This window comes from Harpegnathos saltator, unplaced genomic scaffold, assembly GCF_003227715.2.
Source record: "Harpegnathos saltator strain DR-91 unplaced genomic scaffold, Hsal_v8.6 scaffold58, whole genome shotgun sequence".
NCBI lineage: Eukaryota > Metazoa > Arthropoda > Insecta > Hymenoptera > Formicidae > Harpegnathos > Harpegnathos saltator.
The window spans coordinates 947,711-1,396,879 of NW_020230404.1; the positions used below are offsets into that span (position 1 = coordinate 947,711).

The window sequence follows — 449,169 nt, forward strand, 5'->3', positions numbered from 1 at the left end:
ATAGTCGGACCTTTTTTGCAGAAACGATAATAATCGCACGTCGCGTCAAAAACCCAAAAGAATACATTTGCAGTGACTCGAATTTTCGATACGCACTCTATTACTCGATAATATATATTCACGACTTGAAAAAGTGTAAAGCAACTTGGGTCATTATCGGACTTGAATGCGCGGCGGTATAATACGTTCACGCATTCTGTGTCACGTGTGTCACTTGTTGTTTGTTTTCAACAGAATGACATTGATCGTTCCAATTGCAAGTTGAGATACCGTTTGCCCGTGCTCTCGATTTATTGCGCGACACAATCAATTTCACTTTCAGTTCGAATTGCTCGACCGCACGTCGGACGGTTTAACGAAATTGACGTTTGACTCGCGTGGGGAACCTCGATTGCGTTACATATTACTCGCGACGATTTGTAAGTGAGAGAGATGCGCTACGTGTGATATTTAGACGCTAAATTTCTTTCCGGGCCCGTCGTCCGAGAGGTACGGTGACCCGCAATCTTAAGGTAAAGATACAGCGCGACGTTTTGTATAGAGATAAATAACGAGAGATTTATTTTTTTTTCGTATGAAAAGAAAACGCAGCGCGTTTGTCGTTAAAAAAAAAGAAATTAGTTTAACGATACGTTGACCGAACGTTACGTAGTGTAATATTGTAAGAGAATGTCTCGTTAGGAGCTAAGAGTTTCCGGTGACGCGGTGCATCTCGGACGACCGACCAGCTTTCTTTGCGTTTTGCACCTTTCGGGAGGGAAAAGAAACATTTCCAGTGGGTCGAGGGTCTGGGAGGGGGAAGGACGGGCGAAGCGACGGATGAAAAGGGAGATTTGTACACACACGACGAAGTACGTGGAACGTTACACGCATGCCATCCAGGTAACTTAGAAAGTACAGCGCTTTATATTTTTGGAGAAAAAGAAAGAAAAAGAAGAGAGAATAGAAAAAAGTATATATTATCATATTTACGAGCGGCAGGAACGAAGAGAGCGTGTTTAATCGTGATGCATTCGCGTTTCTCGAGGTACACGGACGGATCCTGGCGTGTTTTTTTCCGAAACGGGCGCGAACGAGAGCATCTCGCTGAGAGCATGCAACGGACAGGAGGGTTTTGGAATTCTCAGAATGGCAGAGACCTCTCCGCAAAATTCTTGGCTCGAGGTCCAGCGGACCTCGATATTTTCGTATGTCCTTATTCCATATTCCCTAGATGAACGGGATGTGTCGCGTGCGCACCAGAGCACCGGCTCAAATTCCAACGCGACACTTCCAGTCCGCAAAATGATCGTGAGAATTCTCGGCCGGCTGACGGTCGAACGCACACCCGCGACCCGCCAGTGACCCCGCAAGCCGCATGTATTGTTCTTTTCTTTTTCTCGAGTAGCGATCACATCGCGGAGAAAAGTAATATGACAGCTAACTATCGGATCCATCGTGTCGTTCTGGAGTTAAACGAACGTATGCGACGCAAATGATTTCGTTAGATGTAGATTCGTGAGACGATCGCGTAGCTTTATCGTAATTTCGGCCGAAACTACTTTTGAAAAGCCTGTTATTGTGTTTAGCGTGCGAGTGAGAATGAATGGATACTGCGAATGAACAGACGAGAGAAAAAGAAGTACACAGAAAGAGAGATATAACGAAGTGAGGAAGGAAACGAGAGAGGAAAAGAGAGAACGAAAGAAGCGAACAAACTGGGAGAGATAGCGGACGATGAGATTCTCTGTTCTAATCTACAATCTATATATACAATAGATATATATATGTTACACACGTGAATCGAAAACAAATGTGAATAAATTGATTCGAGGACTCCGCAATGTCAGGCGAAGTGTGTAAAGCGAGCTTGCTGGTTTTGAAATGATGCAAGTCCGACTCCACACTTTCACAAATCAGATATCTTGCTTTCAGAACGGAACATGGCTCTAAAAAAGAAAAGGAAACGGAATCTCTGCTTCTGACAAGCGAATTTCGTTCATAAGAGGCAGGAATTATGTTTCCTTCAGCCAAAACACGCTCAGTTAGAACCAAATTCGATTCTAAAAACACGGTTTCTGGTTTTTATGAAACGAGTTCGGTTCTAAGAACGAGAAATTCTTCAAGTAAAATGCACGTTGATTCAACAAATTTTTTCAAGTTCGTTACGCAAAAAGTCGTCGCGACTGGACTTGCCACAGTTAAGAACCAAAAGGCTCGAGTAACGTGCGAGAACGTCGGCAATGAAGGATCGACGAGAGATTGAAGGCGAATTTCGTGGTTCTACGACCGGTAATCGACGCTTTTCGGCAAGCAAGATCCGCGGCAGACATTTAGAACCTAAGATGATGTATAAATGTAAAAAGAAATTTATTTATAGACAAGCAACGTCGCAATGAACGTTGGCGCCGCCTGTCGCCAGAGAGAGAGAGAGAGAGAGAGAGAGAGAGAGAGAGAGAGAGGGAGGGAGGGAAAAAGAGAGAGAGATAGAGAGAGAGAGAGAGAGAGAGAGAGAGAGAGAGAGAAAGAGAGCCCCCTTGATAAATTCGTTTCCGAGCGACAGGAAACCGTGATGATCTCGCGGTTTTTTCGTCGACAAGGAGAGCTTTGATTTTCATTATACATTTTTCTCGCAATGTCTCTCTCTCCCTACAATGAATCGCATTCGCATTGTCTGCCGTTGGAAGGCGGAAGCGCGGAAAAGCGATCGAGTCGCGCACTTCCGCACAGACCGGGCAAAATATACATCACTGTTACGACTTGTACTCAACGATTTTACGTGAACATCAAAATTGGCCAATCTATATGGTAACTTTCGAGACAAATTTGTCTGGTCTCGACGGAAAGCGTGAAACGTCTGAAGTAAAGAATCGCGTGATGCGCCTTAACGAACGATCGTGGAAAGACTGGTTTTCACAGAGCAACGAAATCGCCGCAGGAAGAACGTACTGTTACATTAATAAGAGAACAATGCGCTGCAATTAGATTGTTAATCGGCTCGAAGATATGTTACATCATAGTATGTGCGAAGAAGGAAGAGAGAGAGAGAGAGAGAGAGAGAGAGAATATGTGTGTATGTATGTATCGTGTGAATGAGAGGGAAACGTGCAGGGGGGTGCGACGATGATGGAGGGTGAACGACGCGAGATACGATAGTTCGACCGGCCATCGCGGCAACCCCAATAAGCGACTTTACGACATTTCGCGAGAACACAAAAGAAGAGAGGAAATAATCGCGGGAAAAAAAGAAAATAGGCGAGTATAGCTGTAAGGAATGATGAAACGAGCAAATAGCGCGCGTACGTGGGAGAGACGAGAAAGTCGAACAAGTAGATTTCGAACCGAGGGAGCCTTGTGTTAAGTGCCTTCAAGTACGACTTAGATTTTAGGCTAGAGGAAAAAGAAACAAAAGAGGCGCTGGGCGCGTCCAGCTGTGAACGGATTTTTACGGTATTATTCGGCCGGATGTCGCTGCGCGCGTTCAAGTTCCGGCACGATGAAGCTACTCGGCGTGCAGTTTCCGTGAGCTACGAACGGAAGACGTTCGGACTCACCCCACTTGTCCGGATCACGAGATCAATTAACGGAGCCGTGTAAATCACAAAAACTTACGTATACGCTTTAGCTTTGAAATTATGTGTGTAGAACGCACGCGTGTTTTTATTACTCAGAGAAATGTAGTTTTATTTATCAACTGCTACGGAGAACGTATGGGTATATATATTTAGTTTCCCTATTTAATCTCTTGTGTGTGTTGCGACACGTGTCGATATGACCACCTCGATCCTAGATATAATTTGTTTTAATAATGACAAAATTTTTCCGAGCACACCGGGAAAAAACACACACACATACATATACACACGCACACACATACACACACACACACACACACTAATGCTGAAGATTTTTGCGACGAGTAGCCCCATCGGCCGAAATGTCCCGTCGACATCCCGCGTACATCTCGAGAGACCAGTGATATTTTTTTAGAAATTATTTATTTACGCCGAAGGAAGCGGAATTTAATCTCAATCACTCACCTTTATACTGCCAATATATATCAGCTAAGACGTACTCACAACCTTTATTGTCGATCCGTTTTGCATAAGCAACCATACAACAAACACACACACACACATACATACACATACACACACACACACACATACATACACAAACATACACATGCGCGCGCGCGCAACATTTTTCTTCCTCCGATCTTCGCGACAACCGCAATATATGTGATCCTTTGCGTTTTATTTTACATCAGTTCTGTATTTATTTCTATAGATCATACGTTTATCCCTCGTACTCCTTGTAAACATATTTCTTTTTTATTACCTTTGTGTAATATCACTTCTCCACGAGACACGAGCGTATAATTCTTTCCTCGCGTTCCTTTGCATTTCGACTTTTTTGTTCGTTCGTCTTTAATTAACAGTACAATTATCTTGTAATAAATAATAGCGAAGTTTAAATCGCGCCACGAGCGCGCGAGTAGAATGTCGAGTGCTGGACGTCACTTCGGTCCGTTTCCTACTTTCACCTCGATTTGATCGAAACGATGATACTCTTTCGGTCGACACTTGCAACGATCGATTCGTTACGTGTGAAACACGCCAGATCTCTTCGTCGGATAATATCGCAAACGCTGTCATTTCCTAAGTAATGGACTCTCGACGGACGTCTCGCACTCGATTTTTAAGTACGATACTCTTAGTACAAGCACAGTGTACTCGACTGTACAGAAATAGGTAGAATGAGAGAGCGAAAAGGAAGAAAGGAGTAAAGAGAGACGGAGCGAATGAGTAAGAGTGTGAGCGAGAGAGAGAGAGAGAGAGAGAGAGAGAGAGAGAGCAGTGAGAGTGAGAGAAAGAGAGCGAGAAAAAGAACACGTAAAAATAACAAAAAACTGCAACTTCCGCTCAGCGCCTCAAACGCAAAACATACTACTTGTAATCGTAACTTCTTTGTCGCCATGTATTTGCCAACGAACGATTTATTAATTATTATTTTTTTCTTTTTGCCTTCATTTTATATTAATATTATTTAGAGAGCAACAATTATTAACGATTACTGCTACGATGATAACGATAATCTTTCTAGATAATTTTTTGCTTGTTCTCTTGCGACGAATTCACAGCGAGACACACAGAAAGACACGCACACACGCGCACGTATACACACATAACACATGCAGACACACATACATACACACACCACATACACATCGACACATACGCAACCGACACCATCATACAAGCACGTTCGTATCATCGTGCGAAACATCTGGAATACGCATACGAAGATCATCATTTGGTGTCAAGACAACGTGATGTAGCAAAGTGCGAAAACTTCATCGTCGCGTCGCCGTTTACAGGCGCTCGTTTGTATCACGTAAGAAGAGTCGCTCGCGCTAAGGAACTCGCAGTGAACGCTGGGTCAGTCGCAAACTTGCGCCGGAACTCATATTTCTCGATCGCGTAAATTGCGAAGAAAAAAGCAAAAAGGAAAGAGAGAAATTCGCGAGATCTCGCGTCGATCGCGACGGACCGAACGTTCGGGTTCCGTTTTTATTTTCTACTACCGTGCTTCCTTTCCGTTTTTTTTTCTACGTACACATATCATTTTCGTTTTTTGGACTTTTCGAACATTCCAAAACGCTTGTTTCCCTCTTTTTTTTGTCAATTTGTAGATCGCCTTGTATTCGATTTAGAGCAAAATAAAGTCTAGAAAGGCAACACCCCGCCGCGTTCTCTTCATCCCGCAATTCTAATAATTCTCATCGCAGAAATTCATGCATTCCGCGTCTCGAGTGATGTCCGAGATGATTTTGCACATATGTCGATCGAAAGTGTTTTCGCAATCGTACGTTCGATCTTATGTATTGTTAGTAATTTATTCGCGAGGAAATGCGCAAAATTTTGGCATGAATGTTGCCCATCGTATCAGAAATTCCACAATCTAGCATTTCGATATTAAAGATATTATTTCTATGAAGAAACTCGGTATAAAAGAAGTACAGTGAAAAATTTTTCTTCACTTTGGAAGCATCGTCGCAGTGCAACTTTTTGTAAATTTATTTTTGCAAGTTTTCAAAGTTCCCGTACTTTTCGCCGTAAAATAGAATTTTTTCGAAAGAACACAAATAGATAACAACAAAAATTTCTTCGTAGAACGTCCATAGAAGTGGCAGGAGATAAAGTGGAGCATTTGATCTTCTCACGGATGAGCTTCGAGTCTTTCTGAAAAGAAATCTTTCATCACTTCCGCATACTGACTGTTTCAATTTTTCGCAGGTGCTCCAGCCAAGGATGTGAATCCACGCATGAGCCACCGAGGAGAACTTAAGAGGTCTCGTTATTGTGCGAACGCGCGACGAGTGCGAAAAAGTGAATGGGCCAAAAATAAGAAGCGCCGTAGAACGTCTCGAAGACACGCCACTGTTATAAATAAAGAACTGCAGAAATTCATATGCAAATATAAATGTACTACCCAATCCCAATCTACTACCACCTACCTACCCAATCGCGCTGTATCTCAGCCGAAACTGACGGAATCAATTATGAGTTTCAGGCGAAAACGTGCGATACTGCGGACAAGCGAGAACGGAAATCTTTTCGGTACACCGAGATGGGATATCAAGCTGTAGCGCCGACACACCAGAATTATTCTGATAAATTAAGCCAATTTTTTCGTCACGGCGAGAAAGTCTCTCTATGTCCGTTTTTATCAACGTCGATTGAACCTTGAACCAAAGTTCAAACTCTCTTCGAATAAAGACTTGAACTCGGGTGAAGGTTTGATCGACGTTGGTAGAAACGAGCAGATCAGAGCCACGCGCGACGTCTAAGAAAATAATCCATGGATCTCGATCTCGATCCTCGCGGCAGCCATGGTAGTTGCTGGCCGATTATTTCTTCAGACCCTCGTTGGTTCGCGAGATCTTTGCTTAGCGGCAGGACCCGGTCCACAACCCGGTTAAGCGGTAAGCCTTCAGTCTTCCGCTCCAAGTCGTGCAATTTCTGGCAAAGAGCGTTTCCCACGTTGCCTGAACGAATGGAAGCAACCAGTGAAATCAGGTTGCTGAAAGCTCAAGGATCACGACTTCAGGCAGCAGCGCGCAACGCTTTCAGCTGAGAATTATGTCGGAGGCTTTCGGTCTTAGAGCAAAAGGCTAAAGGCTGGCTGCAGTCACGATGAATCGGCGCCAAAGAGTCTCTCTTCTCACAGCGAGAGTCGAACTTGACTCTGTCTTACGGCGCGTTACGCATCAGCGTCATCACGGATCCGCGAGATCACCCTGCGCGCTCGACACGACGGCGGTCAGCACACCTCACACATGTCCGACGAGGACCTTCTCCGTGAGACAGCAGCGAGAAGGTCCTGCAATGAGTAGAAGACAGTTTGATTGTCACCCCTCGAGATTCACCCCCGTCCTCGCTCCCTCACCCCCCCCCCGACATGCCACATGCTCGTTGTTGCTAAGCTTGAGATCTTGAATGTTTTTTTTGTTGGCATGGCCCGCGCCGTTGTAAAGAAACAGTAACTACGTGTGCCCCCCGCCCCCGACGATGGGGCTCCACAGCCTCGCGCACACGCGCACCCACCCCTCAGGCCTAACGATACTAATCGTGCCGTCGACACGTCTGCTTCCGCCTTTTCCAGGTTTCTTCGCCGGGCTCAGCTGGAGCGGCGACGGCGGCGGCTCGCGGCGCGCCTCCAGGAGCGCGAGCATCGCAGCGACGACGACGTCGTCGTCGTCGTCATCAGCGGCAACGACGGCGGCGGCGGCGGCGGCGGCGGCGGCGGCGGCGGCGACGGCGACAAGCGACGTGCCGGCACCGTTGGCGCCGCAGCGTCGTCCTCGACTGCACTGTCCGTCACGGCACGCCAGCCGCAACAATAACCAGCCGATCAGCAGCAGCATCTCCAGCCTGACGCACGATCGTCGGCACACCTGCTCGAGATGCGGCAAGAGTTACAAGAATGCGTATATACTGAAGCGGCATATGCTATACGAGTGCGGCAAGGCGCCGTCCTTCAGTTGCCCGCACTGTTCGTTTAGCTCCAAGTACGAGCGCAACCTGAAGGCGCACATCAACCACCGGCACATCGACATACAGCCGACGATACCCGGCCTGGTCGTCGGCCAGCGGGAGACGCGCCATCAGCACGGAAGAGAGTGACTCGTCAGGGTTTGCGAGGTCGCTACGTAAGACGGGAGCGGCGACGCTTTCCTCCCGGCGGTCGCGCGATCGCGCTTTGCGATTTGCAGCCTGGCACCGACGGTGCGGCCATTCATGCCAAATCGAAGTGCCAAACTGTCGAGAGTGAGCCGGATTCACTCTCCGGAGACTGTCGTTGAAATATTCATAAGACGAAGTGTTCTTTTCCGTTTCGTCGTTAGAAGCGTCGCGCGTTTCCCTTCGGGCGAATGTTTCAACATCTTCCTCGATCTCCGACAGCTCCGCGTAGCTTGAATTTAGCTTTCTTTCTTTTTCCTCTTTTTTTCTCTCTTGTTTGTCACGCTTCGGTCATAAAGAGAGGCGCTGCTGTTAGCAATAATTTGCCAGCCCGGGTTTTTAACGCGCTCCAAGAGAGACACGTGCAACGATAGTGGGCGAAATCGATATATTTTGTTTTATTTCTTATTGAAGATTTTAATTTTTATTCCCTTTTACATTAAGCGTCGTGCGAATGAAGGATCGTGATCATGTGTATTGTGATGTTGCTTTTTTATTTCCGTTGAACTCAAGAGGCGTAATCGAGATTCATGTTATTATACAATCAAAACAAACGCCAAAGAAATAATGTTGATCGAGTTATTTTAGACTGTGTTCCATACTCGTTTTCTTCTTTGTTTTTTTATATTTTATTGCTTGTTCCGATGTTACAATGAAGATCTCACTCTGCGTGATATCGCATAGCAGGCAGTTCGAGATATAAGAAAGAGAGAGAGAGAGAGAGAGAGATATTTGAGAAGCATATATACCAAAGATGCGTTTTTGTCTGGCACTGAAATATTAGCTACGTGCATTATATAAGACAATATGTATATTTCAGCCGCCACAAAAGAGACTAGGGTTTTTAAAGTTCTTTCGTTCGATGTTCGTTTCCCTCAGAATAAGGTTACGGCAAGGTCCACTTGCCGCTTGTACGATATTAGAAAGAAACGACGAAGTCGAGCGTTTTAATCAAGAAAATAAGTAAACGTTGAAAAAAAAGAAACATTAGTGATCCGCCATCGTGGCGCGAAGCTAGCACTTGTTGGATCCCGTTTAACAGTACGCGGGACGACGTTTACGTGAAGTGTGGCGAGTTACTTTTCTTGAAAACTATCTGCGACAGCAACAGACTCGTTTTACGGCGCTTCTTAACGCTCTTCAAGTTTTCGTGTTGCTGTCGCCGATTATCTCCGAGGGGGCGACTCGTGACGCTCCACGTGGATCGTTCTGCATAAGTGGATAAAAGAAGTGAAGTAAGAACATTGTTGAATATTTCAGACTTGCGGAAGTCACCAAAAAAGTGTGTGAAGAGATTGCGTCGTTTGATTTGTTAATTCGTTACGTTTCTGTTGAAAGTGTGTTTACCACCAAGCGGCAAGCTACCGCGTGCGATCTGATTTGTTGCGAGGCAATATCTCGCGACACTTTTCACTTGGTTCGAAATTGAAAAACAGCTTGAAGCGCGAAAGCGAGAGAGGACACTTTTTTGGGACATCTCCGAGTCTCTCAGCAGATTGCTAAAAATTGCCCAATTATTTTTATACTAATCGTAAGTGATGCGAAAAAGGAAGAAAGAGTTGTTCTAGTAGGTTCTGAACAGTCTAGGAGAATCCACCTTGATCCTCGACAAAAGGAAAAAAAAGAAGAAATGAGAAAGAGATTCTCGGCGCAACGAAATACCACCGATATATGTAGCCGATACGTATGTTATCTATTTTAGCTCTCTAGTGCAGCTTAGCTTAAGGATTCCTCAGCAAATCTAGTCAAATTAGTCTGCGTCTTCTCACTTTCTTCAAACGGAAGAGTCTCTTCACTATCGATACTACCGACGACGAGTAAAGTTTTAGCGGTACCGACCGGACGATTTCTTCAATTCACAGCCGATTTACGCGCGGAAGCACGCGGGACAACAATGTGGCGACTGCTTTCGCCGTTACCTTCCGAATGCTGACGACGACATGATCTAAGTCTATCTACACGATCTAAATCTAAGACGTTGTAGTTTTCACTCTTCTGTAAATGGGATTCTCCCATCGGCAGATCTCTCGTACGATCTTGGCAAGGAGAATCGAATCTCGTGCAAAATAGAATCGAAATAATACGGATCTAGAGACCTTGGAGAGATTTACGTCGAACTGTGCGCGATGTGCCGTAACTTTAAGCGAAAATCAATTTCTCAAACTTGATCGTACAAGCCCAATTTATTCTTGAATACTTACTGGATCAAGGATAAATATGACTACGTATCAACTTTCAGTTGCAAAATCGCAATTTATTAACGACATTAACTGACACGTATTACGTCGACACTTTGCAAAGGTTTTAAATGTGTCGAAATCATCCGTCGTCATGCTCGAGACAAGTTTAAGTAGTCCTCGTCTGTTTTAGAGCTGCGTGTAGAGATTACCCGCGTTAACCTACGGATATACCGAACAAATCTCAATCGCAGATCCGGAGATTCGGTCGTCGACGATTTCACGCACGACTCTAGCGTAACTGCGTGCGGCACCGCGCGAAATTCGTTGGGTATGTTCGTTCGCGTCTTTCCACCTGAATTGGAATCTTCTAGTCCTAGAAAGTGGCCTAAGCAGGTCGCGAACTATTCTATATATTATTGGAAGATACGCGCATTCGCGAGATAGAAAATACATTTAAATTAAAACGGTACACCGTATTGTATGTATTATATATATATATATATATATATATCATGTATGCATTACATATAGCACGTAATAACGATAACTTCCAATGATACATTACGATATCAAATTATGAATCATGTACTGCAATGATAAGGGAATGCTATCTCCCTGCGCTTGGTCGGGACAAATGATTCGTTAAACTCGTCACTGATCCACTTCGACGGAACGTCCGAAAGCTTCGCAAATTTGCAATGTATGCGTAGCGTGCCGTGATTGAACGCATTTTTAATTTGGAACGAATGACCGGATCACGACCACATTCGTAAACACGTGTCATGAGCAGGTTTAAAAAATTAGTTTCCAATTAACTTTTAACGAAAATCGCTCGACGTCTCCTCGTGCGTCAGCGACTTGTATGATCGGTTTTTCATACGATGAGATTAGTCACGATCTGCGCGCGCGATTCTCTCGGAAATACGAGATGGGGGTCCGACAAACAATTTCACTCGCAGCGGAGGCTTCAAGTCCTTCGCCTTCCGGCGAAGTGGATCCAATCGATGCCAATTGCTTCTGCGCGCCACAAGAGATGCACAAGGCGAATGTAGATAGCGATACAACGAGGTGAGAGAATTTTTGAATGAGCAAACCTCGCGTGTGCGCCCGACATACGAGCTTCCTTCGAGATCCAACGAATTCGAGGAGACCCTCGACCAAGGACCAATGAATCGACGAAGAACTGTCGAAATTTCAAGCAAGCCCGCCGACACTACTTGTCCCGGCCAAGGACCAAGTCCTTGAACTTTGTTATCTAAGGCAACTCTTTAGAAACGTTGGAAACCTCTCGTATTTATTCTAAATAGACCTAGTAGAGGATCTAACGAATCTCTCTCGGTGTGTTACTCTCTTCTTCTCTCTTTTCTCCTCGTCTATCTTCTCTTTCTTGCCTCTCTCTTGTAACTATATTCTCGTGTGTCTGTCACTTTTTCTCTTTGTCCTAGAAATTCGTAGCTTCAAGCTATAAGCTTTCCTTAGTGCTCGAGCGACAACAAGTCTCGATCTAATTCCGATCTAGATGTAGACTGTAGTCACATCGAGACGTGATCGATCTGTGTGTCTGTCCGATCGCATTGAGATCCATGTCTGTCGACTTATTGTCTCACTGTACTCTCACTCGGCTGTCCGATCTATCTATCAGCAATCACGATGTTCGATCGGTATTCCTGACACGCGATCAAGTCCGTACAGATCATACCAATCGACGCCGACGTTCGCGGCCGGCCGACAGGATCGACGCGCGAATGGGCGAATTGTGAAATATCGCGTGAAATATCGATCGGCACTGCTCGTGAACGAGCAAACGCGACTGCAAACCTCTCTCAGCTTCGACGTGCTCCTTCTCGTTGACTTTGAAAATTTCAAAAGGTTCTTACACATCCGGGCGCGACCTTGCGTTTCCGCTGTGCTCTTTCCGTGTGTTGTCTGGTGCTTTTCTTTTCTTCTCGGCTTCTCCTCGGCGGTAATCAAATTGCGTACTCTTGTATAAGGCGATTCTCGCATGCCGCGTGTCGTCCAAATCAACTCCATGTGCCTAAAAATGTGATCAAAAACACGCTGTTGCGAGGCGCAACACTCGCTCCGAAGTGTTTAGGTTTCTCGTTGTGCGGCTGGGTAATCATCGGTCCCCGCATGCATTATCATCCTTCCGTTTTAGGCGAAGGAGTGAGCTCGAGTATATCTTGTAATACTCTCGGTATGAGGATAATTCAGAAGCGAACCATGAATCGTTTAACGATGTTTAATGATGTGTTTCAGCAATAATCAAAATGGTAGGGGGAAATTTTTTACCGCACACGAGGCAACGGAAGTTACGCGTGTACACATTTTTACATTCATTTTTCTGACCTCAACACCGTGGTCGCTTTTATCGTTTTATCGAGAACTGATTCTGCAACTGACGCGCGTGCGATCGAATTCGGTTCGAATTGTGTTTGTTTGATTTTCCGTAAAGTCCGTGAGAACACTCGTACGTGTCGTAGTTTTGAGACAGTCGAATTTTTTTCTTTTTTTACTTTTTATTCTTTGTTTTCTTCGTTTTCGGCGCTATATGCGAGTCACACACAGCGAAATGTTTTCCAGATGTGATCCGGCGAAAAGGTTCGACTATAATTACGAAGATAAGCGAACGCGATTTATCTGTTGTACTTTTATTTTTATACGCGTGCGTGTGAGACGCGGTCGACGATGTTTTCGATTAACGCAATTGTCGATCCCGTACGAAACGTGAAGGCGAACGGAATGTGTCTTCCAAGTTTTCCATGTTACCGAAGCATAAAAGAGCCGAAGTACAGCACGAGAGGGGGGGAGTTGTATTTTTCACGCGATTTTGCGCTGGAGAACGCGAAACAGAGGCAAGATGTACACAGTGGTGAAAAGACTGAAAATAAAAAAAGAAAAAAGAAAGAGAAAAGAGAAGAAAAGTCGTGCGAAGTGAGAGATATACATTTGTTATTAACATGTGAACGATGCGAGACATATGGGCGACTGCATCCTATTGTATGTATACGCAAGCGACGTTGTTGCACTTCTCTTCTCGCATGCTAACGGGAAATTTTTCATTCTCTATTTTGTATTCTCTCTCGGGAATTTTCTTCTCAAATGTGTTTAATATGTTTTCACCTGCGCTCTCTCATCTATATATATGCAATTATTTTCTAATAATCTGTATGTTCCTCTTATAAGTGATATATATCTATTATTTCAATCAGCTTCAATAATTATATCCGAGGATATTTGATAAAATAAGCTAAACTGTGATTATTTTTGAAATTATATCATTAAGCAGTTGACGATAATCTATGATAACGGCGCAATCACATGAGGGAAAATCCCGTTAGCGTGCGAGGTGCAATCTTGTAAGGACAAAGGACAAATTGTAATTAACGCGTGCGATATACGCACGTGTTTCCGCGTTGATTTTGCGATTTTCGTGCCAATATAAGTGAGGCCAGCTATGCAATACTCGAGTCATCGTGCAAGCCGACGAGAGGCTGTACACGAGATGCCTATAGGGTTATTTTGAAGCCACCTTATATATATATATATATATATAAATATATAAATAGATATATAAATATATATAAAGAAAGATGAAAGAAAGAAAATATATATATATACAAAGAGAGAGAAACAAAGATTATATATATATACACATACACGAGTACACGTAGAACTACACACACGCGCAACTGTATATGTAAATATGCATCACGAGATATACATATACGTATACATATACGAGACTTTCGAACACGCGGGCGGAACAAGTCTAAAGGGGCAATGCGAAACCAAAATAATACCTCTAGCTATTAAGGTGATCGACGATAATAATTAGTACGTAAGCGTTTCGGCTCCTGTCTTGTTTTGGGAGCATTTCCGAAATATACAATTATATGAGGATACGGAACAAGAAAAAAAGTATAAATGGGAATTTCTCGTGACCCCCACGTACGGTGATCTTTGACACTGTGACGACAACGCTCGACAACGGTAACGACAAAGACGCTTAATTACTTCCGTATGGTGAGAGGAACGTTTTCGTGGCTTCTGTGTCGCTACAATTTAGTTGGATTATCTCGCGTGTATTTACGTAACACGTTTTCAAAGTGATTCTCACGGGTGTGTGTTTTCCGTTTTTCTTTTCACAAAATTGCAACGGGTGTTTCCGGGGAATCCCCATTCGAATGGCGATATGATATTACCAAGTAAACGGCCGAAAAAGAATGCGTAACATTGTTCATTAATGTGTAATACTTTCGAGATATATCTGCGATTTAATATCGAGGATCCCGTCGATTCAGGATTCGACGACGAATTTGTTTGCACTTCCGTAGTCCCGATCTGTGTTTCTCTTTTAAACATATGCTGTACTCTTCTTAAAGGCGAAAATATTTCACCCGATTTATAATAATTTACAAAATATCTCTCTCCACCGCGGCCCGCAAGTGCCAAAATATTACCGACCTCTGCATTACATACCCTATAAGCATACACGTATATATTTATGATTTTAGATCTTCCTTTTTTTGCGAATTTCGAATTATTGTCGCAATTATGGGTGTATCACTGATAACCGTTGTGTTAGCGAGGATACTCAACAGATAATAAAGAAATGAATTTAATTATTCAGCCAGATAAATTTTACTCGGTGCCCGCGCGCAGCGTCTCAAATTTTTCGTCATCGATTCATCTTATCTTGTTGCTTGTAATTGCAAAACAAATACGAAGAAGGAAGAAAAACAAAATGATTCGACAAGTCCTATAAACGTTGTAACGAGATACAATAATTTTACATCTTGCGATTTTTCGCAAAGAAATTTCTGTTGAATTCAGTCGATCTATTGTGACACGATTGTGTGTAAGTTTTGTCATTCAGCAATTCGACTTCACATTCGTTAGTAATTTCGGATAATTATGTTCTTATCACAGGTACCCGCTTGCGTCATGTTGAGGCTGTAATACAACGGGCAAGATATTTGTACGTATCAATTTCAATGAAACGAGTTGACGTTAAATTGTCCTTTATAACAGCGACAGGTTCTTCGGCGAAACGAAGAAACCCCCAACGACGCTTCAGCGATCTGTCGATCGTAGAAGTGGCCACATCGAACAATAGATTTCTCTTTCTCATCTATACCGTTCTACGTGCGCGCAACGTTTATTCAAGATTGTTCTCACATGCAACGAACTTGTCTGATTGTAGGCCTCCCATATGTACATCAACCTCAATATCCGCCTCTGGACAGCAACAAACCCTTCGTGTGTGATCGCTGCGGCAGGAGGTATAAATTGAAGTGGTCCCTACACTGCCACAAAAGGGACGAATGCGGTAAGGCGCCGCAGTACAAGTGCTGTTACTGTAATTACTGGAGCAAAATACGATCGAATTTGACTCGTCACCAAAAGATCCACACCGAACCGGGTGAACGTAAGCGGAGGGCGCTTGTGATACTTTGAAATTCTATGGAGAGCTCGCACGAAACAGATCCGAATTTGTAAGAACGTCCAACGGCGTTTCTTGCGTGAATTTCCAAGTTCGCGTAGAACTCTCTATTCCTTACTATTTCGAAGAAACAGCGGCGGGATTGCTCCGATTCCGGTACAATTTTAAATTGAAATAATCTCACGGTTATCGGTGTATCGAGCGATAAACATTTATAACTGCCCATTCTGATTAAAACGCCATACACTGAATTTCATAAATCTGCAGTCTCATGTCTTGACGTGGTGGCGTCATGGTTTGAAATTCTCAGTCAGGTACATTATATCTAATGATTCGTGTGAAACATGACTGTTAATTAACAATAATTGGTTAATAATAAACAGTAATCAACAGTCATCATGTACGATCCACACAGTCGCGATTGTCATAGCATTCAAAAATATTACAAGTGAGAAATGACAACTAACTAGAAATTCCATAATGCTGATGATATAATAACACCATGACGAGAATAGATTTCGCGAGAAAAGGGGAAAGTATTATTTAATATCGTTAAAGAATATAAAAATAATTGAAGAACAAAGTTCGCGTACAGAATTATGTCCATACTCAAGAAAGATTTTCAGGACAAGTTCAGAAGATATTTGATGTTCTTTTTAGCGAAACGTACCGTCGTTGTGCGTTCTTGCTAGTTCCTATAGTAAGAATAATTTAATAAAGAATAATTAGCGATTTGTTGTTAATAAAGATCTGCATGCTTTTGTTGTTTGAGAATTATAGATAACTTCCGAATAATTTTGTGTGCTAAATACGAATTTGGCCGCAGAAATTATTTATTACATCAGCTTTTTGAGATAAATAAGATAAAATGTTCATTTTATTAAAAAATGATGATTCTTTGGTTTATATTTATAAGGATATATAAGGAGAGATAAGGAGAAGAAAGTATTATAGAGTATTATAGAGTATTATATATATTAAAGTACACAGAGACAACGATTTAGTTGAATCAATCAAAAAATTTATTTGGACTATTCCAAATAAGCATTTGTTAGATTCAACTAAATCGTTCTCTCTGTGTACTATAGAGAAAGCAAATTCTTTCCTATATTTTAACCGACGGCTTCATGTAGTCTATTCTTCCACGTTGGCAAATAAAAATTGATTTTGAAGAGAAAAAATAGTACTATATGAAGTTATCGATCAATATATAAAAAAGAATTTGGTTCTCTGTAATACTTTCGTATGAATCGGCATTTTTTTCTTTTTTTACGTTATTTATATTAGAAATCAGACGTGATAGGCAATTTCTGCGGCCAAATTCATATTCAGTCTACAAAATTACGGTAGGAAACTACCTATAATTCTTAAACAACTTTTGACATTCTTCATTTTGCAAGCTTGTATAATTATTATGATATGTTGCATCGAAATTAACGCGAATAATTTTCTAGTCGGTAAGATGCTAATAAATGTATTAAATATGTTTAACGAATGTTGGGCGTATTCGTTATTGCAGAATTTGTGTAATTATGGCAATACTTTTATGCTTATCTATCATTAATAATTGTTATATATTACATCGAGATTAAAATTCAACAATTTTTTAGTCGGTAAGATGCTGATTGTAAATGTATTACGTATGTTTGATGAGGTATCGAGCGTATCTATTATAACAAAATCTGTGTAATTATGTCATTACTGTTGCGCTTATCTATAAATCTAATATTAAGTGATTTCAGGAAGATTAGAAGAAAGCCGCATTACACACATGTATAGTTTTCAATTGCATTTTTTAAGTTTCAGATATATCTTTTAAGAAAGCCACTCGTCGTCATAAGAGGAAAAACCGACAAAAGTGGTAATTATATCTATTAAAGGATATCACGCGGATGACTTAGTATATATCGTCGAGATTATCCTTTGAAGTAACATTCAAGAGGTCTAGCCAGCGGTTATTGTTTATTAAAAAGTTATTAATAAGAAAAATTTCATAAACGCAAGTTTTCCACACAGCGTATATATAAATATGATAAACAATACACGAATATGAGCGGAGACGGAACTCTTTTTCTACATTTATATATATAGGTTGTCTCAAAAACTTACATTCCATTTATGAAACTTCTTCTATTAATCATTTTTAATAAATAATGATTACCAGGTAAAATCTCTTGAATATTACAATCTTGATAATAATGAAAAAATAAGAGTTATCGGCATAGTGTTTCTTAATGTCAATTACCATAATGATCAAAAAGAATTTAAACAATCATTTAGTTGAGATTTGTTCTCAAATGAAATCAAATAGTAACGAATTTATTTTTTATGCGATAACGTATTTACGTGTAGAGGTATTCTATTCACAATCAACACGATTTCCTAGATGGAAATTTAAACGGCAGACCAAAGTTAGTCTCAAGCCAAAGTTTAACGTAAGAGGAGTCTTAGCCATAGATTTATACTATATGATAGCATAGTCAGATACGATAATGTTAAAATAATATAAATGAAGAGAAAACTAAGAATTCACTGATTCGAATTAAGTACTTCCGTTTTTTAGTAAGTAGTTCCACAATGCAGATGGAGTTGACGCCAGGTATGTTTAATCTATCTTTAGTGTTCAAAAAACAAAGCTTAACGAGCGATTAGTGACTATTGGTCTTTACTGTTAGATCCTTACATTCAGACCAATAACGTTGATGAATTACTCAACCGTTGTGCAACTATTATGTTTTCTGAACGCATATTACTATCAGGCCGGTTGCACACAGGACGCGGCACACTTGTCGCGCGGCGGAAGTTCGCTAGGGAATGCTACGATAGTCATTTAGCATCTTGCTTGCCCGAAAATATTATTTACGAAACATGCGGCATATGGGCGTTATATAATTGGTTACTGCGATATTCCCTAACTATAGACATAGTATACCTAGACTGCGCGAGAACGCATCTGGAATCGATATTCATAGTTGGGTCTTATATAATATCTAAAATCGTTTTAAGTTCACCTTTAGATGTTGTGCAAGCTACTTCATTGGCGTATCTGAAAGTGAACTTAAGACGGTTTTAAATATAAGACCTGACCATGAATACTTGCCTAGGTATACTATGTCTCTGTCCGTAACCAACTTTCGTACGTGGCAGGTATGCCGTATTCTGTATGTGCAACTGGCCTTATACGCTATAAAGCAACAGTGCGACCTCTTGTCTGATGCATTTACCTCTACACACACATTGTAAAAATAAAAGAAGTCATCTCTATATAAATATAGAATCGTGAAACCCGATAATCCTCCGTTTAGTTTCTCGTCTAAAACTTTTTCGTTTATATGTCGCATTAGTTTTTCGAAATATGTTGTGTGTCTGTATGTGTGGGGGAGGGGGGGGGGAGAAATGTGTGGGGTGAAAGTAGTTATGTGTATGCAGATTGCATAAGATTGGAACTCCTGAATTTTGTTACTTCTCCGCAACACTGTACTTTTTTGACATGCGACATGATACGTGATGAATCACACGATATCTCATAGCATCGATCGTATCGCAATACTCTTACGTAATTACGTAGATCTGAACATTGTTGAGACACATATTCGAGGATTAAACGAGTCTAATCCTTCAGAATGATACGCATGATGCATCTTTCATCGCGCTTGCAACTTTCGGTCATCACTCCACGCGTCGCAAAGTCACCCCCTGCCCTCTCGATTCGACCCGGCGTTCGTTTGCATCCGATTAAATCCGACAGGAATGCCGACGTTTTCATGACCCCAACTACATCGACATTTGCTCTAACCGGCTCCAACCGTTTTCTGCTTCCTTCATTTGCAGATTCAAGAGCGTGGCTGTTGCAGCAAAAGCACAAGATAAGGCTGAGTCATGCGCCCGAGAAGTTCGTCGACGTGACGACGCTACTCGACAAACGGTACGCGTGCGACACTTGCGGCAAGTCATACAAATGGAAAGAATCTCTCTGCAAGCACCAACGCATCGAATGCAGGAAGCAGCCACAGTTCGTCTGCAATGTGTGCGGCTATCGTTTCATGCATAAGCACCATCTGACAAAGCACGTCACGAGGATCCACTTCGATCATTTTTTTTGATTGAAATGGAGGGATGATCGTGAAGTTGATATGTTGGCTTTGCTGCGTCTCGTTGATTTACATTCAGAACATAACTAATTGTAATTGTTACGAATTAAAAATGTGTGTATGTGGATAATGATGATGATAATGTGTGTGTGTGTGTGTGTGTGTTTGAGCGTGCGAGCAATAGGAAGCTAATCAAGTCAGCGTAACTAAAATATGCATCAGCAAAAGCATATCTTTACTGTGATTTTGGTTGCCCGAACCTTACAAGTCTTCGTTAGTCCAGCTTTGGAAGCGATCCATGGAAACCGGCGTAGCAGTCAATGTGTTAAAGCGGATCTCGATGAGATTCAAGCGAGTGATATGTATCTTTATCTTTCTCCAAAAGCGGCTTGAGAATATATCCAACCTCAGTACGCTGGATCGAAAGAAAACTTTTTCCCATGTGCGAAACGCGCTGTTCTGCACTAAACTAAATATCTAGCCGCGCAGTCTATGATTGTAACATTTGAATTACAACATCGTGATTTTATTGTAAAAGAGAAATAAAGACACTACCAGATATAATCCGTAACACCGTGGATCAGTGGTCACATGTTTTTCGTGTTATTTTCATGTGTGTAACTCGTCACCTTTCTCGCATATTATTTCGTTAACTTGTTTTTTTCTACGTAGTATATAGAATATATAAATTAAATTATATGCATAGGCATTTCAGCAATCTCCCCGTGACCACGATTGCCAGTCGCAAAGCTGCAAACCATGGCGCACCAATCAAGTATTTGTATGCAACGATAATTGACGAAATGCCGTTTTGTGTCGACGTGTTGCACGTTTGTCGGTAGGTGGAACGAAAAGTGCCAAACAATCTCGAAAGATCTCGCGATCTGATCGATCGGTTGTCTTTTTTCAGGTGACGTGCATCAGCGGGAATCCGATGAAGTGAACCGAGAGCTACCTAGCTACCTTCTCGCAGCCAGCGCGACCTTGGAGCTTCTCAAGAGAAGGAGAGAAGGACTTCGCGAGGAAGTGCTCCGTTTTCTTCACCAGACTTTTATAACTTGGACATTTTTATAACATTTCTCGTTATCTTCAATTCGGCATGACCGTGAATTGGAAACATTGTAATTAAACGAATGCCTATTTTTCTTCTAATATCTACAAGGAAGAGAGAGGAAGAATATATAAAATCTGTTGCATTGTTTACAATTATTTCTTGCGACCTAAACATAACGAATAATTTAATAACACGGTGCAGCTTCCATATAAGATGTGTTTCTGTAAATAATATGCACAGCTTTAAAACAATGAGAACTATGAGAACGGAGCGTGATAACCTGATGAACCAACAGATTTCATAACGCTTCTTGAAATTCGCGTGATTAAACACGGTGGAGAATCCTACTTTTCCCTGTAACAACTGATTTCTCTTGTGCTGTGTCTATTGAAACTTTATCGACATCATTATTTTGTTCTAGGTTTATATTAACAAACGCAAAAAGAACCTGCCATATACATCCCCTAAGAAAATAGGTGTTATTCTGTGAGCAAGAAAAAATGCGAATGAGGGCATTTTTAAATCGCGAATGCGAAAGATATGATAGTGTGAAGTTTTATATCTTTATATCTGATAACAATGTATGTATTTTTCTTAAAGCGTGAAACAACGGAAGTTGTTGTCCACATGTTGTCCTTGTTGATCAGAGCAAATAGTATGTTTGCTGTACTATTCTTGTTCTGTTCCAGTTTTGTATGATTTTTTAAGTTCCCTCTATGTCTATGTTATATCTGTCTATGCAAAAATGAATGATACGCCGTATACATATCTTCCTCTTTTTTTTATGCCGACGTGTACAGCGCAAAAATCTTCTCCGCCGATACTCCTTTCTCTCCCACCAGCATTTTGCACTTTTGATCGACGATGTAGCGGTCTTGTACCGTCTATTATTATGTTTACTTATATTGTGTTAATTTAATATTAATCCAATGGGAGGAGTACCCATTTGTACTAACACGGTAAGGTAATCAGGGTCATGGTCTATTCGTTCAGGTGAAAGCATGCGCGGTGAATGTAATCGAGCGCTGAAAAGCGTGAGGAAATTTAATAAGATATATAATAAAAATGATTAAAAACCGCTAGAACGTTCGATCGCACGATAATTTGATAATTCGTTAGATTGACAACGAATAACCGAGCGACATTGATTAACAGGATTAACATCGATCTCACTGTTCGTCCGTACACCACGAGATTCTCTCCGTAGCGGATCTTCTCCGACATATGCCGGGTGTGAATCGGACGAGCGGCTTTTACGACGCGATCAGTCTGATTACGATTAATCTCTCTGTCATTTACAGCTCTCAGCTACTCGATGACCAGCAGCAGCGGCAGCAACGGGTCGTCGAGCCACAAAGCGTTCGTGTGTCTACGTTGCGGCAAGAGCTATGCCTGGAGAGTTTCCCTGTACCGACATTTGCGAGAGGAGTGCGGTAAACCGCCGCAATACAGGTGCGACTATTGCAGAAAGATGTTTAAACAGCGCTGCAGTTTCCAGAGACATATGAAAAATCAGCACAGATAGCAGCGTCCGGACGCTGAGGAAGGAAGTGGCGACCTGTGTGACGACAATGTGCGAAAGGTTGTTCGGAGGGAATTGGAAAGATTGGATCGATCGGCAAATTCACATGATAACATTAACGCTAGAAACGTTGTAGAAACGTTATAAAAGAGTAACTTCTCCTCATCGGTTTTCGAAATACAAAAACTAAAAGAAACAATGAGGATGAAAGCATATTCATGCGTCATATATTCGTCTACACTGAAAATAATGAAGAAGATGAGAAAAAGAAGAAGAAGAATAAGAAGAAGAAGAAGAAATAGAAGAGATATAAACCTTCTGCACCTATCTATCTATCGATAAATAATCAAACGACAACTAGAATATTTCTGAGTTCCACTCTTGCATAGATTTTTATTTCCTTAATATTGTTTCGCTGAGACAACTAGCGTGCCTGCCTAATTCTCCTCATTCGTTGCTGGTTTTGTGAGGTTTTATCATCACGCAGAAAAGAGACTAGACTTTTGTTCTCAATACCTCCTATACCAATACTCGTATATTCCTAGACTCCTTCAGTATCATTTCCTGTACCAAACTATGAGATGGTAAACTGTAATAAAAGTTTATCCCTCTATAAATTGGTCTTATCCGAGTCTTGTAGAGCAATCGTCGTATGCCAACTCGCAAGATCAGCCCAGAAGACCGAGAAGATTGACCGAGAAGACCGACCTGGAAGACATCGCAAAATTACCTTCATCAGTAAACGTAAGAGTCGTCACTCGTTGATTGAGGTTTTTATTTCGTAGGAGTTTGAATATCGCGTCTATTTGAACTACGTCGCCAAAAAGTCTGCCACTGTAACACGATCTAACGGCTGTCCATTTTCCTGTGATCTTGCTTGTAGGGAAAAGATAGTTGCTGCGTACAAAATTGGTTCGAGTCGAAGATTGTTCGCCAACATAGTTGGGTCGTGCGCGCTTAGATATCATGTTAATCACGAATGAAAATGGCAAGCGCGGAATATACCATCGCTTAATCGAAGAAAGATTTGCGGGAAAGAAACCTTCCAATGACAAGCAACGAAGCCGATTTGATCTTGCGGTTGCGAAAGAACGGAAGTGTTGGACATAATTTAATTGGCCCACGCGAACACGGAGGATTAAACGGTTGAGAAGCGTCCTGCATGACGCTCGAAATATTAACATTAACCCAAATATCTCGGGTAGCGTGATAGTGAGATTCAAAGGAATGTGTACCGATATGTATTTTAGTGTCAAAGGCATATTCAGCACACGCGGATAAGAAATTGAAGGCTATCTTAGATAATTTTTTTTAAAGAGAGATTTTTTATAAAGAAGAGATAATTCGAGGGAGTATTCTTTGGCGTCACGCCAGTCTCGTATGGAAAAAGAAGGGAAATCTAAACGTCGATTATCGAGAGATAAATAAAATCACAATTAAAGATAACTTTCAATTCTCCTCTGATAGAAGATCATTTAGATCGATTAAAAGATAAAATTTACAGCAGCCTATATTTGAAAAGCGGATCCCATCAGGAATAGCAGAATCCTCCGTTAAATATACGCTTTCACTACACCGATGGGGTAATTCGAGTACCTGAAAATGTCCTTTGGTTTAACAAATGCACCTCCGGTATTTCAGCGGCATATTTCCAACATTTCAAGCCAATGATTAGGAAAGATAAAATTTTAATTTATATGGATGACATATTAATAGCTATAGAAGAAATGGAAGAACCTCTAGGGATTTTACACGAGGTATTTGATATCGCGCGTTAATATAAACTCCGATTTCGGCTAAATTTAGATTAAAACGCTAACCTAGCGCGGTGAATATTGAATCAATTATTATTATACAATTATTATATATTATATATTATAATAATTATATATTATACAATTATTATATATTATAATAATTATATATTATACAATTATTATATATTAAGTATCCTATATCGCATAAAATATGAAAGAAGTTCAACACTCTACGAAACTAGTCGGTTATTTCCGGAAATTTATCCCAAACTTTCTTATATCATAGCAAAATCCCTATACGAATTATTAAAGAAAAATGTCGAGTTTAAATTCGGAGTCAAAGAAAATGATGCGCTTGATGCATTAAAGGAACGTTCATCTAAGAAACCAACATTAGCAATCTACTGTTCGACCGCAGCCATAGAATTATTTCGTAGTTTTCGCATTGTGATGCGAACGTCGCAATGCGAAAACAAAATGACGGATATTCTAAGCCGATATTATATTTTAGTCATAGAACACCCGCGAAATATCGTTACCGTAGCTTTGAACTGGACTGCTTAGCTGCTATACGCGATAAAAAGACTTCACCTATATTTGACCAGGATCAGATTCAACATCTACATTACTAACTGCGATAGTTTACCCTTAGTAAACAAATAGTCAACCCGCGGCTAGCACGCTGGGCTATGTTTCTTCAACAACATGATTACACGAATTAGTACACCGATCCGTGTAAACACGTGGACGCGCTCAGCTGATGCGATAGCAGCATATAATACGTTCTTGAACAGACTTTTCCCATAAAACAAGGCCAGGACCAGAAAATATGCGGAATTCGTGACGTGAATTAGAAGAGACTAACGATAGTTCTACGAACTTTGAGGTGGACTTATCCAACGAAAAATTAATAAGCGGAGAATTATTATCTTACGTACCGGAATCTATGAAGCGCGAAGGGTCACATAAACAAAGTTATCTTAAATCTCACCAAGGTATATTGATTTCGCGATATGCAAAGGAAAGTGAGAGAAAGCATAAAACATTGTTCGAAATATGTAGAATTCCCACTACAGTATAGAAAAACGAGAAGATATATTTGTATTTGTGATATACCCGGATATCAGGAACTACCATATAATGGCGTAATGTCTGCAGATCGCATAAAATCCTGGATATGCGATTAATGTGCATTGTAGGTTGATCTCATTTTGATTACATGTTGACTATGTTTACCCCTTTGTATAGTTATGAAATAATACTTGATGTTAAGTTTAAGTTTGTATCGATCAGGATGATCGAATTATTAAAATGAACGAGTTATAGGAATTTTAGAATACCGCGTCTATCTAACTAGGTCTATCTAATTAGCCAAAAAGTCCTCCATGGTCTACTAGTAGCTCCCAATTTTCCTTTGATCTTGCACATATATCTTGCAAATAAACATCTGTGTGAACTTATTTCAACCATCCTAACAACATCACGATTTCTCTACACTTTATTCCGAAAAAAATAAAATAAAACGGCTCTCCAAGCTTTTATAAGTCGCAAGCATCACGATTCTCAACGACACAACCGTCAGGAAATATAAAGCGGCGTCTTGAAGAAAGAAGGAAGCTTCGAAGAATTTCTCCGAAGATTTCACCTCAACGAGTTCCTCCCGCGCGAAGAGTTCTCCGCGTTATACCTTGCCGTGCATCTGCACGGCGAAATTTCTTCTAAATGAATTCTCGCGTTTCTTTTACTAACCTACCGCTTCCGGTATGCTTTACATTGCAGACAGGAAATTGATATCAACTATGATACCCAAGATTAATAATCATGCGTTTTAACTTTATTACACTCATGGAAGATCCTATACGCGCGAGACGAGTGCAAAAAGAATTCGCGGTAAATTTGCTACGTCTGCAGGAAGAGCAAGCAAAGGTCCAACTTCCAGCAACACTGCCGCGTAAATTCCTCCTCAATCTTCCCGGAAGAACCGCTTACGTGAAACAAAAATGCTGTCGTACACAAAGCAAAGCTTGCTGGTATTAATATGACAACGAATGAACGAGAATATGTTTTGGTTGACGAAAATAGAATTTTTGATTTTTTGAATGAAATTCGGTAAGAATTAGAAATTTTATTTCCTTCAACGGAAACGCTTTGACGTGTTCGTTGTCATGCTAATTCGACTGATCTTTTCCCTTCGTGCGTAAGGAGCCCTTGGAGCAAATCTTCTTGACTCAATAGAGGTATTTTATTGAAACTAATACATCGTAGACATTGTTTTAATAGCTCGAGTATTATATTCCAATAATATCGCTATTAAATCAAGAAGATTTATTCCAATTCTGGCGCTGTGTTGACCAATCTATTGATACGACAGCGTTCTTGTTCGTGTAAGAATCACAACTCAAGACCTGACTGCCCTCCAATCTCAAAGCCGCCTCTCGATCAAGTCGTACGAACACGTCGAGCTTGGATTCTCAATTAGCGAAGTTGTTCCACGAGAATCACAAGCATGCCGCGTTCGCGCGCATTCCTTCCACCTTTAGAGAGAGAGAGAGAGAGAGAGAGAAGCGCTTGGAGAAGAATTTCAAAATAAAGAATTTTGAAATAAAGAAACGATGGATATACACTGACTCCCAGTCATGAAGCTTCTTGAAGATTTTCTGGCATCGACGTGTAAGATCTATTAAGGGTGGCAAACGTTCGTTGGAATATCGAGGCTTGCAAACGTTCGTTGGATCATTCGCCATATTCCTTTTATCAATAATAATAACACCATGATCAGTCGAAGCTTCTGCCATCCCCATTCGCAACTTTCTGCCATCTTTGAAGCAGTTCTCTGACTCTCGCGTGTGAGAAACGACTCAACTTCCGTGTTAGTGGAGTCATCGAGGACCCGACCAACTTTTGCAAGCTCTCGACAGTACACGAAAGATCACAAACACTGATCAGCAGTCGTTCCCTTGTTTAAACGACATGTGTTTCCAAACGACTGTTTTTTCACTCATCCCGTGGTACACTAGAGGATTAACAGTACTAACGGAATAAAAGACCCTCACCGTGCGATTCCTCACACACATAGCTCATCACGTACACATGCGTATACGCAGTAGAGGCAAACAATCTGTCGCGGGCTGTCGGGTTCAACGATCATCCGTGCTTTTAAAGCTCACGCACGCTTCTGTCATCGCCGTCTCGCCGAGACGAGGTCCAATAATCGAGCGCTTCCGTCTTCTACATTTCAGGTAGATACTCGCCGAAGAAGCTGCTAAAAAGGCAGGACAACCTACCGAAGCTGTTCCCTTGCCACCAATGCGACAAGTCCTACAAGAACAAGGGCAGCCTGAAGCGCCACTTGCAAGTCGAGTGCTACAAGGAGCCGAAGTTCATCTGCGACATCTGCCATCGGGGCTTCAAGCAGAAAGACAACTTCAAGCGACATGCCTTTACCATCCACGGCATCTCCTTCATGAATGTTCGCCCGCCTCGGGAGAGTCGTATCGCGATGATACGGCCTAAGCCGCATCGTCCGCAGTGAAAAACGAACGTGCCGGGCGCCAGCTATGCAAGAACGATCGAGCAATTTCGATCTCGACGGGGCTTTGTACGCCAGCCCTCAAGATATCCGAGTAACCATGAAGCTTTGTGTCGGACGGTAGATTGTCCTACATGTGTGTATATGTGTGGGTTTGACGATACAGATCATTGCGTTGACTGCTAGGTAATACAGCAAGGGTCCATTAATTATGACCCAAGCTCGGAAGTTAAGGTTTCTTACGGTCGGTTTCTTCGGGCCGGTGGGTCCCGTTGGGTGGAACGCGGCGAAGAATAGCTGTGTCGTAACGAGGTATTATCATCAACATCGTCCGGCCAGCTGGTTGGCTAAGTCGATCAATCTACGAGATCGGTTCACTCTCCGCACGGAGAAGAAAGATTGCTTGAACTAACGCAACGATGGATGGACCGAGCGTGTTTTGATTGAACAGAATTATTCCCTGCTCCTGTGAAGCGAATTTGCTTCTCGGGACCAGAAATCCCGTTCCCTTCAAGCGAAACGTGTTTGGCTCATTTAATTCGTCAGATTAATTCAACCAGTCTTTCCTTTCCAGATGTGTTTCATCCATCGGCAGATGCCTCAACGAAGCAGTCGACACTGTGAGAGATGATAACTTTCGAGCCTGGTCAATGATCGTCTCAAAGATAAATCGTGCGTTAAACGGCGGACTGATTAGGATTTAAGCGAGTTTCTAGATTAGAAGGATTGCGTGTTTCGTTATTTCAAAGGTTATTCGACGGGTATAGTGACGTGAATTATATTATAAGCCATACTTGATAGTGATCGCGATGTGAATATGTGTAACTGATACTTGTTTGCGATTTACTTTGGTATGTGTATGTGTATGTTGTCAGATTCGCCAAACCTTAATCGATAACATTATGTCGCATTCGTGTTAGATCGACAATTGAAGAAGATCAATGCTTCAAGGAAGAGATCGAAAGAGGTATAATCACGGTACCAACAGTGGAAGAAAAACAAGAAGGAGAAGAAGAAATTCGATTTCGTTCCTATGAGCCGAACCGACATATAGCGATCTATAGCGATTTTCTCTTTCTATTGGGAAACAATTGTAATAACTGTTCTTGTTAATCGCAGATAGTTATTCCCTAAATGTTCAATTTGTGTTCTTAATTCACGTCGCTTCGTTTGAAACGAGAATGTGCGTGTGTATGTGTATTGTTTATGCGCGAGAATCGCGAGTCGCGAAAAATGACCGCGGGTATAAAGATATTGGAAAACCTATATTGATGAGAAGACGAGAAATGGACGGAAAATTTTTAGTAAAATTACTATTTAAGGACTGTTCATAGGCTGTATCGTTAATGACAGCAGGGTCGGATTTAGCTGTTTGCGGCTTATAGACACATCATTAATATCTATAAATCAGTAATTTTTAATAGTAAATGAAACTAATATACATATATATATATATAATTTATTAAATAATCTTTATATATGACAAATGGATAAGATATATAGGGTATATAAAAAAGATGGAGGGACTCTGGAATATCCCGACAAATATAAATTTTATAAAAAATGTTAAAAATGATAAAAGTTGTAAGGTTTAAAAGAGTCTATTTATCGATCTTATCAGTTTGACCTTGGGTAGATTGAGCTCAAATGGGTTCTTGAACTCAAATTATATTCTGAGCTCGAAATCTAATTGACATCATCGAAAATAAAATTGTCCCAAACATAAATTTACTTTAAAAAATAGCAGTTTCCATTTAAAGAATTGACTTGAGCCTGACTGGGCCTAAATATCTACATCTGGGCCTAATAATCTACATAGTCGAAAAGAAAAATTGTTCTGTACACGAATCTGCAATTTAAAAAATGCGAGTCCTATTTAAAAAAATCGACTTAAGCCTGATTGAGTTTCAACTCGGCCTGCATATCATTTGCCTTTTTCTCAATATATGAGTATAGTATAATATGATAATATGATAATAAATATGATAATAGTATATCCATTTATTTCATCTTGAATAAAACTGCAATCACCGACATTTTATTATAAAAACCTCGGTAACTTCGAAACGACTAATCCAATATGGATATATATATATATAATATTTTGAAAAGATCTCAATAATTAATAAACTGTCCTGACCTTAGTGATGTTACCCAAACATTACTAAGGTCAGGGCAAGTCAAACAGATAAGATCAGTAAATAGATCTTTTTAAACCCTACAACTTTTATCTAAAACATTTTTTTATGAAACTTTTATTTTATTTTCGAGATATTCCAAAGTTCTGACTTTTTTCATATATCCTGATGTGATATATCGTGAAAAATTAGATAAATTTACGAATTAATTAAAAATATAATTTAACAAAATTAAAATTGTATTACGTGATAAAATTATGTATTATTCATTACGTGAGTTTGAATTACGCGACGTCGCGTCTTGTTTTTATTCTAGAAAACAGTTTTTTGTTTATTAGTGATATTAATAGATTATTGTTCTCTATTTTTTATATTTTTTTATTTTAGTCAATATGTTTTATCATATAATATGACTATCGATAACAATATCGAGCTTATATCAAATGTACATAAATTATTTTTATCTTTTAAAATTTTATCGAAAATGCTGCTCTCTTTTTCTTATTGGTATATAATTCGAACTATTTCTAGTCGTTCGTGATATTAAAAGAAAAATTCAATTGAAAAAATGAAAAAAATTGTTAAATAAGTAAACAATAATTTTTATTATTCTCATTAAGATATGATATAATGAAGCAAATTTATACATGTTGTCTGGTAATTACCGTATCAACTAATCAAAAATTTTTAAGTAAGTAAACAATTTTTATTATTGTTGCCGTAAGATATGATATGAAGCAGATTTATACATGATGTCTGGTAATTACTGCATTAACTGATCATCCAATAAACACTTAGTTATACTTCAATACGTATAGAGAAAGGTTGTCTATATTGGACCAGTTTTTAATTTCTTTTTTTATAATTTGCAAGTGATGAAAATGGGATAACGACTAATTGGAAGTTATTCTTTACTTATTTGTGACATTTTATAATTTTATGAGATTTTTTATATAACGATATTTTCTACGAATACATCTTTTTTAAAATCTCTGCAAATGTAACAACCAGTTGCTTAAATTGCAAAATTTATCTATTACGTCCTTGAAATTAAAATTACAAAAATAAAATATTTTTGTTTTTAAAAACTTAATTAAGAAATAAACAACCATCAAATAAAAAATTATTTTTCAATTAAAACAATAAAAATAAGTAATACAAAAGCAAAAAATAAACTATTTTCTATAGACTTTAAAAATAATAGTCACATTTGTTCCGGAACGTCCGAAATAAAAAATGTGGTATAAATTCGCAAACCAAATTACAATTATTGTGTCAACATTCGATAAAGTACATTAAATTAAATTGGAAAATTCTCTTTGTTGTTCGCAAGATGATAGAAGATTTTTTTATTTAGTTTGATGAGATCCATCTATACACGAGAGTTGTGTACACACGTCATAATTATCAGACATCTTGTATGTTAAAAAAGGTATTCTTCTTTGCTTTTTCTTTCTCTCTCTCTCTCTCTCTCTCTCTCTCTCTCTCTCTCTCTCTCTCTCTGTCTTTCTCTCTCTCTTTCTCTTTCTCAAAATTTGTCACTCTAGGCACGTGCCTATAGTGCCTGTTAGTAAAATCCGACCCTGCTTAAAAGCCATATTTTGTGAAGACTGCGACGAGGGTAGTTATTATCATTCTTTGCGAACGTATGCAACAATTCAAAAAAACGACTTAGAGACTGCAAAAATTATTTAGTATAATTGGTCAAGGCTGAAATTACGTCGAAACGAAGAATATCAATGATGCGGCGCAGTAAAGAATAAATAAGATTACGTACGAGTATGACTGCGGGAAAAAATGTGGCTGTAATCGGCATCTCCCGTGAAAAAAAAAGACAAGAGCTTTTAAGCGAAAAGGAGAAAAGTGATTTGTCAGGGCTAACTAATCTTGAATTTCTGTCGAGATCGAAAGCGGCGCTTCGTGACTTTTGCCGCTTTTTCCCTCCCCTTCAATGCTATTACACTTGGTTAGTTTTTACTTAGCATTTATCCTTTCCTTTCTCACGCTACATAAAAGATGTTAGTTTATTCGTCATTGATTGTATATATGGTTGCATAGCAAGTATATTCTAATCTCAATGGTAAAGGGTTTTATGATCAAGCTATTCCTTAACGCTTTACGTTAGGAATTTCCTTAACGTTAGGACATACTGTTATAAGAATATTATATAGAGTACCAATGTTGAATGTATGATCGACATTGCTGCACCGAAGACCGAAATGGGGAGTTGTAATCGAGCTGAGGTGATGGAGAGTCGCAGCGAGTTGTTGAAAGATTCCTTTGACTAAATTCGATTTTGTCGGCAAAAAAAGAACAAAAAATTCTGTGATAAGTTGACTAATTCTCTCGTATATTCGGACGTTAAATGGACATTCACCGAGGCCTTAGTTGTACGTGACCCCGTTTACGGCGTTTCATTGTAGTTTATTATAATTTTATTATTATTATCATATATATATATATATATCGCGCGGTATATAATAAAATTATAATTAATATGCATGGTTGAGAATATGATGCTTCACAATGACCTCTCTTACTAGCTGGCGTTTTACAAACAAGAACAGTTCGTGTAATAACAGTTACGTCGCTCGAAGACACAACGCAAGACATCGCTGGAAAATTTGGAAGATCATCATACCGAAGAAAGATGCGTACAAACGCAGAGTATCCTGCATGAAGACGGATATCGAGAATCTATGGCAATTTACGAGCAGATTTACATCAGACGCATACATTAATCATCTTTTGTTACAATTGCACTATGAATTTTTATATCTCACTGTCAGATCAATCTTAATTTCGACATTGATCCATACTCTCGCGGACTGATCGAGTCGCATTAAGCGAAGTGTGTAAGAATTTTCTAAGCTTGTCACAAACGCGTTGTCACTACTTTTCTGCAAACTGTCAAGACTAACCAGCTATCACGAGCGTTATTTTTCTCTCGAGTCCGTACGATCCGCCTTCTATTTTGGAGATTTTTTTGTTTCTTCTTTTCCTCTTAAATGAAATCTACCTACCTACCGAAGACAAAATAATGATTCAAGGACAAGTGGCGATCTTCGCGGAAATGACTTCGTCGCGAAAATCAAATTCTCGCCAAGTGCCGCGTCGAGTGCGCATTAATGATACCACGAATTTTGCTTGCAGGTCGAACCGAACGGGCGCAACCGAGAAGCATGCTAGCGCACATATTCCGGAAGCCGTACCCCTGCTCCAAGTGCAACAGATCCTACACTAACAAGAGCACCTTGAACCGTCACCTGCGGGAGGAATGCGGCAAGATGCCGCAGTACATGTGCCGCTATTGCCACAAGGCGTTTCACCAGCGGTCCAACTTTCAGCGACACGTGTGGACTGTTCACGGCTACGTTCTGTGATCCCGCGATTTTGGAAACGATCGACTCGTGAATCGTTGACGGTCTCATATGTGACGATTGCACCGATCTCGATCACTAATTATCGATTTAAATAGAGCTGAACAAGTTCTCACTTGTGAACATGACATTTCTTTTTTTTTCTTTTTGTCTCTTAGGTGCGAGAGCTACGAGGAACGACGTGTTTATTAAACTTTTCTCTTTTCTTATACCGTTAGTAATCTGGATGAATGTAGCAGTGATTTCGAGAGTATCAACAGCGCTTGAACGTCGTTCCTCTTTGTTGAAATTATTGAACTATGGCGCATGTGTGTGCGTATATGTAATGTTCGAATCACGGCTGACTAAGCACGTGCTCGTCACCGAGTGAGTGTAAATTTGTTGAAATTTTTACATTGCTTTGTAAAAAAGCACGACATTTGTTATTCATTATTTTAATTTATTATGAGGAGATGAAATTTTTTTTATCTTATTAACTAGTGAATTAGTTATAATTAGTTTTTACATTCTTGAGATGTGAGAGTCAATTAACGTATCATATTGTGAAAGCCAGAAAAATTCAGTTTTTATTTAACAAATTTATAAAAGAACACAGAAGCTTGTGAATATACAAGAGATCTGAAGATAGGCTTGAAATCCAGAAGAACATTAGCTTGCAATGAATCTTATGCTCAAAAAAGGACGAATTTACTTTTATCTTTATAGCCATATGACTCGATCATGTAATGATTGAGTTTATTACAGAATGTTTTTGAGAAGAGAAACAAAGAGAGAGATAGAATCAGAAGGAAAGAGGAAGGGGGAAAGAGAGTAAGATGAAAGACTGAGCATAAATTTGTTGAAATCTCTATACTGCTTTGTAAAAAAGCACGATATTTGTTGTTCATTGTTTTGAAATAAGAGGACGAATTTTTTTTGATACTGTTAACTAGTGAATTAGTCATAATTAGTTCTTTCACACTCTTAAGATGCGAGAATTATTAATTGACGTATCATGTTGTGAAAGTCAGAAACATTAATTTTTTATTTAACAAATTTAAGAAAAGAGAAAAGAAGTTTGTAAATATACAAAAGATCTTAAGACAAGCTTGAAATCAAGAAAAATGGCTACTTGCGTCAGCAATGTCAGCAACGAATCTTATGCTCAAAAAAGACGAATTTACTCTTATCTTTATAGCTATATAGCTCAATCATGTAATGATTGAGATTATATTATAGTGTTTTTTAAAAATAAAAAAAGAGAGAAAAGGAGAGAGAGAGAGGGAGAGGGAGAGAGGGGGAGAGGGAGAGGGAGAGGGAAGGAGAGAAAGAGAGAGAGAGAGAGAGAGAGAGAGAGAGAGAGAGAGAGAGAGAGAGAGACAGTAAAGTGAAAGAAAAAACACACTCAATTTCTTATGTGCTCATTTGCTCGATAAGTGTCGTTCCGTTTTTAAGTTTTGAAAGCGTTAAAGAGCATGTTAATGTCGAGATTAGCTCGCAGCAAATCGCTGTCGATACGGATAGAGCAAAGATAGGTATTCTTCCGAACCCTTTTGATTGAAATGAAGCTTATTATATAAATTCAAGAGATTATATTAAAGTTAACTCTCAAGATTCCAAGTATATGGGTTTTAAATTTAAAAGATAATATATAAAACTCAATAATATTTAAAAATATTTTATTATCTTTACTTACCTCCTACCAATGACTTTGACTTCGGCGTATAATATGAAGATTATAGTTCTAAGTATTTTCCGACAAATTTTACACATCGCTCATAATCCGTTAAAAAATTATTAATAAAAAATTTTGAAGATTATATGTTATAGTCAAAACAGATATTCAGTAGGATGACAACTTGATACATCTCACAATCAAAGCGTTTCTTGTAACCTTCAAAAGATTCTAGCCAGCAATCATTGTTTGTGAAAAAATTATTAACAAGAAAAGTGTAAGGAATAGAATTTTTTTATATCCTTTCGATTTTGATGCAGATTGTGTGATTTCGTGGGAAGTATATGTGTAATTTAAATCTTTCACCTTATTAAATTGATGAAGCTATCACATACTGAAATAGTAGATCGTGAAAAGATTAATAAAGGCCACTATACAAAGCGAGGATCTTATAAAAAAAAATTAAAAAGTAACTTATATCCAAGGTGTGTGGAAAAATCTCATTATATGTGGAAAATTAAAAACTTATATAAAACTATATGTTCCTACAGAAAACTGCAGGGCGTAGAAAGAACGGAATCAAACTCGATAAACTATTACTAAATCTATTTATAAACTATATGTAAACTATTACTGAAAATAACTCAATAAATTATTAATGGAAATAATTATTATTGAAAATAATATTAATGAAATATTATTAATGAAAATAATTTAAATAATATATTTAAATAATATATAATAAAATAATCTCAATAAATTATCATTGAAACTCATAGTAATAATAGTAAGTTTAATAAACTAAGTTTATTAAAATATACTTACCTCCTACTAATGACTTGATTAACTAAGTTTATTAAACTTATTAACTCATAAATTAACCTAATTTCACTTAACTTACTCTTATCCAAGTTCCTTTTCAGTGAAAACAGCCAATACCGTGTGAAACTTGTTTTTTTTTTCAGTTTTCCGAATTACGATAGATTATCATACAAAAACGATACAGTGAATACTACTTTGTTAATAACTTTTTAACAAACAATGAGCGATAACTAAAATTTGTTAGAGAGTACTATGACTTTCATATTATATGTCAGGATCAAAGTCATTGATGAGAGGTAAATAAGAGTAAAAATATCTTTAAAATATTCAATTCTGTAATATTATCTTTTAAACTATTCAAGACCCACACTTGGGACTCTGATAGTTAACTTTAATATTATCCTTGGAATTTATCTAAAAAGTTTCACCCCAATCAGGGGATTGGTCCATCCGGAAGTACAGCCGCAAAGATGTATACGACGACGGAATCTCATAATAGTAATAATGGTACTAATAACAATAGCAGCATTTTCATGCCACTTTATATAGCGATCGTTTGACGTATATGAGAGAACGACGCGTTTTAAACTTACCCGTGTGAATGTCAAGCACTCTTTGAGATCCCTTCTATCTCCAATACGTAACCGCTTCGTAATCAGTAATAGTGTGTGACAGCAGTGTGAGGACACTTAATTTTTTTACGGCTCAAGTCGTTTCTGTCGAAAGCATAATTTTATGCCGAGCGGCCTTAACGTTAAAGCCTCCTAATAGTCAAAGCGAGAGAGAGAGTGTGACTCCTATAATTACGCAGACCGCTACGTATACATATACACACATATAGCTATCGTCGAGCTTGCAGTTGAGACGTGGCTTATTCAACGTACCGTTGTTTTTGTACAAGAAAAGAATAAAATAAAAGTACGAGTTATCTCTGCTTTATGAATATAATGAGCAGCAAGTGTACTTGTTAATTTGACGCTTTCACCACGATTGATATCCCGTTCTGCTATAAAACCGACAAGTAATATCTACATCCGATGTCACCGATCAAAATCATTCGTCACGAGACACACAAATCACCGCTTCTTGATTTCTTCATCTTGCAAACTGTCGAATGTCAATGCTGCAGACAGCTGATGGTACAATAGTGACGTACGGACAAGCACTTGTCATTTCTTATAATTCCCTGTCCTTAGAAGTCCGTTAGAAGTGTTACTATTATTAGGCAAATACCATTCGTGGTAGTTTGTCCAAAAATATGTAGGAGGGAAAGAATATTATTATCAACGCTAAGAGAAGCTTTTAGAGAAAGTCGTCGTGACGTGCAGACAAACGGCAGAAATAGATTTACACCTTATGAACGCTCTTATATCAACGAATTTTTCATACTCGACACTTCTCTCCAGAACGATCATTTCCACAAATTTCCACTTTTGCCTTAATCCTAAATTCAATTAAGAGTTGTACGCAAGAAATGCGAAGGAATACCGTCTGTAGACAAGACTAAAAGTTCCAACATTTCATCAGTCATGCAAAATACCCATCTCCCGCTTTTCCATTTGAGAATCTAACACGGCCATTAAATTCGAACCTGTGATGATTTCTTCTCGCAATATCTTGTGGAAATACCAAACTATATGAAAAACACACACATAACGCACGATCGTGTTAGAGATATCCGAAAGAAGTGCGTCGTTTGCGGACGCGCGAGACAGCCGAGGTGGGGTCTCTGATTTAACGGGTGAAACAACATTTCAGGGTGGCGATCCGACGCGGGAAAACGTGGGAGTGCGATCAGCTCGCACCGGTGCAGCGCCTGTGGCAAGAGCTACTCCTGGCGGTCGTCTTATCAGCGACACCTGCGCGAGGAGTGCGGCAAGGAACTGAAGGCCACATGCCGAAATTGCGGCAAGCAGTATCGCTGGCGCGACTCCCTCAACAAACACCTGAAAAGCGAGTGTGGCCGCGTAACCCGCGCCGCCACGTTCCACGTGCTGCGCCACGTGCGGCAGGACACCCCGCCGCGGTCAGACACGCAGGATGCGTTTCAGGAGGAAGCGTTGCCGCGCTCACGGCGAACGAGGAACAAGCCGGTGTGCTGATCTTCCGACTTGACGAGTCGCGACGCGCCCGAGTGTTTGTTCCCGTGCGAGATATATATATCGTTGATGAGGCGAGTGCACTGAAGAAATCTCGATAATGTTGCGGTGATAAGCCTTGAAGCACAATGAATACAGTGAGACCAGTCCTTCGCTCTGAACTTGAAACTGTTGCATGATTTCCGGCGAAAAGCATTTCCCGCACTACCAGACGTATCATAATCTTGAAATTTTCAGCGTTATTACGTCTTCCGGCAGCGTAGGAAGCTCCTTTCGCCAGAAATTACGTTAAAGTTTTGTAGAGCGAAGCAGGCTTAGAGAGCGAAATGCTTAAAGTCTTGCTGCGTTCGTTGTAGATCGAGTCTAAGCGTGACAACACGACCGTGACATTACAATCGTGAGATTTCGTTTACGTCGATTATAATAACCGATATATAATTGACTCGAAATTGCGATTGTTTGTAACCTGTGCTTCTCTATTTCCGCCCCCTTTACGAGCGGATTACGCGCAAAAGGAACGTTACCGTTCCTTTTATGTTTCTTATACTTATTATCATCGCAGAAGATTTGAAAGTAATTCGACAGAAAAAATATCGTTATTTTATATCTTATAATATATAAGCAGTGATAACGCGAAATGTTTAATTGAATATTAGACCGCATACAAGATGTCGCATTATTATATTATCTCTTATGTAAAGTTTTCTCGTACGTTTAGGATCAAAATAATATGTATCGCTACATTGTATTTTGTGTCTGTTAACCCGAGTCGAAATTTTGGTTCTGCGTTAATCTTTTAGATGCCGTTGAACTTGAAGATGCTACAAATGATTATTTATTATCATTTTCTCTGTGTTGAAATTTGGATGAAAAAATATTTATTTAAGAATTACTTTATTTAAGAATTTCCATTATCTCAATACGCTCAACATTTAATCTTTATTCTTAATTTCAATAAAGAATGTATTAATTATGCAATATACTCGGCTGCAAATAGAATAAACGTGATAAGTAAATATTAAATAATTAACACCAGCAAATATATTTACCCATATCAATATGTTGTAATACAACGAATTTCCTACTTTCGTGATTTGTTCATTATTATTTTGTTGGCGTTGGAAATACTGGTAGGATTTGGATATTTAAAAGAAATAAAAGGAGAAAGAAGTTGTTAAGCTAAAGATAGCAATTGCGTAAACGCCAAGGATTTAAATTTGGCTTACGGAATAGCAAAATTGAACAAGTAAAAGAGCGTTGGTTTAAAATAAAATTTAATCATTCGCGTCCCAAACAATATTACTAAAACAACAAGTCTCAGCAGTAGTGAGATTTAGGCCGATATTTGTATAATTGTAAATTATACCCAATTTTTTATTGTATATATAATCAATAATTTATGCAACATGTACGGACACACGTTATTCAGCTATTTGAAGCGATATTAACGACGTAAGTATTACAAGTCGATAATCATAGGTTGATAAAAACATAATGATTTAGCAAATGAACGAAATATAAATGCTGAGCTCATAATAGATACTAAATTTCGACTTCGGTATCTCTTCACTTCCAGTAAATTCGTCAAACATCCGTTAAAATCTAAAACATCCTTCATAATAAATAATTTGATATACTCTAATATATATGATATATCGGCGCCTGTATTGTTTGTCCTGACTTCCCGATCTAGTATCCCACTCTTAGGCAGCGCCTTCGTTCCGGATATTGAAAAAAGTGTTTGATATTGGCGATTATTATTAGCTAAGAAATGAAATAATTAAAAATAATTAATAAGGAACCCGTTTTTGTGTAGAGTTTCTGTAAACGCTCTACTATTATAACGTTGTTGATAATAATCTTATATGCATACTATTACTGCTATTACTATTTTTTGTTGGAAGATACGATTGACGCCAAAAATGATTACAGTTTGTAGCGAAATTAATAATTTCTTCTTGTAGTGTCGATAGCGCAGATTGATTTATATTTTCGTGTGGCACCGTTGAACGCCTGACCACGATAAGGACCAGAAATTAACTACAAAACGGATTACAGGATGCAGACTATAGCAACAGTGGACGATGAGGCTTACGACTTTTTCTTTCTCATCTCTTAAGTCTCCAAATTTTACCGAAATTTCTGACGCCAATAAAAAATAATAACAGAAATATTACGAAAGAAGAAAGTTTGTTGTTTTATTTACCTGTTTCTTTAATTCTTTACCTATTACCATTAATCTTTATTGTATAAATTTATATTTGGTTATTACAATACACTATCTGCAATTGAGTAAGTACTAATTGATATATATAAGTAGATAATTAGTACCTAATTCATAACAATAACTAATATATTGTTTATTAAAATTAAAATTTTAAATTTTAAACAGTTTAGATATGCAGGTAGACTATTGAAATAATCGAGTATTAAATAATTCTTAAATAAGTCCTTTAAGCCTCAATAAAAATAAGTAAGTATTCATGATATCAAAGTCTAATGTTTCACTTCGAGATTCTCCATTGGCCCTTCGAGTTCGATAGGATCTGCAGAATTAATGCAGAAGCAAAATCTCGACTCGATAAAAGTAAATGAAGTCGCTTTTGTTAGAAATAAAAATATGTTGAAATGTGTTTATTGAATTTTTATCGTTACTATTAAACCATAATCTTATAGCCTGCTGAAGTCTGCCGCTAAGCAAGTATTATTGCTGAGAAGGATCTACGCCCAGAAAGGAGAAGAGAACCTCCCTTTATCAATTCTATTTTATTATTCCAGTGTTTAGTTAATTTCAATTAAATATTAAGATATCGTTCTGCGCAGAGAATGGAGTACTCTTTAAAAGTAATCCTTTAGGAAGATGTGTGTATTATGCCTCCAAGTGTAGATCTCCAAGTGTTGACTACATGAAGAATAATCCGATAATTTTATCGAAAGAGATTCCTCCTAAATTAATATATGTCCGATAATCGATTATTAATTTCATAACAAAATCATCCAAGACTAATAATAGACCGATACAATAATATACAGTGATAGAGAGAGAGAGAGAGAGAGAGAGAGAAAGAATAATTAATGATCATTGATATCCGGCTGGTGATTCAATGGAACTTACAACTTGTACGACATTTTCCCTATTCGCTTACTTAAACTCTTGTAACATGCTAATTTGATTGATCATATTAGCATGCGTCGATATAACATGTTACAGCGAATCGATCATCCCTTGAACAATATGAATCAACCAAATCAAAAATGCAAATAAAAGAATCAAATGTGTACTCTCTACCTGATCTGCGAAAGTCACTCTGTACAAATTTTCACGATTGTTCGTAAACTATCATGACGTACGAATCACTATAATAGAATGGAATTACTGTCAACGACGACGAAATTCAATATTCTCTGTGAATATCGAAGTCGTATCGCTGAGGCTGTAATCTTGAAGAATGTACGGCCGAGGCTATATTAACACGGTTATTGATACGAGAAACTCAGATTTGACAAGACGTTGCTTTCCTATTAGCGGGTCATCACTGACTTGTCTGTACCCTGATCGTCCGGAACGATCAATTTGAGCGAATTGGCATGTCGATCGATGCCAAGCCGAGTGCTGAAAGGGCCGCCGATGAAATCAATGATCTCACCGTCGCCCTTTCTGCGACTTGTTTCAGAAATCAAGAGGGAGCACTGCCGCGTCAACTACGACTCTCCCTTCACGTGTCACAAATGCGGCAGACGTTACACGTGGACGGACTCCTTGACGAGGCATCTACGCGAGGGTTGCGGCATGCTGCCAAAGTACAATTGTACGCTTTGCGGCAGAAAGTTCAAACGCAAGGATTACCTCCTACGCCACGAGAACAACGTGCACAAGTTGGAGAATTAGTTTCCGCGGCTGGAATCCATCATCGATAAGAAATCAAGCCTGCCTGAACGAGCCGGACGACATCAGTCGCCCATCGCGTTCGAGTCGATATTTGATTGCACGAGCACGTGCACGAGCATAGTTCCTCGTGAAATCAATACAGAACTGAGAATTAAATCGTATTAATATAATTAAGTATAATTAAGTCGGGAATTTGCGCGTGTGTTGCGTTATCCGTGTCTCAAGGGGATGCATCGCGATAAGACTATCCCGTGTCGGCCGATACTTTATTTTAATACACCAATTTTTGTAATGTGCAATTAAATCGTAAATCTTTCTTCTCGATCGAATAGCATATTTCATAGTGTAAACGTTTTATGGCGCGGTGAAGACAGAATATTCGATTGAATATATGAACGCGCGAGATAAGGAGGAAAATATTACACTCCGGATCTTCAGTGTAAATCTCACAGAGAGCATATATCTTCAATGATTTTGCCTACAGCTATATATAATGATACGGACATTTTTGTAACGGTAACGGAGATCAGAGACGGGGGAGAATCATTCTACTGTGATTTTTTATTTGAAGAAATATCTTTTTCTACGTAGATATATAACGAGAGAGAAACAACAATCACATTTTGAAGAAAGATAGTTTGTACTGACGCGTCACAATTTTTATAGGTACAGTCGAACAGTCGTGTAATCCATGATTATACTCAACATGTTGATCGCCACGAGGTCACTGGGAACTTTATAAAGCATAACGAGTCACATATGTGAATGAAGAACTAATGAAATTACAACTAACGAATGTATGCATCGGAAGATATATATCTATGTTTCCTGTACATTTATCTTGGTTGATTGAAACTTGACAATGTTCTAGAAAGGTCCAGGGGGAAATCAACGTGCGGCAGTCAACATGTTAAGTATCGCGAAGCGATGAGTGTAAAGTAGCTCTTTTATCATCGAGGTAGATAGTAGCGTGTAAAATTAAGTATAGCGACATGTAACTCTCTTTGGGATATCAACAACGCTTTTCCGTACCTGTGTATAATTTATCATTTTTCTATAAAATATCAACTCTGACAATGTGTATTATGATAAGAAGATGTGTATTGACGATGTTCGTGGGTAATCGCGTGGGGAATCGCGGTGTAAAAATAACCCAGTAAACATCAACAAACAGTAACGTTACATCAATATTATAATTTCCCACTAGGAGAGCAACGTAAGTGTAATATAACGCATCTTGTACATAACAGTTACATTGCTGAGTGAGAAATTATAACATTAATCTTGATTGGTGGCCTAATAGCGTACCAAGTTTATTAGGTGAACCAAGAATGATTCAAAGAATTTCGTTGTAAAAAAAATTCGAAATCGGGATATGCGTAAATCGGTGTGGTTGCTTGCGTATGTGACGAATTAAACGCGCAAACAAATTGACTGAAAAATTCGAGAGAGACGTAATGAGTGCAATGTATGCGAACAATTAGATGTACGCGATATATTAAGAAAATGGACAAGCAATATTTGTATCATTGATTCCGTTGTCACGTAAGTTACAAAAACGCTTATCTCGAGCGATATTCGTTTTGCTTACGTTTATTATTATACAATACTCCACGGTAATAAATTACCGAATAAGGCGGCATCTAGTGAATCGTACGAAACAATGCAATGGTTTTCTAAACGATAAAGTCTGAGAATTCAGCATTACGGCATAGAAAATATAGCATTGGTACATTTTCTGATTTGCATTTTTCTTTCAATGACACTTCGCTGCCCCTGTTGTATTAATTTACATAGGTGCGCTGTCCGATAGCGTTTAATTAACGAGATTTACTTAGCAATTTTTGCAGCTTAATAGTTTGTTTTGTTGTATGCTTGCAAGGATGAAAGAACATTTTCGCAAGTAGAATAAATTTTTAGGAGAAGAGTTACATATATACGAGATACTGGATGATAATAATGACAATTATATAAAACGCAGAACTAATGAGAGAGAGAGAGAGAGAGAGAGAGAGAGCGAGAGAACGCTTAGATATTTCTGGCATTCGGTAAAAAAATACGATTGACAGTTCAGCGGAAATCGACGCGATTGACGTGGCGGTCGTATCGCGAAAATTAATTAGGCGAATATAATCAAGCATCAAGTGTCATATAAAAAGCAATGGCATATACACGTTTCACCCATAGACTTATATATACAGACTAAGCGTCCCACAAGAGGCTGTGAAGGCTGAAATCTTTCTTTAGCTGGAGGCTCCTACTGGAGAAAGTTTGATGGAGGCAATATACCTGTGAACAGTGGAGGAGGGATATAACTATTTTTTTTATATTTTGTCTTCAAAGCTCTCGGAAAAAGACGCAGTCTACGTATATATACAAGTCCATGGTTTCACCTCGCGAAAGCAGATCTGCGAATGCGTCACGTAATAAACGTCGCGTTTTGCACCTCGAATGCATTAACACATCGTCCGTTGCTTCTTGCAGGTTCGTCAGTGCACAATTCGTCGGACTATTATAAGAGGCTGGGGCGACACTTCTGCACGACTTGCGGGAAAGAGTACAAGTGGATGCAGTCATTGATCAGGCACGAACGGGAGGAGTGTGGCAAGGAGCCGCAACACAGTTGTCCCGTGTGCGGCGCGAAGATCCGGCACAAGTGGATGCTGAAGAAACACCTGATCAACGTTCACAAGTGGGTCATTCCGAACGGCAAGAACTTCTGAGGCGCGTGACAGGAATGCGCAAGAGACGCACGGAAAAATCCGTTTAACAGTGTCGTGCTCGACTGAAGACTTTATCACAATTATCCCTTTGTATCTTCTTCTCCTTTTTGTAAGATATCAAATTTCTAGACGTACAAAGAGATGATGTGAAGCAGAAGGCTAACGAATCGATCCGCCAGTACTGCCGCTCAACATTCGCGTGGTTTGATTTAATTAATATTATGATTGTATTAAAAAGAGAAAGAACAAATTCTAATCCGTCGTACTTAAATAAGGTGACTGCGAGCGAAATCATGTTCATGATTGATGAGAAATTCATTTATTATATTATATATTTGCTTACGCTATATACATCCTTCACCGGAGTAAGATGTTGAAATATACCAAGTTTCATGTTTGAGAACAAGATGGCCTTTCTACCGCATAAAATATTTCATTTGAGATTTATATACGATAGTTGTATTCTTACCCCGCGCTATTATTAGCATTATGATTATTTTATTATTTGAAATTATATGGAATATATATATGCAATAACATATGTATATCCGGTACATTCGTCAAAGTATAAAGAAATTATCTGAAAAAGTTTTCTTTCGTTCTTTTCTTGTTTCGCAAATATCACGTTCAAGAATTTTTTGTTGTCGTCGTATGTCAATGTATAGAATTTGTCCGCGTGTTTTCGTCCCTGTCATTAATAATAATTATTTCTTCAGAGAACCGCGCACATACACCTTACACTTGCTTGAAATACAATACGAAGAGAAACTTAGGAAAGGAACTGTGTCCACGCGATTTTCAATTATAACCTGCTCTCTACCGAAATAAATACTGTAAATACCAGAAATATCAGTGTACCCCTCGCTCTTTCGTTCTTCGTACAAGCACATATCGTATAAGTACAATGCAAACGTAGAGAATAGACGTAAGATAAAGATGCGAAGAAACATTCTAGTTGCGAATTTCCATCGAAGAGAGAAAAACTGAGTCTATATCGCTTAGCAGCGACGATTAAGCTTGCTCTCAGAAGGAACTTCCCAGGAAGCTCGATGGATTCATGATTGCGGGCTGTGTTCCAGGTGACAAACCTGAACGAATAATTCGTCTCACGAGAGACGAGAAGGGCGCATTGTGTGCTCGAATCCGACGAGCCACGGCGAAGAATTGATGACAATACGCGATGCACTTTGATGAGCTGAGCAACGAGCCAGAACACATGCTGATAGCGTGCTTTCTTTCCAGGTTACAGGAAGTCCCGTTATCACAGGCGGTATCGCGGCAGATATACCTGCGACGTGTGCGGCAAGGAGTACACGTGGAAACCGTCTCTGACGAGACACAAGCGCGAAGAGTGCGGCAAACAACCACGTTTCGAGTGTCCGATATGCGTTGCGAAGTTTCGCCGGAGCTGTCAACTGAGGCAACACCTGTGTCACGTTCACCAATGGAATAACTACCAATGGGACGACCATTGGAACGACCAATGGAAGAACGACGCGTATTTGTAATGTAACAGGAAAATAAAATAAAATCTGACAGTAAAGAGGGAAAAACAAGTTGGAAACGACCTTGCGTCTCTCCAGCCTGCACTCTTATTCACTACTTGAACACCGTTATCGCAATGTTGAGTCGTAATCGCTGTGACGTTTGTTGATCTTCCAATGATGGTTTATATTTATTGCGAAAACAGCACGTGGGTTTGCGCATATATATGTGGTATCTGTACTAGTACTTGTTAATATAATAAAATCATTATACGCAGGATGTTTCGCGAAATAATAAATAGAAGAAGAACCTAGCGCTGGAAAGTTGTACATTTTTAATGAATGCATTAATAATGTATTTGCTAAAAACGTAGAACTTTTCAGTATTAGGTCCTTATAGATCCTCTTTTTCGTTTGTTTATTGAACGTCACTTATTGAATTTCAGTTTTTCTCTATTTTCTTATATTTTAGTTCTGTCATGGTGTATTTAATTTCTATACCTAATTATATGATCTATTTTAATGTAAGAATACGAAATGTTGCCATATATTTTTAATAATAATAATAATAATGACGGTGATAATAATTTATTATTCTTGAGTGTTAATCTTATACAAATTAAACTTTATTTCTGAAACAAGTCGCCGAATTTTCAAGAGCGTATTTTATTTGAACGATTGTTGAAGAAGACATTTTCTCCCTTCCAGCAATAAGCAGTTGTTCCTTTTAAGCGCACTTGCTCTTAATTAGCGTCGATCTCGACATCGTTTGACACGTCGCGTGGATCGTGTCGAGGGAAGAATTCATAATGTAAGAACTCCGCGAATGCGTATTCGATTCTCTCATACGTTGGATTTTCTAGCATGCACGCTGAAATCGACGTTGAAATCGACCGTCAGTCCGACGCCAATAAAACCAGACTGTTGCGTGTGTTTCAGGCGTACAGACGTGCCTGTTGCGCTCGATATACCCGTGCAACACGTGCGGCAAGACGTACAAATGGCGAGAGTCGTTGAGCCTGCACAAACGGATGGAGTGCGGTATCGAGCCACGCTTCGCCTGCAACGTCTGCGGCAGAAAGTTCAAACACAAGCACCACCTCATGAAACATCATAAGTCGATCCACAGATACATCCAGTAAAAACGATAAAAAGAGAAAGAGAAACGAAACACGCGCGCGGCCCGACATTCGTTCAGATCCATTAGGTAATGATAATTCTAAGGCCCATGACACAGCACAAAAAATACAAAAACGGTAAGAAACGAGCAGCAAGATGTAAGAGCAGTGAACTAATTGACCAAACACTGTCGATTGTTCTTGACCGTGGGGAGAATAAGGCCAGAAGCATATAGAAAAGCGTAAGCAGCGAAACTCTTGAAGTAGTAAGAAAATTAATCAGTTACAATCGATTATTCCTGAACCGTAAGGAAGATAATCGGCTGTGGTTGACGGATTTGCTTACTGCTCACGTTTTTCTATATCTGTCTGAGGTCTGTCCCAGTATCTGATATCTGCGAATATCTTTGCCATTGGGCATCTTATTGTGGAAAATAGGGATTCAGTAATTAGCGGGGACTTTAAGGAATATCCCCATCTAACAGCACGATTCAACAGTTGTTCAGTCGGCAACGGTACGCAATTGTGTGAGCGTCGCATTCTACAATGACCGCACCTGCTCATTCATCTCACCTGATTCAGGACTTTTTGACTAAACGCGGCATTGTCCAACTTCGCCAATCCTCGTATGGTCCAAATATAGGTCCGTATGACTTCTGGTTATTTCCTAGGTCGAAAAATCCGTTGAAAGATAAAAGATTTGACGATGTCGAGGAAATAAAACGAAGTGCGACGAAAAAGCTGTTGGCTATCATAGCTGACAGCTATCATAAAAAATGACTTCCAGGACTACTTCCGAAAGTGGATAGACCACTGAAAGGTCATCGCTTCAAAAGGAGACTACTTTGAAGACACCGTTTATATTACTTCAGAATAGTTTTTCCACACGATATGGGCAGAAGTCGGATACTTTTAGGACAGATCTCGTATATTTCAATCTAATCGATTTTGATTGGTCAATATTCTCACTGCTTACGTCCCATTGCTGACATTTTTATGTGTGCCATAGGCTTAAGGCGCGATCGATTTCTGACTCTTCAGTCATTGGGAAAGTACTTGTCGACCGATTGCTATTGTAAACTCTACTGAATCGCGTGAATATGGAATTCTAAAGTATATCCTCCACCACAAACATTAACGCTGCCAATATGTGTGCGTGACACTCCACACACGCATACGTGAATCTCCTAGAATGATAAAGATTTTCTAGATCTGTCGCGCGCGCGAATTCGTGGATTGACGCGAAAATTGAGAGGCGACGCGCATTCCGCTCTCATACTCTCAGTGTCAATCCGCCGGAGAACAGATACGCAGGATGTTGCAGTCTTTTTAGTGCGACACTGGGCCTGAAAATAATGACATTGAGTGCTCTTATAAGCGCTGCAAGGTGACACGTGCCGTGTCACGATAACTCGCAAATAGTTTTTCAATGCAATAAGCGAATATGTATCGCGCAATGAATTCGCCTTCGAATTTATTACTCGACAAGGATTTTCGCGATAATAACTATAATTTCCTCAAATAAAGCAGAGAAGCCAAATTCATGTGTCCTCATTTGTTCCTCTCTGTTTTTTCTTTCATTATTCACGCCGCACGTCCAATTTGCGCGCACACGCGGAAACCGTCGTGGAAATCCGCTTATCTCTTTGACACACTGCTACCCCTTCGTTTCCTCAGGTATCCTCAGGAATATTTTTGAGTTCAATAACTCTGAAATCGCCGATTCTCCAACGCAGTAATAACGAGTCAGTCAATTACTTTTTAGTCAGGTAGCGCAACTACGACGATACCCTGATTATCCTGACAAAATATATGTGCACGTAGAAATTTCTTCGTCGCTAAATTCTCTTCCGACTTGAAGATAACAGCGAACGAGAAAAATCATAATCTAAAAATAAAATTCTGTCGCGCGAAAGTCTTCTCTATCACGCGATGAGGAAAACGAAACGCGACGTTTCATTGTAGGAAGCATCATTAACATGCATTATTCACAATCTGCCTTTCAGATGCGACGGATTAGATCACCCTAGTATATCCGTGCAAATTGTATGAAAAGATATACAATACTACCGGAAGTCGTCTATGCACACTCATTTGCGAATTTGTGGCAAGGAGCCGAGGTTCAGATGCACCGTTTGCTCAAAGCGCTTCAACTACAAGCATCATCTTAAGAAACGCCATTTATCAATTTACAAATATGATCAGTAAACAATATCAGATGACTCCTTTTTCCAAAGGCTCTCTTCGTTCCTTTTTCTCATTAGCACTGTGCACTCTTAGAACGAATCAGATTCGGTTCGTAATTAATTATATTTTTATCTGTGGGCCCTCTTATCTCTTTGCGCTTTTCTCTACTCATTTATTATTTACTTATGTGTTTGTCTAATTGTTGTACTTTATTATCGATTATTCTTTTCATATATTTATTTATGATGCCCATGTACACTGTTATTTCCTAAAGTTTACTGGTTGCTATAATTACTTATGTAATCCAAAATGTGTCTTCCTGTTAATAAATATTAGTATTTAAAATTTCGCAATTCGGAACTTTCGAGTAGTTCGAGTCCGAACAATAAGGATTCGAATTCAAATAGTTCATACATCTCTAGTTGCAGATTCGCATAAATGGAACATGCGAATAACTTGAGTTCCACGATGAGACTGTCGACTACATTCGTGATGCACTCATTTAGATTGCCGAGGTCGTCGCGATGATAGCGAATCGGCGATGTATTTCATATCTTCTGCGAAGGTGCACAAGCTCCTCAAGTTCACCCCTCCCATTCGACGTTAACGACGTTTATAGCTAATGAAGTCCTCAAAATTTCGCGCGAATTCGACCCGCTGGCGCGGTCTTGCAGCTCAGGTGTGCGCGAGAGGAAATTTCGCGACAAGACGTATTCTCTACACGCACGCACCATTCATAATCTGTCTTTCAGGTGAAGCAGATCAAACGACCGTAGTGTTTCCGTGCAAGGTGTGCGGCAAAATCTACATTCGAAAATCGTCCATGTATACCCATCTGCGGTTGTGCGGCCAGGAGCCCAAGTACACCTGCGTTCTCTGCGGCAAGAAGTTCAAGTACAAACACAGGCTGCAGTCACATCTAACGTCGAACGTGCACATGCCTCGGCCACGATGACGATAAGTCGACGATTCGCAAAAGATGCCTCGAGATTTCATTCGAAGATTGTAAAGTGTCATTTACAATATTCACTAGCAGTATCAATAAAGAAACGGTTTTATTTCTCCAGTGAAAGTGGTCTTTTGCTGAATCCCACACGCCGTGAATGTTTGAAGAGCATATTAACACGCAAATCGATCGCAATTATATCGGTTGGATAAGCAAGGCCCGGTCGTCGCTTTGCATCGTTTTCGAATGTTCTCCAACCGGTTCGGTGTGAACGTACCATGTTTCAGGATAAGCATAAGCAGCTCGGATACTCCTTGCTCACGTGGAAACACCGTGCAAGTTTCATTCGCATATAACGAGAATAATTTCCCAATACGAGCTCTCTTTCTCTCTAACTTTGCCTAACGCTTGCTTAGCGCGCCCGAACATAAATTTTGCGACTACCGATGTATCGTCAAATGAATGACCGAATTATGATACAGGGAGTCACAGCGATAAAGCTGGCGAAAAATATCAATTTAAAGAACGAACACACATGTGCAACTTTCTCGTCTCAAAGCGTCTTTCTTTCGCGAGGAACAAATCAATCACGCGTATACAGATGCGATTAGGATCGCGTGACGCGTCGTAGCTCGCGCTAATCATCCTTCGAGATATGAGCGTGGAAAGTTGATAGGGTGAATTGGTAGTATAAAAGATCGCACTCCCCAACTTCCGGTATTAAATGTTACGAAAATCTTTTTTCTTTTTCAGTCTGCCTGCGGAAGACGTGGGTCTGCTTCCAGTGCGGTAAACGTTACCTGTGGCGTGGCTCTCTGAAGAATCACATACGGGTGGAGTGCGGCAAGGAGCCGGCTTTCAAGTGTCCCGTGTGCGACAGGAGGTTCAAGCACAAGCATCGCTGGCAATCGCACGCAAAGTGCATGCACAGCATTATCTTGTAACGCGAGGACAATTACGCAGAGATTATAATTCCCTGACAGCGTAATCGAAAATTACTTGCGTGTACATACATACAATTAATAATTTAGAAAGAGAGAGAGAGAGAGAGAGAGAGAGAGAGAGAGAGAGAGAGAGAGAGAGAGAGAGAGAGGGAGGAAAAGCGAAAAGTGAGAGTAGGAAAGAGAAAGAAAGTATTTTACGAGAAAGTACCGTGTGCAATATTTTTAGCGAAATGAACGGGATATGCGGAAACGTATCAACAAACATTGTTAAGTCCCGTTTATATTGTACTTAGGGACTAAACAGAAAGGCAGCTTTAAGTAAATATATTTTCTAACGGCGAGGTCAGTGAATTTTGCAGTCATACTATACTTTACACAGTGTTAGTGAACTTTATAAGTTTAATTAATACTGGATTTAGCATTTAAGCTGTGTATAGATCAGTATTCGAATTTATAAAATCATTCTACATGAAACTTACTCTTTGATTTTTTGCAACTTGTACGAAAGTAAAACTCGCAACTTTGTACGTGTAGAAAGCATCGTGTCAATCATCATCTGATTTATTATAGTTGAATACCTTCTCTCCTTTATTATTTGTTATTTTCTCCCGAAGAAATGTGAATGATTATTACAGGGATGGGATCAGGAATATTTTGAGTGTAATATTAATATTATGTTAACGAATAACAAAACATATATTCTCTCTCGAACATTTAATGAGTATTTTCAAGCACAACGGCTTTTTGTTTTGTGATTGAATCCACATAACAGGTCTCTTAAAACATTATATTTAAGATTAGAATATTTTTACGAATATAGATAATTGTCATATTTTTTTAAATAAGGGGATGTAAGACACCGTTGATCCAAATGTATATTTCATCAAATTTCAATTACATTTTGTACCAATATCATTTGGTACGTACGCTTCATTATATATTTGATTATAGAAAATTTCTTTTGCAAGTATATGAAACAAATACAAGATAATTTGTTAATATTACTCGATTTCAGTATGATAATACGTAATTCTTGAAATATCGAGCTCGATCCCATCCCTAAGTATTGCAATGATCTAATTACCAATTGTTTTATGTTTGAAATACTTTATATATGTATATATATATATATATATATATATATATATATATTCAACACATTGTATTTTTTTTGTATATTCGCGCAGAATATGCAAAGTATTTTTCGTTTTCCTGAATGCGAGCCATTTTCTGTATTGTACAAGCGATACTCAAGATATAGTTAGGATACTCAATAAACGAATGAAAGATGGATACATATATCACAGGACACAATAAAAGATCCAACCCTCTCGATGACACTTATACCAAAAGCAACGCGTAAGAACAACGATAATCACCTTATTCACCACAATGATTTTGAGATCAGCCCCTCGAACACAACGAGAAACGATCTATAAATCGAGGTAGTTATCGCTTTTGATGCGCTTTCGATGTTGCGGTCGAGAAACGCAGATCGAACTGACCGATTTAATAATTACCGACGCTCTCTTTTCAGCGGGCATCAAGTCCTGGTCGTGCTATCGATGCGGCAAGCGGTACATGTGGCGGGACTCCCTGAAGAAACACCTACGCGTCGAGTGCGGAAAGGATCCGACTTTCGAGTGCCCGATCTGCGGCAGGAAGTTCAAGCACAAGCACCGGTGGCAATCGCACGCCAGATTGATACATTATATCAACATATGACCGACGAGCCGATCGATAAATCGCGAAGCGATCGACATGCGCGAATCTTCCCGTTAATCCTACTGTGTTGTTCTTCTAGGATGAAGTTAGAAACTCCTATTTTAAATTACGTATCGTTGCAAAAAATACCATCATCGCGAAACTATCAACGAAACAATTATGAATTGATGATATTTATATATTTACTTTCTGATTACCTTTGATTACTTTTGTCGTATGATCATACGGCAAAGAGCGCTTGAACGTTGATTGAAAGATTGTAAATAAAAGTATTATGTTTAAATATAACTTATAAAATTTCTCTCGTCTATATATGTTATTACTAATTTCTGTAACATCGAGATGAGGCATTTGTTTTCGACAATTGGTCACGATGGCAATGGATTGTCTGTCTAACCCGTAATATCTAAACTCTATAATATCTATATGTGACGTTTAATCATATGGGACTTTAATGTAAAATGCATAGGACGCATCTTGAGAAAGTATAGAGTCGCGGATATCGTTACGAGTTCGATATTTATATTTTGCCTATAAAATAAAACCTTACATTTACAAACTTGTAGTTAACAACAAGATAGTCGCGTCGAAATCTCGATTCTCTTATATCGACCACAAGGAATTGCTTTTGAAGACGTTACTAACCAAGAGCCACTATCAATTTCAGGGAACGAGAGGATGAATCTTGAGTTTACCGCGATGCACCTGTCTTGTCTGGTCTATGGAAGATGATACGCAAACAGTGCCGAGAGGATGAACGTGATAGGAATATTTCTGATAGTTATATTTTTCTTTCTTAAAAGATGTTTATAATATATAAACGATATGTGATATTGTAACGTAGGCGAATCAATATCCAAAAAGATCGATCGATTTCTGACCTTGTTCTCTCATCAACTGAGTACATAAAAAGTTTTATTTTCGACGACAAAATAAAAGGAGGTCTATCATATCATTCATTAACACTGACTGTGATTAAATCATTTTGTTCTGTCTATATTTTTGATGAGTCAATAACGTGCGGAGGAGAAAGAATTGTTAACTAGAACTAATCAACCATAGTTGTCCACCGATGCAACCGAATCTACTAATTTGAAAAATACTATAATCGATTATTATCTCGTGGGAAATCAGACAAGTAGTATTCCTAAAGCGTTGAGATACGGTTCATAAATGATTATTTATTAATGTTAATCGTACGATTAATTTCAATTTTATTATTCATAATATGTTATGTTTCATGAACGATGTTTAAAGCAAATAAACATAATTTAATATAATTTATATGATGGAATTTGCTTTTGAATTTGCTGTTTTTACTGCTGTACATTTTTTCTTCCTTTCCTTTTCTTTTTCTTGTCTAGTGTCCCGCAGATAATATTTTGATATCAGCGCCAGTAATTTAATTCTCCGTCTTTCTCTTTTTTGTTTTTCAGTTCCGAGACTAATTATAAAGAGGATAGAGACGTTGAGGTATGTACAGAAGCCGGTAATCTTCGCATGTACGAGATGCGGCAAGGCTTATCGATTGGAAACTTCGTTACGAAGGCATCAGAGACTGAAGTGTGGTGTCGAACCCAGATACGAATGCAACATATGTGGCAAAAGATTCACGTACAGATTCACGCTGAAACCTCATCTAAAATCCTGCAGGAGACAGAAAGCGCAGTACAAGATGATTTAGAATTGAAATTTTTAACAACGAAGATAGCGTCGTGATCTAACGAAATATGATTCCGTCGACACGATCTTGCGAATTGTTCTACCATATGACGCAATGTTTCTCTATTTCGAATATTATTTTTTTCAAAGTAGCAATTTACTTCTTGACAAAGCGTAATAAATTTTGTTTTCGTATAATATTCATGGATGAATATTGATATTGTGTATGTGTGTGTTTGTATGTCTATTTAAATAATGTCTTTTATTAACTCTTTAAAATATTTCTTTGATGAGAATCGATGAGCTACTGGATTGTTAATTTTATTTATAAGATTAATACTTATAAGATTTATATTTATGAAATTAATGATATTAATAACTGAGCGTTTTATTTTTCAATCTCTCAAAATGTTAACTGATAAAGTGTTAACTTCAAAGCCGTTAATAAAATATTATCTTAGTAAATCCACAATCTCGTGTAAGATGATAATTGTAACTCAATTGTACGATATTTTCGTACTGAAAGTGATAAACGAATATTGTTTTTAAAAAATGTGATGGACAAAGAAATGGTCTTAACGACTTATTTCCGTCCCCCTCTTTGTATAGAACTAATAGTAGGACTCTATGTAAATGTAACATTGTGAATATTTATGTGCATTTTTATTAATGATTTCTTCAAGAATTCATCTGCTGATGTCATAATAAAAATCGTCATGCATTGTATTAATTACGCGTTTATTCGATTACTCCTATTTCAGGTATCTACTTATACTCTTACAAAATGTCCGAGAATTATGTAATAACGTATTATGATATCTACTTTGTACAGAATATCGTAATAGCATGTCTTGCTCTTTCCCCTTTTTTTACATTCTTACTTTTTTATTTTCGTTTTCTTTTCTACCCAATCTTCTCTCACGAATTACTGTCTCTTTTGCATCGTGGCATCTCCACTGGCACATTTCTTTTTAGCTTGCAAAGATTAAATTTCAAACACGCTCGAGCGACTCTCGATCGAATCCTATTTGATTTTCTGATCGAAGCGGAAGTCCTAACAGCACGAACTTAAGCACTGCAATGCTTGTCAGACACCAGCAATAATCGACAAACTGGTAAAAGGTTTCCCCGATGTGTTAATTTTATTAAAACACTCAATTAATTAATTAATTATTTGACGATGTAACGATCTGCAATACTTAATGTTTGGCATCTTATATATGTGATAGAATTTTTTTTATTTTGCTTATTTTCAATAATATGATGTAACGAGATATTTTCTAGCACTCAAATGTATTTCTAAATATGCGCAATATCTTGTTTATCTAAATTATGAAAATATTCTCATTGCATTCTTTCATTAATTAAAGGTATAATTAATAATGGTACGATATATTGAAAGTACCAACATCTCTCTCAGTGTACTTTATTCAACGGTGAAGCGGATATATAATAATGAATTTTTTCAATGGTTGACTTACTTCCCGCGGATTGCAAATTTTATCCCCACTATTCAACACCGCGCTTTTCAAAAGCTTTAATTAAACCTCGGAGAAATCGACGAGCGAAACCATGTGCATCTATTCGAGCTCTTTCTTTCTTTAATAGACTTCCTCCAACGTCACATGGGAAATCTGTTAAAGATGAAAGGACCAAAATTCCGGTCCCAGTCGACCGTGCAAATTGCACGCGTATCTTTAGTCGATGTCGCTCGGATCAGTTCAGTTACGGAGAGAATTCGTTCGGCGACAATACGAAGCGCGCGCGTCTCTAATCACATTGTCCTCTCGTTGCAGGTGTGTTGGCGTCGATGTTGTTGTCGCAGCAGAACAATAGCGACTTGTCGTGGGGCCAAAATTACGGCGGCTACAAGCCTAGGAATACCCGACGGAAGAACCCGAACGACGCCAAATACGCGTGCAACAGATGCGGCAAAACGTACAAGGCCACGACGTCCTTGAGCCGGCACAAGCGGCTCGAGTGCGGCGTTATGCCTTGTGAGGTGTGTCCTCTCTGTGGCCGCAGATTCAAGCACAGATTCGTCCTGAACGCCCATGTCGTCGGTTGCGAGAGGAGAATGAATCAAGCGGTGCGAAAGAAGGACTACGATTAAGGACGATTTAGTCGCAGAGTTTTTTTATCGAGAAGGACGTGATCGCTGAATAAAATCTCACAGACTTGCTCCAAAAGTATGAGACAAATTGAAATATAGTTGACGAAATATTTTTCGGACGATTGGCACTTGGATACTCGAAACGGGCGAACGGGAATGCGAGACGAGGGTCTCTGCTAAATTTTCGCAAACCGAGCACCGATATTTTCACTTTCACACAGGCGAAACCGTTCGCACTCGTGGCATTCCTGTTAATTTTGTATAACGTGAGAACACTTAGCACACGCATTCTCCGTTAATACGCATGGCGAACATATAAGAGTGTATATGTACGATTTTATAAATGACAGATTGTTTTCTGGAGACAGGTCAGTTTCGTGTGAATTCCCTCACGAACGCTATGTATTTTTAATCGAATCGCAATCAGTTGTAATCAATGCATATTTTCTCGTTTTATTTGTACAAATTAAATCATAAAAAGATAGTCATCAGCTGCTGTTGTTTAAGCCAAACGAGATATTATATCAATGGACGATATATTCGTAGACGGTCTTTACTCCATGTGTACCGAATAAAAATTCGTTTTAGCGATAAACTTCCTATTTTTATTATATACCGAATTTTTGTAATAGTTCGATGCATTAACAGTTAATATATACGCGTATTGTATTATACATAATGAGAATATAACATTGTCGAAATAAACATTCACGCGCTTTATTGTTTTGTCCTGATTTATCAAGCCACGATCTTCGCGATTCACGAGTTCTCGCCGTTCTTGTATATCAGCTTTAACTAAAAAGCTAGTCAACGTTTATTATTGACAAGAGCGGTCAGAGAAACGAGCAAGAGGACTGTGAATATTATTTTAGATTGCGTGAATATTAAGTTTGTATTTGTTAAATCCATGTACTATTGTTATATATCTTATTCATTCTTTCTTCCCTGCCTTTCTCTCTCTCTCTCTCTCTCTCTCTCTCTCTCTCTCTCTCTCTCTCTCTCTCTCTCTCTCTCTCTCTCTCTCTCTCTCTCTCTCTCTCTCTCTCTCTCTCTCTCTCTCTCTCTCTCTCTCTCTCTCTCCCTCTCTCTCTCTGTCCCTCTCTCGTGTTACTCAGCTAATACTTGTATAATATAAATATAACAATCGCTAGTATGTTCCGCGTTATGTTGAGTTATGTCAGAAAGACATCCAAATTATCAGACATTTTTCTTAGATCGTTGATGATAAATCAAAAAACAAGATGCAGGCTTTTTAAAGTCAAAGCATTGAAAATTTTTGTGTAGGTCATTATACATGTACGAAAGAATAACAATATTTTTCATTGAATTTGGAATTTCAAGTTCGGACTTTTGTCTGAAAAGTTGCACTATTTGATACTGAATATAACTATAAAAATTATAAAAAACGTTGAAAATATTATAAAAAGAATAAGATTGAAGCTATTGAGAAAAAAAATGATCCTTGAAATTGCTAAAATATTTAGGGATATCTTAGAGAACAGCTCATATATACTCATGTTTTTCCTTTATTATAGTTTTTGTTAATAAGGTAATATTCAAAATCCAACTAATTTTTATTTTTAAAACAGGATTTCTCATTGATGACGATTTATCGCTAATATGACGACAAAGAATGTATTTTCACAATTTTGAAAATTGCAAATATGTGTTAAAAATATGCAGACTATATCGTCATCATTTATAGATGATTGTCTTTTCTTTTTTAATATTATATGCAGTCTGTTATAATTGATGTTCACTTATGTTGTTTAAACTGTACTTGTTTTTAACGAAATGTTGCGTACTTGATGATTTATTTGATATTTTTGGACTTTATGGTGCCGATTCGACTTTTTTTTACAATCATAATTATGTACGGATTTTATTGCTATGAAAAATCTTAAGCTTCTCTATCAAGATACAAGTTCCGATGAACTAATAATTATTTATTAGACAATGTTCCGGTATAGATCTAGTTTTTAATTTAATGTGGGTTTTTAATTTAAATTTCTATCGCGCGTTTTACGTTCATTCATTTATGCCTGTGGTCAATAGTCTCGTGAATCGAACACGAATCATAGCCAATTCACAGTTCTTCCCGCTCACGTTCGTTTTATGTTAACAGGACTCATCGTAACCAAAGTATGGAGTTTAGCGCACGCTTCAAAAGACACGTCAACGAACAATGACTCTCTAACAGCGAATACATTGGACGACTCTACATTTCATATAATTTTGAAAAATATGGACCGACCGAGAAAACGACGGATATATACATGCAATTTGTGCGGCAAAGTTTATAATTGGAGGTGGAATTTACGTCGTCACCAGTTCCAGTGCGGTGGCAAGGAACCAAAAATCAAATGCAAATTCTGTTCGAAGAGATTCTACAGACTGGACAGATTTAAGGATCACTTACGGAAGCATCATTATAAGTCGTCGAGTGTTCAGCTTGGATGATAAAAGTACTCAATGAAATTATCTAAAATTAAAGTGTCCAAGAAACGTCCCTTAACGCTTCATGCACGCGATTTACGCGATTATGCAGTACGTAAATTATACCTTTCTTTAACCGTTCTTAAAGTCGTGTGTAAATTGTCAAAGGCGTATGAATAATAATAATATATTATGTTATAAACGAGATCTACGTTATATTTTATCTTATTTTATTTTCATATATATCTGTGATATTGTATGTATATGACGTTTATATTTTCTCCTATGTGACTTCTATTCGTATTTCATACATCTGATTTCGGTTGCTCGAAAAATTTAATTAATGTTACTGTCGACGTCAGAATAATATTGTTTTTTTATAAGAAATGAAATTGATTTATTTCCGTGGTTTTTCGTAACGTGTACATTAAGCGTTGAGAGAACATAAAGATCTAATATGATTTCTTATTCGAATATTTTCGAATATTATATTGTTAGGAATATTGCTAGAATATCATTGTTACGTAACTGCTGATTGGTATTTGTTACAACTTCTAAAAAAAATGTCAAGAGAATTAATAATAATAACTTAAATACTTTGTTATTTTAATCCTACTATTATACTAAAATATTAAATTGAAATTCTGCCAATGATAATAGTATTGTTAAAAAGTGAATAATAGAATTTAATAATTAGTAATCAGGATCAATATTATATGAAATATTGGATATGTATTTCCATATATTATAATAGTTTTTCTTTTTTTTAATTATTTCGAGATAACTTTGAGGGCATTCTGACACATTCTCTCTCTCTCTCCCTCTTTCTCTTTCTTTCATAAAATGTCGTGAGCGTAATTGATCAATGTACAACATATATAAATTTTGTAATTTTTAAAAATATCTTTATGTCAGTGGACATATGTTGAGTAACCAAGGATAGTATCTGATAGTAATAATTTGTTGATGTTAAATCATGCATATGACTATTAGTTTGTAATATCAGTGTTAACAAAATTGCATACATGTATGCATATATATGTACGTATGTATATGTGTATTTTCAATTTGTGTCTCATTTGATAATTTCGGGCTTATCAGTCTGAAATGGAATAACCTAATGAAAATGTTAAAGTTCAAAGTGTTATACTTTCTAATCTCAAAACAGAATCATGTTTCTCATATGCCTTCACTTGAACATATAATCTAAAATTATTGATGGACACTCGATCCATGTATGAAACTTGCAACCCTAAGCTTTTTTATACTGCTGACCCTACATCAATGAAATTAAAAATGATGTATTTTCCCAAAGTTAATGTATTTCAATAAAAAAAAATTTTATTATATTTTCAATGTATATTTGTGCATAATTATATAAACAATACAGAAATAATACAATACAGAATTCTGTTACATTTCCATACATACAGCACAATATTTTCCTCTATTTTCTAGTTCAACAACTAAAGAATAAAAAATGCGTCACTGTTCGCCCGGCTATATTTTGTATAATTAATATAAGAAATTCTGAATCCTGATTTCGTTCAACTTTCAGTCCCGGCAATTAACGGTTAAGCTATAATTAAAAAGATCAATAATCGATCTCAAAAAGGCACAAACCAACAATCAATGTCTGCAAACTGAAAAGAAACTCATTCTTAGTAGATCACGAGTTCAATAATCGCTAGATCACGATACGGTAATTAACACTCAACAAATAATATATTACATCTTGATGATCAGTATGCGCCCAATCGCATCAACGTCGATCGCCGTTCGCGTATCCCGAATAACAAGATTTTTTTGTGTTTCAGCTGGTGCTCTGATGGACGAACTTAGCGGGTTGGACCTGAAATTGGACACTGCTGATCTAGACAAGACCAACATATTGAAACATTCCTTAAATCGTGGCCATACAGCGCCGACGCACGAACAGCGTTACATGTGCGGCGAGTGCGGCAAGGGATACAAATGGATGGATAATTTGCGGCGGCATCAGAGGCTGGAGTGCGGCAAGCTGCCCAAGTTTCACTGCAAAATCTGCATGAAAATGTTTTACCGTCGATATGAACTGACTAATCATATGAATATAAAACATCATGCGTAGTTGGTTCTCCCGTAATAGATGTTTTCCGCTCTAAAAGAAGTTACTCTTTTTTTTTCTCCTTATATTGTTATTATAATTGTGGAATATAACAACAATGAAAAAGTAAGTTGAGAAATCACCGGCATTTTACGATGTCTCCATTCATTTCGTTAAGTTCAATTGATAATATAAGTTACAATAACAATATAAACAATTATAGTTAAAAATTAATATGAATAATTATATTACTTTCATGTTCATTTGCATAACTACTTTGAAATCACACATATAAAATAATAATAACTTTAACAGCAGTGTATAAATCTATAAAAAATATATTTTACCACGTTGATTGCCACGTTAAAATTCGAGTGTGATCCTCACCAAATCGTAATTCTCTAACCAGCACCCGTAATCATACGCAGAATCAGACTTTATTTAATATATTATTATATTATAATATAATTAATTATAATAATTATTAATTATAATATAAGAAATTATACACAGTTAGATACAGTACTTTGTATAAAATTCTCCGTGGAATTATTTCTAATTAGATAAATAAAATGATCATTTGTGAACGGTTGATGAGGTCTCTGCATAAGTCACCTAAATATTTAAGTAGACAAAAACATGCTCTAAATTGTTGCATTTGCTTACATGATATTATTAAACATTCCAAATTATTGGGGAGGAGGAGAGAGATATTTCTTATATAAATTTATATTATTATTTTGAAATGATTAAATTATACATATATAACATAAAAAGTGATATAATTAATAATAATAATTTCAAGATCAATGTCGGTGATTTCGATCTAATTCTAAAGATACACTGGATTTTTTTTATTTTCTTGCTGTCATTATTCTTCGATTTGTATCGATTTGATACTTCTACGATAGCCACGAAGATATAGACTTTGTTGTATGCACTATATCGAAATAAAGCGATCTATACATAAATAGAACGTAATGTAAACGTGTAAAAAATGCGTTTCATAAAAGAATATCCCTTTCTGTTTTGCGTTTACTTTATTAATCCGATTTTACTTTATACTGTAGCAAATAAACCCCACACACATGTACCAACATTGTTTCATGCAACAACAGCAATGTTTTGGATTATATAACCTATAAATACAAGAGACAAATAAATATTTAGTCATGACATATACACTCTCCTCTTCTGAATTTATCAGGAAATAATCGAATTGGATTGTAGTAATAAACAAACGCCTACTAGATTTATCGCATTTCTTATGTTTTTACTCTTAAGTGCACCGTGCAAATCCTGTTTTGTTTGCGTTCTCTCATATGCTGTTATCGGCGCGAATTTGTCTCTTATATTCTTCTAACTTATTGGCAACAACGCAAGCGATCATGCTCTCCTTCTTCACCTCTTTCTCTATCTCTATATGCATGTAATTATATTTTTCGGACTCGGACTTTCTCCCGTTTGTTCGTCTTCACGCTGCATAAATCATCTGACGTGTGTCTCGTCTCTCTCCCTCTCTAACGAATGTTTCCCATTTTTTCTTTTTTTATAGATCACCTGGAACTGTGCGACTGGCTGGCCGAGCCGCTTGTAAAGCAGGAAATCGACATCTCGGAAAGTTGCTTCGATTTCGTCAGCACCGATTACAACGAGTTATCGCCGGAGACATGGGATGTCCCCAAGAAAAAGCTGGTGAACATAGCCCCGCTCCGTTGCGAAGAATGCGGCAAGAGTTTCTCGAGGAACGATAGCCTTAAAAGACACGAGAAGCTGTATTGCAAAGTGAAAAGCAAAGTTAAATGCTGCCGTTACTGCGGCGAGCAGTTCAACAAGCCTGATTTCCTGCGCGATCATATAAATAGCGCACATGCGTCCGAAATAAAACCGAAGTCGATCAAAGAGGAACCAAAGTGAATGTAGACTTCCTCCTCGTGTTTCCTTTTCTCTACGAAGAAAAAGAAACGAGCATTTCTCCATGTGCTACTATTTCGGAAATCGTTTATATTGCATCGACTTTGAATACAATTTATTTATACCGAAGGTGGACGCATTTTTCGTTTATAACTCGATTGAAAATTTACAAGATATCTTATTCTTAGTCTTAGAAGTGAACAATAAAAAGAGAAGAAAATGTAAAGTTGAGCGATCACTTGACTTTACTTAATGGAAGCACTTAAAGGGCTGGATAATAACAAAATTAAGAGTACCTGGTGCATGTGCGATATGTATTTGAAAGCGAATGAACATTATATTAATATCATCTGTCGCATGATGTGTAATGTACGTGTAATATGTAATGTATATGACACCAGACATGTACGTTCTTAAGAATAGCTTATTTCGCGACTAACAGTTTAGACTGTTACGTTCTAGGCCTTTTTTGTGTTTATAAGAGTTACCTCTTTGTAATCGTAAACATGCATATGGAAGCATGTTAGAAAACTATACATGTCCACTTAGCCTCATTATTTTTCTAATAAATAAACGTGCAGATTTCGAGAAAATAGCTCTTTTTCTCCCTTTTTATCTCTCTCTCTCTCTCTCTCTCTCTCTCTCTCTCTCTCTCTCTCTCTCTCTCTCTCTCTCTCTTTTTCTCTTCTATCTCTCTTCTCTTTTACCAAATTTCCGAATCCTAATTGATCTTTTATTCAAAATACGTACGAAAAAATATACACCGTATATTCGTGAGATGATTTCTCAATATTGTTCTCTCTGGCCTTTCGATGAAAGATCCCCCAGAAAGTTTACACACAACTAGCGATCGGAGTCGTTGAGATAATCACTAATTCTTTCCCCGGCTCTACAATCACTAAAATCGAAAACAGAGGATAATTCATGACAATATGCATGCCGCTGGCCGCTGCTCGCTTGCTGGTCGTTCTTATGCGTGTGCCCTTTTTTTGTTAACGGGCTATCGTGTCTTTGCAGATGAAAACGGTCAATGCGGCGCAGACAAGAGCAACGATGAGGAGCCGGAGGTCTGCGAGGTGCCATTCCATGGTCAACTGACGATGAACTACCTGCTCTGTGACTCGTCGATCCTGAACAGCGTGGAGGCCAACGTGGTGCAGAAGAGCGCCAAGTCCTGCCAGCAGTTCCGTTGCGACGGCTGCGGCCGAGCTTATACGCGGGTCGACAGCCTGAAACGTCATCAGCAGAAGTGCGACGAGTTCTTGGCGTCCTTTCAAGACCGGCAGGAGAAGCTGGAGAGACTCCAGCAGCAGGAGTATTATTGCAATCAATGTGGCAAAACGTATAGAAGACTGGACACCTTACGTCGGCATCAGCGGCTGGTGTGCGGCGACAAAGAGAGTAATCACGGCTTGAAAGTGGACAAGGCGAGTTTATAAGAAGAACGAGTCGCAGTGACGAATCTTATCGATGTAATTCGATCTCCGAGATCGAATCCGAAAAGAGTGTGTCGGTTGACGTGCTGCGAGATTAAGTGTTACCGTCTCATGAACAAGACTACACGGGACCGGTCGTCCGGTTCGTCTGAATAAAAGTGTCGGCTATGTATTACAATTTGTTTTTAAACGCGCTTTTAAGTGAGGAAAAGGTCGTGCCGTCGCGTGGCAACGATTGCTGAGTTTCTCGCAAATCAGATTGTAGTGTATCGTTAATTGTATGATATTGTCATTTTGCTTCATTAAGGAATATCGAACGAGTCGCGAATGCTGTTCATTTTTCTTGTATATTCGTACGCAGTTGACGTCAGAAAAAGAGAGAGAAAGGGTAAGAGAGAGGGAGGGAGAGAGAGAGAGAGAGAGAGAGAAAGAGAGAGAGAGAGAGAGAGAGAGAGAGAGAGAGAGAGAGAGAGGGAGGGGGAGGGGAGAAAGAGAGATCTACATTCTTCTTTATGGCCAATACGCGAAGATGCGCTGAAAAACATCTATAAGATAAGCGTGTACACAACAAGATCCAAAAATAGAGTATGTAAATAAGTCTCTAACGTTCGATTTAAATTTTAAACGGTAGGATACTTAGAGATAAATATGTTATTCGACTGTGGCAATCACTGTGCAGATCATTGGAACCATATTGATTTCATATGAATAATATATGTTTCGCCTTACATCATCAACAAATAAAGATTTTCCTCCTAAGCAACGACTATCAGTTTATTAAGTACGCAATATAAGACTAAAATAATAGAAATTATATGTACGTGTATGTAGTTGCCTTGTTTCTCTGTACACAACTAATTACGTTCCTTTTTTCGTTTTCATAAAAAGATGCACGTAAAAATTTAATTGCGAATATGTACATAAAGAAGATTAAAATCGTGGAAGGTTCACCTTTCGTTGCGAACATCATTTGTTTGCGATAACAATTGTAGTTTTCTAAATGCAGGGCAAAATATTAGACACAAGAGAGCACAAGAACACGAGAGAAAAGACAGTAAGCCGCTTAATTTCTATGAGCTTGAATCTCGAATCTGAAAACCGTGATCCTACACACAGAAAAATATATATTGCATTCAAATAAATATTACTCGTTTTAAATATTTCATAAGTTTCATAAGCTTATACATTCGCAAATATCTGCCATAAGTTTATTATGATTATCAAATATGTCCAAACTATATTCTGAACAAGAATTATTGAATTAAAACAAAATTAATTTTGTCTTTTCTATACAGAGTACAAGTCTTATAATATTCTTGAAAAGAGAATAAATTCTTCTTTCATATACATGAATTTTTATAAGATTTGCGATGAGTGTATTTTAAGACTGTTATCGAGAAAATATCTCTTATCGAAGATATAACCGTTACTTAAAAGAAGTAAAGTAAACTGAGCAATTGTTTTTCTCAGCGGTAGACTGATATTTTTCTCTGTGTACGAAAATTCATCCGACCACGAAATAAGACACCGTCGCGGTCAAATCGAACACACCTCGAAGATCTTATCTGCACGAGAAAGGAAAATCTATCGCGAACAAGTTCTCCATGCACGAGTAACGTACTAACAAGGAAATTCGCTCCGTAACTTGCTATATCCTTCGTTACAGAGCAAATTATTGAGAGGGGAGTCGCGTGCCGGGAGCATTCTCATTAGCCTTGAACTATCCGATCACTGCATGTCCTATATTACACCACATTCGTACGTTACAATCCGATCGAAGCCGCGAGTGATCGCGAATAACTTCAACCCCGTCCCGAGCGATCCGGACGTCGCCTAATCTACGGCACTCTGTTTTCTTGCCGCAGGGGAGGACCAGCCACAAGGATACGACGCCTTGTGGATGCTGGAGAGGAAGGCGCGCAGCATCGGCCAAGAAGAGCAGGAACCCCTCTCGTTCCCGAGCAAGTCGAAAACGCACGACTCTTCTGGAGCCGGCTCATATCCTGTCGTCGTGTACCCCGGGGAGTCTTATGTACCGATACCGATGATGCAGGCCGAATATGTCTGCACCGACTGCGGTAAGAAGTACAAGTGGCAGGACAGCCTTAAGAGGCATCAGAGAGTGGACTGCGGCAACAAGGAGAAGAAGTTCTCCTGCCATATGTGTGATCGGAAGTTCAAGTACCGATACGAGTTGCGAAACCATATTACCGCGCACCATATCACCGGCTGACTCTCCGCCGCAGGTGACTCACATCGAGACAAGTTCATAAATAAAAAAAAAAGTGTGACCCGAGAGAAAATCGATACCGAGAGGTGTGCAGTTCTTTGTCACGATTCTCTGCATATTTGTAATCTGAATTGAGACTGAGAGACAGAAAGATGGTTGCCTCTGTGTACATTCTTTTTCTCTTTTTTCATTATATGAAACAACGTACAGCGATGTTAAAAAAAAGATAGAAGAGGAATGACAATGCGAAACTGAAATTTTCTGTCGCGCAAACATAACGAGAGCATTAAAAACATTAAAATTGACTTACTTATTTGTGTCGCGAGATATACCGTACGATTTTCCTCATCTCTTTACAGCATAGTATAAACGGAAATTTAAATATACTTCTCTCCATTAATACAAAATGTATATCTGTATTGAATCTGTAACACGCAATATTCCTTGCTGTACTCTATTCTATGTTGTATTTATTTATATTATTTATATAAATGAGAGTTCGCACTATCAAAATTCGTGTTTTCCTCATAATAGAAATTTGAATAGACACTTTTTCCAGCATTAACATCAACAAATTATTAAATTTTTCGTATCCTTTCATTTTAAAAATGTTACGAAAACTTAATTGCATGTTGATCTAATTAATCATAGCAATTTGCATCGTCGTATCTAGTCGAATAAATGTCATCTTTTGATTATCGTCTCTATATATCTCTTGATTAAGTGACGAAATTAAACTAGCCATTGGTTAATAAATACCTCCCATTAATATTATTATGATAGAATTGAATTAAAACGAATTTATCCAATTATTATAACAAAATAATTATAATACTTTATCGATTGCTATAATGTTGATCTCACTACGAGATTGTTTCACGAAGAGATTGTTGGACATATCGACTACCTTGCACATTAATCACCGATCCTCTAATTTTCAGGTTGGAAAACGCGTGTACGCGCGAATAGGATGAGTTATAAAAATATTCCACAAAGATAAAATCATGAATGCGGGTGAAGCTGCAAGTACAAAGGAAGTCTGAGAAAACACCGAGCGCCATCGGTTGCGATCACAACAGGAAAAGACACATCTGTTATTGATACGACATAAGTTTTGGTGCGGTTTAGAACAATCATCTGCGGTGTTCACATATTGGATGAACATTTTTGAACGCGAGACGAAACTGTACTCTATCTCTCGATTCTACGATATTAAGTAAACTAAATCGAAATTTCAAATGTATAAACGTTTAGAACAAGACTAATCTCTGTATATGCACCTCACGACAAAAAGAACAAACTTCCTTCTTTCACCCTCCGGCAGAAATCCTGCGATCCCGAGGAGATCCCAAATATCTAGGACGCTCTGTTGACAATCGCTTTCATGGTGTATGGCTACATGTAGCTCGACTCATGCTATGTATACGTCCGTGTCCTTGTGATCGATAATAATCCCGTTTAGGCTAACATCACGATCCATCCCCGAAACGAAAGGACGCGGAAATCTCGATCGAAGCTGTACTGACCATAATGTATATTTTCTAGAACGCAACTACTCGCCAGGCACCGCGATCGACTGGTATTATCAGTACCAGACGATGTATCTTCGATTGATGGCGGAGAACCAGCTAGCGGAGACGACGACGATGGAGACAACGACAATGATTGAGGAGACAACGAGCAGTTGTCCTAGCGAGCACGTCAACGTGATAAAATTACAGAACGGTCAGTCGAAGACGGAAGTCAACGGCAGCCAGTCGACCACCGGATCGATCCGGGACTCCACCGGGTGGTATTCTTGTCCACGTTGCGGCAATGCCTACAGCAGGCCGCACTCGCTGAACCGACATATAAAATTCGAATGCGGTGTAGAGCCGCAATTCGAGTGCCCTATCTGCCACAAGAAGTCGAAGCACAAGCATAACCTGGTGTTACACATGAGAACTCATCAGAAGCCTTGAAACCTCTCAGCTTCGGGAATAGTTGCGACTGAGAGTCATAGAGTCGAGAGTGTATCTCGCGATGCCAGATTGCGTGATTGAGAAAACTTTGCGAGGACGATCAATTCGAGGTCGATTTGATAGAATTTTGTAAGATAATACAAATCACGTTTGAAGGATAGACTGTGCGTCGGGCTTTTTGAAATTCTCAAACTGATCCTATTCTATATGTTGAATGTTATATAGTTCCTTATTATTTTATCTTCCAAGTATTTTCTTCGAGATTGTATTATCTTCGAGATCGCACTATCTACACAATGCACCTTTTCTGGTACAATGTTTTGAACGAAAGATCAATTTCTGGATTTAACGACATTTCTAGTCCTGCTGTTTTTTTTCTGCCAATTATTAGCACAGAGATATTTGAAAAGTATTGTTTTCTCTTCTTTCCCGATCACACGTTATTTTATGGCAATTATAGACAATAAATATGTGTGATCGGAGAAAGTATATATAGTATATACTCATATATAATAAATATCTATATATCAGGTTAAGTTGAGATAAAAATTTATATTATAATTCGTGATATTTGGTTAACAAAATTTCTTTATCCTTTATTACTTTAAAGTTAGATAATATATATACATACAATGTTGAATATTTGATCTACAAGTTAAATCTACAAGTTAGTTTAAAAATATACTTGATTCATATTATAACTAAAAAGTCTTCCAAAGAATAACATTAGCAACATAAAAATCAAGAAGAGCCTAATATATCAATAAAGGAACATTAATATATCATTAATGTGCTATTGAAGAAAACTATTATAATTCTTCCAAATTGGGAAGAAAATTGGAAGATATTTTGGATTTATAATTCTACGATATGTTTGCACGCCAAATTTTAAATAGTGCATGCGATATCAAATTACGATCGATAGTCATAGGTTATTAATGAAGTTACCAGGAAAATTATCAAGAGAAATATTCTTTTCGGTGTAGTAATTAACAAATTATATCGTAAACAAGTTAATGCAAAACTCACTTGTTATATAACGTTACATATTATCAATAATATTGAAATTGATATTGTTTTTATGAGATTTATAAATCAATGCTGAAATTATATTAAACCGTTCAACTTTTAATCATATAGGCTATATAAATAAATATCCTGTATATTACTTAAATACAACAAAATACTTATTTATATTTAAACTACACGCGCGTGGGTCTCTCCATAAGAGAGATTGTATTTTTTAACTTTTAAGTTAAATTTATTATTATTAACATTGGCAAATATTATATTAGATGTTCACAAATTTATTCACTGCCATTATTATCTTTTTGTTTAAGCAATTTTTATTGTCAAGTATTCCAATAACGACAAATAACGATTTTGGACCTAAATGCATTTCTTGCGCTACTAAACAGCGGTAAATTTATTGTATTTGTACATTTGTATTTTAATTACATGTTTAATAGAAATATATTGCAAGAGAGCAATTTAATCCCTCGCATATGCAAGACAACGTTTTTGAAAGATGAATGAGAGACTCCTGTTACACATGTTACACATGAGAATTCGATTGAAATGCTAATTAATTTCGGCGAATTAAATAAAACGCGAACGCGTACTTCCTTAGAGACGTCTTATATATTTGTGTATAAATTTCCAGCTTATTTAGAAACGATAGAGAACGTAACAATGACTTAAAAAAAGAAAACGTGACTGTCGTTACTTAGAATTAAGGATAAACTGTGATCAGCAAAGGTGCGAAATGTTAGTTTCATAATATCACAATATACGTATACGAGTGAAGGAATTAGTTGAAAATGCGAACAATAAGAATTTATATCGCACGTATTTCCACTGAATAACGCGTGCTAAATAGCGGTGGGAATACGGGCACATATATTATACGTACAGCAGAGCACGAGGAAGTAAATGATAGTGCCAATGAAACGAAGTCTGAACAATATATACGCCTGTGTATATTCGCGAAAGAGTTATATTCTATAAATTTAAATATATATGCACATAGAGACATAGATATATACATATACTGTAGCATAACTGCGGTGGAAATAAATATGCATATTTTATAATCCGCAGAATTTTGTTAATATTCAGCTACGATCCCATCTATGTTAGCTTTTTATCGTTATTCGACAATTAGGTATATCCGAGAATATAAATTTTCTTCTTTTCAGTTCTCGTTGAATTAGCCACCTAACATTTACCAGTGATGATTTTCTGTGAGACAATTCTGAAGCTACTATAATCATTCAACCGATATTACCGCTCGTTATAATATTCTTGTAATATATTTAGTGTATGCATATTGATTGTACAAAAATTAAACGTAGATCATTGTTAAATGCATGCAACAGTAATGTCTTAAGTAAGACTTTAAATTAGGGATGGACAAAAACTCGCGCGCGACATTGATTGAGACCGGAAAGGAATTTCACGTACATATTACAATCCTGTCCATATTCACGGCACTTGTATTGAATCATAAATAAAGTATGACGAATGAATATTAATATATAAATATTTCTTTCATAATAAGTATATCACGTAAAAAGAAGTAACAATGCAATGCGATGTAGAACTGTAAATTCATGAGTGTGAAAAATCATTGTTACATATATTGAGGAAAAATAACACAGAGATACTACGAGTTTAATTAAATTCTCCATTTAATATAACCCGTCTCTTTCCACGATTGTATTCATAAATTGAAATTCGCGACGTTAGGTACACATTATCTTGCACGAAAATTCCGGAGAAGAGGGTCAAAACGACGAACCGGTATAATTGCTTGTCCATCCCCAATATAGACTATGTCGAAGTTACATCTGTCGCAAAAATATATTCTCGTTGTGGTGCCGTAGCACGATGCGATTTATCGTGCAAATTCGTCGGAGACGATTCTCATCATGCGCCGAAACCACACGCTTTCGCAGAACGCATGCAATTTAGAAATCGGGGACTGCGAAATGTAAGAACGAAAGCAGGCACGTGTATACGAAAGCAATGAGATGTTCGTCATCGAGGCGAGATATCCGTATAACGATTGCGCCCTGACCGCGCGGCATGATTCATTGTATACGCTGGTACATCCCGTATTTTCGTTTTATGTAATTGGCCGTCTAACGCTTTTCTAGTTTGCATCGCTCATCTTGCGACAGCCCGTTATGTGTGCGTGCCGCGAGATCTAGCGTGTAATATGCGTGTCGTATGCGTGTATGCGTGCGTGCTGTGTATGTGCGTGCGTGTGTGTGTATGTGTGTGTGTGTGTATGTGTGTGTATCTTTTTATTACATCTTTTCCGACGAATGTTTCAGTGTGGAAGAGATTGAAGAGAACGGAGGATGGACCACCGTTTCTCTGCCCGAAATGCGGCCGTACTTATTCGCACAAGTGCAACCTGACAAGGCACTTGCGTCTCGAGTGCGGCGTCGGCCCCAGATTTCAGTGCGCAAATTGCAAGAAGCGATTCAAGCACCGGCACCACCTGCGGGACCACCAAAGGATCCACTACGCGACCTGCGGTTATGAGCCGCACAATTGAGACGTCGCCCTCGCGCTCGTCCCGATTAACACTGAAATTACCGATTACGATTAACGCGATCTATTTTTGTCAAATCGATCGAAACGATGGGTCTTTGGAGGACGCGAATGATGCGAAGAGAAGAAATAATTATTTATTTTTCTCAGTTCGGTGTTCATCTTCGGTGTCGATGAACGATGTAAGACGCGTCATCATGAGTCTCTGTAATTGTTCAAAGAAATTACAAACTGGTCAGTTTCGACTGCTCTAGTGGTTTTAGTGTTAAATCGCTTGCACTCTTTATCTACTGTTCCCTCATTTATTCACCCGTGAAGTATTTTTATTATTCATTCGCATATTTTTTGATTATTTATTATTCGCGTAAATGAATTATTTGTAGGTAGAAGGATATATTTATTTGTGATCTTTCGACTATCGAAATAATATACCGAAAGCAATTGCTACACTCGATGAGTGTATTTTAGCAAAGTTTGTTTCGCATGCTTTGTCAACATGCACAATTATTTTATTACTTGTCGTTATTTTATTACTTGTGTACAAAGAAATATGTGGACACGAGACTGTTAGAGCAGATTCTTACAAGGTAGCAGAATCGCGAAAGAATTTTATGTTGTTTACCTTTTCTTTGAATTTTAAAAATTCATCTGCAAATTGTAAAAACGTTTACCGTAGATTTCTTAATTTACTGTCGTTATCCTCGTATACGAATCGTATACGAATCGAATTCGAAGTCGAAGGAAAGGTTGTATTATTTTGTCTCGAATTTAAGCGAAGATTGTCTATGCTGGTAAAAGAAATTGGTTGAAAATGCCGATTCGTTATGAAGCACGATGACACATCTAAGACACCAATGAGAAACACCACAGATGACAAATACCAAATATAATACGACACAATAAAAGAAATGTCGTTGCGAATACTTGACGATACATATATACTTAAGTCGACTAGGATCGATCTAAGATTAACGACAACTCTATACTTAGTCTGGAATATATTTAACGCAAATGTAAATGAAGAGTATAATGTTATGATATAGCTTTGGAATTACTGTATTTTCGATGTTCGTGATACGTGTGATTACCGGAAAATCGTGCCAAAGGAAAGATAGTAATGATTTGTAGCAAGTTTTGTACAACGTTGTACAGTGTCCGAATACTTGCGTCTGGCTTTAGACGAAAACGACCGTCGCTATCGACATCGTATCGCAAATACGTACAACTATCTAACGCAACAGTGAGACTGTGCAGCATGTAGATGGTGCATCCGTAAATTTAGGTACTTACGACGAGCATCGTATACTTACAAGTGTATATAAGAACAAATGGCCGTAATGAAATCCGTCTCAACTTTTGTAAGGCGAACTTCGTGTAATAAACAATGCGGATAAATTAGCCCCGTTGGGGAACTGAAAGGTAAAAATTATGGAAATGCGAGTAGATAATATGAATGTTTATAACTTTTGCATATTTACCTCTTTCGAGAAATGTTTTGATAATGATTGATTTCGCAATTGATGTAAAAATTCTTTTATAAAAAGAAATTTTTTTTAAATATTATGTATATATCATAATGTGTCATAATATTAAATATTATTAATATTATGATACATTATCTTTTATTATAATATGCATATATAATGCATATAAATAATTTCCTTTATACTGTAAAAGCAATGCGTTATTTTTGTTTCATTTTTTGCTTCACTCCGTTACAAATTACATTAAAATTTGCAGTAAATATTAGTGAAATAATAAAGATGGCATCATCACGTCTTTCCATGAGTTTTACATTTCAGAATAATCAGTGAAAATAGATGTTAAAAACGATTGCAAATACCTCTTGATCGTGCCAAACATACGCTCTAGTCTTTACGTTTGAAGTTTCGAGTATTATAATTTTTCAATAGAATAAGCAATGCGAGATGCGCGTATGCGACGCGTTTACGATAATCCTATAGAAACCTATCTAACTTTTTATTGTCACTTTTGTGCAAGTGATTATTGTGCGGACAATTATATGCTTTATGTGATTCAGTAACGACCAATCCTAATATTCTCAGTTTACTGAAGATCACGAAAAAGGAGCCTCAGTCGAAAGTAAGAACGAGCATGTGAAGTATGCCTAAGCGACCGTTTAAATTTCTTTCTATCATGAACAGTATTTATATACCGTACATAAAATATGACATAAATGGTTTTACAAAACAACTAAGCTGATAAAGTGTTCACATTGTTAAATTTTTAAGATACAACACATAAATTATATATGTTATTATCAGTTGCACATACCTAATTATGGTATATATTAATATGCAGTTATATCTACTTCAGTACACATCAACATGTCATTATAATTCTTCCCATATTTTGCGGAATGTACAGATAATATATCAGAATCTTTTAATTGTGTAGTAAACAACACGATTAACTGACAATTTTCTTTTAACAATTTTTTGTATCTAGATTAAATGATTATACTGTATCCGTTCAGAACAAACATCATGAAGCAAAATTCTATTTATAAAAAAAGTATTTAAAAAACCGAAATTATATTTAAAGATATATATATAAATATATGTAACACTTATAAATTTCCGAGTTTTTCTGTATTAACTACATAAAATTATAGGTAAAATTCTTTCGAGAATTATACGTTGCTTAAAAGCATATATATATAACGTAATTTAGGTAATATAAAATTCAGTTTTACTCTTGAATCTGATTTTCTCAAAGTCGTTATATCAGTTAAAGAAAATTATGATCTCTTATTACATAGATACACGATAAATCACTGTTGCTTTGCATATATATAATTATATTTCTTAATTATATTAATTATATTATTATATATTTTAATAATTATATTAATTATGTTCCTACTATGTTTTTGTGTTTTGAACGTAAATGAAACCAAAAGCATTTTTTGTACCTGCATCATACAGATAATTGGCATCCAAATGCTGTATATTACATGCAACTTATAGATTAATATTCTACATGTCTCATATATTTATTGCAACTGTTTATATATATTACGTACAAAATAAATATCTGTTTGTTAATTACGCAGAGAAAACTTCACATTTAGCTGTTTCTTTCCTGTGATAATGTAATAAATTGTAGTAATAAATAGTATGTTATACCACATGGAATTAAATAACTTCTACTGAGGTATACAAGAACTAGGGAATGATATACTATTATTAATTGACGACGTATATAATTATTAATATTTGTTAATTATTCTACTGTGTTCATAGTAAAGTTAGAAGTGATATGTAAGTTGCACATAATATTACAGCTTTCTACAGTATATAGTTCAATAAGGATGAGGAACTGATCGTTCTCAAGAAACATACGAAAATTTGAATAATGCTGTATCGATGTGATCGATTACTTCATATAATTGTAACTCTTACCTTACCAGTTTGTTGACGAAAAGCTGATTATCGATACGAGATGTCACGAAAGCGTGAATTCATAAAGAAAACTCGTGCACTGTAAAATGTGAAAAAGAGATTACATTGATTCATATAGCAAACATGTATGAAATAAATATACTTTTTACAAACAGTTCACACTACATACCTTTGTCCTTCAATTTTCTCACTCTCAGGATGCCTTCGGAACTTTCTCTCGAAACTATACTCGACAATAATTCGCACGGGACGATTTCTTGACGAATCAAACTTCCAACTGCCGTAACCAACGAGAGAGTGCGAACTTTGCTCGATATTTTCAACAACGGCGACATTTTACATGCGAAAGATTTGCTTTTAACGGCCGTTCCATAATATTTCCTCATAACAAACGCGCGTGATTTACTTGTCAACGACGATAGATATTAGATTGCGAAACAGAAAATGATTATTTAATCAATCGAGACTAAGTGAGCCAAGATCGATATTAATTAACTCGTTTGACTTTAGTATGCTATTCGTTATTCCTAATATCTAATCTTTCATGAATTTATAACACTACAATTCAAATTCTTAACAGCCATGACGCAACGAATATATAAAATTTTATTCGATACTCTCAATGACGACGGTTAATGACATTTATCAAATAAATACTATGGATATGACACGCATTTATTTGCGATAACTATTACGCGATATTTACTCATAATAAACGCGCAAAACTTACTTTCGGCATTCCCGGCGACTATCACTCATATGCAAAGTTCGTTTTCGGCAATCCAGAATGGCGAGAAGTACGAAACGGTTTTTCGAATCAGAAGTGGCGCCTCACGATGGTTTCTTATATAGTTTATGTAAGAATACATAGTTTATGTCACGTATATTATAGAATTTCAGTGCCGGCAGTGAATATCGGAACGCAGCCTTAGGGCCAGAGCACAGACTTTTGCATAACGCATAATACACAACGCATAAGAGAATCAACCAATCAGAGTTCTTCATTTCTGTCTGAGGAGGGAAATGAAGAAAACTAATTGGTTTATCCTCTTATGTGTTATATATTATGTGTTATGCAAAAGCCTATGCTCTTGCTCTTACTCGACTGTAGATACAGAGAGAAGCCTGAAGGCTCGTCTACAATAACTAAGGGTAAGAGTAAGGGCAAGAGCACAGGCTTTTGCATAACACATAATATATAACACATAAGAGGATAAACCAATTAGTTTTCTTCATTTCCCTCCTCAGGACAGAAATGAAGAACTCTGAGTGGTTGATTCTCTTATGCGTTGTATATTATGCGTTATGCAGAAGTCTGTGCTCTAAGGCTGTAAGGCTGCAACGTAAACTGTCAGCGAATGAAAATATTTCATTTCGTGTCTTGCAACCTTACAGCCTTACTCTTACAGCTAATGTAAACGAGCCTTTAAAGCGGCCACGCCAGCCGTTTTTGGCGACTTGAATTATCACGATTGATTTTAGCGCCATCTGCGCCCATTTGTAGCCGGGTCAACTACGTTGACTATGCCCATTTGCAGACGCTGCCGGTAAAGTCTTTATTTGGTGCATGTCCATTCTACACCCATTTAATGGCGGTTCGTGTTTATATATGAATTTTTTTCAGTCTGCACAACTCTTGATGCTGCGCAGCTAGCGGGGAGGAGACGAGGAAGAGGAAATAGAGGAGGTAACAGAAGCGATAGGGTTGGCAGAAGCGACAGAGGCGGCAGAGGCAAAAGAGGCAAAAGAGGCGGAAGAAGCGGATATATTATTATATATAATAAATAAAAATTTGTTATCAAGACACACACACACACACACACGCGCGCGCGCGCGCACGCACGCACGCATGCACGCACGCACGTACGCACGCACGCACGCACGCACGCACGCACGTACGCACGTATGCACGTACGCACGTACGCACGTACGCACACGCTCCGCACACGCACACGCTATGCACACGCACACGCACACGTTACGACACGCACAGTTTTTATGGAAAGAAAAATTGAAAATAAATATAAAATTATATAATAATAATTTATTTCTTAATTTATACCTCATCCTTGCGGCTTTGATAATAATAATAATATCGTACACTGTAGGAAATGATGTGTTAAATTTAACATATTTCATGTGTCTCAAATCATCCACTCTCATTTATATGTTAATTTAACATACAGCAAATATATTGAAAAGTAACACGCATAATATGTAAAAAATTAACACAAAAATGTAACATTTGAATGCCATCAAGAATTACAGTTTGTGTTAAATTGACATACAATGAATGTTACTTCAACATTTGAGAAAAGTAATGATCTATGATTTGATGAAATGAAAATGTTAGATTGACATAACCTATGTATTAAAAGTCCAATCTTTACATACCAGAAAACACATGAAAAACATGATAACACGTGATAACAGTTATAATGAGGAAAATAACACGTTTTAGCTGTTGACTGTAACATATAAAATATGTCATAGCAAGAATTCATGCATTTACATATAAATTGTGTTACTTTAACACTTGGAAATGTTATTTTAATACTTGAAAATAGTTAATCTTAATTTAACACAATAAAGTCTAAGTAACACAACAACGATATGTTAAATTAACACACGACTATATAAAAAATTTAACGCAAAACTTTCTACACACGAAAAATTTTAACAAAAGTACGAAACGTTTTTAACTGTGTAGCATAAAATGTATTCGAAAATATTATTTCGCATTCACAAGATTTCGTCGTGAATTCTGCTTTGCGTGTCATTGGAGTGATAGCTGGGCGAAGTAACGAACAGTGATAGCAGATTATCTAACGTATATTTTGTACTTTTCAGTATTATTATCATTGTTAGAAAAATCTACTGCAATCTATAAACTCCTGACTGACAATTGGATATCCCTGCATTACTGGAGAATTGAAGAGAAATATTTCCCGGAAAAATTTATATTTATATTTTATATTTATTTTTATTTATATTTATATTTTTTTTATTTGTATGCGTTTCCCCTTCCACTAGTGAACCGCGGAGCCGCTAGTTGAAATCTGCTATCACTGGTAATGAGTAATATATAACACACGGCCGCGTACCTCGAAATGAGTTATTACTTATTGTTGCTAAGAAGTAAATGTTTTTTAGACACAGAGCTCGTTGTATCTCTTCCCGTGCGCTTATTCGCTTATACATTTTAATTAATTACAGAGTAATTGTTAAGAAAATTACAAAATGGTATAACTCTTTTTATTATTTTCACCCATTCTATTTGTATACTGCGGCTGCTTCATGAGTTACCGGAGTCTGCCCATACTGAACAAATATCCAAAATACATCCAATGGATATCCTATAGATATCGCGATATCTAGAGAATATCCATGACATGCATATTGGATATTTGTTCTATATGGATGTATATCAATGAAATTCACAAATTTTACGTTTTTCATTCAAATAACGTATAGTAAGTTTTTCTGCTGAACACAGTCAATGTGAACGAAACATCTTAAAATAAACTAAAGATGATTTTATATTGAAAAATTATATTAAATAAATAAATGAAAATTATGCACAGAGATACACACACACAAATGTTTTTCATTTCATTTCTGTTGCAGGAAATACTAAGTTAGAAAAATGGTCTTCTCACTCCCTTAGATGCGCGGGATTATGCGAAGACCATTTTAATAATGCATCATTTGTGACAAGCACGAAGAAACGTTTAAAATTGAATGCTGTTCCAATCCATTTTGAAAGCGAACATGTTAATGAAAATGTAGAACAAGTGAAAAAAAGAAGACATAAAGTAGTGGAAAAACTCTCTGAAGAAGTAGAAATCAGAGAGAACATCATACCAACTGTTCTTACAAGTCACATTTCGGAAATGAATATCAATATAGATGAGCAATCAATACAACGATATCCACTTCGAACATACGGGCCGTCAAACTTATATTTTGACATTCCAACGGACGAGGAAGATGCTGCGGAATGGATGGACATTGAGCCGCCCAGGAATTAAGGAATTCCCAATTCTTTTCTGCCTGTTGATGAAATCCCAGAAACAAGAGGAGAAATAATAACAGAAACAACAGGAGAGCAACAGAACCAAAAAGCAACAGAAGCGACAGCACGTAAGTTAAATATTAAAATAAACAATTTAAAATATGAAAATGCTCGGTTGCAAAATATTATAAGATGTTTAAAATGTCGGCTACGTATAAGATGTACAAAAGTTAGGAAGCCGAAAAGTCATAAAGAAAAGATAAAAATTTTTTAAAAATTAATAAATGAACAAGACTTACACCCTGTGGCAAAAGCCATGATAAATTTGCAGCTACATATGTCAAATGCAAAGTATACTGACGAAGAAAAAAAGTTATCAAGGTAACTTTATTATTATTCTGCCTCTGCATTCTATCGTTTAAAGAAAACAGGTTGCAATCTTCTCGGACAACGAACAATACAAAGATAGTTAGAAGAGTACGACATAAGACCGGGATTCTGTAATTTTATATTTGAGAAATTGCAAGAAAAATTTGCTCAATTACCAGAGAAAGAGAGAGTGTGCGTTTTGAAGTGAGATGAAATGTATATTAAATCTTATGAAGAATATTCATTGAAACTGGATGAAGTATTCAATGATGATAAATAACATTTAATTGCATTCGTTTGGCTTTTTTTATTTCGAAAATAAAAAAATATATATCAGGGTGAGATTTCACCCATGACAACATCAACGTGATGTTCTTTGATGTCTTTTTTAAAAGTTCAAATATTTCGTCGACTCGCGAGATATTTATAATCAAAATGGATGCAGATGGCGTCCTTTCCCAGTGCGGAAAGTCGGTGTCGCAGAAAATGTGTTGGCCGCTCTCAGGTTTCTCTCTGCATATATCATAGATATAGGAATATAGGGACAGAGCATAAGTCCGTAAGATCGGCGAGGGGAGTTGTGTTGAAATACGGGGGGCGATTGTGCCTAAGTTTCATTGGATTGCGTTCAGTAGAACAAAGTGATCAGTGAGCGCTTAGTGATTCTCGCTCCTGATTGGTAAATACTTCTGGGTCTATGAAGAATCTAAAAAAATGCTCCAATCACAGACAATAATCACTAAGGCCCGGTTCCACAACTTACTGTAAACGAAATTTAACTCGTTAACCTTAGTTTAGACGAAAAATTGCGTTCTACAACTGCTTTAAACCATGGTTAACGTTGATTTCTCACAGTTAAAGTTAAACCCTAAACTTTGGGTGTTTAATGAATTTAAACGAAGTTTAACACTGCAGTACCATCAATTTGAGAAAAAAATTTATGACTATCCCGGTTTTGGAGTTTAGTTGACAAATATTTTGAATGTTTGAATACCAAAGAGATATGGCTTTAGAATACATATTATCCTCATCTAAAGATGAAGATTTTAAGGACCTAATTTATCGACGGACAAGAAATATAAAAATAAAGCCAGCGGCACACGGTGCTTGTTTTCGTGCTAGATTGCTTGCTGGATGAAAATACTGCTTTCTGATTGGTGCATTTCCATCCATCTTCGGAAATGTACCAATCAGAATACAGTATTTTCATCCAGCAAGTAATCCAGCACGAAAACAAGCACCGTGTGCTGCTGGCTTTAGACGACCATCATATTTGGAAGAATTTGATAATGTCGATTTTCATGCACGATTTAGATTATCAAAAGAATCTGTTATTGCAGTTCTAGCAGAAATCGAGCATGAAATTTCTCATAAAACAAAAGAGTAAGTATATAAATTTAATTTAAAATATTGGGTTTTTTGCTTCGATAGATTATATTCTAAAACAGAGTATAAAACTATATATAAAAGTCAATTATTATATGATAAGTACAATCAAATCAATAATATAAACTGATTGATTATTATTAACACTGGACTTCCACCTTTTAATAAATTAATACTTATATACAAATACAGCAAATGTTAATGTTGGTTAGTGTTTACTTCATACGAAACAGATATATTGTTCTCTACTAGATGTCATAGCATCCAACTTATTTCAATTTTCTCTCTTTTCACTATTAGCAACAACCAATCATAGGCCACGTTCCGTTTCACGCATATGCGCGCATTTATATATAGTTCATGTTACATATACTGTAGGAAATGCGCGTATAATGCGTGAAACGGAACGCAGTCATACTATACGTTTGAAAAGAAAGAGAAGTCTTTGACAGTTTCTTCATACAGACTATAGGTTTTAGTAAACTACAGTTAAAAACATGATGTGGAACGCGATATAAGTTTAACCATACCGTTAAATGTAACGTCAGTTCAGATAATCACGGTTTAAACTTGATTTTGTGGAACTGGGCCTAAGCGCTCACTGATCATTTTGTTCTACTGAACGCAGCCATTGGCCGCGTTCAGTAGAACAAAGTGATCAGAGAGCGCTTAGTGATTATTGTCTGTGATTGGAGCATTCTTTTAGATTCTTCATAGACCCAGAAATATTTACCAATCAGGAGCGAGATTCAGTGGAAAATCTAGTAATGTTGTCCAACTGTTGAGTCTGCTGAACGCGGCTATTAACTACAATAGTGCGCATATTCAGAGTGTGTGATGCAACGACTTGGCTGTCACTGACAAATAGCAAAAAATAAAATGATAAGAACTATTTACATTGACAGTATTTTGCAGAGGTTATGCATGTGTCTTTTTTTTCATAATTTCATTCACACACAACTTCATACACATCTATGTATGTATCAAATACTTACATACGGCACAACCACCAATTAGATTTAGGTACAGTTTACCTCGTCGCACCGTCCCGCAATGGTTATCCCCACGCAACTTTATGCTTTGTCTTTATATTCCTATGGGTCTGTTCTTTATAGCAGCACTACTGAACTAGTGCAATAAGTAAAGCCAGCGGCACACGGTGCTTGTTTTCATGCTGGATTGCTTACTAGATGAAAATACTGCGTTCTGATTGGCGCATTTCCGAAGATGGATGGAAATGCAGCAATCAGAATGCAGTATTTTCATCCAGCAAGCAATCCAGCACAAAAACAAGCACCGTGCCGCTGGCTTTAGAATGACCGCGTTCAGTAGAACAAAGTGATCAGAGAGCGCTTAGTGATTATTGTCTGTGATTGGAGCATTCGTTTAGATTCTTCGTAGACCCAGAAGTATTTACCAATCAGAAGCGAGATTCAGTGGAAAATCTAGTAATGTTGTCCAACTGTTGAGTCTGCTGAATGCAGCAAATGAGAAAAAATATAGTTGTCTCATTTTAACTTATTGCACTAGTTCAGTAGTGCAGCTATAAAGAACAGATCCTATGTCTATGACATATACCGGTTTATATCGATTAACTATAGTATCGCAAGTAACATGGAATCCTGCATGGCACTTGATATTACAATGTTACTCTGTAAATTTGTTAGAACTCTATAATATTAAGTTGACATTCATGTATTATTGGAGAAAACTATACTTGCTTACATACTGTTTAATATCATCATGCTTTTAAGAAGAATTTAATTACATATAACGCGAGATTTAGACTTTTATTCGGGCGATTTTATGGTTAGAAAGAGTGATTTCTTGTATATAAAATAAAATTCTATAGAAAAAGTCTGAGAAATGTATTTTAATCTTTGTCAACGGTTGACACGGACTTGCACCAGACAAATATACACCAGTGTATCTCGAAATTTAATGAAACAGTACTCTGACAGCACGTTCGAAAAAAAATTGCGCTCCACAGCTCTTTATTGGACTGGACTCGGAGTTTTAGTTGTTGGATTGAGTTATTCTGCAGTACCTTTGTATAGAATGTTCTGCCAGGTATTGCAGTTATGTAAAGACAACGGTATATCAGTATCAAACTTATCATCTTGTTTCTTCAAAGAAACAATAGCTGTTATAATCATATATTAGTACAAGCTATTATATACATTTCCTTTTATTGTACAGGCATACAGTTATGGTGGAACAGTAACAGTTGGCCATGATACTAGCAAAATTGACACAATGTCACCTATCAAAAATAGAAAGATTAAAATTAAATTTACTGCTGATACTGCAGCATCAATGCAGTGGAATTTCAAACCACAGCAAATAGAGATTACAGTTGTTCCTGGAGAAACAGCTTTAGCATTTTATACTGCTACAAATCCAACAGACAAACAAATCATAGGGATATCTACTTATAATGTTATACCTTATGAAGTAGGACAATACTTTAATAAAATACAGTGTTTCTGTTTTGAAGAACAAATGCTTAATCCTCATGAACAGGTATGTTTATATTAGTGTTCTACCAATGCTGGATAATGTGGCGCTTTAATTTTTATATATTCAATGAAAGTCAATATTATTCTGGATATCAATTTTTATTTTCATCATATAATTTATTCATATACTGTATATTTAAACAAATCTATATAAATAAATTCAATAATGTTATAAATCAATATTTCTTGCATTTTAAGGTTGATATGCCAGTATTCTTTTACATTGATCCAGAATTCACGGAGGATCCAAAAATGGAATTTATTGACGACATAATCCTTTCTTATACATTTTTTGAAGCCAGGCCAGGATTACAACTGCCTGTGCCAAGTTATGTCAAAGCCCAACAAAGTAATAAGTAAATATATTTAGTAGTTATTATAATTGTATTATAATTGTATAAACAAATAAATATTTAATGTTTTTCAAATGCTTTGAATACATGGAAATATCACATAGCCTAAATTTCTCTAGGAGTGTATTCCAATAGCATAATTAAACATTTATATATGTATGTAAATGGCAGTATCCATAATATAGCATTAAAAGAAGATATCTTTAAAATCTAACATTGTAATAAAATATGCAATCTAAAATTATACAGATTTTTTTTCTATACAGTTTAATTTTCTCTAAAGATATATTGCAATAACATTGCATAAACATTCTCATAAATATAAATGGCAGTATTCGAATATATACTTATAATATTACAAAAAAATCTATGATATTAACAAAAAATAACTGTACTTTTAAAATCTAAATAGTGCATTAACAGGATATGCGCGTCTAAGACCGCAAACTTTTTCCCTGTCGATATATATCGCATCTATTTTAAGCGCGAGATCGTGCTCCAACATGGTTCGAGTTCTTAACAATTTCTGATGTTGATTTTCAAGTTCTTTCAGCGTTTTGTGCATTCGTTCGAGTTGATGATTTATCTCATCGATCTCTTTCTGAAGACTACAAAGTTGAAATGATATTTTAAAACAATGTCTTACTTCATTCCAATGTAGAATATGTAATACGCACTTTGCATAAGCATAATCACGACACAGTTCTATGTCGGGCCGATGTAGTCTCGCTTCCATTCTCGTGTGTGCGACTTTAGTTGCGTGACTTTTGTCCGCAATAGCTTTACGCATTAATTCCAAATTCTTTTCTACATCGTATATCTCTTGTTGCACCTGTAACGTGTAACGAGACACATTTAAACTGAAGATAAACTAAAGATTCATTATTTCTCATTACCTTTTGTAAATGTTGTTGAAGCTTGCTCTTAGCCTCAAGTAATTCGGAAGATCTATGTGCTAAAGCATTGTTAGTGCTGCTCCAAGTATTCCACATTTCTTGAGAAACTTTATTGATAAGACTCTCGGCAGTGGTACGTAATTGACACGACTTGTTGCGTTCCGTTTGAGACCTTTGGACTATTTTATTCACCGCATCTGCCCAGGTTTCTTGCTCCGAGACACTAACAAGCAGCAATATTACTTAATACTATAAAAATTATACTTAATGCTACAGGAATTATTCGAAAACACTTTATTATTAAATACCATGGATCATATTTTTCAATTCCCGAGTAATATTGCAATCCGTGACTCTGATTGTGCAACTGATGGCAAACGATGTCTATACCTAAAGCGCTTTCCTTGTTCTTTAAATCCAGTTCTAATTGATTCTGTGAGGCTCTGCAATTTCGTAACTGCAAATACAATTATATCATATCTTCATAATTTGTGCCGATTAATTGTGGATTGTACAAAGAAGATGTTGAGATATAAAATTCATACCTGATCTTTACATCTGTCCAAACAAGTTTCCAGTTTTTTCTGGTTTGTTCGCAGATTTTCCACTTCTCGCAACAAACATTTTTCCGAGTCGTCATGCACTAATTCTGTCCCTAAAGAAACATATATAATAATAAAATAGATTTTATTTTAAATCTACAATATATTGCGCATAAACAAATATACTAGATAAAGATAATTTTGTAACATTTAACAAACCTTTTCTAGCCTCTCTGTGGTAAAGACATTCCTCGGCAATATGTAAAGGTCCTTCAATATCTCGCATTGCCTTTTCCAAGACACTTTTACAATCCTGAAGCCTCTCAATTTCATGAAGCATTCTCTCCAGTTCCGATGACACTTCATTACGCCAAAAAGTAACATCACTAATTCTTTCACCAAGTCTTCTACTAGTATCATACTGACCACGTTGTATCTTCTCTTCAGCATCTCTAAGAGATATTTTTTATATATAAAAAGCCATATTATTTATATAAAGAAAGTATTCACGAAAAAGCTATATTATACCTGATAATTCTCAAAGCGTCACCTCGCATCCTTTCAGAATAATGTCTTTGCGAGTCTGCCTCATTGTAATATTTCACTTGCTTCTGAAACCACTCATGCGGTGTGTATCTCGTGTAAAGGGCGGCTTGTGATGCGTGAATAGGATTACGTTGATAACCCGTTATTAGGTTTGGAAATTTTAATGGTCGTGTGGCCATCTTACCGTTTACATCTAACGCATAATTCGACTTTGTAGCCCTGCTAAAATAATATAGTAATTAATAATATAGTATATAATAATATAGTAATAATATGTTTACATCTTGACGTGTTAAAGGTGTACTTAACATAAGAGAAAAATCAGTATCTGCAAAAACTACCAAAGATAAAACGGGTGCACGCGGAATAATGTCGTACACACGCAGAGTTTGTTAGATCAATATTTGTATATATCTATAAAAGGATTGAGTATGAGAATAACTATATTTACTTGTAGAAAATCAATTCTCTTTCTTCTGCTTTAATCTTTTTTTTTAATTTAATATATATGTTTCTTATAGTTATATATAATATTTTAGAATATGATACGGCTTTACGTTTAATTTATTACGATAATGAAGAAATAAATGAGCTTGAACTTAAACTTAAAAAAAACCCTATACTTACAAGGGAATAACTTTCGTATTTTCAAATCCTACATTTGGTCTCCACGGCAATAAGTTATGTGTACGGGTGTAATCACCTATACGAATTGGAATTATTGGTTCCATGTAAGGTGTTGAAACTCCCACTGTACTCCATGGTTGCAGTTGCTACAAATCAAAATATACAAAAATATTTATTGTACTTTATTTTTCTCTCTTTTTACAACAAATTGAATATATAAGTTTAATATAAATGATACATATTATATTATTAATGAAGTTATTACATTATTAAATTATCGAAATTAATTGATAATGATATAAATGTTTATTGTGATTATTATTTTATCTGTTTAGTAAAGGAAACGCATGTATGTAATTATAAGAAATAAATTAATTATTTTCACTCTTTAAAAATTATATTCTCCAGTTTTTTTAGAAAGCTACTAAACTACTATCAAAAACCATGTACATATATGTATATATATATGCTTTTTGTATATCTTCAGAAAAATTAATGATCCAACATGGCAGATGTACCTACCGAAGCTCCTGACCGTAAATATAGACAATTTAATTTTAAATAGTTTTAAACATAAATGAATTATCTTAAAATCTGTTTTACATTTATTAAAATTATAAAATCAATAATATATCATTTATATTACATTATTGCTTGCTTATTGTACTTCAAATGTCAAAAAATTCAAAATTAGGTTAAGTTACATCATTGTACTATACTTTTGATTATTTTGCTTGTAATATTATATATTTAAGTATAATTTAAAATGAATAGTGAAAAATATTAATATAATATATATAGACAAATAATTTTTTCAAATTATTGTATGATCTAAAACATTTATATGACATGATGAAAATTTATTATTTATTTTTATTTGTCTTTATACAATATTATAATTCTAAGAAATTTGTGAAATATCTGTTCAGATTGTCCTGGAACTCAAAGCGAAAGTGCTGGCAAAGCTTCAGCATGTGCTGGCTGCCCAAACCAATCACTTTGTTCATCTGGAGCGACTAGACAACCAGATCCTGGCATAGCACTCGTGAAAGAAAAACTTTCCTTAGTACAAAATAAGCTCCTAGTACTTTCAGGCAAAGGAGGAGTAGGCAAGACTACCGTAACATCATTAGTATCTAGATGTTTGGCAGCAAATAATCTCGACAAAAATGTAAGTTTAATTGATTGTATAAGTAATCATAAATATAAAGCATAAAAACAAATCATTTACTATGTATTTTGTCTTAAAAAGGTATAGAAAATCAATTCTTTTTTTTTTTGCATTTAATTTTTCTTAGTTATGTTTAATATATATGTTTCTTATAGTTACATATAACATTTTAAAATATCATAAAATTAATAACAGATTATTATACTGACTTACCCTTCTGCCCATTCCCAGGACATCCATATGATTTTCAATGTACATGTTAGCATGATGAATTCTGCCAGCCAGTTTACAGAAAATAACCTCAGACTCAGGGTGTATCTATAGTTAACTGATCACCTATGTATGTCGTATCAACCTGTACCACTCCTTTATTGATTATCAAAATGTTGTGTCTTGATGTTCTCATTATGTTCACTTGATGTTCACATTAGTATTTCAAACGGATATATAGCTTATACTGATATACGAAATATAACGCATTATTTTTAATTTTATATTTTTAATTCATACAAGTTCCAAATCTTATTTTGATATCTTATACAGGTTGGGATATTGGATATCGATATTTGCGGACCATCACAACCACGAGTACTTGGCGTACTTGGTGAACAAGTACATCAGAGTGGATCTGGATGGTCACCTGTAGTGAGTATATTTGTTAGAGCAAGATATATCAATAGAAAACTTACATCATACCTTTATTACTCTATTACTTATGACATTAAATTATATTTTTTAGTATATTGAGGATAACTTATCACTGATGTCGATTGGATTTCTACTTGGTAGTCCAAATGATGCAGTCATATGGAGAGGACCAAAGAAAAATGGTGAGATTTATATTATTAGGGCTTTTTCTTTATACTTTTGTTTAAAACATTTCTTTATCTGTCTAATATTTTTTGAGATATTTGAGGAAAACTTAACTTTTTCAATATTTAACTTACGATATCTCGCTAACTATTTGTCGAAAGAAAAAGTGGTACTAGACTTTTTTGCTTTAGTCTCAAGAATATATTGTTACAATAGCGCCCTGATTTTTGTTAATTTGATGATTTTGGATTTCCAAAAGTCAATAAGTTAACAAAAGTCAGGGCGCTATTGTAACAATATATTTTTGAGACTAAATAAAGCAAGAAACTCTAGTACCACTTTTTCTCCCGACAAATAGTTAGCGAGATATCGTAAGTCAAATATTGAAAAAGTTAAGTTTTCCTCAAATATCTCAAAAAATATCAGACAAATGAAAAAATGTTTCAAACAAAACTTGTTAAAATTAACTAGTAGAAAAAAACAGTGTAATAAAAAATAAAAGTTCCCGCTTAAAAAATGCAAGTTGATTTTCAAATGACCTTGAAAATAGAGGTCAAGGTCAAAGTCAAGGTCATCATAAGGTAGCTCACTTAAATCCCTACAACTTTTATTCATCATTTCTTTGAATCATTTTTGATCATTTTCTTTGAAACTTCAATACTGAAGAGTTATTAGGGTAGTCCATTACTTTTGAGACACTCTATATATATATATACATTTGCATATTTACAGGTATGATCAGGCAATTTTTGACAGAAGTTGATTGGGGTAGTTTAGATTATCTTATATTGGATACACCACCTGGTACATCTGATGAACACTTGTCAGCTACATCGTATCTTAAAGGAGCTGGTATTACGGGTGCTATAATTATAACAACACCACCACAAATTGCTCTTTTAGATGTCAGAAAAGAAATAGACTTTTGCAGAAAAGTAAACATTCCAATCCTGGGTGTAGTTGAGAATATGAGTATCTTTGTATGCCCTAAATGTAAGGTAAGAACAATAGCTTAAATAATACTATATGAATAATATAAATAATACTATATAGATTGAATAATACTATAAACACATGTATGTGTGTGAATGCAAAATTAATAAAATATATGCATTACACAGAACACTGCAGAAATATTCCCAGCTTCGACTGGTGGTGCACAAATGATGTCAAAAGAATTGAATGTGGAATTCTTAGGTTCAATTCCGTTAGACCCATTGCTAGCTAGATGTTGTGACGAGGGTAAAAATTTTCTGACAGAAATACCAAATTCACCAACTGTTAATGCTTTGAATAATATTTGCGAACGTAAGACCCTAATGTATTTTATAGTATATTCTCATTTATGAATGTTTTCATAAATAGCAAGATATGAAAAAAACAATACAATTATTCTTTTCAGGTATTATTAAAAAATGCGAGGAAGGAAAACTGCCCAAATAATTCCACATAAAATACATATATATACTTATTTTTTGTACAAAATTCTGCATATAATATAATATATTATGAATTAAAATATATATCAAATTCTAGAATATACAAAATATATTTGATTAATATATCAAATTTTATTTCGGTAATTATACAGAATACCCTCCTCACCTCCGATATCGACGAAAAAATATTTAATCGACGCGCTTTTGCAAGAGAAACAACTTTTCTATTTGAAAAAATCATCGCTCTGCCTTGTGGAGCGAGATATAAATTATTAAAGTTGATGACAATTTAGGTTAGGAAATCTGTTACGGAGGCGACAGATAAGCAAGATTCCGGATGGGTTTGTAACTTTCCGCGTGAAACGAGAACGGCAAGGGTGCGGGAGGGGAGCCGAAGGCCCCCCTTGCACCCCTCTGTGTGTGTACGGGGGGGGTGTACACAGGGTGCGTACGGTATTTGAGGACAAATTGACATTAAAACTAATTTGTTCATATTTTTTGCAAAATTTATTATAATTCCATGAAATTTTTACTCGATGTTAATTGACTCCTAGACTATACAATTACTCAATAAAATCCTCATTAGCGGCAATAACGGACTTAATCCAGGGTCGGAAACGATTGCATGCCCGAATCAAATGCTCTTTGTTCATTTTGATCATTGGTGTTGTTATAGCATCCTTCAGTGATGAAATATTATTATGAGGATGTTTATTGGTCTCCCGCTCAACGTTCCTTATGTTTTTTGCGTTTTGCAACAGTTTCTACATCGCCAGCTGATGCTTCTAATTCACGACAAACCTTATGTACGAATGATCGGGCGCAATTGTTTTCTGAACGCAGCCATTGACTACGTTTACACGGCAAGGTTAATCCGGATTAGAATTCTTTGATTCGATTGGTATATTCTTTTAGATCTAAAAATATACTCTAATCGGATTCGAGGCTGCACTAACTACGGTAGTTACTAAGCCGAAGTTAGAAGCTGTGTAAACGTAGTCCGTGTGGACCACGCGCTCGGCAATCGTCGACGCGCTGAGCGATAGAGAGATATCATTCCCTCCTTCTCGCTCTCGTGTTCGCTCAGCGACGCGGGCGAGAATATGGCCGCGTTCAGCAGACTCAATAGTTGGACAACATTACTAGATTTTCCACTGAATCTCGCTCCTGATTGGTAAATATTTCTGGGTCTATGAAGAATCTAAAAGAATGCTCCAATCACAGACAATAATCACTAAGCGCTCTCTGATCACTTTGTTCTACTGAACGCGGCCAATCTTTCCCTCTTTCTCGCTTTCGTTCTCGCTCAGCGACGTGAGCGAGGCTAAAGCCCAAAATACAATGGCTGCGTTCAGAAAACACAACGGTTACACAACGGTTGAGTAATTCGTCAACGTTATTGGTCTGAATGTAAGGATCTAACAGCAAGGACCAATAGTTACTAGGCGCTCAGTGAACGCTTTGTTTTCTAAACGCAACCATTGGCTGCATTCAGTAAACTCAACAGTTGGACAACATTACTAGATTTTCCACTGAATCTCGCTCTTGATTGGTAAATATTTCTGGGTCTACGAAGAATCTAAACGAATGCTCCAATCACAGACAATAATCACTAAGCGCTCTCTGATCACTTTGTTCTACTGAACGCGGCCAATGCTAGGCGATAGCGATAGCGTTAAAGCCAGCGGCACACAGTGCTTGTTTTCGTGCTGGATTGCTTGCTGGATGAAAATACTGCATTCTGATTGGTGCATTTCCATCCATCTTCGGAAATGTACCAATCACAACGCAATATTTTCATCCAGCAAGCAATCCAGCACGAGAACAAGCACCGTGTGCCGCTGTCTTAAGCAATAACGATAGCGATAGCATATCAATAGAAACAGAAAATTCCGACACTAGGGAATGCATATGCCAATGCAGAATGGAACACGGAACAGACAACAGCGACAAAATTTCCGACGAGTTTGAATTCTGTATCTATTGCTTATAACCAATCATAGCGTTCAGATTTTTGCCCCGTTCCCAATCAACATGTTTCGAGTCTACTATATTTTTAGGTTATTTGACAGACTGTGATCAACCGAAGTTACCGAAAACGGCTCGAAAATGTCTGAAATGAATATTCGCTAAAATGTAACATACAAGACAATGGTCCGTATTTTGAACCCTCTTTTATCGATAAAAATGCTTTAAATGAGGCTTCTCAGTCAATTACGTGGCTCGTAATTTTCTTTTAGAGGCACTTTTATCGATAAAAAATGGTTCAGAATATGGGCCAATATAGATATCTATTAATATAAATATTTTGATTGATGTAAATTTAAACATTTTTAAAAAATAAAGATAAAAAAATTGACAAAATAAGACCAGAAAACCTCCTAATATATTAGTTCAGAGGCTCTTCGAAAAATAACAGACCTAAGGTCCATCATATTGTTTGAGCTTTTGCACTTGACTCCTTCGTTTACTTCATTTATTTTAATTTGTGATATGTGTAAATGCACATTACACATATACATTAAATGCAGAAACTAGCATTTAATTCTAAACTTAAATAGTTCATATGAGCAAAGTTTCAATTAATTACTATTAATATAGGCCAAGGTTGAAATAATAATTATAACTACTAAGTATTTATAAATTTTACAAACAGGAAATTTAATAATTACTAAGAGGTATTTATCATAAAATAGACACTCATACATTTATTGTTACATGAATTTAAAAGAAAACATTTTATAGAGAAGCTATATAATTTTTAATATATGTAGATTGTGCTCAAGTAACTATGACATATAGCTAGATAACTCAATAAATGTTGTACAATATAAGTAAATAAAATTAGGAGTATGCATTGCTCATATAATATGGGTTCTTATTATTCAATTGTTTATCATTGAATATTTGGTACATGCAGCATAACTTAGCAAAACTGTTATTTGTGATATTATGCTTTCTGTTGAGATAATGCTTTGATTTGAGCTTGCTGGAACGTTTGTTGTATTTTCTCAAGTGCCTCTCTGTGAGTATCCATTTTCTTATCTAAGGTAGCAATCAAATCCTCCATGCGTTTCCTAAAATCGACACATTTAAGTATGGAATTCTTCATTTCATTTATAACGGATGAACTTACAATTCAGCTGTAATATAGTCCATACGTTTGGTAACGTTCTGCTTAGCTTCTTCCAGGTCTTGTTTTACAAGAACTGGTCCAATTAACTTGAAGACATCATTGTCTTGTTTCAAAAGATCTAATTCTTTCTTGACTGCAATGTTTTCATTTAATTGCCCATCTAACTGTTGCCTTTTATTTACTGCTTTACTGTAGTCTGAAAATACAATTAATACATCACAAATTGCAAGATTAAATCGAAATAATTTATAACAATTTTTAAAATAAGTAATTCCTAACCTTTTTGGACTTGCCTTAATTTGTCAACTTCACTTTGAAGTTTCTTCTGAATCTCTTCTACCATATTTATCTGAAAAAAGAATCTTTTAAACACAATAAACAAGACATATTTCAACAAAAAGTAATGAGATATTTATGAATAAAATTGAAAACCTCTCTTTTTTTCGTAATCTATGTTTATAATTCCGCGAGCACACAGTTCATTCATTCAGCAAAAATTCCGAAAATATGTATGTACGAGGAAACGCATTATATATATATATATAAACCTAACCTAAACCTTGCGAAAGCTCAGGAATCACTATTTCAATGTTAGCTCTAGGTACTTAATAAGACGAATTTCCTAACTGAACCCAAAAATGTCACATCAAAAGTTTAATCACATAAGTACTTGCTTTTTATTTGACTGTGCGTTTTGATCGTTAAATAGGTTATTGCTTGAAATCCACAGATCAGATCACCTGAACGGTCCTTTACTATGAGCTTTTGGTCAATCGAGTTTTTTCTTTGTACTAAAAGAAATTATACATGTACATACGTATAATAATTTATTAATATTTGAAATGTGTTATTAAATTTATAATAGATAGCGAATTGCGTGTATTCAACCTCTCTTTTCAGACTCTCGCCTGATTTCACTGCATTGATATTCGTACCACAGAGGTACGAGTGTCGCGTTTTGAGTTACACTATTTATACACTTTTCCTACTCTTTCGATTGGTGGTTATTTATTTGTTACTTTTATTTATTACTTGTTTATTATTTACTTTATATATTTATATTTCTTATTTTTATTTATATTTATGTATTTATGTATTATATTATTTATATTTATTACTTTTGGTTTACTTATAACTTGATATTTTTACATCGTGCCTTCTCATCTCAAGCTCGACACAATTGACTGATCCATTATGTAAAGTATGATATTCGCTATAAACGAATATAAGAATTATGCTACGTGATTTGTGTTACGTGCTAACTTAATTGTACATACAACAGCTTTAGCTGCCAACACTAGCGCGATAAAAATAGCTGTAACAAAAAAGTTCCGAAACATTAGTCCTACGAGTAAGTGAGCTTCTTAATTAATAATCTGTAACGATAAACTGTTAATCCTTTGTCAGTTATTTTATCAATATATCAAATAATAATATTTTGACTCATATATCAAATGATAATAATATGATATCAATTGATTGATATCAATATATCAAATGATAATAATATGACTCATTTATTCGCCAACTACGTCACTTATTTATCAGTTTTGCATTTTAATCACCGCGCACCACGGCTGTATATTCTTCTTGACTAATTCCAGGTCTGTGCTATTGTACGCGTGCAGTTATATAAATTATTGCACATTCACACAACATTATGTAAATTATCACCACATTTTTGGAAAAACCAAGATTTACCACATGCGATTTGACCAAATTGCACTGTCAGTTTTTCTCAAAGTCCTTGAGAGATTATCGGTGAAAGAGAATAAACTCTGAAAGGAAATCAATGACATTGAATGGAGTACAGCACGCGTGAAATATTATGCATATGCGTAAGTAGCGCGCGTATCTCGCATCTCACGCTTCAACAGATATTGCCGTAGTATAAACATTACTTACGAGAATGAGAAGAGGACAAAAGTCAGACGTTGCTTATGTTGATATGTTCGTTGTCAGTGATAAAACGTGTGTGACGCACCGATATCTCACCTCGGGCTTATTTTCATTCAAAATCGTCAATTCTACGTGATGCTACTAACGTTACACACACATGTGACAGCGTTTTCTCGATGGATATGCATTATTCCGAAAAATCAAAATCTCGAGATTTGGAAAGTGGGAAACAATCTCCCGAAATTATAATATCGAAATTCGAATATCCCGAATACACATAGTATAAATATCGGTAAATATGCATTGCCCCGAGAAAGAATCCAAATTTACAAGCGGGACAATTTCTCCTGGATTTCTTCTGGTGCGAATATTAATTAATCAGCGTTATTAGGAAATGGGCTGAAAGTCGAGACAGGGGATGTGGAGGGAGGAGGAATTGAAAAAAAGAGAATGCGAGAAGAAGTAACAAGAACACGATTATCACACAGAGATTTTTTGCGCATTATCGTGTATTTCTCGATTACCTTATTGAGAGAATTAAATTTTATAATTATAGTTTTATTATTTACTCTTTTATATATGTGACGTGTTCTTTTGTTATTCCGTTCGTAAAACAGCAGACACGATCCGCCACGGGAATAACTCCGTTCGACACAACGCGCCGTGGTATGTACATCGTGGTACATCGCTCAGACGTTTCTCGCATTTTATCGTACACACATCGTGTTAATATTCCCAGTCTGTTATTTTGTTTTTCTTTCGTATCAGTTCGCGTAAATAAAATACATTGTCACGTATTAATGTGCGTGTGTGTGTGTGTGTGTGTGTGTGTATATATGTGGCACGCGCGTGAATACGCTTTTGTATGTGTGTGAGGCTGTGTTAATACGTCGGACAGCCATCTGCAGTTTTCCTTAGACGTACAACATTGATAGCCTTGTCGAGAGAGATCGGAGAGATATCACTATTCTCTCGTAATGTATGAATATAGAAGTTTTTTAAAAACTGACTCGTAATCAGCGTCCGATCCATTCATGATTGACGACATAGAATTCAGTATCCTCAACGAAACAATTATCGAAACCGAATAAACGAATTCTTAAGCTAATGTTTAGTCATTTGGACAGCATAAAATTAGTCATAGGGTGTCGCAATACGATAGGACGACATGACATTTCTCCGAAGAAAAATTATGTGCGCTGATAAAACTGGTAAAACATGCCGTTTCTTTTTTTTTCTTCATCGCAGTACATTGATTGATGTATTAAAAATAACGATAAAAGAAAATCTTATTTAAAATTATCACATAAAACACATAAAATGTCACTTATATTTCTCGGTTACGTTGCGATTGCACTAAACGGAGGCATTATTGTAAAACAGAAGAATAATATATAATGTAACGCATGGCGTATCGTATTATTGGTTAGGATCTTCTTTTGATGACAAAACTTTTTTGAGTTAGTCAGAATAAAGCTTCTTTTTTTTCGGAGTTTAAAATATACGTGTCCTGCATCGCTTTAAATAATAAACAATTTAATACATACTGAAGTTTTATTATGGTCGCTTTCATTGAGAATTTATTTCTCTGCCTCTTTGTCTCTCTTTCTCTCTCTCCCTCTCTTTCCATGAATCTTTAAATCTCATATTTTCACAAACGTAAGACATTTTTCCATTTAAATGTTATAACGAAAACAGAATCGATATTAAACGATAATAAATGTTCGCAGGAAATATAGTTTTAAACATCGTGATAATCTTTTCATCGAAAAATAATCTCTTATCGATTCAATCGATTTAATTTCTTTGATGCATTTCTCGCAGCCTATACGAACTGCGCTTCTCGTCACAACATAGAATGCAGATTTTGAAATCAAACGAATAAATTTTGCTACAATTCAGATAAATATGTTATGAGAAATGTGTATTGACACATAAATATTTTTCGTTACATTTCATATATATGCGCGAACTTGTACTCTGACATTTTTTTCGTTTCAGAGTTGAATGAACTCAAATAAATGAATTAAGAGTAAAACGTGAGACACAGATGTGTTAAAGGAAAACGTACATTATCGACTGTCGCTTTTACGTTTTGTATCTTTCGTTCTTTCTTTTTCTCTTTCATTTTTGTTTTCTTTTATTAGCTGGATATTTGATCTTGCCAAGTCCGGAGAAACACTTTTATGACGCCACTCGTTCACCTCGCATAAGACTTATAGGTCTGCAATATCATAGACGCCCTATATATTTCGATACCGCGGCAGCATTGTAATGGTATTTTCAGTTTGCACGGAGCTTTATCGCGACCAACTTACTCTCGATTTCCGATCCCGTGGGGATGAGTTTAGTGTGCGGCTGTGCGGTTGTGCTCGGTTGCGGAGTACTCAGTTGCCCCGTGGTCGTGGGTGCAGCAAAGCCAGGAGGTGGTTGCATCGCCCAATGCTGAGCAGGTGCGTTCTGTTCCTGTGGGAGAGGAAGTGTCAATGTTGCGTTTACGGCTGGCGTACGGTTGATATTCGCTGCGTTATGCAACAATGAGTAGCAAATTCGAGTTATAGACAACTGTCGTCAAATCGTTGCGAAAGAAATATTTTTAATTTGTTAAAATATTAAGTCCTTTCTGGTCCCTCGTTGTGGAATTCTTGATTGATGACGCCCGAAACGAAAAAAACATATGTCCAAAATGTTCAATTACGAGTTCCATGGCGAGAGATTACAGAAATTTAAAAAAAGATATGCCATATAAAAATTATGTAAAAGTTTTTAATGTAAAGTATTGTTAAATAGTTATATAAAAACTATGTGTGCTTTAATTTTTTTTAAATATTTGTTTAACGAATCTGTTTTTAGTCTGTTTAAAATAAAGTTATTGCTTCAAGTTCTTTAACACGTTGATCGTCACAGTGACATTAAGAAACTTTACTTCTATTTAACTTTACTTTACTACTGGCATTTTCAAATTGTTATGTAATTATCGCTCTTTGATATGCTAATTAACTTATTATTATTCACAACTCATAAGAAAGAGAATAACGTCTACACCAGTTAACACATAGACGCATGGAACGGAGAATTCCTTTCGTACGCCAGCTATAAGATAACTCGGATTTGGCAGTCAATGTGTTAAAGAAGGAATCTTTGAAGAACTTGAAAGAATCTAAGAATCTTTAGCATATTGACCACCATGGTGACCACCAGTGACCGAAGCTACAATATTGTCTCACATCATCTCATCAATTCACATATAAAATGTAAACAACTGCATATGAGATTACAAGTGCAACCGATAGGGCGCTAGTAAAAAGATTTAACGAATATATACATTGCAAATCGCATTTATTTATTGCATATTTAGTGATTCAAACTTGCACCGAGTATTGAAATAATCGGTGAAATCAGTGTGACAGTCAATGTGCTTAAGTTCTCTTCTTCTCTCAAAGAAAAAAAATCAAGAAAATTTATTTTAGACGATAATGTCGAAGCCTTGACGATGAGCCACCTCGAATAGGATAATTTTGTATTGAATTTTGTAACGAATTTTTCGCGTTATAACTTGATACGATGGCAGATAATGGATTCGTATCGTCGATTATTTTTCGCGGGATAGAGCACGAGCTCCGAGTACCTGTTGCGCATTGTGAGCTACGGTGTGAGAAGGATGAATATGAGAAAACTGCCATGTGCTAGTGGTCTGGAATGGAAGAGGTCTAGACGAACTAACTATGGCTGGATCAATCGAAGTCCAGTCAGTGACAGGTCCGAAATTGTTCCATCCTCCTTTCTGATGTAGCGTCTGGTGGTGGAATTGTTGTTGCTGCTGCTGATTATTGATGTCACACCATTCCTTCAGAGTGTACACCGTATCACCCGCGCATTTGCCAATAGCTGAAAATTGAATTGAGTGTTAGGCTACGAACATCCATTGCAGAGAGATGAATGTGGATGAGAATGAAAGAGAAATAAAAGGAATTATTACTTTGCGTATTGATGAGAGGACTCCCAACTCCGTTGGGAAGATACGCATTCTGCTGTGGTGGCTGTGTTCCTGTAAACATAATACTAGACCAATGAATCACTAGTAGGCAAATGTGTCATAAGTAAATCACAATTAGATATCAAAAGTAAATAAATATGTCACAAGTAAGCAAAAATAGAAAGGAATCTTGAAATTTGTGCTAACAGAAAAGAGAGTTTTCGCGAATAAAGGCACATCGTCAGAAGCTTCCTTTGTTCCGCGTACTAAATCGAGACGGACCCTTTTGAGAACGCATTTAAGCTTTACTTAGCCATTGAAGCGAACGATGTTTGCTTAATCATGAGCTTTGCTAACTCATCGAAAAATCCACGGATAGATGCATCTTCATCTTGGAACTGTTATATAGAAGTATGACATCGTATACGTACAGACAGAGTCGAGAGAGAAGTAATGCGTTACTTGTAATATCATTTTTTGGTTAAAAGCAAATATAATATCCCGTTTTATCATAATTTTGCATATATAAAATATGTGTATCTAAAATGTAGGATCCACGGAAACAAATGTTAAAAAAACGATGCTAAAAAAGACTTTCAAAATCTAGTCAAGAAAGTAACAAGATTCTAATGACTCGTTACTTTTTGAGTGATAACAATAACGAATTACTTTTTTCAATAAATAAGAATTGCTTTTCTCAATAGGTAACTGGTAGTAATAACGTGTGAAATTAAAGAAATTTAGACTCTTTAATTTACGATTACGATTTATGATTACAAGCAAAGAAGAACAATCAATTTTTTTCTTTTTCATCCTTGGTCATCCTTGGTTAGAAATGCGTTACTCTTCAAAACTAGCTTTCCTAACTTTGCATGTGGGAGAATTTGACACATTGCAAATTGCGATCTTTGGCACTCAGAAAACATCGGAGGAACACTAACCCGAGAGAGTACTGTTCGTTGGGGCTGGTCGTGGTATACCGAGACCGAATGAGTTCATGTGATTTGGCGTAGATCCAGGAAAACCCGGTGGTGGAAGGCGGCTCCGTTGTCCAAGACTGGCGGCCGTTACTGTGCCCTGAGCAGGACTCTGTGCACCGCCGCTTTGTAACAGATTTTGTGGAAGACGAGACAGGAGGGAATGCGACTGAAGCACCTGTAGATTTTGCAAGTGCTGGGCTTGTTGCGCTTGCAAGTGTGCTATGTGCGCAACCTGAAATAGTATTGCGTCATCGTGAGTCTTGTTCCACGTGCTTTTCTTCTATAAGACATAATCAAACGCTAAATTATGAATTATTCCGATCCAAATAAATTCAGTCTATGTATGATATTTGCTATGTATAAGTTATTACACAGAAAAAAATATTTTAATGCTAAAAAAGCGTTTACTCAATTTATTTTTCTTCTTTTAAGTAATGGCTATTTTCAGCAATATTTTTTTTTTGGAAGTTTTTTTTTAGTTTCTAAATATACTTTTCAAGAATTTTAAAAAAGTTTATCACCATGTACTTGAAAGAAGAAATAATTTTCTTTTCAAGAATATTAAAATATAAAACTGATGTTTCCTCTATAGAAAGCAAACTGAATGTATCAATTTAATATCCTTGTTTTAATGCAATATTCTTGATTCAAGTATTAAATTTATTTGGATTCAAAATACGTTTTAAATAAATTTAATGTTTACATTGAATTTATGATAAATTTGCAAATATATACCAATGAAATACTTGAAACTACACTTATTTGGTTAACATATATTTGTTTAACATTTACTTGAACGCAGTATATATTCTCCCTCCCCCCTTTCTTTTTATCTGTGTTATATTCATTTTCACATATTCTAATTTCTTTTCTTCAATTCTTAATTTATAACTGTTCTTTTTGTTATGTTGAACTTCTGAAGATTTTCAAAGAACAGGATAATTACTTGTGGAAAGTGTTGCTGATTAAGATTCGCAAAGGTCTGTTGGTGTTGCACCCTATTTTGCTCTTCCCGTTCTCTCTGTTGTTGCTGCTGTTGTTGCTGCTGCTGCTGGTATATCCTCTGCTGCTGTATTTGCATCTCGTTCTCCATAAGCTCGGCTAATGCCTTTTGCGTCTCGTGGAACGGATCGAAGCCTAGATCGTCGTCAGCCTTCACGTCTGATCCTGCGTCACGGTGATTCCGAACTTCCTCCAACGTGGCATGTCCATTTTGCTTTATGTATTCGCAATTTTCTTGATTTTGTTGTGCCTTAGGAACGTCATATATAAAATATTAGAAATATGAGAAAAGTAGAAAGACACCGAGTTTCCGGTGAAAGAATGAACGCATAAAATTGCTTCTCACTCTGATTCGCGTTAAGAGAATGATACTAGATATCGACATAGGTACGCATTTCGATATTCATTGCTAAGTACTGAGAATTTGCAGTTTATGTTACGTGTACTACACATTTCCAATGCTGATAATAAATATTGAAACGCAGTTATATTGTAGCTTTAATAGTTTATATTATTTCTTTCTACCTGGTTCAGAATTGCAAATGTTCTCACAGAGAAAAGATACAAATGATAAATTGAGGAGAAAAAATATTATATAAAAATTAAAACAAAATTTTTTATTTACAAATTTCTTTTTGTTTTTGATAGTTGATGGGGCAACATGAGGCACTCCTCGATTCATTGACATTTCTATTTCTATAATAGTATTTGCAATTCTGCACAACCTATATAGAAACACGAGGTAAACTGCCAGATCTCCTTAAATGCGTTTCGCGCGCCTGCAATTCAATAATATCGTTATCCGCTCACCTGCATAGTAAGCCTTTGTTGCAAGGAATTTTGCTGAAAGTCCGCCATGAACTTAGACGCGGGTGAATTTGCGAGTAAATTAGTGAAGGTACCAGACGATTCTGTGAGCGTGGTGGTGTACGGTGCTGCATTTATGTATACTTCCTCATCTACAAAACCTTCAGAATTGAATGTTACTCTGGGCGAATCGGAGGGGCTGGATTTCGGTATAATATGGTTGGCTCGGGAAGATTCGGTCTGGAAACCGAAAGCCGCCTGCCAATCTTCGCTAGAATGGACCGACGGCAATGAGTCTGGTATCGCAGCTACTCCCGTGCTCGTCCAATCCAGATTCGTGTTCGCTATATATCGAATTACAATTTATCATTTTTCCGCTCATTGCATTCGATCATGAAATTTACAAGCGTCGAAACGCAAAACGAAAGAGCTCCTCTCTCTTTCTCTCTCCTCCTCCCCCCCCCCCCTCTCTCTCTTTCTCTCTTTATCACTAAACTGATCCTACAAAAGTTCTGAACGACCAATCTGTTGGCGATCCTCTCGTTGAAAGTGAATAACATAAATACAGTTGACAACGTGACCAAAAAGAATTAATATAGCGAGGTGCAACAGAAAAAAGATGTAGAAGAACTTGTACATGCCTGAGAGGGAGTTGGGTGGCATTGAGGTGGTAGTAGAGATTTTCTGAAAGCTATTCGAACTGAAGAAACTGTTATTGTCCGCCTGAAAGATCGATCGGTGGTTGTGTTGCATTTGAGATCCATTATGTAGTCCCGGTGGTGGTGGTTGATTGGCACCTTGCGATGAATTTGTGCTAGCTGGAGACGAACCTAAAGACGATACGCAAAAATCTCTACACTACACGACGTGGCAGAGTTGTTGTCTCTATTACTCTTATAATGCCAGAATAAACAGTTATTTGAGCTACTTCTTTCGACAAGAAAATATAACGTATTTTCATACGTTGTAATTATATAAACTGAATAATCTACGTAATCTATATACATATATGTATATATACTTTGACAGAAATGTCCGGTTGAAAGCATCAAGCATAAAATAGCACAAGCGCACAAATAATTTCGAAAAACGTAATGTGTATTCCGATTAAAGTTATTGAGCAATTCATACGTGTATCCATGCCAGCACTTGCTTCATCGTAATCTGTATAAAAAGGAGTAAAGTTAAGTGTATATACAAAAACACAAAAAACGGCTATTACTGTTTTATTTTCAAGTATTCTCTTTATTTTGGCATATATATGTATATATCGTTATATCAATCAATCGCTCTATGTCTACAGTATCGAAATATAATAATAAAACACTTTGGCTCATCGGCGTAGTCTGTACATCGTTTGGATTTTTGTTCATTATTTTATCTTGTTACCTTCAAACTGTACGACATATATATTCAACGCAAAAAGTAGACACACTTTCTTTATGTTACTCATAACTTGTTATACAAGCACTGTGATCAACACTTTACTGTATCACAATTGTTCAATTTTTCAGTTGTCAAATACATTAGAGTATGATGAACACGATCTCTGCTCAGATTTTCAATAATTTCTAATCGATTAAATTAATTAAATTAAGCAATTAAATTCAACCTATCAAATTTGATTAGTTGAGAAATTTAATTCATCTAATTTTTTATCCAATTTAATTTAACTCCAAATAAATTAGTACGGATAACAATTAATTTCGACTAAAGAGCACAAAATTTGTAAATGCCGTTTACACCATCTTTATCTTAACAGATTTATCGTTCGCTTTAAATTGACATACAAATTTCTTAGAATACCTCGAACGAAAGAAAAATAGGAAAAAAAGAGAAGAGGAAAGTGACTGCAGAATATAAACCATTGAGATAAAAACGATAATGAAAAGTATAAACATAATATATGTAATGATGCATAGTCCTGAATAGGGTTGGACATGCGTTACTCAGCGAATGTACTGTTCAATACAACTACAATTATTTTTACTGCGTTTATTTGTACGAACTATTCAACAAAGATAATTCTTTGATGTTGTTAACATATTTCAGGATGCGTTTAAGTGATTGTGTACATGGTCAAGTTAATATAAGCTCCTTAATCACAAACCCTAGCAGCCGAATTGCGTCTATCACATATCTTATATCGGTCATGTCTGATCTTGTCTCGTCTAAAGGTCCCTCGCGTGAAGGGACTTTCGTCAAGAACGATCACGCGATCATCCTTATCGCAGGAAATAGGAACATATAGAAATAAGCACGATTATAAACAACTCACCCAAAAGAACAGCGCCATTGTTTTCCTCGCTCGATTCAGCCAAGTGTTCGGCTTGGTGATTTAGGTTCGAGTCTTCCGTGCTCGAGATCGTGCTAGCCGGCGTGCTACCTTCACGCTGCTGATCCGTTTCACTATCTGAATGCCGACGCTCCCCGTTTTGTAACACACCGTTTACTTTAACTTCGTGCGACTGTGACTGCTGAACTAATTTTGATGTTTTGCTAGTTTGTTGTTGTTGCTGTTGTTGCTGTGATTGCTGTTGCTGCTGTTGGTGCTCCAATTTACACTTGTTACCCAATTTTTGCAACATTTCACTGTTCGTATCGGCGGAAAAGTTTCTTATGTCCTTTTGCCCGTTAATTTGCGACTGCGAACTATTATTTTGCGTTGCGTTGGCCGAGCTCGATTCCGATCGCAATGTCGTACGAGTACCACCATGCTTCTCCTTGTTCTGACAATTTTTGTGTTTGTTCCGAGCTGCCTGTGCCTTGCTCTCGCTATTACTTTTACCCCGTCGTACACCGACAACACCACTTTCACCCTTATTATTGTTGTTTTGTTGATGTTGCGCTGTCACAACCCCAGAGGAGGATATGTGACCCTGCTGAACTAATGTGCCACCACTTGCGTTCCCTACGTTGTTGCTGTGTTGTGTGGCTGTTTGCACAGGTGGTGATACTTCCTTACAACTGGTTTGTGTGCCTGAAAACAGGATATTAATATGTGAGCATTCGAGTTCCTCATCGCAAGAAACAGAGCTTTATTATTATTATTATTATTATTATTATATTAGAAGTCTAGTCTATAATATTTTAGGCTTTCATGGTTTAGAGATATGCTTGATTTCGTTTCCTCTGTGGACATTCCAGCTCATTTCTTCAGATTGTTCCTTCCTCTAAAGAAGTAAAGTTGAGTTTCAGGTTGCTCCTCTTCCTGAAGAAGTGAACTTGGAATGTTCAAGAAACGTTGAAAATAAATTCACGATGGACACAGTACCTACCTGGAAACTAAATCAAGCAAGCCTAGTTTAGTCTATTTTACTATTAGAAGTCCAGCTCAGGGAACTTACTGTTCGTCTGTCCTGGTTGCAACGATGGCCATGCCTCTTTAGTCTGTGAGTTTATGGTTCCACTTTCCCTAACAATACTGCCAGTTACAGGTGGTGATGGTGTCGGTTTCCTGACCACAGGATTTGAAAAACTACGTTATCTACGCGTTAATTCAGCCCACGGGGCAGATCATTCAGGGGAGATTATTGTATTGTAAGTAGACTCGTCAGGGATTCCTACCGTTGCACCGAAGATGCGTGTGCATGTAACGATTGCACAAGCTTGCGCTCGTATTCCTGATGTTTCCCCATATGCATCTCCTCCTTCGTAAACGATGCCTCCTGGTCCCCAAGATCGTGCAGGTACATGCAATCCGGCTTCGGACAAGCTTGGTTACGCATAAAGTGCGAACAGTACTTTGTCGTTCCCAATGATGTTTTTATTGTCCGTCCGTCCATAATAATGTTATTCACAGCCTCTATAGCACGTAGCGCATCCTCTTGACGCTAACAATACATTCGAGCATATTAAAGATCTCATCGCCCCTCTTATCTCTTTCCTTTTCGCATGTGTCAATGAGAAAGAGGAACAGAGAATGTGCATTTTTGTGCACTTGGACAGAGGAAGAAAAAAACGCGAAGTAACTCACTTGGTAAGTAACATAAGCCGAAGCACTGGGGCCTTGAGACCCTGCGTAGGAAGTACTCTGGTTAATTACGACTTTGTGTATCTTCCCAAATTTTCCAAAATAATCGTGTCTCTTTAAAACCTAAAGCATGCGAAGTAACATGTATCGTGATCACGTTTCTCCCTTTTCATTTGGTAGTTTCTTTTCTTTCTTTCGTGCAATGATGTTTCGCGGTTTGCGGAGATGTCTCTTCGCGGGACGTCAATCGATTACAGAGGAATTGTACAGTACTGAGAATATACTCACATCCGGATCTGCCAGTCGCAACGGTAATCCTACTACAAACACTAAATTCTTTTGTACTACTCTCACATTTGCTAGATGTTTCCGATTTTCCATAACTTTCTGCTTCCGTTGTTGATCTTTTAGTCTTTTCTCAGCCTTTATCCTGGAAAGAAGCAACGTTATTAGTTTTCTCAATAATGAATCATTCGTTGGACATAACGCGACTCGAGCGAGGAATTCAACAGGGTCGGTTCATTTGCATAAATACCTTGACAATTCTTCCTTGGTAAGGGGTTTAAAATCAGCCGGATTTTCAGAATAGGCCTTCCGACACGCGGGGCACAGACCGTTCTCGTCAGTACGAATTCTGTGCCAACAAAAACGGCATATCTGATACCCGCAGGTGCAAGGGAAGAAATTTAGATCGTCCACCTCCAGCGGTTCCATACACAACGGACACTCTACCGCATCATCGCCACTTTGATTCAATACTGACATCCTGGTTGCTGATCTTGTGAATGTCACAAGACAAGCAAATCACGAATATTTACCTAAGTGTTAAAGTCTGCAAAGAAAAAGGGATTATTCGTCTCATTGTGAGCAATGAGATTGAGATCAGAAGGGATCCTCAGTTTGGAAGACAGAAAGAAATGCTGTTTGATCGCTGTAACCACGTTTACATGTTAACTTAAAATCAATTTGCAAACTAAGTTTAAATTTGCAAACACTTGCAGATATTATAGTTTGCGTTCCCATAACCAACATAAAGTCAATTTGACAGTTCTTTATGTTGCAACTACTTATGCTACATACATTATAGTATACAACATTATTGTTTACACGATATGCAACACAGACAGTTTCAGAATAAGAATTCTTGTTGTGATGCATCAAATCAGTTTTACACCATTCACATAAACATAAACACCATAAGTGTTGCCAAACCGGTTTTGTGTTGACGTGTAAATGTGATCACTGTTATTTCTCAACATTCTTGTCCCCTCTCTGACAAACTGAACATCAAGAGATCCCGTGGTGGATCTCTCACAGTTTACAGTGTGCTTCATCATCATTATCACACATATCCACATTTGACTTCTACTCACATGCAAAGTCGTCACCTTCTTGGTATTAAGTAATTGACAGTGCTTGCGACTTTTTATCTTACACGCTGCTACCTTTATTCTTTATCTGAAACAGAGTAGGACACGGTCCAGTTTTCCTCCATATGTGTGCGCGAGGCGCGAGCTTATCGAGTCGATTATTCACGTCGGCGAGACACATCGCGGAGAAAAAAGAAAACGCACTCCCGGCCGAATTACCCCCGTTGCGAAATAATTAATCGCGTTGCGATCGAGCGGCAGCGCGTCTTGATCTCCTTCGCGCGACGACGGCCGATTGCGAGGATCGTGTGATCATCCAAACATTCTGCGCGAACTGTTGCTCTGTCGTGGGGGCGACCTATGCGAACGTAAACGTAAGCACGAGCGATGTTGCTCTTCGCGACGTAGAAGATGGATGGATGGATAGATGGTCGGATAGACGGACGGACGAACGAGCGAGCGAGCGAGCGAGCGAACGAGAGAGAGAGTGAGAGAGCGAGAAAGCGAGCGATTGATTCGTCAAACGGAAACTTGAGAGGTCTGTTTGTCTCAGCTGTTCACCTTCCGCGTTTAAAGTGAAACAGATGTATCTACGTGCGTCCGCTGCTCTGAGAAGGAGAAAAAGGAGGAGAGACCTAGTGCGAAAAGAGTGATAACGAACAGACCTCGAGAGACGAGAGAGGGCGATGACGGGCGACGCAACTGCGAGTTCCGTTTTGACAGGAGCTGTCAGATCGGAACGGAGTGGAGCGGAGCAGAGAGAGAGAGAGAGAGAGAGAGAGAGAGAGAGAGAGAGAGAGAGAGAGAGAGAGAGAGAGAGAATATATGTATGAAAAAGAGGGAGAGAGGGGGGAGAGAGAGAGAAAGAGGAAGAGTAAGCAGTGAGAGATGCAGCGAACAAAGGAGACGTACGTACGGAATTCACGCGATTACACATGAGACGTGGGATCTCGCGTACGCCCTGCACACAACAACAACGACGGCGGCGGAGGCGATGACGACGATGATGACGACAACGACGACGAAGACGAGGCCGACGTCTCGCGTTACCGGAGTCGTTATTAGATTGATCGGGAGTTCGTTCGTTCGTTCTCGTTCGCTGTGCGTGACGTTGAGGTCATCGACGACGGGAAGAAAAAATCCCGTGCACAGTATATAGAGACAGAGGGTCACCGTCTCTCCGTTCTCCTTCTCTCTCTCTCTCTCTTTTTCTTCCCCTGTCTCTCCCTCTCACGCCTCCCTTCTTCGTCTCCCTCTTTACCCTCTGTCGCTCTATCTGTCTCTCCCACCCCTCACACATACACGCACACTCTCTCTCTCTCTCTCTCTCTCTCTCTCTCTCTCTCTCTCTCTCTCTCTTCGTCTTTCGCTCACGACGAAACACCAACCGTATGAGAGGGCGACGATCGGACGAAACAGCTGTTGGTGGCGTCCGCGGAGAGCGTAGTAGAGAGGCAACGCGAGAAACGTCAAGCAGGGAGCGAGTGAAAGGGTTACTGGCTACGCCATAACAGAAACCTACGCGAAAATCTACAGAAGGCCGGCGTGGTGGGGCATGACACGTAAATTCCGCCGTCTCTCTCTCTCTGTCTCTCGGTGCGCCTCCACGACCGCGAATCGCGTACGCGAGAGTGTATATGCAAGGATGACGGTCTCCCCGACGTTTCGCGACGTGAGACTTCCAAGGGAAAAAACGAATGCGGGAGAAACAGCGGAGCGAGAGAGGCTAGCTAAGTGAGCGAGCGAAACAGAGAAAGAGAGATAGAGAACGCGCGCGTAAGAGGGGGGAACGAGAAGGATCGAGACGGTGCTGTAGGCAGAGAGACAGAGACAGAGACAGAGAGAGAGAGAGAGGAGGGGAGAGGAGAGGGAGGGAGAGAGAGATGGAGAGGGAGTGAGAGAGAAGAGACGAGGTGGATGAGTGGGTGGGTAAGGAGGGTAGGCGAACGGTGCTGACGAGACTAACACTATGTACTACCGATTACACCGTCCCTTTCTGCTCCGAGAATGATCTCTTTCTCCGTCACCGATCTTACCGAAGATCTTTATGTTCATCTCTCTCCCTTCACGTGTATGTTCTTCAGGCAACACGTGAACTTTGGAGAAGATCACGACCGAACGATGTGCATACGAGACGGCAGTATCGGCTTTCCATTTATGTAAACGGAATAAGCCACCAACGTCAATGACGATGATGATGATGATGACGATAATTATGATGATGATGATGATGATGATAATGATGATGATGATAATGATGAAGACAATAACAATAACAACAACGACGACGATGATGATGATGACGATGACAACGACAATGTTGAAGATGATGACGACAACGACAATATCCACGGAGCAGTTCGTCCAAAACGTCACTTGCAAACGCCACTCGAGACGAAGTCACGATCCGTTCACAAGAAAATACGTTGTTAATTAGTTCGAGCCTACCTGCCTGACTGTTTCGCCCGGGCATATACCTGTTCTCGTTCTTTAACCTTAATCATGCAAGACAGCTCGCAACGTCGATCTCTCGCGCTCTCCTTTGTATCCTCGCGAAAACCCTTCGTCCCCATCGATTATCCGCACGTCGAATGATTGATTTATCAAGCGCCCGTCTGCCCAGCTCACAAAATATCCCGCACGATTCTTTATTTACTTACGCTCCGTGACTTTTCCACTAACAAATTCTCTCTTTTCTCTCTACTGGGAAATTTTTCTATATAGTCTCTACTGTCCGGGATCTGGTTGGGTGCGCAATAGCATTTTGCGCAGCGTCGAATACGCATGCGTCGCTGGCCAATTCGCCTTCGGCCACGAACGATGAAATCACCGTAGAGACACGGCCTATTGATCGTCATCCAATTATACAATAGGTCTGTTCTTTTCCTCTGCACCGCTGCAATAAGTGCAATTGCAATAGTGCAATAAGTTTGAGTGAGACAAGTATATATTTGTCTCACTTTAACTTATTGCACCAGTGCAGCGGTGCAGAAGAAAATAATAATAGCGTACTTGACAAGCACGGTCTCGCACATTCTTGTGCATTTGTAACATTAATTAACATGTTAACATGCGCAAAAGAAAAGAAGAATTGAGATTGTGTATGATTAATATCATGAAGATTATATACGATATATATCATATATAAATACAAGGTGTTTGGTAATTGGCTACCAACCCGAAGTGTGAAGTAGATTTGCTTGGAATCGGAGGTCGACACAGAGGGCCGTTCCTCTTAAGAATCGGCCCACCTATTCAAGGTAACCGGGTTCTGGCGGCACATGCATTCCCGAACAATGTGTGAATATATGAAAGCTACTATTGTTTATCAATGTATTAAGGAAGCATGTTTGAATCATAAAAGTACTCTTTCTGAAAGTACAGTAACTAAACTAAAAGCATTGCTTTTAACTCATGAGCTTGACAAATACATGCATCTTGCTTCATCCCCATCATCGCAACATATGCAAGATGATCTGACACTTTTGGGAATTAATAATTTACCATTCTCTGATTTAAGTTTTGATGAAAAGTTAGAAATAAAATGTTGTCTGGAAACAATACTTCGAGAGAAAATACATGACATGATTTTAAGGTAAATGTGATCATAATTTAAAAACAATTTTATTTTTTACTTAATATCTGTTACTATTTAGAATATATTTAATAATTTTTTAGATGAATTAATATAATTTAAGATATCTACAATTTAAACAAATTATATTGCTTTCCTGCATATTATAGATATGAAACTTTAGGAGGAAATGTCAAAGAAACATTGAAGAGCAATGAATATAACATGCGCTATAAGAACCTGGAATGCTATAATACACAAATAATGGAATGGAAGAGTCGTATTGAAGAAGCAAGCTTAGAGTATGAAAGTGCTTTGCAAAAATATATAAATTTGATGGATAAATGGAATAAATTAAAATATGAAGATATGAGTAAAACTTACTTAGAAAAGTCAGAACATTTGTTACTGCAAGCACAGGTTGCAAACCTGCAAGCGAAAATTACAAAGCTCTCTTGTAGGATCAAGATGTTTAAGGAGACTCCGACTACCATTGATGCTTTTAGACTACTAAATCAAGTGATTGAAGAAAAATTAAAGGCAGTTACAAATGAAATCCACCAAAAAGAAGAGTTGAAAAAGCTCTATGAAAACTTGAAAAATACAGAATACGATGAGGTTGTGAAAAATTACACAGAGCTTTGTAAAGCAGTAAAGAAAAGGGAGCAAATGTTGAACATATTAAAATAATTTTATAAACAAATGTAAAATGCGCAGGAAATTTTATCAAAAGAATATTTAATCGAGAAACGAGATTGCAAGAAAAACAAAGAATTCTTTGGTTTTATATCTTACTTTCTTTTGTATTTATATTTGAGTTTTGTATATTGATTTGTAAATCTTTTGATAAATCTGATGGTTAATTATATTTAGTTAATACAATTTAGTTAATATAGGAAATAATTCACTAATTATGAATTGTACAACTCACCAACAGTTGGTAATTTTATAATCCTCGTATTTATTCCTCATAAGGAATCCTAATAGTATTCTAAATTTCTTGTTGAATTCGTGTAATTAAAATAAATTTCAATAAATTATCCTAAGACACGAGCAGATACAAAATTTCTTTCATTCACTAACAGAGTCTTTGATTTCATTCTTTGAGATAATTAGAGGTATGCAATTTTTGTCGGTAAGTATTCCGTGTTCGATAAGGAATGCTTCCACATCTGATGAATAAAAGTCTATTCCTAAATGGTCTGTCACATGTACAAAGTTTCCTATCAATTGTCCTTCTTTGTACACTAACAAAGCTGGTGTGCCAAATTTTTTAAATTGTGTACTGAGAGCAGCAGTTAATCCTGAAAAAGCAGAATATAAAGATTATTTTGAATATTTATTATGAATGAAATATTTATTACCATTTAAAATAAAAGTTAAGATTCTGATTGAAATTGGTATGAAAAAAGTACTCTTGCAAAAATATATAATTTTATAGTTACTAACGAACCTAAAATTCTGCAAAACTTCACATGAGGATATTCTTCGGCAAGTGATATTAAACATCCATCCATAGCTTCACAACCAGGTATATTATCTTCATAAATGTGAACAATAATAGTCACTGATTTATCTTCTTCATCAATAGCCTGTAGAAACTGGTCTGTGCTTTCCAAATTAATAACTTTCCCAAATTGAAGTTTCTCTGCTTTTGAAAGCATCTCTTTCATCCTTTGTCTTTGGTATTCTAGAAGGAATTCATCAGCTAGTAAATTAGCTAGGTCTGGATCTGTTTCATTGAGTTTTTCTTTCTCCTCGTCTAAAGCACTGCGACATGTTAAACTTAATTTCTTTATTAATTGTAATCTTTCCTTTTCTTGTAATTCTCGTTTCTCAGCTTCTAGTTGTTTATATCGTTGCCAATCCTTTAAAGAATATATTTTAAATTAATATTAAGTTATATTTAACTCTTAACTAGATTTCAGCTATATCTTTTAGAACTTAAGTTCTCAGAAATATTCCTTGTATTATTTTACCTTTATGACACCTTTAGGTCCTGTGTTGCTGGAAGTTCCCTCCCATTCTGAATAAGAAGGTACAGCATATTGTCCAGTATTTTCTGTATACTTCATATCATCATATTCTTTATCGGATTCTCCAGTATCATTTTCGTCTTCACTGGAACTACTACAATAATATTGCAGTTTCTCTCCTAAAATCTTATCCTCCAGAGTAGACATTACTTTTAAAGTTAAAACTTCACACAGCACAAATAATTAAATGTATCTGTTGAATAAAAACAGCAATGAAAATTCATATTGTTAGACCACTATTCAGTTAATATATTACGTGTATATATATTTATGTCAAATAGCTTAATTAAAGAAACACATTCTAAAAGTATTGAATTCAAAACAGTCAACAGGTTCTCCAGAATTGTGTTAGGCATTATATTTGTCAATAAATTTTCTTGGCTTCATTCAAAATGTGTTTCTGCAATTAATTTGCTTTCTGTTATAAGTCTTTAGCATATATATTTTAGTAGATTTAAAGTCGAAGATTAATAGAAGTGTACTGACTTTTTATTAATATACTGATATATTATACGTGTCTATTTATGATAGTTTAGTATTTTTCACAATTTTTTAAACACGTTTACTCTGACATATCATCCATAACAAAAATTGTGAAGCCATAGAAATGTCAATATGATAGCGACACTGCCGTTTGATGCTGAAATTTCGCTGTTCTCAATCTTTGCCGATAAAAACGTTGGCGATTGATAATAATCAACAAATAATAACAGTAGATAATTTATCTACTCTGCTAAAAATAACAGTCATAAGAGAGTTTCCTTACTTACCAAATGAAGACAAAGAGACTGCCTTACCGAATGCATTGATGATATATTGAGTGATATATAGAGTTTATGAATTATCATTTATTTGTAAAAAGTTGTTTTTAAAAAGTTGTAAAGTTGGAATTATTTAAACTATGGTTGCACTATACATATTAAGATTACATTTATATGAACTTTCGCTATATTATCTACACCCAGACAGCACACGGATGTCCATTGGACGTCCGTTATATATTCATTTTTTTTACAAAAGACATCCATAGGACGTACGTTTGTCTATAAGATGTTTGCCTGTCCGATGGACGTACATCGGACGTCCTACAGGTCCGATGTCCAATAAGGACATCCTTGTTACGTCCAATTTATGTCCACGGACGTAAATCGGACATACGGACATAAATTGGACGTGAAACGTACATCCAGTGGATGTCCGGTGCTGTCTGGGCATTAATGTATATTTACATAGATCTTTTTTCTTCTATATCCAAGATAAAATATAAACATTATTGTAAATCATATAAATAAGAAGACAGAATAAAGAAAAGCTGTAAATTGTTTAAATAATTCGAACACATTTGTAGAGATTATTGAGGATAAGAATAATTTAGAACTCGAGCATGCGAAATTCAATCTATATTCATATTATTCGTGATCATGGCAGTAAATGTATATTTCTCTCTCTCTCTCTCTCTCTCTCTCTCTCTCTCTCTCTCTCTCTCTCTTTCTCTCCCTCTTTGTGTATGTGTGCGTGTGTGAGAGAGAGAAAGAGAGAGAGAGAAAGAGAGAGAGAGAGAGAGAGAGAGAGAGAGAGAGAGAGAGAGAGAGAGAGAGAGAGAGAGTGAGAGGGAGAGAGGGAGAGGGAGAGAGGGAGAGAGACCATTTAATATACCATATCAGTGGCTTTTAAATTGTCCTTAAGCTAAACGAAGAGGACAGGCAAACATCTTATAGTTATCTTCACTATAATTTTCTTATGCAATCGCGACCTAAATAAACATGTTATTGCGAGTTCATTTTGCAATATCAATCGAGAAATATTCGATTTTCGCACAAGTTTGTAGCAGGCCCATTAGATTTAATTGACTTTGTTATATTTTTATACTTTTCTTCCTTTTTTGTCAAACCGTGCGTAAAAATATTTAGTGCACTCAGTATAGAACAGGTTAATATCTTATAATAAAAATACCAAAATTTATTTCAGCATAAGAGTTTGTAGGTTTTTTTGAAAATATTATTTGTTTCATTTAATTCATTTCAATCTCCGCTCTCATAACATAATGTTAATAAAAATATGCAATTTCCATTTAAAGAAACATTATTCATATTGAAATTAAAATTTGAGAAGGTACGATTTTTTGCAATGTAAAATAATTATAAATTTTACGCTAAGTATGTTATTTGACATATAATTATTTTTTTTAGTACTTTTTCCGCATCATTAAATAAAATACTTCGTAAAATATTTTAAGTTATTAAATGAGACATTCTGCGTATGTTATCTTAGTTTAGTGAATTGAAATGCTCAGTAAGTAATTATCAATTCGTGGGACCGATTATAGTATATATTTTAGATTAGTCAGAATTACATTTTATTAATAAATTAGCACTGAAGAAAATAATTCGATGTTTGTTAAATATTGCAATCCATATTAGTCGCATGTGTGGATGTAAGTGAATTGAATCAAGTGTCTTGTACACCATCGATGCTGCTACTTTAAATAATGCGGGAATGGAAAGGTTAACGCGCGAAGCATAGAGACAATTGTAGGCATATGGCTGTTATCAGCGTCTGGTTAACCCTGAGGTAAATAGGCAACCGTGAGTGTTCCTACTTGTTGCTTAATATACAGTACGTATATGAATACTGTTTCTCCATTGGGTTCCCGCCATCTTTATTCAGGATAAACTACGGAGTTGACCTGCACGGTTAATATCGTTTCCTTTTATATGATCCAAGCCACGAATGCAATATTACATGTTGCCTTTACTATGTAATATCGCGTTCATTTATTTTTGCGTGCGTTGCATCTTTCTTGAACAATTCGGAAATTATAGAGGGACACTTGCAAGTTTTTATACAAAATAAGGAAAAGGACAACGAATCAGTTTTTTTCAGTTTTTTCACTCTTCATCGAAACACAAAATGTGATTGGCTGCGTTCAGTAGAACAAAATGATCAGTGAGCGCTTAGTGATTATTGTCTGTGATTGGAGCATTCTTTTAGATTCTTCATAGACCCAAAAGTATTTACCAATCAGAAGCGAGAATCACTAAGCGCTTACTGATCACTTTGTTCTGCTGAACGCAGCCAATGACTCGTTGTCATTTTTCTCATTCTGCGTAAGAACTTGCAAGTGTCTCTCTATAATTCCCGAATTTGCTTAAGAAAGATGTAGCGAGCAAAAATAAATGGACGCGGTACTATATAAAGTAGATTAGTGAGACTGTTATTAATTATCTTGTGAAATAGGACTGGATTTTTTAAAACATTCGTGAATTGACGCTCCTTTTCAACCTTCTGCTGTTAACTGCTTGAATATCATATTTCCTATTAATTTTTGTGTTAATTATAATGCATTCTTTTCCTACGATATTCACTCGCGACTTTTTCGCGAATTTAACTCGCGAAGCGTACGAAGTTGAAAAAAAAAAATACGGTAGAAACAAACCGATAACAAGTTTGTAAGCGATATCGTGTTACTAGAACATTCCATTTAGTCTAGTAACATCCGACATACTCGACAACTTATGATATGCGTTTTTCCGATAAAGTTACCGTTAATGGATTCCCTCCGCCATATTGACCAATTGTCCTTCACGGGTCAATAATTGATCGTTATTGGTTAATTAATACGAGCGTTACTCAGTAACTGCACGGCTAGGCAATAGCGAAGTAAAATATTCGTTTGATTGTACCGTATGTGTGTATAATGCAATGTTATCGATCGTAGCGTAGCCAGAATCGCGCAATGAAAAAGAGATATTGCTAGTTTCATCCAGGCAACAAAAAAGAACGTTAAATCTGTTAATCAACGTGCACGCATATATGTGCTTGTGATATGCTACGCATATAGGGTGTCCCAGAACAATTGTGTCACAGTTCGTGTAGAACGGATTATGGTGAACAAGAAAGTCCCATACTATTGTGCGATATTCGCAATAATTATCAAGTCATTAATTACAGAAGTAGAATGAATGAGCGCACACTGAGATAGAGGAGAAGCGTTTGAGCCGTTCTCGTGCTTTAGTGTGGCCCAGTTGTTTTCGCAACTATTGTCGCGTAATAAGGAGAACAATGCATCGTACATTTAGCTTGTCGCACTGCACCTAAGTTCATATCGATATGTGTGGTCACAAAATAGTCGCGATTACAATTACAAGCAGCAACGTATTGTCTTTATCGCGTAATCACAATTGTGAGAATGACTGGACCGCACTACGGTCCGAGAATGACTCAAACGCTTCTCTTCTATTATCTTGGTGCGCGCTAATTCATCTGATTTCTATAATTAACTAATTCACTGGTGGATTTGAAATCAATATTTAGTGTCAGAACTGATATGGATAATTTCGTATTTTACATGATAGTTTACCTATAAAGTTTTTTTTTAGATCGCTAGTGACGAATCCAGGATCAAAATTTCAAAATTCAAAATGGCGGGTCCAATATAGCGGCTTCAAGTAAATAACTTTAATATTTAATATAACATGGTATGTTTTTTTGGTCGCAAATAATAACTATCATAAATCTAAAGTTTCCACCAGAGCTATTCGGTAAAGAAGTAGTTTCTTTCAATATATTTCACCCGCTAATAATGAAGATAAAAGTATGCATAATGGAATACCGTTAGTCACTAGAAGCCGTCATATGGGATCCGCTATTTTAGATGTTGCAATTTCGATCTGATTTATCATCAGCAACCTGAAAAACATGTCGAATATAATCTTCTTCATAACAGAATAACAGAATTAGTCACTTGGAAACAGTATATTGGATCTGCCACTTTAAATTTTGAATTTTCAATCCCAGATTCACCACCAACGACTCGACAAATCTTTTACAAAGAAAATTTTATACAAAATCAAACAGGGATATCAATTTTGATAAATATTCTTTAAAAACTGACAAAATTGAATATTTAAGTGCCGTCATATTGGATCCGTCATTATGAATTTCTCAAATTTGATTCCGAATCTATAATCAGCGATTCAAAAAACATGGATGTATCAAGTTTGGTGCAAATTCGTTGGAAAGTGGCATAACTATTCATGGTGCCCATATATGAATCATTACCAATTGTGGTATTTCTATTTTTCGCTGTTATATGAGTTACCAGTGAGCTGGTAAATGACTTAATAATTATTGCAAATATCGCAAAATAGTATGGGACTTTTTTATTCACCTTAATTCATTCTATACTTCTACGAACTGTAGCACAATTGTTCTGGGACACCCTATATATTTGGCTTAGCTACTGCGTCTCGTGTAATTGTACACTTGATCAGTATTTGATGGTGGTTATAGTATTTATATGCAACTGGACTTTTAAATTTGTTACGATGAGTTGTGGGAGTTTGCGAGAAATTATTGTGGGGTCAGGAGATAAGGCAGCACCCCAGTGGTTTATGTAGTTGACACTTGCGTTCGGTTTGACGTCCTTGCTTTCGTAATGACGATTGTTTTGAGCTTACTTTCTCGTTTCAGTAAACTGATAATATTTGTTTTATCGAAAAGTTTTTAACCCTTATATCTCAACAGAGAATTTTGGGAACCTTAATATATTAAACATATTTCTATGCTGCCTTTCGTCTTATTATTCTTATCAGAACGTGGAGATTCCTGTCTTAGACTTTAATGTGTAGATTAACGAGGGGACGTAGGGGACCTATAGTTTTAAACGGGCTTTGAATTGCTAAAAGTGTTCAAACATTCTTATTTTTGAGAAACGCTCTTAGTAAAGATATTGTATTTTTATGTAGTATGTATCTAAATGTACATAAACATAAATAAGTAAAGAAGGAAAAGAGAAAGACAAAAAAAGAAACAAAGAGAGAATGATATATATTTATTGACATGTAAAATAACCGTGTTGTCTTTGGAATTATTTAAAAATTTAAGCAATAAAGTCGATATTAGTTAAAGCAATTGTACATTTATTGTTTTACTGAACTGGACAAATAATCGTGATAAATTTATATGTATAGGCGTATGACAAAATTGAAAACAAGTATAAGAATGTGAAACCAAACTCGAATGTAATCTATAAATCCGTTGGAGTTCTATCTTATCGCCTGACCTACGAGACTCATAACTTATCGTAAGTTATGATTTTAAATTAAGTACGCAATTGCGTTTAAGTATTACGGCATCGTTAAACAGAACGTTGATCAACTTTACAATTGCGATGCAATGGTCGAATCGATTTATTCTCAGCAATAAAATTTGGTAATTTTTAAGAAAGGAGATCATCTTTCTAATATTCTTTTTATTGTTCTCTTTCTCTTTGTGCAGTTTATATTATTACATTTTATATTAGACTGTTAATAAAATTGAAAATGGAAAATTATATATTTCTCGATATATACATACGTTCAAAAATGCTTTTTAGTAACAAGCTATAGCTTCTTGATCAAACTTAGCGCAAGTTTTCTCTCGAAAACAATGTAAGAAAAAATAATCATTTATCGTAATATTCACTTTACTTTAATATATCTTATCAAAGGAAGAATTATTTAGAAAAAACTGATAGATAAAATTACGTTATCTATTTGTACTATTAAACTGAAACTCTGTGAAAAACATTAATTATATATATAATATCTCAGCAATAAAAACTGCATCTAATCTACTCTAATGAAAAGTAATGATATCGACACTCCTTTGATTTCTAAATTTACATTTGTCATTTATTTTGCCACAGCAGGTTTATTCCTTATTTTATTTGTACAACGTAACGTGCTAAACATTTGATTCTATGTACGTATCATGTATCCTAATTTTTCTCACTACTGCAATATATCATGTTTGTTGCTAAAAATTCGTTTCGTGATAGGATTTCAAAATAGTTTCATAAAAAAGTTCCCTCAGAAGCTCTTGAAATGTCCGTGCGGTGATGTAGAGAAAACTGAAGAAAAATACGAAAAGATGCACTTTTTAATAAATAATTAATTTATATATATATATATGTAATTATATAATAATAATACAAATAGCTATATAATATAAAATATATATTGTTATATAAATTGTTGTAGGTTGATTATATGCAAAACGATCGACGACTCGAAACGCTGGATTTACTCAGCGAAAATGCGCGCGTAACGCAATAGACAGTCGTAGAAAGACGGGAGAGCAAATGATGCGACGTATTTGCTGCACGATTCACAGTTAATTTATCAAAAAATGATACAACTGTTTATATGCGAATCTCAGCGACAGCATTGAACGGCCGCGATGATTTTCGCTCGAAAATTTTCAGACATACCTTTGAATTGTCCGGATGGCTTGCGAACTCGCTTACGAACTCGAATTGGTCAACGGTTGACTGCCGCCACGCTGACACAATTTTATATTGTGTAATACTGATATGCTGCACAAATGTGAACCTGAGATGAAATAAAAATGAAACACGCGGCTGAGCAGTTTGCAGATGAACTTAATTCTGATAATAACGCATCTGACTCTAATCGCGGATTTCAGACTTATGCATTAGATTGATCGTATGTAGTGTGTCACTCTATGATTGGTTGGGAATCGAAGGAATGATCGATCCGAGATATGTATAGCGGATATAGTATGATCCATCTAATATGTATAAATAAAGTTCCACATACTATGTTCCGATTCGCGGAGTTTTGTTTTAGTGACTCGGGTTACGATATCTCGGAAGATGAGATAGTATGACACGTCGCTCGATGCGAACTCCGAAAGAACGGTTCGGCTGCGATCACATTTTGATCACGTACGACCAGAACCGCTCTGTAATCTTCTAGAAACTTCTCGCCGGAAATTTTCTGCAAGATGTTCAGGTTGAGTTTTGTTCAATTCTGAACATAAATCTATACTCAATATCTATACTTATTTAATAAACAAATTTAATAATACGCTCAGAGCTAAAGGCATTAATCGATATTTTATCAAGATAACGTTGAGTACGGTTAAGCTTAGATTAACTTAATCTAAATCAATCTGAATTTGCAAAAGTCGCGAATGGGCGAATGTGCCCTTTGGGGATACGTGTCGCCATATGCGTAGTACAGCATGTGTTCCGAGGTAGAGTAACTACTTAATAACATCTCATGAGAATGCCTTTGCGCATTGGTACTCGACACGCTCTGACGAAAATCAACGAAGCCAAATGCTCCACGAGCGAGTCAGGCTTTTCCTCGATTCGATCCAGAGTTGTTGATTCGACTCTAACTTTTCCAACTTATCCAAGGCAGATGTAATTATCTCCGAATCTGAGAAAAGTAGAGTGTGAAGAAAGCACTAAAGCTTGTACTTGAAACTCTGCCGTGAAAAGAAAGATCTGATGGTCACAAGCGAAAAGTTACTATCTTTGATAATATTTACAAGGAAAGTAAATAATTTAAACTGCGATGTGCTGGTGAACTTTTTGAAGAGAGCACACGTGGAGAGAATGAAATTTGTCTCGACATTAAATTTTTCGGTCGATACAACGTTACAATTACATAATCGCGACATTAGAGATATCTTTTGCTTTTCCTGTCGATCGAGCAACGTTTTTTTCGTATCGACAAGATCTCTCATGGAAGCAATGCTAATGTAAAAGAATCCTGTCTTGTACATATTTTTCTAAATCAAGGTGATCTCCTTTGCAAAGTAACTTCACCGAGAAGCGACGAACCGTTGGAGATTGCTTCTCTCACTCTCCCGGAAACACCAATAGAAATCTTTATCCGTTGTATACCTTTGCTCGATTAGTCACACAGTTTCAAATGTTTTTTTAATCACGTCGTGATAAATCCTACTTCATAGGAGGTAGCGCTTATCTGTGGATTAAGAAGTGCGCGAGATGCCACAACACGCTAATCACTGCAACGTTCACCGTGGTTATAAATTGGCTCACAGACGAGCTAGATGTGATAAGTCCGGACGTAATTGAAAACACATTCTGGAAGACGTGAGCGGACAAGTAAAACAAAGACACCGTTGGCTAAAATTATCCGCTACTGATTCTTAAAGGCGAAAAGAAACGTTTCCTGCTGTTGGTTTGTTGTTTCCTGAGGCGGCTGCTGCGAAGAGGATCACCTTGGTTTGTCAAAATGTATGCAAGAATATTTTTTCTTTGTTACGTTGGTGATCTCATTAATTTTTGTGTCCTCATGCGATATATATGTAATGTATTTATTACGTCGAACACCGGAGAGGCGTCGAATAGAATCACTGAATAATTTTTTCGAGCCTTTGGCTGTTATATCACATGCTAAACAACGATAATCAAGCGAGCAGATCTCGCCGATAATATCGCCGCTTCCTTCATGCATAATTGAGAGTTTTACCATGTAATTTTTGAATTATTTAAATTTTATTCCCCGTACTGTTCGTGTACGTGTACAGAGATAAAAAGGCTCGACGTTACTTATTCCCCGTCCCTTAATCATTTAATTTCTTATTCGCGATGATCAACGACCATGATCAAGTGAATAAAAGAAGCTCTTTGATATATTAATGCGCCAATATCAGAAAAACAATCGATTAATTGTATAATTGTAATGATATTGAGAGTCAATCGCATTTCAGCTGTTATCATAACAGGCCGCAATTATACGCGTATCTCGTTGATCTTCACGTATTTAAATTTCTGATGCGTGTGATATTGATCATAATTATCTAATCAGCAGTGCTAATAATAATCAGTATTTCTAATAATCGCTTCAAATGCGCTCACAGGCCTAAAATAAGTCCAATCGAGCGGCCTCACTGAGCGGCTAAAATATCGTCCTGGCATTGTGTTGCGTGAGATTTCACGCCTTGTCGAGATCGACGTCATAGTTGGGAGAAATAATAATAATTGACACACTCGCTCCATGATGGGTTATCATTGTTTGCTCTTCTTTTTCTTTCTTTCCATCTCTCTTTCTTTCCACTGATTCCCTCCTAATGTTCAGGCCCTGTGACGCCTGGACTTTTGTACATGCTGATTGGTCGATGTGTCTGCACGCGCTCAGTATCATTGGTCGACTCATTTGCGTTCACGTTTTTCAACTTGCGCTTGAGCTCCTTTATAAAACAAGCGCACATGAAAGTCACGTCAGCCACTTGTCGCCAGCACACGACATATAGCAAACGCTAGTTGAATAATCAGTCAGTCGCTTGTTACTTTATCTTTATCAGTCGTCGTAGACGAGTGATATTTATTTCGTACGTCGTTAGTCGTGAAAATGCCTTTCCCGGATATCGCAAATGGTCACAGCAGTCTGCCAGTTATAAAACAATTAACTAATAACAACAGTGACATGGATACAAACGCGAAGCACATGCGACACACGTAAGTCAAGTGTAAGGTTTCCTTAGCAAAATAATTTCAAATAATACGTCGGTAGTTTAAAGTATCCTAACATTTATCAGCTGCGTTTTTCCAAGAGACAATTATCAGCTGTGTTTCTCTCCGGAAAAAAGTCTTATGTTATAAGACGTTCTTTCCGGAGAAATATCTCAAGGAAAAACACAACTGATAATTGTTAAAATATTTAAAACTACCGGCATATTATATATATATATATATATATATATATATATATATATATCGAGATATCGTAATTATTGACGTGAGAAAAGCTAAAGTCAAGATACGTATTGGGTGAGTGCAAAAGTTCGTGCGGAGTTTCAATAGATGGAGTTATAAGCGTCGTAAAGTGTTGTCATTAATACTTCCATCTACATATTATATAACGTTGGAAAGGTGACGTCTTCAGCTGTTATTAAAAAAAAAATCATTTGTTTTCATGCAAACTGCTTCGAGAAATATCACTTTAAAAATGAGTATCGATAAGGTGCATTTACGGCATGTTATGCTTTACGAGTTTCGGAAGGGAATAAACGTTGCCGCAGCCGTAAAAAACATTCAGGATGTTTATCAGGATGAAGCACCAGCTAAACGAACTGTGGAAAAATGGTTTGCTAAATTTCGGCGCGGAGAATTTAACCAATACAAATAAGCACGTGCTCGAATTGTTCGAATAATTTAAGGTTTTAGCACGCAAGTAGTTTACAGTACAGTTAGCTGATTAAAGGTTGCATCTTTTTTCTCCCGATGAGAAAGTGGCAAAGCGATGCACCTTTTAATCAGTTGACTGTACGGTTCCAAAGAAATAAATGGTCGAATTGCTGTTTGATCGATTCGCAATATCCGCAGGTGTTCATTGCTTCAGCAATTGGGCATTGTTTGAGCAGTTAGGATAAGGATTGAAGCAAACGTTGTATTTGCGGAAAATAAAACTTGAAGCAAATACTGTATCCATCGTTAGAAATAACTCGCTTTTTTGTTGTTCTTTGCCCATAACGCATTGTCTAATTTTACGTCCATCGCATATCAGGTAAAATTTAAACTTTTTGTACAGATCTTTAAGAAATGTCCAAGGGAAGAGAGTCTTCAAGGAGATATATATCTTTAGATATAAGTAGAATTCCAATAAATAAAATTTAAGCCAGACGGCAGATTTCTCCAAGCTGTTCAATCAATGGAAAATTCCGAGCATTTTAAGAAACGTATAAACTAAATAATAATTGATAGTTGGTACGTGACATGTATTATATGAAACCTAAAATTACAGAATAAGTAAGAATTGTCTCATGTGTTGAGTAAATACAATATATTTATCACGTGTCAAATGTCAGCTGAAGTTAGCGATTACTATTTCTTATCTCGCTTATTATAAATAGCGCGATACATATCAATATTTGAGTGAAATGTTTTAATTCGAGAAGATGTCGTCCGGTGAATGTTGAAGCCCTGCGAGAGCACTAAAAAGAGTTCGTGTTAAATAAAAATGTTACTACGAGCCGTATCTTTTTACGATGTCTTAAAGTGTAACAATAAGCAACTTTGTGACTGTAATCATCGTGCGGAAATCGCGACTAAAGCCCATTTAAATAAGTTGAAGATGGATTTCAAAAACGGCTTTCGAAATGCTTTATCTTATCGGAGGGTTAATGGCATTTCAACATAGCACGATGTTGCGACAGTAAGAGGAATCTGTAAAATGTAGCTGAATTATTGAGTTGGGATACACGATGAGTTTGTCTCCTCCGAACAAACGCGATAACGCCAATATCGCGAATTAGTTGAGCCCACTCTTCGCAAATGTAACACAAAACGAACGGACCAAGTATCCGATGCGTGTACGTGCGCGCGAGCGCGTGCGCTCATTGCAATTCAACGTAATTTCGCTCTGAAACTAGTACAAAACGGTGCGGTTACCTGCTAAACTACCGGCAGACTCAAATAGTAGCGGATTTAAGCTAAATGCGTAACGCAGGCTTCAGGGGTATTACAAATCACGCATCGGAACACGTGTGCGTACGTGAAATGTGCTCGCGGATATACGGGGTGTTCTGGACAAATCGCTCGCCTTACGAAGTCTCTTCACTTGCTGGTTGAATTAAATAGAGAACGCATGTCTGAGAATGTGGCAAGGTGCAAGTTGGAGAATTTTTAATATTCTCACGTTCGAAAGTGATATTTGGTCGAAGCAAAAATGTAAGTCTCGTTACGTAAGAATTATAAAGTAACGCATTATTCCACCAAAGTTATTAGATATTCAGACGTTAACACGACTTTTTTAAAGTTTTCAATGTTATTTAGAAAAGTCACTGATGCATACTAGTTGCGATGAAACATTTACAATGACATTAAAGTGTCATAAAAAAAATTATTGCGTATTATACATAGCTACGATAAAACGTTTCCTTCCAATTCGTCATGGTATTCTTTGACGTGTACTCACTCAAGGGTAACATTCCGTTAGTTATGAGAACAGATCGTTTGTCTTACCCACCTTGATTCGGTGACTCTTTAATGACTATCAGGCAGGCCTGATTAGTTCGAATATTCTATGTCTGCGAAATATGACACATCAATGATTTCATGCATGAAGGACAAATTCAAAAAAGTCTGCTAAATACGTCTGTTACTCGTCCATCTGGGAAATCGTTCGTCACACAGGCCATCTTTTATTATTTTATGTAATATTGTAAAATAGATTTAATTCGTTTATATGGACATGGAATGAAAAATTATCGCATGTACGTGACATCGGTCTCTCCCGTGAGAATCAATCAATGCATCACGTACGCGTGACTCATGACCGTGCAACCATGTGAAATGCGGCATTCTTGTGTTTCAATGATTCAGTTAACGTGTCCGTTAAATTATGATGCTTGAATTGAAAAAAAAAAGCGTTTCGGACAGTAGGTGTGGTTTGACGATATTTTATTTTGTTCGAATGACGTTCGAGGATTAAATAAGAAGACAGACACACGTGTAAACACGACTGCGATTTCGATCTGTACTTTCCTTCGAATTTTCTAGCAATTTCAGTTACACCCTGTGCATGCGAGGTCCACGTATAATTCATCTATTGTGCATGTACACACATATACACACACAAAATTTTCGCTCATTGAAATGAACGAGCGTCCACGCAACAATTCGAATACTGTAATTCAACTTTACTCGCCGGTCTTAATCATTTTGCTGCTTATTTCAACTTTACAAAATGCAAGACATGAAATCTCACAATTCAATGTCTCAAGTTTCGAAAATTCGAATTTTTTAAGACTCAAGAATTTAAGACTTGAAGGACTCGGAAATGCGAGAAGTCAACTCATGTATGAGATGAATTCAAAGAATTGAAGACTCAACTGAGACTTTTCTCAGTGTGTAATTTTAAAATTTAATCCTTGACAAAATTATTGTATAAATTCACAGCTATCGTGAACGAACACTCTTGCTATATCGAACTTTTCAAATTGCTCGCATTGGTAGGACTTTACGGTAATAACTGGTTTCTATAGTTGTTATTACTGCGAAGTCTAGATATGCAATTACATGCAATTATGAGGGAACGTTTAATATAGCCGAGTAATCGTGGAAGCTAAAGCAACGGGTACGACGACCGCTTAATCAGTACCAATCTGTTGAATACGCTTTAATATGTTTCTGTGATATCGACATAGAGAGAAGGCGACAGCGGCGCCATGTTAGATTGCGCATCTAAGAGCTCTCTTGTATCGTCAGCAATGTCTCTATGTAATTAATAAGTGTAAACTGATTCGTAATATCATGCGCTAATGTTCGGCAGTTTGTCAGAAATGTAATGTTGAAGATTAGGAACTTTCATGATATTACAAAATATTCTCGCTACGATATATCCGTGGAACATCTTCAACGTTGGGTTATCAGAATTTTATTCGAATATAAATGAGACACTGCCATAAAGTGTACGTTTGGTTTGTAACAGTTTTTCGATAAAAGAACTCTAAAGCGCACGTTTGTAACAGTTTGATGTCTCGGTATATGTGCATGTTGCAGCGAATATTGAATGTATATGGTACCTTGTGGTTTTTTAGGTATTCCTTCGAAACGTTGCAGGAGTCTGCGCAATATTTGTTGGATCGCATTAAGATCAAGCCGAAGATAGGAATTATATGCGGCTCAGGAATGGGTTAGTAGAGATGTCAGTATAAGCTGGCTACTTTTTATATCCAAGCATTTACTCTATTTACGGTGCTCGAGTATCCGAGGAATATCCGGAGGACTCGAGTATCTGATAATATCCGAATAGCTGTGGATATTGACAACCCTAGTTCATAGATCTCTATGTTTGCACTTTTGTAATGTATACAGTTTGTCCTTAAATTTGCTTGATTTTACTTGATGTAAATCGGTAGTGTTGCACCATCAATATGTAACAATATTCTATATGGATCAAAGGATCTGAGGATTCATAACGTTGGAATTCGTGTTTTCGTCGGGTGTCCAACTAAGTGTGACTGGTTGTGGGTTGTTTCTACTTCATTTAATCCTACAGTAATAAGACGCAATGGTATGTCAGCTTTTTCGTTAAGAGATGAGAAAGCTTTTTTTAAGGATTGGCATTGGGATAGTCAATAATATATAATAATGCATACATTTCGATGTATTCGGTGCTTGTGATGTTAACTTATTGCGGATGCTTCTATGAAGAATAAAGCAAACATAAATTGCTTATCAAGATAACGACGATCAAGATAACACTTGTTTCTTCATCTCTGCAGTGCGAAATCACTATATGTTCCGACACTTCCTCATTCCACCTTCAATTTCATTCAGCTACTTCGCCTCTCATTTAAATTCAGATGTCCGATTAAAAAATGATCCGGTTAACAGATTAAGATAAAGTAGTACGTCTTCAGGAACAAATTAATTCACCTTTCCCCTGGAATGGTTAAAATTTGATATTACCATATAAATCTTATTTTCAATTTCAGATATTTTATTTTTCTCAGACTTACTAGTAGCAACTGACGAAATACGTCGGAACACCTCGGGGAACTCGGAGAATTAAGAATAGCAATACTTAGCAGCACGTTATTTATTGTTTGCTTCTTTAATTGGTTAATTTGAGAAAAAAAGACTGAATAGTTTCCGCACAGTTTCTTAATCACTCACTGTTGAAGCTTTCCACACGATATGGTTTTCAGAGTGAGTTCGCGTGAAGAATATTGGATGCGATAATGGCTGGTATCGTGTTTTGCATGGACGGGCTTGTGGGATTTTTAGCGTGCATATCGTATCACAGCTTTGTTTATTCCTAAACAGGATCATATGAGCAAAACGAGTTGTGTCCAGGTTCAATCGCGGAATCCCTTGTGGACAAGCAGTGCTTCCCGTACGAAGAAATTCCACATTTCCCGGTGTCCACGGTAAAGGGTCACACTGGCCAAATGGTCTTCGGTTATCTTCAGGGTGTACCAGTCATGTGTATGCAGGGCAGATTTCATTACTACGAGGGATATCCGCTTTGGAAGGTACAGCCCCGGGTCTTAATGAATGCACGTCGGGAAAAGGTATTATGTAAATCGAAATATCATATGATAATATGATGATTATCGTAGTGCGCCATGCCGGTAAGGGTGATGAAGCTGGTAGGTGTGACGCATCTAATCGCTACGAATGCTGCCGGTGGACTAAATCCTACTTACAAAGTCGGCGACATCATGATAATGAAGGATCATGTGAACATGATGGGTTTTGCTGGAAACAACCCGCTTCAAGGACCGAACGATGACAGGTAGGTCTTATGCAGAATTGGACTTTTTCGTCAACTTATATATCAAGGGTTAGATCAAGCGGGGAGAGAAAGCTTGTTCAGGAAAGCATCGAGAAAGAGAGAATGAGATAGAGAAAGAAAATGATTATGTTTCCATAACCACTCGTGACAAAAAAATTCAGTCGACTCGGCTCGGAAATGAGAACAGGTACAACTGGCGGCAGAACGAGCTGGTTAAGAAGTTGTAAGAGGATTCGGAGAAAAAGGTGTCGATGGAAGGGATGTCTTAGTGGGGGACCAGGTGAAAAGGTGGGGGACAAGGCTGCGGCAGAGCACAGGAAGACTTTGCTGAGCAAATACGTCAATCAGCTTCTTTATGTCGCCGTGCAAATAGTTCATCAATCTGATTCAAGGGGTTATTCCAATGAAATAAATTAATTCTATTCTTTCTACAAGATTCGCGTTCCTTTTCTCTCTCGTTTTCTTCTTCGAGACCTCTTCATCGATTTCCTAGGATCTGACGAGTTTCGCCGACGTTTTTGCTCGAAAAAGCCAACGCGGGAGCGGATTCGAATTCGTTAACAATGCGAATTTCACTTTTCCATCGAGTCTCTTAGGGTTTTCATCGCGTTCTGTTATAAATTAGATACGAAGGAACTAAGTTGATCTTCATCTTTTCGATAATAATAAATAAATACGAGTTATCGTATGTTAATGAAGTGTCGCGTGTAGCGTGTGGAAACAACAACAATATGCGTGCGTCTTTGTCAGCTGTTTGGTATTTCTTATTCATTATTGATCTCTTCAGCACGCTTCTCAGTCGATTCTCTCCTCAGGTTTGGTCCTCGATTTCCACCGATGAACAAAGCCTACAACGTGACGCTGAGGGATATCGGCGCACAAGTTGCTGAAGAAATGGGTATCAGTGACATTGTGCACAGAGGTGTTTATACTTGCTTAGGTGGACCTAATTTCGAGACGGTAGCGGAATTGAAGATGCTGAGGATGGTAGGCGTAGATGCAGTCGGTATGTAATTTTATTCAATTAATTAGGTTTTAGAGATACGTGGCAAAACTAGTCATGTTTTTACACGTCGACTTAAAAGCGCGAGGAATCGTACTTTTAAGATACACTATGCTCTCTCGTTGTTTTTACGTAAGCGATATTTATACGATCATTAAGATGACGATAAATGCTAACGTGATGCAAAATGATGCTGTTTGGTATCCTGACGACATCCTGATATTTACGCGAATAATATTACATATATGTTGATTCATAGATAAACGATTGGTTTTTTGTTCAAGAAACGGTTTACTTACATAAGCTTAATGTGTTTTGCGTCTACATTTTTCCTTATCTGTATAACGTCATGTGGGGTGATCGAAATCGCAGAACAAACAGGACAATAAAGTATTTTTTATAAGACCATATTAAAAATTGTCCTCCACTGATAATTACTGTAACATTTAGGTATGTCCACGGTTCATGAAGTGATTACCGCACGACATTGCGACCTGACTGTCTTCGCGTTCAGCCTTATCACCAACCAGTGTGTTACTGACTATGAGGATCACTGCGAGGCTAATCACGAGGAAGTAATGGACGTGGGCAGAGCACGACAACCGATTCTTCAAGAATTCGTGTCTAAGATTGTATTGCGTCTCAAGGACAGTCTGAAACTAGAAAAGAAATAATCGAGTTGTGAATTTTCGCGACAAACAGGACAGGTTTGCTTCTGTACGAAGAAAATTGTCGAGAGCTCGTCTCGTCCTCGTGTTCAAACAAAGTTTTCGGAAGCTTTATCTCTTAAGGATCGGAAAATCGCTAGTGCAAAAGTAATGATTATGTCGTGATAATCGGAAGTTATGCTTCAGTATAATTATTTTTAAGTTATACGTTTTTCCCTTGTCATTTTTTAATTGATTTTATTTAATGGAGATGCGGAGCCACATGAAAATTTAATGCAAATGCATACAATCTATGGAAGGCAGAGATATATAATTTTGACGTAAATATTATGTTCATAAAGATAATATCATAGATTATATAAATCTATCGAAGTAGGGCTTGATTTGAACGAAATGATTACTCTAGCTATTATTTTGATTGTGATAAACGTAAGGAGTCGTAATACGTGTTTTAATAATTGATACTTTATAAATTGATATTTTATAATATTTTAATTATCAACAATTAATGTTATTGTCAGATATATCATTACCATTATCATCATCATCAGCACTATTATCGTTATCATCATCATTATCATCTTTATCACCGTCATCATCATTATTACATTAATCGATAATATTATCGATAAAAGGTCTTAGATACCCCGTTATTTTGTTATTCGCAAAAGATATGTACACTTCGAGAGATACAAAATCTGCAGCTCTCCGCATAGAGTAATTGACAAGTCAGTCCTCGAGTTCTCCCATCGCAGTTATCCCATCGCAATATCTTGCCTATTTAGTCGGCGCCCCGGTTCTACTTATCTGAATTCGTGCTCGATTCGGATCTCAATTGATTCGTTACACGTCTTGAGAGGCGTCGATGGAGGCGGAGATGAGAATAGGAGAAGAGATGAAGGAAGAGGGCTTAAAGACGGAGGGGTTAGTCGGTGCTTCCTCTCGATTTTCTACCCTTCGTTTTGTTACTCTCATCTCGTTTCCGCGTTCTTTCATTGCTAACGCATCGCCGTTCAGCCTGGATAAATCTTGAAGCTTAAAGACCATACGGTGCAGGAATGCCGAATTAAATTATGATTGGACAAGCGGAAAAATTGCGCGAGCGATAATGAAACGCGCTCGATCGCCAGAAATACTTTTCTGTTGGACCATTAGTGCTACAGATTGTGAAATTTTCACGTCTTCAAATGAGTGCAGTATTTTAAGAAAGTCACACACGTTACTGTCGAATCATTATTTCTCTATAAATAAGAAGAAGATGGTAGCGATAAGCTTTGATTAAATCTCTTAGTTAGATCTTGTTTACAAAAGACATAAGATTCGATTTCTCAACTATCGTTAATGAAATAGATACTTACTATAAGGATGTTATTGTTTGTGAATGGAAGGTTTGTTGGAACATTTGAACTGGATTATTTGATATAACTTTCAGCCATTATATTGTATTCTTTTCGGATAATACCTGTTATATATACCTGTTATATATGTAACTGGATAATGTCTTTCTCCCAGGATTTTCGTAAAATTTGGAAAATATTGCTTTCATTAACTGACGGAAACCGTAATTTTCTACAAAGGACAGTAACAGTAAGAGATCAATAGCTATCATATCCTCCACCAATGTAGCGAGAACTTCCTCTGTCGTTAAGTAGTGATTTCAAAACGGAACTTTTTTTCCTTTTTAGTAGTAGAACAAGTTTATTTGGTGTTATGGAGATATCATTATCTGATACCACAGTAGATGACGAATGTATGAGCTTAAAATGTTCCTTATTTTCTATATTTAAAATATGATTTTCTTTTTCTTCTGTATTATTATCAATTTCTTCTATGATAAGAAAACAAGGAATGTATTTTTTATGAACTGTTATTAATTTCTTTCCTTGTAGAACATTTAATCATATCCATAAGAAATAATTGTTTGGAAAATTTATAAAATATTTTATAATATATATTTGTAACGTATATTACAATAAAATATAGTGAGAACAGAATTTTGGAATGACTCATTGTAATATGTAATATAAATCGATATCAGTATTGGTGGGTGATATTATAGTTACGAACAGCTTTAGCATATTTTAAATTAATTAGTATAATACGATAGAAGCTTAATTGAATTGAAGGGAAACTGTCAAAAGTAGAGTTTCTATTCATTAAACATCCAGTTATTCTTCAATGTTGAGCGACATATATCATTAAAGAATATTTTTGCATACTAACTAACAGTTTGTATTACAGAATAGTCGAAAAAAAGAGAAAGCAAAGTGCAATTTAGAGATATAATTTACGTCACTTTTTGCGTAATTTGTCACTTGATGGTTGACTACAATGTCATAAATATGCAATCGTATAATACATTGTACGATACATAGTAATAATAAATAATACGATAGACATACATACATATGTAGCCCCAGATAGCATAAAATGTTCTAAGATAATCTTGGATGTGTTCAAGATGTTAAGATACTCTTGAAGCATTCACATTCAGAATGATCAGAATGATTCCAGGATGTTCCATGCTGTATAAGACATGAACGCTATAAGTGCGGTGAGAATAGAGCTAATTTTATTTAAAAGCTCTATTTAGCGGCGCTAAATAGCGGCTGGAGAGGCTTGGCAGGTATGCAAGTTGAGTGCCTAATTTGTAGTTGCAATCGATGCTATGATACTCATACGCGGATTTACGAGTCGACTGTAAAAATATAAAAGGAATCGACGTCACCCGCGTTCGGCTGAAACGAGCTCTGCTACGAGAACTTGAAAAATAATTCCAACGCCACAGAGCTCCTCCGATATTAGCGTCGATATGGCGCATGTCGATAAGGTAGAATGCGGCTTTACCACTATCGCTATCGACGTACCGCTCATCGCCCCTCGGAACCGTCCCAAGCCTTGTGACGTCATTGTGCGGCGCGTTCCTCCATCGCCACCTACGCGGCAGGTTCATCGTGGCCGAACCGAGCTTCGTCGCACTTCAGTACGTTCGGTGCCGTCGTGGAGTGAGGTTGATCGATATTGTAGTTTTGACCTGACTCGCACCAGCTATGTGATCGGCCTCCGAGTAGCGTCGTGCGTCTCGCTTCGCGTCGACTTGCTCCGATCGTGACGGCGTTCGAACTTTAATCGCGACTTTCTTACGGGTCACGGTACGCGCAGTTTCCGGAGTTCACCGCGCGTCGGAGTGCGTGAAGTTCGATTCGACTTGCGTTCGCGTCGTTCCTGCCGAGGCTGAGCGAACTTTCCGCGAAGACGCTGAAATACGTTGCGGTCGACACGCGCGTTGTAACTTACTTGCTATTGCAACGTGGCCTCGACAAATCACCCGCGATTTCTACGAATTTGTGATTAATTTGGGGTTAGCGAGCATCAGTTTTGACAAATCGTTTGTGCAATCCTGTGTGCAGGTGTTTCGCCGACGCGCGGATTACGTTGTGTGGGAAGCGAGTGGAATTCATTGAACTTTGAATTAGAGAGTTGGGGCATTGAAATACTCCGATGTTTAAAATCGGACGTTTCGAATATCTTGGATTTCGAGGAGGTAAGAACTCGCACAGAGTCGACACGTCAATTTGAAGATCCAGATATTCCAACCTCTAAATGAATCTCACAAGATTCACTTAAACATTTCAGTAAATTTCGGAAAATCCGAGAGATTAAGGGTCAATGGATCTGAACGTTGGCTAAAGGCTCGAAAACCTCAGGATTAAAAAATTCGGATATAATGCATATAACACTGAGGACTTATAACCCTGAAAGTTCAAAGATCTAAAAAATTCACTCCCGAATTTTTCGAAAGAGAATGAAAAATCTAAGCATCCAAGGTTCCAAGGAATCAGCGACTTTTGTATCTTAGGATCTAGGGACTCGACTGTCTAAATTGGAGCATTCCGCAATTTCGAAGGAAGAAAGAGAGAGAGAGAGAGAGAGAGAGAGGCAGTTGGTGAATTGCTCCAAAAATCAAAGATCAAAGACTCGCACATTCGAGAATTCAAGGAGTTGAATATTTCAACATTCCCGAGTCGGCAGCATCGAGGATCCATTTATTTAACGGAGCGTTCAATCAAAAGTGGAACGTGCGACGTATCCAGCATCCACGCGTACGCGCAAAAGGAGTTCGCGCTTTCGTAAGCGAAAGTGAACGGGTAGGAGACTATAGAGCACAATCGAGAGTGAAACGGGTCTCCACGAGAGTAGGTGTCCATTCGAGGACGAGGCAGCAAACCGACTGGCGGGTCATATTCAGCATACGACCAGCCGGCCGGCTACTTCTCCCGATAACGTCGCTGATTGATCTGAGACAAGTGGCAAACTGGAATATCTTGATATCCGATGCGCGGATTGATCCGGGGCCGCTCGTAGATCACGGCCGATCACGTCGATCTTTAGCATTGGAAGACGGATAGGGTGATCACGGTGGGACTGATCGTTGCTGAAGGAGGACCGATAAAACATGTCGAGGTTGTTGAAAGGAGAGCCAACGGGCGGTTGTGTGATTGGCTCGTGCGCGGATCGGAGATCGTATTAGCCCTGTTGGCAGTGACGCATGTCGTGAGCCACGTGAGAGCGAGGGAGTAACGACGTGGTGGTGGACGTCACACAGGATTGGGATTCACGAAGAGAGAGAAACAGAGACAGACAGACAGATAGAAAGAGAGAGAGAGAGAGAGAGAGAGAGAGAGAGAGAGAGAGAGAGAGAGAGAGAGAGAGAGAGAGAGAGAGAGAGAGAGAGAGAGGCAGGAAGAGCGTGTGTATGTACGAGAGGAAGGGAAAGAGAGAGAAAAAGGGGTAAGAGAACGACAGAAAGCGAGAAAGAGAAGGACAGTCGGGCGAGACTGCTCCGAGGGAGAAGACGGACCAGGCGACGAGCTAATCCATTGCCTACCGAAAAGTCATATGCCCATACACGCGCGTAAGACGGTAAATACCACCATAGAGCTATATACGTGATTGGATAAATGTTTGGGAAGAAATATCACTGCAGCGAGAATCGCGATTTTTTTGCGATAATTAATAAAATAAGCGATAAAAAGATATATAAATTTTTGAAGGAAGAAGGGAGAGCTTAAAATTTTCACAGAAAAACTTGAAAATACTTGTTCTGCATTGATCTTTGTGCTTTTCGCGCAAAGTCAAATTTATAATTATATTATCTCACATATATAATTAAGTTTGCGCAAATTCCATTAAGTTTGTATAAATCGAAGTTCAACCTTTAATTTTAGTTGGATCTAATCAGATTTAACACAATCAAACTAAATCAAATCTAACGAAACCAACTCTAGGTTATAAAATACATACACTTTAAACGAAAATCCTTTTAAATCCTCCCTTAAATATATATGTATATATATCTTTTTTCATAGCTTGTTTTGATTATTACAGAAAGGCCGCGGTTCTTGATGAGTATTTCTAAACATTTATCAACTTGTATATCGGACTACTGACTTTTAGGATTGCCTTTAGATTTCATACACATACACACACGCACACAATACTAGAACTTTTAATCTTCGATACTTAGAAAACACTTTACGTTTCTTTCATTAATTATCGAGATTCCTCGGATTTTAAATTCTCCTTAGGTGAGGAGACCGGGTTCATTAAGCTAGCAAGTCACGTAGAGGGACAACCGGCGCGACTAGCGTACCTTTCTCGCAAACTATTGAGTGTTAAGTATATAAAAAAATTCAATGAATCGATAAAGCGCGAATTATTATTCAATTATATTCAACAAAAGAATCGAAAGAATAAAGAAATACACAAATTTAAAGAAAACATCGGGAAATGATTAAAAATTTAATTTGCAGAATCGAATTTATGAAATATCTATGTTTCAAAAGTAAAACAATACATTTCTCACGATATAATATATAATTTATTTATTATTGTGTATCGAGATATACTTTTTTTGTAACACTAGTACCAACGCTCTCTAATGGTGCAAATGGAAATTTAGATAATACCTTAATACCGTGTACATACACCAAATAATATTAATGCAAAAATTATTATAAACAGAAAAATAATCACAATTTGTTGCATAACGTTGTTAGTACTGAGATAACAAAGGAGCTTTCCTGCTATTCTATTTTTGGGAGAGAAAGTAAAGTGTGCCATTGTTTTCATTGTCACTGACATATTTCAGTCTTTAATAGTCTCGCAAAGCAATCACTACTATATGCAAAATGCGCTGCATATGTAATCGACTGTCCGGATTTGATTCTATCGTAATAATTGGCGGATAAATTAAGCACGGAATGAAAATTATAATAATACGCCGGAAGCATATTGGACCGAGGAGGAGGAGGAGGGTTAACGGTTCTCGTGTCTGATAGGGAAGAATAGCCAGGGTAGCGTGCGACAGACCTAGCGATGCGTGAAATTGGGTAAAAACGTATCGACGACGGCCAATCCGGCAGCATCATTCGCGAAATACGGTAGCTCCCACGCGAGTTACGCGGGTGACACGCATTGCGAGGACGAGGACGAGGACGTGGTCGAGGGGGTGGTCAGAGGGAGAGAATGACACGCTCGAGGGCGGAAAAGCGCGGAGGGCGGCCAGGGAGGGATCATTCGCGCGGCTATAAATACGCCACCGGGTAGACGGAGATTGTACCGGATGGCGTAATTGAATTAGAGCGCTGACGAGCGCGTAAAACCAGCTGGCATTCGCGGCTCTTCATTCGCCGTCGAAAGTAGCGATGGCGCCGACATACTCGCGGAGGAAAAGGGAAAAACATATGGGCGGGGGAGGAAACGAGACGGCGGGAAGGAGAGGAAGAGGTACGACACGATGAAAAATTCACAGCGATACTTTGAAAGGGACTGTTAAGGAAACGTGGAGAAGTTTCGCAGAATGTTCCCTAAAATCATATTCTTTTGGCTACGGACTCCGGAAAAAGTAAACGTTTTGCTTGTTCAGGATCGCGGCGACGCTTTCTTTTATTTTTAACGGACCTGTGTATCCGCACTGTCGCAACAAGCTGAAGCTTGATACACACTCTATAAATATTTTTCTCAATTACATCGCGGTTTTATTGCAATTTAAAAATTCAATTTCTTACACAAAGCCGACATTAGTCCTTAGAATTGGCCCTTTGATTCGGAATGACCTGTTCTTAAGGAATTTAACGGTAATAGAGAAAAATGTAACGATTCAATATTCAAACATTGTGCGACTGCTATTTTCATCACCATTATTGTTATTTCTGGACATTGTACGACCAAAATGTACGCTGTAAGTAGCACGTGACGAAAGGATGAAATTTGCATAAACGTCTGGAAATATCTTTTTTATGAATCGTAGTACAATGTCGAAACTATATTAGTTGCCATGAAAATGGCATTAGACGTGCCACAAGAGATATAATGACAATATGGAACATTGTTCCAATTTTCCTCGTAGACTTTCTGATGCTTGCCATTGCTAGAGAAGTTGTTATTTATAACAAGTTTGCTGTTCTGTGATCTCATCAAATATACATATGCTCATTACAGAGAAACACGGAGATTTTACTACGACAATTCCTTGTTACGTTTATTTGCTCATTTGCCTCAAAATTTCAGATGTCACATCTAATCGAATATTTTGCTCGGATGTAAATAATTCCTGCTGCGTAAAGTTGTTTGAACATCGTGATTGATGTTGTTTTCATATTGTAGGATCACTTGGCAAGGTAGGGAACTGTTTCCGCAGATGTTTACACAAACTCACCCTCACCTTCTGCACATATGTCATACTTCTTCTAAGTTTTGTTGCTTGTTTTAACGTAGTAGCAGCAGACGTTGACGATAAATCATACAAATATGTGAAAAAGATTCAGGGTTCTTCCGGTACTTTGGAAAAAATAAACGAAATCTACCTTTGTGCGAGCATAGTGGAGTACGCACAACGGCGTGTCAAATCTCTCCTTGTAAAAAACGAAAGGAAGAAAAAAGAGCGCGAGGAACGGGAGAAGAGAAAGAAAAACCCAAACCTTAATGTTTGGATTGAAAATGAAGAATTCTTCGGGATTTTCTTCCCTTGACTACGGGATTAGTATCGTGAATGATAGAATTCTCGTGAACAAACGTTAAAGAGATTGTTGAAGGATAACGGAGAATCTTATTTTTCAGATAATACTGCTTTAATCGAATCGACCAACCGAAAGACTCGCATTTTTGCGCTTGATTTTTATGTTACGGCTTATTTCCGCGGCGTGATGCACGCGCGTAATGCATTTTCCGATTACCCCAGCACACATCCAGACAAAATCCCCCAACCTCTCCACCTTGCTCTCCGTTCTCCCCGTCCTCCTGCTCTTTCCATACGCATGGGTACGCGGCTCGACGCATTCGCGCGTGCACGTGTATCGGCTAAAACGAACAGGCGACGTCTGTTTCCGCATTTTAATACTTCGCGCGGATCAATTTGGTTAAAATGGCGCCGCTCGCTGTGCGATGCTTTTCACATTTTTATTCGCACTGTTGAAAGCCTATTTACGTTGTGTCGCCGAATGTTTTGTCAACAGCTTTTAAGGTGGATTAAATTAGTGCGACTGAATTACTTTTATAAAATAAGTCAAGCTTACTCAGAATGTTTAGGATTCAACATGTAGTAATTAAAATCACATATAGTAGCGTAAAAGATGCACACAAAAGTGTAAAACTGACGTTTCAATTCTCTGGAAACTCACAAACTATTCAGAGTTTTGGCTTCTTTTTCTATAGTTCTAGAATTCTTGATAGGTTAAACAACTAATCCTGCCTATTGAAATAAAAAAAGAAAGGAAATAAGCGCGGCTAAATTAGTCGTACAATCACGCTGCGTCTCAGTTTGTTCTACACACGTTCTATTACCATATCTCGACAAATTTCGCAAGATCTACAGTTTTATATGAATTTTATAAAAAATTCTGTTGTATAAAAGAAAAACGACGATGACAGTGTTAAGCATCTAAAAACTATATTTACACATTTATGATATAATTTTTATGATTACATAACAAGATGTTCATGCGTCATATCCATCATATCCAGATATATTTCACTGAATATTTTTAGTGATCCTGAAGTTAGGAAGTGGGACGGCATTAACGCTAGCTACAGGCAGTGATAAAAAGTTTACGACACTTTTACCTCAATGAATTTTAGAACGCATTCGGTGCACAATAGGGGAAATGTTTTTTAGTAATTCTCAAAAGATATATCTTCCTATTGGATATTGGATGCGTTCTGAAATTTATTGAGGTAAAAGTGTTGCAACCAGTCTTCCATTGACTGTACATGCCACGGCATACACTGAGATTATTGGTTTTTGCGGGAGGCTTGACGTTACTGAATATCTGCCACTATCTTGTGTTATGCTCTCTCCGGGAGAATTGAAATCTACGAATTCAAAGTTCTGTCGAAAAACGTCGATTCTAAATTAAAAGCGGCGCGATGAACCCGATGATAAAATTTTATTCGGTATCAGCTCGATCGGTAACTACGACGCAAAATCTTTGCCGCGAGGTCGAAGCTGGGAATCGATTCGGTTTCGCCTCCTGTGTCCTCGCGTAAAGGGATCATTCGTGGCCGAGGCGAGTTTATCGTGCCGCGGGCATCGCGAAACTGTAACGACTTAAATTTATATCCGCGTGTGAACCACCACAACTCGCTCTCGTCCATTCGCCCGTTCGCTCACTCGCTCGCTCGTTCGCTCGATGTACGCTCAAAGCGTTAATACGATACTTGTTGATTCGCTGTAACACATCGGACATTTCGTTCCGTCCAGGTGTATTTCTACGTACTTATTTGATAATCGAGTAACCGAATACAATCAGGGTCCGATGGATTGCTGGATTGAATTTAGCCTTATTTCCATCAGGATATCTGAGTACTTGTATGTAATCTTAGATGGATATATGATTTTTATACTCATAATTATAGGATACGAGAGAAATTGAACTGACTGTGCTCTCGAATCTACCTGTAGCAGGAAAATCCAATAAAGTTATGCAAACAACCACGATGTTCGGATAATGCATTATCAGCGCGCCCGAAGCGGTCAACCTTAGCATAATGAAATAAGCAAGAAATTTTAAATCTCGTGGAGCAGCGTACAAGCCTCAGTTTCAATTCCGGGTTTCATTACGCTAGAAAAACGCGTACGTATGTTTACTCAGGTACATTCATACCGAAGAGAATACCGTGAGCTGCGATATTAAAATTAAAATGCCCTTCAAGTCGCTACTGCTGATACGCGAATTTATTTACCGTGCTACATCATTCGTATTACATCACTCTGATCAAGTTCCGAAGTACGGAAGTACCATCACACCATAGTGGGTCGCGAAATGTCTTAACCGACTTTGTCCTCACGACACCGAAGCCGCGTAATGACACGCGATGCCTTCTAAAGTTCGTGTCGATGGTAATGAGAGACGATTATTATGACACGCTGTAATTCAATGTGTTATCGTGAATATAAGAACATGGGAACTTGAGGCTGCAGGAATCTCGATACGGAGAGAGAACGTGACCAAACATTCCAACTCTGTATCTTTCCTGTTACTTGATAATTTTCTCGTTAACAGACTTGTTTTCCTCCCAATTTCTTTAACAATTTCTATATTAATACTTTTGTTACTAAACAAACCTGTTTTCTATCGTTTAACAATAGGATTACTCGAACGCATTAAAGTACAAGAATGTGGAGAAGATCCCAAAACTTGACGACTGAAAGGGTCCGAACGTCGACAAAATTGATCATCCATGTCCCTTTAGGGCTGCCTGATTCATAGTCGCAAATTTTCGCTCGCACAAATAAAAGTCTTCGGGCGCAATCTTTGCTCCATAGGAACGATTATCAAATTATTCCGACTCATATCGCAAATTTATGATCCCGCTAGGTGCCAGATGTTAATTGGAAGCAGGCTGCACCCACACCCACTCATGTTGTATCATCCATAAAGGCATCTCGTGTATTTTCATGTGGGCGACGCGAAGCCAGAACTGACGCAGGACTAATTCCCAGAGACAAACACTTTAATTATAACCTTGCCACGTACCTACGTGTCGTCATATCGTCGCATTCATTAAACGTAGTTGCTGTCGTTCGCACGCTTATTCGATTACTTTAACACAGCAGAACTCCATTCAGAAAAATGTAGAGTTCGCGAAAATCACATTTGCCAAACATATCACTGGAATATAAGGTGTCCGTTAGGAAGTAAAACAAATAAGTTATCAGCTTTCGTTAGATGTGGTAATTAATTTTCATTAAGTTAGTCCCGCTGACATCGTTAAAACAATTCGCCCTCGATGCGAAATTTATTATTACTTGTTTGTGCTAACCAGTTGTGCATCGTTATTAAGTTAATAAATTAATTAACTCTGCATATTATTTTACGTTCGACGAGGTTCTGAATTTTGATTCCGTTAGACTTCACGTGCTCTCGATGATTTTCTAGCTTGATGAACCTTCTCTTTCTTTCTTCGATGAACAGTGGTATAACGCTAAATATCTTCCTTAAGCTGGATTCATTAAAACTATCTGAATTAATTAAAAGTGCACGGGACGCGAATTAGTTTAAAGCCATTATCGTAAGCGCGCGCAATTTTCTTCTAATTATTTGCCCTCCGCTGCGCTCATACGCCATTTTACGCGGGCAATGGTAACGCTATTGTTGCGGCGCGAAACTGGATTGATGGAAATAATGGCGTAGGAGGAAAACAAAGAGAGCTCGGCTACGTCACTGTCGACCGCTATCAATTATTTTCAAATTACGAATTTCACCAGGATATGGTACAATTGATTTATTCACGTCGTCGAGTACCGGTGCCATTTATTCCGGGGCATACTATATCGTCCATTTTGCACGCCGCCATTTTTCTCCGGTCTTGCATTGAAAATTGAGCGACGCGCAAGTGAGATAAATCGTATTTTCTAACCTCTCCTTTCTTCCACGAAAATCTATCCAGCGTTGTAAATGGCACGTTTATGTAAAATACTGTTCATCTGCTTCTAACACAAAAGCAAAACCCCTCCAGATTCTTCTAAATTCCGTGAATTTATTTTCATACCTTTTGAATCATTAACATTGCACTAATGTTTAACTTTTCACTGCCACGCTTTAAATGGATTGTTAATAATCAAGTCGTTAAGTGAAATAAATTTAGATGAACCCTACACGAGACAAATACACGGCGAAGGGAAAGAGGGTTATGTGTTCACTCAACTATTGGCATCATGTTGCAGCTTGTGGCTTGCGAAGAAATCGAAATGGTGGAGCTGTGTGGTAGCGGCCAAGCTTCCTCGGCTATGGGGGTGATGGGCATCGGCTCGGTGGTGTCCGCGGCGACGTCATCATCCTCCTCGTCGACCACCACTACCACAGGAGCCTCGTCCTCTGTCTCGGGTCGCGCCGGCGTCCTCGAGACCCAAGTGCGCGGTCAATGGTATCGCGTGTTTGTCTCCCTGGAAGACGATTATCTCAGTATCTCCCTCGACGAGAGCTGCGAGACCAGCAGCATCGCTCTGAATAATGGCAACATCAACAATAACAATGTGGACAGTCTGAACGATCCGGACGTGCCCGACTCCGTGGCCAATCAGAAGCGCATTGTCCGCGTGGTGAAGAGCGACAACAACGGCCTTGGGATTTCGATCAAAGGCGGCAAGGAGAACAAAATGCCGATCCTCATCTCGAAAATTTTCAAGGGCATGGCCGCGGACGCTACCGAGCAGCTCTACGTCGGTGATGCCATCTTGGCGGTGAACGGCGAGGACCTGTGCGAAGCCACGCACGACGAGGCGGTGAAGGCGCTGAAGAGAGCCGGCAAGGTTGTCGAGCTGGAAGGTGAGTACAGCTTTACCGGCTGTTATTTATCTCCCATAAGTGCGAAAGAGTGTGCGTAGAAGCATGTGAAAATATATAAATGGTTGTCTCAGAGAACGTCTAAAAAAAACAACGTTTCCATGACACAGCGTTGTTGTCCTTATACGAGCGACGTATAGTTTGTACTACATGGCGGCTGTGTTACACGCAAGACGCGTATCTCGTATTACACGGCGCCGGTATTACGCGGAAAACATGCGAGATACCAATTTTGCTTGTGACGTACTGTTCCTCGACAAGTTCGTGCCGGAGTTTCAACGAATCCGCTCCTCGGAAGATGGATGTACTAAGCGACACAAAACATTCCTGACATATGCAACATTAAATTCCGCGTCTTTATCCGCACTCTATTCGCGCCGTTTGTCATCTCTCGTGTATCTGTAGTGTCTTTAGGACGTTCGGAAATGATTAGGGGGAGGGGGGAACACAAGGGGAAGGCGTGCACTTGTGCGCGAGTTCTATCCCGGGCTTTTAGCTGGATTGGTGTACCGGGTGTATGCAGCCAGCTAGAAAAAGCAGACTATTTCCTTTTTTTATACTTAGTAGATCACCACCCTATGTGTGCCCTTTACACCGGAAATCAAGAAGTCCGAGACGCCCCGGAAAAGCTATCATTTTAAGGATACACATGGCCAAATACCGAGATATTAAATGGGGTTAATGTGTTTCTGAGATTGCTCCGAGAAAGAAATTACGGAATAACATCACTCAATAGTCTCTGACAGGCTGTTGTGTTGAAGCAAAATTACTTATCGCAAAGATCGCATGTGGTAATTATGATGTGGTAATTAATTCTCATTAAGTTAGTCCCGCTGACATCGTTAAAACAATTCGCCCTCGATGCGAAATTTATTATTACTTGTTTGTGCTAACCAGTTGTGCATCGTTGTTAAGTTAATAAATTAATTAACTCAAACAAAAAAAGCAAAAAAATCCGCAATCCGGAAAGAGCGTTTGGAATTTGAATTCTTCCACGGAGTCTTGAAACTTGAAACATATAGTTATCGGGAAACAGCGATTCTTGAGTCCTTGTACACCTTCAATCGGAGGAGAGTCCTTTTATGTTTCAGACCATGCGAATCGATAGTCTCATGTACCCTAGCTCCGTTTGCACTTTACATCGATCACATAAAAAAGTATACAAGAAACGAACGTAAAGTCTCTATGTCTCTATTGTCGTCGCGTGCACGCGCATATTGTCTGAACGCTTTAAATGGCGCTCATCTTGCGCGCGCGCTTTATTTTGTCACTCTTTCGCTGCATACGTCATTACTTTGCCGCCTTTGTTCGCGACTATCGTTTGTTTCTGCTCGGGTCCGGGATAGGGACACGCGTTTTCCTGCATTTCGCATTTAACATTCCCTCCCCGATGCGACGCGCGTATGGCGCACACTGCGCCATAACGCCTCAGGCCCTTCGACGTGGATGGTGGCTGGCATATTTCGCCACGTGATTGTATGTACGCCTGCTGCATCGTTATTTTCTCGCGTCTCAAAAGCTAGAAAATGCCACGACGGTTGTTACCGGGCTATTCCAATCTGAGGACCTCCTCCCCTCTCTCCACCCTTGCTTTTTCATAGCCCCGTCCGCGAAGCGTCCGTCCCCGTGGAAGGGCGCGACAAAGAAATTCCACCCCGACGAATGGAGATCTCGCCGATGGCGCATACGTCCCGATCGAAAGAACCACTTACCGGGCGTAGCATATAATGAAGCGCTTTCAATCCCGCTGAATCCTGAATCGCTTCTATGAAGAGGCACTTTTCGCTCCGATTTTATCCGGAGTACTTAATGAGAAATACTTCACCCGTCTCGGAGAACTATTTGTGTTGGAGGAGCTTATTGAGGATTTTGTTAAAAACTCGGCATATTATGAGCTGATTAACAAGCAAAGTGTCTAATTTTACTTGTAATGGCTGCCACGACGCTCTATAGAGTGTGGGAAAATTAAATTAGTGCTTTTCAGCAGCGGCACTTCCGTCTCAATAAACGAGAGAGTGGAGAACTACAAAGTTTTGAGCGAAAACACGAAAATTTTGATTCGAAAATTAAAACATTGAGTAAAGAGAATCTTCATAAACTGGAGTCTGCGTATCCATTCAACTTGAACGAAGAGAGAAAACCTAACTAAACTTAATCTGAACTAACTAAATCTCCGACCATATTTAACCTAATTCGTAGATGAAGCTTATAGAAATAATAATCCAATCATAGCATCCAATCTTTCATAGCATGGCAACAATGAGCAACAGAAATAATGTGTGAATAATTCCAAATGACACATTCATCTACGAGGCTACACGAGTTAAGTGGGAGGTCAGGTCATGCGATTACGAGAAATTTTCAGCCAGGCGCGAAAGTCGTGATGACGCCCTCGCGATACGATCTCCGCGAACACGATGCCCAACTTCGCGTGACTTTTCCGCAACAGCTATCTATTCGCCGCTCAGTAATCTCCGTGTCGGATCTAGGATATTCTGCCTGTGAGATATCGCGTGTCCTTGATTATGGATCACCGCGAACGAGTCGTTTAAGCGTGCGCACGTGCATGCACATGTATTGTGTTTACACGAATGGCAATAATCGAGCATGGAAGCGTATTGCGCGCTCCGTGCTGTACGAGATAAAATAATATATCAATGTTTTACATACGGATTATTATAATGCACATTTTTTTTGTAACGTTTATTCCATCACGTCAGCAAATGGCGTGTGCAATCGGATCACAAACGGACATGCGCATCGCAATTTATCATCAGCGAGGTAACGCTTTTATAATTTTGCGCGTAAGATTGTATTAAAAAATAAACGCGCGAATGTTATGTTTTTAACATCGAAGAATTTAGCGCAGAACAGTTACGATATGGTAAATTTTTGAAAATTGTTGAGAAATTTTTGAAAATCCAATGGGAAATCCAAAAAAATTCTCTACGATTTCTAATTGTTTAGAAGTTTAGAAACAGGTGAGACACATAATTGGAATTAAGTTCTTGACATGTGTATATGTGTGTGTAAGAGAGACAAAGGCAACGGAGGGGTGTAAGAAAGGGGAAGGATGAGCAAGTTGCTTGGCATGTCGAGCGAAAGGAATTCCGGTCTGCAAGATTTAAGACGCAATTTCCTTGACGATGTCGCACGTCATTCGTCATGCAGTCTTCTACGGGGAACAATGCTCGCCGAAAATTACGCATTCCAATTACTAAAACACCTGAGAGAACCACGAAGGTTATGTCGCCCGTCCAACGGCCGTTCGAGTCGTTAAACTCTAATTTAACGTAACTCAAGTTACGTTAAATGCTAATAATATAGTTCACGTTGAACAAAATGCAAAAGATATCGTATGATTTCAAGAGAGAGAAAGAGAGAGAGATTTTTTAAAAGAAATTTTTTAATATGTAAAGATGATTGATACGCCGTGAGAATATCATGCGAAGTATCTGGCAAGATGAGTTGTATTCGGATATAAAAGTGACAGGAAGTATTTATTCCGTTCATTTTATAGTCTCTCTTGAGCCTCATTCACCTCTCATGGCTCCCTTCTATAAACTATATATGCAATCTTCCGTTTTACGGGCGCATGGAAAAGAGACATTTCAGCTGTTGAAGCATGGCATGTCTTTCTTTATAAATCAGCTGATGTTTCATAACGGTCAGATAGTTTTTATAAGAAATGATAATTGTTGATATTATTACAGCTTGATTTATTATTGGAAAGATCTTTTTTTATAGAGAGATGTCCTAAATTATTAAAAATTTTTAAATATTGATACTTGAGAATAATAATCATCTGTTGCACGTGGTATACCATATATATATAAGTTTCAATTTATATAAGCATTTCCATATATATATGTGTATTAAATCGTATTTTATAATAATAATCCATTGTCTGGGGCCGGAAATCCTAATGTAGCCGTGATGTTGATTAGCAAAATTCAAATAATTATTCGTTGCTAGAAACTAATTAGCAACGGATGCAAATTAGAGAGTGCTCGTTTTACAGCATGTGCTGATAATTAGTTCTCCTCTTCGTCATTAATTGCACGGCAAACAAATGGTGATTCGTGCAACAATGAGCAGGAGTCGATTGTAGCTGTCGGGAAAGTGATTATAGAACGATTATATAATGACAGTGTATACTCGTGATTGTTCGAAACTTTGATGGCACAAAGTTAACAAGGTTACGAATATGTTGACGTCACAAATGACGGACGTTACACCATTATGATAATTTATCCGGTTGCTTCAAAATTGCTTCCTACAGTTATTACTAAATATCATTCTAAGAACTGTATAGCTTTCGAAATTATATTTAGTAACGTAGCTAACTGAATTCTCATTTATTTGGATAGAGAGAGGGAGAGAGGGGGAGAGAGAGAGAGAGAGAGAGTTTATCTGCGTTTCATATGAGTTTAATCTCAAAATATCTTCCTATGTATATACAGTCTTTCACATATATTTTTTACATACTTACGTTAGTTAAACAAAGTATTGTAGAAAATAATATAGTTCTTAGGATGATATAGGGTCAATAGGGGGAGGGGAGCAGGTCAAATACTTTAAAGAATCTTCGTGGCTTAGAAAAAAAGTAGTTTAATAGAAATTAAAGGAAAAGAGAGGATAAATTCATTTATCTTCGACTCAACAGCAGATTGTGAGCCGTAATTGTTACGAATTGTTAGATGCAGTTTCCATGCGTTATATTGTTTTTGGAGTCTAAAAGACTCAAAGTAACAACAAATGTAAATGATTATGCTCATACGTCAAACAGCTTCCGCTTTTGGGATTTGAACAAATAAATTTCTATCTGATCGAAAAGACCGCATAAGAAATTTACATATACAGTTTTTCTTGAGACTATGTCAATTGTAACGGAATATAACTGGACTTATTAGCGAGTAACGGAGGGAGACTTCGGACTCGGGACTCCGAGCAGCCAACATTCCGCGGATGTCTGTCGTGTTTACACGATCTGTGTCATACTTTATTATTGCTACCGCGACCTATCCGCATTGAGGGAAAGCCCGAAGTAGCTACAACGCAGCGACTTCCGCCGAAGCCGGGTCAAAGGAGGTGTCCTTTGGCGGAGAGCATCCTTTCCCGGCATCTCGCGACTGTCGACGAGAAAATTACAGGCGAGGCACACTCACGCGACGGAAACCGTAGCGAGAGGAAGGAAGGAAGGAAGGAAGGAAGGAAGAGACGAGACGAAGCGAAAGAGGACGAGGGAGCGAGGCGTGCGCGATATCGTCGTTCTTCATGCGGATACGCCGTAAATCATGACGAAGTACCGTAAAGGACGAAATGAAAGGCATGCGAGACACTGCGGGGCGATATATAAAGCTCGCGAGGACGAGAGCGCAGCTCGTGCCTTATATCCGAGTCAGTATAGCGTGTCAGTATAGTAAGTGTTGTGCTCGAGACGCTCTGAAGGTGACTACACAAGCCATGTCGGGAAAGTTCCACTGCCATACTTGTACTCGCGATATTTGTGAACCTAACCTAACCTAATATAACTTAACATAACCTTCATACCTCATAATATCTTCTAATTAAAAGTGTCTTCTGTATATATTATGATATATCTCGTGCTAGTTTCATAAGAACTTTTTTTCTAGTATTTTGAATCAGATTTTGAGTTGAAGTTATTAGGATGTTAAAGTTTAGAAAATCACGGATATAAATCAGTATTTTGTAGAGGAATGTTCTTCTGAAGCTAGTTTGAAATATAATTCACAAAGATTTGTTCAATATTTAATATTCAACATGAAATTGAAAGAGAGTACTTTACACACACGCGCGCCCACATACACACACACACACACACACACACACACATGTACACAAGAGGTTATTTTAAATTATAGAATAGTTGAAAAATAGGCGTTACGCATTGCACGTATAGCAGTGGTTAGACGTTAAAGTTCAATTATGAGATAGTATTTAAGTAAGGTGAACGTGACGACAGTGATCGGTCAGCAGGGGAAGCGTGAATCGTCCGTGTCATATGTAATTACCGTTAGACGCCTGCAATTGTAATACGTAACGACCGACGTTCGGCCGGAAGATATCGCATTTTTGTAATTACCGTTGTAGGCCGCACGATCGCCACATGCAAAATGGCGCAGCTAGTGATGGAGGCGAACCTCGCGTAGGATAATTATTGCATTCAATTTAAAGTTTACGTACTAATAGCCCTATGTGAAATATTGAGTCGGTCCATAAATAGTAGTATTCCATTTTTCACGAGAAATTAAATATCTATTAACGTTCTATGTTCTATGTTCCTGCGAACTGGAAACTTTCCTGGGATATTTGTTTGAATTAATCGTCGTGCAGTTTAACAAATGTAACAAGCCTTATCAAAAAGGAAATTAATCTTTTGCACATAAATGCATCAATATATCTGATATACACACAAACGCTTTTTAAAATGAAGTTTCGTACTTGGTTATATCAGTCAATTGTTCTCATCATTTTATGTTAAAAGTGTTAAGGTAAAATTAATTGAAAAATGAACACTGTGAGAAATATTTTATATTTTATGATAATACGCCAGAATAAAATAATAAACAGGATACTGTCCATCATTATTTTGGAAGTGTTCGTAGAAAACGCAAAAAGAATAGTAAATAATATATGGTAGAAAAAATAGAAAACGAAGATGTAACGTATATAAGGACAGGGTTATTTATAAAAGAAAAAGAATAAAGAGAAGAAAGCAAGATAAAGAAGAAGAAGAAGAAGAAGAATAAGAAGAAGAAGAAGAAGAAGAAGAAGAAGAAGAAGAAGAAGAAGAAGAAGAAGATGCCAGTCGTGTTTACGCGCAACATTCGCAAATATTATTTTTAATATAAAAAAGTATCGACTTTGATATCGATTTTGATATCGACCATGTGACCAACTAGCAATGTTTGCCGATATGTTAAATGCTCCACTGTGCTTGAGCATTTTAGACAGGAAGACTTGTAATAATTTTGAGGTGTATGGAGTGCGATCATTTTGTTCGGTGCCATGCCTGTTGGCTCGAGGGCCATCACTAGACCGCAGTCTGGGCACGAGACTGCGTCACGATACGTGATATATGGCCGGAGATCCTCTATCTCCGCGATGTAATGCAGCGGCCGCGCCTCTTCCAGCCCCCTTCCGGTCGCGCTTTTCCACGAAGGACTATCGTAAAACTTCCGAATCTACCGCACGTAATAACACGATAATAATCGTGCTAATATTTAGCATGGTGATCGCTCCGCCTCTGACATGTGTAGAAACTTGCAAGCGAAGTTGGCAACTATAGAGTCGCACGGAGTTTCTTACAAGTTCAATAATATTCTCTTTCGTTAAGAGACCTGAGAAGAAAGGAGGAACGCCCTAGACGTAAAATGGCGAGAGAAAACTATACTTTTCTTAATTGTCTTTTAATTGCATCTTTATCTTTTGACTAAATGTTAATTAACTTCGTGTTACTATTTATCTTAAATCTATGTATATTAATTGTGTACGTATAGACAACCGGATATTTAATGAGTCTCATTGCTATGATTTATCGAAAAGAACACCCTGAAAATTGTTAATATGAATATCAAAGGATGCTTGGTTTTTATCCTCATGAGTAAACAATTCTTCAAATTTTATAGTAATTTTACACCGATTACCGATACGTATTACGGATCATGTTTTCTTAAAAATTTGTTTAATTTAATCGACCCCCCATCTAAAGTCGGTTCCTCTATTAAAAATCGCTCTTACCCCTTTTAAGGACCTCGTCTAAAATATAATCACTTCAGCCTCTTTCCTTTTTCTGTTATTCTTGTCTGCAAAAGGGCATGTGGTCGTTACGACAAGGTTAAATCAATGAACCCAAATGCTTAATCGGCCCTATAAAGGGATACGATAATTACGCGCGAAATAGTGAGACGTCCGCCGACGATGTTTCGGTTTAATGATCGTGTGATTAATGCTGAGGGTGAATGCAGAGGGAGCACCTAATTAATCAGCATCAGCGATCCGACGTCTCGCAAGCGGGAAGCGCGCCGCAGAATCACAGAGGATTTTCCAGCAACGATCCGCGACTCTATTGTGTCCGGGCGCCGAATTATCCCGAGCGCCTGATAACCGCGCGACACACAATGGCGGCTCCGGTGGAACAAAGAGCGTTCGGCTTCGGTGCGATCGACCGGCCAGTCGACGCCTGGTGTCCAAAAGAAGCGATTCCCAACGTAATGAGCCAACCTATTCACTGCTCTTATCACCTTTTTCTTTATATATATTCTGTATTTTCTATCCTGCATAAGAAAACTTTCATAATGATTATACATATCTAATAAACAACTTCATGCTTATCAAGTGCATATGGAATATTTGTAGAAGTTTAACTAAACCTGATCCAACTCAATTTAACTCCAACTTAATATAACTTAACTTAATTTAATTTAATTTAACTTTAGTCACCTAATTCCAGTTGCCTAACTTGTATATGCACATTGTTGAATTTAGAATTTTATATTATTTCAAAAATTTTGAGCGTGAATTATTTTTCTTTGTTTAACGACAGATATTAATGGCAACTTTGAGATGACTTAGAGATACACGCGGGAAACACGAAGGAAGAGGTAGCAGTAGAATCGGGTATCGATAACGATCGGATAACAGGCAGCCGTTCAGGTTAAGTTAGTTTTATACGAGTATCCGGGAAAAGTGCAAGCTTCTAAAGTCCCGGCGGACGATCATTTCGGATGTTGTGTGTTGCGCTGCACTGCGATATCAATATTCATCAGAGCGCGAAAAGCCGCTTTTAATATTCATATCCCCTGACCGCGTCTCGATGAAAAGTAAAGCGCTTCGCGGTCGGTAGAACGATTAGATGGATGTTTGTGGTCGCTCAAAGGAACAGGGATAGACAGAAGATGACGGTTAGTCCCTTTTATTTTACTATGTACGCAGCTACATTTATATTACATATAAAGCGGACGAGAGAAAAATCCAGAGCAAAATACAGAGAAGTAATAATCTCCTGGGATAAAATGCACATATTGGTCAGTTGCATTAAGATATTATATAATATATATATATATATATATATATATATATATACATATAATTGTAAATATGCCTCGTTAAGGAAAGACGAAATGGATGAGACATATTAATTAATATTAATGTTGTAAAATTCAGTGAAACATTCAGACCGTATTAAAATGATTTCGTGTGATTTTTACTATTCTACATTATTTTCCTTTCTTTTGCATTTGCCAATTCATGCTTCATACATTTTATCATACTCTGCATATTTTATTTAGAATTACAAAGCAAATTCAAAGTTGCATTATAACATCAATATTAATTGCAACAATTTGATATAATTTATTTTCCTTTTCATTTATAGAAATGAGAAAGATTTGCGCAAATTTATTAAATAAATTTATTAAAATTATATAATAAAGTAATTAAGTAAATTTATTAAATTTAAAATAATAAATTCTATTGCATGTGATCAATACTTGTTTATCCTTTTTTATTGTAGTTTTTCATCTCAATCTTTAATACACATGAATTTTTACGATATTCTAAGCTACTTCTTTTCTTATTTTTCTTCTTCCTTTTGTTATTTAATATATGTCTGGACATTTATTTTGAATTTGTTTAACTTAATCTAACCTAACCTTGCCTTAATCTAACGTAATCTACCTTAATCTAACGTAATCTACATTTGTCACCTATATGAGAAGATTGATTGAAACGTACGTTCAATCAGCTCCCTTTGTTTGTAACCAAACTAAATCTAACTCGACATAACCTAATCTAACTTAACTTAATCTAAACTAATCTATATTTTATTTAGCCAACGAATATGAAACACCGTGTGTTTCGTATATGTGCTTACCTTCTGGGAACAGAAATAAAAAGCGAAAAGATGAAATGAAAGATAAAACATACTATTTCGGAGAATATTCGAGGATTTCAACGCATTGCTAGAGTTGTGTCGCGCTTATAACTTGTCTCTCGTCTCGACGATTGCATACGAGAGGTGATGTAAAATCGTGCCGCGTTTCAATTGGCCTTTGAAGTCGGCGCTTTTTAATTGCCGAACGCCAAACGCTTCCGCTTTAATTAGAGAACTCCCGCCTGGTTGGAGGGATAAAAAACAAACTTCACCAGTGCTGCAACCCCACCGTCTGCCACCCCACGCCGCTACTCTTCTATCTCCTATCGTTACCGCCGCCAGCTTTCGAGAATGCTCTACAACCGACAATTTTGCAGTTTTGCTTGTTAACAGCGAGAAAAGAAACAATTTCAATGGTCCGAGTTCCCACGAAAAAAGATCGAGAGATTCGGAACAAAATAATAACGGGCGTCCTTAAGTGAATCCAAATACGTTATTATCCAGGAAGCAATGAATTTCTTCGAATTCGAACGAAAGATCAAGAGTCCGAGAATTTCAGAATTCAAGGGCAGACCGAAAGCTCGGGAGATCTTGGACTTGCTTTGAACAGTCCGGCGAAATCGTGTCGCAATCAAGCGCGAGCGAGCGTAAGTTTAAGCGGAGATTGGGTTGACTTCGCTACAGGTCTAAGCCTTGGACTTAGGCTGACTAACTCCAGGTTGTAACAAATCCCTCACGCTCAAAGCTTATGCAGCTGACGCGAATCTACTATCTTAGCAAACAAAGCTTTTCATTTTATGTCATATATATAGTGTTTTATATAAGGGAAAGAAGTGCCAAGAAGCATAGAAATTGTAACAGCTGGATAGCGAAGTGCTTTTCTCTAGAACATAGTTTTTTGTTCAAACCTGGTTGTACCTCTTGAAACATTTGATTATTTATCTCTGAACTTTCTTAAGGTTAAAATTCTTGTGGAATTCTTCGACATTAATCACGTTCTTGAATTCACGGATTCTTGGACACCAATTGAACATTTTAATGTCACAAGAGATAAAAGATTAAGTCTGCTAAACCTTTAACATAGGTATCATCCCGAACATATTCAACGGATAATAATATTTATTATATATTACGTTCGCTGTGTTGGCAGAGTCGGCCTTTACGTAATGAATTAATTAATCACAGTTGATTTAATTAACACGAAACCAATGACGGACGCTGCAGGTATGCGAGCAAAATGTGAGCCGCTATGGCGCAACGAGAAAATCCAATAATTAAATGTATTTTATGACAGATCGATGCAAACACCTCACCGACGGGAGTAATTTTGTGAAATTCATGAAATTCCAAGGCACATGTGCAAATTTTGCGGTATTGTTCCGGTTGATCTCAAGTTTCCCCGTGTTAAAATAAGAGGTCGCGGCGCTTCGAAATCGATAACCCCGTTACCGCAAGCTGCGTGACGGCTCTATCGGGATGGGAGTTTTCGTTCGTACACAATTGCGAGAGGAAGAGCCAACAGGGCTGCGCATGGGGGATGCACACTAGCAGTGTGCCCGATTGATTGACCGATGCATCATTCAGCGGCCCGTAAGTGGCGCTACCATGCTTCAAGAAACGGAAGAAGAACGACAGGTGGGTCACTATAAAGAATTCATATCTGCTCCGCTTTCGGAGCCTTGTATATGTGAGTTAAATGGCGGCGCTTACGGTTAGTGTGGAATCTACTTTTCTAGTGCTATCAATGTCTTCTATAGCTGATGTTGTCGCTGTTATCAAATCACACTCATATGCATACACACACATACATACATATATAGTTTTAGCATAAAATATTGACACAAATCTATGGAAAGTTGGACAGCCAGTCAGTACGACAACATCTATTTTCATTTAATTTTGTATAGTTTCTTGTCCCAATTATTATATATCTGGGTTAAAACGAGGTGATACGATAACCCAATTTATCTCACCCTCTTTTGTTCTTTTTCCTCGCAAAAGGCGTTTATGCGCAAACGTCGAAAGGTAGAAAAAAAGTTCACAGAGATTCCGAACGAAGAATAGTGCCGAAAAGGAATTTTCAGCAAGTGACAAAGACAAAGAGGCGACTGAAAAGCGACCGAGATGGACGCATCTCTTTTAGAAGAGGGAAAGAAATAGAGAGAAAAATAGAGAAAGATAAAGAGATCCTCGGCACGTCGAGTGGAGTCTCCTCTCGACTCTTTGATCCGCCATCCCATGCCTTTTGTTTCCCAACCGCGGACGTCGTGCTCGAAATAAAAGACCTTAAACGCAGTCCGCACCCCCGCAGAGGGTGGTTGTTTGGTCCCTCCTTCCATCCTATCTTCTTCTCTCGTTCTCTCTCTCTCTCTCTCTCTCTCTCTCTCTCTCTCTCTCTCTCGTATTTCGCTCAGCCCTTTATCGCAGTTGTACTTCCAAATCGTCCGTGAAATACGGTACGCGCGTTTTTGTTTTCTGTACTCGATGCGCGTTGCGTTTTGCTTTCGTTCAGATGGAATGTGTATCCTTTTACGGATTCAAAGCGAAAGCAGCAGCACTGGCAACGTGAGTGCTCGCAAATGCCCTGGTATTTGCTTTTTTGTCGCACGATAGTACTAGTACAACTGTGTGATACAAACTAGAATATACGTGTCGCAAAAAAAGGTATCAATATTTCATTCATTATCGAGGGAACAGTATTTTTTGGGTTTAGGTTGGTTTCATCGCAATTTCGGATAGAGTATCTATAGATCTTTATTGAAGAAAAATCGATTCCAAATTGACTGCTGGAGCTGTAAATAAAAGGACATTTGATGGTTTTTCCTGCACCTGAAAAAGAACTATACTGGCAATTTGCGCGCGCGCGCGCGCGCACACACACGTTTGCGCTTTTTAGAGTTAAGGCAGTATATGAACCAACCGGCCAATGTTATATCTACTGTCTCGCTCAATAAAGAACGGCAAATAGACTTTACCCACTTACGCAACACAGGCATTGAATTATTCGAAGGGGGCGCCTAAGCAACGGTGCTTAATGCAGCGCGGTTGTGTATAGTAACGTGAAGTCGAGTTGTTAAAGTGGCGACATCAAACGTTATGTGGGATAGTAGGATGTGCGGAATAGTCGATGAGGACATCTGGCAGTTATATCCACTACACCTTATAACGTAAACGTTGCCAGGCTGAGGAGTTTAGATCGAATGGAAAAGTGCAGATCTGCGATCATATTCCAATATATTTGAGGAATACGATCAACGAGTTGTTTTCGTTTAAGACAAAGAAGAGATCATCTCGAGTAAATTTCGATATTGCAGCGTTTTTTTACTTTGGATTTAGATTTACTTGATTGAGTGTGCAACAAGAGTGCTGGAATTCTTTTATAATATATGTTCATGTAAACATTTATGTGAATTATGTTCACGTTGTCCAATTTTGTTTTAACATGATTTATCTTGCAATTAATTACGCTTTTGTTTTCATCAACCGTTCTTCGCCAAATATTACGTCGAACAAATTTGTAATTTACTGACAAATTTAACAGCACTTAATAATCATGTAAATGATTAATGTGGTCGCACGGGAATACTTAATCGTAGCATAACGCAGCTATTTATGTCGGTACAAAGCAATAGCTGCTTGTTTAACATCAAGATAAGAAGGATCAATCAGACGTTATTTCTCTTCTTCTTCCTTTTTTGTCTCATCTGTACGATATGTGATATCTCAAATTTTTCATGTATCGGTAAAATAACAGGACGTGGCTAATGCATTTATGAATACAGGATCTAAGCTCATACACCTCTGGGATTCTCTTTCAACTTCCGCTTCTCTTTCCCGGTTAACTTTTCGTTTCTCACCGAAGTTACGGCAGTCCCCCATCGTATCTTCCTGACATCCACACCGGCATTATCCTTTCACTAACGGTTTATTATCCTCCGCAAACAGCCTTCGTTCGCCATCTCTTTCTCTCCGAGTCCTTCCTCAACGCCTGTAAACTGCGCACGCTAATTAATACCCGCATCTCGAGCGTTACCGGCACTTTAACGGCGACTTCACCCGTTTTCCGACCCCGTTCCTTAAATCCCTCCGCACCCTTCCAACCACTTTTTCCAGTCCGTTTCCCTTACACCATCTATCCCCCCTTCCCCGGCTTTCCTTCCTTAGCTCAACTGCGTAACCCTTTGTGGGTCGCGTTTTTGTTCTTCCTTTACGCCTCTCGAGCCAATAAGTCTTTCTTTGCTTCGACTGAGAGTTTTCCGAGGTAAATTCAGCCGAAGTCCTCGCCGTTTCCGCTATTAATCTCGATTGGGAAATTAATCGAGATCTGAAATTGTGGTAGTACGGGGTGTCTCCAAAATATCGAAATTCCTTTTAACTACAGTTTCGAGAATTCTGCTGTTTTGTAAATTATCATGCACACAAGAATATATGATAGAATTTGAAATTTGAAGGGGCAGCATCTAATACAGGGTGTCAGTCACAACACACAACAAAGCTCGTGTGCGGATAGAACGGGTTAAACAAAAGAAATAGAAAAGTTCTCTTTCATTTTTGCAACAACCACGTAACATTTTTACTGGTGAAAGAAGATTAGCCAATTAGGGTGTGCGATGCGATGAGGCGGTGCGATCGCATGAAAAATGGCTGACTGCACGATTGTCTCTTAGCAACAATCAGTATCGGATGCTACGGCAAACAATTGTCTACGTGCCGCTCGCATCTTTTCTCCGCCATTCCTTGTCATCCGATCGTTGCTAAGAGACAATCGCGCAGTCAGCCATTTTTCACGCGCCATCACGCACGCTGATTGGCTAATATTCTTTCACTAATAACTTGAAATTTTATATGTTTGTTACGTATTTAAAAATAGAAAGAAAAAGACCTTTTTTACTCATTTTGACTCGTTCTACTCACACACGAGCTTTGTCATGTTATGATGGACACCCTGTGTATTAAAAGCTCTATAACTTTTTAGAATTACAACTTGAAGAATTATTTTGTACCTAACACAAAATCGGACATTATATATCTTGATATTATAATTGTCATCACTGATTTATCTATAATGCATTTTGTTAGTAATTTACATGTTTCTACGGTTTATAATATACTCATATTGAAAATTTAAATGTTCCCTCTACGCATGTAGAAATATTCAAATTACAAACAAGTTCAGGTATTTCATCAAATTTCACCAAGAAAAGTTTGTATTTGACGTACACGAGAATGAATTATTAACAGAAAAACGCGAGGAATTGTTTCGTAGCGAGGCGCTACGTGAAAAAGCTGGTAAACCACGAGCGAACAACATCGGAATTGAATATTCGAGCGTCATCCCTAGTTTTTCCGGCTTTTTCTTTTCTCGCGTCCTTTTTGTATGATTTCATTCTTCTTTTTTACGCAAAAGTCGATCAGATTTGTATACGCGGCCGATTGCCAAAAAGCAAGACAAATAGCGCGCTAGGATTGAATTAAAATCAAATGGTTGGTGAATCAATGAGTCAATAAATCCATGCATATGTAACGCCGTTACAGATATGGTAAAATGAGAGGGCGTTGCGGTCACCATAAATTCGCAACTCCATTATTCAGCCGAATATCTATAATAGTGTTATACATTTATAATTCAGTGAGAATAATAATATACACAATATCTCGCATTATATTTAGTAGTGATTTTAGTGGAAAATGTTTTATCGAAGAAAAATTTGGCATCAGAAGTTGGATTAATTTAAGATTGTAGTAGATTAAACATTACAAAAATGACTGCGTGATAACATTCTATTTTTCATTTAAAGAAGTTTATTAAAATTAATATTAAATTTATTATAGAACGCATGGACTAAAGGACATTCAGAGAGGTTACGAAATACTTTGCACGGTATAATTACTCCAGGAGTGTTTATTCGTTTGCTTGTTTTCTTTGTTAGAGAGATAGTCGAACCGAGTGAGGTTAAAACTGCGCGCCGTTCTTTCGGATCGTGTGTATCGGTTTTCGTTGCATATCCCCACCGCAGCGTCCTTTTGCGGGCGCTGAATGGACCAATCACGCTGTTCCGGTGACTTTACAGTGCCATTTTCTCCCAGATCGGGAGATGCATTGGCCAAAGGGCAGGCGTCGGCGAAAAATAAATCGTCCGTTCGATTCCGCCCGAAGTAAACTTTATTACGGGATCCGAACGCGCTCTCGGTAATGACTCAGGAGGGAGACTATACAGCTACAGGTCACCCGCTCTCTTCTTCTTCCTAACCCATCTCTAACCCCTACGTTTAACCAGGAGCAGGAGGATGGATATAGCCGCGAGATACGAATCGATTTAACGAGAGCAACGTCGACTAATTCGTCCAACTGCCACGCTGCTAAAATCATTTCGATGGCGACGCGTGATTTACTTTTTCCTTCGCCAACGAAGTTTCTCATAGGAGAGAAAGGAATTTCTATATAAGGGATTTTATATAACACAAAAATATTTTATATAACACTAAAAAGTTTAATATATGATATTATTTTTCGAGTAATTAATATATCGCCAATAAATATTTTAAAACGATATTACTTTTATAATGTCTTTTATTATTATGTTTTGCTTTATAGAATTTGATATTTTCTGATTATTTTCATTACTTTGGTTTTATAGTATTCGTAAAGGTAATCATAATTGACGAATTCGAAGGCATAAGTCGCAATTATAATGCAGATATTACGGTTAGTGATTTAGGTGTAAGCAACTTGCAGGATTCTGGTTTTACAAGCATTCGCCAGGATTGCAGAAGCGATATGAAAAAGTGGCGGTGAAACAATGTTATTTGTTATTCATTCGCGAGCACTGTAAGCGTTGTGCTTGGGTGAGGTATTATTTTGTACGATCGTTATACTTGACTGCTGGGGGCAAACGAGTACTGGCCGCAGGATACTGCAAGTCTGGTGAGTAGTTACGCCAACTAATCTACATCGACGGTTGTTATATCCTCGCCAGGAAGATAGCCGGGCCGGCATGCATGGCGCGGGTGGTGGTTGGGGGATGCAAGAGCCCCCGAACATATCCTCGAGACAGGCGAGCGACGTGAAGCAACGCGCAACACATATCCGTGTTAAGTCCCATCGACGAGGGTATATTCCGATAACAACCCTTACTGGGTAACTGTACTGTACCTTCGGGATCAAGCTGAGAGGTCAACGTAGGAAACGAACGACCATGATTTTACTTTCGGGTAAACTCAGTTCTCATCGCGTGATCAAGGTATATCGGGAGATGAAACCCTTAAATTCTAATGAATTGTAAATGTTGTGGATTGTCAATTGCAGCTATCGGCCGAAATCGAAAACTTGGAACATGAAATGTCACATTAAAATTTTTAAAGTTATGAATATTTATTATTTTTATACCTCACATGTAATTATAAGTTTTAATTTATTGTTTCTCTTTGCTTTTCTGCTTGCTTCTTCGATTTGATTTGAATTAATGGATGTGTTATATCTGTAGGATCTTAACAAGAATAGGACAATAATTTCGTGGAGTAATTAGATCGATAAGATCATAATGGCTCATCTATTAAGACACTTTAATTGAATTTTCTTTCTTTTCTTCATTTTCTTCTATTTCACATCAGCGATCAGAAGCACCTGTGGATGATCTCAACAGTTTCAACTCAACGTCTCTTTTCGTTTTATCTTTCAATATCTGTGATACATGGCGATTTTCGATAACCTCAATATCGTGCCGTTAAGAAGATTCAATGCAAAGATATATGTGACAAGTGACATAATTCATTAAGGAGAACTTAATTGTCTGTCGATTATTTTGTAAACATTAAATGCGTTAGATCTTTCTTTTGAATTCCGATTAAATCTAGTGTCGTCTTACAAAATCAGAACGAACGTTCGAAAAATATGTGTAGTCGATCGATCAATCCGTTTCACATTGCGTGATACAGGCACATCGAAAGGTTGGAAAGGAAAAAGTTCGCGAGGATAACAATGTAAAGTGAAAAATTAGTAAAACGAATGAAGCAGCAATTTAAATCCGGTAGGGGCAGCCCCGCCATGCTCGGTAATAATTCAACCCTCCGCCTACTCCTTCCCCTTTCCTCCCCTCGAGAGGGCGACATAATTCATCCCCATTTATAATGCAGCACTGGCTTTTCATTCACTGCTGCCTCCTACAACGCGCATTAGGACTGTAAGCTTACGTAAACGAATTACAAAACAGGCGGAAGTTCGACTTCGTCGGCGTCGCCACGGTGCAATCATAAAAGTGAACGTGAAGGTGAAAATTAATTATAGCAACTTAACGAATTCATTAAAGAGCTTAATCCACCGATCCCGGAAATTGCCTCGGTTAATTAGACATCATTTTCTACAAGCACCCCATTTATATTCCATAAAAAGCTGTTTTTAAATTTGAGATGCAGAGAACAAAAAATGTGTATAGTGGCCTTTCTACAGTTTATTAGAAAATAATCTTTCGGTACTTAGAATTCATTGCCACACGATACCTGTGAAACATCTATCCCATATATCTTGACGAAACGCGAATCAGCGATTACAGTTCCAGTAATGATTGAGGATAAGTTAGGTTAGATTATGCAACGTCGGTAAGGCGTCGGAGTCAAAGGGGAAAAGCAGGCCGTTCCGGCGCCTCGGAAATCTCGGGGGTGGGATTCTAATTAAAGGATCCCGACTGTGAAAATTAGCTGGAATTTGTCGGTCAGACTGCGTTGGCCAGCTAGACAACCGACTGCTGCTCTAATTAAACGCCGCCGATGAGCGCAATGTCCGATAACCACTGTTACGGTATTTTTCGAGCACCATCGATGCTTAACTCCTAGCCTTTCATTGTTAAAAATTTCTAGGAGGAAATTGAAGAATTAACGAAGTTGGTTATATAGATGTTTATGTCATCTTGTCCTCGTTATCACTTCAATCGCTTGAGACGTATTAAATTATACGATTGGCATTTTGTCGATTATCATCGTTGTCATGTAATACTTATAATTATAATGAGAAAAGGAGTTGGTGTTTTGTTGGCGAGTAAATGGAAAGTTATTTCTGTGCAATTTATGCGTAGCAAGAGGTTCTTGTCATTGACCTTTTTCTAACCTCAATATTAATATGATGAGCTAATCACACAGAAACTCTCGCGAGATGGTATTTCATGTGTTTTTCTATCTTTCTTTCTCGTTCTCTGAATTTTCGATGCGATTGAATCTCACATGCATTCAAATCTACATTTTTGCATCACTATGTTTGACAAATATTTCACTTTTGGTTTTGTTTGATTTACTTTATAGTCTGATTTACAAATAAATATAGGAAACATGTTTCTCCACGATCATATTAGGTATTTTATTTTTTATACATATTATTCTTGTATCTCGAAATTAGAAGGTTAGACATTTATTAGTGAGGCATACAAATTTAATGCTATCGAAGTGCTATCGCGTTTGCCGAAAATACGTGGGGGAGAGTGAAGGTAAGAAATGAGAGAATAGTTGAGGAAGGGTTCGGTGAAAAATGAATCCCTTCGATCTTGTGGACGTTAATGCACGTTGATTGGACAAATGCCAATGTGTCGATTTTGAATGGGCTTTCCTTATTTATCTATTTATCAGCTGTTATCTCTCGCCCTCCACCGTTCTCGTCTTCCTCGCGCCCGCCGTAAATTCATCTAGAGACCAAAAAACCCTAGTGTTCGCTCTTCAATTTCATTATTCTCTTCGCTTTCCCTTTCTTTTCAGAATCGTAATCTCTGAAGTCGGTTTCCATTAGTTTCCTCTTACGCGAAAAAGGCGACGACGAAAGGAAAAACGAGCATGATCAATATGGCTGTCTATCTGCTGCGTCATCGAATAAGTATAAGATCCTCTCAGACTATTTCATAATAATGGCGGTCCAAGGGGTGACTTTTATTTCAGTGATATCGAGCGCTCTCCATCGGGCAAGTATTATTGAATGTACGACGCTGTGATAAGTAATATTTATTTATCTCATGCCTTCTCATATGAACGAAGAAAAGTGAAGTAGAAAAGTGAGGATCGTACGTGTTAAATATTACAACCTGTGATGAAATATAAATATTATATAGATGAAATATATATATCATCAATATCTACAATGTCACCGCGGTATGTAGAATCGAGGCGTCGACGTATCAAAGGTATCGATACCGTAATATCGATTTGAGAGTTCCGAAGTAGCGAGAGCATTGAGACCACGATACAGTATGAAAGTATCTTTGGCATCCGTAGGAACGAACGCAACCGCGGTTGCGGTCGCTTTTGCAAATGGCTCGATCAGTAAAGCCTTTTTCAAATGCTTCAAATGGTCAAAAGAGTGGCGGCGAGGGAGCGAAGTTTTGCGTGAACGAGGGGAGGGAGAGGGGAGGCAGGCAAAGGATGGGGAAGAAACGAAAGGGGGAATGAGAAGGGGCGGAAAAAATTCACGGTCGGTCATGCACGTGGAGTTAAATCGGCAACGAAAAATTTGTGCCCGTGTCTGTGCCCGGGCACGGTTAAGTGAACGCCCCCGTTATTCGCCGCGAGGGATGGGGAACACGAGGGAAAACGAGCGATCGAGGGGTCGACAAATTGCACGCGGCGGTGGATTTACAATATTTCGTTGCCGTTTCCTATGAAGCATTGCATTTCCATTTAACGGGACACGTCGAGATCGCGCCCGATTGCTGTTTACACGGGCACACCCGTTAGCCGGTTCGTTAAATGACGTTTAAGGATGATCGGGATTAAACGGATACTGTATGTCGCGCACATACAAACTACCTCATCTGTTTTACACCGTACCTGTACTTACGTCTCTATTACATTTTCATCGAACAATGTATTCGAAGAAAATACAAAGATATCTGCTTCTCGTTAAAAAGATGTACGTGAAAAATGTAAAGCCTGAATCGAAAAGTTAGGTTGTGTTAAGTCATTAAAATCTTAAGTCGAAAAGTTGGTTGGTTATGTTAAGTTTTGTTAGGTTTTGACCGATGGATTGAGTTAGTTTATCTTCTAAGGATGCTTATTTATAAGGTGTGATTCAGCGATAAAAAGAATACGCGATCCAACGGTACATTCGAGATTTATCCGAAGGAAGCTGTTGGAGCCCTATATTATCTCACAAATGTGATCGGGAAATGGCTTCCTTCACCTGGCTTTTTTATCTCGCTCACCCTCCTTCGATTACCCGCCTATCCTTCCCTACGGAGAAGAAGCAAGTTTGAATTTAGCAAAACGTCCGTAATCGCGGGGATAGTCGCGGCAGGATTATTGCGCGTTGCTGTGGGCGCACATTTCGAAGTCCTCACAACGGCGCGAGTGTCTATCCCCGGAATTCCCCGGAGGCAAATTCCATCGAAGCTGCTCGTTGAATGTGCTAATTAGCGACGACAAATCAACCGGCGAGCCCTGACTAATTGACCAAAGGTCTCTCTCCGGAGCACGTGGACAAGTTTTTCGATAGTTTGGGCGAACCAGGCAGAAAGTTCGGACTACTTCAAGAGCAACGGACGATCTATGTTCGCGGATTCTTACAAGACTGAGAAGAGGCAAAGGAGGATATAGCCTACGCGCGCGTGGTAGACTTTTTTCTGGTTCTCGCAAAGATGGAAGCCCGATCAATGTGTTTTACTATTGACCTTGACTGTGTGCGAAGCCATCCATCTTTCCGAGTTTTCTTTATAGATACTACTGCCGTAACGCTTCTACATCTGCTAGATTATGCACTTTGTAAGCGGTTTCATGTTCATCACGTATTCATGAGATTTTAATGAGACTTTTTGCCGCTGTACAAATGACTCTCGCCTGTTATATTTATTTTTACGCAATTTACTAACGTAGAGACTGCGTACTAATGCAATCGTTGCATAATCATAACTCTGCCGCCTCTGTGCAGATTTACGGATAATAAGATATCAAAGAAAGAAATAAACTTTATTATTTTACACGAAACTAATATTGCTTTTTCCAATGTGTCTTCCTTTCAAAATTGCACTCTGCATGTAGATTTTCCGGTCCGTGAGCGTGAAAAATTTTTCGATCGACGTAGTTTCGCCATTCTTGTGTAGATTTAATTGGAGTAGCGACGCATTAACTAAAGAATAAAATGACATATTAACGTTTGCGGCGATGGCAAATTTCGTTTACGGTTATCACCATGTTTTAGTACCTTCTCGTATATCTGCGATCATAAACGTATTTTATACCTGCTGGCACTTTATGCACGATTTGCGTCAACTTTCCAGAATAAGCGCGAAAATTTAGGGATGGAAATGTATCAGCCGTAAAACGCTGAGCAATATCGATCCGCGGAAATTATGACTGCCGTAAAATATTAAACAGCCTCGCCAACGCGTTTCGCAGTTTTCCGCTCTTCCGATATATCCATTGCGCATATATATATATATATATATATATATATATAGTCGAAAAATATTGTTCGGTATAATTAAAAAAAGGTCTACACGTTAACTCTATAAAATGGGTGAACAAACTATGAGCCAATAAAAGAGGAGCTCAGAAGTGTATTCAGTTTTTTTCTCTCTTGGCCATTTATGTTATTTATGTCACGTAGAAAGAGTTTTGACACAGGACTATTAATATGGAAGGAATTGTAAAAAAAAGATTCTCAAACTTTTTCAAACGGAATCCGATGAGCGGGGCGGCAAGATCGGGAATAGAGCGACTAATTAGTGAGAAAAATATACTAAATCCTCGTATACGTTTCATTCGACTGCGCTAAAGTGGCTGTGTCGACGTAATAGACGTAGCTACAACAGGTGAGATAACGATGTACCACAAATCTTGCCCCATTCCACGCGATCTTTATATCCCAGAAAGTTAATTACTTGGGGCGGACTGATAAGGATCTCAGGATCAGCGGACGACGAGGTCCTCTGTCGTAGGAAATGGAAGTGTCGAAGGCAGAGAATGCGTGGTAGGAGACGGCCCTTGAAGCTCTTAAAGTTCTCTCGTTAGAGGACCAACGGGAAGAAGGAAGAAATGGAAGACGCGGGGGAGAAGGAGGGAGAGAGAGGCGTCACGAAGAGAAGCTCCTACGATTTTCTGAAAGAAGAGGACAAGGAGGAGACGAGGAGCTTGTACGAGGGGGAAAAAGACGAGCTAACCTTCTTACAGCCATTACTGGGGTTAGAGAGTATAATGTCGTTAATTCGACGTTTTCGCGAGCCGACTTTCGGTCTCCTCCCCCTTCCCTTCTACAGCTCAGCTCTCTGTCTCTCTCTCTCTCTCTCTCTCTCTCTCTCTCGCTTTCCTTTGGACTACTTCAAGCCAAACAAAGTTGGTGCAATCCAATTGACCCGACGGGCCATATCCGCGCCGTCACCGTGATGCCTCATCGAGCCGAAGTTGTCTTCTTAACCCATTAGCACCCGATAAGTCGAACGTGAGGAAATTCTCTGCTGGAGTTCGTTTCGAAACCTGTAATGTACTTTTGAATCTCATTAGATATAGTTAGAGCCGAGAAAGCGATTGTTCTTTTAATTTATTTATATTCCGGAAATTTTTTAGCCTCATTAAACATGACACACACTCATACACACGCGCATAAACTAGGCATTACATTAAATTACGTATATTACAATTTAGCATTCATGATATATTATACTAAATCCGTTTTTAAAAATTTCGTTTTTCTTACGGTTGAAATCTTAAATTTTGATATATTTGAAGTTTCAGTTTTCATTTCCATACTGTTCGATTTCTATTAATTTCAACGTTTTCAATTTCTATAAATTTTGAGGCCATTGAATGTGTCTCACATGTGCGATTCGAATAGCTTCCAAATGTTTTATCGTTTACATTCTCGGATCCTTAAATCCTTCAGATCTGGAATTTTTCATTCAATGAGGTGCACTAAATTTTTCCGCCATGCGCAAGATGTAGGTATGCAGTCTGTAGATATTGCACTATCTCTCCTGCGAATCGTTTGCCTCCGAAAGCGAAGGATTCAATTTGAGGCAATGCTGATCGCTGCGCGTGAGGGGTTTCCTCTTCCCCTAGCCACCGCTATCCTACCGGCCGAGAAGAAGGAGGTGCAAGCAACGCATAATAATCGCATAAGCTTGGTTGGAAAGCGCTGGAATCCAGCTGGTTTCCAGAAACTAGGGAGATTCATCACCCCGATTTTCAAACTGCAATTTCGGAACTCGGAAACGTGCAGTTCTCTTCCGGCACAACGTGTAACATCAATATTTTATTACATGTGATAAACAATTAAGTTGAAGTCGAATGTATTTTTAAAAGGTAATTCCATAAGAAATCGATCCGCACATAGGATTTAACGGGTTTATTTCAAAATTCATCACGCTAATAAAATATTTGGTGCATTTACATTATTAAACACGTTACATTTAATGAAGCATAATAAATCAACCTCATTTCAATAATATTGGCATGCCTTAATGCACGAATATTTCCCTCTTTTAATTCAAGAAAATGTGCAAACATATTTTCTGGAATTCTCTGCTTTTGTTTGGTTGGTTCTCGAACACTTTGCAACGTGTAAATATATGCTTACATCATTAGATAGTCTCAGGTATACTGATACCTTAATCTTGGCCTTTACAACGTGATCGAAGTATATGTATCTAAGACTTCCGCTAAAGGATAACCTAGGCCAGGATTCGCGAAGTAAGTCGCAAGTAGTCGCTTCGTGTTCGTATAACAAATTGATCCTGGCCTTTGATCAACGTCACTTTGAAGCCTGATCAGCGTCACTTTGAAGACTACACCACGACGAGTAGCGAAGCTATTTCTACATATAAACGATCTGTATAATTGAATCGCCGGGGCTCCCAACTTCTCTGTAATCGCTTAGTTGGGAAATTGTTCCGCAAAACAGCACGTTGCACGTGGCTGTATCGATCAAAGTTATGCGATTAAATTCCACCGCGCGACCGGTCCAGAATTAACATTAACATTTAATGTTGGCGCAACGTAATCAAATTAACTATAACGTTTGTGCATCTAAAAGTCACTTCTCGCTTTCGAGAGGATCATTCGATTCATTATATTTATTTTTTTACGGTAGATAATTATTTCTTCTTTTTCTTTAAAGAGCAATCTACATGAAAAAGTCAACATGATTTATAACCGATTTGTTACTAATCGCTAATATGTTTGAAATTTTTAATTAGATATATGTTGAGATTTTTATATTATTTAAAATATATATCTTTTTCTTGTCGAATTAATTTCACCGAAGATTTCAGAATTGAAGAAATTCCATGACTTTATTGATAATGAAGTCGAACGAAATGGCGGATGATCACGACAGACGTACACACGCATCTCATGATTACTCTTCCTGCCAATTTTCGACATGGTATAGCTTGAAAGTCTGAGTTGCAAATAATGAGACCATAAATACAAATGGAAAGGAAATGGGACTGGAGCAGCGTGAACTTTTTCTGCACTTTTTCACCACCCTATTTTCCCCCTTTCACCTCCGTTTCTGCTCTGCCGTCTCGTGCCAGCCTGCTTCTTCACTGCCGACAAACCAGCAACCGATATATCTTGTTTAAAGTTATCGCCCACCTAGTTATTTTGACTGAGTACTCCTCCGTATGGTGTATTCGCATTAATTTTCGAATTCCGAAGGCATGTTCAAGTAGGACTAGGATAGATGAGCTGCAGAAATCGCCAAATGCCTTTCCTTTTCATTTACTTGCGGCAACCCTTCTAGCAGCGTTTCACTCGATATTGTTCGCAGATTATGATAAAAATGCAGGAATAATTGGAAGTTGCGAGGGCAGTGAGCTCCAATAAAGTCACTTGAGCGATTCTTCGGGGACATGGTATCTTTAATATTTCGCAAAAATAATCATACGTTGGCTTGGCGTGAATTTGGAAAACCAGCTCCTAACATTTCGGGACACATGGTCTGAGGATTATAATGCGAGGTGTAATTTTAAGGCACTATCGCAAAGTCGACATTGCCATGTTCTCACCGCAACTTTCGTCGGATCGTCCTTACCTTGTACACTCCGTGTACTTTTCTTTTTCGTTCACGAAATACCGAGCACTTTAACCGTCCGCTCCAGCGGATGGCGGAGGCGGGTCTAGATGAGACACTCAAGAGAATTAAAAAGCTTTTGAAGTTCCGGAAGCACGAATTTTTTATTAATGGAAAACTTTCGAATCCACCCTTCGCATACACAATGCCATCGAGGGAAAGGAAAAGAGAGAGAGAGAGAGAGAGAGAGAGAGAAAGAGAGAGAGAGAGAGAGAGAGAGAGAGAGAGAGAGAGAGAGAGAGAGAGAGAGAGAGAGAGAGAGAGAGAGAGAGAGAAAGAGCGTACGTATGCGTACGTGTTAACGTCTCCGGCGAAAAATTTCGTCGGTCGAAGTTGTAAAATTTTTAATGACCGCCCGTCGCAATTTCATCATCCTTATAATACACTATTAATAATTCGTAAAATTCCATTACGCGCGACATTAATCTCAGTCGTTGACTGAAGAAAATACGATATGTGGGTCAGCTCGTTTTATCGTGTTTATTTCAAGCAGTGAATTGAAGTCAAAAAAGGGCAGCCCGTTGACGGCTTAAAATGCAGCATGTTTCAGTTTTTAATTCCTATCGTTTCTAGTTTAGTTCTTACTGTCGACCGTTTGTTACAAGACCCGATGTGACTCGAGTCCAATATCGAGATCGAGATATTAAACACATGAACGCACCCGCAATACCGATTTGGGAGGTGTTAAGGCACCGAATCATTAATTTATAAACACTTCATCAACACGTAATTGACGAAGTTAGGCAGGAGTTCTACATCCTTTACTTGGCAACTTGCATAATTAGCAATTATATTGCTGAATTTCAGACAGAGAATAATTGATAATCTCGGACAGAGAGGCGTTACAATTGTATCACTCTCACATTTTCTCTTCCATCTTATATTCTTATTTTTCTATTTCTCCCATTTTCGATGACGACGCGCTTTCAAATTCTTCTCTCCATAAAGAAAAAAAGAAAAAAAATGCTAATCCAATACTCATTGTCAAGTTATTTTAATACGTGACATGAAATTCGCAGTGAAATGAAAAATGAGATCAGCGCGTAATCAACGTGTGTTATAATAAAGAGGGGATCGGTGGGCAAGAGAGGGGGCTCGGGAGGAAGATGAAGTGGGTGTGGAAATTTTGCCGTGGCGCGGCATGCATTTCGAAAGCCGGTCGACCGGCTAATGCACGAAGTTGATTAAACTCAACGCGCGGTCAAAATTACACGGCGCTAATTGACGGATGGCTCGCACCAATCAGTTGCACGGGCAATTATTGTAAGTGGCCGGTCCCCCCGATCGGGGCTTTGGTTGAGGGTCACTCGCGCTCTCGCGTGGAATCAGCAATCGCGAGCTGGTAATCGCTTCCGCTTAATGAGCAACGCGCTCAAACGAAGTCGGAAAGAGCCGGCTCGTTATCCGCGCTCGCGAACAATCGGGAAAGCCCTAAAGTTTTCCCCGCTCATAGTCTTTCTTCGCTGTTTATTTTGCAACTGGACGCCCATTAACAGTGTATGTAACGGGAGTATTTCAAAATTACGTTTCGAACACTTTCCATCCTTCTGCCGGCTCTGTGTCCTACAACTTCGCCTCAACAGCGCGACGCAGTTCGACCTTTGCATATCTTTCCGGCAGTTTTGAACTTGGCGAGCATTTTCATCCCTCCGACTTGGCAGTACAGCGCATTTAATTGCGTATATATCGCATAACGCTTGATCCCGTTCGTATTATTCGATTATTGACGTTTACGTATTATCCTAGTTCACGTCATGCCGGTACAATGGGGATTAATAATCGCGTAATAAAATTCCATTTATAGACTTGGTTCATAGCCGGCGGTGTCGGCCAACCGTACATGCATGAAATGCATGTTTGAATTTGGCGGTAGTTATGATTCAGGCGATTAGTCATGATACAGTCTATTAAATTTGGTATCTCTAATATTATATATTGTGCTATATATGGATGACTGAAATATACTTCATATAAACGCGCGGACTTGTTAATATTTGATAATTCCTCGATTCGGTTATTGCCTCAGTGCGATGTTGCGCATTAACGGGAAATTGTTATTTCAAAGGAAAATTACATTTTTCTCTCCCGTTAATTGACGAGCCGACTGTTCGCCATTAATTCGAAGAAACGAGTTGCGCTGTTGCCCCTTGTATTCTTACATTACGGCGTAGCCCACATATTATCATGTGCAAAACCACGATGGTGGTGTTCTTCGAGGGGTGAGTTAAGTGAGAGCAGAGGATCGTAAATTACGAGCGCCCGTGGAACAGCCGACAAAAATACGAGGCGCTTTCTAACTACTAATAGCACTCCACAATGAATACGCTTTTAATAACGGGCATCTATATACTTGTTCGGATATACATTGTGACCCGAAAGCACGTGTATACGGGCCAAGGGAGTTATAATAATAGTAACCCGGAAAGAGAGCAATATCGTTAAAGGTTTTCTCTTGCACTTTACAATTCAGGAGTGTTTTAATATGTCTGTACATGCGCATACACGCATGAAATTTGTTTTAATTTCTGCAAATGGAACTTAGTTTGAGAATTTTTTATTAACTAATTTAATCTTTTAAATGTTTGCTAATGAGCATATAATGGGATTGTTTATCTAATGGGACATGTTACCTGGTGAAGTTAAAAATTTCCCGCCAGTCTCATCATGCTGAGGTTGGCAATTTCGCGAGCTCTAGTATTCTAATGTGAGGTTATATAATAGTAAAACATACCATTGTTCACGTGTTGTTCACGTAACTCTGTTGGATTTTCGTCGTGCAGGTGATTTGGGGCAGAATCAATTGTTCTGTGCGTTAAATTTTGAAAATTATGCATTTATTTTAGGATTAGGTTAACCCAGTTCAATTGAACCCTAACCTAATCCTAAGTTGAGACACAAGAAAGGAGTTTTGAGTGAAACGATGGATTTGCGTCTCGTGTACTCGCATGAGTAAACGCAGACTGATTGTGTCATTGAATCAATCTACCAGTTAAACAAGTGCTTGCACCTGTAAACTTCCGAGCCACTGTATGCATATCACCTTCCCGTATTCCTCGACTGGGTGCACGTGTGCATGCGATTGCACGTCGAAATTTTTCTCGTTATGCAGTCGAGAGGACCGAATCGAGTATGCTCCGCGAAAATGGCATTCCAGGCACTCCCTCTCTAACCCCGTTTTACCTCCTTCGCCTCTGCGTTCCCACTGCACACCGTTGGGACATTAATTTTTATTACGGCCTTTTTTCATTCGCCCCAACCCGTTCTGCGCCGCGCGGCGGACAACAATAATTACTCCCTCGTGCAATTATAATGATATCTAATGAAACGGCGCCGATGTACTTTCCTGCGAGTCGGCCGAGGGCTTGCTTTTTAGGTCGGGCGTAATGCACCTTCGGAATTGAAAATGAGCGGAACTCCGAGGCTCCCGCCGCGAGAATAAACTGCTAATCCGCCGCTCATAAAGGGCTGAGGTGTGTAATTGGAATTATAATCGTCACTATATATATATAATTATTACATTATTTTCACGTGTTGCTCGCTCAAAAGTGGAGTTATAAGCGTATATGTAACCATCGCGATGTATTTTCACAGAGGGAATAACACAGGACTCGCGTTCGGGACTCGTATATTTGGTGTGTTAAACGCGCCCCGTCCGATTTCACGGTCTATTTATCTTATGCGTAAACGTCACATCTAACGTTGTTTCAGCTTGCAGATAAGAAAGACACATTGAGCGCTCTAAATGGAAACTAGATCCGGGAATCCCCGCTCAGAATACCGAGCCGGCTGCGTTATTACATTAGTAATTCCGGTACGTCGAATATACGTTAACGAGTGTCGTTATCACGTATTTCCGATTCGCGCGCGTACACGCGTGAAACGACGTATCGCTCCAATTGTCCAGCGAGCCGTGACACTTCACGATCGCCGAAATTTGTTGCGTCGAGTCGCGTGGACTATCGGTGCCCAAGTGCGAACGTGTTGGCGCGCTATCGCGTTGAATGCGCGGGTATTTTCGGGAGATTACAGCGGCGAGATTCACTTTGGAACGATGCTTCTCGAACGTGGCCGTGGCCCACTCATCACCGGCAAGACTTCCGACAGCTCGGACACGCATGAAATCTCGCGGGTGCTGAAATCCGCGAATTTATCGTCGCTGCACGTCGTATCAACCGAGTGCGGCGCCGAGCCGCGCAGGGCAGGGCAGGGCAGGGCAGGGCAGGGCAGGGCAGCGCAGCGCAGTACAGCACAGCACGGCACGGCGCGTCGCGTCGCGTCGCGTCGCGTTCCCTGATACGCTGCGTTGGCGCGTCATGACGTTGCGTGACAAACGACAACGTGGCTGTTACTTCCAGCGTGCGCGACGCTGTCAGCCAGACGCTGCGCGACGTCGCTAGGCTACGGGAAAAGGAGGAAGCCTGCGATGTGCGCGGCTACAGGCAGTAAGGAAAAGGTGACGTCGTCGGGAGAAAAAGGGAGAGCGACGGCTAGAGTATATGATGCGCGGAAAGAAATAGACGGCGGGAACCATCGATCATGAGTTTCGCCGACGTCCCTTGGTCCTTTCTTCCCTCGTCCTGTGCAGATAGCGCTATCGGGAAAGCGAGCAGTAGCGTTGTAAGTAGTTATGTTACGATGGTATGAATACTAGTTGCGATATAGATAAGCTGCGATATTTAGTACGACCCGTCGCTGTGTCTGTACAGATGTATGCAGCCAGCGCGTTAATGCCTTCTCTTATCCCTTAAGGACTCCCATTTGGGATCTCTAAAAATGTCCAGTTGAACGAACCATATCTATACATGATGGATGTTTAATGTGGTGGCTAATTTACTTGGAATATTTATTTAATTAAAATATCTGTAGAATAGAATCTATCCAACTCCTTAGCAGAGAAGCTTCTATTCTTTTTATCCATTTAAACCACTTTGACCTGGATGGATGTCGTTGGCTGATAATAAAATAAACTTACTTTAATATGCAGATGAAAGAGAACTATTATATTTGTTCTTCAATTCATTTTATTTCTGTAAATTTCTTATCCAAGCAGATAAAATCTGCTTCTAAATCTGCTAGGTAAATCCTATTTTTTAGGTGGATCTCTCATGTTCTTTTTTCATTGAAAAAAAAGGTTCCACGTTATCCCGATTGGTTATGGTAAAACGGAGGGGTAATGGAAAACGTTGAAAAAGGAGAAATCTTAAATACTGGGAGCGTCGTGCGCGATCGTCAGAGTGGAAGAAGGGCGAGCAGAAAGAGAAAGAAAGTCGGGGAATTGGTAGAAAATAGAGGCAACCAGCTGGTATCTTGGGCAGTTATCGGCCGGCGGTGGATATCAAACCATTCGTGATTTAGTGAGGGCAGAATAAAAGCAAGATGAAGGGAATTGAAATAGCAGGATTCGCAGCATCGGTAGGTGGGGCCGACATCGAGGTGTCGATTGGAACCAGAAGGGAAAAATCCACGATTAAAGATACTGCGATTTCTCGGGGACCTCTGAACCTATCTTCTTGGTTTCTATTAAGTAGCGACCTTTCGGAAGACTTGTAGATTCCACAGATTCTATTTTCGATTATCATCTCAAAAGTTTCAGATGTGTTTGTAAAGTTATCCCGTAGTCACAGAATAGTCAGATTAAGTAATGGAATATATAGTTAATGCCATTAAAGAGACGGTTCTATCAAACCGTCCTTCTCATTTAACGACGTGAATTATGAGAAGACAAACGTTTGGTACATAGACACCGAAACTAAAACGAAATTTCGGAAATCGATTCCAAGATAAATCTGAATTAACGTTATCTAATTTATTTCAAGTCGATTTAGATAAGGGTCCCACTGATTGTCAATTTAAAATCTGAAAGTTCTGCTAACAATGTTTATTCTATTTCAGAAAGGTAGGGATAGCTGTTGTAGTTCTGATCAGGAGAATGGCGCGATCTCGTTGACGTTATCTGCTCCTGACGAAGGATGTGAAAATAGATGGGGGTACGAAGACGAGAAGCTATTGACCGATTTATTGACCATGTAACAAAGAGGTCTTCCCAACCTTCTTCATGCATTTGGCCATGTGTTAACAGATAACAGCCCGGTGATCTCTGAGAAGAGATTTGCACCGTTAATCTTCCGGCAATCGTTGCCATAATCGTAGACACGTCAGCGTATGTCATTGATATCTTCGCTGGCGTCTGCCAAATCATATCATTAAACGTTTAGGTCTTTAAATTGTTTTCGTCACTACGTAAAATGTTGCATTTAATTACTATAATAAAATATTTTACTACTTGAATACTTATGTATATATCGTAGATATGTTTAAGCTGCAAGGTACTTACGGGGGACATATATTTAAGTAATGGGACGTTGAAGGATTAATTGGTGTAAATCATTGTTGGATGTAATGCCTTTTCTAAAGTAGAATCTAAGATAATTGAATTAGATATAAATTAAAAGCTCTTAGCGGTTATCTCTTGGAGAGTCATTACACATTAAAGCATCCATAATTCAAGGATTTTCTCATAAATTGGATAGATTGTGTCGCATTCCAATTGGGTTTGTAATCACCTACAAATTTTATTACGTTAAGATTGGCGATTTTGACCGCGACTTCGAACGCGTTGGCTAAAGCCTACTATTTTGTTATTTATGTAATTTTAGTGAGTTTTTTATTGCAGAGATAAGTGTCTGGGGTCGTTACCTTTCGTACCCATTATAAGTGTAAGGATCAGATATCCATTTTAGGGTCAACTGACCCTATAGATAGAACTAACCGAATGATTTCTCTTTGTTTAAATTCGACTTTCTATCGATTTTCACAAGGGACAACAGGTCGTAAACGTCGCTCTTTATCGTCAGCAAATAACATTCCCGCATTTCTCCAGCATCTCCGCGCTACCCTTCCACCCTCTTTCTCATTCGTCTCGTCGGTCGGTCGGAGCATCTGTGTTTGTGCGGACTGGACGATCTTCTCGTTCCGCTGGAATTTATCGCGATGCCCACACTCGACGTCGTCTGTACGCCTTAAGCTCGCTCCCGATAGAGGGGTGGTTTTAGTTTCGATCTCGTTCGTTTCTCCAGGGAACCGCAGTCCATTACTCTCGGCATTCGCGGTGGGATAAATATTATGAAGACAAAAGATTCCGGCTTCCCGGTAAAATATGACGACCACCTCGGACCGCGCGGAAGCCTGCAAGAAGGGCCGCATGATAAATCCGTACCCCTGTCCGACACTTTCCCTTTGCGTTGTCCTGCGATAATGTCCTTTCGCAATTATTTATGGCGCGACATAGGCTTGCCTTCGGACAAAATGGCCGTTCGCAGGAATGTTTGCAATCTAACTATTGGCTGCAGTGGCGACTGCGGAGTTTGGCACGCAAAGAGTTTTTGGTATTCCGCGTATTCCGGAATTCGTTGTGTCGTTCTCATGCTTCTTTCTTAGATGTTAAGAATACGCGTCAAGTTTATGATTTATGGTAACAATGTTTTCAACGTGACAAATATCGAGATTTTCTCAATCACGCATAAATCAATTGAACATGGAGGAATCGAAGTTGATGGTTGGATTGAGTCAAACTGGGTTTGCCTAATTCGACGAGTTCGTGTCCGAATGGAATGTGTGCAACTCGGATTTACTCGAAGAAGAAATTTAATCACGGTAGTCAGAAGCAAAAATGGGATACCGTCACCGGATATCACAGGACTTTGTAGGATTCTTGAGTTTACAGCCTGCGATGAACTTACTTATTTTCATACGACGATGAAATTGACTCTGAAGGATTCGACAGTATTTACCCTCAGCTTTTGTTCGCCTGGCTGTTGATATTTTCGAGGGGTTTGCATGTCTAAACAATTCACGTAGCGTGAACGGAGAATAGCGCGTTATTTCTTTCTGCGAGGACCGGAAGCGACCTCTTAGCTGAACTGAGCTGAGATCGGTACATAGCGCTGAGCTCTTGCGCTTTCTTCCTCCTCTCTATCTCTTCACCTCTTTCCCAAACGCTATTTCTCTTTCTTTAAGGTACACACTAAACGCTCTCTCGCGTCCGGCGGCATTCGGCAAAATTTTCGTTACTCCGTCGAGTGGAAGCACTGGGTCGTCGCCGAACGAAGGTACTTGGCAGGGCCCCGGGCGACCATGCACGGTTAATTGGGATCCTCGCGAACTTTGCGCCAAGTCGAGTCACGAATTACTATCGGCGAAGTTTTGCCCTCCCCCTCCTTCTTATTCCACCGGTGTCCCTCCTACTCCCTTTGCGTGGTCGATTGCGTTCGCAGGAAGCCGACGAGAAAGTCGAAGCGAGGAGAGCTCTCGTTCACGCGGCGATAATTTCAACTTTGACTCAAGGTTGCGTAATGATAAGCAGTCTCCTACGCGAGCGGGGCTTAACTAACGACAGAGAAGCCCTGCCGCGAGGGGGGGACAATCGACGTTCCACCTTTTTTGTGGGAATTTGTTTCTCTTCTGCGAACTTGTTTCTCTTCCGACAGGAATTCTCATTTACTTAACGACGTACTTATCCAAGTTATTTCTCATGTACGAGATAGACGACATAAACGACATTTTTGTGTGTGTAAAGAAGAAAGTATTTGAGACATTATAAGACAAGAGAAGGTATGCGTGATGGATTGTAAATTTTTTAATGTCAACTTTGGAAGTTATTTGGAAGTAATTTGTCTTAATATGATTCAGGAAAATATTCAAAATAATTTATACTTATTCTCCTTCCCTTCTCTTTCTCTCTCTCTCTCTCTCTCTCTCTCTCTCTCTCTCTCTTTCTCTTTCTCTATTCTACTTTCTCTCTCTCTTTTCTCTTGAATTTTCTGGTATCAAGATGTTATGATTGTTATTGCGGCATCAAATTACAATCTAACTAAAAGTCCTTATTGTTTGAGAGCCTCCTCGATCATTTGAAAGACCAAGGCGAAGTCGACAGAATTTCGTACTTTCAGCTATTAGTGAAGTTTGCAAGGACACGGGCGATTAAGCAATTATTATTCGATTCTCCGAGTACGAGTTACGCTTGATCGAACCGCATCTCGCGCTGTTGAACTTCATCTTTGCCACTAGACACTCGCCAGATGCTCACCGCGGAAAATATTGAGCGAAAAGTTAATTAACCAATTTCGATGCGAGAAAAGTTAGTCTCGAGATTTGACACGGGACAACGCCGTGTACTAATTTCCATTGCGTAGGTTTTCTCAAACATCCCGGAGTATTAGCGATCACACTTTATCTGACTACCAGATAAAGTCGAAGAATCTTGTTGGAATATTTGCACTCTCTGAAATCCTAGAGCATTGGAACTCCATCGAAAGTCCACAATTCGGCCGTCGCAAATTGCCAAAATGTCAACAGGGATATCTAAAATCTCATATTCACCTAATCGGGTTATCGTCGGAAAAGCGGAGCGGGGGGAAAGAAATTCGTTTGGGCTTCCTGTGGAGTAACGTTCGCGGGAACCTCCCGATGCAAATCGGGGGCATCCTTTCCGCGTCCTGGCTTCCGCTCTTAATCTCCATCTTTCATCCATCACCTGCCACCCGTCATTTCTCGAGACTAGCGTTGGGTGAGCGGAGGAGGAAGGGACACGATTTTCCCGTGTGCGCGGAGAGTTGGGAGACGGCAGAAGTTCGAAAGAAGAAGTCCTAATTTCACGAGGCGAAAAACCGAAAGCGGCTTCTTCGGAAGAAGTTTCTTCTGCGGCATTTCGTCTTAATCACCGCCTGCCGCGTCCTCGACGCGGCCACGATCAACTGCAGGCTGATGACAGAGGTTCAAGTGATATACCTTATGATGGTATAGCAGCTTCATTGAAAATCGTTATTTTCTCATGTATAGAAATACAAAAATAAAAAATCTCTTATTCTCAGTTTTACGGTCAGTTTTCGAAAGAGCAGATCGATAACACTTTCCTCTTTTTCCGCTAAAGCAAGCTTGCTCGCAGCAAGCTACATTTATTTAAATCTCACGTACACTAGCGTGATATTCGCCTTTGTGACACAGAAACCTGAGTATTTTTGTCCTTACGTAGAATAACCATTCATTATGGAAGAAATAGAAGCGACGAAAGTAATTTGTTGCCATCGTCGCTTTCTCTACGCAGATATAGCCGGAAACAATCTATTCGAGAAAGAACAGTTGGTCTAGACACGCTGTGTTCTAAATCCACATAACCTATAGAGACTTGAGGGATGAACCTCTAAATGGGAACCGCTTAATGGACTGTCGACTTCTTTCCTGACACTCTTCGTATTTCAGTTATCGAGAGGCAGGCAGCCTATTAAACAAGTATTAAAACAAGATATAAGATACGTCCTGCGATGTAATATTGAGTAAAGGTAAAACTTTGCCAACATAGGAAACATATGTAAAATAATTCCGTGACTTTTGAGAAAGTAAAAGTCACAATCCTCGAAAATGTTAGTGTGTAGCACGAACATTAAATTTCTTTCTCAAAATAACAAAATCTTAAATATAAAAACACAAGCAGCGTAACACTTGGCTAAAAGGGGTACGAGAGGAGTTGTTCGGGGTTGGATTGGCTGGTAACGTTCATGTGGCGGAAATTCGGGAATTGCTGGCGACAAGGGAAAGAAACCAAGGATAAGAAAAGAGAGAAAGTTCGAAGGGGTTAATATCACCCGAGAGATATGTTCGAACTACGTAATTGCCTTCCGGGAGAAAAACTGAAAAGTTTCAGCGCTTTTGTCGTTTGTTTCATGCAAAGCAACCTGGAGAAGAGCGGTAACTTTCTGCGGCGGACTTACCGAAAGCCCGTAATATTTTGAGTTCGCGAGGAATTTTTAATTTTCTCCATTGTAGTCGTCGGCAGTAACGTCCGCTTTTACACAGCTGGCATTCAAATGTCGCTTTCAAAACTAACCGGTGAATCCGCGCTGAGATTTCCGTCGGTTTGAATGCATCCTTTTAACGGTCATTTTTACTCGCGCGTCATGGCGGTCTTGAACCGTAAACGTTTACGTCGAAAGAGCAGAAAGCGGGAAGAATTTCCTTCGGGAACAATTTCCACTTTGCTTTAATTGCGATGAAAAGAATTCGTGGAAGACAGTGCTGGATGAAAGGTGTCGCAGTGGGACCTCGGCATTCTCTATAGTATTTTACATTGTGCGGTTGCTCAGTCTAACTCTGATTGTTAAATTAATCCTTCATTAAGTCGTGTCTTATTTCTTCAAGTGGAAAACGTCTTTGAGAGAAAAAGGACCTTCAGATTACAATTATTATTTCGCCATATGTTACGTCATTTTAACCTATCCTTGCGACTTCTGAAATCGTACCGAGAGGAGTATTACGTTATGTATTCTCTAATTTCGGGGGCAAAATTGTTATCTCTGGGTATCATCGCTCGTCAGGAACGTGCGTTCCTATAAGGATAATACAAGGGTCGTTCATTGAAAATTCTCGCTTGATATTCTATCTAATCCATTAATCTTAATCTAACTAGTCTAAATGAGATCATTTTGAGATCGGGAAAAATGCGATAAAAAAGAGACAAAAGTGTAATAAAGAAGAAGAAGCTAAGGAAATGATATTATGATAGTTAACGTATGATTTCTCTGCATCAGCGATACGCTTCGTGGCTATTAGACATTTATTAAGCGCGTAACTAGTAACGCTTCAGAGAGTCAGCATTAATTTGATTAGGTCAGGTTAAACTATGTTAGCTAAGGCAAAGGTACACCTTAACTCTCGTCTACCAGTTCATGTTTTCACGCGCCCAGGTAGTTAGCGCGATTCCGGATTGAAATGTTCGAGTTAATAGCGTGTGGATGTATTTACGCGTGTACACGTTCGCAAAAGAGATTGGTGAGGCGAATGGCGCTTTTTCGTGAACGTCATGTCCGGATGACAAATCCCTCTTATAATCCACGGTGACTACCACCCATAAAGAAGGGTGGTTCTTTCATCATCCCTCCCTTTCCCTCTCTCGCCCCCTCTTTCTCTCCCACTTTTTGTTCTCAGTGATTCTTCTCTTTTTCTTTCGTGGTGTAGCATCTTTCCTGCTTTTTTCTTTTTTTTTTTTGCTATGTCCGGCACCCTCCAGCGAGAATAACGATGGTCTTCTGTTTGAATCGGAATGCGATTATGATGAATGGATTCTTCAGGGCGTACTGCTACTTAGATAGGTGGGAAAGCTGAGTAAACAATATTAGGGGAACTAAACGAAGGGCGGCGTAAGCGTTCTCGACGATCATCGTCGTGACTTTTTTTTATTTGCCCGTACTTGTGTTCTTCTTGAGGTGAATTAGTAGAGTTGCTATTCTCCAGTTGTAACAAGACGTTGTAGTTTCAGCAGAACAATAATACCAGGAAATCCTAACCGAGAGCATTTGCATCACACACGGTTGGCAATAATGATCTTGAGGCAAAATCGTGAAATTTGCATCAGCAGAATTTGTTATCTAAATATGCTTTATTGTCGAGTCTTCATGGATCTATCACCGCGGCGAACGCGGTGCAGTTGAGTGTCCGAGAATGAACAAAGGCAGCAATCATCGTTCGCTCTACCGTTAGAAGTCTGCTTCCATATTCCTTCCTTTTTTTTACGACCTCATGCCGTGTAAGTTGCTGGCAGTTGTTATATAGGCGCAGAGTTGCCGATGGGGATGGAAGCAGGGGTGAAATCATTATCGGCGTGCGCACCGGCCTCGTACATAGGGGTAAGGGTAATTTTGCAAAGAGTAGAAAGACTCGAGAATATTGGAAAAGTTAGGAAAAAGGGAGCGCGTTCGTTTTTCTCTTCCGACAACAGGATGCATACGGAATAGGACGCGCGTCAAAGGAAGTTCCGTGTCGTGTCTCTCTGTTAGAGGAACGGAAACGTTTTGTGCGCCAGCGTGTGTATGTGTCTGTATCTGTGTGTGTTACTAATGATGAAGCAATTAGTATTTCAAAATCGTAACGAATGAAAGTTGAAGTCAGAATATACATTTAAATTAAATTAAATTATCACGATTTATCTCAAAACGAGCACGCATCGGTGAGACGCGTATTTGCAAGGTGAGATTGAAGAATCTTTTGTAAAACGCTGATCAACAACAACAATTGTCATTACGTGACAATTACGAGCTAAAAATTTAATTAACGATCATTGAGGGGACAGGTCGATATAAAATGGCAGCTCCGAGACGAGTTTTCTTAACTTTCGGTACGGTAGCTTCCGATTTGTCGCCAGTACATGCATGATCATGTTTGCCTTTGATGAACAACCCTTCTCCTCTCCCTCTCCCACCCTTCCACATGCTCACCTCTCTCGCCTTCTTTTCGCGCGTAATACGGCTGCTAACCTATGCATGGAAAGTTACTTCACTCTAGCAAGGGCTTATAACATCCGGTGACAAAATAGTCTGGAAAGGGCGGTTCTTTGCGTTCGAGCTGTCACTTCGTGAATAGGCTATTGGAGGACTCTAAAGGGTGCTGCATGTTTTTTTTTATGCTCACCATGTCGCGCGAATGTATAAGAACGTTTACGAGGGGTGGGATGCACACGCTCATGTTGCGCATATGAGCCATATAGCGTAAAATTGCGGCGTATATAAGAAGAAATATTTCATATAGAAAAAGTTGCTCTTTGTGAAATCTATCGATGCTATAATTAGCAAGCTTCATAAGTAAGTAAATAAATAAATAAATAGATATACTACGTATCTGATTGCTTTCATATCTTTGTTAAATTTGCAAAAGAAACATTGAACCAAAGGCAGATTTTTCTTTGTTTTTTCATTAAGTTTGTAATTTTAATTTTAGTTTTGTAAATTTGCAAAAGAAACATTGAACCAAAGACAGATTTTTCTTTGTTTTTTCATTAAGTTTGTAATAAAAAAAAAATCAACTTCCTTTCGCTCTTCTTCATCATCATGTACATAAAAAAAAATACAACCAGGATCAGATATCCATATCTGATTTTTGCCGAAAAACGTAGAATCTCTCAGAATCCTCGAATGGAGCATTTATTTGCACCTTATGTAAGGGAATGAACACGGGGCTCGGGGCGGAAAGGTCAAACGAGGAATTCCTCTCGGGGGCGCGTCGCACGCGTCTGCGAGTTTAATCGTTTCTATTCCCCCCCCCTCCACCGGATTGTTCTCGATCGCGACCTTGTCTTCCGCGGTTTACGAAAGCCCGCAATTTTGTACGCCGTCCTCCACACTCCGTGCTTCCCCTTTTCATCCTATCACCCCGCTTTTGCTGCTCCTGCCACACTCTCTCTCTCTCTCTCTCTCTCTCTCTCCCTCTGTCTTTCTCTCTTTCTCTCTCGTGCGCGCGCCGGTATACCACCTTTTCTTTCCACTCTCTGACGCCACGCTCTAATTTAAAGCGCTGCATTGTCGCGAGCCCATTCTCGTTGTATGCACTCACTGCGCCGGAATAGAGGACGCCAACGAGAAGAGGAGCGAGGAAGGGTGCAGGAGAGCAGCGGAGAGGGAAGAGGGCGGGAGGAGAGAGGGCGAGAAGTTGATTGTCGCCTTGCAAGGAAGAAAGGACGAAGGGCGGACAGAGGTCGGAAGAGAAGCGGGAGGCTTTTCAACAAAGTTGAGGCTGAAAGTTTTTAAAGAGTGTCAACGCGGCACGCTGTATCCTTTTTCTTCGTCCGCCCATTGCCTCCGCTCTCCCCTCGTCCCCGCTCTTCTTCACTCGCCTCCCGCCAACCCTCATCTGTTCTTACCGTTGCGTCTTATAACCCTCTCTTGGAGCGTCAAACGAAAGGATATTCTCCACAGAAGTCGTCGCACCTGGCATCACATGTTTATAGAGGCGACGTTGGCTAAAATAGTGGAGCGTTGTTTGAAAGCATAATATTTTTAAAAGGAGCGGTAGTTGCGGGCAGAATCGCGGAGGTCACCATCCGGGACTTTTCGGCTTTGTAGCACTTAGGCTTTGGCCCGGGAAGAAATGGACGATAAATCTGAAAACGTTCCCCACTAGGTGCAACTCTATTTGTTGAATCGTCGATGGAATTTTGCGCTCGCACGCCCGAATCGCAATCGTAAATCATGACGGCGCAACAGAAAATCGGCGCGTTCGTTGCATAATCGTGGGACGCCCAGCTTAAATTATGCATCGGAAACCGAAGTTTCCATTTTTCTTTTTCCCTTTGCGCCGACGAGCGGCGGATCCACTAATTATCGCGGAAAATGTCATCCGCCAAAATTATCGTACGCGCACGAATTTGCACGATAATGCTCGCCTCCATAAGTCGTGTTCGAAACAAGAGTTATGAAAACATAATATATCGTCGATTAATAATCGCGCGGGTAATCCGTGCATATGTAATTTGCCTCGACTTTCGATTAGTCGCACTTGTTTCGGCTCGTTAACTACATTTAGGACGGAACAGAAATTATTTGTCCTTCGGAAATAATAGCGAATTCGTTTATCATTAGCATACCATTTCGGATTTCAAGTGGTTTACGTACTGCGAGTTGCCGGCGATTTTTCAAATGTATTCGAATAATTACGACTGAATTTTAAACATGTTACAAAAGAATTACACATATATTACACACACACACACACACAAGTATGATTGGAATGTAACATATTCTGTTGGATATAATTTTGTGTACATGTGCATTTAAAAAATGTTTACATCATTCAGAAAATCTTTTTTATCGATATTTCACAAAACATACACACACACACAGCGCTGTTTAGTTTTCGCGCTCGATTTAATTTACTTCCAAGCATAAGCTGAACGTGAACCTGAAGTCTGTCTTGAAATTTCTGTAGAAATTCTTGAGAAATGATCGCCACCTCGTTCCATCAAGTTTCCTTGTTCGCGAAGATATCCCTTCTTGTTAGTTTCCATTTAAGTTTATGTGGGAGAAGGGGAGGGGGGAAAAGGAGGAGGAAGGGGAAGTCCGTATTACCGTGGGCGATTACCGTTTACGGCGACGATTAGCGTTATTGTCGTTATTAATACGGCTTATCCGCGGCGCTCACGGCTCGCGGAAACTTTCCGCATGAGTGAGCCTAATCTTACCGGTTATGGAAACCTCGTTCGTGTCGAAGGCTTAGGCCGACCTAACTCGCGCGGTGTTAACCTAGGCCGATGAAAGGCCCACAACACGCAATAAACTGTTCTCGTTCCTGCCGATGAAAGGGGCAGTGGCGGACAATGGGTCATCCCTTCACGTGAGGCGGAAGTATTCCGTCTCCTTTTGTAGAAAGGACACTAACTTATAAATCTTTGTAACGCGCATCGAATGCGCCTAATTCAGCTGTATCCAACGTAACGCGTTATTCCTGAAATCTGTGATCAATTTCGAGATACGAATTGGGACGATCGAAAGAAGAAAAGAAGAAGAAGAAGAAGAAGAAGAAGAAGAAGAAGAAGAAGAAACATCACCCTTGAAGAGATTAAAGTTAACCACGGCGTGTGCTTAATCTGTCGACGCATTTTATACACTTGAGCAAATCCGTGAGGGACGAACGAGCCCGGAAGTCGGCCGAGTTCTCTTTTTTCGTAATGAAACGAGACATTGGGAGAACGGGGTAGTCGACTTGGGCTACAGGAAGAAGAAGAAGAGAGGGGAAGGGAGACAGGGCGCAATGGCCGGCGCGAGAGCCGTACGATTAAATTGAAATTAGTTGCGGAACTTTTTAATTGCATATTCGATAGTGGCGCCGGTGCGGAGGGAACGAGGGCGGTAGCTACAATTTATACGAGTCCTTCCTCTGTTTTTCTTGCCCCTTCCTCCCCAGGACGAAAGTCCTAGACGAAAGGGCCTCCCTTTGGCGCGTCCCGCTTTACGAATTTAGTACTTTGGAAGTGCGCTTATTATAGCGACGACGCTGGATTAACTTCTTGTGGATCTTCTTAAGTCCGTTCGAGGTGCGAACCCGAGTTCACCGACTGTTTTCTACGGTGCGAATGAGGTTTAAGATGGCGAGAATAGGACGACCGCGCTCTATTCACGCGCGAGTCATGTTTAGACCCGACGAACATTGCCAGGCACTGACAAAAACCCCGAGAATGCGCATTAAGAACGACGCGAATTCAACATATCTTGTTAAAAATTTTGCTGGAAGTTGTGAAAAAATATCTTAATACAGAATTCATGAAGCAGAATTAATGATTTAGACGTTCTAATTTTAACGTACACGGCTTAAACATACGTCGACTTAAAAATGCAATACATGCTCTCTTCATTTTCTATATTTTGCTTTTCAGGTAAGCGAGTGGACATCGTTTGATGTCAATCCTTCAAATGACGTCGACAACGTGAGTCTTCTGTTGCTTTTTTGATACGCATACTTAATGACTTGGTCCGTTATAAATTCAGATTTCATATCTATTTTGAAACTTTAGGAATGCAGGTTTTAAAAGAAACTCTTGCAATTTAATATATTGGAGCGTGTCATGAAAATAATGTTTTTTTTTTTTTGGAAATGAATATGCGTTCTAAGCAACACAATTCTTTTCGGAAAATGCGCGGACGTTTTTAGGTTTTTTTGGTTGCCACGATACCAAGGTGATGAAAGTAGATGCACTTGATGCAGGGATATGAATAGGCACGTGCATTTGTTGTTGGTTCGGCGATGTGCGCTGCTCAGATATTGGATCGTTTTTTCTTTTTGATAAAGAGCGATGCGACGAAGGGATGAAATATGATTTGAAGATGAAATATGGATCGGGACGTGGATGTATGTCGCGCTTGTATCATTAGGTAGCTGCATCATTGCCATTCAGCGTGAACGCGTTTCGCAGCTTGGGAGCAGATTAGTGAAGCCTGTCGCAACGTCGGGATTTGACCATTGAGGGGGGATTACCGGCGTTGGTAACCATCCGGGGTGGATCCGGCCTTAAGCGCGTTACACAATTAGAGTCGAGAGTGGCCGCACGGCCGAGTTAGCGAGGGCTTGTCCGCGGCTTTACGTATTAGCGGTAATAAGAACGAAGTGAAACTCGTTGCGATCTTCAAGGAACTTCCGTTAGAGCTGGGATCGCCTAGGATAATTGAGGGGGCAACGAGAGCGCTGGTAATTGAACAGGTGGCCTGAAAGATTCTAAACAAGGTGAATGTTGCGACGCTGCTGTCCTCGAGTGAGTTGAATTGTTTCGTGTCTCTGGGAGACTCAGACTGTAGTTGTTATACAACAAGATATAGTAAGATTATACAAAGGACGCAAACGTTGCACGAGATGATATATAAATGGGGTTGTTCCTTATTCTTTCAGCACGAAGAAAAGACAGAAGAGAATATTCGATGTCCTTAAAATTATTTCTTCGGATAATTAGATAAATATATTTTCAGAAAGCGAATGTGTGTGTACGTGAGGGAGAGAGAGAGAGAGAGAGAGAGAGAGAGAGAGAGAGAGAGAGAGAGAGAGAGAGAGAAAGAGAGAGAGTCGTTTCTATATATCAAATATACAAAATTTTACAAAATATGCAAAATTCTAAAATAAAACGTTAAATATTGCAAATTGATACATAGTTACAATTTGCTTCTTCTGTTGTGTCAAAAAATTTCACAATGTATAAGACATAATATCGACTGCATCATCCTTTTCTTAAGAAATCCTTGAACGCACTTTCAGCGAGAATAAGACGAACTATTCTTGGCATAGTATTTAATATTGTTTCGCGTTTACGACTTAAAGAGATTCTCGGCATGATAGGATTGCGCTTCGTTACTCGAAAAGGTCGGAAGTGGCCGTAATAAATTTCTCCCGATGTTTTATACGTTCCTGCGTTGTTTCCCGAGTAAACATTTTAATCCTCAATTTTTCTCCGACGCCTGTCGCGCGTCCCACGGCGCCGGGCGCCGCGCGAGAAAGCTCCAGGATGTTCCTTTTCACGTACCCAAATGTATTTAGCGCTTTTGCACTTTGTTCCGTGAGAAAAGCTCCTTTCCTTTCAGGGAAACTGTTCGCCACCCGCCTCTCGCCCGGCTGGCAAAGTCGCAGCTGCGACAATCAAGCAATTCCATTTGCCCTAGCGATTGCTTATTTTCTCCCGACGACGGTGCGTTAACGGCCGATTCCGTAAAATGTGATAATGTGAATTTGATTCAACGGATTTTGTCCTACGCTCATCCTCCTTTTTTGTTACATTCCGCATGAAATTTATGAAAAGTTTCTCCTCCATTCTGTTGTGTGACCGAAAGGTGGTCTAAGGTTAAGCGGCGTTTTCGGCTATAAGTTCAAACTTCTTCGAATATATTCAAGATATTTTCGAGATTTTTTCGCTTCTGGATAACACGATTTAGGCGTGATGATTTGAATATGTTACATCTTAATTATCAAAATTACATCTAACCTTCTCACTTTTCTTAACCCTCGAATGAATTAAGTTTAAGATGGCAGATATGTCGGAACATAATAAGAAATTCCAAATGTTTATTATGCCCTGACATAATTCTAATTCACTGTGCTCGCAACGTAATTTAATTTACACGTTTACCCATGCAAGATTGAAATTTATACGGGTAATCCTAATTATAATGGAAAGACACATACCTCTGACACCATGATGACCATGACACATATGTCATGTTGGCGCATTATCCAAGTAACCTGCGTATCCATTTACGAGTATGTAAATCACGCCTCCGCATTCTGGACTTAACCACGATACGATTACGACAATCTGTATTCTAACCCGAGTGCTTACTCGATCTTGATATCTTACATTTCGAGATACAGTTTATGCAGTTTGAGATGCAAGAGAGAGGTGCGGATCCGACCAGCAATCCCGGAAACGGTTGTAAGCACTCAAGAGAATATGAAAACGAGCGGTGAGAGCGTCCACGTTTACCCGGCTCTCTCGCTGCTCTCATATAATTTAAAGCTACGCGAGCACGGATAAGCCCGTTTTATTTTGCTTTTATTACCGCGCTTCGTATTCTCGGCCCGCCGGCGTTCGCGCAACCACCGAGGTACTTTAGTTGATCTTACAAACTTAGTAGTTTTCCCGCTGCTGCCCACCAACGGCCCGGCTGCGCGCGTCGCTCCATGTAGACGCCTCGAATTTTTTCGTAATCACCGACGATGGATTTAGATTTTTAGTCACGCGATAAGCGAGGATTGTAGATGATAAATGTGGAGAAACAGAGTGAAAAATACCTAAAAGAAGGGAATGAGGACTACTCTGCATTCGTGTCAATGAACGATCAGTAGAAAGAAGGTTGCCTCATACTTTCACTTTGAAGAATCAACACAACACATCCGGTAGAAATGATTGTTTAATTCTCTGGAAAAATAAATCCTCCCACTGGATATCGGACGAATCCCGAAATTCATCGCCGGTCAAAATGTCACGACCTTCTTCTGACTGAGACACGCAGTGAAACAATATATCGCTGCCGAAAGAAATGAAGATCGGACGATTTCCATAGCGGAAGACAAGGTCCGAGAATGATTTTCGCGATGCGGAAGCTCGGATAAATAAATAAGAAAGACCAACGTTGGAATTTCTTGGTAGGGCGCGATCTCGAAAGAAAGGGGTAGTCGAAGCCGTAAGGAAAGGTGGGAAGGATTTAAAGCATCCGGGGTAGTGCAGCGGGTCGCATGTTGGCTTCGTAATTCTAGCTGGATAAAGTGGGTAAGCTGCCGGTCAGTTCGGCGAATTTGGACTTCCTCCAGCCTCCCTCGCCGGCGTCGCACCAGGCGAGCTCGTCGGTCTGATCTAACCTAATCATTCGGTGGCACGCAATTCACCGTCGCCCGCGTGCACGAAGGAGCTACGTGCGGCCGAGCGATTGATTCCGCAGGATTACATGGCGCGTTAGCGATCTATCTTGCAATTTGTGCCCCGCATTTGCGCACCTTCGAATTTCGGGAGCGCTGCACGACGCCGGTCGTTTGGCTGTAAGTTCAACGCAAAGGTAGTCGCGTGGGCAATCAACTTGGAGATTAAGCAGCCGTGTACGGCGGTTCGTTTACTGCACATGCTGTAAACGCTCGCGGAAGGAGCGAACATCGACCATGAAAATGCGAAGAGTCAGTTATCTCTGCGAACTGTCGTCCGCCACGGTCGTGGGCGAACAGGTCGCACTGCATTGAACAAACCGCTGCCGAATATCGCAGCGATTAATTAAAAAGCGTTAGGTGACCAAGAAAGTTCGCGTCGTTTCTAGGTTTTGCCACAGTCAAACTGCATATGCGCACACTATCGATTAAAAGTATGGTGCTTAAACAAAAGCTTATTTAACAAAGAATTTAGCGGTGTCTAATACTTTTACGGAAATGAATTATTTAAAGTTTTGCATATACTTGAGGGATATATTAAAACGGCACGAACTTTCTTGGTTACCTAATATTAGCGGTCTCAAGGATCATGTCTCAGATTTTGTGACGATCTCAACAGGCTCAAAATGTCTCCCTCGAATTATGTCTACTGCTTGCATATATTTACTGATATCATTGGAGTAATCCTTAAAAGCTAACTTTTCTTGTTACTGTTTATATATAACAAATAATATATGCGAGAATTGATTCATTTTATCATAATGTCGTCACTATTGATAGTAGTGTAAGTAAATATAAAATTATATCGTCAAATATTGTCAATATGGTTACGTTTTTTAATAAGATAAAAAATTCGTATGGGGTGAAATTTCACCTATGTCAGCTTTTAAAGGATTAACTCTTTAATAAGTATCGAGCGAAACTTGCGAAATGGACACGGAAGTCTTTTCTTTTCAGTTTAATACGTCTTGCCTGAATATGAGCGCAGCAATCGCCAGCTGCGTATTGTAGACTGGTGTCGTTTATGAATTGACTAGAAATAAGGATAGTTTTCGACATCTTGGTGCCGAGATGTAGCTCAAACTCACTCAGCCTACCGGTGCGATTAATTTAACGCGCATGAGCCGTGATTAAAGTTCGACTGTCGTCTAACTCGACCTGGGTTACTATGAGATCAATGGGTGCTTATTCAAACCGAGACAGGAAAGACTTATGATAGCCGCGATTCTAATTAGAGACGGTTAAAGTCTCAAACTTGCCGCAAAAGTCCTCCTGCCGACGAAAAGCCACTTCCGACAAAAGCGGCGAGACACGAACAAGGATATGAAAGTCAACATTCTGTCGGTGCGAGGCTACGCTGTCGTGACATAATTAAGCACCCGGCGAGGGTGTTATTAAACAGCAACCGTTGATAAATGGTGGCGCGGGTAACGAAGGAGGCGAGATCGCGAGAAAAGGCGGCGGCGCGGCGGCGGCTGCGACGGTGACGACGACGACGGAGTCTCAATTATGAATAATGCATTGTTAAAAATGAAAACCCGGCTGCGTTTCCTTGATTATAATCCGACAGGAAATTCAGATAAATCTCCGCGGCGTGGAGGTAAAAGAGGCTTACCTGCCTGACGGGAGGCTAGAGTTATGAACTCGAACTTTTCGAGTATGTCATCTAAATGAAGAGGTGGTTACAGGGGGCCGGAGGGGAGAGGAGGGGGGCGGGGGAGGAGGAGAAAGAAGAAAAAGTCGAGTGAAAAAGACACGGTACAGAGGAGACAAAGAGGCTGCGGCGAATACAAGTTATATACTCCAGAGAGAGAATCCATTTAGTTATTTGTCAGGATGATGCGAATCTTCACGGAAATCGCGGAATTCTTCATAGAAGTTTCGCCCCGGACTCCTGGCACGCTGCGAATAGTTGCCGGACAGAACTGCTAGATAGTGCCGTGTTAAACAGCCCTTTGTTAACTCTTTCAAATTTGAGTCCTCGCTCTTTAATGGGATCATTCGTACGTACACTAAACTTTAAATAATTGTGTAATCTTTAACGGACTTCTGGACGTAATTTTTCCAGACATTTTGGCAATTTCTGATTACTATTGCTGTATTGTACAGCTGATTGTTCAACTCTTTTATATACCGTTGTTATTTATCGTTTTTTATTTATCATTTTACTTGTTATGTTATTTCAAAATATGGGTGATGTAAAGCCAGTGTTTTTCGTCATTTGCATTTAAAACATGACACGATGAATCATTCTTGTTTCCACTGTACAATTGTAACTGATTGTTTCTGAGCGAGAATTTCTCTCGACAATATATGTTTAAATATATGTATGTGTAGCATTGAAATCTTCGATAGTGTTACGGTATCAAAGCTCTGGATACCGTACGGGGATATTCTATAAAAACTCCTAAGAAACGATCTCGATTATCGGCGGGTAATAAGATATAAAAGTAAAACAATAGCAAGTTTTCGCTATTGTTATTTCGATGGTATAATTAATTCGCGTAATAGCATAAAAATATGTAATATATGTCTGCAGACATGCAATTGTTTATTGTAATTCGCTCATTCGCCTAAATTGATACACGTCATGATCGCTAGCCAGATTTATTGCCATCCACCGGCCGAAATTTTACAGTAACCGTCCTGTGCCCGAAACTTTTCAATAGCGCGCGCGTTTTGCGTTTCAGTTTTGCCTACACACCTTTCATCTTCCTTTCTCTCGCTTCTCTCTCTCTCTCTCTCTCTCTCTCTCTCTCTCTCGTTTTTTGTTATATCGCCGGTTTCCTGCACGCACAATGTCGCTCACAGCACGCAATTCTCGTAGCCGTTATAACGTTGCTTTGTTCGCGCTATCGCGCCCTCCGTGCCTTATTAATTATTCCGTGTTTCTGCGACGAGCCGACAAAAATGGCGGCCGAGTGTGGTGGTGTAATAGTTTGAAACGTTCGTTTAACTTTTTATCGAAACGCATGCAGCCGGATTATGCGATCGATTATGGGAGAATTATACGGCGCGCGTGCGTCATGAGAGTGCGAAAATTACTGAAAATGCGCGATGAATTTTTTAACGATATTAGGCATTACAAATGGCCGATGGCGTGATAGCCGGCGGCTTCACGAGAGCATCTTTCATGTGCACACATGCCTTGATTGAGCCAGGAAACAAATTCAGAATCACGCGCGACGTCTCCTGATCCGTTCGTCTCGCGTCAAGGACTTATAATTATTATAATCGCTCGCTAGTTGCGTGCATATATTTGTAGTAGTTATCGAGGCCAAGTGACTTTCAGTCGGCGAGACTGTCTTGGAGCAGAGTCACGTTACTCGTTCATCGATTTGATATTTTCCACACATCGTGATGTTGATATCATACATTATTTTATTGATTATGATATCATACATTATTTAGTGCTTAATCTCCTGTCGACGTCTCCAAATTGCGCAATTCTCGCGATACAACGCGCTTTTTCTCCAGAATGCTAATGGTAACGTAAGCAATAAAATTGAATGCACCAATTAGTCGCATAATTTGACTGGTATTATGACGTAGCATAAAGTGTACGACCGAGACGTACACAACGCTCTTATTTTCCCTCTTGCTCTGGAGCCCTCAATTAAACGTAACTCGCGCGGAAGATAAAGCCGAATCCCGAGGGATTTAAACGTTTTTTCTCTGAATGGAGAGAAAGAGAAAGATCTCACGCGCCGTTCCTCCTTTCCTTCCTCCTCGCTGCCGTTTGTCAAACACGAGCGCGCGCACGCGGATACGAACAGACATACGTGTCAAGGCACACGCACCGCGGGGAATTTAGCAGTGTCAGCAGAAATTCCGTACTCTTCTGTTCATATATGATTTCGACCGCATTCTCGCCTTATTATATCAAGAATTTTTGCTGGAAATCTATCAATTCGAAGCTTCGTTCCGAGAATTCGTTCAAAAGTCACACACCGCAATGGTTTGAGGAAGCTCTCATGTGTGATCGTGGCGACTCCTCGCCCTCTAGAAATCCGAAATTCGAACATTTTATCAGATAAAACCTTTTAAGACACTTTCAGTCCCTTTTAAATAAATAAGAATGTAATTCCGCGATTAATGCGCTCATTATTTCATCCTGCGAAATTACCCCGCAATATTAAGATTCGTACATTTTAGCGTCATTTTAGCGGTCTGTAGGCAGAGAAGATTTGGTAAATTCAGCATCCTAATCCATCATCGCGAGCGCGAAAGGAAGACTCAAGTCGGATGTTTTAGCCAAAAAAGCGGTAGCATGCTCCCAAGGATAATCGAGGCGGGCTTCTCGGTAATGACGGTGGGAAGAGGAATGAAAAGTGCACGTGCCTTCCTTCCGGGGGAAGAAATTTACCGGGGTTTTTCACTTATATCGACAGAGCGCTATATTGTTCGTCCGCGGTGGAATTTGAGCACGAAACGCTTTTCTACGCTTTTAATTAACAAATTTGATGGCTGCACTCCCAGGCATTTACGTCCACTCCGACAATCTCACGGCGCCGTTTGATTGCGATCTCGCAGTCGATAATCGCATTATTTATCAATTAGATGGACGAATGCAATGCGCACAGGATGTGCCAGATAGAATTATTGTAGTTAGTCGTACATCTCACTTTGTGGCAAAATAACTTATTATTTTAAATCAGTTATAAGTGATTGAATAATTTGTTGAATTTAGAATTTGCGGGGCTCTGGAATAGATTTGATCCTGTCGGGAATTTTGCATTAAACAAGATGAATCTGCTCGTACGGCAAACGAACTGTGCGCGTTTTTCAGCGATTGCAGTAGCTGGTAATTTTTGGATAAATCGCGCTGAATCTTTTTCGTTCCCCCAACGAGACACCTTCCTCCATGATGATTCCCAACCCGCGAAAATCGGGAGTTCCTTTCAGCAGTGCGAAGACAGCCGCTCGGCTCCATTAGCGCGATGGAACAGCGTCGTTCCTGCGGCCGATTTTTCCCTTTTCTTCTCACCTTTCCCTGCACCCCGCCTTCATCACCACCTTTGTGGCAAGCTTAGGGGCTCCATCCGCGTCTCAGCACCCTCCCCGACAGATGAAGCTGTCCGATTGCTTTTAAATTACCGAGTGGCATATCTGGAGGTCTCTTGAAAATTTATCGGCTAATATCCCCCGAGGGACATGCGGAGGAGTGAGTCGCTTCCAATGGAGATCGACGAGTGTCTTCGGGAATCGAGTGTCTTTCCTCGAGTGAGGGAAAGTCTTAAGAATACGATGACCGGAGATGTGATAATTTAAAGTTAGACGAATGCGAATTCGGGCACTCGAGGATTCGGGGTTTTGGAACTTTGACGATTCAGCGCTGTGAAGAATTCAAGGGTCTGAAAATTTGAGGATCCACAAACTCGTGAAATATTTTGCAGTCTGGAAATTTGAATGAATGAGAAATTTGCCAGAATATTTGAGAGTTTGTCAGTCCGTATTAACAATCGTGTGCGTTTTTTGGAATCCTAAAAAGTGAATTTAAAATATTTAGAGCTCAAAGAAAAAAGTAGGATTCAGGAAGAGAAGCACAGTTCTGTCTTTTCGCTTCTCTAGTAGTTTACTATTCTTCATTCGTTTTACGACGAAGAAGAAGAAACGAACGCATGCATTAAGGAATCGAACGAATTCACCTAGCGGTGTCTGTTTCAGCGACGTCAGCTGATATCTTTTTGAGTGACAGTAGTGCGACAGTAGACGATAGTGCACAAATGAAAAAATAAGAACTTTATTTTGTCATCAGGATTTTAAAACTTAACCTTTATTCACAAGAATAAATTCTTGGTCCTAACAGACACATTTTGTATACAAAAATACGATGACGCACAAAAAGGTATCGTTACGAGATAGAAATTCTCAATTCTATATGTACAATTTTTCACTGCATTATAGTAATAAACATTGCTATAATTTTATTTAATTTTTATAATGTCGGAATCTTCTTTATGCTTTATCTATCTTGTGCTTTATTGCTTTATCTTCTTCTTTACTCTTTATACATCGACAAATGAAGGTAACAAAGTCACATTTTGACATAGTCACATTCATATTCTTTGAGAGAGAGAGAGAAAGAGAGAGAGAGAGAGAGAGAGAGAGAGAGAGAGAGAGAGAGAGAGAGAGAGGGAGAGGGAGGAGAGACGAGAGGGAATAGCAGCTTTATCATTACGAGTACATTATTACTAGAAGCATCCTTTTAGCAAGTTAAATTTCCAACTTCCAAACTATTACAAAGAGAACTTCTGTAATTCCAGTAATATTAATGAAGTATTGTGGATCGTATTTCATTCAAATTCCCCGTCTGCCTTACGCATATGTCTAAATTTGTCCATCACTTTTACCCCTCGTATTACATGTGCCTTGATGCCTAATTATTACGAGTTTCTATGATTTTCATTCCGCAACGCACAAACGTGCGTTTTAGTTAGACGTTTAGATGTCACAACAGTCGCAATATTTGCACGTACATGAGAAACATAAGAGCTTGGTGTGCAGCGCCATAAAGAAAAAAAGATATTTACAAATCACGCTCGTGTGTGTATTTTTATGATGTTCAAAATTGTTATGGCGAATTTGAAATTCCAGTATGGCGGGGACTTGTTACGTAGTTGCAGGTAGTTACGCGCGGGCGCGCATCATCGCGCCTGCAGATTGTTGAAGAGTACTCTCAGAAGTCATTAACGGTGTCACGTCAGGTGTTCCTGTAACGACGTTCCCGGCCTAGGGAATAAGTCTACATTGACGGAATCCAAATAGGATTCCGTTTGTAGCAGGTATGGGAGTCGCGCAAACGGCAATTCGCGAACTTCGACGATACAACACGAGGATGCTTTCGTCACGTTACATAATCACGTGATTAAATCCCGCCGGCTTAACGCGCCTGTTTTCGGCTCGCGTTACTACTACGCCTCGCGCTTCATTATGCTCCGCTAAATTAATTACAGTCGCTGTAATCACTGCAACCTCTTCCGGAGGAGCTGCGAGGCGCAGCTTGCGAAAACGAAGGATTAGCGATCTCCATGCTTGATTATACGGCGGATTTATATGAAGGGCCTCGGGCGATAATGCGTCCTAAAGCTGCGCCGCGTCAGATTCCTTACCTACGTAAGCAGTGATCGACATTTCTTTTTTCAGGGCCGACGCTTCGGTTCATCAATTTTGACGGTAAACGTGGAAGATACTAAAAATATTCATTTCTTCTATTTATATAGAGTATATTCATCTAAAAGTATAGAACATTCTTCATTACCATGATGAGTCAAGATTTTTTATGCCAAGTGGCTGGGTAAATATCATTTCCCACGAAATCCTTCAACTTTGCTGGAAATGTATGCGTTTAATTTTTCGCGCGCCAGCGCTACCATCCGCGCTGTTCAGTGGCCAGTTATGCCAACATACAAATTTAACATTATTTTACTTTCGTAAAATAGCGCCGCACACGATTAACGCACGTGAGAGGGAGAGAGAGGGAGAGAGAGGGAGAGAGAGGGAGAGAGAGGGAGAGAGAGGGAGAGAGAGGGAGAGAGAGGGAGAGAGAGGGAGAGAGAGGGAGAGAGAGGGAGAGAGAGGGAGAGAGAGGGAGAGAGAGGGAGAGAGAGAGAGAGAGAGAGAGAGAGAGAGAGAGAGAGAGAGAGAGAGAGAGAGAGAGAGAGAGAGAGAGAGAGAGAGAGAGAGAGAGAGAGAGACAGACAGACAGACAGACAGACAGACAGACAGACAGACAGACAAACAGAAAGACAGAAAGAGGTAATGACGTTCTCGAGAAATACGCTTGCAGCCGGAAGCGTTTTACAGAAGTCAGTATTTTTTGTTTTCGCCGTTCTTCTGATCCTTAAGTCCCTTAACTATGTAGACATTAAGAAGCCCTTCAACTTGTTGAGGGTAAGTTGATTCCTGAATTCCTCATAGGTCCACGGTTACTATTGGACAGCCGTCAACTACTAACTAGATTACTATATATTAAGAGCTTCGCAACATTTCTTGTAACAAGTCCCGGGCGATTTTCCTGCTGCCTGTACCGCTCGGAGGAAAGTGGCAGGCGAAGAGAGTCAAGCGGATTACGAGGCGAAGGAGATGAGCGGCTACGATTGCATTGCACAAACCGCAAACCGACACCCTCAGCGGACCCGTGTCCGGGGGCACTGTGTTATTTCGAAGCCCGAATGAAATTTCCTCACCGGCGCGGAAAACCGCGCTGACCAAACGACCACCTCCGTCCAACGAATAAACGTAAAGTGCGACTTCCGAGCGCTGCGAGGTGATAGAAGCAAGTACGAGCTTCAACGCGTCCACATGACGTAAGAATACCGGAGGCGCGATTTGGGGAAACAGCCCCGCTAACAGGAATTAACATGCAAAAGTGAGGCGAAAACACGGAAACGGAACGGGATAAGGAGGACACCGCGGACGCGGCTGTTTCTCACCAGCCACACCGTTATTGCGCTGTTCGGGAAATTCTTTTTTCTTTTCGGTAATATAGAGTTTAAAACAAGATCGAATGAGAAATTTCTGGAATAAGAAGTCCTCGCGGGAGGGAAAATCTCTAGGGGTTCATAAAGTTGAGGGGTCATGCGATTAATGCAATTTTCCGCATTGCTGCGGAAATTTAAGTGGAGTTTCCAAATAATAACACGGCCACGCTCTAATGGGAGAAGTTGTACGACGCAATCGTAACTAGCCGTCTTGCCCGTATCTTGTAATCTCCTTGACCTTCTTCCTCCCCATCGCTACTGGCTCCCACAGGCGGTGAGAAAAAAGGAAGGAAGCGGAAAAAGTCCTGCACGGTTGCACGGGGTGCAGCTTTGGTATATTAACCGTTCGAAATTTACGGCTACTTTTGGCTCTCTGGTTCCGCCGCAGTTTTGCGTCGCACACGTGTACCAGCAATATGGCGGGGGCCCGACTACCCGCTGTCGAATGTTTCCTCGTTTCGTTTCCTAAAGCTGTCGCTTTTTGTTGTGGTCTTTTGAAGTAATGAACGAAAGGCCGCCGCGAGTAAGTTATGTTGCCAAAGAAAGCATGAAATCGTTCGTAAAATAATAAGTGTTGGTACGTTGTCGCGATTATATCATCATAATTTCGATTCGGGCGGTTTGGACAAGTAATTATGCCGTTCTATAATCTCATCTCCTTGTTATTTTATTTATTCGTTGCACTGCAATGGTGTCGAATAAAACTGTCTGAATTTAGTTTAAATCCTGCATTTTGCATTAACTTCATAAGCGATTCTTAGAACACAAATGTGTTATTCATAACTTAAACTATTAGGTGTACAAATGAATAATCCAATTTTTTCAGCTACATTCAAGGTTTATTTTAAAAGAAAGTAAATTAAATTGTTCAATCAAAGTATTCGCCGTTGCTTTTTATAACTTTAAGCCATCTTTCAGGCAGCTGATGAATTCCATCTCGGAAAAATGTTACGTCTTTGGACACGATAAAGTCGTCAAGCCATTTTCGGATCTCATCCATTGATTGGAAGTGCATATCGGACAAGGCGTGTTGCATCGACCGGAACAAGTGATAATCGGATGGAGCAACGTCTAGTGAATACGTCGGGTGCTGCAAGACGTCCCAGCTAAGACTCATTATGGTGTCTTTTGTATTGGAAGCAATGTATGGCCTGGCGTTGTCATGCAACAATTTCACTGGACGTTTTCCTTTGCCAGTATACAGGCGTTTTCGTTCCAATTCTTGACTCAAGCAGATTAATTGACGTTGGTAGCAGTCCGCAGTTAACTGCGGTAACTGTTTCACCCGATTCCAACAACTCATAATAAAGCACGCCCTTGATATCCCACCAAATACAGAGAAGAACCTTCTTTCCGAAGCGATTGGGTTTTGCGACCGATTTTGATGATTCGGGATTTACCCGTGACTTTCTGCGTTTTGGATTGTCATAGAGTATCCATTTCTCATCGCCCGTAACGATTTTTCAGAAAGAAAGACTTTCGACGCTGCTTATTGAGAAGAGAAAGACACGCTGCCACTCGTTGATTTTTGTTGGTTTCAGTAAGTTCATGCGGAACCCATTTTCCTTCTTTCTGGATCTTTCCCATCTCATGTAGGCGTTTGGAAATCGTTTGCTGCGTTACTCCAAACTCTTTCTGCAAGCTCTTTTTGTATTTGTGCCGAATTCTCAGCGAGCAGTTGTTCCAAATCATCATTATCGCACTTTGGAGGACCTCCAGGGTGTTGTTTGTCGATTACACTAAAATTACCGCTTTTAAACCGCTTAAACCAAAATACGCACACATCGTACGATACAACACCTTCGCCGAGAAAGGAACAAATCGATTCGCACGCTCTTGCAGCATTTTTTCCTTGTTGGAATTCGTAAAGAATGCAATGTCGGATATGCACCTTATCTGTTGCCATTTTCGACTGTACTGAACTGAATACTTTTGAAGGTTATATTGGGCCTTTCGCCAAACTATATGTTCTTTTTAATAGCTATATGTCAACATTGCATAAGCACAAAAGAGCGGGAAAATCTATTCAATTTAAAATTGATTTCATAACTGCTTAAAATAATTTGGATTATTCATTTGTACACCTAATAGATTTAGACAATTCAGTATTTTTAGGAGATTAATTGAAATTTAGAGGGACCACCCACTTTTGTTCAATTTATCATTCCGTTAATCTGCTGCTTAAATACAAGTCGGGGGAAGAAGGAGATTAAAAGACGAATAGAAAAGGCGAAAGCCGCGAGTTGGAGGTTGCCTTTGCTCTCGTTGCTGACTGCTGCGATTTTTTCTTTTTTTTTATATCCACCGTTGGAGGGAAACTTTGATCTCGTACTCGCGCGCGCGAGCGGGCATGAAAGCATAAAAATGGCCGGCGATAAAAACGCACGGACACGTATAAAGCAAGTGCCGTAAAACGTTCAGGGGCTAGTACACTCGACGGTACGTGCGAAATTGTTCACTGGGGAAAAACGGCAGCACCGCGAATAGGATGGGGGTTAGGAGAGAGGGAGGAAGAGGGGGTTCTGGTACGCGAAGTACGTTCCTGGCATTTCGCAGAATATTCGCACTGCCAGGATACCTCGATGTGTCGACGTGCGTATAGATGTCGTTGATAGGCGAATGGCCTTCGGTCCACGATATAAAACGGTAGCGCAGAAACATCGACTTAAGACTGTAAAGAGACGAGGCACAGTCAGTTTAGCATAGTCAGTCTGCGACCTGACCTAGTTTGGATGAGTTTTAATTCGAACAAGAACTTGCTTTTGGATTCAAATAACATCCAGCGCAATACGTTTAGTTTTATTAGTAGTTGTAATAGTAGTAGTATATAAAATGATTGGATTCATCGGAGCTCTATGGAACGATACTTAACTACAAGTCCCATTGTGCGTGTTCTTCCTGATGACCAACCGGTTATTTGATCAGCGTCGTTTAGCTAGTCTGATCTAGTCAAGACTAGTTCAAACTAGTCCAGGCTAATCCAGGCTGGTATAGATTAGTCCAGACTAGTCTATGCTAATCCACATTAGTATAGTTTTTATGTTCAAGTATCACATGTTTTTCACTTAAACGTAAGGTTTGGAGGGGGGGGGGAACAATTTTAGAAAAAGAATTATAATCTACATAACACTTTTTCTGTAGGGTACACTCCTGCGGCAGGATATTCCGAAAGGTACGATCACATGCAACTTCGTACGTTATCCATCCGTGGGCTCTCGTCCTTCGTACAAATATGTACACAACGAAATTAACTCGCGTCTCGACAAGCAGCTCTCCTCGCAACTATATTCACCTCAGTATTCCGTTTCTCGTTGCGCGTGTCGTTGCGAAGTACATATACACATTAAGGCGGAGCTCCGGAAGTGCCCATATTTCCACGTGTGTGTGTGTGTGTATGTGTGCTACACTCGTGAAACGTCTTAGGATTTTCGGTGAAAATAAAGTTTCATATTTTCGTCGCGCTTTTAGCGCTAAATATAGCCATCGGTCAACATCAAGCTTGTCTGGCGAATTTAATAGCTCTTAATCTATTTCACTCTGTATATATGACAATAAATAATGAAAATAATAGATAAAAGCAGATTCACTTCATAAAAAATATATATATAAATATTACAGTATGTCGATAAAATTTCTAATAAAGAGGAAAAGAAAAATTTGTTAAATATTCTTTTTTAGAAGGATTCTAATAGTTAAAGGACATGTAAGTTTTGTTAAATCGGTTTTCCATTTTTTTTTGGATACATTGTGCAAGGAAGAAATGCATCTATTATGTTAAAGGTTGAAAAAAGTTACATTCACTGCTGATGCTGGACGAAGGGTTCAACGAATTAAAATCTGACGTAAAATGAGGTGGAAATGAGGCAAAGTAGCCCCACAGGAATTCCTGGGGTCACCTGAGAGCCGCGAGCACGCGTTTATTAAATTGCCACCCCTTATATGGGGGGTGGCTTCGCTACTGCGATGTTGCCACGTTTAAATCTGAATTATCCGGCTGGGGGCGTGGTCTTCACGTAACATTCTTTCCTGCGAGGAGAGATCTCTTCATATCCTGTCAATAGATGTCTTGTTTAACATGATATGTCTGGTGGAAAAGGGCGAGTCCTTTTATTTCACGTTCGAGAATCTTATTATAGGAAGTGTTTTTTTAAGGATATTTAATTTTTTGCAGTCTAATAATGCTAAGATATAAAAGTATGCATTAAAAAATAAAAAACAATAAATTAAAAAACTTTTTTAAAAAGGTTTTGATACACTTGTGAGCTTTTAAAGAGTATTTATCGAGATAAAAATTATATTTAATGGGATCGTTAAATAATCAGTTTGTTGTTGCTCACTTAAAGTAAAAAATGATATTTTTTTATACAACTATTGTTCATTGTGTCATTGCATATGGTGTAATAATTTTATAATTTTTATATTTCTTAAATCTATGCAATCTCTAAAATATTGTGCTACGAAAAGTACAAAAGTATCGCATTTTTCGAACATTGCTTCACATTCTAATAAGAATTAATAATTTTTCGTGATATCAGTTTGCATTTCCGTACGTTAATATTTGAGTTGCCTAAAATGAAAGTGATATTCCCTCCAGGAGAACTGCTCTTTTCCGACGTCAGCTCAAAACTTTACACATCTCTATTATTTTATTATCGCCGCGCGCTAAAATGCAAAGTTCAGCTCGCTCTTTCAGTAATGACGTCAGCAAACGTCAGACGACCTAGACAGGCTCGTCAAATCTTTTTTCCAAGCTGAATTTTTTTCAAGCTTTTCAAACGATCCGTTCAACAGCTGATTTAAATTAGAATTTTGATTCGTAATTCGTAATGTAAAAACTAATTGTAACACGAATCGAAATTGCAAAATTATATTGAATGAGAACTTATGAATTAAATTCTTACTAAAGGTCAGAATTAAAAGTTGCGTAGACTTGAGTTAAAAATATTATTTAACAATTTTACCCAAGATTCATACGTGGGAGAGAATTGGAGAAATTAAAAAGATAGAATTAAAAAAAGATGAAAAAGAAATTAAAAGATGAATTAAAATATTAATGCAAACAGGGATTGCACCCGGCGGTGAAGTTATATATAATACTAAAAATATGTTTCGGCTAGTAAAAGACTGCGGAGCGGAGCTTGTAACTGCCTAAATACAATTTTAACGATGCACTATCGCTGTTTCTTTAAACTTTTGCCGTATTCTCGGGACGAGAGATGGTTTACGATAATGGCTGCGCGGAGGATATTATATCGCTCTCGAATACGTATATCTTCTCTGTCGCATTGTTAAGTGCTCATTTCGAACCGTTAACCGTTCCTCGGTTTCCTTTTGTCGATTCCGCCACCTATGCTCTCTCTAAACTGGGGACATAATTGCGAAGTCTTGTCACAGAGAATTGGGCGCCTGACTATCCTTTCCGGCAATGCCTCCAACCTACTAATGAGGAAATTATAGCATCCACCCTGAATCGATAGCGACCTCCGTCGACCTCGCACAATGCGAACGCGCGAACAATTCCATCTCAACTCATTCACCGCTCTCACTTACGTAGCCGTTATTCGCATTCCATATTTCTCGAAGAAGAACTAACTGCGAATCTTCTTAATAATAACTAATAATAATGCGACACGTTAGATTATTTCACAGCCCCTACCGAAGTATAGATCGTTCTCGTCTACTTCGGGACAAATGGCACGACAAAGATTTCACTCTTCATCAAGAAAGAGGATATTCAAGGGCAAAGGCGTACGCTGATTTAGATTATTACGATAATCTTACAAGAGTAATGAGAAGCTAATGCAATTTTTGTTTTTGTATTTGTATAGTATTCCATGATATAGGACTTCAGAAGTAGGATATAGATTCAGGCGACGTTATCTGCACCAACAGTGACGTTGGTGATGTCAGCGGAGTAGTTTGGTCCTACGAGAGGTCCTCCGAGAAGCAGTTAAATCAGATTAGCTGAGAAAAGCGCTGCAGAAACTCTTGTTAAGACGAGCTACTGTGACGTCACGTCCTGAGTTATCCGTTTCTACCTTCCGGCCTGTTCTATTCCATCTTGCCAAAGTATCTTTCCAGTGCAAATGAAACGTCTGGCGCAATCCTCGCTGACGAGGTGTTCGTCGGGCTGCAGCTTCATTGGACCAGCCATACTGCTTGTAATCTGTCCGCCATCGTGCTCATTTGAGCCGAATTCAGATGGTGTAATAACGAACTATTTCTCAGTTGATTGCGATCGCGACGAGGTCCAAAGGAGCAACGGGCGAAATATTTATCGTATTTGTTGCTGTTGTTGCTGCCGCAACGTGCACTAAAGGAAGGACGTTGTCAATCTAACAACCAATAGCTGATGACTGATCATCGAGAGCGTGTCATGCGAGTTTTATGTTAATCCAGTGAGTTATGGTCGTATGGGCCGTTCATGATGCCGGAGAATACGCGAGTCTTTGCTTCCTGTGTGTCTAAGTGTCTGCATGTCTGCGTGGGAAACGAACAATATTTGTCATCAGGCTTAAGGATATTACGTATATATTTGATACGAGCGAGTTTTGTGTCGCAGCGGCTCGCAATATGGCCGATAATCATAAAGATGCAACGTGAGATTACTCGAATACGGAAACGAGCGTTCGAACGTGTCCCATCGCAGAAATAGTGGATTATTTATATTTAGGTTTATTCTCTTGCCGCTCCTAGATGTTTCCTGTTCTTTGCATTCCGCAAGAATATCGGCGAAATGAAATTCGTGCTTTCCCGCTGCTGGCCGAAAAATCGGTAATTGAATTTACAACAACGGGAGAGTCCGACGCGATCACGAAACGCCCGATAACGTTTCACCAGGGCGTCTTTGCCAAGAGAAAAGGCTCTCGTTTCAGGGTCGAGATTGGGCAGCGGTGTTCCGGCAACTTCCGCGTTATCCTCATCGCTGCGCATAGAAATGTTTAATAGCGCTAATCCAAGAGATAGGGAAGTGCAATAGATCAGATGATATGTTACCAGAATCGCGCGGATAAGTTGTTCAGTTGCACGCGCAATAACCTGAAAATGTTGTGTAGTGTTTAGGCGACGGGGCTTGGTATTATTTATGCACGCCAACGTGGAAACTTATCTTTAAAGTTAGCAGCGCATTCGCAATTCGCGCTAGCGCGTGCACGCATACATACTCATCGTCGAACTATAAGTTGAAAGTAGCAAGAGAAATAGAGGTGAAGGGAAAGCGAGAGGGAGAGAGGGAGAAGAGGGAGGGAGAGAGAGAGAGGAGAGAGAGAGAGAGAGAGAGAGAGAGAGAGAGGGAGAAAGGGAGAGCTACCGCTATGATAAACGATATTACGCTGACTTTTCGTACGAGTGACTTCGCCAATGCATCAGCAACGGCAGCAGAATTAATTCTAATTAACCGGAGCGACAGTGGAACGCATTATGAATCGAGCACGCGACGTATATCCTGCTCATGGAGCGAACCAGCACGGGAGCGTAATTGAAGTTATTTGGACGGTATCCGTATTGATAACGGCGGCCAAATCACCATCCCTGAGCCGCCGATTGTGCGTTTTATTTGTTAAACGAACTTTAGCGAATGTTGCCGGGAGCATAAATTCGGACCAAGTTAATTACACACAGGCTTGTGGAACTCATCCTCTCCTCCCTCCCTCCCGCGTCCTCAGGCTTTCTCAGGCCGCGCCGAGCTATCTCTTCATCATCCTGACTTACAGGGTAGATTCGATTAACACGCTAAGTTTTAATTATCCGGTCTGCATAAGACGGATTAATGGATCGACAGATTAATTATGTAGATGTATATCGTTGCTTCTTCCCATTCTGCGCCGTTACTTTTCTTCTTCGCTGGAAACTTCGCTGGCGATCTGTCTAATACTCTGCGCCACAAAGATGTCGGGCCTATGGCCCTGGGAGAAGCATTAAAGGTTTCGAAGAACTAATAGTCGAAGGTACAAAGGATTTCTAAGTCTGAAGTTCCGCCGATCTGAAGGATTGCTCCAACGGGGGGATCTATACGCGGATTTCCCGATCTGTGAGAAATTACCAGTTTCAAGATACGTGACAGTGCTGCGGCGGGATGCTTTGCTACAAGCACGTACATATACACACAGGATACCAGGGATTTAGCTGTGGAAAACTTTTCCAGTCAGCAATTTCGCAAAGTAGCTCCATCGACCACCCCCCTTTCTCTTGCTCCAACCCCATTTATCAATGGAGCGATCTTTGGAAAAGCATTGGATATCGCTTTCGTTCCACATTTTCCTGGCTTACATTGAAATCAGAAAGTGCAATAACACTTAATATTATTAAATTTTTGTTTTAAATCAAAAGTTGAAAAACGAGGTTTTATCAAATTTACAGCTAAACGGGAATCTAGAGAGAAGTGAAATCATTGGAATTCTGAATGTTCCAACGTGATTATGTTGTCGATACTTTTGAGCAGAGTTTCGTTAAATTCATTGATTTCACATATATAATTATTATCCATTAACGGACAGCGAGGGGAAAGGCCAAATTGAAGGGGTTATTCGCGAGGCTTCTTGCTACAATGGAATTAAACGGGGGACAGTCAACTCTCAACTTTATTAGACACGCTAGGATTAAAGGCGGAAACAGAGAAAACGGTAAGAAGAAGGAAATACTTTGCTCTGTGCAGTGAATCATGGGAGTAGTGGAGAAATCTCCCTCGCAGGAAAGTTTTCAAGGATAGACGACCGAGAGAACGGGTCGATTTCTTTCGGTTTAACTAGGTGGATAAGCGGCTAATTAGTGCATAGGTACATTGGGAAAATTTCGAATAAATAGGGGAGGCATTAGGTGTCGCGAGGAACTACTTTTGTTCCGTTCATTTTAATTCTTTGAGGAATTCTTTGGTTTGTCTTCTGGAGAATCAGATTCGAAATATCGCGAAATTTTATATCGCAACTGATCTCACGCGATCACTTCGCGATCGTTAAGTATTTTTCATTACACGTAGAAGATTTCGTAATTTTCTATAATCTCAGATTTCTTGGAGAATTTACGAATAAAGCGCTACTTTCGGGACACCAGGTGTATGGGTATGATGTAATGGGCATTATTCTTGGGCGGCGAGTAAATAACGTTATGCGATATTTAAATAGCGACGTGTTAATATTACGTGTAGCCATCGCAGTTATGGATCATCGATATTACCTTCGCGAATGGCGAAGTTTCGTGCCCGGAGCGATGTGCATTTCCGCTTTTACGAGCGATACGAAAATTAACGACTCGTCTACGTGCTTACCGGTAAACCGCTTTTACGAGTGAACAGCCGCAAATAAGGAAACTCCATCGACATCGAACACGGGCAAATTTGTTTATTTATGTGGCTAATTTGCCTCGTCGCCTAGCAAGACTCGCAATAGCGTTTTCCTCGACCCAAATAACGCCTATGTAGTTAAGCCATTTGAAACACACGTCGCACACAACTTGCTAAACGGACTAAATTATCAACTGTAGTGCGCGTAACGTCTGAAACAAATTGATTGTAAAGTTCCAAGATTTCGTGTGCGACGTGGAATAAACTTTTCAAAAGGCTGAAAATCATTAATACATAATTTACAGCTTATTTATTTATTAAATGTACGAATTTATTAAATTATTTATTATTTACTATTAAATGTTTACTATTAAATGCGAACTATCTATTTATTTATTAAACGTGCGAAAATTTATTAAATTATTAAATGTGTATAAAGAGAATGTGTTATATATAAAAGACACAAGAGTTTTTCTCATATTCTTGTGTGCGTGTAGAAACGCTTTAATAATTTTTTTTCGAAAAGCTTTTTTTGAAGATTGATGCGCAAGATATCTTGTAATATTCTGCATCTCGAGTTTACACATTTATTAGTAGTTAGTTTTATGATAAAATCACGACTAATAATTTGGAATTTGTTCCTATCCTGCCTTCGTTGTTAGTTATCGAAGGTATGAAATTATTCCCGAATTCTCGGGCGATGAGACCGATCCCTTAGCTCTAACTTATGGATACCTGATAGAAGTTCTCGCGCGAGTTGGAAACAGTGGCCTCGCATATGTGGCAACGCGAGAGTGGCGATAAAAGCGCCGCCACGGAGAGGAGCGGACGTACAATGAAGCGTGGAATGGCAGCACATTAATGGCGAGAAGTCGTCGAATTCCTGGCAGACCTGGAAGCCGGAGTATCTTTGAAAGCATTCGAGGAGAGAGAGGGAGAGAGAGAGAGGGGGAAACTGAAACTTGGTCGCGAAGCCTCCCGAGGACTCTTTTGTCGGAAATTTGTCTGTGCGGCGACAAAGGACCTCGCGACGAATTGCTCTTCCGCTTGATATCGCCAGGATCGGATCCTGCCGGCTTTAGATTAGGTTGAGAGACTCCGCAGAACGATGCGTATGGAACATTCTCGGGGTTTCAACGTCTTTTTGTGAGGGGAGACCGAAGATGGGAGACAACAATGATTACAGTTTGCGTCAATGGAGGACGAGGTATCTCATACTTAACCTCTACACTCTATTCAAAATTGGACTGCGTCACCTTCGGGATAAGCGGCTCGTTGAATGTTGCGAATCAACACCGTCGTAATGATATTGTTTGATCCGGTTTTACTAGCATTTAAATTTCAAGGAAAGCATGCACCGGTTGAAAGTTAGCAATAATGCAAGGGTTCAACCTATTTTCCCCACATCTCAAGTTACGGAACTTTACCACCCTATCACGTAATGGCGTAACTTTTACCATGGGATAGTCTAGAAGGCGAAAAAGAAAGAGGGTCTCACGAGGGGAGAGAAGAAAGGGAAGGGGGAGGAGGAAGAGGTCGACCCATGGGAGTTTTAACGTAGGGTCAGCTCCTCTTCGGACGTAGCCATCTCCGTTCACTATCGCCACCCTCGCGAGTCGATCAAGTTGGCGCGAACTTTTATCTTCGTGGCTTCCACGGAGAAGAGAGTCACCCACTTTCCGTCCCATATATGTATTCCGTGCAGGGATGAGAGAACCGGCGGGATATCCTTGGAAAAATCCCAAAGAGGACACTTGGCGCGGTCGGTAGATATCGTGACACGTACACAGATATTAATATACGAGAGTACTGCGCTTTTATTTCACGATTATTTAAATTCACTTTTTATATTCAAAAGAGGGGCATTTTCTTTTGACGAATAAATTGAATAACTCATTGATATTGTTTATTCAATTTTATCGAAATAACGATATTTGTTAAATTAGATTGGAAATTAATACTATTGTAATTCTGTGCAAACCGAAATACTGCAGGTTGAATAATTCGATGGCAAAGATAAATTGGCAAGTAATTAACGTCAAATTTTTATGTACCGCGAGTAAATTTGTCAGTAAACTCTACGTTGGATTCTACTAGGCATTTGGATTCTTAGTTATCAGGTCGTGATTCTTCGTCAGTAGCGCCTGCTATGTGCCGGCATCTGAACTTTGCAATTGCTCGTTATGCCCTTGATGAATTTTAATAGACGAACGCCCGCTCGGGTCAACTTTATTAATCAGAAGTCGCGGTACTTGAGAAGCAAAGTGGCTGTTGCTGGGTTTGTCGTTGAAACAAAGATTAAGATAAAGTTTACACGCTTGACGAGAGTACGATGAAAAAGAAATTGGGGAACTGATACACAAACGGTAGCATTATCAGAAAATTATTTGTTGAATGTAATAAACCGTTTCTATCGATTTGCACGCATATGAACAGTTTTCTATGTCAAACTGAAAACAGCATAATTTAGCTGATTTTGAGGTGAAATTATATTCCAATAATCCACAAAGAAATCTCGGAAACAATCAAAGAGGAAATACTGCCGATTGAAGATATTTCGGATTTTGATCCCAATCTGATATTATCCTGCCTCTAAAAAGGCTCGACATAACAAGTTGCAAGAAAGCAGCGAATATTTGCTGAGCCCGCAGGAGCGAGAGCAAATTGACGAAAACTGGAGCGCCGATACTTACATCCGATTTCTCCGTCGTGCATGGCGAGCTCGTCAAGCGAACATACGACGAACTTCCTTGATTGTTTGTCTTCGATAGAAGGGTGACGGCGAGTCGATAAGGAACTTTGAAAACGCCAGTCTTTTGTCGTTCGTTTTCGCGAGGTAGTGTGTAAAGAATCCTATTATGAAGATTACACAAGGAAGTAACTCAGAATTGAAACACCAAGTTTATTTTCAAAAAGCTATCAAACCCAACTTTCTGGGAAAGAAGCTGCAGAGACAGTAACCTCTAAAAAGCGAGCACGAATAAGAGTTTATTGTCAAACTAAATTTGAACGAATCGCGTTAAATATCGCTTTGAGGTATGCGTTCAACATATAAAAGCATCAAAATGTAAAGTGCGACCTGAAAAAGTCGAGTTTCTTGCTACGATCAAAACCGTTTCTGAGAGTGTTCGAAAGTAGAAAGGAGCGACTGAACGACGTATGGATGATTTTCGGTTTTTTCGGGTTGAAATGAAGTAAAACCGCCGTTCGCACGATTCTTTTCTCCCTCGCTTTGGATAATTCGCTCGGAATGATAATCTGCAGAGCAGAGCGTGTATAAATTTGTCTTTAGCGCGAGCGTTGCGGTCACATTACGACGTCAGGCTACGAGTAACTTGCTTTATCTACTTGCGTTACGCCCCTTTCTGTACTTCGTCGCGAATACTAACCACGACTACAAGCAGCAATATCTCTTTCTCGCTTTCTCCCCTGCATCTTCTCCTTCTCTCTCTCTCTCTCTCTCTCTCTCTCTCTCTCTCTCACATTCTCTCCGCCTCGCGATATAATAATTATCCTACGACCGAGTGCGAGGCTGAATGCGGCTGGGTCTATAACCTGGAAGTTACAGAACGTTCCGGCTCACTCAGAAGTCTTCTCCAGTGCGACCGAGAGCTGGAGACAGAGAGAGAGAGAGAGAGAGAGAGAGAGAGAGAGAGAGAGAGAGAGAAAGAGAGAGAGGGAGAGAGAGAGAAAATTATGTTCAAGAGAGATCACGAAGAGCGTGTTAAAGTACGTGTTGCAAAGGATACGTGTAGTAGTCGTTGGGCCAGTGGGAAACCGGCAGCTGCTTCTGCTGGGAGTATCTCTGAAAGTTGCGATCTCGGGGATGTTCGAGGGTTGTTCGGAGATTTTTACGTCCCGGGATTTGAGGATCCCTAAATCATCGTGATTCGCCTCTAATCCCGCCGCCGCCGCCGGGGAACTTCTCAACGCATGTTTGATCATTTAAACGTCCGCAGTCGCAATCGCGAGCTTTGTACACTGTTGTACTTTCGCGCAGGCGAGAGCGTTCGTTGCGGATCGTGGAATTCAGGACTGCGGAGGAGTCCGAGTCGACCCGACCGACCCGGGCTGAGTCGAGTCGAGCTGAGTCGAGTGTTTTGTCGGGCTTAACAAGAGTTACGCTCCATTGATAACGAGGACATCCGTGCCGTCTCGTTCGGCAAACGAATCTCGACAAGTTTGCATAACTCCGCCGACTGCAGCGACTGGCGCGACGCGATGCGCCACGACGTCTGTTTTGCCAAGTACGCCTGTCGGCATCGGCATCGCGCTGGAATTCCAGCGGAATGCCGATAGCGAGAGGAATATGGTCAAAGATGGAATTTAGAATCAGCGTGTGCCCCTCCCCGGAGGTTACTACCGTCGCTTGAAGCTCGAGTTTTCAATTGCTTCGGTCAGGTTTAGTCACCGGCTGCTGCCGAAAATATTCGGGATATTCAGCATCAGCAAATTCTGAAGAAGATCAACGTCCAGTACCAGATCTTCATGCCGATTGCTAGTCAATAAATCATATAAAACGAAGAACAGCGAGTCTGAGACGCTTCGTAGATGGTTCGCATTAACATTCGCCCCGAACTATGTCCCCACGCAACTTTGGATCATATATATTACCCTTCGATTATTCAAGCGATAAGTGAAGACACGGGATCCTCTAATCTAATAAACGAATCGACGAGGTAAGCGCGAGCGTCCGGAAGGGTCTTCGAGAGATCGATCACGAGTTCAAGAGCAATTCGGTGTTGACCTAAACTCGGTCAGTCCGTTTGCGGTTAAGCTTCGGCCGTTCTCTCATGATCTCTCGGCTGCAACAGTTGCCGTTGAGGATCATCAATTACAGGAAGTATCCTGCCGTCCATCAAATCCCATACAAGGTCTGTCTGGCACCAAGAACGGACGCGTCTTCAGGATATGCCACGTGTCAGCCGGAATTCCTGCCATTATAAGAAACATTCGAGAACGAAGATATTGAAATCGAACCATCGAACTTGCGACATTTGATCGCAAAATCCAAGTAAACCTGATCGAACTCATCTAACGGTCCGCGAATTTGGAAGATTGCAGTCAATCGGCAAGATTCAAGAAATCAAGTTCCTGCACGAGTGTAGCAAGTACAAGTGCAAAAGAAAATACTTAGAAAATTTTTGGTTGAAAAGTAAATGAAAGGGCCATTAGTAAAGAAGGTTTCACAGCACGTAATGGTTCCCGAACAAAATCGGCAAAGATAGTTCAATTTTGAGCCTAAAACGGTCAGACGATTGCGGCAAATTGTCGTGACAAAGGGAAGAGTAAACAATCCTTTTGAAGAAGATTGACGCGGTGTTCACTCTTGCATGCGCAAATTGTACGGGGGAAAGCTCGCGGTTTGTTCTCCTCGCATTGTGGCTCCCGATAACATCAGATCGAATTATGAAGTAGCGTTATTATTAAAACGCATTGTATCTGCTTCATTCTTCGCTCATATACTGTTGACGTCCTCCAATATGCTCATTACGGGGCACTTTCCGCATGACTCTTTGTTCTTTAACGAGATGTCTTGCGCACCTCCGCCATTGTGACAGCGACTGACCATCGCCGTGAAAAGGACCATGGGCCGTTCTTTGACAACAGCTCCTCGGCTTTAAACAAAAGCCGGTCGACGTTCGCGCTGAAAACGAAAATTCCTTCGGACTACTGATAATTAGTCAGCGTCGGTGTGTTGCTCCGGTTCGTTCATACTCGTATTTCATAGCACTTGCACATCGTTGAAGATCTCGTACTCGCTTCGAGGGTGGCTGAGTTCGTTTCATGGCTGAGCACGGCGTGTCTCGTTAGAAACTTGAGCTTTCTCACTCTCCTTCCTCCTTCTCCGAGACCTCCCTCCCCCCTCTGCTGCGCCTTACACGGCCTTGTCAGCGCAACCTACTCCGTCAAGGGCTAGTCTAAAGATCTGTTCGCGGAGTTTAGGGATTGGGCTAACTTTCGGCTGCGACAGTGCAGTCCTAACCCCTTTTCATCCTCTTTCCACCCTTTTCATTCCGCCGCCTCTTAGCGGGAGACTAAGTCGCCGGAAATATCGCAAGCTGCGCTAATAACCCGGCGATGCGTAACACGAATATTAGTCGTAGAATTCATCTCGCGCAAACTGAATGAGAACAATTCGAGCGACATTATCAGTCGAGGATCGGTCAATGTGTAGTATTTAGTCGCGCTTTCGCGATTAATTGCTGCTTTGTATCATTACCGTTAGCACCGATACACGCGGTCTCCTTTCCACCGTCCGCCAATCCCTCCGATGACGTCTTATTTCATCGGACACATGTGTTTGAAATTTTATCGTCCGTGAGCGATGTCCCCTTCTATTCTCCGAGCCATTTGTTCCGCACACTAGATTCTCTCCCTGGGATCAGACAAGCGGCCTGAATGGGCCTGCTAATTGCCGACGGGTTGCTTCACAATGCACGGCCTCGATTTCTCGATTCGGATGTCTTCCTCCCTTTACCGTCCTTACATGCTAACTGTGCTTTCTTGGCACGAATTTCCTCGATCTCACACGGGGAAAGGTAACCTTATGGGATGAGGCGTCGGTGAATCTCTAAAACCGGCATTAGGAGATGTTGCTCGATGGAAGGTCTTTTGCTATAAAAGCGGCCGCTTCTAATATCGTCGGGTTTTGCATACGTCTTACTCATGATACTTTGTCTCGGAATTTATACATGCAGGTTTTCTTCTTGTGACGTAATATAAGGTCTAATAGTTAATTCTTTCCGATTTTCGACAATTTTCAATCTTTATTTAAAAATCAGTAGAACAAGATTAATCAATGAAATGTCCTCCGTTGTTATCGATGACCTTATGCCATTCGTTGGGCAATTGCCCATCACACTATAGAAACTTAATAGCTTGAGGCTATAAAGTCATCGGTGAAGTTTCGTACGTCGTCAACTGTCGAAAAATGTGTATCAGACAGTGTGTGTTGCGTCGACCGAGACAGGTGAAAATCTGGCGGAGCTAAATCTGGAGAATATATTGTGGGGTGGGAGAATTTCCTACCTCAAGTGTAAGATGGTTTTCTTTGTGGCTTCTGTTGTATGCGGTTTAGCATTTTCGTGCAGTAGGATAACTTTACGGCTGCCTCATCCAGTAAATAGCTTCTTTCTCAATTGCATCGCTCAAACGTATCAATTGTTTTTGGTAAATCTCTGGTTTAATGGTTTTCCGAATTAATGGTTTTCCGGATTTAATGGATTTAATGGATTTAATTGTAATCCGATTTCAAGAATTCATAGTACAATATTCCACTTCTGGTCCCACCATATACAGAGAAGAACTTTTTTTCTGAAACGTTTGGGTTTTGTTGTCGATGTTGTCGCTTGATCAAGATCTACTCATGATTTTTACATTTAGGATTTTCATATATAATCATTTTTCGTCATAGTTATGATTTTGTGCAAATTATCTTGTTTTTGTTGTCTAGCGAGTAAGATAACGCATGTGGTCAATCGGTGATTGACATTTTTGTTATCAATGGTTAGCTCATGCGGAACTCACTTCTTTTCTTTCTGTATCTTTCCTTAAACGATCGCAACCAGCGATCCAGCGTTTTGGCTCACTTCCAGCTTTTCCGCAAGTTTTTGTTGTGTTTGTGTCGTATTTTCATTCATCAGTAGACTTTGCAGCTTCTCGTCTTCAAATTTTTTTGGCTGACCGGAGCGTGGTTAGTCGTGAAGATCAAAATCATCACTTTGAAAAGTGATCACAGCATTTTCACCATAAGCAGCACAAATCATTTCGGCTGCTTCAGAAGCGTCTTTAAATGAAATGCGAAATGCATCGCGTATCGAATATGCTCTTTGTTGGTAGCCATCGTGAACATTACTGATTATTTAAGATTATGCATATCAAATGCCAAACCATGTGTCATTTCGAAAAGTCAAATGCCAACACTTCAAAACCGCAAAAGAGCGGGAGAATATTTCTATTTCAAATTTTGCTCTGAGCTATGTACATTTCACCGGAAAGAATTAACAACTGGACTTATTATTTTCAAAGTTATCTTTACGTTCGAACAGTAAACGTTGTTTTTTGTGAATTATCGAGGGATCATATCGGCAATATTGGTAGCGTTTGATGACATGATCGACGGAACTTGATGCCGTCGTAGCACACTGCGCGTTAATATTGCGAGTTTTTTCTGCTGCCGGCACTGCCAGTGTGTATCGGGGCATAGCCCTATAGCAGCGTTCTGGATCGGGCTTATCTTCAATAGTGATCGAGCGACAACACCAGATGTCCATGAAACACGAAAGAGGTGGGACGTGAGAGGTGGACGATGTGTGATGAAGAGAGTAGGATCCGGTATCGCCTCCTTGTACCAGGCTTTCGTGCATGTAAAAGGAAGCTTAATCCCGCGCGGTCCCAGCTATGATTCGCTTTGAATAATAACTCAAAGGACCAGACGAATATACGTGCGAGCGAGGACCAAGAACGTCGCTCGTTGTCCTGCCTACATGGCGCACTTATGCTTTCATACATATTTCAGTAACCCGCACGAAGCATCATACTTGGTAATTCGGCTTGGTTTGTTTCGCCGGAAACGAAGCGAGTGAGAAACCGTTTTGTTATCGTCTTTCTCTGCTCCCCCTTTTTCCCGCATTGATTGCCGGCTGCATAGGTATCGCAAGTTTTGCGGGTAACGCAAAACGTCCTTGGTTTCTGAGTGTGAATTATCGGCAGAATACTTCGGTTTGTATCATCTGAATCGGCTAGTCTTCTTTGTGGGTGTGCTGATATCCGGAACTAATTATTTACAGGCTTGAAATTAGCTCTTTGTTGAATACTGCAAGGGGGAATACGGGAATAATGGTGGAAATTGGAAAACGCGAGAACTGAGGAAGTTGAGTTGGAAAACGGTGATTTTCATTGACTCACTTATTCCGAGATTATCGATTGCCAAGTGTTTACATAAATATCTACGTAGTCGCGACGTTTTTATAAATGCTCATTTTATTCATTTTTGACCGGACAAAGTTCCATTGTCCGTTTTAACGTGCGATCCTGTTACTAATGGCGTCCAGCCGACGGCGAGACAACCCCTATGCAACTAGAAACAACGACAATTGCATTTCTCGTGACACGGCCTTTCAGGGATCATTGTTTCTGAGTCGCAGCTAATTTCCGTTTTCGGTGGCTACATGACTTCCGGCTATCGCACGCAACCGTTCCCCCGGCCCATGTCGACTATCGTCGGGCCACGGGGCAGTGGTCAAAGCGATCTTTGATTCCTCGCGAAATGTGGACGAAAGCCCAGCGCGAAACTCCAATTTCCCAGAAGCGATCAATGTGTCAGATTGCGGCAGTCAGACTCGCCTCCGTTTAATTTCCAGCGGCTGACAAATTACATTGCACATCAGAGTTTTCGCAGTTCTGACGCTTAGGGTTGCCCGGCCAACAGTGGCGCCGGGCCAACATTGGCCGGCGCTCTTTGTCGTTTGATTAGATTCTGTTGTGTGCAGGTTTTAACACGAGATTTCCGATACTCGTGAAAAGCCAAGGGACATATGAAACTATAAAGCCGTCTCGACAAACACGGCGAGGAAGTTAATAGCGAGAGCGGATGTGGTAGTCGCGCAATCTCCGTCACGAGACCGAAAGTGAGATTGGAGGCGGGTAATTAAGGTATGGATTTCCATAGGGGATCATCGTCGTCGCTATTCCCACCTCCTCTATCCTCTTCCCCCTCCCCCCTCCCCTGCTCGCCGCTAAGGTCGATTTTCGTTAGTCCAGTTTGGCTTGAGGATGGAAAGCCTCTGGATCCTGGGGTATTGGCCTCCCGGGAACTCATGAATTCTTATCAGCTGCTTCTGTAGCGACCATGTCTGTGCGCACCCCTTTGTCCGCACCTTTGTCTACATTTAATATCTTTTTATTCTCGCCTTAATGATATTAAACGCACAAACTAACCAGCCAAGTATAAGCTTGGCTCAAGTGTTCGACGACTCTCCCTCAATGCTCAACGCGCTTTGAAGCTTCGAGCAGTTGCTCGCGTCGGTTAATTACAAACTGTCGTGACTGAAAAATTCAGAGCTTTTATTGCTACTGCCATCCATCCGAAATGGGCGCGGGAATGAGCGGGAATCGAAATAAGATAGAGGGTTTTATAATAAGATTAGGGGAGAGAAGGGCGTTGTATGAAAGGGAAAGTGGGAAGGTTAGCGAGATGTGCGAAGTAAAACTGAAAGAAACTAACAGTTGAATTTGGAAGTCGTCGTCGTTCATCCTACAACGTCCACGTGTTAAAATTCAGATTCTGGTAATCCAGTTTGGGCTTGAATATCCTGTTTCGCTAAAAACCATGCGGCTAGCTTTACTTTTGCCACTTGGCTCTTTTCACCGTCTCTTTCCTCGCCGTTCTTCTTCTCCCCTCGGGAAATCTTTAATTTTTCCGCGAGAATAATTTCTCACGAAGGGGCCTACGTAATCAAGATTAGACACCTCATGTTGGGTGAGTGCAAAAGTTTTTATATAGGTTTCTTGAAGATGTCGCGACTGTTCCAGCGTTACGACAGTTTTTGTTTGTAAATATGTAGACGTGTATATACCGAAGATGACAGGAAACAATGGCGCGATTATTTGGTAGAACATCTTTTTTTTCTGGTAAAATTACTTGGTCCATTTTTCTATCGCGAAATCCGTCGAAACTTTCGCACTCACCCAATATATTCTCCTTGAAGATACACTAGTGATATTGTACATAAGTGTGGAGGTAAGGAATACGTATTTCTCACTCATGGAAAAGGAAATTTTTCGTGCGCTTTTCGCCTCAGTTAAAGAAATTTCATTTGGAGAGGTGAAAAGTTAATTTTTTCACCAACGTGTTCATCAACCTGTCACAGCAAAGAGCACCTGGAGTAACTATAGCGGCCAGAGTTCGTTGCAGGTTAAAGGTAGTGATTGTAGCTCTAATAAGAGCGTGCCGCTGACGCTTATGAACGAGTGGAGATTCGCGAACGAGATTACGAAACGAAAAGGCTATCATCTGCTTAAGTATGCCCCAAGTCGTATGCCAAGCTCTCTATAAAATATCAAGGTACTGCTCTTAGTAATGGACTGATTCACCAAGTTATAAGTTTGCGGCGCTGAGTAATTGCAAGGTTACGATAGAAGTTTGCGGCATGTGAAGATGGTAATCGTCGTACAACACGCAATACCGTCTTTGAATTTATTAATATTCAACAAATTTACACGCATATAAATATAAATGTGCGTGTTGAAGCACGCTTTAGCATGCATCTCGCGTTATTGACGATCGGAGGTACTTTTGCAGCCGGAGCGATATAATGATAAAACAATGTTCTTCGAAAAATGAAAATTACGGGCAACAATGTCTGTACGAGGTACGCTCGGAAAATTCCACACGCTGTGTAACTTTCGTAGAACTGGCTAATATTGGTTGCCAAGCGGTTAACTGAATACGCGCTGATTAAAGTTTGAAAAGTCGTATTATCTTCAAAATGAAAGCTAACGCCGCGCTATTTTTCGGTGTCATAATTTTTCGACGCCGTTAGCCGAGCAAAGTTGGAGGGAGCGTTAATGTGTTAAAACAGAAAGTGATTTCCTATAAAAGCAGGACGCCGATCGATTTGGAAGGTTCGTGTATCCTAAATACGTACACCTGTACCCTGTACACGAATATCTGCACCGTGTTGCGAACACGTTGTATAATGCGGCTCGTTAATGTTACATCCGTGTCTTCGCGCGTATGAATTATTGGCTCATTTAGCTGCGAAATGCAATCAGACGTGATCAGAAAGGAATCACTTAACTCTCGAATCACTATATAGCTTTCGCAAATGGATACATGGAACAGTTGATTACTTGAACTCATCAGATTAATGAAATTGCACAAGCAACTATGACGTTCCGGTGGCATGAATTCAGATAAGAATAATTCCCGCCCCCGCCCGCTCCCCCTGAAGTTGCCAAATTTTAACATGATAAATTGAGCGCAAGATTAAAAATTTTGCGGGGCGATGAACAATCCCATGGGACATTTTAGGGTTAATTCTAAAGACATATGTAAATATACGTGCACTTGTAAATATATATATATATATATATATATGTATATATACATAAATGCATTTAATCGCCATATGCAGTGCTTTAAAAGTTCGCACACATGCGTGTTATGTGTTGCGGCTCTATGTGCCATTCTGCTTGTCAGAGAACGTATGCATTATGACGCACATTCGTGCATCGGCAACATTAACGGATTTTACCGTACACACATGTGCGCGCACGCGCGAGATACAAGCGGGAAGGTGTTGTGACGATGTACATTGGATATGCATGTAAGCCGTGAAATTGCCCTCTCGTCCAGTAATTACGGTTACGGCTTGCAAAATTAAAACCCGACACTTATTGCACCTGCTCGAAATGTTTAAGTGATGGCCGTCGCGTTAGCCGACGATGCACGGCGCTCTTTAAAGCAGGAATCCACTTGGTTCACGCAACTCAATAGTAATTATGCATGCGGCCCTGACAACGATCGAACATTCGTCTCTTCTCAACACGAAACGACTCGATACTTGCACACATGTACAACTGTGGAAAGGGATCGAATGCATATCAATATAAATTTAATACGTATCAAAACATGATTAAACTCATCCAATAGAAAGGTAATGTCCACGAGGCATTGGCGTTGCTTATCCTAAGCGCGATATGATTGTGTATTTTGCATTTTATTTATAAATGGATATTTTTGCATAATCGTGGGCTCTATTGTTGTAAAAAATCCCTAAATTAGTTATCTCCCTAGCAGCTTCCCCAACAGACGTAACAAAATTAATCGGAAGACGTGAATATTCTGAAGTTGAAGGTTTAACCATTTTGCTTAAACACAAGTTTATTTGTGATAAATTTTGAAACAGTCCTACGTTGAGACAGACACGATGGTGTCTCATTACAAGAGCATTACATTTCCAAATTTATGCTTAATATTTCCAATGTTAACTGAAAAGCAGTCATACTAGAAATATATAATGATTACTTTTCCAATTTTATCCTTGTGCCATGCGACTTAATTTTGTTAAACAAATCTAAGTATTATGCACAGACGGTGAACTAACTGAAGCAAAGGATGAGAATTACTACATCCGGCATTGCATACGGCTCGTCGCTTTTCATCCCTTTGATATCGCGTTGCTCTATCTATGTCCTTTGGCAATTTTGTACCGTTCTCCTTTTACCTGTCGCCCTTGTCTCCTAGCATGTTGCTTCCACTTGTCTTCGTTTCCCTTGTACCCCGCCATCTTCCATCTTTTTCCTCTTTTCCATACAAGACAGCTGTTAAAGTGTTCATCGAGTTTGCTATTCGATTATTTGTATCTTTCAAGATTCGTACGTGTTAAATCTTTAAATATTGAGCGTCCCGCTTTAGTCGCGCTTTGAAACAGTTGTGTCGAAACACCACGAGATCGATATCGATATTACGAGAAATTTATGTGTAATTTCCGTCATTTTTTTTAGGCCGCAGATGAGAAATAACATCGAAAAGAAAGCGATTCGCGATTCTTATTACTTGGAAAGCTGAAAAGACTCTCGGTGGATTCGAGACACCCAGTGTAGATATATATATATATATATATATATACATTATATATATATATATATATTTGTGCAGTATATATATATATATGTGCAGTCCTGTTCCTAGCAGAATCTGTACAACGAACACAATGGTATTGTGTATAGTACTCTATGAGTTATTACCCCTCCAGTCTCCGAGCTTCACTCCTCATCTCTCCTCTCCGCCCTTCACCCCTTGCAACTCCTCGCACACATAATTCAACACTCCATATAGCCTGACTAGGCGCCCCATCTTTTTCTCTTGCTGTCGGATAATGTTTCATTATGTCCTTTTATTTTCTGTACGCTCTCTCGAGTATCGGTCGGGATGCTTGTCAGATCAGACACCCCTAACCCCGTGAAATTATTCAACATCCCTCTCAGGACTCCGACCTCTGCATACACACGTGTCTGCGTATCTCCGTATTGATTTTCGGCGTTTCAGTTGCGTGAACATTTCTTTCTGTTTCCGTTGCAATCGCGTGGTTGGGTAAAAAAAAAGTACTGCTAACGAGTACACTTAGATAGTCGAAACTAGAGCAGACCGTGAGAACGCGTACATGAGAACGTTAATGCCGTTCTGCGCTGCATTTCTTCTTCGCATGTGAATGAAGATTAGATAGTTTTTCAACGGTAGAGATACGAGCCGAATTTCCGGGGTCTAATTTTCGCCGAGTGCGCACCTGTCCTTTTTCTCGTCTTTGCGATTGTGAACGTTGAGTTTTTAACGTTACTTTAATTTTCAACTTCTGTTTTGTTCTCCGACACCGCGATAGTACGCTCAATCATATTTTTCATTGTTTATACTGTTGTACATACTGTTCATTGATATTTAAATCATGGAATATTTATACATAAATGTATCGCGATATAAATTGTGTTAGCGTTAAATATAACGCGGAAAGAAATAATTCATTAAAACGTTAAATAATTTTGTTTGCCATTATTCAACATGTATAAATGTTTCTATTGAGTACTGTTATGCAATCAAATGATAATTGAGTGAAATTTCACTTTTCGATTCTTTTAAATGATTCAACCGGCACGAACTGTATAAATATATTACATTTCGTGTGTCTCCTCTTTTTCTCTCCTTATCGCCTTTCTTTTTCACAGTCGGCAAACATTGAGCCTGGTGGTATTCTGGTAGTCTCTATCATCTTATCGTTGGATAATATCGGTGGTCGGTCGTTCGCTCCACATTTTCGCCGATGGAATTGCATAAGATGGAGCGATAGCTTGCACGAGCATGAAATCGAGTGGGAATTTCGTCGAGTTATTGCATACGACTTATGGTTACTGTCTGTCTGGTTGTGTGCGAATGATGGGCGTCAGAATCGTGCGGGCGCGACTTCGAATTTCAAGGAAGCACTCATCAAAAACTCGATCCCTTTTATCCCGTTTTCTTGATATAAAGGGCTCCGTTTACAGATCGATCTTAAAATCAATCGCGTGGAAAGATCATAGAGCAAACTCAACGTGGCAAACCCAGCGAAAAAAATTGCTGAGTCAATTTCTCGTTATATATATCTCGATTGTTTAACTTCTTCAAGTTTCGTTATTCAACCAGTTTGGTTAGTTTCGCGATAAGTAGACAATTGTCGATGCGTGAAAATTTTCGTTGCTATATCGTGCGATTGATTTAACTTTGTAAACGGATAAATATGTATCCGGAATCGCATGTCATCACCTCACGAATGGCTTCTCGAACTATCGCTTTTTATGCACTCGTAATACCTGCGACATGCCCCAACGATCATTCCCGTTGCGATGCACATACTGATAGAAAAGCATACTTGCAAGCTCGTCCGCGTGACGAGCAGACGTTTCCACTCAAATGACGGACTTTGCTTAGCATAAAGGTTAGAGTGTGTCGAACTCATAGCTCGAACCATATAGTGCACCGCACTTGACGCACAAGTTGAGAAAAATAACCCGTAAATAAAATTCTACATATACAGGTGCTGTTCTTAATATCCTTTTAATTAGAATCCGTCACAGTTTGAAACATGAGACAAATATCTTTGTTCCTCCCTTGTTCTGTTTAAACGCATTCAAGTTAATTCAAAAGTTTCAAAAGCTTACGGAGAGACACTTTTCAGACAATCCAATACATTGAATCGGAAAAGGTTACCAGTCGATAAGGCGTATCCATTTTTATGAAATTTTGGAACCAGCCGGGAATGATGGATGTCACTCTCGAAATGAACGACTCGTATAAATCCGGCCGAATAAATCGCCCGACGGTCATGTCAATTTTGCTGGAGAGAAGCAGGCGCACGCTGGTAGTTGGTATCGAACAAATGACAATAAACGGCGTGACGCATCGCCGAAGACAGTTCCAATTTATTCTCCGGGGAACTCCCGCGACAGTTCTTCGCGATGCGCCGTCGATCCGTAAGCAGTGTTGCCGGTCGTAGAGATTACATCCCACGCGTAAGGCCATCTGCTTTCAACCGATTCGAATTAATTTCAACACGCGCTGCGACGTTAATAACGTATTTCCAGCGCTTTCTTTCCACGCTAATTCGTGACATAATTATCGGTTCATCGTAACCCAAGGTGTGCCCCGGAAACCTCAGAAATGAAAATCCTGCGCAGCTGCTCAGGATTTTCCGCGTGTTGATTTTCAGGATTTTTCACGATTCGCACCGAACGTTACAGAATTTCGTTTTCAATTATTTTACTTCGTATTTCTCCACGAAGCTGGAAACGTATGTGTGTGGTGTACAAGGATAAAATTGTCTCGGCTTCTTATATTTTACATCGAACTTTTATTTCGGCCCCTTTTTCATGTTTCTCCGTTTGAATAAAGTATAATTTCACTCTAATAATTTATTTTCCGTTCTCCTTCCGCGCGTATTTTCGATTAAAATGCACATCCCTCTGTTATTATACGATTTTCAATGGTCCATAGCGGAAAAATAAATTATATCGAACGAGAGGAAGAGCGCTTAAAACAGCGAAAAACGGACTTTCAGATTGACCTATGATATTATGGAGAATAAGGGCAAACCCATCCCTACACGGATACGATGTAAATCAATACATCATTCATATGAGTGAGAATATTTGTACGACTACGAACGTTATGGTGGATTGCATTTTGCGGCTTGCTTTCTATGTAAATATAACGAGTGCAAATATTGCCGTGACATTTCAAATACGATATTTCCGCATCAAACCTGCGCCAAACTATCGGTCGATGAAAATATGAATGGTGATGAAACTTTTTCGCCTGCTTGCCGCCCTCTAACATCGCACTTCTCGGTCATGCAAACAAAACATAATGCATAAATATATTTGTAGAAAAACGTAAAGCATAGTTACATTATGGCGATCAAGACAAACGGATTAAGTGTAACATTGCGAGCACGGTCGCGGCATTATTGCGAAATAAAACACACAAGTATGTTTCGTTCAAGACAATAAAATAAATTAATCTTAACGTTTAACCTTTAACGGCACGATAAGATTAAATATTTTTCGTCATTTCCTTCTGTTCACAGGTAAGCTAAGCCGACCTGCGTAGTCATCGCGAATGATTCTGCCGATAAGCCTGGACGCTTGGCGCGTGCCACGCTTGCTTATCTGGGTTAGTTAATGATCATTAAAGCTGTCACGCAAAACGCGTGCATGGCCTCAGGGCTCGAGCAATCGTCATCTGTATCGCGCAATTAGTAAGTAAACGTTTTTATAAATCCTCATGAATGAACGCGCCGGAGGGCGCAAAATCCCACTCGTTCAGCGGCTTGTCGCGCGCTTCAGCGACCGCAGGTACCGCACGCGAATTGCACGCGGAACAAACGGTGCTTTTGCTCGCGCATCGGCTCGGTCGATTCTCAGTCGACATGTTGGCCGAGCATGAACCGCGTTCAAAGTCCTGTCACTTCACGACGAATTCCCTCGAATTCGTTGATGAATCGCGAGACGGCAGGCGCGAGCAAGATAAAGCAACGGGAAAATCTCGCGCTATCGGACGAGCCGTCGGCGTCGCTTCTGTCGGTTACTGCGTCCTTCTTCGGGCGAGGGCCCGATTTCGGAGGCAACATCAACGCCTCATAGGAGCTGTTCTCGCGACACGATGCGTATCTCTCATCTACTTACTTGGTTAGCGTCCCTTTTCGCGCGGCAGTAAACCGAGTCGAAATTCGTACGCTTTATGCACACGGTATGCGCGTATCGCGGCCATCTTAATTCCCCAGCTTGTGCCGGCGCTATCCTCTCTGGCGTCGCCCTTCTTGCGCGCCGTGACAAATAGCTTTTAATTTCTCGGCCCTGTTTACCCAAGCTACTCCCGAATTAATTGCCCGTTACCCGCCTTCCGGACGTTATCTTATCGCCGGCCACTTAAACAGCCCTTCCAAAGCCGCTCCAGTCGGCGGTCATATCCTCCCCCTCTGTCTTAGCGGGCTGCCCACCCTCGCAGGGGGCTCCACGGGGGTACGACGTCAGATCTAAACCGATGATTATGGATGTAGACAAGCGTAGGAGCCTTCGCTAAAGACTGATGCAAGGGCTCCGTGTTTGCTCGCCACGCGGGCGCTCGCTCGGCAAGGGCGAGAGCGGCTTTCGTCTGCAGACGAATAATTATTTTTGATTGTCCAAACGATCCGCAGCGCAATTGATTTACGTTGATAGCGGCAGCCTTTGATGTATGTTTAGTTTATCGTGTACGCCTCGATAAACGCCCATGTAGGAATTCGACGATGCATATTTGAGGCAGATTCGAAGTTAGCTGAAATTTCACGCTGCAGTCGTTACCTTTTAATTACATCAATAAATGATAAATGTTTCCGTCACTTTTGATATTGGATCTTCATTATATCAAAATCTGCCCGATGCTGTTTCGTCAGTTTAACTGTTCGTCAGGGCAAAGCGCGAAAACGCGTTACGCTCAAAATTTTGTAATCTTATCTGCGCATTTCTAGATAATATTGTATTTCGAGGATATTTTTGTCGACGTTCATCGAAATCCAAGTAATCGAGATAATCCGCATTTCTTTATCGCGTAAAAATCGCGCAGATGTTACCGCGTGCACGGGAAGCATTGGATGTGACTGTCGGAGCGCGACAAAAGAGTAATTACACCGAATGAATTTCTTATGAAAAAGAGCCGAGGCGCGTGCGTTATTGCTTCTTCAATGCTTTATGCGCCGTTTATAATGCTGTATCTTGTCAAAATGATTTAATTGTATCTGTGAATGACGTATCCGGTTTTTGCCCGAGTCGGATCGCAAGGCGGAAGTGCGCCACGGGAGTCCTACAAATGTATTACACGCGCGTAAATCACACGACAAGCTTTCTATGAATATGCGAGGAACCGCGATGAGTTATAATCACTGTTGCCGAGTTCATCCTCCCCCCCCCCTCCCCATCCCACGTTTGCGCCGTTACTCACGTTTCGCGAATGAATATACGGGCGGGTTGATTAGCTTCTGATTTTTTTCCGAGAGATCTCGTATCATCGAGTTTCGATATCTACGTTGCACTCGTGGATTCCGTACCGTAGCCGTTCGGCCGATTAATTTCAAAGACGCATTTCTTTATGATCGCGAGATCGATGAGAAATAATCGTATCTTGCAATCATTTGTTTATCTCCGTTGTTCCGACATTCTCTGTATCTTTGTTCGGTCAGGGGGATTCAGCTAACTGTAATATTATTATATCATTTGTTACTACTGTATATTTTATGAAAATATTCCTATGCATAAAGAGGAGTGAAATACTGTAGATAAACAATTCATTATTATTACAAAATTACGACTGATTCGCGCATTTGTAACGCTTTGATAACATTTTTCGATATAACACGCGTTAATTTTTCGATTTGCATATAGGATTTTTCCTTGAGTAAATATAGCGTAATATTTCATATTCTGTGATGCAACTTACAATGTATAATTGACATATGCACTACGCGCCAAAATTATTATATGAAAAAGCGAGTGTGTGATTATATACCTCAACATATTTAATTAAATGTCGAGCAAAGAGATTTCTGATAGCACCGAAAATAGTATCGTATACAAATGGAAGGGTGAATATATAAAAAAGCAATATAAAACAAATAAAACTGCAAAACAAATTTGTCGTCACTCCATTTTGTTTGAATAAGATATGTGCGTGTATGCGTGTGTTCAAATGCGCATATGTGATTTGAAAAACATACCGAAATTATTTTATATGACGCTGTTCTCTCCGTTTCTGTGCAATTTCATTTTATTATTTTTTCCATTTCTGTTTCCGGTTTTCGAAACCCAGTTATGGATTCTCTCACTTGGGAGGCGGAACTTGAGTCATGCGGCAAAAGACGTCGCTTCTGCGCAAGGTCTTGCGCCTCTCGACTATTTGCGACTAGTTTGCGACTATTTACCTCGAAATTTCTGGATTTCCGTCGTAGCTTTATCTTGTTCCCCGTCATTCCGGGTGGAATTAGGTTGAGGGCATATCGGCAAGGATGAGGAACGAACGTCACTGTCAGGGAGCGCGAAATTCCCAGCATTGTTCCGATGGTCTCGCGAGATCCGTCCTCGGCCTCTCACGTTTACGACGGTGCCGTTAAATTCGGCAGTAACAGCGCATTAGAGACACTTACCGGGCTCCTTTTACGAGCCGACATATCCAGGTAGATATAGCCGAAAGGCAACGGACAATAGCGAAATTAACACTCTCTTTCTCGCGTCTTACGAAACGCCGTGTCTCGGATGTATGCGCGTCCACGGCCGCGTGAGATGGGCACCATTAGACTCGCGCAACTCGACTGTGACCGTCGCCGAATCTTTCAGTGTTTCTTCCTATAATTTTCCTGTAAAATGTCGTTGTCGGTATAAATCAATATTCACACTCGATAAATCTAATTATCAAGATCGCCTAAGCAGGCGCAGGAAACTCTCCGAGGTATTTCTATTTTTGGACGCTCGCTCGTCTCGTCTCGTGGAATTTCGCGGTTCTAACGCGAGTTTGACTGATAGACTGCACATTTGGTGATCAACGAAACACGATTGCATGCGACGAGATGCGCGTCGCGTTTCAATTGCGCGACCGTTCTGATCATCGCTGTCACTTCCGCGCGTGTCACATCACGTTTTCACGCGCGGCTGATGCGGCGAAATTACTTCACGTTAGACGACCGCGACAGTCGTCCGCTACTTTTATTGCATTCATTCCCGGCATGCTATTCTTAAGACGAGCCAGGAGACGCATCGAGCTTCTTTGCCATGCCCGGCTCGATATTACGATCACGTACTACTCTTCCGCCATCCTTCGAGTGCAGTCTTTATGCAACGAATCGTTACCGCGCGCTTCGCTTCGTTCTACGTCTCCCTGCTGCCCGCGTTATTCTCTTATTTTTCCAGTGATACGAACTGTCTGCGAGGATGACGACATTTCAGAGAGACGCACAAGTGCCAGCGGATCGTACCGATATCGAACGAAGCTTAGTGTTTCCGTGGAAATTCCCTCTGTCGGCTGAACGATTGCTTAAATAGAGGAATGATTAGCGCTGAAAACAATTTAAAGAATTACTGTCGGACTTCTCATCATGTGAAAGTTGAACGAGCCGGCACGCTCTCTTGAGTATTTGAAGATTATTCAATCCTTTATGTGTTACGTAAATTAGTCCTTCTAACTTGGAAGCTGCATGAATATTGAAAGCTGTTGATACCTCTCCCAAGTCTTGTTACGCGTTTTTTTTATCTACATTTTTGTCTACATTTTTATCTCGGTATTACATACATTACGAATTATTAAATCGAATTTGCGCTAAATAAATACGACTGTCCTCCACTACGCGAATAATTCTTAACTGCGGCTCGGGGAGCCATATTTAGCAGTCAGATCCTTAAACGAGAATCAAGAATGAAACGCGCGTACAATTTACATGTTTATATTTAAGTCCACGGAAATTTCCTCAATCCTACGCGTTTGAACGCTAAAGGACAAAGCCCGCAAGGCAGGAGCTGGAGCAGGAGTATGCTCGGCAGGGGCTGACAAGGACGATTGTTGGGTGCGTGCGTAAACAGCCACTTCGGCTCCATGAAAAGAAATAAGAAGGATGGTGGAAAACGGAAGAGGCGACGGCACTTTTCGAGTCCGAAAGAAGCTTCGTACATCGCGAGCAGCATCGCCCTCTTTTGCCCCCCCGTCTTTCCCCTTCACTCCTCTCCCCAATCTCCCGCCAGCATCCCCCTGCGCGCTTATTTCGATGCCGTTCCGCATATCGGGCCATTGTAGCGTCGCCTGAGAATACGCGGTACGCTTGAAAGCGCGTAAAGCGATCGTCGCCGTTGAACAGCGAGCAAAAAATTCGCTCCCTCGTTCCCGCGATGCAAGCCGGTGCATTCTTGCACTTTATTCGCGGAGTGCTTTGAATCCGTCGCGAGGAGGAGGGTGGGACTCGACGAACAGGTGCTCCGAGGGGGATCCGGCGAGGAAGATCCCGAGATTCTGGAATTGAAAGATTCGAGGAATCAGAACCGATCTATTTTATTTTTCAAGAGGAATCCAAGAAGCCGCGTGTTCATGCCGCGTTAAAAATGGATACGTTATTGGCGAAAGGAATAAGCTAAAGAATTTTTGAGAGAATATTTCCGGCTGGAGGCGCAGATTCTAGCCGGCTCGTCGCTGCGCGCGAAGCGTCAGCGGATTCTCAGCGTCTGTGAAGTCTACTTCTTTCACGTTGAAATAGATATTGTCTGTCTTTTCAATACATTGTACACATTGTGTACGCATAAAACAAAGAGTGTCCCTACAGTGTAGACTGAAACGAAGGTTCCGTTCCAGCGAAGCCCATTTGAGATTAACTGATCAAAAAGCTCTCACTCTTTTAATCCATCGAATGGGAAACTATTTTGCAAACAGTTCACGATCCTCTTTGAAGGAACAGCAGGTGTGTAAAATATCGCTTAAGATATCCCTCCCCCCCGTGATTCTTGGTGTTGCTACCATGGATGGTGAACGACGCGAATCTCACTTTACAATTGCCTCTTTACGATCGCTGCAATGATCCTCGCCGGGAAAGTTCGACGGAGAAAATCGGCGTCTCCATTTCGCCTGGTCTAGTGCGGTCGACGAAAGATTTGTCCGGCGTATATTAATCGGCGCGAAAACGAGGAAGAAACGGCACTAAAAAGACAAAGGGAAAAATGGAAAACGCGGAAGAAATTAAAAAAGTTCGCCAATTAAGAAGTTAATCGCTACCGTGCTTGATAACGAACACCCGGTAGTTCGATGTTTCCTCCGATCGGTCGATATTTTTTTTTACCTGCTTTGTTCGTTCAATAGAGTCGCGACCTACTTCGCGGTAATTATCAGCGGCTTTAATAAAACTCGTCGTCGACGGAATAAAGCGAATTTAATTGGCGCGCGCGGCTATCGAAATGGACGAGATTCAAGGTTATTCGAGATATCGCGCTCAAATGTATGCCCCTCCCGAAGTCGGATTCAATTAAAAATTTCCGCTGCAAGTTTTTCGTCACAGTGGCCGCCCCGTGCTGCTCGGTCGTCGACGATAAATATATGCGGTTAGGTCAGGGTAGGCAGCTGGAAAATAAAACGGACGTTAGGTCGGCCAGGGACGGGACGTTCGAGGATAATGCTTAAACGGCACGCGCGCGCATTCTTTCACGGTGAATGCACTCGGTGTAACACGAGCGGTTAAAATCAGTATTTTCAATCGCTCGTAATCCGCCAGTCGGCGATCTGTTATATTATTCTATAATCAGCGTGCGATTTCAATTCTGATGAGAAGCGAGGTCAGTCTTCAAAGAGGCAACGTAACGCGGACTAATTATGTACCAGCACAAAGGCCGGACTGTGTTATAATCATCTGGAAATTAACAACGTTGCCCGCGGAAGTGGCTCGATACTGGTTATTAGTGCGCGATTAATTCATTAGAGCGGAAGTTCATGTGCGCGCGCGCGCGCGCGCGCACAAGCGTAGACGGGCCGAATCGATTTTACGGTACAAACTCGAAAAGGTCCTTCGTGCAGAAAGGATTATCCGCATTCACGACGATTGGCCGCGAACAATCAGAACGGACGAACGAACCCGTGCATTATTGCATTCCGGGTCACGTGACACCTGTTTCATGGGTGTTGGCGGGATTCAAGATGGCGGCATTTGTGCGACGCGGTCTCTTCTGTTACTGCGGCCCGGCTTAACTTTTAATGAGATTCGCAAGATTCTGTCGGGAATATTTCCATTCACTTCGCTCTTTACGTCAGCTTAAATCTGCCGTTGGTTTGAAGGTTAACCCCGTCGGACTCCCTGCCAGGAAGTTTATTGACAGAACGGCTCACACAGGATATCGATCGCGACTGCTAGTAGCATGAAAAAAGTTCTGCCGCGTATATCGGTTAAACAGATAAATGGATATAAGCGAGGACATCATTAAAGAGGATTCGAGGATCGAGAGAGAGAGAGAGAGAGAGAGAGAGAGAGAGAGAGAGAGAGAGAGAGAGAGAATGAAATATAAGAAGGATGTTTTATATTTATAAAGAAGAAGATTCTAATTTCTTTTTCTTCAAAATTGCGCCAAAATTGCTCCAAAATTTTCTCTAAAATTCTCCATTGCCGTGAATATCAGATATACCTTCTGAGAAAAATAGGGGAGAGGGAGATTGACTTTAATTATAATCTAAGTAAATCTAAATGATAGCTTTACAATTTATAGCAATCCAATTTTATGTAATTATAATTATAATATATCACTTGTGCAAAAATTTGTCGTACGATAGAGAAAAATCGAAACTATATTCGTCTTCTGCGTAATAAAAATAATGCTGCTTTGATATACAATTCTGAATATAACAAATCGATACAATACTGCTGCGTCTAATAGTAAAAGTAACAGAAATTAAATGAAATGGGAACGAAGGATAAGAGCTGTCAAAACAAGATCGTCGCGGACAAATCACCGCTGACGAAAGACGGCGACCGCAGTCATTGTCCTCACAGAAACCCTCCACCAAGGGCACTAATTGTTCATCTCAAGCCGAAATTCCGTTAGCGCGAGCGGATGAGTTTTTACTTTCCCCTTTTCTCTCCTGCAGAACTGCAGAAACTCCGATTCCGAAAGGATCGGCTAGGGCAATATGGAGACGGAGACGAGGGACCGGCTTTTTGCGACTAAAGCAGATATAATTCCGACGACAAGGGTGGCCCCAGAGCCGAGGAGTTCCACGATTTGCGCCAGCCTGAGAATTTGGAGGACCCTCCCCTCTCTCCCTCCCAACATTTTCCAACCTCGACCGACCGCGACTTAATGAATTAAGTTCGCTTTGTTAATTATTCCTCGCTGTTTCGCTAGTTTCAAATGTTTCCCTAGGAAGGAAAGCGACTGGGGGGTGGAAAGCGGTCGCGAGGGGGAGGGAGGGAGGGAGCAGAAAGGGATGTCGCAGTCCAAGCGTGCTCCTGTGTGTTCTTGCCTGCAAGTCGTTATACTAAATCACTCTCGCGGTTCTTCTCGCCATCCAATGTGTCCTCCGATGGCGACCTGTCTGACGGAATTATCAGGCTTATCATGTCGCATCCTGCGGGCACGTCAGTTACAAAACTGAACGGTTCTTTCTTAAAAGGAGATCGGGCTGGGGGGGGGGGGGCCGAGACCACGAGATTTTCCATAGAGAAGAACACCGTAACAGATGAATCAACAAATGAACGGCGAGTTACGCGGTCTCCGTGGAAGCGGAAAATTTTGAGCTACGTTTTTTCCTTATGACCCCGATCTCTCATTGCGACGTTTATTTAACTTAAAAGCGCTTGCACAAGGCGCGCGTTATGAATATGCATATGGGAGAATATGTGAGATACGCACGTACGGTTCCTTCGCCTCTCGCGAATGTTTCGGGCATGAAAAATGACAGGAGGATGTGGCGGGGATTTCTCATTTTGTGTAAACGTAAGAATTCACTGCGTTGGAACTCGCGAAATTGCGCTCCGCCGCGGATTTCGCTGCGCATGCAAAAGTTACGGCGGTTTTTGTGGATGTAACGCCGCGCGTAAGAAGAACCGACGTACCTCTGTAACAATTTGCCGTTTCTTTTTCTTCTTCCTTTTTCTCTTTTTTTCTCTTTTTTTTTTTTTTTTACGCGTAATACTTCTCCCCCGGGAGCTTTTTGAGGCTGCCTTTCCCTTTTGTTATAAGGTTTAATTAATCTTTCCGGTCGTGTGCCGTAAATACCACATTTGACGAAGCTGCGGGCATGGAAATGCCGCTTATTTATTAATGCCGCCGCGATCGCGGCGAACGGGTCGAGCCTTCGTCGCGTTGCGCGAGCTCCTTCGGGGTGCTCACGTTCAACTGAAATTTATCGCTCCCCACTCTTCGAACATTCGTTGCTCGATAGATCGCCGCGTCGTGTTGTATTCGAGAATATCTCCTTTAAAAATGCAGCTCGATTTCGCGAGGTTCGCGGCGCTTTTTGCGAAAAGGCGCGTCGCGTTTAAACGGCTCGGCGAGTTTTAATTAACGGAACGACTTCAGAGGGTTTAACAGAGGGCTTCGAGAGGGAGAAACCCCTCGTGCTCGCCGACGTCATATAAACTGGATTGCACATCGGAGAAAGTACATTAGCACATCGAGTAGGCCTCTCGAATTAACGGCCGAATGGGCGAAAACTTTGGCCACTTAGCATGATTCCACGCTCGACTGCCTTGTGCCGCTCATTTCCACTACTTTTATGGCCGTCCCACCCGAACGAAATGGCACCCTTGGGTGCCCGTCAATCCCAAATTCCTCAGACCGCTTGTTTCGGGCTCATAAATTCCCTCGATATCTTGACTGCGCGCTATCATTCTGTCGTATGCGGTAGGCAATTTCGAGATGTGTGTCAAAAGTACCAGTACCTCGAGGCAAGTTCCTTGCTATAAAATAAGTATCCCGCGAGTACACCTTATAACCTAACGGAGGTGCTGCGAGCACCTCGACGGCCGGCGTAACAAAAGCTTTCGTCGCGGAACATAAATCTTGCTCTCCGAGCGAGAAATTAATGAAAAGAGAATCTGGTCTCGGGCTTCGCGGTTAGATTACATGCCAATACCAGCTGCGCTGTCGCAGCTACAATTGGCATACTTGACATGAACTCGGGCGAAAGGTGGAAAACCGACCATGCGCTAAAACCCCCGGCTTCCACCGTGAGATTCGGATGAAAGGTGAAAAGGCGTGCCGGGGGGGGGGGAGGAAGGGAGGCGGTTTGTTATTAGCCCCCTCCTTCGCGCGTGTGCAGTTGCGCGTGGTGACGCAATTCCTTATCTCCTTCTGCCCACCTACTTACTTCGCCCAGCCGGTTGATTTGCCCGCCACGTTCGCCACTTTGAGTTATTGCCTTTGCGTTTCATCGTTCAATGCGCCGCGAATAAATTACCTTGCGCGCCGGTTCAATCCCCTCTAATACAAGCACCCCCACCCCGCCGCTCATCCGCGTCACCCTAACGTCGTCGTGTTAACCTCCTCCTCCTCCTCCTCCTCCCCCCCTCCTCATCCCTCCTGCTCTTCTCTCTCTTCGCCGCGCAGTCAGCCACTTCGGTGGGTGGCGTACCGAGTCATCGAACTCCGCGGCGGTGGCGCCGGTACCCGGAAACGAACCACCCGTATCGCCGTAATATCCTGAGTGCCTCGTTTACCCGCTACACAGGATACACTCAGCGCCGATGCGCTAATGCATCCCTTATGTTTTATGCGAAATGGGGTAACGACGCAACGCGTTTACGCGCGCAATGGCGACGCGTGCGGAAGAAGAGCGTGGAAGAAGACCGCTGACAGATAGGGACGCTTTCGCGAGAGACTCGGGCTACTTTTTGCAGCCGAGTTCTGCGGCGAGAGAGAAAATCCGCCTCGGTTTCTCGGCCCAGGTCGGACCCGCGGACCCGAGCGCCTCCGGAGGAGGATCTTCTTCGCGTGAATCGCTTCTCGGGGAATTCGCGGTTTTGCAGTGTGCGAATAGCAGGACCGAGTGTAAAGTATCAGCGTACCGCCGAAAAGTAAAAGTAGCGAAACCGCCGGCGGGTTCGCCGACTCCAAGAGGTTGAGGCAGGAACTGCACGGAGAACCCAGGAGGAGGAGGGGGAGGGAAAAAGGGGAGGAAGGGAAAAAGGCACGACGGCGCGCGTGAAACGCAGGGGCAGCGCGGCCAGGGAACTTTTGTCGCACATTCACGGGGACCTGGGTGTACTTTTTAATCGGATTTAAGAGCTACGGCGTTAGAAAGTCGAGGAGGACTGACTCTGGCCGCGCGCTGGATCCCCGCCAATCCTGTCGCGCGGTTCGTCGTTGTTTCATTACGGCGGGTTCTCGTACGTGCCGTAACGACGCTCGTCGCTTTCCCATCGGGGTGTGCCCATCCTTTCCTTCCCTCTCCCTCTCCTCCTCCCTCCGTCCCCCTTTTTTCTGTTCAGTTTCTCACCCCTGACGGAGCTGATGTGTGCAATCCGGGATACTCAACCGGCAATTCCGGCCGATTAAACGTCGATCAAACTAGCTCCTCTATTTTTCGAACAGCTCCAACTCGAAGCGACGCTAACGAGCTGAGAGTAAGAGTTGTCGCGCGCGGAACTACCGGCTTTCGGGCGGGAATAATGTCCGTCAATGGGAATCGTACCGATCGGTATATCAATGCGAGCCGGGTACGTCAACTTTTCAAGCCTCGGCTCAGCGTCACGGGGAAAAGCCAGAAAGTCGGGCGCCCTGCGTGCGATTCGCTCTCTGAGCGATACACCGGATACCATTCTGAAATTCATCGAGGCTAAAGTCGTCGCGACCTTTCTTCCACCGACTGCGTAACATTGCTCGTCCGAACGGATCGCACGTTAAACATTTCCAAATGTCAAAGTAGATCGCGCCTCGAGTCAAATCATAGTGTTCTGATTATCCTAATAATATGCGATTATTCTATTTGTTCGTTTCATTATTTTGCCAGGGAATAGAGAACAACAGCATTTTTGAAAATTTATTCGTTAACAAAGACGCTTAAAGGAGGGATCTGCACGATTATTTGAAATGTGTGGATAAAATATTTTCACGCCACGCCGGAGATAGCGTGACATTTCGTTCTCGCTGGCGAAATTAACGATTGGCTCTCCTCCGATAGAATACGCTCGACTAATCTCAATCGATTCCTTCCAACAGCTTGCACGGCATGTTCGAAATAGAGAGACGGAATTTTTTTTCGCGTCAGATTGAGTATAACCAAAATGTAATTTTCCTAAAGCCATCTACGGACCGCGTATCCCATATCTTTCCGCATGCTCTCCCGGGACGCAACCCTTGGAATCGTCTCTCTAGCGTAGCTCGCATTGGGAGCCATATTGAGGAAACGATGATCGAAAAAGATGGATTCCAGTTGTACAGTCGACTTGTACAATCGCCGTCGACTTGTTTCTTGCCACAGCGTGTGCAAAAAAAGAACTATCTCGAGGAATGTCTAATTACATGCTAATTACAAGAAATCCATCAGTCTCTTTTAGAGAAAGAGAAAAAGTACATAAAGTACTCATTTGATAAATTTAATGCAAAATTCATATTATAATGAAATCTAATATAATTTAAAAAATTTTAATGAAAGCAATATTCTCTCCTCTCTCTCTCTCTCTCTCTCTCTCTCTTTTTTTCTCTCTCTTTCTCTCTCTCTCTCTCTCTCATCTTGTGACAGAATTTTGTTCACCTTAAAAGACAGCGAAATTCTTGCTATTAAGACGATGTTAGGCATTTCCTTCTTCATCTCATGTTTACAAAGTAATATCGCGCTTTTTTTTCACTGGCCTATGCCGGAGGGCGAATAATTTATTTATATAAGACAGAAAAACAATTTGGAATTGCATATAAATGTGGGCGCCAATGCACGTCGCTGTTTACGAGCGCGAAATGTTTTTCCCGATATTTGAGAGATTTTGCTGCGCGCGTATCGGAAAATACGAAGACGCGCGGAATGACGGCGAGCACGATATGTAACACGCATTAATGTTATGAGATCGAGGCGATGCGCGCACATCGGGCGTAATGTAATGTAAAAGAGTTTTATCGATGCTCGCCTCTTCCGGGTCAGCTGCTCCCTCCTCCGCCCTGGCTCTTCCCTCAGGGTACACTTTGGGAAACTCCTATACTTTCCAGCCACCTTTAAAGTTAACATAATATCGCGTAAAATATCTTCACCCGTTGAAGCTGCGGCTGCCGCGGATGCGCGCCGCGCCGCGCCGCACGTGCTGAAATTCGTCAGTTTCTTACGAAAATTTCCGTTTTCTGACTTCTTCATAAATTATTAACCACTTCTTCCAAAGTTAAATCCGCGTACGAGTGGAGTTTCATTAAAAACTGTTTGTTGAAGGAGGAATGAAATTGTTGAACACGTCTTCGACAGTACCTCGTTAGTTAGGGGCGAAATTACTTTCCAGACAAAATTACGCGCGTCTTCCACCTCCTATTCCACTCCTGCCAATTTGTGTTTGTTATTTTTTCACTCGACATTTTTGGGGTTTTCTTGCAGCACATTTTGTTTTTTCTTGGCTCGTTTGTTTGAATTATTTTGAAGTTTCCGAAGGGGAAGATCGCGGATAAAAATTCGTCGGATGCGTGCGTGTAAAATCCCTTTTTCGACAATATATTTTTATCGGCGTCCCGGGAGAGATATACGGTGGCCGTATTTTTTTTTTGAAGAGAGAGGGGGCGTGCGCGTTACCCAAATTGGATCGGGGAATGCCCGACGCCCGCGCGTCGATAATAATCGGACACGCACGATGGAAGCGTTTTTTCCTTTCACGATTAATCCACTCGACCCTGTTACGGAATGCTTTGTATGAACGTGGGAAATCAATTTCTACCCTATTATTACATCCATTTTGCGCCGCTGCGATCCATTATCCCGCATCGACGGTTGATGGGAACAAAGAGTGATTGGCAAATATGACAATCCTTGGTTTCTGCTAAAGTATATATAGATATGCGCGTCAGGATCATCAGGAAATCCATCTCCACCAGATCAAATTTTAATTATATTCAAATTCGCAGGAGCATGCCAATTATTCTACGGATTCAAGGAACTATTCAGGTGTTATTATATTTGTCATCATCATCATCATCATCATCATTATCATATCATCATTATATTCCTTTTAAAGTACTCCATCTTAAGTAGTTTGTATCGTTTAGCGCAAATACATATCCTTTTATTGCGGACTGTCACGTAGTGCGCACGGTAAGATTCTATATAACTCGTGGATGCGGCTGGCTGCAGGAGAGGAGGGAGGGATATGCAAAATACACTCGTCGGTCTGCAGCATGCGATGCTAACGTTCATTTTATGCATCCGGAATGCTTTCGAACCAGTAAAATATCGAGCGACTTATATTACGTATGCACTATCAGCGGCAGGACTCATACACACACATACGCGTACGCGTACGCGCGCGCGACCACGTGCGCGCACCAAAGAAGACAGCCATAAAATGGCAGGACTTCCGGTTTCATAAAGAGCGAGCTATCTCTGATAAATGGCCGCCCAGTCCAAATTCCGACGTATATTGAGCATAAAGAATCACGGTGGAGCACGGAAAAAGTCAAAAGTATTTACTACGCCATTGTATGCGGACGGGAGGGATCGGAAAGCTATTCTTGAAATTTTTAAGAACCTAACCTGACCTCATTATCCTAAATTTTCAGCTTCTCATACCTTCATGCATCCGATTGCAAATTTCCCCGAGTCTCATTAGACGTACACTTGAGGTAAACCACGCAACAATGTTCGATCCGGTCGCTAAAGTTTTACAACTATCTCTCTCTTGCTTGGATTAAAAGAGGAATTTGGTTAAATCAACGGAATAATTTCCTTGATAAAAAGGAGACGGAGTTTAAAGAAACACCTCGCCAAACTTGATAGAGTAACTTTGCCGGGCAACTAAACGAGGATGATTCAAAACCGCGGCAATAAGGGCAGTCATTTGCGATTTTGATTAACCTCGCCATTCCGCGCGGTCAAAATATGCAGGAGGTCTTTGACTTGATTCTCTTATGTTGGAATTGAACAATATTAGCAAAATGTAGTAGAACATTCTGAACCGTCAGGTAAATGTAACAAGTCGACTCACAAAGAAATATTCTCAGCTAAACGCGTGTATCTCTCACGGTCAAACACACATATCTCCGTTTATCATAAAAGCGACGAGTGGCATGTATAACAACAATGAAATGCAACGACTAGTTCAGCGTAATGTTAAGTGTACGGTTTTACACGTACCTACGTGTTGTGTAAGCGACATATAACAAAGGTGAGAGCATAGTGCGAAAATTGAATAACGGATCGATCTAGTCAACGGGAAACATATGTACTCCTTTTGCAAATGTATGAACTGTTCACAAGAGATTAATCAAAATGTCAGGATTAAAACGTTAAAATGTTAGAATTAAAATTTAATATGAATTTGCTTACATGAAGAAAAAAGTTTAGTTCTTTTTCATAGGGGAAGCTTGGCAAAGCTGGTGCGCGTGCTTTCAGCTTAGAAGATTTTGTCGAAATTACAAATAAACATGTGCATTGTCGGTTCGATAGTCATTTATTCACCCGACGAAGTTGCTTTATTAAGCTTGCACGGGAGGTGTTTCTTTAAGATTCGCCTGCGTTTCATCAAGAAAATTATTCTGTCAATTTAATCAAACCTTCTTTTTTCTAATCCAAGCAAAAAGGGGGTTATAAAATTTTAGCGATCGGACCGAATGAGTGCAAAATGAAAAACGCAAATTCGCGTTTTATTCATAAGAGCTTACTTATAATTATTTAAGAGAAATTGAATTAGCAAAGAAAGAGAGAAAGGGTGGGGAAGTTTCTAGTGAGCGGAAATAAAATATCTTTATCGGGGATCTATCGAGTATTAGAAAATTCCTATTAAAATCGCTCTCATCAACTGCAAAAGAACAATGATGAGGCAAGCACTTCTCGATATAGAATGGATGGGGTGCGTTGAGAGGCGGGAGGGGTTTGCGTGGCTAAGCGAACGTTGGACATTCAAACGGTGAGCGGCAAGAGAACTAATTAAGACAACTTTGTGAGAAGCGCAGTAGTTACACGTGCGGTTTGCCGGCGAGCACGGTGACGATAATTGTGTTACAGATCGGGAATTTTCGGGCCGCGGAGGTGCGAAATGACTACTTCCATCTCTCCTCTACGTGGCACTCGCTAATCCCACCCAAAGCGGAATGCAGATCACGCGGTGTGCAAATGTTTCAACGCTCACGTCGATATCTTCGTATCCCCTTTAACCACTCGGCTGCCAAGCTCTCAGTTCATCAGTATCTGATGCACTTATCGCGTCAGGAAGAAATGCTCACTCGGTGACAACCGAGCGGACTTCGATCGACTGTACTGATGCGCTTTGAAATGCGGATTTATTCGCGCATTCTAGCTCCCGCTAGCTAATCATTAATCAGCCTGCCGTAACATCGAGAGAAACTCTCGGCCAGGTCGGCGGAAATGTTTCACCGTTGACGTTGATATGCGTGCATCCCCTTTAACTATTTGCCTACCAAGTTGCGGAGATAGGACCGGTGTACTCTGCGTACATTATGCTTTTTCCCGGGACACAATATCTTTTGCCAACCCCCGCTGGCTAAGGTCCGAATAAACACGTCTTGTTTTTGAAAAACCAATTTCATTATAGAGCGCGGAAATATCTACTTCACTGACTCTATCCGGAATTTATAGTAATTTCCACCGAGTAAACGCTGCACGGGGACACGGCTGTCATTGCTACTTCCATATCTTCCTTTACGACGTAGCTTGGAAAAATGTAAACTGCGCGAACTTCAAAACTTTTGTTGAAATAACGTTTGCTTGAAAAACGGACGGAAAAATGACGCTCGGTATCCACTCGGTACACACAACATTTTTACAGAGCACACTTTGTGAAATTCATTAATTTTATGCTTAGTTAAATATAGTTAAATAATGCATAATTAGAGATCTCCTTTGACAATTTTATTAAGAGGATGTGCGCCGACGCGTGCTCTCTGTGTATATGGTTCTTTGTTGCTTCTGCGTTATATTTACTGAATTAAATGTGAAGTTTTCGTTTGCAATCCTTCGCCTTCGCCGCCGTCGCTGCGTTTTCATCCGTAATTGTTTAAACAAACAGACGCACGCATCCCGATTATCATCCACTTGCGACGCAGCTTTTGCACGGAAGCACCTGTCACGTTCGCGCTACTTTTTTCTCGCCACCCCGTGTGTGCGCCAAAATGGTAATGGCCGGCGTCTGAAATAGCGGCGTTCATTGATTTACAAGAGCGTTGCGGACGGCGTAGACAAATCGCGGACCGGAAGTTGGCGTAGAATCACTTTTATCATTGTGTGATTGCACAGTCGGAGTCGGAGAATGGGCGATGGTTACTTGTACGGGCGCGTTGTACACGTATGTAAAGTGGTGGTTCCGTCGGCGAGGTGGGAATAAGGGCGGCAAGGTGGCGGCGGGTGATCGGGCGCGCGGGGGAACCAGGGGGAACCAGGGGAAAGGGTGGCTAGCGGGGGTGCATACACAACGCATAGGAGTTAGGTTTCGATAGGAGAGAGGCGCTTGCGCGCGCGCGCGCACGACTGGAGCTAAGGTACCCTCAGGGGGTGTTCGCAGCAGAGTTATGCAGATCTGACCCCCCTAACTGCTGTTTCACACGCGATATCATGCATTTGAATGTACAACAGCTTCCAGCTAACTCTCATGGCTCTCGTGGCTCTTGTTCCCCCGGATAGGTCGGTTCGGTTAGCTCTAGGGGCTCTTTCACGCGGTTATCGCCAAAGACTTGGACCGGCCGATGGATAATTGCTATAATCGATGCGATAGATGATGGAGTGAGCGATGATACGCGTCGCTCAATGATGGATAAGTTGATAAATCAACCGGTGTGCCAACAGCGTGATTAGAACCGACAGCAACAGCTGCGTCACCGGGTTGATCGACGAATGCGCGAATCATCGGAAAGGTCTATTTTGCCCGACCACGTGGCAAGAAGGAGGGAAGATCTTCATGGCCAGACGATCGACGACGAGTCGTCCGTGCGTCTCGTCAAGGTCAATTCTAATGCTATCAAAACAGCTGCTCAAGAAGTTGGAGTTGGAGTTGTGATATGAGAAATTCGGTGGAGCTTTAGCTCGCTGATCGCGTTGAACTTCTCAAGTCTATGGGATTTTCTTCTTACCGGGGTCTTCGACCCTGACTGAGTTTCGAATTCTGAAGTCGCCGGATATTCTCCTTACGACGTGCACTCTTAAACGTCGCGGTAAGAAGTTAACTCGAACACATTCTAGCAACGCAGCTGGGAGGACGCAGATGAGGTAGCGATAGCAACTGACTTTCCTGACCAGATTGGGGTATGTTTGCATGGTATTTAACCGATAAGGGTTGAAGGTATCGAGCGTGTAGATTACATGCTTTTAACTGATCCTCGATGGGCGTATCCCTCTCCCTTTCTCCTCCTGCTCTCTCCCTCTCCCTTTCTCTCTTTCACCTCTCACTCGCTCTTCCCTCTCCTCCTCTCCCTTTTTTACCGTGGCTCTTTTAAGCTCTACGTGTCATTCCCCAACTCTCCTCTTCCTGCACCCTCCTGCAGCCATCATTCCCTTGCCCTGTCTTTTTGGTGCAACGAAGAGGTACGCGTTTGAGTCTCTAATTAAAATTTTTTTCCACCGTCTCTTTAATCAAAAGCTCCGCTGCCGCTATATAATGCTGTAGAAACGAACGATTGCAGCGAAAAACGGAAAAAAGTGCAGAAACACCCTTGTTGATTTGCGCAGACGAGCTTTCGAGACCTGGTCGTAATAGGCGCGCATTTCGAACAGTTAGACAACCTTCACCTTGTGTCTCTGGGGCTCTTTTCTTTCCGTTCCCTTGGGCGCTATAACGCCTTTAACGCGTTTGTACGAGTATAAAGAATACACAATAATATGCTCCGTGTGTTTACATTTTCTCAGCAATGTTTCTTAGCAAACTAAAGGGAAATGGCAACTGCTTGAGTAAGTAACGACTCTCATCGAGATTGAAATATTCAATCGGCATTATGGGGAAAACAGATGACATTAAGATAACATTTTTTTTAAGGATATGCCGTAATAACCATTTATCAAATAGGAGCGTGAACGTTTTATTTACTTATGCGAAAAATTGTAGTTATAAAATTGTGAGATAAATGTAATTTTTATAAATTCAAATTACCCCTCTTCTATTTATTTCTATCGAGACACGCTCAATTATATCATAGCAATTTTTTTCAAACGCTACATTTTTGTTTCATTTGTGGATATCTTAGATCCTAGTGTTAAAGAATCTTGGATATATCCCGGTATATATCCGTTTTCCCTTCTTGTTCGATCCTCCTCGATGTCTTGGTCAGGAGGTCACGTGCAGCCCATAGCGACCAATGGTCACCTACGTGACGCTATTAAGAAGACTCGAGTAGTCTAGTCTGCTTCGTTCCAAACGATCCTTGTCGCAGGATGTTTGCTCGCTAATTGTAATTACGGCAACCTGTTCCCGTCCTAATGAGCGGCGGCGGCGCCGTCGACGAAGAAGAGGTAATTAAAAACGTATCGGCGCGGCTCGTATCGACCAATTGAAAGAAACCTGGCAGTTTATCGGGATGCACCTACGTCCGCACGACGGTCCTTTTTACGCGGCTCGTTTCAAAATTGCACGGGAACAAAAGAAAAATTAATGGCACCATATTGTGCGCGGCAACGTGACGTACGCCACGCCATAAAAGCGAATAATCGCCGTTACAGGATTTACGTCCCCCGATGAAACCTCTATCGCCGTTGTATTTACTGTCGCGCGCCACTTGTAAATCGTAGGTTTAAAAGTGTCTTTAAACGGCGAACAGTTACGTTCATCCTGTCTCTTTCTCCGCTTCTTCGAGGCAATTCAAGGAATCAGCTTATGCACTGAAAAATATTTAGAATATTGGGAAACGATTTCGCGTTTTCTAGACTCGCGTGTTTTGGATAGAAATAAAAGATCTAATCTATCAAATCTCTATCAGTCCGGTCTCCTATTGCGAGATTTTCGAGTGAGAAAAATTGCAGTTAAACGTCCCTGGCGCGCGCAGATGCGTATTATTCTGTTATCGTCTCTCACGAAATTCAGTTTACAAGTTCGTAACAATTCTGTTGATATAATTATGGTTTGTCGGGGCTTTCGGGTTCGTTCGTAGAAATTCGCGCGATGTCGTTGAATTGGCTGTCGTCAGCCGCGATCATAAACCCGCGAGGAATTTCGCGAAATTGACACCGCGTGACGCAATGGGACAGGTGGTCCATGGGACAGTAATGAAGCAGAAATTTCCGACATACCGAGGTTGGTTGCTGGATGGTACTGATTGAAAGCGCAGCGCAGTCATTTCCGAACGGCCGCACATTGCCAATTTACGTCAACTCGTAAACAGCAATGCCTCATTCTTCAATTAATTCAAAGTGAATTTCATCAGCGAATATCGATATAGCTTATTATTGTTGATGTAGTTTACACTTATCATTATGTTATATCAATTTTCGACGTGATCTATTATTATCGTCCGTATCAAGAAGTAATCTTCTCTACGGTAGGAAAATGTAATTTCCTGAAAATCATTAAAAGAATAAACTTTCCTATCGGACATATAAAATATATCGCGAGACGTATCGAGATGAAAGCGTGGTGATCTATAATCTCCTAACTTCACGGTGGATATTTTTCGAGCTCGTGACTAACGTCCTGACAGTTGGCAGCGCTGGCTAGGTTGGCGAAAGTGGACGTTAAACACGGCGCGCTATTCTCTCTCTTTTCTCGCGAGCTTCGTGCGGAGTGGACGACGTGCGCGTTGGACATGGCCGAAAATCGATAAAAACGAGGTATTTATGCAATTGTATTCAAAGAAAGCGTAAAAAGGTAGAGTCCTGTGTGAAGGGTGACAATCAACGTTGAGCAAGGGAGCACAATTTTGTTTCTCAGCGTCTCACTTCCCTCCGAGCAGATATCAGATTTTTAGTTCAGGTTAGGATTGTATTAGCGCGCGTATCAGATCGCATCTGCGTTGACGTAACCTACATACGCTGGGAGAGCGAGAAATGGCTCGTAGTAATTTATACAAAGCCAAAAATCGCGAGTATAGAGTAGAATTTTGTCTCTCTGTCAGAGTCTCTCACACATACATTCAGGCAAACTAATAATATTTCCAATCAAGCTAAAACAGCGGTACTTTTTCTTCCATTTTCCCTCGTGGAATAGTTATATAGTATCGCTAAAATAAGATTCAATATTTTCGCAACAACATCTTCGCGCTCGGCTACTGTTACGACGAAATTAAGTACTTTTATAAGGTTATTGCGAAAATAACAATAAACGTCTATATGCGCGCGGAACGACACTAACACGACATTAACATGACGTTTCAGTGAAATTTTAGTTTGTCTGCAAATAGAAGCGTTGAGATATACGCGAACTGTTTTTAACTGCGCTAAATTTATTATTATCTTATTATTTTTACCATGCAGAAATGCATGGAATGAAAGAAAAGAGAAATCGCACGATCGCGCCGCCAAGGAAGATTAGCACACTTCAACGAAATATTACTTCGATTTCTCGATTTCTCAGTGCTTCCTGGTCGAAGCTCATTGTTACGGTTGAGAAACATATTATATTATTATTATCTTATTTTATTAGAATAATTGCAGAAAAGTAATCGCGATGTTAATGCTTTCCAACCATTAAAAATATCCATATTCCAGTTTGGTTAACGTGATACTGGTTAATGTGATACGTGGTTTATTTTCGCTGACAGATCTTTCCACGATGTTTGCGTTTAGTAGAAAAAGTTGATTCGCAAACGTTGTAAAATCTGTAAATTTGATTAGTGTACTCTTCTCAATTTAGATTCAGCCAAGATTAAAAGCATACATTAGTCGGATTGATAAATATCACCACAGTTACGAAGCAGCTGTCTCTGCTGGATGCGGTCAATAATAAAATTTGGTCGTTCGCTCGTTACCGCGAGAAGCAAGATAAAAAATACGGACGGATTATGCATGAAGGAACAAAAAAGAAAACACCGTGAAATCGCGCGGAACGTTGCATATGGCGAAATTGCAGTTCCGAACAATTGCGATCGGAAATATCGACTAACCCATGTAAGCTAGACAATTAACCTTAAATAATTTATGCCCGCTGAAAGCCACGAGCATAGCGTCGCCGAATTGGAAGAAAATTAATGCTGTTTCATTAAGGCGCATCGCGTACACTTAAATGAAATACGTGCGTGCGTTATTAAACCGCCTCCGGAATGCCTCATAATATTTCGGGACAATTACACTCAAAACGCTAATAAGGAATTTCTTAGGCGGAAATTACGCAAACACGTTTACGCATGCTGATTCGACAGAAATGCGTGGAATGAAAGAAAAGGGAAATCGCGCGATCGCGCCACCAAGGGAGATTAGCACACTTCAACGAAATATTACTTCGATTTCTCGATTTCTCAGTGCTTCCTGGTCGAAGGTCGAAGGTTGTTAACGGTTGAGAAACGTTATACATTATATTGGACGGTTTTCTCCCAGTGAAGTGTCAAATGCGCCTTCCGCCACGTATAAATCAGCTGATACAAGAACCTCACTTCTGTTCCTCCTTTCCGCTCGACATCCTCGTCATAATGCACACCGCCTTATATTCAATTCCCCTAATTCTCTTATCAATTCTGGCGGCTTCCGTCAGCGACGGTGTTTTTTCTTCTTTATCCGTTTACCGCGGACGTTTCCGGTTATCTTCATCTTCTCGCTCGCACCACACCACCAGTGTGACTCGATTTCCGTCGAGATTTAGGGTCTGCGAGCTGCCCGCAGACTCTCCCCTCTTTTTCCCCCCGGCCCCAACCCTGCCGGCGAAACCTCAAACCCTTAAATCTCCCAGCCACCCTTTAAAGGCGGCCATTTCTCTGAATGTAGCCGCCACCGCCGTTCCCGCGGGTGTCGTGAATTTCGCCGAAAGTGAGAAAAAAAGGGAAAACCCCGGTCGGAACGGAGAGGAACGGATTGTGGACGGGGCTGCGGGGGGTGGAGATGCAACGACAGCGCAAACCGTGGCGTGACTATCTGGACGCCGGCTTCGCACACCGGGTGTCGCGCCGTGAAACGCCGAGAATTCGCATGGAGTGACACGGGCGTGCGAGTGAAAAATTTCGAGACTGCTCTTCATATGCATGCATCGCGTCTTTCTTCCGTGCTCTTTGTGTTTTTGTATTTTTATTTATATGATGTCCCATGAGAGAGAGAGAGAGAGAGAGAGAGAGAGAGAGAAAGGACTGTCGCGCTGGTCACGCGTTCATACGAACTTTATTTCATTTTTCATTTGACGGTACTTTTGGATTCACACAGTTTCCGTACTTGAAATGTAAATTAAACAAATAATTACATTTTGAAAAAGAAGAGAAAGCATACATCGGGCATAATAGATGTAGCTAGAAGGAAAAAACATTTTATTTCGAGCCTCTCGACTATTAGCTGTTTTGGGAGATCGAGGGAAGGGGGGTAGGGGACGTTGGGAGAATGGTGTACCTGCGACTCACCGGCGACACTTCCGGCAGCCAGGAGGGAATTTAACGGAGACAAAGAAAACCCGTTAGCGGAAGCGCGTTTGTCTCAATTTAAAAGGGGCGTCGAGCTACATCCTGCAAGCACAAGGTAGTTTTCCTCTTTTCGTCTCTCGGCGGAAAATCAACTCTGAATAGACGTGTTTATCAGTCGGCGATTCTTTAAATTATGAAATTCATCGAGGCTGTACGTTGTGTGTGTGTGTGTGTGTGTGTGTGTGTATCGCGATGATACAATGAATCATCAATTTATGAGTTCTGTCTTTTTTTCATTCTTCCTCTCTCCCTCTTCCTATCGAACCGTTCGATGTTTCGATTTATCATCAAACAAACTGACAAGCGGGAGCTTTTAAAGACGAGTGTGGACATGGAGCATTTAAAAATTCGCCGACCGATATTGTTTGACCTTCTCGGACGATCGGCGTTCGTTAAAATGGCCACCCTGTTAAGCCGCGAATGCCCCGGGGATGATTCGCTGAAGTACTTCATTCGACCACGGAATCGTTACCGGAGCCGCGGTATACCCGGAGGCAACGAAACAGCCGCAACGAAACAGAGGCTTCTAATTTCAGCAGCTGCAACAGCGGAGCAGCTCTCGCTTCTCGTTGGTGATATCTCTTTTGTACGGGATCATGTATAATCGGATTGAGAGCTCGTGTAATTCGACACGTGCGCGCCGCCAGTGGTACGGCCACTCCTTTAATTATGTCGTACCGGTTATACGACCGGTCATACGAGATGTTTTCAGATAATTAAAGGAAAATATTTGCGACGTTTCCAGCATTCCCTATATAGCCAGCGATTTATTTGCACTTATTTCCGCGAACATCAAAACATTCGTTATTCCCACGATTATGATATCTTTGTACACACGCGCCCGCGCGCGTGTTTATATAATTATATTGCATCATATTTATATTTGCGTTACGCGTTGCGATAATATATTGGCGATAAAGCGGTTTTTGATCACTGAAATACGAATAATTAAAGTTTAAGGATATATTTATCAACGTAAAAATATATATTGTCTCTTTGTGTCCGGACACGCGCAGTTTAACGATTAAACGTTAATGCGATTTTCGTGTTTTTGTGCGATTCACAATGAACGGGTGTGTCGTATGTGAAATTGTGTTACCCTCATTTTACATGAAAGTGAAATTATATAAAATTTGTATTTTTTTATTCGGGAGAAAAGCAGGGAAACGACGCAAATATTGTTTCAATTAAATATATTGCGCGATATTTGTGCTCTAAAAACATTTTAGTTTTCTAATAATATATATAATGTTTAATTCCCCCCCTCCCGCACTCTCCTCTCGCTCTCTCCATTTTCTCTCTTTCTCCGTGTGCGCGCAACGTAACTCGAAAGAATATATTGTTCTAAACGATTGCTTTTCACATCGGAACCACGCACAGTGTGGCAACGTATTTGCCCAACTATGCAAACGGACGTACGATTCGGATATAAGGGGGGGGGGAGGGGTGGAAGAGGAAGAGGAGGGGGAGTCGCGGCCGTCGAATAATTATCGGGCAATTTATATCTTGCCGCAGTCGCTCCGGTGCGCCACTCGCTAATTTATAATTCATAATTCATAATTTCACGCCGCCGCCGGGGACGAGATTACAAATCGCTGCCATTGTTTCCGCCTGCACGCCCTCTTTATCACGCGCCTCGCCATCGTTGCGAGGGACGATCGAAATTTTACGGTTTCCCGGCGTCGTTTTGCCGGGCGGCGATACTGTTTCTCTTTGTCGCGCGGCGCCTCGGCATCGACAAGTGATATCGATCTGCGGCTCTCGTCTGTGTATCGCCACGGCGGATGCGCGTTTATCTTTCGCGGCCTCGCAGCGGTCGCGGTCGCGCGATCAATTAATCTATGAGCGCGAAGGGGCCTTTTCCGGCGCAGCAAGACGCTTGTGACGCGAGTGTTTTCCAAAATTAAATTATGGCGTGCAAGTCCCCACTCCCTTTCCCCTTCGTAAAAGACGTATCGATATCGTGTCATTTATGCCGGAAATGTCGGAAACACAGCATCAGCAACGCCACAACAGCCGTCGAGCACTGGCTATGCGCGGAATGACCATCAAAGGGCGCACGAACGCTCTGTTCCGTTGTGATTTTATTCTACCAGCCGGCGACCTGCAACGTCGTGGTCGCAACAAAGGCATTTTTATTTAACCAACGCGAAGAAACTTGGAACGGTTTCAAGGAGAGGGGGAAGAGGGTGCGATTGACGTTAAAGCGCGCCGGACATTTCGCGGGTGCGCCGACTCACGCTCAAATGATGAAGCTCCGAACGTTCATCGATTTTTCCTGCGCATTTCGAGCGCCGCGCGCGCGCGCGGGCGGCGGGTTGGTGGAGCTGTTCCGCTTCATTAATTCCATTGTTTCCACAGTTAGGAATGTTATCAAAGTATCGCTACTTCGCCCCCCGGGCGTGAGATGTTCGATATCCGCGAGCGAATGAATGCGTCCTACATAGAAGAAAGTTGCGAGAGTTTTGATTGAACGTTGGATCGTGAAGAATAATGCAGCGCATCGTGTCGGTTTCGTGTCGTGTTCGTTCGTCCCGGTGTAAATCGCACGACTGTCGAATAGTTTTCGCCTTCGCACAATTGTGCCTCCTTCGTTCCTTCCTTCGTTTCCGTCGGTACGTCCTCCGTGCGTACGCGCGCGCGACAAGCTACGTCGCGACGTATTTTGAAGGAAATTTGCCGCGCCGGAAATCCGACATCTTGAAAATAAACGGTCCATATTCCATTATTTATGCCGCTATTCAAGAATCTAAAGACTCGGCCGACTCGGAGGGGATAAAGCCCCTTGAATCCCGGGATAACGCGGCGCAATGCGAGCATCTCTCCGCGGCAGGTGCTGCGCAAGAACAAAAGTGCTTCCACGTATCCCTGTAGCGACGTAGTGACGCGGAAAGGGAATCCATCGCGGGGAAGCAGCCGAGCGATTTTCTGTGTGCGCCGCCCCAATAAATTCCGTCGCGAAGCGCCGAGCGCTCCCAGAAACACACCCTGAGCGCGTCATTCGGCCGCGCTCTCACTGTACCTCGCCAGGATTTTCCTCCGCGCCTTACCGCGATGTCCCCGGCTAGGTAGGTTTATTCCTTTCAACCGCACCGTGTCACACTCGGCGCATTCCGAATGGCTTTTTATATTAGCGCGACCGTCGGCGATCGTTCGTCGAGCGTTGCGACTGAAGTCTCCTGAGTGCTGAGGATGAGCTCCGACCTCGAAAGGACGGTTTTTTGCGGATTTCAACTTTCTCTTTTCCGTATTCACATAAATCAACGGAGTCTGTTTCATATTACGTGAAACAAGAGATACGAGATGGGGGCTTGGGGAGGAGGGCACTGGATAAATTATGACAATCAACGCGATAAGTCCGCGAAATTTGTGATACTGTAAGCCATTCAAGCTCTAATTCGAGATCTAATTCGTCGAGTGATTATTAGCCGATATGCAGATCGGACTCGTCGTCTCTTTGATCCGAAATATGCAACGACGTATCTGCACTTGTGTTTCAGCAATAGCGTCTAAACTTACCTATACATTAAACGCATTTGCCCTGCTCTCTCATAGCCGGCCGCGCTCTTTTATTTTTTTCTCCGTCTTTCGGAGAGTCCTTAGCCGCAAATGGAATGCCTGTTTCGTCCTGAATTTATTACAAGCCCGTGAATTTCTCCCGAGTCCCATTTTCTCCTATTTCACCTTTATTATTATTATTAGCATCCAGCGTGGTCTGGCCCATATTTTACCATACCCGACCGCTCTCCCGCTCCTTCAGTCGTCATACCTTCTCGTCTTACCCTCCTTCTTCTGTTTCTCCGTCCAGCTCTTATTCTTCTTTCTTATACGTTGCCTCTGGTTAACGTTTAACTCGCGGTATTCCAGACCTCAAACCTTCCTCACCTTCCTGCTACCGTCTCTCTGTCTCTTTCCACCCCATCGTCCCGTATACGGTGATCATTAAGTACCGTGCAACGCCATGAAGTCGAAACGAGGGTGGCGCACGCTCACTCCCTAAGTGGAGGGGTGCTTGCGAGCGATGCAGACTGTGAAAGAACTCGAGCAGACGCGAAGGGATGGAAATGAAGGAGGGTTGACATAGAAAGGTGGGAGGGGGGGGAGAGAGAGAGAGAGAGAGAGAGAGAGAGAGAGAGAGAGAGAGAGAGAGAGAGAGAGAGAGAGAGAGGTTGGTTGACTGGCTGACTGCTTGTTAATTTTATTACCGTCAACTTTGCCTTTTGAACTCGAGAAGAGACGGGTGAATTGGATACATGCGCCGGCAAAGATTTCGTCCAAGTTTAGAATCTTGTGACATACTCAACGTGAGCGTCACTTGCCAATGAGAAAACGTAGTTTTTTTCTTTCACTCAAGAATTTTCAAGAGTTCGTAAATTCCCCAAAACCTTCGCACTTAGATCTTGAAGGTTTAATACTTTTTGCGGATTACTCGACTCTATCAAACTCGTGGAGGAAGATAAAAATTTACGAATGCTTTGAAAACACCGGCTTTCGCCGATAGCAATCTGTCAAGAGGGTGCTTCTTCGAGAACGGAATGAAAAAATTTGTTACAACCAACTAATTAAACGTTAAACAATCGACAAAGGATGCGCTCTCGCAAATGTTAGTGCCCGTGTAGCTGCTGAAGGAATTTATTACGAATGGAATATTCCACTATTCAGGAAAATCACAGAGAGAGAGAAGAAAGGTCGCGGTGGCTCATTCTTGCGTGAGTGCTCGTATATTTTTCATATTATTAAGCGATGGAGAGAGCGCGCGGCGACTGTAGCAAACGTGCGGCGTTGCTTCGCGTAAGTAAAGTAGGCAGTCGAGCTTATTGAATCCGAAAGGGAATATAAGCATTTCGAGTGGCGTGCTGGTCGCCGAGGTCCTTTCTTAAATAAATCACGTCCCACTTACAGCATGAGAGACACCGAGCAAAAGGATAGATAAATGCGCGAGTGGCAGCGAAGGGAGGCGCGTATTGTCGCGCGAATGGCAATTCCTTTAAAAATATTTTATTAAAATATTTTATTAAAAAAAAAACGCCTCATAGCTCGTTCTTTGCTATTTCCAGACGAAGAACAAAATTATGAAGAACAAAATTACTCATTGTTTTTTCAACATATGAAAATTATTGGCTCTCGCATTGTTCTTCGGAGAAAAGTTCCATCGGATGAAAAGTTTCTCGGATTTTAATCATTCGTCAAAGTGCTTTGATAAGAGATAAGAAGCAAACTTTTATAAAAGCAGCGCATACCAAAACGTAAGATATATTAAACGACAATGCCGGACGAGAAAGGACTACCTAAAGATTGCAAAAGGACGACGACCGCGAAGATTTCCACACGTTCGCTATATTGAATATTTCAGTACTATCCCATCTTTTCCACTCGCATGTCTTCGGAGCTGTCCCGTCGTAGCGCGAAGGGAGGCTTTACAGCCGGAACAATTCGCCGGGACGAAAAAGCTCGATGGGAGAAAAAAAGGGTACCTCTAGAAAAGATGGCGAAGACGCGGAAAAAGAAGAGTGAAAGGAGAAAACGGGCGGAAGGCGGATAGGGGAGATGCAGTCTGAAAGCATCGGCGTCAGTGGCGATGATGGTCTAAAGACGCGAGGAGAGAAATCTCGAGCTTGCGAGATCCTTTTTACGGCGTTTCCGGCGGATGAACGAGGGAGGGAGTCCCGGGGGTTCGTAAACAAAAATCACCCTCGTTCTGACTGTAAACTGAAATTATGTCGCGTCCGCGTCGCCGACGTCGACGTCGCCGTCGCCGTCGCCGTCGTCGTCGCGTCAAGAGAGACGCTCATGATTAGTGTATCTCAGGTGGAATGGTGCGGTGTATGTACCGGGTGTTCCTTTTCAAATAATCCTTTTCAAATAATCCGTGCGAATATTGCTGAAATTAAATCAGCGCAAAAAAGATAAATAACGCGAAGCGATAAAAAGTACGGAAAAAGTTACGCGCGGAAGATTGGAAACGCGGCGTGACGTCTTCTTGATTAAAGGTTCGCTTTATTAGCTAGCGCATTTTATGTGAGATTAACCTCGAGAAAGAATGCCTCTTTCGCAAACACACGTTTGTTTTAACGCTCGGAAACGCTGTGTAAATTCGTTTCACTTAGGCGTCAATGAATACGTTTACACGACAACGTAAAACCGATTTAGCGACACCCGTAGTTTGCACGAGCAGCGTAAAACCGATTTAGTAATTTCCGGTGTTGTCACTCTATTCGCGTTACATATCGTGTACACAATTATGTTATAACTATGTTATACGAGAGACATGTAACGCACGTAGAGCTGCAACATCGGGAATTGTCGAATCGGTTTTGTGCTGGTCATGTGAAGGTAGACTACAGGTGTTGCTAATCCGGCTTTAGGTTACCGTGTAAACACAGTTATTAATGACTGGTCACTTACTAGATATCTAGGGTTACTCGAACCAGTCCAACGGATCATGCTTGGATATTTGTGCATCATAACTCTTGATTATTCGAGTAAGCGGCAACAATGTCTCAAAGTAGCTAATTTATCACTGTCACTTACAGGCTTTGCGCGTAACTTGTATCACTAAGGTTAAGAGTGACGCTGGAAACAGTAAGTGGCCAAGCATTATTGGCGCCTGGATATCTCGCCATCGCGCAGGCTCTCAGTAGCATTTTCAGCGATGCTTTTTTACCGTTGTAAAATATTAATGTCTTCTTTTGATTTCGGATCGAAAAATCGGAGGCAGATGTAACGTCAGGAAAGTAGGAAGATTACAGCATTGTTGTAATTACATACACATACACATGTAAATGTGTGTATATACTTTATATATCGAGCGCGAATGGGGGAATAAAGTGTTGAATAAACGATGATGTCAACTGAGCTGGGAAAAAATTTTTCCTTCCGAGTAAGCTTGCGCCGGATAATAAATAATGCGAGGGGACGGTACGGAAATTCCGGTTTTTATTAAATTTTTTATTAAATGGCAATTTAATGCTGTGTAACATCTTGGTCCTAAATTGTGTTTATAAAGAAAAGAACGAGACAAAGGATCGCTCATTTAATAATGATTTTATTTCTTAATTATAATTTTATTAAATAAAGAAGTTATGGAAGTTATAATATAAACACATTATGACAGGTTTTATTGTTTTACGTTTAAATAGATTATGTTTTATTTTCGTTGATTATGATGGCACGATAAACCTGCCAAGGGAAATCAAGAAAAATCGCAATCATAAAAAATTCAGTAAGTCAAAAATTGCCGCTTTTGGTTATCGGGAATTCGATATTCAAAACAACCGCGATTTGACAATGGAGATTTGGGATTCGGGAAACATCAATTTTCGACGAAAATGAGTTCTCGAGACATGCGTTCACGACCCTTAGTCGCCTTTTTCGCTTTTTACCCGATATATCTCACTCCGCGAGGAAAACGTCGGAAAAATTGTGTGCCCGGATGCATCGAATGCATGGAAGTTACTTGCACATTGTCATTCGCGATGGTCGTACCATTCAGCCGAAGGAAGAAAATGTGCGCGGAAGTCGGAAAAGATATGAATATTTTGCTACATTGGACAGTTTGGAAAAATTAATTATTAAGCGAAGCTTGTTTTCTCCCCACTGCCCTCTTCGTTTACTCTTACGATACTCTCCTCAACCCCTCGGACGTATTGTTTCCCTCCCCTCTGAAGCTTTTGCGTCAGCAGAACAGCCTTTTACTCTACCACTTGGTTTAGCCTGTCTTTTGTGTGTCTATTACTATTCCTTGCATAACCCTTTGACCCCCATCTACAATCACTGCCTGCCCTCGTCTTATCGTTGGTCCGTTACGTCAAGTAGAAACAAGGCTAGATATACAAGACGCCAGTGAGAGACTAAGGTTTCCAACGAAAGAGGAAGAGAATGAGTGGAAGAGGTTTGAGGTATTATGGCAGCATACGCATGCACGTGGCATATAAACCGCAACCACCCTCTTCTTCCCCCTCTTCTTCCCACCTAACGCCCAAAGGAGATAAGACTTCCGGAGTCTTGAAAACCCCGACTCTTGAAAACACGAACTACGAACACATCAATATCGCTCGACTATTTGCCGAAAACCTCACCGTTACAGGAACGATAATTTGGAATGAGCGAAACGTGGCGTTATTATATATTAACATATTAATGAACAAGCATTTAAATACACGCGATTGCGAATAAGCGATGTGTGGCTTGCATTCGGACAAAAAAATTATTCTTACCTACAAGGGATGTTGAAACGACGCGAAATATCCCTTTGTTATCGCTACCACTTTATCGCGCGGAAAATATCAAAGAAATTTCGCGTTCACGTGCATTCGATGCACAACAGTTACTACCACTCGCCATTTAATTATACCGCTTGGCTGGCAAGTTTTGGAAAACGCAATTGTTTATGCGGAACTCGAAAGAGGTCAGAATGCTCGGCCATCGGTTCGGAAAAAGCGGTTCAGATCAAATAATTGTTTATCAAAGCCCGTTCTCCCTGCTGCCGCTCTTCGCTTATTACTCTCCTTGACCCTTGGGGTTTCCCTCTCCCACGTATGAGCGTTCGCGTGGGCAGAGCGGTCTGTGCTCTACCACTTAGTCTAGCCCACATGTGTCGTCTAAATCTACCCTCCCTTCAACTATCAAATTACTTTCGCAAGTAAATTGACAGATTTATCTGTGTTATGTGCGAGGCTAGACATGCGCTTGCCAGTGAGGCTAAGCTTGCCAATGAAAGAAGAAAACGTGGAAGAAATTAAAGAAATTATGATAGAATACGCGTCCTCGTCATCCAAATGAAAGGCAGTCCTGAAAAATCTTACGGACTACAAAGTCAGTGTTGTTCATTAAATTACTTGTCTAAAATCTTACCGAACAAGAACGGTAAGTTAGAATGAGTGAATAGTGGTATTATTATACTAATTAATTAATATATTAATTGGCAAATGGATACACGATTGGCAACTGGCGAAATGTAACAGTGTCGAAACGAAGAAACTACGCGGAAACAAAGAAAAGAGCGTCCTCTCAAAAAAAGAGAGACCACCTCAGTCCATTCAATGTAAAATATTAATTCTCGCAATTCATATTTTTATTAAACTAGATATGAACGTATATTATCGCGCAGTATTTTTTATTATTTCTGGCCGAAAATCAATGCGATTTATGTATGAGCATGCATTATAAAACATGACGCTTTCTGAGCGTTTGATTTGCACACTCACCGACTTTCGTTGACTCCTGTGACTCTGCATCCGTCCAATGTCCAATCTCCTCAGGAGACTCCATCCAGGACGAGTTTCCTTTTTCACAATATTTTGTCGCTTTTTCTTTCTCTTTGTTTATCTTTTCTCTTATTAATTTCGATGGGATTTAAGGAAAAGAAATGGCGAGACAAAGAAGCGCGTATATAGTCACGTTCAAGAGATAAGATTTTTATCCCAAAAAGAAGTAAACACGATAAATTCCAACGTTCCGAGAATGTATACGTGAGACGCGATTCGCGTAGAATCAATCGCGAATGAAAATTACAACGTTTAGACAAGAGAGGAAAAACGAAAATGTTTTGTTTCGCGAACAGTAATTCGAAAAAAATGCACGTCTTGTTTCGTAAGGACTAAGTTGTAATGTAAATAAACGCGCGTACCGAATTTATCGGTAATTTCAAATGAAATATTATCGCTTCTGACACGCGTGAAAAATGTAGAAAATTGATAAATTCGATAGACATAAAATTTATCAAGTCAAATAAGATAAATAATGGTGAATTTCACGTGCGATGGCGCAATTCTGATCAAATTTTAATATTACACACTACTCGAAGCAGGAGTTATATTGATTGAATCGCAGCAAATAATTCCATATCTTGATTTCAATATAATAACAAACCAAAGCATTTATATCTGTATCTTCTAATGATTCAGAGTAAATATAAAAGAGAGAAATATATATTATATCTTAAAGACTCTGTTGTGTAATACGGTCATTGAAAGACATGATCTCCTGATTATTTCGAGCAACGTGTGAAAAAAGTATAATTAAATCGCATTGATCTTTTCGAGATATTGCAAACACCCATCACCATAAAAATGTCTTTTCTTCTCTGACTCACCGATACACAGTAGACAGAGTCAGCCGCGTTCTGCTGCGGATCTGTAACAAAAAATATAGTTTTGTTAGTTAAACCGTTAGGTTAAAAGTTAGATTAGGTTGAGTTCAATTCGCGGAAGCGCGCATGCAGATATAAATGTTGACCTTTTGCCATTGTAATTCAACGGCTTTTATTCCAATCGCTCGGTTTTCGCAATAAATCAAGAAGAAATGTACGGACGATCGGTGACCTCACCTTCAAGCCGACTCTGCTCGGCCCGAACCGGATCCTCCGGTGCGGCATCGACGTCCGTCGAAACTGTGTCCTAATAACCGCGGCTATCGCGTGGCTGCAAACTCCAGCAGATCTGTAACAAAAAACGAGTTTCCTCATTAGTATTACAGCGACAAATGCGGCCCGCATCAGAGTACGAAGACTCGAGACTACAAATTTGCTTCTTCAACTTAACCAAGTTAACCAATAAAAGTTTACCTTTAAAGACCATGAAACATTGCTATTGCTCAAGATGCTCCGGATCGTCACGCACGCACATACACACACACACACACACACACACACGCACGAATATTACACGTTACACGCGCGCATACACTGTGATCGAGCGTGAAAATTCGGAAATTATTACGCGCGGCAATCCGCCGCCGCAGCGTAAACAATAATGGAAACGGTCGCGGCAGTTGTGTACTTATGAACATGTTTTCAAAGTCGCGTGACCTTGTCCCGTCGGGACGCGTCTCAGAGAACCCGTAACGTTGTATAAAACTTACTTTTTTAAACAAAAAGAGGCGCCAAGTACACGCGCAACACGTATTGTGTTATTTTTAGACATTTTTTTTCAAGTTATATATGTAACATAAAATTTTACAAGTAAAATTTATAACTATAATAAAACTCTACAACACTACTTTACAAAAGAAATGATATAAACGGCAATGTTTACGCTTTTAGTACTATGCATCGTACTGCACCTGAGCGTGTATCTTTGGGCAATGTAATTTATTATTTTCGTTACACAAGTAATAAGTTTGTACAAGTAAAATTTATATCTCTAACAATAAATTCTTCTGTTGAATACTATAAATAAAAATCTATAAAACTGTTCTACAAAAAAATGATATAACAAAACAATAGCATCAACTGAAACACTTTACTCAATATCAACTATGCAAATGAGAGCGATTTGCAATCTGAAGATAAATGTATCGAAAACTCCCAATGATACACAGTCCGGTACTTCAAAAACAGTGTTTTCATTATTTACTAGAACACTGAGTTTTATGGTTTATGGTTATTTTACTTGTTATTATAATAAATTAGTTATTATAACAATGCAATAAAAAATATTTAATGCAAAAAATCTTGGTTTCTCTCTCTCTCTCTCTCTCTCTCTCTCTCTTTCGTTCTCCCTCTCTTTGTCTTTCTCGCACATTTCTACTCCTGTATTCTACACTGAAAGAAAAATTGACTGCTACAGCCTAAAATTGGTTGCTGCAGCCAATTTAGATAGTAAAATATTGTATAGCATTTTAGTTGGCTGTAGCAACCAATTTTCAAAGCTGCTATAAATGTAGTTGGAGTAAATATGTGACTTTACTGCTTTAACCAACGGCCTATTTTGCAGCGATTTGTTAATTGGTTACTGCAGTTAAATATTTTTCGCGAGACGGTCTGTTACTTGATTGCTCTATCTAACAAACTTCTGCGTGGCGGCTATACTGTGCATATTGTTACGACCATTTTAACTGATTACTCAAACCATTTACATAGGAAAAACAAGTATTGTAATATATGGACACCTCAAAATATTGCTACGTTAGCTATATTTTTATTATAGAAGCAAATTCTTTTAATATAAAATTAACATGTTGTTATATCGATTTCATAGCAAGAAAATTTGCTCCTGCAGTAAAAAACTGACTAACGCAACAATATTTTCAGGTGTCCATATATTACGACTATTTTAGCTACCACACACAAATTTTAATTACCGCAAATAACTCTTTTCTTCTGTGTAATAATGATTGAAATGGTCTATAAAGAAACCAGAAATGAAGGAAATAGTTTATTTGGTTCATGTCTGTATATTTTACAATTTCTTGTTTTTATTTCGTTTCATCAACAGATCCTCTCACCAAAGAAAACAGAATATGAAATATTTATTTTTGTAAAGATAAATTTAGAGCGAAACGAAAAACGTGTACACACTAGGTAGCTAGACGTCCGTTCGACAAGCGTCAATAAAATCCTATCGCAAAAATAAAGTACTATCGCCGGTCGCTGCCTGAACGACAAATTTAAGTTGGCCAGGCCAGCCAACTGTCTCATTAACCCAGTCGGTAAAGTTATCTCAGCTAAGAAGTTGCCTAATGTGATCAACCATTTATTACCTTTGAAAGTTGGTTGCATTAGCCTATCCGAAATCATAGACTGATATTGCGATTTGCTGTTTCAATAATTAAATCGCAGGAAACTTTTATGCAGCCAATAAAAATTGGTCATTACAACAACTTTTTTTTCTGAGTGTAGCAATATTTTTCTCTCTCTTACTCTCTATCGTTTGCTCACTCGCACTCGCTGCTTCTTCAGCGCGCTTGTAACGCCTCTGGTGTCGGAAAAGTGAGATGCACTAATCCCCTCTCCTCTGCGGTCTAGCGTTTCTTACTTTCTTACTTTTTACTGAATCGAAATTTTCCGTGATTTGGACTTTATTTTAAAATATCTACACTTAGAGACAATGTACACAAAAGTACAATGACACTTTTCTTCCTATTTTTTAAGGCCGAATCGATTGCGTCTGAAAAAACCTCGATCAGTTTAGCCATTGCTGAGATATGAATATCTCGCCTTGTTTCAACTCGCAGTTTCGCGTAATATAGGCACGGTGTGCTGCATCGTTCGGGCGCAATTTCGTTGCGCTTGAACTGGTGCGAGGTACTACCGTGCCTTTTGATTATATAATTTATAGCTTCAAACACAGTGCACGAGATAATAAAATATTAATAATCTGACAAAGAGCGAGATTTAAATGATTGAAAGATGCAGAATATTTTTGTATTCGTAATGTTTCTTTTCTTTTGGGTTAGTACGGTGGAAAAAAACCACTTTATGTAAATAAGACCGTTCTCGCGGTCTAAAGAGTATTATTGGACATAAAAATCGGAATTTGCAAAAATTTACATTGTATTCTAAAACCGATATTTATAGTTATAAATTATTCAAGATCTTTGGTTGAGAATATAACTAATTAGATTCATATTTATGGACCGTTGCTCCGCTGTTGGTACCAATGTTTCTTGTATAAAATAATATAATAAGTTTATTTTATATAAATTTATATTCGTACAAATATTATAAGTACAAACTTTCCAATAATCCATTAATGAAGCTATAACATTTCGGCATATAATGACGATTTATGAATGAATTTAAATTTCGACTCGGGTATTTCTTAGTCCTCGGTAAGTTCGTCAAACGACCGTAGAAAAACGGAAATGTGTATAATAAATAATTTGACATACCTGAAATGATATGACATGTCGTTATGCATATCTCAACTTCCTGCGTTCTCTGTCTTGGCTTCTGGATCCAGTATCCCGACTGCTTCGTCATGACACTAACACTGACACTCGCGAAGGTGCGATTCGATCGAAGATGTTATTATAAATAATATGTCAATATCAACGAGAGTCTGATTAATTATTTCAAAGTCCGGCGAAATATTTAATCACCCTGTGAAAGTAATAAAAAGCTCACATGGTCCGTGTATCGTTCACCAGCTCGAAGCACAATAACGACACGAAGCACAAATATGATCGAAGATGTTAAATAATATGATATCAACGAGAGTTTGATTAATTATTTCAAAGTCCGGCGAAATATTTTAATCATTTTATGAAAGTAATAAAGAGTTCACATGGTCCGTGATACGTGTATTGCTCACCGGCTCGAAGCACAATAACGTCTGGTAAATCCGCGACTTGCAGCGGTAACCCCTACCTCCTTCAGACGCCTTTGTTTACATCGCTCGGCGCTCACTGATCAATGACTCCTGTTATCCTTCGTCGTTCATTGTCTAGCGATTGTTGTTATTTCCCGGTGCGACGACCGTTTCGAGGGAACAAGTTTACGCTTCTTGTCCGTTTTTATGGGAAGTGTCGTGTATTTTCCCGCAACCGCGTTTTATATTATATTTATACAAAATATTTTGTCGGTCTTTTGAAATATTTAATTGGACTCTTATTGGTATCGCATTAATTAACATCGTATGGAATTCTTATCTATATAAAATGTGTCAAAAGATAGACAAGTATTTAACCCCTTCCGTGGCACAGACGCATCGGTGCGTCCAGCCAAAACCATGCCGTAAGTGGCATGGTTAAACATTTAGTGAATTTCAATATTTTGACCTCAAATTCGGTTTCAGCTACCAAAAAAACTGAAGTATACAAATTATTGAAAAAACCCGCCCCGTCATTTTTTGTGGGGCGGTTTCAGTGCATTTTACTGAATTTTGCTCTGCCACGGAAGGGGTTAAGAACGAGGACGACGAAAATTTTATATATATTGATTATTCAATGCTATAATTCTGCAGATTCTTTTGTTTTAACGCTTGAGAATGCTGCGTAAATTCGTTTCATTCAGGAATCATTAAATGCATTAATTGATTTAGCAATGACCGTGGTTTACGTTTATGTCTATATTTGCGTTTATGTTTTAATTTAGTTGGGTTTTATGGTAACTTGATTATTTATCATTTTGGTTTATTGTGATAACATGGCACGCTCCGTGCCACGGGAAATTAAGGAAAATGGTCTTCGATCAAGGAAATACTTTCAGACGAATTCTAGTAATTGTCGAGAGAAATGTGTCTTTCTTCTTAATAAGTTATGCTTGACCTGATTCATACCGTCTTTTAGCGCGAGCTGTAGGGAGAAGTAGATCTGCCGGATATTAAAAAATATTTTCTGCTGGCAACCAACGGAGATCGACTTCCGATTCGCACGATTTATTCTATTTTTAGAGCACCTTAAAATGCGATTGGTCTCCGTTACGGAGCAGTCGCTATGGTGTCAAACGGCGAGACTAGAGATCGTTTTACGTCTCACTCAAGATTCTTGTCTCCAACAAAAAATTATCGAAAGCGAGATAAATTTTGGAGCTTTGACAGACGCATTTAGCTTCGAAACGTGCCGTAAAAATATATACCTCAGAGACACCTCTCAGAGTTTTCTCAATTAGACCGGAATAATGTTCAAATATTTCATCAGCCGTGTATTTCGAGTCGCTACGGCATAAACAAGCGAGAATAAATCGTGTAACTTTGGTACCAAGGTACACTGAGTTTCCACCGCGGACTCGTCTCACATCAAAGGACGGTCGCTACCACGCGCCGCCACCCCGACGGACTTCACGCGAGAATATTCCATTTCGTGGCCTTTATACTCACGCGTCATCTAATAATGCGAATACGGCGGCGCCCGGTTGTTGACAGAGCGGGATCGACAATCAAATTCGGGATATTGACGTACCTGGGATTCGTACGTTCGTCCGAGCGTAACGTGACGCTCGGGCCGGCGCGAAGGGCCCAGGTTCTCTGCGGGAATAAGGGAATAAAGTCGATCGCCCGCGCGAGGGCGGTATCCCTCGGGCGTTTCAGTGGGATCGACAGGTGGTAGCGGTCCTTCCTACCACTCGCCGCTTGCCGTGTATGCCGAGAAAATACCCTTTTCACGCGAAGGTGCCATTTCGTGTACGTCATGACAGGATCCTTTGACGTAAATCATATCGTTTTCGAAAGCGCTTTTCCGATCGCGAACAAGTGTCGAAATAACGGAAATAAAACACGCCGGAGTGAAAGATCGCGTGGCACCTTCCCCCCCCCGTTGCGTGAATGTTCCTTTTTAATCCGCGGAGACTCCGGACTCCCTCGAATCGAATTTTTAATGAAAACCTCATCGCGGACATCACAATGCCTGAAATCTCCAAGCTTAGCGTGGATCCGGAAAAAGATCGTGGCTATTCCTGAAAATTTTTCTCTCGTCAATTTCTTCTCCCGAACACGACGGTACCTGGATATTGTTGATGTTCCTTTCGTCATGTTTGTATCGAGAGGCATGTATATTTAAATCTCACGTTCACGACGCTCACCAGACAGCCGATTGATTCGCCATGGCGCTCTCGAAGCGAATAACATGTGCAGTCCTCTTGAAAGGAGAGAGGACGCGCATAAAGTCCGGCGCGATATCCAGCTACAAATACATAAGGATATAAATCCAAATGTTTTATCGAGCGTGTATATCGAGGCGAGTCGCAAAATAAAACAGCATATATTTTTTATTCACGGTCCAAGGGATCTTGAGAGCGCGTACCGTCGGGAGCGCTGAAAATATCTTTGCCGTTTCTCCTTCATATTCGTTCTCAATGGCTCGCGATGACGTATGATGACGAGGCTCGCGTAAACTCGCGAGGATAAATCAATCGAGAGAGACGAGAGCAGCTCCGGCTATGCTGCAGGAGAACAAAGAACGGGAAGGCCAGGATATTCTTTGTAGCGGACCAAAAATCGCGTTGAAGTCTCGTCGCTTTCAGGTTTATCGTTAAGTCATCGGCCATTTGTTGATGCTTAACTAATGGATCATTCTTTGACCAGTCGCATCCGTCCGTTTAAGCGTTATTTGTCCGATTATTTCCCTCGCGCGCATTTTTCCCTCGTTTCCTCCATATCGTTCGTTCGTTCGTTCGTCCGTCCGTCCGTTCGTTCGTTGAATTATTTGTCGGGTCCGCCTTTACCAGATTAAACGTTCTCTCTCGGCAGTGTTCCCGCAGGAGAACGGCTGATCCCATCAGATTTTTGCTCTCTCGAGCGAGTGGTTACGTCCGAGAAAACGCCAAAGAAATCTGCCCTTTTCACCGTCGCGATCGGGTAATGGTATGATTCTCGCAGGAGAAAGCGCGAAGTTCTTTGAATGAGCGAACCTATCAGGGCTTCCTCATCAGGACTGATCCTCGCGTCTTTCCGGTAACGCCCGAGAGCAAAAGTCTCTCCCTCTCTCCCTCTCTTCCTCTCTTCCTATCTCTCTCTCTCTCTCTCTCTCTCTCTCTCTCTCTCTCTCTCTTTCCCTCTCTCTATCTCCTTCTACCACTTCCCTCCAGCCCGATGCATTATCAGCCTATCGAGAGAAAACCGCTAATCGATCCCGTTTTACAACAGCTTGTTCAATTCATTAACGTCGGACGGCAACGAAGCGAAGCAAGTATAATTTTACGAGTATAATAGCAGCAGCGGGGTGTATTGTTCCGGTAAGGTAAGGAGCCGAGTATATCGCGAGTAAATCGCGAGGATCCAGGATTTATGCGGGAAACAGGAAGAACGAGCGAGAGTGAAATAGAGAGAGAGAGAGAGAGAGAGAGAGAGAGAGAGAGAGAGAGAGAGAGAGAGAGAGACAGAGAGGGAAGGAGTTAAAAAGAAAGAATGGACGAAGGGAAAGAGAGTGCGAGCTTCTTTTTAGGATCGCATGCATGCGATCGCAAATTTGTGCACGCGCTCACACGTACACATACACACACACACGCACATGAGTGCATTCGTGCATGCAGCTAAAAAGAAGCGCCAGTCAAGTTGAGGTCTATACAAGCGGCTGTGACTATAAAAAGCGCAAAAATGGCGCGATTGCCGCTTCGCCAACTGCGAATACATGTGCGCTTGCCACGTGATATATTGGATATATCAGCAGCGTATAAAGCGTATGTAACTTGGCCAGATATAGTGGGTGTTTGTGCTACGTGCGTACGTATACGTACATGTGCATATGTGTATGTGTGCGAATAGGGGAAGAGTGAACCGCGGGGCGAGAAGAGAGTTGGATGGAAAGGGCTGGTTAGCGGGGAGCGAAGAGGAGAGTTTGGTTGCACGGGGGGTTATGTAACACGCGCGGTGTAAAAGGAAATGGGAAGAGAAAGAGGGTATGGTAGGGGATGTGCGACAAATTGCCGATATTTGCACGACAGTATCAACACAAATGGCGTGTTAAGTTAAGGCAAATTTATTCCGCTCGCTCTTGATCATCTCGAGTAAATCGCTTAAAATGATGGCGAAGCGAATGACTGTGTGTGAACTGGAGGAGGAGGGACGGGCGTGGGGGAGGGTTATAGTAGCGCGACCTATGAACCGATTTATCGGTTCTATTAAACCTGTCGGACGATACACTGATTCATGCGAGCGTAAAAACATCCCGCTCATGGCGCGAGCAACGTTGACAGAGTGTGCGCGACTGGAAATAGTCCCGAAAAGCCGCGGAAACGATCCGGGCCGATGGCACATCGCGATGACGAATAACAAATTTTGAAGGAGTGATGGAGAGAAACATGTAGGCATTTTATGAGTTCACTTTGCCTGGCTCGCCCGGAAGGGAGTCGTCTGACTTCAATTTTATGCAAAACACGTGCCAATCTGCCAATCGTCTGGTCGATAACTCGCTCGACATTTTTTTCCCTCTCGTTGACGTTCACGTCGCGCGCATCGTCTGCAGCCTCGTCATCGACAGGATATCCTGCTCTCGAGACGCGCGGTTTACGAAGAAGAGACGGTGTCGCAAATTTAAGGATACGAGGATCGTGGAGATCATCAGCTGAAGTTGTTGAGCGTGAGAGCGTCTTGGGAAATTGAGGAGAAAAAGAGAGAGAGAGAGAGAGAGAGAGAGAGAGTCTTTAAAGTTAAAATATTTTCTTACACGGGAAATGGCTAGCTAGCGCAATCGATTAGGATAACAGTATGATTTCCTGATTTTACAAATCCTGATTTTACAATTTTACAATTTCTAGCTTTGTGAAAGTCCCGCAAAAGAGTTCTGTAGAAGACTAGTCTATTGTTGATACTGATTCTACTTGCCTTCTACTACTATTTGCCTTCTACTACTTTTGCTCGAAGCATTAACGCAAGAGAACCAAAACGTCCGCTAAAGAGAGCTAAGAGATACGTTTCTCTCAAATCGCGCTTTTCGTAAAGGAGAGGTGAAGAAGCGAAGAGCGAATCGCTAGGACTTTCTGGCTAACGTCTTACTCCCAGGACTGCTCGCAGCGGTCCTATCAGGATTTACGGGGACTCAGAAATTTGTCGAGAAATCTGCCCTACGTTGGGAACGCTTCGTTGTACGAGGGATCCTTTGAGAGAGATTCTTGGAGGCTTTACGGCAAGCGCGTCGCGGAGAAAGAAATAGGTTCTCGCCTCGTAAGGGCTTGCAGGATTCGAATCCTGTTGCCAATCGCAGCGGGAGAATTCGAAACGGGTATTGGTCCCAAGACGAGCAGCCAGACACGCTCTTCACGATATTGTCCTCCTTTTTATCTGTGCAAGCTGCTACATTCGCTTTAGAGATATTCCGTCGACGAGGCGAGATTCGCAAATGAAATAAAAAAAAGTACAATAAATAATAAAACAAAATATCGCAAGAACGGATCAAGGTGACATTTGATAACGAGGTTGGCGTAATTGAAGAAACGCGCAGCGTGTCAGCCTTTTCTCGTGAATAAATTCGGGTTCTCCAATAAATTTCCCAAGAAAAAATCTCAAAATACTTCATAACCGAATAATAATATAATACCAAAGATAGTATTATCATCATAGATTTTCTCTCACGTTCACAAAAGACCGCAAGAGAAGCGGCTGTACCCTCCGATCGTGTCGTGAACGCTTCCTCGTTCGTAGATTTTACTTGTCTCCGAGAAATTATGCCAACGTCGAAGGATTAAGGACGATATTAAAATTGAATTAGAACACCGTCGATTTCCGCGCATCGCAGCCCGAGAGAACTCGAATTTTCGTACGATGATCCTTCGGTGTAAAGCGGGAGGGCGCGCGCGCGCGCGCGAGGTGAAGATTAAATCAAATTACGATCTTGGGATCGGACCACAGTCGATTTATCAAGTGGGGCGCGATAGCCTCACCTCCCCCGCCCTCCTCGCTTTCAGTTTATTAGCTCCCTATCTGGCCGCAGCAAGGACGACGCGCGGGCAGCGGCATCCTTCCTGGATGCAGGGGTCAGCTTTCGGGGTGAGATGCGCCATTGATATTCGGCGCGCGCGGCGGCCATCGAAACGCTTTTTACAGACGCCGGAAACGGGAGAACGCGATTCAACGGGCGCGATTATGGTCGATTGATTCGCAACGCTGCCCCGGCTATCCAGCGTTTCGGCGCTCTCGATTCGACGGCGAATGCGAGCAGAATGCGACGATGGAGCCCGCGCTCAACGGTCTGCCGGGCTTTCGGGCCAATGAACTTTTTGTTCAAATGTCAATTTCTTAAAGCGCTCCGGATGCCGCTGCTTCCGCCAGCGACAGATTTTCAAGCCCGAAGATCCGAGTGAAGACTCGCGCGCATGCGTGCCAGTGTTTTTATATAAACCGTAAAAAAGTTGTAGCTGTTTTTTTCTTTCTCGAAACAGAGGTTGAACACGGGAAGTTTAATATGCAAGTGATCCTCATTAGCTCCACGGCTCCGGATCCGAAACTGATATTCCGGGAGTAGGGTCAGGCATTGAGCCACTAATGGGTTTCTCATCATGGAAATGAGAGGCAAACATTATGCGCGGAATTTTCTCACGCTGATGGCAAAAATTCATTATTAAATATGATAATCACGAGAGCCGAAACGTTAAGGGTATTCGCTGAATTAACTTTGTGACTAAGGAGAAAAATCCCCCACCTCACCCCACCCCACCCCAATCCGTTTTTTTTTCTTTCGTGAGGACGATGAAATGACGAAATATGTAAATCTCGCAACGACCGGGAAATCGACGTCTCCACCTCGTATTTCCCACCCGGGCCTCTCCTCCCGTTCCCTCCCCTGCCGCTGCCGGGATTCCCCTCGTCCACTCATCGCGCGCGTTTCGGTCGGACTAGCGCGACGCGCACGTTCGCAGTTATTTCACGTTCGGGAAACTTAAGCGCCCGAATCGATTGCGACGGATCTGAATGCAATTAGCGCAAGTCTGTCGGGCTCGTCACAATCGCCATTAAACAAACCTGCGCGAAGGCTCAATCAAGGTTCAGCGGGTCTCTTCGTCACATCATTCCGCGACGCTGTGCCTCTCGCTGGCTTGCAAGCGGCACAATGCCATTCAGTCCCGTCGCGAATTCCGCTTCATCAAAGGCCGCCTCGCGATTAACAGCTCGCTGGCGAATGAAAATTGGCGGCCTTTGCTCAAATTAACGGCGACAGGCGAGACTTGATTAATCCCGACGCCATTTCCTCGCTCGATGAATGCGCGGCGGATTAAGAGCTGCGAGAGCTCCGGGAAGACAACCTCGGCGCGGCATTTATGGCGCGGGATTCGGCAGGGCTTGAAAGCTGTGAGCTCGCGCGGGTTACGGGAGCCACGGGGTGGAATTGGTGCAAGGCTACAGGGGGTGGGTCGGGGGGAGGGTGGTTGGATATATCCGTAGAGTTATGGCTGGTATGAAACCCATAGCAAATGATGCAGGAATACGTGACTGGCAAGCGAAGTGTCGCGCTACGTCGGGTCCGGTGGCCAGCTCGGTGTAGTTGCAATCAGCAACGTACGCCGTCCAGGGCACTGAAATAAATTCAATAGAAACACGTCGCGCGTCGGCATACGCGGCCAGGTCGCGGAGATACGTGCGCGCATGAAAAGTTGGACAGGAGAGCTTGATCTTTGGCCGCGGAGCGCTCCACGGTTTTGACCCTTTCAGTGCGAAATTGGCTATATCCTGAGAACGTGTTGCTCGGATAATTTTGCCCTTAAACGAACGTGTGATCTTGCTATTAATCTGTTTGACTTCGCAGTTCGATAGCTTGACTGGGCTTGATAGCCCCGATTACCAACCGCGATGCCAGGGTAACCCATTAGCGCAATCGGTGTTTCGAGATAAAATACTGCATGCTTAAGAATTCGTAGATAAAGCTCTTCTGTTTCGATCAATGATCAGTTGCACATCCTGCCCACTTTACTTTTTCATGTATGCTAGTTCTTGCTTACTTATGGGTGCGCACTTTATACATTCAAGAGAGGATAATTCCATGGAGGAGGATCCATGTCCATGGAAATTTCTATAAAATCTATAGAATCTATAGAGTGTACTCTATAGAATATATACTAAAATATATATTTGTATGCGCATTGAGTGTTACATGTCGTTCGGATTGGTCTGGACAAACAGCTTGTTATAATCCGTACGAGGCTGAGATCGCATCAAGGCGACGGAGCCGACACTGATGAATGCTGATATATTCAATCAAGAGGATTGGCGCGATCCGCGCGGAAATGTCGTTTGGGGATTGAGAGGGAGTAAATATGGCTAGCTACAGGGCTGCACATATTATCCACGTGGAACGCTATAGCGGACATATTAGATCATCGTGGATACGATACATCAGAATTCCACCCCTGTCCTGCCGCTGTCGCCACGTGACGGCGCGTTCTCCATTAAATTTCGCGTAATAGGGCCGACAAGATGTCGGTTAAGCGAGAGTGCTGGCGTCGTATTCGAAAGGTCGATACTCGATTTTCACGACACGACTTTCCTTTCACAGACGTGAGTCGAGTCTGCCCGAGACGAAATTTTGATCTTGCATCAACCCTAGCTAGCTCCTGCTGTCGAACCTGAAGAACCAATGAGGAATTTCGAGATACAATCATTGACACGTACCTTGTTGCTGCAAATTGTTATTTATTAAATTGTGCTTCCTTCATGTCGAGTGTTGCTACTTTGTTCATGGATCTTAAAAAAAGACTCATTTTAGGGGGTTGTTTAATGTCCAGTCAGTAAAATATTAATTGTATAATTTATCCAACTATAAATAGAATATGGGAGATAAGCAAATGCTATAATTTGACAAATACTTAAATAAGTAAGAGGCGCGCAACGTATTTTTGTTTCCGCAGCAATTAATTTTTCTTTTTTTCTGTGTTGAAAATCTCGATAGAATTTGCAGCTCTTGAAAGAGTTGATAAGAAGCTGTAAAAGCAAGAGATAATTATGTCGGATAATGCTACATACGCCAATAGAGATCTAAATTTTGATTCTATACAATAATAAGTACAGCAGTAGTGGAAAGAAAACAGTACTATATGCGAATAAAATCGTTCTCGCGGTTTGAAGAGCACTTGACATAAAAATCAACATTTACAAGATTTATACTATAATCCAAAGCCGATATTCATAGTTGTGAATTATTCAGGATCTTTGATTGAGAGCACAATTAATTACAGATTCGTATTCATGGACTGTTACTTGGCTGCCTGTTTGCATGAGTATTTTTTATTTAATGTAATATAATAAGCACACAATTGCCAAGTACACAGATTGCCGAGTAATCGCAAATTAATGGAATTATAATTAGTCGTTATATAATAACGATCTATGAGCTCCGATCCTGCAAATCACGACTCGACTACGTTTTTATTCCTCATGTATTCATCAAACGTCCGCTAAAGATGCGGAAACTTCTTGCATAACAAACGACTTGACGCACCTGAAAATATATGATGCGTCGCCTTGCGCGTCTAGCCGTTCTGCGTCCTCCGCGTCCTTCGCGTTTTTTGCCCTCGCATCCTGGCTGTTTTGTTAGCATTTGTTTAGCATTAACACTAGCACTAGCACTGACACTCGCGTAGATTCCTTGTCACTCCTCGAATTCAGAGAGTAGACTCTTCGTCAGCGTGAGAACTCGGAGGATTAAGAATTAAGGCATGAACATTTGTGTCTTATTTTGTTCCGCTCGGCAAAACTATGACGCGTTCTCTCTCGTTGCAGTCAAGTACCTGCGAGAGGTGACGCCATACTTCAGGAAGGCTTCGATTATCCAGGAAGTGGGCTGGGAACTTCAGCGCGGTTTCCTCAGCGCGACGCCGCCGCCACCGAAGTCACCACCGCGAGCAGATACTCGTTATCTGCCATTACAACTCTGCAGACTCACCAGGGCGCATCCCTCTTCCGATCCCGGTAAGTCTTAACACCGAGGGGTCGATATGCGTAGGTGTGCGGTCCGATTGCCTGACGGCGGGAAAGATTAATCTGCTGATTGTGCAGTTGGATCTCTGCGAGACCGCTGTTAAGCCAGCACCAACGTCGCCGCCCAAGCAGACGAAATACCGCCAGAATTAAACGCTATTTTGGCTGTAATGAATAATTTCTAATCTCGCCGCTTGGCACGGCTAATAGGTATCTTTACTTGAAAATTAAATTGCTACTTTGGGCTGTATCGGTACTTCATCTCTTCAGCAATGCTCAATTTAATATAATATAGTCCAAACTACACATAATCTATATAAGTGCGCGAGAATAATCGTCGTGCATAAAGTAGTCTGCAACATTTGGTTTGGTTTACGAATTTATTTGGATTTGACGGAAGTGTTGGCTGAATAGAAGCTTCATGAGGAATTTAAAAACCACGAAAAATATAATATTTCGATCCCCTGATATTGCATCGTTATTATTTATATAATATTTTGGGCATAATTAGACCAAATTCGTTGCACTTATGAATTCACGATGTTTAATACACGCGAAGAAGCGCGCATTCGCGCGGGCAACGCAGCAACGTTTTGCTCGATCAGCAAATCTTCCTTCAGCCAGGGAGCAAACAAAAGAGAGCTTCTTGCAAACTGCAATTGCTCATTAACTATAATCAGCCATAATTATACGTCAGTGGGATTGTCTTAGAGAGTATTAAAGCGATCAAGAGAGCCACCTAGATTATCCTAGATTTAATCTAAAACTCGAGGACGCGTACCGGGGAGAAAACAAACGCGGCGAGAGGAGAGAGAAGAGGGAGGGGGCGGGGGGAGGGAGGAGAGGCGCTGAGAGCTTGAAAACGCGGGTGGGTCGCGTATTCTATCGTCTTGATTAACGAAGTAGCGCAATCTAGATCGCGCGGCCGAAGAGTTAAGCGGAATCGGAAAGGATCTCGTTTACCTATTTGCCAAGCGACGACGGCGGCCGCGGCGGCGGCTGCGGCGGCGGCGGCGGCGGCGGTGGCGGTAGCGGCGGTAAATGGTCTCGTGGCATGATAAAAGTCTGGTCCTTCTATCGGAGACAGTCTCTTTCCGCTGTCTGTGCGCGGTGACAAACCGGGGGTGAGTTAGCACGAAGGGGATATCTCTCCTCCCTTGGGCCCACAGTGAGTTAATGAAAGGCGAATGGCTCCTTAATTCTGTAAAGCTTCTTCGTTCTTCTCTCCTCCGTTTACTCTAAGCGCGCCGTCTCAGCCCAGGGCCGCCGGCGCAAATTTTCACCCCCCGGGGGTTGTTAGTGGCGTCCCATGTGTGGCGTGCAGTGGTTGCGTCATTTGAACAGCTTAGTTAGGTACTTCCATTTGCTTCAGACATATTATCGTTCGCTCCGCTGTAAACGCGTCATCTTTCCGGGATTGTTGGTTTTGTCAATTTATTCGCTCCTTCCTTATTTCTTCATTCGCGAGCGGCGTGGGAGAGGGAGAATGCTTCAGGCATTCTTCAACGGTCGTAGGGAATTGGAAATATATACAGATTGGGGCGTTGATACTACTCCGTCCTCCTCAACTTTGGATTTTGCTTTGAGCAAAATCATTATCAGCTACAATTATGCCCTCCTGATCGTACATGATACGTTTAGCCGGACGTTCGAGAGTGCTTCCGACGGATTCTCATTCACTTCTAAAACGTCAAACTCGTAACTCCGATAATACGTCATTGTATCGGTATCGGAGCTGAAGGTAAAGCAATTCTCGAAAGTAAAGCATTCAATCCGACCCTGGGTCTCTTCTGTCTCGGACAAAAGAAGAACCACGAGAAAGAGAGAGAGAGAGAGAGAGAGAGAGAGAGAGAGAGAGAGAGAGAGAGAGAGAGAGAGAGAGAGAGAGAGAGAGAATAGCTGTACTGCTAAGAAGAGAAGGCAAAAGGGGAAGAGAGGGTAAGCGCGGCTGGCGCCGAAACGGGCGGCGGGGTAGACGGGGGTGGACAGTAAGGGGTGGCTGCGAACTAAGGAACGCAATCAGAGACGTGCCGTATCTCTCACCGGCATCTCTCTAAGCCGTGTCACAGAGTAGCGCTTACTGATATTTCCGTGCGCTGATATTTCTTGAAACCAATCCAGAGCGTTGGCGTCTGCACTGCGGCATAAAATGCCGCGGCGCCGATCGGCTACGTTATTGAATTCGTTCTCGGGCGGGGCGAGGGAATTGCGCCTCGCCGATGCGAAAAAGGCCGGTGACGAGGGGCGTCGCGCGTCGATCTTAGGCGCATATTTATGCGCGGTGCGTATTTTAAAGTTAGCGACGGGACGTGTCGGTTCGTTAGATTAGATCGGCGGGGGCCGAGCATTGGTCACTCGTAACGATCTCCCGTGACAGTGTACGCGCGTGGCGTCGGCGAACGTTCCGGTGAACGATGAATTTTACGCTCGGCGCAGTAAATTTTATGCCGCGATGATGATTGCGTCATATTGCGCCGGCCGACTGATGGACGTGAATGATAACGGCACGATGAATGGAAATATGTTGCGTGCGCCGGCAAGCAGCAAGCACCGTGACCCCCTTCGCGTTGAAATGCGGATAAAATCTCAATGGTCTAATAATGGCGTTCGAAGGATTACGGAGGTGAATAGATTTCCAGTTCTGCGGCACCTACACACACACACACACACACGCGCGCGCGCGGGTTCCAGCCAGCGCGACTACCTCGCCGAGCGTCTGCATGTGCCCTAATCTGTAACTGAATTTCCCGCCACCTGTGCTGGAACTTTTTATCTAAACTTGGAACGGTGCTCGAATCTCCGCCAGCCGCTCTCGCTCCTGCGCATGGTTGCACTTTACATTGTCCATTGTGATGTCGGTGAGGTAACAGCGGCGGGAAAATGACAGAGGAGTGACACCGATCACTGTGGCGCAACACCACGTGAAAATGAGCCTTTATGTAGCGGAGCGCCCGCGGGCGAAAGGCGAATGAAAACGTAGCGCGTCGGAGGAGGAGAGCGTAAAAAAAGAAAAAAAAAATAGAGAAAGACGGTTTTGCCGCGCTGAATCCGCGTGTTTACACGATGCCCGGGCCCGGAGCGTCATTTTGCAGCTGAAAACGTTCAGTTACACTCGTCGCGCGTTGGAAACAAATAGCCGGGCCTCCATGCGTCGCCGATTTCGAGAGCCTGCCGGAGCTTTTCTGATCATGAATTGCAAAAGCCGGCGCTAGCAGCAACTGTCAGCACGGCTCCGTAAATCGCCGAGATGAAAGTGCGCGCATGCTGTTTACGAAGCCCGTATTTGGCTCGGTTAAATGGGCGCAGTTTAGAAGAGAATGGAAGAATCTAGACTGTGTTGCGCGCTATATAGAGCCCCGGGCGACACGTTGCTTGGGCGCTGTGCAATTCGCGAAATTTCTCGCTCCTCGAAGTCGTCTCAAGTCCTGGTCTACGGCGACTCGTTAGCCCGAAACGAAGAAAATCCCATCGAAGTTGCGTTCGAGGTGAGTTAGGCGAATTCGAGATAAATCGGATGCGGTCCTTCGTTTTTCCATCTCTTTGCCCGTTCACTTTGCTCGTTCACTCGTCACACTCGCTTCAGCGACATGTTTCAGTAGACATCATGGGGCGCGTACGACACGCTGAATCGCGACGCACGGCTCGTCAGAATTCCAGGCTGCTTCCCACTCACGATATATACCGCGCTTGCCGGTGTTAATTAATTAACAATCGGCGCTCTTTGATCGCCTACCCGTGCACAGAGTGTCCTGTTAAGGATGTGCATATACGTTGGAATCGACGTCGCGACGTAACGTCAGTAATCAAGCCCGTCGCCGTTGAAGCAGCCTTTCGAGATCTTGCTGAGTTTCCCTCTTCAAGTAGGAGGGGTCCTAGCCGAGGAAGACGGCTGCTTTGCATGCTCGTGCAAGGTGCAACCGCAAGCCGCGCGAAAGCATTTCCTGCGGAAGCCTGTGTGTCCTCTCGAGGATCCCTCGAAGGAATCGTTTCTGGAACAACCTCCAGAGATAACCGAGAGCAATACCGTGATTGCGCAAATATTAATTAATCCAGGTCCTCCCAACTCCACAAGCAATCGCATTTCGGTATAGTGGATCTTAGATACAGGGATCCGCAAGTGTAAGGAAATTAGGAATCCAGAGTCACTGCAGGACGTAACAGACGGCGCGTAACAGATCGGATGGAAATGTTGTCAAATTTTGTCCCTTGTGAAAAAGGGGACTCGTCTTCTTTTTTTGATGAAAACATCTGCTTCAGAGATTGCTTTTAATTTCGCGGCTTTTGGAAAATCTCGCGACCGGAAGTTGGCACGCGGTTAACTCCGCGGAACGTTCTTTGTGTACAATTAACGAAGCAAGGACGAGAGGGGCAGGACGTGTAAGACAGCTCTCGAATGAAATTGAAGCGTTCAGCATCTCTAAGTCGCGACCGGTTGAAGGAAATATTAATGTGACGCGCACTCCCGAGCAAATTGCGCTCTCTAAAAACTTCAGATTCGTTAATCCCGAACTTTCGGCGCGGCGGCCGACAACGGCGACGAGGCCGCAAAAGGTGACCGCGAAATAGCGTAATGAAGCGGTAAGCGGGCGCGGACAAACTAATAATTCGTTATCCCGAGGAAACCGCGAACCGCCCCTTCAACGACAAGAGAAAGGAGCGAGGGGCTGGGCTCTAGTATCCCTGATGATCCTCGTCCGGCCGCGCCTCATTAATCAGACGGACGGCATATAGGGTGCAATTATCCGACGGTAATTAACTTCGCAAACTGCAGCGCCCGCGAAGTCCGGGAAGGTGGTGGTGGTGGGCGCGACGGGGCCACACGTGGGCTAGGGGATGCTTCGTGTGGCACTGGCGGAGGCGGTGGATCGCCTGGATAGAAGGTTCTTCGTGGGTTCCGGCCTGATGGAGCTGTTCTGGAATTATACACGGGGTTAGTCCTGAAAACCGGCCGGCAGCCAGCTTTTGCCCCGGAAACTAATTTAACTCTCGCATCCTCTGCCTTCCACTCGCCCTCCCCCTCTCCCACTCGCCGCCACCCTTCCTCCCGGCCCTTCTCCGTCCCGTTGCTCTTTCACCTTCCCCGTCTCTGATTTCGACTTGTGCGCTCGTCCGGGTCTGAATGTGATACACGCAGCGGAGTGATCAATTTCCGCGATTTCCCGGCCGGAGGGGGTGAGTCGACATTCGTGGCACGGCTCGGAAGTGCTTTCGCGATTTTTCACGACGGAAATCGATTCGCTCTGGAAAATATTATTCGCCGCTAAGTCAGAGCTAATAACGAAACATGAATCGCGCAAACCAAATATACCAATAACATCGTATTTCCTTCGTTTCTCGTTTCGCCTCGTAGAGACGGATCAATGGGAGATGGGGAAATGGAGATGTATCTGCTCGTATGTACGTTACGGTCTTCATCAAGATATCAGCCACTCGCGTGATATTATTTTACTCTCGGACCCCCCGCGCGGTTAGATTCACGTCGGCGCGTGTTTTGACACGAGGCGTCACGTAACATTGGCCACGTTTAACAGGAGCTAGCACTTAGCGGTTATTGTCGGTGATTGGAGTATACTTTCGGACGCCCGATAGATTCAGCGCGGCCATCACACCATAATCGGAGGCAATAATCATTAAGCCTTAGAGGCTATCCGTAGGTGAAATTTCATCCCATGCGAATTTTATTTCGTTCTTGTCAAATGTTAAAATGTCCGCTGCAAACAATATCTTCTCTATTTTATATCTTCTCTATCCAATATTCAACAATAATAAAACATTTAATTACACTTGTTTGACTTTTCCATTTTTTAAATAAAAAAAAATATATATACACGGCGATGAAATTTCACCCATGACAGCATTTTCCACGATTTCCATGATTTCCTTTGATGGCTTTTAAGAATTAAGGCTAGATTTTCACCGGAAGCAGTCGTTGTGTGATTTGCTCGTTGCTCGTATGATTTTCGGTCTGTATATTAACACGCAAAGTTTAAAACAAAAATAAATAAACACGTAGAAAGTAAAGCGCGAAATAGAGGAACGAGGAAGCGGGAAAATGGAAAAATAGAGACGCGGCAATTTGTCGAAATGAGTGACAAAGGGTGCGAAACGTCGCACGGTGGAAATGTACAACGCGCGATTCTATTATTATTAACATATCCCGTCTGGCCACGAAAGTGCCAGACGAAAGTTTGCGAAGTTGCATTTCATACTCTCGCAACGTTCCATTGGAAGTCGGCCATGTTGGTTCGTTATATCGATAATCGGATAAACGCGAGGATAAAACAAATTTCCCGCAAGATCGAACGGCGTTTCCGTAAGTTTGTGGGAGAGCGAGGGAATTAAGAGATCGCTCCCACGGTAAACACGCTGCGACCCTCTTCCCGCCCTCTTTCTCTGTCCCTCATTTTTATAAGCGATATTCATCGACCATCGACGGACGGTGAGGATTAAAAAATAGCAAGTGACGTGCATGTCATGATGAAAGTTGGCTAATCGAATCGGCCATTATTCGCCAGGGAGGTTTGCGCGCACGGAAAATGTTCCGCGGACGGGAATTCCTTCCTCGTGGCCGTCTAATTAGCGTTATCGGCCGTTAATGCCACGATCAGATGCATTAAAATCGCCGGCGATTCGCTAATGAAAAGCGCATATCGAAACGCCCGTCGAGTTTAGCGGCGCGTAATTGCGATTGCGCTCGTGGACGCGTGAATTTCAGCCTTGCGCGCATTAGATGGCCCTCTTATATTGTTGTTGTTCGTGTAATTCCCGGCAATTGCTGGATCCCAACGAGAAAAATTGTCCAGATAGCGGCAAGACGATTCTCCGGCTTAATTAATGAAGAAATGCAGCGCTGAACTCGGCGTAAATACTTAACTGCGATCGACTTAATTGAGAAGTCTCGTTCTAATTATTCAGTGCCTCCTGATAACAGCATTAACGTAATAAGACTGGTCTTTGCGCTACGACTCGCACTTTATATCTTCCACGTGATCCTCTTTCTCTTCCGCAGCAGAAATGATTTTCATTCTCAAACAGAATGTTCATCGTGCTTATCACACGCTGATGGGATGGAGAAACTGATTTTTCACACTTTACGGTAAATAAGATTTTCCTCTCTCTCTCTCTCTCTCTCTCCCTCCCTCCCTCGCTCGCTCCATCGCGATATCTATCCGGCGGCGGAAAATCTGAAATCAGCACGTTATTTCTCATCCATTCTTGATTCGTCTGTCTTGATTGTCCCACTTTCTCGACGAATATGATGTACGACGTTGTTTATCTGAGAGGGCCGTGCTAGAGAGAGAGAGAGAGAGAGAGAGAGAGAGAGAGAGAGAGAGAGAGAGAGAGAGAGAGAGAGAGAGAGAGAGAGAGAGAGAGAGAGAGAGAGAGGGAGGGAGGGAGAGAGAGGGAGAGAGGGAGAGAGAGAGAGAGAGAGAGAGGGGGGGCATGATGTAATAAGAAATGCGCAGAGATGCTACTGTGAAAATCATACGGAATGGACGAACGCGGGACGGGGGAGAAAAAACGATAGGAGACACAAAAAAGGCGAGGCCACAGGTAACGAGCAATTGCAGCGGCCGTTATCAGTAACAAGCGGAATTGCATTGTGCGCCGAAAAGCCCTCCGGCAAAGGTCTCATTACCATCGTCATGCGAATCGCGAGCGATACAAACGAGTATCTGTAGACACACGCGTTTACATGCGTGTGTGAGTTCACATGCGTGAACGCGAGCAAGTGTGCGGCATTGGACACACGTGCGTGTAGTGTATCGTGTAAGTACGAGTATTATCGCGTTGTGTACATGTCGTCGCTGCAAGGGCTCCATTATCCTCTGATATCGTTACGCGAACCATGCCAGGGTGGTTTGTATAAGTGACGGCCCTACGATAATACCGTAACATTAACGGCGAGTATTTTGTTACGGCGATCGTCCCCGCGGATCGAGTGCACAATGAACGAGTTAATTATTAAGAACTTGAAGCTGCGCGCCACAAAGGATGCCGGCTTCTCAGTCGCAATAATGCAACCGTTTGATCGTTCAGCGGTTTTGAAGATTTTACGGTTCGCACGCGCGTTTAACAGTGCCGGGCGACGATAGAAATTGCTTGTTGTATTTATCTCCCGGAAAATTCAGGATTCCACTTCTAGAAAAAGAGGTGTGCATAAGGAATATAATAGCCGTAACGCGAATGTATGTTTCACGATTTCTGAATCCCCCCACTTTCTCTGTCTCGCGACGTGAAGTTGTTTAGTTTCACTTAATATTTCGCTTCACTCCGCTCTTCAACACTTGATTCTTTCTTTTCTTGTTTCCGCGTAAGCACGTAAATCTGTTCATATATTTATGTTCAGTTGAATTTCTCCTGTTTTGATCTTCACCCGTTCATTTTAATTTTTCGATTTTTCTCTCTTCATGCCCCGCTACCTCGCCTTCATATTTCACTCGCTGGTATTTTGCAAGCTTATCGAGCGAAATCCCTTGTCTCTTAATTAATCTTCAGTTATTCGATCTCCGTCTAATACTTACCTCCGGACGAAATTTTCGTCGGCAAGTACACAGGATAAGTGTAGCTCCCCGTCATCGTTTTCCTCGGCGTCCGTAACAGTTTCAAATCCGATTACCGCCGAGGCGCTCGTTATCAGAGAATTCTTCGAGATCGCCGCGTCGGGTCTAGCTTGCTGCCGTGTCTTTCGCGTTTACATGCTCGCGCGAGATTCGTAGCCTGGCGTAAACGTTGCTTCGTCGTTGCTTGCAGGTTCGTTACGCCGGTTACATAAATCAACACGGTATAATAAACTCGAGATAAAGGCGCAACCGTGTCTGCCTACAATGTACTTCCACCGGCAGGCGTCGTGTTTAAGAACGAATTTAATAATATTTTTCAATTTCGTGGGCTTGCACATTAAGCCGTCCGTCGCTTTTGTATGTCTGTGCCGGAAGCAGCTGGGAGATTCCATTGTACGCGCGAGTTAAAATTTATTGTGCGACGTTACGGGAGAACGTACAGAGACGCATAAACGACATTATAACTGTACGATAACAATTAATACGCCTCTGAAATGACACTGGACGCCGACTTGTGCGCTGAAAGTAACGCAATAAGCTCGTAAGAAATATCCACGAGACAAGGGAAAGTCTTACAAATTACACGGACGTGTGAATGGCTCGCGGACGTCTCGCGAGTGTATCCTTTGAGCTTTTGTTGCGTTCTCCGGGCGCGCTTCGGATCTAATTAATTCCTCTCAGCACGTTTGTCGCGCGAATCATCTCTTGCATATTTAATTATCTCCGCGCTCCGCGCTCTTACTGGATTCAGTGCTAGACTCAGTTTCGAGCTTTATAAACCGCGCTCTGTTTTGGCTCTAGAACGTTAAATATCTTGCTTGCGGCGCGTTAGCAGCGATTTCCGGACGGTAATGCTGCAAACGATTCGTCGGAAAATTCACTCGGGTGACAGAAGTAAATGCCGAGTAGAGCGACGTCGGCGACCATAGCGAGACGGACGTGTGTGCGTGTACGCGCTCACATGAGCGCCTCTCAAAGTGCAACAGACACGAGAAACGGTTACGACAGTAGGACTGTTCGCGTCGCAAATTATTAATTTGAGCAGCGACGATACTGCCTGCCTCTCGCGCAGACTCTCATTCCGCGGCGAGATTTCGCGTCGTCGTGGCGACGTTGAGGCCATATAACACTGCGGCGGCGGCGCGGAAATTGAGGCTGAGCTGCGCTGTCGCAATCAGCGCGCATCGCGGATCGAGATTTCGCCAATGAGCATAAACCTGCCAGATTTAAGGCCCAGTTTTCAATCCCCAATTAGCTGCGCCATCCCGAAGCGTTGACTCCCCGCGCGTGACGCGACGCTATCTCTTTTCAACGGCAGCACACGTATGCACACGCGCGCATTTATTGTTGAAGCGAGCGTTTCGCCCGCGAGTCGAAGCGCGTAATTGGCAGATTAAGATCGTAACAGACAGCCGTTTGGCGCCGGTCAAATTTCGTTCCTCCCTTCCACGCTTCGCCTTACTACGCGCGACAACGCGTCGCTGCTTCTCGCTCTTCGCGCGTGCATCGCGAGTGTTATTCAACCGAACGCGCGGAACGAAAAAGCGCGATTGCAATGCTGAGCACTTGTTTCTTTTCTTTTGCGCCGTTTGTTATCTTTTGTTCTGTTTTCTTGTTGTAAAATGCTAAAGCTTTATTTATTGTCTGTGTAAAGATACCGGGGGCACACAAGCGAATGAACATATCGCGAGCGAGATATGCTCGTTTCTATTTCGCTGCAAGTGCATACGCTCGCCGGTTGTTACACAACACATTCGAACAATAGTGAGCGAAAAATAGTCGCGCGTTTTGCAGAAATAAAGAATTGGGAGCTTGTTTCCGTTTTTTCTCTCATTTCTCTGTCTCTCTGTCTCTCTCTCTCTCTCTCTCTCTCTCTCTCTCTCTCTCTCTCTCGCGCGCGCGCGCGCACTTGCGCATACTGCAGCCGTTTCGGCTTTAACTTGTATCTAAATAACAAGTTCAACGATTTTCTTCTGCAGCGTCACGTTGTCACTTTACGACAAATTGCGTATGCGTTTCGTTAAGGATCGACGCCACGAGAATTGATGAGCCGAATTCCGCGTCGCACACGATTCTCGCGACAACGATAACAGAATGCTTTTTCCCCCTCTCTCCATCCTTCTTTCTCTATATATCGCTCGGAAATACTTCTTCCAACTTAATCTGTTGCTTTCATCGGCAAATAGACAATTACGGGGAGGAGCCCGGGCAGGAGAACAAAAAGGATAATAAAACTCGGGAATACGCTTCGTCATCTCCTTTCAAGGACGACTTGTATCGTCAACAGCAAATCCCGATATACACCGTAAAATTCCTATCGACGAGGACGATTGGCCTGATATCTGGAAATAAAGGGTGACGCGAGGTGGAGAGAGAGAGAGCGAGAGAGAGAGAGAGGCGACGAGATGAACTCGCAGGAAGGCAGAAAATGAGAACTCAATGAGGACTTCGCGTCGATCGTTGGATCATCGACTTTCGGAAATGGCGTCCCGTCGGAAATAATTAAAACGTCGCCGCAAGGAATTCCCGCCAATCATCGTTTCGCGATGGAAATTAATTTTAAATTCATGGCGATGGTAATGTCGCGTAATTGAAATATCCATACACCGCTGAGGGAATGAAAAATCGGGCGAAGAATAGTCCCTATTGGTTCGCATTAAGGTATTCCCGGTATTTTCCCGTGGGGAATTGTGTTCTTTAATAATTATTACGCTTCGATTAATGTTTAATTAATTCGCGCCCGTTTAATCGATTCAAGATATGTTCCGATGATGACATAGCGAATATTTTATATAAATATTACATAAATGTTGCAAAAATCAGCCACTGGCTGTCCGGCTATAAGCGGAAGTATTAGCGGAATTTACCGGTGAATTGGCAGCTTCGACGTATCGCTCGTAATCGGTTTGTGTGAATATTGCAAGTGGTGTCGATGGTAATCTCCTTCGGTTTCATTTCATTGTTGACTAATCTCGGTAATAGCGCGTGATAATTGCTAATAAAATGCGCTTACATCAGCGCGTGGAGAGCGAATTAAAATTGTTGCATTGTCGGACGCTCTATGATTCGCCCCGTATGAATGCATCAGACCGCTGTAGCGGCCGCACGCGGAAATCCCATTGGCCTCTGTCCAACGATTCCACAAACCGTGCATTTTATTTAGCATAACAAATTACACCGCATAAATTTCCTTACAAATACGTAACGACGATAAATGCGCTCGTGCTGACGATGCGTTCGCTGTGGAATTACCGCGCGATTCGTATATAAGTACTATGAATTAGAACGATTGCACAGAAATCGCGAGACTTGTAGCGTTTGACTCTTTTTCCTACCCGACACAAATTTCACGAGTTTCTTCGAAGAACACTCGTGACGTTTCTATAATTGCGTGAAAATATTTCAGAGGACATTAGCTCTTTTAAAGATACTTCTTCTGTGCTCCGTTTAGCTTTTGATTGCCCTTCTTTTTCTTTTCCATTTCTCTTCTCACTAAAACGATCGATACAACTGGTCGGTATACGTATTATTATGTTTTGCGCACGATTTCTCGATATCGCCAATTAATCTCAGTGTTCCAGGCCAGTTCTTCTATGATGTCTCCTCCTTTTTTAGAAGGATATAAAATGTCACGATGCGCGCTCATAAAAGATTCACGATAAGCCGGCTAATTCGGTATTCGCCACTTTAATATTTGACGATCCAATCGTATGGAGGGGGCAGTGAATAGCGCGAGTCCCGAAACGTGTCCGGACTCGACAAGCGCACGATTCTTATTTGCGGTAAATTGGGAGACCCTTCTTGCACAAATAATGGGAACATATCGTTCTGAATACTACATTCGGCGCGCGTTCGTTCATCCAGAAAAAAGAATCGGCGATAGTTTGCCTACAGCGGGCAATGTGAAGGCGCGCACTCGCGCGATATTCAATCGACCCGACAATACGCCCGGCCACGTTTCTTTCTCCTTTCCTTCTTTCCTCTTTTTTCTTTTTTTTTTCACCACAGTTTACCGCAATTTGTGAATTCGTCAATTTGTTCCGTTCTCTAACTCTACCTCAAAAACTTTCTTGCTCTTAACTAATTTAACTTTGGTTAGATCGGGTTAGATTAGGTTTGCTTGGATTCGCCTAGGACTTCATTTACTACGTGGCTTCCACATAGATTTACGTTCAGCGTACTTCCTCACATCCCGAAAATCGCAATCCACCGTATATTATACGGACGGCAGAAATCTCTTTGAGCGGAAGAAATATAGACCGAGTGAAGCCAAATTCCGCCGTAGCGACTTTAGCGTTTTCTTTCGCCTTGATTCGCGCGTTTTTCGCCACCGTCGGTCGTTTCGGCCGATTTTAACGAACGTTTAACTTCGCCCTTCATCCGAATTAGACTGGTACACCGCTACAGGATACATTGCCGTTGATCGTGATCGCCGCGCCGTGGGGACGCGCCTGCACGGCCGTCGCCGCGGTCGCGGTAGTGTTTTTAATTAGCAATTAGCAAGCCAACACATTAATTTCCGGCTCGTCTGTTGCGGCATTCTGTCGGAGCCTGGCGGTAAATGCAAATAGGCGCGCTACCCGGCCAATTGATTGAATTGACTCTCGCGTTTACGGGATCGTGTGTGTTTCTGGGCTTGTGCGCAACTTACACGTCTCGAATGACGACGTATCTGTGTGCGCTTCACAAAAGCTAGTAGCGTGGAGGATAGGCGGAGGCAAGAGGGAGAGAGGAAAAAGAAAGAGAAGGGCGAGCAAGAGGAAGAAAGACCGAGGGGGGAGGGAGAGAGAGAGAGAGAGAGAGAGAGAGAGAGAGAGAGAGAGAGAGAGAAAAGGAGAGAAAGAGGCAAAGAATGGATGCGACGGCGAGAACCGAAAGTGCAACGATTGTGTTGCTCTCGTATCTTGCAGGATACCTCCGTGAAAAACCGAAAAACGGGAGAGCGTCGCGCCTGCTGCAAATTGCACGGGATGATTTGCAACGCGTCGAGTCAGCCTTATCGGGTAATTTGCCGGCTATTTGAAGTTGAAGCAAATGAAGTTCGTTCAGGCGCACGTCAGATTTGGCACAGTTACTGATTACCGCTCTGTGCCTGAAGGCGGCCTTTGAAAATGTATATTGAAGGTAATCAGGTAAACTTCAGCCAAAGCAGATTAGAAGTCAGCGAGCGTGTAAAGATTCACTAAACAGCCGGCGGATTTAGCCGGCGTTGCCGGCAAGCGAGTTCGCGATCCTTTTTAACGCGCGTAGCTCGTACCCTTTCGCGCATTTCGAAACGTTCACTTGCCTTTTATTCATTTGGAGCGCGCAAAATACGAAACCCAAAGGGAAAAAAGACGCGCGCGCGCGCGCGCAGACGCGGAGTTGAAAGTCGGCGGGGTTTCAGGGATTTTGGGCTCGGAGCGTTTTCAAAGACACGCGAGGTACGCGACATGTGATAATCGGTTTATCGGCGAATATACCGTCGCTGATGCGGCCGGCATTCGCTTTCATTAACGGTCTTTTGTATATCCGTTATTTTATTTCGCGCAGGAAAAGTAATAATAAATCAATATACATACGATTTTTTGTTGCCGACCGTTTGCTCTCCGCGTCAGATGAAAGGATAAGTCTATTATCCTTTGCAAACGGCCGCACGGTCGATCGGGTTCCCATTATTAAGTTTATGATCAAGTATTACCCGCTACATTCGAACTCTATTAACGACGTCCTTCCAGTTTTTATTCTCGCTATCTAATTCTTCCGATTGTTGCTTCCACTCGTTCGTCAGTTCCGCCTGGAGAAGTCGATTGCTCGGGATTTCATCCGAAGGAAACGCGACACGCGAATTCGGCCGGTGCAAGAAATCGCGATTGATGTCACGGATTCATGTCACGGAGAATGAAAGGGATGGGGAGGGGTTACAGAAAGATAGGCTTGCCTGATTTCGTTGAAGATTAAAGCGTTCTCACAATATTGTGAAACTGTTCACGCCGCGAATAAGCATGATGATGTTTTCGGGTGTTTTTGGGTTTGTCGATTCCTTTTGTCTTCTTGGTACTTTGTGCGGTGTAACCGGCGACAAGAGATCATAAACATCGATTTTCCGTATTTGTAGAGTTTATGACAGGATTCGAGCACATTTGATCAGTTTTCGGGAATAATGTTGCTTAATTTACGGATGCGAGGCTAGTATCTCTCTTGACTGACAAGAGACGTTTGTTTGATTTCCCGTTTATCGGATAATCGCAATATTACGTCGGGAAGAATCGACATAATCCTTGCCTGCGCAATGTAATCAGGTTCATGAATGAAGGAAAAAAGAGCATTATGTTAAATTTTTTATGTCAGTTTTCTTCGGTTACCGGCGAAATCGTATAATCCTTCCGCTTGTCCAGATTATACAGCAGCCGTTCGCCGGAAGAGAAAAACGCAAAATCGGGCGTTATATACGAGAATGTCATATACGAGATGAAGAAACTGCCGCGGTTTCCTTTAATTTTCCTTCTTTTTTTTTTTTCATTATATGCATTGTCGCGAGTTTAATGTCGCATTATCGTATTTGCGCGTCGGTTTCTGCGCATTTTCGCATATGAAAATCTTCGTATTCCCCGGCTGTGCTCTGTGCTTTTCAGTTACTTCGGAATTAACGCGGTGGCTGACTTTGCCGGGTAAACTGACGTCCGCCTGATTCTAAATAGCGGATTAGCATCATTCTCGAGTGGAACAATTATTGTTTCGTCATTATTATAATATAATATTAAGGTTATAGCGCGCATGGTACTTCGTAGTTTCCCAAAGGAGTGGAATGTGAGTGGAACGTGAACACCATGTGCGCTACGTTGTACGTAGAGTACTGGGCTTTATGAATTCACGGCATACTTAATATAATTGCAGCGTCGCGGAAACGTGTGTTTCAGACATGAGACATCTGGCAGTATGATTAACAGAAAATCGACAGGTATATCCGGCGAGATGCGCTTTATCATTTCTCTTCTTCCTTCTCTCCTTCTTTTCTGCGAATTGACGCGGCGGTTCTCTCAAAAGTTGATTCTTTATCCGTCTCTCGTGGAGTTTTGTTTATCGATTGTCAAGAGTGGGAAGTTCGAATTTCGATCGAGCTTATCGCAAAGCTGATATACGCTCGGCAAGTTTCATCGAGACACAGCGACGCGGCGAATTGACTTTCGCCGCTCTTCCCTTATCCTTTTAAAAGATTAGAAGGGCGAGAAGGAGATTTACCGTGGCGAAGGCTCCTTCTTTACGCGAAGGTGGGCTTTGCGAGAGAAACTCATTGCTTTTATTATTTCAAACAGAGAATAATGGCGTCTCGCGCGACCAACGTCGCAAAATGACGCGATAAACCGCTTCGTTATCTTCTTAACGTCCAACTGCCGACTATCGGCTATAATTTGCGCAGGAATGAATAGTCGCGCTTTCGTAGTTTGCATTTCACGATCTGGCATCTCGTTGCTTTATCATTGAAAAGGTTTTCGATTAAGCTCAAACTTTCGAATATGAAATTGAGATCTTTGTTGCGAGAGCTATAAAAAATTAATTTATACAAAAATTATTTTAATGTAATTATTTTAATGTTCACATACACGCGTTTCTGATTCGTTGTTTATCGATATGAGCAAAATATCTGATATATTAAAAAAGAATTATTCCATCTCCCCTTCGAGAGAATTTTTAGAATTTTTATTTCCTTTATATTTTCATAATGTGCAACAAATTCTAGTAAAAGCGACTTTAGCGAACTCATCGCTTTTGGAGGATAGCTCAAATTAGATCACATTAGGTTATGCATAATTCAATATGTCTTCAATGTGTGCTTTTATGCATATACGCGAATTGAGTTAGTCTCCTTTTTTCAAGCCGGGTGGTATATCGAAAAAGCAGGATGGAAGGACGAGCTTCTGCATTATTCGCGGCAGAGGAATCTCGCTTAATGTACTTAAAGTTGTTTGCATGCGGCAGCGGCCAATCCGCGGTACAGAATTAATCAGGAAATCTCGAGTTTTAACTAATTTAACGTTCTCTCGACGGCGTTGTGCGTATTTATCGTTGAAGTCGGGATACTATATAAAAGCTTTCCGTTGTACGTGGTCTCCGTAAAAAGGATACGTGCCGGGAAATTATGTGGCTTTCTAACGGCGGATCCATTTTTCAAGTTTTGAACGACACGTACCTCTTTATGCATAGAGATAATTTTGGATGACCAATATTTTGCTCAATTTTATTTACATCAGCGTCTGCCGTAAAATACATCTCTCTCCGAGAACTTTCCGTATCTCTTGCGTAAAACTACAGCCTTCCGTTGTGAAGTCGATGATGAGTGCAAATGCAATAAATTAGAGGACAAAAGTCGTTGTTAAATTCCGATGTACTTTCAAGGGCGATAAAGCGACGCCGCAAGAACGACCCAGTGGAAACGCAAAAGTATCAAAGGAATACTATCTATTTGCGCCAACTCTTTTTTCGCGTCTATTCATTTAATCAATCGCACAGCTGGCGCTAAAGCGAATTTAATTAATACGACACATTTAACGTCGATACAGACGGACGCTTTCTCGATTTTTCCATCGTGTAGTGCTGGCCTCGCGCACAGGTTTTCGATGTACTGCTAAATTTCGAGAATTCGTTCGGTGCGAAATCCAAGCCCAAAAATAGATCCTATCCTAAAATCCTTCTTCCGAAGATACTAAAAGCGCCGGCAATCTGTGTTTAAATATGGCGACCGATCGTATCGTCGCGAGTATCGATGTCGATAAACCGATTATCATGATACTCGAAGAACGAGCTCTTTGTCTGTCGGAGACAACGATGGCGTGGGATTGGCTCGATAAACCTATCGTAACATCGAGGCGAGGCAAATCGAGAGAACGAGCGCGCCTTGCGACCGATGAAAACCACGCAATTTCCAATGGCGGCCTCCGCTCCAAAAATTAATGGCCCGATCGGGCCTGTCCGCGACTACAAGGGAGGTTAACGTCGGGGTTGAGTTCCCAATTTCCTGCTATCCCTCCCCCTTTTTTATTTTCCTTCCTCCTTTCTGTCCCGTCGCGTCGCCGTCACCGTCGATCGACGAAGCGTTCCGCGTCGATGTGCCATCAAATGCCATAAAATGAAATGTCCGACGATGAAAGCGAATGATGGTGGTGGGATGAGGGGCGAAAACGAACGAGCGAGAATAGCCGGTCGGGCCAATCGCGATGCTTCGTCGTTAGATCTGCGTTTGACGCGAACGTTAAGTGCGCAGCATCGTAATGTCATGTTTAGCGGAGGTAACTGTTGTTGTTCAACAGCCGGGGCTGTCTCACCGCTGAACGCTTCTCGCTCTCTATGGCTGCTGCTTGACGATGCGCCCATCGAACAGAGGCTTTGTTTTGTCTAGAGCGCACTTTGTATTACGTCCCACGTAATACAAAGTCCCACGTACGCTCTCTCTCTCTCTCTCTCTCTCTCTCTCTCTCTCTCTAAGTTTGCCGCAATTCGAAGTTGCGCACACGTCCTGCGCTGAAAATCATGCGAGCCGATGACACATCGCGTGTATTTTCCTGCTGGGTCTCTCGCATGCGAGCTGGTAAATTACTAAAAATACACCGCACACGTCGCAGAATACACATGTCTTCCACAGCGAAAGAGATGTGTAGATTTAGTATTTGCGAGCGTAATCGCGCAGTGTAATGACGACGATCGCAGAAGCCAAGTCTTGTACGTACAGTATCGTTAAGCGTTGCCGTAAGGTTGGCGATAATAACCTTGTGACAAGAATCTTGCCGTTACTCCTTTTCTGTTGGACTAACAGAAAAGATATGATTGACGCCGAAAATTACTATAATTTCAGCGAGATTAACCCTTCTCCCCTGTCGGTGCAGTATGTCACCGGGTCGCATGCGACCTGACGAGAAGGCACGCACGTTTGAAGGGGACGTAACGAAAAGAAATCAAGTGGAAAGACGAAAGACTTCTCGTAGATTTCTCGAGACGCGACATTCTTGCGGATCTATTTGATTGATTTTTCTTCAACGAGTGCTCGACTGTAATTTGCAACGTCCACGACGATCCTTAATCTTTGATATTAAGTATCCTGATAACTGAGTCCGGGGAGAAGTACAAAGTTTCTATTAAAGTAAAATTTACTTCAAGTTAGGCGGGGAACAATGTTTTATTAACTCTTGCAGGTAAATTGGTGGGAAGGCTTTTAATTTTCAATATGGTCAGATCTCCAGTTATACTTTCATTAAAATATTTACTTCAAGCTCGCCGATGATTTAATTCGATAAATAGAAAAAACAAGGAGAAGTTTGTCTTTTTCCCGGGAGTAGAGGAAGAAACTTCTAGAGCCTGTAATTCGAAATTTAAAATTTAAAAACACGCGAGTACACTGCAAACCCGAGTGTGTTATTTTGACACGTATAAGCTGAAGCTTTCTTCACGTCAGCGTTTCTTGTCTGAAATCACGTCATTTGATGCATTTCGATGTCACTTAACGCGTTTAAACGCGTTAAACAACGTGATTTAAGACGACAAGATACGCGTAAAGGAAGCTTCAGCTTATACGCGTCAAAATAACACACTCGGGTTTGCAGTGTAGACGATAACCGTACGTACGTGTTTGTTTTTCTATTTAAAGGACATCCACGTGAATCTATCGGATTACTGACTTGACACAGCCTATAAAAAATTAATTTATACAATTTCTTTGGCACATTGCCTTCGTTTCTTCGAAAAATCGATGAATACCGAATCAATAATGCATAGGAGTGGAAATCCCTAATAAACTAATATTCACATCACACTTCACAGCCATTCTGTCTCCTCGATCAATACATAACATACCTTTTAGCCATTCGGCTGTGGAGTCTTGCGGTCTCAGTTTCGGGCATATGCGAGTGCAGCGACTGAAAATTCCGCAAGATCACGTAGGACAAGCTGTCACGCGGTGTCACAATATCCTGCAGAACCGAAAAAGGCGTACTTCCCCGTTGCGACGGTATCTTTGATGTCCTAGCCAGCCATTCGAGGAAGCCACTTTCACATTCCGGAAGCAACGTTTTTACGAGTCAACCGTATCGTTTCGCGAGGGGTTGCCATTTTGCGTGCAAGATACAAATATCCACGCCAAGACCGCGCCGCGCCGTGCGGAAAATAAAGGCGCGCGCAACGTTAGGCAAAGTAGCGCGCCCATTTTGCGGGAGCGCGCCGCATCGGACGCGTACGTTGCGATCATAATCGTAATCATAATGCCGAGACTCCGCGTTACTTATTTCTCCCTCCCATATTCCGTTCCGCAATACTCTCTCCTATCTGTGCATTCCTATTTGTCTTTTCCAGATTTAACGCTGAATATCAAACTAGGCGTCTCGGTGGGCTACTTTTTTCTTTTCTGTCATCAGAAACGATATTCGCTAGAGGATAAATTGCACAATGCACGGGACGTTTCGTAAAATATGCACTTTGCAACAAATCCGTCGTATCCAACTTTTAATGAATCGATATTTTCTAGTAGTAGTTGCAACGTTTGACGTAAATAACATCGTAACGAATGTGAGTCTGCAAGCTCAAAATCGTGATAGGTTTGCGAAACGCTTCTCCTTAGAAAGTTATGACTTTGTTAAATTTAATATCTATTTGAGGAACACGGAGTTTGCGCGTATTTTCTTGAAAGAATCAATAACAGGCGACGAATCAATACGCATGCATGTTCAGTCGCAGGCCTGAGAGCGCAAAATTTACGCCGATTTATTGGCCGGCGACTCTGCTCCCGGTGATTTTTGAGTTAAAATTTGCAATTCTGAACTCCGGAATATGTCATTTTTTAAATTATTGTCACACAAATGGTTATTGGTTACAGTTCCGCTCACGTCGCTACGGTGATTATTATTAGAATAGATGATTATTAGAATTCAGTTTTGAGCAGGCAGTGTATACAACTCTGCTTCTGTTCCTCCTATTTCTCTCATTGGAAATCAATGAGATTTATTATTACACATGCGCTACATCATACGACACTCTGCGAGCGCTCTGCTGAAATTTAACACTCACCGTCTCGCGTTGAAATCCATCGACATCCAACTAAATCCACCGACGCTACTCCAGGTCCATCCGTGTCCAACCAGGTCCGTTGACAAAACTCGTCGCTTCATTCCCGTTGTTGCACATTCGGAATTGTCCGTAGCGTCCAGCGTCCTGTCTCTCTGTCCTGCGTTCACGACGCGAATAACATTCATTTTTTAACGATGTTTGACGAATCAATCTCCGATAGTTAAGAAGATAGATAGCTCGTGAATTCATCTTTCAACCGATCTTGCCCGATCTGACCCATCGTTAATGCATCTGCATATGTCGAAATCTGCTAGTAACAAGAATAAATTATCCTAACCGGTAATGCCGATAAAGCGAACGGTTGCCCGATCAAGGCGAATTAGAGAAGTACAGAGATTGCAATTATATTTTTATCGAATCGATTAAAAATTGAGCATGACAGCTGCATGTTTCACGAAGCTCTTATCGCTGGCGATGATACCGGATGGCGTGCTGCTCGCGACGCGATCATAAATTTACGTTTTAGTAATTCCGATCAATTGAATAAAACCGAAAATAACGACGGTCGACGGGTTGTCTTACGTGTCGATATGTTCGCGTCGGTAATTGCCACGATCGTATGCGCGAGCTTAATCGCGCGGCATGTGTGAGTTTGCGCGAGTTTACGTTGATTGCGCTTCTGTATTTATGTATGTCGATTGCACCTCCACGTAAGATGTCCAAGGGAAGCGGAGATTTGTGCGCTATTGATAAATTGTATTTCATTTTCATCCTCCCGCTCGCGCACACTCTTTCACGCGCAAATCTAATTTCTGCAGCCGCTTCCTTGATATAAATTGCCGGTGTGATCCATGTGCGGGAATCCCCGTTGTCATCGGGGAAATTTCTCCGCGAATGGCGTCGGGTCGTCGTGATATTAAACTACACCGCGGAGTCGCGTTAGAGAATCGTGTAATACTCCGTAGACGCGTCGCCATTGTTTTAACTGTGACGCAGCGTCGAGGAAAATTATATTGGCCGAAGGCTTTCTTCTCAGGATGTTTGCTTGAGCGCGATATTTGCAGCGGGGATTTTGACAAATTTAGCCGTGCGTTCGCTTTGGCGAACAGCCGAAAGTAAAAAATGCGCGCCGCACAAATTGTGTGCTGCGAGACGGCGGGACACTCTAATTTATGCGTGCAAAAGAGTTTAATTACAGAATGTCCGAGATCTTTTGGAAACGAAAAATTGTGAAGGTTAATCAGATCAAACTGAGAAGAAAGGCCAAGTACCATTTTTCAAGCAAGTACACAAATTTTCAAGTTATCAATTAAAAGAGCCTCTAGATGTGGTCATTTTCAATTATTAATAACTTAATAATAATATTGCAATTTTTGCAAAATTATTACTTGCCTTTTCTTCTCAGTTTGATGTGATTAATCTTCACAATTTTTCGTTTCCAAAAGATCTTGGACACCCTGTATACACATACACACAGATTGTAGAGAATGTATATTTTGGAAATATTTTAGACATCAATTATTCAGTCGTTAATTGTATTCTAATATTTTTCTACTTCTCACCATTGTTGCGCCTTTTCTTTTTCTTCCTTCGTTTCTTTCTTTTTGCGTTTTTCTTTTTTCGTAACTGCTGACGAAAAATCCTGCAATTTTTGATGGTGAATAAATTTGTGCATGCATGTGTGTGTATATGTGTATAATTAAATTTCTCTTTAATTTTTTCTCCAAAATTTGCAGATAAAAGCAGCTGCGATAATTTTGCGGTATATTTTAAAAAAGTATGATGAACGCGTCGCCGCGGTATGATGAACGGGAAGCGCGAGCCCGTTTAAAGGCAATTTAGCGCAGCATAGATAAACCAACATAACTCGACGTGCTTACAATAACGGTATTAATTTTAGTTGTTAAAGTTATACGAGCCGTGAAACTCAAGGAAAGTAAATATTTGGCTGGTAGCACTTGATGTTGGCACCCGCACCACGTTCGCGTATCAAGTGGCACGCACTAATTGGCGCCACGCGTACTGCTAATATACATAATGTTAATATTTATCAAGCAAGGGTCCATATCACGCTCGCTCGAAGTTACTGCTTACGTGACGTGTTTTGTTTGCGGCTTTAATTAATCGGGTTGTTATATTTTTCTTCGCAAACTACGCATCACCATCTTTTCTCGTCGCGGCCGACTTGACGAATCTTTCGTGACTCGACCAAATCTGGACGATTCGATCGATCGAGCTCTCCCGAGAATCAATCCCCTCAATTTAAAAAAAATCTGAAACTAAAAGTCTCTGAAATATCGCATTTAGTTTTATATCGGCACCGAACTGCAAAATCAAACACTTCGTATCGGAATACCTCTCCCACCCAAGAGAATTAACGTATTTTACCAACGATAATTGCCTCTATGTGATCCAAGATCCATCATCCCTCCGGTAGGAATAAATCTCTCGGTAAAATTTCTCCTTTGAGGTAATTTTCGCAGCGATATTCCATTCCATTAGAGTCTATCCAGACGTAATATAATATTATTGACTACATCCTGGCTGCTATTCGAATACCGGCTGGCGGATAGCGCAGGACGCGGCAGGGCACGATGATATAATCCTCTTATAAGCGTGAACTCGGTACTTAGTCGATTACAAAGATGGTAGACGGTGCGCAGAGATGTTACCAAAGAATACAAGTCCGCGCGCTGCGATCGATTACACTATTTGGCGGGCTAGATTACGCGACGTTCTTGCACACCATTGGCCACCCGGGCCCTTCACGAGACGTCCGCTACCGGTTGCAAATCTTATTTGAATTGGAGATGCCAAGTTTACCCCTCGGGTCGACCGACGTCGGAGAGTATAGGCAGCTTAGGAGGGAGTCGGTAAGTAGCTTAAGGGGGCTTGCGGGAGGTGAGGACGAGCATGCGGCGGTTTCGTCCATTCCTCTTGGCTCTCTATTTTGATAGCAGAATGTCTTCAAAGGCTCGCGGCCACGTGTTTGTGGATATTTTATGAGGTTTTTCCCGACCGCGCCACCGTAAGAATACGCCACCGCTGGTTTTTAACCTGTAACGCCCTTCCACCCTTTCGATCTTCTATTCCCACGGTGCGACGCACCGAAGTTTTCCCCGTTTCCTGTGCTCGTGAAAAGAGAACAGGAGAGGCACTCGTTTGTGGTCATTTAACGATCCTCGATACTAACGATTCTCCTCGCTTCTCTCTGTCTCTCTCTCTCTCTCTCTCTCTCTCTCTCTCTCCCTCTCTCCCTCTCTCGGATACTTAAAAAATCTTAAATTTAAAATTTACCGTCTATCGACTCTGACCGACTGATTATCCATTATCGAGAGTTCTCTTCTCGAGGGTCCTTGTCGTTATCCTTGATTCCATGCGTCTTCGGCGCTTCTTATTCTTTGATAACGGTCCGCTCGGTCGCGAATATCGCCGGGCGTGCCGGGCTTTTATTCGAAACTTCGTACGCAGCGGCAGAAGTTCCTTAACAAGCCGATGAAACAGACCGCAACTTCGTCGAGCCGTTATCTCGATTGCCAGTCGTGTTAAAAACAAAAGCCAAACAACAGCGAAATCTCGAGTGTATAACGCTGAAATATGGATCCGCGCTAGTACAGATATTCGTGTAATCGCATCTCTGTTGCGCTCTCGCTCGCTTGCTCGCTGGCTCGAGCCAGTCAGCCAGCCAGCCAACTAGCCCCGCGATTTCTGGACCCTCCGGCCAGCACTGATGGGGATGAAAGTACTTATTGAAAAGTTAGCGATTTATGAGCGAACTTCTCGCTCGTGTGAGAACGTGCATAGCGATAAATCGAAGCTACATCGGATCGCCGCCAGCGGATGTACACGAGCTGTACAAGAATACGGTGCATCATCCTGTTTCTGAAGAAAAAGGGACACGATAGCTGTACGGCAGTAAAGTGGAATTATTTGGAGTCTGGTGGCGATCGATTTCTACAATCTTCCGGCTTCGGCTCTTTGTGAGATTTGGAAGTTCCATGCGCTTGACCGGAACTTGGGTGGTAACTCGGATCAGGTATCGCGTATGAAGAATTCGGCAGACTGTCAGCTTTAATCGCGGAACTTGTGGAGTAGTAGGAACGTGAGCTACGAGGCCGAGGTTGAAGCCATCCTTCAGACGTCGGTCGATAGCCGGCCGCCATTCGTCGTCTTTGTTCTGCGTGAGTTGTGTCTTTCGCTTATTAGATGAGCTCCGGCGAATTTTATCGAGCATAAATTCGGGCTGGGTTTAATCAACGGCCTTTGGAATGTATTGTCCGCTAAATGTGCGCAAACTTTTGTACACGATTCTTGCGACGGTTCCGTGTTGAACCCTTATGCTTTATCACACGCGACGTCTGCTTTTAACATCGTGGACATACGTCGCGTTGCCGGCTGGTCGCACCGTCTCTCGCTATATAGCGATGTATAGCTGCAAGCTTGCGACGGGAATTGAAGCGAAATAAGAGGGTTCATGTTTGTTCTGCCGGGTTGGCTCATTGTACCAGAAACGACTTTCGAAAGGACACTGCTCGATTCGCAAACATGCTTTCGCCACACTACAGACTTTTCTCACCCCTCCGGAAGACGGGAAATATAAAGCAGAAAATCAACGCGACGGGCGTCGCGACGGGAAAACGAGGAGTTGGTAGATCAAATCTAAAGAATTTAGTACTTGGAATCTCTTCCTGATCGGAACCCGCGTTCGGTAGAGAATTGATGAATCGATCATTCGGGGCTTTTCTATTGATGATTGATAACGCAGCAGGTTCAAATTTTATCTCCGTCTTACCTCGCTTTCTTAGAATAGGCGTTTGCTCATCGCCGTTGCATATTCGTGACGTGGAGATATACGTTTTGAAGATACACATAGAAGAGGAAAGAACCAGATCAATCGTTGCCTCCTCATGCTTGCCACTTTCCTTCCGCTTCCTTCGGTCACACACAGTACTGCGCGTGCCTTCGTATAATGTTTATGATATCGACTTTTAGGTGCGGCATAATGTTTCAACAACCCGACCGTCTATCGGGCAGCAACGATATTCCAACACCTTAAGCTCCGTCGTCCATTTCCTCGCCTCCACTTCATCGTCTTTCTCCCGCCGCTCTATATTTTCTTGATTCGAGACATTCGAGATGATGGAAAATACCAACGGCGATGCTTATCGCGGGATCGATATCGAATTCCGCGCACGGGCACGTGTAAGCACGTCCGCTCGGACAGTTCCGGCATTTTCGCTGGCGTTTTCAAATTTGCCGCCGCACCGACGGCGGTAGCAGGATAATAGCCGCGCCGTCTTACGAGATCGCGCGAGGGTCGTGCGACGAGGGAGCAAGGATGAGAGGCAGATACTAGGCATCCCCCGCCGCCGATTTTATTGGCCATCGTTTCGCCTGACTTTAAATTGCGAAAGACGACGGTAAATCGGCGGGCCGCCGCTGAATTTAAATTCGCCCACCTCCGCAGGAGTTAAATATCCCCGCGCAAACTGAACGTTAACTTTATTACCGTCCCTCATCAGGCTCGCTGTTATCTCACAATCAGACTCTGATGGTAATACGAGTGGTAACCTGAATTCTTAACTTTATAATTAATTGCTCTCAATTGTTTATTCATCCCCGATGCGAGTTTTGTAACGCTTTTTCTCTTTCTCTCTCGGGGGGATGGACTAAGCGGAGTAAACAGAGGGTTGTATTGTGAGCGAGATGGCGTGTCTCTCCAGCGGGGTGTTGGCCGATAATAGGTCGTGAACAATTCGTTCGATTAAAATACGCGAGAGTTTAATAATGCAATGACATCCCTTCATTGACGTCTTTGAGGAACTTAATTTTAGATACGGACGGATTTATCATCGGTTTTATCCTTCGATTGGAAATATATTCTATGACTGATAATTTGACCGGAGAACTTTCTGCAAATTATGAAAGAAGCTCTCGGAAAAATTGCCGCTGATATTCTTCTGAGCATTTTTAAAACTCTCTGCTTCCAAAAGTGATATCACGGTAACTCGAATTCCTCCGGGTAAACCGCTACTGGTTCACTGGTTCAACGGTAACTGCATTACCATCCTCTCACGTTCCGTTCACGTGGGGGTTTTAAATAAACGTACCAAGTGCCGGCGAGTCAAAAACAGCATCAAAGGACGAATTTGCGACGCGGAAACGCGATGGCGTCGTTAAACACAGCTTATTAACCTGCGGCAGGATTCGAGTTCAAACATCATCGAGCCAATTCCGGCCGAGGTAATTAAATGAAATCCGATGGACTGGAAAATGGCGCTTTATGAAACGAATATATTGGCCCCTTTACGGACGCGTTGTAATTAAAATATTGTTTCGATCTGATGCTTTCATATGCGGTTGTTATTGCGATTCAATGCGGATTTTATTAACGCGCCGCATTTTACGTACACGTAAATATCTGTATCTTTTCTGCGTGTGACGGCGTGCGCGCTTAATATGTCAAAGCTTTCGCGGAGTGTCTGCCCGTCTCGCGTCGAAAAATATCGAAATCGGATAATGCACGCCGGCGCAAAAGCGCGCTTGCGTGCGAGCGAGCGAGAGAGAGAGAGAGAGAGAGAGAGAGAGAGGGGGGGAGGGAGGGGAAGAGAAGAGAGAACGCGCGAAAAAGTTTCTCCGAACGGAACATGTTCCGCAGTAATTCGATAATTGAAGCTTCGCGCTTTCGCTGTAAGCGGTATCGCGCGCGCGCGCGCGCGCGTCTACGAATCTACCCTTCGCGCGCTTCGTCGAGAGATTCTCGATGTTCCAATAATTTCATCCTCGGTGGAGCACAGCGGCGTCGAGGAGCATCCCGTTCCCGTCTGTGCGAGCAACCGCCGCCTTTCTCACGCCGAACACGCGATCCTTCCGCCGCCAGTGCGAGCGAATACAATGACGCATCCGACGTCAAAAATATTCACTTACAAACTCTCGCGATCTCGCTCGCAAAATGCCCTCACCTCCGCGCCGTCGCTCTCGCATCGGACTCGTTGTGAGTGACGAAGCGAAAAACGGCGGACAGGAGGCCCGTTGCTCGTCGTCCCTCGCAACACTTTCGTGTACGGCCGCCGCCGTCGCTCCCGAATGCACTTGTGCGGCCTGTCCGATGTTGAGATGGCACGCCGCCGCAGTCGGAGTTTGAAGTGCACGCGAGCAACGTCGGTGCGCGCAACTTGAAATTGAGTTGTCATCCACTCGCGAAGTTGCACGGTGCCTTTATAATGTTCCCGGCGACTGTAACGCGGAAACTATTAGGTCCGAAACCGGGGGTAGTCCTGTCCGGGGGTGGGGAAGATTAACCTTTCCGCGCCAAAGCTCCTCTGGCCGGAGCGAAATCACCTTCCACTTTCCGTTCTCGCAGAGAGAGAGAGAGAGAGAGAGAGAGAGAGACAGCGAGAGAGAGAGAGAGAGAGACAGCGAGCCCAGAGATCGCTTTCTTTTTCCGATATTATCTATACAAGGCTGCCGCCGCTGCTTGCTTGCTTGCTTGCTTGTTTGCTTCCACTAAACCTAAGCAGGTGTTGCATCGACGAGTCGAGGAACCTCGTGCTCTCCGGGGGCGAATATCTGATCGTTAATAGCTCTTCCATTCGCACCGAGCAGCGTTTATCAGACGGAGCCGCAGGCATCGATCGCTCGCGGAAACGTTGAGCGTCCGCGAGAGTCACGCCGTTTGCAGAATGCGCATCCCCGCGGCTGAAAACACGTCCGCTCGAGAAATGCAATCTGACCTTGCCCCGATAAATGAAGAGGCAGAAAAAGGAGCAAACTTCCACCAGTGCTGGATTGCTCGGCTCGCCGACAGGCAGGGATTTTTTATATTTAACACGGAGCTACATCGGCAACGCGCTACACCTCGTAGGCGCACTCCTTCTCCAGCGGGAAACAGTTGCTGCTGAACCCTTCCACCCCCTGCTGCTCCGCCGCCCCCCAAGGCCGATCCAATCCCTCGGGGCTGGTAACGTTCGTTATCGCTTAAAAGTGTGGAAGAAGAACGAGCGTGGAAGTGGATACTTTATATAAGAGACGGCGAACGTTTGTTACCGTTGCCTTCTTCGCCATCCCCCGGGGGTTGGGGCGGCCGGATACACGGCGGCCTGTTTCGGCAGCTTCTCCGTGTGTGCTCGTTTACTGCGTGCAAATAACGGGGGAATAAGGATCCAACCATCGACGCCGCCGTGGAGCGAGGCATCAAATCTGTGCGCGATCGCGGCGTAAATATTTTATAATCATGCTCCTTCCTCCCTGCCGGCACGCGAGAATATACAGGGAGTATTAGTTCTTCGCTATTCTCGGTCACGTTTATAATTCTGCGTGCATGTCTGACTTCTTTCTTTTGTCTGTAATTTTTAAGATCGATAACCAGAAATGCTGACATTATCTCTATCGGTTTTGTACAATTTATTATACGCTGGTTGTCTCGGTTTTTTTTTTTTTTTTACGTGAGCGTAGGACGTGATTTTAAAGCGCGAAGCCAATCTGGATGTAACTTCAGGTTTGGCTGATACAGAAGAAGGTGAGAAGGACGGCGTGTCTAAGCGAAAGCGGAAGCAACTAAGACGTCGACGGGTAGAGATCTTAATTGTTTTTGCTCGTGCTCGAATAATTTAACCCTTAAAAGCTATCATCATATACCACCTCGAGATAACTTTTCTTGTTATTATATATTTTTATTATATATGTTATTATATATGTCGTTATTATATATATATATATATATATATATATATAATAACTACTATATATATATATATATATATATAGTAAAGTATATGCGAGGACTAATCTATTTTATTATATCATCATTATTGATAGCGTAAATAAATACTTATAAAATTAGTATTCAGTGTGGCTACGTTTTTTCATAAGATGAAAAACTCGCATGGGATGAAATTTCACCCATGTTAGCTTTTAAGGGTTAAGCTTAGCGTATATCATTTCTGTTTATTCGCGTGTAGGGGTCCTCAGACTTATACATTGCTGAAAGCATCAAAAGTGACGAACCGCTTAAGAATGAGCGTTCCGAGGGAAACTGTGAATACATGAGGAACAGCCACAAATTTGAGGATCCGTCCTCCATCCTGCTGATCCAAAGTCGCTGATAGCGTATTTTGTCAATATCTCGCAAGGACGTTCGCGCCCGCATTTTCTCTCCTCGTCCCTTTTCTCCGTGTAGAAGATGGAGGTGGCTGATAGAGGGACGAGCGTAACAGGATGAAAAAGGCGTCGCCAGCTGCCGACTTTCTGTCTCGTTAAAATATATCCGCGGCGCTCTGGAACCTCTTTTCCTCTCTGTTAAGATTTCTCATGGAAACGGCTGGTCACGGCGGAGGACAATTATCGCGAGAAATACATCGTGTTATCTTTTCCTTCTTCCGTTCCTTCTTCCTCTCGTCCGATATTTCGACAAGTCTCGGTTTTTCGTTTCTTCACTGTCGGAAATGAAACGTGTTTCCATTTAACGCGACTCCCTCTCGTTCGGCTGGTTATCAAGTCCGAGGAGACGGCTGTGATGTCGTCTTGTTGAGGACGAGGGAAGATATATCGAGTTGTTGCGACATAACGTCAAAGCACGAACGAGATCCCCGGCGCTTCCTGCTTAGCGTCCCGTCATGGAAAAGAACGGCGAGCGTGTGCCATTAAAGTCAACCGGGAATATTCCAGCTGGTATACGAGTGGCCGTTATGGAAGAATTTGCATTCAACTTCGATAACGATCGGCGCGAGCTCTGTATTAACGTGGGACACGGTACGCGTATATACGCCGGATATACGACGTCGTGTTTTGTATCGACAATTGGATCTCACAATCAGATTTCTTTAATTTACTATTTGCGTTGAACACGCAAATTTACCGGCCTCGCTAAGTGGAGCTCGTCAGACGAGATTGAAAACTTCAGGACGGACGATGTCACTTGAAATCCAATTGCCCTCGCATTCAGCTTCCTTCAAATTTAGAGATGGCCACATCTCGATTCTTAGCCAGTTCCGAGTTTGCGTTCCTATCAAGGATCGCTCACGACGCAAATGGTTCCTCATTTCTCTCCCTCCTCCGTCTTCTATTCGTACTTAAGAATTTTTGATTATCTTTCCGCAAATCGCAGCAACAATGCGATCCGTGCCGGCGACGTCGTCCGAGACTCCGACGCGGTTGATGCATTATTCCTCCTGAATTCTGCAGGAGCGGATAATGTCGGGAAGTGAGGCGAGTCTCCTACGGGAACCTATTTCGCAGTGCTCGTTCTCAGGAGATCGGAGTTTATCCGTCCATAGAAAACTTGCCTCACTGAGTGCTCCGTTGCTGAAGTCGAGTGTTGTCCGAACTTAACGTCGACATAGGATCACAATTCCACTTGTTTCTGCAGGTTAAGGACAGTTTACACGGGGTTGCCGAGCCTCGGTGAAACAAGTCGAATATGAAAAATCCTTGCTTCAGTTTTTCACAAGTAAACACCGGGTCAGAGCGTTCTTCGTATTTGCACGGAGCGTCGAGGTGGGCCGACTTAACAAGGATATTACATTTGAAACTGTTTTGAGTCATTTTTTTAGCCATTTGTGGCATATGAGTACGTAAAGATCGGTTCGCACCAGCAATGACGTCGCTAATAACGCGTGTTCGAGCAGTATTTGATCGAAAATTGATGAAAACAATTGTTCCCAACAATTTGTGAAAATAGGTTAATCACACTTTGCTATCGACTTGTTTATCTTAGAAGAAGAGATATTAACGACATTTATTTTCAACATATGTTTTTGCGGAAAATAAGTGTTATCGACAAGATTTCATAATTCTGATGAAAATGTTGATAACTTTGTCACCCCAATACTATGTGAATAATATTATTTTTGCAACCCATTTGCACTGGCGATCTACATCAAAGGATGTTGAAAGCAAACGTTATTAGCATGTTAATAACGGAAATGTTTTTAGTAAAACCATGTTCTCTCTCTCTCTCTCTCTCTCTCTCTCTCTCTCTCTCTCTCTCTCTGTCCAAAAAATAATTTGCTGAATGTTTCTAACACAGTATGCTTCTAGTTGTTACGTTTATTGTTAATTAATATTTGCGTACTCCACACTGTTAAAGGCACATTTTGGCAGAAATGTTCAGTAAATTGTTTTCTGAGGAACATAATTTTATTAAGAATATTTTTGTTGTTAACTTTTTGCTACCCGCATCATTACCGCTATTTTTTCCCTGTAAACCAACCGGTAGTAAGAAAAGTAGCGGAGAAGTAATTTCAAAAATAATTTCTCGTTTCGTGTATTTACCATTTGGACTGTTATCGATTTTAAATGAATTATTGTGTCAGATAAATGTCCAGATTTTATAAACTATTTTAATTATCTGTTATCGCTGTTTGGGATTCTTCGTTATATGTGTGTTAACTATATATATATTTCTAAGATCACCAAAATTTTCGATAAATACTTAATAGATCTCATTTGCAGATATAAACTCTCTCGTGTTCATTAAGAAATCGTCTCAATGAACTCATGTTTATTACACCTTTTAATGAATTTCGTTGATAATTAGCCTAAATTATCGGGGATGAGCTTGAATTAGGTATTTACTGGATCAGACTCACATTCTGGGGTCTTGTGTAAATCGGGCTTCATATCGCGCTCGCTTTCCAACGGGACGCACTCGAGCCGGTGAAATATTTTTCTATGAATACCGAATGTAGCGGTGAATTCGATCTTCTCACATTGACGTGCGTGTCAAATGTCGCCGCGATCCGTATTCCGTCTATCATCCGTTCGTCTATCACTCGTTGTGAATCCACCCCCTCTGACTCGAGCCCGGACTCAAAGTGGGCGAGTACGCGCGACGAGTTAATAAAATCGTAAGATCGAGGCTTATCTCCGGCGATTGTCGTTACTCATTTTCCCGGTCCACTTCGTGGATTTCCGATCGGCGCAGACGGTGCGGATTAACATACAAATGGCCGACCCACAATTCGGACCGATAACGGACGTAAACGAGTGGTGCTTTTTCTATTTCACTTCCACCCTCCTCTCTTCGCTTCTCGACCCTTTCTAATTTTAATTTAATCCTCTTTCGTATTAATCACTATTTCCATTTTGCCGGAGTAAAAAAGAGATTATACACTCTGAATTAATTCATACACGGTATCGATATGAATACGGTCTCTTTTTTAGGCTTGAATCTACAAACTGGAAGATATAGCGTATGAAGATTGAATGAATTGAAAAGCGCGCGGTGTCTTTGAGCGAAGCTACGTGCTTCCTATTTCTCACTTTACTTTTGTTTCGTCATTTATAATTTCTGTAAATTTCCAAAATCATTTTTACCTGCACACCTGCACACAGCCGCTATCGATAAGATAAAATCAAGCTTGAGTTGCCTCGCATGAAAAAATTCATGTGAGACAGTGAAATTATATTTATATCGTTTCCAAGTACATGAAATATTGAATCGATTGATGGACTGCGCGCACGAATCGTTCAGGACGGATCTTTTATCGACTGGGCTCCGGCTCCAGGTATTTCTTCATTATTTTCCACGTAACATCCCGAAAGAGAGCGTCAGTTTTTCTCATTTTCTGGTCAGTCTGGGTCATTAATTATGCGGCTTCCTGTCACGGGGCGAACTTTTAATCTGGATCATTAGCGTCTGCCATATTATTAATTTAAACAGATACGCGTCCCGCGTTAACCACCTTCGATGAATAATGACTTCTGCGATTTAACACGTCCGGCGCATGCCTGAATGTCGCAGGATTGTCGCAGAATTGTCGCAGAGGTACAGCTCGTAGCGTTTCGCAGCAGAGACTTTTCAATAAAGAAAAGCGATATAATTAGCCGATTTGTAAAATGTGTTAATGGAATAAATTGCGAGAAAATTAATCGGTTATGAAGAAATAGCCGGAGTACCTGACGATCTCACGGTGAACCGCGACGAGGGCGATGAAATGCGAAATGTCTCGCGTTCCTTCAACTCCATCGCGGTCACGTAAAACTACCAGGAAAGTCTAGCACCGTCCCGGAGGATGATTCAAGAGCGTGAGCACGGCGCAATTACCTATAAGCGCGCATCTCTGCATCTTTTATGACGTAAAGTTCGAACGTCTTGCGAACAGGCCGAGTCTGTGAGCCGGCGAGGAAAGACGCGAGGGGATGGGATATTTAAGGAATAGACGAACGCGCGCCGGGAGGTGGGAGGCAATTTGGTGGAAGGAGGCGAGATTCCGCGAAATAAAGGGAGACAAGGCACGAGACTATAAACGTTTTATCTCGCTCGATGGGGCGCCACGGGGCGCCAATAGGGTAGCTCGCCCGTGTCTCCGTGTTTCAGTGTGGAAAACACAATTACCGAGTTACTTCTTCCACCCCTTCAGCCGCCCCCACTCTTCTCCCGCCCCTTCAGCTCGTCGTCCGCCCGCGCTCGCCGCGTAAAAGCTGTCGATGAGAGTGAGGTCTTTAAGGCGCCGACCTGCAGCATCCGCTACGGCGCACCCATTTCCGTGGGGCGAGCGTGAGCGCGAGCGCGAGGGTGAGGGTGAGAACAAATGGACCGCCCGGAAACTCATCCCTCTTTGGCGCAGCGTGGAGCAAGATGTAATGCCGGTCTCGTCCGTGAATGTCCGCAAGATTCCGGATAAAACGGCTCCGCGATAATTCGGACGCCTCGGATCCAGAAATGCTGATTACCGCCGGCGGCGTGAGCGGCAAAGGGGCAGGGAGGGGCAACCCGTTATCTTGTTAACCCTCTTGTAAATATTTAATACGCGCGTTATTTAACCGAGAGCGAGTAACCTCATCCGCCTAGGCCGCCGGCTGCAAATCTCACTTTTAATCGTATTATAACTACCCCCGCGAAAAGTCTTTCTCTCTCTCTCTCTCTCTCTCTCTCTCTCTCTCTCTCTCTCTCTCTCTCTCTCTTGGAGCGGAACAACGAACGGATTATTCTCCGTCGAGAGCGTGATGAGGCAGAAATGGAACCGCCTGGACAACACGAACTTCCGTGTGTGTCAAAGAGAATTGTGTAGCTTGCGCGGAAATAACTTGCCATCAGCGTCGGCACCTAATATGACACAAAGCGGCTCCTCCAACGAATAGCAAGACGCTGCGCGACAGCTCGACGCGGTCGATAGTAATTTGCCGCTGTTGAGTGAATTATTTCGCGCCGCTGTGTTGAAAGGAGAACAGAAGGAAAAACCAGAGGAATGTCGCTCGGCGGTTTCCGCCGAACTTCGATCGCACCTTCGCTCGCACGCCTCTCACGCGTTACCCGCAATCTTCCTAGATTCCCGCCGCGACGGGAGACGCTTGTCGCGCATTCGCAATTAGAAAGAAAGCACGCCGCTTTAGCTCTCGCGCTAATGCCTTGTAGGTACAAGCGCGGTCTGTTTCGGCGCCTCGAATAGTTGAAGCGCCGCTCCTGAAATGTCTGCCGGCATGCTTAATAATCGTTAAAGTTCGCGGCGTGCTGCAAGACACGCCCCATTGTTACGCGGGGATGCCGTGCCCATACATGAGCAACGCGGCAGCGGCGGCGGCGGCGGCGGCGGCGGCAGTCGAGCACGCGGGCGGCGGTATTTGCATACATTCGTTTCGTTAAATTCAGAAGTAATGATCGGGCGCTGTAAAACGCAAATGAGAAGGTATGCGAGCGCGAGAGCCGACGAGGGGCGGCGCTGCCGCGATAATTCGTCGTTACCTTCGTACCTATTACCGGAATTATGGGTCGGTCGCTTCATCTTATAAACGCTCCTGCTGACAATCGCGGGAGCGGAGGCAGTGATTTGACGGGCCGAGCTTGAGCGACGCACGAAAAGGTTCGTTGGAACTCGAATGCGACACAACGAGTCGCAGCCGAGTCCGTTTTGGTCGAAAGAAACCAAACGAAACTTTCTGCTTCCCATCGGACAAGAATTTCGGCTTATAAGGACGACAATTTTGATCCCTTCACACCGGAGAAGAAAGATCGATTGACTTGACGCGACAATCACACGACCGGCTGCCATTTGGCTTGTAGGAAACAGGATTTCAGGCCGTCGACAGTCGAGTTTGGCTGATGAGAAGACTGAAAGTTCGTTCTCTCTCTCTCTCTCTATTCGGCCGAAATGTGTTCGGTTCATTGTCACGTTAATTCGAACGACCCTGCCACCTCCGTGTGCTAATGGCGTTAACTCGTGTGAGTTGCCTTTTATGGCGGAGCAACACACGGCGACGGTGCAAAGCTCCAACGGTGACGGTTGTGTACAAAGCTATTTCCTGCACTTTGCTCGCAAACAGTTTTATGCTTATCAAAGGCTGCAATATCTATCTGAAATTGAATCGAAAACCGATGTATCGCAACACGTCCTCGTGCGCGTCGAGCTATTCTTATTTTCTCCGCCGGGGGAAGCACTTTTTCCCCCGGCACGAACCTTTGAGAAATATCGCGCGACGCACCTTCATCGTCTTCATCGAATTTCGCCGCGCGGACTCGCGCGCCGGCGCGCCCGCGCTTCCTTTTTTCTTTGTTTCCGGCTTATTTCTCCGACGTTGCACGTATTTAGCGGACGTGTGCCCCGGAAGGAAAGTCTAGGCGCCAGGAATGAAGTCGGAAGCACGGCAGTCGAGTCACGCGAGTCTGCTGACAATTAGGGACCGGCAAGGAAGATTATGCGGTTTGGCGACGCGAGAGAGATGCCTCGGGGCTCTCGGATGAAGAAGATCGGTAGTGATGAAACTAAGCTACAACTTGTTCCTTAAGGGTCTGCGTGCATCTTCCTCAGCGCTGCAGTTTCTTAACTGTGTAAACTTATGGTCACGATGTAAATCAATCTTCAGCCTGCACGGACGAGCCTGAATAACGCGCAACGAGGAATCACGGATGAAGTGATAAGGATATGCACACGCACAATCGCACAAACACGAATCGATGAAATTTGCGCGCGCGCGCGCGAACACTCGGAGGCCGTCGGAGAGCGGATACACTTCCTCGTAAGATATTTCGGATTTTATATTTCCGAGTACGTACGAGGAAATACGCAGAATTAGAGCGAACAATGTACGCTTCTACTGCGTTCCGCGCGCGCGCGCGCGCACACGCAGAATATTTCGCGAGAATATTTCGCCCCGCCTCATTTTTTTTATTCTTACACTCGCGGGCAAGTGCAAACAGCCACCGCCGGATATTTATTTACGCGGCTCCCTCCATATTCATACTTGCTTCTTGCGCGTACGCGTGGGCCGTTGTTTGTTTTCTATCCATTTACAACTTTCCATTCTCTACATTCATCGTCTTCGGCGAAATAGCAAACAGTTTGAAATTTGTATGAGGATTGCCTGGTCGACGACGGGCTGCTGCAACGGCGGGGCGAGACACGTTGCGCGGAGGGAAGCCGGTAAAGAGGAAGAAGAGGAAGAAGAGGAAGAAAAGGAAGAAGGGGAAGAAGAGACGGATTGTCAGGGGTTTGGAAGAATAGCAGGGACTCCCGGTGTCGAATAGGGGTAGGTTTAGGTGTCCAGAGGAGGCCGGCCGTAATGTCGCTCTATTGTCCCGTGCACCGCCGCGGATCCGAAACCTTGTTAACTCTCCGGAAACTGTTAACAGCGGCACGTTCGACAGCCGTAGTCTACTCTGCCATTCGCCTTCCGACCAATCCGACCCGAATCACGGATGCCACGGACCAACGTTACTTCGTACAAATGGCCCGACGTTGGCTCGTACATACAAACGAAGATCCGCCCGTCCGGATAAATCGCACGCCGCAGCATCACGAATGGAGCCTGGCACTTCGCGCCGGACGCCATGAACGCGTAGAAATGAATCGCGAGATCGATGGGGAGTATCAGTCAGAACGAGAGTGACTACGGTTTGATTTTAGGAAGCTAGCAATTTTCGAAGCATGAGCTCGCTACGAGTACCTACGAGCGCCGTACTTGCAGCTCTGTAATCAACGCGATTCAATCGGGCTGGGACGGTGGGAAAACTCCCACTTTGGAATATAAGGTCTCCCCTTGTGAACGGACTCGTGTCGCTCGTGTGTCGCTCGTGTGTCGCCAGACGGCATCTCGTAACGTTTTATGTGACGCAGTTAACTCTCCAGTGGATCACCTTTTGCAAAGTTTTCAATTTCTTGTCTGTTTCATTATGCCGGGCTTGGCACTTTCGAGCGGGCTGCCATATTTTCATGTGAAGTCTCGGACGATGGAAATATCTCAAGTGTGTTTTAGAAACACCTTGAGAGACGTCTGAGGCAAGCGGAGGGTCTTCTTCGCGTCTCTGAGATGTTTGGAAGATATTTATATTGTCTCTTTCTCTCTCTCTCTCTCTCTCTCTCTCTCTCTCTCTCTTTTCCTTTTTCCCTCTCTGGACTCGCGTTTTAAAACTTGCAGTTGCTTGTGTGACTGTATTAGGTTTCCGTGGCACAGACAAGTTGCAACAGTCACCCGCTCTGTATATTCGTTGATGAGACGGGAAAGTGATACATCCCTTCCGGAGCTTCCCGAGCCACTCGCGAGTTGAGTCCTCCAGCGAACGTATCGTTTATATTTTTTGATTCCTGCCGATTGTTCGGCGAAGTCGAGGCCAGACAGCCCGCCGACAGAAGAGCCTTGGCCAAACGTATCACGTACGAAGCAGCACATTGCGTACACACATAGTGTGAATCAGGCGTAATGACGCTCGGGCACGGAGGAACTTGCGCTTGGGAACACTTCATATCAGCCTCCGGCGGACAATTGAATCGCAACGGCAGGCCAATCGACGATCCGATCGAATCGTAATATCGTACGAAGTGTATACACGGTGTACATCCTGTATGCTACCCGCGGGGACAGAATCGGACGGGGCGGCGCGAAGGGCGCGTAACGGATAGAATGGGGCTCTGGACATTGGGTGTGACTAGATTTCAATCTGCGACGGCTATATGCGTGTGCAGTCGCGTGGCTCGCGATCCTGGCCTAACCTTTCAGTATGCGGTGTATATTTTAAGCATATTACGAGACCCAGCGGTCTTCCCGGTCCCGCGCGCGCGCGCTCAGCGTCGTTTATAAGCCAATTTCGCTCGATGGATTGTGTCGGTATGTGTATCGCACGCGTCGAATAAATCTTCGCGCCTAACTCTTGTTCGCAGGTAGAATGATCGATGTCCGGAAATAAACATGTTCATTCGTGGGCCGGTATTAACGAGCGTAAGCCTCGGCTTTAACGTCCGACTGTTATTTGTGGGCAGCGATTGTCTTCGGGGTGATGTGGGTCGCGCGGGACGCAGCGGATAGAGTCGGCCGCAACATCAAGCCAAAAATAAAAAAAAAAAACAGAGTTGAAGTTAAAACAAATATATACATATAAGTTTAATAAAAAAGTTGCACGTTCGTCCGTCGCATACGCGCTCCGTGAGAGTGAGCGCGCGGATCTCGTGCATCCGCTGGTATTGCTACCGGCTTTTTGAGCGACTGTAATGCATTTAAACTCAATCGCGTGAGTTATGCAAAAGCGCAGGGAAGTTGCACGCGAATGTAACAATCGAACGACGCGATATTTTTGGGCCGTCGAGCTCCGAGCGCCGACGTAGAGAAGATGTGCGACTTTAAGTAGTGCATTATTTAATGATGTCCAGGATGTGCAAGGGAGGAGCAGAATGGCTTGAGGATATAACGTATTTGCAATAAAAAAATATCCCAGGCAACTGTCAATTTCGCGCAGACATTCGGAGACGCGGAGCCTCCATCGGAAAGCTGCGTCCATCAGCGTCGTGCTGTACCGTCTTCGAATAATTGGAGGTGATATTGGGAAGATGCCATTAGTCACTTTGAGTTCAATCCAATAAGCGACGCAAGTCGCCGGACTTGGATTTTTTGATATATTAATCTCGTATGGAGGCGATATTTTTGTTAGCACGCTCCGTTCGTTTACGTTAAAAGCTGCGAATTTCCGGCTGCGCGAATTCGCTGCAGGATTTTCGACTTTTGAGAGGGAGTCGGGGCAAACGGGGATGGCCCCCAGCAGGGATAACGTTTTAAGCCCCGACGAGCGTTGTTGAAAATGCTTGTTACTGAATTCACTCTGTACGCATATGGGCTAAACGTCGTTTATAAACGAGGTATTATGGCTCGTCTCGTTCTCTCACCGCAATATTCATTCGACGTCGTTAGTTCCCACCTTGTCCCACTTTTACACATCATCCGCCTCACAATCCGCGCAAACCCTTTCCGCGGTGCGGATTTAATTTTTGATCCTTTGAAACACAAAATCCGATCGCAACATTAAGCTTCGTCGCGGATCGCATTGGTATTCTCTCTTAATGATTATTCAATTCCTCAACTTACGTTCGATTCTCGAATCTCAGACTCGGGCCTCGAGAAGTGTCACGTGGCTCTTATCTCGAGGCAGTCTATACGATCGAAACCGAATCTTGAATTTTTCAATTCCTGCAGTCCCTGTTAATATCTCAGAAAGTAGATGTTATATTTTTATAAAATGTACACTGCAAACCCGAGTGTGTTATTTTGACACGTATAAGCTGAAGCTTTCTTCACGCGTTTCTTGTCGTCTGAAATCACGTCATTTGATGCATTTCGATATCACTTAACGCGTTTAAACGCGTTAAACGATATGATTTAAGACGACAAGATACGCACAAAGGAAGCTTCAGATTTTATGCGTCAAAATAACACACTCGGGTTTGCAGTGTACAGACTGTGTAAATTGTGCAGCTGTTTGGATCAAATCTTGCACTGTAAATTGACTTTTCGAAACTGGATTCCACGATCGTACGTTTGAAGTTTCAAATGCTTATTTAGTGTTATTTTCGCTTCTATGTTTAGCCGAGGTAGAAAGTTTACGTGGAACATTATTTCTGCCTGGCAACACGATCGGTATACCGATCTGAAATCTTCGAATCTTCGCGTCTCTTGATCTTCGGGAACTGACTTGTAATCTTCCTCTTTCTCACTTTCAGTCATCTTTCGCCGCCGCCTTTCTTTATCTTCGTATCCAGCACGGAATAATTCGGAATTGTCTAATTTGGGATTGTTTGTTCAACTACTAACTAGTTCGTAGAGTGACTGCAGCCGGCGCGGAGAATTGCCAGAGTCGTCAAAGAAAATTAACGCGTAACACAGTCGAAGCGACCCCGTACCTTCCTCATTATTTAAGTTCGATGCTCTTTCTGCTCCTCTCCCGCGTGCGGGGAGAAGAATCAAAAACTCCCCCGGTATCTCAATTTCCGAAAAGCCTGAAATTTAAATATTGATCTCCACACTTTAATTCCGCCAGAAGTGGAGCATGAAATCTACATGCATAGCTTCGCATGCAATGTATAGCGAGAACGCAGGTACAAGCAAAACGACGAGTTTGTCGATGTGTCACAAAGGTCGTTGGAAATCACCGGAGCATGAAAAAAAGGAAAAAGAAAAAATTCGCAAGGACATGTTGTTAATTCTCCAATTTTCGAAATAAAGTTTCCTCGAAAATCAAACTTCGTCAGGAAAAAGTTTTATCGTACGTCTCCCGTGTGTTTTCACACAGAAAAACGATACTCTCGATTGTACCGCTGTCCCCCTCCCCTCTCCTCTTTCCTCCCGCAATATTGCGCTTGTGGGTAATGCTCATCGCGGCGGGCGAAAAATTAAAACGGAATGAGACTGAGAAATGTGACGTGACGGGTAGATGAAGCGTCTCCCAAAATCCGAGTCACGAGGAGGAGGGAAGGGACTTGTGACGAATCCGTTCGTGGAATTAAAACGATCATTTATCGCGGTACGAGGGGTCGCTTTATGCCTCGCTCCGTCTCTCCTGTCGTTTTTTCATCTCTCCTCAGCTCTCTCACTCTCTCATCCGTTCATTACGTGTATCAGTCACTTAGAATCGTACAGGCAATCTCGCTTGCGTATACGCGCGGGCGTTAATGCCGACGTTATTACAACATTTTGTAGCCGGCGCACCTGTACACGTCCTGTACGCTTCGTGTTATAGGTAGTCGAGTATTTCAGTTACCGTGACAGTCAAAATCTGTCGAGACAGCAGATGTGGCGCAGAAAAGATGGCCGGAGAGATCTCGCGACGCGCGAGGAGCTCTCATTTTCCGTTAGTCCCTGATAATTGAGATTGACTCATTACGTGGATAATAGGTCTGAGAATCCTTCGGATCTTCAAGTGCTCCCGGATAATCTTCAGGTATCGATGGCTAAAAAGTGGTGCCTTGCACGTGCGAGATTGGATGTTTTCAGGAGAAACGAAAAAGCTCTGTGGAAAACTCACTTTGCCCCGAATGGCCGAGTTTTGTCTGTATTCCAGTTTTTTCTTCTTTTTTTAAGCTTTCAGACGAAAATAAAACGAGTTGAAACAACTCGAGGGGAGAGAGATTCCGAATTCGTTGAACCGGAAATCCAAAAACGGCCGTTTCGTAGACACGAGGTGTCCGCTTCTTCGTTGTCAGTGTGTTTTATCACTCGTGTTTATTCCTCGTTATTTTCCGCGAGAGACCGTAGATTCGGCAAAATCGTCGGGCTGGTTCGCACAATATTCAGACGCGACGACAAACGCACGCGGCAACACACGTGCGACTTCGGCGCACACATTTTCTATGCGCGTCGTAATATTAAAACAGATAAAAACGCGTATCCTGAAAAAGTATCACAAACTGATTTCGCTCGCAAGCACTAAGAGAAATTACGAGGTCGGCTTGCACCCGAGGGGCAACGAAAACAGCGAACGAGAAAAAAGAAGGGTGACAAGCGATGACGGCGAACGAGGGGGCGGAGAAAGACGGGGGTTGGATGCTAGTCGGTGGCAAACAGCCCGCGCGAAAATTTCACTGCACCGAGTTTTCCCATTCCGCGTCCGCCCCATTAATGTCGACCGTCCGCTCGCGCTCGCCCGCTTACTCGCTCCGCGCGCCGGCCTGTGCGCGAAAAGTCCAATCGTGTTTTATTCGGGCGTGCTCCCCCTTGCTTGAGGGTGGGAAGGTGCTATATAGCGATGCGATCGATATTCTTAGTTTCGTAGGTCTTGCTCCTTACAGGAACTTCGACCAACTTCTTGATACATACATTTATTTGCTGACTTATTAAATCGCCGAGACATATACGCGCGTCTTCTTCCTCGTCCTTTTCATTTCGAATTTCATCCCTTCATTCTAAAAATTTTCTCACACACAGTAGAATCAAGTCGTCGAGAAGCAGAGTTCCCTCGCGGATACTGTTTCTATCCAAATAACGCGGACGTTCTGAGGTCATCCTAAGAGAGTCCTGCAAGGGCACTTTCTCTAAAACACTTCTCAGGATACGTTGGGGATGATCCCCAGGTATCTGCGTGTTATTCGGCACGATTATTGATTTATTTGCTGTTGCGTGGACTGTCCAGTCGTTGTTGGTCCTGATAGGATTGTCAACTCGCTCGTGATTTTTCATCGATTTCGGACACATATAATTCGCCGGACTATATATATATATATATAGCGCAGCAGTCCGTTCGCCTCCGTGGCTGTGTGTAGGAGGTGAGTGGAAGCGGGGAAAGGCTACAAGTGGAGAACGGACGGAGAACGAAATACGCGCGGCAGAGAAATGGTGAGCGGACGATAGGGCGTGCCGGATAGCGCAGTTTCGTAGACAGAAATAGATGACGATAGGGACAACAAAGTTCGTGCGAATTCGACGGACGTTGCACGTTGTGGAAAAGTTCGAGCGCTCATGTATCGTCGACACGTCCATCCGTAGCCTCTCGCTAAAGCGCGTAAGAAAGAGGGGATGATAGCGCGTGTACATGTAGCGTGTATGTGTGTGTGTGTATGTGTGTGTGTGTGTATGTGTGTGTGTGTGCGAGCATGCGCGCACGTGTGCGAGGGTAGTTCCTCCGCAGCCGCAAAAAGTTCGTACACCAGCAATTCCTAGCGTGATGCTTTACGTTTGACGGCAACCGCGAGCAATTCTCCACCGAACCCCAGCGGGAAGGAAGAAATAGATCTGGTACATGATCATAAGAATGGCACGAGTCGTGCGAGACAGGAATCACACGTAAATTGTGTAGGTAGTCGCGCTCGATAGCTGACTTCGAGCGCTTCGGACGGGAGGAGGAAGCGCCCACCGAGGTAAAAATATGTAACGTAACTTGTGCGTCTGCTGCATGCTTTGGACATGTTAATGTCGTTTAAGGTTAATTACGCTGAAGAAGCCAGCGTCACTCTTGTGACACGCAGCTGTTACGTCAACAAAGCACGAGAGTCGCGATTGTCGTCGAAAGGCGCTTCAGCTTGACACTTTGATTCCTCGGAAGCTCGATTCTCCAAGCCGGCTGCCTCCAACTCCGCTGTTTTCTCTAAATTACGGCGCCCCCGTTAAGTCGCAGGCGGAAATCAGACATTCAACGTCGTTAAGGGGCGAATTATATGCGGAAGGCCGTTTTCAAGTTCTATTTTTACGAATTTTTTTAACAGAAACGATCATTTAAGATCAATGGACTTGAAATGTTCACAGTGTATTCATTAATGTTCAAAGTATAAAATAAATTTTATTAAATCACAAGAACCGATCCAATTTGTAATTTGTAATATAATATATTATAGATAAAAAATGCAGTCATCCGTTTGCGAGATCTATGTTTGCTGCCAACATAATTCCGGGGTTCTCATTATTCCGAAGACAAAAAATGAGGAAGATTTTAAAAATATATGGTTGTCATTACAGCTCGTACCAAAATGAAGGCAATGAAGCTAAATTTGGAAAAATAATGACTGTACAAAGAAAAAGTATCGAAAATGAAATTTTTTTCAATTGTAATCATGTTTAAAAAAATTGATATAATAAAATATAACTGGGTTCGAGGTAGGGACGAAAACTACATGTCTACTGTATATTGTGTAAAAATTTCAAGTTATTCGCTTCAGTAATTTTTGCGTAATCGTGTCGTCAGTTTAAAAAAATGGTGTTTCCAGATAACCGCGTTTAAAGTTTTATGTGTATTTTTCATATAGATAGTAACACATTTATTTTATACTTTGAACATTAATGAATACACTGTGAAAATTTCAAGTCCATTGATCTTACCGTTTTTGTTAAAAAAATTTTTTAAATTGCCTTGCAAACGGCTTGCTCCGTATGTTATTCCCCCCTTAAGTAAACTGCACCTTTATTAGGAAGTTTTATTTATTTAAAAAAATTTAAGTTTATCGATCGAGGCTTTATCTTCTTCTGACGTCTACTCAAACACCTTCAGATTTATCAAGCCAAATTCTACTGGTCGAAACTTTATCGAAATATTTTATTTCTTATTCAATCCTTTGCGATCTAAACGCCTCGCGTTATTCCGCATCCCTCAGCTATCGGGTGCTTCTGACTGAAAAATGTAAAACGGGAATATTCTTCCGTGATCGCGCGAAGTGTAAGAATTATCAAGTTTGCGGCATCGCCGACGCATTTCAAGTCGCCCTCGTTTTGCACGGCAATAAAAAAGTCATTTCGCCGATTCCTCACGTAACCTATTTCGTGGAGTCTCACGATTCTCCTCCCTCTCCGTCCCTTCCCTCCACTCGTCCGTGTTCAATTCGACATTTACATAATAATGCAATTGCGCGGTCTAATCGACGAAATAATTATGCAATCGCCCGAAGATGTGCTTTTTTTCTCGCACGTGAGTCACGCGAGCGGAATGATTAGACTTGATCGATACTGCGGAGTCAGCGACGGACGATCGCAATTCATCCACGCGGTATTTGAATATTAGTTAACAAGCAAATTGCTGCGCGCATTGCGAGGTATTAGCCGTGACGCAACGCGGATTGAATAACGGGGACATCGATTCCACGGTCATTTTAGCCGGGTCGATGTCTTCGAGTTCGATAAAGTGCTCGGCAACATGCACGGCGCTTCACTTCGCTTATTCTTCTCGCGTTGCGCGCGACTCTGCCGCGCGTATCTTGCGCGGAAGTTACTGCGACAAGCAGCACTCCTACGAGTATATATTGTGAATCGGCCGTGTCAATTAACCGGGTGTGCCAGTCAGTAAGTCGAGCGTGTGGATCGGCTCGCATGTCCCTTTAACGCGCGTGTGAGGCAAGAAAGGGGGAGATTAATGACGCGCGCGCGAGCCGGAGAGCGGCGGGAAACTACGTTCGATTTCTTGCTAACAACTTGCCGATGGATAAAAGTCGAACGGTTTGTTGCGTGGCTTAAAGACGTCCAGTTAGTTCCTAACGGCAGGAAACGACTTTCATTTCCGTGCTCCTTTGGCCAGCGGAAATGAGCAAAACGAGTGTATAACTAGGACCCGTCGCGATTTTAGGAATAGAGAAATCCATAATTTGTCACATTACAAACAAATCCCGACATTTCTCAGATTTTCAAACGCAGAATGTCGCGCATATACGACGTGCAAAGATTTCTTTGTATTTAATCGCGTACGTTTGTGTTTATTAATCCAAACTTTACGAAAGAATTTTATTTATTAGAGAAAGATCCGAATTTATTAACCCGGTCTTCTTTGTCCTTCTTTCATGTCTCCTCGAATACTTTTGGATTTTTCACCCAAACTTTATCGGAATATTTTATTTCTCGTGAAAAGTCCAGATTTACCAGTTCGGACCTTATAGATATTTTCCTAATATTCACTCCAGTGCTCCTTTCCCGACTCGTTAATCCAATTATAAGTATCTCCGATAAAAACGCGCAAGCATACTCCTCCATTCGTTCCCATCATGTCAAACATAACTGCATGACAACTGGCTACATTTGTAGACCGTGTGTGACGCCCGGCACGGCAGAAACGAAACGGATGCTTCAGGACTCGCGAGATGGATCCTTGAGAAACTCTTCCGCTCTCTGGACACGTGCGCGACTTGCTCCTACAGAATCCTGCTATACCTGTACACCTGCGCTCACGTCCTGCAGAGCTGAAGAATGATGGATCGCTTCTACGGCGCTTCAAGCCGAGAAAGCACAACGAGCGAATAAGGATCTAACGCGCTAATTCGTTTGGAGTTGTCAGAAAAATGACGAGAACGGTTTTCCGACTCAGCTGTGGAAGCTTATCTTAATTAACTCTTCCGTAACAGTTCGAACAAAACAAGGGAGGATTGTTTCCGTTTGTCTCGCCGGCGTAAAGTAAACTTGGAATGGGCGACCGGGCTTCAATTCAAAATAATTTCTATAAAAGAAAGAAAATTTCGTGAAGGAGTTTTTCTTAAAGAAAGGTAATATTTCTCCCTGAAATCTCTGATCGTTTCGTACGCGTGTCTCCCTCATGTAGCAAAAACACAAAGCCTTCCGACTCTCCTTCCCTTTCCTTCTGTCTCTCTTTCTCTCGTTAATAAACACATTTATAATATTAGATTGTACTTTTTCGGAATCTGTCTCCGGGAAAATTTCGCGTTTCGCGGAATCCGCACTTTATTCCCGCGGACGGAACATAACCGTGAGTTAATAATCGCGTAACGAGCAACCGCGTTTAATAAAACTTGCAGGCAAATATCTTTTTACGTCATTAAGGCAACTTCCATGTAATCTCGCAGAGGTATACCTTAATCAGCATTAAAAGGCAGAGGTATTATATCAACTGCGCACTGCTTCATGGATTCCTTGCTTTTGCGTCGCGTCGTCAAAAAGGATCTTGTTAATGTTGCAATTAAACTCATTAATCCTTCGGAATGTCTTATTACTAAATAAAGACGCAATTGTTTATCTTCTCGCGGATGATAATAACGACATCCAACGACACACGCACATACACATACACACACACACACACGTACACAGAGGCACGCACGCACGCACACGCACACGCACATATATAGACATTTATGAGAGCGGAAAAATTTAACGAATGGAAAACACGATTCCGAGAGAATCCGTCCAATGTTTTGCGCTCGCGAAAGTGCAGCCTCGGAAAATAGTTTAGGGAGCCCGAGAGTGCTGTCTCGCGATGCGAGAGTTCAGCCGACGCTTTTCATTCTATATCTCGTTTCGCGCTACTGAAGCTTCGCTGATATTTCCGGATCATAGTCCATCGAGTGAATGAAGCTCCGTTGCGCAATTCTGACACTGTATTCCTGGAACAAAGCACAAACGGCAATGCCATTTTTCTTCTGATTCATTTTCCGTCGTCACACCACCACAATGGAGAGATCGTCCGTGGCGAGGCGAGAATAGGATTTATCGGAATCTACGACGCTACATTTCGGCGATTCCTCGTGCAGGACGCGAGAGCGCGAGCGATAGTATGAATGTACCGGGCGGCGTTGCAGTACGAGTATAACGAGTTAATAATCGCCAGCTGACGGAGCGGCGACGGAGGGAGAGGCGATCCTGACGATCGAAAAAGGAAGAGCGGATGTTTGCCGGTGACAAATGGAAACGCGAAATTCACGCGCAATGATTAACGATTCATCGTCGTGCTCGTACAGCCGGGTGATTCGTTAAACGAGGGCGAACAAGCGGACACTGCGGCCTTTTCCGAACTGTAGCCTTTCAAATATATTATCTGCAGCTTCGGATTCTGGGATAAATCGCATGCGTACGCGAACGTTACGTTTAACTGGCTGAATTTCCGAATTTCCCGATGTTCGCGTTCATTCGTATCATTCTTTTTCACATCTCACATCGAATTTTGTTTTATTATAGAATCATGTATAAATATCAAGGATTATCATAGATTCCTTCTCAACTCAATCTAACAACATCAATCTTGCCGCTACTGTGATAAATGAAACGAAGAAAGGATGGTCGATTCCATCGCGAATGAGAGGTTGCGAGCCGCTCTGAGCGTGTTTGTCGTGTTCTAGTCGATTATAACGCTCGATTCTGCCGAATCAACAATCAAAGAGCAGGATGGACGCGGGACAAAGAGATCACTTTTTATTTCATGTCGCTACGTCGACCCATTGGCGAGTTATCGCCGTTTAAAGCCGCGGCGCCGACAGATTTCGACTCGCCAGCGCTGGTATTTGCTCTCACGCTGGCGTTCTGTGTTTTCGTTCTGCACTTGTCGCTCTCATTGAAACGTCGGCCACGCTCGTCTGGGCCGCAGGGTGGTGGGAAGGTCGCGGAGTGGGGCAAGGCCGCGCTCGCTATGACGTCACACGCTGCGGCGTGCCGTCACGTACGTTGTATTGTGTTGCGAGTACGGTTTTCGGGAAATGCGTCTGCGGAATACGGCCATTGTTTTTTCATCAAAGCGCCGTGCTTTCCGCACCTGACCTACCCCAAAGCGGCGCGCCGGGCCGATCGAGAGCGCGGATCGATGCGTTCGTCGATAACTCTGCTTCCAGACATCGTAGCAACTTGGAACAAAAGCTGTTGGCAAGGGAAAATTATCGTGCTTCCGATGGACGTGAAATTATTCTTCTGCGAGCTAAGGAGCAATTAGCATTGATACGTAAATGCGGAAGACGTTGGTTCTTACGTCTGCGTCAAAGCGGAAATTCATCTACGCCAAATATCAATGAGAACCTTGGTTTAGTTTTGTGACGCACAGCGTCAGTTTTATGCTTCTAACGCGTGTAAAGTGCGATTTGACAAAAAAGGGTATAATAATGAAAATTTTATTCCGACTGTGATATTTAGGAATTAATCTATTCACAAATTTTGAATGACGATTTGTTTCATAGGATTACATAGCAAGAAAAGAACATAGTTTTTGATTTTTAATTCCAGTTTTCTCAAGCAATCAGTTGTCCACAAGTCAGCGTAAGATATTTGAGATCACTCTGAATATGCTATCCTAGGAAATTGTATATCTTGAATATGTCTTCAAAAGATCATGAGATATTTTGTGTTTCCTGATAACGTTTCCTGATAACGAGAAATATTCAGCAAGGATACGCTTAATTTCTACTGATCTGACGCAAGTAGTGGGGCATTAATGACACTCAGTATAGTTTCATCGATTTTATACAAGGTGGACAATGAGATCGCGTGACGCAAGTTAAGGAAATGGGATAAAATCATGTGGAGAGGGCGAGAGAAAAAGAGATGGTGTGTGTCGGAAAATTTAAAGGAAGAATAGCGGGCAGATAGGAAGAGATTGTATTAGAGAGTGAGAGAGGGCAAAGGATGGGACAGTCTGGGGTGAAACGAACAAGCGCAATTTTCTCGCCGACCCACCACGATACGACTCGCATATCCCTCGCTTTGTGCGTGCACATATGCACGCGCGAATGCGTGGAGGAGTGTACACGGTCGCGTACGTACCTTACGCCCCGGTGACTTCAATCTATTTCACGATAGGCTGCGTACGAGCGGCGCGGGATAAAGCAAAAGGACGTTTAAAAATGCTTATTCGCCAAGCGGAGATGCCTTTACTACCCTGCGAGTAAACAAGATCAAAAAAGTATACGCGTTGCGTGGCGTTTGCCTTTCCCAGAATTTTCTTACCAATGGCGGGATCTATGGCGGGAAACACGAGCATGATGAATGTTCTGCTATTTCATCGCTTTTACTCCTTGCTGAAAGGAAATTACCGCGATAGGAATAAAAGTCGCCTGACATGTTTTATAGCGCACTCGTGCGCCGGGTGTTTATGAACACGGTAGTATTCTTCATAAGTGTCATTTGATGCTTTCCGACTTGATCCCTCGTGAGTGGAAATTTTGCCAGGATTTACAGCCAATTTCGAATCGCTTTTCTTTCCGGTGGAAAAACAATCTTTTTCAATCGTACCGCGAGGTATGACACGCACGAGACGATCGAGTTACAAACACGAAATTAATGAAAATGTTTTATCTGATTTTCAAAGAAAAGAACGGCATTACGGGATAATTTTGTCGCTCTTATCGATGCGCGGGGGTGTATGTGTATGCTACAGAGGAATCGAGGAAACAGTTGTCCTGTAAACCAATTAAAGAATTTCGCTGTGCCGAGCGCGAATGCAAATTTCGCGACGTCTTATAAAGTTGGGAGAGACAATGAGAAGGCGCGCGCGCGGGGGCGAAGACTTTAGCGCTAACTGTATGAAAACAGGCGTCCGCGTCTTGGCGCGTTTTTCTCGAAAAGTGCCGGTTTAATTTAACGCGGGCGCTTTTTTCCCGGCTTGCGCGCGAGGCGAAGAAGCGTTTCAATACCATGCTGTAAGAACAAGAAAGCCCCCGGCTTATCCGGGAAGATTGCTGGCGTTGGGCTGGGCCACCCCTCGAGGGTGCGGTGGCCCCACCCACGGCGCGCAGGTGTCGCGATGCAATTAATTCCGAATGGAAAACTTTATAATCCAATCCCGACAATATTGCGGGCCGCGCGGCTAAGCAATTAACTGACGATTGGATCCACCTAACTCTCACCACTCGGGTCCGGTACACAAACGCACGCGCCACCAGCGGCGCCCAATCGTCCCCGCGATCCTCCACCCCCGGCCGACGTACGTAAATGCGCCCTCAAACCGCGCCGGAGAGCGCACCGTAAACTATTTATACCACGCATAAATTTTGGCCGACCGACGTTGCGCTCGTTCGGCCGAATTTGCCCGAATTTCGTTGGAAAATTCGAAAATTCGTCGAAACGTCGGTACACATCGACGAGCGATGAGGAGAGAGGGTGTGGGTATACCCCGGGTGCTAACCCCCGCGCCGAAATTTCGCGGGCGAAGGGAGGCGGTCGCTTTGGCGAACCGCCGCCGCAAATCGCTGCTGCTTTTCACGTCAATTCGACTGTCCCCGATAAAGGCTCTCGAACGATAAATTATTCCAATATAAACCCTCTGCGATCACCCTCTGCGCCCGACCGACACTTTCTCCACCCCGACTCTCGCGGTCCTCTCCGTCGATTCATTTGTTCGTCGGGGCCTATGTTACACGCGTTGAAAAACTTTCGCGACGCTTCCGCGTGAGATTGCGCCGCGAGCAGCGAAATGATGCGTTCCTCCGATCGACGAGATCCGTCGTCGGCCGTTACCTGCGCGAGCAATCGCAGTTTCCCGGAATTTTCGATACTCGTCCAGCTGTGCTTATCTCGTGCAAGAAATTACGCGCTAATCGCGCTCTCGCTCGAGAATCGCCGATAATTTATACTCCGCTGCAAAGTGCGCGAGTTTCAATTGCGCGCGGCAATCGCGCCGGGCTCTGTGCACATTTCGACGGTTTAATTGATCCAAGTTCTTTCATTTCCCGATCGCTGCCAATTCGGCAGCTGTCAATATTTAATTTTTTCCAGCTCTCGGCGTGTATTATATACAGCTGAAAACTTGTCCGGCACACCAGAGATATTCCTCGTGTCGGCGATCAACGTCAATGACAGATTCTGGATATCGTTGCAAGTTTAATCGACATGCTGGCTCGCTCGCCGTTTGACACAACAAACTTTCGTCGCAACGATATCATAATTAAGTGACGTCCATGTGCGTTAAACGCAGCGTTCCGCATTCATATTCATCCTCAACAGACGCGACGTTCTCAATAAAATGATCTCATCGTCATTTAAAGAAGGATCACAGAAGAATGGAATAGATTCGATCAGAGTTTGAGCTGCGTGGAATATTCATCCCATCCCATTCATCCGTCGCGTCCGCAGATCACGTCGTTAACCCTTTGGTGCATAGTAGTCTTCCCAGAGTGCCATCTATCATCCGTGTTTGTTTTTCCAATAATTTAAATTTTTCACATATTTCTTTATCATATTTGGTGTTGTTGGACTACTAAAATGTTCCTCTGACTAATGCATCGACTTTTAGAGTCATTTCAAATAAGTAATTTATTAATAAGCAATACTGGACAAAACTGTCGTTTTTAGAGAATAAATTTACATGAAATTTTAAGTAACAATTTAAAAGTATACTTCAGAATCATTATCTGGAAGTTTTTGGGGTCGTTGAATACAAATCCGGTGTAAAAATATAAAATCCAAAGTGGCGGACTCAATAATGTCTAACGGCGGACAGAATTTTTAAAATCAGTCGAATTCGCTTGAAACTTGTTACTCGGAGTTTTTTGAAGTCGTTGAATACGAATCCGGTGTAAAAAATACAAAATTCAAAATGACGAATCTCATATGGCGAACATAATTATAGAAATGAAACAATTCAAAACTTGCGCTTGAGAAACCTGATTCACCGGGGCCGGGGGGGGGGACCGGACAACCCGATCAACCGAGTCAACCGAATCTTGCCGTATATATCTGTCATAGCTCTGGCATTTCGAATTTTCGGTAACGAATTTGTAATTAGTAAGCTCGAAAACCCTTAAATAACAAATTTCAAGCGAGTTCGGCTGACTTTGACAATTTTATCCGTCATATTGGATCCGTCATTTTGAATTTCGTATTTTTCACACCAGACTTGTATTCAGCGACCCTGAAAACCTCTGAGTAACAAGTTCACAAAATTATATTCATTAGAAAAATAACGTGCAACAAAAAGGATTAATACTGCCACGATGCTAGGACCTCCAGCTTCAGGGTCACTAAAAATGCCGTACCCACGTACGACGCCGTTGATTGGACATTTCCAGCGAGTCCACAGCGAGACGACGACCCGGCGTTAACGGATGGGTCGCTGTTCGGAAATAGGTAGGCACACACATTCTTCGCGCCGTTGCCGATCGGCGTAAGATAAGCGCATGTACGCGCCCGGGAATAGGACCCTTCCTTAGAACAAGACTCTAAGGAGTCCGGCACGAGGATAACGTTTGCGCGCGCGGCCACTAATGACGCACCGTGTTGGCGTCGGCGTTCTGTTTACACAGTAAACCCTCCTCGGCTACGCGCGGTCATGGTTAGTTGTCGTCGGGTCCATGGAAGCCCGTCGAAACTATCCGTGTGTATAAAGCCATCACACCGGTCGTCACCTACGATTATTATTCAAGGAGACACCTCGTATACAAACTGACGGCGAGAGAGAGAGAGAGAGAGAGAGAGAGAGAGAGTAAGAAGGATGGGAGGGAGAGAGAGAGAATGGGGCGGGGGAGAAAGTGTGTGTATTTTGCGGTCGTCGGATTCTCTTCGAATCTGAAACGCCGCTAGAGAGCTCGTGTTTAGAAGCCGAGCAGTCTGTTCTTCAGGATTGTTCACACTCCGTTTACCCATCGCTAACGCTGTTCGTTACTTATTCAGCTCCGTGGCGATACAAACGTGATGGTGAACGTTGTTGAAACATTAATGTAACGCATGCGGACGCGTGCGTGGAGGCAAACTCGTCTCGTTTCGTTATCTGAGTTTAAATGCGGCTGGTGGGAGAATCGAAAGAGAGAAAGATGGGAAGGAGGGATGCATAATTGCAGGGAGGGGAGATGTTATTTGATCGATTTCGCGCGCTGCCCTCGGGAATCAGAGATTCCCCGATTCTCCTTCTTCAAGAGCGACGCGGTCGTTGAAATCGGAGATTTGACTGCGCATCGAATTTATATTGTCTCTGTTATTGCCACGCTGTCATTGCTTATCGTTATTATCGCCGCATTGAGGGGCGCGCACGAATCTATTGATTGGTCGCTTCGCAGCCGGCCCATAGAACTGTCGTTGCGCGTGCACGTTGCCGGGTCTATTGATCCGCGGATCAATAAATTGGCGGATCCATAAATTCTTATCGACTTGTCAGATCCATCTATCCACGTAGCCGTAAATTGATTCTCCGCGCAGATTACTGGAGATCTATGCACCGATAGGACCGCACACAAATTTGCGATTCGATGGATTGACAAATTCGTCGGAGACATTCGCGCGTTGTTCGATGTATCGGGTCAGTGCAAAAGTTTCGATGGTTTCCTCAAGGACTCACATCGTGGCTGATCGAGTTTTATGGCGACGCTTACAGACGGATGTACAACGTGTACCAAAGGTAATTGAGAACAATGGCGATTACTTGGCGTCATGAATAAATCGTTCTCGACAAAACTGTTTGATTCATTTCTTTATCGTGTGATCCATCAAAACTTTTGCGCTCGCTGAAATTTTCTCAACTTTAAATTGCGCGCGCGCTGCGAGTTCTTAGAGACTTGCCCCCTGCTAGATTAATAAATTGATCCGTCCATTTGTTTCTTCGTGTATCGAGAAATCCGTACGGATATAAACGCGTATTGCAGTCGACATGTTATTGGTTAGTTACGACGTTCTAGCGTTCGCGAGGTCGCGTCTATACAAACATAAGCTGCACACACACACACACACACACACAGCCGCACCCACACGAACGAGCATGGGGGGAGTGACTGGTGTGGAGCTCGATGTAATGCGATTTGCAAGCGTTATCTCGACCCTAACGCGCCATCCGACCTAACATGAATTTCCATAAACACGACGACATCCAGTATTGTTTTCCGCGCTCGCTCGTGCCCCGTTATTAGCTGGCACACCTAATTATCTTCGAAATGCCACCCTGATGTCATGTGCACCCCCGGGGCCGATTCCAATTGACTTCCTCGGAGATTGGAAGGGGAGGAGAAAGGGGCGAGAACGGCTCACTACTTCCTTTGACATCTGGCGCGGAAACTCGATCGGAAATGCTAACGCGAGTTTTCGGAAGACGACGTTATTGCGGCTAGAACTGTTTGCGAGGAAGTGTAATCGATGTCCTGACGAGACCGTCGTGTGGAAGCTCGCGCGACTCGTGGGACGAGGTTTCAGCGGAGATTGTTCGTCGGGTTCTCTCTTTTTTTTCTTTCTTTTTTTAACGGGCTAGAGAAAGAAAATCTCTGCACCGGCTAAAGGAGAGAAATATAAATTGTGGAGTAAAGAGGCTCTTAAACGCGCGCATTCTCTTTTCGCGCATATTTCAGACAAGATTATCGGTATAGTTTGCAGCCGCGCAAAGTAACGAAGGATTATTTCGAAGAATAATCTCTTTATAGTCTCGAATTTGTGGGGATTAATGTGTTCCCGAAAATGTGCATTGAAATTAAATAAAACAAGATAAAATATTATTTCAAAATAAAATATATTTATCGTTACGAAATTAAATATTTTTTCAGTAGAGTCGTTACGGACACTCGAAGATTGACGAATGATTAATTTCTGCTATATAAATTGGAAGCTATTTTATGCAATGTACGTAAGACAAGAGAATCGAGATATGACACGCTTTCATTCATCGTCGAGAATTCCCAAGTTTATACTTGCGGTTTTTCTAATATTAATAACTCTGCATTAACAATGTTGATAGGTCTCCATATTCGGTCGGCACAGGTTATTTCCCCGTAACGAGACCCATCGGCATCTATGCAGCTTCCGTGCCACCGATCGCGATTTCAATCTTTCTCTCTCTCCCTTCCCCCCCCTATCTCTCTCTCTCTCTCTCTCTCTCTCTCTCGCGCGCGCGCGCGGTCGTAAAAAAGGCGGAAAGACGAAGTGATTCCTCGGCGGAAATGTTTAGCGTAAGCCGGTTTTATCGGCGGAAGCTCGCGCGAGGAAAAGGGGCGAGTGCTCCCGTAAAGTTTCCGACGTTTACCCCCGTTCGCCCTCAAAGGAGCTCGATAGGGCGCCGATCGATACGCCGGGCATTTGAAAGTACGCGAATTTGCGTATCAAACGCACCGGCGGTTTAAGTTGAAATACGAGCGGAGCATCGCGATGCTTTTTTCGCGCACCCCCTTTCGCTCTGTCCTCGTCGTCGTCGTCGCCGTCGCCGTCGTCGTCCTCTTCGTCTTCGTCCTCGTCCTCGTGCTCGTGCTCGTGCTCGTCGGGGCAAAGGTAAATATTTTGTCAATGCGCTCGTTACTCGCGCTCCTGTCCGTTCGTATCGGATCGCGTCTCTGTTCGCGACGAGCGAAGTTCAAAGCTTTTTCGCTGTCCTCTTTGACAACTTGTACATAGACCAACGAATGCCCCCTTTCTCTCCCCTCCCCCTCCCCCGCCACCTTTAATATCGTAACAGAAAATATTTAGAAATTAACTCTGCGAACCGAGGACAAGATTGTAAAATCACTTCTCTCTTGATCTTGATCGAGTTAACGACGCGCGCATATCGCGGGAACTTGCCCAGTACTTTGTAATTTTCGCTGCTTTACAGCGCTGAAAAATTCAACAATCGATCGAACGGTGCAGACTGGTCGAATTCTAGGGCTGAATTCCTTCTACGCAATATCCGATATCTAAATTACTGCGTCCAAACTCCGCGCAAGGGTTAATTGTTTCGCCGCACTATATTACTCCGCATCCCCACCGAAGCTGTTTCGTCGCCTCGCGTCGAGTGAACGAGCGAGGTGCCAAGAGGGAGGCAGAGGGCGACGGCTTCGGTCTTTTCGGGAGATCTCCCGCTTATTCTCGATATTTAGGTTTTGCTCGTGAGATTTGGCACGCAAGCTGGCGCGGATACTATTGTCGGATCGAGCGCTGGGTCGACATTTTCACGAGGTGAAGAATGAGTCGAAGAACGTATCGCTTTTCGCGCTCGACAGGAAAGTGCGCGGCGTCTTTTAAATGCCAATCTTCCGATCGTCCTCTGCAGCTGCGAATGGCTTATGTCTTATGGCTTATGGTTATCAATAATCACAGCGGTAGCGCTTAACCATCATTATTCTCTAGAGTCAGCCTAAGCTTCTGCTCTCCATTAGCGCGACGAGTCGCGCATGACTATGTAATGCCACACCGTCCTACTTACTGTAATTGGATTAAAACACCTATGGTCATCCATACCCGCCATTTTCTAGCATGCGCCGGAAGTGCCGGCGCGCAGCTTCGCGCTTCCTATATGGATTTTAATAAGATTTCTCCGTGCAGTTAATCCCACGCGATGTCCTCGAATAAAGCGTCGCTGTAAGTGCCTGCAAAGTGCATCCTGTCTATACCGCGACTATAAAAGCAAACTGTGTGCTCTGTTTTAGAGCTGGTTTAGAGCCAAGAAATGTGCATGTGCCTCGCAATCGTGCATTGCAGCGTAATTCCCGCGCGACGACACGTATCGGTGTTTCGGAAGTGCCTTCACCTCGGAAAACGTCTCTAATCGTTTCGAAATTTTATCGGCTGTGAGTGCGCAAGTTTTGATGGGTTTCTCAGAGACATTGCAATTTGATACGGTTTTATAAGGCGGCATCTGCAGATATGTGGACGTATAATGTGCCGTACTTTTCTAACTGTCATTACACAAGCGGGAATTGGTCCGATTTGGGTCTCTCAGTTTGGTTGTCTTGGCTGAAACTTGAAAATGAACGTTTCGATACAGTCCATGAAATTCATGTTGGAAACTTTTGCGCTCGCTCAATATACGCCCGTCTGTTGCATCATCGAGTTGCATTCGAGAGGCATTAGACGAGGCATGTATAATTTATTTGGCAGGTATGCAAAGATCCGCAAATATAGAAAGCAACTGTGGTCCAGGATTCTTTGTAAGCCGAACGTTTTAACGAGGCAGGGAGGCGAACGGCGGCAGTTTTCATTGTGCAACGCGGCCATTGTTGTATTCCATGCTCGTGCGCTTTATTTGCCAGCCGGAGATGGCTTTTTTGTAGTCCAACGGTGCAAAACTAAATTATCGCGGCCGCGGAAAAACCGTGTCGAGAATATTATGAAATAGATATATCACGGCAAATTGCTATTCTGTCAACCAGCCAAATTGGATCGCGCACCGGGACTTTGTAAAAACAGTATCGGAAAAAGTGTTTCAAACTGTCCCGATGTCAAATTAATGCGGATTAATTCGCACATTATTTTCTCAAACACGCGCACTTTATTTGACGTGGAACTGCCGACCTGGTCGTATCATTTGTACGCGGCGGATGTTTTTTTACGTTACTCGTAATTCATTAGGATCAACTAAATTATCATCCGCCGAGATGAGATAACTCAAGCTTCACGTAATCAGGATCGCGGAAAGCTTGCTGTTTAATATAAAACGGTTATGAAGCTTCATACATGTTTTTCCGAACTTCTAAATATAAATCGGTGATATTCTTGAAATCTGCAGTCTAACTTTCTAATAATGCAGGAATCTTTTTGAAGAATCTGAAAAGAGCGCCCCAGGATTTAATTCCCCCGCGAACATGTTGCTGCTCTGAGACTTTAAAATCATTGATCAAGAAGAACCAAAGATTCGAAAAGCAAAGGGCCTATCTATTCGTTCACTGTGAGTCGCTTATTTGCAGAATCGCTAAGAGCATTTTTTGAAATCATGAGATATGAAAGCCGAAACCTTTTGATCAGTTTTCATAGTGAACGGAACAAAACTGGTCACGTAGCGTAGACGTTGCTTTATCGACACTCGGACTGGTTTGCAGTCATACGCATTCCAATAATTTCGCGCACGCGAAACAAATCAAACAAACTTCACGTGCACCACGATGCAGCACGATGATAATATCGGCCGGGTCAGCGAACGGTCCGCCGCAGAGCGATATCGGTTTTCGCGCGTTATCGCTGCCATACTGTTGGCGGGTGCTTTGAATTTTCGCACGGCCGAATATTGGAAATATCATGTACAATGTAGCTTGGAAGAAAGTACCGAAACTTTCGCGCAACATATTAAATATCTTGAAATAAGAAGTCCGTTTACGTACAAACGGTGAAAATTCCGATTGAGAATAAAAATCGAAATTTTCATGCGATCTGCAAACGGAGAAAATTGAATATCTGGTCGGCAAAAATAAAAATTAATTAACGATGGAGGAAAGTCACATAAACAGGTAAATATTTTCCGTAGTCTCTGAAGCGACAGCATAAATTTCATTTCCACATTCTCTGTTTTAGATTATTATTACAGTATTTTCATACTACATACAAGTACTCTCTCTCTCTCTCTCTCTCTCTCTTTCTCTCCGTCTATTTTACATTTCATGCGAGGGTATTTCTACAATTCGTATTGATTCCAATCAGAACTGCTGCGAGCTGGAATTAATTTCTTGGCGTTCTATAATTATGTTAGGAGACGTAATTCTGCGGCGAAATAAATTCAGTTGGCTTATATTATCCTCCTCGCTGTTATCTCGCAGTATTCCGCGGATCTCGGGGATAATAGCTCTCATATGGAGATACATGACTCTAGATTTAACTACAGGAACGTATATTGCTTTGAAATGTTAATAAAATATATTCGACTGTGTAATGTGGAATATAACTGCTATTTAATGTGCAGGAAGGTAAATGCTTTCACAAAGTTACTTGGCGGGACTCTTGCGCGCGTATAATAAATTTTGCTATAACTCAGCAAGTTTAGGAGGCCTAAGACTGGAAGGCTTGGAAGTACGGTTTTCATTATAATCACATATTTAGTACAAGTCACTTCTTATATGTATGCTAGACTTTCTGTCTAAAAGTATAAAAACAAAAAGAAATGCCAAACGCGCGTTTCTAAATATTTCCATTGTTCTCGACCGTTTGTGAAAATACGAAACTTCGAGAGCGGCCCGAAATAAATTGCAGGAAAATGTCTGATGCTGTCTTCGGCAGCTAAGTCACGTTGGTACCCGAAGGCTCTTGTAAAAGCGCACAGTCAGACATCGCGAGTGACGTCTGGCGAGCTGCTCTCCAGTCGGATTTAGGCAATGTCTTCATTCTCAAGACTCGTTTCAGGTCCTGCCGGTTAAGCAGCAACGAAGAAGAGCGTTACGTCACCGCTTTTCTTCCCGACCACTGAGTTACAGTCCGCAAGTCTCGAGCGTGTTACGTTTCTAATGTAAACAACGTGACTTGCGGATTTCCGATAGGAATCGCGTATCGTTGGACGGAAAGTCAATATCGCCAACCAAACGTGTCGCGTGTGTGTCTTAACCTAACAATAGGAATTAATTATCTGCGCGTTCCACGATCTTGCACACACATACACACACACACACACACGCGCACACGCATGTATGCGTAAGGTTGAAAATCGCGGGAGACTCTCGTAAGTAAACGTTAAGGCTCGGTGTGCGTCAGATTGTAGTCTTCGCTCGACCGAGTTGTATTTTAACTCCGTCCGGCGGCTTCCTCATTGCGTTGTTTGATTTATCCGCACCGGACTGTTTATTTTGCCGTTGCAGCAGCGAGAGCGTCCGCTTCCGGCGCGCGATGTTTCGAAACTCCTTGTTCTCGCTTCTTCATTTTCTCCGTGTAAATAAGAGAAGAAGAAAGAGAAAAGGCGAAAAGGAGAGAGAGGCGAAGAGGAGGAAAGAAGAAAAGAGAGAGAGAGAGATTCGACTTCTTTTCTTCCTCCTTACTGCCCTTTTTAGCTCCTCCGGTGCCGCCGGTATCTGAATTTTTAGTCGTATTTCCGACTAGCCGTTTCTCCATTCCCCTCCTTCCCACCCGCGCGTCTTTCACCCCTCCTTGCATCTGCATTCGCATCTGCCCCACTCCTTCCATTCGTGCCCGCTTCTCGCGTAATTATTTCTATCCGCGATTGTAATGCAAATTTTTACTGTTTCCCGTCCCGTTGGCCAACCCTTCTCCTTCTCGCGCCCGAAAAGCCTTTTCTTTTCTTCTTCTTCTTCTTCTTCTTCTTCTTCTTTTGTCGCTGTATCTTGCATTTTGTCCCTCTTCCGCGGTCACTCGTTCTTATTCTTCGCGTCCTTTTTACGCTGCGCCGCATTTTATTTCACGTCTTCGCGTCGTTGTTACACGAGATGTTTTTGCACCCCGTTGACGTCTTGTGATGGGGTACTGAGACTGGGATTTAAAGAGAAGTAAATTAATTAATGCGGTGGTGCTCGATGAGCAAGTCACAAGCATGCCGCCACAACAGTTGACCACTTAGATTGCGTTATGCACGAACCCTCACGCTCTTCTGCGATAGATTCGTCCTGTCGCGAGAGACGAGAAATACCGAAAAAGATCCACCTTGGATCTTCATTCGTCGCACGATCATGTTTTTCTCTCCAGGCGGGTTGGATGTCTCGCGGTTAAATTCCAGCGGCGACGGCAACGGCGGCGGGCCGTGGAAGTCGGCGAGAAAATTAATTATCCTCGCCTTGGATCTTATCTCGGCCGTCATCAAAGGCGTCGCCGGCTATCTGTGGTGATCAGCAACGCGCGCGCGCGCGCGCGTCGATACGGTTCCATTATTTCATCAATTCGGGTTAATTAGAAGCTTACGAGCGACGCTTGTCGCGCCGCCGCTATGTGGGAATGCGGCGCACGGAGAAAATGACGCAGGCTCGACAAAGACTGCGCTATCCTCCGCTTGGTTTACTGAGTTGCGCGGATGCACTTCACAGCGCAGCGGAGATTCGCGAGAGTTATGCTAATGCGCATTTTCGCCTCGCGAGTTACAAATGCCCGACGTCGCCCAAAATTAATTCGTCGGAAAAATTCAGGTCCTCCCTCGCCCCGTCCCCGGCGTGACGCGTGTGTCGGAGTTACATGACGTAGCGAAATGAGTCTCGTGCCATTTCGCTGTCTATTAAATCGGGCGCCTACTTCTCTAATGTAAACGCGCCGAACGAGCCTGCAAATCCCGCGGAAAGCCCGCGAAGAAAAATTGCCTGCAACACTCTGCTCATACACAAGTTTCGCGAATATCTGATAAACATAAGAAATTCAACGAGGGAGCCGAGGGACAGAGGAGGTGCGCGAAGAGGATGGGAGGGACACTTCATAAATATGAAAAGTGTCAAGAGCGGAATCGAGATGCCTGAGAACCCCGAGAGACAAAAGATTCGAAATCGGAAACGGAGATTCGCCGTGGCGTATCCCGAGGCTTTTCTGACGGTTTTCTGACGTAATCCTCTTAATTACCGCAGATTATCCTAATTAAACGGCGTCATCATCGCCAGAAAGGCGAGGAGGTTTACTGGGAACGACCACCGCACCGGGATTGGGCAGACCTTTCTTAGGTTTATGCGGTGAGAGTTGTGTTAACCCCTTCGATTCGCTCGGCGGCGTCATTGATATCTCGGAATGAAGAAACGGATGAAAGTGTGTCGGTCGTTCTTCATTAGAGCTGTGTGGCGTCGTGTATTAATGATCTTAACACTGACATTGGCATTGCGAGAAAAAGACGAATAAATTTTAGAAAATTCGGATTCCCCTAAATCTCGACGTTGAACTCCTCGTGTCATACGTAAAATTCTTCAATTTCGAATTTCTAATTTTGCACACTTGTATTTTTATAACCGAAACAACTTGACGCTGTGGAATTTCACGCGAAAAGCATACGGGAATTAGCGATTCCGCAATCATTAATCTCAGCAGCGACACACACGTACACACACACACACACACGCGCGCGCGCGCGTGCACAATGCACACTCATAATTTGTCCTTTCGTAATTTAATTCGTCGTTACTGGAAACGTGTTAAATTGCATCGCCCCAATTACGGCTTTTCGGAGATACGGCTTCCCATATTAAAACGCACCGTTCTAATCTCCATCACGGTCCTTAGAAGTTTGTCAATTGAATTTTGTATCTGGCGCGCGCACGCGACAAACTCTCTTTTATAATTAATTTCCTGTTTGCCGCGAAACATTATCAGTCCTCGTCTAATTAACGGAATCTGCGCGACGCCGATTACACGCTCGCGGCGCTCCCGGGATATGCATCCTTCTTCAGGAGTTCAATTTCCGTGACATCAGCTTGCTCTCGCAATCTAAGTTCCGTCGTTCCGGCCGATTGTTCCCGCGGCAGGAACTTCGGCAAGCGGATCATCATGGTCGTCGTTGTCGTCGTCATCGTCGTCGTCATTCCGCCTTTCCGGGATCGTTTGTGTCGTCTTAAATGCAAACGGCATAAGGAATCGTGTGTAGCTTGTCTGACGCAGTTTCACCCTGAAGAAGCCGCCATCACATCGGCGCACCTCTTCAACCGTGAAGGGAAGGAAACGCCAGCCGGTGCCGACGTAGTGGTTGGATTCGCGCTGTAACTCGCTCCCGTCGTGTCGCCCCGGCATTACACGGCGATGTAATACGCTGCCGTTGTCTCTCTTAATGAATAATCGCAGGCAAGTAGCTCGCGCGACGCGAGGGCGTTAAAATGTAACCGTTCCAGACTCGATTCGCGCGCTATAGCTTCCTGCTTCGTTCACGCTGCTGCGCTCCAATATTTTGGGTGTGTTTCGTTTCGTTGAAAACACACGCACACACACACATATACACAGAGAAAGAGAGAGAGAGAGACAGAATTCCAGTTTGTACGTTCAACAACAGAGAGCGGCAAAAATCGAAATAAGACGAGCCATTGTCGTCTCGACTCAGATTCAAGCGTCTCACTGGAAGAAGAGAGTGAGATTCTATCTCGGCAATTTTATCAAATTGTATTTTCAGCAATTCGAAACTTGCTCATAATTATTTCAATATATCGATTATGTGTTTCGTTCATTGTAACACGATAAGATATTATGATATGTTTCGCACAACGTTTAACGAGACGACTTAGCGTAATCGTGCGGCTGTTAGGAGAGATCCGGCTGTAACGTTTATCCGAGGAGTTTATCGGGAAAAATTAATTTCAAACTTTAGCTGTATATCGGAAGTCTTGGGAAACATGCGAAGTTCGAGCCGAGCGTGACCGATCCTCGGCGACATTCTCTCGCTCGGGCGAGTGTAAACTTCCGTAAAAATATAATCGTTAAATTTTTTTAAATTGACACTGCGCATAAATATTATGCACAAAATATCAGATTAATATTCGTATAAAGTGTTGCAAAAGAAAATCAGCTTCAATGCAATCAGTATGGTTTTTCATTCGTCAAATATATATCTTATCGATTATCATTCTCGAGGTTCCGCGTATAATTTTTCGCAGAATAAATATTTCCGCAATGATTAGAGAGGAAGCGAACAGTGCTTCTCGCAATTCATATTTTTATTAAACTAGATATGAACGCACATTACCGCCCATATTTTTATTATCTCTGGCCGAAAACCAATGCGATTTATATATGAGCATGCATTATAAAACATGACGCTTTTGAGCGTTTGATCTGCACACTCACCGACTTTCGTTGATTCCTATGACTCTGCATCCGTCTAATGTCTCCTCAGCATTCAGGACAAGTTTCTTTTTTCACAATATTTTGTCGCTTTTTCTTTCTCTTTGTTTATCTTTTCTCTTACTAATTTCGATGGGATTTAAGGAAAAGAAATGGCGAGACAAAGAAGCGCGTATATGGTCGCGTTCAAGAGATAAGATTTTTATCCCAAAAAGAAGTAAACACGATAAATTTCAACGTTCCGAGAATGTATACGTGAGACGCGATTCGCGTAGAATCAATCGCGAATGAAAATTACGACGTTTAGACAAGAGAGAAAAAACGAAAATGTTTTGTTTCGCGAACAGTAATTCGAAAAAAATGCACGTCTTGTTTCGTAAGGACTAAGTTGTAATGTAAATAAACGCGCGTACCGAATTTATCGGTAATTTCAAATGAAATATTATCGCTTCTGACACGCGTGAAAAATGTAGAAAATTGATAAATTCGATAGACATAAAATTTATCAAGTCAAATAAGATAAATAATGGTGAATTTCACGTGCGATGGCGCAATTCTGATCAAATTTTAATATTACTTACTACTCGAAGCAGGAGTTATATTGATTGAATCACAGCAAATAATTCCATATCTTGATTTCAATATAATAACAAACCAAAACATTTATATCTGTATCTTCTAATGATTCAGAGTAAATATAAAAGAGAGAAATATATATTATATCTTAAAGACTCTGTTGTGTGATACGGTCATTGAAAGACATGATCTCCTGATTATTTCGAGCAACGTGTGAAAAAAGTATAATTAAATCGCATTGATCTTCTCGAGATATTGCAAATACCCATCACCATAAAAATATCTTTTCTTCTCTGACTCACCGATATACAGTAGATAGAGTCAGCCGCGTTCTGCTGCGGATCTGTAACAAAAAATATAGTTTCGTTAGTTAAACCGTTAGGTTAAAAGTTAGATTAGGTTGAGTTCAATTCGCGGAAGCGCGCATGCAGATATAAATGTTGACCCTTTGCCATTGTAATTCAACGGCTTTTATTCCAATCGCTCGGTTTTCGCAATAAATCAAAAAGAAATGTATAGACGATCGGTGACCTCACCTTCAAGCCGACTCTGCTCGGCCCGAACCGGATCCTCCGGTGCGGCATCGACGTCCGTCGAAACTGCGTCCTAATAACCGCGGCTATCGCGTGGCTGCAAACTCTAGCAGATCTGTAACAAAAAACGAGTTTCCTCATTAGTATTACAGCGACAAATGCGGCCCGCATCAAGAGTACGAAGACTCGAGACTACAAATTTGCTTCTTCAACTTAACCAAGTTAACCAATAAAAGTTTACCTTTAAAGACCATGAAACATTGCTATTGCTCAAGATGCTCCGGATCGTCACGCACACACACATACACGCACGAATATTACACGTTTACACGCGCGTACACGCGCGCGTACACTGTGATCGAGCGTGAAAATTCGGAAATGATTACGCGCTGCAATCCGCCGCCGCGGCGTAAACAATAATGAAAACGGTCGCGGCAATTGCGTATTTATGAACATGTTGTTTTCAAAATCGCGCGACTTTGTCCCGCCGGGACGCGTCTCAGAGAGCCTGTAACATTATATAAAATTTACTTCTTTAAACAAAAAGGTAAAAAGAGGCGCCAAGTACACGCGCAATACATACTGTGTTATTTTTAGAAATTTCAAATTATTTTTTTTCGAGTAATGTATATAACATAAAATTTTACAAGTAAAATTTATAACTATAATAAAACTCTGCAACACTACTTTGCAAAAGAAATGATATAAACGGCAATGTTTACGCTTTTAGTACTGTGCATCGTATCGCAACTGTGCGTGTATTTTTGGGCAATGTAATTTATTATTTTCGTTATACAAGTAATAAGTTTGTACAAGTAAAACTTATATCTCTAACAATAAATTCTTCTATTGAATATTATAAATAAAACTCTACAAAACTGTTTTACAAAAAAATGATATAACAAAACAATAGCATCAACTGAAAAACTCTACTCAACATCAACTCTGCAAATGAGAGCGATTTGCAATCTGAAAATAAATATATCGAAAACTCCCAATGATATACAGTCCGGTACTTCAAAAACAATGTCTTCATTATTTACTAGAACATTGAGTTTTATGGTTATTTTATTTATTATTATAATAAATTAGTTATTATAACAATGCCATAAAAAATACTTAATGCAAAAAGTCTTGGTTTCTCTCTCTCTCTCTCTCTCTCTCTCTCTCTCTCTCCTCTCTCTCTCTCTCTCTCTCTCTCGTTCTCTTTCTCTTTCTCTTTCTCGCATATTTCTACTCCTGTATTTTAGCAATATTCTTCTCTCCCTTACTCTCTATCGCTTGCTCACTCGCACTCGCTGCTTCTTCAGCGCGCTTGTAACGCCTCTGGTGAGTAACGTGGTGGTGTAACGCCTCGAAAAAGTGAGATGCACAAATCCCCTCTCCTCTGTGGTTTAGCGTTTCTTACTTTCTTACTGAATCGAAATTTTCCGTGATTTGAACTTATTTTAAAATATCTACATTTAGAGACAACGTACACAAAAAACACAAGGACACTTTTCTTCCTATTTTTTAAGACCGAATCGATTGGCATTATAAAAACCTCGATCGGTTTAGCCATTGCTGAGATATAAATATCTCACCTCAACTTGCAATTTCGTATAATATAGGCACGGTATGCCTCGCGTCGTTCGGGCGCAATTTCGTTGCGCTTGAATTTGGCGCGAGGCACTACCGTGCCTCTTGAAAACTGCCAGCTACACCGGCATTGTAATATCAGTTAAGCCTGTAGGTGCTCGCAGGTGCATACCAATTTTCTTGTGTTTTCCTTTTTTCCTCGAACGGGTACGAGACGGTCAAGCCACGCATAGCATTTGAAAATCTTTGATTACTTGCCGAGTGTCGTGGGGGATAAAGTGGGAGGATTCACGACGGAATGAGCACCTCTGATTAGAAAACGCGGGTGTGGCTCGACGACAATGCTGTCTGGCTGTTAACATCTCGCTCGTCCTCTTGAAAATCCCCTTCTGGATACTCTCCTTTATAACCAGCAGCCAGCAGTCACCCTCCCCTACAGCCAACCCCTTGTCTTCGGAACGTCCTGCCTCTCCTCCTCTACCTCACTCACCCTCTCTCCCTCTCTCTCTCTCTCTCTCTCTCTCTCTCTCTCTCTCTCTCTCTCTCTCTCTCTCTCTCTCTCTCTCTCATCTCCGGCATGTAGACGCATAAGCACGCGAGACGCGAGACGCTGAAGAAGCGAACTCCCGTTGGATGAGGCAGGCTGGTTATCGCGGGTGAGTTTACGCCAAAGCCGCCAGCGACGCACAGTTTATTACAGGCTCGTCTTTATGATATTCCAACCTTCAAAAATGCATTAAACGCTCATAAAGAAGGCCCGGAGCAGTCTGCTGCGCGCAGCTTCGTCCGCGCTTTCGTCTTCGTCGTCGTCGGTGACGTCACGTCGGCGGCGTCCTTCCTTACCCACTCCCGGATAGGTCATCAAACTTTCAAGCGATGAATATTCTTTTCTTTCTAAGGTAGAATCGAAATTCTCCGCAGGGGCTTTAAAGCAAGCACAACCGTGTCTCCGTAGACTCGTTCAGCGGCGGCGAGGGAGGGGGGGAGGGGGAAGGCGGCTAAATTTTTGATGACGGATGTGCGTTAAGACAAAGAACAGCGCGACCTCGAGATCGAGTTGAACGAGGGAGTTAAGCCACCTCCTTCCTCGCTCCGTTTGAAAAACCATCCGCTAAAGCCGCCGATTAGAAAGATTGGTTTGTCATTCTTCTTTTTATCCCCGATATGGAGGATTCGCACCTGCGATAATCGTGGCGAATTTCGTTCGTTCTACATGGCTTTTGCCACCGTAAGATAATGAGCGTTCTCGCAAAGGATCGACACTGTGCGCATGCAGACACGCTAGATAAATGGGGTGATTGACAATCTGTGATACGAGTCCGTAACGTTACGGCGTTACAGCGCGTGCGCTCGGCGATTACTCGGCAATAATTATTTGGTGCGATAATATAATTAATAGGAACGCGCCATTCCGCGATAATGCCGTTAATAAGTACGCAGGATTCCGTTGATTGAACGTTATAGAATGTAACCGGGCACGGTCGCGCATATTACTTCGTATCACGTGATGACGTTATGACGTTATGTGCCGCTGCACGGTTATTAACGCCGCATGAAATCGAATAAACAATAATAAAATGCTGGATCAGCGTGTATTATCGTCCACGTTACCATGGCGCATTCCCGCTCACCTCCTCTCTCTCTCTCTCTCTCTCTCTCTCTCTCTCTCTCTCTCTCTCTCTCTCTCTCTCTCTCTCTCTCTCTCTCTCTCTTTCTCTCTCTATCTATCTCCTGTCTCATGCGACTTTTCGCGAAAACTCGCATGAGACAGGAGAAACTGCAAAATGTGATATTTGGGAGAACAAGATTTATTTCTTCCTCATGTTTCCCTCGGGATTTTGAGCACGATCTGCTTCACACATTTCGGGATTTCGAAGCTTAGAATTTTTCGGCGACGCCTTCGTCCGTACAGAATTTCGGCTGATTTCATCGATTTTTAAATGACGCCCTTTTACCTGCGTAAATTTTGCACAAGGTAAAGACATTGAGTAAAAATCGATACAATTATCCGAGAGAGTCTATGTGGGGATAAAAGGGTGCCGCTTAAAAGCCAATAAAATCAGCTGAAATTCCACGCAAACCCTTTGTTCATTTTGCACTTTCGTATTTTTGCAGCATCAGAGACGTCTGCTCGACGGGGACGAATTTCGGCGCAGGGGGGGAGGGGGCGAATGCGCAAAAATGCGCGTCCTCTATATTTATACCGGAGATGATAAAACACAAGTCCTCCCGCAGGATCGTTTCCGCTCTCGTCTTGGTCCGCGTCTCGTCGCCCGTACGCCCGGGACTTGACAAGCAAGCCGGGGAACTCGCGGGAGCAGACGAAGCGCAAAACAAGAAACGAAAGCGAAATCCGGTCGATCGGATGCCCGGAAAATTACATTCAAGGGAAATCGCGCTCTTAAGGGGAAAAACGCCTGGGTCGAGGCGGGGCGGGGAGGGGGGGAGGTAAGGAGGGAAAAACGGAAAAGGATGGAAAGCGAGGTAACGAAATGACGCGAACGCATTTCGATTTCCTTTGAGCCACCGTCGTGCGGAACTGCGCGCGTCTGCTTCGCCTCCCCCTTGTCCTTTCGCTGCCTTTGTCGCTCCGGTTCTTTATTGCCCAAACGCCACCCTCGTCGCTCCTTCCGCTCTTTAGAACGAATCAGACCTTCGCAGATTTTTCGCGGATCCTGGCAATTTTGCTCACGCCGATGAAAAGCGGTTCGTCTTGAGGACCGGCAGCCTTTCCGGAGGGGGTGGTTTGCCGGCGAGGACGCGCTTGTGCAACGTTTCAGAGCTTCCTGTCGGAGAAGCCGGCCGGTGGGAGGTCCGAAAAATTTCGGAGCGTGAGCGAGCGAGGGAGCCGAGGGAACCGATAAATATGGAAATGCGAGTGGGAAGTGACGATTCAATGCAAAGGATGCGTCTTCTTGTTGTGCGCACTTCCTCTCGTTCCTCCTTCCCGCGATACTCGGCATTAGTTTGCGCCCTCGAGCGTTCCGCAGAATTTTAAGTCAAATAGCGGCCGATAGCGCCGCGGGAATCATTTTTAGCCGGAACTCCAGCCCCGGGAATATGTCTCGAGTCGCGCGGGCAGAAAGCTTTCGCGTTTCATTGCTGCGATTGTGTCCCTCCCCCCCTCCCCTCATATCCTGCGTCCTTTCCTTCGCGTTTCTTCTCTCCTGCTGAGCGTGCGAGGGCCCTCGGCGACGCTCGTTACTGCAAATCAAGCGATTTTTCCGCGGATCTTACGGGAGTGTGCATTTTGGCGAGAAGGCACGCAGCGGCAGTCGGGAAACCGCGAGAAAATCCCGCCTCTTCGCGATAATGCGCGAAAAACGCGTGGAGGCACGCCCCGCGATCGGTAAGCGGCAGCAGCGGGCGAGTTAATTTCCGGCGGCGGCTGCGGCGGCGGCGGCGGCGGCGGCATGGTGTTAAAATATTCGCGGGGGCAGAGTGCGACACACGCTCGCGCGTCCGCGCGCGAGCATCTGGAGAATGTTAATTGTGTAAGATCGCGTCACGCTTTATGAACACAACGCATTGTTCATAAACGCGCGCGCGCGAGCACCGACGCGGAATTGCATAATCCGATATCTCGTGGCGAACGATAATTCGCGGGCGATTTTCCGCTCTACCCGGCGTTATAGAATTAAACGGAGCACGCGCGCGATCGATTAAATTCCTCCGCGCAATAAAAGACGGGGTAGAGGGAGGAGAGCGGATGGGAGGAAAGGTGGGAGGGAGGGAGAGGCAAAGAGAGCATCGATCACGTGATCCTATCATTTTGACATCACGTTTCGTTTCCAGCGATGTTTCTGTCCCCCTTTCCTACAGGAAGTGTTTGTCTCGTTCAGCTTTTTTTAGGCAGAAAAGGCCGGGTAGACGGGAGTGACATAAAGGGGCTTTTAACTCGAGCGTAATTTCCTTTTGATCGGAAATTCAATATTTTCTTATGGCCGGCGCGCGCCTTTCCGCGCACGTAGGCGAGTTTGCTGCTTCCGGAACTTTCCGCGCGAGCTTTCGATAGAGAGAGGAAGAGAGCGAGAGCGAGAGCGACAGCGAGAGAGAGAGAGAGAGAGAGAGAGAGAAAGAGAGAGAGAACGATTAGAATGCGTATACGGAATCGGCGGAAAAAAGGGCACGTCGGGGGCGTTTCGCTTCCCGTGCGAAATGCCGATGAGTTTGACGCGAATCGAAGCTCACCGTGCGAGAGGAAATGGCAGCAGTTTCGGCTCGCAAATGTGTCGACTTTCCCGCGCGGCGAGAGGAGCACGAGGAAAATTTGCCGTAACGTGTTGCAGTAACGTAAGAATTCCTGTGATTCGTGTGCAATCGAAATAACGAGCTCTGTCTCGTTCGAGACGATCGGATCACTTCTTCGAGTGCTTTTGTGGGGACGTGAAACATTTCTCGAACAGTGATAATTATTCGCCCACAGCGGTAGAATGCGACCGAAACGCAGGCAGATCGCTCCTAATTGACCAGGCCGAAACGCTAAAAGTCTCGCTCACGTTCGTCCTGTACTTCGCGGGTCGATAGCGCGCTGTAATTGCAATCGCACAATTATTGGCGCTGGAAAACGGTCTACCATTAGCATAATAAATCTCGTAGCTGCCCGGACAGGAAATTGCGAGGTTCTCCGGGCGCGTGGTATACTCGCCCGACGAATTGTGTGGGATGTCGAGGAGTGAAACAATCTCCAGAACCCCGCGATACCACGATTATAAACTTATTCCGGGCCTTCGTGACCGATCCCGCGCGATTTACGTCAGGCGCATTAAAGTTTTCACGTTAGCCTAGGGAAAGGTTTATGAGCCATCAAGAACGATACCGGGTGAGTTCAATCCTGGCGCCCTCGCCCGCCCCTCTTTCGTTACTTGATTGGCGGACCCGCCTTCTTGTTAGGAAAAAAGGAAGAAGCCGAGAAGAACGTTCCGGTAATAGCTCTCGACTACTAATAAGATTGTCAAATTCCGCGGACTTTTCAGAGAAAGAGAGAGAGAGAGAGAGAGAGAGAGAGAGAGAGAGAGAGAGAGAGAGAGAGAGAGGATGAGATCGCGCCGGTGCTTCCGTACGTCCTGAAGGATGAAACTTTGCACTTAAGGCCGCGACATCCACGCGGTTGTCGGTGTTGGTACACATTAGCAGCGGAAACGAGCCGCTTTTTCGCCCGTACATAACCAACTGGCAATTTTCCAGGCCGCTGGAAAATAGCACAGCACGAGAAACGATAATTGGTTCCAGGAAAGTATTTGTGTTGTTATCGCGGCGATTATGGCCGATTATTCCGGCAGTCCGCCGGAAATGGAGGCATATCACGCTCCAAGTGCGACAGTTTGCTCTATTGAATCCACGGCTAGTTTGTAAAGACGATGATTGCAACAATCCCGCCTCTCTCTCTCTCTCTCTCTCTCTCTCTCTCTCTCTCTCTGTTCGCCCTCGTCGAACGTCTCGTCTTTACCTCTTCCTTTATTTTTCTGCCGCAGAAGGACGCATTCTAGAGCTGCACTCGCCCGACGGCGTCCACGAGTGCTGGTTGAGAGCCACTGATAACACGGAGGCGAATGTCTGGTTCAATGCTTTGCACTCGGCGCTGGCAGCCCTCACCTTGAAAGCGTTACGACTGGCCTCAGCACTTCCGGATCCGCAGCAGCTTCAGCACATCGGTTGGCTCGCGAGGAGACATTGTCTTCAGGTGAGAGAGAAGTTTCCGAACACCCAGCCGAGGAATTCTACGCCTAACCATTCAGTCGGGAGTATTCCACGCTTCATGGGTGTGATGCTGTAGCATAGTTCGATCCTAGCAGCCAGCTTATCGCTATCGATATCGAGTCTCGCAGTCTTAACGATGTTCAGCCGAGTCGAACTGCTTGAACAGACCGTGCCGCTGGCGAGAAGTTTTACACCATGCTCCGCGGAGGGAATGATGTTTCAATCTCCCAATTCACAATGGACACACACTTCTCTCGCAGAGTGTGCTTGCTGCGCCAAATGAGCCTCCCCACTTAATGGCCGCTGCTTTCATCTCCTGGATATCTCCTGGATACCCCGCGCCTATTTTTACCCACTTTGCCCTGAAAATTACACGCTTCGCCGGGAGAGACCCGATTTACATCAGGCGATCTCGCCCGTTCACGGTACTGTTTACCTGCTCCTTCACCGCCGTCGCTTGGGCTGGAGGCGACTTTTTTCCCCCGACAATCGATAAAGAGCGCCCGCACGACGAGCGCGCGCGGCTGCGTTTTACCGAGTGTCGCTCGCGTTTCCCAGTGGGAACGCCGCCCGTCAATCCTGATTTTCCCGTTTTTTCGACGTTGACTCCGCGCGATCGAAGGCGACGTGTACGTACCGTTAGATCTTACGGTTCGGTTTATATCTGCCAGTGCGACAGAACGTGTGGCCGGGAGAGAGAGAGAAAGAGAGAGAGAGAGAGAGAGAGAGAGAGAGAGAGAGAGAGAGAGAGAGAGAGAGAGAGGGGGAGAGAGAGAGAGAGAAGAGAGAGAGAGAGAGAGAGAGAGAGAGAGAGAGAGAGAAGGTGGGTGAGAGAAAGAGAGGGGGAGGGGGAGGAATGACGAAGCGAGAGCGTTAGACGTCCTGTGACAATAGACCGACCCGCAGGTATTGGATTATTCAATACCGACGTTGTAGGAAAGCAACGGACGAGCCCGGATCCAGCCGTCGTCGATCGAGCTTCCTTGGATCGCGCGCGCACCATATTGCCTGATTACTGTCACGACCGCTCAAATACGTGCCGTCTAGCTCAGAGAGACGTCGGCCAGTATTTAAGCAGCCCACGGGACGATTTCGGAGGAGGGCGACCGGCAATCAGGCGCGCTAATGCCAATCAATTATGTGCCGGTAGCCGGCGTGCCCTCCTGCGGCGTCCTTGATGCCGCGGGCGTTCGCATGGCGGTCCTTTATCAACAAGGCGACATCCGGTGGCGAGCCTCGCGTATTAGTTATCGATTCCCGCCCGGTTACACGATCGGCGGATCGATAGCACTATCGCCGACTGCTGCGCGTCGATGGCCCGACGCCGCCGCCGGCCGGTATATTCGGCCTTACCGCTGCGCGTTCGCCTGCTGTGATCTCTGCGAGTGACACGTCCACGGAGCCGGGCCGACGCAACGGACGAGACGCTGGGCGGAAGATGGAAAGATCAACTGTCGCACCCTCGCTTATCCCTCCGGCGGCGATATTTAATTGGAAGTCGTGGCTGCCGCAGCAGCCCCGCCGACGCCCGGCCCGGCCGGCCGACTGGTGTTTCGTGATTTTGACAATAAATAGTCGCTGATTGATGGAAATCACAATTTGATCGCTATCGCTCGCGTAGCATAACTAGGTGTTTGGTGTTAAAGCTCCGTCCGACCCAGTTTCGCGTCACGACGATAGGCAAGCGCTGATCGGCCGTGGCCGGTCTCGGGTTTCCAATGGTGGCGTTCACGATTGAAAATGTGTTCGATGGAATTGATTCCTGCTCGACGTGCTTTATAATGATAATAAATAGTCGACGCTCTCGGCGCGGGATTGTTCCTCCATTCGAGCCGGTCAGCCGCGTTTAACGGTTCAACCGTGGCCCCCGTGATTTATATCGTGCGCGACACAAAGTGTCTAAATTTAACTGTCTCTGCTGATTCTCTCGCCTGCCGGTTACCGGACGAGGCGATGCTCTTTCACGAGTGTCGATTCAGCCGAGGACGACCCGCGGGAGAAGGAAAATACGTCCGAGGAGCTTCGCTCCGGCGATCGCGCTAACGACAAGCTTGAGATTTCTCGGAGACGTGAAATACCGGCGCTTCATTCGGGAACTCGTCGTCGCGATCATCGCACAATACGAGATACGGAAATTTCACTTCTCGTTCCTTCTCCGTTACCGCGACGGAGTCGCGAGCATTTCACGTGCGTCAGCTTCATCGACAACGAAAACGGTTCGCGGAAAATGGAGAAGCATGTCCGGCCCGGACAATGCGTCCGCTGTGACGATTGTGTAAACGATCAAGTTGGCTGTTTTTCGAGACGTAAAATATTGACGGTAGGAAGATCGAGATGATTCCGGCAGATGTGCGGACTCTCCTGAAAAATGTTTATCGTCTCGATACCTTACGACTGGCCCTTTAGCCTTCCACGCGAAATCCTGACATATCGACATTACAGCGCGCGTTTCATATCGGACAAATATTGCCCCCATTGTATTCCCGATATTTACACTCGCATAAATCGCGTGCTCTATCGTTTCGAATCTGTCGCGAAACGAACGCGCGCGCGCGCGCTCTCGGCGCGAATAGCTCGGCATCGCATTAATTAGCGCGCGCGCCGGCGATCGCCGTGCGCCCTCGAGTAGAATTTATCGATTGGTGATCCGTGACCCTGTGATCGGCGCGTGTCATTTAATTAACGATCCGATGGGATATTTAAGCGCCGCCGCCGGTAATCCAGCGAAGCGGAGCAACGTTTATGGATTTCCCCGGGCGCATCGCGCCGTGATCAACCGGCCGAACGAACAAGTTGTATCATTATTTAGGCGGCTGTCCGTTCGCGCTGGGCACCTCGTAAAGCCGGATATTGCGTTTTATGAACAGCACCAAGCCCGGCCGTCCACCCGTCCGTCGAAACGAAACGGGGAAGGCACGCGAGCTGCGCGCGCGCGGTCGGGGCGTTTTCATAACTGAAAGGAAAATGCTATAAAAAATAGCTGAAACCGCCGTGAAAAACGTCGCTTCGGCGGTGCGCCTGGCACGTTATCCCGCGCGGTGTCACCTGTAACGCCCTGTCATTCTGTTTAATGTCGTTCATAGCGCGTGTCGTTGCGTCGTCGATTTATTTTATTTGCCGACGGATACCGATCGACTCGCTGGTCAACCATGTTAGCCGATCACAGCAATTCCTTCTACCTGTTGGACTGTCTAGTGGCCGAGATACTGCACGGTGCGGCACGTGCAATCCGATCGAATCGCCCCAATTTTCTTAGTTGGCACCAACTTACGTTCCAGCGCATTGAGCCATCGACTGGCTCGAATGTCCACGCGGACGCACGGTGATGCAATTTCCACGGAGATTCGGAGGTTCTTCTCCCTTCTGTAAATATCGCTAACGTGATTCGCGGAACATCCTGCCGCCTGCCGTTACATCGACAGGCAGCAAGGATCATCCGAGGACTTTATTAACGCTGCTGTGTGTGAAATCGATCTCCTCGTGAAATATCGTGGATAAGCCTCGGTGTTGGAGACGAGCCTTAACCTGTGGGTGACTTCTCGAGAGAATCGATGCCATTGCTTTCGTCCTCTCCCCCGTCGGACTTTCACGGGAGTTCACGGGAGTTAAAAAAGTACCGCGCAGCCGAGCGCGTCCGGCTGCAGGTGTGCCGCAGTCCAGAAAAATAATGAACCCTTGACCAGCGTTGGGCCGGTAACCCGGATCAAGTATCACATACGAGGAATTCGGCCAGGAATTTGTGCCGTGTGTGTATCGCTCGGTTGATGGTTATTTTTCAAAACGCGCCAAACTCGCCGGGCAGCGAGTCGCGCGTCGATCGCGCGAAGATCGATCGACATCCAGGCCACGCGTGGTCTTTGATCCGACGATCGCGCGTTTTGTTTGTTAAATGTTGTTATATCGGCGGCGTGAGAATTCGGCCCGAGCGAATCATCGGACTGGACCCGGGAGTCATCTTGATTCCACGTGCGGGGTCATCGCAACACGCGGCTGATTATTGGCCGAAATCGATGCCGGGAGATTAAGTGGCTTGCCATCATCGATCGTGCGCGAGCTCATACAAATGCGGTCTGTAGAATGCGCGCAGTCTGCGGCGTTATAAATCTTTATACAGCCATTCTTTTAGAATTCCTCTTTATAGAGCTATTGTGGCCCGATACAAGCAACTGCGCAAACGGCCAACGATACAATGCCGGATCCACTTTGCCGCGCGCGAGCGCGGCGCACTTCAACGGTTTCCACGCATTTACATATAGCAAAGCAGGCTTAACGGCCTCATTGTTAGCTCTCGAAGCGTTGCTTCTTGCGGACACGCGTCTCGGTATCAGCACGAGGCGGTCGATGCGTTTTATTCCGTCGTCAGCGTGTCTTACCGTATCGGCGAGCAGCGTCCGGTCCAATCGATCGTTCCTCACGCGTGTCGCGAGCGCACGCTGTGTTTCGGAGGATCCCTCCGTCACGACGGAAGGGAAGGAAATGCGACATCTTGCCCTCGGCCCGGCGATTTGTAGAAGAGTCGTGACGCAAATACGAGTCACGGCCGAGTCGCTGCTGCCGAAGCTCGAGGCGGGCCGATAAATCCAGCGCGAGTTCACATATTGAATCGGCGACGCCATCGGAAGTAACGCCCGGAAAGTCCGAGCATAGGTGGACGGCGGAATGTCGTCTTTCCTAATCTCGTATATATACGGCGGGCAATAAAGTGTCAATCCCGCGCGAGGAAGATGCGCCCGGGATGGCCGATTCTGGCTGGCGTCGCGGTGACGTGGACTATATGCGTTCGCCTGAATCGTGATTCACGGCACGACGACTGACGCGGAGTCGGAGATTACATGAAATTGAAGCCGCGACACGAGGATATAAAACTTATGGCCGGCTCGCTCCTCCGCCCGGGGTTAAGCATCCCCGAGGTTCAGCCTAACTGCAGCTAGCCGCGCTTTCATGTCCGAGCGGTAGATCATCGTTTCTGAATTTTCGTTCGCGCTCCTATCGGCCAAGAACACCGCTCTGTAAAACAGAACGGCGCTGCCGGAGAGGGAAAATATGCGGGGAGCAAGCGACGTGATGTCCGTGCGAAATTGCGAGTGAGTGCTCGAAGGGCTCGAGGCACTTTATACGAGAGGGAAAGAGGGAAAGAGAAAGGGGCGTGGTCCTTCTCCTTAAAGAGTGCAATTAACCTGTTATCCGTTACGACTTCCTCTCGCAATTTAGCGATCGTTTCTGCCCGGGAAGGAAGAACGTTCCGAGAGAAATAAATAACGAGAATACAGCGAGTTCGAAGAGCGTTAAAATTCCACGTCAAAGTGCATTGATGGCGTCGATTAATTTTGTCGCGTCGTGCCTGCCCGCTTGCGATAAACGAATTTTCATGGAATTTCGGTGTCCGACACTCTCGGAGGAGTGGCGACGAGCCATTATAATTTCCATGAAAATCGGACAGACGTCGGGAACGATCGCTTTATTTCGCATAGCGCAGCGCGGCCCGGATATAAATTTGTCCTCAATCACGTTGCAATTTCTGTTTACTCAGTTCTTATATCTTGTGTGTTCGGCTCTTTGATAGAAGCGTATTTAACCGTCGCGTTTTTAGCGATATTAAACGGCTCGGCGCAAACAATAATAACGATGTGACATGAATTCAATATAAATATTGATAAAACGCGCGCATCGCAAGAAGTCTCTCGTATAATATAATCCTGTTGTAAAAGCGGTAATTATCAAATTATTCGCGAGAGATGGACAACAACGTCGAAATGCAAGACTTATTAAATAACGGCGAGTTATTACCCGGCAGATTATTCATCAGAGTACGGGAGAAATGAGAACATCCTACTGTGCTCCGTAATTCATTGCACAAAGTTTGCACGATTGTTTGGACCTTGAGGATCGGATCCTGCAAGCGCGCATCTTATCGCTGAGTCCTTTCTCAATAATTTGAAACTGTCGATCGGACGTCTCCGCACGATGACATTTCCTCGCGAGAAGTCACCGTGATTTACGTTTAAACATTAAGGTTGAACATTCTATACGTTTAAACGTATAGAATGGCGTTTTGTGTGCGCGCAAATTGTATACTCGCCAGTTTATTCTGATATCCAACGACGTCGAGCCGTCCAGAATGAATTCCAGCGCTCTGCACTCCAACCGCTCGTGTCCTGCATCCATCCTCCCCGCAGCGTCCAGCCGTGTCGTCCGACGTCGGTCGCTCTTCACTCACTTCACCGCGCTGCATGCGCGGCCGCAGTCATTGGAACGGCGTTTAACGATTTGGCGGAAAGTGCGCGATAAATTCCAATATCTCGGGGATACTTAGACCCGCGCGTTGAAAAAAGAGCCGCGGACATCCGTGATTGTCGCGATGTGACAATCTCGACGGTGAGGAAAGTAGACGACGACACTGCACTTCGTGGATGATCGTATCAAGAGATGAAATTATCGTTCCTCCATTCTACGCTTCTCCATTTTGCGAAGAAAGAATGCTCGCGTCAAATTTGGCGACAGTTCCGCCGCAATAAAATGACGTTGTAGCTTATCACGTGTGCGAATATTTGGGAAAATCAATGGGAGCGGCGATCGCAATATTTATCGCGAGCGAAATAAATAATCGCGATAAATAAAAGCGAGTTCCGTACGCTGTGACGTGATTCCATTGTGTGTTTTACGCCGTTCGAGCAGCCAAGGGATCGCATGGACAATTCTGTCGAGCAATTTTTTGTTTTGAATCAAATGTATTCGTAGACATATTTATAAAAATAAGTAACCAAAGATTAAAAGATTGAGAAGCTAGAAGATTAGGGAAAACATATTAAAATGAGCCTACTTTTTTTTGAGGAGAGTTTTACATTCGACAATTTATAAGTGCCTGCTAAGCAGAACGGCAAATTGAATTTGAGCGGCAATTTTCTCCGTGTATTTCGAGCAATTTCGAGCATTTCAGTGGTCGAACCCGGCATATTGTCGCCGGATCTCTCAAATAGATACGAAATACGAACATAGCAGCGAATTTTGGAGCGACTCGCTCGCGCGCGTTTCCTCTGACGAATGCGTAGCCGTTGGATTAAATCTGAGGTCGAGCGGCCATTAAATTAGCCGTCGGAAATTAACGGTATGCCATTTAAGTATATTTTAATTAATCCGAGCGCGCAGCAAAGCCGCTTGCTTGCTTGCTTGCTTGCTTGCTTGCTTGCTTGCTTGCTTGCTTGCTTGCTTGCTTGCTTGCTTGCTTGCTCGCTTGCTTGTCTGCGCGCGCATATTTTTTCACTAACCCAAAGTTAATGTAATTGGCCGAAACTTAAAAGCGCCGTTCAATTAAAGTCCGGGATAATAAAGCGCCGCATTGTAATGCCCTCGCAGTCCTGGTCAAATGTAAAATTAAGCGGCCGAATAAATAGGAGGTTTTTACCGGCACGTGTACAAGAGCGGCAAGAGACACCGGAGGCTGCTATTTTTATCCGCGAGATCACCACGGTGCTGCAGAAATCTACGAGAAAATTCGCGATAAATCTCTGGAGAGACGCGATTCACCATATTTTCCCGGTTTTGCATCGTGTCCGCTTTTTGTGACGGCGTACGCGCGCGCGCGCTCAGCTCCTGATAGCATTAATCCCCCGGCGATAAATTAGAACGACAATGCCGCCGTAGCGCGGCGGTATCGACGGATTTCTTTGTGTGTAATTCCGAATTGATGAAATATCTTGGAACTAGCGGCGGCGGAAATGCGAATTTCTACACTACGCACTCTCACGGCTCAATTCCCCCGCGCCTAAGCGCGAGGTAATGGCATTGTAAAGAGCGACAATAAACTTACCCCTGTCGCCGTCCTTCCTGCTATCTTTCTTCAGCCCCGTGTCCTCTCTCGTGCCGGCGAAAGTCCTTCTTCCCGGCTAACTGGAAACAGTTTCAGGGGTCAAGAAGAATAGAACTTAGTGAGAGGAATGCGGAATCAGCATCGCCGCGGAGATGGGGTGGGTTAAGGGTATTCCGAGTGGGCCAGGCTTTTCCGACCGCTCAAGCCCACCAATCGGCGATTCCGTCCGGTCGCTGGTATTTATTCGGTGCGCCTTTCCAGGAGAGAGAGAGAGAGAGAGAGAAGCTCGCCGTTAACCGCTATCTCAACTCTCTCAAACCCCCGCTAACGCCCGCCCCTTTGCCGCAATCCTTGTGTTTCTCACGGCCGAAAGAGGCGCGAGAGACTCGACTATGTGTGCAAATACCCGAATCCCGTGTGTGTGCCGTCCACACGTACAAACCCACAAGCGTCGCATCAGCGATCAGCTTCCGAGGCGATTCAGCAAAGATCGCTAACTCCCGACATCGTGACTGAAGCACTTCGACACTCCTCGGAAGAAACATGTAAATATGAAGAAGCAAACGTGACTTATTTTTTTTTGTCGCACGGAGAACGTACAAGGTGTGTCATTTATTGATTAAGAGTACTGAGAACTCAGTTAGCTAACGAGCCGTGATTAATCGCGACCATTAATTGCGGATCCACCTTCGAGTCCGTTAAGAGAAGAGAGCGAGGAGAAAACGATGAGAATAATTTGAGACGACAGAATCCGCAACTATGACTCATTGATTAGAGGATCCTCCGACTTCCCTCGGATTTTCGCACACAAAACGGACTCGGACATTTTTCGCAAACGGTAAAGAGCATAGCAAAGTTCCCAGCTCGCAATCCTTTCCGTTTTAACAAGTACTTCTCCGGACAGAGTAACGGCTCTTCGGCCCTCGATCACTCGATTCCTGAAAGCTCTTTCACACACGGTCCATCCTGCAAACCTCCGGGCTGCATCGAGGAGCTCGTTATTAATTAGAACGCGAGCCACTATCGGTCCTCAAACACAGACACCGATGTTCCCCATCTATAACCTTCCCTCGAACCTTCCTCTCATCCTTTCTGCCTTTCTCTCTCCCTCTCTCTATATCCCAGCCTCCCGCAGCGATATCCATCTCACTCTCCGCGCGGAAGTGGATAGTGCATCAGCAATGCTAAGCAAACTGCGGCTGGAACGACGGATCAAGAGACGATCGTGTACGTGTTCGTTTGCCAGCGTCAGTGTGCATGCACATACGTGTGTCAATACTCGCGCAAGTGTATCCACACAACGAGGCAGCTAGGTGGGACCACGGGATGTGGGATTGGCACTTTTGCGTTTGTGTGAACGATGGTTACGTGCTACCGTGGTCCGGCAGACTTCAAGATGAAACGCCCGTTGATACGTCCGAAGAGTTGATACCTTTTGCTTTGGGATGGGGGTGGATAGGAAGAGGGTGGTCCAGCTTCGTGTGATTCCGGGTGCCCCGCGTTCTCCTGATCAGCATCGTCGGTTAAAACGATCGTGTGCAACCCGGATGTACGGCAAAGTCGTAAATGCAGCTCGAACTGGCTGACGCGGCGTGATTGGCAGAGTTGAAATGTATAAACGGAGCCACTTCGGGGCATTGAAATTTGCGAATTTGACGGAAAGCATGCCGACGATACATCCGGCCGGCCGGGCTCGCGTCGGTCATTCGAGTCGGAAGACCGACGAACGAGATAAAATCCCGGGAAAATTTCCAGCTCCGTCTGGATGCTTGCAATTTTAATGCGGTCTCATTTTCGTCGTACCCAATTAAGGCGTAATTGAATTGCCAAGGAAAATTAATTCGTCGGTTATGTCCTGGCGGTGTAGTCTTCCGAGAGGGGTCACCGGTCCTAATACTTTCCGCAATTATGCACGTCTGCGGACTTCCTGGCTCGGCGCTTCCCGATTTTCGTATTTTTATCAATTTAATTGCGCCCGCGCCCGGACGATGCCGCATTTGCGTCGATTCGTGCTGCGATTCTCCATGCAGTAATTCCAAAACGCTAAATATCTAGCCCAGGCTGTTATTTTTTAGCGTTCAGCCGATAACGACGAAGGGCCGACGAAGGACAGTCAATCCGCGGATGTTTGCGCGTAATTCTGAATACTCGGGAGAGTAACAATTTCCAGGGGCGAGTGTGTATGCGACATTTTTATTTCGCTCCTCGATTGCGGTGATCTATTTTTCACAACTCTGTTTTTTTTTTTTTTTACTTGCAACAGGAGTTTAGGGCAGAGTATTTTAACGATAAAAAATAACGCTCGGAGACGGTGGCGAGATCGCGGCGATAATTTCAGCCGGCAAACATTCGGATTTGTCAGATAAACGTCGCGCACATTCGCTTGGAAATTATCGTTCCCCCAAACGCTCGAAATTACACGCGAATATCCTCGGATTGCCTCTCTCAATGGGCCTCCCTCGATAATTAATTCAATAATTCAAGACAGTGCCGGGGATTTTAATCCGGCCGAAATGATTATGCAGTTTATTTTGAGTCGTTGCGACTCGCGCGAGTGGCGAGTTGCCTGAAAGAAACGCCGCGTGCCCTCTTAAAATAAGTTTCACCTTAAGCTCATTCACAGAGCGCCGAGATTTCAGTTAAAAGCGAGATAAATCGACCGATGGAAGGCGTGCAGAGCGAGAGGGCAGGGAGCGAGGAGTTAATAAGTGAATATTGCGACCTTCGTAGCAATAATTTCGCGCCGCGGACACAAACGAAACTCGTTTCTACTTTCTCTCGGCCGTAAGTTCCCCTTTAAAGACACCTCCTCGGTCTATTCCGGCTGGCATCGTAAATACGCGGACAGACGACTTTAAGAACGATATCGTAACGTTTCCACTCGCTTGCGCGGAAGCGTTGTCGGGTTGGCTAACACCGCCGCGCCGGTTCCCGCACCGCCTCGTCCACCACCCCCGTGTTCACCCTCCTCGCACGAGATGAGAGATATACCTCCTAATGTGCTTTCCATTAAGGCCGGCGTCGCAAGGACGTAACGGCGGATACACAGGATGATCGCATCATCGCAGGATAATGGTTACAACTACGGGCAGTACGTACAGTAAAAGCCCCGTTGCGTCCTTCGCAGCCACGCCGGAGTAAAACTGCGAGCGCGTCCGTTTTATCTCTCGTTACGTTTTGATTTCGCTCACTATTCTCGCGCCCGCGAGCTGCTCTCTCTCTCTCTCCCTCTCTCTCTCTCTTTCTCTCTCTCTTTCTTTCTCTCTCTCTCTCTCTCTTACTCGCGCTTCTTTTTAATGCTCCGAGGATGAATAGTTGTAAACGTTAATATCGCGAGCGAGCGCGCAAGAACGACGGCAGAGTTGATTCAATGTCAGCGGTGGTAATGGATTTTCTCCCGCAGCGAGCCGTAAGACAATGATCGAGTGTACGCGAGTCGCTCGACTTGGGAAAAGCGACTTGGGAGCGCGGCGAGAATTTTTGTCAAGCGCGCGCGCTCTGTTTCGACCGCCGGTGGTTGCGCGGCTGATTGTCCGACTTGGGCTAAAATTCCAGATAACAGACGAAATCTGAATTTCGGCGCTGCCGTGAACCCGACGAGGCGCGGAGCGCCGTGGTGAAAGCTCTAATGAAAGTTTCGCCGTGAAACACAGTTTGTACAACAGCTGTCGACAAGCCGGAATCAAATCGTGGCCCTGGCCCGGTGACTCATTTTAAGTCGATTTCAGAGGATCGCGACATTTACGGGCGCGCCACCCCGCCACCCCGTACGTCCCGCCGCCGTTTTCCACCCCTCACTGCCGCTGCCCGCCGTTCGCGCGCAATTTGAGTTTGAACGCCGGCGCTCCCGGAAACGGTAGTTTTACCGGCTGCGCTCATTTGAGTGTGTTTACGACTCCGTTATTTTCCACCCGCTTCGCAGCAGGGATAGGCCGGCGCTCGCTCGCTCGCTCGCTCGCTTTCCGCATCGAGTCGGGAAACGCGTCAGCGCGTCACCGCGACAGCGAGCGTTTCTCGGCGCGGCTTTTCCCGGTAAGCCCCGCGGCGAAAGAAGCACCGTTATCGCGCGCTCGCCGCTTAGAATTGCCGGCTAACGAGCGAGATCTCCTCGCTGTGTCTCGTCGGCGAGCGATATCGTACGGCTGCGCGCCGTGCCGAGACGATCCTCAGTGCGTCTCGCAGCCGAGCCGTCTCCGTGATCCCCGAATCTCGACAAAGAGGGAAGACTAATTTCGCACAGGCGCGGGGCAGAGGAGGGAGGGCTGCGAGAACGGCAAGTATACCGGAAGCGTGAAATCTTCGCGCACAATCGGCTAAATTGCAAGAGGAGCGGGGGAGGCAGGGCGCACGGTCGGAGCGCGAAATTATCGGCAATTAGGATTTGCATACACACGGAAGTGCGATCGCGCTCTCGTCCCCCTGGTTAAAATCACGTTACTGCTTCCGAAGTTATAACGGCGATATATCAGCGAGGGCTTTGTGCGCCGCGAAGACGCATCATTGCAGGGCGCGCGGCCGAATTCGCCTGCTTAATGCGGGCTATACGCCGCCGGAACGCAGCTCGCAATAATGGCGCTCCGGCTTTTCGACATTAATCCCGCTTTAGTGCGGCCGCGCGGGATTTTTGTCCCGATTCTCCCCACCCCCCTCCCGCCTGCGCCCCCGGGATTGCTACAACTCGCCGTCAAATCTGCGCCAAGGCGAAACTGACGAATACTTGCCGGTAGCGGGGGGGCCAATCGGGGGTGGTTGAGCCGGAGCGCGCTGCCTTCACGGCGCGTTTCTTTCCCTTCTTTGGCTCGCGCGACTTCGCGCGATTTGTCGTTAATTCGTCGGGGCCCGGAACGCGCCCTCGCGCAGGAATTGTTATTTTACTGCCGGCATAAAGATTAGGCGAAATTAGCCGGGATGATTTAGGACACCGGCCCCGCACCGCACGAGATCTCTTCCATCTCACGGGGCGGGCTCTCTCAGCGTACAGCTGCGAGTGGATAGAGATATCCGGCGCGTTTAATCTCGCTCTAATCCTTGCTTCCTCGATAAATGTACAGTCCGGGATTAATGCTCGCGAAAATATCGCCGCGATTACACCTGTATTATGGTGGCTCGTAAACAAAAGTACGCTGCTCAATACGTAGGACGTCCGCCGCCAGGACGAAGCGAAGCGAGGGGCGCAACGCGCCGGGGTGATCGCGCTGTGCTTTCGCGCTGTGCTTTCGCGCTCGCGATGTGGAAGCAGACGACAGTTATTCCGGCGAGTGTAGGGCGAGAGAAAAAAGGAAAAAGGAGAAGACACGCGGAGGAAAGAGACGGGCGCATAACGGGAGCGCCGAGCGAAAGGGAACGAACCTCGGATGGAAGCGCGCCGAGGTGCTATGTGGCGCGTGCAGATTCGCCGAAACGTGGAGCGAAGGAAGGCTGGAAGATACGAGCATTCGGCGAGATATCCTCAGTGCGAAACACACGGGTTGAAGGGTCGAGGGCGGGCGGAGGGGAGGATGCGAAACCTCGTACATCACGCGTTATCGTTTGTTCCGTATAGAAGGCCAGCGAGTCGCGAATCAAAAGCCGGTTAGGTTCGATTCACGCTGCGCGGTACTTACACACACACACACATACACACACACACACACACACACACACACATACGCGCGCATACACACACAGCGGGAGAGCGGCCCCCGGGCAGCTCGATCACAATGGCTCTGTCTGTCCTCTCTCCCTCCCTCCCACCCTTCCCTTTCCCCCCCTCTCTCTCTCTCTCTTTCTCTAGTCACACTTCTTACATTAGCGAGCTGGCCGAGAATCCGTGGTGGGGCCTCGTAGTTAACTCAATATTTGTCTTTCTTCGGGACAAAAGGCGTCTATCTGTCTGTCCCTCTGCGCTCGCCGATCGTTTCTTCCGAGGCGTTTCTTTATTATCAGCGACGGGATCGTCGACGATGCAAATCGAAGGCGTCCCAGCAGAGGCGGAATGAAAAAGGACGAGGTGTCGCCGGTTCCTTCCTGCTTGATAACCTTCCTCTCGAATCGTTCGCGCTTTCCGAACTTCTCTGACTTCGTCGGGATCGACTTCTTTCTCTCTCTCTCTCTCTCTCTCTCTCTCTCTCTCTCTCTCTCTCTCTTTCTCTTTCTCTTCGTCTCGCCGCGAATGCCCCGTTAGACATTCGCTCTCTCGGCCGTTTAATATTTCACTCTTTTCGCCTGATTCCACATTGGTACCCTCGCCATAGATTGCGCTACGTCTCCCTTCTCCGGCCTTTTCGCTCGATTTCACGGTTGCCGCGACGAAGAAAATCGGCGTAGCAGAGCGCCGCCGATAAGGCGCCGACGATTGTGATGTCTGTGGAGCATTGAAACGTGGCGAAGGCAAAAGGAGCAAGCAACGCGCTACTCAGATTTCGAGCGATTCCGGGACATTGAATCCCGCCGAAACTCCCGCCGTCTCTCGCGCCCCTCGGCTCCTTTGTTTCGCGCGGCGTGATTATCAACCTCTTTTCGACCCCATAATTCCCGCCGCGCCGTTCAGAGCGCGCCGAAACTCTCGCTCCTGCCGAGTCCCTCTATGACTTCATTTCGCGGGTGCCCGCGAATATTTAGAGTTCGGGACATTCGGTCAACGGGGAGAGCACTCCTCTCGAATTTTCCTCCGGCCAAGGTATTAGAGGGGCTCGAAGGTCCTCGCACTCGAGGGCCGTCGCACTTTCTCAGACCCTGATAAAACAAGCGTCCTTCTGTACGCGTGTATGTATGTGTGTGTGTGTGTGTGTGTGTGTGTGACGCGATATTTTTGTTTTCATATAAAATACTAGCTGAACTAGCTCTCCGGTCGTCGCGCGTGGAGTTTTTTAATCTGCCGGATAAACTTTCCGATCTGACGTCGTTCGTCGACCGAGAGCGACTTCGTCAGAACTTGCAGTCTCTCCTCGTACATAGGATGTATCTCCTTACGCCGCTACTTACGCCAACTTTTCCTACGGACGGGGCTTTAGAGAAGGGGGAGGGGAGGGAGCGGTTTGGAAGGGGCCGAGAGGGGACGAAGTTTGATCCTTCACCGAGAGAAAGAGGCAGGAAGTCGTTTAAGATTAATGTGCTGCTCTTCTTAGGTTGCTCTTCTATGACTCTAGCGCGATTGCGATCCTACTAACAAGGGGGCGAACTGGGAAGTTCTGATTTTAATGAAATTTTGCAAATATGTGGAATTGCTCGCCGGGGGAAAAAGATAGGACGGGACGCCAAGATGATGAGTTACGGCTACAATGTGTAACGTTACACGGCAACTTTTTAGCCCTGTCATTTGCACGGAGAAGGAGATTCTCGTCGTGTCTGTCTTGTCGTCAGTCATAAGAACGGAAGTTTCTCAGACGAAATGTGTCCTCGTTCACAATTCGCTATTCCCGAAAATGCTGCCGGTTTGTGCTTCTCCCGTTCCTTCTTTTCTTTTGCGCGGAAATGACGTCGAAGCCTCGGCAGGGTTTCAGCTTTCAACTTTTCTTTCTCTCCTTTTTTTGCAATCTAATTCCAACAGCGTGGTTCCTCTTATTTTTGCATAGCCCTTCAATTTACGAATGTCATCGTCCGAAACCGGCAGGATCGTGCGCTCTTCTCACGTACGTCACGAACGGAGCGAACGTCAATACAAGACGCAATAATGTAATTATAGCCGAACGTCACGTTTCACTCGACATGATGCTACAGAAATAAAGCGAGGAAATGGACGAGCGCGACACCGCCTTTCTCCATGAAATTGGCTTCTAACTCTTCGAGGAGGCTCCTCCTTTCGCCTCATCGATCGTCGCGGTGTCTCTTTACACGATCATCAGCAATACTTCACACACGGTTTGATTAATGGCGGCCATCGCTTTCTTCTTCGCTCATTTTTCGATTCAATTATCTTTCTTTCGCCCGCGAAGGTCGAGCGCTCGGCTGAAGAAGCTCTGAGCCGTCGAAAATCCAGGAGATCTCGAATTTTCAAGCGCTTCTCCCCCTTCTCAAATTGTCGGCTTTTTCTTCTGGATTTTCCCTCGAAAATCCACATCACGTCCACTTGCTCGGACGCCCCGTGGAGCTCGGGGTTTTCCTTTTGTGTTTTGGATTGAAGGTTGAATATTCATATAAAAGATATACCACGTGTACTTGCAGAACGGACGGGCCAGCAGCGAGAGCAGCGAGGATGGCGCCGGAAGCAGCGCGAGCACTTCGCGAGGAGCCGGCAGCGGATTCGGCCTGGCCGGTGGATGCACCGGAGGATGGCGTAGTGTCTTCGGCGCGGTTTCAGGGCGGGAGCTCAGATTGTACGAATGCGCGCCTTGGAGCCCAGAAGCCTGGGCTTCCCCGAGCATTACCTGTCCGCTCATCGCGACACGGTGAGTGTCACAGTGATTACGCTTTCGAGAACACAGCTACGTCTCTAGCTGAAAAATTAGCGAGGGCGATGCTTCGGGGCAATATTCGTGCACACGCTCGATTTTATATTTAATATCTCGGATGCTATTTTTGTTCAGCTTGTACTCTCGACACGCAAACAACATTCGCTACAGCCGCTTATTTTGACGTTCTCATGATTCACGCTCACATATTTCAGCGATGATAATAAATGCGACATTTTATTGTTCATTTGCCAAGTATGACTTCACTACGTCAAGACGTTATTTCGCTCACCGATTGACTTACGAGAGTCCAAGGTATTCGACGATCTTTCCTTCGCTGTTCGCACTCTGCGCTCAAGGGATTAAGATCGTCTCGAATTTATCTCAGAGTGGCCCAATGAAATGGGTCTTGCAGCATCCTGGGACGAAGCAAAGACGCTTTTAGATATTGGATCCGGGCTATGAATACCGCCCTTAGTTGTACCCCCAACAACCTTATTTCCGGCCGGTGCTCATCCACTTATGAACTAAAGTCACGAAACAACTCGCCGGTGGCGTCGTTAACGGGACAATTCACGTATCGCGCGGATCCCGTATCGACTGCGACGGCCGAGAGAGCGGAGACGTGCTTACGAGCGAAACGAGCCACGTATTGCGCTGCCAACGCGCGCTACGACCGCGTCACATCGTAGCACGTACGTCTCGTCGATTTCACGCCGGCACGGCGCGAGACTGCCACCGTACGTGTTGCCGGGAAATTAAGCGTAAAAAATTCACCGGCGTCGCGCTCGAGGGAACATGACGAGTTCTTTTCTGACGGGACGCGACGCAACAACCTTAAGTACGGGCTTTCTTCGCCATTGCCACTGACAATGCAGCCCGTATTACTCAACGATCCCTGTGACCCTCCAGCATCTTGAGAACACCGGTCGGTATATTTGACTTTGCGATCATTTATTGATCGCACTTCTGGTTAATGAGGTGACTCCGGACTCGAGACGGCAAGATTTCATCGACCGGACTTTGAACTCGCGTCGGATCGATTTGGCCAGCGGCCTCTTTAATTCGTCACTTGCCGTGGAAATTATTTACTGCTGCGATGGATTTCTCTCCGGTACATTTGTGACTTTTATAGAGATTTTCTTTCGTCTGTAACTATAGAGGAATGCTATTGCAGGTGCAATAATAATCCTCGAGAGGTTGCGTCTAAGAGAGGCTGCTCGTTTTGAAGAAATTTTTCAGGGGATTTCCGCGGCGCAAGAATCTTGTGTGTGATTAGGGGCTTATTTATAAAAGTATTTAATCCCACGTAATTTGGCGGCCATATGTGGAAATGGTGGCGCAGGACGAGACACGTATCCTAGCACGTAGCCTGGTATGCAAGCTCTATCGCCACACACTCGTGTTCGGTGGTATGGTCGGAGGATTACCAATGAGGCACGTCGGATTACCGCAGTTAGCGATGTTCGTTAGACCGCCATTTTAATTAAGACTATTATACATCCGGCCGACCGTTTGCATGGCGTCATCGCGACGCTCGTTACGTGCTTCGCTCGCGAAATCGTTTTTAGCGTCCGTCCCGCGATTCGTTTTGCAATCATCGCCGGTGCGACATTATACCGAGGATTATACCGAGGATACTAATAGTGCATCATCCAGCCGCGCGATTGTGCATAAAGTCCAGGAGGCTAATGGATACTGTTAGTCACTGCTCCTATTAATCCCAGTCGTAGGTTCCTGCTTTGAAAGGATCTAGGATTCTACGGAATTTAGTATCTATTAGCTCTTTGTGATTTGAAAATGATGCAGCTTACGACGACATGCGGCTGGAAGCACCATTATGCGTACGCCAATGGTACTGCGTGCCGAGGACGCATAAAAATATCTCAAGTAGCAACAAATCATTCGCCATGACAGTTTGTTCAAAGATTAGGAGAGAATAGTTAGATTATTAATGACAGTTGAGTGGTGCCGTTAAAGAACGTATTTCGATGGTATTTTGATGGCACTTCCAGCTGTCCATTTTTTACACAATTATTTCCTATATTAGTTATTGTTTACGTTACTTTCAAGCAAAATATTTAATATTCGCGGCGAACGAGTTCATCGAGGTGGAAAAATATTTATCGAAAGCGCCGAGTCTGATTTTTATGAAAAGGTACTTTCATATCGTCGCAATTAACAGGAGAGTTTGTGTTTCCAAGAAGAAGTTCTCCTCCGGGCTTTGGAAACATACCGGCGCGCGATCCGTTCGGTTCCATTCGGAAAACACTGCACTGTGTGTGTGTGTATATTATCTTTCGCTGCGTTTGCAAATAGCCGTAAAGATCAGGTCTCTGTCCTCGCGAAAAAGTGATAGTCACTGCCGTATCGGTTTGTAATGCCGGCAGGAATTCTATTGGGACGTGAATAACGAGATTTTGCACGGATAAATAAACCGGTGTTTAAACAAATACATCGATCGTGCGTTTATTAATTCCACGTAACGTCCTTTCGCAATCATTGGGGCTGTGCTACACGCGCTAATCACGATTGGTTTCGGTTTTCATGGCGGATTGCTGGGGTTGGTAAATAACCGAGCGGGCAGATATCTCGACAAACATGTTTGTTAATAACGAACCGAAATTCATAAGACGACAATGTACATTAGATATGTTCGGGGATATTAATATATTGTCGATATTTTTCTTTTCATTGACAATTCCATTTATTTTTACCAAATTGCTGGAGTTTCTTTTCACCTCGGGAAGAAATCGACTTTTAGAGAAATCCAGCGTTCGCAGATTTCAGAAATTAAAAGGAAGAATTTCTCCAGAGAAAAATGACTCTCGCGAGACTTACAACAATCTCGGGAAGGTTACGAGCTTCTAAAATGTAATCTCTCTTCGGAATATAAAGATGAAAGAAGAGACATCAATACGTCACAGACGTTAAATCGGCACATTTCAATTGCATGAAATGAACAAAGAGATGGAAGGGAGCTTCGTGCATCTTTTACCATTACAATATGAAATTAAAGTCAATGCTTTCAGTGCTTATAGCCGGGAGGCGCCGTAGGGGAGGGGCATGAATTTAATTACATAAAAATCTGCTTATTTTTAGAAAGACCCCCAAAGTCATCAGCGATGCTGAGCTCGATGCACAATATTACATTGTTGTAACAGGACCACGTCGCATTCGCCGTTCTTTTCCCAATGTATTTATTGCCACGACATTCTGCGACCTATTTTCGCTCCTTTCCCATCTCGATATCAGCGTACAATCGATTCCAACGTCTCGTTCTCCCCGGACGTTTACCCACCTATCTGTCTGTTGTATTTGTTTATTTGCACACTCGAACGGATTGCGATCACTACTGCATCGCCGTATTAATATACGTTCGAGCGATCGATTTATTTAGACGTTGTTTATTTACTCGCGTGCGGATGTTTATTCAGCCAACTTCATGTTGCGACAAACGCGAGTGGTCGAGATCAGTGTTGTTATACCGCGATCGGTTTTAGTTGCAATCATTTCGAGATGTTCCTGCGGCTATCAATGGCGTAACAGAGTACCGGTACTTGTACTTGCCGAAATTTCGCGATTCAACTGCCGATTTCGCAGCATTTTCTTCATTGATTTCCGCACAAAGGAAGGATTGCACGAATCACTTGCTGTAGAACAGACATGTTTTCCTCTTATGCATGCGTGTTTATTAATTTCGTCAATATTTTTTTAAGTCAATATGTTTTTAAGTGTCACTCCGATGTGGAACAAAAACGAATGAAAAATTTATTTCTGAAATATTTACCTCGTCAAGTGCTCGTCACTTCCCTCGAAACGAGCGTTTCCAGAGATGCGAGGTATTTCTCTGGAGAAGTTATTGTTTTTTTGCAGAAACGCTGCTTCAATTTACCGCCTCAATCGTGAATCTCATTTACGGGACTCGGCATCGTGGAAAGCGGCTTACAAAAAAATTTAAAGAAGCTTTAGTTTTAAAGCTGACTTCGAGATAATTTGCGTCGCGAACTACACATTAAAGTCCACTTTAAATCTCGACTAACTTGAAATTCCTCGAGCGAAACCGCTTTCGCGTCGCTGTCCGGGAATTATCCCTTGCTTCTTTAAACCGTCACCATGTTGCGATAGAATAATTAATCGTATGGAATAATTAATGGACTAGCTAATGGCTCTCCTTAATCCCACGAAACATATGCACTCTAAAATGACGCTTAAAAATAATAATTGATTTTAGTGAATACTCCTTGGTATCAGTGCTAGGCTGCGTTTTGCTTTATTGCAAAGAGACAAAAAGACACTATATAGATGTATGAAATACCTGTAGATGAAAGAAGAATAAATGGAGGAATAAAAATAGAATATCACATATCATATTCGTGTCTTGTATTGAATTAAAGAATTTTTTCCTCGATCTGTCGATCTGTCGATCTGTCGATCTGTCGATTCAATTGACTGGAGATATCACAGATGAAAACGTGTCGTCCGAGTAAATCGCTCGTCTGGTTTGACTTCGACATGTTGAGGTCGAGGAGAACGTCGCCGTTAATCTCGTCATGCTGTTTCGCGACGAAACGCGTCGGGAGATGAGCGTCGCTTGATAGAACATTAATGAATTGTGTTGTTTAACCCAGCGCGGCGAAAAATAGCCGGTGTAACGAACAATGGCGTGCGCGCGCGAGAGAGGCGACGCGAAAATTTCCAAGACGACATTTGCCCTCAAAAGCGCCGCTCGAAAGTCGCGCCCATTAATCCGCGAGGAAACGCCGGGTTTCATTATTTACATCCACAGAACTTCACTTCGCGGTCTTGCTTACACGGCGCGCGCCGTCACCCGCCATTTAAACTGTCGCCGCGTCCGACGCGGTGATTAACCGAGCGGGTGATCGTAATTAACGGCCCGGCACAGCGCCTACGAAACTTAAGGACCGTGACCGTGCAATCTTCTCGGATCACGAAGCGCACCGCAAGCCGCGCAAGCCCGTCCGTCGCCGGGGCTTATTTCGAGATCCTGGTGAGAGCTTATTTGCGTTCTGCGATCCCTCGGACCTTCGTTAGGTCGATTGACCCGCTCTTTTTCTCCCTTTTTTCCCTTTCGTTTAAACCCGTGGACGTTTCACTTGCGAGATTGTTTACGTGCCGCGACCTTCCAATCTTGTTACCTTAATTGACTTTTACGCACGAAAGACCAAGGATGTTTAATGACGATCGCGACGCACATAAATAAAAACCCTTCTGCCCCCTAAAAAGTTCTCCCCGACTGTAATATTTCATTCCCCCGTTCTTGCCGCAAAGAAGACAATAAAGTTATATAATTTGAGTGTTCTCTCTCTCTCTCTCTCCCTCTCTCTCTCTCTCCCTCTCTCTCTCTCTCTCTCCCTCTCTCTCTCTCTCTCTCTCTCTCTCCTCTCTCTCTCTCTCTCTCTCTCTCTCTCTCTCTCTCTCTCTCTCTCTCTCTTACGTACGTGCACACAGAGATAGGCATGTCTCATTCATTCGTAACGCCCCTTCTTTCCGTCTCCATGCACCCTATATCTTTCTCTTTGCGCGCGTATTTGCAGATCACGTACGAGCTTTGCTCGAAGGTTTGTTTGACAAGGGTAGCTCTGACGATTAATCACTTGCTATTAATTAACCGGGAATCGGGCCGTCCCTCGTCCCCTCGTGTCATGCTGTCGCCGTCACCTCCAACCATCTCAACCATCACGTACTCACTGAAATTCTCCCTGCGGTTGGTGTGTGCACGAGCCGTCGAGATGGCCGCGCGTTTGCACCCAGCCAATAAGGCCTAATGAATGTAAGAATGTGATACGAAGCGTGTCAGCGAAAAAGGAGTAGGGGCGGATAACACGATGAAATAATCAATACGGAGAACGATCCATTAGACGGCACGAGCGCGATCAACGCTGGACGCACCAGAGTGGTTAAAATGATCGGCTTGAAATTTCTTGTAAAAATTACTCCGATGAGAATTCACAGAACGATGCATATTATGCTTTTAATCGACGTTGAGTAAAACCGAAGGAAATAAATATATATGTCTGCTCTTGTTTAACGTAATTTTTAAAAACCCGTCGTTTCGCGATTGTTCCGTTTTTAGAAATAGGCCATATTTTCTGCGATTTTTCACACGGATTAGCAAATCAGATTTTGCATAATTAGAATTTTTTTCTTTTTGCGCGAGAGAAATTTATTTCCGTCACACTTGTGTCGTTTCTTGCGAGTACTTCCATTTGTCCTTTATCTGCTATTTTCTAGTTTACTCAGGCCTTCGATCAATCCCCTTCGATGTTTGATTGATAAACTATAAATGGTGAGAATTAAGTCGCGTTTAGGATCCGCTGAGGATGCTTTTTCGCGATATCTTTACCGGGACTGCTCGTTCTAGAAGAAGTGCGTTAAGCCAGTGTTAGTTCAGTGTAAAAGAAACTTTATCGTACCTGTCAGCCGCGAGGTAGACGAATGGCGCCCTTAGCACCCTTATCTATCTGCAATTTTTACGCTTAGCTCCTCTTCCCTTCCCTCCGTTTCGTTCTCGCTGCTTTTTTTCCTTCCCGCCCCTTTCCTCCTTTCCCGGGCTTGCATTAATATCCTCTAGGAGAAGCTCCGCTCTAATCCGTCAAATCCGAAAAGCTCCGCGAAATAAATGTCTACAGGGTAATGTACACGCGCGATCGATACGCGACAGCGTGGATTCGATTCGAAATTTTTGTCCAAAGGTGATCCTGTAATCGGTATATCGTATCGAGGGCCTCTGGATCGTTGAATCTTGCGTCCGGCATTCCAAGCGGGAATATTTGGCAGAGACTTTTTATCGGCTGCGAGCACATCGTCCTATCTCTCTTCCCTCGTAACAGTTTTTTTTCTTTTTTTTTTATCAGATTTCCTCTATCTGTGCCACGGTACATGTTTCAATCATATTTTTGAATGTCAGTTATAGATCCTTCAATCTGCGCAGTCTTTGGAATATGCACTATGGACAAAGAGCCCGAGCTTTGTGGTGTTACATAATAAATCTACGCTCGTAAATATCGGAAACCGCGACAAAACGGAAGACGAGGAGACGTATATTTTAATCCGTCTGTATAATAAAATCTGTAATAAAATATGTAATTCCTGATTAATTTGCGAAATCAAACTGCAGGGAGGATAAATTTTGAACGACTCGGAGCCCTCGGAGAAATTTTGCGCGAGTGAATTGATTTGTCACGGATTTGAATTTTGCTTGTACAGTTTGTGCGGAACGCAAGCTTGCGGTCGATCCAGTACAGGGTATAGGGATTCGAGTTTACCTCGAAAGTCGACATGGTGCAAATTAAATTTCGCGAAACAAGCATTGACCAATTGCATAATTTTTAATTCACAAGCCCAGGCGGCCGATAACTATGATTCACTCTATTTGGATATGTTTCGCATTTCTCAAATTTTTTGGGATTATCCTCGTGCCGCGCGATGTAATTTATACTCAGCCGCGTCGTGCCGCCTAATATACATTCGCGAATATTCCGCGATACTTATTTGGGTATCCACAGGTTGGAGGAGTCGTCGCTTCAGCATTCGTCGTGCAGATTAGGTGCACACGTGTGCGGGAAGATTCTTCACGGGCGTGCGTTTATTTATTATTGTTGTAGTGCGCTGTGCGGCCATCAATTCGGATTAGCTCGCAGCTCAACAGGAGTTTTCGAACCACCGTCACTTTTTCTGCAGGACACCGGAGATTTACAACCCGGATGTACCATCGGAACTGAATACCGCATTACGGCATGAGAAACGGTGCGCTGCGGCTATTTTTAAGTTGCACACACCTTTCCTTTTTTTCATCGTTTCACTTTTCGTCCGGGAGCGCTTTTCCGTTTGTCAATTTTTCTTTCGGAGATTTCGGGAAAGACGGGATAAAAATCGCGCATCATTGACGATAATGTATTCTTTTCGGGCGATTTTCGCAAGCATGTACCGTGTAATTTTGCTAACAGCCCAACGTCCTTATTCTAACCTCCTTTGTGAATAGCTAAGAAGATCAGTGAAGCGGATCGACGGCACCATTTGCTGCTAAGTGCTCGATTGTTGCGAGGTGATTCAACATACAGCCGCTCTTCGGCGGGAAATCAATTAGTTCTCCAAGTTTTCCGTCGGCGTGCCTGATAAGCGACGACTAAAGGAATACTTGACGATAAAAGGAGCGCTGTGCATTCATCTCTTAAACTACCTAGATAATTTTTAATTTCCTCCTACCTACCTCACCTTTTTCCGTTGAGTAATTCAGATCTAATTAGCTGCTACAAAGAATAACACCTGGCCACCTTCATTTTTAATTTTTCAATTAACTGCCGCAGAAGGATGCCGTGTTTTTCGTCCTTGCCTGATATATTTATGGAGATTGTAGGTAAACAGAATTCTTGATCGAAGCTGGAGACGGTGCGTTGCATTGCTTATCAACGGGCAGACACACATTTTGCTCGAGAATATCCAGTGGCCGTAAAAATCTCTCCCAAAAATCGCTCGAGGATAACGTCAATATCGCTGATATTTCGAAATATTAGATGTAGAGCTCAGAAACTTTGGAATCGATATGACGATGTGAGAAAGAAATTATATCTAACAAGCTAATTTTTAAAACTGAAGTTCGATTGAAAAAGCGAGAGTGAAAGAGGAGGGAGAGAGAGAGAGAGAGAGAGAGAGAGAGAGAGAGAGAGAGAGAGAAAGGGGAGATTCGTGTCTTTCCATCGATCGACGTGGGTTTTACTTCAATTGAAATAGATTACGACAAATTTGCAGAGGACGGTGAATGAAATTTCTTTGTGATGGTAATACCCGCAAGAAAAATGGCAATTTGCACCCTTATCTGCAAACGTAGGACTCGTTGAGCAGAATAAATACTGAGATCCATACAGAAAACTCGAGCATACGTTGTCCGAGATAGGACGCCGGCAGACTTCGATTTTTCTTCTTTTTTCCCTTTCAATAAAGGGAAGAACTACCGTGGTTGCGAGAGCGAAAAGCGCCTCGTTCCATTTGCGGACTCGCGTTGCTTTCTTTTCTTCATTCTTTTTTCATCCCCGAACCGTTGCGTCAACTCAGGACTTTTAAGTCTTAGATCTGCAGACCTTCTTTGGATTTTCCAGATTTTCAAGTTCGGCGATCTTTCCATTATAGCGGTTTTGAGAAATATATTTCTTTTATTTACTATAACGTTATAGTTTATATTTGCTCTCACGCTGTTCATCGTCCATTGCATGTACTATTTTAGTACAGATTCGTTGCTCGTACTTTTCATTGTGCGCGTATTTAAAAAATGTCCACTTTTAGAAAGTGAAATAAATTTGCATTAATAACAACGTAACGCAATTCTTCCGCTTACCTTTCTTTCCAAATTCTATTTTTTCTCCCTCTTCTCCGCTTCTCCTTCTTTCAGCTCTTCTGGTGGCACACAAATTCTGTTTTTCTCTAACCTTTTCCCCAGTTTCCCCCCTTCACGATGTCCGGTGACAAACGGTCGCCTTTCCACGGCAGCCGGAAGAAAAGCCGTTTCAAAGAGCAGGGAAAACGAACGTCGGGAAAAAACGCGGCGGACATTCCGCAGGAAGAAATATTTCCCAACGTTCGTAACTCATCGAATCTTCCGCGTCGCAGGACTCTCACTGCAAGGAAAATCCACTAGCGGCGAATTGACTTTTAATTTATTTAGGCGTTTATCATCCGCTGCTGCCGCTTATATCGCCAATTTATTTCGCCAATTCCGAAACAAGATTAAGAGTAACGTTTAACAATGTTACCCGGCTAGGATCAAATCTATTTACATACGCAATCTCAATATTGAAAAGCAATAAATATACATGTTAACTAGGATTCAATGACAGACAAGCGACGAATCATATCTTGCAGTTTACCTTTCTCTGCATTCTCGTGATTTGTCGCAGCTTGTAAAAGAACTCTCGGCCCTTTTACCGAATCCTTCTCAGAATTTTTAGGACACCTCGCCGTGTTCCTCGCATCGACTCACTAGGACTCATAATTGTCCGCTAAGGTGGATTAAAGGCCGTAGAGATAGAGTCGACTAGATGGATAAGGGCTAGATAAGGGTGGCTGAAAGAGGGGGCAGGGAATGAGACAGGGAGGGAAGGGGAAAGGGGGAGGAGGCACAACGGAGTATGAAAGATGGGGTCCCGATAATCGGACGGTGAACCGGATCAATTAAATCCTACGTGCCAGACATTAATTATCGAAGGTGTCGTCGACAGTTTCCGATCGCGCGTGCAATCGAAGTACGATATTCAGAACGAGTTCAGGATTTTGCTCGCGGCGCATCCTCCTCATCCTACCATCCCCAACCCTCGCCCATCGTCGTTTCCTCGCCTCCTCACCTCCCAGGTTTCTCGGTTGCTCTTTCAGCCTCGTCTAGGTTACCCTAGAGTGCTTATTTGAATCGATCTCAGCTTTCATCGCGAATAAATTGCAATAAGATGCAATCGGATATGCAGCTTTTGCTCGGGTATATTTTTAGCGATTCTAGAATTGGGGTATGAATCTATTACAAACATACAAATAAAATAAAACTCGATGTGTGCTAAAAATATCATTCAACTCAACTTCAAGTTATGTAAGCTGTACAAGAAACGGAATATTTATATTGCTAAATATCGCTCTATAGAAGTACTAAAAGTCAGTACAATAGTCAGCGTATAAATCTTGGTCAAACGTCTAAAGTGACATAATAAAACAAATAACGTCTTTCACATCGTCTTTGTACATCAAGAGATTAACAGTGTTCACCAGCAAAACATCAATAACAATATCTCAATAACAATATCTCCGCTAGAATTATATAAGTTCGATAATTGGATGATGCAAAGGTCATATCGCGAAACTTTGTTACTATCGAACAGTCGATTCGATGTAACTTTATCCAACGTGACATAATCACGCCTTATTGCTGTACACCCTCAGGTGTTGAGGTTTGCATCCTCTTACGCCATTCGATCTTGATTCGCGCAGTCGCGCGAAGAAATTGCGAATATAATCCGCGACGGCGGTAAATCGATCGAGGATGTTACGCAAACGCCGATGTCGATGGCGTATATCGAATTATTGATAATTCACAGTAAATTTCGATGCTGCCGATCGGCAAATATAACTGCTGTGGCTGAACGTGACCTAATGGGATCGCGCCAAAAGTCGATAGTCATCATCGTGACGAGATCTCGCGTCTTAATCGGATTTTATCGCAGCTTTTCCTCGATGTAACGTAATATCCTGTGTTATTTCCGTCGCAGTCGCGTTATTTTAGAAATAAATGGCATCACAATCATGTCTCCTTTGATACACGTTATGAAAGTAATTTGAGATTAATTGTGATCTAAGTTGTAAATATCGTAATGATTAATTTCACAATCTCCAAAAAGTGTGATATATGTATATATTATTCTGTAATATTAATTTTATATAATATAAAGTGACTTTCGTTTAATTTGATTTAAATAAAAGTTTACTTTATAAATAATGATTTATTCCAAGAATTGCCGGAAGAAATAATGAAAACCATTTGTTAAAGTAGGAAATTATTAAAACATGGATAAAAACTCAATTAAAAAATTCAAGTAAGTCTTAAAACCTCTTAAGGCTGTATAAAACGTTAAGATGATAAATCTTAATTTATTCTTTTGAGTCTGACAGTTTTTTCTCTCATTTTACTTGAATATTTTATCATGAATATTTTTCTTGTTATATCTTTTCAGACATATTTTTTCTCTATATAGTATCTTATAAAATTTGCTTCAAGCTTCAGAAGTGCGATAAATATTTAAATTTTCCTTTCCACGAAAGTTCTAATTGACGTGCAATTAAACTTATTGCGCGTTGAAAAATAGAAAGCTTTAGAGAATCACGCATCTCAAATACAAGTAAATAGGAAAATTGTATCTTTTATTTAATTTTGTGCGAATAAAGTGTAAATCATGTATTGTAAAACCTAATTTTGTAAAACCTAATTTTGTGTAACCTGAAAGTTACAACAAAAGACACCGAAGAAAACTTGTATCGAGCAATTCTCTAAAATACTAAATATTTTCATCCCCTTCCCCCCATTTATTACATCTTTAAAATGTTATAAAATTTATCGCAGCCCGTCTGTGTAAAAATTATTACTGTTTAATATATGTGCAACGAGAATGTCCTTTGTAAATACACGGGGAAATAAAACACACAGAACGGATGTTGAGCGTTGCGTACATGCCGGAAATGTCTGGTTGCATTACTTTATATCGTGTTAAACCCTCCCTACCCGTCGTTGTCGCGAATTAACGTCGGCTACATTTTCGACGACGAGCGTGACGTTTTTGAGCGGCTTAAATATGGTGTCAGACAATCACGCTGTTTGAATGATCGGTGATCCAACTAAGCCTCGTTTAAATTTTAAGTGAAAAAGACTAGGCGGAACGCGCATCGATCGTTCGCGGTAGCTTACGAACTCGCGCCTCTGTTTTTATCGTGTCCGATATACACACAACACCCTGGGCGCATCGTTCTCTTTCCCTCTCTTTCTCCCTCCTCTTTTTCCCAAAAGAAATTATCGGGTAAAATCAAGAACATAAGCACATTGCTTGGCTTGGAGATTACGGTCGGCTCCAAGCGCTCAGCCCGTGAATGAAATCGTCGAAAATAGTTAGTCTCTTCATTCCATCGATCGTTCGGAGAAATTACGAGATATGAAAAATTCGTTTCAGCGTCGCAAACTCACATCATTGTCCCGTTTACTTGATTCGGAGCAAACTTACTTGTTATGCTTGTACACTTGCTAAGCCAATAGTAATTCTATGCCCTTCACACTACTAACTAAACTTGGACATACTACGTTCAGTCAATACCGGGGAAATATAGACAGTGCTATGCTATTCACAATTAAGGCAAACTTGTTCGTAATGCTAACCAATACTAGGTCAACATTCCCTTCGGCAGGCGAATTTGATTCTTGCTCAATAGATCGGACTGCTTGTTTTACCTGCATTTCTGGACGTTTGTATATTCAATGAAGAAATCTCTATGTCGTACAAGACGGTTTTACGGGTCGCGGTAAATTTCACGGGCATGCATACGTTACGATTAATTGGATCACTTAATGTCCAAAGTGATTCGGCGAAGACTTACTTTCGAGGTCAAATCGGGAAGCACTGTCAGCGACATTTTCACCGGCAGGGAATTCTCACCGGGCTGCGCGTTGTCGCTATCAAGCATTTACTTCTTCCGTCGTCAAACATTCAGACATCGTTTCCTCCAAGTTCCCTTCGAAGGGAAAAAGACGAGAAAGTCGAAGGAGACGCATGAAGGGAACGTCGGGAAGCTCTATTTCCGGTCGGTGGGGTCCGTATCGGGCCCCAACGCGAGAGCGCGCAATGGCCGACTTAAGGAAGTTTTACTGCGAGACAAACCGGAAGTGATTCGGCTACCCCGAGGGAAACTTTCTTTCCTTCCTGCGGGCTTTTTCGTCGGATTACGGCCGCCGACGAACATCCATTCTCGTTTAACGCCTTTATTTACCGTTTGCGGCTGTCTCTCCGGCTTCCTGCCGCTTATCGGCATTTTCTACGTCGCGCTCTTTACCGTTGCTTTATTTTTCCGCTGACCCGGCCGTAGGCCGCGCTAACGATAAGGGCTGATGAATATTTGTCATTCGTCGCGAGTCCATCGGCGCGGCCGGCGCGCTCGCGACGATCCCTTCTCGACATTCTTCCCCAATTCGACGCGAACGAATCGAACGACGTGCGCGCGTCGTCTCTCGCCGGGGTGTCCCTCGCGCTCACCCCCGAACGAAGACGCAATGTAAACTCGCAAAGTGTCGAATCATCAGCAGGGCTCGCGGATCAACGTCGAAGCGTTTTTCGCAGCGTGGCAAGAAAACTTTGACGAGACAGGTGTCGTAGTTTGTCCGCCGCGTCGCGTCTCGGGTTGCATTTCCCGTCCAATTGCATCTCAGCGCCAGCAGCGGACGGCCATTAGTATCGGCGCGAAAAAGGCCCGGGGCGACTGTCGAATGACACCCGGGAGCAGGTATTTTTTCGAGTCCAAGTGTGCCATTTTTTGCGTCCGCTCTGTCCTCTATTGCACAGGGTGTTCTTTCTATCACTCTTTGTTTTTTTTCGGCTCGCCAGTGTCCCTCGGAAAAATCTATAAATCTAGCGCGCGGGCTCGCGAATGTCAGGACCATTCGTCAGCGGGCAGATTGGTGGGTGGTGGGGATGAATTCGAGGAGGTCAGAGGGGCGGCGGAGGGGACGGGGAGGGGGGAGGGAAGGGGGAGGGCGTACGCGGGGTCGAACCCGTGTCAGGTGAGCGCTGCAGCTTCGTCCCACATGCAATAAAGCCGCGACGATTTTACGAGCGAGGCGAGCCGGATGACGAGGTAATTTACCTCCCCGTTGGGAGAGGGATGAAGAGACGACGGGGATGAATCCATGCCGTGACTCGCTACAAGGCGCTTCGATCGCCCCGATAAAGGTCGTCGCTTTTTACCCGACACCCCCGGCCGCGCGCGGCGATGCTGCGCGATTTTTCGTGTCTTCGCGGAATCTTCAATCTTCGTCCCCGGCTCTCGTATCGATCTCCATCGACTCGCATTATAAACGGCGCATCCGGCGCGTGTGCCGGAAGTACTGCGTAAACACGTTCAGCTTTAAATGTAGCAGCGCGAATTGTGCTGTTTCATTATCCGACGCACACACGCACACACACACACACACACATACACATATATTCGAACATACATGCACACTCAATCTCAGCAAAGACCCGGCGACTCAGATGCGACTGCGAATCCGATCGTTTCAGGCTGGTTTCCTCGCCGACGCGACAGAACGAAGCGGCGAGCAGCAGTAGCGGCTCGACTCAGCACGGGGCGACGTTCGCGGTCCGGGTCGGCACGATCGACGGGGTGATCACGCATCACTTACGGGCTGAAACACGAAGAGATTTGGCGGCGTGGGCGCGGGCGATCGTTCAGGGGTGCCACGCGGCCGCTCACTCTCTGCGAGAGTACACTGTCCGTAAGTATCTCTGTATGCTAATTGCGCCCGGACCATCTCGAGCGGGAAGGGCCTCGCGGGAGGGCGGCGCGAGGTCGTTAGGCGCTAATTCCTGCCTGATTTAATAGAAGGGGGAAAAATCAATTGTATGAGGGAATGTCAGTGGAGAGTGAATCAAGCGTGGCGGAGGTACGGAAGGGTTGCGGAAGAATGAGTTGTCGTATTGGGTACAATGGCGCATGCGCAACTCGGTGAGATAAAAATTCATCATACCGCCGTTGTTTTCACGATGAATGCGAGTGTCGTTGCTCGCATAAACAACGGTGTAATTTGAAATACCGTCGGCGGTGGAGTGCTGTTAGTGGAGAAACCGGGTAGTTTCTGTGTCAGGGCACTTGAGTATCTCCGTATTCGGCTATTATCCAAGTGCTACTCGGCGAAACAAAACAAAAGCGGAACAAAAAATATCCCGTAGTATTCATCTGCAATCTGTTACTCGGTTCTTTCTGCCGGGAGCCGATCTCCCATCAACTGATCTTGTCTTTTATCTGTGTCGCCTTCATATATTTTATTGCACTTGAATATCCGGATGCCCGGTAAACGCCTGGAAAACTCGGTTAGTTAAATAAAGATTTTATTTTTTAATAGATCGTCTCTCATCCTGTTTAAATCACATTTTCCCCTAGAGCTTTTTGTCGGAAAAGGAACCGTGTTGAGTAACATTTTTTATAATTTTGCGAAACTAGAAGGAAACGCGCGTAAAAAGCGAAATACTTGAGAAATAAATGGTGAGCCCGGGCTCTTTTTTACTCAGATCGTACAGCAGGACCGAGAGAGATGGACGATAATCGACATCTACGCCGCTGCCATTCTCGTTCTCCGCGCTCGGTTCGATGAATTTTAATTTCTTTTCAGCGACGACGAACGGCAATAATAAATCGAGATGAATGCCTCGCCCGTTTCATACGTGTCTTTTTGTTCGCATCTCGCGTCGAACTCATCGATGATAAAGAATCGTGGATACCGATGCGGCAGAAACGCGTGACGAGGAAAGAAACATATATACAGTCGGGCTCATAAAAAGATAGTCGTTGCAGGAAATTGAATCGAAGCAATATGGTTTTATATATTTTATATACAGCAATGGAGTCTCGTGTAATACGTGAAAAAAGAGAAGAATTTCATACGCGGATTTTATTGATTTTTATTAAAATCTGACTTGACTAACGATTTTATTGAAACCTGATCTAAAGGATGGGTATAAAAAGCGCAAAAATAAGATGATATAATGCAAAAAAGAAGAAAAGAATAACATGGTATGGTCATGCTCGGAGAATGGTGGATAATACAGAGACTACTAATACAGAGACTAAGCGAGTAATAGAGTGGACGTCATTAGGAAAACGAAAGAGAGGAATATCGAAGAAAACATGAATGGAGAGAATAAAAAAAAAATCAATGAATGAGAGGAATACCACGGAAGTACAATGGAACAGAAACCGGAAGGAATGGAGACTGGACACACCGAACAACGTTGTAAGACATTATAAACCGTTATAAACCGAGGAATAATAATCATGATGTAAAAATACAAGGAGATACTCATAACTATGCAATTCATAGCTATATTTTATTCACCGCAACAAATGTATAAAACGTACAAAATTTACAGAGTATAATATAAGCAGAAATAAATAATAAGTTTATGTTAGCGTTTATATAAGAGAGACGGTTTATATAAGAGAGAGAGAGAGAGAGAGAGAGAGAGAGAGAGAGAGAGAAAGAGACACAGATAAATTTATTTTAAGAAAATATACAGGCCGGATGGGCAAAGTTATGTTTGACGGAAAATAATGTTATTCCTTTCTTGACCGCTGTTTTAATTTTATGATATCTCGTGTGTTCCAGGTTGCACGTGGCAGGGCAAATCCTGTCAGCTGGTTGTCAACCATGAGGAAGGATTCGCGCTTTACACCGCCGGAACGCGGGGCACTGCTGGGAATGGCGTGAGTCCTGGATCGCCGCCCACGCCACTCTGGAGAAGATCCTTCGACAAATTGAAAATGTCCTCGGACGATGGCGCCCGTCTTCTATGGCTCGATTTTGGAGGCGAAGACGGCGAAATTGTGAGTACTTGATAGACATATGGATTTAAGCTTGTAAGAATCAAATCAGATCGATTGTAATGTCTGCAGGAATGAGATATTATTCCCGCGGCAGGTTCATTTGGTCCTTTGCCTCTTACCATTAGTGATATATCGATTGTGGTATCGAGTATTCGGAACATTTGCACACTAGTCGGGTATTCGGATATCAACGCGATCGTAACTGCAGCTTAAATTATTATTTTCTGCCAAATTTCTCCGTTAAGTCGCGCAGGATCCGATAGTATCGCTTCGTGCTTCCGTATTTTCCTCCCGAATTTTCCTATCAGGTTATGAGGTCGTCCTTCTCGTTTGCTTTTAATTTTTATAAAACAGATCTCTTGTTCTCCACATGCACGAGCCCTTAGAAACTTTAAACACCCCCGTGTGTCTTTAGTTAGTCCCAAATGAAGAGTAAGACGGACTGATTGATCCTGTTGTAGGAGCTCGACTTAGAGAGCTGTCCGAAACCGATCGTGTTCGTCTTGCACAACTTCCTCTCGGCGAAAATTCACCGGCTTGGTCTGAGTGCATAGGGGCACGAGGGGGCCCTGACAGAGGCCCCCGACCTTCCTCCTCACACTACTCGGTCCGTTACCAGCGTCTTTCTTCACTGAAGCAGAAAGAATTGCGACGCGAAAGAGAAACGGGGGCTTCTCTCTTCGATGATTCGACGGTAAGGAGATTCGATGAGACACGAAATGTCCTGATGGGTAAAAGGTGCTGGGACTAGCTTTGTTAAGCATATTCCGCGTCGCGTGCACCCTCCTTTCGATTCTGGAGCTCCGGAAATCGAGGAGGAAGAAGCTCGGAGTTGTGAGAGAGGGTAAATAGTAAGATAATAAGTGCGAAAAAAAACGACTGGTAGGATAAAGAATTCGTGAATAACGGTCCGAGGATTCCATAACTGGAAGGCCCTGTAACACGAGAAATGGATCTAGCAATCCCGATGTAAGTGTTTCCCAAATACATAATATTCCAAAGGCTGAAAATCTAAGATTCCACGTATGAAATATTTAAGATTTAAGAGTCCATCGATCTAGAGAGATCCTAGTATTTGCGAGTGTAAGACTATCCTCAAGACCTAGTTGTTGGAAACAGCGTTAAAAAGGAAAGAAGAGAAACACATCCCACATATAGGAGATTTTAGAATCCTGGAGAATCATATCCTACTTTACAAGTCACAGCACGCCGATCCGCGTGCTCTAGTATTTAATGTACTCTCGAAAGTCCAAACGGTCGCGATTCCGACAAATTTCTCAAAGTGACAGGATCTAAATATCTGCAGCTCCAAAAGTATTTCAAGTTCAAAAGTCTCAACGGCCTAGTTTTCCTCTTACTAAGGACCCAAAGTTCCAAATCGCATATATCCTAGAATTCTCGGACTCGGTCCAGTGATCCCAGCAGTATCTCGTCAGGGAGAGAGCGAGAGAGAGAGAGAGAGAGAGAGAGAGAGAGAGAGAAAGATACAAGCGGGATAAAAGAAAGGTTGTATAAGTCTGAGCTTGATGGTGCATGTTGGCGAGGATCTTCGAGAGAAGCTCGATCGCGATAAATCGTGTCCGTCGACCCGAGACGGTCGTTAAAAATCGGGTGGCAGTCCCTTTTCTCGCTTTTCCCCGTAACGATAATCGATACGAAGCCATCCACGAGACGATATATTGAAGAAAGTACGACGTGCGACAAGAGCAGAGAGGCGAAGAGACGAAGAGGAACACCCACGCTGCTAATCAACGCGCCTAAGTAACTAATTAATTAACTACTTACCTAACCCTAAGTCTAATCGCGAGGAACTGACTCGGCAGATTATCGATAGATATTCAGATACAGTGTCGGGTGTTAAGTTACGATTATTGTAACGAGCATGTGAATCAGATGAGCATGATTGTTTGAGCGATTGTTTAAATGATGACAACGACATATCGACGCATGTCGGTTTGCAAATGAAATTTGAGCAATCTGGATTCTGGGAAATAATAGCGTGGAATTGCACAACCGCATGCGCGCGCGCGTATCTGATGATCGTTAATTAAAAAAGCATTTCCAATTGCTGTGGAGAGGAAAAATTTTTATTAAAATAAATTTCCTATCAATGTGTTGACAATCTGCTTTCATGAGAAATTATTTGTTTAATAAAATTTGCGATATCAATATTTTATGACACACAGTAATGCGTGTGAATAAAGGCTCGGATTTCATCACGTAGAAATATTTAGATTTTATTTTAATTTAATTAATTTAATTAAGCCACACTTTAATTAAATTACGACATTTTAGCAGATGATTTGCATGCCATTTCCGCTTTTGTCAATTTATGCTTTAGTATCTTCATTAATGTATCATTATTTGGATACAAATGGAAATAGGCCACTGATGAAATCACCATTTTAGCTTGACAAACTTCAAATATTGACGCTTAGTCAATTTTCATATAAATCGTTCGATATTTCGACCAATTTATTTTCGATTGTGTTTAAGTATTGTCACAGATTTGATTCCACCGTAACCTTTTTGAAAAATCTCGCGAGACGAGTGCGATAATCGTCGTGACGATCAAATCGAGCGGTTTGTCTTCGTCGTTTAAACATCGTGATAACTCTGCGTGCACGATCGAGACGTTTAAGTGAAGGAAAGCGTACTTGTTACGAAAGTAGAAACTAATCACGATAAGGTCTGCGTTTCCACCGTGCGTTTAGCGTTTGACACGATCACCCAGTCCCGAGATCCAGCTCTCTCATCGAGTCATCATGTTGTGTGTATTCGACGTGTGAGCTTAGACACCAATCATATAATATCACATTTAATATTATATAATATTATATTACGACAGAATTGACTATACCCACGATAGAATCCACTATAGAGCGTCACAATGTCGTAATATTTGAAAGTAATACTCCAGGAAACGCGGCGGCATTTAATGCCACATTTGTGTCAATGTAATGCGGGCATACGGGACTCCGGCGTTAATTGCACGGTGAAAACACGGCCATTATTATCTAACAATGAGCCGCCCGTTGGCATTCGACCTGCCAGTTCCCTCGAAGACTTAAAGAGTTTACGCGCTCTTTTGTAAGCCCGCAGCGGGTTCTTCGCACACATTCTTTCAAATTCACGTTTCAATTTACGATAAAGCGAACAGAGGAAGTAACATATCATTAAGGAGTGACTCCACCTTGAAAGAATCATATCACACGAACAATGGATCCCTTCGTACAATTAAGTCACCATCGACATTGTTTTCGATATTATTGCTTAATTACGCTGAGGCATAGATTTATAAAGGATTATGCGACTCATCCCCCGTAAATTGTAACATAGTTACTGCAATAACGCGTTACGTTAAGTGTCGCACAACTGTAATTGTTTGGCGTTCATTTTGAAAGGAGTAATCCATAAAAAGTGATTGCACGCGAAACGCACAGAATATCAATCAACGTGTGTGATACCGAGTGACATGACGGTTCCTGTGATATGTCTGTGTCGGAACAACTGATGTACGCGCAGATGTACGGCGCAATAGCCTTAACATTTAGTACAAGCTTACTTTTTCTAATCATGCGAATTTCTTTTTAGACATTAAACATAAAGTTATCACAAATGTACCGCTTTGACAGGATCCGTTTTCAGCAGGTTTCTTCTGCTTTGAATAGTCATTAAAGAATAAATCAATATTGCGTATTAAAAGAAATCCGAAATACCAATAAATTGCGTAATTAAAAAAGTTCTGATGAGCTAGTTGCACAAAATATTAAGGCTATTGTGTCGGTCACTGTATACGCGGTCGTTGTGAAGGAACACAATCATTTTCGTCTTGCGATAGTTGTCAGTCGAGCGCGTAAAGAATTGTCTCGTCATCAGAAGTCGGTACTCGACGGCGCGTCTGTTTTTAGATTTGTCGCAACTTTGTACTCCAACATTGAGAGAAACAAGGAGGATGTTATAGTAAAACGGACACTCCGAGTTATGCCGCGAATTATAATCGACGCGTTCGACTCGTCTCATATGTAGATATTAGAAAATGTAAAAGTTACGCCCGGGCGATAATCTGTGCAAAGAGAATCGTCGCGAAAAACGGTCTCGGATCGAAGTCGTCGCTTTCGGTATACGGCGAAAAGTGTCACACCTCACGTACTTTAATTTTACACCGAGATTTCTGGCCATCTTCGTTTTCGTTTTCTCGAAAAAGTCGAGCCTCGCGCGTCGCACGGTACCAAAGTCCGCGGAGTTGGGAACACCTGGAAAGGACTTAAGGAGTTTACTCCCTTGATCTTCTGGCGGGAACTTTCCGCGAGATAACGTGTTTCGTTTCGGTAAGGCGATATTTATGTCACTCCCCTTCCCCTACCCGCAGTCAAAGCGCCTCGAGTGAGTATACGGAAGTTGGAATATCCTGCGCGTTTCTTGGCCGAAATACCTTCTCGGAATTGTACTCGAGAGCCGCGAGGCGATCGCCATCGATCTCAGCCAGACAAAATGGAAATATCCTCCTCGCGATCGTTCCGAGGCGAGGCGAGGCGAGGCTAGGCGAGGCGAGACGAGGGGGCTCGAGGCGAGAAGCAAGGTTGACTTACGTTCAGGATCCTTCGTCTTCATGTCCTCGCGTTAAAGGAGGATTCCGGCGTTCTTGAATTCCTGAATTCGGCACTGTTAAGATCCGCAAAACCCCTATCTAGCGATGCGCATTCACCTTTCCTTTTATTGCCGGAACGACAGCTGAAGCTACGCGAAGATGCAACGATGACGTTTGACGTAACAATGCGCGCGGCGAAACTGAAAAGTGGAAAATGAAAGGGGAAGAGGCGTTACACGTGAGGAAAAAGAAAGCAAGTAGCTGTGTTTTCCTTCCCCCTCCCCCCCCCCCAAGAATATAAAATGGTGAAGTTTATTGTACAGAATCGAGGGAACCAAGTGTGTCGATGCTAATCTAGAAAAACGATCCATTTGTGCACGATCGAAAAAATTGCCCAAACGGTTGTGTGTGTGTGCGTGTGTGTGTGTGTGTGTGTGTGTGTGTTATATGTGTGTTGCACGAAATTCCTCAAACATTTTGATTTTATAGCCGTATGAATTATGGTACTATGATTCATACGTTCGCGATAAATTTGCACAACAGTCGTTGCCGGGCAAACTTTTAGGTGGTGTATGGTTCGCCAAAAATATCGTTCTGAACCACTCCGGCGTTGCTTATGACTTTAGGCAAAACTTCATCAGAGGAGCAAAACGTAAGCGTGAAGTAGAAACGGGTTCCTTCATAAATCAATGGGCGGCCATTCTAGCTGTTTTGTACGATTCGTATCCTTTAACGCAGGTAACTTAAGATAGCAAGGAGCGTCGATGTGTGCAGCCTGATTTCTTTGTTTCCCAGAATTGCATATCGGATTGATTCGTTCGCGTCTTCATGTTGAAGATGGGGAATGTAAGGATTAAATGATCATCGAGAGAAAAGCGGACCAAGTTTCGCGATTCTCGTTCTCAAAGAGAGATCCATCATTTCTACTTGGAAGATAATAATACAATAAAGACTGTTGGAGGATTCAATAATTAAAGAATCCATTATTCTATAAAATCGTCAAATTCTTAACGTTTTGACGATATGCCTGTGTTTAAGTAAATTTAATTTTAATTGGAATTTATTTTCAACTTATCCAAAATAAATTTTAAGGTAGATTATGGTGTATGGGAATTCAAAAAATTCAACAATTTATGCGCATATGGAGGAAATAAATTCTAGAGTTTACAAATGGTGCAAACATTTATACGAATCCGGTTTCCCGAAGTCTCAGGATGTTCCATAAAATTCAAGAGATCCTTGGAAGCCAGTTTAAAAATTTAGATCACGATCCATGCTCGTGATGTTTGCGACCTCGTTGAGAATCTTTTTGATTTTAAAAAGCAAAAGTGTCGACTTGGAAATTAAGTGCGTGTCAGCAATTAGCCGTTATCGGAGTTTTGAAATCACCTAGAAACGACGAAATCAGGCATCGAAGGATATATCCTTGACACAAAGTTGCGGAAGAATGTAAGAATGGATTTTCTTCACAGACTTTTATAGCATATTGAAGTATATTAACATACTATATACTTCACCAGACTATATCAATGTAAGTAATCGCTATCCATTGCTTTCATCCGCGTAATTTGTTGCAAGATGAACCATTTGTATCACCGACGGAACATTAAGGACCGTTTCTCTGTAGAAATTCGTTCGTAGCCCCTTTCTACGTCTTGAAGCGTTACGAAAGATCATACATTCCTGGTATTTGCTTTCTTCTCGGTACTTGTTATATAAACACTTTCGTTTGACTACTGTAATAATAATAAAACGATAATATTAATATTAATAATGATAATATTAATAATAATAATAACAATAATAATATTTTTACTACTGGTAAATTCTTGTATCACAAATTTGACTAATACGGCGGTCTGGTGTGTGTTATAGAGGCCTGTGATTTTCTTTCTCTGTATAAATTCGAGTGTCTCCCATCGAGATTGTTGAATGTTGTCTAGGGTGGACGTACAATAATAAGATTTAGACATTAAGTAGACATATCAACGAAGCTATGTATCATTGATTGTCTCCATTTGTCATTCTCCGAGCGCTTATTGCGCTTCTCGAGCCGAACCGGCGGAGTCTTTCAGCGCCTCGTAATTCGCCCACGCGGGCTCATTTGTGTATATAGATTATTTAACGCGGTCGCCGCCATGACGATTACTGACAATCGCTCGTTTGTTACGTCTGCTATCAAAACTTCTCGACGACATTACGCCACGCTAATCCGTGATTCTCTAAAGCTAGAGAGTTAGATTAGGTTTGGTATGGTTAGATCTTGGTGATTAATTTTCTTAAACTTCCATTTGTCTCTCTCTCTCTGTGTATTATAATATTAAATAAATTGTGTAAATATATCAATGGATATTTTATAAGTTGCGCGTTTTATATAGTGACGCGGTCTAATCTTTGGCAACGGGAAGAATGGCGACGAGAGTGTTGATGATGTCGGCTTAAATGACTTAGCGTCCGCTTCGGATCGATGGAGCGTAACTCGCAAAAGCATGCGTAAGCAACTGTTAACGAGTTATTAACGCGATTATCAGTGACGAACTAAGTTGGATATTGAGAATTTCGTTGGCGGATTCATTCGCGCGTGGAATGTGTATTTTTCTAATGATTTAGGGCGAGTCGTTACCAATATGTGACGAGATTTACTTTCGCTTTACTTTCTTTAAGTTTAGAATGAGTTTATGTATCGATGAGTTACCAAATAAAAGAGAGCGGTTAGAACAACGAACTTTTGGTTGTCTCTTTCACCCGATTCCATACAATTTTTTTATCACACTGGAGCTTCATCATTATGTTCTCTGAGTTTCATGATATAAATTACTCTCACAGTAAATTATATTTTCTTGTCCAATATAGCGGACAATATGTCAATCTTATTTCTAACTAATTGTTTACGAATAAAAAATTGTTTTGTTCTCATCTCAAGTATATTCTTAACTTAAAATTAAAATGTTTATAATTGTACGATGATATCTAATTTTTCTCAAGGTTATTTCGTTCTAGTCTTCTCCATGATTACGAATCTTTACGAAATTCTGTATGCATGCAGGAGAATTGGAAAATTTTGGAAGCTGGTGTGAAGGTAAGTAAACATAAAAATTATAAATTTGCAATTTCAGGAAAAGGGATTTTCTCTTGGACAGTTAACAGTCAACACGCGATATATCATGATATGGGAGTAGTCCAAAGGTTAAGTAATATTTATCAAAAGGAAAATATATAAGAAATCATGACAACGAACGCATTTTAAACGTTTATAAACTTGCAACGTCGCTCTTTTTTACCTTTTTCTCACGTATTAACATTTATTTCGTTCATTTCGCTTATTGCGAGGAACGCTACAAGTATATCCAAAATTTGAATTATCAATTCTTATATATTCTGTATAAAGAATGTCTAAATGGGGCGTGTGATTTATGTGCAGTAAGCCCCGCGAGCGAAACCGAGGAGATTCTCGACCGGAAGACAGATCAGAAAAGTTTCGCGAGCCAATCACGAGACGTGGATATCGGGACTGCCGATAAAAATGACAAAGTCTCAAAAGTTTTTGTTCCACCGTCCACCCTCTGCTCCGCGGAAACCTACTTTCGCCGTTTCTAGTCACGAAGCTGCGCGATTCTTTTGAATTTCTTTCCAACTCCAATCGCGCTCTTGTAAATTATGTATCGAAACGCAAAGATGAACAGAATGGAAGTACGATATCGCGATGCTGGCGACAGACTATATATATATCTTTTATTATGCATAAATTTATTGAATGTAAGGATTTTGATGAGAGCAAGTCATCATTTATATTACCTAATGTCAAATTTTTGTTAGGATCAGCTTATGGTAAAAGTCAAATAATACATGAGAAATGGAAAACTTCCTTATGTATTTTATAATTATTATAAAATTTAATAATTTAATACTTATTACAAAAGTTGAAAATTCGAATTATTATAAAAATATTGTAAAGCCGGGAAATCGGAATTCAGTTAATTGCAGAATCAAGAGAGGAAAAATATGAAGAAGGAATCGCTTTATTAATGTTTTTGCTATCATCGATGAACGGGCCGAACTCGATAATTGACATTGTAAATATTTTAAGAAAGTAATGAAATCACAAAATCTATACGAGTGGAATGCGGGGAAGGGTGGCGCATGTTAATAAAATATTTCGTCCGTCTTCATGATAAACTGCAATAAGCGGATGCCCCGAACTTTTTGAAGTTATCAATTCAATTTTTGTGACAAATATTCAAAATGTTTCTCTACCACGGCACTTTTTGTGTCTAAAATTGTGAATGCCATCGCTGGTTTAGTTAACTGTTTTTTGTTATTCTATTATCGAGCTCTCGTTAGAGGAACCTCACATTCGCTGCGAACATTTTATCATAGAGTAATTTTTTACCGAAGCTAATTTTCAAAGCCGCAAGAAATAGAATGAAAGAAAACTCTTTTTCACTCGCGAGAAGTGAATTCTTCCGCATAGTGCAATTGTATGGAACGATGCTGGGTGCGGATTTGAAAAGGATTTTGCAAAAGCGTTTTTTGCGATTACTAACCAACAACGGACGTTGTTGAATGGTGCTCCACGTTATCTGTCTGTCTTTCGGCCGTCGCACACATCATCGAATAGCGTGAATTATCATTGTGCTCGGTCGATTGTGCGCGGCGTCCAGCAAAAAAAAGTCGAAGCCGATAAAAACGATCGGAGATGTGACGCGTATTCGTCAAATATGGCGGCGAATTTTCGAGCAATAGCTTTGTCAATTGCCGCTGCGTTATGAGGGTCGCGATACTGCCATATCGTGCTTTGCGCTACAAAAGTTTATCGGAGTGCTCGGCTGTTGAAATATCGCCCACTGCAAAATTCTAAAATAAATTCGCGAATCCTCACAATGTACGCTCTATGACGACATGTATTGATGTTAAACATGACAAGCACAAACCGATTCCTCGAATGTCTATAATTAACATTTTTTGATGAACCTAATTACGGAGAAAAATATGTAAAATTATGAAAATCAATACGTCAAGCTTCAAAGAACATTAATCACTGAACATGAAAACACTGCCTTCTCTCTCTCTCTCTCTCTCTCTCTCTCTCTCTCTCTCTGTCTCTCTCTCTGAGTAACTCCGAGTAATTTACTTTAATCCTTTTGATACTACGGATGATTATAGTCACCCATCGTCGAAATTATATTATTAAACAATTTTTTAAGTCTGAATAATTTAAAATATATTACATTGTAATATCTCATCCTTTATGAACAATTTATCTCTAAATTTATATCATTTTACCGAATATCAAATGTATTCCACGGTAAAACATACGTTGTAACTGGCCCGTACAATAGAATCTTATTCGCGACTCTAGTATCCGTACAGCGGAAACATACTCGCAAAGGATATAGCCATATCGAAAGGGTTAAGGAAGTTTCGTTTTGATTTTCCACTTTAAGCAAATTTTATTCTGATTTCTTATACATTTAACACTGGAAAGTCACGCTGACACGTCGTGTATAATTAATTTTATAAAAAATTGATAAAAATATGCGAACGACGAGAGGAGATATGCACTCCTTGCAGCGTTCCTTGCAACGCAGAATGCCCGAGGAAAATACAATGTGATAAGATCGCTGAAATTTGACCATAAGCAGAGAATGTTCGGTGAGGGCCTCGTCTGAGGACCTCGATTTCACTTCGCGCGCATAACATCTCGCGAGGAACAAAGGACGCGCTAATCTCCCCGCATCGTCCTGTTCCTCTTTCCTCCCAACAACGTTTCCTCTTTCGCGCGTGCTTCGCCCGGGCCAGCTCTTTAATCCTCCGCGTCATTAACCCTCATCCTGCAGATCAAGCCGTCGCGGCTATAAAATGGCGGCGCGTGCGCGCGCTTTGACGTAATTGAAATTACGGCTTATCCGCGCGTGACGGCGACACCGACGGCGACGTCGGTGTTGGTTGCGGCCTGATAGCGGGATTTTTGTAACGACGCCGCTTGTTCGCGTGTCTCTCGGCACCCAGAGGGAAAGGGCGCGATCGAATTTGAAACAAGCGCGCTTGCCGGGGCACGTACACGCCGAAATAACGTCGACCGCCGCCATTTGCATTTCAATCGGCCGTCTATCGTCCTTCGGCGTCCCGACGCAATCGCCTTGCGGCACGCCCGGCGTCCCGACATGCGTTCGCTGCTCGCCCGCTGGCTATTTGCCGCGCACGGAATTAACTCTTTTACGCTCAGCTTTTATATTCCGCCGCGTATATCGCATTGATCAACTTTTCGCAGTCCGAGTGCGAATTTAACGAGATTCTTCCACTCGTCAGTCCGCTACGAGACGGCGGAATTATCCGTTACGATGAAATCGCGTATTGACTTTTCCCGGACTTTTGTCCCGATGGTAGCTATTTTGAGCGGCTAATTGCCAATCCTTATTCTTCGTGAACGTAACGAAATGTTTCCAATTTATTCGTCTCGCGACTTACCCGATCATGACGCGTGGGATCGGTTGTTCAAACAACATACGTTCGAGTTCGAGAAAGGATTAAGGAGGCATTTCAGTCGCAGTCAATCTTCCCTCGTCCTCTCGCACAAGAGGAGACGAAATATTTCCACTATTTTCCAGCGAACACAAAAACCCTGCAGTCTTTCAGCGGAGTTCGCACGACGTCTCACTTATCAACACGGACCAGCCGGCATTCGCGAAATGCTAAAGCTCAAACGATTATTGCCGATATTTCCCGAGGATATATTAAAGAAAGCGTTCCGGGCAAAAGGCGGTGGCGACGGCGAACGCGTGGGAAGCGAAGAGGCGGAGAAGCCAGGGGGAGAAGCAGGAACGGAACGAAGGACGGAAAGAGGTGGCGCAGGAGGGGGAAGGGGGGGACAAAGAGGACAGACGGGGAGAAATTTAATATTCGCGATATTATGCATCGCGGTTTTCGATTGGCGGGAGCCCGCGAGAGAATCGCGGACGCTTATCGATCCGCGAATTCATTCTTACGTCTCCCGACGTTCTCGCGGAACAACTGAGCTTTTGTGGCAAGTTCGAAAGCTCTGACGGCTGTACGGATTGGTTATTAAAGGCGAGAGACGATGCACCTGCCTCCGCCGTGCCCATTGCACAACTTAATCTGTCCGTTGCAGTTGCGTAACTATCGCGCTCTATTGCGCTAGATGCGAAATAGAGCGCGACCGTCGAGATGCTTTCGAGTGTTACACGAAAATGATCAAATTAGATTACAATGGCAGTATAACAGTCGCTTCGTCCTCGCCCTCTCTTCGCAGATGCTTGCGGGGAAATGTACGGGAAACACCCCGGCAGATCTCGGAAAAAAACTTCAGCGCGATTTGACACACTATCGATCATTCAAGTAATTAACCTATTTCCACCGGAGTTCCGTCGAGTTCTCGGAAAAAAATATGTTGGACAAGGACGAGAATGTTCCTTCATTTCTCCCAGTCTGATGCAACGTCCGTCGGAAATATAAGGTGCTGTTATATAAGTTTGATTAATTTTGACAAGAGGCTACAAACCGGCCATTTCCGCCCGCTTGGCAGTTCCTACTGCGTCCTTAAGGCTTCCTCATTTTCACAGTACGTGCCGTAGAGAAAGGGTCTTGGCGAACTCTCTGGAGGAAGCAAATGAGAGAATACGCATGATGAACGTTGGGAAATGTGTTGTCCTCTCTCGGATCGCCTTATCTGTGTCTTCAATTGATTTCCCGTTCTACGGTACACCTAGGGTGTTAAGGTCGGTCGTTGTGGCCCTCGGTCTGCGAGGACTTCGGGGGATTCCCCCAGCGATGTAGCAAGCGGGTCAGTCGAACGCATTCGAGCGGATCGCGACGGTCGAACGGCGATGTCCGGGGCATTGCGATTCAATATCGTTATCTCCGTAGCTTTCACAGAGCGAGGAACACGTATCTGCGTCGTACGTGTTCCGCGCTTAGCTCCCTCGACGTGAGATACACGACCTCGTTCCTCGTCCCTGGCTTTGCTCCCTCGCTCGCCGCGAAATTCCCGTCTTCCCTTTCTCGCTCGGGACACGACGCGGCGCGGCGCGTTCCGTTCATCTACCGCATCGTTCAGAAGTGACTTTCGACGCTTTTCCGACCCGGGAGTTGAAGGAATGACCATCTACCGAGGTCAATCCCGATTCTGCGGGCGCGATATTATTATTCACAGATGTATCTTTGCATATACTCGTAGTAGCCAGCCTTAATTACACCGCGATCCCAGTGCAATTCCAGTGCCTGCGATATGCACGCGAAGTAATTTCTTTCTTTATTCGACCGTTCAACTTCTGGACAAGAAAGGTGTTCCGGCGGGCAATTTCACACATTCTTTAGTTGCGCAGTTTTCCTCTCGCTCTCGTATGTCTTCAGGCCCTAACTGTTGCTGTAGGTATGCAAGTGCGATCGTCGGGGGCTCGGGTTTTGCCAGTTTCTGTAAATGCCTAGCTCACGTCAACGTCAGCGCCGCAAGGCCAGCTTAAAGGTCTGTTTACGTAAGAACGCCACTCGTGGAGGAGAAAAGCAGCGTTTCTTCTCTATCTCGCGCCTCGCTAGCGAAGCTCTCTCGGTCGACGAGATGAATTCCGCGGTACGTGTTTAGCGTTGCACGTCAAAGCCAGTGCATTCCGGCATACAGGTGAGCTCAAAACACACGCAGGATCCCGGAAAGACCTCCCAGTTTCTTAGATGTTCTCCATTCTTTCGTAACACGCGGTACGCGATCGCGCCACATACTTATGCATTCCGCGGATCTGAGAGCTTCCCGGCGAATTCCTCAACTGCTCATCGTCATTTAGCGGTCACCCATCGAAAGCATCAAATCTTCATCTCCACAAACAGAGAAGAGGTTTCTCTTCGCAGAATCGATTTTGTCGGTCAAAATATTTTGAGCCCGACAGCTGAAACTGGCCGGACTTAATATTAAATCCATAACAAATTTATACCTTAAATCCAATACGTTTTATTCTCCATTGAAAGTTTGTAAAAATGTACAAGATGTTGACGGATGGGGACGTTTATTTTAATCGAAGGATAACGGCGAGGGAAAATCAGAAGAGAAAGGAACATTCAATGACAAGCAGCGATAATTGCCCTTTTGTCACAAAGGTACGTATACTTGATCCTTACATTTGTCGACGCTTACAGTTGTCAAATATTTATATACATATATATATATATATATATATATATACATACACACACACACACACACACACATATATATATATATACATATATATGTGCATTATATTGCTCTGGTATCTGGAACCACGCTTCACGCGGTTGGACCTTTACGTATATACAGCTCTCGCGCGCTTCTCGAGAGATCTAGATTAAAGTATTCGACGTAAATTTTGGACTTATCCTTCGGACTTCGGGATTCTTAGGATCGACGAGCGAACGAGTGCCGTGTATCTACAAAGCGGAGATTTCTCTACGATGACAGTGACGTCCAGTACCACTACTACATGCTTACTTACGAACTAGCGTAAATCTTATAGTACAGATATATTATTGTGACAACATTCTCTAATTGGCACTAAGAATTCAAGATGAACGCGAGCGAATACTGTTGGTACGAAGTATTATAGTAATACCATCTTCTACCATGCCGTGCGTTACACTATTCTATATAACGTAAGTTACACGTAATCCGTAACCTGCTTCGAATGCACATATCGATGTCCGCTATTTTCAAAACACTTCTAGAGTACACGATAAGAGAAATGTAAATCGCGAATTCTGAGCTTTTAAATTTTTCAACGGATTCGTTCTCAGCAAGACAGGAAAAATACGTTCGCGTTAAACCGATAGTCTGAGATATTGTTAGAGATATTGTTAGAGATACCGCTGGACGGACCAGTTGGATCAATCTATATCGGAAAAAAGAAATTGAGAAACCGATCGTCAGCTCTCAGACACAATACGATGCATCAAAAACGTCAAATTACCGTTCGGTAAATTCATCTAACATGAAAAAGCTGTACACGTTATTTATACATCGTATCGCGATCAACTGGCGATCGTTGACCATTTCGCTTAACTTTAAGCTACCGCTGTCGAATTTTTGACTTACACTCTTTCTGCCAGGCACTCTAGACTTCTTCGCAGGCATCTTATCTACATGGAAGACGAACGTAGCTTAGGGTGAGTCAGTATGCCGTGTCTGAAACGAGCGATAAGCACGGCTGCGGTGACTTCCGCGTTAAGCTCGCTTAACGGGAGGTGTAATTAATTAGAGGACGAAGTTCACTGTCCTTTAGAGCTGACTCCACCGCGAGTGATGCCGCTGGCGCTCTCTTAATACTAATCACCTACCCTAACTTTTGCCAGCGTACTCCGGGACGGTCTTATGGCAATTAATTGGCTGACGGGAGACGACACAGAGATGATCGAGACCAAGCAACTTCGTGCGGAAAGAGTACAGCATCGTCGAGTTCTACAGACTGCTCCAGAAAGCGCTCAACTTTGTTGTTTCATCAGCTAACCGCGCGGATCAAACTTATTTTTCTTACGAGAAAAAATTACTAGACTACCTCCTCGCTAAATTAATTGACAATGGAAATTGCTACAGTTTGCCGATGGCTTCTTGACTCCTGCCTTGATTTATTTCGAAATGGATCAGCTGATAAATAAATAGACACTCGAGCTATTTTTTATATTGTTTCGAACTTGTGTTAATGCACAAGGGGCTGACTGTTTTGGGATTTAAATCGCGCGCGTACGATTTATTTGTAAATGCAGCTTTTTTTAAATTTTACGTTTTTTAAATTTTACGTTTGGAAAATAAAAATTAATATCTAAATTTTTTTTCAGAAACAACAAAGCTAGTTTGCTGATATGACAGCTTCTGTACAAAACGTCTTTGTGAAGATCTCCCCCTTCACCCGTATGTAAATTTTCCAACATCAAATAAGGGAAACGATATTACAATCTGTTCTCCTAAAAGAGCGTGGAGCCGAATAAATATTACTGTATTATTACACATTAATGTTACAAGGTTTCAATTCCATGAATTGATACGGCACATGCAATGTAGTATTGTTGTGTTCTACGAGAAGATGGCCTCGTCTGGGTGACGCACCTACAACTAAAACTGTCTCTCCTTTCAAAAGGACCACCTCGCCTTCGCCTTCTTCTGAAAGATATTTATTAGATCATATTAAGAAATATATGCGTCGAAAAACAGATAAATAAATATTAACGATGAAATTTTATCTTGATCCTTGAAGTATGCATTTTTTTTGCAAGAAGAGGTCTAAAGTTAGATAATCCTTTTTCTACGTATGCGTGAATGTTGTTTCTGTTTTTCATTAACATTATGTGCCTGCAAAATAGATTGTTTTCTGTGACATTCTCTACCTGGGAAAGGCATTTTCATAATCCTGGTTTGTGGGTAACCAAGCTTTGTGTTTCCGGTCACGGTGTAAGATCTGCTAGGCGGAACAGGTGGCGGCCGCTCCTGCACGATAGAAGGATTGCAGTTGGATATATTCCAAAGTTTTTATTTTCAACATCATCGTGGCAGAAATACCGTGTCGTTGATATTTTGCCAAAATTAACTTTAATTTTAAAGTGCTATAAAAATATCTTGTTTGAAACATTCCGTTTGTTTTTCGTAAAATATTTTACATCTGTTAATATGAAACTCAATAGTCAAATCAAAAGTCACCACAGATTCTATAAAAATTCGCTTCGCAATTTAGGATTTTTAAATACATCTTTCGTATTTCTTTTGAAACTGCTGCATTTTCTTCTTATGAAAAAGTAATATCTAGCTACTAACCAGATCTAGTCCGAAGAGGGAACAGGTCTGCTGGATCATTTTTTGGTCTGCGCATTTCTCCGAAGGGTCGGGGGGAGGTGTGCCAGCGATTGGTTGCGGTCTTGGACGAGTGTTAGTTCCGGTTACCGTGCCGGCAGCGACATTTCTTTGAACGGTTCCGGTGTTGCCGGTAGTTGGTTGCTGAGGTTTCTTTTGACCAATGCCGGAAGTCACCCCTAGATTTGTCCTTCGCAAAGGCCATCCTCTTCGCACTCGCCAACCTCGCCACGTAGCCTGCAAAAACATTAAAGTAAATCTAGTTTTCGATTATTTTTCGCGCCAGTTTTCTAGATATGGAAACTATTGCAATTCAATATTTGTATATTCGCGGCAATATTCAAGCACTCGAGTACTCGGCTATTAATGCTACGAAAGTAGAAACAATTATAATAAGAATCGTATTGAAAAATTTCGAATAATTTTTAGAATGATACTGTAAAGAAGAAATTCTAAGGAATCGAGATGGGTGGTTAAAAAGAATGAATGTACCTACCTGTATTATTATGGCGGCTTTTCTTCGTGTTTCCGCCCGTAAGTTCTCAAGCTGCTGCCTGATACCTTCGCTGAGGAAAATATGACGCTTACCCAGGGCCCAGCTCGTGCTCGCGCCGAATTTGCTCTTCAGCTGCTGCGCGTTCTGCAAAATCAATTTCGTGTCCTCGACAGCCTGTTCCTCGGCGCGGCGCAGCTGCTTGAAGGGCGCGATTAGCCTATATCTCGCGTTGAAGGCCTTAAATCGCATCCTGTGCGGGTATCCTGCGTGAGTTGCCATAAATATTACCCCCAGGACTTTATCGCGCTTAAACATTACGGTGTTGCATGCATATTCATATAATTATCCTACGTGTTTTCAACAAGAATTTGCTCATTGACCGAGATTTTCCTAACCATCGCAAATGTTCTAATAAAGTGGCAAAAGTATTTCGGGTATTAGTTCACCTCCTGCCATGAGATTCACTGTCTCCAGGACCTGCAGCGAGCGTATTTGGCGCATTGTGACACCTCTGTCAAGATGCATCGGTGTCTCGGTGCCATTGCTTCTGATACACCTAACAAAGTGCGGTCTGGCATGGACCAGAGTTCTCAGGAGATTATCTAATCTCGTGTGAAAATCCTGCGTCAACGTCGATATTGGCACGTCCCCGTTTGTACTGCGGAGAACAGCTTTTACTTTACCTTTCCTTGTGCTTCGTGTTCATATCTCATGATCGATTTAATAGCCAATTATTCAAAGAAGCGTTTATGATATATTGTTCGAATTATCGCTACAACACGGCAATTAATTGACTCAATTCTTTTCCAACAGATTCGGAGACTCCCTGCGTCTTTTTTTTCTTTCTTCATCTTGAATTTTCCTCAATTTTAACAAACTTGCTAAAGCGATGACGATTAATCAAGAAAAAGATTTATTAAGATTTGTTAGAGCTGGAGAATAATCGTTTTGTTTAGAAATTTGTTTTATCGTTAATTTGTCGGTGACTCACAGATCGGTATGTGAAGTCGGCGATATTCGAAAACTGACGCCCCTTGGGACGGTGTCGCTCGCGTACAATGCTTTCAGCTCGCTACCGAATAAATGCGTGGCGAAGCCGAAACTGCAAGCGTGCTTGTAGAAGACCGCCACCAGATCGTCGGGGACAACGTCTTTGTTCGTGTCTGCGAAATAGAGAATCGTCTGTAATTTAATTAGTCGCAAGAGAGCAGTTACGGATTTAATCCGACCATGAAATTGTCTTGGCCAATCCCATCTGATATTAATGCATCCCACTAACGAATTAATTGATTATTCACGTGCACAAGTCCGACTCAATGGCATTTTTGAATTGAGAAACTTCATGCGGGATGCCTCACATACCCAGGAAATCCGAGGCGTCGTAAGTGACTCTTCCCGCGAAGTGCTGAATGCCAAAGGATCTGCAGTCGACTGTTCTTGGCTCGAACAGCCGGGGATTCTGCTTGTGCTGCACCTTTACTTTGGCGACATAACTTTCGGCAGTCCCGTGTATAGAACCTTCCACATCTAACATACTTAGCAACCCGGTGCGCTGTAAATCAGAATCGCACAACAAGCCTATTAAACACGCTCCACAAACTATAGAATAGTCCGATGACCAAGCTGAAGAGAGCCGGTTCTCGTCATATTCAAAGCTCGACTTCACAAACTTGGAATTCTCTCTCATTATCTTTTTTTTTTTTTTTTTACCGCGACATAATAATACTTCTCAATTTTCAACGAGCGATGTATCTCGCAGAAATGATGTTGAAAAATGGCTCTGCATATACGTTCAATTATTGATTGAGAACAAACACAATTCCCGCTGGGTCGTAGATATCATTTCTTTCCAATACGTCTTCGATATAAGAGACTTCAAACTCACCAAAGAAGAAATGAGATCAATACATGGCACGTTGTCGACGTAGTCAACTTCGACGTCACATGGGATACCTTCGTCACGGCAACTCTCAATGGAGCTTTTGAATATGTGCGTGTTATAGAAGTGCTGCATCGTCTCCGCACAGAGATTGATGCAAAGGTGCTCCAGCTGGCTCGGCTTAGGGTCCTCGAACCCGAACATGTCCAGGATGCCGATGAAACCGTCTGTGGCATGTCGCACGGCATTATTCAATGCGGTCATGCTTCTAGATCCTGTCCCCCCTGCAAGTCCCAAGAAAACCATTTCCTTTTGTCTCCCTCACTACTTCCAAAAAATATCATACGTATCGCGTCTACGAAACGAGACGTGATTAGCGAAGAAAATTTGACTTATTCATCAAGCTTGGATTCTCTAAAACAACTTATTCATCAAGCTTGATTTTCTCAAAAGATCAACATTGAATTGCTTTATATTTAGTTGCGATTATTTAATATCGATTGTCATCCGATATTTTATTACTTAATTATAATTATGTGCAATAATAATTGTCCCGATTTGCTTTGATAATATGGCGTAGCGAAATTACGACGGCAATTATATTCAATTCAATATATACACCAAACATTCTTTAGATTTTTGTGGTTTACAATTAGCGTTGCAACTGTTGCTTTGAGAAAGACTCACCCGCTGAGCTACCAATGGTGGAGGCGTGTTGGCTAGTAACCTCGGCTTGATTATGAACAGATTCGTTGGAATCCGACGAGAGGGTGCCGAGAGTGGAGCCGAGTCTCTTCAAGCTGTTAGCCCGTCTTACTATTGTGGCTACGGTACGGCAATAGAGTGCTTTTGCCAGCGAATCCCTGGTCATGTTAGACTGCATAAACAAACACTTTTCAGCACGTTTTCTATATTATATAGTATTTGATTATACAGTGGAGAGCAATCTTTCATCACGGTCTAATTCAAATTGATAGAAACGTGCGATTATTTTATATTTTTACTACGCCTCACTGAGAGAACTAAATTGTATAGAAAATGAATTTGGGCATTTGGAATTAAGTGTTAAAAATTTTAGAATAAAGTGTTAAAGTGTTAAAAATTTTAGAATAAAATATTAAAGTGTTAAAAATTTTAGAATAAAAATTGAAGTGTCTTATAGTTTTAATACTTTATCTGAGGACTCAAGAAATTTAGAGACAAATGATTTTTTTGAAAAAAGTTGGCGTATTAAAATTCGATGAATCAATCCTTAAAAAATTTCAGAGTTAAAACACAGAAATCGAAACACTTATACTCAATATGACGAAGAGCGTAGGACTAATATCTTACGCAAAGGAATGATTTACCCACGAATCTGGAGAATCCAAAATCTTACAATCTAACGGATGTAGCGTTCCAAGGGCCAATGTCTGTAATGTTTTAGGAATTCTAAGATCGAAGGGAGTTTCTTGACCTGTGAATCCGAATTTGCACAACATGGGGGATTGCTCATCACTGCTCCGTTTTATCAGTAAAGTCTGATAGCAGTACCATGTTGGCGTCGCAGACAGATTTAACGAGTTGGCCACGCGCGTTGTGAGTCCTCGACGTGAGTCCTCGTAACAAAGCTGGCGGAGGAACTCCCAGGAGTGCAGCTACGGAGGATAACTCGTTCTCACCAATCACACCTACTTCCACGCCTGGACCGTCTGTGAAACCGACGTTTCCGAGGATGAGTACCGCCGCTAGTACCCTCACAACGTCCAGAAACGGAATACCGAGAACACCTACGGAAAGATGAAGGCCCAAGGGCCATAGTATTAGCTTGAAAATGTCATGGCAATTAATGCAACGTAGTGTAATGTTTTCTTTACGGTGCTTTAGTTAAATATTATACTATAAAAAGTTCTCAACCCGAATATCCGGATGTATTTTTATGCTCATTCATTAAAATTGAGAAGAAGAAAATTTTACATTATGACTTTCTGCATTCCGAGGGATGCGCATACCTAAACAAGCTTTCCATGCTTGAAACCGAATGGCATCCTCAGTTTCGTCCTGCCGCGTGTCGCCATGTTGGAGATATTTCAAATTTTTGAGATTGTACCCCTCCAGATTCAATTTGACTATGTAAAGGTAATTGATTTATTATTTAATGAGTCATTATCAATTATTTTTATTACATTAATTATCTTAATAACAGTATCCGTTTCAAGTGGATATTACGAATGCAGCATGTTCCTTACCTCGCTCGTCGTGAGATAATCCAGCCAACATTTGATAAAATATGTGATAGTTTTTCTCGTCTGACAATGGTCTGATCACTCTCGTTTGGTCTAAGAAGTAACAATGTATTTTCGTTCTGTACAAAGCACCATCCGTCACTTGAACCTCGATGAAGTGACCCTAAAGATAAAGATAATTTGACATCATGTGTTGTCGCTGTTACTGTTATACATATTATATTACAATATTTTTTTATTATTATATTGCTACTCGTAATATTTTAAATTCTAATGTGTGTCATTAGTGCGTGTGTTTTTTTCGGGTTGCCCAATTATCGGATATTAAATTCTATGTTTATGCATAGCTGAGCACAGAATTTATCACACAGATCGCGTACGAGTTCTCACTTCTCTATCTATTTCTCTCTCTCTCTCTCTCTCTCTCTCTCTCTCTCTCTCTCTCTCATTTCTCCCCTTTTTTCTTTTTCCTTCTATTTCTATCTCATGCATTTTTAAGCGGAGCACTTACTATCCTCGAGCTCTCCGAGTTCGTAGCGGTTTTCGCTGAGCCCAAGGATCTGAGAACCGTGAAGGCTGCCGCTAGATGTTTGAAAGCGTCCGTTTCCGGTCCGCCGCCGGCGACGTCGAAGAGTTGCCTAAGTAACAGCATTGAAGCGTACGTTTTTCCGGAACCGCTCGTCCCTGTAGAAGAAGTTCCAGAAATCTGCATTCCTGAAGAACGGAAGAGGAGAAAGAGTCCATTGGGAATCTTACCGGAAAGGATGATTGCTTGCGGATACCCGGTCTCCGATTGCTGCCTCACAGCTTCCTGAACGACCTTGTTCAGCTGGGGTGTCAATGGCACTGTCCTGGTGCTCGTTAAGGTCAACGGATTCCCAACGTCCGTGTATGGATTTACGCAGACCAGTATGGGACCTACGTTCGTCTGTGGCAATAGTTACGTTTCTCTTGTGAATGGACTAGTCTTGCAATGAGCATTTCTTGTGACACCGTTATCCTTGTAATCACTATCATTATTCTCGTTAATAATGCATTAATTTCAGGACAACAGTGTTTTGAAGTATTCTCGTATTTTCCAAAGTCTGTTCAATTAATTTTTCCCTGTCAATCGATAATTTATTCCTCAAATTAATTTCTAATTTAATGATTATTTTTATTTTCCAATTCTTACGCACTCTACTGCTCTACAAGATCTATCATTTCTCAAAATCCACTTTTTTCCACTTAATTATACAACTTTCCAATTTGTGGCTCAAATCTCTTCGTTGATATTAGAATGCCACCGAAGAAAGCAGGACGGGTCGACGAAAAAGGGATAAAAGCGTCCCAAAGTGTGGAGCAGATTGGCGGGAACGAAGGAAGGGGGTAGAACCAGTCTTTTGGCGGGCCCTGTAGGACCTACAGGTGGAGGAAAGACGGTGGTCGGAATTTGCGTGTGCGAGCTGTAAACAGATCACGCAGCTGCATGCATGCCGACATAATGAGAGCGTCATCGATGACGAAGGGAACTATCTCCTGCTACGTTCACAGGTAAATAATTATGCCAGCTATTAACTTGTGAAGTGCGTGCGGTCGCTTAATACGAGGAAATTGCGCGAAAGTCGGCGGCGAAGTCTCATCAAAGTCCTCGGACTTGACATGTTCTCGAGTCTTACAGCCGCAATTTTCTCATTCCGCGATCTGCGTTGGCAGTTGATAATTAGTTGATAAATAATCGCAATCGCAGCGCATCGATTTAAGAACATTCTTCGAGCCTGCGTTACTCGGGGGAATTTGCAATTTCCGAATTTATGATTCATTCATCATTCACAAACCGAACCCTTCGTTGATCAGAGGTCGATCGATAAATTCTGCAGGTTCTATTCAAATGTCGAAGTTCAAGTCTGATAGATTGCATAATGAACTTGCGTAAGTATATGATCAGCTTGCTTCTTGCGGTCGAAAGGAGATATCCAATCAAGCGTAACCGGCGAGGAAAAAGGTCCTCGCTCGCTCGAAGTACCTAAAACACGGAGAAATCAGGAGTTTCTCGATAGGCCGTCTAAACGAGGAGCCGTCGCTGAAGTACTGGTCGTTTCGTATAAAAAGTCGATAGCCTATTGCGGGGAGCTGCCCATCCTGGTGATAGAACGATAGATAACGATAGTTGGGATAATCCATTGTGACGAACACGAAGGTTCGTCCATAATTACGGGACTTCACTAACGAGCTTCGAACTAGAAGCCTGAACTAGCAGCCTGAATTAGCAAAATACCGACAACACGAGTTCGATATAAATCTCGTCATATTCTCTCACGCCTCTTTGTACAATTCTCTCCTCAATATTAACGCCGATAATCCTCCGAGAGCTTCCGCCCATTTCGAAGCACCTCATTCGACAACCGCGCTGGCCAAAATCGAACGTTTCGTTACGAAGGTAACGGCGATATTATCATTAGGAGGAAACGCGCGCGATGGACGTTCCGCGCGTTAAAATTGATGCGGTTAGCCGTATATAGCGCATGATAGGAAATGCATGAAAATTAAAGTCGGCGTGACCGAGGCCACACCGTCGGAATGCGAGCGTACCACCTGTGCGTGGGTTTCCTGTGGCAGGGTGGCACGCACGAACCGGCCGAGGGACAGGGTGAATTCTTAATGGCGGCGTGTATCAGGCGCGCTGTACTGTGTATTTGCGTTATTGCGGGCACCAACACCGGTGCAGCGACGGCGCGCCGCACCGTACACTTCTGAATGCGACTCGAAGCCGCCTCTTTGCATTCCGCTCCGGCACAGTCGCGTTATTCGTGCGTGGCTGCACGCCTGCATCTCTGTGCACACGCGACTCTCATGAACGTTAGCTTCCTCGGGACGTGCTCGCGCACCTTGGGATTCTAAGATCAGCTGCAACGGGAAGTTGCGACTTTTGCGACTGTGCAATGGCGGCTCTCACGCTCTTTCGCACGTAGACCCATATTTCTCGCGATATATTCAGCGATATATTTAATAATCGCCTGATTCACTGAACGCGATTTTCGTGTCGCCAATTCGAATGTCCGATGCTCCGGCAGGCCGAAACGCTCCAACCTGTCAGAGCTCGGCGCTCTCAAGGATCTTGTTATGCGCGAAGGACGCGAAGGAAGTGTCTGAAGATTCCTGCGTTTCAGGGAACTTCAGGCCGCTCATTCGCTCCAGACGAAAGCAAGTTGGTCTTACATGATATTGCTTGGCGCAGAAGCGAGCTTGTAGACACTTGAGCACCGCGTCTTCTGTGAGAGGTCCGGGTAGATGAATGAGGTCGTCCAAGGCCGTGGAGGTCGCAGGGCCGGAGGAAGGTGCGCTGGCTTTCGGGAGGCATCGGTGCTGGGCTTGATTGCTCTTCGCGTTCTTCACGTCGGCGATGATGCTGGAAATCGGCGGCGACCGGAGACATCCCAATGCCGTCACACACGATACTATCCCGTCGTCAGGTACTCCGTTGTGCCGTTTCGAGGGATCTAGATCTGAACAGGTTGACAAATCTAGAGCGTCTCCCGACAAATCGTTATCTATCTCGTGAAACGCACGAAATGCTTCACTCGAGCTTCATGGAGCAATACGTGCGAGGAACAGGCAGGAATCACACCTGTGCTATTCTAAACATGCCGAATAGCAGTGATTTCATGACCGACACGACCGGGAATACTTGACCGATGAATATCGGATTATCGCAGGACACCATCGTCGTTATCTTTAGAATTCTGGAAAAGTCGTCCTGTCAGATGGCCGAAAATGCCGCGTAAGGAAATTCCAGATGATGTTGTCACATCAGCGTAGCCAGATACTCGTTTATTATTCAGACACTCTAGTCGGAATATTTAGACAAAGAAAATAACTAAATCAGACTGCCGCGGAAATCAATAGCAGATAGCAGGCGGGTATTTCGCCTGAGTGTTCCCTTATGGAAAAAACACTTAATTAATAAATATTGAGTGTTTTACTCTGTTGTGAATTTATTTTGAAATGTGGCTATATAAATCTTAATACTCAAATTTGATAGAAATTCGAGCAATTCAGTGCGAACACTCCATATTTTAATGCTTTTTTTCCGTGAGAATTACTGGCGATTTTTACTTTTGAGCACTCAGGTGCTTGATTAATTCGGGCGGTATCCCAATAGCCAGGTGATATCCAGGAATTGGAGGGAAACACCGGAGAAATATTCGAATATAGAAATGACTCGATTAAAACCGGCAGCACTAATCCCGGAATACTGGAGGCTGTGTAACGGACAGAGATTCCTGCGCACTAACCAGATATTAAATTATTTGTTGCGGTCGAGTTGTGACCGAGCGTATTTGTGCCGGCATGATTGACGTGCGGATGAACAATTGCGGAAGCTGTTAGCGTGTGACCCGCGGGATGACCGATCCCGTGAGATACGCCGCCACCGGGAGGCAGGGTGGTCCTCGGAGGTACCGCCGGTGCGGGCGAGGAGGGTGCGCCGCTTTTTTCCGGGCTCTTTGACAGGGGCCCGGAGGTGCCGCTCGCCGGTCCTGATGCATTTGCCGGTTGGCTCACGTGCAGCCGGTTCCTTAGGGTCACCAGTTCCGTGCTGAGGCTCCGTAGGCGTTGCTGTAGGTGCACCGCTTCGTTCGATGAGGAAGCATCTGTAAGAATCAAGCAAGGGTCTTCCTTCAGACGGGATGCCGTCGATAGAGTTGAACGCAGTAATGCTATAGTCTGTGACGATTAGTCTCGTGCACCTCTAGGCATTATACCTTGTGCATAATCTGGCCATGGCATCAAAGGGAAGAGATTAAAGATACTGTAATACAATAAGACGAATGAATTTTGTATTGGACGTTAGAGGTATCTTAAACGAACGCCTTTTGTTCCTGAAAACGGGGAGAATATGTTCGTGATTCCTTTCCAACTTGATGATTCATATTAAGTTATAAATATTGTGACTCAATGAGTCATGGGTATTTTTCACTTGGTACTCGATATCCTAATTAATGTATTGTTAGGTATTTTCTTTAGAAGAAGTGTCTTGGTATCTTGTCTCTTTTTTCTTTTTGAGATATTTGGCTATCGCTCGATAATTAAAGAGAGGTCGTTTCAGCAACCGCAGGAGGATATGTGTAGAGTTCACTGGACACGTTCTCCATTTGTGACACATTCTTTCTGGTTCAACGTGTTCTCGACTTCATCTCTCATTATTCTTTTTATCCGTCGCGCTTGTACGCGTCTCTCGAGCGGCCGCGCGCAGCTCTTCGGGTACCGTTAATCTAAGATACAATGGCGGATAAGTTGAAATGAAGGAGGCTGCGCTCTCCATGGACCTCGAGATTTCTCTTCGTCGCCCGAGGGAAACCGAGCACTCCTGCAGTCGATTGTAGTCACGTACCACGCGACCGACCAATGCGTTATGGTCGTTGAGTATGACCTCGCCGAGATACTGCCGACAGGTGTCTTCGGAGATATTAACTTTTGCAGGAAAGACTTCTCGAAAGAGTGCAAATCAGATCAAGGTTAAGCGTGTCATTGAAAAAAGGCTGAATTGGAAAACAATTAAAATCAAAATTAAACCCGTAATTAAAATTGAGGGAGGAGCCACTATTTCTTTACTAAATGACACATCCTGGGATAGGCAATGCATCAGTGATGTACATTCGTTTAAATTATTTTCCATATGTATCTCAAATAGAGCTTTAATTATCTGTCGCTCAAAAACATGAATCATGGAACATGGAGGAAAAAGGAACTGTCGTTAATATGATTTTCGATAACAGCGCCAATACTATGGGGCAATAGAACCATCTGCACAGATTGACTCTATCTATTTTTTGACTTGCAAAGCTAACGGTATAACGATTTATCGATCTGTGAATCTAGCAATTTACCGATATCTGCGAATTCTCCAACAGCAATGGTAGTAATTTCTACTCTTCTCACAACAATTCGCTATTAATCGGTCATCGGTCCAACTCATCACAGATAATAAACTACTGTAATAGTCCGTACTCTTCATTTTCATCGCAAAATAACTGAGAAAAATATTTATTATACATTCAGATTAACCTCTCTCTGCTTCCCATTTGAGAAACCAAACTGGTTTGGGTTAATCAAAGGTAGATACAGTTATTTTGTAATTTCCTTAGCTAAATTCCAGCTTTTAGCTTTGAATTTAGTCATGGTCAGTCATTAGCTAATAGCCAATAGCTAATAGCGGTTCATTACAAAGTTGACACTTAAGACTCGAGTTGATGAAGTAGCTATTAAAAGATCGATGACCTCCCGCGATCGCGTCGTGTCGTAAACATTACAATAGTCTCATTTTCTCTTCGGCGGATAAACTGCCCACGTAGCATCTGTATAGATCAGCGAGCGAGCCAGCCAGCCAGCTTGCCTGCCAGCCAAGGCCGATTATCAACGATCTGAAATCGCGTTTCCACCTCATCAGCAATTCTCCATGGTCGATTCCGAGTGCGATCGAAAGTGTTCCTCCGGTGTGTCGCGCTTCTGCAGAGGACGTGTTTTTCTCCCTTTTTCGACCTGTCGCTGAACTCTCCCGACTTGGTGATACACGATACCCTGACGCTTGATTCGCACCGCGGAACTGGTCTCGTTGCGCGGTACAACTAACTTCCGGATACGAGATTAGTTACATAACCGGTTCTGAGCCGCGAAGTAAGTTGTTTAACGCGCATAATGCTCGCTGATGCCGAACTAGGCGGAACAGTGAACGCATCGACGTGCGTCAAGGGGGAAAAAACACCCTAGTCCACGGGGCTACTCGCCGTAGTTGATTTTAATAAATCGACAAAGTCTAGAAATTTGACGTCATTCATCTGAAAGTTAGACCGAGTGATTTCGAATAACGGTGCCGGCATCCGCCAGTACTCGAGTATCAGCCGGATGACTCGAGTCCTCCGGATATTCTCCGGGCAGCCGTGGGTACCGGTTATTGTGGAAATTATACCAGAGTATCGTGACTGGTGTATATTGTACTTCAGAGGAACATAAAATAAAATCAGCTGATGCGAATCAGCTGCCGCGGAAATCAATAACGCACGGCAGACGGGCGTACTCGGATAATTCCAACGGATTTTGTGTATCGAGTGAATATCTGAGTATTCGGATATAAAAATTGGGCTGATATATAACAAATATATGAAAATTATAAAAGTGCTAGAGACAACGATGATAACAGTAACGACGTAGATAACGATAATAACATTATTAGAAGCAACAACAGTCGCAATAGCAGCAACAAGAATTAAATAAGATTGACGAATAAATAAATATCAGCCGACAAGAAGCGTGGGTGATGAATGTCTTGAAATTCTATTTTCTCGATTTTCTAGGTATCCTGTAATATAGCGGGCAGGTCCTACTACGTGGGAATTAAACTGCGCAGGTACCTTCGGGGGCTGAATGCTCCGTCGAAGAAAACAGGTTCTTTTTGTCTTCTTCTCGCCGCACGTCTACACTCCATTCGTTATAACTCCTTCGACTAATGTTTCTTCGACTTACATCGCCGCTTTGACCTTCCCTTAGATATTACTCTCTCTTTCTTCCTAATTCTCGGTGGGCTCACGAGTGGGCTCTCCTTGAATCTATAAATGGTCGAAACTAGAGATCCCTAATTCCTCGAATCCATGACTCCTTGAATTCTAAAATTTCCCGCGGATTAGCGATTCAAAGAATCAAATTATTATTATCAGAGAAGACCGTGAGAAATATATGAATATAAATTATACGTGTTACGAAATTAAATTATACGAATGATGTAAATTCCGGTTGCAACTGCTCGCATGAATTATGACTGTTATAATTTATATAAATTATTAAGCTATTATTATAAACCATTAATACGTTTAATATCATTAATTCTTGCACTATTAGCTCTGAAATACACAGATTATTTTATTTCACGGAATCGGAGGCCCATCAATTGAATGTACTAGGAATCAGTTTCCATTTCATAATTACAAAAATTGAACATATACACATGCATTTCCACTGATTTAATTACGATTAATAATTTCCATGTAAACATTAACTCCATTTCTTGTGAGCCCTAGATATTAAAATTAAACTAAATTAATGAATGATATAAAGAAAGTTGGAATAATTTTTGATTAAAGTGGAAGATTGGATCACAGTAACTAGCGCGTGACAGTAAATACTGCTTAAAAAAAAATTGCAGGGGCGGGGAAAGCTTGAAAGAATGGGAAGTAGGATAAAGAGAAAAAACGAGGGACGAATAGAGATTACCTTAAGTGCACAGTTATGGTTTGGCACAGGTAACCAGATAACGAAAGAGACGAATTAATCGCGGCAGGTACTCTGCATTCCTCCCTTGTGCGCGCAGATTACCAAATCGCGGCGAAGTTAATGGCGACGCCCGTACGTATGTCGAAACTTAATTCGTAATTAGGCGTAGAAGCTTATCTTAACGCGTGATATATTTACGAATTTGGCCGGCCGGTATTTTTCCGAAAAGGAAAAAGAATCCTACAATGACTCTTATTCCACAATTTCCGCAATGAAACTTTGCAGGAATTAAGCGCAAAGGTATATTTAGTCCCATCCAGTTCGTTTCTCCCGATTACGCTGGAAACAGCTTCGTGTAAAATAATCCTCGAAAATATTTCAATTCTTTTTAGTAACTTGATAAAGATGTCGGATAAAAGAAAAAGAGGCACCAGGACTTGTGTGGCGACTTCCATAATAATGTGTGTATTTATCTTTTATAGAAATTATAAGAAATATTTTTATAAATAACAACGGGATAGCGAAATTGCACGGCTTAGATGTGTCGCATTTAATACTCTTATATTCTCGGTAATTTATTAATTGATTAGAGACACAAAAGATAAAATGGATTCAAGAGAACTAAGAACGCATCAAAACGAATAGCGTTCTTATGCGCTGCTTTCTGGCATATCCATCGGAAAGCCAACATAAGCTGTCGCGAAACGTGGTCGTCCAGACACTTGCATGATGTCTCCACAGGACGGGAGCGACAGGATATATGAGATAAATAAGCGGCTGTCGGGTCCGTGTTGCCTTAATAAAATGGTAATTTCCCACGGTGCCAATTCGCCGTGGAACTTTGCAAGCGTAACGCCACTAACGAAGTGACAATAAGCGTAACGACCTCGCGTTATCAAAACAGGAAGCTTCATCTAGGATAACACAGCTAGTCTATATAATTTCTATATTGAACTTCGCGATTACTTTTGCCATAGTCATTAGTTAACCAATCAGTTTAGTTTTTCAATCAGTACAGTTTAATTTTTTGATGTGTCACGCTGTAAATCTCGTGGAAATCACTATGCATAAGTAACATATTTTTTTCGATACTAGAAGAATATGTTCGCTTATGTTTCGTAAATCAGAAATTGGACACCATGTAAGCACGAGATGAGAATAAAAGGAAGAAAGAAAGATAAAGAGAATGCTCGAAATTAGTGATAGCGATATCCGCTCAGATATTACTCGGACAACAGAGTTAATATTCTGTGGACTGAGTATCCAGATACCCTGTTATTTCAATTTGTTATTCCAGACTGATATCAACCAGACTGAAAACATCAAAATCGGATTATCCAGGTATTCAGATTATATTCGAATATTCGAGTCTTCCGGATGTTTCCCGAGTGCTCAGTTATTTGTAAACTACCCGGGATAATCTCGCGGATGCCTCGCTAATAATTAATTGATAATCATCCAAAATTTTCCACATGGCTTTCAGCGGATGCGTTTCTCATACACCTCTGAATTCGAATACCGGATAGATAATCGGAAATTACCTCGTTTAGAAACTGACAGAATTATTATTAGAAACTGTTGACTAAATATTTCTGTTGACTAAAAATAATTGACTAAAATATTCGTGGAACTGTATATAAAGCAGTACTGTCGTTTTAGATTTCAAGTTTGCATTCGAACGCATGCGTGCGTGTGTGCATCGCGATATGATCTATGCACATATGTGCATCATCTACCTTCGTTCTTCTCACGCACATGTGCGCCCGCAACACGTGGGATCGAGCGATTCAAACTGGACGTACCACGCACACGCGCGCACACACATACACATTTAGGCCGTTGTCCCGTATACATCTCAACGACAAAAGGCTTCTTTTCTTCATCACTATAGGCTCTAGCGAAAGGTGTTAGTTTCTTCAAATCACAGGGCTTAAATAGCTACTGAAGCATTATGATTAATTCTTTGTCATGCCGAACGCAAAAACATTTTCGGTTGACAAAGAAAATATTGTTCGGTTAAATGAACATACAACCAATCACTATGATTGAAAAGTTGCAAGTTCTCAATTAATTAAGCAATTAATCCACTCCATTTTTCATACAATAAAAAGGAAGGATTATTATTTTAATATATTACGAGAAGAAGAAATAATTCAAATGTTGTAGAAATCCTGAGGATTTGAAGCTGGTAAGTCAACAAAGTAGTAGCAGAGTTATTGTGTTATTTCTTAATTTGCTCATATATTTAATTAATTCTCAGCTTGCGGGTAATGATTTCCCGCTCATTTCTCCTTCTGACTTTCCAGCAGGGTTGGGATTCTAAGTACTTTTGGAACGTTTACGATTGCTTTTGGCAGCCGGTAGACCGTTAGTATTCTCATAACTTTAAGACATTCTTCTACGAAAATAGTTCTTAAGGCTGTTGCATCTTTCCAACTTCAATTTCAAGAGAAATTAATGTCAAGAAATTAAATAACTTGAGATTCTGTGTATGCATGTGTGTGCGTATTAAAAATCTTTAGAAATTTTTTAAATTATTTAAAAAAATTATCTCTTTTCTCTCCTTTCATTCCGAACATGTTTATTTAAAGAAACTGCATCATTAAATCAGGCTTGTCACACGGTAAACAATAAAATCATTTCTGAAATTTCTGCTATTTTATTTTTCTTCTTGGTACTACGCGATTAATGACAATAAAGAAATGAGAAATATTTTAATTATAGCTCATTTCCATCGCGATCTTGCTCTTCCTCCCCACCTAATTACTGCAACTGGGAAAGTCTGTAATTGTGAAGAACGCGCTATAGCGAGACAATATGACATCCTGTAAGGATGTCATAGACGATGGTATAATAGTTTTTCCCAGCTGAGAAACAAGAGAGTGAAAAAGTTATCTTGATAAGTCGTCCTTTTCGTGAAATTCCTTTCGTTATGTCTTTTTCTAGAGTGTGTTTTGAAAAGGTTGGCATTTGGACAGAAATGATGTCACGAGGAACACTAATCATTATATAAGATTACATAAGGTGTACTCAGAAATAAAGAGACCTGCTTTCAGATACAGAGTAGTTTGTGTTATATAAAACTAAGTCTTAAAGACCTACGCCGAATTACATCACAAAGGAATAACTGAAATTAAATATCACGTTAATTACACTGAAATTTTATTTTACTTCAAAGTTTATTTAAAAAATTATGCGAAAAATGAAATTTAACATTTATTCCAAAGCTTCTTTTCCAAAGCTTAATTTGCTAATACGTTTATTTCGAGTTGTAAATTAGCAACGATAAATCTCAGAAGAATGTTAGGTTAGAGATCGTGAAAAATCAGCAGCAAATTAGCTCAAAGGATATACGGTAAGCAGTAAGACTGCACGAATGTGAATTATTACGGCCGCTTAATGTACGCGGTGCAAATTTCTGATTCCGGGGATCGCGTAAATTTTTTACGAGGGACTTTAATCTCTCGGGTACAGTTAAGAATGCTGGGAGGTAATCAGGGAAGAAGAGCCACGAAGACATAAAGAAACTGTATTACTTTAACTGTAAAACGTAGGCAACTTTTATAACGATCACCGCAACTCTTCATTTTCAGCGCGACAGTATCGTATCAAGGACTGCACAGAACCCTTCTGTGTCGTTAAAAAAACTAGAAGTTTAAAAATATTCCAACAAACTGATCCTCATCTACGTCCTTCCCTGGGTGAGAACAGAGATTAATCAGGCGTTCAAATTTGGGAGATAAAAGAAGATGAAAGAAGATGAAAGAAGATCAACCGATACAGCGAGCAGTAAAATGATGCTGCTTTCTTGAAAATATTTTTTTAATTTTAGCCTAGTCGTTATTGTGGAATTCTTTAAAAACTTGAATGTTTCCATATAACAATAGAAAAATTTTGTACAACTGCATGTAACTAAGTTAATCTTTCTCATTTACAATCTTTTACTTCTAGAGTTTACACTTTAGATAAACTTTACTTAAGTAAAAATCATAAACTTTAATGACCCAAAGTCCAAAATTCCTAAAAACGAGGATATTAACCGAAAAAGATACAGAAATATTACAAACTTGAAATTTAAAGATTAATATTTTTTTAAGATTTAAAGGCTTTCAATATTTTATAGATCTGAAAGTTGATGTCTTTAAGTCCATAAACATTTTAAACTTTTGAGAATAAACATGTAAATTTTTATATTTTAATTCCCACAATATTAAAATCCCCGAATTCGAAGGTTAAAATACTCATGGATCGAAAGATTACAGATCTAAATATTCTATAAATCTAGGGATCCAATGAAAATATTTTTGGGAGTTCTGAAGACCCAACGAAACCAATATTATAATTTAAACGTTAAAGGTCTTTAGAATGAAGAGAATCATACGAGATCATACTGATCAATCAGAGGATGCACTCACGGCATTTTGCCATACCTTGTAGCTTCTTCTCCGTCTCCCAGAACTTCTGCAGCTCTGTAAAATATTTGTCCAGTATGAAGACTTTGGAGAGGCCGAGGGTAGCCATTTCAGGCGCTTGAGACTCGATCTCGTCCAGAATTTCCCTCACTGGAACTTCCTTCTAGAGTCGATCAATCGAGTGTGTCTGCGGACCTGACACTTACAGAACATCTCGGTGTTCCCGCGTCTTTGTGTCCTCGGTGCACTCGTCACCGCACTCGCACATCTTTCGCGCCGCAAATTAGCCGAAGTTGAGAAAAAAGAAACAAGGAAAGACAAAACACTCGAGACTGCGTCACATCGCACCGAACTTAATCCTGAGCTCCACCACTGAGTTAAGACCTAAGATTCGACGAGACCGTTTCTGCTTGGCCTTCCACCTGAATTTCGAGACAGCGCGCTGCACACTGCACTTTCAGCGTCGGAGGATATCCGAACGAACGATAAGGCAATGGCCGCATTCACTGATAAGACCCACTAACTGATTTCGACGTGATCACTAACACCAGCGCAATTTTCTGCAAGCGTAAACTTTGCCAAACAGCTACGCGCTTTTGAGCACGTGAAGAGTGCCGAGCCGTCGCGTTCAACTGGGCGTCATTGTTGCCTGGGACCCACCTCCGTACCTGAGCCTTATTTCTTTTAAGGTTTCTTCGCCGTAACTCCGGCGGGCGAGAGCTGCGAAGCTTACCTGGTCTTCAGGTAGTTAGGTGGAAGGCACCACACGGGTACGTCGGACTCCACGATATCCGACGAGTGGAATTGGTGAGGAAGGAGGGGAACGAAGAGAGAAAGGTGGGGGCACTGGTCCCCGACTGGACCGCTCTACGCGAGGCTGTGGAAAAATGGCTGCGGCCCTAGACTCACCTTAGGCAGCTCCTTCGACCTCCACGACTTGCTGCGGTTTATCGCGCGCCTGACTGATCTACGCGGTGAGACTTAAAACGGGAACTAGACCCCATAAGGCGGAACTTCAAGTGGACTTTGAGGAGCACACAAATCGGATTAGCTGAACGATCGAATTGTGCCTGATGCAACGGAAGATCCAAACCCCAAAAATTTATGAGTGAAATATTGTATTAAAAACTACATCAGCCATACTATTTGTACGTTGTCTTTTGATCACCGAGTATTGGACTATTAAACTAAGACGTGAGAGGACAATCCCCTCTTACACGATAGAAAATTAACATCTAGAAATAAGCAGATGTTAAGTTGTTATTGAAAAAACAACTATTTTCGAAGAAATGATGGATTACTTCGTAAATCGTGTCAAGATTACGTTTTCAAAATCTTAATTGTGACAACAAATCTATGCATTTAGATTCATTCTATACGTTAAGTAGTTGAAGAACTAACGGTTCAAATATATTATTCACTCGCCAAATTCACTCAGCCAAATTGCTATACAATTTTACTATGTAATTAATTCCACACCTATGACCAGTTTCTCTCAACTATCGAGAGCCATCAACCTATGCCCTTCCGATATAAATTCGAAACACCTGCCTTAAGTACACGCATCTCTTCTACATCTTTAAGTCACTTGTTGTTAGTGAGCGTTCATCCACTGACAAGCAACCATTGAGCTGCTCGATGAGCGCGACACGCGATACATGTCACCTGACCCATCTACCCAATGAATGGCTGCTCACGAGGCAGCCAGAGCAGCCGAAGAGAGACACGAGCCTGAAGGAGGTTTGCGCTCTCGTTTGCCGGGCGGTTGAAAAAGAGAGGACAAACGAAGAGATCGATCTTCGTGGCATTCTTGAAGCGCCCTTGCTCCCTTTTTTGCCGAAACGACGAAGAGTAGGAGAGAGCGAGAAAACATGAGAGAGAGAGAGAGAGAGAGAGAGAGAGAGAGAGAGAGAGAGAGAGAGAGAAAGGGGAGAGAGGATAAAGATAGAGAGAGAAAGAGAGAGAGAGAGAGAGAGAGAGAGAGGGGAGTGTGGAGAAGGAGGATGAAGAAGATTCGTGGTACACCGAGGGGATCCCGAGTGGACGTTTCGAGGCGCGTTCCGCCTTATAATTTTGATCTACAGCCGCGAAAGGAATCCAACATGGCCGTGCCAGCGGCGGGCTTACCCTGTGTGTCGTAAACAATGCAACATCGTCGTCGTGAGCAACCGCTTTCTCGCTCTGTCTCCTCTCTCTTCCTTCTCCCTCGCTCACTCTTCGTCTTCTCCTGGGCCTAGCTTGCCCACCTCCCGCGTAGCAGACTTGTTTCTCCCCACTACAGGAGCGGAGGAAAGGCCCCGCGAGTGGTAACGCGGAGGGAGGAAGGAAGGCCCTGGCAGGGGCCGACGACCACTATAAGCAGATCCCTACCACCGAATACGCTCGCTATCGACGAGCATGCGAGAGGTTAACTCCGTTCGCTCGTTGAGAAAGCAGCGGAAGATTCGATGAACACAAACAGCTGATTTAATATAAATAACGAATCTCTAATGATGTGCGCGCATATCGCAAAATCGACAATTTGTTTTTCTCGAGGTTTTTCGCTTAATGTACATTTATAGAGACTAACATGGCATCGGACATAATTGTGTAGAAAATACTGTGAAATTTGTCTTTCTACTCTTTGCAAATATCCTTTTGAGTTATTGCTCAAAACCATTTTGGAAATTTCAATTTGTCGTTATGATAGTTTGCAGATTTAATATAACCGCGTAATAGAATCATCCTTCATTAGGACAAGATCAAAATATATAAGAAGAGGACTTTTTTGATATAATAACGAAATATATAAAAAATTTGTATTTTTATTTATTTATAATGTATTCTTTATTAAATTTCATGTTGTATCTCATTTCAGCATATAGTTGAATATATCAGTAGTAACATGTCAATCTAAAAATTTGTTGTAATCATTAAAAGATTTTGGCATATGAAAACTCACAGGCCTAAAGTGTGATGAATTGAAGAAATGTTGAGTATTCCTAGTGATTCGATTTAAGGCCCCGCTTCTCGGCCGAAGGAGAAAGGCAAGCAGGAGAGGAAGAGGATCTGCTCTTTGCGGCGAAATTCAAATCTGCCTGTAGAAAACCGGTTTCGACGCGAGCGAGACTGGCTTGAGTGAAAAACAGGCCCGTGCGGCCCTTTGCAGGTTCTATTCGCGCTAACTTTGCGTCGATAAGGCAGGCGGCGATGCGATTCCAGTGGGCCCGTAGGCCCATTGGACTACCAGCACAATCTGGCGAGGAGATCCGAAGATCGTGACTCTCCTCTTCGTTGATGTTTTACCGATGTACGAGGCGGGGCCTTTTGAAGTCCGCCTGTTTGCCCGGGCGATGCGTTACCGATCCTCGAAAAATTATCCCGGGATCTTTTTATGCATTGGCGTTATGCATTGTTATCGATACACATGAAAAAAGCGGAACCTTATTGAAGGACATTTCTATGCGAGCCGTGGATCGACAAAAATTAAAGAGTGGATCGACAAGTTGAAACTTGCGCAGTAAAGTCGACAAGACACCGAGGCTTCATTGGCCTTTATTATTGAATCATGTGCTTGGAACATAATGTAAACACAACGAATTAATAATAACTTTAAATAACAAATATACTGCAGCAAACATTACTTAGCATACATTTATAATTACATGTAATTATACTATATAACCGGATTAGCAATTAGACTTCATTGAATGCAGTTTAACGCTTAGTTAGCGTATTATCATTACTGTTATCGTATGATAATGATTTCTCGAAAAGGGACCCATTCCATGTAAATGGGTCGGTACTACTCCCCTTCGGACTTAACGGTCGATAAGCAATGGAATGGCCAACGAATGCTTGTTAATTTGCCATCGAGTGCTCGTACTTTAGATTCAGCGACAGCTAATTAGAATATGCCTTGATAATTAATGTCAGGGTCAGTATTTTCTTTACCTCTCGTAAAAATGTGCTTTTCAAAGTAGTTTTTCGTTCGAAGATAATCGGTAATGATGTCAGATACAGATATTCGAATATTTTAAGTATTTCTCTGGTATTTGAATATCATTCGAAGATTATACGAGTGTTCGAGTAATTAATGTATGTAATATTTTGAGAAGAGAAAAATCAATATTATCTCATTTGAAATTGAAGCCATTATGAAAATCAATAACATATATTCGTAACTTGACATTTCCAACATCTAAGAATTAATAGGGTTAATATAGCTATTTTTGCTCTTATTCAGAAAATATATAAGTTAAGAGAAAAATTAATAATTTAGAATAATTTTGTCGCTCGGAAGTTTGAAGCTGTAATGCAGCGTACACTTGAGGGAGAAGCGAGTTATAACGGTTGGGACGAAGGGAGTAGGGGTATCGTGAATTCGTGGGGCCCACAGAACCTTGAAGAAGCTTCATGGGCCCATCCATCAGCGGTTGACATCGGACCAGATTGTCCGTTTTTGTCCCCTTTTCTTCGTCTTTCTTTGTCTGTGATTCGCTGTGCGGTATCCAACGCAAGGAATAAAAGAAAAAAAATTCACGTTACGATATTGAAACTAAAAATTTGATACAACGATCGATATCGTAAAATTGATGAGGTGTCCATATTGAAATTTCGTAAAATTTTGAAAATCTGAAGCTCCAATTTGTAGAAATGGGACGACTTATTAAATATGAAAAACTGACACAGTCGTTGAGGATGAGACCGATTAGAAATTGAATTTTAGGAAACTTGGATCTCAACAATTTGGAAAGTTGGCAGTTTGCGAAACGTAACATCAAGAGTGAAAAGAATGTAAAATTTGTTTCTCCGCCATAGCGTAAAAATATTCTGGAAATCAAGCAATTGCGAAACTGCAGATCCTTATTTATATATTCCAGGAGACAACGACCTGCTGACGAGTATTCGGCTAACGAATTCTTCCATTTTTCGTTCTCTCGAGTCCCACGATCCTCCTTTCATCGTCCTGTTCCCCTTTCTCACTGTCCTTCCCTTTTTCCAAGCTCACATCTCCCATTTCTGTCTTCCGCGAGAGATTCTGGTTTCATGTATTTTCGCTCCCTGCCTTTCTTCCTTCTTTTGACCTTTCTCGTCTTCGCTCTCCGCCTTTTTTGATCTTTTCCTGATACAGACATTATGCTGATCCCGCTCCACTTCTCCCGTTCCCCTTTTCATCCTCCGTCCGTCTTCCTTCCTCGTCGTAGTCTCGAAGCTGCGCTTCGCTCGACGTTTAATTGGATGGATCGGAACGACATCGACCCATGAAACGCGCTTACTCGCGTAACAATGGGGACCGGCCAGATTTTTTGGTGGATCGGTTGCTTTCTCGTGTTGCGTCGGCATTCACAGCGTATGTTCGCAACGTGATGCAACATGAACGGAAATGGCACTATTGTTCGACTCATATTGCCGTCATGGTCATCTTCCTCACGCAAGTGTAATAAAAAATTTTTCCGAAAATTGCAAGTCATCTTTCTGTAATGTAAGTAATATTTTAATCCTTTAGAATCACAATAATCTAACATGATTTTGCCATTTTTATTGATAATCTTTTTTTTTTATATCCTTCTATCTCATAATTCGAATTTAATTTGGAGTAAGCAGCTCTTTTGTACTTTTCCTCTTAAAAATTGTTTCATTCTCTCTGATGCTTAGGCCATCGAGATCAAACTCAGAATTCATATTACAGCAGATAAATCAATTTCCTTTAATGAATTCCTGTTTCTTAGCTTCGGTTATTGAAGAATTTAAAGTAGCTCCATACTGTCGTGGAAGAGAGTGCTTTTTATTCCGAAATTTTTATCTCACGATCGTGGACGTGAAATTTAGAAAATGACAGAAAATGAAATTCAAGGTTGGTCTTTGAAATTCAGATTCAGGCGCAATTTTTATTTGACTGTTTAATCAATTTGCTCATTGATTACCGGTTAGAGTGACAGCTCCTGTGACACAGTGACCCTGGATTTTCCTTTTCATGACCAGAATCGGGAATCTGAACGATCCATCATCTAGCGTCATCCGTGTGCCAGATACGGCGCGATATAATTTGTTCGCTCCATTACATATTGAAAAGCTGTGAAACCCGATCGGTCGGTCTAGCGGATCTTAAGGGATTACGTTAGTGACGAAGAGACGTGTCCCGATCGTCGATCGCGATACGGAGGATTGCCTGCCGTCCATAACATTCTGGCTTCGGTTAACGTAGTATCCCCAGACTCTAAGGATCGGCCGATTGAAGATTAAAAAATGCTGGAATTTGCTATCGTGACTATTCAAAAGCTTATTATTTATCCCACCCAGGGTTTTGTCAATTCAAATATAATGGAGGATTTATGGACATTGAAAACTCTTCAGATTAAGAAAAGAACTTAATATTCGTGGATAGTCACACGAAAAGCTCGAAATTCTCTGAACCGAGAGATAACGGACGAAACGCGAACTGGCAAGTTTCAAAAAACTTGACGTTTCCTAAAAATCCAATATCTTCAATGGGTTTCTAAAGTTCAAGAAGTTAAGTTTCCTCGAGGCAGCCTCACCATCTCTGCACCGACATCTTACAATGTTGCGCTCGAGTCCCCAGCCAGGAAGCGTGCTTATAAATGATAAACGACGGAGATGCCTAAATTCTAGATAAAAGACGAGTGAGGAAATGGAGGACAAACCAACGAGTGGAGGCTGCTCGTAACGTCTCAGCGAGCATGATCGCCGTTTACAGAAGCGATCAGGGTTTATATCCAAAAGCGTAGCGGCGGGACGCGTTATTAATATTACGACGAACGTACTTCAGAATACATCGGGGCTTATCTGCGGCCTCTTGCGCCTTTTCCGAGGACACGCAGCCGCATCCTTTAAGATCCAACACGGGTACACGGCTTATCTCGTCCGGGGGAGAAGCTACGGCGGCCGTAGCAGAAAATGAGATTCGCATAACCGCAGATCGAAGCGCCTCTATAGATAAATGCTGGTAGGATCGGGCGCAGTCATCTGAATGATTTCTAGCGACATGGGCTTTAAGATTATCTCCTTGGCAAATGCGATCTTATGGGACGACATAAGGGCCTTTTTTCCTGATTTGTCTCGCGAGGAATTTAAATCACTTCGCTTATTTTATGAGAAAGTCACCTGAAGTTGCACGCGACGTTACGTTGCTGGCGCGTGGTGCATAATGTTTTCGCGGAAAAACAAACTATTGCGCGCTACTGTCGTTCTTCCTCGATGCAGCTTTCAATTCTCTTCAGGATTGATGCGAAGAAAGACCTGAGAACGGGAAGAAATGCAGAGTCCGATAATTATCACTGGGGCAATCATTCATTTTCGCGACTTTCGGGAGAAGGTCGGCGACATGGCTGGGCAGTAAAAGAAATAACGGTCGCGTCGTCATCCAAGCGTCAGATAAGCGCAAGAACCGAATGAATGAAGCTCTCCGTAACCGGCAACGATCCGCCGACTTTTCAGAACTTTCACAACTGCGAAAACGTTTCCCCGAGATATACGTGGGTCTGCTTTTAGCGCGCTGCGCAACAATGGCCGGAGGTTTTAGAGACGCTCCCGCCGTGCAATATGACGCTGTACTTTTCGTTAACTACGAAGGCCACTGTGCGATCTTACGACGACTCGCAAGCACCGAGGCTGGCAATGCGCCGACTTATCTGGTTCAAAAAGCAGATAAAGGTGGTTATAGCGCGACGAAGACTGGGCTGCGATACTTGGGCCACGCATGTCGCAGGTATTCCTATTGCGCGGGTAACTCACCTGCGATCAATTACTCAACTTCACGTGCCTCTTGCCATGATACGATCATTAATTTCTTCTCGCTTTTCCGCTTTCAGTTTTCGCCGAAGAAATGTTCAGGCGAGCGGACGACAAGTAAAAGTCAACGGGATCTCGGCGCACTGACTGTGCTCGCACGGAAACATCGGTTTATAATCTCACGCGTCCACTCAGGAGTCAAGCTCGAGATTTGTGAAGGTGAATCTGATTGATGATTGCAGTAGATTATTATCCTCTTTTGGGCCGGATGATATTGATTAATACGCGCAGCTCGTACAAAAGCGATCGGGGCGCGTAATAGCGAAACATGTTGCCTTCTCACGACGTGTCTCGATGCTTCTGAGCAGGCCGCTGACACCGCAAACGGTGCTGACTCTGACGCGCAAATATAAATCACTATCCAGATGTTCAGCGATTGTCAAACTAACCTGGCTACCAATATCAATAATTTGCGATTTAGCTTTGGGAACCTATGGAATTTATTACGCTGGATGTCATCGGGCAATTTGTTAGGCGCAATATCACCTTTGTTTCGTATAATTCGATTTAGATTTGTGTTTATTACGATTAAATGACTATGGTGGCAGCAAGTGGGAACAAACTAATGAGAGGCGTGGATTGATTTTATCACGCGACAAATGCGTAAATCTTTTTCCCCTGTAGAGCTCGTAAGTCCCTTTGGATTTTGAAGATTCCTCGGGGTGTTTCATCGGCACTCTCATTCATTGCGTCCTCATCACACCGTCCCGATGATGGTCTTTCTGTTATTGTTCATTTTATTGTTGAATTAGTTTTCCTCACGTTACGAGACGAGACAATTTTTTCAAGCACGACCAACGTCTCGCGATGTCTTGATTGTTCTGATTGACCAGGACGAGTCGCAGGTGTCTCAAGGACCCAAGTATCCGATGGTCTCGACACCCCATATTGCCGCGTGTCCCGACAGGAAATAAATCCAGCAGTGGGCGGGCTCGATCGATCATTCGCGCTAATTAATTCATCCGTCAATTAGCGGCGGGAACGTGAGTGCGTGCATGCGTATGGGTGCCTCTTCGCGTCGGCATGGGAGCGCAAAAAAAGGGCATTCGCGGAGGGGAGGCAGGGAGGAAGAGGTGAGGAGAGAGCCACCGTTTCTCCGGGAATTTAATTAAACCGAGTGGAGACGAGGGTAAGGCGATACAGGACGTCGCGCGCGCCTGCAAGAAGCTCTCATTGAAGCTCGTTCTTTCAACTCGCTTCCATAATGATTTTCTCGCCTCCGTTAGACACGTAGATGCATACGTAGCAGGCATCGTGCGTTCGTATACGCGCCCGTATGTGTGTGTGTGTGTGTGTGTGTGTGTGCATGTGCTTGCGTGTGTGCGTGTGGGTCGCGGATTTGCGCAACTCGCGGGATGGCATTCAAACCAGTAGAATATGAAGTCATTCGCAGTTATTTATGCGCGATTGTAAAACTATCCGCAGCAACTATAGCGGATAATATAGTCACCGTGAACTTTTTTTTCGGTATACATTTCGCGGAGGCTGAAGGCAATTTAAAAATATTTTCCACGCATCCAATGAATTAGTTACGACTAATTATCGTTGCCATTACGTATCGCTGTTCCGTTTGCGTTTGGCTCGAATTGGCCATATTTCCGTACCCTCTGATAATACAATTGCCCAATTTATTATTTACACAATGAAGGCTGGATTAATTCGTTTAGTGGCCCGGTGCACTTTTACGTCGTAAATAATTTCTCTTTAAAATTGTACTTTCTTCTCCCGAGAAGAGAGTTAGAATATGAATTTAATATTTATAATTGCGTATAAAATCGCGCATGCTTACGTGCTCGCGCCGGGCCGAGTCGCACAACACCGCTGTGCTTTCTATTCGCGATGGAGTTGTAAATATACGAGGGAGAGACACTCGCCGGCGCTGTTAACATAAATTTGCATCAGGGTCCGACGTGGTTTTTGCAAGCCCGCTATCCTCCCGGCAAAAAGAAGGCACGCCGGTTTCATAGACGAAGTTAAATTGGCGGACTTAAGATACCAGACTCGCGCGGAAGAGCCGAATGCCTGTCACCTGTGATCGATAGTTTCATGCATTTTAGTAGCACTAAACCCTGGACGAAAGCGCCACGTATCGTATTAATTTCACTCTAATATTTTTTCTCCAATTTCCGTATCTCTCTCGGTCTGCGTGACTCCTCGCAACGTAACCCGCACATTCCTTGCGCAAAAACCTCCATGTTTCAGGATTGATTTTTACCCCGTTCTCATTCGTGACGATATCCCCTCGGGGGATCAGCAGCGACGATATTATCGCCGAAACTAACTGACGAAACTGCGCAACGGCAGCCAGTTCTCGAATTCGAGGATCCACTTGTCATCTTTCGCGCTATCTACGATGACAGATGCCGCGAAATCACGCATACTCGTGCACACGGACGATCCGGACGATAACTCAGCCCGGCGGTATATAATTATCAAAGTGCGTAATTGTTAATTATTGCGCCATTGTTAGCGACTGGTAATTAATGCAGTGCCAAAGTCTCTCGGTACTCTCTCGTCTCACGCGATCGCCGCGAGTGATTAGGATGTATTTACGCCCTAAGCAGCGGTCGAGGACAAGAGATCCTTAGGAGCGGAGGATACCTTCGTACGCGCGGATCTTCGTTCTAGGGAAAAAGGGTACATTTTCCAGGCAGGGAGACAATATATATCGATACGAACGTCGTACACGTGTCGTGTGTGTGTGTGTGTGTGTGTGCCGGCGATCGGTAGATTTTACGCTAATCCGTCTCCGGATTTTCGCTGCAGAGCGAAGGTTCTCGTGACGTCGAGACGTTATTGTTAAGGAAAAGCGGGGTGCGTCCTGTCGTATTGTCCTCGACGTATTGTCGAGAATAGAGAAAGTCTGGGGAAGAGTGACGCTGTGAAAACGACACCGGCTTTGCGCAGAAGTAGAACATGGAGGCGTGTCTTTTGCGCAGGGAGACGTACTTTTTCCAAAATAAAAATAAAATGTGGCATTATACAACGTTTATCTGGTAGTACCAATCGATACACCTTGCGGATCTTTTCGCGCCGCATGTTTTATTTATCGAATGCATCGGAGCGGCGCGACGAAGACCGAAAGGAAGGTGGTACGTACGTACGTAGTGATTTATGGGGGCAACACCTGATGGCATTTTGTTCGCTTTTGCATCAGCGGCGTTGTTACGTTGGCAGGCAGTTCCGCCCTTTTTTGCCCCCTTCCTCCTCTTCGCCCCATTAGTAATGCCTCGGTCATTACGAGCCCCCAGTCGATTCCCCGCGGCTAATAAATTCCGATAAAATTTCCATCCCCAACCCCCACTCTGTCGCCCACCTCCCCGTAGGTTGTATGGGAAGCCAGCGTAATTAGGCCGAAATTGTAATGCTCTTTATCAGTTGTGTGCGTTCTGTTGAAATCGTATCGACATCCTGGCAAATTGATTTTTGATTATGAAAATAAAGCAAGACGTTCGCGTGTCTGGATTAACCGCGGAGCAAAAATGAAGAAAGAAAAAGAAATAATTCGTTCAATTAAAAGCCGAATTAATATGAATTTAAAATTTAATTTAATCTGCACGTACATATGATGAATGTTATTACCAAGAGTCCCGACTAAATGATGTTTCAGATTTGTATTTTTGTTATCAATATCCGGATATCTCTCATGTACTCAGATATTTTATCCCGATACTAGCGAATAATCAAATGTAAATTTATTTTATCACTCATTTTGTATATTACGTCTAACTCTATATGTCTCTGGGTGGACTGGGAACAGAGTAAATTGTATACCAAATACATGCATTCAGATTCAAAGTGTTTATAGTTTTTTGTCCCTTTTAATAATGGCAACAATGACTAGTGGCTGGCAAACATTAATACGAAAAATAAAAATATCTATCTTTCATCATTGTTCTTCAAATCCTTTTTAAATTGTTGAATCCACAATGCACCAAAAATAAATATTTTGTGAAGATTAGCAAAGGCTTTTATGCAAGATTTCAATATATTATCTCAAATCATTTTCGTTTGCTTCGTAAGAATCAAAGCGGGTCTTTCCGGAATTATTACATATTTTTCTTGTAACATAATTTTAATAAATAATAATTTTTTTATTTTTTTCAAAAATTTTTAATGATAATCCGTAGCCTGCAAATATTACACGCTCGAATTAAACGCGATGTTATTATCGGCGTGTTTTCGTTTTTTCCTTGTGATAGCGGAAGGTCGTAAACCGCCAGCGGAAACGAAGAACTCGTCGTAATTAAAACGGTGCGTAAAACTCCTTTATCCTTCTCTTCGTAAAATATAATGACTGAACTTGGCTGTTGACTATCACCGACTCGCGTCAGAGCTTAAAAACTACGACAAGAGATAAGAAATAAAAGCCAATTTCGCGACCAGTGCAGAAATTTTAATCATAATAATTCGTTGCACCAGTACCTTTCAAAAATTATCGATTCAATTACTGTTATATGATAAATCTTTAAATATTGACATCTTTCAATCTACGAAAAATGTTTTCCATTAGTATGAACGAGTAAATGGCAATTTGATGCAATAAAGAAAAAAAAATAAGAAGAGGACATCGAGAGGATATTTCAAATTTCTAGCATTGGGAAGAGGGGAGAGCATCAGAGTTATGAATTTTAATTTTTTCCAGCTGCTTTATTAAGCAGTACGTACGATCTGCCGAGAAATATGGGATCAGACAAATTTGGATCGGGCCAACTGTTGGTGCGAAGACAGACTTGGTGGCACATTCACATAATTAGCAGTGACTTGGTGATAATGAACCCTATTATAGTCCGGATCCGTCGGTTAATTAGGTTGCGCGTTGATTTATTGCGATCGCGAGGTATCTGCCAGCTCTAGGCGCAGAACTAAGCGCATATCTCGTTGCATCTGCATCTGCATACGTGCCGACTGACTCGCGCATATGTCGTGCATTCAGAATGTATTTCAATCCGTTGAAAAGAACTTATTCAGCGATCACTCCTAGATCACCCTAGCTCGATCCGTGGACTCTCGCGGCTGTCTACCCTCGATGATAGCTGAGGTAGATACTAACGTCCGGTACGGCCTTCTCTCACTTGTACAGTGCCATACAGTTTTAATACATAAGATGCATTTTTGCGCAGCTCTTTGTAGAAATTATCACTGGTGATTTACAAGGAATGTGGTTGTAGATATTGTAAACCAAGCATTTTCAATATCGCTGGCCTGTTTTAGTGTTAAAAGACCACAAAAAACTTTTTCACTCAGTTTCTTAAATATTGTTTGATTGATCAGGATATTTTAACTTTTATAAGCTATAATCTACTGACTGATAATTGCTGAATCTTGGAAGAAAATCGACACGTATCTCACATACTAATTTTCTTCCGGAAACATTTTCTTCAACCTTCTCCAGGAATAAATACTGATTTATGTGTCAGAGAAAAAAGGAATTATTTAGTATATTTTCACAAATTCTTTGTGTCATTTCGTTATCAGTATGCTGAAAATATTCAGTGTTGCGGCTGATTGCTATTGGAAACATGACGAGCACTTTTGGAGGATACTGTATATCCTTCTTCATCCTTCAGATCGGTCGCGATGCTCGCGGGCTGCATCCTTTATCGGAGCGCGAGTGCAAAGAATGGCAGCAAGCGCGCGACCCAGCAGCTCGTATCCCTGTATGTATACGTGATGCCTGAGACACTCCGCAATACGATTTGTAGAAGAGAAATGGAGCAACTTGCATGAGGAAAGTTGCGCTCCGGGAGAAAGAGAGGCGGCGGGAGTTATCCCGCGCGTGTAAACAAACGAAACAGACGAAACAATCTGCGAAAGCGCGGCGTGAGCGACTCCGTTTCGCAACTTCCCAAGATACTGCAATCATTACTGATTTCCGTGGGGTACGTGACGCTCTTAATAACGTCGTAGAGTTCTGACATAGAGTGCCGGTAAGTTCAATGAATAAATGTACAAATCGGAAAATTAATGCAGAACGCGTGAAAGCGAGACTTTCAATTCTGCAAATGAAGATTTCAAAGTAAATTATCCTTCCGAATAATCCTTAAAGGTTACCATGGGTGAAATCTCACCCCGTGCGAATTTTTGATCTTATTAAAAAACGTAATCACATTGACAATACTAATTTTATAGGTATTTGTTCACACTCAGTAGTGACAACATTATAATAAAACAGATCAATTCTTGCATTATTTTGCTATAGATATAACAAGAAAAATTAGCTTGGGGTGATATTTGACGGTGGCTTTTAAGGGTTAAGAAAAGTAATGTAGGTAAATTCCTATCGCGCAGATTCATTTTGTGCTTGTGTGTATGTGTGAATTCAATATCAAATAAAACAAATATATTCTGGCAGAGAAAGTTGGATTGCCCAATTTAATAATTGACCATTGAACTCTATAATATCACAGGCCGAATACTGGAAAATCGATTGTTGTACAAAGAATTTCAGTTAATGTCAAATAAAGAAATTCGATTAATCGTTCTCTAAATTTCTCCTATAAAATTTCTAGTAACTGAGAATTAATATATTTCTGACTTATTGATTTTCCAGAAATATTATACGCAGTCTAGTTGGCAATAAATATCGATTTATGCCAGAGAAAGAAACTATATAATATATCTCCACAAATCATCATTTTATGTACAAAAAATTCAGTTCGCTGAATTTCTCCCAATTTCCATAATTTTGCCAATTTCCTAAATTTGCTTAATTTCTACGCGAGATAAGATACTTGGAACACTCACCGGAGTAGAACTTGGACTTCTTCAACAGCCATGCCTGAAGAGCTAGACGCTCTCGGTGCCTGCAGAAGAACTCAGGCCGAATGCCGTGCCTCTTGAGGAACTCGTCGCATCTGTGAAGCGCCGCTAACGCTTTAGCAGCCTCGATTTCGTCCACGTCCGCGATCAGGACGTTGGTGGATCTCGCCTCGTAGGTTTCGTCCGGCAACAGCATACCCATTTCTGCGAGTGCGCCTTCCCAAGATCGGCTAGAAGAACCTCGAATGATGATGGAATCTTTTTTATCGCTCCTGCCGCCGGAAGTGTCGCTACCCCGACGACTTCCGACTCGTCCCAGGCACATATTAGCCCCGTGAGAAGCTCGAAGATTTCTTCGGGATTTTTCGGTCTTCGTCCTCCTGTAATTATCGCCAATGAGGATTCATTTGTCCCGATGCTTTAATTGCGATCGATTTATTCTGTTGACGTTTTTTTTTTTGGATGAGATGAGATCTTTAGGTTTATATGACGATACTCGATAACAGGATATATATCCTTGATGAATCCTCCGTCATTATGTTCTTCGATGTAACTTGAAATTTTCCATTAGAATTTCTCATAATGTTTCGCAAAATACTAAAGGAATGTAGATGTAAATATGTGCTCGAAAACCAATCTTTTCGATGATAAATTTATTCGGAAACTCTGTTCTACGAAAACACCAAGTTGAGAGTGATATGGAGGGAGAGTCATCTCAAATTTTTAAATTTTGGAAATTTCTCTTGAAAAAAATACGGCGACTTGTCTTTTTTCAGATTGACGATTCACTCTTTCCTCGCGTTTGCGATTAAAATCTTCGATTAAAATCTTCTCCGTATTTGTAATCCTCGCAATTGTAATCTGCATTCAGAAAAGTGATTGCCTCACAAAACGATAGTTTATACGGGATTGCTGTTACATAAATTATTGCGTCCGCACATTCAGTACTTCATTCCACAGTAATTCATTTAATCCTCGTTGAACATGCGTGATATCGATATACTGAGTTGCTATCGATTATGCGAGCAGGAACGAACAAACCGATTAGCTCACGACCAGTCGACAGGATTAGCTTACACATAGACTTTCTTTTTGTGCAAATTACTGCGAGTGTCCGTCCAATAAGCTAATAATCTCTTTATAACGTTTATCCTCTCTCTCTCTAAAGTGTCGATTATACAGCCGAGTTCAAGCAAATCGATCGTGTAATTCTCATTCAGATAACATACTGATTATTGCTTCGTTCACACATTTCCTTCCTAAATAATTCAATAACTTTTCGCATGAATTATTTATCCTTCTTTTCTTCGTAAGGTTCTTTTCCTCCGTGAATTTCAGGATCATTGCGTAAGAAATTGATGACGAGTCAATCGCTAAAAATATTTTCATTTACGGACGAAATATCAGGCAAATTAATTACTCTGGTTTCCTGCTGTTATCGCGTTAAGATCTTTCCTTCTTTGTACAGAGGATTTTTTCTCTCCATATATAAAAATCTGCCCATGTTTATTTAATTCTTTCACAGCTAGACTGGCATGATCGATCGCTCGCCAACAGTCAGTCACACGGGATTCAGCAGATCGATCATTCCTTCAAATACTTTGTCATTAAAGGCAACAATTCTTCATGCACATATTTCCTGCTCTTTTCCTTTCTTCCCTTTACGTCCACCACCCCTTATCTTCCTCCTCTTTTAGAGATAAAAGATTGTCCCGCTTGATAATTTACTTAATCCTCGTATAAGGTGCGTTCGTACGTCGATCCACATGTTGATCACGTCGCAACTATCGATCACGCGCCGAAGATCGATCAGCTGATTGCCTCCTCGAGCAGCTTTGCGACTTTCTTCGGCAGGCTCGCACTTGGTCACGCGAGACATCCTCGGCAAACGATCCTACCACTCTTCAAGATCGATCTTGCGCTCGTGATGGCTCCGATATTCTCGCCTAGGTGGTACTCAGTACTCAAAGCAGCCTGTTGTTTTCCCGGATCAAGTGCCGCAGTGTTAGGTATCCGTTCGTTTAAACGAGATATCGAACAGGGAAGTCCTTAGAGTCCTCTTATTCCGCTGCAGATCCTATCGTCGATATTATATTATCCACCCCGCTGCTGTGACGACAGAAAATCGCACATCTCTGGTGCACCGATGTCGTGGCTGTTACCGGCGGGAGGGATATAAAAAAAAAAAGATAGAAACAATATTCATAGGAAATAGAAAGTCTTTGATGGTCTGAATATTATCGTCGATGGTGGGAAACGATAAAAGAAGAGGAAAGTGTTTCCCTTATACCACGACGAGAGAATAGGATAACCGCTTGAAGTCATATGGCTCAATGTACCGGTTAAGAGTTGCCGAGTGGTAAATTGTCCGATGCACAGAAATAATAATATGAACTTCCACGCATGGCCTCGAGTCGCTTGAATTATTGATTTCAGGGCCACGATATCAAACGATGTATAATTTTGAGTAAGTGCAGCCGACGTCGGCCAAGATAGGAGACAGCAGTTCGAAGTGTAGAGTCAACTATTTGATGAAGTTTCAGCGTTTGAAGTATCTCCAAGCAGCCGGAAGCGGTCGACAGAAATGCCCGGCGGAAAGAGGTCACGAAAGGTTGAATGTTTAGGAGAGGACTGGCGTTTACCGGTCGATTAAAATGGTGTCGTGTGCGTACGGGGTTTATAGCGGATTGCCCGGGATTATGGGAGACGATGGCACCATTTAACAGTACGACTATTTCCATTTTAGAGTGCCGGCCAACAATGACACAATAACGATACCGCAAACCGCCACGGTTGTTACCGTCGACATGATTATCGCGCATTTTCGTGACGCCACTGACGGTCCGATCAAACTAGATATAGACTATAGATTTCTGCATATCCCGCGGCTGAATGAAACGTGTTTTAATAATGCTTCCACTCATTTCAACAGTCCGCTCTTCAGAATTCCACACGACTCATTCGCCACTCTTTTTCCACGTATTATTTCATCCGATTTTGGTTTGTTTTTCGGTCCTGTTCATTGTATGAATTAAAACCAAATGAATCGTAATAACCTGATTTACCGTTGAAACCGTAATAACCCGAAGCAATATTATTGATTGACGGAAACTTGTAAAATACACATATGTATAGTAAAATTCTACAGTTACGCGTGTAGCTTTCAAATTTCAAATGGAATAATACTGCTGAGGCAATTAATACAAATCGATCTTCGTGAATTAAATACCAGTGTAAAATACCAGTGTATAATACCAGTGTTGGTATCACCAGAAGTATCAATTATCTCTGGATATATATATATATTGATTAAGACGCCTCGTTTCTTTCAGCGAGAGTCATTGAAGCGCAGCCTGCGAAGTTTCCGCTTATAATTCATTTATACCTCTCGCACGGTACGCCGGAGTGCATTGATCTTGCACGGCAAAGGTAATCCGCGAGATCTGCTTCGTAATTTCCAAGAACGAGCCAGATGCCGCGGGTGTAGTATCGCGAAAATGTAAAGAGGGGACGGGACATTAATTAACAATAACACCCCGGCCGATTTGGCGACGAAAGAATCGCGACAAGCCAGCACCGGTAGCGGCGGCAACAATTGGCCGGCACGCAAATACGCCGGAGTCGTAATTAATCGCGCTTAATCGCGCCGATAAACCTTATTGTCGATAGATCTGGCTCGGATGCCTCCGCGGATAAAGCGACCTTCACATGCGAGCAGGACTCTCATCGAAATATCCACACGTCTCTCGTTTACGTCATTTACACATACATCGCTTGTTTTGTCTTTTTTTCCTTGTCCAAAATTTAAGCCCTCACGGAAGAATTTCGTCGGTTCGTTGCCGTTACTGAGTTCGAAAAGAATACACGCAGGACTTTTGATACACCTTATGTAGGTATACCGGTGAAAAATAAAGCGGGGGAGAGAAAGGGGGAGAGAGAGAGAGAGAGAGAGAGAGAGAGAGAGAGAGAGAGAGAGAGAGAGAGAGAGAGAGAGAATGAAAGAGCGAGCAAGTTCAACAACGTGCATTTAAGAGCGTTCGCATAACTCGGCCTTAGCCGGCGCGCGCGTTTAAGAGGGACGCGTATGTTCTGCGTACGAGTGCGGGCGAGTCTGTGATTAGGGGCCCAGTTGGGCCCCCGAGGCCTCACAACCGCCCACTACGTACGGGATGTAGGAGAGGGGAAGACAGGCCTCAGACTCCCTCGCTCGTGTCTGCGAAAGCGCGTGGGAACGTATCGGCTCGTTTATCATCCCGCGTGCTCTCTCTTTCTCTCTCTCTCTCTCTCGCTCTGAAGTATTCCGTTGTTCGTAGGAGGGATGCCTCCACCCTCGCGTGCGTTGCAAGGACCGTGCGGTGTCCTTAATCCTCGAGTCCTGGCGAGCAATTTTTTTCATAAAAATGATAAGCATCGTGGACACGAACGACGTCAGCCACCATCGATATCAAGAACGGCGATATACTCCTTATCATCCTCCTTATCATCATATATCATAGACTTTTTTTTCACTCGGAGGAGTGTGTGGAGGATCCATTATTTCGAGAAACGCGCGGACTCTTTGCGCGCATTTTGCAAACTTAAATTCGAAATATTCCTCTCGAGCGCACGTCTTTCAGCAGCATCACGGCCGCTCGTTGAATCAAATGAAATTTGCGTCGTACATTTAATGCGTAGATGCGTCGATAAAAAAGATTTAATGATCCGACAAACGCAAAATGGTCTCGGCGGGAAAAAATATTCCCACGCTCGGCGGTACGTCCGGCTGTTTTCGCGGATCCCGGCGGTATCATCCAGAACCTTCTCGTGACCTACGCGGTCCCGCGCAGTCGAACGGTCAGCATCTCGGCCGGCCGGTGGGGTGATGCTAAGTAATAGCAACGTAACATCGGCACGTCATCATCATCGTATGCGTGCGTGCGTGCGTGCGTGTGTGATGAGGTACGCGCGCAGCGCACGCCCGACACTTTCGAGCACGCCTCACGCACGCGTTCTTTTTGTTTCCGTCATAATGCGCGCGTGGTGCTCGTGTTGCGCCCCGTTAGCTCTGCGGTTAGCTCTCACATTGTGGGTGTTCATAATGGACCGACACCGCGGGCCGTTCTCCGTTTATCGCGGGAGATTTCGATGATCGACCGTCGTCGTGACATCTGGGGCGTCCCTAGCAAATTCAGAGATCGCTCGATAGCCGGCCAGATTTCGTGCTTTTATCCTTCGGATCGCGGCTCGAGTGCATACAGGGTGTCGCGGACGCACCGTCTGTCACGTGTGACAGGGATTTGAAGTGGGATTGTCGCAATCGCGCGCGCACACTCATACACGCACACTAATTGAGTACGAACCGATCGGAATTGTTGGTTAATTCAGATTAGGTCACATTTGACTGATCAGATTGCGATATATGCAAAGGTCCGGGAATTTCCAATATTAGATGCCTCCGTAGTCAAACAGATATACATGTATAGTCGATAGTCGAAACTTGCGTTTCAGAAAGCTTGAAAGTGCTTGAAATCGCTCAGTCCCTGTTGTCCTGCCTTCAACGGGGATTTCTCACGACGGCGTTTTTTCCCTTTCGACCCTTTCGGTTAAATATCTTCGTATTCAGGTCTCGAGCTGAAATTCCATCGATCCTTTAATGAAACGCGTCAGGGCGCATCGGGAATTTTGAGCGGCTGCTCTCGAAAGCAATTTCACTGTAGGGCAATGGGCCAACGACACCCGGTAGATCCCTTCCGTTGCCGCAGGGTCCAGCGTTCTGCCGGAACTGAGATTCAGCGAGGCGGGAGAAAAGCTTAATTAAAATTCCAGCCTCGCTAAGTCTACCCGCGGAAAGTGCAAGAGATGCATCTACCCCTTCCCTGGTCCTTAACATCTCGAGAAATCGCGGGAATAAATAAGCCGGATCATATCCGGAATATCTCAAAGCTCGTGCTGCTCCCGACAGTCGTCACTTTTTATTCCCAGTCCCCCGGTGCGTCCCGTCTTTCCTCCCCCCTCCCCGGCCCCGCCGGTCTCTCGCGACCCTCTTCGCCGATGTTGCGCTCTCGCCGACTCGCGCTGCTTTTGCATTAACTACGAACGACTTAGTCGTGCGTAAAGCCCCCTTAATCTCGGCGATGAACTTGTTAGTTGTATCAGGAACTTAGTGAGTTGGAAACTGTCGCTGAGTGGCAATAAAAATATACCTCGTCCTCGCCCACACTTCTCCGGACTCCGCTTATCCGACACCTCTCGGAAGAGCTGGTGCAACTTGCATTCGACGCTCCGACGGAAACAAAGAAGGAACAGAGATCTCTTCATTGCGACGTCATATCGTCGCTGGAAAATCCGGCGGGGATTAATCGCCCGTTTCAGGTTCTGTTCTACAAGCGAAGAGAAGAGGGTCCGCGAGAGAGGAACCGGTCTCGGATTCCCGACACTTTTCTCGACATAGGGGTTCCTCCGATAGGAGGACTTATTTGCGCTAACAATACAGATTGCGTGCAGAGCTCTCTGGCGGATTGAGTCTGCGTCAAAGAAATATCGGTCTGTAAGATGACACGCAGGCTGGGGTCCCGCTTTCTTCCAGTCTGACAATTCGCTTCGCCGCAACAGGTGCTACCACGATCGCCGGCGCCTTTAAAATCCTAAATCCTTACCCAGGTCTGCCGAAACCTGCTACGTAACCATAGAACCCGTTTAAATAATGTTTCCCTGCCGATCGCATTAGCCCGCTTACGCAGACAGATCCTCTAAGTGCATTAAATGATACAAGTAGTCGAATAATAATTCATAAGACACAAGAAATTATGTCCGAGGGGACAAGGAAGACGACGAGATTATTGCAGTGCATATAAGAGAAGGAAAAAGAAGTAAAGCGTCAAAATATTAAGTCGAACTCCAGGCTATAACGATTAAATGGTCCAAACCGCCAAAGTTACTATCGACTTGCTGATATGCCCGAGGTGTCCCGTGCAACTAGTTCTTAGATTAAAATGCCCCCTAATTGGTCGACCATTGACGAGGGACCTCTCGAATTTTTGTCGTCTCGATGGCCAAGGCGGAGGCCAATGTTTCCAACGTCCGTAAGGAAGCTTCAAGTTTGAAGAGAAGAAGGGAGGAAGGGCAAAAGGGTTAGAGAAGGATGGACCTCACCACCGGTCTGACTCTCTAATTATATGGTACATCGTATACCAAGCGAACCGGGTCGGGAGGTCACGGTTGCGAGAGGCACAAAACACGCCATCGAGATATATCGAAAAATTCAACCGAGGTGCACATCGTCGAGGCGCGGCGGGTAGCCACGAAATTTACCGAACAGCCGATAATAATTATTCTCTCGCCGTCGCTGACTCTCTCTCTCTCTCTCTCTCGCTCTCATTCAGGCCATCTATTAACTCGTTACTCAGATTTTTTACTGGCTGCGCAATGTGATATAACAGCGAACGATAAAGCCGACTAAGCTGGAAAATCGCGCCAGAGAGAGGGCAAGAGTGATTTGTCGGTCGACGCGGATGTTACAATGCGATCAAATGTGTAGAGGAATTTTCCGTAGCGGAATTTTCGTACGAAACGATTTTGCAGGAATTCGAGAGGAGCACACGAAGGCACACGCTTGCTCCGCTAATGTAACGAGAGACATTCGAACAAGCCGTTGGATTATTGGGCGATAATTGCTGCGAATTAACACTCAAACACTCGTATTATCTCTCCCCTAAGAGCTTTCTCGCCTTCAGCTATGTATGTGTTTGCAGTTTTCGCTGCCGCATAATAAGGAGAGAATTTCTAACGATAAGATTTAAACGAGACCAGTCGCTTACAACTGTTTCACCGATCCGCCCGGAGTAACTGGCAAGAAGTAACGCCATAAATATAACACTTAGGCGAGGTGTTGAGGAACGGGGTGCCCCGAGCGAGTTGAATGAGCGAGTAAAAGACACGAGGGGTTCATAAGTCGCGTAACAAAGAGAAAGACCTGCGCTCACTGTGCGGTTAATATCGGAACAAGGGCTGAGACCTGCGCGCAGCGCCGCGTTCCCGACGACTCTCCGGTTTATTCGCCCTTTATCGGGCCCAAGAGAGGCGACGAAGCGGGGCCCACATGCTACCGCGCGCGCGGCTTTAAGCGACGACGCGGCACGATAACGATACGTACAGTTTAACGCAGGTAGTAGGTAGGTATACCGACTCCGAGGCTCATATATGCGCATCCTGGTACAAGGATAGCCGAGCGAGCGAGCGAGCGAGCGAGCGGCCGCTTGGAGGAGGACTCTCGGTGCCTATTTACCAGCCCCATATTTACACGCGTGCGAGGCCGCGCGTACATGCCGGGCTCTCTTTACCGGCTAATCTACCATCTTAGATCGCATTCCCCCCGCACGAACCTACCTAGCTCCGCAATTATGGGGGAAGTTTCGTTTGAACTCCGATTGACTGCGCTCTGCTATATATCCTTGCTTTTTTTACACGAGGCCGAGTACGCGGGAAATGTTTATTTACGAGATGGGGAGCAGCGTATCGGTATCGGCGGGGGGTATCGAATCGGGCCGAGGGGATTTGGAAAAAGCGTGCTGCTTCCGGTGCTTCTTCGTCGCTCCGCCAGTCACTCTCGAAGAATGCGATTTCTATCGTTATGACAAGTGGACGTCATCGGATAATTTCGCGAAATTTTCCTCGCCGGGTTGCTCGCACATTCTGAAATCCCCAGATGTCACGTCGTCGGCGATGGGATATTTGGGAGGTTCGAGCTCTTTAAGAACTAGTGAGACTAATCTACTATCGAATCATCGCTCGGAACAGTAGCCGCGTGCCGTAGCGTTTTACGATCCTTGCGGTTGCAGGTAGGAAACCTATAAAGGAGACTCCGTTGACGAAGTCGTAAAAATGGGCAAACGGAGGAGATCCGCTTGCGTAATTGACGGGAATAAAGGCGCCACTTCCTGAATGCCGTACATAAATCGGAAAGGTTTCGTCCACTGTTCCTCTTTAGGTACTTTTAACTCTACTTGTCTACTTGCCGATTGTCGTATCTTGCGACTGCGGAAAACATCAAAGAGCGTTTCGCTTTTTTTTTTCAGATTTCTTTCGAAACAATATTTATCTTTCTGTAAATTGCAATACGACTGTCAACAAATCGAGTCCATACCTTCTCGTTGCTGCAAATTATTTGCTCAAAACGGTATTCATCTTTCTGTAAATTGTACGACTATAATAAATCGAATTGATACCTTCTCTCGTTGCTGCAAATTATTTGTACTCAATCAATTCCATATGAAGATCTAATTGCGAAAACCACATTAATGAAATATTGCTTTCAGCGTGTCATATTTTTCTACTGTCATCATTTGCATTGTAATTTTATAGTTTATACAACAGCGATATTGCGTAGGAATTTTTTATACGGTCCTCTGTGACATGTTCGTTACGGTGAAACAGCTGATACAGCGACGGCCACGGCAATTTTCACGGGGGGAATACACACGCGCGTGCGTGCGCCGTGTACGCGTACACGCGGTTTTTACCGGCTAATCTCCCATCTTAGATTCTTAACAGCATTTGCATTTACGACACCGACGATGTAACGCCGGCGATTACGAGACTCCGGAATTATCTCCATGCGATTGTAGTAATTATCGCTCGCGCTCTTCGCGAGGCTGGCGGGCGAATCACCCGTGATTTGTCCGTTTTCGGCAGCCCGGCATTTGCATCTCGATTGCCATTCTTATCGGACTGCCGTAATCACGCTAGACGCTAGGCGATTTGCGGCCGTGCGCTAGGTTCAAATTGTGGATATCATGAATATCGTTGCAGTGCGGGCATTAAAACCGGCCGGACGATGAAAAGTTCGAGAGTGGTCGAGTGGAGAGAGGTTCTCGAGGATTAATCTTAACAATACCCACCAGTATTAACTCCGGCAGCACCGGGCAATATCCCGAATATTATGAAGATATCGTGCATATAACACCAAATATACTCCACCGCAAGCCAAACCCGACAGAAGCCGAGTGAACCATAGTGGGATCGGATATCCGTGATATCGAGAATTGGCTGAAAAAAGTTGATGGGAATTGCAATCGACGTGCACTTCTTTTTTTAGATGAAAAAGCGTCTCTCTCCCTCTCTCTTTCTCTCTCTCTCTCTCTCTCTCGTACATCGGAGGAAGAAAGTCGCTTTCACCGAAACCACCGAGCCCATCTCGAAACGTTAAACGCAGCGCAGCCGTTGCATCTCTGGATCTTCACAGATCCGTGGATCCACAGATCCTCAGTCGAGATAATCTCAATCCACCAGATGCGTCGTAAATAACGAAGAACGAATAACGTCTGTGGGGATATAAGAGAGAAGGACAAAGAGAGAGAGAGAGAGAGAGAGAGAGAGAGAGAGAGAGAGAGAGAGAGAGAGAAAGCAAGAGAGGGGCAGAGAGTGAAAGAAAGAGAGAGACAGAGAGAGAGAGAGAGAGAGAGAGAGAGAGAGAGAGCGAGAGAGAGAGAGAGAGACGTCTTGGAAGCGTTTTCGCAGTAAAAGGTAAAACTTAAAGTGAGATTATGAAGATGATCTCGAGATTCATTATGAATTCTGGCGACGGAACCTTCCGTTCTTCCGCTCTCTTCCGTCCCGTGATTACTTTCGTCTGGTCATTTTTTCCTGGCCAGCTCAATGGAGGAACGGCCCGGAAAAAGTTGGCGCGCATATACAATGGTGTCTTACCGCGCGCTGCCGGTAATAAAGGAGTCGCGTATACAAGATAAATTTTCCATGGCGGTCTCGCAAAAAGCCATTAACGCCTGTAAAAAGTTCAACCACGTTCCATTGTTAATTTCTTTGTCATCATTATTCATAATTTCATTACGCCGCTCGCACAACCGCGGGATACAAGCGCCCATTAAAGATACAAAGTGTTTGGATACGTTGAACGTTCGCGACCGAGTCGGCTTCAAAATTCAATCTACTTTTAACGTCTGATAACACTTAACAATTTAACACATGTAATGTACAGCTGAAAACGCACAATTCTGCTTTTTAACGTCGAAACTAGATATCGTTAGCCAATCGGCGGGAGGGGAGTATTGAAGGCACCGAGGTGAGCTACTTGCTCGAGGATTTGGCAGGATGAAGGATATGTTGGGTATGATATGAAGGATTTGTTTTATCTAATGAAGATTTTGCGAAACCGGATTTTAAAAGAAAATCAGAGTTGATTGAAATGAAACTTGAAATATTAACTGCAAAAGAAGCGTCCTCCCCCTCTTTTTCCCTCTCCCTCTCTTTCTTTCTGTATACTCTCGAGGATCCGCGCGGATCATCGGAAACGATTATCGTCGTGTTAAACATCGAATACAAACATTCGTAAAATATTTCGACGTATCGGTTTTTACAATGTTCGATTAGCACTGCACGTTTCAGTCTTTTTTTCTTCTTTAATTGGGGCAGAATTACAATTCGTTCTTGTAGTCGCGCGGGAACGTGTTTACCGCGCTTGAAATCGCATTCATTCCTCGAGAAATGCAGCAATCTATGGCTTGTCACATGAAATAGCATGAGTTGCGGAACTTCGAGGAACACTTCTTGCCCCCATTATTGCAGCGCGCGAGTTAGTTGGGAGATTTGAAAATCGTTTTATTCTATATTGCATTCTACAGGTAAACCGGGCCCCTTCGGGTGGGAATCTCTCACGGTTTGGATGTAAATTTCCAATAGGAATTAAAGTACCTCTTAATACGAGTACCAAATAAAACTTATTGTCCGGGAGACGCGTAGCAGTTAAGATTCTTAATTGAGATTTCCTAAAGGTGAAGTTAAATTTCTATAATTCACGCGTTTCCTGATATTCCAAATCTGATTTCTCTCTTTTGCAATTCAAACTCGTCGAATCTGTAATTTCCGTCGATGTTCTTCCAAGGCACGTAGAACGAAAAGATTAAGTCACTTGTGCGACAGAAATTATGCGCTTTAGGAAATCAGAAATACCTACGGGTTAGAAAATTACACTCCTTTGAGTAAGTAAAATTTCTCGAATGACGCTCATATATATCTCGAAAAAATTCTAGGCGAATTTTTACCGCTCGCGAATATCTTGCAGATTTTCCAAAGTGTTCCGGGAAAATCGAGAGGAATTCAGTTTTCCCTTGTCTCTCTCTCTCTCTCTCTCTCTCTCTCTCTCTCTCGACCTCTGTAATTACCTCGCGTATCCGCGCGTTTCTCATGTGGACAAAAACAAGAGTCGTAAGTGTAAATCGCGTCGCGATCGGAAAGGGATCGTAAAAATTATGATTCCGCGAGTTTCTGACGTGTTCCACGGCTTCTTGCGGCAATCGATGAATTACACCGATTCTATTAGAGATAGCCGGCTCGCTGGGAATGCCGTGGGGTCTTTCCTCTCTCGTAGCTGTTTCAGGCCCTTATCTCTCTTAAAGTCTCGATTCTCCGTTTGTCCTGTGGGTCTCCAACGCCCGCAGGTATCTAGTCTCGTGTTACCTCGAGATGCTCACCTCGTAGGGTTTCACCTATTACGTATTAAGATGACCGTAGCGGAGGAAGTGCAGGTAGGGTCCGAGTGTGTATATCTGTTCGGCTTTCCTTTAAATCTGGCCCTCAGACTCGCGTGAGAGTAGACAGCGGAGCTACAGAGGCAGCAAAGGCCTCGAACGGTGCTCGTTTGTCTCTGAGAAATTTCCAAGTCACGTTTCGTTTCCGCGATATTTCCGATAAGAGTCGCGAAAATACTCGGCGAGAATGCATTTGCGGACGCGAGAGACCAACGCAGCGAAAATTTCGGGAGCTGCGTCTGTGGAGGAGCGAACAAAGATCTCGCGACACACAGGTGCCACACGAACACGAAAACTGATTGGTGTGCGATGGCGCGCGATCCTGGAATGACACACGGCGTTTGCAGACGAGCGCAATCTCGGCGTTCAAAGTCAACAATGATATGAGGTTGATTGTGATATGCAAATGGAAGATCAGTGGAAAGGCAGAGGAGAGGCGGCGGCACCTAATGAATATTTACTCGTCCCGCTCAGTGACAGTGACAGTAAAGTATAGCTATATATCGATACTCGGCCGCACGTCGATTAAACGTATAATTTTCGTATTAAAGTCTCGATATCGTTAAACAGTTGCCTCATGCAAATACCAGACGTGTTTGCGCGTGTGCTCGTCCCTCGTGTTTCCGCTGCTGTTCGCTCACGATTTTCGTCTAGATTCGAAGATTTTTCACACACGCGCATACAAAACAGGAGTTTCAGGACTCGCGTACAAAAATGACGAAAGTGAAGGAAATCGGGTGAACTCAAGCGTATTCCACAAACGAAATCAGAGAAGATAATTCACTAATGCGCCGTCGGTTTTACTCACGTGTGTTACCGGCACGGCACAAATAAGCTACTCTTGACCATTTCTTCGTCTAACATTGCCCACGACTTCCCAGCTACTGGAATCCCTGATTTATCGCCGAGGGTTTATTAGCGTTGCCAATAACGCCCGCGGACAGATCGATCACTCACAAACTGTACAAACATCATTCACCTCACTACGAGACATCATTACGTTCCATTCTTAAAGATGGAGAAAAAAGAAGGAAACGCGTTTCTCAGGATCTCTTCAGAACGACGTACTCGAGAAGGATTCTTTATTGCGAAATAACCAAGTTTTCCGCACGGAGAGAACACAGTTCTGGGCTCCGCTCCTCCGAGAAGAAGATTCACTTGGGGGCTTCCAGCAGAATCGATTATCGCGCACGTGTTCGCCAACTGTCAGGAGATTTTTTCATCCCTGATTTGCCGGCCGTTAATCCATCACGCTTAGTGCGAAGCGGCGCGAAGAAAATCGCGCGTGTCGAATCGAAGATGGCGCGCGGTTTCAAAGAACGTGCATTAATTCAACGCCAAAGATCACACGTTGACAAATGCGTGCTGGCTGAATAGAAGAAAAACAAAGCTTAGCATGTTATAGTAGCAGTGTTGCGTGTCCGCTCGGCCGCGAGTGTTTTCCAGGTATTTTAGTTGCGAGTGTTGTTGCGCAACTTTCGCAAAATTACTGGTACGTGATAGTCGTAGACGCCAAATCAACTTGTCACATATGACAATTTAATATTCAGTTATATATAATTTAATATTCAGTTTAATAGCTTTTTTTTAATATTTTTATATGCGCACAACATATCTTTTTACTTTTCATTTTAGTTTTCGATTCATATCACCATGAATGCAATTTTATCGACTCGCTCGTTCGTTTACTCGTTTAATTACAATGGCTTCTGATACAACCACAAAAATGCAGACGAAATATCATATTGGGGAAAGAGAAAGGAGGAGAGAGAGAGAGAGAGAGAGAGAGAGAGAGAGAGAGAGAAGAAAGAGAGAGAGAGAGAGAGAGAGAAGAAGAGAGAGAGAGAGAGAGAGAGAGAGAGAGGAGAGAGAGAAGAGAGAAGGAGAGAAAAAGAAAGAGATATTTACACGGAGAGGAAATTATTAAAAAAGGGAAAATAATAATTCACGTAAATTTTTATTATTTAAATTTTAAATAAAACTGGGAAAAAATATTTATTTTTTTCAGATATTGAGAACTTTTTAAAATAATGACTTTTAAGAATTATCAATAAAATTAAAAAATTATTATTAATGATACTTTTAAAGTGTTTATAAACAAAGTAAATTAATATCCTGTTATATGCAAAAGACTTTGTGATAATTCTGTGAAGTTGTTTTGGTCAATTGAAAGATTCTAGTTCTTTTTTAACAACAAGCTAAAATAGTTTTTCATTTTGTTCCAAAATGAAAATGTCACTGTTTGCATTTCAAAAATTGAAACTTAATTCACCGCTTAAGAGGCAAAGTAAGACGAAGCGAGGCGACAGGATAATGTTGACGCATCGTTGACACCTGATCCTTCGATCAATCCTTCTTAAGGGTCGCCTCGAGTACGTATAAAGGTCTTTCTAGCACGACGTTGATGAATAGCGCGTTTATCGTAAAAATACCAAACGGGTGTCAAAACAGAAAACGCAATCACGAAGGCACGGGCTGTATGTCCCGTTGAAAATGGAACACGGCGAGACGACCTTGCCGTGTGGAGGGTCCTTAAGGGAAGGACGAATTCGCGCCACAAAGATTCGCGTGACTGGATTCGCGTGAAGGAACGATCAAGTGAATGAACGAACGTGTCCAATTAACTGAGATTTATTAACCTGACAAATTTCCTTATCGAAATTAACCTTAATTAAAAGCTAATGAATGAACTTTTCATTTCCTTTCAGCGCGTCCGTTAACGTAAACGTCGCGCGCGACGTGTTTTAGAAAGACTTTACGAACCGCTGTAGAGAATTCGTGTTAACGCAGCTTTCTGATAAAGGAAGAAATATTATATACACCTCCTTAACGAATCAATTTTATCACTTGCGCCATTATATTCATAGTTTCGCAGCTACCTCGCCTGATTTTGGCGCCTGAATTCCGGCGTCTGACGCGTCTAAATTTTTGCATATTCGCACACTCGAGTGCACAATTCTCTTGCCGGTGGCTTGCGATAAGTTTGAATCTTTCAATTCTTCGAACCCCCAGTCAATTATCGCGACAGACATTACAATTTCGTCATACACGAATGTCGCGTCTTCGAGATAATCACCAAGTATTTATCTCAACCTCGTTACGTTTACGTTTCTCGGGAGCTCTTCAAGATAATTATAACGTTTCAATTGCACTTACACATCCTTCGACTTTGTCACAACGCCACTGTGTGTGTCCTCCATTCTTAATTCACACAGCTCAAACATTTTGAGCAACCGCGGAGCGACACACTAACAGGCACTCGAACAAATCTCCCGTAAATTGTATCACAATCACATTGTACTTTTCGCTTCGATCGGCGAGTGTCTTGATGTGGCACGTGGTCTTAAAATTGGAACTGCACGAAGCACAGTCACCTCTTCAACGCGACGACGACGACGACGCGAGGGTCGCGACACCGGCGAGATCACTTTGCGTCACGGATGTTACTCGGACGTCCTTGTCAATGATGGTCAAAGAAACAGGAGGAGAGATGTACTTGGCGCGAGATCTAGCTGAGAGTGGTACCACCGGCCACTGAAGAAGAAGTGCTGTGTGCGGATCGCACGGCCGGGTGAAACGAAGACAGGAGAGTTGAAATGGTAAGGGACAGTGGAGGCCGAAAGAGAAGTAGAAGGAGGATGAAGAGAGGGGGGAGGATCCTCCGCGTCCTTCCAGGTGGGAGAGGGAGACGGAGGTCCGTCAAGGGACCCACAACGCCGAAAACATGGCCACCTGGACTGTTCCCGTCCTTTCCGCTCCTTTTTTAGCACCTCGGGACCGCGGTGTTTAACAACGTTTGTTTATCTCCGCCCGCCCGTCTGCACATGCAGTTTCCAACTTTTCAACTTTTAGTTTGCGTAAATAAAGCTGATTGAAATGTGATAAAATATAATATCGAAATTTTGCATTTTTGCTCGATTATAAAGTGTAAAAACTGTAAGAAAAAACGAAGACATCGAAATATTCTGTAGAACGAATTTTCTCTCTCTTTTAAAAAAATATTGATATACTTTTAAATAAATTTTATAGATCTTGGTTACTCGCGTTTAATTCTGTTGCCGCAAAGGAACTTCACTCTTTATCATCCGTTCTCACTTTTCCCTCCACGATCTTCGGAAATAATTGATAAATTTTACACATTCGAAAATAAAATAGCGATTCGTTAAACGAGAACGGAGCAGCTAAATGTCTCTTGATGACGCGGCGGGAAAATTAATTTTACGTCGTTACGTGGAGAACTAATCTTTTCGGGTGACACGTTGATCCTGAGGTTGCGCGGGTCACCATGGACGATCGGTCGACAATTGCTTCGTCTATAGCGAAGGTCGCGAGCGAAACAGCCGATTGAAGACTTTCTTGCATCATCATCACCCTTGCCTCGGGTCCTCAAGGCATAATGCGATAGCCCTTTACTGCCGTAATATGAACATCAGCCGGTAACGAACGTTGACAAGGAAAAGTGGACGTAAGTACTAAGTCTAATAGTATTACTGCCTGTCAGTGCGCAATTGAAGAAGTCATATTTTCGTGTTCTTTCACGTGGAAACTATCAAAAGTATCCATAAATTATTTAAAAAAAAAAAAGAAAAGAAAAGAAATAGAAATTGCGAAAGGAAGAGACAAAAAATGCTTATAGAATCTGTATAAATCCAGTAACGCTAAATTCAATAATAGATGCAGAGGTCGTAAAGCGTAAGAAAAATTGCATTCCTGGAAAGATTCAGGAAAAGACGCGAGAAACTTGGTTCCTCAGACAGAATCTCCGGAATTTATAAAATTTCTCACATTAGCAGGAAAAATTACCGTTTCTCTTTTCTCCGCAGACCAAATTCACACAGATGCATCATATCTGGAAGATCGAAAAGTGCATTGCATCTAGCGAGTAATGAAAAGACTCTCATGAATACGCATGAGAGAATCAAGAGTCTTATTAACACATATTTTTATGCACGGTGTTTAGCCCAGTTTTACGTGAATTGAGCAGCGCGCTTGCAGAAATGCGAGGAAAGCGTGAAAGATCTCACGGCAAGCTCGGAGAAGGGCTGCTACGTCCTCAGGATCAATTCTCCTCCGGTGCAAGAGTAAAATTCTTAAATATTTTAATAGAGCGTTGCGCTCGGCAGAAAAATGTCTGAGGAAGACGCGGATGCGTGAAGTCGCGGGATTGGTGGGGTTGTGACGTGCTTTTCACTGTCCTCTGATGTATCGCTACCGTTTGCAGCAGCGGGGTCGGCGGCGACGAGCTGCCCTCAGCGAAGGCCTTGTATTATGGTAAACGAGACGTCGGTGGTAGGCTGCCAGTCAGGAATGCCCCTACCACCTATACCTCCTTCTCTCTTTGCCTCCCTCTTTCTATTCCTTGCGCTCTTCTTCGTGGTTGCTGTTCGTAGCAGCTTCGTCGCGTTCGTTCCCTACTGCCGAGTTATCGCGAGACCCCTAATGAAAGCCCTTCCCCCGACCACTAATTAACACCCACATGACATCCAAGGAACGCAACGTGTCCCAATAAGGATGCAAATGAGGCTATACCTCGGGTCCAGATCCTTCGTGGCTTCCTGATAACAGGAATTACCTCATGTTTGTTTTAGAATTATTCTTGTATTTATAATTTACTTTGCAGAGCTTATCCCGGTGATTTCGTCTTCAACTTGTATATTTTTGATGAGAGAACTGCGCAGTATTTACAAATGTAAACAATTCAAACGTTCAAGCGAGCCGAGCAATTTACTGTCCGGGATAAAATATCTTTATGTGGAATTTCACGAGTCCCTGAATGTTGATGATCTTTATATTTATTTTACGGAAACTAAAGGTGCGGCAATCCAAATTATCTATCCGATAGAAGGGAAACCAAAAGACGGATAGTATTTGCGTAAATACAATGAGGGGGTTGAAGATCTCAAAGCTGCAGTAGCCGATGGCACACGGACAAAACGGAAGTCACCGAGAAGTTACGTGACAATTAATTCCAATGTAAAAAGGATGCAGGCAGCATTACACACAGTAAGTAAAAGTGATAAAACATTGGGGGATGGCCAGCGCTTTAATCCGCTCAATATTAATCCGGCTCGTCGGGACAACTTGTGACATGTAGCGCGCTCATTATGGCGAGCTGGCTGTCTCTTATGGAGACACACGATGATAATTCAATTACGGTCGGGTACACACGCTGAATAGCTCGTGTACATGAATATTGGTTTCGCATGCGGCGCGGGGACGGGACCACACGTGCTATACTTACCCTAATGGATAACGAATGCGCACCTCGTAAAAGTCCGCCCCGAGCGACGTTTAAGGCGATCTGCTAACCAGATTAATACAACGGGTGCTCGTAGATAAGCCGAGCACGCTTGTGTCCGCGCATCATCAGCTGGCGATGTCCTCTTCAGATACACGGATGACTTTTCCGTAGAATCAGAGGAAGGAACATCGATAAAAATCCGATTCCGGAATGCACGAAAGCACTAAGACCCTGTTAATCTAGAGAAAAATATTACACGTATAAAGAAGACTCTGAATCTAAGATCGAAGGCGCCAAACGAATCTTTTCTTCATCGTCTCGTTGACACGTGTGCTGAATAGAAAAGGTCTAAAAGCACATATGCGTGCGTCGCTTGAGTTGTTATTAAATGTTGTAATTTTCGGCAATCGACTCGCATCGGGGGTGAAAGGACGTAAAGTCTGTAGTGCTCCTTTATTATCATCAATCATCAGCTTTGTTGCACTGCGATAAGTTTCTTCAATTAAAAAAATATTTTAGGACGCTATGGAGATCTCATAAAACGTGGATGCATACTAAATCTTCTTGCGCCGCATTTAATTAAAGTGACTGTGATAACTAATTTTATTTTAAATGTCGTCCCTTGAATGTTACATGTGAGCGAACTGCATTTATTAAATATACAAGTGTTTCTGCATATTAACGAGCATATATCCTATCGGGTTATCTATTTTGTTTAATAAAATATCGTTGCAAATTAATTCGAATTTTGCGTCGCGGACGTGCGTACAGGGATGCACCGGCAATATTAATTACATAAGGCACGGGCTGGAATGCGGTTACACGAATTGTTACACATCATGAAAGGATAACATTTCGCGATTGCGTTTCAGCGCATCTCGACTAATTAAGGCTCTGTGAAATTTCCAAACGTAAGATCACTTTCCAAAAAAAGGAGTTCCAATATCTTACTTTCATTTCACACAGAAACGTGGAAATTTTCGGTCAGAAACTTCGATGTCTACATTTTACACGTCGATTAAAGAAACGATAGCATGAAGAAATGATTGCAAAATATTTCGATAGCAGATTGCCCGAAGAGTTAAAGAAAGGTCTGGAAGGGAGTTAAATGTGTGTTTCATAGATTAACAAAAAATTATATGAGAATATTACTTTATATGTAGAATAACATATGTTTTTAATACATTGCAGACGCAAGCGTGTTATACAAAATTAGAATAAGGTGAAGTGACCGTTAGGTTGTGGATTTAAGTTTAGGTTATGGCTAGTGTATACATCTCGTCTAAACTGAAAACTGCTATTTACACAATATTAACAATATTTCCATCACTCTTCTATTATTATTTCACGTACAACCGAGGCCTTTAATGTTGCCTGATCTAGAGAGGTACGGTATAATTATATTCAACTTGCACACACGTATACATACATACACACAGGGTGCGATTTAAACGGTTAGGCGGTCGCTACATAATAGACAATGTCGATCGTGAACAATTTGTACACGGATGACACACAGGCTCGCTTGGTGTGTGAAATGAATGTGAAAACGTATACGAATATATCGGATAACATTAATGGTCGTGGCTGTACCGTGTATGGATAACTCGGCACTTCATCGTTGGCTCTTTGGATATTGGATGGCCACATCATTCAAATCCTATACTTGTCTCCCAAAGATAAGTTCTTGATAAGACTTGCTCCAAGGGTATAACTTTGAGATTATCTTCTGCGTATCCTCTTGCATAATATGCATCTTCAGTCGGTATATGGTGAGCGCGGCTGCAGTAATGCAGTTACTTTGCTCTGTTTCTTTGAAACAAAACAGATGTCGCCATTCTGTTGTTTTTCTTCAGAGAGAGAGAGAGAGAGAGAGAGAGAGAGAGAGAGAGAGAGAGAGAGAGAGAGAGAGAGAGAGAGAGAGAGAGAGTGAGAGAAAGAGAGAGAGAGAGAAAGAGAGAGAGAGAAAGAAAAGAGAGAGAGAGAGAGAGAGAAAGATTAGGCAGAATTTAATTTTTTAAGAATTTATATAGACAAAGAATTGTTTTGAATTTATTCGGCTAATTAAGCTATATTTGGACTAGTACAAAGCTAAATTAATCATTAAGAACTAAACATTGATAAGAGAATCAAATAATCGCTATAAATTTGTTTTGTATTGATTTTGTTCTTAATTTATACACCTTTTTATCGACCTTTATAAATATTTTATTTAATTATACGAACGCATATTACCTCAACGCATTTATTACCTCAAAATTAATTATTCATAATTCAATATGGCTTCACGTCGGATGGTCATTTGTATGCAGGCAATTAGTGAATAAACAAAAAGAAAAGAAAAGAATAATGAGTGATTGTACATAGGCGATTAAAAGAAGTTGCCGAGAATCAAGAACTAAAAAGAAAGCATGTTCAAATATCCAGAAGTAGAAAAGTTGCAGGTCCCGGAAGATAAATATTTGAACACTCAGATATAAACGAGTAACAAAGAAGAAGAGTTTAATGACAAAGAGCTCTTAAAATAAATTATAGTCAATCCTTTTATTACCATTTTCTGTCACCGGATGACAACTTATGAAGATTAAGAAGTATGTGCCTACGCATGAAAAAACTAACAGGTGGAAAGTTGGATGCAAGTGGTAAAGAACACAGGATTGACGCTCCTCCATGTATATCGTTATATATTTACAATTTGACAACAAAACGTTAAACGTAACAGGTAGCCTCGCCCTCGGCCGGAAGGTGTAATCGAGGTATCGTTCTAGGAGAGCGCGAGGCCAGCTAAAGGTCTCACATAAATATAATAATATCCATCATAATGATTCATTACGATCCGTATAATTTATATATATATATATATAATATATATATATAATATATATTTACTTTTATTTAAATTTTTAAACATCTGCTCAACTGTCCGGCGTATTCTTTTCCTCGTCTTCTCTTTCTCCCTTTCTCCCCTCCCCCCCCACTCATTTCCTTCTCTTATTACTATTACGAGCTTTTTTCCTTAATCTTTACTATATTCGGATTGTCCCGTACTTGATGATGATATCGTACAACGCCCACGATATTTAGTTTGCGCTTGCAAATCCTGCTAAAATTTACGTTCGGCGAGATGGCGTCGTTTCGTTCTTTCACCTTTTTAGTTTTCTTTTGGATATTCCAATCTCGGATACGTTCGGATCGAATCGCGATTATTCTGTAAGGCGTCGCGGCTCCAGTCTATTTTCTCTTTCTTTCTTTCTTTTTTCCTTTCTTTCTTTTTTTACATCTTAGGATCCGTCCTTTGTCCTCGTTTTCTGAGCGAGGCTTTCCGCAGCCAATTCAAGATCCTTCCGTTTTACGAGCTTGGAATCGTTCGATTAAAAAAGTAGAAGATCCTTCTAGGACGGTAAGATCCTTTGATTATGAGGACCTGAGGACCCAAGGACACCAGGAGCTAACTAAGTCACTTCGTGGCCGCGACCGCCGTTTTGCGCAGAAAGCAAGCAAAACGATGTCCTTTTTGATATCACGTTTAGCAAAGATGCTTATGTACAAAACTTTGACTTTCCTCTGTCGATCTTTTGATTAATTGATCCTCGCGAAAGGGATTTTGATGACAGTCGGTTTACCAATTCTTCTCATCTTTAAAAACTTATCGATTTCACGCAACGGAACTTGTGCAAAACGACGAATGTTTTGGAGATGGCTTTTGTCCGATCGGCGAGTTCACTCGTGAAAATGCACTTCGCATCGTTGC

At 42.0% G+C, this 449,169-nt stretch overlaps 19 protein-coding genes across 40 annotated transcripts; 14 read left to right on the forward strand and 5 right to left on the reverse strand.

Annotated features, from left to right (window-relative positions):
• The first annotated feature begins 17,061 nt into the window (after positions 1-17,061).
• LOC112589666 (longitudinals lacking protein, isoforms A/B/D/L-like) lies at positions 17,062-20,579 on the forward strand. Its single transcript, XM_025303841.1, has 2 exons — positions 17,062-18,450; positions 19,683-20,579. Exons 1-2 carry the CDS (start codon positions 18,429-18,431, stop codon positions 19,952-19,954), a joined length of 294 nt encoding a protein of 97 aa, XP_025159626.1. The 5' UTR covers positions 17,062-18,428; the 3' UTR covers positions 19,955-20,579.
• A 1,044-nt stretch (positions 20,580-21,623) lies between these two features.
• Positions 21,624-34,566, forward strand: LOC105183458 (zinc finger protein 343). The gene is made up of 5 exons (XM_025303855.1): positions 21,624-21,651; positions 22,298-22,448; positions 27,492-27,803; positions 28,725-28,897; positions 33,021-34,566. Exons 1-5 carry the CDS (start codon positions 21,624-21,626, stop codon positions 33,323-33,325), a joined length of 969 nt encoding a protein of 322 aa, XP_025159640.1. The 3' UTR covers positions 33,326-34,566.
• Positions 34,567-41,495: 6,929 nt separating this feature from the next.
• LOC105183487 (zinc finger protein 606) lies at positions 41,496-46,017 on the forward strand. The gene is made up of 3 exons (XM_019841565.1): positions 41,496-41,706; positions 44,271-44,495; positions 45,752-46,017. Exons 1-3 carry the CDS (start codon positions 41,496-41,498, stop codon positions 46,015-46,017), a joined length of 702 nt encoding a protein of 233 aa, XP_019697124.1.
• Positions 46,018-47,137: 1,120 nt separating this feature from the next.
• Positions 47,138-50,989, forward strand: LOC112589667 (gastrula zinc finger protein XlCGF8.2DB-like). The gene is made up of 2 exons (XM_025303843.1): positions 47,138-47,249; positions 50,051-50,989. Exons 1-2 carry the CDS (start codon positions 47,204-47,206, stop codon positions 50,251-50,253), a joined length of 249 nt encoding a protein of 82 aa, XP_025159628.1. The 5' UTR covers positions 47,138-47,203; the 3' UTR covers positions 50,254-50,989.
• Positions 50,523-56,688, forward strand: LOC105183488 (zinc finger protein 93). The gene is made up of 4 exons (XM_025303861.1): positions 50,523-50,583; positions 50,998-51,163; positions 54,350-54,402; positions 56,372-56,688. The coding sequence occupies exons 1-4, from the start codon at positions 50,523-50,525 to the stop codon at positions 56,686-56,688; spliced, it is 597 nt and encodes a 198-aa protein (XP_025159646.1).
• A 3,950-nt stretch (positions 56,689-60,638) lies between these two features.
• Positions 60,639-61,666, forward strand: LOC105183457 (zinc finger protein 202). Its single transcript, XM_019841583.2, has 2 exons — positions 60,639-60,826; positions 60,942-61,666. Exon 2 carries the CDS (start codon positions 60,953-60,955, stop codon positions 61,232-61,234), a length of 282 nt encoding a protein of 93 aa, XP_019697142.1. The 5' UTR covers positions 60,639-60,826; positions 60,942-60,952; the 3' UTR covers positions 61,235-61,666.
• Positions 61,667-63,630: 1,964 nt separating this feature from the next.
• LOC105183489 (zinc finger protein 16) lies at positions 63,631-64,563 on the forward strand. The gene is made up of 2 exons (XM_019841575.2): positions 63,631-63,646; positions 64,142-64,563. Exons 1-2 carry the CDS (start codon positions 63,631-63,633, stop codon positions 64,561-64,563), a joined length of 438 nt encoding a protein of 145 aa, XP_019697134.2.
• Positions 64,564-65,996: 1,433 nt separating this feature from the next.
• LOC105183456 (longitudinals lacking protein, isoforms F/I/K/T) lies at positions 65,997-67,370 on the forward strand. The gene is made up of 2 exons (XM_011141574.3): positions 65,997-66,318; positions 66,426-67,370. Exon 2 carries the CDS (start codon positions 66,461-66,463, stop codon positions 66,791-66,793), a length of 333 nt encoding a protein of 110 aa, XP_011139876.1. The 5' UTR covers positions 65,997-66,318; positions 66,426-66,460; the 3' UTR covers positions 66,794-67,370.
• Positions 67,371-67,412: 42 nt separating this feature from the next.
• LOC105183453 (zinc finger E-box-binding homeobox protein zag-1) lies at positions 67,413-69,259 on the forward strand. The gene has a single exon (XM_025303840.1). The coding sequence runs from the start codon at positions 68,389-68,391 to the stop codon at positions 68,749-68,751; it is 363 nt and encodes a 120-aa protein (XP_025159625.1). The 5' UTR covers positions 67,413-68,388; the 3' UTR covers positions 68,752-69,259.
• Positions 69,260-83,171: 13,912 nt separating this feature from the next.
• Positions 83,172-84,425, forward strand: Cox11 (Cytochrome c oxidase copper chaperone COX11). Of its 2 annotated transcripts, none has more exons than XM_025303890.1 (3): positions 83,172-83,586; positions 83,707-84,030; positions 84,225-84,425. In XM_025303890.1, the coding sequence occupies exons 1-3, from the start codon at positions 83,374-83,376 to the stop codon at positions 84,384-84,386; spliced, it is 699 nt and encodes a 232-aa protein (XP_025159675.1). In that variant the 5' UTR covers positions 83,172-83,373; the 3' UTR covers positions 84,387-84,425. The 2 variants fall into 2 exon arrangements, with proteins under 2 accessions (XP_025159675.1, XP_011139938.1); XM_011141636.3 differs by having other exon boundaries at positions 83,374-83,577; positions 84,225-84,421.
• A 240-nt stretch (positions 84,426-84,665) lies between these two features.
• On the reverse strand, positions 84,666-88,698 carry LOC105183467 (tektin-3). 3 transcript variants are annotated; one of them, XM_011141638.3, is made up of 9 exons: positions 88,375-88,698; positions 86,991-87,136; positions 86,346-86,585; positions 86,037-86,269; positions 85,821-85,930; positions 85,584-85,732; positions 85,276-85,498; positions 85,057-85,211; positions 84,666-84,987 (listed from the first exon to the last, which is right to left on the reverse strand). In XM_011141638.3, the coding sequence occupies exons 1-9, from the start codon at positions 88,417-88,419 to the stop codon at positions 84,777-84,779; spliced, it is 1,512 nt and encodes a 503-aa protein (XP_011139940.1). In that variant the 5' UTR covers positions 88,420-88,698; the 3' UTR covers positions 84,666-84,776. The 3 variants fall into 3 exon arrangements, with proteins under 3 accessions (XP_011139940.1, XP_011139941.1, XP_011139942.1); XM_011141639.3 differs by having other exon boundaries at positions 84,777-84,987; positions 86,346-86,582; XM_011141640.3 differs by lacking the exons at positions 86,991-87,136; positions 88,375-88,698 and adding an exon at positions 86,705-86,770 and having other exon boundaries at positions 84,777-84,987; positions 86,346-86,582.
• Positions 87,418-90,466, forward strand: Nubp1 (NUBP iron-sulfur cluster assembly factor 1). Its single transcript, XM_025303889.1, has 7 exons — positions 87,418-87,526; positions 87,920-88,161; positions 88,705-88,806; positions 88,901-88,991; positions 89,707-89,972; positions 90,096-90,282; positions 90,377-90,466. The coding sequence occupies exons 1-7, from the start codon at positions 87,496-87,498 to the stop codon at positions 90,415-90,417; spliced, it is 960 nt and encodes a 319-aa protein (XP_025159674.1). The 5' UTR covers positions 87,418-87,495; the 3' UTR covers positions 90,418-90,466.
• Positions 90,467-93,274: 2,808 nt separating this feature from the next.
• Pfdn6 (prefoldin 6) lies at positions 93,275-94,592 on the reverse strand. 4 transcript variants are annotated; one of them, XM_011141641.3, is made up of 5 exons: positions 94,438-94,592; positions 94,224-94,340; positions 93,829-93,898; positions 93,550-93,745; positions 93,275-93,490 (listed from the first exon to the last, which is right to left on the reverse strand). In XM_011141641.3, the coding sequence occupies exons 3-5, from the start codon at positions 93,890-93,892 to the stop codon at positions 93,364-93,366; spliced, it is 387 nt and encodes a 128-aa protein (XP_011139943.1). In that variant the 5' UTR covers positions 93,893-93,898; positions 94,224-94,340; positions 94,438-94,592; the 3' UTR covers positions 93,275-93,363. The 4 variants fall into 4 exon arrangements, with proteins under 4 accessions (XP_011139943.1, XP_025159583.1, XP_011139944.1 ...); XM_025303798.1 differs by having other exon boundaries at positions 94,224-94,522; XM_011141642.3 differs by lacking the exons at positions 94,224-94,340; positions 94,438-94,592 and adding an exon at positions 93,982-94,064.
• Positions 94,593-95,925: 1,333 nt separating this feature from the next.
• Positions 95,926-110,276, reverse strand: Cnot4 (CCR4-NOT transcription complex subunit 4). Of its 10 annotated transcripts, none has more exons than XM_025303789.1 (16): positions 110,217-110,276; positions 107,560-107,644; positions 106,722-107,018; positions 106,475-106,616; positions 106,190-106,309; positions 105,781-106,046; positions 105,561-105,670; positions 104,492-105,193; positions 103,345-103,377; positions 102,855-103,043; positions 102,217-102,557; positions 101,351-101,656; positions 100,366-100,636; positions 99,428-99,496; positions 99,077-99,336; positions 95,926-97,914 (listed from the first exon to the last, which is right to left on the reverse strand). In XM_025303789.1, the coding sequence occupies exons 3-16, from the start codon at positions 106,949-106,951 to the stop codon at positions 97,732-97,734; spliced, it is 3,222 nt and encodes a 1,073-aa protein (XP_025159574.1). In that variant the 5' UTR covers positions 106,952-107,018; positions 107,560-107,644; positions 110,217-110,276; the 3' UTR covers positions 95,926-97,731. The 10 variants fall into 10 exon arrangements, with proteins under 10 accessions (XP_025159574.1, XP_025159575.1, XP_025159577.1 ...); XM_025303790.1 differs by lacking the exon at positions 110,217-110,276 and adding an exon at positions 108,945-109,062; XM_025303792.1 differs by lacking the exon at positions 110,217-110,276 and adding an exon at positions 108,473-108,765.
• Positions 110,277-110,632: 356 nt separating this feature from the next.
• On the forward strand, positions 110,633-111,887 carry LOC105183471 (uncharacterized). 2 transcript variants are annotated; one of them, XM_011141654.3, is made up of 3 exons: positions 110,645-110,816; positions 111,077-111,151; positions 111,301-111,887. In XM_011141654.3, exons 2-3 carry the CDS (start codon positions 111,141-111,143, stop codon positions 111,818-111,820), a joined length of 531 nt encoding a protein of 176 aa, XP_011139956.1. In that variant the 5' UTR covers positions 110,645-110,816; positions 111,077-111,140; the 3' UTR covers positions 111,821-111,887. The 2 variants fall into 2 exon arrangements, with proteins under 2 accessions (XP_011139955.1, XP_011139956.1); XM_011141653.3 differs by having other exon boundaries at positions 110,633-111,151.
• Positions 111,888-111,907: 20 nt separating this feature from the next.
• Positions 111,908-113,735, reverse strand: LOC105183472 (phosducin-like protein). The gene is made up of 4 exons (XM_011141656.3): positions 113,653-113,735; positions 113,110-113,359; positions 112,584-112,998; positions 111,908-112,434 (listed from the first exon to the last, which is right to left on the reverse strand). Exons 2-4 carry the CDS (start codon positions 113,311-113,313, stop codon positions 112,202-112,204), a joined length of 852 nt encoding a protein of 283 aa, XP_011139958.1. The 5' UTR covers positions 113,314-113,359; positions 113,653-113,735; the 3' UTR covers positions 111,908-112,201.
• Positions 113,736-121,948: 8,213 nt separating this feature from the next.
• LOC105183473 (purine nucleoside phosphorylase) lies at positions 121,949-132,007 on the forward strand. Of its 4 annotated transcripts, none has more exons than XM_011141659.3 (6): positions 121,949-122,221; positions 127,528-127,622; positions 128,759-128,967; positions 129,055-129,230; positions 130,046-130,236; positions 130,684-132,007. In XM_011141659.3, coding segments are annotated over exons 1-6 (897 nt in total). In that variant the 5' UTR covers positions 121,949-122,219; the 3' UTR covers positions 130,908-132,007. The 4 variants fall into 4 exon arrangements, with proteins under 4 accessions (XP_011139961.1, XP_025159664.1, XP_011139959.1 ...); XM_025303879.1 differs by having other exon boundaries at positions 128,789-128,967; XM_011141657.3 differs by lacking the exon at positions 121,949-122,221 and adding an exon at positions 123,188-123,445.
• A 3,669-nt stretch (positions 132,008-135,676) lies between these two features.
• On the forward strand, positions 135,677-384,627 carry Syn1 (Syntrophin-like 1). The gene is made up of 8 exons (XM_011141660.3): positions 135,677-135,824; positions 143,128-143,728; positions 272,250-272,438; positions 344,901-345,109; positions 361,076-361,299; positions 376,116-376,330; positions 378,218-378,435; positions 378,897-384,627. Exons 1-8 carry the CDS (start codon positions 135,801-135,803, stop codon positions 378,987-378,989), a joined length of 1,773 nt encoding a protein of 590 aa, XP_011139962.1. The 5' UTR covers positions 135,677-135,800; the 3' UTR covers positions 378,990-384,627.
• A 7,377-nt stretch (positions 384,628-392,004) lies between these two features.
• dachs (unconventional myosin-IXb-like dachs) lies at positions 392,005-427,135 on the reverse strand. 3 transcript variants are annotated; one of them, XM_025303949.1, is made up of 17 exons: positions 426,642-427,135; positions 403,722-404,078; positions 402,646-402,932; positions 400,204-400,375; positions 399,959-400,131; positions 399,451-399,610; positions 399,214-399,330; positions 398,756-398,991; positions 397,910-398,099; positions 397,229-397,506; positions 396,706-396,895; positions 396,335-396,506; positions 395,790-396,001; positions 395,344-395,606; positions 394,812-395,084; positions 394,388-394,487; positions 392,005-394,160 (listed from the first exon to the last, which is right to left on the reverse strand). In XM_025303949.1, exons 1-17 carry the CDS (start codon positions 426,979-426,981, stop codon positions 394,006-394,008), a joined length of 3,675 nt encoding a protein of 1,224 aa, XP_025159734.1. In that variant the 5' UTR covers positions 426,982-427,135; the 3' UTR covers positions 392,005-394,005. The 3 variants fall into 3 exon arrangements, with proteins under 3 accessions (XP_025159734.1, XP_011139963.2, XP_011139964.1); XM_011141661.3 differs by having other exon boundaries at positions 392,005-394,163; positions 426,642-427,134; XM_011141662.3 differs by lacking the exon at positions 426,642-427,135 and adding an exon at positions 412,122-412,753 and having other exon boundaries at positions 392,006-394,163.
• Between the last annotated feature and the right edge of the window lie 22,034 nt (positions 427,136-449,169).

What these genes read in the sequence shown, in the direction of transcription:
- LOC105183472 (XM_011141656.3), bottom strand. Translation starts at nt 113,313, where the DNA reads ATGTCTACTCTGGAGGATAAGATTTTAGGAGAGAAACTGCAATATTAT. An exon ending in GACCTAAAGGTGTCATAAAG is followed by an intron (nt 112,999 to 113,109) that starts GTAAAATAATAC and finishes TATTCTTTAAAG; the next exon opens with GATTGGCAACGATATAAACA. An exon ending in GAAGTTTTGCAGAATTTTAG is followed by an intron (nt 112,435 to 112,583) that starts GTTCGTTAGTAA and finishes CTGCTTTTTCAG; the next exon opens with GATTAACTGCTGCTCTCAGT.
- LOC105183457 (XM_019841583.2), top strand. Translation starts at nt 60,953, where the DNA reads ATGGACGAACTTAGCGGGTTGGACCTGAAATTGGACACTGCTGATCTA.
- Nubp1 (XM_025303889.1), top strand. Translation starts at nt 87,496, where the DNA reads ATGGCAGATGTACCTACCGAAGCTCCTGACC. An exon ending in CAAATAATCTCGACAAAAAT is followed by an intron (nt 88,162 to 88,704) that starts GTAAGTTTAATT and finishes TATCTTATACAG; the next exon opens with GTTGGGATATTGGATATCGA. An exon ending in GATCTGGATGGTCACCTGTA is followed by an intron (nt 88,807 to 88,900) that starts GTGAGTATATTT and finishes TATATTTTTTAG; the next exon opens with TATATTGAGGATAACTTATC.
- LOC105183471 (XM_011141653.3), top strand. Translation starts at nt 110,838, where the DNA reads ATGCATTCCCGAACAATGTGTGAATATATGAAAGCTACTATTGTTTAT. An exon ending in ATACATGACATGATTTTAAG is followed by an intron (nt 111,152 to 111,300) that starts GTAAATGTGATC and finishes TGCATATTATAG; the next exon opens with ATATGAAACTTTAGGAGGAA.
- Cox11 (XM_025303890.1), top strand. Translation starts at nt 83,374, where the DNA reads ATGTATTTTAATCTTTGTCAACGGTTGACACGGACTTGCACCAGACAA. An exon ending in TGTTCTGCCAGGTATTGCAG is followed by an intron (nt 83,587 to 83,706) that starts TTATGTAAAGAC and finishes TTTATTGTACAG; the next exon opens with GCATACAGTTATGGTGGAAC. An exon ending in TGCTTAATCCTCATGAACAG is followed by an intron (nt 84,031 to 84,224) that starts GTATGTTTATAT and finishes TTGCATTTTAAG; the next exon opens with GTTGATATGCCAGTATTCTT.
- LOC105183456 (XM_011141574.3), top strand. Translation starts at nt 66,461, where the DNA reads ATGCTGGAGAGGAAGGCGCGCAGCATCGGCCAAGAAGAGCAGGAACCC.
- LOC105183467 (XM_011141638.3), bottom strand. Translation starts at nt 88,419, where the DNA reads ATGTACATTGAAAATCATATGGATGTCCTGGGAATGGGCAGAAGG. An exon ending in AATACGAAAGTTATTCCCTT is followed by an intron (nt 86,586 to 86,990) that starts GTAAGTATAGGG and finishes ATATTATTTTAG; the next exon opens with CAGGGCTACAAAGTCGAATT. An exon ending in TGGACAGATGTAAAGATCAG is followed by an intron (nt 85,733 to 85,820) that starts GTATGAATTTTA and finishes TTGTATTTGCAG; the next exon opens with TTACGAAATTGCAGAGCCTC.
- LOC105183487 (XM_019841565.1), top strand. Translation starts at nt 41,496, where the DNA reads ATGCCAAGCCGAGTGCTGAAAGGGCCGCCGATGAAATCAATGATCTCA. An exon ending in CATGCTGCCAAAGTACAATT is followed by an intron (nt 41,707 to 44,270) that starts GTACGCTTTGCG and finishes TGCTTCTTGCAG; the next exon opens with GTTCGTCAGTGCACAATTCG. An exon ending in CAAGTGGGTCATTCCGAACG is followed by an intron (nt 44,496 to 45,751) that starts GCAAGAACTTCT and finishes CTTTCTTTCCAG; the next exon opens with GTTACAGGAAGTCCCGTTAT.
- Pfdn6 (XM_011141641.3), bottom strand. Translation starts at nt 93,892, where the DNA reads ATGGTAGAAGAGATTCAGAAGAAACTTCAAAGTGAAGTTGACAAATTA. An exon ending in ATTAAGGCAAGTCCAAAAAG is followed by an intron (nt 93,746 to 93,828) that starts GTTAGGAATTAC and finishes TTGTATTTTCAG; the next exon opens with ACTACAGTAAAGCAGTAAAT. An exon ending in GACTATATTACAGCTGAATT is followed by an intron (nt 93,491 to 93,549) that starts GTAAGTTCATCC and finishes TGTCGATTTTAG; the next exon opens with GAAACGCATGGAGGATTTGA.
- LOC105183488 (XM_025303861.1), top strand. Translation starts at nt 50,523, where the DNA reads ATGTTTCAGGATAAGCATAAGCAGCTCGGATACTCCTTGCTCACGTGG. An exon ending in CACGTGGAAACACCGTGCAA is followed by an intron (nt 50,584 to 50,997) that starts GTTTCATTCGCA and finishes TTTCTTTTTCAG; the next exon opens with TCTGCCTGCGGAAGACGTGG. An exon ending in TGAGGTATGTACAGAAGCCG is followed by an intron (nt 54,403 to 56,371) that starts GTAATCTTCGCA and finishes CTCTCGTTGCAG; the next exon opens with GTGTGTTGGCGTCGATGTTG.
- LOC112589667 (XM_025303843.1), top strand. Translation starts at nt 47,204, where the DNA reads ATGATAATTCTAAGGCCCATGACACAGCACAAAAAATACAAAAACG. An exon ending in GCACAAAAAATACAAAAACG is followed by an intron (nt 47,250 to 50,050) that starts GTAAGAAACGAG and finishes TCTGTCTTTCAG; the next exon opens with GTGAAGCAGATCAAACGACC.
- Cnot4 (XM_025303789.1), bottom strand. Translation starts at nt 106,951, where the DNA reads ATGTCAGTATTGAATCAAAGTGGCGATGATGCGGTAGAGTGTCCGTTG. An exon ending in TGCGACTGGCAGATCCGGAT is followed by an intron (nt 106,310 to 106,474) that starts GTGAGTATATTC and finishes CGCATGCTTTAG; the next exon opens with GTTTTAAAGAGACACGATTA. An exon ending in AACAAAGGCTTACTATGCAG is followed by an intron (nt 101,657 to 102,216) that starts GTGAGCGGATAA and finishes GACGTTCCTAAG; the next exon opens with GCACAACAAAATCAAGAAAA.
- LOC105183458 (XM_025303855.1), top strand. Translation starts at nt 21,624, where the DNA reads ATGTTGTCCTTGTTGATCAGAGCAAATA. An exon ending in CTTGTTGATCAGAGCAAATA is followed by an intron (nt 21,652 to 22,297) that starts GTATGTTTGCTG and finishes TGTCATTTACAG; the next exon opens with CTCTCAGCTACTCGATGACC. An exon ending in GGTAAACCGCCGCAATACAG is followed by an intron (nt 22,449 to 27,491) that starts GTGCGACTATTG and finishes CCAATAATCGAG; the next exon opens with CGCTTCCGTCTTCTACATTT.
- LOC112589666 (XM_025303841.1), top strand. Translation starts at nt 18,429, where the DNA reads ATGCAGATGGAGTTGACGCCAG. An exon ending in GCAGATGGAGTTGACGCCAG is followed by an intron (nt 18,451 to 19,682) that starts GTATGTTTAATC and finishes CTTCATTTGCAG; the next exon opens with ATTCAAGAGCGTGGCTGTTG.
- dachs (XM_011141661.3), bottom strand. Translation starts at nt 426,981, where the DNA reads ATGTGCCTGGGACGAGTCGGAAGTCGTCGGGGTAGCGACACTTCCGGC. An exon ending in AACAAATAATTTAATATCTG is followed by an intron (nt 402,933 to 403,721) that starts GTTAGTGCGCAG and finishes CAACCTGTTCAG; the next exon opens with ATCTAGATCCCTCGAAACGG. An exon ending in CACCATTGGTAGCTCAGCGG is followed by an intron (nt 397,507 to 397,909) that starts GTGAGTCTTTCT and finishes TGGGACTTGCAG; the next exon opens with GGGGGACAGGATCTAGAAGC.
- LOC105183473 (XM_011141657.3), top strand. Translation starts at nt 123,339, where the DNA reads ATGCCTTTCCCGGATATCGCAAATGGTCACAGCAGTCTGCCAGTTATA. An exon ending in TATATGCGGCTCAGGAATGG is followed by an intron (nt 127,623 to 128,758) that starts GTTAGTAGAGAT and finishes ATTCCTAAACAG; the next exon opens with GATCATATGAGCAAAACGAG. An exon ending in CAAGGACCGAACGATGACAG is followed by an intron (nt 129,231 to 130,045) that starts GTAGGTCTTATG and finishes TTCTCTCCTCAG; the next exon opens with GTTTGGTCCTCGATTTCCAC.
- LOC105183453 (XM_025303840.1), top strand. Translation starts at nt 68,389, where the DNA reads ATGTATCTTCGATTGATGGCGGAGAACCAGCTAGCGGAGACGACGACG.
- Syn1 (XM_011141660.3), top strand. Translation starts at nt 135,801, where the DNA reads ATGCCCATACACGCGCGTAAGACG. An exon ending in GCATCCCTCTTCCGATCCCG is followed by an intron (nt 272,439 to 344,900) that starts GTAAGTCTTAAC and finishes TTTCTGCCGCAG; the next exon opens with AAGGACGCATTCTAGAGCTG. An exon ending in TCTGCGAGAGTACACTGTCC is followed by an intron (nt 376,331 to 378,217) that starts GTAAGTATCTCT and finishes CGTGTGTTCCAG; the next exon opens with GTTGCACGTGGCAGGGCAAA.